General features: G+C 43.7%; 2 protein-coding genes, 1 long non-coding RNA gene, 1 other non-coding gene and 1 pseudogene across 10 annotated transcripts; 3 read left to right on the top strand and 2 right to left on the bottom strand.

The window, feature by feature from the left end:
• The first annotated feature begins 91,165 nt into the window (after window positions 1-91,165).
• On the top strand, window positions 91,166-160,996 carry PODXL (podocalyxin like). The gene is made up of 13 exons (XM_059656060.1): window positions 91,166-91,189; window positions 92,250-92,366; window positions 93,102-93,190; window positions 93,431-93,652; window positions 95,016-95,067; window positions 117,765-118,227; window positions 150,199-150,804; window positions 152,406-152,656; window positions 152,980-153,051; window positions 154,880-155,036; window positions 155,307-155,368; window positions 155,879-156,046; window positions 157,030-160,996. The coding sequence occupies exons 1-13, from the start codon at window positions 91,166-91,168 to the stop codon at window positions 157,225-157,227; spliced, it is 2,481 nt and encodes an 826-aa protein (XP_059512043.1). The 3' UTR covers window positions 157,228-160,996.
• On the bottom strand, window positions 124,690-129,404 carry LOC132211275 (small ribosomal subunit protein eS8-like; annotated as a pseudogene).
• Window positions 160,997-164,760: 3,764 nt separating the features above from the next.
• Window positions 164,761-495,093, bottom strand: MKLN1 (muskelin 1). Of its 7 annotated transcripts, XM_059711807.1 has the most exons (20): window positions 494,943-495,071; window positions 470,111-470,234; window positions 381,605-381,741; window positions 311,755-311,824; window positions 297,261-297,403; window positions 294,493-294,581; window positions 283,098-283,207; window positions 278,462-278,654; window positions 261,309-261,386; window positions 257,092-257,157; window positions 245,770-245,882; window positions 236,103-236,315; window positions 229,861-230,082; window positions 226,608-226,737; window positions 201,962-202,109; window positions 200,932-201,046; window positions 197,884-198,023; window positions 190,481-190,583; window positions 183,598-183,652; window positions 164,761-175,010 (listed from the first exon to the last, which is right to left on the bottom strand). In XM_059711807.1, exons 3-20 carry the CDS (start codon window positions 381,610-381,612, stop codon window positions 174,889-174,891), a joined length of 2,118 nt encoding a protein of 705 aa, XP_059567790.1. In that variant the 5' UTR covers window positions 381,613-381,741; window positions 470,111-470,234; window positions 494,943-495,071; the 3' UTR covers window positions 164,761-174,888. The 7 variants fall into 7 exon arrangements, 6 of the variants coding, with proteins under 6 accessions (XP_059567790.1, XP_059567789.1, XP_059567788.1 ...); XM_059711806.1 differs by lacking the exon at window positions 470,111-470,234 and having other exon boundaries at window positions 494,943-495,093; XR_009454700.1 differs by lacking the exons at window positions 164,761-175,010; window positions 381,605-381,741; window positions 470,111-470,234; window positions 494,943-495,071 and adding exons at window positions 175,166-176,872; window positions 178,148-178,511; window positions 333,016-333,231.
• Window positions 322,586-322,720, top strand: LOC132211594 (small nucleolar RNA SNORA72). The gene has a single exon (XR_009447502.1). It is a non-coding gene; the product is annotated as a small nucleolar RNA SNORA72 (small nucleolar RNA).
• LOC132242768 (uncharacterized) lies at window positions 385,790-557,377 on the top strand. Its single transcript, XR_009454702.1, has 2 exons — window positions 385,790-386,026; window positions 557,006-557,377. It is a non-coding gene; the product is annotated as an uncharacterized LOC132242768 (long non-coding RNA).
• Window positions 557,378-576,716: the final 19,339 nt, after the last annotated feature.

The raw sequence follows: 576,716 nt of genomic DNA, 5'->3' as shown, positions 1-576,716 counted from the left end.
CTGCCAGGACCTAGGCCCCTTCCATGGGGTCACACACTTCCGGTTTCCATGGTTACCACAACCCCTCCCCACGGCTCCCACCCTCCGGACTCAGACCTGCCTTCTCCGGGGCTGCCTGGCCTCACTGCCCTGGTGGCAATGTTGCTAAGCCCACAGGAACAGCTCCCTCAGCTCAGGTTAGGGCAGGCTCAGAGCCAAAACACTTTTGCTCATCACGGCATTTCCCCCCATCACCTCAAACCTGCCAGGCCAACCCCAACTTGCTCTGGGTTGCCATGGCAATTCTTTCCACAATCACTTACTAGTATGCCTTGACCCTAGAGCTGGAGCTGAGGGACTAGGTGTGTGCTTTTAAATCCTTGGCGTGGCCTCCAATGAAGCCGTAGATGTGCTGCACTGAGGCAAGGGCATTTTTCACTACTTCTACAATTTAAAAAATCAGTGTAATCAAACAAGAAACAAGAATTCTCTAGAATCTGCCCACTGTTCTCTGGTCCTGCTGGCACAAGCCCCATCCAGGCCACCAACCTCTCTCCCCTGGACCAGGCTAATGGCAGACAGGACCAGGCTAGTGGCAATCACACTCCTAACCTGTGTGACTGCAAGACCGGCTCCTACAATCCATTCTCCACCATCAGCCAGAGGTTGTGCTGTAACTGGGAACCGGCTTACATCAGCCCCTGCTGGACACTCTCTAGGAACTGCCTGTTGCCCTCAGGATAGAGTCCCCTCCTGAGGCCGGACCCTCATGATCAGGCTCTGGCCACTGCTCTAGTCTCAGCTATCCCTTCATCCCTGAGTCCTCACACGCTGCCCTGTGCTCTATGATCCAGTCCCCCTGAACTTCCTGTAATTCCCAAATGTACCTTTCTCTGCTCTCTGGACCTTTGCACATGCTGTTCGCTTTGCCTAGACTGCTCATCCTCTCTGTCTAGCTCATCTCTATTCAGCCTCAGGGCTCAGCTTGGGTACCATTTATTCCAGAAACTTCCTTGATAACCTCCTCCCCCCCCAACTAAGCTGGGTGCCCCGCATGCTCTCCCATACTTTATCCTGCCCCTCTTTGAGGATGCATCACATATATTAGCTGGCCTTCCTCCCATCCAACTCTAAGCTCCTGGGAGGCAAGGATGACTGTCTTTATTCACATCTGTAATCCTAACACTAAGCCCCTTGCAGGACACGAGGGCTGGGGATTCAGTGAATGAATGAATGGAAAGAAGGTGGGAGGGAAAACTCCGCATGTGTGAAGGTGAGCATGTCACTTCAGTTACAGAAAGAAATTGAAAGAGATTGCTGAATGATACCTCTCCATTTGCCTGGCTGGCAGAATCGCAGCTAAGGCCCCCAACCTGAAAACACTAGTCATGAAGCCCTCCCTTCATTCTTACATTCCAGGAACTCATGAGAAGACCTGGTCTCCCCACCTCCTTCTGTCACAGCCCCCTCCCCAAACCCAGTTATGTAAGCAGGAGACAGGAGAGAATTCAAGATAATTTTCAGAAATGCAGAGTTGTAGGCCTGGGGAGAGTAGTGTGGATTTTCCCTCCTTTCCCCACGGAAAATGCATTCCCAAAGCAGAATCAAGTGGAGGCAGCTCCGACAGAATCGACCGTAGAGACTGGAAGTGTCTGCGTGAAGGAGATGCTGAGCTCACTCAGCCTCAGCAGCAGGAGAAGGGCCCAGTCTGGCCCTGATCTGTTTGGAAATCTCTTCCCCCTCCCCCCCCCCCCCCAACACCACCCCAGGGTGCCGACAGCCTAGCACACACTCCCACTGCACTACGTGAAAAGCCTCCAACAGTTACAAATAGCGCTTGGCTCTGGGTGGAGATGAATTGTAGGGGCCAGTGTTGGAATGGGGAGACAATTAGGAGACCGCTCCCATGTTTTCCTGGTCCTGTCTGCCATGAGCCTAGTCCAGGGAGGGAAGCTCGTGGCCTGGACTGGGCTCGCGCTGGACAGGACCAGAGAAAAGTAGGCAGATTCCAGAGAAGTCTCGTTTCTTATCTATCTGCTTATGTTGCTCCATGCCCAGCACCACTGCAGCCCCGCTCGGAAAGGAAGGCCTGGAGGAGTGCTGACACGGACGGATGATGAGATATGAATTCCGAATCGGATTAGACCAGGCTGCCTTTAATTCCTTAAAGGGGCAGAAAGCCAGGGCTGCCGGAGGCATAATTAGGGATGGGAGGGACACACCCTGGTTTCTTTGTATCCCTCTCAGTGCAGACTATTCCATAAACCAGACCCATCAGGAGGGAGAACAACCTGAGCATCATTCGGGGGTGGAGAAACAAGGCCATCTGGGAGTATGACCTCGAAAAGTTCTTCCCAAGGAGGTCTCCGGAAGAGCATTTCGGCTCCACCTCTTCCTCTCTCTGCCTCATGGTTTCCCCCCCCCCCCCATGTTATTTCGATTACAACATATTCAGCATCTGGATGAAGGCTCAGTATGAAGGTCAGCCATGCAAATGCTGAATCCACACCACATGCTACCTGCAGATAAGCAGAGGAGAAGATGGAAAGGGTGCAACATCTGGCCGGGACGTTTCCCTCCATCATTTACTCAAAGGGTGCTTTGGCATCCTGAACGCACAGCACGCACTCAAACGCAAAACAAGCCTGGCTTAGCCAGCTCTCGGCACCCCCAGCCCTCCTCGGCTTCGGACAACAACGCAGCTCACAGCCCTGAATTCTGAAACAACGTATTCCTGCCCAAGCAGCCTCCACCGCCAGCCCTAATGCAAGAGGAAAATTTCATTCCCTTTTGCTTCCTGAAATGACCTGTTTTTCTCTCCCCTCTTCCCTCTTCTCTGCTTCCAGCTCCTTGGGTCTAAGTATTTATGATGTCATGACTCATTAACATTCCTCCTAGGACATCTTTAATAAATATGCTGAGGGGGAAAGCTTCTGTTTGAATATTAAATATTAAATTTATAAGACATATAATCCTCCTAATTAAGTTGAATTTAGCCTTGTGTATTCGATTAAGAGAGAAGCAGTGGGAAAGGAAGCAGTGGCCACTAAACAGCCCAGGGACCTGGCTGCAGAGCTCAGCCATTTTAAATTCTAGCAGTTTTATCCTCTGTTCCTTGGCACATCAGCCCTCCCAGCATGTCGGGGCCCTAAGCCAGGTAGGCAGCAGGGCTCAGAAAGGATTCCTTCGTCCACTATCCCGTTCTCTGCACACAGGCCAGACTCCAGTTGATGTCCAGCCTGAGAAATGGGGCCTCTAGCATTTGGAGTATCTGGGGGCCTGGCCTTGTAACTCCCAGCCCAAAAGTGAGCGCCCCGGGCCAAGCCATCCTATCCCAGAGCCACCCTCCAGGTCACTCGTTCTCCAGGCACCCTGCCCACAGGCACCAGTGCCCTTGAGTTTCTGTAGTTCTGGGTTGCAGTGTTTCACAATGGAATTTGCCACAAGCATTTTCACTGTGGTTAAGGCCTGCTCCTCTCTGGCCTGCTTAATACCTTCTAAAGCAGTGGTTCTCAACCTTCCTAATGCCACGACCCTTTAATACAGTTCCTCATGTTGTGGTGACCCCCAACCATAACATTATTTTCATTGCTGCTTCATAACTGTAATTTTGCTACTGTTATGAATCATAATGTAAGTATCTGATATGCAGGATGTATTTAGGCGACCCCTGTGAAAGGGTTGTTCGACCCCCAAAGGGGTCGCGACCCACAGGTTGAGAACCGCTGTAAAGGAATGCCCCTGCCCCACCCCACCCCTCCCGCCCGGGTCCCTCGCCTTCCCACACTGTTGTAAATGTTTCCCTCCACGTCCCGCATGGTTCAGGGTTCAGGATCTGGAAGAGTTGCTGCACACAAATGAAAGAGAAGAGACAAGAGATAATTTGGGAATATTGGGGGGCCAGGCGGGTAAGTCCAACTCAAGAGGAAGGACTTCCACCGGTGCTCAGGCTGCACCAACCTTTTATAGTCAGAGGTAAACAGGGCAGTGGTCACCATAGTTACACAGTTCTTGTGAGTTTCACCTGTTTTGACCACAGTTACACTTCCTGCACTTCCCTCAGCCCATTAGCCTCCCAGATAAGATCCAGGGAGTGTTATAAGGTCAAGCCTAATTATCCTAAGAGGACTGAGCCCTCTAAGCTGGGACTTGTTTGTGACTTTGCCAGCAGGTCAGTCCGAGGCTTAACCCTATATCGTGCCCCACACCATACCTTACACGCATCTCCTGGGAAAGCCTGTGCCACCTCTTCTGCTTCCTGTGTCATCACTGTCCTTTTTATCCAACTCTTATTTCTTGAGGCCCCACTACATGCCCAGTCGCCTTTCAAATTCTACAAGTAACAACAGAATAAAATAGATCCTGCCCATTGAGAGCCAGCTGTCCACAGGCTGCCTCCAGAGTGGGGAAGAAGGGTGACCATTAGACCAGGACTAAGGGCCACTGTGCCCTGTAGGAGCAGGAGGGCTGAGAGAAGACTTCCGAAGCACAGGCCCAGAGCAGGGGCCCCGGATGTCTGGATGCAAGGGTGGTGCTGATGGAATTCGGAGCCAAGGGTCAGGAGGAGTTAGGGGAATCGTGTAGGTGTGGGGAGAAGTTGAGCAGAGTGTGTATGGGTGGTGAAAGGGCGAGGGCTACGCCCTCCATCTTGCCCCGAATCCTCCATTTTGGGGGCAGAGCCATGTGCTCGGCAAGGCTTCTTCCCGGAAGCCCAAGCCTCTGCTGGCCACACCCAGGACTTCTTTAAACTAACCAATGACAATCAAGGGACGTGCACGCCATAGATACGACCACATCCTGTGTAACGAGATACCGACTTGCGCCTGGCCAATCGGCAGGGCCCACAGTCCCCTCCCCTCCCCTTACTCCACCCCCCTATAAAACTCCTTTTCCCACGGGGCTAGCCCTCTCTCTGCCACTTGCTGCTGTGCCAGTAAGGAGGGTAGGGAAGCCAAACCCGGGTTTGAATAAAAGACTCTCTGCTTTTGCATCGGACTCAGCTGGCTCCCTGGTGTGGTCTCTTGGGGATCCTGAAATCTGGGCATAACGGGTAGGTGGGACCGGGAGAGACAAAGGGGGCAGAGACATTCCAGACTGGTCAACCGGTGCAAAGGGAGAAACCTTAAGCAGCTCACTCAGGGGTAAGTTCTATTCCATGCTGGGACATGCATGGGGCCAAGTGGCAGGGTCAAAAGGACAGGAGCAGTCTTCCTTCTCCCATCTCTGCTGGAAAAGGGATACCTTTCTTTGCAAAACAAAAAATAAAAACAGTCCTTCCCACCCCAGTTAGTTTTGCTCAATGGATAGAGCATCAACCTGCAGACTGAAGCGTCCTGGGTTAAATTCAGGTCAAGGGCACCTAATTTCAGTTGCAGGCTCAATCCCCGGCCCTGGACTGTGCACGTGTGAGAGGCAGCCTATCAATGTGCCTTTCTCACGTAGATGTTTTTCTCTGTCTCGCCCCCTCCCTTCCACTCCCTCTGAAAATCAATGGAAGAATATCCTCAGGTGAGGACTAACAAAACAAACAGACAAGTCCTTGCCCACCTGTGCCCTTGTGACACTGCTGGTCTGGCAGCTGCTTTCCTGGGAATCGATGGGAAGTGGCTGCTGCACACACGAGCTTCTACTGAGAACGGGAGAGTAAACAACCTCTGGCCCTTTCTGCAAAGGAGAAAAGCAGAAAAGTGCTCTGAATCCCAAATGGAAAAACAGATCAAAAGGAGGGTGGGGCATTCCTGAGACAGAGGAGGGGGCGGTCAGCCGCCTCTGCTCCCTGGGATGTGGGACCCAGGAGGGTCCTTGCTGCTGAAGGCAGGGGGGCAGGCAACACCACTGCGCCCAGAATCAACCAGGGAACAGAGGAGCTCCTGCCGTCTTGGGGCAGGTGGGTGCAGGACAGCTCAGCTTGGATAAAGGTTCAAAACTGATGAAACCCAAATAAAATAGAGATTTGTCAGGGCAGCAGAGTAAGCGGGTCTGGTCTGGGATCACTGGCCTTGGGTAGCTGGGCCCAGGCTCCAGAGCCGAAGCTCCTGTGCCCAAGACTTGCAGAACGATGCTTCTTTCTCATGCATCTGACGCAGACTGGGTGTAGAGTGGAATCAACAGCAGTGCTTTATAAATATGCATGTGGAAAAACTGGAGGAAAAGGCACCTACTTGTTTACAGTGGCTGTCTGTAGGCCAGGGACATGTGGGTGATTTTGAGGTAACTTCTCCATCAACCCTCCCCCCTTAATTATGACTCATAGGAGTCTATATACTATAAATCCTTGAGCCTACAGGCTCTTGCTGCATTTTAAATGACCAGCCTGAGAGCATGTTGTCAATATCGTCTGGGAGAGAGTCAGGAGCAGGCAGACACGGCTGCGACCGCAGGAAGCGGACCCAGACAGACCCAGGAGAGACAGAGGCTGTTGGCTGGACACAGCGTTGGCTGGACACAGCGTTAGTTGGTCAATACCCTTGGATCTGGGCCCAGAGCTCTCTGTCTGGAAGATTACAGGGGCGGGGGGGGAAATCAGGCCAAGAAAGGAAGACTTTGCAGCGAATGGGGAGGAACCAAGAAAGCAAAACATTGATCTCAAGAGATTCCACTCAGGCCTGGCTGGTGTAGCTCAATGGATGAATGTTGACATATGAACCAGGAGGTCACCGTGGTTTTTTTGTTTGTTTTTTAATATATTTTATTGATTTTTTACAGAGAGGAAGGGAGAGGGCTAGAGAGTTAGAAACATCGATGTGAGAGAAACATCGATCAGAGGATAGGCTGATGCTCTATCCACTGAGCCAAACCGGTTAAGGCAGGAGGTCACTGTTTGATTCCTGGTCAGGGCACATGCCCTGGTTGTGGGCTCGATGCCCAGTAGGGGGCGTGCAGGAGGCAGCCTTTCAATGATTCTCTTTCATCATTGTTGTTTTTATCTCTCTCTCCCTTCCTCTCTGAAATCAATAAAAATATTTTTCAAAAGAAATTCCACTCTGTCTAGGAAGGGAATCTGACCTATGGGGGGACAAGCAGTAGGGTCCAGAATTAAAAGGGGACATTCAGAAGAATGGGGTACACCTGGGCTTCCGGGGTTGGGGGACACAGCAATTAGCCCTGGGAAAGGAGAGCAGAATAGGGGGTAGGACAGCCTGAGGCAGAGCCAAGCAAGCCTTTCTCGGGTTCATCTGCCAGGGACATGCTCATCTGAGCGGGGCTCCACAGGGAGCTGGCAAAGACACCCAGGCCTTCTGGCATTTCCCCCGACGTCTGCATCCATTATGTTTGCTGATGTTCTCTGGGAATTAGATTTTAGACTCCTGGGTAGGAAGGGATAGGATAACAGGATTACAGCACTTCCTGTGCCCCCCCCCCCACACACACACACATGCACACACACACACACACACACACAGAATCACAGCAGGAAGGAGAGCCTGAAGGAGCAGTCTCTGAGCTTCCCCCAGTGACACTCCTCAGGGTACACATTCCAAAGCTGTGGCCTCTGCAGTCACCCCAAAGGGCTCCTGGCTCCTCTCAGCAGCCCTCCCTCACTTACAGCCCCAAGAAGCAGCAGTGCAGTGGGGGAAATGGGGAGATGATGCCCGAGTTCTCCCTCACCACCCATCCCCACCTGTGAGCACAGGGCTGACTTGGCTGGATGAGTGGCACCCAGGTACACAAGCTTATCAACTACCCCTTCGTCGTCAGAGATGGCACGGGCGGTATAAAGCTTCACATTCATTCATACTGCAGCTTCTGGTTGAGTAGCTAGTGCCGGGCACAGACACAAAGGTCACTGCTTTCACTGAGCTTACCTTCTAGTGCGAGACAGGAAAAAACAACACAAGATACGCACAGAGGTGAACAAAATCTTACCTCCCCACCTTCTTAAGGTTAGAGTGTCCCAGGCTCAGTCCTTGACCCTCTTCTCCGCTCTCCTCTCCTCCCCGCTCCTGTCCTGTCCTCTCTCCTCCTCCATCTACACACTGACGACTCTCATACGTGCATCTCTAGCCTGGGTGTCCCCCTGAACTCAGACTTATAACCAAATGTCTACTTACTATCTAACCTGGCTGTGTGTGTATGCATGTGTATGTATACATGTAACACCTTAAATTTAACATATGCAAAACTGAACTCTAACCTTCCACTCCCCAACCACAAATTTGCTCCCACCTAAATCCCCCACCCAGTTCAGTACAACACAACCCTTCCAGTTGCCCAGGCCTACAACCTTGATGTCATCCTTGACTACTCTCTCTTTCCAACACCCCATATCTGATTTGCCAAGAAGTCAAATTTGTCACAAAATCCCTACAGGACTTCTGTGGGCACTACCTACAGAATACAATCAGAAGCCAGCCTCTTCTCCCCACTTCACCAGGTGAGTCACCACCTTCTCTCACCTGGATCATTGCAATGACTCCCAACAGGTCTCTCTGCTTCCAACCCCCCTCCTACAGGCAGTTCTGAGCCCAGCAGCCAGAGGGACCTAGAGAATGGGTGTCACCTCTCAGGAATTGCCCAGAATAAACAGTCACTTGTAAATGGCAGGCAAACTGGGAGGGCCCAGGGTCTACCACTAAATTCATCTGATGGGGTAGAAGAGGCCCTAGAAAAAGTGCTCCTGCTTCAGAGATCAGCAGAAAGAGTTCTGTCCCCCCAACCCCTTTTCCCACACCCCACTCCCTCAGCAAATTAAACAGGAATCCGGGGTGGAGCCACGAGAAAGGAGATGAGCAGGAAAAGGAAGCTCAGGCTTGGAAACAGGGGGCCTAGACCCACCTGTGGTCTGCCTTGAATTCCTAGGACCTAGAGTTCTACACAGAGGTTTAGGGCCAAACCCTATCATAGAAACCAACAGTGCATATCCGTGAGTTATATAATCGTCACATATCTCCCCACAGCACCAGCAGGACAGGAACACATCGTTTGGCATCTGGCTGGCTCCTCTCGGAGTTATGACTAATGCCTGCAATATAAGGCGTGCTGGATGTTTGGCCTGCCTGCCTATCTAATTAGGAAAGTAGACGATGGGGAACAATCTGTGGTCTCTTAAGGTCTGACAGTTGTGCCACATCCATTTGCATTGGTTTAAGCTCCCCGCTGAAGCCCCAAATGCAAATATGCAGACACTGTACACCACAGCTCCCAGGAGACTGTCTATCTCTGAGTTAGAAGGAGCCCCGCCCCCATGTCCACTCCCAACACCACCACAGAGAGGACTCTCTGTTGCTTTGCTCATAGTCTCAGCTCTAAGGTCACCCCCCACCTTCCCACCTCACACCCACAATCTCTCCATCCTCCAGCTGTTGCCCAGAGCAACGGTGTGTGGTCAATACCATATCATCCAGAAGCAGCCTTAAAATCACCTCCTGAGCATCCTGAAGATGCATGTGGGTCGGGGATTGTGACTGCTGGCTGCTCGCTCTGTTTTCTCTCACATCTCCGCTCTAGCTGCCGTGGACGTCTCCAGCTCCCATATGGTTGGCAATTAGTCAGTGAGGCCTGGCGAGCCTCAGTGCTAGAAGCTCTAGGATGCAGCCTCACTCTGTTTGGTGGGGGTGGGAACCCCTCAGAGGGGGCTGCAGGAGGGAAGGAAGTTATTTTGAGTGCCACTTCGCAAGGCCTTTGGTGCCCAGCAATGCCTTCCTTTGGCGCAAACATCTAATGACAGCCATATGAATTACCCAGAGTGCAGTGCACTGCTAACATGGTCTGTGTATGTGTGTTCCTGCATGTTCGCAGGTAGGAGCGGGGGGGGGGGGGGGAGTGTTGTTTTTTGTTGTTTTTTTTTTAAATATATTTTATTGATTTTTTTATAGAGAGAAGGGAGGGGGACAGAGAGTTAGAAACATCGATGAGAGAGAAGAGAAATATCGATCAGCTGTCTCCTGCACACCCCCACCCTGGGGATGTGCCTGCAATCAAGGTACATGCCCCTGACTGGAATCGAACACGGGACCCTTCAGTCCGCAGGCTGATGCTCTATCCACTGAGCCAAACCCGGTCAGGGCTGGAGTGTTGTTTTTAATATTGTTTGATGCAATCATGCTGCATTGGGAGGTAATTAGTCCATAAATAATTGTGGAATAAAAATGTTCCCATGTAGCCCTAGCCAGTTTGGCTCAGTAGATAGAGCATCAGCTTGCAGACCAAAGGGTCCCAGGTTCGATTCTGGTCAAGGGCATGTCCCAGGTTCAATTTTGGTTGCAGGCTCCTTCCCGGCCTGGGCACTGGTCAGGGCTTCTGCAGGAGGCAACCAATCAATGTGCTTCTCTCACATCAATATTTCTCTCTGTCTTTCCCTCTCTCTTCCACTCTCTCTAAAATCAATGGAAAAATATCCTTGGATGAAGATTTAAAAAACAAAAATGTTCCCATGTAGCCTGGCCAGTGTGGCTCAGTGATTGAATGTCGCCCAGAGGTCACTGGTTTGATTCCTGGTCAGGGCACATGTCCAGGTTGCAGGCTTGATCTCTGGTGGGGGGCGTGAGGGAGGCAGCCAATCGATGTTTCTCTCTTACTGATGTGTCTATCTCTCTATCCCTCTCCCTTCCCCTCTCTCTAAAATCAATGAAAGCATTTTTTATAAATGTTCCCATGTAGACTTGGCCCAGACAGAAGCCAGCCTGGCTAGCCACCAGGTTTTATCCTATCTGCCAACATCAGCCTGAATGCAGAGACAGCCTTACGTAGTCACAAAGCCAGGAGAAACTTCTTCTGGACAAACAAAAGCATTCTACTCAGATGTCAGCTTGAGCACAGCTTTTAGATTGGCTGAGACATTTATTTATCGTTGTTTACAACTGAGTGAAGACTTGAGAATAGAAACAATGTGCTCTAGATAAACTTCTTATTTCCTCATTTTTTTAAAGCAATTATTGGTGTTTTATATGTAGGTATGAGAAATATAAAGATAAATGTGGTAAGGTCCTTCCTTGCCTTCACTATTTTCAATCTTCAAAAACATCACTCAAAACTTTTTAAAAATACATCTTCAAATCAGATATTGCAGACATGTAGATGTCTCCCTAAAAAATGAATGAATTGCCATCAATTTCCAGCAATGCAGTAGGTGAGATAGCTAAAAAACCACCTATTAACCAAATGCTTAGAAATGCTAGATAAAATAAAGCAAACATCCTTTAAATGCTTGGCTGATCTCATAAGAAAGCAAGGGAAATATTTTGAGACTAAAAAGTAGAGGAAGTGAAAACCAGTGTGGGAAGTGGTTCTGAGGCTATGGCTGCACTTGGATCACTTGCTGGCCTCGATTAAAAGAGAACTAAAGAAGTTTGGGGCCGGGCTGGTGTTGCTCAGTGCTTGAGTGTCCAACCATGAACCAAGGGGTCACGGGTTCGATTCTCACTCAGGGCACATGTCCGGGTTTCGGGCTCAATCCCCAATATAAGGTGTGCAGGAGGCAGCCCACTAATGATTTTTCTCTCTCATCGTAGCCAAAAAACTGTCTTTGAAATTTATAACCACAGGTCTGCCCTACACTGTCTGCATAGTCTCAGAGCCTCCTGACTGAGAAAGTAACATAGAAGTGGCCCCTCTGTTAGTGCCCAGAACACATGACAGACCAGTGTAAACCATCTCTGAAAGAATACACTCTTAAGCACGTTGAACAGAATACCACTGAGAAAGCTCCATCAAATAAAAGCCAATCAGCCCAACTGACAAAACACAAGACAAAGCAAGCAGGAGTAATCAGAAACAACAGTCAGCAGAATCTGACCCACAGGAGTTTTAGATCATAGAGGTATTTGATACAGACTATAAAAACAAAAATTCAAATTCATTTATAATATAAAGGAAAGAGTCAAAACAAGAAAGCAACAAGATACTGAAAATAATGGTGTGGAATTTCCATAAATAAATAACAGTAATTAGATTTGAAATTCTATGAAGTTTACTGTTTCTAGAAGAACTTGCAAGATAATTAGATAGATTTTTTTTCTTCTAAAAAAGAAAAAAAGTAAATGCTAGATAATTTTTTTCTTTTTTTTATTTCAGAGAGGAAGTAAGAGGGAGAGAGAGAAGAAACATCAATGGTGAGAGAGAATCATTGATCGGCTGCCTCCTGCACGCCCCACTCTGGGATCGAGCCCACAACCTGGGCATGTGCCCTTGACCAGAATCGAACCTAAGACCCTTCGGTCTGCAGGCCAACACTCTATCCACTGAGCCAAACCAGCTAGGGCTTTTTTTATTTTCTTTAAAAATCTTGAAGAGCTGAACACTAAGGAATTATAAGGTCAAAATCTAAGTGATGGAGAAAATCACGAATCCTGAAATTACATTTGCCCTGAAGGCATTTGCCAAAATAAGAGAAGTGGAACCTTAAGTTTACTCAGCCTTATGAGGCTCGGGAGATAAAAGACAAAGCCCAAGACCTGCCCAACTTGGGGAGTCCAATAGTAGAGCTCTTCCCATAAGGTTTAGAACCCAAAAGGCTGTACCCTCAAGATAAGTATTCACAGAATACACTAAGCCCAGCCCATGCTCACACTCCCAGGGACCATGCAAAACGTTGCCTTGGCACAGAGGAGAACAGGAGGAGGAAAGACCACTCTACTACTGAAATATTGTAACCACAAGTCAGATTTGCAGCTCATTTGGATGGTTCAAATAACCTCAAACAATCAATTCAGCTTGAAGAGGCTAGTACCTGTATGGAAGAAGAAAATAAAACCCCCTCTTTATAAAAAAAAAAAAATGTAGCTTGTAGTAAAAAATAACCAAGCACACAAGGGAGCAAAGCACCATGAATAAAAAGAAGCATCGACAACAAGTAGCAGGAACAGACCTGCAAACATATCATATATCAAAATTATAGCATTAGATTATACAAGAAAAATGTATTATTTAAATAAATAAATAAATAAATAAATAAATAAATAAATAAATAAATAAATAACAGGCTTGCAAAAATCTGCAGGCTAACAGATAACTATTTTCCAAATGACTAAGCAGATCTGAAAAAGACCCAAATTAGAATTCTAAAATTAATGGTAAATTAGGATTGAAAACTCAGTGGATGGATATAATAGCAGTTTGGAGAATTTGAAGAGAGAATTAGTAAAGTAGAAGATATAGCAGAAGAAAGCAACTCCGTGGAACAATGAGATAGAGATGGGAACAATTTACAGAAAAAGAAATGGAGGGACTTCTGGCTCCTGCTTAGTATATAGAAAGTTGGAAAGAGCATCATTCTACACTTACAATAGAAAGTCACCAAGGAACCTGAAAATTGACTATTTTTGTTGAGCCCATCAGAGAGTTGACATCACAGCGTCCTAGAGGCTGGGGTTATGAGGAGAGCCTGATAAAGATACACACTTTCAGTTACAAGATGAATAAAGTCTAAAGATCTAATGCATAACAGGATGACTAAATTGATAAGACTGTGTTGTATAACCGATATTTGCTAAGAGAGTAGAGCTCAAGTGTTCTCACACAAAAAAAGTAATTATGTAAGACAATGAATGTAAATTAACTCAAATGTAGAAATCCTTTCACAATGTACATGTATATCAAATCGCCACATTATACACTTTACATATATTATAATTTCATTTGTCAACTATATTTCAATAAAGGTAAAAAAGAAAATAGTGTTAAATAAAGTAATTTTAAGGAAAAACATTTTGACAAAGGGTATTCTACAAATCAAGTTTGTAGAAACTGTGTCAGAGGAACACTTCTAGTCTTAAATACACATATTACATAAGAAGAGGAGATAGAAACTTTATAACCACAAAACTAAAAAAGAAAACTTTTTTTAATATGATTTTATTGATTTCAGAGTAAGGAAGGGAGAGGGAGAGAGAGATAGGAATATCTATAGTAATAAAAATGTAATATGCTAATTAGACCAGACATCCTTCTGGATGACCTTCCAGACGAAGCCAGGGCTGCAAGGGAAGCCGGGGTCCTGAGTGCCAGAGGGAAGCCAGTGCCGGCAGCTGGGGGAAGGAAGGCCTACTCCTGCATAAATTTCATGCATTGGGCCCCTAGTCAATGATAAGAGAGAATCATCAGTCAACCACCTCCTGCACACCCCCTACTAGGGATCTAGCCCAAAACCTGGGCATGTGCCCTGGCCAGGAGTTGAACCGTGCCCTCCTGATTTATAGGTCAACACTCACCCACTGAGCCATACAAGCCAGGCAAAAATATGAACAATCTCTATAATAAAAGCCTAAGCGACCATTACAGTGGAATGTCCAGAACAACCAGTCACTATGATGTGCACTGACCACCAGGGGGCAGACGCTCAACACAGGAGCTGCCCCCTGGTGGTCAGTGCACTCCCACAGCAGAAGTGCTGCTCAGGTGACAAACAGACAGCCGGGCCTCTCCCACAGACACTCTCCCTGCACTCCTCAGTGGTCATGGCAGGTGCCACAGGGCTGGGATGGGGATGAGCAGGAGCAGCGCGGTGCCCAGCTCGGGCTCAGGCTCCTCCCTGCCTGCCTGCCTCTTTGCACACTACTTCCTGGTGTGCAGGATGAGCGGGCTAGAGCCTGACAAGCTGGTGGGTAAGGACAGGTTGTGGTGACGAGGAGGTTCACTGATCCTAGCAGGCCAGACCAAGGGACCCCACCAGTGCACTAATCTGTGCACCAGACCTCTAGTTTTCTAATAAAACTTATAAAAACTGACCCAATAAAAATGGAATATACACTAATTGTTAAAGTAATTAAATCAGTGCTTATAACTCATTAGAGAAGGTGGGTGAATCCTGGGCCAGATTTTTTTTATAAGCATACTACAGGCCCGGTGCACAAAAATTTGTGCACTTGGTGGGGAGAGGGGGTCCCCCAGCCCAGCCTGTGCCCTCTCGCAGTCTGGGACCCCTCAGGAGATAATGACTTGCTGGCTTAGGCCTGCTCCCGGGTGGCAGAGGGCAGGCCCAATCCCTAGGTGCAGCCCTTGGTCGGACTCAGAGCAGGGCCGATTGGGGAGTTGGGGCGCCGCCCCCTGTCATGCACAGAGCAGGGCGGATCGGGAGGTTGCGATGCCACCCCTAGTCACGCTCAGGGTACGGCCAATTGGGGGGTTGGGGCACCGCCCCCTGTCACACTCAAGTCAGGGTCGATAGGGAAGTTGCGGCGCCACCCCCTGTCATGCACAGAGCAGGGCTCATCAGGGGGATTGGGGCTCCGTACCCTGTCACACACAGAGCAGGGCGGATCAGGGGGTTGGGGCGCTGCCACTGTCACACTCAGGGCAGGTCTGATGGGGAGGTTATGGCTCTACCCTGTCACACACAAAGCAGGGCCCGTGAGGGTGGGGGGGGTTGGGGCGCCGCCCTCTATCACCCACAGAGCAGGGCCGATGAGGGGGTTAGGGCGCTGCACCCTGTCACACAGAGAGCCGCAGGGCGATCAGGGGGTTGGGGAGCTCCCCCCTATCAGGCACAGAGCAGGGCTGATCAAGGGGTTGGGGCGCCGCACCCTGTCACACACAGAGCTGCAGGGCGATCAGGGGGTTTGGGCGCTGCCCCGTCACACTGATCCCAGTGCCGGGAGGCCTCGCAGCTCCGCTGATCCCGGTGCCGGGAGGCATATTACCCTTTTACTATATAGAATAGAGGCCTGGTGCATGGGTGGGGGCTGGCTGGTTTTCCCTGAAGGGTGTCCTGGATCAGGGTGGGAGTCCCCACTGGGGTGCCTGGCCAGCCTGGATGAGGGGATGATGGCTGTTTGCAGCTGGTCACACACCCTTCAGGGTGGGAGTCCCCACTGGGGTGCCTGGCCAGTCTGGGTGAGGGGCTGAGGGCCATTTTCAGGCTGACGGGTGACTGAAGCTCCCAAACGCTCCTTTTTTTCTTTTCTTTTTTTATTCTGGGCCAGCTTTAGCTCTGAGGCCTCTGCTGCTGAAAGCCTTTGTTTACCGTCTGTATTTTATACAATGTTGTGGTCCAGCTGGCTGAAGCCCGACTGAATAAAGCAGCTTTCTGGGGTTTTGTTTAGCTTCTATATTTGCAACATAGTTGCTTAGAGTTGCAGCTGAGAGGCCGGCAAGTCAGGCGGGGAACGTTGAGAGTCCTCCGTCACTGAAGCAAGCAAGCCTCCCTGTTCACATCAGCTGCCTGGCTGCCGGCCGCCATCTTGGCTGGCAGTTAATTTGCATATCTCCCTGATTAGCCAATGGGAAGGGTAGCGCAGTGACACCAATTTGCATGTTTCTCTTTTATTAGTGTAGATTCTACCAAACCCTCAAGAAAGAAATAATTTCAATCTTATTCAAAGGAATAAAAGTCATCAACTTATGAGGCTTCCAAAACTTTGATTCTAACGTCAAATGGGAATAATGTAAGGAGACTTTTTAGGCTAAACTCATTCATGAACAACAGATATAAAAATGTTAAATAAAATTTTAACAAACTGAATCAAATACTGTTTAAAACCATAATACATCACAACCATGTAAGATTTATCTCACAAAGCCGAGGAAAGTTCAAACTAGAATATCTACCCTAACATCATAAAGTGCATTCAGAGGAAAAGATAGAAAACTACATAATCAACTCAATAGAGACAGAAAAATCTTTTGATTAAAAAAGCATTAAGGACTTTAAAGATCTTATCAAACTAGAACTAGAAGGGATCTCCTTAACAGCCCTCAAAAACTTTATCAAACATTGTACTTACGGTGAAATAGAAGTATTTCTTTTTAAAACCGGGAACAAGGTAAGAATACCACTTTCATTATCTCTATTGAGCATTTTACTACAAGTATAAATCTGTTATTATTCGCAAATAATATGACTTCCATATAGAATTCCCAAGACTATTTTAAAATAATAAAAATTAATAAGAGAACTCAGCGAAGTTGTGTGATATAAAGTATTATACAAAAATTAATCATAATTACATATAGCAACATCAAAAAATTAGAATATTTAACTTTAAAAATATAATTTAAAGTAGAAAATAAAACCATAAGGTATTTTAAAATAAATCTAACAATAGCTATATATGATTTTTATAGATAAATTATAAAATACTACTTAATTTTTAGATGACCTAAAAATTCAAAAACAATTCAATGTTAACGGATAGAAAGACTAAATATCATAAAGATATTGATTTTTCACCTTGGCCAGTGTGCTCAGTGGTTAGAGCATCAGCCCATGCACCAAAGGGTCTCAGGTTTGATTCCTGATCAAGGGCATGAACCTGGGTTGCAGGTTTGATCTCCAGCCCTGATCATGGTATATGCATATGTCTCTCTAACATTGATGTTCCTTTCTCTCCCCCCACCCACCCCCTTTCCAATCTCTCTAAAAATCAATGGGAAAAATATCTCTGGGGGAGGATTAGCAAAAAATAAAAATAAAAAAGATATTGATTTTCTCCAAACAAAAGTATAATTTAGTGAAATTCCAATCAAAAGTCCATAAGGATTTTTCTCATAGAAATTAATAACTTCTGTGGAAAAGTTAATGGCCAGGAATAACCAAGACAATCTGAAAACAAGAAATCAGGTGGGTAGACTTGCCCTCCCTGAAATCAAGACTACTTACTAAGGTTATAGTAATCAAAACGATGTGGTATTAGCATAGGGAGAGACATTGGATTAATTAGGGAGAATCCAGAGTCCAAAAAGGGATTTACACATATAAAAATAACTTGATGTAACAGATCAGGTGAAGTAAGGATGGAAGATTCAATAAATGGTGCTGGCACAATTATCCACACGAAAATATAATTGATCTAGCTGCTACCTCACACCATATACAAAAAAAATAATAATAATTGTAAGTGAATTAAGACCTATATGTGAAAAGCAAAACGTTGAAACTTTAGAATATATTTAAACTATAAGAAAACATGTTATAACCCTTAGGCAGAAAAAAATTTTCTTAGCAAGACACTAAAAACACAGACTGTAAAAGAAAAGACTGATAAATTCAACCAGATTAAAATTGAAACTTTTAGGGCTTCAAAAATCACAATAAACATGGTGAACATATAAGTCATAGACTTAGAGAAATTAATTGAAATACATAGCAACAATACAGAAGTTGTATCTATAATATGTACGGAACTCCTACAAATAATAGAAAAGACAAACTACTCAACATACAAATAGACAAAGAATATGAATAGATATTCATTGAAGAATATACAAAAATGCTCTGAAAGCATATTTTTTAAATGCTCAACAACACCAGGGATAAGGATCACAAATTTAAACCACAATATAAATCCATTTCATACCCATTAAATTGGCAAAAATTGTGAGACTACTGGATGCTGGCAATGATGGGGCACCACGGGAATTCTCTTTGGTGTTCAGCAAATCATTTTGAAGTGCAATTGGACCATACCCAGTAGTCCTGACAAGGCATCTAACCCATGGCCCAGCAACTCCACTCTGAAACAAATCCCATCAAACTCTTCTACGCATGGCCGAGGAGTTTATGAAAATGATATTGCAGCATTGTTTAAAATAAGGAAAAATTGGGAATGCCCTAGATGTCCATCAAAGAAATTAATTGTTGTGACACATCAATTCAATGAAATACTACACTATTTAAGATGATTAAACTAAAGCCATGTGTATCAATTTGACAAATCTTCAAACTTAATTTTGAGTGAAAAAAAGCAAGTTTTAGAAGGGTAAGCGGGATTTGTTAGCATGATACCATTTATATAGCTTTAAAATGTGCAATCTACACTAATAAAAGACGAAGATGTTAATTAACCGTACCTTCGCTACACCCATCAGCCAATCAGAAGAGTATGCAAATTAACCCAACAGAAATGGCCGTTAAATTTGCATACTGCAGGCAGGGTGGCACAGTGCAATCCACCTGACCCGCCGCCAGCTGCCACCTGCCCCGCCACCCTCCAGGCCTGCCATCCATGTGCACAGCCCTGCAGCCGGTGGGGGGGGGCCCAGCAGATCACAATCCGCCCTCCCCGCGCCCCGCCCTGCCATGCCGCCCGCCAGGCCTGCTGTGTGCGGCGGGCAGTGGGGCGGGGCAGCGCAGCAGAGGGCCTGCCATCTGTGACCCAGCACGGGATCCAGGCCTGCCATCTGCCACCCGGGGAGCGGGCCTAAGCCAGGAGGTGGTTATTTCCCAAGGGGTCCCAGACTGTGAGAGGGCACAGGTCATGCTGAGGGACACCACCACCACCACCACCACCACCACCCCCCACCAGTGCACAAATTTTTGTGCACCGGGCCTCTAGTACATGATATAAGGATACATATGTTTATATTGGAGGTTTAAATATAAGGGTGATAAACACCAAAATTAGGATAATGATTACTTGAAAAAAGTGAATGAAGGAAGGGGAATGTGACCTGGGAGGTGGAAGGTGTACACAGGGATCTTTGTAATGTTTCTTTTTTCCTTTTTTTTCCTCTCTCTTTTTTTTTAAGATTTTTTAAAATTGATTTTTTAGAGGAAGAGGGAGAGAGACAAACACCAATGCAAGAGTGAAACATCTACCGCCTGCCTCCTGCACAGCCCCCACCAGGGATTGAGCCTGCAACCTGGGTATGTGCCCTGATTGGGAATCAAACCAGCAACCTTTCGGTGCATAGGACCATGCCCAACCAACTGAGCCACACCAGGCAGGATTGTAATATTTGTTTGTTTTTCTTACACTGTGTGATGCTTTCTTGTACAGTATGTTTGTATTATTCTCTATATCTTTTGGTATGCCTAAAACATTTTTTAGTTTTGCTTTTCTTCAACTTTTCATTTTAAAATAACTACAGATTCACAGGGAGTTGCAAACATGCTACAGAGTGGTCCTCTCTGTTGGACACTCAATGCCCCCAGTGGTTACACATTACATAACTATAATGCAATACCAAGTTAAGGGTATTGACATTGGTACATGTGTTACGGTTCTGTCAATTCTTCATGTGTAATTCACGTAACCACCACTGCAATCAAGATACAGACCTATTTCGTAATCACAAAGATCACCCTCACACTATCCCTTTATAATCACACCATCCCTCCCCTGCTAACCTCCACCATCCCTAACCCCTGGCAACCACTAATTTGTTCTCCAACTCTATCCTTCGTCACATTTAAATGTTATATAAATATATGTGACCTTTTGAGATTGGCTTTTTTCAGTCAGAATAATACCCTTGAGATCCACCCAAGTTGTGTGCCTGAATGGTTCCTTTCCGTTTCTGAATACTATTCCGTGGTATATCTATACCACAGTCCATGTAACCACTAGGCTATTGTACTATATTTTGGTTGTTTCCAGTTGGAGACTGTCACAAACAAAGCTTCTATGAGCAATCAAGTAGAGAGTTTATGTGAACAGAAGTTTTTAATTCCTCCAAGATAAATGTCTAGCAGTATAATTGTTGGGTTATATGGTAAATGTGTGTGTGTGTGTGTGTGTGTGTGTGTGTGTGTGTGTGTGTTTTAAGAAATTGCCAAGTTATATTCCAGAGCAGTTGTACTTTTTTCCTTTTCCACCAGCAATGTGTAAGAGACCCAGCTTGTCCACGTCCTCACCAGCATTTGGTATTGTCATTATTTTTAATTTTAGCTGTTCTGATGGGTGTGTAGTGATCTCTCATCATGGTATTAATTGCATTTCCCTGACAACTAGGGATGTTGAACATGTTTTCATGTGTTCACTTGCCATCTCTATATCCTCATTGGTGACATGTCACTCCGTGTCTTATGTCCATTTTCTAATTAGATTGTTTGGTTTTCTTAGTGTTGAGTTTTGAGAGTTCTTTATACAGTCTACATGTAATTTCTTTATCAGATATGCAGTTTACAAATATTTTCTCCCAGTCTATCACTTGTCCTTTCATTTCTCTTAACAGGGTTTCACACAGAGAAAGATTTTAATTTTGATGAAGTCCAATTGATCAATTTTTTTCCCATGTATAGTGCTTTTGGTGGCATGTCTAAGAAGTCTTTGCAAAGTCCTATATTTTCTTATAAACATTTAAAGTTTTATCTTTTACATCTAAATCTATAATTTTAGTTCATTTGTATATAAGGTATAAGGTTAAGTCAAGGTTCTTTTTTGCCTATGGCTATCCAATTACCATTTGTTGGAAAGACTATACTTTCTCCATTTAATTATTTTTGCAACCTTGTCGAAAATCAGTTTGGCATATTTGTGTGGGGCTAGTTCTGAGTTCTCTATTCTATTCCATTGATCTATGAGTCTATCCCTCTATCAATACTACATTACCTTGCTATATGGTAAATCTATATAATTCAGTCTCTATATATGCAAGACTGCTTCAATATTTAAAAATCAGTCACTGTAATCCCTATATCAACAGACTAAAGAAAAATCACATAATCATATAAGTTGACTCAGTAAAGACATTTGACAAATTCAACAGTTTTTATGATTTAAAGCCTTCAGAAAACTAGGAATAGAGGGGAATTTCCTCAAATTGATAAAAAAAAATTGACAAATATATATATATATATATATGGCTAACCTCATACTTAATAGTGAAAGATTGAACGCTTCCCTTCAAGATCAGGAACAAAGCAAGTCTGTCCACTCTCACCACTGCCATGGCACTAAGGCAAGAAAATAAAATAAAAAGCATACGGACCAGAAAGAAAGACCTTAAACTGTCCCTATTTGTGATAACATGATTTTCTGGGCAGAAAATTACAGAATCTATAAAAAAAAAAAAAAATACAACTCCCAAAACTAATAGGTGAGTTCAGCAAAGTCAGAGAAAACAAGATCAACATATGAAAATCAATAATGTTTCTATACACTAGCAATGAACGCATGGAAACCTAAATTAGAAGGCCATTTCCAATCACTCAAACAGAAATGAAATACTTAGGTATAAATCTTTTTTTAATGTACAGAACTCAGAGCTGAAAACTACAAAGCACCGGTGAAAGAAATCACAGAGATCTAATTAAGCAGAAAGACATATTGTGTTCACGGACTGAGAGACTCAACACAGCAAAGGTGTCAGTTCTCTGCAACTGAGAGGCAGGTTTAATAGCATTCCTAGCAAAATCCCAGCAAGGCTTTTTGTCAATGCTTTAGAATTTTACAAAATTCCTTAGATCAACAAATTTTCATGGGTTTCAACGGGAAGAATGAATGTCTGTGTGCATGTCATATATGTGTATGTGTGTGTAAGATTAGGCCTTCATTTAATTCCATGAAATACAACCCATGGCTGTGCTTGGCTCATCGTGAGGGAGGGTGTAAAAACCTTCTCCCCAGTTCAGTTCAGGTTACATGAAATACAAAAGACAGCCACACGTGAAACAAAGAAGGATGTGGGTGGCTGTGTTGCATCCTGTGTTCAAAACTGCTGTTACTTGTCCTTTTCTCCCTTCACCCTCATCGGAGGCCAGCGTGGGAGATATTTCTTCCCCTCCCAGCTGCCTCTCAGCACAAAACTGAGCACAGAGGAGATTCGCCATACATTCCACAATGAACTCTTCATCTAGTTAATTAAAATGACTTGCATCATTTTCCTCTTGGCCTCTGCCAAACTAAGAGAGACCCAATGTCTACTTGGGTCATTGTAGAGCCACATAGCACCCTTCCCTGCATCCTGCCCCGCCAGGAAGGCCATTTATTCTTTTATCTTCTTCAAACAGTTGTTCTCTGCCTCCGCACTCCCGCTGGCACACAGGTGTCCTGGTCTCATTATGGAACACTCATTAACATTCACCCTGGGCACCCTTGTGGGTGTCCTCTCTACCCACAGAGGTGTCTAGACTTCCATGAGTATCAGCATGAGGAAAGTAGATTAAAAATCTGTGCTGAGTCAACAGGGAGGGCACAGAGCTCTGAGATGGGACCCAGAGCGAAGGGGCTGAGGGGGACATCTGGAATGCTTTGACTAATGCCACTCACAAGTCAGCTTGACAGAGGATCCTATGAGAAAGTCAATTAAACAACTTGTCTCGGTTGTGCTTGGGAATTTGGTTGGTTGATAACCCAAATATAACTCAGCTACCTTCACACTTCACACTTCAATCCAAAGGTCTTGATACTGTGTCTATAGAACCCTGGTTGGGTCCCACTGAGTTCAGCTCGGCTAAGTTCAGGGCCACTCGAAATGCTCTGCAATTGTTCACAGGGTACTCATGACCAAACGCTGGCTTCTTTCTGGCTTCCTTGCCAGTGGGGGATAGGGTGAACTGTAATTAGTGAATCAGTGAGTATTTACCACCTGAGTGCTCTCTGGGTGCCAGGTGTCACGCTGAGCACGCTGGTAGGTAAAAGGTCAACCAAGTTATGGAGTCTGCTCCCCAAGATCTTACAATCTAACACAGAGGAGAGGTGCCCTCACATGAGAAACAATGGGGAACTCTTCAATCATGTACTGATGTCTACATTTGCAGGTCAGTTAAAAGAAAAAGCATCAGAATAAATGTAAACGTCAAGAGCAACTTCATGGTCAGGGCAAGACTGTGGCTGGGTCTTGCAGGATGGCCAGGGATCGGGTGGATGGAAAGAAGAATACAAGTTGTTGGAGGCAGAAGGACCTCACAAGCTCCACAGAGGGGAACAGTCCAACCTGCAGCTGTTCCCACATCCACGATGGGTTACCCTTCCACCGCGAAGGGAAAGCACACGGAAATGGCAGCCACCGCTGCTGATCCAGAGGGATCCCCACCTCACCAGTTCTCCCTGGAACTTAAGGGGACAAGCCACTGACACTTCAGAAAAGCACAACTTAGTGAGAGAAACAGACTCGCTCAAGTTCAATGCATAGGTGACCTCGGGAAAGCTACTTAACTCTAAGTCTCAGTTTCCTTGTGTTCCAAATGGAGCTAATAATGGCTCCAGATTCATAGGATTGTTGTGAAGAATAAAGAAAACAATGCTTGTACACGGCCTGGAACGTCATACACACTGCATGAAAGGTAGCTCTTGCCGCTGTTTCATGCAGTCAGTAAGTGTTCATGGAGACTGGCTTTTCCGCAGTCACCATCAGGCGGCGTTCCTCCCGCATGCTTCTGCTTCCATCTGTGACCCTTGTGCTTCTCCCTGAAGAACTGGATAGATCTGCTGGGGAAGAATCCTGTCTCCATTTGCCCAAAAATGCTTAGGTTCACCTTCGCCATTGAAGGGTGTAGGTAGTATGTTAGGTCAGCAATTCCTTTCTTAGCACTGCGAAGGCCCTGTGTTCTGGCCGCCATCATTCTGGTGAGAAGCCAGGAGTTGATCTTACTGCTGTTCGTTTGAAAGTAGTACATTTCCCCCTCTTTGGCTGCCTTTCAGGTTGCTTCTCTTTGTCTTTTGTTTCTGGCCATTTTTCTATGATGGACTTAGATACATGGTTTTCTTTGTATTTATCCTGTTTGAGGCTCCTGGGTCTTCTTGAACCCATAGCTTGATGCCATTCATCACTTTTGTAAAATTCTTGGTTATTATTTCTTCAAAGGTTATTTCTCCCCATCGTCTCTCTCCCCTCTTTCCGGAATCCCTAATGCCTACATGTCAGGCCTCTCTGCCTCTGATACTCTTTCTGAAATTTGCATGTTTTATTTAGTCTGGATGTTTCATTCTCACGGTTTTCCAGATCACCATGCTCTTCGGTGTGTCAAATCTACTGTTGAACCCATATTGTGGTGTATTTTTTTTTTCAGTTCTAAAAATTTCCTTCCTGTTTCTAGTCCGGTTCTCTGACATCCCTGGTTTCTAGAAGCACCAACCTGCCTGGCTCCCTTCATTGGGGAACTTGGACGGTGCTGACACTCAGGCGGGTGAGTGTTCTGGGAAAGCCCCAGCTGTGTGGGGGCGGGGCACGTCTGCTCTCCTGGGAGGGGCCACCCCTATCCTGCAGCCACTGTGCCCCCTCCTCACTTGCAGAGAAAGTCTACTAATCAGGCAGAGAAATCAAGTCAGGCAAACAGGGACTTCTGCTAGACCCGGGACACTGCTAAATAGAAAATGCTACGTAAAACGAATGCGTGGAAATGTGGTGAAATAAATCTGGGGCCCGAGTAAATCAGAGGCTCAGTGTGGGTCAAACGGCCTCCTGGTGTCAAAATGTAAATGTGAACCAGAAATGTCACGCTTCCGCACTCCGCGGACCCTGTCATGTCTGCGATTTCACATTACCTTCTAAGGAGCTCTGAGAAACAAGTCTCCCCCGTCTTAGAAGGTGGGGACCGGTGCTCCGGGGAAGAAAAGATGGGTACCTTCCAAGCCACGCAGCTCTGTGAGGCTGGAAGACAGCGCCCATGACTCAGCGAGCAGCAGTTTGCCCACTGGGGTGTCAGAAGCGCAGGGGTGTGTGGCCGTGTGTCCAAAGGACCTGAGGCCACAGGTGCGCATGGCATGTTTCCCCAGAGGACTGATTCTATCCCAAGGTTCACGGATATTAAAGGCATTATTCTTATACTAAACAAATGTGGGTTTTATATAAAGCACAATGCAAATGTTTGCATGAATTATTAAAAATGTTTAAATTAGACTTAAAAACAAGTTTCCATATTTACAGAAGTTAGCTTAGAGCTCTGTAGCATCCTCCCCTGACCCCTACCAGGCTCTTATATGACTAGCTGTGTGATTTGATTTTGGACAAGTTGCCTAACTTCTCTGAGCCTAATTTTTCCTGCCTGAAAAATGGGATAATAATGCCTGCCTCACAGAGTTATTGTCATGAAGATTAAATTAAGATACATAGAAGCCCTGAAAACAGCCTGACACAGAAAAAAAAATGAAAACATTTATTTTTTATCATTATTATGTTGGAATTTTTCAAAACTAACAGGAACCAAGAAACAATCACCCATTAAAATCCACAAAATCCTAATCTGTCCAACTTAAGGTTTCACTTGAAAAGCAAGAACTGGAAAAGATTTAGAGAGTAGAAATTACAAACATGATTAAGGATTAAAGAACAGATGCTTGCAGAAAGGTTAAAGGAGCCAGATTTTCTTGGAATTGAGAAAGTAAGAGCTGGAAGAGAGTCTTAGGAACAACATTCACAAAATTTAAAAAAGGGCTCGGCTGGCCCGGCTGGTGTGGCTCGGTTGGCTGAGCATCATCCCCTGCACCAGGAAGTCGCAGGCTTGATTCCCTGTCAGGGCACATGCCTGGGTTGTGGACTTGATCCCCAGTAGGGAGTGTGCAGGAGGCAGCCAATTGATGTTTCCTCTCACATCAATGTTTCTCTCTCTCTCTTCCTTTCCCTGGAGTCAATAAAAACAATTATTTTTTTTTTAAAGTGCTTGACTGGCCTGACCTGCATGGCTCAGTGGGTGAGTGTTGACCCGTGGGCCGGGAGGTCATGGTTCTATTCCCCGGTCAGGGCACCTGCCTGGCTTGCGGGCTCGATCCCCAGTGTGGAGCATGCAGGAGGCAGCCAATCAATGATTCTCACTCATCATTGATGTTTCTCTCTCTCGTCCCCCTCCCTTCCTCTCTGAAGGCAATAAAAATATTTTTAAATAAATAAAATAAAATAAAAAGTGCTTGGCTGTATGTCCACCTCCTTGGGGCTGGAAGAGGACGCCACCCTGACCTCAGCTGGGGAAGGGCAGGCTCAGGAGGTCGGGGGGGCATGTGCAGGGCCATTAGGATTCAGACCTGAGAGAAGAGTGGACCCGTTTCCCAGGAGATCTGCAAAGCAGGAAACAGGTGCACAGCTCGGGAGGGGCTGGCCTTCGAAGCAGAGAGCTTGGCCATCTACTTGGCGAGGTTGGATGCACCACAAGCCCAGCTTTCCACGGTGTCTTCCCCCGCCGGCCTGGCTGCCTCGCCTCTCACGGCGTGGTGCTGAGCTTCTTATGCTTTCAGAGGACACTGCTATCTGGACGGCCTTATCCCTTGAGTCATTAATAGTCTTTAACACTGTAACTCATTAAAGAGTCCCCGTCAACCAGGGGCTACACCGGAAAGGGACACAGACAGTACGTTTTCAAGCTTAGACAAGAGGAAGGTGCAGGACACTGCCCAGCTGAGGCCCCCTTAGGGAGGGGCTGCTGGGAGCCGGAGTCTGCCTTCGGCGGCTTCTGCCCACTCAGGGGAGCTCCAGGAAGACAGGGACTTTGTCTTGAGGATTTCACTCCCAGGGCCCAAAAGAGCCCTTTGCCACCGCCCCTCCCCCCAGCACACAGACCCACCCCTACACGGTCACACCCTCACACATGCTGCCAGCCACTCATGACATTACCTGCCATAAGTCCCCTCAAAATCTCCCTCTGGGCAAAACACAACAGAAAACACGGAATTCGTGTCATTCCCTATTTCCCCAGGGGCTGTCAGCTTCATCCTGCAACCTCACCCTGCATCTGCCCAGATGTTGGGCGAGGGGGATACCGCTGTGAAGGGAGCCTGGGTCTGCCCAGGGAAGGGGAGATGACTGGGTGCAGGTAGCAGGGCTTCCAAGAGCTGGGCCGGGAGGGGGCCGGGTCCACGTCAGGAGTGAGAGCCAGGGTCTGTGCAAGGGTTGGGGGTCCAGGTGAGGGGACCTGACTTGAGGCGCTTGAGGAGGGTGCATCCTGGCTGTTGTCAGCACCTCGGCTCAGCAGGGTGCCTGGGGGGCCTGGCCAGGTGAGGCCCCCCTGCCTGCTCCCGGATCCGGTGCGGTGCCCATCTGAGCTGAATGGTGGCCCTCCCTTTGGGCAGGAGGCTCAATGGACATGAGCTACCCTGAGGGCGGCATTGGGGGCCTCACCATTAGTCAGCATCATCCAGGACACGGACCCCTCGTCTTCTGCTCCCCAAAGTGAACCAGCACTTGTTGCCAGGCCTGGCTGTCAAGGTGGCCCTGCCACATGGCCCGTGGCTAACCCATTGCACCCAGCACAGGCCATTAAAACCTTCTCCACCTCCCTGGGGCCCTACTGGTGTGCAGAAGCACAGGGCAGGGGTCCAGGTGTGAGGTGCTACTGCCCCCTGCTGGCAACGTCCCGAATATTCCAGGCTGATGTCAAGGAGAAAGCAGAGCAGGCCAGAAGGATACCTCCCTTCCTCTCTACTCACCCTCTCAGCAGGGAGCATACCAGATTGGTGGCTCCCACTGGGGCCAGCTTGCCACGAGGGGACAGGCAGCACAGAAGGTGAGAGGGGGAAGGGGAGCAGAGGGAAGGGGCTCCCCAGCCTTCCCCCAAAATTACCGTAACAGCCCTTCCATTTACCTGGTCCTTCCCAGGACCAGAGAGTTCTCACATGCACTGACCGACCCCAAAAGACAGGGCAGGGCAGGGCTCCTTCTGTTTTTCAGATGAGAACGCGGGAGGACCAGGGGTTTGTGTCCCTCACCCGCAGTCACACAGCACAAGGTCTGCCCTGCCCTGCCCTGCCCTCCCCGGGGCTCTGACACTAAACTAGTGTCTGTGGGCCCCTGGGATGGGTCTCGGGACACCCATAGTCACAGGATCTTGTCCTGACAGAACACACACCTCCCCACCACAAGACCTGGCTTGTCATCTGACGACGGCCAGGCATGGTGTGGGAGGGGCTGGATCTGTCTCTGTAAGAGGCTGAAAGCCACACTAAACAGAGGAGCAAAGGCCTGAGAAACAGAGCATCTCAGAGCAGGGAGACGCCCCTCCAGCGGGGCTTCCACGCTGGGGTAGTCGCTGCAAGGCTGGAGTTCGGGTGGCCTGTTGCTTGACAACCTTGCATCTCCCACCTCTACCCACCTCCTTCCCCATCCTCCCGGCTTTTGTCTGGTCTCCTACAGCCTCTGCCAAGCCACTGCCCGTGCTGTCCTCCTCCTCCTCTTCCTGTCCCCTGCCCTCCCCCGTCCCTCCCCGGGGCAATGGCCAGGCCTGGGTCAAAGGCAGGGCTGGCCTTCCCAAGCAAGATTAAACTAATCCGAGAGAGCAAGTCGGCACCAGCAATAGCAAAACGCGTCCCCTGCTCTGGACCAGGGAGCAGGTGACAAATGGGCACCTTGTTCCTCCTCTGGGTTTTACTTTACCACTTAGGGAGGCGAGGAGGAATATTTATTAGTACGGAAATGGGACTTGTCAGAGCCTGTGAACGCCCCCACACATGCCTGCTCTCAAGGAAGAAGAAAGACAAGTTAAGGAATCTAAGACCCTTGTGAGCTATGGAACAGTCTCTCCGGAAATAAAATGTGCATCCAAGCAGGGGCTCCAATCAGACACTTCCAGCAGCTGGAGAGGGAGCTGCTGGCGGAGAGATGAGCCCCGCTCCCACCACCCGCTCAGCCCGGCCTCACCGGGCCTTTCAAGGCCTAGCCTTGCACCCCTGACCAAGCACCACCAGCCCTGACCGCCCCTGCCACCCGGGGCCAGGTGGGGTCACGTCAGCTGCACATGAGCCAAATCAGCTCCTGGAAGGCTTCCTGCAGGAGGCGCTACCTCAATGGGGACGCTGGGGTCTTACACCCCACTCCACACCCCACCCCCACCCTCAGAGCACCTGCGGTCTCAGGACAGGTCAGGCCTGGGCGGCTGCAGCCCTCGTGGCCTCATCCACCGCCCTGCCCTGCTCTGCCCTTTGCAGGAGCTGGTGCCCATCTGGTCGGCACTCACCACCCTCTGACAGGGATCACCCCCCCTCTGCCAGGACAGTCCTCAGCCCCATGGAGACAGAAGAAGGTGAATAAGACCCTGCCCTGTCCTCACAGGACCTCTCATGCCTGAAGGGAAGTTCAGTGACGAAAACTCACATTTCTGAATCAGTTACCTGGCCGGAAGCGTGCTTATGCAATAATCTCATTTCAGATTTCTCACAGCCCCAGGCAAGTTTTCAAATCTCCACTTCACGGAAGAGGAGATTGAGTGTCAGAGAGATACGGGGGTCCCAGCCGGAGCCTGACCCCAAAGCTCCAAGAGCGCAAAGCTCTTGCACTCTACCCCCCACGCTGGACGGCAAGACGGCGTCCTCCTGCCGTTTTCAGGAGGGGGAGGGGCTTGGTGATCCCTGAGACCCAGCCGTCACCAGTGACCACGGGGTGGGGTCCTCAAATATGAGGAGGAGGGACGTCCTGCCCACAGGAGCTTCTCCCACAACCTGATGTCCTCTCAGAAGACCAGGCAGGGAGAGGGAGCAGCACATCCCTGCCTCTGAAAGCTGGGCTAGAAGCAGCGTGGACAGGTGAGGAGGCCTGAACCAGAGTCCAGGGCCGACCGGGTCCTCACCGGTGCTGCCTGGAGTCATCTGAATGCCCTCTGCAAGGGCAAACCCAGGCCACAGCCCTTGGCGCGCTCTGTGTGCCCCCGGGCTGGGAAATGCCCGGCTAGAGAGCCTTTCTTGGGAAGAAGAAGAGTACTCAGGCCTAGCTTTTCCTCCTCACCCTCTCTGCTCCTTCCTGACCACCCAGCCCCCCAGCCAAGCAGTGAGTGACCTTCCCCAAGCTCTGCAGCCAGTGCCCTGGGAGCCTCTTGTGTGTGTCTCTCCTGCCCTCTGGTGGACAGCATGCAACAGTGCAACCACATCCTGGTGCCACCCAAATGCCGAAGTCACCCTTCCTCCCACGGCCTCTCCAACCTTTGTTCTCTTTCCCTCGGTATGCTGCACCTGGGCCCCACACCAGGGCCAGACTGAAGGGAGTAGGGGGCTTCACTCCCGTCCCCCTTACCTCCTCCTATACAGATGCAGACCCCTCCTTTCTGACCCCAGCACCCAGAGGCTGCCTGGCTTAGTGCCCCTGATGCTGGTAGGCCTTCCCTGCACCACGACCCCTTCTCCCCACGATCCCTTGCCTGGACTGCTTCTCTGCCATCTGCCCGCCAATCTGGTCTCCTTGTCCACTGAAGACTCTGACCTCTGACCACTCAAGGGCCGACAGGCCCCGGACAGGCTGTGGCCACGGCTTCAGGGCTCTGCAAGGCGGCCTCTGGGCTCTACCCCTTTGGGTCTGCTGGACTTGCTTCTTGGCCGGCTCAGCCCACCTCGGTTTCATCGACACGGACCTCTGCTTTGCCAGGCACCGTGCGAGGAGCCGCGGGAACCGCAGGGGTCAGTCCACCGGAGGAGGTGGACATGGGTGAACGCCGTCACGGGAGAGGGCACTGGGCTCTGAGCCCTAGCGGGAGGCTTCGTGAGGGAGGTGACCAGTGTCACGCCAGGAGGGTGAGCAGTTTCTCCTGAGGGCTTCTTAGCCCTGAAGTTACATTATTATCCAAGGTTTACAGGTGACGGAGCCTCGGGCAGGGGAGCAGCCTGCCCATATCCCACAGCTCAAGAGCTATGGGAACCTGGTCTCGTGTCCCTTGCACCATATCCTCTTGCTTCTCTGTGGGGAGGCAGAGCAGGAGCAGACATGGACGCATGGACGTGTGGGCACACTCAGGCGGGCTGAGACAGCTGCGTGGGCGTGGTTTTTGGGGGGGACCCACACTTTCAGAACTTTGCAGGTGGCAGGTGAAGATGGCAAGACCCCTTGTCACCTACCCCTCAATAACCCCTCTCTCCTTTGTCAGTAAATCTGGGACCCCTGAGTTTTTAACTTGGTTTTGGTCAGTCTAAATAAAAACTCCATTTCCCAGCCCTCCTTGCCGAGAGCTATGACCACAGGGCTGGGAAGGGGTGGTGTGAGCGGAGCCTATGGAAGCGACGTGTAGGTGATGCTTCTGAAGGGAGGAGACGCCTTCCCTTCCTCTGCTGCCCTGTCACGCCGGCTGGGCTGCAGGTGAGCCGGTGAGATACCTGGGATCACAAACAGGGCGACAGTGTAGGAACAGGACACAGAGCAAGGACGCAGATGACACCTGCACCCAGACCCCACAGATGACACCTGCCTGTCCCAGCACAACTTGTGGCCAGGCTGCTACTTAAGAAAGAGAAATAAAGATCTCTCATGGGTAAGCCATTGTTATTTGTCATCTCTCTGTTGGAAGGAGGGATGGAATCTGAGGCCATGGCTGTGAGGATGAAGAGGGGTGAGGAAGGTCCCAGAGACACTGGGGAGGTGATTCCAGCAGGACTGGACATCTGGCTGAACGTGGGGTGTGCGGACGGAGCACCAGCATGGCATTCGGTTGATAGCAGAATGGAGGTGTTCGAGACCGTCCTTTTCTATTTCTTTGTCATTTACCTCTACCTCTAACTTCCTCCCCATCCATCTCCTCTTCTCTCCTTTGCCTGGGTCCTAAGTCACTCTGCCAAGACCTCTCCTGTCTTCATCCCTCACATGTGCTTCTCTCGGCTGTAATACCACTTCCAGACTGCACCACCTTTGCCTGGCTCACTCACAGCAACTCTATATATAAAACCCTAAACGACCAGTTGACCATTTGACTGGTCGACCATTTGACAAGTTGCTATGGCGCACACTGATCATCAGGGGGCAGACGCTCAACCCAGGAGCTGACCCCTGGTGGTCAGTGCACTCCCACAGCGGGAGCGCCACTCAGCTGACCAACGGGCACCAGATGCTGAGCTCATGGCTGGCAAGCGCAGCTGCAGCGGCATGAGCCTCTCCGGCTTCCACGGCAGCGCTACCAAGTGGCCACGCAGGTGCAACGGGGCCAGGATGAGTGGGAGCAGTGCCCAGCCCCGAGCTTGGGCTCATCTGGCCGCCTGCCGCTTCGCGCATTACTACATCCCTTGGGGGATGTCGGACTGCCGGTTTCAGCCTGATCCCGACTACGGGGATCTGGCTGAATCCGGCAGTCCGACATCCCCCAAGGGGTCCTGGATTGCGAGAGGGCGCAGGCCAGGATGAGGGACCCCACCGGTGCACGAATCGTGCACCGGGCCTCTAATCTTTCATAGACTAATGCAAACAGCACCTCCTCCAGGAAACCTCCCTGCCGCCCTGCGCCCTGCTTTCACTGAACCCGGCCCTCCCTTCTGTGTCCCGGGACCTCTCGGTGCTGCAAGCAGTTGCTTCCTGGTCCATTTCCCTCACTTAGCCAGGAGCTCTGTGAGGACAGAGACCATATTCATCTTTGCATTCTCACTGCCTGGTATAGTGCCTGGCATGAGATGGGTCTCCAAGAAACGCCATTGTACAGGGTTTTCCTTTACCCATGTTCCCCCAAATCACCCTCTGGCTCCCCACTACCATTTGCCCTCAGCAGGGTCCACCTTTGAGTTGCATCCCTTGGACGAAACAGAAGCAAACCAAGCCGGCCCAGGGGGCAGCTCCCTGCAGCCCCCCTCACAGGGTCTGACTCAGAACTGCCATTATCAAAAGGTGTCTGGTTCCTATCGCCTTCCTCCCCGTCCGGGCAGAAAGCGCCTGAAGCCGGCTTTCTCAAAGATGTTTAACTTGAAATCTTCCAGACCTTAAATTTTAGGTCTCCATTTCAGAAATGATTCAGCCTTAGATGAAAGGAGGCAAATGCCGCTATTTTTATGGAGAGGAAGTTATGAAACACCATGGACGTCAAATCTCCATATACCTTTCCTCCTAATGCAGCAAAATGATACCTTTATCGCCGTTCAATCACAGGCTCACCAAGTGCTGCCGGGCGATGGGGCCGGTCGCGGGATGTGTCTGGCGTCCCCTCACGCCAATCCAGGCTCAGCATCGCTGTTGCGAATACGTAAAAGGTTCCTCGGTGTCACTCCCCACCATCATCAGCCACAAAAGATACTTCCTGCCTGCCTGTTATATGCAGGGAAGGAAAACTTGAAATTTCCCGAAGATTTTGAAAAGGGGCACAGCTACACTTTAGACGTAAGTTACCTGCCTCTGAAATGAGTCTCAGAGTCATTTGTAAAAGGAGACCAAAATCAAAAATAGCTTTTATGAAGAAAAATGGCCCAGACCAACACGCACTGTCAGATTGCTCTGCGTGCAATTTTTGCCGAATGCAGGAAAATGATGCCATCATAATTATTCAACTGCACGGCAACGGCGTCGGAACAGAAAGTCTAAACCTCGGGCGGTGTGCCTCCCTCCCGCTCCTGCAGCCCTTGCTCCTGCTGTCCCCCACCCCCACCCCCCGCCAAAGCGATGGGCAAAACGTGTCCACAACCCCGTTCTGCGTTTGGGATCTAGAAATGTTTGGAGTCAAGGTCTGCACTTCTGAAAAGGACTCCCTCGCTCCAAAATGAGTCACACGGAGAACTTAAACAAATGCAGTGGTTTTGGGGGCGGGGGCGGGGGGGGGGGGGGGAGGCAGAGCTCTCCGAACACAAAATCGCCGCATGCTTTTTTTCAATGAGTTCCGGGAAATGATAGCAGCGTCATTGCCCTACAAATGTTCACTGAGTGGCCGGGTGATGGGAAGCCTTTATCGGGCATTTCTGAGCATTTCTGAACATCTCTTTCCACAGTCAAATCATTGAGCATCATTGTCAGCAAAATATTAACATTTCCATGATTTTGCTCATTTGTGCAAGAGAACTTAAAGGCACATTCCTCAGCGTTTTGAATGTTGGAGTTTTGTATATTTGACATACACCATTTCTGTATCAAATGCCTATGGACCAGTTTTGCTTATTGCAGAGAAAGGAGGCCTCTATTTCTGTCTAGAATGCGGAGCCGGAGACAGATCAATGGAAGCCACGCTGTGCTGTGCGCAGCACACGGCCCTGGCACACCTGGGGGGACAATGGGAGCAAAGGGGTCTGTGCATTTTCCTTCTGCTGACTCTACCTTGTAAGTGCCCTTTACCCACCCCACCCCCAAGAGAAGTCTACTTCTTAAGTAATGCTATGTGACATTGTGGAATGGGTACTCCCCCTGTTGCATACAGGTGGGCACCCAGATGGGAGCTCCCTGTGGTGACTCTTATAGGACCACTGTGTGCCATGCAGAGCCAGTAGGCAGCAATCACTGGGGAGAAAACCCAGGTGCCCATCTCCCGATCTGCTACATTCTTATAACTTCACAACACTTGCACACAGATCATAGTGCACATGCAACCGTATTAGGGTTCTCCAGAGAAACAGAACCAACAGAGATATATATATATGCATATAGACATAGATACAGGTAGATGATATAGATAGAGATGATGAGATAGAGATAGAGATAGAGATAGAGATAGAGATAGAGATAGAGATAGAGAGATGGAGGTGGAGGTGGAGGTGGAGGTGGAGGTGGAGGTGGAGGTGGAGGTGGAGGTGGAGGTGGAGGTGGAGGTGGTGGTGGAGGTGGAGGTGGAGGTGGAGATATAGATAGATAGAGAGAGAGAGGAAAAGATATGTATAGGTATAGGTGTAGGTATAGGTATAGGTGTAGGTGTAGGTGTAGGTATAGGTATAGGTATAGGTATAGGTATAGGTATAGGTATAGGTATAGGTATAGGTATAGGTATAGGTGTGGGTGTGGGTGTGGGTGTGGGTGTGGGTGTGGGTGTGGGTGTGGGTGTGGGTGTGGGTGTGGGTGTGGGTATAGGTGTGGGTGTGGGTATAGGTGTAGGTGTAGGTGTAGGTGTAGGTGTAGGTGTAGGTGTAGGTGTAGGTGTAGGTGTAGGTGTAGAGATGTATTACAAAGATTGATCCATATGATCATGGACACTAAGAAGACCAAGATCTGCAGTCAGCATAGTGCAGACCCAGGAGCTCCACTGGTGTATGTCCCAGTCCAAAAGCCAGCAGCTCTAGACCCAGTTCCAGTCTGAAGGCAGAAAAAGACCAATGTCTTCTCACAGGGCCGGGCAGAAGTTCCCTCTTACTCAGCCTTTCTGTTCCACTCAGACCTTCAACATAGTGGGTGAGGCCCACCTGAGGGAGGGCAATCTGCTCTGAGCTGCCTACCCGCTCAAATGTAATCTCACCCAGAAACGCCTTCCAGCCAGACGCAGAGATAATGTTTAACCAAATATCTGGGCACCTCGGCCTAGTCAAGATGACCCCTAAAATGAACCATCATGATTACAGACGTGGCAGCCATCCGTGGATAGCCTAGGGCAGGCTATTTCACACTACAAGTTCCCCAAGGGGCACAACACATATATGCCAGGGGCTCGTAGTTAGCTTTTAGAGTACTCTCTTGAAAACCCCCCATTCAAGAGACAGCTACCTGTAAGCATTCCAACCAACTTAAGTTCTGATCAACACCACCACTTTTGTTAATTAGTATAATGGATGTTAGAAAATATTTTTATTGCCAAGATAAATGCTGTTCAAGATGTATGAACTGGCTGAACACAGACCACAGGCATTCTACCCATGTGTGAATGGAGTGCAAGGAGCCACCTGGCCCACTGGCCTGTGCCCTGGGGAATACACCCAGGCTTTATGATTCCTTCATGCTTATAGAGGTTTGTCACCTGGTCCCAGCTGGGAAGTTAGCTGAATCCTCTGCTCAAGCAGCCTCATCTACCCCAGTCAGTGTGCAAAGGGCTTAGAATGCCCACGGGACAGGGAGCAGGGTCACCATGGAGCTGGCAGTAGTGAGTTTTATCGTCCTTTTGTGCCTGTTGCCTAATAAACACCTGTGCATCTAACGGAATTCGGTCTGAGACTTAGTCTCTGATACATATGACCAGGTACGAGGTTTAGGAGGGGGGTGGGAGAAACATATCTCTAAGCCAGTGAGGGCAAAACTTTTGAGCTTGGCGTGTCAGCATTTTGAAAAACCCTAACTTAATTCTGGTGCCGTGTCACATATAAAAATTTTTTGATATTTGCAGCCATAGTAAAACAAAGACTTATATGTTTGATATTTATTTTATATATTTAAATGCCATTTAACAAAGAGAAATCAACCACAAAAATGAGTTCACGTGTCACCTCTGACACGAGTGTCATAGGTTCGCCATCACTGCTCTAAGCAATAGAAGTGACTGATATGAACCAAAAAAAACCTAAAATAGTGATGACCTAAATTGGTGTGGGCACATTTGCAACACCATTAATTCAGCGCTCTTTCTCTGAAGCCATCCTACCCACTTCGCCCATTCTGTTGCACTCTCCTCCTGAAATGAAGAAAATCAGGATTCAGAATCACTTGGACACGCTAGAATACGGATTGCGGTCATCAAGGTGAAATCTCACAGAGGTAGGTGTGACGTCTCATATTCAAGTTTACAAACTGTCCACTGCAAAATTATTGGATGGTGACTTAATAGAAGTTTAAAGAGTCAACAGCGAGAATATTGGGGAAACTGCCACGTGCTTATAGATGACATCAAGGGAAAGAGCAATTTCACCGCCTTCTGCCCTGGCCAAACCACATCTGGAATACGGGGATAAAATCTGGGTACCGTATTTTAAAAATCACTTTGACAAATGAGAATGTACCCAGAGGGGAGTGACCAGGAGGATAAGGAGTATTAAAATTATAAATCCCGTTTTAAAAAGAACGTATGAGATTTATCCTGGAGAAGAAACAACAAAGGGAAGGGGGATTTAAACATCAAATAGCTGAAGGCTTGTTATGAAGACGAGGGGGTAGAAGACAGCTTTTGCCCAGATAGACGAGAGAGCTGGAAGGAGCTGGGGGTGCGCAGGAGGTATGGTCGCCATCATCATCATCACTATCACCTTCCCCATTCTACAGCTGAGGCTGCTAGGACTGAGAAACAATGACTAACCCCCAGCATGTTGCTCATTGAGAAAGCCATTTCCAGCACTACCTTTCTGTTCTTTTCAATTATGCCAGAAGCAATCTCCTTTCTCCCTGACTGGAGTGGAGGGAAGGGGGGTCAGGGGTCCCCCCTGAGGTCTCTCTTTGCTGCTTGTTTCTTTCAGCAATTTATACCATCATGAGCTTGGATATTAGACAGACTCTTTGGGCCCAAGCCCCAGATCTACCACTCATATGAGCTAGGGCCAGGTCTTTGGCCCCTCTAGTCCTTAGCGACTCGCCTGTGAGACAACGTTAATGAACATGAACTTCTCATGAAGTTTATTTGCGGACGGACTGGGCGAAGGCACACACAGCACCACTAAGGTAAACACAACAAATGTTAGTTGATGTTTCCACCTTGAACTTGCTGAGCATCCCCCTCCGACCCCCATCAATGTAAGGACAGTGCAAGATGTGGTCCTTACCCACAGAGCTCATGGCCTAGCTGCCGAGGCTTGTTCTTCCAGGAAGCCCACCGCCAACAAGTGACTGAAGGTCCAGAAACGTTTCCGGGAAGTGCTGGGGTCTGGCGGTCCCAAAGGAAACCCGTTTCCATTCCGAATACTCAACGTCCAAATACGCCCCACCCCTGAAACTGATCTCCCTGGAAACACCTGCCCTAGAGACTTCCTCCATGCGATTTCCCTTCTCCCACTTTGCAAAGGAAAGGCACACCCCCACCCACCCAGAATCGCACGGCGATGATGTATTCCCAGATGCGTAAACCTCTGGGGGCACCAAACAAAAGGAGCAATTTTGAAACATTGGATTGTGTGGTGAGAAAATAAGTGAATCCATTTACTTTTTGCAAGTCATGTAATTTTTCAGCTCTTCGCTTCCTACCAAATAGGACGAGAACCTCATCAACTTGTTAGTTGACATAGATTGCTAACAATATTTTTTGATGATAGCTCACAATGCCGTTTTTTGGCTTAAAAACCAGAAGAAAGTTAAAGAATTGAATAATGGGTGGAACAAAACTCCTTCATTTCCATCCTCTCATTTATGTGAACAAAGTTAAGTACTTTCCTCTATAAAAGTAAAAAATTAGTCCAGCCGGTGTGGCTCAGTGGTTGAGCGTCAATCTATGAACCAGGAGGCCATGGTTCAATTTCTGGTCAGGGCACATGCCTGGGTTGCAGGCTCGGTCCCCAGTGTGGGGTGTGCAGGAGGTAGTCAATCAATGATTCTCTCTCACCATTGACTTTTTCTCTCTCCCTCTCCCTTCCTCTCTGAAATCAATATAAATACATTTAAAAAGAAAATAATAAGAGTGAAATGTATTGAGTCCTGGCTCATTCAAGCAATAATGATACTGGCCCATGGATGCTTGACCTAATGTGTCAGTCCCATCCAACTCATAAAATATTTCCATTTTTAAAGTACTTAACTACTTATTTATCAGTTTCTATAATGTATGAATAGATGTCATTTTGGTCAACAGCATACTAATAATAATTGCAAAATAACTCGATCCAGAAGAAATGTGTTCAACATTAAGGGACTTAGGATCATGAGAAATAAAATTTAACTTTGTAAACATACTCGCGTTTCTGAGAAATAGGAGAGGATGTCAACAAAATACTTTCAAAGGGAAAATATTGCATCAGAATAAAATTGTTTAGGAGGATGTGGTACAGAAAAATGAGTTCAAAGAAAAATGATGTGAAGCTTCAAACTTGTAAAGGAGGAGTTGTATGTGCATTTTTAAATGAATGATGGTAGGTATCAAATCACTAACATTTTAAAAAGCAATCTAAGTTTATTTTTAAATGAACATATTTCAAATAGGCTGAAAATTATTTCAACTTATTTGGAAGATGTTCCTAAGTGAACTTAAAAATGTGCTACAAGCCCTGGCCAGGTGGCTCAGTTGGTTGGCGTGTTGTCCTGTGCACCAAAAAGTTGCAGGTTCGATTCCCAGTCAGGGCACACGCCTAGGTTGCAGGTCTGATCCCCGGTGGAGGCACATTCAGGAGGCAACTTACAGATGTTTCTCTTTCACACCGATGTTTCTCTCTCTCTCTCTCTCTCTCTCTCTCTCTCTCTCTCTCTCTCTCCCCCTCCCCCTTCCTCTTTCCTCACTCTAATTCAATAAACATATCCTCGGGTGAGGATTTTTTTAAATGTGCTACAAGACACAACACTTTTCACAATTCTTTTAAGTAAAAGAAAGTGAAGACCACAGAGGTAAGTGTATGCACCTGTTCCCAAGAGGCCATCTACAAGTTAACACAGCCCATTCTGGTCCCGGTCCCTTCTCCCTTCTTAAGCAAGAGGCATCATCCCTATTCAGTTGAAAGGAGGGGCTGAGAGATTCAGATTCTAGCAAGATGGGAACTAAAAGAACCTAAACGTTCCTATACATTTTTGGAAAGTATAAAAAATATATTCATCGTAGTGTAGCTGAGCTCATGAGAGAGTGAGGAGAAATCGGTGCCCGAAACCTGTGGGACTGAAGCCTGTGAGCCCAGGTAAAGCCTGAACTGCTCAGCCCAGTAACCAGGCGCTGCCTATGTCCAGGAACAGGAAATGAGACTTTGTATACACGACAAGGTGAGGAGTTGAAACCAAGATCCCAACATAGAGCCAGAACTCGAAAAGGGATGCAATCTCAATAAAGGGTGGATCACAACAATGCCTTCCCGTGCAGGGAGACTGTAAGGAAACTGTCTGTGCCTTCCTTGTTGGTCTGAGAAGTCCACTCTGAGAACCCCAGGCATCAGGGTATGACTCACCGGGTCTGGGAGTTGAAATTACATCACCTGGGGACCTGGGAAGCCCCAAGTAGAAAAATTGACAGGCAGCTGGTTCCCTGGCAAGAGATAACCCAGGAAATCCAGAAAAAGCAATTGCGAAACGACTCTGAAGACACCGGCACCTAACCCACAGATGAAGCTCACAACGAAAATGACAATTCCCAACTAAATGCTCAGGGAACGTCCCTCCTGAGCAGGAGCCAGCAGGCGAAACAAACACAAGAACTAGAAAACCACATTGTCAGAGAGAGGGGGAAATGCTAGGAGCAATGAAACCAGCATGTTTAAAATCCTGAGACAGCAAAGAACTCATTAAAAGTATAAAGGCAACACGCACCAGGAGAGAAGAATGAGCTGTTTTTGAAAAGACTTTTACGGAAAGTCAGGCCCGAGTGATGCCCTCTGCCTGGCCTCTGCAGGACCCCCAGTCAGACAGGACCCCAGAGGGTCTAGGCAATGTCTAGCCAGGCCAGGCCAGTCACTGCGAGCCCGTCTGTGCCACGTGGGTGTCGAGGTGCATCGAGGCTGCCCCAGCAGCACGTCCATCACCCTGCACCTTGGAGCGCAGCCCAGTTTCCTCAGATGACCTGCGAGTGTGTCCTCCTGGGTTACCTCTGCTGTTTGCAGAGTTAACGAGAAGAGCCGCTGATTGTTGTTTTGCCTTGTTTTTAAGATCAATTGTGGAGCACAAATTAGTTTTCAGCAGAGAGGGCCGCAGTGCTGAGCCAGCAAAACACCGAGACTCGGAAACTTCTGCAGTGCAGAGTCTGGGAAGAAAAACGGTGGCCTCACCACACAGCCAGGCAGCAAGGGTTGTGGGGCTCATCTTCAGCCTTTGTTTCCCACAAAAGGACACAGAGGCCCAGGGAAACGCACAGTTGGCCTTGAAGAGTGCAGGCTTAAACAGCGCGGGTTCTCTTATACAGAGATTTTTCTCAATAAACAGTCCTCCCTTCCACCCTGGGTTTCCTCCTGCACCTCACACAGCTCCTCAGCCAGCACCACAGCCAGGCGTTCTGTTATTTAATGCCCCATGCAGGTCCTCATTATATATCAACCAGGATGGAAATGGTATGCTGACTTAACAGAATAACCTAAATCATCTCAAGGTTTAGTTCTTCCTCGTGTTCCACATCCATCCACCGTGGGGTGGCTGAGGGCTCAGTCTCACTCCGAGAAGCTGGCTGGCAGAGGCTTGCCATCCAGAGCAATGCTGCTCCCTGAGGCTGCAGGAGAAGCAGGCAAGTCACAGGCCAGCTCTCAAAGGCGCCGCCTGTAAATGACATGCACCACTTCTGTTTGTGTCTCACGGGCCAAAGAAGTCCTAGGTCTAACTTCCAGGGACAGGGAGTGCAATTCTGTCCTGTGCCCGCAGGAGAAAATGGAAGCCCTGCTGAGGTAAACAGCATCGATGGCCACCACTCCATGCAGCCCATACCGGTGAGAGACGCCATCTGTGTGCACAGGAAGGCTCAGCGACAAGCCTGCTGCTTCGTGCATAGTTTGTAAAAACCTCTCCCAGAAAAGAGATGGGGGCACAACCTAAGTGTCCGTTATTGGGAGAATGGATACAAAAATTGTGGTATCCTATATAATAAAAGCCTAATATGCTAAGTGTCCACTTGTCAGGTCATCCGTTCAACCAATCAAAGTGTAATATGCTAATGGTATGCTAAGGCCTCTTGCCATAGACCAGCTGTGGGCCAACTACGGCCCGTTTGAAATGAATAAAACTAAAAAAAAAAAAAAAGACCATACCCTTTTATGTAATGATGTTTACTTTGAATTTATATTAGTTCACACAAACACTCCATCCATGCTTTTGTTCCGGCCCTCCGGTCCAGTTTAAGAATCCATTGTGGCCCTCGAGTCAAAAAGTTTGCCCACCCCTGCCATAGACCAATTCCAGCATGACAGCAGGGCTGCATCTGGGAATGGCTTGAAGGCATTTCCCCAAACCTGAATAGGATACATTAAATTGATTGTGGCTGCCAGACAGTTAAAGGGCATCTTAATCTACATGTTATTGACTCCTACTGGCCAAACACCTGAACAGCCGTAGGCTAATTCCCCCATTCTGACAATGGACTCTGTACCAAACCCTGACCCTTTGCAGTGTATATCTCTGCCTCATCTCAGGACAAGTTGTGTTAATACAAAGCATGGGGTCCTGGGGACGGAGAGAACTTAAGGCCTTAGACTTAAGACTTTAGATCTTAGCTCCTTTAGCTAAGCTCCTCTGACCCCCAATGTCTTTCAAAATTATATTTCGTCTCCAGACTCTTTATTAGTCTCTGGATTCCTATGTCATCTACGCACAGCCCCTTCTCCAGATTCCTGAACCCTTCTTGATGCTGGGACAAGAACCTGGCAGCCGCTCAACCACTCGCTATGATGTGCACTGACCACCAGGGGGCAGACAGTTGATCAGTTGACCAATCACTATGATGTGCACTGACCACCAGGGGGCAGATGCTCCAACCAGTAGGTTAGATTGTTGCTGAAGTCTGGCCAATCAGGACTGAGCAAGACAGGCTGGGCATGCCCTGGAGCCCTCCATGGTCCCTCCCCAGCTGGCCAACCTCCCGTGTCCCACCCCGGCCTGATCGTGCACTGGTGGGGTCCCTTGGCCTGGCCTGCACCCTCTTGCAATCAGGCTGAGGGGACACCCCCCTCCTCGCCCCCCAAGTGCATGAATTTCATGCACCAGGCCTCTAGTATTCATATAATGAAATATTTTTCAACAATTTAAATAAAAAACTCAAACTATAAGCATCAACCTAGATAAAGCTCAAAAAGATAACATTGTCCTGGCTGGTTTGGCTCAGTGGATAGCACGTCAGCCTGCAGACTGAAGGGTCCTGGGTTCAATTCCCGTCAAGGGCACATGCCCGGGTTGTGGGCTCGATCCCCAATAGGGGTCGTGCAGGAGGCGGCCAATTGATGATACTCTCTCATCATTGATGTCTTTATCTCTCCCTCTCCCTTCCTCTCTGAATCAATAAAAATATATTTTTAAAAAATAACATTGATTGAAAAGGGCAAATTGCAGAGTACGAAGTGATGTGATTTGTATACATGTTTAACCATAGACAGCATTATTGTACACTGTTAGTGGAAGTATATGTAACTCTAGTCGAACAAGCAGGGCCCATGGGTGTAATCAGAAAGCAACTGCATTGTTGCCTATTAATGTTCCTTTATTTTCGTTTTGTGTGACACGTTTCCCCCCCTTCCCAGCATGAAACATAATCACTAAATAATGTCCTCTACTCAATAAATAATGTCTATCTAGTATAATCATCACAACTTTCCACTCTGTTCAGTCACTCCTTTTATCACTCAGCGATTGCCATTGTTCCCATGACTAATGCACATTATAACCCACCCAGAGCGCAGTGGCACATGGAAATACAGAAGCACCTATTTCTAGCTCGTGAGTCTGGCAGCTCTGCTGACCTCAGTCGGGCGTGCTCCAGGCCACCAGCTCTGTTCAGGGCTGTTCTGTGTCTTTCCTTCTTTAGGAAACACACCCTCTGTCTGGGTCACGTTCTCCTGGTGACGACAGAGGTGGGAGAGGAAAGTCCTCAACACGAGCATTTGGATGCTTTATTCACATGACATCTGCTGACATTCCACTGGCAAGTCACATGGCCACACCCAACACCAATGGGGAGATAGACTCTACCACCGTGAGAGGAGGCAGAGGGAATATTTACAGAATCAAAAACCTCTCTTCTGCTGTAACTCAGGCCAGCTGCAGTGCAGCCATCCAGTGGGGAAGGAGGCCAGCCTCTTCCCTCTCTCCCTCCCTCCCTGTGCCCGCTCTGCCACCTTGTCAACCCTGGCCTCTGACCTCTCCAGCCCTGAGGGAGGGAAGGAAGAGAGGAAAGGCAGGAGACTCATGCTGGCATCACAGCCTCTGAGCCAGGAGGAGCTTCAAGGCCACTCTCGTGAGCACGCCCATGGGTTCTCTTGAGGGACCTTCAGAGCTCTAGGTGGCAGCTTCCGGTTTGGGGGCGGGGGTGGTGCACGAGGCTCAGAGCTCACTAACAGCAGCTGCTGCCTCCATCCTCCTGGAATCTCGAATCTCTGCCTCATTTAGACTCTCCTGAGGATGAGGGGCCAAGAGTCTGCAGCTGGTTTTCCTTTGCAAATCCTCCTCCATGGCTTCACACCTGGTCGCTGTCTGGGCACCTCGGCTGAAACTGCCACTTTACCTGCCGTATTGTTGCACAAACCTGTGTCGTAATCGGATGAAAACATGGGTGAGGAGGAAACGCACCAACTTCAGGCTGGTTGCTACACCCCTGGGGAGGGGAGGGGAAAGCAGGGGGCAGGGAGACAGAGGGGGGCTGGGATGGTGACATGTATATGTCACCTTGGCCAGGCCATGAGACCCAGACACTCTGTCAAACATTATTCTAGATGTTTCTGTAAAGCCCTTTTTAGATGAGATTCGTGCTAAATCAGTAGACGTCAAGGAAAAGCAGATGGCCCTCTGCCCTGTGGTGGGCCTCAACCAATCAGTTGAGGACCTTAATAGAAAAAGACTGACCTCCCCCCAGGGAAGAGGGCATTCTGCAGGAAACAGCCTTTGGGTTGGAATGGCAGCATTGGCCCTTCCGTGGGTCCCCAGCCTGCTGGCTAAGGATTTGGGGCTTGCTAAGCCGTCACAACGGCAGAAGCCAATGTCTTAAAAGAAATAAATCAACACACACATGCCTCCTGTTCTCCCTGTTTCTCCAGAGAAGGCTGACTGCTCCGAGGCCTCCTCTGCAGATGGGCAAGGTGGGACGCGATGAGCATCAGAGCCGAGGGAACGTTTTCGCTTCTGTTTTCTTTTTCTTTGAAAACCTGCCTGGGCAGTTCCTGCCTTTTGCCACAGTGTATTTTATCTCTGGGGCAGGTTGTGTTGCTTTTGGCCAAAGGCTGCAAGACCAATGCATTCCTGGAAACTACAGTGTAAATCCGATTGTCGGAGAGCACGCTGTGCTTTCCCAGGGAAACAGTGTCACACGGGACAATAGCAGGAGGAGTGATGCCCTGCGCTTGTCTGGAGCCCTGAGAGGCTGGCAGGGGCACCGCTGCACTTGGTCCTGGCAGGCGGGCCGTTTGTTCTCTTGATGGCACAGATGAGGAAATTGAGGCTCAGAGACCACTTTGCTCAGGGTCACAATGATCAATAGTGACTGAGCCAGGATTCGATCCTAGTTCAGTGGCCTTGCCAATGTCTCCTTAACCAGGTTAGGTCTCAGCTTCAACGGAGACATACACACAGTGAAAAAGCTCATCTAATGCAGAGACGCCAGAGCTCAAGCCTCCACGATTGCTTAAAACTGTAAAATTTTGCTCTTAAGTCACATAAAACAGGCAAATGAGAACATTGATCACTTGAGAAACCCCTTAACTATGAAGGCAGACATATAACACATGAATAATCATCACTACCCACCCTCAAAGCTACTTACCAAAAGCTACTGTGCTTCCGTCCACGTAGGTCCTTCATGAGCAATCATTCCCTCCACCGAAGGAGATGCGAAATCGCACCAGGGACCTCCTGCCTCTGTGTGTTTTCCAGTCCCCTTTTCATGCTTTGATCTTCCTGAAAACAAATCAAACTTCATTAATGGTGTGGCTTGTGTCTGCCCAGCTTGGGGGTGGGGACCAGCAGGGGCTGGCTTGGTCAGATCAGGGCTGAGCTATAAGCACCATGTAGGAGAGGAAGAGAAGACTTGGGTGGGTGGAGCTGGGTACCGGGGAAGGTCAGACAGGCCCCTCCCAGCTGGGCTGGAGGTGCCGAAGGAGCCCCCCCATTGGAGCCCCATGCCTCCACCTCTGAGACTGCTTTCGGCGCTGCCAGGCCATCTCCGAGGCCTCAGTCTGCTCTGCCGACCGTGGGACCTGCCTGGCTTCCTCCGCGGGCACCTCCAGCGCCTCTGCAGGCTCAGCCAGGCCTCAAGCTCCAGGGTGACCTGTCCCTGGAGGGCTTGAGAGAAAGGAACCCTCGGGGGCACCGCATTGCTCAGCCTTGCCCGCGCCTTGCTGTTCCTTCTCCCGCTGCCCACACCCCTCTGCAGGCGTCACTCCCATTACTGGTTCCTGCTCCGTCTCCGTGTGAAAGAAGCAGCTGTGTAGCCAGCTGGGCCCTCTGGTCCCCCCACACTTGGGGTTTGGGGCTCTCCCTGCCTACTCCAACTCATCCGTGTTCCTGCTCTTGGGGCTGCCCCGGCGCTCTGCCCCCAGCTCTGGGTGCCCCTCCTGAAGCTGACTGCCGAGGGTGACAACCCATCAGCACCCACTCAGGCCACGGGGCGCACCTCCGTGTGCTCCCTCCAATCCCGCTGCCCTGTGACACCACAGGGGGGCAGAGTCCAGGGCAAGGCCTGGAGCCTCTGTCCCACACATTGGACTCTCAGGGCACCTCCGACCCCAATGCCGGAGCAGTGACTCAGGAAAGCAGCAGGAAAAGAGGAAGGAGGGCCTCAGTGGCAGGAGCCCCAGAAGTCTAAAAAGCAAATACCTAGTGATTAGATTTAGACCACAGCCCCCGACCCAAGGCCAATGGCAAAGGGAGCAGAACAGCCTGGTCCCTCAAGCAGCCTCGGGTTTTGGTCCTAAAGGTCCACGTGACTCTCACGCACGTGGCCACATGGAAGTGGGAACTCCATTCCCGTGAAGAGGGCCACCTGTGTGACTTCCTCAGCCCCCGGGCTGGCAGGGTTAATTCCCATGGGCCTGGGGTGTGCTGATCTGGGCCTGGGAAATCAGGACGGCGCACAGGACTGGCCCCGTCAAGGCACGAAGCACACTGAGTGATAGAGCTGCTGTGTAACAACGTCCCGAGGAGTTTGGGGTGGTCACGCCAGCTTGTGCTTGGGTAGCCATGACCCTGATGGTCTGCATCTGGCCTCAGTGAGCCCCGGAGGCTGCCCTGGGGATGGTTGTGCAGCGAGAGCCCTTTGGGGGCTCTGAAGGACTCTGTGCAGGTATGGGTGGCTCCTGATTGGAGAGAGCACATCCTGCCTCGGCCCCGAGCTGGGGAGGCAATAGCAGCTCAGACTTGGCCCTCCAGACCCTTTGTGCTGAGCGGCCTTGGGCTGGGATGAGGCCTCTATGCTGATGTTGTTGCTGTGCTGTAATAAAGGGTAGATTTGCAAGCATCATCATTTCCTCTGACCGTCCTTCAGTAACTAAAGCTGATTAGCTGCATCCCCACTGTTATGGGTAAAAGTGTGTTCATTCAAAATTTATGAGTTGAAGTCCCAAACCCCCAGCACCACAGATGTGACTTTATTATACATAGGATCCGTCAGGGTGGGTGTAATTAGTTAAAATGAGGTCATGCCAGAGTAGCCTGGGCCCTAATCCAGGACTGATCTATATATATATATATATATATCTAAGTGATGGAACAACTGGTCAACCAGCCACTATGACATGCACTGACCACCAGGGGGCAGATGCTCAACACAGGGAGCTGCCCCCTGGTGGTCAGTGTGCTCCCACAGGGAGCTGGCCTCATGGCTGGCAAGCGAAGCAGTAGTGACAGGAGCCTCTCCCACCTCTGCTGCAGGCGGGCAGTGTGGGGCGAGGGTTCCCAGACTGTGAGAGCCCTGGACTGCTAGAGGGATGTCTGACTGCCGGCTTAGGCCTGATCCCCGGGGGGGTCAGGCCTAAGCCAGCAGGCAGACATCCCCTGAGGCATCCTGGACTGCGAGAGGGTGCAAACCAGGCTGTGGGAACCCCCCCGCCCCCCAGTGCACAAATCTCATGCACCAGGCCTCCAGTATCATTATAAAAGGGGAAATGTGAAGACAGCAGAACACCGTGTGGAGACTGGAGCTATGTTGCCCCCAACCACGGAGCTACCAAAAGCTGGGAGAACGGCCAGGAACAGGTCCTTCCCAGAGCCTTCAGAGGGAGGCGGCCCCTCATCTCGACCTCAGACTTCTGGCCTCCAAATAACTGTCTCCTATTTAAGCCACCCATGTGTGATATTGGTTATGGCAGCCACTGCAAACAGGTGCACCCACAGAAGGCTTTACTCTCTCCCTCTCCCATCTGATCTGCGACAAATGCTGGCATTTACGCTGGCGCTCCTCCATCTTCGGTCTCCATATGGGACCCTATGACTTTTCCTGTCTTTGCCCCAGGCAACTGTGATCTCTTTGGCATAAGCGTTGCTACCTACTCCCCGGGCATGAGGAACTTGCCCATAGGGTGCGGGAGTGTTTGCACGCAGCCACGCACACTCCGCTCTCCCCACAAGGCCTGCGGGCCAGGCTCAGAATCCGTCTCAGACGAGGCAGGGGCCTTAGCAGTCAGGTGTCCACGCCTTGAAATTTACGGGTAAGTAAGAAGAGGACAAGAAAATGGGATCATTTTTTGAGGGCTGCACATCTAGCGCATTAGTATGCTGGTGATGATAACAGCCAGGGATTCTGCTGCTCCACCCAGTGCTGCTCAACCTCGGGTTTCTCCTCCAGAGATGACTTTTGTCACCAGCTGCCCTGAAGTGTGTCTGTCTCGCTCATTAGAAGTTAATTGCGTTTAGAAGAGGGACTTTGACTGAGTCATCTCTGTAAACCCTGCAAGTCCTTCAGTGTGTCGGTGTTGAACAAATGTTTTGATTGGATCAACTGGAATGTCTCTTTCTGTTCAAAGCTAGCAGATCTCAAAGGGAATAAGATGCCACGCCAGTGTTTCTCAAAGTGTGCCCAGGGGACCCCTCGCACAGGCAGCACTGCTGACTTACTTTAAAGTGAAGCATCACCAGCTTCCACTGCAGACCACACACGAGAATCTCTGGGGCTGAGGCCCAGAAAGCAGGCCCCGATGACACTTAATCCCCGTGAAAGCTGCAGTTCTCAGCGTTGGCTGCACGGAGGAGTCACCCACCTGGAGAGCTTGAAAAAAATACAGAAGCCTGGGTCCCACCCAAGAGTCTTATTTTTTTTACTTTTTTATCCTCACCTGAGGATATTTTTTTCATCAATTTTCAGAGGGAGTAGAATGGGGGGGGGGGGAGAGATAAAGAGAGAGAGGAAGAGAGAGAGAAACATCAGTGTGGGAGAGACACATTGATTGGTTGCCTCCCACCCGGACCAGGGCCAGGATCAAACCTGCAGCCCAGGTACGTGCCCTTGATAGAATCGAGCCTGTCACCCTTTGGTGGTCAGGCCAGCACTCTTAGCATTGAGCCACACCAACCAGGGCCCGAGAGTCTAATTTAATCGGTCTGAGTGCAGCCTAGGCCTGGAGCTTTTCAGTAATTCACAGGTAATCCTCTGTGCAGGCAGGATCGAACCCACGGCACTAAAGCTTTGAGAGATGTGAGCATCCTGTGTTCCGAATCAGGTAACCATTTGTCCGTTTGCCTAGGACTTCCCCAGCTGTAAAACTCAAGTTCCTGCCCTGGCCAGTGGGGCTCAGTTGGTTGAGCATCGTCCCTGGCACCGAGAGGTCAACAGTTGGATTACCGGTCAGGGCACATGCCCTTGTTGCGGGCTCAGTCCCCAGTAGAGGGCATGCAGGAGGCAGCCAACTGATGTCTCTCTCTCATCCTCACCCTCATCCTCTCTCTCTCTAAAAAAATCAATAAAAACATATTTTAAAAAAAAAACAAAAACACCTCAAATTTCATATCCAAAGAATACTGGGAATACTGGGACTGTTGGTCACCCCAATAAAGACTTGCATCTCTTTGCAGTTAAAGATCAAGGGGCACAGATATCCTGTGTTAGGAATGAAGCAAAGGACTGAGCCCAAAGCTTTCCCAGTGAGGAGCCCCCCAACCCTCTCCAGCTCCGGCTTCCTCCAGTTCCTCCACGGAGAAGGCTCAGGAGAATGGCCTTGTCCCTGTGGGGTGGTGGCTGCCCCCACAGCCCCAGCCCTGATTTCCTGCTAATTCAGAAAGCGTTTCCACAGTGGCCCAGAGTTTCTGTTTCCTGTCCCCGCCCAGGCTATTTTTAGGTGCAGGGAACATTTCCTGCTTGGCTGCCCCACCCACCTGATGCCTCTCCCAGCCTCTGACATTCCACAGGGTGGGCCTGCACCATGAAGCAGCTGATCCCTGGGGTCCGGCCCTGCTGTCCAGAGGAGCAGTGTCACCCAGCAGCCTCACGGCCAGCTCCAGCTTGGTGGGGTCTCTAGGCTAGAGGGCTTCATTTTTGTTTACCTTACAAGCTTTAGGATAGTATTTTCCCATTTCTATTGTGTTAGGCCTGGCTGCACCAAGATCCGTATATCCTAAGGTGGAAAGTCCCACGTGATGGTGAACTGGCCAGCTCAGCTGCCGACACCTGGGTGGACAGCCAAGTTCCAGGTCAAAAGGCCTGTCCTTTGCCTGTTTTACAAGCACCTCCTGTGTGTTAGGCACTGTGCTTGTCTCATCAGACCTCACAGCAATCTCATGAGGCGGTGAGAATCTATTTCCAAGGTGAGGCACCTGAAGCTCAGAGAGGGACATGCTCTACCCCAAGGTCACACAGTGGCAGAGCTGTCACCCAAACCCCACTGACTGGTTGGAAGTCTGTATGTCTGCATTTCTAAACCTTTTTTTAAAATTATTATTATTATTGCCCTTCTAAGAAGCTGTATTAGACATTTCCCCCCTAATCGCTCCTTCCCCTGTGAAGTTTTAACTTCAGAACCGGTCACTATGATGCACACTGACCACCAGGGGGAAGACGCTCAATGCAGGAGCTGCCCTCTGGTGGTCAGTGCATTCCCATAGGGAGAGCACCGCTAGAAGCCCTGAGCTGGGCTCACAGCTGGCAAGTGCAGCAGTGGTGGCGGGAGACTCCTGCCTCCGCGGCAGCACTAAGGATGTCTGATTGCTGGCTCGCTCCCCATGGAGAGCAGGCCTAAGCTGTCAGTCGGACATCCCCCAAGGGCTCCTGAACTGTGAGAGGGCGCAGGCCAGGCTGAGGGACCCCCTGAGTGCATGGATTTTGTGCACCTGGCCTCTAGCTGTACATAAAAAGAGTGAGATCTTTTTCATTCTTCAAGAGCAACTTCATCCCCTTGCGGGTGATATCACTCCTGTTAAGAATGTCAGCAGGGCCCTGGGCAGCTGACTCAGTGGGTTGGAGCATTGTCCTGTGCACCAAAAGGTCACCGGTTCAATTCCTGGTCAGGACACATACCTAGGTTTTGATTTTGATCCCCAGTTGGGGCATATATGGGTAGTAAACAATTGATATTTCTCCCTCACTTCTCTCTCTCTCTCTTAAATCAATAAAAACATATTTTAAAAATAAATAAAATAAAATAATAAAGAATGCCAACAGTGGCCCTGGCCTCGGTGGCTCAGTTGGTTGGAGCATCGCCCCATACACTGAAAGGTCTCAGTTTGATTCCCAGTCAGGGTGTATATGGGATGCAACTGATTGATGTCTCCACCCTGCCCCCCCATCCCTGCCTCTCTTTCTAAAAAATAAAATGAAATACATTTTTTAAGAAGAATGCCAACAGGCTGTGAGGTCTGACTGATTTTTTGTTCTCTTTGCTTTGCATGCAGGTGAAGAGGAAGATGGGTAAAACCATACAGAAGTTTCTTCCAAGCTAGTGTTCCCAGGACTCTCGTGTGGAGGGGGAGGCGGCTCCCAAGAAGAGCTCTGTGGCCAACACACTTGGGAAATGCTGAGCGCGACACCGCTCCGCCTCCTGGAACGTCATCTCGGCAAAATCTGAGTAGCTACTTAACAAAAAAACCAAAAATCTTTATTTAGATACACCAATATATCTTCGTTTAAGTTGACCACGAATTAACGTCTCTTCTCTCTTGCACTGTCTCTCCCTGCATTTGAAACTAGCGTTTATGCATTCATGTTTGTAAATCACTTTGAATTCCTGTTTACAGAACATACTTGTGGAAACGCGGCCACAGGTACAGAGTCGCTTTACCTCAAGAAGTGAGTCTTTCTGGTGATGTTTGGCCAAGAAGGTGAGTAAACAGCTCTGCCATTCAATCAAGCCGGCCGGCCAGACGGCAGGGTCCTGACCAGCAGAGCCCGCAGCACAGACTCGGCCTCTGTGCTGTACTCCAGCCGGGCGCAGGCAGCAGGAAGACCTTAAGATCGATCATTAAACCGTGTTTATTTAACACAAAGGTATGGCCGCTTACTCGTGTCAGAGAACAACCACCAGCACGGTACATGTGCAGGCCGAGCCTCCCCGTCCGGGGCCACGAGCAGAGGTTTCCTCTGAAAGGCAGGTGCTGGCTGCCCCCACAGCCACCGTCCCGAGGCCACCAGCACACCCTGAAACCCACGGCCTCCCACACTGTCCAATCCCAGCCACGCTCTGGAGAAGGGGTTCCGAGCCTGGCTTTGCAGTAGCTTTATAGAAGTCTGACTCCTGGGTCCAACCCGACCCATGAAGTAAAATCTCGGAGCACCAGCATGAAGATGTTACGCAGATGAGTCTGGTAAGACCATGTTTGTGTATCATTGAGCTGTTAAATCCTGAATGTCCCCCCACCCTATGCCAGACCCTTCCAGGACCGCAGCTTTGGGACACACACACACACACACACACACACACACACACCTGCCACAGCCTTGGGGAGCATTTATCCCAAAGTAGCCACTTGAGGGCAGTGAGTGTTCTATTCAGCTTTTTGCGCCCCGTGTCTAGCTCAATGCCAGGCCTGTGCTGAGCAGTCGGTAAATGCTTGTGGCGCCAGTGACCAAACGCACAAGTGAATGAAGGTCCCATCGCATGAGCAGGGCAGAGGCACCAACCCACCTGGAAAGGGAGAGGGGTCAGTGGTTAAAGCCAGACAGCACCGCATAGCACACTGCCACGAGTCCCATGTTGCCTTTCATTGTTCAGGAAACCTGCGCTATGTGGTTTGTTCGTCTCCCTGTTTGTTTTTAAAGCCTTATTAGGAACAATAAGGCAGTTGTGAATTGCATGGAGCAGAAATATCTCAACCCAGTGACACCCCCACCTCCACCAGTCCCGCCCCACCCTCACACCGGTCCTGGCAGGGCTGGGGATGTTCCACAGTCAGCCACCTGATTGGGGGCGGCTGCACACCGTGTCACACTGCTGCTGCATTCATGGAGGCCCGCAATCTACCAAGTCCTTTTACAGCCCCTCTTATCATCCATCTCACCCTCACACTCCCTGGGAGGCAGGCAGCTTTGGCGGCGTCACCCATTTGTGCTTGAAAAGTTGAGGACCCCAAGGAGAAACGGCCGGCCTTGGGTGCAAGGTGTGAGGAGAGGGTGTCAGGAGGTGCAGCAATGAGGCTGAGGGCAACAGAGACAAGAAAAGAAGAGAGGGAGACAGGACACTCTCAAAGAGAATGTGCCCAAACCCAGCCTTGGTGAGACGCCCGGTCACCTGCCCCCTCGGCCACCAGGTGGCAGGCCCTCACCACGGTGCCCAGGAGCAGCACCCAGAGGCGGCCTTGGGCAGAGATGGAGGGAAAGGGATGGGAAGGGGCTGAAGAGAACACACACCCCACACATCACACCACACACGTCATACACACACATCACTCACACACAAACAACACACCATCACAACATGCATCATACACAACACACACACCGCCTTCCACACACATAACACATACACACATATCACACACCCCACACATCACACCACACACGTCATACACACACATCACTCACACACAAACAACACACCATCACAACATGCATCATACACAACACACACACCACCTTCCACACACATAACACATATCACACACCACACACGTCACACCACACACATGGCATACACACACCACACTCACACACCATGCCTCACGCCGTTGTGGTAGCTGCTAGCATTTCCTTTTTCAGCTTTTCTACCCTCTTCCCCTCCCACTGTCTCCTCAGTATCAACAAATTCCAAACTTCTCTTCACCACCCCTTCCCAAACACGCCCTTGCCATGCCTTTCTCTCCCACCATCCTCTCCCCAAATATCAGCTTTTGCTTCGCTCCGCCATCCATTCCTCGGAAGTGAAAATAGAGCCTCCCACCAGAGGACATTTCCGCTGCGTGAGGCCTCCTCGCCCGCTTTCTCACTGACGGGCTCCGCAGTCCTGCAGGGCAGATGCCAGTGCTGCCCCTTCATAGAGAGGAAGCGAGACTCCAGAGGTTGCGTTCTTTCCCACTCACAGCACTGGAAGCCAGCTCTTCACACTCCTGGGGTGACTTGCCCTGGGCCCCGAGTCCCTCAGCACCTGTCCCTCCCACAGCTGACACCTCCCTTAGTCTCAGCCATTACCCCCGATCCATCCCCACATGTGATGTCTGCCACTCAGGTCTCCCCAGAGAAAGGCAGAGAGAGGGCAGGCTGCTTCTCCAGAAGTTTCCGCCTTCGGGAAAAGGGGCTCATGGACAGAGCTAAGTTCCCCGGGGGTGTCAGGGGCAGAGGAGGCTGAGAACACCACTTGAAACTTAACAAACGGCTTTCTGTCTAAGTGTGTCCTGTGTGCTTGTGACTGAGAACAGAGGCCGCGGAAGCAGCTTCCAGAGCACCTTGGCCACACCGCGGGGCAGCGGGGGGCCCTGGGCGGAGGCCTCTGCCAGCTGCAACCGGGGCCACTCCTCCTGCCCAGGCACCCACAGCACCTGCAGGGGCTCCCCTAGGGGACAGTGAGGAGCAGTGATCCAAGCTGAGCATGCCCAGCCGGTGTGGCTCCGTGGCTGAATATCAACCTACGAACCAGGAGGTCACAGTTCGATTCCTGGTCAGGGCACATACCTGGGTTTCAGACTCGGTCCCCAGTAGGAGGTGTGCAGGAGGCAGCCAATCAATGACAAGAGTGAACCATTGATGTTTCGTTCTCTTCCTCTCCCTTTATCTCTCTGAAATCAATAAAAATATTTTTTAAATGATTGAACAGCGGAGACAGGGACAGGCATAAAATGGGCATAACAGGTACCACAGACAGTGCAGGTCTCAGGGCTCTGCCCCTCTTAGGCCAAACCCTGCTTTCCAGGAGCCCAGCCCCCAGGGATCTCACACTTCCAACCCCGAGCCCCTTGCAGGGTGAGCCCACATCAGGGTGGAGCTCAGACCTGCAGATGTAGATGGCTGCTCCTTGGGGAGAGCTCTCTCAGGCTCAGCCGCCAGCCCAAGATGTAGGGGGTGCCCCTTCTGGGCGGGCACTCACCCTGGGCACCGCTCATCTCACCCTGGTCTCCTGAGCCCCAGCCCCTCAGCCCCCTTCACCTTCCCAACCTTTCTCCTGCCTTCATCCTCCTACCTCCCCAGAGCCTTCGCGTGTCTATTTCCCCATCTGAAAAACAGGGTCACAAATCGCACACAGTTGGTGCAATGACCAAATGAGGTGCAGCTGATGTTTCCAAACCATTCTTTAGCTACAAAAATCCATTGTTTGTTCTTTTCTAGTCTTTTTCATTTTTGAAATGCTTTTCAAAGCAGCTGAACGCTTGGTGAGACAGCAGGGCTCCCGGGATCAGGAAGGTGGGCGAGAACAACGACCCTACCGTGTCACCTGCAGGGGGCACTCCTGGGAGTGTGAGAGCCCCCGCGGAACGGTCGTCTGAGACGCGCCTATGGTCCTCCACACCCACTGGGCAATGGCCAGTCGGGCCAGAATCGGAATCCACCTGAGCTGAACACGACCCACAGGTGATGGATAAGCAGGATGTGGTATACGTGGCATAGCCATGCCCTGTGATTCAGCCTAGGAAAGGGTGTCCTGTCATATGCAACCACAAGGGCCAGCCTTGAGGACATTCTGCTTTGTGACATGAGCCAGTCACAAAAGGCAAATGCTGTGTGCTTCCACACAGAAGAGCATCAGGTCTGATCAAATAATCGAGTCAGCACCCCTCCCCTGGGAACTGACCTTTAGATCACTTCACAATGGACATTCCCTTTCCCTTAGACCACATTCCACTTGCTAAGACCATTATCCTTCCCTTCCAGCCCCGCCCAGAGAATGCTCTGCCCAGAAAACGCCCGCCTACAGCCCTTTAAAGCCTCTGACTGCCCATCCCTGGGTGCCGGTGCCATTTGAGGGCTCAGCCCATCTGGTCTCCAGATGACCTCAGACACTTATAATCCCTCACCACTCTTGACCTTGAGTGTCTCTAACGAAGAGGTGCCTAGAGTAGTCAGGTTCATAGAGACAGAGTAGAATGTTGGCTGCCAGGGGCTGGGGGAGGCAGAAGGGGGAGTTACTGTTTAATGGGGACAGGGTTCTGCAAGATGAAAAGGTGCTGGAGGTCTTTGCATGACAATGTGGATATTCTTAAATTAACACCACTAACTGGACCCTGAAAGATGGCTACGATGGTAAATTTGAGGTTGTGTGTTTCTTAAAAATTAAAGACTCTCGCCCAGCCAGTGTGGCTCAGCAGTTGAGTGTGGAGCCAGGAACCAAGAAGTCATGGGTTCGATTCCCAGTCTGGGCCCAGTAGGGGCCGTGCTGGAGGCAGCTGATTGATGATGTTTCTATCTCTCTCCCTTCCTCTCTCTCTCTCTCTCTAAAAATCAATTTAAAAATTTTTTTTAAAGTAAAGACTCTCTTGGGGGACCAAGAGGGATGGGTTTGCAATCTGAGATGCTGTAGCCAGAAGCACCCCCCCTCCCCCACAGTTTCATCCAGCTGGCTGCAGAAACTAGCTTCAAAGGGAACAGGAAGTCGGGAAGAGCACCAGGGAGGAGGCGGGAAGGAGTTTGCTCAGTGGTGCTTGGGGAGATGTATAGTTAATGGTCTATTATGTAAGTTGAAGGACACTTTAGGCCTGAGCTGAGCTCCTTGGGCACCTCAAACTGCAGGCACCAGCTCATCCCAATTCCCCATCCTGTGCAGGCAAGGGGCACACAGCCAGGGCTCCCCAAAACACAGTTCCAGAGCTCCCCCAGCAGCAGCATCTACTCTGGGAGATCCGGACTGTTGGCAGCTGGAGCTGCCCTTCGGGGGCGGCCTGGCTTCTGCCTCTCCCACCGGAAGCTGGTCTCCTGAGGGTAAGCATCCTCACCTGTGCTTTGGTGCAAGTGCCCTGGCAGGTGGGAGCAGGGTGGACCTATGGCTAAGGCACGGGGCCAGGGCATCTCTGAGCCCTTGGGCAAAGGGCCTGTGCATGAACTTGAAGGGCAAGCCCTCGAAGGCAGCCAGGGCATTGCCAATGGCCCTGACTCCACCTCTTCAGAAGAAAATGCCTGTGAGCGCTGCTGTATGGCAGACATGTACACAAGTATCGCCCGTATTCCTCCTATCACCCCCAGAGGGAGGTCCGGACGCTCCCTGTCTCAGACACCGAGACTCAGTCTCTAAGATGCTGACAACAGTCGAGGGAAGATGGAAGAGGGACTGAAGTCAGGTCTGCCTGTGAGGTCCCTAGCTGCCCCCTCCCTACTTCGCACTTGGGCAACCAGCCAAGGAGGCGCAGGGTCACCACAGCGACCTCACCAACCTGGCTCTCCTGGCCAGCCCAGGCTCAGCCTAGGAGGGTCATCCTCCACTAGAGGCCACGTGTGCGCCTGTGAGAGGGCCACGCCCACACTCCCCAACGCCTGCCCCAAGCCCCTGCTCCCCAACTCCCAGAGCGATGCCCAGAGGCCTGCAGGTACAAGCCTTTCCTCTGCCTCTCCAGCCTCAGCTTCCGCCACCCCCCACCTCCACCCCCAGGGAAAATGACCCCGCGCCTGCACTCCTGTTGGCCTGTCTCTTGTCTGCAGCTGAGTCCCTGCACCCTCCCTCTTCCCTTCCTTCCCTGGCTTCTCCTGAGCAACCCGGAGATCCATCCTGTCATCCTGCTCAGAATTTTACTACTCAGAACATATGTCTCCTCCTCAATCTCTCATTTTCACAGAAGAAACATGCAAAACAAAACAGCACAGCCGCCACCAACAGAAGCAGATCGTTCCTGAACCTGGGAGCAACCCCCCAGGGGTGGGCAGGGGCAGGCGGACACATTCCAGGGCCGTCCTGGGCCGGGACAGGGAGTCTCCTGTTATCTCTGAGCTGATTACATTTAGAAGTGGTTGCTTCACTTCAAAGGGGCTTTTAGGGCTCGCTGGGGCTGGGGTTTCTGGTGAGCAGAGCCTGTCCTTCCCGGAGCAGACAGTAAACCTGTGAGAAGGAACAGAGCCAGAGGCCCCGCACGCACACAGACCCCAGGCTTCCAGGGCAGGTTTCAGAGCTGTTTACACTCATTCCTGTCCTCTCCCCTCTCCCCAGGCAGAACCGCTGCAGAGGGCAGGTGGTGGCTGGTGCTCAGGGAGCAGTGAGAACTCTGGGGCACCCGACCTACGTACGTCTGCTCTCCCCTCCACCCCTCCAAGTGTCTTGCCTCCTTTAGGGGCTCCCACGCCTCCCCAAATGCAGGGCACAGAGCTGAGTATCCAACAGGGACACCCAGCATCCGAAGTCCTTCCCACAGCCCCCTCGGGACCTGGCTGGGCCAGTTATCTAGAATAAATTAGACCCTACAACCATCGAGGCCTCAGCTGAGCACTTCCACGAGGATGTGACATACACTTCTCCTTCGAGCCTCCTAACCGCTGTGAGACGGGCGACATGCGTGTGCTACACCCATTTAAAAATGAGGAACGTGTCTCCACATCACCCATAAGAGAGACATGCCAGTCGAAGCTGTGAGGAGATACCACCCCACACCCGTTAGCACGGCTACTATCAAAAACAAACAGAACAAGTATTGGCCAGGATGTGGAGACATTGGAACCCTGGGGCATCATTTGTGGGAATGTGAAATGGTGCACCTGTTATGGGGGCTCCTCAGAAAACTGAAAATAGAATGGCCATGTAGTCCAGCAATCCCACTTCCGCGTACATGCCCGGATGAATTGAAAGCAGGGTCCGGAAGAGATATTTGTACACTATGTTCATAGCAGCATTGTTTGCAATAGCCCAAAGGTAGAAGCACCCCCAAGGGCCCACCCACAGATGAGTGGATAAACAAAATGTGGCCCATGCAGATAATCTAATATGATTCCTCCATAAAAAGGAAACTCGGACACGTGTTACAGCATGGATCAGCTTAGGACATTAGGCCAGTGACACAAGCCAGTCACAAAAAGGGATACTGATAATACTGTGTGAGCCCATGTGTATGAATTACCTACTAGCTACAGTAGTCAAAGCCACAGAAACAGAAAGTAGCTGTGGTTGCCAGAGGCAGGGGAGGGGGTGGGGGCAGGAAATGGGGAGTGATTGTTTAATAGGTGCAGCGTTTCAGTGTTGCAAGATGGAAAATTCTGGAAGCTCCAGGCCCCGTGCTAGGCACCCGGGCACAGTGATGAGGACAGTCCCTGTGCCCAGGCACTTATATTCCAGTGAGGTGAGCGGATAATGGGCACATAGATACATGTCTGAGGAAATCACAGGCAGGGAGGACTGGAAGAAAATAAACCATGAATGTGAAGGGAAATAATGAAGGGCGGGCGGAAAGTACAGGTGGCTTCAGCTAGACTTGTCAGGGAAGGACCCTCAGAGGAGGGGACATCACAGTTGGGCCCCCCAGATTGACCTGGGGGCCGGTACTCCAACCAGAGGGTACACTTCATACTTGAGCCAGGAACAAGCTTCTAAGTTGGATGGCCAGAGTGGCTGGCACAGGGTCAGAGAGGTCTAAAGAGGAGAGAGATGGGGAGGGGGGGGGGGGGAGGGCAGGGGCGGCTGCACAGCTTGGGTTATCTAAGGGCAGAGGGAAGCCTGGAGGGCTGCAAGCAGGAGGTGACATGATTCGATTTTTGCTTTAGAAAGTGCTCATGGGTGTGCGGGGTTTTCTATGTGAAGCTGACCTTTCCCTGATGTGTCATCAAACTGCTCAGACCAGGGCCTTTCAGGCCGACACTCTATCCACTGAGCCAAACCGGCTAGGGCCAGACCAGGACCTTTCAGAGGGAGGCCTGTGACCCCCACACTGCACAGGGTCTTTGGCACATCAGCTCCCGGGGATGCCCTGACCTTCCACAGGGCCACCCTGGGGAAGAAGAGGGGCTGGGATACAGCACCACCAGCAGAGTCGCCGAGACATACTGGGAGCCAGCTCCTGGGGCTGGGGTCCTGGCCTGTCTGCTCTGAGCCCCGCCTTCCTCCCACCCTAACACGGAGTCAGTGCGACGAGCTCCTCCCGTGGCTCCTCTCTCACGGCTCTGATTTAGGGAAGGACGCGGGCACTCATTCCCCTGAGTGACAGGCTGTTCTTTCTCTGTACTGGACAGTATTTTTAGCACCGTCAGCTCAGCCTCAGGAGAGGCGAGAGCTGTTTACACACAAGACAGCTGAGGTGCAGAGATGAAGTCACTCATGACTGACAGAACCACAACGGGAGCCCAGGTGTCACGCTCCCCGGGGGTGTCGGCCTGGCCCCCTGTGCACCCAGGTGAAGACACGTGGTTATTACACCTGCTGTCACCCAGGCTGCCTGGGACCTCTGAACTCTATCCGCTCAGCCCTGACACAACACCTCTCTCCATCGGCCCCAAATATCAGATCTCAATGGGGAGAATCGATGTTTCCCTTGACCACCGTGCTGGTTTACGTAAAACTGACCCGGTTTCAGTTTGGGAAAGGGAGTGGACCAAGCTCCCTTTGTGCTCAAACTCCGGGCTAATCAACTGCTCTCCTCTGAGCTCAGTGACCACCCGCCCCCCGGAACTGGGCTTGTCTCTCTCTGAGCCCGAGTTGGGGTACTGAAGGCTCATTTTTCAGCCACTGGAGCTCTCACCCTATATTCCCCTGGGTTGTAACCCTCACTCCTCTGCTGATGGAGCCAGAACCACACCCCTAGCCTTTATCTCCTGCTCAGGGAAGGTCCCACCGACACGCCAAGCATAGTTTGACTGACATGAAGGAATTATTTCCTTCCCCAAACTGGCTCTTCCTCCTGTGTTCCCTATCTTTCTTGAAAGCCACACCAGATGGCAGCCAGGCATCCATCATCTTTGACTTCTCCCATCCATGCTCACTTCCCATGAGAGGTCATAAGATGTTATCTGTTCAACTTTCAACATCTCTCACCTGTATCCGCTCCTCACCACCTCCCTTCCCCCAACCACCACAACCCTCACTCAGGTTTTCCTCATCTGGTGCCTAAATGATCACAGCATTTCTCAAATGCCAACCTAAACTTCCACGCCCCCCCCCCCGCCCCGCCCCGCCAATACATTCCACCAGAAGTATTTTTCCTGAACATAGATCCGATCATGCTGCTCTCCTACTCCCAAATCTCTCATGGTTTCCCATAGCCCTCAAGCCCTTGCTAACTTGACTTCTACCACCTTGCAGTATCTGCTCTTAACGACACTCCAAAAGCACCCTAGTCTTCAAGCAGGTCCACAGTAGTCATTTCCCGAAACATGCCATGTGCTTTTCTGTCCGCTGTGCCTCTGCCTAGAACATTCTTCCCTCCTTTTCCCAATAAGCAGAACCTAGGCCAGTGATGGCGAACCTTTTGAGCTCAGCGTGTCAGCATTTTGAGAAACCCTAACTTAACTCTGGTGCCGTGTCACATATAGAAATTTTTTGATATTTGCAACCATAGTAAAACAAAGACTTATATTTTTGATATTTATTTTTTATATTTAAATGCCATTTAACAATGAAAAATCAACCAAAAAAATGAGTTCACATGTCACCTCTGACACGCGTATCATAGGTTCGCCACCACTGACCGAGGCTCAATTCAAGGGCCACCTCCTCTGAGGTGCTTCTCTGACCCTCCCATGCCCATTCCAAGGTGGTTACTCCTTCCTCCGGACTCATCGCACTGCCGCTGCCTTTACACAGAGTCGGTGTGGTCACTCCGTGGTGGCCTGCTCTGCCTGCCTGGAGCTTCTTCTTTCTTAAAAAATATATTTTTATTAATTTCAGAGAGGAAGGGAGAGGGAGAGAGAGATAGGAACATCAATGATGAGAGAGAATCATTGATTGTCTGCCTCCTGAACCAGGATCAAGCCCACAACCTGGGCATGTGCCCTTGACTGGAATCGAACCCAGGACCCTTCAGTCCACAGGCCAACGCTCTATCCACTGAGCCAAACTGACCAGGGCCTGCGTGGAGCTTCTTAATAAGCAGGTCCCACCTCTGTCCCCTGCAGCTCTCAGTGTCGAACATCTGATGTTCAAACATTGACAGGATTAGACTCATTCATTCATGAATGCGGTCAATAAATATTCCTTTAAACCTTGCTCTATGCAAAGCATAGTTTTAGATGTTGGGGGGGGGGCGGGGAGGGGCGGGGCTCGGCGCAAGGATGCTTGGCGGGAACCTACGAGGGAGCTAGGATGTGTCCATTCATACCTGTGCTACCCAACCACGTGCGAGAAGGGCCGCATGAATGTGTCACCAGCACAGGGGCTCCCTGGGGGGAAAGGACCCAGCACAGTTGCTGCCTTGACCCTAACAGTCCAAGTGGCCCACTGGGACCCTGGCCGGGAAGGGGATGACGGCTATGGCTGAATTCCAAGCCTCAGCTTCTGTTCAGTTCTTTGGGCACCGCGCTAGGAGCCTCGGAGTCATCTCAGTTCCCACCATCCTCCAAGGTCCCAGGTGCCATGACCTTCGTGAAGTCCTCCCTGCCTGCCCAGCCACTGGGACCTTCAGTCCCTCCCCCAGACTCCTGTGCACTCACTCCTCCGCCTGTGCACAGTTCTGCTTCTTTGGTTAGTTTCTATCGACAGGTCCTGCTCTTTGTATCTGTCCGTGTCCCAGCAGGAAACAAAGAGCACACTCTAACCAGGATCCCTGTAGGAGAGTTTTTAGCATAAAGGGTCTATTTACAAAGGTGTGGACAGGGCAGAGAGGAACCAGAAGAGGGAGGGCTATAGCTCAGGGCTGGTAACAGGACACCTGTCACACCCCTGGGACTGAGGGGTGAGAGGAAGCACATCTCTGCACGGGTAGGACTTCCTATCAACAGGCCCCCCAGGGCGGGACCTGCAGGAACAAATCCCCCATGAGTCACCGACTGCTCTCCCACCCGCGCTTCCCCATAGCCAAGCCCAGCTGGTAACCAGAGAGCAAGGGAGGCCTCAGTGTTTCTCTCTGGAGGGCAGAGATGCTGAGTGGGTGGGTCTACAGGGCCAACAGCTGATGCCAGCACGCTCTCCAAACAGAACGCGTGTCTCCCTGGGCCTGGCACTCCGCCTGGCTCGCGGTGTGCCCGTGGATCATGGCGTTCTCCCTTAATTGACTAAAGTAATGATGCTGCTTCTCGCGTTTGCTCTAGGCCCCCGTCGGGACAGATCCATTCAAATCAAAGGAGACCTGCAGATCGGGGGGGGGGGGGGGGGGTGAAAGCCTGGGACTCTGGAGAGAGGCAGCCTGAGCCAGGAGCCAGTTTGTGACGTTCGGCAAGTTACACAACTTCTCTGCGCTCCAATTACTTCGCCAGAAAAAAAAAAAGAAGAAGATTGTGATGAGGACAAAGAGGCAATTTATACAAAGCATTTAAGACAGTGCCAGCCACGTGGTGCTCAGTAAACATAGTAAATTGTTGGTGGTGCTTAATCAATCTCTCCTGAGCCTTCTGGAGGAGTGGGGTGAGTAGGCCTGGCCCTCACGGGATCCCACAGGCAGAGCTGGCTCTCCCAGCCAGCACCCCAAGCTCTTTGCCCACCTTCCCCTCATCGTCCCACCTCCATAGCTCCTGCCGGTCCCTCTCCTGCACCTTTAGCGCCTGGGCGGTGACCAGGAACTGGAACTGCTCCCCGAAAATGCCAAGGCTGACTCAGACCCAGAGCTGATCTACAGGGGCCGTGCACCCAATGCCAACACCCAGTGCCGGCCGCGCTCATGCACAAGAATTGAGAGCCTTCGTCCCCCAACTCACACACACTCTGGGCCTCCCCCGGCTGCCCATCGCCTGCTGTGCACCGCGGGGCCTGGCGTTCCCTTCGAGGGGTGCAGTGCTTCCCTTTCCGGGAGAGAGCACATCGCCTGCCCTGTATGCGTCCAGAGAGGGGCCTGGGGAAAGGGGCCCCAGAATTCCAGGGCTCCCTCCCAACACCCTTTGACATCACTCCCCGAGTTGTACCAGGAACGGGGGAGCCCATCAATCTGCTTGAATTTTCTTTAAACAGCCGAGTCCTGGACAGGAGGCAGCTCCGGCACAGCCCCCACTCGAGAGCTGGAAAGGGGTGTGGGGCTTTGCCCTCCATCATCATGTCAGCCAGCGAGAGCCCGACCTCGTCAGCACCATAATCAGGGCCCCTGGAAGGAGGGGGCGGAGGCGAGGGTGATGGACTGCTTTCTCTGCAGCAAGTCAATTAATAAGGAAACTAAAAGGGCCATTGTGTTATTCCACTTATGAGAGGAATGTGACCTGGGGCCTTGGTTCCAGGTACCTGCTCTCAGCGCTCTGGTGTTGCTGCTGTGATAATAGAGGCTCTGGGGGAGTAGGATCTGTCTGGTCTCCTGCGAGGGCTTATGCAGAGTGGCCTGCAGGGCCCACAGCAAGGAAACTGCGGTCAGCAGGTTCATCTGAGGCTCTTCCCAAACCCTCTGCTGTTCGCCCACAACCCCGGGCTGCCCTACAGGGGTCAGGCCTCCGTGGCACATTCCCGCCACCCCTCTCCCCCCTCCCGCCCGCCGCCCCCCCCCCCCCGCCCCGGTCTCTGTTCTGCATCCTGTTCTCTGCCCTCTAAGATGTGGCCAAGCCAATCTGATTCCCAGCCTGTGCAGATGTGACATGTCAGGCATAAGGTTGGCATGGACAAGCTACCTTAAATTGGCAACAGGTCTCCTGCCAACATCATTACAAAAGCCTAGGGTTGGGCAGATGCTTGAGGGCACGTAAGAAAGAACATTTCCACAACTGGCTGATGCCCAAAATGTCACCCTTAGACATTCGCTCCTTTAACTTAATCTTCAGGAGTGCTCTGCACTAGGAGAGAGGAGTGGCCTTCAGCCGGCCACTTGTTCATCCAATGGCATGTTTCCAGAGACGATGGCCTTGCCCTTGCCCGGAGCTCTGGCACAGAGTAGCTCATGGCCCGCTTGAGGAGATGCCGCTGTGGGCTGGCCCCTTGGTTCAGACCAAATGGTTCAGTGGAACGAAAGAGCAGTAGCCCGAGGACCAGCCGCTGTGGGTCATAGGCAGTGTGAGCTGGAAAAGGTCACTTTCTCTCTCTGGGTCTCCGTTTCCCAACTCTAAAATGAGGCGGGTGAGTGGTGTCCAGGCTTCCTCCCAGCTCCAGCGCTCGGCTGTGCAGGGGAACGATCCTCCAGGATACGCAAGAGGCCTGGCCCGCAGGCCCTGTGGCTGGCAGGCTGAGGCAGCTCCCTGGTACATTCCCAGGTTAAAGAATCCCAATCTTGCTTCCAGGCTTCTCCCCTCCTTCTTCCCTCCAGTCCTGAGGCCCCCGCTGCCAGCCCAGCCCCAGGCTTCCATCTCTCCTCTGCACCACGCGGGTTTGGCCCTCGTCCACACCGATGGTCTCCCAGCCTTCTGGGTCAGAGAGAAGCAAGGTCTGTCCTTTGACTTGAGGTTGGAGCTGACCTTTCCCGGAGCCACCTCTAACCCCCGTGCAGAGCCGGCCCTGAGCCTCGCCCCGATCTGGGCATCCAGAGCCACAGCTGGTCCTCCCCTCAGCTCTGTTCTCCTGCCTTTTCTCCAGCGTCTGCTCCTGGGCCCCTGGAATCCCCTCATGCTCTGTGTGCCTCATCTGCAGCACCTCAGAACCCATGCCTGGGGGTGTAAGATCATCACCTACGCTGGGCGGGAGCCCCACACCCCGCATGCTCCTTGGTGATCACCAGCTTCCCTTCTGGTGATTCAAGACCACATTAGTCAGGACAGGGGCCAAGTCCGAACGATATGAAGTTTATTTTTTCATTCCGTTCAACAACTGTGACAGCATTGGGTCCCCACCCCAGGCTCACATCAGCTCCTGACAGGAGAGACCGAGGCCAACGCGAAGCCATTCTCAACTCCCTGCATGAAAAGTCTCCACGGGAGTCCTGGGCAGAAGATCATCAAAGCACCCCGCCAGGGGCCGCTGCCATCAACCTCACACCCCAGGGCACCCCGAGAGGAGCCACGACAGAGAAAACAAGTGGAAGCCAACACTTACCATTTCTCAAGCACATGTGGCCCTGACCCTCAACACGCTTATATCTGTAATCACTTTGGCAAAGGAGGGGCCAGCGGGTGCTTTTTCTTAGATTATGCTGAGTTATGCGTCACTGGCAAACACACAAAATCATAACCATTTTCTGTGGGTGACATACCTGCACACACAGGGATTGGGGGGGGCACACCTGCACACACCATGTTGGGGGAAGCACACCTGCAAAACATGTGCTGGGTTGAAGTCCTGACCCTTTACCAAACACTGAGTGGTGGGCGGAGGCCTGAACAAGGCCGCTGGTGTCTGTGAGTTTCTCTTCCAAGTTCAAGGACTGGGGGCAGACACTCAGATGACTGTGCAAGGGGGGTTAGTGGCAGGGGGAGGGGGGAGGGAATGAAAATTCCCATCCTATCCTCCGCTCCCTCTTCTATGCGGTGGCTCACCCAAGTAATCGATACTCTGGCGGGACAGTTCCAGGAAGCTACAGAAACTGGTACCGAAAGTTTTAGATAAAATCATAGGGTCTGTCCACCGTGGGATATTAAGAGCAAAATGGAATCAGGGAGGCAAAATCCCTGATGGTAAGAGTGACATCAGGGAGAATGATCACCCACAAACCAGGACACGCCTTATCAGGGACACAGCCCTAGGGCACTGTGGCATTTCCTGTGCCCCCTTGGATACCAGAGACCCCCCTCCCCCCCCCCCACACACACACCCATGCAGCCAGAAATTCCCTCCTCTATCCATCTGCCAACAGCCCCTGCCCAGGCCCCATAGTCGGGCACGGGGGGAGGCATTTTTTAATTTTGCTGCTTTTCTGCCTCTTTGTTCTTCCCTGTGCCTCATTATCTTGAGATGTCTTTAATATCTGAGCAGGCTGGAACATTCCTCCTCCCCTCTCCCACGCGGCTCCTGCCTTCCCAGCGAGGAGGAGGCTGCGGAGAAGGCGCAGGCTGGCCTGAGCGGCTCCTGCTGGGGCAGCTGGCGCGCAGCCCCGGGCCGACACTGGCAAGAGGGTCCTGCAGCCTCCATGAAACCCATCATCCACAGGAAGTGGGACTTTTTAAAAATATGTTTCTATTGATTTTAGAGAGAGAGAGGAAGGGAGGGGGAGAGAGACAAACACCAATATAAGAGAATCATCAATCAGCTGCCTCCCACATGCACCCCAACCAGGGATTAATCCTGCAACCTGGGCAGGTGCCCCGATCAGGAATCGAACCAGCAACCTTTCGGTACACAGGACACCACCCAACCAACTGAGTCACTTTGGCCAGGGCAGGAAATGAGACTTCAGCAGAAATGAAAGCCGTCTGTCACACACACACACACACACACACACACACACACACACACACACACATACTTGGACACCCCTGAGCTCAGCAGCCAGCAATGCCGGAGTCATCATGTCCCACGAGCTGCTAGGTGAGGGAGGTTTGAGGGGGAGGGTGGCATTCTAGGTTGGAACATGCCAAATCAGGTGTTTTCCTACAACTCAATATGATGCTAGGAACACACCCCCACGGACAGGATATTACTTATGTGAACAGTGAGTCCCCAGCTGGTCAACATTCAAGTGACAATTATAGAACATTCCAGATCTCCCAAATGATTCCCAAACCATGAGGTTTCCTGTCAGTCCAGGTGGGAGGGAGGGAGGTTGGCATCCTCAGGCCCAGATGGAGCCCTGTGCTGGGATGGAGGCACCAGGCGGATGCCAGTCCCCTACTTCAGGGGCTCCCACACTTTCAGCAGAGCCACCACCATGCACAGCAGCTGCCAGTGGCGCTTTAACAAACCAAACTCTGTGAGGGGATCAACTAGGGGCTGGGGCATCCCAGAATGGTGGCACTGAGCCAAGCCTTAAGCTCTGAATGGTGTCTGGGGTACTTTCCACAGCCAGGCGCCTGGGTGCGAGCCCCCGGTATGGGTGTGAGCCCTGGGTATGGGTTCGAGCCAGGGTGTGACTGATCTGTTTGGGAGCAGCTGGACTAGAGCATAGCTGCTTGGGAGCAGGCGGGGCAAGAGAAGCAAACAGGACCAGGGCATGGAGCACTGGAATGTTGTAATGAGAGCTTGGATCTCATTTGCTGTAGGAAAAGAGTTTCCAGAAAAGGTTTCCTAGTAAGTCCCACACCCCAGAGGCTGGCTGCCTGGGTTCAAGTCCCAGCTCTGCCGCTTTCTAGCTGCGTGGCCTTGAGACAGATGCCTTACCTCTCTGTGCCTCAGTTTAATCATCCATTGAATGGGATGATGTATTTCATTACTTAGAGCAGTGGTTCTCAACCTTCCTAGTGCCGTGACCCTTTAATACAGTTCCTCATGTTGTGGTGACCCCCGACCGTAAAATTATTTTCGTTGCTACTTCATAACTGTAATTTTGCTACTGTTATGAATCGTAATATAAATATCTGATATGCAGGATGTATTTTCATTGCTACAAATTGACCATAATTGAAGCATAGTGATTAATCCTAAAAACAATATGTAATTATCTATGTTTTCCAATGGTCTTAGGCGACCCCTGTGAAAGGGTCATTCGACCCTCAAAGGGGTCTCGACCCACAGGTTGAGAACTGCTGTCTTAGAGGAAGCATGATTTTCCCCCCCCCACACACACACATTTTAACATCTACAATCATCTTAGAATCATCAGCGAGGGGGCAATACTAATGCAGTTGTCATCAGCTGTGCACGCATCGGTCATTCAGAAGAAAACCCAAGCTTCTACGAAACACTTTTAATGGCACAGAAAATATAGTGTGTGTGTGGTGGTGGGCGGGGGGGGGGTTGGAAATCATACATAAGACTGATAACTCTGAGCTTCAAAACACTGCAGAAGGGCGTCACTCTGAGGGGAGGGCACGGTGAGACGGCCTAAACTGATTTACTTCATGTATAAAATCTTTCCGTGTGCCCCAGATAAGTATATGGTTTTGAAAATCCATGTCTAAATAAGGCTAAAGGAGCTCTTTATATTTCATTAAATATAAAATAAAACCACTATGTGATTTTAAAAAAAAGCATTGGGTCATAATTTTTCTTCTTAGTGCTACAGAAATCAGATGCAACTTACAATGGGTGACATCTTCACGTCAATGAGATGTGGTTATAATCCCGCATGCCTCCTGAGATTGTTAGGAGGATAAAATGAGTTAATATTTATACGGCACTTGTGGTGCCTGGCACATAATGATTGCAATGCACACGCTGCCCAATAATCTGCTTGGTGCTTTAGCGACGCTCCTGGTGGGGCTGTGCATTGAAAGAGGACCCTGTGCCGCGGTCTGGGAGAGAGAAGGTGAGAGCCCATGTCAATCACACCACGTGGCAGACAGGATGACGGGCAGACGGGACAGAGTTTGGGGGGTGGGTCCTCACCCGGCCGTCACTGGGTATGTTTATATGGGGAAGAGGCAGGAGCTGGAAACATCACCAACGTTTCTGGTGGAGCCACAGAGCGAAGCTTTCGCCTGAGGTGGGGAATGCAGAGAAGCAGGTGTGGGGGGGGAAAGAATGAGTTTAGCGTGGGACGTTCGTGGGACATCCAGGTGGAAGTATCTGGCAAGAAGCTTCCCAGAGATGAAGGTCCAATGCTCAACAGGCACATCCAAACCCGAGGGAAGAATGAAGGCAGGGAGAGAGGAGTGGGGGAGGGAGAGAGGAGGGACAGAGGGAGGAAGGTGGGAAGAAGGAAGGGAGACGAGCCAGTTCCTGCCACCCCACATCGCTCAGGTCACTGTTGGAACCCCCACCCCATTCTCTTAACACGTCAGTCGTTTGCGTAGTTGTTAGTCTCTCCCACTAAACGGCGAGCTGAGGGCGGGGACCAGGATTCCTCATACGTGTAACTGGGGGCCGACCCAGAACCCAGCACATGCGGAGCTATTCCATGAACGTCTGTGGGCCCCACACTCTTCACGGGTAGAAGCTTTGAAGCCCTATCGTCCGGTTCATTTGCTCTTCACTCTGCTCCCTCAGTCTGTGGTCGGTGACTACAAAACAAAACGATTGGGACCAAACGAGTTAGGACAGTGGTCGGCAAACTGCGGCTTGCGAGCCACATGCGGCTCTTTGGCCCCTTGAGTGCGGCTCTTCCTAAGCCTTAGGAGTATCCTAATTAAGTTAATAACAATGTACCTACCTATATAGTTTAAGTTTAAAAAATTTGGCTCTCAAAAGAAATTTCAATCGTTGTACTGTTGATATGTGGCTCTGTTGACTAATGAGTTTGCCGACCACTGGGTTAGGAGGAAAAATACAGGCCCCTGGCCAGCACCGATTCTCAACTGGATTGGGGGGGGGGGCGGGGGGACATAAGAGAGAGGACAACACAAGATGAGATAAATGAGCACAGGAGAGAGAAATAAGAGCATCCCAGAGATCCATAGCTGTCCGCTGCTGTGACTTAGTGTCCCCCCAACCAGGAAACCCCACCCCATCAGGCTTCCCAGTTCAAGTTCATCACAGCCCCAGGCAGTGTCTGAAGGGACCAGGGAGGAAGCACAGCCTTGATCCCAGCAGCTTAGTTGCAGGGCCCTTGACCTCTCTCTGGCTGGACGGTGGAGAGTCCAGTCCCTTACCTCAATGGGAGGCCCCAGTTTCCTTATGTGCGCTCTGAGGAGGAGGCTGGGGGTGAAGGCTGGTTCCTTCCTGACTAGCCTCTGACTCTCTCTGCCTCTCCTCTGCCTCCCGGCACCCCAGGGAGAGCTGGCTGCCTAACAGGAGTGTGACTTCACGGTGCTGGGCCCCTGTTGTTAGGGACTTGCCGTCTCCCCCACCCACTGTGTCTCTGTTTCTTTTGTAGCCACCACCCTCCTCCACGCACTGCTCCGCTCTGTCCACACAGCAGCTCTCCATCATCAGGGTCAATCTCCGACCTTTCCTGTTGATCCTGTGGTCACGCCGTTGTTCTGGGTGAGTCACTGTCCAGTTGGAGGAGAAAGTCCACAAGGGAAGCTTGGAACCACCCCCCGGGGCACACTCTCTGCCAAAACGGCCTTTCTGAGGAGCCACTACTCTCAGGGGCCAGCCCAGTCCTGCCCTGCCTGCCCCCAGGCTCAGGTGGAGAAAATGGACAGAGAAGGGGCAGCCTCCAGGCAGACAAGGGGGGCGGGCACTCAGCCCTGCACCCAGAGAGGCAAAGGAGCACACGCTGGATGAGATGGGGAAACGCCGCCCCGCCCTGCTCCTCACCACCACACTGGCCATGGATGCCCCGCGACCCCGGCTCTGGCTTTGGTCATTACCACCCTCTCCCGCCCCAGGCCCATCACAGAAATGCTGGGTCTCCCAGCTGATGCCATGGCCTGCCTGGCCTGCGTTTCAGGGGTGCTCCACCCGGCACAGAACTGGGAGACTTCCCCAGACCCCAGGGTGTGCTCCTCTGCCCTCTGCTCTTGCTCTGGCCCGGCTGCTGGGAGGACACAAAGTCACCTTACTTCATCCGAGCTGGAGTGGGGGGAGCGGGGACGCTGAGCAGGGGGGCGGGTTCTGGCAGCCACTGGGAGGCCACAGAAAGTCGGGGTCTGATCAGCACGGGGTTGTGCCTGGAAGATGCTAGCCACGGGGCCATGACAGCCCCCAGAGCCTGAGGGGCTTTACAAGGAGAGCCTGGAGCAGAATTGGAGCTGGGCCCGGCGGGGAGGGGTATTCACAGGAGGAAGGAGGAGAGAATCCCACAGAGAGCTGCCGGAAGCCCAGTGGGACAGGTGGAGGGCATCTGAGGAGTGGAAACCCCCGAAGGCCCTGGGATGTGTGCAAGAAGGGGTCCTCGGAGGGCAAAGGCTGGCTAGCGGCCCAGCGCCAGGTATTCGGAGTGAAAACCTTGGGAAGACCCAGCAGCAGCCAAAGAAAAACAGTCCAGACTTTGGGGATGGCCTTGCCTGGGTGAGTAGGGGCAGAGGGGTAGGCCGTGTGGCTTTAGCTCAGGGAGACAAATAGTGGGGGAAGCTGTTGTTTTATCCACTTTCTGCCCTGCGCTTGGTTTACCCACTTGTCAAAGCTCCTGCTTCGCCCAGCGCTCCGGACAGTCCATCGAGTGGGGTGTCAAGTGCAGGCTCCTTGCAGGCAGAGAACACCTTCGTCCGCCCTTGTTCCGGCATGTGATGCCCAGACGGTGTAAAGACGCATCGGAACAGCTGTGAGCCAGCAGCCACCCCCACAGCTCCCGGCTGGGTTTGCACCCACACAGGTGCCCAGTCCCAGCCAATGCTCGTTGCTCTGACATGACTCGAGTGAGGACCAAGTTACTGAAGGGAAAATACCAGTCACTTTAGTCAAGCAATGAGTTTGACTTGGGGACTGAGGTGACCTCTTCTCCCCATATCGGGGTCCTAACGAGGGCTCCTGGCTGGGCGAAGGGCACTGCCCGGCTGCCTGCTGTGTTCTGGGCACTGGCCAGCTGGTCCTAAGCCAGGGCTGGCCCGAGGGGAGCAGCTGGGCCCTGCTGTGTTGTCAGAACTCCAGATTGCCTTTGGCATCAGCAAATAGCACCAGAGAGTGTCATCACAAGCCAGGGACAAAGTAAATAAATACGAGGAAGCCAGCGACAGCTGCCAGCCATCACCCTAATTTAAAAAAATACACAGTCCACCGTAGTCAGCTTTCTGCTGCCCCTGATGCCTCTACACACACACACACACACACACACACGCACGCACACACACACGCACTAACGGGCCACCTGCAGAGGCAGGCAGGCCACGGCCGGCCGGGAGAGAGCTCCTCCGTCCCAGTGTGGCCCCCGCTCTGAGCTCCCATCACCTTCTCTCCCTTCCCCCACCTGTGTGCCCTTCATGTGCCTTCTGGAACCTGCCAAGCCGAGTCTCTCTACCTCGGGGCTTCCAACATGCTGTTGTCAATGGCTGGACAACTCTCCAGTCAGATCCTCAGCCCGCCCTCCATCACTCCATCAAATCAGCTCAAAGATCTCCCCCTTCGAGCCCGGCTGCTGTGGCTCAGTGGTTGAGCGTTGACCCAGGAACCAAGAGGTTTTTGGTTCGGTTCCCAGGTCAGGGCCAATGCTGGGGTTGCAAGCTCAGTCCCCAGTGGGCGTGCAGGAGACAGCTGATCAATGATGTTTCTCATTGATGTTTCTATCTCTCTATACCTCTTCCTTCCTCTCTCTCTCTCTCTCTCTCTCTCTCTCTCTCAAAATCAATAAAAACATATTAAAAAAAAAAGATCACCCCCTTCCAAAGGCCTTCCCCACACCCTGACACAGCACCCATGCAGCCTGTCTCCATCTAACCCTTGAACCATTTCCAGTTCCTTCCAAGTACTCATCTCTCTGTGAAGTTATGTTATATTCTTACATTTCGCTGGTGTGTGATGGGTTCTCCCTCCATCCCTTTCCCCCGCCCCCCTCCCCGCCCCAGCCATGCACATTCGCACACCCTGAGCACAGGGACTGCACTGCTCCCTGTGGTCTCCCAAGCTGCTTGAACAGTGCCTGGTGCCTAGTAAGCCTTCAATACAGATGTTTACTGAATGGATGAGTGTTACTCCTTTCATGCCGAGATGGCCCACCTGACTTCCCATCAGAACTTGAGTTGCTGTGTCCAGTAAAGGGCGAGGTGGGCACAGTTCCTATTCCCTCTTGTCACAAGGCCGCCTCCAGTTGGCAGCACAGGAATGACCATTCCCCTCGTTTCCTTGTGCCAGGCCCTCTGCTAGGCTCTCTGCATGAACTACATCACTTATCCCTTAGGGTAACAGGCTTTCAGCACTCTTATCCTTACTTAACAGGTAAGAAAGCCAGGGCTCGGAGAAGGAACTTTGTTCACCAACTCACTGAGTTCACCCATAATGGAGCCTGGACTGAAACTCAGACCTGTTTGAGATTTCTCCTGGGACTACAGCGGAATGATTGCCATATGATCCAGCAACTCCACTTCTGGGTGTTTATCCAAATCAAACAGAAACACCGACTCCAAAAGCTATCTGCATCCCCCACGTGCACAGCAGCATTACCTACAACAGCCAAGACATGGAAACAACCTAAGTGTCCATCGATGGATGAATGGATAAAGAAAATTGGTGTAACGATGGAGTATTATTCAGCTGAGAGAGAGAGAGTGTGTTGTGGCTCAGTGGTTGAATGTCAACCTATGAACCAGGAGGTCACATTTCGATTCCTGGTCAGGGCACATCCCCAGGTTGCAGGCTCAACCCCCGTAGGGGACGTGCAGGAGGCAGCCAATAGATGATTCTCTCTCATATTGATGTTTCTATCTTTCTCTCTCCCTCTTCCTTCCTCTCTGAAATTAAAAAAAAAATACTATATTAAAAAAAAACAAAAACCAACAAGCTCACAGATACAAAGACTAGATTAGGGGCTGCCAGGAGTGGGGGAAGGTCAGGGCTATGGAAATGGGTGAGGGAAATCAAAAGGTACAATCTTCCCGTTATAAAATATAAGTCATGGGGATGTGATAATATACTGCATGACAACTATCTATACTAATAAAAGGGTAATATGCTAATTAGATCAGATAGCCATGGTGTCAGGGGCTGAGGTAGAGGCAGTTAGGGGCAATCAGGTTAGCAGGGGAGAGCAGTTAGGGACAATCAGGCCAGCAGGGGAGAGTGGTTAGGGGCAATCAGGCAGGCAGGCAGGCAGGCAGGCAAAGAGGTTAGGGCAGTGGTTTTAAAAAGGATTTTAAAAAGATTCTCAGGTGATTCTAATGTGCAGCCACGGTTGAGAACCACTGGGTTAGGGGCAATCAAGCAGGCAGGCAGAGGTGGTTAGGGGCAATCAGGCAAGCAGGGGAACAGTTAGGGGCATCGGGCAGACAGGCAAAGTGGTTAGGGGCAATCAGGCAGGCAAAGGGGTTAAGGATGATCAGGCAGGAAGGCAGAGTGGTTAGGGGGGATCAGGCAGGCATGCAGGTGAGTGGTTAGGAGCCAGTGGTCCTGGATTGCAAGAGGGATGTCCTGGATTGGAGAGGGTGCAGGCTGGGCTGAGGACACCCCACACACACACACACAAATTTCATGCACCGGGCCTCTAGTGGTTAATAATGCTGTATTGCATATTTGAAAGTTGCTAAGAGGGTAAGTCTTAAAAGTTCTCATCACAAGAAAATAGATTTATAACTATGTATGGTGATGGATGTTAACTAGCCTTATTGTAGTGATCATTTTGCAATGTATACAAATATCAAATCGTTATGTTATGCACCTGAAACAAATGTAATGTCCTGCGTCTATTATACCCCAATTTAAAAGAAGCAAAACCTAGAGCAATTGCCTCATCCCTCCTAAAACCTCCCCTCCCCTCGTTCTGCATCAGGGGCCAGCCTGCCCGGGAAGGGCCCTTCCACCTCCCCCACCCACAGCACTGAGAGAGGTGAAGGAGTTAATGAGGCTGCCCAGCCTCTCACCCCAGCTTCCGAGCTAATCATTCCAGCCTTTGAAGAGGATGACAGGAGGAAGGGAGAGCATCACAGGGCAGGCAGTGAGGTTAAGGGACCTCCTTTCTAAGTCCTGTGTGCCAGCTATGGAGGGGCGGCCAGGGGCTCCCTCAGACCCTCCACCCTTCCCCTGCACCGATAGGCATCTGCCGCAGCTGAAGGCAGCTAGGCCCAGGCCGCCTGGGACAATGGGGCGGGGTTTCCTGCAGGGACTGCCGCAAGGTGGGAGGCGGGGCCAGGCTGGCCAGCGGAAGGCAGGAGCCCCGCCACCAAGCACCGGCGAGAGGATGGCAGGGACATGGAGGTCCAGGACCCCAGCTGCTGACTCACTGCCTGTCTCAGGGACAAGTCACTTCCGCTGGCACCTTTGTCTCACAGGGACAGAGCCATGCCACACCCACCCTCAAGGGCTCTGAGGAGATGCCCAGGGGAAGGGAGAAGGAAGGGCGGCGCAGGGCGAGGGATCCTTCCAGGGAAAACGTGGTTTCTCAGCCTTAGGAAGTTTCCTGTGCACAGGGCTCTCGGGCCTTCGGAACATCTCGGCTTAACCTTCCCCACACCCTAGAAGTCGGTACTTTTCTTGTTCCCACTTCACAGATGAGGAAACTAAAGCTCAAGGGGTTAAATAATTCGCCCGGTCACCTCTAGGCAGCATTTCTAACTTTAAAGCAGAATGAGTTCAGCTCTGCCATCATCAGTCCTTTCCCTTTGCCATCAACACAACCAGGGGCCCAGAGCCCTCCGGGACCTCCCCGGGGGGAGTGAGGGTGTTTGTACTGCGGACCCCTCTGGCCCGGCCAGGAACATGCAGCCTGACACCGACAAACATACGGCAACATGGGAGCCGGGCTGTCCTGATTACAGGCGTCCTGCTTTCCCAGTTCAGATCTCTGGGCACCGCCACAGCACCGCCCACACCCACTGCCTGGGGAGGACGGGCGGGGCACCCAGAGATCTGAACTTCAGGCTCAGCGCTGCTGCTCACCAGCACGGGGCCTCTCTCCCCGCTGAGGGGGGGGTGGGTCTCAAGAGGCCCACAGGGAACTGGAGACCCCCCTCCCGGCCGGTGCTGAGAAGGTCAGCGGGCAGGTCATCCAGGATGTGAGGGAGGACACTGGTGATGTCAGCACTGGTTCAGGGTGGGCCTGCTGGGGACATTGAGGCAGGGCAAGTTTAGCAGGATGAGCTCACACAGGACACGGGGCCTGAGATAGACCCAGGGATGAGTCGGGCATAACACATCGTGCCAGAATCCATTCTGCCCAACCATAAGCAGTGCCATCCGGTTCCTTTCCCCTCAATACAATCCCCTTTACCATGCGGGTCATGTGTCTGAACCTCATGAACCCCAAAGAGGCTCAGAAAGCACCCAGAACCTCCAGGACTGTTAACAGCAGAAGGAACAGGACCACCTCGCAAGAGGACACCACCCTCAGGGCACCGCCCCTGCAGCGCCCCAAGCACGGATTCCAGGGAAGTGTTGGCGCTGAAACTTCAAGCTTGGACGGGGCACTTGGCGGCGTCCAGGGCAGAGCTCCCGCTGACTTTTCCCGCTATAACCCGGTACCCCCGCAGACCCTCCGAGGTTCCTGTCCGCTCTATTTTTGTCCCCGTGTCTGGGAAAACTGACTAAATTTCCTTTCATTTGGAACCCAGCCCGACTCTGAAGTTGGGTGGATGTAGCCACACTTCCGCACCCAAGTTTCCGTAGGTTTGAAAACAACGCTGGGTGTTGCAGAAACAGCTGTGCTAACAAGCACAGCTCTTATCTGTCCAGGCCGAGTCCTGCCGGGGTGTCCTGGAGGGAGGGCCGTGACTGAAGAGTGGCCAGCCACACCCAGCGGGGACCGCGGCACCAAGAGGCTGATTCATCCGATAAGGAGCCTCATGGAAAACCCTGGGAAAGGGTGTGAGGGACTCTCCCCCGACACTGCCTCCAGAGCATCTTCCAGAAAGACTGGCCCGCGGAGCCTCATGCCACCTGCATCGCCACCTCCTCAGCCCTTCCAACACCCGTGTCTGCATTGGCACAGGCTGGACGCGGTGGGCACCACACTGAGGGGTCCCGCCTTGTTGAGCACAGGTGCTAGCTTTCTCATCGACTTTGTAACCAAGCACAAGCCGGGGCGGGTGGCACCTGTGTGCTGTCATCTGCGTGTCCTCTGCCACGGTGCAGGACAAGCAAATTCCCGCCGGCTCCTCTGTCAATGCCGGGGCCGCAGCCTCTGTCCGCTGCCTTGGTGGCCCTCCACCTGGCTGCCCAGCAGAGGCACCAGGGAGCCTGGGAAACGACCCTGCTCACCCTGAGGTTCTGATTCGCCTGGTCTGGGATGTGACTCAGGCCCTGGCATTTCTGAAATGTGCAGCCAGGATTGGGGATCTCTACTCTAGAGTTTGGACATGAACTTGGAGCCAGAGATTGCTAACTCAAAGGCTGGGAGGTGGGAAGAGGGAACCCAGGAGAGAGGTGGTGAAACCACTCATGCAGCCACGTGTAGGACAGCGACATGGCACATCATCACACTGGTGCTGCTGGGGGGAAGGGGCTTGGCCCAGGCCCCAATCTTCCTCCCTTTCGAAGAAGAGATGGTGAGTCCTGGGCAGAGGAGATACTAAAGTGTTTATCAATGAGTGAGGCACAGACACGGGTCAGCTGAGGTGGGTCGCTGACCCTCAGGAAGGAGGCCTGCCGAATGCTGGCTCAGGGGCTTCTGTGTTCATCCTCCAAAACTTACCTCAATTCAATGCTCAATGAACATATGATTTTTAAAAGATTTTAAAACATTTTGACTTTTAAATCTCTAGTTCCTCATCGTGTCCTCTTTTGAGAACACAATGCTTGCCGGTGGTAGGAAATGCAGAAAAGGAAACAAAGAAAGCCAGTCACCCACCATCCACCATCCACCACCCACCATCCTGAGACAACCACCATGCGCCCCACACAGGGGCCTCGCACCCCCGCTGCTCAGGACGCCCACCTCATCTTCCTCTGCTGGGGCTGGCAGGCGCCCGCCTTGGTGAGCAGTCAGAGGGAAAGCCCCGGTGGTCCCGAAGCCTGCCCAGGTGACTTGCCATCACTCATTCATCCTGAGGGCGCGGGAGGGGCAGGAAATCTTAGCCCCATTTGAAGAGAAAGGGAAAGTGAGTAACCAGTTTGGGCCGGGACTTTCCTCAGGCACACTAAGTCAATCAGCAAACACTCCTGGAATGCAAGGAATGTGGGGGTACACACACCTGACACCCCAGGCTCTGCCCTTGAGGACCTCACTATACAGGTAAAGAAACCAGAAGGCCACTCCACACACACACACACACACACACACACACACTGAGATTAAATGAGTTAATATCTATAAAGTGCTTACAATAGCATGTAGAACATATTAACTGTTCTCTAAATGTTTGCCGATAGCCTTATTTTTATTACCCAAGACATTTGGCATGTATGTTCCAAGACAGTGATAAAGATCAAAGGGCTCTTTGTTTGGAGGGAGGAAGATTGTGGGGACTTGGGGGAGGGGATGGATTCCCGGATTCTGAGAGTGGACAAAGACCCCGGTCCTGAGCTTTGCAAACAGCCGGGGACAAAGTCCAGGGTGCCCCCCCCCCCCACACACACACAAAAACAACCATGGGCAGCAGTTGCAACCAAATCTCTCTCTGCTTCAAAGTCTTCTTCCCTGGGAGAGGCGGGATGAAGCAGGTGGATGCCCCCTGGGCGGACTCAGGGGCCAGGGACAGGCCAGCACAGCTGTTTCAGGGCGCTGGGGGCCGAGCAGCCTCCGCTCTGTTTGCTGGGTGAGCCCTGCAGCCTGCAGCTGAAGGGAAATCCTGAGGAGCCTGAGGGGCGGCCCTGGGAAAGGCCCCTTTACCTTGGAGCGCAGAGGGGTTTTTGGAGTCTGAGTAAGGAACCGCCCCAGGCCAGGCTGGCAGCCAGGCCAAGAAACGGGATGCAGAGGGGGCCAGGATGTCTCCAGGGCAGGGCAGTCTGCTCCGGAGTGCTGCTGGGCAATCGGTGAGTGAAGTGCCCCCTTCCTGACCTCCACAAAACCTCCAGGAAAACCCACACTTCTCCCAAGGCTGCGGGCTGGATCAGAGGCCGGAACAAAGTGCTGGCTGACCCCGAGCCAGGCCTGGGCTTGAAGCAGGGACCTTCCCGGGGGCCTCAGGGCTCACAGAAGCTACTCTGGTGTTCACACCCAAGATGTTTGTGCAAAGGACCTCACAAGGAAACACGGCCCACCCCTCCGCCCATGTATGTACATTATCTGTCTTGTCGCCCCAACCACTGGGGGGTGGATCCTGGAAATAGTGGGGTAGGAGGTGGTCCGCAAGCAGTCCTCTGTGATCGGTCCTTATCTACCCATGACGGTGTGAGGCCCAGGGCTCAGCCCCCTCCCCTCCAGGCCCCCCCCACACACACACCCAGCGGGGCCAGGCCTATAATTCAGAGGCTTCAGAGGGGCTTTGGTGGTGAAGCCACAGTGCTAGCTGGTACCAGCCGCTCCCTCCCCCAGGCCCCAGGGATTAGGATGTGGGGGCTATTGCATTCCTCCTGCCCACCTCTCCCCCACCCTCTGCCTCTGGGGGCCTCTCGGGCATCTGGGGGCCAGGCCTCAAGGAAGGTCCTGCAGCATTTCAGGCGGAGAAATGAGGAAGTGAGATTGTTTCTCCCCAGGAACCCCAGGCCTTCCTCTGAGACAAGCCCTTTCCCATGGCATCCGCCTCACTGCCCATGAGTCAACCCCAGAGCCTGGAGCCAGGAAGCACCCCCCTAGCGCCTGGCAGGCCTGGCTCCGCAGCTCCAGGAGAGAAAGAGCGAGACAGCGGCCCTGGGCAGGGCCCCCGCCCACTGCCCCATCCCTCACAAGCCCCGGCCTTCTCTGCTCCCTAAGGAGGCAGGGTCCTCGCCCCCCATAAGGGCATCTGCTCTACTCGCCCCCCCCCCCCGCCTCCTTCAACCAACCATCAGCTCTTTGAGGGCAGAGCTGTCTGTGCCTTTAGCTCCTACATCCCAGGGCTTGGCATGGGTCACAGCTGGGAAGGGACAGGGGCACTTCCTGGGGCTTCTCTGTGCTCTGGGCCTATCTCTGTCATTCGTCCTTGGCAAGACAAGAAGCTGTGCTGTCTGCTCTCTGCATAGGCAGCCCCGTGTGGGAACCCCTCGGGTGGGGGGCGGGTGGAGGAAGGGGGGCCGGGTCCTCAGTTGGCCAGCGCTCCCCACACCTCCTGGAGGCTCCCTCCACCACTGCCAGGTCAGAGGCCCACGGAGACCTGGCCAACTCCACAGTCAAAGGGCTGTCTCCCTTGAAGCGCTTCCAGCTAACGTTTCCTCTCCAGAGGAGATAAACAAGCTGGTGACATCAGTGAGGCCACCCGGGGCTTAAAGCCAGGACGATGGTTCACAGAATCCTCCGAATTTGGGCTCATGTTTTGGGGCTATGGTCTCAGTATCTTCAACTTCCCTCCACACCAACCTCAAGAGGTGGGGCGGACAGTTGGTCCCGTCTCTCTCAGACCCAAGAGAAGACAGAGACAGAAAAGTTACGTGACGTGCCCGAGGTTTCGTAGCCACCACATGGCAGCTGAGTTAACCTCCAGCTCCTGGCTCTTCCCTGTGAATTGTGCCCGGGGGAGGGAGGGTGTCCAGCACAGTTCTCTTCTCCAGCTCCCTGGGATGCTGGAGGCAGAGGGGAGAGAACAGCTGCTCAGTGGGAACCTCGAGGATGGGGGATGCACCTCAACACTCCACATCTCCCTGCAACAGCCAGCCATTCGCCCCTCATCAGCTCACCTCCGTACCAAGCAACTACTTGGTACCAAGCACTGTGCTGGCAACAGGGATCCAGGACGTGTGAAAGGATTTCCACCTAAAATGGAACCGGGGGTAGAAAACGGAAGCTCTCAGGCAAGTGCCTGCAGAAGGACAGAACTTGAGGACAAACTGAGCCTGGCTGGGGTGTCTCCGCAGTTGAGTGTTGACCCAGGAACCGAGAGGCCACTGGCGGAACCCCTGGTCAGGGGTCAGGGCACAGGCCCAGGTTGCAGGAGGCAGCCATTGATGGTGTCCGCTCTCGTTGATGTTCTATCCCTATCCCTCTCCCTTCCACACACACTCTCTCTAAAAATCAATAAAAACATATTTTAAATAAAGAAAGAAAGAATGTGCTGGGTTTTTTTTTAAAAGAACAAGCTGAGAGGCTGATTTCCTGTAAATGCCTGGTTTACAATAGACCAAGACTTACTTCCTGACCAAGGAACCTGCGCCAAAAATCTCTCCCCACCCCCCAGCCAAGGAGCTTGCTGCCTGGACATTATTTCCAGGATCTACCACCCATGCGTGTGGATGGTGGCGCTCCTGGCCCATACATACAGCCCGCCCCGAACCACAACAGACTCACCGGTAGCCTGCGGCAGCATGCTTGGTCCAAATTACAACTCCTCTGCTGCTCTTGAATAAACTCCAGTTCTGGTCATGAGAGCTTCCTCAGTTTACCCCTTTGTTTAGGTTGGCAGGAGAGGCCGACATTAAACAGCTGGTGACACTGAAGCCTGACTGTGGGAGTCTAGTCGAGGAGCCAGGGGAGGGCTCTGGGAAGAAGTCCGTCTCAGGTGAGATCTGAGGGTGAGAGCTGCCTGGCCTCGAGGAAGAGTATAGTCCCCCATCAGCCAGGGGAGATCGTTAGCAGGATGTGAGCGGGGTCTAGGCTGCATGTGGAGACGGAAAATTATCGGCCTAGAGATCGATGTCCCAAATCCAACCATCTCCCCTAAGGAACAGACCCTAAGTAAGAGTAGCATGCAGTTCCTAAACAACTTTCCTATTTCCAGGTATAATCAGCTGACCCTACTTAGCCCTTTTCATATGGAAACTAGAGGCCCGGTGCACGAAATTCATGCACTGAGGGGGGAGAGGGGTGCCCCTGCCTGGCCTGTGCCCTGTCACAGCGTGAGAGCCCTGCAATTGATCGCCCCAAAGACGTAGGCTCCGCCCACCCATCCGGGGCTCCTCAATGGAATGCCCCAAAGAGGGAGGCCAGAGCCAGGGGTCCCACCTCCGGCAGCTTGGAGCCAGGAGCCAGGACCCCCAGGCAGACCTTGCCAGACCCCCAGGCAGGCCTCGCTGCATGGAGCCAGAAGGAGGCAGGACCTACAGGCAGGCCTTGCGGGACTCCCAGGCAGGCCTCGCCTTGTGGAGCTGGGCGACCAGCCTTCTCCTGACTCTGCACATGGAGCCAGGAGGAGGTGGGACTCCCAGGCAGGCTCCATGCTGCACACCCAGCGTCAAGCCCAGCCCCGCCCACCTGCATGCGCCTGATGTGCACGCAGCCATCTTGTGACGGCATGAGGACATCATGGCGTGATGACCACTTAGGCTTTTATTAATAAGGAATATAGGCCCAGCAGCCCCTATCTAGAACATTCTGCCCAGAATTCACCTTCTCCCCAGTCGGCCCTTTTCCCCACCCCGACTGGGTTTGCCCTGTCTCCTCCACGCTGCCTGCCTCCTTCACACCAGTGCAAGGTCCTCCCATCCACGAGCATCATTTCCTCCTCCCTGTGGCTCCTTCGAGCAGACATCTGGTTCTCTCCTTCCTCTTCTAAGCCAGGCACCTGCCGCTTGCTCTCACATCCCTTCCCTGCTCCCTCTGTGATGCAGGGGCACTGACTCCTGCAAGCTCTATCCCCCAGGGTCTGTGGAGACAGGGTTGTCCAGTGAAATCGGAGAACAGGAGAAAAACAAAGAAACCAGGGCATTTCTCCCCCCTTCTCTGTTCTGGGCAGGGTCTGCAGCAGGAGCTGTATCATTGAACTTTTTATCCTCCGTTACAATGAAACACATTAGTCTCTCTTGCATTTTGAATGAAGCTTTTATCTATGCCTGATTTTGCAATCTCATGCACTGGTCTTTTGAAAAATATTGGTTCATTAAATCATAGAAATCTTCCAAGCGTGGACCCCTTTTATACACTACCAAAAGCCGCATTCATTACTATCAACACCAATCTCATCAGAAAAGTCTTTAAATATTAGGCAGCTGTCAAGCTCACAGAGGCAGATACAAGTTTTCGCAAATCCTGATTTCTGCTTTAAAGCTGAAATTTTGTAATTGGCAACAAATCAGTTGTTTTCATTGAGGTGACAGTCTCACTTTGTTCATTTTCAAGAATGTCTGCAAAATATCCAAGTCTGATTAACACAGTTTGCCAGTCATCCTTTCTAGTAAAAAAATAATAAATAATAAGGTTCCACAAAGAGAGCCTCTAGTTCAGCTCACTGTGCAGAAGATAAACCAAACATATCCCATGCTTTTTCCTTAAGACAACCCTCATTTCAGCGCATTCTGCATGCTTCCTATATCATCACGCAGAAAAAACAAAAAGACTCAGAGGTTAAGATTTAATAAAATTAATACTTATTACAGCTTCATCAAAAGCATTATGTGAAACTGGCTTGCTTTATTTATTTATTTATTTATTTTCTTGATTGGTGCTAAAGCACCAGCCTGACACAGGCATATTCTCATTTTTTTTCTTTTTTAAGATTTTTTTAATTGAAAATGTTTTTATTTTTTTGAGAGAGAGGAAGGGAGATGGAGAGAGAGAAACATCAATGTGAGAATAAGACATCAATCAATCAGCTCCTCCCACATGCCCCTACTAGGGATTGGACCTGCAACCTAGGCATGTGCCCTGACTCAGAACTTGCAACCTTTTGGTGCACTGAACAATGCCCAACCCACTGAGCAACACCAGCCAGGTGAATACCCTCCTTTGATTGTTGCACTTTGCATATATTGTGGGGGTTTTTTTCCACACATTGAAGGTTTATGGCACTCTTGTGTTGAACAAATCTATTGGCACCATTTTTCCAACAGCCTCAGATGATGGTTGGCATTTTTTAGCAACATGGTATTTTTTAATTAAGGTGTGTGCATTGTTTTTTAGACACAATGTACTTACACACTTAATAGACCACACTATAGAGCAGCCGTGGGCAAACTACGGCCCGCGGGCCGGATCCGGCCCGTTTGAAATGAATAAAACTAAAAAAAAAAAAAAAAGAAAGACCGTACCCTTTTATGTAATGATGTTTACTTTGAATTTATATTAGTTCACACAAACACTCCATCCATGCTTTTGTTCTGGCCCTCTGGTCCAGTTTAAGAACCCATTGTGGCCCTCGAGTCAAAAAGTTTGCCCACCCCTGCTATAGAGTGAACATAATTTTTATATGTACGTACTGGAAAAGCAAAGAAATTGTGAGAATGTCTTTATGGCCATATTAGCTTTGTTGCAGTAGTCTTGAATCAAACCCACCCTATTTCTCCAAGCCATGACTGTATAGCATTCTGACATTGTTTAAAATACATGTATTTATTTTTCTCCTCTTATTGAATTTATTGGGGTGACACTGATTAACAACATTATACAAGTTTCCAGTGCCCAGTTCTACAAGACATCATCTGCTCTCTGTATTATGTGTTCACCACCCCAAGTCAAGTCTCTATCCATCACCATTTATCCCCCCAAACCCTCCTCTACCTCCCTCCACTCTCCCCTCCCCTGGCAATCCCCACACTGTTGTCTGTGCCCATTGTTTAAAATTTTATTTATTAATTTTTTTTTACAGAAAGAGAAACATCAATTTGTTGTTCCACTTATTTATGCATTCATTTGTTGATTACTACATGTGCCCTGACTGGGGATCGACCCTGAAACCTTGTCGTTTCTAGACGGTGCTCTAACCAACTAAGCTACCTGGCCTGGGAAGCATTATGACATTTTGAAAAATTATTTACAAAACTTTCTTCTTCTTCACCGGTGGACTAGGTATTTCCCAGTTGCCCCTCCAGATCCTCTCTCCACCCTAAACCCCACCCGGGAGGCTGACATGTAGGGACTATATGAATATTTTCCCTCTGGCATCTGGGTGGGTTCAGCCATCCGGAAACACCAAGGGATGGAACGTGGGAAGAGAGTGAGACTAGGATATTTGTTCCTTGGGCTCCCCCTCCCTCAGGTCACCATGGTTGCCTGTGTGCCTGCCAGGCAGCCCTCTACGCACACCTGTCTCCCAGGCTCTCTCTCTCTTTCCCGCCTCAAGCAGAGAAGTGGTAATGGCTCCCAGCTTTTGCTAACCGGGGTGGGGGTTACTGAACCACCTCTGGGTTTCTTTAACCCTGCCAACCTGTTTTAAATACAGTGGTGCATTGACTTGCGAGTTTAATTCCTTCCGTGACAGAGCTCGTAACTCAAATTACTCGTATGTCAAATCAAAAGTGAACGAGTGAGACACGTGATGCTGGGCTGATGTTGTGGCGTTCACTGTGGCATTCGCTGTGCCAACTAGCGGTGGAGTATCTGAAGCTGGCTCGTAACCCAAATTTTAGCTCGAAACTCAAAGCAAAAAATCGGCTGAGAGACGGCTCGTATCTCGAAAAACTCGTTAGTCGGGACACTCGTAAGTCAAGGCCCCACTGTAGTCTTTTTATTAACCTCTCTGCAGTGATCTTTATGCACGGAATCATTTTCCTGCAGAGACCCCGACTGCCCCTCAGCTCCCCAGCTTCGTGGTCTAGGCTGCCCTGCCTCTGGCCAGTCCTTCCTCCATCAACGGCTGTTCTTTCCTCACCTACCTGCAGGGACCCTGGATTTATTTATGGTCCATTCCTCCTTCCTTCACACACTCCTTTCCTCAGACACCATTTCATTGGGTCATATGTATATGAGGAAAGGAATAGATGAGATAGATGATAGATAGATAGATAGATAGATAGATAGATAGATAGATAGATAGATAGATAGATGATAGATAGATGATAGATAGATGATAGATAGACCAAATGATAGCATATAAAACACCATCTTGGTTTTTAAACTTTATTACATATTAGTTCTAGACCAATAACATAAAAATAACATTATAACTGCCACATGCGAATGACCCAGCTTAATAAAGAGAATGTTACCATGGCATTTGAAGCACCTTTGTGCCCTCTTACTCACACCCTTTTGCACCCTCCACCTGCGGCAGATCAGCCTCCTGAATTATTTTATTCACTTTAGTCTTGCTTTTCAGTATACTTTCAATACTTATGTACACATCCCTCAAAAACTCTTTTTCGAGAGTATGTTTTTGAAGTTGGTTACTTTCTCTGTTTGCTAGGGTTTTTTTGTCCACATACGGAGGCTATTCCAAACCATTGATGCCCATCACAGCCAGTGAGCACCCGGGGGTTCTGCTCAGCATGTCCAGGCGATCTCCAACTCGCAGGATGTCGTCTTAAACATGCAATCGGAGGGAAAGGAGCATGGACAGCACCACGTCACTTCTGCTCACATCGCAGTGGTCAGGACTCCTGTCACCCAAAACTAGCTGCAAGGGCATCTGGGAAATGTAGTCTTGCTATGTGCTTAGGAAGAGAAAAATGAAGCTGGATTGGGTGAACACATTGCATTGTGTCTGCCTCTCCAACATAGAAATGTCCCCTGTGACGGAGGCTGTTTGCTCCTTAGAGGTCTGGGTCCTATTTGGTGTGACACTGCTTCTCTCCTAGAAAGCTCTAAATGCATTCTAATGGACTCTTCTGGACCCACAGAAGAAATGACGATGCCCTGTTTCTTCATGCCCCTGGGTGACTAGAGTTTAGGGACCTTCTTTCTTTCCCTGGAGCCTACAGAACTAAAAGAAGTGATTTTAGAACTGCAGGGGGCTCTTCCCAGCCCCGGGTTCAAGGCTCTGTCCCAGGAAACTTCCAAACACAGAGCCTGGGCATTGCCCAGCAGTAAGCTGCGATAGGCTAGAGCAGCCGTGGGCAAACTACGGCCCGCGGGCTGGATCCAGCCCGTTTGAAATGAATAAAACTAAAAAAAAAAACCAAACAAACAAACAAAAGACCGTACCCTTTTATGTAATGATGTTTACTTTGAATTTATATTAGTTCACACAAACACTCCATCCATGCTTTTGTTCCGGCCCTCCGGTCCAGTTTAAGAACCCATTGTGGCCCTCGAGTCAAAAAGTTTGCCCACCCCTGGGCTAGAGTGTATGGGACTGAGTATTTGTCCTCATTCATCGACTCACTAATTACTCACTAATTACCAGGCACTGTTCTAAGTGGTAAGTGGTGGGGCGTAGTTAGGTGAATAAACTAGTCTCGGCCTTTATTCTAGTCAAGTCCGGGAGAGAAGCACAGAAGCAGGTGATGGAGTTCAGGGTGGCTGAGGGAGATCATTCACCCAGGTGACCCTCTCCTGGGCTAAGACGCAGACTGCAGCTGGGGAGGGGAGCGGTGGGGCTAGACAGGGGAGAGTGAGGGGCGGGGGGAGCCCTTGCCTGGGGCTCACCTGGGGTTCATCTCCCCCACCTCTAGGCTTTTCTCCAGGGGGCCTCCTGCCCCAAGCTTATCAGTTTATGAGTCTGCCGGCTGCCTCGGAGGCCTGGGCTGGGCCCAAGGAGGCCTCTGAAGAAGAGAGATGGCTGAACATGAACCCACCAGTGGCCCAAGGTGACCTGGGTGGGATCACTTGTTTCTTTCTGATAGAAGAGTGAAAACAGAACAGCATCTTCCCCGGAAATCAAGTGGCCCCCGGAGGCAGCTGTCACTTTGACAGGGCTGGCCATGCAAGGCCTCAGGACTGCTCCCTGGGGCCTGCCTGTCAGTGAGCTCAGGAGAAAAACAAGTCCCAGGGAGCAGTGAGTCACCGCTGCTGACAACGGCAGCGACAGCCGCCCAGCCTGGGACTGAGAGGAGGCACCAAGGAGGGCTGACAGAGGGCTGCTCCGCAGGCCAGGGGCCGGGAAAGCTGGTCAGGAGACACTCCGCCTTGACTCTACCTGGTGTCGCACAGCTCGTCCCAGAAGGCCACCACTCCATCTCTGCCTTGCCACACCCAACTCAACCTTCCAGGCCCCCTTGTCCATGATGTCTTCATTAATTCTCTCGCCTGAATGGGAAAAATTTGCTTATTCATTCACTTATCAGCAAACTTATATTGAGCCTTCCGTGTAGTAATAAATACAGGAAAATAAAACAATTCTTCCTTCATGGGGATCACGTTCCACTGGAGCGGATAAGGAACTACTAGTAAGTGTGAAGAGTGTTGGATGTATGTGTCCAAATGCAATTATGTACACATGTGTGTAAGCGTGTATATGGGGGTACATGTAAATACACCTCCCACATGAGGTGTGAGCACCTGGGAGGCCACTCACCGAGCCTGGGCTGTTTGGAGGGGTGGGTGGGACCTGCCGGACAGAGTGGAAGAGCCCTCGAGAGTCCACAGGAGTGAAAATGGAGAAAGTAAGGCCATCGCCTCATCTAATTGCACTAAATAAACCATCAGCCATAACTTGCTTCTCCATTATATTGTAACCAAGGGCATAGCCACACCCAATATCCCATTCACATGCTGGCCAGGGGCAGAGGCCTACTACCCATCTGTTTCGCTTTCACTATCCATCTGATGATCAATATTTCAGTGAGGAAGGCCTGGGAAATAAGTATAAGGAATTTCAAATGTAGTAAAAGGTATAAAAGTAGGGTCACCCACTGTCCCAGGCTTAGCTGCAAAAGGTCTGCATCCGGGGAAATCTTTTGTTCCCCAGTAAACCAGGATGACTGATCAGCCTAGAAAATAAGACAGAGGGAGAAAAGAGGAGGGCAGGGATCTGGCTAATGGATCAGTTAACCACCTTGGGAAGGTGAGGGTTGGCTGCAGGTGGGCAGAGAGAGGGGTCTATCTAGGGCAGTGGCTCTCAACCTTGGCTGCACATCAGAATCACCCCGGAATCTTTTTAAAATCCTGATTTCTGGGCCTCATCCTCCGGAAATTCTGTTTCTTTGTTATGGGTTGGGGCCACAACATTAGTAACAAAGAAACAGAATTTCCCGAGGATGAGGCCCAGAAATCAGGATTTTAAAAAGATTCCCAGGTGATTCTAATGTGCAGCCAAGGTTGAGAACCACTGATCTAGGGGATGGAGGCTCTTCCTTTGGAAGCATTAAACCCACCCCCATTGTCACCCACTCACCCCCACCCCCTCCTGACTGCCCCAAGCCATTGTCATCGGTCCCAGATTTGTAGCCCTGCCCAGCCCCCAGCAAGGCTGCGGTTCATCCTCACCGCTCAGTGACCTTGGGGAGGGCACACTGGGATTCTATCCCCTTCACACAGAGAGAGCACCTGGCATCCTCCCTCGTCTCACAACATAGGCCCCAGTGGAGCTGGGCTTTGGCAATGTTCGATGTTCAATGTTGCCAAGCAGCTGTCTTTAACCCGTTCCTGCCCAGCCCTCCAGCTTACTTACACATCAACCCCTTCGTCCACTTTCTGTCCCCCAGCTCCGGCTTTGAACACTGACCAAGGGGGTCAGGGCAGCTTAAACTATGGACAATATGACTCTGCGAGTCTCCCCCTATGAGAGGGACATGGAAGGCGCCCCCCCCCCCTCCCGCTGGCCAACGCAGGGTCAGGAGGAGTAGCAATGTTGTTCCACCAAGGCCATGCGTCTGCCAGACCCCACGTCGGCCCGTGAGCCACCAGTCACGCTCAATGCCGCCTCTGTGGCGAGGTGGCTTGTGAAAAGTCCCTGTGTTGTGGCTCCCGGCTCCAGTGAGGTCTTCGATACAAGGTCTCCATTCATGTCAGGCTGGCCCTCCTCGGCCACACAGGCACCCCTGCTCCCTGAGAAAGCTGCTTGGGGTTCGGGTGGATTTTCCCCTCAGTCTCCACCAAGTGCCTGCTGCTGAGTTCCTCCTCCACCAGCAGGGCCTTCTGTCTGCCTCCTGGGAGGTGCTGACCGGGGCTCAGAGCGGCAGGCCCTGGCATGCACACCGGCCCGCAGGTCTTTGGAGAGCCTGTACCTCTCTGTCAACCGCCACCCAAGCTCCTGGCTGCCATGAACTGTCAGTGAGAGGACAGGCACAAAAAAGCATGCAAGAGACACTTTTTCCTCCTCCGATGAGCTGAGGGGAAGAAAAAGCTGAAAGGCACCCACCTGGAGGGACCAAGGGACAGTCAATTCTGAGGAATGGGCTGCTGGCAGGGGCCTTATTGGTTAAGAGTCAGTTCATTGGGTTTTGAAGCACATGCATCTTGTCGAGTCCTAAACTATTCTGCAGAGCATGCATGCTCCCAGCAGCGGAATAGAGCTGCGGGTCTCAAACTTGACCTTGTACTGGAATCACCTGTGGAGCACAGACTGCTGGGCCCAGCCCCAGAGTCAGTGGTTCATCGGGAGGCGGGTGGGGCCCAGGAGTTCGCATTCCTACTCCGTTCCCAGGTGATGCTGGTGCTGTGGTCAGAGGACCTCACTTTGAGAATCATCAAAATAGGGTCCCCCCTGACCTCAAGGGAGATTACAAGTCACTTAACGCTACCAATACGCACCTGAGTTCCCTAAGACACTTTCAGAGCAAAACCTGCCCACAGATGCCATGAATGCAGACTGAATACATCAGAACTGAGGGGATGTGAGGAAATGCACAGCGGGAAGACATTTGTTGAGTGCTTACTTTTGATGCACTCATCATCTCACATGACTGTCATCAAGGCCTGTGAGGTGAGTAATCACTTCCCTGCTTCACAGATGAGAAAAAAGTGGCTCAAAGGTCTGTCACTTCCCCAAGGGAAGTGATTACTTGGGGCCTGCCGACATCAAAGAGGAGGTGGGGTTTGTCAGAGAAGCTTGCTGGAGGAAAAGTAGCTCAAGCTAGATGGCGAACAAGATGAGCATGAAGAGGAGCAGGGAGCTAGCGAAAGGCCATATTGAAATGGGGGAAGAGAAGGAGGAGGGGAGGAAGGGAGGTGTCCTCCGTGGTGGGTGGGATAAGAGTCAGGAATGTGAGAACAGGGGAGGGGTGAGATAAGTGAGAGCTTGGCAGGTGAAGGGCAGTAGAGGCTGAAAAGAGCGGATCCTGGACTGCTGCCCACACCGGGACCCCAGGGCCTGATCCGGAGGCCAGAAGGTGCTGCTACAGAGTCTAAAGTTGGCAACGGCCTGACTCTTCTGGCAGCCAGATGGGAACCAGGAGAGCCTGAGGCAGAACTACCAAGTGGTAGGTCAAGGCAGTCCATGAGCAAGGCAATTTCCCTGGTACTGTCTCCTGTGGTAACTGAGTACTTTCACAGATTGTGTAACCCAACTGTTATCATTGCCAACCACTCCTCCAAAGATTACTAGGGGTGGTCATCTTTTCTGTTTTTCCTCACTTTCTGAGGAGTCGCAGTGACCCTCAAAAATCCAGATGCTTCTGCCGAAACCGGTTTGGCTCAGTGGATAGAGCGTCAGCCTGCGGACTGAGGAGTCCCGGGTTCGGTTCCGGTCAAGGGTATGTACCTGGGTTGCGGGCACATCCCCAGTGGGAGGTGTGCAGGAGGCAGCTGATCGATGTTTCTCTCTCATCGATGTTTCTAACTCTCTATCTCTCTCCCTTCCTCTCTGTAAAAAATCAATAAAATATATATTTTTTAAAAATCCAGATGCTTCAAAGAAGGGGGTGAGTGTCAAATAAACGTGACAGTGAGGGCTGACAGGGGTTTGTCCAGATTGCCAAGGGCTCCTTAAAGGATCTTAAAATGAGCTCTCTCCCATTCTCCACACGCCTGTGCTGTCCTGGAAGCTTCGGCCCGTTTGTTCAGCCTCCAAAGCAGGAAACCTTAAGAATCCTGAACCCAATGAGGGCTCTTCTTACAGGCCTCTGTCAGAAAGTGAAGATGGCCCCACTGCCCTGGAGAAGGTGGGTGCATCCCGCAGGGCCACCCGCCACCAGGGCAGCTGCACTCAGAGAGGGTAGGGAGGGCGAGGGAGGGAGAGCGTGGACTGCCCGGTGCAAACCGGCCCACCAAGTCCTGGGGCCCCCTCACCAGGCCCACCGGGGTTCACAGAAGTATCTTCTTACATGAGCACAAGAGCATGAGGCTGAGCAGGGAGATTCCTAACTTCATTTCTCCTTAGATACAAGCTTTTATCAAATGGGCAGCAGGCCAGGCCCGACCCAGAGAAGAAAGCGCCATTCGCATCCGCAGTGCCCTCGGAGCTGAGCCAGAGGGTGGGGGAGATGCCCTTTGAAGGAGCCTCTCTGGAAATTCCTCACATTTTTTGGCCTTTGTCTCTGGGCATTGAGATGGAGATCTCAGTTAAACTCTGCAGAGAGCGCCCAGTCTCTCCTTTGCATTCAAAAGGAAGATCCCAGCAGAGAGCTGAAAGAATTTGGTGGCTGTTTTCTCATCTCCCTGACCTACTGAGTCACTTGGGGTGCGGGGCGTAGCGGAAAGATTGGGTTTCTTCTGCTTCACCGCATTTCCTTCTCTCACCTCTTGCCCCAGCCCCAGGCCTAAGTCACCAGTGATGTAGCTGCCATGCCCACCTCTAAGAGCTAGGGGTTCCCAGGGGCCACCCAAGGCACCTGTGTGCTGGTAGACATGACTGGGAGCCAGGACGCCTGGTCCTGACGGCTCTGTGAGACCTCAAGCAAACCTCAGTGGACTTGGATGTCTCAGTCCTACCACCTCCCAACATGGAGAAGAGTTTGGCCTTCTCCTACTTCCCATCCCGGGAAAGGTGAGGGCACCAAAGGTGAGAGTCAGAGCATGTTCAGTGTAAGAACATTCCTAAGGGACAGGGACACCGTGGCCAGGCTCTGTCAATAGATTAGCTGGAGCCCCCTTTGGCCAGTAATTTCAGATTTCCACACACCTCTGTCCAGTAAGGCTTTGCAGTTGTTGTGACTGAGAGTCCCTCCGTCACCAATTTGAGATCCATGTCCTTTTGTTCCCCCTGAACTGGCACCCCTTCCACCAGATACCACCTTGCATCCAAATCAACAGATTCCCTAGTAGCTGGGGGAGGAGAGGAAGCCAGCCGCCTCCCTGCTGTGACTGGCGTCACCGTCACCGCCTGCCCTGACCACCACCAGTTGAGTTTCTCTGCTCACTCCCTTCCTGATTCTGTCCAGATCACGTCTGCACAGAAGGACTTGAGTCAGCGCATCCTTTTTGTGACCAAAATGAAGTCTTCATCAAGGTACAACTGGCCCAAAGGAGGGAAGACACTACAGACAAAGCGAAGCAGAAACTTCTTTGACAGTCAGTCCCACAGTACTTTCCCAACCATCCCTCTCAGAAACCCTTGTACCTGTTGCCAGGTTTTGGCCCCACCAGCCCTGCCCCACAGGCCTGATCTCTCTCCAAGAGGTTAAAAAAAAAAAACTGACCTAAGTTAAGGCAGCAGCCATTGACAATGCCAGAAGAACCATTAACTCCCTGCATGATCTCAGGTGAATCACTTAACCTCTGAGCTTCAGTTTTCTTCACTGAAAAATTAAAGGATTGTATGAGAAGTCCTCTATGGTCCCTCCTCCCAGATATGACAGCCTAAGGCTCAGGTGTGAGCTCCGCCTCTGACCACAGGAGCAACTCATCCGTTCTTCCCTTCAGGTTCCTCCCTTCAGTTGTTCAGGTGCAGGACCTGGCCCACAAGACTGGCTGTGGCTAGAATCCAGTAGCCATTCCTTTGTGGTCCCAATCCCCATGTGGGTGGCTGGAGGTCAGAGCCACAGGCAGACAGCCACCCTTCCGTGCCACGTGGGCTCCAAAACCAGACTGGCCACTTCTCCAGGCACTGAGAGGTGTCACTGTGTTCCCAGAGGTGGGGACCCATCTGAGTACTGGAACCACAGACTAAAGAGACACTCGGAACTCATCTGGGTTCTGGCAAGTTCTCCAACAGCAAGTCTAATCCTGTTCTCTTTCTCCTTCCTTTCGCTTTTTAACTTCAAGGAGCATATTTCCCTATGAAAAGGGATGGCATTGAATGGGCTAGCCGTAGCATCTCCCCTCTCCTCTCCTGCAGAGGAGCACAGCAGCTCCTGTACCAGGACAACCCAAACATCCAGAAAGATCCCCCTTTTCTTCTTCTCACGCCAAGCCCATCTCACCCTCCTGTATGAAGGGGCGGTGCAGTGTTCGTCCTCTTAAGCCGCCAGGTCTCTTCAGATCTCTGCTCCTTTCTGTGCCGTGTGTGCTGTGTCTTGCTCTGTATGCATTCGTCTGGGTGTGTGTCTGTGTCCTTCTGTGTCTCTGGGAGCTCTCTCTTCTCTGTCTCTCACTGTGTCTGTCCGTGTGTGTGTGTGTGTGTGTGTGTGTGTGTGTGTGTGAGCGAGAGAGAGAGAGAGAGAGAGAGAGAGAGAGAGAGAGAGAGAGAGAGTCTGTCTCCCTGATACCTCTGCAAGGGCATTTTTGGGTTAATGTATATGATTTTATTACTCCAGTAGAATTTTCTTATTTTCTCCTTCCATTCAAGGCCAAACTTCTCAAGGTTTTTCTGCAGATGACTGGTTGTAGCTGGGCCCCAGGGGCAGCCTTTGTTCTAAACCTGTGTCCTCCAGGCGTCAGCACAAGCCGATCTTCCAAAAACACAAGTCCAAGGCCAGAAGTGCTGTGAGCAATGTATATTTTATCATTGTCTCCATGGGATAATGGGGGAACCATTATATCACACACCATATCACACCACAAAATTCAATCCATCTTCCTCATTTTGCTCTCTCCTCAGAATTCTTCAGAAAGCATCACATTTTCATGTACTTTGCACTGGACGGATGAGCAGACATCGGAAGACCTGCCATATCTGCAGCCTGCTTTAAAGACTCGGTGCTACAGCAGGTAAGCTGCGGCTCGTAGGCCATAGCCGATTGGGCCACAAGTGAGCACCTGACCTGAGGGCTGCCCCTCTATTGGTCAGCCAGCATCCTATGAAGTAGCCCAGCCTAGGAGGTAGTGAAGCTGAACCAATAAAATTAATCTGCTTAGGGAGTTTGGATGCAGCATTGGATGACAACCACATGGTTGTCAGTGAGACAATCAGAATGATGTAGAAAGAAAAGCCAGGGCAGCCCTGGCCTGGTAGCTCAGTTGGTTAGAGCATCCTCCCCATACGCCGAGGATGCGGGTTGGATCCCAGTCAGGGCACATGCCAGAATCAACCAATGAATGCATAAATAAGTGGAACAACAACGTGATGTTTCTGTCTCATGCTCTCTCTCCCCCCTTAAGTCAATAAATTTTTTAAAAAGCAAGGACAGGGAAATATTGTCCTGTGACAACAGAGCAAAGTAGGGTGAGAAGCTGCAGATCCAGGGCAGTGTAAGCCCCAGAGGCCCCTGTTAACCCTGCTTCCCAGACAGTCCGCTCGCAGGCCTCAGTGGGTTCTTGTTAAAGCTTGTTAAATGGGCCCGTCTGCATTCCTGAAACACCTCCTTGCTCTGAGCTACATCCCACCTGTTTTCGTGGAGGTTAGGTATGCTGCTCACTGGGGTCTCTGGTACCCTTCCTAGAGTTACTCTGACACGCAGGCCCTGGGGAAAGTGTGGACCCATTCATCGTTTCCTGACCGGAGGCTGGGGGAATCCTCTCCAATCACGTCCTTCTCAGAGCCTCAGTGAGGAGTTATTGTCCAGTGCTCTGCCAAGAGAAATCCCAGACCTCTGTCTTTGGATGGTGAGGACCTTTCACAAGCGCCCACTGTTTTGTTGGGTCCCATGAGCCCCCTCCGCCCAGCGCACTCCACTCTGGCTGGGCCACACAATGCCAGGGGAGTGAAACTGGAGAATGTGTGGAAGTTTGTGGCTTTCATCTCTTAAACAAATAGCAAATTCCTCAGGGCTGCCGCTGCTGGAATTAAACAATGATGTGTTCAGGGAGGCGCCAAGGCGTTACCTTAGCAACGCCCAGGCTGTTTTCAGGCAAGACCTAGTTAAAGAGGAAAAGAGAACAAAAATAATAAAGGGACGCGTCTGGATGGGGTCCAGGGACGGGGGTCTTTTGGCTGAATGTGTGTGTTGCGTGTTCTGATGTGTCTGCAATCCGCCTTTCAGCTAAGCTTCCTCCCGCTCCCCTCGTGTGTTCCACCGCGGGCGCGTTCACCCCCTAGAATACTAATGGGCGGCTGAGAGAAGACAGCACGATGCACGGGGGACAGGTTAGACAGGGAAAGACGTCACAGCCGGGACCTCCTGAGTGGGACGTGACACACGTGACGCCTGCCAGGTGGCTCTTGAAGTCACTAAGGTCATGGGAGGAAGCAGGAGAGACTTTTAAATGTGACCAGGGCTGGGGCCGTAGGCCGGGCAAGGGCCGGTGTAGCGGACTCTGTCGGACCGTGCGTGGGGACAGAAAAGATAAGTTTCCTCCCCCTTTCTAAATTCTCCTGGCGGGACTAATCAACAAGTTGGCACGAGACGTTCGCAGGAGGAAACAACGTTTAAGAACATGGGTACCTCCCGAATACAGTGTGGACGAACACGGAACTAGCTCAGTGGAGACCTGAGAGGTGGCCTTGCAAACTCGGAGACCTACAGTAACCACAAAGGATGGTCTGAAATGAAAACGTTTCACTAAAAGCGGTTTGTGGCAGGTAGTCACGTCCTAGGCTGATTGACAGAAGTCAACCTTTACCTTAACTGAGCCGGTCCATTGTCTTTTGCATCTAGGATCACACACCTTTGGAATGTCAGGGTGACTCCCTTTTGTTCCGGACCCCTCAGGGCCCAGCCAGTGCACCAGGGCTGAGACTACAATCCTCTCATCATTTTCATCTTGTTCATTGTTGACTGTTAACTATCCTGTACCCACCCACCTGTGTAAAAGATGTATCATTTTACTTTTTATCCAATCACAAAGGCTACTCCACTTTGCTCTCTCCTGCCTCCCTAATCTATCACCAATGCATTTCATGTAACCCACTTACACCTTCTCTTTTGATTGAAATGTATAAAATAAAGTGCAAAATTGCCATTCTCTGGAGCATTATCTCAATGCATTGAGATTTTGCTTCCTGGCAATTGTCAACAGTTCAGTTCATATAAACGCACAACAATTCTTCAATGTTTTTTACATTGGCAATCAGGGAGAGGCCCAAGAAAGCAAAAGCCATTACCTTAAATACCCCCTTCAGCTAAAGACCAGAGATGTTTGGGGGTGGAGAATGGGTGGACGGAGGTCATCTGGAAAAGTAGAGTAAACAAGAATAAGATTGTTATGGAGATGTAAGTCCTGCCTTCTCCCCTGCTGAAAGTTTCTAGAGATTTGCATATCCTCTTTGGGGTTTGGAGGGTAGTGGGGGGGGGGGGTTGACATGGGAGGGAGAGTGTAACCAGGGGGACGTGCCGGGCGCTGACCTTCAAGGACAGAGATGCTTTCTGCCACGGAAGGATGGCAGGGCCTTGCACAGAGAGGAAACCGCGTCATGGGGCCCAGCGACAGGAAGATACCCGCCTGTCAGAAGAGACAGGAGGCGCCTGGAGGGCAAGGTGGGCAAGGGGGCCACAAAGGCCTCCGCGATGGCCTGAGGCATCTGGGCCACATTCTGGGGTACATGGGAGCCACAGCCACCGGGGCCACAGAGCAGTGACAGCTCAGGACAGTGGGGGTGGGAGCTGGGCCAGGAGACTTTCCTCCTGGTCATTCTGCTCCTCTCCTACTGTGACCACACAGCCCCCCCCCCCCCACACACACACTACACAAAACACACTGCACGTGCACACCACACATGTACACACACCACACATGCACACCTACTGTGCCCACATACCACACACACACATACAAACCACACATCCACACACTGTACCCACACATTCACACATTTACACATACTATATTCACACACTAACACCACACAGCACACACAGTGCACCCACACGCCACTTCCACACATCGCACACATACACTCAACATCCACAATCTCCAGCCCCCACTGCACTCACCCACCATATGCATGTCCAGCACCCTGAACACTGTACCACACGGAGGTTGTGCCTCCTGTGAATGTGGGCAGGTAACTGAGCATGAAACACCTGAGAGAAAAAAAGGTAAAAAGCCTTCAATCTCTGGGGCTGTTGTTGGGCATTCAGACCCCAACTAAGGTTTGGAGCTCCTGGATTTAGGGTGACTCCAGGGGACTCCCGCCTCCATCTCCCATCAGAATCAGAGGATGTCCCCTTCCCAGCTGGAGCCATGGCCCTGGTCCTGCCCCTGCCCCTCCTTCTCTCCGTCTGACGCACTCTGGCACCTTCCTGTCTCCTAGGACCCTGTCCCCAGGCCCTCGCTGTGTCTGTGGCATTCCTGGGATGAGGGCTAAGCACAGGTTATCTGTCCATCTGCTGGCCACTGGCCTGTTTATCTTCTTAGGGCTCTTTCCTGAAATAGCTCAGGGTTATCTAAGCTGCTGGAGCCGCCTGACAGCTCCCCCTCCCAAGAAGAGTGGCGCTCATCACTGGCAGCTGTAAACACCTTTAATCCAGGCCTGAATTCCACACATTATTAGGCCAACTGGAGACCTTCATGGGGATGTGAGCACCCCGCCCCAGTGGACCCCCAGCTGCCACCCACACCCGTGAGAGCACCAGGTAGCTTCTGCCCCCTCCTCCCCTGGCAAGGTGGTCTGGTTAGTGAGCTGGTCGTGCTGCTGCCTTCTTGTCTCACCCCAGGACCCACCAGCTGGACACGTCTCCTCTAAGTCCAGTCATCCCCTCAAAATCGGCACACTCGAAGCCAACCTCATCTTCTGCCTTATTCCAAACCTCCTACCTCTCCCACATTTCCACCGTTCAGCCATGTCAAACCTTTCCTAGGCTCCCGGATTGAAATCTCAGTCACATTCCCGTGCCTTCCCATCCCTCAGTGCCCCTCCCAGGGACCACGTCCTGAGCCCGGCCCCTCGGCGTTCAAGCCTCCCACACAGATGCCCAGTACAGACTTGAACCAGCGTCTCGAAGCCCCCCACGAGCAGGCTCTTTCGGGCCTCCATGCCTTTGTGCGAGCTGGCCTGCCCACCGGACACGCCCTGCAGTATCTCCTCCCCCTCACCAAGACCTCCTCTCCCTCCAGGTCCCACTCTTATTAAACCTCATCCATGCTCCTCAGTCATTCATTTCTTCAGCCCATGTTAACTGAGCACTTGCGATGGGCCAGGCTCTCACTGACCCGCCGCCCCTCTGAGCTCTCATCCCCGAGTAATTTCTGCCTCACGCTTTTGCATAGGATCCCTGAGGTCTTGTAAGGTGTCACCATCACAGGTGTGCGGGCCTCCACCCTGTCATAAGCTCCTTGAGGAGGACAACCTGCCAGCCTCCTGGCTTCTTCTGGGTGTCCCCTGGGGCGCCTACATCTTCGCACTTCACCTTGGGTGGTAGCAGTTTAGTTTTTGTTTGGATTGCCAACTTTTTGTTTCATCAAATAAAGGCATTTTCCCATGACCGCGATGTCATAAACCAAAGCACATTTTGATACTGTGAAAGCAACACCAGGAAAGCAGGAAGGATAGAATCTCAGCACAAAGGAGAAAAGTTCACATTTTTCTGTTTCTTCATTTCAGAACATAACCTCAGAATAAAAGGACAGTCCTTTTAATGGAATACATTTAGCAAGTTGGAAAGTTCTTTGTTCCTTTTCTTGTTCTTCGGTTCACAGGGGACCATCAACACCGCCCCCCCTCCCCCCCCCGCCACACACACACACCCCGTGTTTGGAGCCACTGCCTGTGAGTCCCTTGGCAGTGAGCACAGCTCTCGAGTGCCTGGACAGCTGCTTGGCTGTCTTCGGTTGTCGCCTGAAGAAGCCACCCTGAGCCTCCATCCACAGGCCCAGCCTGGGTGCGAGGGACATGGCTGGCCGGGCAATGGTGACCCCACGCCCAGACTGCCACCCCTTCAGACTCTGGGACACATGCCCGCGTGTTTGACCCTCCGCAGGCACACAGATACTCTTGACACTGATTACGCCCAACTTTGGGGGCGGTGAAGTCCTGGAGCCTCTGGGGAGGCAGGTGGGATGGGGGCAGAAGCAGAAAACAATGGGTCCAGGAAGCTCACCCCCACCCTGTGGCCTCACGGCTCTGAGCCAGGCAGGAGCCGAGCTGGGTGAGACCCCAGAAACTCTGTCCCCACCCTGGATCTTGCCGTCTCCCATCCTTGTCGGCGCTGGCGTCTTCAGGAGAGAAATACACACGAAACTTTCCAGTGCTCAGCCCAGGCCCCCTCCAGCCGCTTCCATAAAAAGCTGTGCCATTGGACAGGAGAGAGCGAGATTTTTCCAAAGGATGTATGTGTGTATTGTTGGGAGCAGCAAGCATCTCGGTGAACTCCGGGTCACGGCACAGCCTGACAAATGGCAGGAAGTTCAGGACTTGGGCCTGACATTTTTACACAAAGGCTGCACAGCCCAGCCAGGTGAGCTGGGCCTGGGGACTGACACGGCCACCGCCCGGCACTTCCTGCCCTTTGTTGGCCCATGTGCAGCCTTCCCAGCGCTCCAGCCTTTCTTTCGTGCCTGACTCCTGTTCGTTATTTATGGAGAGGAGCTCCTCAATATAGAAATGGGTGGATCCGGAGTCCGCAGCAGGATGTGGGAAGGCAGACTGGCAGGGTGCCCACCACCGGGGGCAGGATTGACGAATTAAAATAATGTGGCCGTAGAGTCCCAATAATAAGCCTGTCTGGTATTTATATACCTGAGGAGATGTTTCCCGTGCTCCCCTGGCCACGGTTCAGGGGCTCACAGCCGCCCATCCATCATCCCTGGGCCTGCTCTGCCCTCGCCTGACTGTGAGTGAACTGAGTGGACCAGCCTGGCTCGACCCGCAGTCAGTGTGGGCTCCTAGAAGCAAGGGGCCCTCAGGAAAACCTTTGTTGTCAGCTTCCTCGGGAGCTGGCCTGCGGGTTTGTGGTGCACATAGGACCTCTTTAAGTCCCCGATCTTTCTTCAGTATATCAGTTACAGTGGCATAATTCTGTCTGAAAGGAGTCACGCCCATTCCTGATGCCTCCGATAGAAGACGTAGGCCGTACTGGAGGTTTTCTTGGCCACTCAGGGTCTTGGTTAGGAGTCCTGTGTGAGCATAGAAAGCCCTGGAAGCAGGTAGGACCAGGGGGTCTGGGTGCCATTCCTCACTCTGCCTGGCTAGCTGTGCAATTCTGAACAAGTTCCTTCACCTCTCTGCTTCTCGGAAGTTGGCTCAACTTAGTTCTCATGGTCTGTGGTTCCATGACTTGTCTTGTACCGAGTGGTCATACAGTGATGGCAATACAGAAGTCACTGTGGGGCGTACGGCCCTTTGCCTCACACCCTTAATCACAGCTGGCTCCGTTCTCATGTGGTTTTTGTTTTGGTTTTTGTTCTTTTCCTCTCTCCTACCTTGTCTTTAGGCTGATTTTAGACACTCGTCAATGCCTCATTCATAGTAGCAACTCTCTCTTTCAAGCATGTGACTTCTTAATCTGCTGAACTATATGTGCATGAAGAGTTAAAAGGCCGAGAGTAAATATACTAGTGCATGCTTTTATGTGTGTACTTGGTGCATATGTCTGACTAATCAATGACTTTTCTTTCCTTCCTAGTTCTTGACAGTGTTCTAGCCAGAAGAGTTGTCAGAAAGATGAGATCTGGAACCGTGCGATACGACTGGACCTTTTCCATATATTTTCCTATGGCGCCTTTCAGAAAATAGAAGAAATTTAATAAATCATTGTTGAACCAGACAGCCTCCCCTTCTACTTAAAATTCACCTTGACTGAAAGTCAGCCTCATCCGAGTTTACTTCTGAGCTAAGGTGCAGAGTGCAAATGGCCAGGCCTACATGCTTGTTTGACAAATCCCTGCCCTTCCTCCCGCTCCCTACAAACAGTGTCCCCTCCCTTCCTCCTGGCTTCCTCCCCCCTCACCTGGAGCCGCCCCTTCACTTCCCCCACCCAGAGGGGCAGGAATGAGCACGATTAGATTTCCCCTCCTCAGAGGTGTGGGAGCCCCGGACATTCTAGAGGCCACACCAAGGCACTCCAGGGAGGTGGAGCCCAAAAGAATAATTAACATTTGCATAGACTTCAAGATATCCAGAGCACTTCCACATACTACATCTCACTTAGCCCTCCAGGCCTGAGATAGCACTGCCTGCACATGGCGGATTAACTAAGACCAGGTCCCTCTGAGTTGATTGTCAGGATTAATTTGGGAGCCCAGGACTTTGCCCAGTGTATCCAACCATCTCAGCCAGAGGGGCTGCCAGGGATGGTGAGAGCTGGCCTTGGGGGTCACCTTCTTCCACGGGGGTAAAGACAGTTACCTTTGATAGGGAATGTGAGGAGGAGGCAGAGGGAGCAAGCACAGGGGCTGAAGTAAGACCAGAGCTTCCTGATAAGAACAAAGTCCTTTCTTGTAGATTCTGCTCACTTCAAGGTTGCTGGGAAGAAGCTGGGATTTGGGGTTAGAAACCCTGGGCTGATGCCCTGGCCGGGTAGTTCAGTTGGTTAGAGCATCGTCCCGATATGCTAAGGTTGTGGGTTCGATTCCCAGTCAGGGAACACACAAGAATCCACCAATGAACGCATGAATAAATGGAACAACAAATCAATGATATCTCTCTCTCTCTCTCTTTCTCCCTCCCTTCCTCTCTCTCTCAAATCAATTAAAAAAGAAGAAGAAGAGATGGGCTGAACCTTGCGTTCCTCTGGTTCTGGGGAGAATTAAACTCTGAGCTCCCTGTCGCATCTCTCGTCTGCAAAAGGAGAATGATAACAATAACAACGCAGTAATGGGCTGCAGCAAGCACGCCTGCTCTGGTCCCTCCTCACCAGGTAAATGTGAGGACCAGTGAGTTGAGCAGATGCAGCTGTTCTTGTGACATAACCCAGAATACACTGGCGGGTTGTCTTTGTTTTCATTCATTGCGAACATATTTATTGAACACCTGTCCCTCCACAGTCCTCTGCTTTGGTTCTGCTGGGCTGTGGAGCATTGTGGGTCAATTCTTTTATTTTTTTATTTTTTATTGATTTGAGAGAAGAGAGGAGAGGATAGAGGGAGAAACATCAATTTTGTTGTTCCACCCAGTCATGCATTCACTGGTTGATTCTTGAATGTGCCCTGACCAGGGATATCGGGACGATGCTCTAACCAACTGAGCTACGAGGCCAGGCCAGAATAGCCGGGCCAGTTCTCCAGGCATCCGCGTCCTTATTTGGGTAATTGTTATTGCAGGAATTAAGTGACATCATTTGTATGGAGCATTTGCATCTAACATGACGCCTGTCACAGAGGGAGGGGCACTCTGCAATCCTTAGCTCTCTCTCCAAAAGCACCCTTTAATGTCACACCCTCTCTAAACAGGAAGATTTGGGTCTTTATGCCCTGAGCTTAGTCACTGGCTGGAAGCCTTCCCGCACCCCACCCCCAAGCCTGTCAATGCAGATGAATGCAGACCTCTGAACTCTGACGCATTCCTTCAGTCTCCGGGGGGTGTTGCCTGTGTGTGTTCTGGGTGCCTTATCTCTCCATTCACCACAGACTCCTGGAAGGTAGGGGCCCACTCAGCTGGCCCAATTTCTCTCTGAGGGAGGCCACCAGGAGGGACAGGCAACTGTCTGGTCTCCCCAGGCCGGTGAGAAATCCCCGGCTCTAGTCCTATCGATTTCCTCTCTGGCTCCGCACTGAAGTGTGAAGTGTTCTGACCTCCCAGCAAGGAGGTGTCAGGAAGTGCCTTTGACACTTCAGGTGAAGGGAGAATAATTCAGTAATCTGAGGAACATTGCTACTCTGTGTTCCCAGACACAGCCGGCCAGGGAATGACAAGGGGCTACAAAGACTGTAAACCGGCCAGTATTTCCCTGGCTCCGGGCTCCCCAGCTCCACCCTCCTGGAGCCTAGCCTTTCACAGGGAGTGTGCCATGTAACACTGTTCTCCAGTCTGGCCACCAACATCCTGCCCTCCTGTCTGGTTCTGGACCAGATGGTACCCATGGGCTGATTAGGACAGCCCCCCCCCCCCCATAGTGCCTCTCTTGAACCCCTTCAGTGATAGGCCCTCCTGGGCCACTCATTTTATTTTTTAAATTGCTTTCACTGCTAGACAATTCTTGCTATGGTTATTCAACAAATCTTTGTTGTTGTTGTTATTGACTTCAGAGAAGAAGAGAGAGAGAAATAGACACATCAAGGATGAGAGAGAATCATCGATCAGCAGCCTCCTGCAAGCCCCACACTGGGGATGGAGCCCACAACCCGGCATGTGCCCTGCCTGGGCATTGAATTGTGACCTCCTGGTTCATAGGTCAATGTTCAACCACTGAGCCATGTTGGCCGAGCATTCAACAAATCTTTTTTTAAAAAAATAAATATTTTTATTTTTTATTTCATTTTAAACATATTTTTATTGATTGCAGGGGGGAAGGGAGAGAAAGTTAGAAAAATCAATGATGAGAGAGAATGATTGATTGGCTGCCTCCTGCATGCCCCCCACTGGGGATCGAGCCCGCAACCAGGCATAAGCCCTTGGCTGGAATTGAATCCGGGACCTTTCAGTCCGCAGGCCAACTCTCTATCTATTGAGCCAAACCAGCCAGGGCTCAACAAATCTTTATAGAAACTATTTCTAAGTCCCAGTCCCAGACCTCAATCCTGGGGACAGGCAAGCTGTCTGGTCTCCCCAGGAGTCCATGCTCACATGAAGCTCAAGTTGAGGTGCGGGGACAGATGACGAAGAGTATCTCATGGTAATGAGATGATTTCAACTAATAAAAAGCACCAGGAAGAAAACAGTGTGACAATAAGGAAGCCTCTAGGAGGCTAAACGGGGAGACTCTGAGGCCTCCCTGAGGACAAGAGAGGTTGGCCATGGGATGGTGAGGCTCCGAGGGCAGAAGTGGTCCTGGGAAGGCTGGCAGGGTGGGGCAGTTGCTGGGAACGAACCTTTGCCTCAACTATACCAAGGAGGTAGGAGAGGAGGAAAGAAAGAATTGGGGGCTCAATCCTCACCTTACAAGGAAACTTTTTTAGGGCAAAAACTGCCACCACCTCCCCCAGCAGCACAACCTTTCTGTATCACCCCATCTCCCTCATGTGCAGCCACTTCTCGCCTCCCACCTGCTGATCCTTTGGCCCAGTGTGTCCTCCCACCCCCACCTCCTTTTTCTTACCTCCCTATTCTCTACTCCTGTCCCAGCCCACCCTAATTACTTGAAATAGGATGCATATCAATCCATCCCGAGGGGGACCTCTTTGCAGTCAAGTTCCCAGTTTTCTGTTATTTATTTTGTAATTCATTTTTAGGGAGAGAGGAAGGGAAAAGAAGAGAGAGAAACATTGATGTAAGAGTGAAACACCCATTGGCTGCCTCCTGCACACCCCTACAGAGGATCGAGGCTGAAAACCCAGCATGTGCCCTGACTGGGAATCAAACCAGCAACCTTTAGTGCATGGGACGATGTCCAACCAACACAGCCATACTGGCCAGGGCCCAGTTTCCTGTTATATTCATACTAGCAGTCCAGTGCATGAAATTGTGCACCAGTGGGGTCCTTTGGCCTGGCCTATAGGTTCGGGAGGGATGCAGGAGGTTGGCCAGCTGGGGACGGACCTTGGGACGGCTCCAGGGCATGTCTGGCCCATATCACTCAGTCTGGATCAGCTGGACCCCAGCAGCAAGCTAAGCTACCGGTCAGAGCATCTGCCCCATGGTGGTCAGTGCACGTCATAGTGAGCAGTTGAGCTGGCCTTAGCATATCATCAGCATATTACACTTTAATTGGTTGAATGGACGACCAGACACTTAGCATATTAGGCTTTTATTATATAGGATTCGGGTCCAGTTTCCAACAAATGTTGAATTTTTTTAAAATATATATATTTTATTGATTTTCTACAGAGAGGAAGGCAGAGAGACAGAGAGTTAGAAACATCGATGAGAGAGAAACATCGATCAGCTGCCTCCCGCACATCCCCCACTGGGGATGTGCCCGCAACCCAGGTACATGCCCTTGACCGGAATCGAACCTGGGACCTTTCAGTCTGCAGGCCAACGCTCCACCACTGAGCCAAACCGGTTTCGGCGAAATGTTGAAATTTTAATTGATGACTTGTTATATTATTGCATATTCCTGACAATGCATATGTAACATGTATTACATATATAAACTATACTATATATAGCTAATATATGTACTACATTTTAGCTAAAACACGTTAGTTTTTCTGGCATATGCATGAAGTATCTCTGGAAGAATAGCATTGGTTGTCTGCGTGAGAGGAATAAGTACCTGGGTGACTGGGTGAGGAGAGCAGTCATTATATTCCATTTAGACTTTTGGAATCATGTGAATTTCTACCTATTCCAAAATTAAGTTGATCTATGTCCGTAACCAATACCTAAATATGCATTTTTTTGCCCTTGTGATGTGCTGCTTCGTAAAGCCTTGGGCTCTATACTGCAAATGTTCACATCAAACTTCCCAGTTAGATTGTAAAAAGAAGTCCAAACCATCCCTTTCATTTAGTTTCTATCCTCCAGGATTCCAACTAAGCTTGATGCTTAGTCCCCAGAATTCCTTTGACAGAATCTACTACCTTCATATTCATCTTTTTTTTTTTTAATCCTCACCCAAAGATATTTTTCCATTGGTTTTTAAGGGAGAGTGGAAGGGAGAGGAAGAGACAGAGAAACACCAACGTGAAAGAGACACATCGATTGGTTGCCTTCTGCACATGGTGCTGGGGCAGGGAGCCTGCAACTGAGGTAGGTGCCCTTGACCGGAATCGAACCTGGGACCCTTCAGTCTGCAGGCTGACCCTCTATCCATTGAGCCAAACCAGCTAGGGTGCATTCATCATTTTTTAGATCAGCAAACATTGGTGGGGCTTCTTCTAGGAGCTGGAGAGCCTGCAATGGATGTAAGACCCTCCCTCTAAAGCAACGGCAGAGGTGGGGGTGGGGGTGGGACAGACGCAGGTGCCACCATTTACCATAGAATGGCAAGAGCTCCAACGGCAATATGAATGAAAATGTCACAGGGGAGAAAAACTCAGACTACAGGCTTCACAAAGGGCTGCTTTTGAGCTGATCCATCAAGAACGGAGGATTCAAGAGGAAAATAGCTTTCACTGGAAGGGTGCATGTCTTCCAAACAGCTATGGCAGGCCGGTGAGGAGCATGCGCAGCTGACCGCCTGAGTTTTGAAACCCAGGTCACCACTTACTAGCTGGAGGCCTCTAGGCAAGTTCTTTAGATTGTTTCCTTGTCTGTGAATCGGAAGACAATAGCTCCTTCCTCACCGGGTGGTGGTAAAAATTAAATAAGATAAAGCTTGCAAAGAGCTTCAAAGGGCCTGGCACAAAGTAAGTGCTCAGCAAACCTCAGCAATGATTATTAGAGGCACGTGATCCAGGAAGAAGACAACGTCTTCAAGGATTGAGTCCCGGGTTAGAAATCTGGACAGTTCCAGGCTCACTGACTGACATTCGTGGCCTAAGGAGTCCCCATGGGACTACTACACTGCAGCCCCCAAGTAAAAACCCGCTGCCTCCGGTGGATTTTGGGTTTCAAATGTGGAGAGAAAAATGCTGAGTCACTGGAGGACAAGGAGGAGGCTGAGTTTGCGGGTGGTCCTCAGTGTTGAGACCGGGGTTTGGGGATGTGGGGGCATCAGTCAGAAGGAGGGATGCCTAGGAGTCCGTGCCAGTGTAAACGCAACACCCGGCAGCTGCAGAGATGTGTGGTCTTCGGGTCCTATAAGAGGTGGTTGCTGCTAGAAAGGTCCCTTCAGCCGTCAGAAGGTGAAGGGCAGATGCTCTTTCTGGAGGCTGGTCCCCAGGGAGACGTTCTGACCAACCTGGGGTCCAGGCTTCCTTTAAAAAGTCTGACCTATTTTACCCAGTGAGCTCACCGTCTGGGTAGAACACCTTGTTCACAGCAACTGTTAGATCCTCCCAGGAGGCGAAGGGAGCTGTGGATTCTCTCTCCTGGGTCTCGCTATGCAAGGAGGGGTGAGAGCTGCCTGCTGAGGACAGAGGAACCAACCTCTGGGCCTGGACCCTCATCCCTCCTACACCTGTCACTCTCTCGGGGTCTTGTGGGTGGTTACAGGGCTCCCCTAAAAACAGCACAAAGGGCCCTTCCCAGTTTGGCTCAATGGATAGAGCATCAGCCTGAGGACCAAAGGGTCCCAGGTTCGATTCCGGTCAAGGGCATGTGCCTTGGTTGCAGGCTCCTCCCCTGGTCAGGGCTCATGCAGGAGGCAATCAATCAATGTATTTCTCTTACATCGATGTTTCTGTCTTTACCTCTCTTTTCCACTCTCTCTAAAAATCAATGGAAAAATATCCTCGGGTGAGGATTTTCAAAAAGAAACAAAAAAACAGCACAGAGGAAGCATCCATAAATTGTCCCCCAATGGTTTGAAGGTATAAAAAAAGCAACAACCTTGAGGTGCTCCAGGATACAACATGGAGTGTTCATTCCTGGAGCTGAAATGATTTGCCATGGCCAGTATTGGATACCAACCTGTGTGAAGTCCAGGAAAGTCTGATCAAATAGTAAATAATATTTACTGTAATGGCTACAAAGAGCAGGGTAGTTTTCAAAGCTCTTCAACAAGTTTTGCTTCCAGAGTTCCGAATCATCTTCGAAAAGGGCAGATGTTGCCCTAGCCGGTTTGGCTCAGTAGATAGAGCGTCGGCCTGCTGACTGAGGGTCCTGGGTTCGATTCTGGTCAAGGGCACATGCGTGGGTTGTGGATTCCATCCCCAATGCGGGGCATGCAGGAGGCAGCCAATCAATGATTCTCTTCATTGGTGTTTCTATCTCTCTATCTCTCGCCCTTCCTCTTTGAAATCAATTAATATATATATATATATATATATATATATATATATATATATATTTTTTTTTTTTTTTTCTTTTTAAGGGCAGATGTTTTCTTCCATTTTGAACATAAAGAAACTAACACTTTGAGAGCGTCCTGATATCACTCGATGGTTGATGGTAGAACAAAGAATAGAAATATAACTTTTTGCTTTTCGGATTTCCTCTGGAGATAGATTCATTTACTCAACCAGTATTTACTGAGCATCTACTATGGCCTCCCTGCAAGGTGCTAGGCTCCAGGGATGTAAGAATGAAGAGACATGTCCTGCGGCCTCATGGAGCTGTGAGTGAGGTGGGGAGGCCAGAACTGCACTCACAGAGAGATAAGCCCAGGGACCAGCCCTACTATGAAGGCAGAGGAGTCAGGGGAGAAGTCCTTACCCTCTCGGAGTCTCTGAACCTGGAATTTTATCTAAGCCCCTGAGCTACATGGCTGTCAGGATTCTTTCCAATATGAGAATTTGTGAATTCCCACGTGGCCTCTTGGAAAACCGCTCTGGTTGTGGGAGGGGAGAGGCTGGGTTTAGTCTCCAGCCCTGGCAGCCACCCTTGCTCAGGCGGCCACCCTTGCTCAGGCGGCCAACCTTGCACAGGCGGCCACCCTTGCTCAGGCAGCCGCCCCAGCTGTGGGCTCCGCTCTGTCTCTGCTGCTGCACGGAGGGAGGCGGATCGCACACCCCGGCTGTGCACTGCGTGTAAATGTTATCGAAAGGCCCTGGTGACGGGGAGAACAATGCTTCAAAGGTTAATGAAGTCATGGGAACCTCAGTGCCAGATCCCAGCCCCGTCCCGGGCCGCTGTTTGTGCATATCGGGGTCAGCTTGTTTTTCTTCGCAGGTCTGCGGCTCTGCCCCCGCGGTCCCAGCAGGGCTGCAGTCATTTTACTCACTCAGTAGCAAGGAAGAAGGACACCTGGCTAGATACCTTTTCTGTAGACCTAAGCTCCCCCCTCCCCCCCCCCCAAAAATGCCAGCCAATCAAGGCAGTTGGTTAGACCCTTGGGAACATGAGTGGGAGAGTTGGGAGCAGTGATATAGAAGCACGGGGTTGATTCTCATTCCTGATTTTGCAGATGGAGCAAATGGCCTCGAGATGTGAAGGATCCAGTGGTGAATTGAATAGTTCTGTGTCTTCAACTTGCATGCAGGCCACAGTCTACAGCTCCTGTGTATTGTTGCGAAGTTCCAGCAACTGAAACAGTAAGGCTAAGCCCAGGTCCATTTTTTTTTAACTGGGTGGGCTTTTGGGGGGATACAGGGAAGTGTGGGTTTTGACAAGTGTAGGAGGGGTTGTGTGGGTGAAGCAATCATTTCTTGAATTGAGAAAAAACACTCGTAGTCTGCTTCATCCATACCGTATGTTCTGGATTGCTCCGAGGGGCAGACATTTCATCTTAAACATGTTTATGAGACACTGCAGACAAAATTATAGTACAATGACTATCACTAGTCATTCACGCACCTATTCACCCTCTGAAGAGTGTGGTTTTAGGAGTCAGGCTGCTGGGTTCGAATCCTTAATAGTTATGTGAATGTAGGCCAGCGGCCTAATTTCCATTAATGACTCGGTTTCCTTATTAATGACTCGGTTTCCTTATTAATGAAATGGGACTAATGAACAGATCTCATGGATTTGCTGAAAAGACTACATGAGACTTTGCATTGAAATACCTAGCTCGGTGCTAGCCCATATGGTATGGCAAGGATCAACAAACTCTAGACATTACTCACCTTATTTTTATTATCAGGTGCCAACTATTCAACCATGCTAAAGATGGGATGGACACACAAATAAAGTGAGGTCCTTTCCTTCAAAGGAAGAACTCGAGGTCTGTATGTGTATATAACTAACAACACACATTGGAAGTCAGACAATGAATTAAGGCACTACCCTAGGCAAGGGGACCCCAGCAGAGGACGTGGGGGCCAGATCAGAATAGGCTGCAGGATACCTGAGCCTTCAAACTCTATGACAGGTGGAAAGTAGGTTAACTCCAGGCATGGGGAGAAGCTAAGGCAAAGACCGGGGGGGAACATGTGTCATAGTTGAATCTGAAGTGTCGTTTCTCTCTCAGTGGGACAAGAGACTTTCCATCTTCCTGTTGGGTCAGAATTTGGAGACCTTGAATGCCCTGTTTGAGCCAGTGAGGGATAGGATCACATCTGATTCCGAGGACAACACTCTGGTGGCAGGTGGAGGGAAGGCGGGAGAGGAGAGAGGTGAGGGTGCAAGATGCAGAATGGGTGTGGGCTATCCACGGTCCAAACCAGACACAGCCCTTTCCTCAAGGAGCTCGGAGCTCACTGGGGAAATTGGACACAGGCATGTCAGCATTCACGTAATAAAGCCATGTCTTCTACTCTCAGATGGAAGCCAGGGAAATGAAGTTTTCATTTTCTCATCTGCAAATTGAGTTAATAGGAATATATAGATATATAGTATATAGTATTTACCTCTCCGGATCATATGAGGATCAAACCACGTTAGAAAAGGAAAGTGTTTAGCACCTGCCCACAATATAGGCACAGCTCCATGCACTACCACTCAAGCACACAGCCTGGCCCTGGGCAGCCTCCAGGGTGGAAGAAGCTAATTGCAAGCTGTGTTTATTGTCCCAGGCAGAGGAATGCGGGGGATGGTCAGGGGCTAAGTGGGAGATGAGATGGAAAGCAGGTTGAGGCTTAGGTATCAGGAAGACTGAGCTGAAGCTGATGCCTCAGGCTTGTTTTACTTCAACTTAATTAGGAATTGACTCATATCTCCTTCTCTCAGTTCCATCTCCCTGATTTCTTCCTTTGTTCCTGCCTTGGGACCTGTAGCTTTTGAGTTGGGGGACGGACAGATGCATGAATATAGATAATCCTGATGGGGAGGCAGTGGGCTATGTTAGAACAGTGGCTGGAGTTCTAGACTGGTTCTGGAACCACCACTGTTTACAAGCTGGGTGAGAGAGGACAAGTCAGCTCAACTCTCCCGGCCTCCTTTTCTTATCATGTGATGAGGCAGTGGGCCAACGATTTCTAATATCCACTGAGCCCCAGGCTCTCGCTGAATCTGAGGTGTCTGGAAATTCCAAGAGTAAAGATTAGGTGCTAGGTGGTGTCTTGAGGGCCCTGGTATAAGCAGCTCCATTACATCTGATAGTGAGGGACAAGCTGATTTTCCAGGGTGGCTGCATATACCTCTTTATCTGCTGACCTGGCACAGGTGCTCTTGTGACCCTCTGACCCAGAAAGCAAGGCTATCAGAGAAGGAAAATGCCTGGTGAAGAGCAGCAATGGTTAAGAGCACAGAGTAATGTCCCTGCTGCTTATGGCTCATCACAGGAGTGTAAGTACTGGGAGGATGTGGGCAGTGGCATTCTGCTGACACGAGAATATTACCTTCCAGTTATTCAGCTGGTCAACTAGGCATCATGCACTCCCTCACATGCTCACAGTGATTCTGCAAAATTGATGTTGTGATTTATTGTATAGGCGACTGCAGCTCAGAGAGGTTAAGTAAGAATCTGAGGTCACACAGCTACTAAATCGAAGAGCAAGGATTGAAACGCTGACTGACTCGCTTCAAGGCCATTTCTCATCGGCCATAACAGATAGTGTCTCAACCTCATACGTTTAACGATGCAGTTGCTTTTGCCTGAGATCAGTCCTTCTCTCCTCTCTACTTCACATCCTATTTCCGGTAACATCCTTCCTCCCCTTGGCCTGCAATCATGGATGCTTCTCCCACTTTGAAACAAACCAACGCACGCCAACCCTTCCCTCGATCCGATGTTTTCCCTCCTTCCTTTCACACCCACACCTGCTGCTTCCATAGCCTCGTCTTCATTCACTCCCCAAGTTACTGCACATCGCTAAAGTCACTCTGGGCCACATCCCAATGACCCTCTCACGGTCAGGCTGTCATTAGAGTTCAGTCCTTGCAGCAGGTGATACTTTTGACCACCTCCTTCTGATGAAAACTTTCTTCTCCCTCCATTTCCAAGGCACCCTTCTCTCTTGGTTACCTCCTGTGCAGGTCCTCTCCCCTTCCTCAGCTCGTTCTGTAAGGTTTGAAGGGCTCTGCCTCCAGCCTCTTGTCCACGGCAGGGTATTCCAGGCTTATCACCTCCATTCATGGCTGCAACCCCGCGTGCACCTAGATGGCTCTCCAATTTCTATTTCCAGTCCTGACCTCAGGCCTGAGCTTCAGTGTCACAGAGATTACTTCTAGATGTGGCTCCTGAGTGCCCCAGGGGTCTTCAGAGTCAACATGTTCACAACTGGACTCATCATTTTCTTCTCCCCAACTTGCTTCTCTTCTTACGTCCTCTATCTCAGTTAGTGACATTGAGCCACGGCACTCAGGGAAACTTGGACTCCTAGACACATTGCCATGTTTCCCGCCCGCAACACACCATACACCAAGTCCACATCCAATGGCCACTAAGTCCTGTCAGTTCTGCCCCCCAGTACCTCTTCTTTCCAGCGTCACTGCTGCTCAGGCTCCTCAGTGCTGTGCTCACCTCCAGTCTTGCATCCTTCCATTCACTATGGCTAGAATGACGCTCATTTGGAAAGCCGGTCTTGTCTCTTTCTGCTTAGGACCCTTCAGAGGTTCTCCACTGTCTAAGGATCTCACCCCTATTGGCCTCTTCAGCCTCTTCTTCTTTCACTCCCCACAAACCTTACACTCCTCAGGGCCCCTCTTCACTCCCACATGTTGTTCCACCTGTGTGAATGCCTTTCCTTTTGCTCTTCCCCTGGTGAAGTCTTACTCCTCCTCCAAACTCCGTAACCCCCTCAGGAGCCTTCCCTGACCTCCCCAGGCCCAGCTGAGCCTGTGTTGCTCTGCTTCCCACATGCCTGCTCACGACACTTGTTTCAGCCCCGACGTACAGCACTTTAGCTGTGTCTGTGTTCAGGGGGTGCTTCTCCCGAGAGGGCAGGGGCTGTGCTGTCCCTGCCTGCACTCTCAGCACCGTGCACGGGCCTGGCATACTATGTTAGAGTAGATGTTGTTGAATAATAATACGTAAGTGCATGACTTTGGGGAGAGGTGCCCAACCTGAACCCCAGCTGATATTCATAGAATCATACAACCTGGCAGTCAGAGATAAAGCCCAACCGTGGAGATAAAACCCAAACGGTTCTTTATCTATTCAGCCCATGTGTGTTGACAACCTTTTTGGGGTTGGGCACCAATGTACTGGGCACTGAGATTCCAAGATGAAGGAAATGCCGCTCGAGGCTCCCAAGGAATTCCGAGGTCAGAGGTTCGAAAACCAACGTGAGAGGGTCCCTGGCACCTTACGCGCAGGTGGTGTGGCTTCAGGAGGAATAGCTGTGTGCTTTTGTCTTCTATCGGGGGTGTGGCGGCTGGAGGCTCTGTCCCATCTCTCAGTGTGGATCCTGTGACTGGGGACTAACGTTATTGAGGGTGAGGATAAGGAGGACTTTACCAAACCTGCATACAACCTAAGGATGCGGGCAGCAACGTCACGTGCGATCAAGAATCATGACCCTGACTTTGATAGGGACCATGGGGAAAACCATTTTAAACCTCGTGCCATAGGTTCCTGTGTAATATCTCCCAGTTGATATTCATGTTTGCATTCAGTATCTCCATCTATAACTATGATGTGGCTTGCTGTTCTGGGTGGTCTGAGGAAATAGAGGATGAATAAGAAAGATCCCACATGCCCTAATCGGTTTGGCTCAGTGGATAGAGCGTCGGCCTAAGGACTCAAGAGTCCCAGGTTCAATTCCGGTCAAGGGCATGTACCTTGGTTGCGGGCACATGCCCAGTAGGGGGTGTGCGGGAGGCAGCAGATGGATGCTTCTCTCTCATTGATGTTTCTAACTATCTCTCTCCCTTCCTCTGTGTAAAAAATCAATAAAATATAATTTTTTTAAAAAAAGACCCCACATTAAGAAGGTTAAAATCCTCTAGGGGACCTAACTCATGCATTCATATAAACAAAAGGTAATACATCTCTAAAGGATTGTGGAATAGCATCTATAAAATGCTTTGAGTTTTGACGAGAAGCTCAGGTGTTCTGGGATATTGAGTTTGCTAGTGTGGGCAAGATGTTAAGTAGGGCCAAGGACACAGGCCAGTTACCTGAGGACAGAGCTGCTCCCTGACCACAGGTGAGCCCTACGCCCAGCCAGCCTCGGCCTCATTCCTGAAAGCCCATTGTGCAGGAAGGGGGATGGGCTGTTGGATACTGGGGAGGGTCCAGAGCTAATTTTGAGTCTTTAGCTACAAAGAGTAGCCTGGTTTCCTAAGCCTGGATGTGTACTCTCCTCTTATTTGGCACGATCTTGTAACAGGACCAATTCCAAATCCTGTGAATTTAAAATGCTGCAAGTTTTTTTGTTTTTATATTTTTACTGATTTCAGACAGGAAGGGCAAGGAAGAGAGAGGAAAAAACATCAATGATGAGAGACAATCATTGATCCGCTGCTTCCTGCACACCCCACCATGGGGATCCAGCCTGCAACCTGGGCATGTGCCCTGACGGGGAGTGGAACCGTGACCTCCTGGTTCATAGGTTGACGCTCAACCACTGAGCCATGCCAGCAGGGCACAAAATGCTCCAAGTTTTCAAATATATATAGTCTCCCTTTACAAAGTTAACATGTTTTTCCAGGTTTTTCGAGAAATCGATTCGTTGAATGCAAAAACTGTTTAAATCAGACAGCATACAATACAAGATTTTTAATGCTCCGTCTTTTAAGAGTGCACTTGGTTTCTGACAAACAAACCTTTTGTTGACATGGATATTAGGGGAACAGTACTAAAAAATATCAAAGATAGTCACACACCCCACGGTTTTATAGGGAACACCCTCTGTCTTTCCCATATGCAGCCTGGAAAACAGGGCCAGGACGATCCTGCAGAAACTTCCTGATGAAAACAGCCGGGTCAGCCGTTCCCAAGCTGCAGCCCGGCTGTGGCGCAACCGCAGGCAGGGCTCCGCGCTTCCTTGGCGACTCCAGAGATGCTGTGCCTCGGGGCAGCGCCTGCGCGCAGCCGGCCTGAGGGGCTCGAGGGGTATGGGGTCCTTGGCGCGGGGCTGGGTCCTGGGGACATCCCAGACCTATCTGGCTGAAAGACTCGATTATCTACCCAATAGTCACGTGGCCAAACCCGGGTTAATCACCCCTCCCGCTCCAGGTTCGCTTTCCGCCCGTGCACGCACCCCCTCCTCCCGCCCCCCGCACCTGCACTGCCGCTGCGCTTGCTCTGCAGGGAGCTACAGAATCTGCAGACACCGCCGCCCCGCCCCCCCTCAACCCCCCCCCTCACTCGCCGCCCCCCCCCCCCCCCCCCCGCATATACACACAATGCCTCGGCAGCTTTTGAAAAGAAAACCAGGAGGGGTGCTCTTTTGTTCTTTCACTGGGTTAACTTGGTTAATGAAATTCAATTCCCATCTCCATCCCAAATTTGCAAATTTCTCGCCAGGATGTCGAGCGCTGGCCACTTCATTGATGGAGATGTTCTGTGTTCCTGGCCCTGTGCTAAATGCTCTTCCAACTCATCTTAGCTAAGCCTCAGAGCCACCCACCCTCTCAGGGTAGGTGTTGTTATCCCTGTAACGCAGGTGGAAGAATCCAGGCACCGGGAGTCGCTTGCCCAGGGCCTTGATGGCGCGCCTGGGTTTGGAGCCCAAGCCTGTCTTGACCTCAGAGCCCTAAATCTTTATTGCTGTTCTTTATTTAGCAAGATTAAGAATAATAGCTTTAAAAGAGAATAACAGCTAATACTTATTGAGAAACGACTGCTCGCCAAATGCTGTGCAAAGTATTTTTCCAAACTGCTACCCTCAGAGGCAGGTCTGCCACTCACCAGTTACGTAATCCCGAGCAAGTTTCTTAACCTCTTTCTGACTCGATTCTCTGTCCGCAAAATGAGGCTAAAAATATGGATGTTGTGAAGAGCAAACGAGTTAATATATGCAAAGCTCTTTGACTGGCACATATTAATCCCTCAAAAAATGCTTCTTACCTACTTATTCTGACCATCACCTCCATTTCACAAGTGCGGGAGGTAGGCTTGGGGAAAGTAAGCAACTCCTTAGTCCAGGTTGCCCAGTGCACGCTCGCTCTGCTGCACAGACCTGCCCAGAAGTCCTGCGAGGTGCGGGCCTGCCCGCAGGTGCGTTGCACCTGGCAGGTGGGAGGCACGCTTCCTGGGCGTTGCAGAGCGCGCCGCAGCCCGGAGGCCGCGACTGGTCCTGGGTGGGCACAGCTGGGGGCTCGCCTAGCCCCGGATATGGGGGTGCGAAGGCCCGGGCGGGGCGGAGGTCCCATCGGAACCCTCCAAAGCTAGTCGAGCGACACCCAGAGCAGCCAGCCCAGAGCGGTCAGCGCGGAAGCCCCCCCCCACCCCCCACCACGCCACCCGTCCCGTCCCCCAACCCGCTCCCGCCGCTCTCCCCCTCCCGCCGCTCTCCAGGGCGGAGTTTCCTCCTCTGCTCATTGTTCGCGGCCCAGTGCCCGCCCAGCCCTGCCCCGCCCGGCACTGCCGCCGCCAGCGCGCTCCGGGGGGAGGGGGGCGGCGCGGGCTGGACGGAGTCGCAGCAGCCGCTACCCGGGCCGCAGCCGCGCAGACACCGCCCGCGACGCAGCCGCCCGCCGTTCCTCTGCCGCTTGGCTCCGAGCCCCAGCCCAGCTCTGCCGCAGCGGCCGCGAGGAGGGGCCGCCCGAGCGCCACTCGGGAGCACGGGTCACCGCCCGGCCGCCGCAGCCACCGCCAGGCCTCCGCGCGCGGCGCCCAAGCTCTCACCCCGGCGCTCGGACCCTCCGCCCACCGCGCAGCCACCTGCTCCGGGCCCGGGGCCAGGACACGATGCGTTCCGCGCTGGCCCTCTCGGCGCTGCTGCTGCTGCTGTCTCCGCTGCCGTCGCTCTCCCAGGATGGTAAGTGTGCCCCGACCCGCCGGGACCCCGCCGTGCCCGTGCGCCCCGGCTGGGCCGGCCTGCGGTGGAGCCCGCCGAGCCTCCAGGCCGGCCGGTAGCAGCCGGCCCCTCCGCCGACCTCCCGCTCGGGCCACACACCGAGTCCTGACCTTGCACCATCCACGCCCCTTCCAGCCCGAGAACGCGGCAGGTGCCGGCCCGAGCGTGGATCGTCTCAGGTCCCGGGTCGGGGGCAGTGGGCGAGGAATTGTGCCGGGGCGGACGGGGGCGCGCGGGCGCTGGACGGGATTTCGGGCAAAGAGAGCGGGAACTTAGGGCACCACGAGGCCCCAGGGTTTGGCGCGACCCTCAGGGTCTGATTACTCCTTTTCTCCGTGTTGGAAGGGACGAAGGGGGCGGTGTTGTGTGGTCGTTGATCACTGGCATAGCGGCACTCCGGGCGCTCAGGAGAAAGTCCCCGAAGCAGGTGACAAGCCTCCGCTAATGGCCCACGCGCGATGTGTGACTGGTTCGCCAAGAGGTTTTCCCAAACAGCGTGAGCAGGCTCAGCCCACCGGGCCGTGCTGGGGCGGTGGAGGGGGAATAAGCAGACCTCCCCCAGCCCCAGAATCACCTGAAGTCCCGGCCTCCTTGTCACCAAAGGAGCCCTTCTTAGCGCGTGGCCGGGACCCCTGCTCCACCCCCTTTGTATGAACAGGAGGAACTTTGCTCGTGCACCTTGGGCTGCACCCTAGAAACACACCCATTTTCCTTCTGAAGGGAAAGTGTTATTACCCTTTTGGGGGGACAGGCGGTGGCTGCCAACCCAATCAGAACGGTGTCCCACGGCCCCCAGGAACGGCTGGACTCTCAGCCCCAGACAGAGGTGCATCTCTTTCGTACCCGCCTGAGCACGGGTCTGCAGTGAGGGCGAGTGATGTTCCCACCTGGGGTCAGGAGGGCCGGGGTGAGAGCCCCGCCAGGGAAGGGCGCTGCTGCTCGCAGGTGCTGGCATTTGGGACTAAACTCAGCGGCAGGGGGGGCTGGGATGGCGGTTCTGTATATATAGTCTCTGCATCGGAACCGCTGGGAAGCTTCGGCGGTGCGGAGGGCCGGCGCTCAGCACACAGGCTCCACCAGCCTGGCCGGAGAGGGAAGGGCACTCCCAGTGAACAAAGGGTGTGCCCTGGAGGAGGGGGCGCAGTGTGAGGAATGGTGGGAGCAACTCTGAGGATAGCAGTCCCTGAAGATTTGTACAACCGCCAGGGCTGAGAAGATGTTAGAGAAAGTGCTCTGGCTACTCGCTCAGTCCAGTGTTCCTTGACAAGAACCCTTTCTGTGAGGAGCCTCTTAGCGCCACCAGAGGGAAATGGGTTAGTTCCCAGTGCTTCTGAGCTTGCAGAGGCTGAGCTTTGAGGAGCGGGTGAGGGTTTGGGGATGAAACACCCATCCTCCTGCCCTAAGAGGGGGTGCCGTAGAGCCTCCTATGGGAAAAGCTGCAAGCCCAGCGCTGCTGGCTTCAAGGCTGGACTGTCTTCCCTGGCATCTAGGCACTGCCCTGAAGCCCCGTCTCTTCTAGGAGGCCATCCTCAAGCCTGGCACTGGGCACGGCACATGGTAGGAGCTTGATAAGTGGGTAAACACATGTAAACAAAAACCAACCAGGACCTCCCTCCTGCCCCCTCAGCAAGTCAGTTGGCTTCTCTGAGCTCCCCCAAGTGCAGTTATGAGAATATCAGTGATAAAGGGAAATGCTTTACAAAGTGTAAGTCAGCAAGGAGTTATTCTTATTTGCATACATAGAAGCCTGAAAAGGCCGAGTGGGACAGGCTTGTGTTTAGTGGCTGTGGAGGGAGTCGGTAAGGACTGCTCCATCTCTGCCCTTCTGAAGGTGTGGCCACCTGGGGTTATCAGGGATGGTGTGACCCCCAAGCTGCTGGAATCCTGTGATTCAGTGCTAAAAAACCCCCACACAGGCTTATAGTGAGTCTCCTCAGCAAAGGAATTATCCCTGGCCAAGGTCCCCTGGGAGCTTACCTCCTTAGACAGGCGGATCATGCAGCTTACAGCATAAGCACACTCAACCCAAGGTCCCGACCGTGCAGTACACTCCTCCCCAGTGCGTTTTGGTTTGATACCATGTGGTTGAATCACGAGTCGTATCTCTGAGCCTCGGTTTCCTTATCTATGAAATGATAACAAATCTCTAACGTGCCTGTCGCTGGAAAGATAACGAGCTTGATGATGTACCCAGCTCGTGGTCAGAGCTCAATAAATCCTAGCTGTTACGATGAATACAGCATATGAACTGAGCACGTGGTTGGCTTACGGTGCCCCAGCATCAGGATTCTGCTCATGTTTGTGGGTGTCCGTCCATATGGACTAATAAAAACTGAAACGTAAAGTGCTACCTGGTGTGGGAAAGGTGGTGACTTGGGCAAAGCTTCCTGAAGAAGGTGGGGGTTTATCTGGGGATTTTAACATAAAAGGGCCGATGTGGGATGGGAGACCTATTTCTAGGGTGGCTGAGGCTACATGAATTGCAGGGTGCAGGGAACGCAGACTAGAGGCTGGGGGTCATGATGGGGGTCCTTGATATGGTGTCAGTGGGAGGGATAGAATAGGGGGACAGCAGGTATTCCCAGCATGGCCTTGCTTGGGCCTGGCTTTGAAGCAGGAGTGAACAAGACTTGAGGGGTGGGAGCAGACTAGTCTAAGCAGGTCTGAGGAGAGAGAGGTAAGGGACAGACTGGGAAGGGATGAGAAATCTGGGGGTCACCAAGGCACCAGGTGGCAACTTGGCCAGAGCTGCGGGGTGTGGCCACCTAGGAAAGGGCAGAAGCGGGGAGATTGGCAAGTGTGGGCTGGCTCTCTGGGGCTGGCCCTGGGCCTAGAGAAGGCAAGGCTCAGAGGTGAGGAGAGGGGACAGCACGGAGGCTGCACCCCACCTGCCTTTTCCTCCGGGATCCATGTTTGAAGGCAGAGGAGGGCTCCTGCTGGGGGTGGGGGTGTTGATATCTGCTCTTCGGAAGCTGAGAGAGGAAGGGGATGCCTCCTGGCTTGAATTCCCCTGGTCAGGGAGGGCTGGAGGGATAACTCCTGTCCGTCCTCAGGCATCATCCTGCTGAGAAGCCTTCCCTGCCTTCCTAGGTGGAACCGGCCATGTTCCATGGTCTGTTGGGTGCCTCCCCCACCACACGGTGACCCCTCAAGGGCGGGGATCTGCAGATACTCTTCTCCACCCCCAGGGCCCAGCGCAGCACCAGGCGCTGAGCAGCTGCCTGAGGTTTTATCTGGAGTGTTGAACTGAGGGAATGGCCCTAGCCCCCGGTTCTGGCTCTCTGGGAGGGAGCCAGGCCAGCTCGCATCCTGGGCAGTGATGACGGCCAGTGGGCTCCTGCTGCAGCGGCCGGGGCCGGCAGGAGCAACTGCTGAGGGTCCAGGCTTCTGGGCCCCAGATCCATGGCTGCTGTGAGGACAACTTAGCCCTGAACTGGAAGCCCTCCACTCCTGAGGCAGGTGGGCAGAGCCCTCGGGGAAGCTCACTGCACCTCATGGGAGGGAGGCTGGGGTTCAATGGCCCCTACCCTGGGAGAGGCCTGCTTCTTCACACCCTTCCCACACCAGGGGCCCTCTGCAGGTCCTCTGGGTGCAAGCTCTCCCACATAACTGGGAAGAGGAGAACCAGCTTCCTCTGCTTGCCCCCTGCTCACAGCCCGAGCCCGAGCCTGAGCGCCCCTGAGACCTGGGAGCTCTGGGCCCACTTCCTATTTGTGCCCGTGGGGTGTGACGCAGGGCGGGGAGCTCTGCGGGCGGGGGTGGGGGTGGGGGTGTTCCTGTCACGTCCCATCCCCAGGAACGTGGGTGAAGTTGCACGGGCCTCCCCTTGTCACGTGTCCGGTCCACTGTGTGGGGCTGTTAGAAGATCAGATGAGGTGGCAGATCTGAAACTGTGACTCCGGGTCACACAAGCCTCTTAACTGTAGGTAAGGACATCCTTCCAGAGAATCTACACACAAGGTCTTCATATTGGCAGTAGTGTTTACTGTAAGATTCCTTCAAGCAGGCGGTACAAAGCAGAATTCAATTGGCAACGGTAATTTCAACACCATTAAGTAAACTAGAGAATCCTAGAACACAGAATTCCAGAGCTGGGAACCTTCTGGAAAACATCTACACCTGCTCTCTCTCTTTTAAAAAAAAATATTTTTATTGATTTTAGAGAGGAAGGGAGAGGGAGAGAGAGAGAGATAGAAACATGAGGGAGAATCATTGACTGGCTGCCTCCTGCATGCCCCATCCTCGATGCCCACAACTCCGAATGTGCCCCCGACTGGGAATCGAACCCGGGACCCTTCTGTCTGCAGGCCAACGCTCTATCCACTGAGCCAAACCAGCTAGGGCTCTTTTTTAAAAAAATGTTTTTTATTGATTTCAGGGAGAGGGGGAGAGAGAGCGGGAGAGAAAAAGAGTGAGAGAGGAGAAACATTAATGATGACAGAGAATCAATCATTGGTTGGCTGCCGCCTACACACCCTCCATTGGGGATCGAGCCTACACCTGGGGCATGTGCCCTGACCAGGAATCGACTGTGACCTCCTGATTCATAGGTTGACACTCAACCACTGAGCCAAACTGCCTGGGCGTCACCTGCTCATTTTTCTGATGAGGGCATGCAGACCAGGCTGTGAGGTCACTGTCCAAGTTCCCGGCGACTCCCAGTGGCGGCTTCCCGGGAGCTGCGTGGACGTGTGCGCAGCCACAGAACCTGGTCACTGGACCTTCCTCCTGGGCCGTGGAGGAACTCATTGGAACACTTTTCAGAAAGGAATGCATGATGTTGACAACTCTGTACCGTGCCCAGACTCTCTCCCCACCCCTTCGCCATTGGGGCAAGCTGAGGCTGGGAGCCGCTTTGTTACTCAAGAGTTAGACTCTCAGAGGGCTCCCCGAGCACCATGCCCAGGGCTGGCCACCGTGTGTTATGACTGCATGTGTCTGTCTCCCACTGCTGAGAGCCCCTGTCGTGCCCACAACAGCCAGCCAGGACCTGGAACAAGCAGGTGGTTAGAAGTGCTGGTTAGATGACCGGTGCTCGAAAGCCGAAATCGACTGCAGATTCAGGAGCATCCCCTCCCCACATTCTCCCACCTCAAGCTTTTGTATTGGCTCTGAGCCCTGCCACCTGCACCCCAACCCCCGCCCACTGTAGCAGCGGCCAGCACAGACCCTCAGCTTAGCTTGGCCTCCTGGCCCACCCTCCCGCCCCACCCCTTTCCACCACCCTTTCTTCCTTTGTAGCCTTATTCCCCTCGGGTCAGCCACCTCCAGCTTCCCTAGGGCCAGGGCGCAGGGTGGCACCCCGTCCGCCAATTGTCGTGGCCGGAAGGCTGTGTGCCTCAGCCCAAGGGGAAGAGAATTCTGAGGAGTGGCTGAGTGGGGCTTGCCATGCAGCCCCAGGTTGGGGGTGCAGGGGGCCCTCCTAGAGCCAGATCCCCGGAGACCCGTGGGATGACCAGCCCACAGCTGTCTGGTCTCTAACCTTGCAACTCCCAGGTCAAGATACAAGGGAGAGGGGGGAGGCAAGTCTTAAACATATCACCTAAGTTCAGGGAGAGGGCAGCGCCACTTGCCCTGAAATTCATGAATCTCTGTCCTAGGGTCCCTCCGCCCCCATCCAATCTGACTCCTGTGGGAACCTGCTCTGAACACACCGACTGGAGCTGGAGTCTCCAGCTGGGGTAGCACGAGGTTGGCTTTGGACAGCCGCTACCTCCCAGACCGTTCCAGAGGGGGGCAACTGAGGCCCCGACACCAAGGACTCACAGTAGTTCACACAATCAGCTCCTTCCCAAATACCCACATGCCTCATGGCCTCATTTCCATCAGCACTCTGCTTGAATGCCACCTGCTCAGGGACCTTCTGGGGGGATGTCTTGTATTACACACCCTTGTCCCCTTCCTCTGTTCCTTGTCCATAGCACTAGTCACCTAGTGCACTCACTTCTTTGTCTCTCCCTTGCGTAGACTGTAAGTTCCATGAGAGCAGCACCTAGACCAGTCAGTACCTGGCACGTGGTAGATGCTCAATAAATATTTGCTGGATGAGTGAGTAGCAAGCTGGTTTAGAACCCAAAGGCTTGCCTGCCAGAGCTGAGCTTTCCAACTGCAGGGCTTCTAACCTGTTTCCAGACGAAAGAGGCAGGTGGCAGGTGGGCTGGCCGTGGGTGTGGGGGGAACAGACAGATGGGGATGAGAGGGAGCAGGGACTCCTGGGAGGAGGAGAGCTGTGGGTGGTGCAGCAGCTAGGGCTTCTGTCTGTTAGAACTTGATTTGGCTGCTCGGAGCAGCTAAAAAGAAATAGTGCATTATACAAGGCAGAAGTTCTGTCTCTGTATATAATAGGTTCAGCGGGCTGGTGTGGTAGTTCTGTCACCGTTAACATTGCTTCGCGGTCCAAGATGGTGACTTGGGCTCCAGATATCAGGAAAAGGAACGAGAAGCCTGCCGCTCCTCCCTGGGGATGCCTGCCAGAAGCCACACACAGCACTTGCCGTTACGCTGCATGGGACTTAGTTCTGCGGCCACACCTAGCTGCAAGGGAAGCAGGGAAGAGTCCTTTCCTGAGGGAAAGTAATTTTTATTTCAGGCACCCATATGCCTAACTGAAAATCAGTGGTTCAGTTACGAAGACGAAGCACAGAATGGGTTTCTCCCCAGCTGCCCTCAGTCTGTCCTCGCCTTGCCAATCAGATCAACTTGCACCTGTGTGAACAGAATGTAAGCAGTTGTCCTCAAGGGCCTGAGGCTTTGCTGCCTTCTGGCTGAGTCAGCTCTAGCTTAGCCCTTGTTTTTTGTGTGGCTCCAGCCTTTTGGTACTGATGGAGCAGTTCTTTGTGATGCACCACAAAACCCAGCTTCCTCACACTCAGGCCCCTCAGCCTTGAGCTACTCCAGTGAGCAGAGGTGGCCTGGGGACACATTGAGCTGGGCCTCCACCAGGGCAGGCAGAGGGGGGACCTGCTTTCCCCCACTAGCCTCTGGATGACAAGTATTTCTGCACCCCAACCTCAGTGGGGTGAGTGCAGGGCTGAGGGGGATACTATACTGTCTTAGGAGTCAGGGCCGGGAATGCAGCAAGTGGAGGCCAGTGGCTTTCACTCCTGGTGGAGGAGTTCTGTGAGATGCCTTGGGGGCACCCAGAGCTTAGGGTGCACTCCTGGAGGGGAAAACTAAGAGTAGGCCAATTGGGGGGGGGGGTGGAACTTCAGTCCCACCCACTCTGTGCAGCTTTGCTTTATCTGTTCTTGTAGGGACCTCCACATAAGAGTTTCTTGGAGAAAAAGTTCTGTCAAAGAGAAGAAAATGGAAATCTCTTGGCATACGCCCCAGGTTTTGGAGTTAGAAGCTTGGATTTTAGTCTGAGCTTTGGCACTTACTAGCCTTGTAACTTCAGACTTGTTCCTTGGACTCTGTTTCCCCGGCCATAAAACGGGTATGATGCCTTCCTCAGCAGTGAGGCTCCGGGCAATCTCGGGTGGTGCGCCTGACACATTCTGGTTTTATTTCTTTTACTGGCCGCGGCTCTAGCCCAGCGTGAGGTGGATGAAAAAGACACGGCTCCCGGACCCTGCCAGGCCAGGCTTTCCCTCTGTGGCTCTTGCCCAGGAACCAGCCCTTCCCCATTTAGTCACTGCCCCACAGCCAGGCCGCTCAGGGAGGGGGCCCCAGGCCTGGGGGCTCCGTTGTAGACCACAAACCCGGGTGAGGTGGCCAGGGTGCGCTTAGCTAAGGAGTTCTGATGGCCAGTCCCCTCACCTTCGTGGTTCCCATGAGGTGCTTCTTACCCCAGCTCTAGGGGGTGCTGCCCATCACTTTGGGCTTCAAGTGAAAACAGCCTTTCCTGAAGCCACCCAGACCCTTATCCTTGCAGGTTCTGCCCCTCATACTGAAATGGGGTCTCACCTCCATAGCTGTTTTCCGCCTGGATAGATGGGATAGATGTGCCTCAGCCACCCCTGCTCCACTGCCCTGGTCCAGCCGCCAGATCTGGGTCTCTCCCCCTCTCCTTCTGCACAGCGTTCTTTCTCCTCAACCAACTCTACCCTCTCGCACCAAATTCCCAGTGACACCATCCAGTCCTGGCTGTGAAGCGGGCTGATGGTCCTTCTGCAGCCATCTCCGCATTTTCCTTCTCCGAGAGGGGTGGGGCGGGGGAGGGGCACGGGGACCAGGGCGGGGACTGTTTCCTCACAAAGAAGTGGGAGGAAGGTAGGAACTTTCTGCACAACAAACCCCTGGGGCGGTGCTCTTTTTCCTTTCATCACGTGGATGACTCGGTGTACCCAGATGGTAAGTCGGGGCTAGCATCATTCGGTCTTTTAAGAAAACGTCTACAACTGTGTTAGAACAAGCTGTGTCCCAAACTGTGTCCACAGAGAACACTAGCAGCCCTCAAGCTATTGATAGTTATGCCCTCTATGAATGATAAATGAATAAAAATTGTTTGATGGGAAAAAGAGAACTATGACCCACAATGTTTGGGAAAGTTCCCCTCCTCAGAAAATCAGTCTTATGATACCTGCACTGAGCTGTCCCCTGTTACCTCCATTTAATCTCGTTTAATCCAGTGATCCCCAAACAGGGGTAACTGTGGAGCCTTCCCTCTCCTGCATCCTCTTTAGTGGATCATCTGTCAGCATCGTGTGGGAAATACTGATGTAAAGGTGGAGTTTGTTTGCCCGGACAGAGGTATCCTGGGATGTGCCATGTTCGGTCCCATGAAAAGCCCTGGACTGGGCTGGGGGGACGTGGGAGGCAAAGCGCACGGGTGCGTGTCTGGGGCTTTGCTAAGCAAGACCTTTGACGCGGAGACGTGGCCTCAGCCGGCCCTCCTTCCGTAGGGCTTTCGTAGATTCATAGGAAGCGCACGGACGGCTGGATGGGGCCACACTCCCGGGTCCCGTGTCTGGGAACAAGGTACCTTCCAGGCCCTCCTGGGTGTTTAACGACGGTGCTGCTTCTCAGAAGTCGGAGGCGTTACTAAGAAAGGTGGACGTGTTGATGTTCGTCCCGCCCAGATGGAGCAAATATCGTTGCTCCTGGCTCATCGTTGCCTCTGCCCCTGCTGCTCTGAGTCCCTCATCCCGTCAGCCTGCCCCCGGGCTTGGAGCAGGGGCTTCCAGAGGACGAGCTGCCAGCCAGCACGGCCTCAGTGGCTCACCCGGGGCAGTGGTGCTGGGGCTTTCTCTCCGCTCTGGTGAAGCAGGGCTTGCTGAGGTGCGTGGATCTCATCCACCTTCAGGCTCTCATTTTTCCTGGGAGTCGGGAGCCACATGGCTGAAAGGGTGGGGAGAGCATCTTTTTTTCTGAGACACTTGCTTGCATGTGTTTTCCAAGATGCTGCCAGCACCTAAAGGGCACCTAGCACCTCAGGCGCCCCTAGCACATAAGGCACTCCTTACAGGAAGGTCGCTGAGCAAGCACAGGGAATCCCAGCTCAGGCAGATGCAGCTCTGCACGCCAGCCCTAGGGGGCGCTGCCTAGTAGTGTTGGCTGGGTCTCGGCCTGCTGCTCCCTTCCCCCAGCCCTGTGCTATCAGCCCACTCCCCAACATATCCCCTCTTCCAGCCAGGCTGCATTCATCTGGAGACCCCAGAGCACTGCCCAGAGCGGCTTCTCACCCTGACAGCCACAGTTGGCCCTGTCACAAGGGAGCTTGTGCTGTGGACACCTGGCTCTCCTCCCCTTGGTATCCTGGGAGCTGGCACTTGGGTGGAGAAACACTTTGGCTTTTACTCCCAGGCCCAGGGAGATCCTGGAAGTCTGGTCCTGACCACACAGAATCACATCTCTGAATTCCATGTGCTTTTTTGGGCAATCCTGTCACCCCAACTATAACTGCCCCAGGGCCTCCTGTTAATTAAGCTTTGTGTATTATGTGTGTGGGGGGTGGTGGCAGGCATGGAGCAGATACTCAGGAGGGTCCATCTGAGTCAGGTGTCGACTAGAGAGCAGAGAGAAAACGAAAACAGGTTTGCAAGAGGAAGATGCTGCACCACTCGGGGCAGAGCGCTCGCTGCGGACCTCAGTTTCCTCATCCGAGAGGGGCTGGTCCAGAAGTTCTCGGGGACCCTCTTGTTCCCTATTTCTTGGCCATCTGGATGACTTGACCTTCCTGATGATTTTGGCCCCAGAACTGCTGGCATAATGGGACTGGGTTCAAGTGTGTGGATGCATCCAGGGGGGCTGGGGGAGCCTTGATTGGACAGCACTGAGGCTTTGAGTCAGTGGATATGGCTGGAGGCGAAGGAAGCTGTTCCCACTGCAGCTGGCTGCTGGGGACAGCCAGCAAGAGACACCTTGAATTCCCGATAATGTGAGGGAGGGCGTGCGTACATGTCCCCTGTTGTCCTGAGATGCCCTGTCTCCTCACCACCAGCCTCCCCATCCAGTGGCCAGGAGGGGGAGCAGGAGCATAAGGGCCTATGCGTCCTACTGCAGCGATGGATGGTCACCGCTGTGCCGCAGGAATCTGTGTATATCTACATATGTTTATTTATTTAGAATAAACACCTTTATTACATGAGCTAAGACAGGAGGGAAGACGATGTATTTGCCTTTCCGGACCTTGATTTTCTGCAATTAGAGCTCCAGCCCCTGGCCCTCTCACATAGCCATCTGCTTGGCCATGCTGGCCTGGTCTCGAGCGATGCAGGCAAGAAGCCTGCCTGCTGGAGCTGCCCCTCGAGAAGACTGCTGATTTTGGCGTTCTTTTTCCTTTCATCAGATTTCTTCTGAATTTTCTTTGATCGTTTTCTGTCAAATTCTCTTCCTCATCAGGAGTAGCGTGGCCGAGGGGGGGTGCCTAGTGGGACTCGAACGACTGGGGGTACCGGGTGCCGTCAGTGAACACGCTGCAGTTCTTTTCGGGGGTCTTGCTGTGGACCAGCTCCTGTGGGGCGCACACAGACACCAATAATCCCTGTTTTGCGTGTACAGCACTCGGAGCCCCAGGAGGAGTGGCCCACCTCCTGGCCCTTGTTGCCTCCTGCACGTGGACCGTGTGTGCGCGGCGGGAGCTGATCTCAGTGCTGGCAGCAGGACGTCCCAGCTCATGTTTCCACTTCTTGTGCCGGGGCTTTCTCTTGCTCCCTGTCTCGCAAGCGCTTGTACCAGTTGTTCTGAGAGATGCCCATGGCTCGGTGCCGGCTGGAAAGAGCCCGCAAGAACTTTTAAAACATGCAGTGCCTGACTCTTTAGTCAGGGGCACTGACCTCTTGTTCCTTAGATTGTCAGATTTTAAAAAAGGTCAGTGGCCAACACAACAGTAGCTATCTGGTGTGAATGAATCAAAATTATACCTTTTTTTTTTTTGTCAGATTGGCAAAATATGTCTTTTGCTGCAGAATTTAGTGATTAGTTTCTGTGTGCCATGAGATGGAAAGGGTTGAAAATCACCATCACTGACCACGAGTTCTAGAAGCCAAAGAAGGTGTGACCAGGTGCCCTGTACTCTGCCCATCTGCCCCTTGTCAGGGTGGGAGTAAGTGATGTCCAGGGTCCCTTTAGTTCTGATGTTATGACACAGGGATGCAGAGGGCAGTGATGTCTGCATGGCTCCCTGCCCTCTGCCCTGCTTCCCCAGCCTGAGGGGTGAGCACCAGCCCCTCTCTGGCTGCAGCTGCAGGTGGGATGCCATCACTGTAAAAGCAAAGACGGGTCTGTGAGGGGAGATGAGAAAGGCAGTGCCCCTGGGCTCAGCATCTCTGAAATCGCGGGGCCTGGGTTGTGCCACCCTCCAGAGCACCCGCTTTCCAGGTGGGACATGTGAGGCCGGAGGACGGTGGTGATTGGCCCAGAGTCATGTCTTGAGGCTCCGTAGCCCCTTCCACGTCAGGTGCGCCTTTGTGCTCTGTGTGCAGAGGGGGCTGAATGAACTTGACCTGGACGCCTGCGCTCTGCACCCACCCGACAGGGGAGCAAGACTGGAAACGCAGCGAGGAGAGTGGAGAAAGAAGTTGGATGCGGAGCGGGGGAGGCGTGGGGCAAGAGGCGGTGCCTCCCCTGCCACACCCCAGCCTAGCCTCAGTAGCAGTCACGCCTGACCCCTGGCCTGGCCCGAGAACCTTCCCAGGGAAGCGTTTCTCTCTGCTCCCAGATTCTTCTGAAAAGAGCGGTGAGGGCACCCCGCGTGAGCGTGTGTGCGTGTGTTCACCTCGCAGTCTCCCTCTCTGCTGTCGCTAAGCCTCGGTATCTTTGGGGGAGACATTTCCAGCTGTTTGGACACCTGGCTCCAACCAGGACTGGCGCTGGGACCCTTGCTTCCTTCCCTTCCTTAGGCGGAGCCATAGGAAACCAAGCTTCCTTGACTGGCTCCGGGGGACGACTTGGCTTTGTTTAAAAGGAACGATGGTGGCTTTTAACTCATCTCCCCCTCCACCCCGCCCTTAGTGGGGATGGGGGGAGGGCTGTTCCTTGAGAAGTTTGTTCTTCTTAGGCAATATCCCTATCAGACTCCACTCACTCCCCCGGGGGAAGCCGAGGGCTCTCCCACCTTCAAGCACCAGAGAAAGCCAGATGCCGTGCTACCTCCGAAAGCAGAGTCTGGCCTTTATTGAACCCGCTGTGCCGAGTAAGGGGGCGCCTGAGGAGCCTGCTAGCTGAGCCTGAGCCCAGCACGCGCAGACCTGCCCAGGGGACCGAGTGCTGACGTGGATTGTTGTGCAGAGAGGAGGATGCAGGTGTTATTCCTGGAAGGGGTGCACTCTCTCCAGGGCAGAGAAAGCGTTGGGAATTTGGAGAGGTCCCTGCGGCCTTCACCTTCCACCGGGCGGAAACCCGGCTGCCTGGGAACGTCACAGGCCCAATTTCACAGAACCCTCTCACTGGCCCCAGAGGCCACTGTCCGTCTATGCTGCACTTCCTTCTGGCTCCTGGCCCTTGTTTGTTTTCACCAGGACTGGAGCCGGGTCCCTGGCGGAGGTTTCCAGGAGTGGCTCAGAAACCCTGCACATCTGGTTATTTTCATGGCTTCAGGAGGTGGCGTGGGAATGACAACGTGCTCTCTCCAAAAAGTAATTACCAAGGTTGTTTTTGAACTGACTGAGGGAAGAGCCAGGTGCCAAATGCGTGCACTTTGGCTGTGGAAATACATGTGCGCCCGAGGACTCAATGCAGCAGGTGCGCCTGGGGCCGGACGGGGCCAGATGAGAAGTTGTGTGAGCCCTGTGCTGAGGTGGCTCACCCCTGTGCCGTGGTGGCCCCAGCCCTGTGCCGGGTGGCCCCAGCCCTGTGCCATGGTGGCCCAGCCCTGTGCCGGGTGGCCCTAGCCCTGTGCCGTGGTGGCCCCAGCCCTGTGCCGGGTGGCCCTAGCCCTGTGCCATGGTGGTCCAGCCCTGTGCCAGGTGGCCGTTATGGGAGGCAGCAGAGCACTTTCCTCCACAGATGGCCTGCTCCCCCACTCTTGCAGGTCCTGTCTCCCCAGCGTCCTGCCCCGCTCAGAGGGAGATGCAGACGGCATCATATGTAAAGCTCTCGGCTCGGTGTCTGGCTGATATGACAAGGCCTTTGTAAGTGCTAGTTGCATAAGTTGAAGAGTAATGATGATCCCCCGTTTTTGATGGACTTGTAGAAAATTCCATCACATGAAGAGAGGAGGCACATGTGCACACCGGTGCCTCACGGCGGCGTCAGACCCTACAGGCAGCGCCCTGCCCTCCGGCCCCAGAACTCCAGGCACCAACAGGAAAATGCTTCCCATCCAGCCAGGCCTGCCGCTCTGTGGATTCAGAGTATTTTGACATTTCCCCCCAAAGCTTATACATGTTTTTAAAAGTTCATTTTGTTCCAAGACAGCTATTTCTCTCTCCCTTGACAGGCAAGGACCGAGGCCCCCATGGGCCCAGCTCACACAGGCCCGTCTCCCACCCCCTCTGTGGAGGCTGCACGTGCAGCACGTCTGTGGTCCTTGCTGGGAATATCTTAAAGGCGAGCTGAAGGGCACTCTGCCTCCTCGGGGTCTGGCCTGTGGTTCTGGCCTTTGTGCAGGGGCCCTTCCTGGCAGGGAGGTCAGCTCAGTCAGCCGGACATCACAGGCCAGTGGGTTGGCAGCTCCTGGGCACGCCGCCCGGTCAGACAAATCAGGATTCCCAGGCCTGCAGCCGGCCAAGGGATTAGGAGGCCTTGGAAGGGCATTGTTTGGAGGAGGCTAGTCCTCTGTCCAGCTCCGAAGCAGCCTGGCCCCTTCCCTGGGCAGGCTGGCCGGCTCTCCTGGTACATGAAGCCTGACACACCGGTCCCGGCCTCCAGGGGTCAGCACCTGCACACCCTCCTGTTAGGACAGTGGCTACGGGTGGCCGAGGCAGGCCCAGGAGGGCCCTCCACGTGGGTGGGAGAGGAGCCAGAGGGTGGCGGGGGCTCCACCACAGGCAGGGCACGGCCGCACCCGTGGGTGGACAGTTGATTGGATTCCAAGCTCTTTTCTTACCTCTCTGCCTTCAGCCACAGACTTAAAATAATGAGTAATCCCAAGAATGTGTTTAGAAGCTTCCTGCTCAGGAGTTCTTTCCTGCTCCGGCTTGGGGGCGGGGCTCTGCCCTCTGACCCTCACCTGGAGAGCTTCTGATGGGCTGGGGTGGGGTGGGGTGGGGTGTGCAGCCAGCTCTGGCCTTTGATCGTCAGTAGGTCACTGAAGCCACCCCTCTGAATCCTGTAGAAGGAAGGCCTCTAGGCTGGCCTGCCAGGGAGGGAGTCGAGAGCAAAACCAGACCTCCCAGCTCCCTCGCCGCACCCACCACTCCAGCTCTCCTGGCCCCTGCACTAAAGCCCACATTTGATGATAACTGGCTCGCTTGGGGGGCAATGGGTGGTGGTGGTGGTGGTGTCTGCAATAACCGAGCTGAGTGGTGTGGCCTGAGATTCTACGTGGGGGTGGCATCTGGGAGCGAGGGAGGAGCTCAGGCCTGGAGCCAGCCTGCCCGCCTGGCTCAGCTCCTGCCCATGCCCTGCGGGACCAGCAGCTCAGCCTCTTGAAGTGCAGACATCTGTCCCCCGGGGCATGAGCTGCGGAGTTAGTGGGAGTTAGTGGCAGCCCCAGCCCGGCATTAGTGGCAGCCCTGCCCCAGTGGCCACGCATGGGAAGCCACGCAGTGAGAATGAACAGCGTACAGCTCGGGAAGGATGCAATGGCTCTCCTGGAGGGTGTGTCGCACAATAAGATGCCCAGGGAATGCAGCCAGACCCAAGAGTCAGTACTGTGCGATACCACTGATGTACATTCAAAAGCAGGCAAACCAACCCGAGGTGTTTCAGTCAGCAGAGAGGTCGCCCTGGGGGGGGGGGGGGGGCGGGGGGTGGAGCGTGGCTTCAGGGAACACAGGATGGGCCTCTGAGATTCCGCGTCCCATTCTGGGATCTAGGTGCTGGTGACGTGTGTGTTCCTGTGGCGTGTGATTCTCTGAATGTGATTCTTGGATACAAACACTCTGTGAAGTGAATGAGGAAGGGGATGTTCTCTGAACACAGCAGGCGCTTCTGGGAGCCCAGGGCAGAGCCACTGAGCAGGTGGGCGGCCTAGGCCTGGTGTCCTTCTTGGTGAAGCCGAGGAGGAGAGAGGCCCTGGACCAGGGGCTGCCAGCCCCAGAGGAGAACAGACAAGGAGCCTAGTTAGGTGCACCAGCTGTCTACCCCAGCCTTGTGTGTCGTTGGCCGTTCCAGTGAGGGTCAGAGAGAGGGCAGCACCAGGCGGGACACACTTAGTGTCCCCTGGGGATGGGGTGCTGTTCAGCTGCCAGGGGTCCTCAGGGAGTGGCCACAGATCTTCCTCCAGGAGTGCCATTGCTGGTAAGTGGTCACAGCCACACAAGGAGGGGAAGCCGGCACCTACGCGCACCTCTCTGAGGGGTGAGTTATTGGAATGTGGTGCTCTGAGATTTTAAAATTCGTACTTGTTTGTGTGTGAAGTTGACAATGTAGGTGTTTCCCTTTGTCTGCGATGAGATTTGCAAATACTTCTCTCAGTTTCTAATAGGGGGCTAGTGCAGGTGGCGTTGGGTTCTTCAGGGACCACAGGATTGGATCCACAGCGGGGTAAAAGCCTAGGCTCCCAGCCCCCGACAAGAGGGATCATGTGCCTCAGGGGTGCACAAACTCGGGCTCAGCCACCTGTGTTTGTAAGTAAAATGCATGGGAACACAGCCGTGCTCATTTAGGTGCATGCTGCCTGTGGCTGCTTTGGGGGTGCAGTGAAGTTGGGTAGTTGCAACAGAGGCTGTATGGCCCGCAAGGTCTACAATATTTACTCTCTGGCCCTTTACAGAAAAAGCTGGGCAGACCCTGTGAGACATTACTGTGTCCCAATGCCATTATCTACAAATGGGAGGCAAGGCCCACAAAACGGAAGTGGCTTGCCTGGGTAGTAGCCCCAGGCCGAAAACCAGCACCCCACTCCTAGCTGGTCCTCCTCAGGGCCCCAGGTGCGCGGAGAGAAAGCTGCCCCTCAGTCCCGCCGCACCCCGAGTCCCCCAATTTCCCACGTGCTGTGGGACTGAACAGGTTAGCTCACCTTTCTGCACTTCCGTGCTTCTGTTTTAGCTTCTAGGTATGGATTGATTTGAGAGAGCGAGAAACATGGATTTGTTGTCCCACCCATCCATGTCTTTACCAGTTGATTCTCATACGTGCCCTGACTGGGGGTCAACCCCGCAACCCCGGCGTATCGGCCGGCACGTGCTCCAACCAACTGAACTACCCGGCCAGGGCATGCACTTCGGTTTCTGAATAGTGGAAACTTTTGGGGGTTTTCACCATTGAGAGGCCACATAAAAGCCGGCCCTCTGTGGACGGCTAGTACATTTTAATCCATGAGTTCTCCGCCCTCTTCAGAGCCAGACTTATCAGACTTTCCTCTGCATCCCCACCGCCCAGGGTGGGCTGGGAAGGAGGCCCAGGCTGTAGCTGGCTTCTCGGGGGAGGAAACCCAGACCTGAGCAGGCCATGGGCACGCCCAGCATACCCCTCCCCGCGTGGCCCCTGACACCAGGCGCAGGCCCCTAAATAGCCCCCGGAAAGGAGGCCAGGCCGCGGGGCCTTTCCCTGAGACTGAGGTCTGGGGTCCATGTCAGGGCAAAACTCAGGCGGCTGTCAGGGAAGCCCTCCCTCCTCACCCTGCTGACTCCCCAGGCTTCTCTGAGGAGGTGAGGAAGCTCTTCCTGGACCCAGACCCCTCCCTGCTCACCCCCTTGTCCGGGAATTCGCTGGGCCATGGTCACCCTGGTGCTTCATCGCCCCCTCACCTCTCCCCTAAGTGGCCATGCCTCACTGGGGACCCCGGGAAGAGCCCTGATGGGTGAGGAAGCCTGTGTCCACCCCCTGGGGTCATGGCCTGTGCAGGCGTGGGCATCCCGGGAGGAGGAGCAGGCAGGCCTGTGACAGGAGGTGTGGGGGGCGTGACTCTGTGGGCCTGGGGTGGCATCACTGCACTTCCTATGTGCAGGCACTGCTGTCAGCACGTAAAGGTCTGACTCAGGCACTGTTCTTACCCTCCTCCCTGGTGACAGGGAAACTGAGGAACAGAGTTAAGACACTTGCCTGGCACACGGCCTGTGTATGGTAGAACAGGGACCTGAACCCAGATGGTCTGGCTAGAAGTGTGCTCTTAGCCACTGTTTCTGGGGGGTGCAGGTGGGGAGAGGGGAGGGGGCACACAGTGGGACTGGGCAGGGGTGTGTGCAGATTGGAGTGGATGCCCTTAGGCCAGTGGTTCTCAACCTGTGGGTCGCGACCCCTTTGGCGGTCGAACGACCCTTTCACAGGGTTCGCCTAAGACCATCCTGCATATCAGATATTTACATGACGATTCATAACAGTAGCAACATTCCAGTTATGAAGTAGCAACAAAAATAATTTTATGGTTGGGTCACAACATGAGGAACTGTATTTAAAGGGCCAGAAGGTTGAGAACCACTGCCTTAGGCTCTGGGCCACACCGCCAGGTGTAGGGGACGGGGAAGCAGGATGATTTGCAGGCTTGGGGCAGAAGAGGTGGGGTGAGGTCCCTGGCCTTGGAGCCCTCGCCCGCAGGGAAGGGGGTCCCCATTGCTGGGAGACGGCATCCGGGACAGGGGCTGCCCTCTCCTGCCCAGGGAAAGTGCCAGACGAGGACCCACCCTGGGAGTGAGTGTCGGGCGGTCCAGCTGGAACAAGCTGATAAGGGCTGAACAATTCCAGATTTGAAGAATGCCCGGAATTATCTCCCCTGATGGGGCAGCTCTGGGCCCGGCGGGGAGAGGAACGGGGAGAGGCGGTTCAGAGGAGCCAGGCCTGATCCCCCCTAGGGTGCTGTCCTGCTGTCCAGAGGCCCCAAGAGAACAGGGGAAGGGACAGGGCTGTGGGGAGGGGACCAGAACCTGTGGCCACGTTGACTCGGTCTGCCTGGCAGTGAGGAAGGCAGGTTGGGACCCTGCCCTTCCCCAGACATTGGAGCCGACCTTCCTGCTGTTTTTATTCTCATTATTAACCTCCACCCCAGCCCCTGTCCCTAGTCAGCTTGGGCTGCTGCAAAACCCACAGCCTGGGTGGCCTAAACAATAGGCAGTTCCAGGGGCTGGCAATTCCAACTCAGAGTGGCCGCGTGGCAGGTCCCGGAGACCCCCGCTGGCTGGCAGACCGCCGCCCTCCCGCGTCCTGACATGGCAGAAACGGGAAGCTCTGGGCCCTTCCTCTAGTCTGAGACACTAACCTTGGGCATGGGGGGGGGGGTCTGCTCTCATGGCCCCATGTGAACTTTCCAAAGGCCCCACGTCCTAGTAGCATCACATTGCCAGGTAGGGCTTCAACGTATGAGTTTCGGGGGACACCAAACATCCAGACCATAGCACCTCCTATGCCGGGGAAGTTGACAGGCGCATCTTTGGGGTCCTTGGCCCAAGCAAGGGGCTGTTTGGAGGGGTATAGAGAGGAGCCACAGAGGTCATTACCCTATTTTTCAGATGGGGACCTGTGCCAGGATGAAAAATGTCCCCCTCTCCCCAAATATACATGTCAACCCCGAAGCCTGTGGTTATCACCTTATGTGGACAAAGGGTCTTTGCAGATGTACTTAAGCTAAGGACCTTGGGATGAGGTCACCTGGGTTACGTGGGTGCTTGTTGACAGGTTGACTCGGCCGTCGTACTTTCCTCTGACACGTTTCCTTATAAGAGACAGAGAGGAAGAGGCAGCAACGTGATCATGGCGACAGATTGGAACGATGCTGCAAGCCAAGGAATGCCAGCAGCTACCAGAAGAGGCAGGGAAGGTTCCCCCGTGGAGGCTCCGGGGGAGGCAGACCTGTCACTCGTTGATTTCAGACTTCTGGCCTCCAGAACTCTGAGAATGAATTTCTGTTGCTTTAAGCCACCCAGTTTGTGGGAATTCGAATGGCAGCCACAGGAAACTGATACAGGACCCCATCTGTACAGAGAGGGTCTGGGCAGAGCTGGGAGATCACCACAGCTGGCTGATGACCACAGCTGGCTAGGAGAGGTGGGGCGAGGCCGCCTCCCCGCTCCCCTCCCCCGGCTCCTGGTCCAGAGCCCTGACCTTTGCCCATAAGCCCCTTCCTGGTGCTGTCCACCCAGGCCGGGCTCCCTCCGCCTCCCGCCCCCACCAACCTGGTTAGGACCTGTGTGTGTATGGGGTGGGGAGTAGTGGGATCAGCCTTCTTAATGCCACAGAGGAGGAGTATTTATAAAGGGTGGGTACAGGCTATTGAGATACCCACGGCAGAACCGCAGGGCAGACACCAAGGACAGACCCCGCACAGGCAGAGAGGGATGGAGAAGGGCGTCTTGGTGGGAGGCAGGGAGTACTCAGCTCAGCAAGAGGAGGTGGTGGGAAAGGATGACCAACTCTGCCGGCGGGGACTGTAAGGCCGCTGGAATCGGGGCGTTGCCTTATTTTATAAAACCCCGGAAGCACAGAGGTGAGGACCTCACCTGGGAGGGGGGTTGGATCACTTCTTTCAAAACAAGGGAAGGAGGGAGAGCGAAGGGGCCTGAATGCAGTGTAAAGAGAGGACATCTGACATATGGCGCTGGGGTGGGGTGCGGTGGGGGGTCCTGGCCAGGCCACCAGTGGGCTCCTAGGGCAGCCCAGGTCCCTTACTGACCCAGGAGTTTGGGGCCTGCATCCTTTCACAGCCCCTATCCTGCCAACCCCACTGTAATTTCCAGCTGCTACCTAGAAACCTGGCAATAAAGGAGTTGGGGTCCGAGGGGGGGGGAGGGTGTCCTAGAGAGCTGGGAGGGGCTGAGGCTTCAAGCAGATTGAACTGAGGCAGCATCGCCACCCCCTCCCCTTCACTGGCAGTGCCTGGGGCGGCGGGTGGGAGGGAAGAGGGAGAGATTCACAAAGCAGATGCCACATGTTGGAAAAGCAGGTCAGGCAGTTCTCGGAAAGGGACAGCCAGGCCTCAGAAGTGGCTGGTTAGGATGGCTCTTGGTCACAGCAAAAGCAGACTCGGGAATGTGCACCGTGTCCGGCGTGGGGAAGCGCCCTGGCATCCTCAGGGCCTGCACAAAGCATCTGGCCCATTTCACAGATGTGTTTCTTTCTCAGAGGCCAAGACCTCGCCCAAGGCCCCGGGCACCAGAGGCAGAACCGGGACGAGAAGGTGCAGGTCTCTGATTTCCCAGCCCGAGCGCTTTCCGCTGTCACACGAGACCTCAGCTTATCCTGCCTGGTCTCTGCCCTTTCACGGTGCCCCCTGGGAGCTCTCTGGTTTTATTTCCCTGGAGACAGCAGCAGCTGGGGGAGGTGAGCTGGGGTAACAAAGGAAGGAGAGGTGGACGCCGGTGTCCAGGCCAGAGCCTCCCAGTTCTGCCTTCCTGCCCTCCTTCCACACACCCTCTTCCTGGGGCATTCTTTGGAGTTTCCTTTCCCGCTATTAATAGTGGAGAGTCAGTCCCAGGTCTGTCAGTAGCCAGGAGCAGGAGGAAACCGGCCCTCGCTGAAGGCTCAGGGCAGCATTCTCCTCACCCCAGGGGAGAAGACTGGGTCGGCGGCTCCTCCCACTCGCATCCACTCCCCACACCAGATAAGCATGTGGACCAACAGTCACGTCCCCGGTGCTGCCCCCTGCACCACACTCATTTCAACACAGCCTTCCAGACAGCTTCATGTCATCTCCGCCCTGCAGATACCTTCCCCCTGCCCGGCACTCCCCATCCCTCCCTGAAGACGCCCTCCCTCCTCTCCATCTCAGTTGGGGAACAGGGACCTCAGTAGTCACCTGCATACACAATGAAATGCCCCGGCCTCCCGTTTTCTGGAGCTTCCCCATCGCTACTTCACTCACCCTTCCGTTTCACACCCCGAATGCTATCACCAACACAAGCTGCCCACCTCTGAAACATGAGGTTCATTCTCATTGCCTATTCACCCGTCTGTCTTTTTAAAACATATATATATATATATTATTGATTTGAGAGAGGAAGGGAGAGGGAGAAACAGATAGAAATACCAATGAGGAGAGAGAATCATTGATTGGCTGCCTCTTGCAAGCCTTCCACGCCCCCTTACTGGGGATCGAGCCCACAACCTGGGCATGTGCCCTAACTGGGAATCAAACCTGGGACCCTTCAGTCCGCAGGCCAACGCTCTATCCTCTGAGCCAAACCGGCTAGGCCCCATCTGTCTTTGTCATCCAGTATTTCACAATCCATCCTAAACCACCCTACCTTACAAATATCAAGTCCCTTGCACCCTCTTCCGCCATCATACTCACCTAGCAAACCCATTCCCACAGGAACCCTGCCTCCATTTTTCCGTGCCTGTGCCAAAGTAGCGGAACACTGCTAAGGTAAAATCACACTCTAGCTAATTGGATTTATTTTATTTTTTTATTTCAGAGAGAAAGGGAGAGGGAAAGAGATATGAAACATCAATGATGAGAGAGAATCATTGATTGGCTGCCCTCTGCTCGCCTCCCATTGGGGACTGAGCCAGCAACCCAGGCATGTGCCCTTGACCGGAATCGAACCCAGGATCCTTCAGTCCATGGGCCGACACTCTATCCACTGAGCCAAACCAGCTAGGGCTGGATTCATTTTAAATTCATGATTTTGTGCCTCAATTTGGCACCAATACTATGAGGCAGTCATCCTTTTTTTCTCTAGCACAGTGATCCTCAAAGCGTGGTCCTCTGCCCATTAGCATCAGAACCACTTGGGAACTTGCTATGCAAGTTCTTGTGCTCTATCCCAGACCTGCTGAATCAGGAACTCTGGGGCTGGGGTCTCTGGGGCTGGGATCTCTGGGGCCGGGGTCTCTGGGGCTGGGATCTCTGGGGCTGGGGTCTCTGGGGCTGGGGTCTCTGGGGCTGGGGTTGGCAGCTGGTGCTTTAACAAGGCCCCCGGGTGACCGATGCTACCAGTGGAGAACCACTCTTCTCATCGACTTACTTTCCCATTTCCAACATGAGAGTTCATGCTTTTCCCTTCCTCATAACTCCTCCTCCTCTCTGATGTCCTTTATGTGAGTATGGCAGATTTCATCTAGCCTTCCTTGAGAAAACGGAAGCTGTCAAAGGGAAATTGAGGTCTCACTACCCCACTTACAAATGCACTGACATGTCTCTGTGCATCTTCCCTCGGGTTTCAAAGGCGGACGTGCCTGGCCCTGTGATGAAGTGCGGTACTCCCCCCACCGGGGCTCTGGATCAAACCCACGCCTCCTCTTCTGCACCTTAACGACCCGATGAGACAATAGAGCTGGGACAAACCAAAAGGAGCGTTTTTATCAGCTCTAGCGTCTCCTGCCTCCAAAAAAGCAAAGCTTGCTTTAGACCAGCTTCCGCCAGGGACTGCCACATTTCTCTGCCCCTCTTCACGCCTGACCTCTGATAAGTGATCTACACGCACGAGCCCACTGCCCTACCACCCACCCACTGTCAGTCCGCTCCAGGCAGGCTCCCCCTGCACTGATCCCATTGGAAGTGTAAGTGATCCGATCACCAGGGACTTCGGTGTTGCTGAGTTCATCAGTCAGCACAGGCGATTCCCTCTTTGCAAAAACAATCAAACCAATAAATCAGAAGGCCCTGTTGTATCTTCCTATTTTCCCCAGAAATAGCTGTTATCCTAAACTTAGTATTAAATTCTGTAAACTTCTAGTAATATTTTCTGTTCCTGTCTCAAAAATTGTAGGTAGTTTTGTCAATTTTTGAACCCTATAAATGTAACCATATCAGTATTCTTGTTCTTGCTTTTACTGGTCAGTATTATTTTTAGATTTACTCATGATAATATATGTATTGTATAATAAAAATATAATACACATTCACTGATTTTGTTCAGTGTCGTTGAGTATATTCCATTATATGAATATATCATAACTTTTTTTATCCATGTTACTGTTAATAAACATTTGCTTGTTACCTATATGGAGCCAATACAAAAATCCTGTTAGGGGCATTCTTATGAACACATCCTGATGTATACATGTAGGCATTTTCCCAGGGTAAGTGCCTAGTGGTACATATGAAAACTGTAGATTGAAAACTATGGGCGTGTTACACTTTACTGGGTAATGTCATACTATTTTCAACGTGCTTGTACCAATTTACACCACTCTGTATTTTTGCTACCACTTGCCAATCCGGTGTGTATGAAGTGATAATACTTATTAAATTTAGTATTTCCCAAATTACTAACATTTCCACATGTTTATAGGCTATCGGTGCTGCTTTTTTTCTGTGAAATACCTATTTGATTCTTTTGTCTATTTTTCTATTGGGTTGTTTTCTTACATATAGATGTTTTTTAAAAAATATTTTTTAGCTACTAATCTGTTATGACTACAGATGTTGCAACTATTTTCTCCCGATTTCTTTTTATTTCCCTTTTGGTCTCTCTCTCTCTCTCTCTCTCTCTTTTTTTTCCTGCCCTGTGTTTTTAAATAATTGTAGATTTACAGAAAAATTGAAGTGATAATCCAGAGTTCATATACCTTTTCTTCAGCTTCCCCTAATGTTAGCATCTTACATAACCACTGTACGTTTATCAAAACTAAACAATTAACACTGGTGCAGTACTTTTAACTAAATAAACTACAGAGCATTCATATTTTACCAGTATTTTCACTAATGGTCTCTTTTGTTCCAGGATATGACATTGCATTTAACCATGTCTTTCTTTTAATGTGTGGCAGTTTCTTCGTCTGTCCTTAATTGTTCCAAACCGTAGTAGTTTTTAAGAGTACTGATTGGATATTTTGTGGAACGCCTTTTAATTTGGGCGTGTCTGATGTTCTTTCATGGTTAGATTGGGGTTATGTCTTTTCAGAAATAAGACCTTATCAGGGGACCTGATGACTTATGGCTAGTCATGACTTACCATTGGTGATGATAGCCTTGATCATTTGGTTAAGATGATGTGTCTTCCAGGTTTCTCCACTAAAATGTCACTAGTTTTCCCTTTCTGTCCTTCTTTAGAAGAGTCTAAGACTGGCCACATTCAGATGAAGGTGGGGAAGGGCGTTTCTCTTGCAGGAGGGAAGAGTATCGACCGGTTTTGGAATTTTTCTGTAATGATGATTTGTTTCTTCTGTCCCATTTCTTTTATCCAATCATTTATCACCATGGACTCATAGATAATTATCTTATTCTTTTGGTTCCAATGCAATATATTTTTTTATTTTGTTACTTAAATTGTTCTGGGGTTGGCCATTGGGAGCTCTTTGTCTTTTGGACTTGCCCACTCCCCCCACCCCCACCCAGCACTTCCTTACTTTTGGGCATTACAAGATGTCCCAGGCTCATCTGACATTTTCTCTCCATCAGCACTAGGATCAGGTCATTTCTCCAGGGAGCCTGGCTCCTTTTGTGGGAGAATGACTGGGTTACACTCGATGCTACCGGCTGTCACTACTTTGAGACCCTCTCAGTGGACAGAGCTAGGAGATAGATGTTTGTGTACTGACCCATGTACGCACACAAACATACAGTGGGGTCTTGACTTACGAGTTTAATTCGTTCGGAGACGGAGCTCGTTAAGGAGCTCGTTAACTCAAATTACTCTATCAAATCGGCGGAGAGACAGCTGGTATCTCAAAAACTCGTTAGTCGGGACACTCGTAAGTCAAGGCCCCACTGTATACACATTTATCTACTTGTATGTATGTATGTGTACTTATATAGGAACATGAGTTTGTACTGACTTCTCTGCCTCTAACATCGTATCTTCTCAGGGTTCATTCAGCTTCCTCCCCACCCGCCGGTTTATCTGTAGCTTCTCCTCTGACAGTGAAGAATCTGGCTCATGTTATTTATCATTTATTTACCGATTTGACCAACCCTGGTTTACACATAAAGTAGATTTAAAGTTGATAATCCACACCCTTGTAAGAAACAAATTTACCACTTAGAGTGCACTGTTTTTATGTAGTCCTTTTTGTCTTAGTTTTACAGTACCCATTCAGAATACCATTTCCAGTTGCTTTGGTCAACTTTCCCATCTCTCTAGCGAGGTTCTGTCACATGCATTTGTAACCTAACTAACATTTATTTTCATAGCCTCCATTAAATCCTTGATCATTTGGTTAAGATGATGTGTCTTCCAGGGATTACATCCTGGGATTTCCTGAACATCCCAGGGTTTCCCCCCTCTAAATTTGCACTAACTAGAGTTAATTCTTGAAGGTGTACTGTTTTATGGGTTTCTGCAAATGCAGACTCTTGTATCCATCACCCCAATACCATATATAACAGTTCCATTGTTCTAAAATGAATTCCTCACCCTCCCTCAACCCCTGGTAACCACTGATTTATTTTCTATCCCTACAGTTTTGCCTTTCCCATAATATCGTAAAAATGGAATAAAACATGTAGCCTTGACTTCTTTCATTTAAAATGTATTTTTAAGATTCACCCATGTTACATTCATTGCTTTTTATTGATAAGGAGGCATTGTATGGGTGTATGACGATTTGTTTATTCATTCACCTGAAGGACATCTTGGTTGTTTCCAGTTTTGGGTGTAAATAAATAAGAATGGAATTGCTGGGTCATATGGCAATTACTGGTACATGCTTAACTTTAAAATAGACTGCTAAACTGTTTTTGCAGAGTGACAATACTATTTTGCATTCCCACTGGCAGTGTCTGAGAGTTCCTGTTGAATATTTGGTATGATCAGTTGGTTTTTAGCCGTTCTAATAGGTGTGTAATGGTATTGCATCATAGCTTAATTTGTATTTACCTAATGACTAATGATGTTGAACATTTTTTCATGTTTGTCATCTGTGTATCTTTTTTCTTTTTTTAAAAATAAACTGATATTTCGAGAGAGAGAGGAAGGTAAAGGGAGAGAAACATCAATGAAATCGATCCGCTGCCTCCCGCACGCCCACTGCAGGACAGAGCCCACCACCTGGCCATGTGCCCTGACTGGCAATCAAGCCAGTGACTTCTCTGTGCATGGAACCACGCTCAACCAACTGCGCCACACCTGCCAGGGCTGTATATCTTTGGTGATTTCTTTTCCTTGTAGATTTTTTGCCCTCTTAAAAAAATTGGGTCATTGCCCTGGCTGGTGTGGCTCAGTGGCAGAGCGTCAGCCCACGTACTGAAGAGTCGAGAGTTGATTCCGGTCAAGAGCACGTACCTGTGTTGTAGGTTCATTCCCTGGCCCCTGCAATGGAAAAAAATCAATGGGAAAAATATCCTCAGGTGAGGATTAACAACAACAAAAATTGGGTTATCTTTTTATTTTGAGTGCTGTGTGTGTGTTTTTAATGTGTGGCATTTTGTTTTGTTTTGTTTTGTTTTAGAGAGAGAAGAAGGGAAGGGACAGAGATAGAGAGATAGAAACATCAATGAGAGAGAAACACATTGATCAGCTGCCTCCTGCAGGCCCCCTACTAGGGTTTGAGCCTGCAACCCAGCATGTGCCCTGACTGGTAATCTAGTTGGATGCTTAACCACTGAGCCACACCGGCCAGGCTGTTGTTGAGTTTTAAGAGGTGAGTTTTCTCTTATTGAGCTGGGTAGGACTTCTCTTACAATGCTCAAAGGAGTGATGAGAGAGTACAGACTTGCCTTGTTCCCAAATTTAAGGGCAAAGCATTCAGTCCCTCCCCATTAATTATGATGTTGGCTGAAGGGTTACTTGGAGATATCATTTATCAGGTTAGGAAAGTTTCCTTCTATTCCTGGTTTGCTGAGGGTTTTTTGTGTGTGTGTTTTTTTATCCATGAATGATGAATTTTGTCAGGAATTTTATGAATATAATAAGATGATACGATTTTTCTTATTTTATTGTCAATATGATGAATTGCATTGATTGGTTTTTAAATACTGAACTAGCCATGAGATGAACCTCATTTGATCATGATGTATTAGCCTTTTTATATCTCGCTGGATTTTAGTGGGTCATTAGGGAAGATCAAATTAAAACCACAATGGGCGATCCATTATAGTCCATTAAAATGGCTATAACAAAAAAGACAGATGACAACAATTGTTGGGGAGGATGTGGAGAAATTGGACCCCTCATATATATTGCTGGGGGGTATGTAATAAATATGGTGTGGCCACTTTGGAAAACAGTTTGGCAATTCCTCAGAATGCTAAATATAGACTTACCTTAAGTAACCCAGAAATTCCACTGCTCGGTATATACCCAAGAGAAATGAAAACATATGTCCACACATAAACTTGTGCACAAATGTGTAGCAGCATTATTCATAATAGCCGAAAAGTTGAAACAACCCAGATGTTCATCAGCTGATGAATGGATAAACAACTGTGGCATATCCATACAGTGGAATAGCATTCAGCAATGAAAAGGAATAAAGAACTGACATGCTCATGGGTAAACCAAAAACAAACGTTATACTAAGGGAAAGAAGCTACTCATTGAATGAGTCATAGTCCCTGTGTGATTCCATCTGTGTGAAATGACCAGCATAGGCAAAGCCACGGAGTCAGATTATCGGTTGCCTCGCACATGGCTTTTCTTCTGCTATGTCTTCAGTGTGCGAGTTTGCGCTCCTCTAGGTAAGAGGTTGGGTGGGTTTGAGACTTGTTGCAGCAGAGGCTGCAAGTCCTATGAATAGTACTGGTTCGTTTCCCTGCTTGGCTGTAGGTCTCCCTTTCTCTTGCTCCCCAGAGAGTCTCTCCCAGCTCCCTCCGGCTTCCACTTTTCACTGCACACTTGCTAGCATTTGCGTTAATGGTGGGAAAGGGCATTTTCTGATGCTCTGAGTAACATCAGTCTTACACAGGCCTTGGAACCCGGGGCTCGAGAGTGTGGCCTCCTTGCCTTTTCTAGAAGTGAAGCTGGACTTAGCACGTATTCCTGCCCTCTCCAGGGGTAGAGAGCGCTTTTATTTTCCTGTTCCCTTTCCCCGCTGCAACGGGGTTTCCACCACTGCCTCCAGGCTATACTTCTCTGCCTTTCTCCTGCAATTTAATTCTTTGATTTCCTAGCAGAAATAGGGAACATGAAATCGGGCAGCGTTTCGTTGGTGGCTGTCGGTTTCCTCCCACCAGTGCCCTCAGGCTGTGAATTTTGTTGACTTCCACTGAAAAGTAAGGCTTTTTCCCCTCAGAGGGGCTATCAGCCTACACGGAGTTTCAGCAGTAGCTCCTGTTGATCTTCTCTAGCCAGCCCCGCAGGGGAACTTTCTCAAGGTTCTTCCCAGTCTTCCTGATGAGCCTGCAGGGTTCCTGGGTGGGGGGGACCTAAAAAGGGTTTGAACCTTCCAATGTCTGCAGCTCCCAGGGCTTCCCGCTTCCTCACTAGCTCACATGCGGCCTTGACCAATTCATTAAAAATGCTTAGTGTTCTTGCCTAACTTTGTCCTGGGTAGCGAATGCTCAGGTCCAGTTTCTCCCCACAGTTGCCTGTCCCCAACGTTCAGCTTTCAGGGTAGCTGTTTGCTCATGACCTCAGTTCTCCAGCAGGTTCAAGAAGAGTTGTTAGTCGTCTGTTTGTCCAGCTTTTTTCTTGTTGTAAGGGTAGGAGCGATGTTATTTTTGTGTTTGTTTTTGTTGTTGTTGTTTTGTTTGTTTGTTTGTTTTCCCCCCAACTATCATTATTAGCTGAAACTGGAAGTCCTGTGGTTTCTTTTGACGAACATGGGTCCCTAATTCTGGTGAAGCCAAATGTGCCTTTTTTCTTGGTTTGTACTTTTCATGTTTTGTTGATTGACAATTGCTTATGAATGAATTCTTTTCACAGACACACATATTAAGGCAAAATAAACTCTGCTATAGACATTTCTTGTAAGGTTAGAATATTTGACCCTTGCATTGAGGCTTGGAGTTTCTTTGTGAGTGAATTTTAACTACCAATTTAATTTCTTTGTGAATATAGGACAAGTTATTATTTCTATTTCTTCTTGAGTCACTCTGATAAGTTGTATTTTTCTTAGGAATTTGTCCATCTCATCTGCTTCAAATTTATCAGCATTTGCTCATAATGGCCAATACTATAAATAACTGTTATTATAGTTCATATTTTGTATTTATGCCTTCTGGGTTATTTTCCTTTTGATCAACGTCACCAAAGTCTTTACTATTTTATTAGTTAATTAAAATATCTATTTTTGGCTTTGTTGATATTTGCTATTATTGTCTCTTAGTTTCTATTTCATTGATTTCTGCTTTTCCCTTTATTATTTCATTCCTACTATTTTTCTTTGGGTTTATTTTGCAGCTTTCCATGATCAAGTTGAAGAGTCTATAAAGGACCAGACCTGAGCCGGTCCTAAAACAGATATGTGTAAATTACAAGGTGGCCACACCCTCAGCCCACCTGTTCCTGCCATACTGCCACCTTCCCTCACCTCATACCTGAAAGTCTCAAAGAAAGGTAGTTCCCCGTGATCAGTTGTCTGAGAAAGGGAAAGTTTTGTTGATGTATGTAATATGCTAGGACCTGGCAAGAGTGGACAGCTGTGGGATAAAGGCCCAATTGAGGGGAGACCCTAAAGAATAGTGTAAAAAGTTCTTCCAATGGGCAGGACTTTGAATAGTATATTTCATGATTTTTTTTTTTAATTGAAGGTAAGCTACACTGAGGTGAGGATCTGACCAAATTTATAGGTAATAACTAATGATTTTTTGATAGGTGTTTAGGAACTTAGGATAGTGAATGGAGGATCGGTGCAAGGAGTTTTACGGAAGCGTCATAGAGGTGGACTTCTTGGGATAGAACTGGAGGATTTTTTTCTCACTCTCGATAATCAGGTGGACAAGATGCCCATTGTGCCCCTCAGTAAGTTTCTCTCTGCCTCCACCTAATCATGATTGCTCTGGGGGCTCATGAACAAGTGGCCGTGGTGTAGGGAGGCAGCTAAAGCAGACACATCTCGATCTGAGTATGTTTTCCCAGATGCCATGTTCTGTCAGCAACACGAGGCATGGACGTATAGAGTGCCTTAGTCACCATCATGGTATTCCACAGAGCACACGGCGTCACCCAGGAATTCATTCAGGGCAAAATAGGAGCCTTAACCTTACAAGGTGTATTCATCTTACTATGAATCCTACATGTGGTGACATAATGTAGCAGTGGGGAATGTGGACGGAGCCCAGGGACCCTCTGTGGTGCCTCCCAGTATGTTAACACACAGGCATAACAAGAAATGGGGAAGCTCTCACTGATGGCATCCCTGAAGACTGAGCTCTCTCGTTGGTATCTAGCACTAATGGTGTCAGGGGTGCAAACTGAAGCCAGCCATGCTCAGTGCTGGTGGAAGTGGTGTCTTCACCAGCCAAGTTCAGGAGAAGAGTTCTGGGTGCAGTTTATGACTTAAGCCTCATGCTTCAGCCATCTCAAGTGATTTTGTTAACTAACTCATTATCTTTTTAATAAATTCATTTTCTGCTTAAAGCAGAGTTGACTTCTAAGAACCCTGGTTTTTATAGTGGAATAAGTGGGGTTGGGGGAGCAGATTAGAAGGTTCAATTGTGTTTGAGTCCTAATCCCCAATACCTGGTACCTGGGAATGTGACCTTATTTGGAAATAGCCTTTGCAGATGTAGTCAAGGTGGGCCTTAAATCCAATGACTGCCACTGGTATACTTTTCCTCCCATTTCCCCACACAGCCTTCTCCTTGTTATCCTTTGAGTCTTAGCATAACAGTCACCTCTGAGCTCCTTTCCTTAGCGCTCTCTCTAAACAGCTCCGCCGTGTTCTCTGTATCATTCCCTTGTTCATGCCACAAGAATCCGAGATTCCGAAGTTCTGTCTACTTGTTTAATCGCTGCCTTACTCACTGGGATGGAAGCTTCCTGAGGCTATGGATTATGTTTTATTCATCGTTGCATCCCAGGGCCCAACAGAGAACCCGTCATCGAAGGGCTCCCTCAATAAATAATTTGCTAAACAAACAAGTAGAGGACCTTCATTCCCCGATCCCCTGACAAGGTTAAGCTACCACGCTAAGCAGTCCACGCACACTGCACTCTCCCTCCTTCGCGGTCTCACTGTTACTCTTCAGGAGTCATTTGTCACGTTAGCTTGATTGTCAGTTTCTCCCTCCAGATTGCACAGCCCTGAGAACAGGCATGTCTCTCTCCTGCTTAGAACAGGGCTGTTCAACAAGCAGGAGTCTGTTGGGTCTCCTCAGGGTCATGAGCCTGGGAGCTGGGGAAGGAGGCCCAGTGACCCCGTGGCCTGGGTCTGTGGGGGGCGGATTGAAAACTTCAAGGGCCCGTGCATGGGGCCGAAGGGGAGCAGGGAGTCCACGGTGGCTCCACATGCACCGGGACTAGCTGGCCCGCCTTTCATTCGGCAGTTTCCCGTGACTTTGCTTCACTCTCTGTCTCCCCGTGAGAGGCTTCTTGAACCTCAGAAAAATCTGGGCATGTCAAGGGCCAGGCCTTCAGGGAGGCGGATGGCAGAGACAGAGCAAGGCCCCTCGGTCCTGGGGAAGCTGGGGAAAAGGGCAGAGAACACTGCCAGCTAACACCCTAACTCGTTCTGTGTTGTCTTTGTGAACAGGCACCGCGACGACAGCCACATCTACAGCCACAGGCAAGCCAAGCGCGGTTCCAACTACAGTCACACAAAGCGCAACTGTAGCACCGGGAGGAGATCAGGGCACATCACCCAGTGGCTCAGGGGTGGCTCCAGCCCCAGCCACGCAAAGCACAACAACAGCATCCAGTGGCGGAGATACGAAAGCAGACTCAGGCGGCACTACCACTCCTGCGGGTGGCCCAAAGCAAAGTTCAGGCCAGACCACACCTGTCCCAACGGCTGCCCCAACGACGAAGCCCAGGACAGAACCCACAAGCATCCCGAATGAAATGAAAACTACAACTCAAGCTGGGGCCCCAAGTAGTGTTACTACGAACATCATGACCATGAAGAAAGGACTTCAGGCGACCACTCAACCTGCACATGTGGTTAACACCCCAGGTCCCACTTCTGCTGGCCCTTCCTTGACCACCTCAAGCACTCGACCACCGACCCCGGGCCCTGGGGCTCAGAGTCCCCCAGGGAGCTCTCCTGAGGGGCCAAACAAAATGACGATGGCTTCCGGTAGCCCAGGCACCACACCGACGGGGGTTGCAGGCACACCTCAGGGGACACCTACCCCACCAGGTAAGTAATGCCTTTTATTTTCAAGCAAGAAGAAACTTTTATTTTTCATTTTTTTAATATTCAGCCGAGGATATTTTTTATTGGTTTTTAGAGAGAGAGGAAGGGGAGGGAGGGAGGCAGAGAAAGAGAGAGAGAGAGAGAAGGCCATCAATGAGAGAGAGAGAGAGAAAGAGAGAGAGAGAGAGAAACATAGATCAGTTGTCTCCTGTATGCACCCCAGTTGGGGATCAAACCTGCAACCTTTTGGTGTATAGAATGATGCTCCAACCTACTGAGCCATCCAGGCAGAGCAAGAGACTTAAATACTCAGAACCTATGCAGTTGCTCAGCTGGAAGACGGAGATCCATGCTCAGGGTTAAACATTGTTTTTTGTTTTTTTTTTCAATATATTTTATTGATTTTTCACAGAGAGGAAGGGAGAGAGATAGTTAGAAACATCGATGAGAGAGAAACATCGATCAGCTGCCTCCTGCACATCTCCTACTGGGGATGTGTCCGCAACCCAGGTACATGCCCTTGACCGGAATCGAACCTGGGACCTTTCAGTCCGCAGGCCCACGCTCTATCCACTGAGCCAAACCGGTTCCGGCTAAACATTGTTAAAGACATGCCACCTTCACTCAGCCCGATGTGTTCTGAGCGTCGATGCTGTGCCCTGCCCGGCTGAGCACAGACACAAGCCAACTGTCTGCTCGTGGGCGAGACTCATGGGTGGCAGTGGCGAGGTATTAGAAGTCCTCCAGAGCAGCCTTTCTCCAGTGTGTTTGACGGCAGTCTATAAGGAATACATGTTGGTTTTACACCGCGATGCAGGGCACACACATGTAAAATGCATGTAACGCACACATAACTGATACAAGTTTTTACTAATCAGGGCTTATCCTTACCAGATGTGTCACACCCTGATATTTCCTAGTTCATTCCATTTCCTCTTTCTTTCTCAGTGCTGGTCTTAACCCAGTAAATTGATTTCGGAACTCACTGATGGGTCATGAGCCTCCAGGTCATGACTTCTGAGTGCAAGCCTCAGGATCTGCATTTTCAAGCTTCCCCCAGGTAGCCAGGCGCTTACCGAGGTGCTTACTGCCACGCCAGGAGAGGGTGGTCGAATCCTGCTGTAAGAGCAAGGGCTCTGCATCCGGTGCGGCTGGATTCAAATCCTGGCTCGGCCACTTGTTAGCATAGGACATTAGGCAAACCTCCGAGCTGGTAGTCATGGTACCTGCCTCCTAGGGTTGTTGTGAGGATCCACTAAGAAAGTACCTTTGAGGCACTTAGGACAGTCCCTCCAGGAAGTCAGCGCCTCGGTGCGTGTTAGCTGTTGCTGCTGATGTCACTGTCATTGTTGTTACTCCTTTCCTCCAGTTCTCACGCGGGCTCCTCCAGTCCAGCCCACCCTGCCCCAGGTTGCAGGAATTGCCCTCTGCCTTCTTCCTCCTGGTTTGCTCACTCCCGCTTGCAGCCCAGGTGGGCTGGGGGTGGGGTGGAGGTGGGGGGAGAAGACCAAAGGACCCGAGGAAACTAAGAACAAGAAAGGCTGGCCTTTTCTCTTAACGCTACCACTCATCTTTTCTCACGACCTTTGTTTTCCCAATTACAGCTCCATTGGCTACCTCACAAGGAAAACAACCAGTCTCCAGCAATGTGCCAGCCATCACGGGGACCCTTTCCTCCGTCGCTGGGCCCTCTACTGGGGCCTCTACGTCTGAGCCCCTGCAGCAGGCAGCAGCTTCATCAGGACCCGCGGCCACGCCTCCTGGGGGACCCACAGGCTCCAGCACTCCGCTGGCTCCCACTGCCCCCCAAGACTCCAGCATCCGTTCTTCCCCCTCAGCGCCTGGGAATGACAGGGTAAGTCCGGCAGGGATGGGCCGCAGAGAGCCCAGACCCGGGTGGGGAGAAGGGGCTCTCTCCTCTTCCCTTCAGCCCCGGCCCCGGGCTAAGGCAGCAGGAGCAGCCATCCAATGGCCCTGCTCCCTCCTGGCTTTGCTAGGCGCTGGCTTAGACGGGCGGGCGGGACACACCCAGCTCTGACACTCTGGCCCAGCCACGCTCCCTCTCCTCTCCCGGTGCCAGGAACTCCTTGGTCTCACCCACCCAGGGGGAGGGGGGAGGAGTCAAAGACGAGGTCCTGTCTGCCTCAGCCTGTACCTTAATCCAGTGGCTTCTTACAGGTAAAATGTGAGCCTCCGGAAAGGCTGAATGAGAAGATGCTCATCCTGAACCTCACAAAAACCAGCCTCTGTGTGAGTGCCTCGCTAACCCGCACCCCCCCCCCCCCATTCTCACCCCCAAGTGCAGCTCAGCAGCAGCAGGGTTAAGGGAGGTGGGAACGAAGTTCCTTCAGAAAAGGGGCTGAGACGCGTTCGCTTTCCTGGCCTTGTTTTGTCCTATTAGGAAGTAGCCCCATCCCGTCTTATAGAGGGAGGAAATGGGGTTCAGGTGCCGTAACCCCCCGGGCTGCGGCAGGGCCAGGAGCACCAGGCGTCCTGTCCTGGGCTTTCACTGCGCAACTGTTCACATGCTCTGAGCATCGGGAAACCCCGGTCCCAGTTCTTGTTTGCCTCTAGCTCGGGTAACGGTCAGTCTATCTCTGTGGGCTTCGAGGCCTCGAGTCAAAATGAGAAGTTTGGTCTGCTAACTCACCCTGTTCTTCCCTATCGCCTGGTTTTCTGTTTCCTGGTCCATGGCCTCATGAAAACCAGAGAGAATCTTCCTTTAACCTGAGGAGGCAGAGCTCCTGAGCATCAGAGAGCCATTGCCAAGTCGTTCTCCCACGCGGAGTGGTGCGTGCGTGCACTGGAGGGGGTGGCATGAAGGCCAGAGTGTAGCCTTGTGTGCCCTCAGGCCACCGGTCTCTCCAAGGGTTTTACTCAGCAACGACCAGTAAGTGGCCGAGCCCTGCGAGTGCAGGTGATGGGTGGCTCACTGCTGCCCTCTCCTGGTCAGCGCGTGTTTTTGCGAACACCCCTGGGAACTAGAACAGAACACGGTTGCTAAAGAACAGAGAACTTGGGTTCGCGGCACTTTAATGCCGCCTGTACTTTCTGCAGTTGTTTCCTTTTGGGCGCCCACTTTGCTGGCGTTTTCCAAGCGAACGTTACAAAAGCATACATTCAGACGAGAGTTTGAAAAGGGGAGCAGTGTTCCCCTGAGGTTGGGCGTACGGGACCAGGCAGGAGTCTCCTTGTTGGCAGGCTGTCACTGGGTGTGAGGAGCACTTTCCCCCGTTGCTGTGAAAGGCAGGTGGAAAGCCTGGGTCCTTACCTGGCGTCAGGCTGGGGAATTAGTAAGCCTAGGAAATTCCAGTCGAAACCCAGCAGTTGGTTTGGGGGTTCCTGAGGTCAGCCAAACCAAGAGTCCTTTCTTCATCTCGGTCCCTTATTCCAAAACCAGGTCAGAGAAACGCCAGCTCGGTGCCTCTAGATGGCGTGACAGGACTGGCCAAAAGCTGCCACACTTTGCTTCTTCACCCCGCTGCCCTAAGGCGTGTCAGCCGGGCTCTGTCTCCCTAGGAATATAGAAAGCCCCCTTCCGAGATGTCCCCTTCTGCATCTTCAAGATACTCCCCGGTTCCCTGTTCAGTGACGGCCCCGCCTTTCATGCTGTCAGCCTGCTGATGGCTTCAGTGGGTCTTATTCCAGGGAATAGGCACATGTTTCAATTCTGGGGTAGATAACCCTGAACCTCATGAGAGCTATGGCTTCCTCTGCTGAGGTCTGTGAACTGGGCGTCAAGGCTGGAGAGAAGCTCAGAGAGAACTGGTCTTTCCCACGGGGGCAGGAGGAGTGGCTGTACCTCCTCTAGCCCCTTCTCGGGAGAGAGATGATGAGGGGCATTAGGGTGAAAGGCCTTGTTCCACATGGACAAGATAAACAGGGTGGGGGACTGGTGGCGGAGAGGTGCACGGGGCGTGGAGGGCAGGGTCTGTCCTGCAGAACAGCACAGATCTCTTAACTCCTGGCCGGCCCAGTTGAAGCTGGAGAGGGAAACAGGTTTGTGCTTCCGAAGGGCAGCCCCACACCTGGGCTGCTGTAGGCTCCCTGAGGACTCACCTGTGGTCTCCCACTCCAGGCGGGGCACCCCGGCAGCTCTCTGGATGACAAGCTGATTACACTTCTGTGCCGAGCAGCAAAGGCCAACTTCAACCCAAGTCAAGATCAGTGCCATATACGCGTGGTGCCTGCTCTAGAAATCCAGGCCGTGGCCATCAAAGAAATCACTATCCAGAGTGAGTTGGGGGCAAAGGGGGGCTGAGCCCTTTGCGGGTGGGGATGGGGCAGGAGGGGTGACAGCTCAGGAGCCCTGGAGATGGGTCAGCGCGGTGCTCCCTCCGTTCCCTAAGGATCGTCAAGCAGGCCCCCTCCCGGGCCGCCCCAGAGGCCCCCTCCCAGGCCGCTCAGGGGGTGGGGATACAGCATGTCCTCCTGGTGGGGCCCCGTCTGTCCCTCACCAGATCACTGAGCCAGACCACTGAGGCGGCATCTCTCCCTCCCCACAGCCAAACTCCTGCCCAAGGACCTCTATGAGCCGCTGAAAGAAAAATGGGATGACCTGAAGGAGGTAAGTGGCTCCTCCCATGTGCTGGGACCGAGGGCTCAGGAGCCGGTCCCTCAGAAGTCCCCAGTTACTTTGCTCCACAGCATCTCTCTCATTGTAGAGGCACCTCTAGTTTGCCAGCATCTAGAACAGTGATGGCGAACCTTTTGAGCTCGGCGTGTCAGCATTTTGAAAAACCCTAACTTAACTCTGGTGCTGTGTCACGTGTAGAAATTTTTTGATATTTGCAACCAGAGTAAAACAAAGACTTATATTTTTGATATTTATTTTATATATTTAAATGCCACTTAACAAAGAAAAATCAACCCAAAAAAGTGAGTTCGCGTGTCACCTCTGACACGCCTGTCATAGGTTCGCCATCACTGACCTAGAAGACAGGAGGACGAGAGAGGGGACAGCAGGGCGGTGTCTTAGGCCCCACCCTGAGCAGAAGGCCTCCTGAATGAGTGGCAATTCAGAGAGAGGAGGCCCGGGACCTGTTCTCTGCCACACACCTTCCTCTCTCCTGGCCAGGTGGGAGTCAGTGACTTGCAGCTGGGGGGCCAAGGACCCCCGGAAGAGACGGAGGACCGCTTCAGCATGCCCCTCATCATCACCATCGTCTGCATGGCCTCCTTCCTGCTCCTCGTGGCAGCCCTGTACGGCTGCTGCCACCAGCGCCTCTCTCAGAGGAAGGACCAGGTGAGCACCCCCGCCCCTCGCCCCACCGTTCCCGGAGCAGAGGTCAGTGAGTGGGCCGGGGACCCTGGCAGACACCAGCCCCTCCAGGAAATGGGCACTTTCCTGGACAGTTGAAGCAGCAGCATGGTGGGAGGGAGAACGTGGGCTTTGGAGTCGAAAAGGCTTGGTTTAGCCCCGGCTCTGTCGCTCTTGTCTGTGTGACCTCGAGCGAGTCATGTAGTCTCAGCAGCAGGTTCCCCATCTGCACAGCGGGGAGGAGACCCACCGTGCGGAGCCGCTCTGAGGGGTCACTGAAGTCGGGGGGCGTAGCACGCCTTTCGAGCCAGTTCTTCCACTCGCCTCCCTGGGATTCCCATCATTCCGCTTCCACCCGGACTCCGTTCTCAGCCCTGGCTGCGCACTGGGCGAGCTTTAAAACGATCCCCAAGCCCAGCTTCCCACACGGCATTTGAAACAGAATCTCTGGATCAGGTGACGCCACTGTGCGCGCAGGGTGAATCTCAGGGCAGGTGGAGTAAGCCCTGGCTCCAGGCGGCCGCTGTCTGCGGCAGAGGGGGCTGTACGCTCTGCTGGGCCCACTGTGCTCCGCCCGGAGAGGTCCTCAGCCCCCGTCTGAATAAAGGGAGTTCCTCCCAGCGCGGTGCGGTGCGGTGAGGCAGGCGCCTGGAGAGTAAGGTTTGTGGGGAGGGGACGGAGGAGAGACTTGGGGGACTTTGGAGAGCGAAGCCCATTTCCACTCACACAAGTCACCGGGCGAAGGTGAGGTGAGCTGGGAACTTGAGGAAGCCCTTGTCCCGCTAGCCCTGAGGCAGGCCAGTCGTCAGAGTGGCCTCCAAGAGCACTTACTGCTCACACTAGCCAAATGGGGGTTCCTGGATTATAGCGGTACCAGCATTTTGAAAAACCCTAACTTAACTGCGTTACGTTAAGGGTAATAGCCCCCACAGATTACCTTTCTTCTTCACTCCTCTTCCCCACTCTAGCAACGACTCACAGAGGAGCTGCAGACGGTGGAGAATGGTTACCATGACAACCCAACACTGGAAGTGATGGAGACCTCATCAGAGATGCAGGAGAAAAAGGTGGTCAACCTGAATGGGGAGCTGGGGGACAGCTGGATCGTCCCCCTGGACAACCTGATCAAGGATGACCTGGACGAGGAGGAGGACACACACCTCTAATCAGGCCTGCTGGCGCCGCCGACAGGGCACAGAGCTCCAGACTGAACCACCTCAAGTGCCAACTGGACAGGGGAGGAGAGTCCTCCCGGCGTGAGGGAAAGACTGGGGGTAGGGGGCGAGCAGACTCAGAGGGACCCGCCCTCCAGTCCCCACAGGGCCTTAATATTTCCCTTTTCAAGCTGAACAAATCACATTCTGTCTAGATTCCTCTTGTAAAATAACCCACTAGTGCCTGAGCTCAGTGCTGCTGGAAGATGAGGAAGAGAAATAAAAGAAAGAGCCATATGAGGGACCTTAGGGATCATCTGGTAGAATCCCTTCGTTTCGCAGACGAGATGACCGAGGCCTACGGCGGGTAAGGTCCAGGTCACACAGCCACTTGGTGACAGAGTCAGGATGAAAACAGACTCCGTCAGCCCAGTGCTCATCCCCACCTTGCCACATGCTGGGATCACCGCCGCCCTCCCTCCGGAGCTGCCCTGGGCAGGGGTGAGGCTTCAGTCTACGGATGGGGCAGAAGGGAGAGCGGGGCCAGGTCCTGTCTCAGTGGGATCTGATTACTTGAAAGTCTGGGTCCCCAGTGCAGCGTCCTACCCCAGCCTCCTCTGTCAGTGTTCCCATCCCCGTTGCTCCCCCCCCTCCCTTCACTCTGCCTTGGTGCCCTGGGACTCACAAGTCATTCATGACCTTGAACCCCTTGCTCTGAATTCTGGTTTCTTAGCCTTTGCTTAGCAGGTTGGGACGTAACCCACCCAGGACTCCCAGTGTGAACGAGGTCTGCTAAGGGGTCTGTCTACAGTGAGCAGCAGGGGAAGCCCTTCCTCCCGGGGTGGCTCCACTGTGTGCCTTTGGCCTTCCGTGTCCACCGGGAACTTCCATCTACAGCAGCGACTGAAGGCAAAGTGTTCCTAGTTTGTTGTTTATTGCTCATCAGATGGGGTGAGACCCAAGCTAGGGACCCCCTTCCCCGAGATCCAGTGTGAATGAGCAGCTTCAGGAAGGACCTCCCGGGTCCCCAGCCAGCGGAGAGGTGTCCTCAAGAGACAGTCGGGTGAAACAGCCAGGAGGATGGGCTTACTCTCTCTGTCATAGGAAACTCAGGGACTTTGCAAGTTGCTGAGCGTTTTGTTATTTTGATGTGTCCATCGGTTTGATTTTCAGGCCAGCCCTCTACTGCCCAAGGCCAAAGCTCAATTTATAGGGAGACTCTCAGGCAGGTAATCTCACCGATTGGGAGCCTCCTGAGCCCCAGGGAATGTGCGGTGTGCGTTTTAAGGGAGCACGGGGCAGCCTGGGGGACCGGGCGTCTGTCTCTTCCCAGTGGCCTTGCTATTCTGCCTAGGAACCGTGTCCTAGGGGGCTGCCCAGCTGTCCTGAGTTTCTGGCGGCATCTCAGGGAAACTAAATATTTCTCAGTGGAGGGATGTTGGGGGAGCTCAGCAGTTAGGGCCATGGAGACGGCGCCTGAGGACTGGGCAGAGTGAGGCTTAATCTGACTTTCCGAGAAGAGAGAATCCTGTGTGGAGTTTGGAACATTGCCCAAGGTTTCTTGTTCCTGGGCCTCAATTCCCTGGAACCAGCCAGGAAGATGGGCAGCACTGCTCAGGAGAATGAGAAAAAGCCAGGACTCCAGAACCTAGAGGCAGGCCCTGCCATGGCTCTGATGAAGTCGGCTCTCTGCTTTGGGCTAGGTTCTTTGTTTTAAAGGGTTAGAGCTGAGGGGGAAGCTCTATGTCCTGCCCTGGCTGCCCGATTCCTTCGTCATAGCCTTTTGCCCTTTGGGCTTGGGGTTCAAGTTGGGGCCCCAATGGCTTTCCCAAGAGCTAGAGAGATTCGAGGCCAACAAGGATCCCACATCATCTGCCCTGATCCTCTAGTGTGTGGAGTTGGCAGGAGGGAGAACGATGCCCGTTTGGGGAAAAGAGGAGATCTTGCTATGCTGGGAAGATACGTTTGCTTCCTTTCTGCCCTGTGTTTGGTTCTTCCTACCCAGTGGGTCTGTCGGGGCCACTGTGGGAGGGGCCAGGATTCTCCTCCTTTGCCGATTCTGGGTCGTGTTTCCCCGGCTCGGCCTTCAGAGACAGCAAATATGTCTGAAAATTGGCCCAAGCCGCTCCCCCAGGCCTGGGTAGGGGGTGGGGAGCGATGACGCTTAGCAAAGCTTGGTCCGGAGGAATGACTGGCTCTGCTCTAGAAGCTGAGAAGCTTTGGGCTGGTCCAGAGGCTCCTTGGTTTGGTGCAGCCAAAGTGTGTTCTCTAGCCTTTGGGGCAACTTCCGAGTCCAGTCCCTGGCCTTGGCTTGCTCTTGCCACTAGACATCTATGTCAAGGCCGCACGGCCATGCCCCCGTAAAGGCCTTCCCGTCTCCTTCCTGGGTTCGAACTGCTGTGGGGAAGCCAGGTCCTGGGCTGAGGGGAGGAGCCCGCCGGGAGCACAGCTGACTGTAAGCAGGTGGTACCCACAGAGGGGTTATACACTCTTTCCTGCTGTTACACACTGGCTCCCCCGAGCCGCGTGAAAGGCCAGAAGCCGCGAATCTGACGATTGGACAAACCCCGTGGGAAGTGTGCTGCCACGAAAGCGAGAGAAGCGGCAAAGCTTTGGAAGGACGAACAGAATGTTCTGGAATCGCAAGAGAGAATACGGGTTTAATCTAGACAGATTCCTTTCCCCCCTCTTGCTGTAAAACCTAGCAGAAAGTTTTTTTAAACTACTTCTGAGCTTTATCCTTTTGGACAATATGCTGGAGAAACTTTGAAAAACGAGTTCAAGCTGATACATCTATAGGTATTTCGGTAATGTATATAAAACGGCCACGTTAACTCTCACCCAGCACGGCTTTAAGTGAGTATTCTCTGGAAAAACATTTGTAAGAGAGCTGGCTTTTTTCTCTGAACAGGAATGTAAACGTCTGTTTTACTAGAAATGATGTCTCTTGAATGAGAATGAAATAGAAGACAGGCTGATGACACAGTGTTTGTCTGGCATTGGGCATTTTCACTTGAAACTCGATCCTCACACTCCCCACAGAGTCCAGCCTGTACAGTGAGGGCTACCCTGGCTGGAAAGTGACACACCAGTCACAGGAAGGGGGCTGTAGAGACCTTGTGCAATCTTCTTGTTTTTATCTTAAACAAGAAAACCTGGAGCCCAGAAAGATAAAGTGATGTGGCCCAAGTCACATAGTTAGTGACAGAAACAGGATTAAAACCTGTGTTGGAAGCCTGCCCAGTGCTTTGTGCCCCAGAGAGAACCCCTAAATTCAGGACTGCTAATCGAGCACAGGCCACCCCCCCCCCCCCCCCACCGCCAACCCAAGGACAGAATTCCCTTCTCCATCCTGCCCTGCAGGAAGGCAGCAATAGGAACCTTACTGGTCTTCTACACTTTCTCCTAGTTAGTCAGGTCTAAGACTTAAATGAACAATTCTTTTGTCAAGAAAACAGCTTTGAATGAGCTGTTACATATGCATCTGCTACTAGCGGACCAAGGATCAAAGGGAACAAGATGAGGAAAGGCAGATTCACACAGGCCTGGTGCAACCCCAACACTGAGAGAGAAGAGGGGGTCGCTATTGGATGTGGGTCTTTCTGTAGGTAGTGGATGTTAAACCGTTTGCCCAGGAGGCCGTCTTGGTGGACAGGGGTCTGAAGTACACTGGAATTTACTGAGAAACTTCTTTGTAAAGGCTATACTTAATTATTGCCATTTTCTTACAAAAATATATTTTTGAAAACTGTATACTGTCCATTAAAGTGCTTTTGTGTAAGCTGGTTTGGTCCCAGTGTTGTGCTCTGACTGGCTCGCGTTCTTCACTTGCGCACCTGCTGCGAGTGCAGAGACCCGGCTGGGCATCTGGGCCCGGAGAGAGGAGGGGAGCTGACAGGGAGGAAGGGGAGCGCGGGGTCCTGGAGGTGACGGGGTCTCCGGATTACCGCCGGCTGCTCTAATCTCAGCACGAAGGGCCTCTGCCCCTCACAACACTGCTTTATCACTTTCACCTCTTCCCTCTGCTTCTGCGTCAGACACAGTTGTGAACCACCCAGCACCACACCCTGATCAGGTATGAAAACACCGATGGAGACAAAAATATTTAAAAAAATAAACAGAAGTTCTGCCCTGGTCCCGTTCCTGCCCACAAAAGGATCTATTGCAGTGGTTCTCAACCTTCCTAAGGCCGCGACCCTTTAATACAGTTCCTCATGTTGTGATGACCCCCAATTTCATTGTTACAAATTGAACATAATTAAAGCATAGTGATTAATCACAAAGACAATATGTAATTATATATGTGTTTTCCGATGGTCTTAGGCGACCCCTGTGAAAGGGTTGTTCGACCCCCAAAGGGGTCATGACCCACAGGTTGAGAACCGCTGATCTATTGTCACAAGAAGCCTCTGCCCGCCCTTCATCACTCGAAGATGCTCAAAGATGCCTCGATTCTCTTCCTGTAGGTGGTGTGACCTGCCTGTGTGTCCGCGCGGCCGGGAGGGACTGTCAGTCCCAGCTTCCAGAGGGGAACGCGGATCTGGTCCACGTTCACACTTGCTATACAATCGCTCCCATTTGCCTAACATCTTACAGTTTACAATACTTTTACATCTCTTATTTAGGAACTATCACCACTACCAATAGGGAAATTAGGTGCAGAGATTACGGATTCTCTCTGAGGTTTCACAGGCAGGTGTTTAAATGGCAGCGCGAGGCCTTGGATCTACAACTTTTCTCTGTCCTACATTCCTTTTTCAATACCACATGAATGCTTGAGCCCCAACAACAGAGTACATTTCTAGAACGCAACCGCTGCTACAATATGATTTTATGTGGGGGTTCTGAAAGGCAGTGAACACCCTTACGGGTGGACCAGAGTTGGGCCAGGGGTATTGTGAGGTTAACTTCAAGAGTGTGCCAGGGATACAGAAGGAATACAAGTACCAGGACCTTGCCAGGCCCCTGGGCCATGCTGGAGGCACACTGTTCTAAGAAGAGAGTGACTCATAGCTTATTGCTGGCTGCAATTTAGACCTAAGACTCCATTCTCTTCCTGAATAGGTCCTTCACCCTCCTCTCTACCCTGCCAACCCAGAGCCACTCTGTTGTCATTTCTTATTTGTTATGCCTCTTTGTTACAGTCTCCCCCATCCTTTCTTCTGGACCCCAAGGGGAAGAGTGAAGAATAGGACTGGCTATTACAGTTAACACTAATATGAATACTGACATCGCTTGTGTTTTTCAAGGATCTTGGCATGTTACAGATTAAAGAGTCAATGGGATCCTGGCAAACAAGATCTGCTGCCAACATTTACTTAAGAGATGAGAAAGTGAGGCAGAGAAGTTGAGACTATGCCCGATCTGGAAATAAACCTCGGTTGCTGACTCCTGCCCTGGCTACCCATTCCCGCGGCCGACGGTCAGCGGGCAGCTGTACATTCGATGCAGTAGACATCGCCAGTGTCCTAATCTCCCCTCTTGGGGTTTGCCAACCATCAGAATTTAGCAGCACAGCAGGAGACAGGCCACCTCTACCTACAGCTTGTCTCTTCCCTGGAAGAGTATTTCTAGATGGAACTGATGGCTTTGCTTTTCCCAAGTGAAAGCTGAGGGAGGAAGTCCCTGGGAATATGAGAAGCTTCAGAGTAACGACGATGGGCTAGTCCAAGCACCATGCTCTCCTGCCACCTTCCCTAAGCCACAGAAAGCCGTCTCCTCTTCCTTTTTGCGGGAAGCCACCCATTGTCTTCACTGTCAGAGAAGTGTAAACAAGGATCCCGATCCCGGAAGGCTGGTGAACCTTGAGCCCCTGGCAAGGGCCAGAGCTATGCACCGATTGTCTAGTCCAGACAATGGGGGCTCAGCTATTTCCTGACCAAATATCTCAGAGTAAATCCTTCTAATATTTACTGACCTTTAAGATAGTCTGTCTGTTACCGCAATTACCTGCCTGACAAGAGCTAGATGTGTATCCAAAATTGAATAAAAGGTTGGCGAGGCCTGGGCACCAGTGGAAGTCTTTTCTCTTGCAATGGGCTTTCCGCCTGGCCCCCAATATTTCCAAATTATTTCTTGTCTCTTTCATTTGCGTGCGGCCCCTTCTCCAGATCCCAAACCCTGAACCACGCGGGACGTGGGTCCACATACCTTTTCTCCTTCCAAGATACGTAAAAGGAAAGGAGAATGTGCCTGCTGTGTGGTGCTGAAGAAAAGCAGGAATGTAACCAACTATATTGAAGGCTATGCCAGGACTATCGTGGGCTTCAGGATAGCCATCAGCCTTTCACAGGACACCCTCCAAATTGGAAGGGTTAGTGGTAAAAAAAATACTGCCTTCATCTACAGAAAAAAAATTAAAATGCCTATGAACTCTGTGGCTGTAGGGCACGCACTGGCATTTCCCTAGTAGAGGCCCGATCAGCTCCGCAGGTAACGAAGCTCCTGAGGTTGCACTTCCAATCCAGGTAGGTCTCCACCCTCAAGGTGGGAGCAGCTGGTATCACATGGAATTCAACAGAGCCCTCTTTGCTTATTGCTGACTTCCCACCAGAAGACAAATGTATTGAGAGGAGACTGTATCCCACATTTCCATCCTTTTGAGTTAATTCCTTGCCTGATCACTTCATGTTTCCTGTTTTGAAAACAAATATCACCTACGACCCATGCTCAAAGCACACTCAAGAAATGAAAGTGAGCCTTAGCTGGTTTGGCTCAGTGGATAGAGCGTTGGCCTGCGGACTGAAGGGTCCCAGGTTCGATTCCGGTCAAGGGCATGTACCTTGGTTGCGGGCACATCCCCAGTAGGGGGTGTGCGGGAGGCAGCTGACCGATGTTTCTCTCTCATCGATGTTTCTAACTCTCTATCCCTCTCCCTTCTTCTCTGTAAAAAAATCAATAAAATGTATTTTTTTAAAAATGAAAGTGATAAAGCAAGATGGATTTGATGTGTAAATTGAGAAAATAAATTATTTTGAGTAAAATCAGTTGACCAACTAATTCACTGCAAAATGTAGGACGACTAAGCCAAGAAAATGTAAAACAGATCAGATGTAAAGGGCCAAGTGCAGGTTTCCTTGTTCTTGAGATCCACTTCTTCGGCATAATTCCGAGTTTATTTTTTTCAAGGCTCAACCACTTTCACTGTGGACAGGGATCCAGAATTTTTCCAAACTTTGCAACACCTTCAGCTCTGTGGTTCTCTTTTGTTACTACTATCTTTTCTATCATTAATCTTCTATTTCAAGTCAGTTTTTTCTTCCAGTTCCTAACCTATACATGTGTTTCCCTTAAAGAAATATATAAAACATAAAATTGAACTGTTCATTAACAGATTAAAAAACCTCACTTTATGAATTTACAGTTCTTAAAAATGAAAACCTCCCCAGAAACTTCGTGCCAAAGGCCCTTCTACACTGTGTATCATTTTCCTCTTTGGAAGCCCGGATAAAACCTTTTTGAGGGGAAAAAATGTAACTGCAAAGTACATAAACATTTTACAAGTTGACTTCAAAAGTAGTCTTAGCAAACAAGAGACAACCTGTAGTGTCCATATATAACTTTTTATTAAGAAAATGAACAAAATACATTCTTTCTCCATATGTACATTACATACAACAATTCTACAATTGCAATTATTCAGCAGATCACTATTCACAAAGCAGTGTTGAAAACATTCATCAAACCTGGGATCAGAAGGTCACTGGACCAAAGAACGAAGCCTACAATGTCCACACAGACTGAGCGACAGGATCATGATGGGGACGGGAGACTGAGAACACTCCACCCGGCGCCGCAATGACGGGGAACAAAGATGATGCTAGAAGAGACCTGGTGCCCCAAAGCACTTCTGTTTAACAGCCACTGCTAGCTCAGCCTGCTGTTCCTGAGCTCCCTCAGATTCCCATTTCTGGTTTAGGAACCTCAGGATAGAGCTCTACGCCCCATGTGCCACCGAAGAGGGTGAACACAAGAGTCGGGCCCTGACAGGCAGCAGTTATCGCCTTCACAGGCCAAGAAAAGGAGTCTCAAATGAAATACAAAACTTCCGAATCTTAGCTGTGAGCAAAGAAATACACGTTCTGAAGAGACGCTTGCTTATGCATGATTAAGGGCACGCTTGTTTCAAGGACTCCTTATTTACGTTTATGTTCATTCTGCCTGTTTTCCTTTTGCTTTGCGTTTCTCTGCGTTTCCTTTGGCTTTTGGAAAGTACATCCTTTTTGGGTGTGGATTTAACCATGGTCATATTTAAAAATACATGGAAACAGAAAGCTCTCGTGGGTATGAAGATGCCCCAATGTGCATAATGGTGCACAAAGAGCTGAAGAATTGGAATGAGTCTTAGAAGTTTCCAATGATCTGAACAAGGCATTTCTCTACAGCTTCTGGGTAACACTTATACCCATCATTTAGGCTTAAAAGATACATATCAACAAAATCACTTCCAGACTGTCTAGAAAAAGACAATGTTTAAAGGAATAGAAGAGTAGGCACAAATGCTCGCATCCCAGTGCTCCACACATGTGGTAAGACAATGAGAATGACTGTGTCAATTTTTTAAAAATAATTTTTCAGTCCTCTAACATGTTGGGTTATGGAAGTCAGGAAAAAGAAAATGAGTTAAGTCCCATCGGCTAATATATAGTGGTTTTCCTTCTTTACAATTATGTCCTAAGTTTCGATAATAAACACGTATATAATCACAAACATCAACAAATGTTATCATTTAAAAGTCTCATAAAAGATATTTAACAATTTCCAGCTTTCAGATGAGCAGGTTGCGGTGACACCGTGTTGCCGATGTGGGAGACGCTGCGACAGAGGGAAGGAGCTACCTATCACAGCGTTACTAAGCAGGCCCAGAAAGAGCAGCTCTGTTGGCCGTGGAAGGAGTTGTACCTTCCTTCTCAATCTAACTTCCAGTCCAACTTTGGCTTTGAGGATCCATAAATGGAAGGATCTTAATTTCTGGCCAGTGAGTACTTCTAATTTATAAAAGTAGTTAAAGAGTTGACTTAAAAACATCTTTAACACATGCCATTTTGAAAGATGGGATAATGTTTGTTACCAAGATGAAGACCAAGACAGGAAAAGGAGGGCCTCATCATAGCTTTCCTGTACTTTTCTTCTGAGGCTGTAGACACAACAGCACATAGATTTTGAAGTGGTAGCAGGGAAGAAATCTCTTTAAAAGAAAAATATACACAGCTGACCCTTGAACAAAATGGGGGTGGGGTGGGGTTTAGGGACCCTCAACGCCTGCACTGTCGATATCCATTTCGAAAATCCACATATAACTTTTGACTCCCCCAAAACTTAATTACTAACAGCCTACTGTTGACCAGAAGCCTTACCAATAAACACGCAGCCGATTAACTAACACATATTTTGTATGTTATATGTATCAGACACTGTATTCTTACAATCAAATAAGCTGAAGAAAATGTTATTAAGAAAATCATAAGGAAGAGAAAATATATTTACAGTATTTATTGAAAAGAATCCACATATGAGTAGACCCGCGCAGTTCAAACGTGTGTTGTTCAAGGGCCAACTATTTAATATCCATATATATATGTATATCCATATATATATATACCTATATATGTCCATATATATATATAACAGAATCTGCTCATAGAAAAACACACTATATTGCAATTTCTAAATTGAAAATAAAGGAAATTAATACTATATTATCTAATTTATACATTTCAAAAGACATTTTGCACAAGTCAAAAAAGCAAGCTGGCTTACAGAATAACACAATCACAGCACCTCTTGGCCAGGCTAAATGTAATGTTTAAGAAAGAAAGTCCACTTTTATTTCTCCAATAAAAAGAAATGGGTGGTATACAATTGAGGGAGAACACAGTTTACAACTGGCTAGTCACCAAAACAGTATTTCTGGGAAAGGACAAAAAAAAAAAAAAAAAAGGAGACCAACACATGACTTAAATATATATATATCTTCCCCATAGACTATTCATACTTAAACTTTTAGACTTTCATATCCTACTATTAAACTTGGGGTTGGATAGACAACTACTTTAGTATATCTTATAATGTTGTATTCAGTGTTTTTACACGTATAGCTATTGTGTATGTGTAAAGTTAAACTAAGCCTTCAAAAGATGAAAGTAGCCTAGGACTTCTAAAGTAAGCAATTAAAATAGTGTAAAGCCCCCTTTTCCCCTTTGTCCCAAGAAAGTAAAGACAGTAATTCCCGGCAGCATGCTGGAACAGGCATCCGCAAACATCTGATAGCACGGCCCTGATGGCATTAAGATCCTCTCCTCTTGTTTTGTTGCAAAATAATCATAAGACTCTGCCAGCAACAATAGCATTAGCCTTATTCTAGATACCTTCTCTAATTTAATTAACACTTTACTGATGTGGAGGCAACTTAAAGAATAAATCAGTTATTTAATACTTCTAATGCCAAGCCCAGAATTCATGTATGTATTTCTTGGCCAAGTAGAATAAACAGAGACCTTTGGGATTATGTAGAATTAATTTATTTTAAAACATGGAAACTAAATTGATGTCAGTTCAATTTTGTATGGGTTATAAGTTAAGCATGAAAGGACAATATTTTTCCTAAAGGGTTTGAAAAAAACACTAACCAAATGACACTAAACTGAACAAAGGCTTTCTTGAGGTTGGTTAACAAAGGAGAAAAATAAAGCTCAAAATTGTCTACTTGAGCAACTCTTTAATCATGCACACAGGCCTGTTTAGTAGATCGTCAATGTTTCCCTTCCTGCCAATTAACTTGGCATTCATTAAGCCCTGGATGAAACTGAAGAGTGGTGATCTCCTCAGGCCGGTGTACACGGGGCAGACAGCGCAGATACCCAAACTACCTAACCGCTGAATGCTAGCATCCCAGATGGTCAGAGCTGTTTCAACAAGAGCTTCAACTCCATGCAAAGCAAGTCCCAGGGGAGCCCCAAACTGCCTGTTAAAATGTTTTGGTGCTGGACCCTTATCTAGGAACTAGCTGTACATAATAAACTGCTCACCTAGTTTAAGATCTAGGGCCCATTACATTGTGTTTTTAAAAATATATTTTTATTGATTTCAGAGAGGAAGGGAGAGGGAGAGAGAGATAGAAATATCAATGATGAGAATCATTGATCAGCTGCCTCCTGCACCCCCCCACCAGGGATCGACCCCACAACCTTGGGCATGTGCCCTGACTGGGAATCGAACCATGACCTCCTGGTTCATGGCCAACTCTCAACTGCTGAGCGACGCTGGCCGGATTACATTGGTTTTTTTGTTTCAAGATCACTAACAGCTATTTGGGAGAAGATGAAAAAAAGAAACTAACCAAGAAATGCTGCTTTCCAACGACTATTCAGAATAACTGAGCTTTGATCCCTTTTGATAAGTCTTCTTTCCAACACTGCATTAATAAAATTAATCTAGGGCTAGAAAGGAAGAGCTTTCTTCTTCATTTAGATTTGTGAACCTTCAAATCCATAAGGAAAAAAAGAAGTTCCACCTGGCTGGTGTAGCCCAGTGGTTGAGCAGCATCCCATGAACCAGGAGGTCATGGTTGGATTCCTGGCTAGAGCACATGCCCGGATTGTGGGCTCAATCCCTAGTAGGGGGCATGCAGGAGGCAGCCTATTGATGATTTTGATGTTTCTATCTCTCCCTCATCCTTCCTCTCTGAAATGAATATATTTGTTTAAAAGTTCCCTTTTTCTTTTCTAACATATCCTCATTCTCTTCTCTAGCTCTGTTCCTAAGACTCAAGTGAAAATGCCACAGACAGGCAAAATAGAACACTGCACACATAAGTTTCATAGTTCATTCAGATGGTGTGAACAACAGACAAAAAGACAAATTGTTTCACAATTATAAATGATATCTTACAAATGGTCTAATTCCCTACTAAACATTTCTCCTCATTTTTGTTGTTGACCCTATAGCTCTTGGATAACATCCACATAACATCCTGTTTTAAATCCAGCCACCCAGTGTTTGAGGACCTGAAAGTGTATTTGCAAACTTTATTTCCAAACAATGACTGTAATGTGAAAGAGAAACTAGAACTACCCTTTGTAGTTCAGGTCTATAACGTGAGGGATGCTTTCCCACAGGACACCTCTCTCTGCACCACTAGGACATCTGTATCACTATAATCTCTCATGACTCCTTAAGGGCATAGAATCTATTGTCAGAGGACTTTATCATTGGCTATGACTAGGAATAAGATTTAGTCATTTGGAATTTGAACTAAATTCACATTGTTGAGGGGAAGAGACATGTCTAAGCCTGCATTACTTTTATTTAAGAAAAAATGAATACCAATCATTTCATGGCAATCAAAGCTATTACCAATGCTCAATTATATTGAAATTAAAAGTCAATTCTTAACACAAATTCCAATTTCAGCAGAAAATCAGTGCTACTCGGAGGAGTTGGGAGTAGGGGAAAAAGGCTAAAAAGTATAAAGAAAGGAAAGCCAATAGGCAAATGGAAATGCTGGTGATGTGAATTCCATAAGCTCTGCTATGAAACTTATACCTTATCAATAACTTTATGAGTAAACTTCCTAGTGACAGGAAAAGAAGCCAACACTGGCTCCTCCATTAAAGCTGCCATAACCATATTACTATCGCCCATATGAAAATGAAAAGCATTTTTATAGCAATATTTGAACATTAATTCTTTAATAATGTGCAAGTGTTAATTTCACTATTCTGTTGTCATAAACAAGGATAAATGATGTCTCAGAATGATTATGACATTTTTTTCACAAGCAGCACAACACCTGTAAGCAATGCCATATAAAACCTAGAAAGTCTAGGGCTAAAAGAGCCAAGAATAGTCAGAAAAATAATGACAACACAACTCAGAGTATTTAGTGGGTAGAAGGAAATCAAGGTTAAAATTATGTATAAATAAAATCTCTAAGATAGTACTTTTTGAGAAAAATGAAAAGCACTTGATGAAGAAATCCATAAATTGCAATGAGTCCTTCCTGCCAAAACAAATAATGACAACATCATTCAGCTGATCTAGTAGTCTAATTATTTCAACAAACTTGGAAACTTCTCCCTTCAACTGACATACCTGCAGACTAGAAGTTTAAGATAGCCAAGTCATTTCAGCATGAATACAAAGCACAGGGAGATACAGCCCAGAGTTAAAAAAAAAAAAAAATCACAAAAGAAGGATGTTATTTGACTAATTAGGACTTTAAGAATTTTTAAGCCCTGGCTTTGCTCACTGGATAGAGTGTCGGCCTGCAGACCGAAGGGTCTCAGGTTCTAGTCAGGGGCACGTACCTCGGTTGCAGCCAGAGCTCGTGCAGGAGGCAACCAGTCAATGTGTTTATCTCACATCGATAGTTCTCCCTCTTTCCCTCTCTTTTCCACTCGCTCTAAAAATCAATGGAAAAATATCCTCGGGTGAGGATTAAAAAAAGAAAATAATCTTTGAGTGAAAGAGCCCCAAAAATCTAATCCTCAAGCATTGCCATGTGCAGACCCTTTATGATACTTCTCCTATAAACCTCTTCTGAGGAAGCCTGCACATCCCAGATCAAGGCTATTTTAAGAATTTAAAACTTGGCGAAAACGCAGGTCAGAATCTACAAAAGGATGACATTGCAGATGAACATCAGTTTCTAAGAAAAGAAGGGTTATGAAGGGTGCATTTTTTTATGTCTAGGTGACTGTTTGCAGTACACATTGTAAGGACACCCCAGCCCCCAGATAATTCACTTGAATCCGTAATTCTCAACTGCTTTGCAACATCCAACCAGCTAAAGAATTAACACATTTACTCAGGAAATAATCAATGACCCACAATTACTCAATGAATTTCATATGGTGGTGGGAATAATTACAGGGTAACTTCTCATGTAATTCTCATGAAACAGTATAATTCAGAGAATAAATCAGGAACATACTCCTTTCTAAGTGATTTTTCATCCATTAAGCATCATTCTCCATTCCTCACTAAATGATTAAGTGCCTCAAACTAGCTTTTGTTTGCATGTTAGATTTTAAAACTGTTTTATTACATAAAACTGATCATGTTTCTGTAAATAGCATTTATAAGGCAGATGTGAAAAGACCCCCTGGAGGATAAGCTGGCAACCACTTATATTCAACATACATATTTCACCCAAGAATAGTTTTACAATCTTAAGTAACTGAGCTCTGAACCTAACAAGCTGGTCTATGATAAACCAAAGAGTTAACTTTCTAATGTTCTCTATCACTTTTTACTTATTAGACATGCATAGGCCAATTTTAATGTAAATGAAAACCATGTTTAAAAAGATGCTCTTGCTGCCTGGCTGGCGTGGCTCAGTGGTTGAGTGTCGACCTATGAACAGGAGGTCACAGTTCAATTCCCGGTCAGGGCACATGCCCGGGTTGCAGGCTCGATCCCCAGTAGGGGGCGTGCAGGAGGCAGCAAATTGATGTTTCTCTCATCATCGATGTTTCTTTCTCTCCTTCTCCCTTCCTCTTTGAAATCAATAAAAATATATTAAAAAAAGATCTTGCTAAAGGTTAATACTGTCAGCTTTAGCACAAAGTTAGACATTCAAATCTAAATTTCTTTGCTTGAATAAGAGATTGATACATTTGAATTAATCAAGCTGGCCACATGAGGTCTCTGTCATTCCACAAAATGCAGATGAATTTTAGAAGTGCCTTGCAAGTCAGAGAATTTCTCATGAAGTATAAGCACTAAAAATGATGAAGATCTAGTTTACTTCTAGTTTAAATAAACTATTTCTGGTTTATTATTCTGGAATAATACATTTGGCTGGAAGAAAAGAGAAATGGGAACGAAGCTGAAGCTAGGGATAATAAAACTGAACAAACTGTAGTCCACTAACTAGCATAAACCAGGTGTTTCAATCTGAGGTTTACTAAACTAGAAAGATTTAAAAAATAGTAAAACAGCTACTTGGCTAGCTAAACAATGTATCTAAATACCAAATTAGATTATTTAAATTAAATATACTGCTGGAATTCTTGGAAATAAATGTAGTTACTCATTACATCTATAAGTAAATTTCAAAACAGTGATGTGAAACGTGAGCAATGTGTCACTCTCGGGCATGGATATAATGAAGCCCTACGTTCTCCTACAATCGTTACCAGCAGTGTAAAGCCCCATGACACAAACTCTGATTTACCTTGTCAATAATCTCAACAGTTTCTCACTTAAGCAACATCAAAGTGTTTGCTATCATTCAACCCCATTTAAACATGTTTGGGGGAAAAAAAAATCAGAAATAAAGAGGAAAAGTCCCACACCTAAATAAAGTAAAAGATAAAATTAAAATAAGCGTATGTAACAAAACAAAACTACTGGTACTATCAGGGAAAAACAAGAACAAAAAAGTCACTGAGTTCCCTCCAAATATGGAATCTAAATGAATGAAAAAAATGACAAAGCAATATAAAAATAAATCGTGGAGGGCAGCAGAACTTCATTTGGTAATGTTTTTAAAGTGCCAGAATTCACAGAGAGCAAAATTCAAGGTTTTAAATTTAGAAACTCTTATCAAGTTCAAGTTCTTCCCTATCAACTCTTTGATTTGTACTTGTTTACACAAAATGAGATTCAATTGGCTACCATATTAGTGATATTAATATTTTATATTCTAGACCAGCCGTGGGCAAACTACGGCCCGCGGGCCGGATCCGGCCCGTTTGAAATGAATAAAACTAAAAAAAAAAAAAAAAGACTGTACCCTTTTATGTAATGATGTTTACTTTGAATTTATATTAGTTCACACAAACACTCCATCCATGCTTTTGTTCCGGCCCTCCGGTCCAGTTTAAGAACCCATTGTGGCCTTCGAGTCAAAAAGTTTGCCCACCCCTGTTCTAGACTGTCACTCAGAAAAATCATTTTATGAAACTGTACAAGTATATAAGTAAATTCTATGTGCTCATCTGTAAAGTCAATTGGTTATTCTGCAGCTACACAAATTTTGGTACTTACTAAATTATATATTTTTCACAAGGTAAGGTACAGATCTAATTGTTTAATAAATCACTATATTGATTGCTTTGGGAAGCTTGGAAAGCTAAGAAGCCCAAGATTCAAGCCTAGAACTAGGAAAAATAGATTTCTGTCCATCCCCAAAAGAAGTAAAATCATGCAATACAGAGTGAAGATGGATCTCCAAGTCTCATTCCTATATATGAGACTTTTCAAAAGTGCAACTCAATTTCTTCTCTTTCTTTGGTGAGACCTAATCTTGCTACTCAAGTACATACTGAATTCCATAAAGTCATTCACTTTTAAGAGCCATTGGACTGATGAACATTCATTATACTTAGTCTGCTTTAAGCATGGTGGGTATCAGTTGCACACGGCACACTTTTTTTTTTTTTTTTTAATATAACTTGTTTTTAACACAGCATACTTTTGAGCAAATGAAATAAGCACTGGTCAGGTGTCGGTTTCCTATATTGCATTCCATAGCACCTCATGGAACAATAAATATCTCCATCCCCCACAAAAAATAGACAAACCTATCTGCCTTTTTCTTTTTTAGTTTAATGAAAAAGTATTTGCACCATTTTTCTTTTCCTTCATTTAAAAAAGCCTAGTCTATGTGCTTAGTGAAATGCCTGTCAGTTGTATTCCACTGGACAACTACACGCCATCATTCTTTAAAATATCAGTATGCAGAAGCAGATGTGCGGAGCCAATGTGTCTGGATCAACAAAGCAGAGCTCTGGACACCCATCCTCCCAAATGAAAACGCTACGGACTGATAGCACAGGAAGTAATGGAAGCCCTGGGTCTGTGCAGCTCTATCAGAGAGGAAAGCCATTTTCTTCCAAAACTGCCACAAAGATATCAATGAACATATTAATCACTTCTAGAATCCTCCTGCTGGTAACTTTTATAATGGCTCTTAAAGGTTCTGAACGATACTCTTCTGTTTAAGTTTCTGTGACTCAAAGCTTATAATATCCACCATAGAAACACTACAGACCAATCTCAGATAAGTGCCTGGACCAATCTTGGGTTTCATTTTTCAGTTCTATGAAGAGGAACATATATTTGAGCCCTCTGTTTCTCCTATTGCTTAATGGAATACAAGACTCTAGTCAACAGAGACATATACACATCACTTTAACATACATCAGTTGCCCTACAGAACTATATACTGTTAAGAATGAAGAGGTAAACAAGTGACACCACCTACAAGCAGCTGTGTGATGCAAGGCAAAGTGAAATGGGAAGGGAGGAGAAAGAAGAAGGTCACACAACCCAACAACACAATCCCAATTCTTATAGCACTGGGTCTGTTAATAGTGCTTACTTGCCCTAATTTTATAAAAATGAAATAAAAATCAGGAAAGGGTAAACTACCTGATTATTATTTTTTATACTCGTTAATTTTTAAAAGTTAAAGTAAAAAATATATATATATTTAAATGGAAAGTATACCAATTTCACTTTATTATTAACTTAACTGAGGAATGGGATGAGGAGAATGGGGCTGAGGTCAGGTATGAAGAAAGAGGGTTAGAACTTGTGATGGTAAAGATCCCTTCGGGATTCTGGTGCAGTCCTCAGTCACTGCGGCCTGTCGGTCAGTAGAGTTGAAATCCAGAATACTGAAAGCAGATTCCTGGTCTCCATTTCTGTCCAGTGACTCTTCAGTTACAGTGTGATGAGGTCCACCAGGTTGCCTTTAGGAGGAGTCATGCTGTCAGGAAAGAAATTTACTAAGGTGTCAAAGAGCTGAGTTCTTTGAGCATAGGTATGATCCACATCTGAAAAGCCTGTGAAGGAGAGATACAAAGAAATTCATCCATTGTGTTTAAAACTCAACACGTAAGAGAAAAGCCGGTTGAGAAAAGCAGCAATGTATAATGGAAAAACCAAAACCAAAACCGGCTTTAAAACTAGAGCTATGGGTCCTGACCCCCGTTCTGACTGGCTGGTAGCATTTTCAATGACTGATGTGAAAAGAACCTAGCCAAATAACCAGCACTTTAGTAACTATAGTGATTTAGTAACAATAGTGATTTCTCTTCCTTTTCCTGCAAGCATTTTCCTCTTCTAGTCCACTGAGGATTATTTCACTCCTTTTCTGACTTTTATTTATTTGTATTAGTATGTATTCATGGATCCTTTCCTTGTTCAATGTTATATTCATTGGTATCATTTTAATACTCATGTGGTCCCAGATTTGTCCAGTGAGAACTCTTTCAAGCTCCTGTCTTCTGAACTATCCCTGTTAATTTCTAGCACTTCCTTACTTTCTGGTAGATATCCAAGCTTATCTTTACACAGCTCTGGAATTAGCTATTTTTCCATGGAGCTCTAATTCCTTTTAGTGGTGAAGGATATTTAGAAACCAGATCAGTTGTACTAATTACCAAGGGTCTTATTGTTTCCAGGCCTGTACATATATGTACACACATTATGGTATATACATAGCGTATTTTTTCTTTAACAGAATCATGAGTTCGTGTTTTTTATTGCTAATTCCAATTTTTTAAGAACCTCCACAGGATTCTTCCTTTCCTTATCCCATTCTATATTTAAATCTCCTTTCTCCCACTAAGAAAACCAACTCCCAGCAACATCATCATATTTACTCATTTGCTCAACCTAATACACAAAACAAGTGTTCCAGAATTACTATACCCATACTACTATCAGCAAAAACTCAAACGATTCTTTGCTTTTGTCTTTAGAGTATACCTGCAAGTGTATAGTCTTAACACTGTACTAAAAAGATTTAATTTCCTCCCCCTTGCCCCTACTGCATGGTAATGTTACTAATTTGATAGACGGGTTTGTTTGTTTCTCTTTGAATTCAACATTAGGGTTTTTCCCTTGTTTTCTTTATTTGTGAAAATGTTGTGGTATTGATTCTGTGACGGTACTCTAATGAAGTAATACCATTTTCATGAGATCAAATGATTTAGGAGGGAAGAAACACTAAGTTCCTACTGTGTGCTAGGTGTTTCTGTATGACTGCATTGCATTGTCATAAAAAACAACGAAGCAGTTATCATAAACTCCACTTTCAAATAGGAAAACTTAGAGAAATTGAGTAATTTAATAAGGTTCCACAGCTGGTAAGGGAAGAGAATGGAATGTGAATCCATGTCTATCTGACTCCAAAGCCCATTTACTTTTATTGACTAACTAGAGGCCCAATGCACGAAAATTTGTGCAAAAGTAGGCCTTCCTTTCCCTGGCTGCCAGCACCGGCTTCCCTCTGGCACCCAGTACCCGGGCTGCTTTCCTCCTCCAGCTGCCCACAGGCACCCGGGACCCGGGCTGGCTTCCCTCGGCCCCAGCTTTGTCAGGAAGGATGTCCAGAATGACGTCTGGTCTAATTAGCATATTACCCTTTTATTATTATAGATTGAGTGCTTAAGTTGTAGGCAATGTGCTAAGTTCATTTAATCCTCCGAGAACATCTTTTACTTTTTCACCCTTTACCAATGAGGAAATTGAAATTATACTTCCTTAGATGAATGGTTAAATTATGGTAGACCTTTATTATGGAATACTATGTGTCACTAATAAGAATATAATAGAGCTACTGTAGTTTCATGCAAACATCTCCAAGTTACATCATTAAATTTTAAATTTACAATGCAAAATACATGTTTTTATATCTACACTAATAAAAGAGAAAAATGGTAATTGGCGTATGACGCTACCCTTTTCATTGGCTAATCAGGGCTATATGCAAATTAACTGCCAACTAAGATTGGCAGTTAACTGTCAACTAAGATTGGCAGTTAACTGCCAACAAGATGGTGGCTAATTTGCATATGTAGGCACAATGCAGGGAGGCGAAAGGGAAAGCAGGAAGAAGCCCCCTGCCACTGACAGTGATCGGAAACCCAGGGGGGAGCTAAGAGCTGGGGGGCAGGGCAAAGGCGGCCCCAGGGCCGCCTTTGCCCTGCCCCCCAGCCATGATCGGAGAATCAGGTGCCTTTTCCGCCCTGGCCAGTGATAGCAGGAAGTAGGGGTGGAGCCAGCGATGGGAGCTGGGCACGGTCGAAGCTGGCAGTCCCGGGAGCTAGGGGTCCCTTGCCTGGGCCTAAAGCAGAGCCCACGATCGCGGTGCCCCCCACTGCCACTGCGGGTCCCCGCTGCCCGGGCTGGACGCCTCAGCCAGAGGCGTTAGGCCTGGGCAGGGGCAGAGCCTGCAACCGCGGGGAGCTGGGAGTCCCCTGCCCAGGCCTGACACCTCTGCCGGAGGCCTCAGGCCTGGTCAAGGGGCCGATCCGGTGATTGGTGATCGGAGGGGGATGAGGGTCAACTCCTCTGGCCGAGGCATCAGGCCTGGGCCAGAGGCATCAGGCCTGGGTGGGGGGCGGAGCCGGGGATTGGGGGGATATGATGGTCCCCTTGCCCAGGCCTGAAGCCTGGGTCAGAGGCGTCAGGCTTGGGCGGAGGGTGGAGCAAGCGATCAGAGGGAGATGGGGGTCCCCTGCCCAGGCATGATTCCTGGGCCAGAGGCCTCAGGCCTGGGCGGGGGCCAGAGCCAGTGATCGGGGGGAGATGGGGGTCCCCTGTCCAAGCCTGACACCTCTGACGGAGGCATCAGGCCTGGGCAAGGGGCCAATCAGGCGATCGGAGGGTGATGGGGGTCTACGCCTCTGGCTGAGGCATCAGGCCTGGGCAAGGGGCAGAGCCAGCAATCAGAGGGGTCTGGGGGTCCCCTGCCCAGGCCTGATGCCTGGGCCAGAGGCATCAGGCCTGGGGTGGGGGCAGAACCAGTGATGGGGGAAATGAGGCCTGGGCAAGGGGCCGATCCTGCTATTGGAGGGTGATGGGGGTCAACGCCTGAGGGCTCCCAGTATGTGAGAGGGGGCAGGCCGGGCTGAGGGACACCCCCCCCACACACCCAGTGCACGAATTTCGTGCACCAGGCCCCTAGTTATACAATAAAACCAGAACACCAAAACTATGCACCTACGTGTGTACATGAATATATACAGTCAATTGTCATTACTCAGATTCATATTTGTGTGCCTGCCTACAATCCCACAATCAATACTGGTGGCACTTCACAGAGATGCTCAGAGCAGTGAAAATTTGAGTCACCACATGCACACATTCTCAGCTGAGGTCAAACTGGGTGATGCTCTGTCTTCTTGTTTCAGCTCTCATGATATAAACAGTCTACTGGTGCCATGTTTTTTGCATTTTGTGCTTTTTTTGGGGTGACATCACTGCTTACAATGGCCCCCAAGTGTAGTACTGAAGTGGTGTCTTGTGTTCCTAAAAGCAAGAAGACCATGATGTGCCTTATGGGAAAAATTTGTCTGTTAAATAAATAAGCTTTGTTTAACAATGAGTTATTAATGCTGTTGGCTATGAATTCAATGTTAATGAATCAACAATATAAACATATAAATGCGGTATCTTTCAACAGAAACACACATAAAGCAAGGTTATGTATTGCTAGGTTAACAAAAATTTTGTGAGCAGAGCCTTCCACAAACCTGTGTATGGCCCATAGGAGGAATGGTTCAGTATTCACTAATTCAGTGTTCCTGGGGACTTTATAGAATGTAACTTCTGCAAATAAAGAGAATCAACTGTATCTTGATGTCTGTGTATATGGTTGTGTGTGTTTGTGTAAAGATCTGTCCAGTATGAGTGGTTACACTTGAGGAGTGGGGACAAAGATTGAGGAAAGTTGTTCAAGGAGAATCTTAAGCTTTTATCTGTATTCAATTTTTTTAAAAAATATATCAAAGAGGGGCGGGACACTAAGAAACTCATCAACGGTGACATGACTATTTAAATATCAGAGACAGGACAAAAAAAGGTTGTATTGATTCTAAATCTCACGTCTCATCCCAATCACTTTTTCTCACCACAGAATGAAATGAGGAACTAATCATTCAGAAGAGTGAAAACTGGTGCCCTAACCGGTTTGGCTCAGTGGATAGAGCGTCGGCCTGCGACTGAAAGGTCCCAGGTTCGATTCCGGTCAAGGGCATGTACCTTGGTTGCAGGCACATCCCCAGTCAGGAGTGTGCAGGAGGCAGCTGATTGATGTTTCTCTCTCATCGATGTTTCTGACTCTCTATCCCTCTCCTTTCCTCTCTGTGAAAAATCAATAAAATATATTTAAAAAAAAAAAAAAAGAAAACTGGTAAAGCTCAATGAAAGGTGGTATAGTTAGTGGTTTAGGGTATGAGCATGAACCGGAACCACTAAGGTTTGAATCCTGGTTTTTCCACTCATTAGCACTATTCCTGGACAAGTTACTTTTTGCCTCTCTGTGTCCTAGTTTCTTTGAATATAAAAAGGGATCATAAGAGTAGCTACTTCATAAGGTTGCTATGGAAATCAAATTAATTTTGTCATGTAAAGTGCTTAGAATAGTATGTGGCCCCATAGTAAATGCTCAGTAAATACTAGCTATCACTCTATCACTATTACCATGACTGAAGACAATGCCTGCTCTAAAAAGAAAGTGACCTATTAGGAATAATTTTTAAGCTAACATTCTACACAGAATAGGTAGTTTTTCCTATTTATGGTGAAGAAGTAGTAGTAGCAAAAATTCTCATTTTTTTCTGGGTACAAGTTTCTTTATTTACACTTCCTAGTTCCAATAATAAATGTATTATTATATAAAAAGCACCTGTAAACATGTGAGCTACAGACAAGAGGTTGAAGCAAGTATCTTGCTGAAATCTAAATTTGGTGGGCTAAAAGGACATAGCAAATTCTGTGAAATTGATAAGGCACCTATTGACAAATGTCAGCGCCAAAAAGCACTAACTACTTACTGTATAAAATGTTTTAAATATTTATCTGAATTCATACTTGCACATCATATTTGGACTGTAAAACTTATAGAGGTATGAAGACCAAAAAGGCAATATGTTCTATAGACCAGATTTCTCCTACCTGTCACATACATTGTTGAAAATACACTTAACTGATCCAAAGCATACTTTCTGGAAAGAAGACATTACTCTTAAAATTAGCAAAATGTCTGAGTTAAAGCTTAAAAGTGCCCACAGCCACCAGAAGCTCTAAACTAAAGATCCCTAGAGGTTATTCTTCCCTAAAGTAATTTTTCAAAACTAAGATAAGGAAGATACTTACTTATAAATCATTATCTTTTTAATTCTTTAAATTTTATATAACATTAACAAATATCTTTTATTTAATTCTAAGAAATTAAGATAAACTAGATTAATTCTGAAGGGAGCCAGAAAGTTAGGCTGAAGCAAATTTCTTCTTAGAAGATTTAGAAAATGAAATATTTGGCTTATTTATCATTAAAGATACACACACACACACACACACACACACACACACACACACGAGGCCTGGTGCATGAAATTCATGCACTCGGGGGGGGGGGCGGGGTCCCTCAGCTGGGCCTGAGCCCTCTTGTAGTCTGGGAGCCCTTGGGGAATGTCCCACTGATGGCCTAAGCTGTCAGTTGGACATCCTTGGCGCTGCTGTGGAGGTGGGAGAGGCTCCCACCACTGCCACTGCACTTGCAGCGCTCCCCGTGGGTGCGTAATGACCACCAGGGGTCAGCTTCTGCGTTGAGCATCTGTCCCCCTGGTGGTCAGTGTGCATCATAGCAACCAGTTATTCCCTGGTTCGGTCGATTTGCATATTACCCTTTTATTATATAGAGAATATATATACACACACATTTGTACATGAAATAACCCATTTGACTTCAATTCTATGTGGAGTAAAGGTAAAACAATTGGACAGCAAATGAATGAGAACAAAAACCAGGAACTCTAAGTAGGAATGAAACCTATAAAAGGTACTTTTGTTCATCAATTTTTATGCAAAGTAGTTTTCGTTTTTAATATATCAGATTTCTTATTAAAATCAGCATGCCATGTGAATTTGCTCCTCATCCAAATTCACCAATGATACAAAGATTATACATATATTTTTAAATTTTTTAAAAAATGTATTTTTATTGATATCAGAGAGGAAGGGAGAGAGATAAAAACATCAATGATGAGAGAGAATCATTGATCAGCTTTCTCCTGCATGTCCCCTACTGGGGATCGAGCCCACAACCTGGGCATGTGCCCTGACTGGGAATCGAACTGTTGGACCTTCAACCACACCGCCTGGGCCAAAGATTATATTTTTAAGGGAGTTAATAACAGTACCCTAAATTGAGCACTTACTAAGTGTTTTATTTTGCTGTTTTCTATAATTATTTCACTTCTCTCAACAACATGAGGTAAGTACTCTCATTACCTCCATTTTATAGATGAATAAATTAATGATTAAGAAAGTGACTTGTTCAAGGTCACTTTTAAAATTAGCAAGTGACAGAGCTGATATCTAAACCTAGATTCTAACTCTCAACCACTATACTATGTTCTCATCTCTTAACTACTAAATATACTGCCTCCCTTTAGACAAAGTAGGAAACAAAACTCCACAGGAATTTTCTTTTTGTATTTTTTCTATTGTGTTTCTATTGTTCTCAGAGCATTTGAGGTTTGTTTGAAATCCAAGTAAAACAAACTGTTTCTGACAAAATATATTAGCTGGCAGTGAACAGGACAGAGACAGAAGAAAGGAGTTAAGCTAAAGGTAAAATATTTGCTGACAACAGCCTAACATATTTAAATAACTGCCAAGAAATTCTTGTTCTATAAGTCAGCCAGAGACATTTTAGTGCTGCCCATCGATAAAGTAAAAATAACAGCTCTGGACTGTACTATCTACATATAACAAGGCAAATATTCATTCAAACTGAATATCTATGTGCCAGGCTCCCAACTCATTTAGCTCTAAATCTGTTTCAAATGGTAAAATTCATAAGGGCATGAATTTCTAAAATAATGGTTATACCTAAATTTTCCATCACAAGGTTGAGATTTCTTAACATCCTGAAAACATCTTTTTTAAAAGCCTTTATGTATCCCACCCACTGTATGGAATAGTTGCAAACAACTATCAACATTTTTAGAAGAACCTACTGGAGTCATACTTTACAGCAGCAGTCTCCCCAGTCTTGCCCTGTGGAACCCAACGTATTCGGGAACCAGACCTCCATACTGCAGTTGCCTTGATCAGTAGAGAAGCCTTGATTACCCACTGTGGAAAAAGAAAGGGCAACACCCCAAGGAACACGGCTATTTTTTCCCATCCCAGTGAAAAATACCAGAATTACATATGGTCTTTATTTTTTTCCTTTGAGGTATGGTTCACCTTTAAGAGACAAAAGGACAAACAATAAAGAAATTAAACTGATATCCCAAAGTGTTATTTTATTCTAGAGATAAAGAATTTATATTACATATACTAGAAAACTTCACTACTGTTGCTCAACTCTAAGGCACACAATAATAGCAGTGGCACCGATGAGATTAACATGCATTTACTGTGTGACTACATCTTATAATGACAAGAGAAAAGCTGGAAATTCCCATATTTCAAAAGGCTACTACCTTGCTGAAAAGTTAAGCTATAAAAATGACTTACAAAAAGATCTTTGAAAATTCACCTGACTTAAAACTCTGGGTTCTGGAACTGCTACAAATTCCCCACTTTACTACAGTCTACTTTACTTTAATAATTTATTAATATTAAGTGAGAGTACTCTTAAATGAAGATGGATGTTTAAGATTCATCAGTTTGATTTCTTTAAGAAATACTGAGTTTTGTCCTGGCAGGTAACTAAGCTGGTTTGAGCATAGTCCCAACACACTAAGGTTGCAGGTTCGATCCCTAGTCAGGGCAAATGCAAGAATCAACCAATGAATGTATAAATAAGTGGAACAACAAATCGCTGTTTCTCTCTTTCCTTTTCTGTCCCTCTAAAATCAATTTTTTAAAAAAGAAACATCTGAGTTTCAAGTAGAATTTGTCTTGAACAATCAAGATGCCAGCATACAAAAATTCCAATTTTCAGAAAAAGGATAATTTATTTTCTCTGCTCCCAAAAGATTCATTTCATTTTCTATCCTATCACCATACTCCATCACCATTCTGTTGACACCACACAACACCACAAAGAACAAACTGAGAGGAAAAATCATTCAACCAACAAGTGTTATCTCACAGTAAGTACATCAATAATACAATCTGCATTCCAAAACAATGCTATAACAAATTAATTTATCTTGATCATGCTCCTATTGTCATCTGTTTATATAATAAGGAAGCAATTGGTGGAAAAGGAAAAGCAAACTGTTTTATGAACTGGTGACTGACAACTCTGTAGTAAGTTATCAGAAATCTGCATTCTACCTCGAAGCCTGCTCCGCCGCTTAGATGAACATTAGACCCCTGATGTTTCATTTAAAAAAAACCCAACTCCAACCTCCCAAATGCTAGGGCACCTGGCTGAATAAACTACATGGGAACACTTACCTAGAGCTGTAAAATCTGAACCAGATTTGAATAGAGCTGAAGCAAGGAGCTGAAACTATAAAAGAAAAATAGAAGCAAATTAGCTAAGCACATTAGAGAAAAATAACTTCTCTAATTATGACTATTCATTAGCCACCGTATGCCTCTGCATTTAAGTCTATTTACCAAAGAGTGGCAAGAAGAACACCATATTTAGGTAAAAGAATATACTGACTTTTCTACTGGATTGCTCATTATTTTCCAAAATACTGAACCAAGTTCTGGAATTATTTTATTTGAAAATTTTATTAAAATATGTATTTATTAGCAAATAACTGGTCAACTGAAATAAAACAGAAAATTACTTTCTCCAATGTGAGATAGTCTATCACATATGGATAGACTGGTGTCTTGAACAGATATTAATTCTTAGTACATACACATTCTCATTTCAAAAATAAACACATGCTACTGTAAAACACTCTGCTGTGCAAATCGAACTCTGAGGAAAAAAAGTATGCTTATTATGCATAGGCCATTCCTAAATTATAAGTTAGACTGGTATTCCATGCCCATGTACAATTACATTGTTATGAATTACAGCTGTAATACAAGTAAATAATCTATAATAATAAAAGCATAATATGCTAATTAGACTGGACATCCTTCCAGACTAAAAGCGGACTAAAAGTGGCCAAAGGGAAGCCCGGGTCCTGGGTGCTAGAGGGAAGCTGGTGCCGGCAGCCGGGAGAAGGAAGGCCCACCCTTGCACGAATTTCGTGCATCAGGCCTCTAGTATAATAATAAATAAGAATAAATTGATTCACATACAACTGTAAACCTACTTTTGCCCACCCTATATATAGTTCTTAATATATGCTGGGTCTCAATCCTCTGTCAGAAATATCTACTGCAAACATTTAGTCTGTGGCTTACCCAGTTTTTAATAATGTCTTTGAGATTTTAATTTTGTTGAAGTCCAATTTATCAAGTTTTTTCTTTTATGATTTAGTGGCTTTATGTCATGTCCAAGAAATCTTTGATCTATCCCAAGGTTGTGAAGATAGTCTAATTTCTTCTTGAAGTGTGTGTGTGTGTGTGTGTGTATGCACACACACATACACACACATATATAGTTGTTTTTTTTTATTAATTTCAGAGAGGAAGAGAGAGGGAGAGAGATAGAAACATCAGTGATGAGAGAGAATCACCGACTGGCTGCCTACTGTACGCCCCTACTGGGCATCTAGCTCACAACCCAGGCATGTGCCCTTGATCGGAACTGAACCCGGGACCCTTCAGTCCACAGGTTGATGCTCTATGACTGAGCCAAACCGGTGAGGGCTCTTCTTGAAGTTTTTATTGTTTTGAGTTTTATATTTAGATCTGTAATCCATCTTAATTTAAATTTTTATATAAAATATGAGCTAGCGGTTGAGATATCAGCACATCTGTTAAAAAGACTTTCCTTTCCCCAATGTAATTGGCACCCTGGTCAAAAAAATAAAAATAAAAATCAATGGATTCCATTGATGTGGGTCTATTTCTGTACTCGATTCTGTTCTACTGATCTATCTGTCTATCATAATACAGAGTTCTGAAATCAAGTAGTATGAGATCTCCAACTTTTTGTTTTTTCAACATTGTTTTGGCTAGTGCAGGACCTTTTTGAATTTCCAAATGAATTTTAGAATTAGTTTGTTGGTTTTAACAACAATGACAAAACCCAAGCTTGCTGGCTTGTTTATAGGGTCCACATTAAATTAAAAACCAGTATGGGGAGAATGAGCATCTTAACCATTTTTAGTCTTTCAATCCATAAATGTGATAGGTCTCTCCATTTTAGGTCTTATTTAACTTCTTACAACAGACTTATAACTACATATTTAATTATTTTTGATATTAATACAAACAGGTTTTTACATTTCCTCTTCTAATTGTTCATTGCTAAGAAATATAAGAATAATTCCTTTTCCCCCTATACGCCTTGCATTCTGTAACCTAGCTAAATTCAGTTATTGTTTTGCAGACTGCATGGGCTTTTCTATGTACACAAAATGTCATCTACAAGTGCAAACAATTTCACTTATTCCTTTCCAATCTACATGCTGTTTATTTCTTTTTCTTACATGGCAAATAGAGGGTGTCTGTTGACATGTTTTCCATAGATGCCCTTTATGAGACTTAGAAAGCTTCTTTTTATTCCTAGTTTGCTAAGAATTTTTATCATGAATGGGTTTTTAATCTTGTCAAGTGCTCCTTTCTTCATTTATTGAGATGATCTATGGTTTTCTTCCTTTATTCTGTCAATGTGGTGAATGATTGATTTTCAAATGTGAAGCTAACCTGTGTCCTAGGATAAGCCCCTACTTGGTCATTGCGCATTAAACTTTTTATATATTGATGGATTCAGATAGCTAAAATTTTATTAAGAGTTTTGCATCTGCCCTAACCAGTTTGGCTCAGTGGATAGAGCGTCGGCCTGTGGACTCAAGGGTCCCAGGTTTGATTCCGGTCAAGGGCATGTACCTTGGTTGCGGGCACATCCCCAGTGGGGAGTGTGCAAGAGGCAGCTGATCGATGTTTCTCTCTCATCGATGTTTCTAACTCTCTATTTCTCTCCCTTCCTCTCTGTAAAATATCAGTAAAATAAATATTTTTTTAAAAGTATTTAAAAAAAAAAGAATTTTGCGTCTGTATTCATGAGACGTATTGGTCTGTGATTTTCTTTGCTTGTAATATCTTTGTTTGTTTTTTAATCCTCACTCAACGGATACTTTTTCCATTGATTTTTTAGAGAGTGGAAGAGAAGGAAGGAGAAAGAGAAAGTAAGAGACAGAAAGAGGGAAACATCCATGTGAGAGAGATGCTCTAGCCACTGAACCATACTGGCCAGGGCTCTTTGTTGTGTTTTTATATCAGAGTTAAGCTGCTTCATAAAAGAATTTAGAAAGTATACTGTCTTCCTCTGGTTTCTGAGAGTCTATGTGTAGAAGTGGTGTTTTCTTGCAATTTAAATTGTTGATAAAATTGAATGAGACAGCCATTGAGGTGCAGAGTTTTCACTATTAGTCAGTTTTCAATTACAAATTCAATCTCTAATTAACATGAAGTTCCTTAAGATTTTCTAATTCTTCTTGTATCTGCTTTGTTAAATTGTGTTTTTTAAGGAATTTGTCCATTTCATCAATTAGCAACTTGTTGACAAAGTTATTAATAATGTTTCCTTATTACCTTTTAATGTGTGTAGGGTCTATAATGATTTCCTCTTTTCATTTGTGATGTTGATAATTTATGTTTTCACTTTTTTTCCGTCTTCCCAGGGGCTTACCTATTTTATTCACCTTTTCAAAGAGCCAACCTTTCACTTTTAAAATCTTTTCTATTATTTGTTTCTATTTTACTAATTTCCTATCTTCTACTTATTTTGAGGGTTAATTCCCTTTTCTAACATCTAAGGTTTATTGGCTCTACATACAGAAGGATAGGAGGGGCGGGGGAAACCCTGTTGTTTAAATAATGTTATTAAATTATGGGTCTAGGATTTTAACAGGTACCAAGTGATATACAATCTGAGTAAATGCAGACCTCTCCTCCAAATTCAGACTTGAATATCTAACTACCACTTCAACATCTCAAGTTGGCTGTTTCATAGACATCTCAAACTGAACATACCCAACATTAAATTCCTGATCCCGGTCAGGAGTCCCCACCCACCACCAGATCCACCCAGTGCATTTTCATTTGGTTGATAACTTCATTCACTCAGGTAAAAAACTTTGGAGTCATTTATTCCAAATCCTATGTCCAATCCATCATAAAATTCTGTTAATTCTATCTTTAAATATATTGAGAATCCGATCTACTTCATTTCTCACTAATTCTACGACTACTACTTGGGTCTGAGCTACAATAATCACTTGCTTAGATTTCTACAAACTCTTGCTTAGATTTCTACAATCTCCCCCACGAGTCTCTCTGCCTGAATCCTCATTCTCCTTCCTTCATCTATCCTCAATACAATAGAGTGATGTAAAATATAGAGCAGATTATATCACTCCTCTGCATAGTACTCTGAACTAGCTTTTTATTCATTCAGAGTAAAAGCCAAAGTTCCAGCAATGGCTTACTAAATCATTCACAATCTCCAATTCCTGTTTTTACCTCTCTGACCTCATCTCTGACCACTTACCCATCTCACCTCTACTACAGCCACAACGGCCTCCTTGCTGTTCTCCTAAACAAAGTCAGAATGCACTTAGCCTTGGTTCTTTGTTCTAGCCCTCCCTTAGCCAAATTATTGTCTTAGATCACTTCCTCATATCCTTCAAGTCTTTGTGAAAATCTCCTTTCTAAATGAGGTCTGTTATAATCATCCTATTTAATACAGCAACTGCCCATTTCTCACCCCTTTGCATTCTGATCTTCCTTTACCTTTTTATTCCTCTTGTACCTAGAAGAATGCCTGGCATACTGAAGGGACTCAACACACATCTGTTAAATTAATGACACCAGTACTCTGGAAGTTCAGCAGAAATTTTCTTAATAAATAATGTGTAATACTAGCTAAAACTTGCTTTTCTTGTTTTTGTTTTTTTCCCCTCTATTATAGAATCCTCTGAATGATGGAATTAATTTAGGCATCCTTTTCTTGGGTCTTTCCTTGGGGGAGGGGAATGTCATTTTCATAATCTTTACTAGAAGCTCATCACTAATTTAGAACCATGTTCTGGAGACTGGACAAAAGCAATGAACCATTTGGTATATAACCACTATTTCTCCAATAACAAGATGATCACCATCATGATGATAAACACCCCCCCAAAAGAAAATTCTAAAAACCACTTTTAGTTGCTGTATAACAACTTAATATAGTGAAAATTTTATAAAGTGTACATAGAGAACAAAAATAAACTACTACATACAGCAAGTATTGGATAGCATTAAGGCCTTTCTTGATAAGTGGAATGATTTCTTAAAAGGAAAATGAAGACTATAGCTTACTAAAAATATTGTAAGTGTATATACTAGAACCATCATCAAGAGATTTCTTCTCCAAAACAAAATCCATTCACACATTAAAAAAAAATAATAATAATCGCCCTAGCCGGTTTGGCTCAGTGGATAGAACGTCAGCCCGTGGACAGAGGAATATCTTAGGGTGAGGGTATTGTTTTGAAAAAGTTTCTGAAGTGATTCGGATGCTGAAAAACACATGCACAACATCATTTTAACTAACTTCTACTAGGGCTAAACAACTCTTAATAGATAAAACTTTTAAAAAATAGAGTGGAAGTCTGTGGCATACAAAATCATAATTTGAGACTATTAAAGAAAGGAGACAAAGAGAAATCCACTACCAAAATTTTAAAAATTGCTCTGTTTGAATCTGGGATAACTCCCTGTCCTGGTTTTCCCAACAGCTTAGCATTAAGAACAAACTGTCCGTTTTCTTTGGCCTACTTGCAGCTGAAATTATTTACTTGGCAATATTTTGGTTTGGTTTTTTAAAAATTAGAGGAAAATTAATGTTTCCAGGTTCTAGCCATTTTAGACTATGGAGAAAACAGTATCATGAATTGACTGAAGATTCAAGGAAAAACAACTAGCTATCTTAAAAAGTTTGAGGACCCCTAAAGCAGGGGTCCTCAAACTTTTTAAACAGGGGGCCAGTTCACTCTCCCTCAGACTGTTGGAGGGCCGGACTACAGTTTAAAAAAAAAAACTATGAACAAATTCCTATGCACACTGCACATATCTTATTTTGAAGTAAAAAACAAAAAGGGAACAAATACAATATTTGTATTTGCATGTGGCCCGAGGGCCGTAGTTTGAGGACCCCTGCCCTAAAGTATGTCCTGATGATTCTCCATCTAATGAAGGTTTGTAACCAATACTGAGTAAGAGAAATAGAAATTATTTTCACAGTAGGCAACTATGAAAGAGTATTTCTTTGTTTTGTTGCCAAGGACAGACAGGCTCTACTGCTTCAAAGTACAATGAACCTAGTGCCTGAAAGTGATTCGATATTAAATCTGAAACCTGTGCTGAATAGAGAAAAGCACTGCTTGATGTTGCTATTACAAAGCCAAAGCAAAGCAACAGCTAACAGAGAAATAGTTTAAGGAATAGAACTACATATAATTAGCACCAATTCTGTGAGTGGAAGATAAAATGGATTATGGTTCAGATGTTGCTAGATGAACTCTGAATAAGGACAGTCATCAAAAGGAAAATATGACAAAAAGAATCTCAGAAGCTAGTAGTAAAACAGGCTATAAAACCATGAAACTTGTTGCAGGTATATTCACACAAATAATAATATTAGATCTTTTGCTTCCATCCATGTTAGATTACAACAACAAAAACAACCTGAAAAGTAATGATCTGCTATTAATTTCTCAAAATTAGGGACCACTGACAAGTGAAGTTAGTAGCTATAGTCAAGCTATCCTGATACAACATTTGCCTAACTATCAAGGCAGCAAGGATTCTACTCCCATCAACCTCTTTTCACCTTCTCCCTACAGAAAAGGGGAGTTTTCTTTCTTCTTTCGGAGTATCAACAGAAAAGTTTATAATGAACCATTATGTAATCCCTGAGTAAAAGAAGCATGGGACTATGGGCGTAAAATTTCTATTTTCTTCCCAATGCATAAAACTAATATCTAAATTAAAACTTTGTACCTGATAATCCTATTCTAAATGGATCAAGGGTTTTGTGTGTGACTTGAATGTTATATCACATAAAAATAAGCCTATTTAATTATTTCATCTGCTCTGTCATTTTTAATATTAGAACCATCATATTTTTCTTTAAACATCTAAGAGCAAAATCAGCAAATATAAGTTGGAAAAACTTTTTTTTTTTAACTCAATTTCTGAAGTTTATTAACATCTTTACCTCTTTTGTCTCTTCTGGGTCTGAATGATCCACAGTTATATAAAGATCGTTTTGTAAATATTTCAGAGCACTAAGAGGATCCATTTGGGCCTTTTCTTCAAATCTAGAAAATGTAAAAAAAAAGAATAACAACAGTCTGGAGTTATAAGAAAACATGAGAAATGTCTTTCAGAGCTAGGGCACTGTATAGGAGGAGTTATTTGGATATCTAAAAACCCTGCATTTGGGAATCCAGAAATGAGAAGACTGTCCCATAGATACTATAAGCTAAGATAAAATCAACGATAAAACAGTAAATATGTCAAATATTTTACATAAACTGGGGGGGGGGGGAGGGAGCCAAGTATGTTTCATAAAAAACAAATAGAGATAAAATAAAAATATTTTATTAGATTTCTGTAATATCCTTCTCCCCCCTACCCCCAATGGAGGTGCTTAACAGATACTTTAGAAATAGAAAAGAGTATAGTTTCTTTTAATGAAATATCATTCACACTGATTAGATAATTTTAATGAAATTAATTCCATGCCTTAGTCAGTAATAAGAATACCAACAAACTGCAGCAACTTCTCAGGCCTTTGTCATGTGCTAGACACTGTATCAAGCATCTATCACCTTGTTTATCCTCACAATAATCTCTCTCTCTATATAAAAGCCTAAGCAACCAGCCAACCAGCTGACCAGCTGGTAGCTATGATGCGCACTGACCACCAGGGGGCAGATGCTCAATGCAGGAGCTGCCGAGCAACAGCAACTTGGCAGAGTGCCCTCTCGCACTCCGGGACCCATTAGGGGGTTGTTGGACTGCTGGTTTCGGCCCAATCCTCACAGGCCAGGCCAAGGGACCTCACCCACTGGAGGGACCCCGCTTACTCTGCAGATAGATGCCCTTTGAGCCCCGGCGCTGCCCCAGGTGCAGCCGGCCGGGGAGGGACCTTGGGAGGTTGGCTCCATGGCGTGTCTGGCCCATTTCACCTAGTCCCGCCCCGCCGACCACCTTCTAATTTATTTCCTTTCAATATGCATGAATCCATGCACCGGGCCTCTAGTAACTCTATGATGACAATAAGTATTATCATCATTTAAAAACAAAACAAAACAAAACAAAAAAACAGATGAGAAACTGAGACCTGAGAATGAATTTGGCCAAGATAAGATCTAGTAAGTGGCAGAAGCAGAATCTAACACAGGACTATCTGATTCCAAGCCTGAAAAGGCAAGAATGAGATCTTTCTTTCTTTTTTAAAAAATATATTTTATTGATTTTTCACAGAGAGGAAGAGAGAGGGATAGAGAGTCAGAAACATCAATGAGAGAGAAACATCGATCAGCTGCCTCCTGCACACCTCCTACTGGGGATGTGGCCACAACCAAGGTACATGCCCTTGACCGGAATCAAACCTGGGACCTTTCAGTCTGCAGGCCAACGCTCTATCCACTGAGCCAAACCGATCAGGGCGAGGTCTCTCTTTCTTAAAAAAAAATATATTTTATTGATTTTTTACAGAGAGGAAGGGAGAGGGATAGAGAGTTAGAAACATCGATGGGAGAGAAACATCGATCAGCTGCCTCCTGCACACCTCCCACTGGGGATGTGCCCGCAACCAAGATACACGCTCTTGGCTGGAATCGAACCTGGGACCTTTCAGTTTGCAGGCCAACGCTCTATCCACTGAGCCAAACTGGTTAGGGCATGATCTCTTAAAAAAAAAGTCTGTTTGGGACTATCTATTTAAATAAGATAATGTCCTTTTATTATAGCATAACTATATATGGATTTATTTATAATAAATTTGTATGCTTTTAAATGTTCAGAGAGAAAGAAAAGAAGACATTTAATTTCATTTGGAAATTGAAAATAATGAGCCATTCACAATGATGTTCAGGCTGATGGCCTCAATAATTTCCTATCTTTAGAGCTAACCTTAGAGATAGGGTTACCTGTATTTCAGGCAGGGCAAAGGCTATCAAAATATTACAGTTCTCTTGTACCAGACAGTACCATGACTGTCAGCCGGCCTTACGAACCTCAGAGGAGACTTCCTTAGGCAGAGATCATGTTACTGTGCCATCTTGTCCACAAGTTAGACCAGAATTTTGGCACCTGAGCCAAAAGCAATCACTTCAAGCTTAATGAGCAGTTTAAAAGTGGCCTGGCAGAATTATTCCCAATAGGGATACTCTCATAGGGAACTCTCTCTAAGAAGATATTCTCTCTCAGAGAATCAGAATGTGAGATACACAGGATACTTTATAAAAGGCAGGCAAAACACAGAAGGTAGTTAACAGCAGACATGAGATAATAGATTCCTTCCCTCCCTACCTATCTACCTACTTATCAACTGAAGCCAAAGAGGTGAGTAGATAGTTATCTATCATCCATCCATCCATCCATCCATCCATCCATCCATCCATCCATCCATCCATCCATCCATCCATCCATCCATCCATTTATTGAAGCCAGGAGGTTGAGGGGAAGCAGAGTCAGGAGTAATCAGTAGAACAAGAGAAGAAGGGAGAAAGATGCAGAAAGAGAGAGGCTCAGTTACAAGAAACACTACTCTACGTAGCTCCTAGCTACTAGATTTGGTCCAGTGTCCTAAACAATTCTCTCCATATGTCTCAGTGTTCAAATGCTGAGAAACTGCCTTAATTCTCATAATAAATTCTCTTTCATTGAGGTCTCCTAAGCATGTCTCTCTCCTTTGCAACCTGAAATAACCTAACCAAAACACACCTACCATCCTATTAAATCCAATTTTCCTGGAAGTTATGTTTTCTCTCTTCCTTTTCTAAGCTTTTTTTTGGCTTGCAAAAATTTATCACTGGGCTTGTGTTTGCAGTCTAGAATTATATTTCAGCCAACAATTCTGCCCTGTAAAAGGAACAGGAATTAACCCTATTAAATTTCTTTTCTTTTGCCCCCTTCTATGCCCCAATTCATGAACAATTTTATATTAAAAGCAGCACTTTATTTACTATATTACATGGTACATTAAGAACCAGGAGACACTTACTTGGCATACAATATACTTCTCTCCCTCCAAATTTATATTGTATTGAAATAGAAGAAATAGTTGTTTCCCATAAGAACAACAAAAATAAATAAGCCAGCACAGCAGCACAGGGTAAGCTTTTATATAATGAAAGACCTGGTATCTAATTTATAATATAAGATTTGAATTAAAAAGGTAATTTTCATGTTCAACTCAGAAATCAACTTCTATCTATTCTGTCCACAATGTAATAATGTCCCTCAAACTCCAAGTCATTTTAAGAGGTGGTAGAAAAAAGAGTCTATTTTTTTCAAATGTCTAAGATGGGCCTTTTATTGTCAGTTCAATTTAGTAGACAAGATTCTTACGATGCTCTAGTTCCGTGGTCAGCAAACTGTGGCTCGCGAGCCACATGCGGCTCTTTGGCCCCTTGAGTGTGGCTCTTCCTAAGCCTTAGGAGTACCCTAATTAAGTTAATAACAATGTACCTACCTATATAGTTTAAGTTTAAAAAATTTGACTCTCAAAAGAAATTTCAGTCGTTGTACTGTTGATATTGGCTCTGTTGACCAATGAGTTTGCCGACCACTGCTCTAGCAGTTATCCTTAACTATTCTTTTTCCCATACCCATATCAAATCCATCGAGAAATTCAGTTGTTGCAACCTTCAAAGTTTACTCGGAATCTTACTGTACTTTCTGGATCTCTTTTATGGAGTATCCCTTTCTCTGCCTTCCCTCAAACAGTGGTGGTTCTCAGATAATGCCCTACATCCCTCTACTTTTCTCACTCTTCCTGAGCAAGCTCCTTTTCCTTACTGATGACTCACTAATGTAATACAACCCATGCCTTTCCCCCAAATGCTAACAGATGATGTCCCGAACCTAAAGTGCATCAAACTGAACTACATAACTTGTTGTTTCTGAAGAATTCCCCCAAGTAAAAATAGCCACAACCTTTTACCCAGTTCTTCTGGAAGAAAATCCAGAATTCTTTTAAATAAAAGCTAAGTCTGAATGTGTCACTCCTCAACATAAAAATCTTTCAATGCTACCCTTTCACTCAGAGTAAAAGCCAAAGGACCTTCACAATTTGACCCCTTTTTTTTTTTATCTCTTACCTTGTCTTCTACCATAATCACTTCACTTATTCCACTTCTACCACACTGTTCTCCTCAATTTATTTCTCAAATAATCCAGGCATATTTTTAACCTAAGAGCCTTGTCTATTACCTATCTGGAACACTTTCCCTCTCAAATATCTATATGATCCATTCTCTCATGTTCTTTAGGTCTCTACTCAAATGTCTTCTTTACAGTGAGGTCTATCCTAATACTCTTATTTAAAAAATCACATCCCCAGCTCCCTCACCTATACAAAAATAGTTCTTAACCTGATTGAGTTTTTCTCATTAAGACTTACTATCTAACATATAAATTCCTTATTAAGCTTACTGTTAGCCTCCCTTCATTAAGAAGGAAACTCGAGGATAGGAAGTTTTGTATTCGTCACTGACATATCCACAGAACTTAAGACAATATCTAGCACAGTGAAGGTGCTCAATAAATATTTCTTATATGAATAGTTTTATTGATGTTTATAAAAACCCTTAGATCAGTGGTTCTCAACCTGTGGGTTGCGACCCCTTTGGGCGTCGAACGACCCTTTCACAGGGGTCGCCTAAGACCATTGGAAAACACATATATAATTACATATTGTCTTTGTGATTAATCACTATGCTTTAATTATGTTCAATTTGTAACAATGAAATTGGGGGCCACCACAACATGAGGAACTGTATTAAAGGGTCGCGGCATTAGGAAGGTGGAGAACCACTGCCTTAGATGGTTGCTTTGTCCTTTTTACACATGAGCAAAGTAATCTCCAGAAAGATTAAGTCAGAAGGCTTGAATATCAATCCAAGGTTCAGGTATAATACTTTTCAAATATAACTATTAGCTACAGAACTAGGGGCAAAGAGTAGTCAAGATCAGAAAAGAAGAGTACTATGGTCCATATTATTATGCTATTATTACTCTACTGAAAATAATATATATAAATGTGTAATCTATATAAAAGGGTCTTTAAACATTCTTATATTCCCCTTCAAGAGCTTTTCTGAAGTTCTGAAATAAGCTAGCACACTTTCCCATAGTAGAAAATTTCCAATGTTGATTATTTGCCCAACCACACAAACTTACTGCCTTTCAATTTCATTTTATTTCATGATTTATTCTCATACAACATTTGTAAGACTCTTTCATCATATATTTAAGAGTCTAAATGATTTGTTACTGATTATTCTTTTATTGTTCATCCACTTTCACTCCATACTCTACACCTTTACTAGAATTACGTCACTAGCAATGATGACTGTACTTAAAACTTAAAGCATGCCCTAATACATAATATTTCAGATTCCCAAATTGTCATTTCACCTGCCCACTGATATATTTCTAAAGGAGAAAAACAACTTCCAAAGATAAAAAAGAGTAACACTTCTGAGGATGACTGGGCTGTGGGAAGGAGGGCAAACGATAATTTCCCAATTCTACCACTATCCTACAGAATTTTTAGATAGAGGTGCATATAGAAATATGTAATATTAACAATATTATTTAACTACAGTAATATTAACTGTAGCAAATAAATTGAGAGTAAATATTCTATAAAAGGAGATTAGTTAAGTGAATTACACATAAAGTAGAATGCTATGCAGCCATTACAATTATGATTTGTACTTGTATTTATTAACATGGTAGTGTTTATAACACATCATTCACTGAAAGAAATCAGATTCAAAACAATAGTGTGTACATATAATTAGAAGGATATACACCAAAATATTACTCCTGAATGGAGGGATGATAAGTGATTCAATTCTTTTGGTAGGGAGAGAAGACTTATTTTCTTCTTTATTATTACCCATGCAATACTTTTACAATTAAAAGCCAGAGGGAAGTATTTATGAGTTCCAATTCTTTATATGAAGCATTAAACAATTTCCTTTAATCTCTAATGGACTTTTGGTCAGGAAACTTTTTAAAAAGCTCACTCTAACATTCCAATGACCAGTTGTTATATTTCAGGTAGAGAAAGAGCTCTATAACTTCCCCATATTCTTATAAAAACAAAGTTTAATATTAAGTATCTTAAATACATTAAGTAAAGTACTAAAGAATAAAATTTAGCAATGTAAACATTAGCAAAGGTACCTCAAACTTAAATCTTGTTAATAAAACAGAATTTATTCTTGCCATCCAGACAATGTGAAGAATCAGACCCTTTCTCCTGTAGATTCTATAGAAAACATACTAATTATTCACAGTAATGCCAAAGAAACAGAACTAGCTTCTGTTATTAATTTATCTCTCAAGTATAACTTGTGAAAAGCAACAATAAGTAAACATGATATGATAAAGGAATAGTCTAATTTATATCTACACAGACTTTCATGTATTTATATTTTATATAAAACATATAAGCATACGTGTGTATACATACTAGTATATTAATATATGCCTCTGTGCGTGTGTGTGGAGGTGGTGGTGGTGGTGGTGGTGGTGGTGGTGGTGGTGGTGGAGGTGATGGTGATGAAATAGAGAATTCTGGAATCAGAATACTCAGGATCAAATCCTATCTGTCACTTACGGTTGAGTGACCTTAGATGAGTTATATAACCCATTTCTTCTTTTATAAAAAAGTGATAGTAATAGTTCTTCCTCCATTGGCTTATTGTGAGAATAACATACAAGATCTAGCACACAAAAATTGTTCAATAAATGGTAGCTATTATCATCATTAAAGGTTAACTTCTCCTTCCAAACTATAAATATTTATCATCTAACACTATCAGTAACCAAAAGGACAGATAAACAGGACTCAAGAGACATATATGAAAATGTTTAATTACATGATTTTATAATTAATTAGCAAAGGTAATGACATAAAATTAATTCTATTTAAAGTTGTATTCTGAAACATCAAATTATAAAGATATTATTAATCAATTATATCATCACATTCACAGTTAAAGTTATCAACAGGTCAGGCATATGTCAATAATCTAGAACTGATATAATTTGTAGTGGTTAGGCCTTAAGTTACTTGATAGTAAGTTAATCACCTTCACAGAAACTTTTTCCATTATTTTAACAGTTGCAAAATTTCCTTGTTCTATATTTTAAAAATTTAGCATCAGTATCTATTTTCACTTTGTGTCTTCCTTTGAAAGAAGAAACCAAAATTAGGAGAATAACAGGGCACCTACAAAGTCATGACCTTCACAGTGTTTACACTTTCATGTTACTAACTTTCCAAAGACAAAGGCACGTCTCCAGAGCTTAGGTAATACTAACAATAGCTGATAAAGTTAAGTAAAAGTTTTCCATGAATTATTTTTATACCTGTGTTTTCTTATGAGGTACTTGCAATGCCTCAGTAAGTAATCTTTTGAAGGCCTACACAACTTCAGTGACCAGAAGTCATCTAATCTCATTTTTGGGGAGCAAGATTTTCCTGGATTCCCACCAAATAAGTAATGAACCTGTAATAAACAAAATAAACCAGACTTTTAAAAGCACATGCATACTTAAGAAACTATGTTAAGTCATAGTAAAACTTCTTCATTTTGCTAGTACTGTGTTACAGGTACCTTTCTTAGCCTTACTGATATTAAAAAAAAAAAATCAAAATATTATTGCTTCTCTTTATTTTTCTCAAGTTTCCACTTTACTTTTTAAATTACTGTGACTACTTCCTAAATTACATTTTATATTAAAATAAGTTCTATTACCACAATTACACTGACAATGGAAACATGAAACAAAAGCAATGATAGTGTAAAAATGAATAAAGAAAACCTCAACTAAAACTGAAGTTGGGATAGACTATAGAGGTCAATTAGCTATCACTGGAAGTCAAATACCCCCATATTGGAAGACATCAATTACATACCCCAACAGGAAGAGAGGCCCTGCCATTCCCAAATAGAAAGCACAACTGCTTTACCACCTCAGCAGGAGGAAGGAAGATTTTTTTTTTGTCCAGCAAGAAGCCCAGCCAATTGAAACTCCATACCTCACCCAATGAGAAGCCAGCGTTACCTGAACTCTTTACTTTCCTCCATGAACTTTCATTTCTCTCTTATTGATGACTTACTTGCCTCACCCTCTTTTCTATAAAAGACTTGCATCTTAAGAAGTTTTTTAAAATTGATTTTAGAGACAGGAAGCGTGGGGGGGAGGGGGGAGGGGGGAGGGGGGAGGGGGGGAGGGGGGAGGGGGGAGGGGGAGGGGGAGGGGGAGGGGGAGGGGGAGGGGGAGGGGGAGGGGGAGGGAGAGGGAAATATTGATTGGAAAAACATCAATCAGTTGCCTTCCAAACATGCCCTATGTCTGGACCAGGGATTGCGCCTGCCATTTTTTGGTGAGCTAGACAATGCTCCAACCAACTGAGCCACACTGACCAGGGCAAGAATTAATCCCTCAGAGAATTTCTCTGCTTGCTAGATAAGATGCTGCTGAATTCATTAATGACTTAATAAAACCCAATGTGATCTTTAAATTTGCTTAGTTATATTTTGTTTATTAACAACAGCAAGAAGCTAATCCAATGTGTAGTTTGAGGGCAAAGAATAATGGGGATTATCAAGTTCATCAAGTGTTGATGATAATAAATTATATCTTTAAAAAGGACAGATGACAACCTGGCCAGTGTGCTTCAGTTGGTTGGACATCATCCCAAGCATTAGAGATCGCTGGTTGGATTCAAGGTTATGGCATATGCCCTGGTTTCGGGCTTGATCCCCAGTAGGGGGTGTACAGGAGGCAGTCAATCAATGTTACTCTCTCCCTCTTCTCTCTCTAAAATTAATAAAAAACCAAATCTCCACCCTTAAAACCCTTAGGAGGGAGGATCCAATCTCTCCCTCCTGGGAGCATGCCTGCACCGCCCCTCCCCCCTTCCCTTCCAGGCTGTCACCTTTACCTCCCTCACTTCTAAGCTCCAAAGACCCTTCCTTTCCCTCTATAACTTGTTTCATAAGCCCATTTCTTCTACCAATTATTTCTTCTAACTCTGTGTTCTTATAAATAAATGTTCTCTTATAAAAAAAATAAAATAAAATAAAATTAATAAAAAACATATTTTAAAAAACTATTAAAGAAAAGATGTCAAATCACTGAAGGTCAACAGCAATTAGAAACTTTTTAAAATTTTAGCATTTTAATTTAGCTTTAGCCTTAAGGTCAAATATTAAATGGCACATATAATTTGTGAAATAACTTTTAAAATATTCCATTACTCAATTAGTACCAAAAAATAAATGTAAAAGGAATGCAATAATAATTTCACTATTATATTATGTAGTTTTAGTGATATTCTGTACTTACACAAAGTGTTAAAAGCATTTTCTGAAATTTTAAAAACATTTATATTTAAGCCCTGGCCAGTGTGTTCAGTGGTTAGTGTCTTGGGTTTGATTTCTAGTCAAGGGCACATACCTGGGTTGCAGGTTTAATCCCCAGCCCATTGGGGTGCATGCGGGAAGCAACCAATTGATGTCTCTCTCTCTCAGTGATGTTTCTTTCTCTCTCTCTCTCTCTCTCTCTCTCTCTCTCTCTCTCTCTCTCTCTCTCTCCCTTTCCCTCCTTCCTTCTTTACCCCTCCCTCCCTTCCTCTCTTTCTAAAAATCCATGGAAAAAATATCCTCAGGTGCGGATTCATCAAAAAAATAAATTTATATTCAATAGTGTAATAGAATTGCAATATTATTTCTATCCTAAGGATGGAAATTCATTTACCCTTTAATTTGGGAGACACTAAGAGAAAGGGCTTTTATCCATTCCCATGGTATCTTTAACATGAAGGTCCCAAATGATATAGTTTAAATATTCATCTGTGACCTAAATGGAAAGAATACAGGTCAGTCAGTGGCCGACTATATAGTCTGAGCCCAATCACTAAACTACATGTAAAGCTTAAGGGGGAAATAGTTAAAGAAACCATTCTGAACACTGACACTTAAACTTCAGAATGCCGTGTTATTTCACAAAACAGAGAGAAAAGATATGTCACTCATAGATAGGAAAAACAAAAAGATTTCTTACACAATGAAATCTAAAATCAGGAAGTCATATATACCTTTTCATATCATGAGACATGGAACCCACATGTGGAAAACTATACAATAGGCCATGCTATGTATCTGATCTATGAGTTAAGAAGCAGCCACTGACCATAATCAAAAGAGGAAAGTGCCAAGAGTCACCATCTATACAAAAATGTTTATTCTCTTAAGGAATTTTAGGGGAAAATAATATTGAACGCCTGCTACATACTATGTATTATAATTTTTTACTCAAATCTACTTAAAAAACAAAAAACATATATTTTTGGTGATTCTTTCAGATTGTAGGTCAAGGAAAATTTACAGGTCAATGTAGTTAGGATACCTTGTGTAACTCATCATATACAAGCTGATGGGCAAATCTTGGACAGGGTTCTTCTTCTTGAAGACTTTTACTTGGATTATCCTTTGCAGCTTGATCATTTTTATAGACACAAGACCTGCAAGACATTGCTTTTAAGGCATGCTATCCTATAATATTAGCAGTACACATAATCCTATATAATAAAAGGCTAATATGCAAATCGACCGAAGGGTGGAACAACTGGTCACTATGACGTGCACTGACCACCAGGGGAGAGACGCTCAATGCAGGTGGTCAATGTGCTCCCACAGGGAGCACCGCTCAGCCAGAAGCCCTGAGCCAGGCTCACGGCTGGAGAGCACAGTGGCTGTGGCGGCAGCCTCTCCCACCTCTGTGGCAGCACTAAGGATTTCTGACTGCCAGGTTAGGCCCGCTCCCCAGCTTAGGGCCTAAGCCATCAGTTGGTCATCCCTCAAGGGCTCCTGGACTGCGAGAGAGCACAGGCCAGGCTGGGGGACCCCCCTCCCCCAAGTGCATGAATTTCGTGCACCGGGTCTCTAGTGTTAATACAGTTGTAGACAGCAAATTAATTGCATGTCTAATTACCAACAAAACAATTATAAATTTGTTTACATCAAATCTTAAAGTTTTGGTCATTCCCATAAAATAATCTGATTTATTAGAACTGAGTTCTTAAGTTCTTTTAATGTCCATCGAAACCTCATTTAAGAACAACCTACCTCATGATATGAAACACAAATAGCATTTATGAAGGTTCAAAACAAAGGCTGAAAGAGCTAAAAACCCGTTTACTATTCACAATAAAACTATAGTACACTTTCATTTTTACTGTAAATAAATGTCATATTTAGAAAGTAATACATTCTTTAGTTGTTGAGCACTACCCTCATTACTGAATGGAAGAAGTTCTCTTAAGTGCTCCTGTTTTGACATCACAAATTAACACAAGTCCTCCAGTTCCCTCTTCTTTTGAATATACAACCCCAAGAAATATTAAATTGGAATTGCAGTACAGACAAGAGCTCCTTACCAACTATTCCTCACTATGTCATAAATCCAGAATGAATTTCTGACATTCTCTTCCCTCTTTTCCTTGTCCTTGCTGAGTCCAGATAAGACATGTATTTCATTCAGTTCTGGATCAATGGTTGCTCTCTGTGTGAATCCTGTCATTGGAACTATAAAATGAAAGAAATCAATAAGATGACCATGTTCACATAGACAGTGTTTCCTTAGATAACAGATTAGTGCTATTCTGTTAAAGATTAATACATCCTTACCCTACTCTGTAGGGTAAGGCCACAACTTATTTTTTAACACACTACATAACTTTTATATTAAACAATAAACAGCCCTGGCCAGTGGCTCAATTCATTGGAGCATAGTTTGGACCAAAAGGTTGCGTTTTGATTCCAGGTCAGGGCACATATCCAGGACGGGGGTTCTATCCCATGGGGCATAGTTGGAGAAGGTACCAGAGGTAACCAATGGATATTTCTCTCTCACATTGATGTTTCTCTACCTTCCTCTCTCTTAAAAAAAAAAAAATCGAGTAAAGAAAAAAAGGTAAAATAAATAGATATAAACAAACAAACAATGGTTTATTGCTTTCTCTCCACTCCAGAATATAGGCTCTCCAAGGGCCAAGATTATTTGGTTCACGATTTTGTTCCTAATGGCTGGCGTACAAGTTATCAACTATTTGTTGACAGAATAAATAAATGATAACTACCAGAATGGAGCTAAAAAGAGGTAGAAGGAGGTATGCAATGTAATCATTTTGATTGAGAAAAAGAGCAATACTTTAACTGATTTATTATCTGGGTCAGCTCTAATTTAATAATAGAGATAAAATACTCAAATCTTGATTTGGAAAAACAAAATTTGACAAAAACTGAAACAGATTTGTTTAATATGGTCAGAAGCATTTAAAATATTTGTCATGATGTAATATGAAATGACATAATTTCCAAGAAAAAAAATGTTGGTGTATAATATGCCCCAAATATATTTTCCTGAGTAGATCAAACTCCCCAGAGTTAAGGTTTTATTTTTTAGGCTGGGGAGGGTTGCGGGGCAGGAGGGAGGGGGGTAAGAGATCAACCAAAGGACTTGTATGCATGCATATAAGCATAACCAATGGACATAAGACACTGGGGGATAGGGGAGGCTAGGGGACTGTCAAGGGCGGGGGGGGGGGGGGGAGGGAAGGACACATATGTAATACCCTTTGTAATACTTTAAGCAATAAAAAAAAAAAAAGAAAGAAATCCATTAAATGAATGATGGTCATTCTGTATTACCCAGAAATTTGTCAAACATTGATATGGCAAATGTAAATTGTTCTAATCACTGTTATTTGGAAATATTAGTTGAAATATAATTTTATATTAAACATAATTGCCATGTATCTAAAACAATGTATCGTTTCAACACTACATTTCTTTCTTTTTTTGTTTTGTTAATTCTCACCAAAGGACATTTTTCCATTGATTCTCAGAGAGTGAAAGGGGAGGGCAGGGAGAAAGAGAGAAATAAAGAGAGGAAGAGAGAAACATCAATGTGAGAGAGACATATATATTGGTTGCCACCCTCATACCCCCCAAGAGGGGCCCAGGATCGAACCTGCAACCCAGGTATATGCCCTTGACCGGAATAAAACCCATGACCCTCTGGTGCCCAGGCTGACGGTCTAACTACTGAGCCACGCCAGCCAGGGCAACACTACATTTCTTATAGATAAACAATTATCGTATGCTCAGAAAGCTAAACAAACATCAAACTAAAGAAAAATATCTCAATCAATTCAGAATAGTATGCGATGCTAGCCATACTGTATTTGTTTTTTCCTAGTTTACCTTAAATTTATGTGTCCTCTTACATTACTATTCAATAAATTTGAGATATTTTAGAGACTATCCAAATGTATTCCACAGTAAGTATATTTAAAGATTATACACACAAAACACAATAATTTGTATGCATCCACACACAAGTACATTTATGTAGACTTATATTCATTCAAACAGAGACCTAATCTTAACAAAAACCTCGACCCTCGTGCCATACTCCTTAGTGGTTATGTAAAGTCTGATATTTTCTTAATAAGGCTTGGTAAACTTTCAAAAGTGCCAAAATTTTGACCTCTATTCCAAAATAACCTTGGAAAGAAAGATAAAACTGTAAAGAAATGAAATCACTTTATAAAAATATACATATTTTTATTGATTTCAGAGAGGACGGGAGAGGGGGAGAGAGAGAGAGAGAGAGAGAGAGAGAGAGAGAGAGAGAGAGAGAGAGAGAGAGAAAGAGAGAAACATCAATGATGAGAGAGAATCACTGACTGGCTGCCTCTTGCACCTCCTCCCTACTGGGGATGAGTCGCAACCCGGGCATGTGCCCTCACTGAGAATCAAACTGCGACCTCCTGATTCAACCACTAAGACACACCGGCCTGGTGAAAATGAAATAACTTTTTATTAGTGGTGGAAGTGGAGGACATAACTGTCTAAATTTATTGCACTTAACTTTCTTTGTCCCATTTTGTCTTAATACTGAGCCTTAAAATTAAGAAATCAATAATATGGATTGGCAAACTATGGCTTGATCTGATCAGGGTCAAATGAAGCCTCATCAATTCATTTACATTGTGTCTTTGACTATTTTCACCCTATAATGTAGCAAGGCTGAGTAGCTGCAACAGAACACTTACGGCTGGCAAAACTCAAAATATAGGTTGGGTGTCCCCAAAAATGTATCTATACTTTAACAGCTGATAACTCAATTTTCACTCCTTTTAGGTTTAACTGATCTGAAATAATGGGTAAAGCCAGACTAAGCTCTGAACAAAGAAAATTTATCCTAATAATCCACTTGACTTTTCTTTTATGGGGATACATAAAAGAAAAAGTTTATAGTACAAAACTGCAAGAGTCAACGAATTGGGGGCACACAAATACCGAAGAAAATGATTCTTGATGTTTGTGATTCCATTGCTTTGTGTTATTAGCAGTGCCTGGACCAGAACGGTCATCATTTTGAAAACAGGTATAGACAAAAAAATTTACTCATTTCTATATATTCTTTTAAAATTTGAAAATGAACTGTATGTTGGTAAGTACTGACTTTATAATCATTCAAAGTGTGTACACATTTTTGGGGGGACACCCCGTACTTACTTCTGGTTCATTATGGAAATAGTTTGTTGACCCTTGTTCTATAATCTTTTAAAATGTAAATATCAGAGATTATGAGTTAGAAACTAATGCAACAGACTGCTTACCTTAAATAAGGACCCACTGAGGAAATGGAAATTTTTGAGTGGAATGGAAATCAGTGGAGAAAGATATTTTGAATTCCATAAGTGGGGGTGGAGTCATCAATGAGAGGGGATTAAAATAGTATTGGGCTGGGGAAGAAATGTAAGAACGTAGAAGAATGTGCGACCAAATTGTACATGCTTCCTTTCCCACATGGTCACATTTTGCCTAAAAGCACCTTAGTATCAGAAGAGAAAAATGACAAGGGTCGTTTAAGCAGTGGGCAGGTTTACAATACTCAGGGAGGTAAGACTACCATGTTTATAGAGATATATTTCACTATAAAATTCACCCATTTAAAGTGTACAGCTTGGTGTTTTTTAGTATATCCACTGGAAAACCATCATCACAATCTAATTTTAGAACATTTTAATTACTCCAAAAGGAAACCCTATATCCCTTAACAGTCACTCCCCATTCTCCCTTCCCAACTCCTCATGGAGTAGGCTGCATCATTTGACATGTCCAACAATTTAAAAAGGTTCTAATTTCTCCACATCGTCAACATTTGCTATTGTCCATCTTTTTTACATCTTAGTGGATATAAAGTGGTATTTTATTGTAGTTTTGATTTGCATTTGAATAATGATGTTAGAGATCGCTTCATGTGGTTATCAGCCATTTGTACTAGTATATCTTCTTTGGAGAAATGTCTATTTAAATCCATTGCCTATTTTAAAAGTGTGTTATTTGTCTCTTTATTATCGAACTAGAGGCCTGGTGCACAGATTCGTGCACAGTGGTGTCCCTCGGCATGGCCTGCAGGGATTGGGCCGAAGCCAGCAGTCCAACACTGCCTGCCGCTCCCGCTCATCCTGGCCTCAGCCTGGCTGTGCCTGCAGTTCTAATCGATCGGGAGAGGCTCGTGCCGCTGCAGCGAAGCTCGCCAGCCACTCGCCTGCCGTGAGCCCTGGTCTGGCACCCGTTGGTCAGCTGAGTGGCGTTCCCGCTGTGGGAGTGCACTGACCACCAGGGGGCAGCTCCTGCATTGAGTGTCTGTCTGCCCCCATGGTGGTCAGTACATGTCATAGTGACCAGTTGACCAGTCGCTTAGGCTTTTACATATATATATATATATATATATATATATATATATATATATATATATATATATATATATATATATATACTAGAAGCCTGGTGCATGAAATTCATGCACTGGGGGAGGCCCCTCAGCCTGGCCTGTGCCCTCTTACAGTCCAGGACCCCTAACTCCTTACTGCCTGCCTGCTCACTGCTCCTTACTGCTCAGCCTGCTGTTCCTTAGTGCTGCTGCGGAGGCAGGCTTCTGGCTGAGCGGCGCTCCCCATGTGGGAGCACACTGACCACCAGGGGCAGCTCCTGCATTGAGCGTCTGCCCCCTAGTGGTCAGTGCACATCATAGCAACTGTTCATTCTGGTCGTTCCGCCATAACGATCGTTTAGTCTTTTATTATATAGATAGATTTTAAGAGTTCTTTTTTTTTTTTTTTTAAATTAAATCTTTATTGTTCAGATTATTACATTTGTTCCTTTTTTTCCCCCCCATAACTCCCCTCCTCCCAGTTCCCGCCCCACCCTCCGCCCTCACTCCCCACCCACTGTCCTCATCCATAGGTGCACGATTTTTGTCCAGTCTCTTCCCACATCTCCCACACCCCTTTCCCCCCCAAGAATAGTCAGTCCATTCCCTTTCTATGTCCCTGATTCTATTATAATCAACAGTTCATTCTGTTCATCAGATTATTTATTCACTTGATTCTTAGATTCACTTGTTGATAGATGCATATTTGTTGTTCATAATTTGTATCTTTACCTTTTTCTTCCTCTTCCTCTTCTTAAAGGATACCTTTCAGCATTTCATATAATCCTGGTTTGGTGGTGATGAACTCCTTTAGCTTTTCCTTATCTGTGAAGCTCTTTATCTGACCTTCAATTCTGAATGATAGCTTTGCTGGATAAAGTAATCTTGGTTGTAGGTTCTTGGTATTCATCACTTTGAATATTTCTTGCCACTCCCTTCTGGCCTGCAAAGTTTCTGTTGAGAAATCAGCTGACAGTCGTATGGGTATTCCCTTGTAGGTAACTGAGTTTCTTTCTCTTGCTGTTTTTAAGATTCTCTCTTTATCTTTTGCTCTTGGCATTTTAATGATGATGTGTCTTGGTGTGGTCCTCTTTGGATTCCTCTTGTTTGGGGTTCTCCGCGCTTCTTGGACCTGTAAGTCCATTTCTTTCACCAGGTGGGGGAAGTTTTCTGTCATTATTTCTTCAAATAGGTTTTCAATATCTTGCTCTCTCTCATCTTCTGGCACCCCTATAATTCTGATGTTGGTACGCTTGAAGCTGTCCCAGAGGCTCCTTACACTATCCTCGCATTTTTGGATTCTTTTTTCATTTTGCTTTTCCGGTTGGATGTTTTTTGCTTCCTCGCATTTCAAATCATTGACTTGATTCTTGCACTCCTCTGGTCTGCTGTCGGGCGTCTGTAGAATATTCGTTATTTCAGTCCGTGTATGCTTAATTTCTAGTTGGTTCCCCAATATAAGATCGAGGGTCTTATTAGTTTTCGTGTAGAGATCATTAAGTTTATCGGCAGCTTCTAAACAGTTCTTGAGAGACCTTAAAAGTGTGGTTCTGAACTCTATTTCTTCCATTGACAATTTTGTCCTGTTTCTTTGTCTCCGCATTTTGTTATGCTTCCTTGGTGCACCCCCTAGTGGCCTTTGTTCGCAGTCTTATAGATAAATCTTGATTGTTGTAGCTAATTCCAGGGAGGGTTTGACCTCCAGGCCAAGTGGCTATGAGAACCAGCTGTGTCAGTAGTGAGAGAACTTCTGTCCTCTAGGGAGGTGCTAATCTAGCCTTTGCCTGAGGCTATCCGGCAAATGCCTCTGTGCAGGGCTTGGGCGGGGCGGGTCGCACAGGATCAACAGGGTGGGCCGGAGAGAGCAGTTATGGCGGCTCTCAGTCCTGTCCCCAGGGGCTCTGCCTCTCTGAGTCCCAGCACCCGCTGCAAAGCTCGGAGAGAAAGCTGCACTCGCTCTGACCGAAGCCAGACAGACCCGCTTCTGCCGTTTGAGTCTGGGTCCCTAAAGACTTGCCTGGATCTGGTGCTCAGAGTCTGCGACTCCCTCCCGATTGAAAACGCCAACCACGCCCTCCGCCACCAGCCGGCTCCGCGCACTCCGCACCTCAGAATTTGACTTCAGCACTGCGCCTCCTCTGAGTGTCCGTGTGCGTTTCTCTTTCCTCCTAGTTGTAGGACTTCCACTCAGCCAGCGTTCCTGTGGTTCTGGGTGATGTCCCTTCCGTTTTTTGGTTACACTTTTGAAGTAGTTGTTCAAAGCAGCAAACTCCGGCGTTAACCTATGCCGCCATCTTGGTTCTCCCTCGATTTTAAGAGTTCTTTACATACTCTGGATGCAAGTTCCATATCAGATTTATAATTAGCAGACCCTCCCTCCCCCCATTCTAGGGGTTGTCTTTTACACTTTCTTATAAGTACCACGCGCTAACCGATTGCGCTACTGGAGCCTTTACACTTTCTTGATGGTATTCTTTGCAGCACAAAAGTTTCTCATTTTTATAAAGTCCAATATATCTCTTCTACTTTTGTCATTGTGCTGTAGTATTGATTATGTGCTAGCCAGTTAGATGACATAATAACTCATCATAATATGTATGCTAAGACCTAAACCAAGACACTGTTTTTCAAAGCAAAAAATGAAAAATTGCAAATGAGGACATTAAACCACTGGGTTCAATACTGGTTTCAAATTATCAAATTATTTCACATCAATAAATCTTTAGTCTTTACAAATTCTTTGAGGAGCTATTTCAATAAAACAAACCAAAAAACGGAATCCAAGAAAAAGAATGACATGGGATATATATAAGAAACAGTGGTAGTGATATATGACACAGGAAAAGAAAGCACAAAAGAAAATATAGATCCATTAGATCTTGAGCCTTGTATAAAACATTTTGGAATGAAAAAAGTTTTAATAATACAGAGTATTTTCTTCCTTGTAAGTCCAATCACAATACCAGAATTTATATGGTGCCCAATTTCCCCTCCCCTCACTGTTTTTATCGCTTAGAATTTTGGTCCTAGTGTTATTCTTCAGGCAACAAATTTTCTCAAGATAATTTCATCACCACTTACCACTTATTTCTAACTAGAGGCCCAGTGCACAAAATTCTGCACGGGGGGTTGGGGGGGGGAGAGAAGGGGTGTTCCTCAGCTGGCCTGCACCCTCTCGCAATCCGGGACCCCTTGGGTAGGGTCCCTAGGCCTGGCCTGCGATCAGGGCCTATCGGGGCTTTCCTTTCCCCGACTGCCGGCAGCCCCGCCACCCCAGCTTGCCATCTGTGTGGTGCTGCCTCCCCTTCCCCTGCCACCGGTCGCCTCCCTCTGCAGGCGACAGGTGTGGGGTGTGATCACTTGGCTGGCCTGGGCCTCCCTCTGCGGGGCAATTGCTGGCTGGCCCCACACACCCGCCACAGTGTCGCTGCTGGTGGCCTGAGCCTCCCTCTGTGGGGAGATCAATCGCTGGGCTCCACGATCGATTGCCCAGCAGAGGAAGGCCTTGCCCACCCAGTCAGGGCGCTTTCGATCAACAGCCACACGAAGAGTGGCCTGGGTCTCCCTCTTTGTGGTATTGTGGAGCCCCCACCCTGATTGATCACCCCACCGGCCGGTGGCCTGGGCCTCCCTCTTTGGGGTGATTGATCACAGAACCCCCCATTGATCGCCCTACAGAGGGTGGCCTGGGCCTCCCTCTGTGAGGTGATCGTGGAATGATGGCGGGGCCTCCCGGCCAATCACATTGCACCTGCCTTGGCTGGCCTGGCGCCAGTGCATGTCATAGCATGGCTGTCTGGAAGGCCACCTGGACAGTCATTCTGCTGTTTGGTCATTCTGTCTATTTGCATATTACAGTTTTATTATTATAGATATCTCCTAGCTTTCTCACGGAGTCTTGCTTCCATATGGGTTTCCAATGTGGCAAATTTCCCGAGACAAATGCTCCTGAAAGTTTTTACTTTATCCTTACATTTGAAAGTTAGGAGGATATTCTTTCTTGGTTTGGAGTCATTTCCCTTGAGGACCTTTTAACTTAACTGTTTTCTGCCATTCACTTACTGCTGTTGAGCTGATAGCTTTCTTGTTCCTGTGCAAATCATCTACTCTTCCTTTCTGAATTCTTTAAAAATTTCCCCTTTGTCTTTGATATTCGTAATTTTCCTTTAATATGTCTAGGAATGTGTTTCCCCTTATTTTTCCTGTTTGGCACGTTACAATCCCTTTCACCAATCTGAGGAGTTTCATCTTTCCTGAATTCTAGAAAATTTATCTTCATTATTTCTTCAATTATTCCACCTTCTTAAATTTCTATTTTTCTCTCCTTTTGGAACTGCTGTTAAGATGCCGGTACCTGTGCAATTCTTCTCTGTACCCTTTGGCTTTTCTTTTATATTTCTATCTCTTTACCTTTTCTTTTCTGTTTCCTCCTAGAAGAATATTCATTCTAATCTTTCAACTAATTATTATTTCATATCCATCACATTTATAATATTTGTTGTATTCTTCATTTCAAATATATATTTCCTATCTAATATTTCTATTTGGTTCTGTTTTTATATTATACTAGAGGCCCGGTGCACAAAAATTTGTGCACTCGGGGGGAAGAGGGGGTCCCTCAGCCCGGCCTGTGCCCTCTCGCAGTCTGGGACCCCTCGGGAGATAACGACCTGCTGGCTTAGGCCTGCTCCCGGGTGGCAGAGGGCAGGCCCAATCCCTAGGTGCAGCCCCTGGTCGGGCTCAGAGCAGGGCCAATTGGGGGGTTGGGGCACCACCCCCTGTCACACTCAAGGCAGGGTCAATGGGGAGGTTGCGGCGCAACCCCCTGTCACGCACAGAGCAGGGCCAATCCGGGGGTTGGGGCACTGCCCCCTGTCACACACAGAGCAGGGCCCATCAGGGGGTTGGGGAGCTCCCTCCTGTCACGAACTGAGCAGGGCCCATCAGGGGGTTGAGGAGCTCCCCCCTGTCACTCACAGAGTAGGTCCGATAGGGGAGTTGGGGCACCACCCTCTGTCACACACAGAGCAGGGTGGATCAGTGGGTTGGGGCGCCGCCCTCTATCACCCACAGAGCAGGGCCGATCAGGGGGTTGGGGCGCCGCCACTGTCACACTCAGAGCAGGGCCGATGGGGAGGTTATGGCTCTACCCCATCACACACAGAGCAGGTCCTGGGGGGTGGGGAGGTGTTGGAGTGCCTCCCCCTGTCACACACAGAGCAGGGCCGATCAGGGTGTTTGGGCGCTGCCCCCTGTCATGCTGATCCCGGTGCTGGGAGGCATATTACCCTTTTACTATATAGGGTAGAGGCCTGGTGCATGGGTGGGGCCGGCTGGTTTGCCCTGAAAGGTGTCCTGGATCAGGGTGGGGGTCCCTACTGGGGTGCCTGGCCAGCCTGGGTGAGGGGATGATGGCTGTTTGCAGCTGGTCACACACCCTTCAGGGTGGGGGTCCCCACTGGGGTGCCTTGCCAGTCTGGGTGAGGGGCTGAGGGCTGTTTTCAGGCTGGGGGTGACTGAACTCCCAAACGCTCCTTTTTTCCTTTTTCTTTTGTTTTTTATTCTGGGCCAGCTTTACCTTGAGGCTTGGCTCCAGCTCTTAGGCCGTCGCTCCTGAAAGTAGGTTTCTGGCCTTTGCATACAATGTTGCGAATCTGCTGGCTGAAGTATTTGTTACAATGTTTCTTAAACTGCCGGCTCAGAGGCCTGCAGCCGCAGGCGGGGAACGTTGGAGTCCTCCATCACTGAGGCAAGCAAGCCTCATGTTAGTTTCAAGCTGCCTGGCTGCCGGCGCCATCTTGGCTGACAGTTAATTTGCATATCTTGCTGATTAGCCAATGAAAAGGGTAGCGGTCGTACGCCAATTACCATGTTTCTCTTTTATTAGTGTAGATGTTATTGATATTACAAATGGGATCTCATATCTTTAAATACATTGATCATGCTTGTTTTAAAATTCTTGGTTCATCTATCATAATACATCATATATATTGTCTTATTGATTTCTCAACTGTCTAGTTACATTGGTCTGTGAAGTAATGCTTTTCAGGGTACCAGCTATTTTTCTGTTAAAAATGTATTAGGAGGGACCAAAGGCCAGGCCTCAGCTAGTATCAGCAGCAGTGAGTTTAAGAAAAATGAAGGAAAAACCACAGGGTAGCAAAGCCTAGGCACCAAGAACAAATTTATCACTTCCATTTACTGTGATCTCCTCCCCTCTCTCCCACCTATTCCATACAAGGGTTTCACACCATTTCATACCTTTAAACTCTTGGGGGAAGTAAAAGGCAGTCTCCCTTGACTAGAAGGGCATGGGAAGGGAGAAATGAATTACTGAGAATGGATGGTTATGAGGCAGGATAGTAAGAAGCTAGAAAAATTCCTTGTCAAGCAGAATGGGGAAACTGAGACAGATACAGTGGGGCCTTGACTTACGAGTTTAATTCGATCTGAGACCAAGCTCGTTAAGGAGCTCGTTATCTCAAATTACTCTACCAACTCAATGCAAAAAATCAGCCGAGAGACAGCTGATATCTCAAAAAACTCGTTAGTCAGGACACCTGTTAAGTCAAGGCCCCACTGTACTTAAAAGACTAAGCAATTTATAGCCTGATAATAAATCACAAGGTCTTACCTTTCCTAACCAAGGACACTTAGGATCAAATGACTTATACATTCCAGATCAGTGCAGGGGCAGACCTGCCTTGGTCTGGTCCCACTTCAATGACATTTTTTAAAGGGGAAACGGACCAGATAATGACCCTATACCAGGGGTGGGCAAACTTTTCGACTCAAAGGCCACAATGGTTTCTTAAACTGGACCAGAGGGCCGGAAGAAAAGCATGGATGGAGTGTTTGTGTGAACTAATATAAATTCAAAGTAAACATCATTACATAAAAGGGTACGGTCTTTTTTTTTTTTTTTTTTTTTTAGTTTTATTCATTTCAAACAGGCCGGATCCGGCCCACGGGCCGTGGTTTGCCCACAGCTGCCCTATACCCTCTAGCAGTGGTTCTCAACCTTCCTAATGCTGCAACTCTTTAATACCGTTCCTCATGTTGTGGTGACCCCCAACCCTAAAATTATTTTCGTTGCTACTTCATAACTGTAATTTTGCTACTTTTATGAATCGTAATGTAAATATCTGATATGCTATATGTGTTTTTTGATGGTCACGACCCACAGGTTGAGAACCACTGCTCTACAGGCTCATTTTGAGGAATCTGCATTTTAAAGGACACACCTGGAGATGATGAATATTCTATTGAGATCCTCTCCTGAGTACTCCCCTAAGATTCCCACTTATAGGAAATAGATAAAAATACTTAAGACAAAGGACCCAGTACACACTCTCCCTGGAGCATGCTCACACCTTTACCTTTTTTTCCTCAGGCATGTATCTTTGCTTTCTTTTTCCAAAGCTCTAATGGTTCTCAGGAAACTTGCAACCAGGGGAGCAGTGGGCAGCGGCAGCTAGGCCAAGGCTAAGCCCCTGAACCTGTCTCCAAGGGCCCCCCTTTTGCTTTTGCCTCGGTAATTTGTTTCCTGCGTCGACGCAGCCCAACTGGCTCACTTCTTCTGCCGCTGTGACTTTCTTTCTAAAGGGTCAAGGCAGCCTTGCCTAGGCTCAACTCTTACGTTTCCAAAGGGCCAAGGCAGCTCCACCTGGTCTCACTCCTGTTGCTATGATCTTGCCTCTTCCATCTTAATCCCTTCCTTTGTTTCACTGTCCCCAGTTTTTTGTTTGTTTGTTTGTTAACCTCACCAGATATTTTTTCCATTGATTTTTAGAAAGAATGGAAGGAAGAGGAGGAAGGGGGTGGGGGTGAGAGAAAGAAGGGAGGGAGAAGGAGAGAGAGAGACATTAAAATGAGAGAGACACATTGTTTGGTTGCCTCCTGCACACGCCACAACTGGGACCAGGAATCGAACCCACAACCCAGGTACTTGCCCTTGACCAGGAATTGAACCTCGACACTTCTGTGCACAGACCACTGCTCTAACCACTGACCCACACCAGCTAGGGCACACTGTTCCATTTTAATAAACATACTCTCAAAATCACCTGAACTTACATTGTGAAATCTTTCCTGTACAAAGTCAAGAACCCACACATTCACCCAGGACCAGGTGACTCAGGTGGAGCTCATCCTATACACCAAAAAGGTTCTGAGTTCGATTCCCAGTCAGGGCACATTGCTAGGTCATGGGTTTGACTGCCAGTGGGGGTGTGTATGGGAGGCAACCTATCGATGTTTCCACATTGATGTTTGCTTTTCTCTCTCCCTCTCTCAAAAATAAAAAAAAATAAATTAAAAAAAAATGTCCTTATGTAAGGATTTTTTTTTTTAAAAAAAGAACCCACACATTCCAGACAGTGACAGGGCAAACCCACCTCAGCCCCAGTCCCTTTCCTGTGACAGTCAGTCCACATCTATTTTCATCAATTCTTAGCTCCCATAGGGTTTGTGCACTATCACAATGTTCTTTGGGTTCTGGGACTAGCGGGATGGGTTACTCCTGCTAGTTTCTACAGTGAAGGAACAAGAACTGACTCAAGTTAATTTAGGGGAGAGGAAGTCTTCTATCTCATTTAAAGAGTTTCTGAAGGCCAGTTGCCTCTCCTTATTTTTCCAGAGTTGATTTTAGGGAAGAGAATCAAGAGCCTGTGTTAGTTTGCTATTTTGGCAGAAATACTTTTTATTTTGTAGCTCTTTATGTTGTTGGAATTCTATTTAAAAAGTATTTTATTGATTTTTAGAGAAAGAGGAAGGGAGAGGGATATAGAGAGAGAAACATGGATGAGAGAGGAACATCATCTATTGACTGCCTCCTGCACACTCCCAAGTGCCATCAGTAGATGAGTGAATAAAAAAGCTGTGGTACATTTACACAATAGAATACTACACAGCTGTAAAAAAGAAGAAACTGTTACCCTTTCAACAGCATGGAAGGACCTGAAGAGTATTATGCTAAGTGAAATAATCCAGTCAGAGAGAGACAAATACCATATGATCTCACTTGTATGTGGAATCTAATGAACAAAATAAACTGATGACCAAAATAGAACCAGAGGCATGGAAGCATGCAACAGACTGACAGATATCAGAGGGGAAGGAGGAGGGAGGTGGCCTGGATAAAAGAAGGTGAAGAGAGTAGCCAAACAACATATATACAAGAAAGAAAAAAAAACAACAGGAAAAAATCCTATATAATAAAAGCCTAATATGCAAATTGACTGAAAGGCAGAACGACCGGTCGCTATGATGCACACTGACCACCGGGGGGCAGACAGTCAACACAGGAGTGCCCCCAGCCCACAGGCCCCAGGCCAGCCAAAGCAGGTGCCAAAGGAACTCCCCCGCCGACTGCCTTGCCGCGCAGAGGAAGGCGACCGACGGCAGCAGGGGACAGGGCTGGTGAGTGGGCGGTGCCAAATCAGCCAAGGCGGGTGCCAGCAGGGGTCCCCCAATTGCCCCACCCGTCACCCTGCAGAGGGAGGTGACTGGCAGTGGCAGCGGGGTGATCGGGGGGCAGTTCCAGCAGCGGGAAGTGGGGCCGGCAAGTGGGCAGTGCCAGGCCAGGTGCCAGTGGGGGCCCCCCCCCCGATCACTCCACAGATTGGCCCTGATCGCCGGCCAGGCCTAGGGACCCTACCCATGCACAAATTTCATGCACTGGGCCTCTAGTAAATATCCTATATAAAAAAAAGGCTAATATGCAAATGGACCGAACGGCAGAACGAATTGTTGCTATGATGCGCTGACCACCAGGGGGCAAACGCTCAATGGCAGGAGTTGCCCCTGGTGGTCAGTGAGCTCTCACAGGGGGAGCGCCGCTCGGCCAGAAGCTGCTAAGGGAGTGGGGCTAAGCCGTCAGTCGGACATCCCCTGAGGGCTCAGGGACTATTAAAGGGTGCAGGCTGGGCTGAAGGACCGCCCCCCCCCCCCGCCGCAGTGCATAAATCTTGTGCACCGGACCTCCAGTATAAAAATAAAAACTAGTTTAACAAAAATGGTATTATCAAAAACCAAAACACCTAAAGATTAAAAGAAGCTTTCATTCTAACATGTTATAAGTACTAATACATCTTCTGTATTAATTTTCTTTCTAAGATGAAAATAAGGCTATCTTTTCAAGTTAACAGTGTTTAATGGGTAGTAGCAGGGGTAGGGGGAATGGATAGGAGATTTGCAACAGGTAATATTTTAATAGCTTTCAGATTCAACTGCCAAAAAGCTTGACTAAATGCCAAGAAACTTAACTAGTCTTTATAAAATGATTCACAAGGAAAAATTATTATAGAAGTAATGCAATGTGCATAATTTAAAAAGTAGAATTCAGCCCGGTCGTTGTGACTCAGCAATTCAACTAAATCATGACGTTAGGTTAACATCCCTATAATTCTCTGGTCCTTCCTCTCATTTTTGGAATCTTGCAAGTACCACCACTAAGCATCACTTCCTTAGGGAGGATATTTTTCCCTAATGTCTTCCAGGAGACTTTCCTTACATATCATTGGCCAGAACTCAGTCACATGGGAGGCATGGAAAGGGAATCTGGCAAAGGAACAACGACTGCTTGAGACTAATCATGATTCATCCCCTGGGGCTGGGCAATTTGCCATTAAACAAATCATGGTTTGGTTAAGAAGGAAGGCCAATGGCAACCAACAGCGTCTGCCACCTTCTTATCTTCTAAATTAGGGATATTTTAAATGCTAAATGAGACCCAATTAAGCTCTATTAATAACTCTAGTTTAAAACTTCTATTATTTTACCTGAACCTGGGTTTCTACCACTCATCATTTACTTTTTGTAAAATCCCAACTAACTTTTGACACTGGGCAATATAGTATTTATTGATCTATCTCAGTTATATTAAGCTACAAAGAATTCAACTCACTGAATACATGAACCATAATTTATTAACTGATTACTGACTGGTGGACAATTACAGTTGTTTCCAGATTTTTTTACTCTCGCAAATAATACTGTAATAAATATCTCTGTATAAGTTATTTTTATGCATCTGTACAAGTATATGACAAGGAAAAATTCCTGGGGGAAATATGCTTACCCAAAGAGTATATGTATTTTATATTTTAATAAATACCAATATTCAGTGAGCAATCTTTTAATTAAATGTATTGGCTATTTAAATTATTTTTTATTCTTTGAACTATATATTCATGTCATTTGCCATGTTCTACTAGAAAAGTATTCCTTTTTATTGGTTTGTAAGAACTTTTTGCTTATAGTAGGATATTAACCTTTGTCTTAGTTGTTAGTTTATCATTCATTATTTGATATAAATATTTTTCCATATATTTTTTAATATGTAAAAAAAAAATCTTTTTTTAATAACTTCTGGGTTTTGTATCATATTTAGAAAGGTATTCTCCCAATCCTAAATTATTAAAAACAACCAGACTTATAATTTTATTTCTTAAGCATAAAATTTACAATAGCTAAGATTTGGAATCAGCCCAAGTCAAGTGCCCATCAGTAGATGAGCGGATAAAAAAGCTATGGTACATTTACACAATGGAATACTAAAAAAAAACTCTTACCCTTTGAGACAACATGGAGGAACCTGAAAAGTATTATGCTAAGTGAAATAAGCCAGTCAGAGGAAGACAAATATCACACGATCTCACTTTTATGTAAAATCTAATGAACAAAATAAACTGACAAACAAAATAGATCCAGAAACATGGAAGCATGCAGCTGACTGATAATGCTCAGGGTGGCAGGCGGGAAGAGATTAACCAAAGAATGAATATGCATATATGCACAACCCATGCACACAATCGTGCAGTGAAGGCTTGGGGAGGGGGTGGGAATGGCGTGGATGGTGTCAATTGGGGGAAAAAAGGGACATCTGTAATACTTTCAACAATAAAGATTAAAAAAATTTTTTTTAAATCTATCTAGCATTTTTGTGATACATACTAATAGACATCAGAGACCCAGATTTGATTTTATTTTTAACCAATTCTAAGTGGCATCTAAATGTCATTTATTGCATAATTCATTTTCCTTCTCTGAGTGGAAATACCACTTGATCATATTCTAAATTCTCATATGTATTTGGAGATATCTTTATACGGTCTGGTCTATTCCATTTCATTAATCTGTAAAAAGTTGTAGCTTTACAAATATAAATTGTTGTGTTAATAGTACTTTATTACCTTTCATTTTCAAAATTGTCTTCAGTGTTCTTGCATGTTTGATGTTTGTTTTGAGGTGAACCTTAATTAACGTTATCTATCAAATGACAAATTTTATATTAAAAATATGAATACTGTACTTTCATGATGAGCTTGTAACTAAGAAAAACACTCCTGGGGAGAATTAAAGGGGGAAATTATGGAAAGTTATTATTTCCAATAATGTTGAAAGAAAAATGTACATAATCCAGTTTTATCAGAATGGCATACCAAATATAAAAGATGCTAAATCAGGGGTGGGCAAACTTTTTGACTCAAGGGCCACAATGGGTTCTTAAACTGGACCGGAGGGCCGGAACAAAAGCATGGATGGAGTGTTTGTGTGAACTAATATAAATTCAAAGTAAACATCATTACATAAAAGGGTTCGGTCTTTTTTTTTTTTTTTAGTTTTATTCATTTCAAACGGGCCAGATCCGGCCCGCGGGCCGTAGTTTGCCCACGGCTGTGCTAAATCGAAAGCAATGAAACCAAGTTACGTTGAAAATAGGAACTACCATTTTCTAGCTTGGTTAACTATCTATATTAACGACAGCAAATCATTAGCCTCATAATCTTCTCTGTACTGATGAATTGGCCTTATTTATTTAATAAAAGTCTAAAAGGGTCAAAAACATTAAAACTTTATATGTTTAAAAACACAATGTCAATTAGCACAATGAAAGCATATTCCTAGGGCTGATATGACAGTCAGTAAGATTTTGCTTTTAAGGTTCATGAAAATATGTTTATAGATAAATAGGATCTTGCAGACATGACTAACATAGCACTTGTGTTAGTTTCACAGCCTGATTAACAGAAGGGTAGGAAATTTAACTGTCAAAATTTTGGAGTTCGATGAGGCCTTAAGATCAACTGTTTCATCCCCTCATTTTCAGATGAATAATCAGGTCCAGAGAAGTTATATAATTCTGCCAAAGTTGCAGAGGGATGAGTGGCAGACCCAGATGAAGAGACCAAGTTTTCTGATTTTCGGTTCACTATTCTTTCAATTATAACAATCTGCCACTATGGTTAGAAAAAAGAGTGGCAGATGTGGGAAAATAAAGTCAACCAAATTTAAGGAACAAAATAAGTAAACACAAAGCTATTATAGAATAGGAATTAGGTTGTAAAAGCTCTGCATCACCAAAGCTTGACTTAGCATCTGGCACATGATGAAGACTCAATATGTTTCTTACCTTGCATTTACTAGTAATACAGCCATGAGAAAGTAACCTATACATACAAGCCAAGCAACCGAAATGCTGGAACGACCAGAACAACAGGTAGCTATGGTGCGCACTGCCGCCGGCCAACTGGACTGATTGGGGGGTAGCTCCTCCTCCAGCCGCCCCCTCTTCCCAATCAGGGGCGGGACCAGCTGGCCAACCTCCCGTGTCCCCTCCCCCCACCGGCCCGGCCAGATTGGCCCCCATCGGGGCGAGCTGGCTGGACCTCACCCATGCATGAATTCATGCACCAGGCCTCTAATTCTATTATAATAGCAAACCATAGAGCTCTGTTGGTATGACAGACTATCTTCTAAACATAATTTTCAATTACTGTTAAATAGAGAGCTTACATATGGAGAGTCTGTTAAACCCCTTGTGTCCACAGATTTATTGCCAAAAGTTATTCAGAAATAAACCCAAATTTTATATGTGCTGAATTTTGATGTTAATTATGTATGTGTTAGACACAATGCTAATAAATCCCTTCTTTCTAAGCAGCTGCCAATCCACTCATTTAAATTATAATTTTCTCCTGAGGGGAGCATACAATTATTATACTCTGGTGAAAAAATAAGAGTTGAGGTTTCTTCAATCTTGAGATAATTCATTTAATTATAAAGAACAACAATGGCCCTGACTGGTTTGGCTCAGTGGATAGAGCGTCAGCCTGCGGACTGAAAGGTCCCAGGTTCGATTCCAGTCAAGGGCATGTACCTTACTTGAGGGCACATCCCCAGTAGGTAGTGTGCAGGAGGCAGCTGATCGATGTTTCTCTCATTGATGTTTCTAACTCTCTATCCCTCTCCCTTCCTCTCTGTAAAAAAATCAATAAAATATATTTTTAAAAAAACCAAACAATGTAAGATTTTATAGTATCTACAAAATAAAAAATTATAACAAGGAGCAACCATTTTAGAATTAGATATATCATCTCTAATTGGTGACCTCAAAAGTTTAAACAAATTTCTATGATTTCAAACAATCCAATTGAAACTCACATCATAAATGCAGTTTTAATCAAATAACTCACATTACTGAATCATATATAAACATATAATTATATGTTAAGTCCATCTCAAATTACAGTAATTAACTATAGTAAAAAAAAGCTTTAGAATAACAGTTAATAAATAGAATATTTAAATAAGCTACAGAACATCCATGTAATGGAATGAAATTAGTGTTTTTAAGAATATTAAATAATGTAGACATTTAAATAGTACCCTGCCTTATCTTTAAAAGGACTTTCCATGGCTTACAAAATAAGTAAGATAAAATTAAATTTAAATGAACTTTAAATAAGGTAAAAGTAATTCTATGGGAGTACAATACATTATACCAGTACTTTTCAACCAGTGTGGTGCAAGAATTTTTAAAACATGTAATACCTGACTATTTGGTCAGGGACACTGACCTCTTTTCCCTTAGATTGTAAAAAAAAAAAAAAAAAAAAAAGACAACAGCCAACACAACACTAGCTGTCTGGTGTGAATGAATCAAAAGTATAGCTTTTTTGGTAAGATCAGCAAAAAGTATAGTATATTTGTAGGTGTTCTGCAGAATTTTAGTAATTAGTTTGTGTGTGCCATGAGATGAAAAAGGTTGAAAATCGCTGCATTATACCATAGTTCTCTCATGTGAGGTTTTCCAAATGGTCTAACTAAATCCAATGAAAGATTTTTTTGACCTAGAGTACTAAAAAGACTAAATGCTCCTTAAGAAATCTTAAATAAAGTCTATGTACTTTAACTGAGCTTTTCATAGGTTTTAAAAAGCACAGTCTACTAGTAGATTATGCTGCCAGGTGAATACCTAGAATTGTGTTAACAACTAAGGTTAGAACTATATGCTTCAATTTCTAATCTGGGCTTGAGGAGTTAGAGAATTTCAGCAGACGATGGTCAATAGGCTAAAATATGAAAGAGGAGCAGAAGTTAACTTTTGGAGGTAGGAGGGAAGAGTGATTCAGGTAGGAAGAACAGAATGAGCAAAAAACCGAAGGGAAGAAAAAGTATTCTATCTATAAAGAATTAATATTCAGTGGTCATGAAACAAAGAACTGGTGGCAAGGTGTGGGTGGATAGCAAGAATGGGGTTGGAACTAAGCTGGAGCATATTATTAAGGAGGCTGTGAGTCAGGCTGAGTTTATACTTAATCCTGAGGACCAAAAGAAACAAAGATTTTAAGCAGGGAAGGAAAACTATCAGGTTTATATTTTTAAAAGAGATATTCTTACCTTATTAGCAGTAATCAAAATGTAAGGTTGTCAGTCTACTTTTTTCTCCCTATGAGCAACTATAAGCTCCATAAAAATAGAGCCCTTAATTACAGTTGTATCTCTAGTGCTTATCTAGCACCTAGTAGGTGACCAAAAACTATCTGTTGTATAAATGTTAAAGTGCATCTGGCCGGCATGGCTCAGTGGTTAAGCATTGACCTATGAACTAAGAGATCAGGGTTCGAATCCCGGTCAGGGCACATGCCCCGGTTGTGGGCTCAATCCCCAGGAGGGGGCGTGCAGGAAGCAGCTGATCAATGATTCTCTCTCATCGTTGATGTTTCTAACTCTCCCTTTTCATTCCTCTCTGAAATCAATAAAAATATTTTTTTAAAACGTTAAAGTGCATGGTTATGAACTTAACTGGTAACACAGAACAGCTATGTTCTTCTTACAGTGTGAAGACTGGGTTGGGGAGAGGGACAGGGGTCACAGGAAGAGGAAGGCTAGAAACAGAGGCCAAATAGGTGGTGATAGCCTAAACCAGTGAGTAGCAATGGGAATACAGATAAGATGGAGGTAAAACTGACATGACTTGATTACTGGATAGTACTGACCTTAGGTAGTACTGACATACTCCTGTGAAAACTGAGGTACCCAAATTAACACCAGTTTAAACTAGAGGGTCAACACATCTCTACCCTGCCATGAGCAGGGACACTATTTTCCTTGAAATGCAATTTTGGTCACTTACAGACATGCAAGCTAAGGCTGAGACATTAAGTAATTTACTCAAGGTTACTTTGACTAAGGACTGAGATAGGCTCTGAAGACAGTGGTTTTCAATCCTGGCCACATATCAAAAGCTCCTGGGGTGGGAGACGGAAACAGAGAGAGAAAGGGGGGAATGGGGAGGAAACTAAAAGAGAAGGGAAAAATGAGAAGGAAGAGAGGCAGAGGAGGAGAGAGGGACAGGAAGATGGGAATGAGGAAGAAAGGAAAGCATAGGAGGAGGAAAAGGAGAGAAGGGAGAAAGGAGGGATGGGATGGAGGAAAAGAGATGGGAAAAAATAAAAATAGAGAATTTCAGTTTCCTAATATGCCAACAGAACCATTAAGGTTCCACAATTCCAAGTATAACTGAAAAGTTTTAGTTGGGAAAATTTCCCAAGTACAGAAGTTCTAACTGATCAACTCTGCCATAAAAACTTCAGTTAAGGCATCCATCATACATACAGCCTTTGGACAACTCAATTTATCAGCATACTGACAAAATTAACCATTCTGTATGTAGACAAAAGAGTGACATTTTCAAAACCTAAATTAGATCAAGACTCTGTAATTAAGCCTTTCAATAACTTCCTATTTTTAGAAAAAAAATCTAAAGTTCTTGCATTTGTAAAAGGCCCTGAATCATCAGACTCAACTATTTCTTCAACGTCATTTCATACCAACTTTTCCCACTCTCAATCGGCACCAGCCCCAACTGTTTCTAGAACATGCTACGTTCTTGCCTGCTTTGGGACCTTTGTACTTGCTTTTCTCTCAGTTCTTAACATGGTTCTTCCTAATTCTCTACTTTTGGTTTTAAATCTTAAAGATTACTTCCTCAGAGATGATTTTCCAACCCACTCTACCTAAATGGGACTTCCCATGTTACTCATTATCATAACATTCAATTTTTTACTTCACAGTACGTAGAAGGCAACTGCATGTTTCTCTCCACTACAATGTGAGTTCTTTTTGAGAAGGGATCTTATAACATACAATCCATAAAACACACCTGGCATATAAAGGCACTGAATTATGTTGGGAAGAAGGAATGGAGAGGGTCAAACTTAGATGCTAACAAAGATTATTAAATTAATGAATTAATTTGTATGGTGGGATAATGTACCATAAATTAAAAATTAACGCATAGCAAAATAGGTGATTCTGATTTCACAAAAGTTGATTATAGTAGTAATTTAGAAAATGAATCTTCTTGTCTTTTCTACTAATGCCTCTAGTCCAGGATAATAAAATTATAATGATGGAAAAAAGTCAATTCAATGAAAATGTAAAAACAGAATAAAATTGTACTAAATTTTGTACAATAAATAAGTTTAAAAAGAGTAGAAGGAACTACATAAAAATGTTAACAGATTACATCTGGATGGTTTGATATATTTTCTTTTTTGCATCTTTCTATATTTTCCAAATTATCTACAATGAGAATGTTACTTTTATAATCAAAACAAAATTGAACTAAAAAACAAAACAATTATTATACTCTGATGGCTCTAAGTCTAGTCATAACTATGAATGAAGCATTACACTATTTTTTTAAATCTTCAAATGACAGTCATTAAAGCCTACTTATGACAGTGAAATTTCTTATTTATTCTTTTACTAATTCTCTACCACTATTACTCTGCCACTTTTTTCTTTTAATCCTGGGAAACAGCTTACTTAGAATCGGGGGGAGGAAGGGGGAGAAGGGACAAGGATGATTTTATTTGCACTCAAACTTCAAATCCTCGCTCTTTATAATTCAAAAAAATTTTTAATGGATTTTAGAGAGAGGAAGGGAGGAGGAGAGAAAAACATCAACCGGTTGGCTCCTGTATATACTCCAACCTGAGTTCAAACCTCTAACCTAGGTGTGTGCCCTGACCAGGTATCGAAGTGGTGACCTTTCAGTTCGATGCTCAACCAACTGAGCCACACCAGCCAGGGCAGATCTATCATGTTTTATTCTTGTGTGGCAGACACTTTTGATTGTCTGACCTAATAGCCATTTCCAAACCCTTTCCCCAGTGTACTACATAAATACAGGCTGGAAAAGCTAAAACTTGCTTTCCCAGACTCTCTTGAAGCCAGGTTTCACAGGGAGCTTTCTGGGCAAGTTTTGCTTTCTTTCCTTTTCTCCTATTTAAAATGAGGGCACTGTTTGAGGTGCATCAGTCAACTTACCACCATGAGACTATCACCATGTTAAGGATGGAAAACAGAACAATTTAAAAGAACCTGGGGGCCGTTAAGATATTGCTTGAGTCATTGCATCAGTCCAGATTATCTACCTTTAGACTTCTTATTCTGTGAGAAAAAAATTCCCTATATGTTTAGGCCATGGTTCCCTAGGTTTTCTATTACTTGAGGCAAACACATTCTATAAGGAAGATACTCAACTGACAGTTTAATAAGAGTGACAAAATAAAAAGTTAATTGAAAATGTTATGTGTATCATGGGCAACACTACAGGGGGACTAGGCTGTGAAAGTGGACCAGGCAGCGAGATTAGCCATTTTATTGGCGTGGACGATCCCCAAACAACAGTATCTGGAAATACTTTCTTTGAGGCCATACATTTCCTCCAGAAATGTGATTCCAGTCTTTTGTAAGAGACATATGTCTGGCATTCTGGGAACAGGGATGTGGTTAGAAGTTCTACTATTCAGTTAATAGGTTTAATTGTCCTATTTTCTGCTCTGTCCCCTTTGCCTCCACAGAGACTTTATCATTTCATTTCTCCCCAGAAAAAAGAGTGCTAGTAGGAAGTATGGGAGAAGGGTCCTGAGGGCAAACTACTTCATGTGTATTTTTTTTTTTACAATGATGCGATCTTTTGTTAAAAGAAAAAAAACCTTTTCATCCTAAATATGAACAACTATTACAACTTTAAAAATGTGTTTTTATAAATAATAGCTAAAAGGAAAAGCAAGCTATTCTAATTCCTTACCCTATTACTCAAATCAAGCATTTTAAACCCCTGGGCCTTAAACAAAAGTACCATTCTCCTGTGTATACTAATCACAGGCAAAGTGACTACTATGTAGGCAGTGATGGCGAACCTTTTGACCTCGGCGTGTCAGCATTTTGAAAAACCCTAACTTAGCTCTGGTGCCATGTCACATATAGAAATTTTTTGATACATATTTGCACCCATAGTAAAACAAAGACTTATATTTTTGATATTTATTTTATATATTTAAATGCCATTTAACAAAGAAAAATCAACCAAAAAAATGAGTTTGCGTATCACCTCTGACACGCGTGTCATAGGTTCGCCATCACTGATGTAGGGTAACTGTGCATCATCTAAAATAGGATACTTTTGAGAGTGAATGGGGCAGTTTCATAAAACTGGGACTATCTTAGGCAAACCAATCACCCTATTACGAGGAGAATAACTTCTTGGATGCTGAATTTGTAAACTTAAAAGCATTACCATTACATGTCCTCCTTCAGAACAAAGACAGACTCTACTATGCTAGTGCATAATATAAGTTACTATACTGAAAGTAGAAGATAGAAAGGATTAGCAAATATAGAATAATATAGTTTTTAGGATATCAATTCTTGCCAACCCCCATCTCCCCAATAAGCACACAAAAAATTCCCATAGAGATTCATATACTATCTTTCTGCTCCAAGGAAATAATGATGATTAATATATTTTAAACAGATAGAATTGGATAATTTAGCTGGAAGAGAGAGACAAAAACAAGTTTTCTGACCTTAGATTTACTTCAGTTAAAGAAATGGGGAAAGGGTGAGGAATGGATAGAAAGAAAAGAAAATGGGCTATAGTCGTCTACCTTATAAAGTATTTAAGACATGAGAGAAGAATCACTAAATGCCTTTACCCATTCCAGAGTCTTTCTTGGTGCCATCTGATATTATGTCTACATGATCAGAGTCCACATCATAACTAAAGAAATCATTCAAATAGGTCTTCGATCGCTGGCCACCAAATACATACAAGCAACGATTTTTCTGAAAAATAAGAAAAAAATGGCAAAGAACAGAGAAAGTAGTCACTTTCATGAAAAATTCAGAAGGACCTTTAAAAAATTTAAACCTCTATAAAAGTAATTTTATGACAGATCCCATGCAGTGGAGTACTATGATGGTACAAAGAGAAATTAAGATGCTTTCTATATACTGCTAAGAGGTGACCTCCAGGATATCCTATTAAAGTAAAAAGCAAGGTGCAGCCCAGTTGGTTGAGCAGAGTTCTATGCACCAAGAGATTACTGGTTCGATTCCCGGTCAGGGCACATGCCTGGGTTGAGGAAGCCAATTGAGCTCATGGATGTATCTATCTCTCCTTCTCCCTTCCTCTCTTTCTAAAAAAAAAATTCAATAAAAACTTAAAAAAAAAAAAAAGCAAGGTGCAAAATAATGTATACAAAGTGCTCTTTTGTGCAAGAAAGGAGAAAAAGAAATGTGTGTTTGTTTTTTTCTCCAAAAAGAAAGGAAACTAATAAAAGACAGTTACTTCTTGGAGAAGGGACAGAACAGGAAGACAACAGGGATAACACTAGATCTCTCTTAACGTACCCAGACTTTTGGTTTTGCCTTTAGAACCAGGTGTACGTTTTAATTTAATTAGAAAACAAATTAACTCAAAAGAAAAAAATCTCTGAAATTAGAAAAAAAAATAAACCCATCAGGACATATTAGTACATAAAGATGACCACAAAGAGAATATTTCTAGTGATTTTGATTCATGTTCTTGAATACCCTTTCTTAGTGGGTTATATACTAAACAGAAAAATAGTAAGAAAGTAATTTTACACAGCATTTAGTGATTTTGCTGTTAGTTTTGCTATTCTGTAAACTATAAAATAGAATAATATAATACTGATATTAGAAAGGAGGATTTTAAACTTAAAAGATATACAAAATCAAAGATATTAAAAATTATAATCTTTCATTTGAATTAGATATATCAGTATAAACTCATGATTTTTCTCTTACTAAAAAGGATATATATATATATATGTATATATATATATTGCACACACATATATACACATATACATGTGCACGCACACACACACACACACACACACACACACACACACACACACACACACACACTGGGAGGGGGGCATGCCTACTGGCCAAAAATAGAGAAAATTTTGGGGCATCAAAAAAATTAATGGCCCTGCCTGGTGTGGCACTAATGGGTCACAGGTTTGATTCCAGGTAAAGGTCACGCATGTACTCAGGTTTCAGGTTCAATCCCTGGCCCAAGTTGGAACACGTGCAGGAGGCAGCCAATGGATGTGTCTCTCACATTGATGTCCCCTCGCCCCCTTTTTCACCCTCTCTGAAAATCAATGGGAAAAATATCCTTGGGTGAGGACAAAAAGAAAAAAAGAATGAGTAATGACATCATTGGATTAAGCACATCAAATATATAAAAATTGATGAGTTCATAATAACACTTAAAAAAATCTATCGGTTAACTTTGGAGCTTCAACTCATTAATATAAAAGAGTGCTAAAGGAAGAAAATCAATTTACATTACCTATCCTATGCAGTTTACATATCAGAGTAGCCACACAGTTAATGAGAGTAAGTTTTTAATAATATAATCAGTTAATAAATGCAGAAGAAATGACACAATTAGAAAGATCACCATTTGACAAATCCTAATGAAATCTAGGCAATGACTATCAATGGCTGCTAGAGCCAGGGGTAAAATGTTGACAGGAAACTTTATAATTTATAATCAGGTTGATAGCACCTGAATTCACTGAACAATTTTAACACCACCAAAAGTATGACAACTACACATTAACTGCCTCTCGATATTTTGCAATCAGACCACCTATGAAGTATTCCTGCACCTTTCCTTTTGCGCTCCCCAAAAGGAGACTGAATCTAAAATCAAGCACTAGATTTATGAAGGTGATCACTTTGTAAGTTATATACATGTCTAATCACTTGGTTGTACATCTGAAACTAATATAATATTATATGTCAACTGTAATTGAAAACTTATTTTTTTTAAATGACTCTGGATTTAGCTACCAGGAAATATGGATAAAAGATAACATTAAATGACATTATGAGAAAATAAAATCAGCTAAATCAAGAATACAAGAAATTCTAAAGCTCACATGATTCAGTTTCTTTAACAAATAAGTGGTATGTGGGGGAATAAAATAAGAGGGGTGAGTACTATTATGGATTAAATAAAATTAAGAGATCTAACAACCCAATATAATACTTAGACGTTTCTGAACCCTGACTTGAATAAACCAATTATGAAAAGGTATTTTATTTTTCGGTATTTTAGAAAAATTCTATGTATTAAATGTTGGTAAGAAATTGCTTTTACTTTGGTTGAATATTATAATAGTATTGTAATTATGTTTTTTTAAAATCTTTAACTGTTAGTGACACACTATAATATTTGTAGATGTAATGATAAGAGTGTCTGGGATTTGCTTTAAAATACCCCAGCACTTAAAAAAATCAAACATTAGAAACAAAAAGAAATATAAGTGGGGTACATATATGAAAAACAGTGAAATATTGATAATTGTTGAAGCTAATGAGTACACAGGAATTTATCATATTCTTCTCCCCACTTTGGCATATGATTAAAATATTCCATAATATATTTTTGAAGTTATATTCACAGAAAGAGGCCCAAGTTTCCCTGTAGCATCTGAAAAGTTTAATTCAATGTCTGTATGTTGGTTTTGCTGATAAATTTTAATTTTAATTCTATAATGTCAATTCTTAATTATTTGCACTTAGTGAAGAATAGCAGAGGGAAAAATAAGAACAGATAAGAAAATTGATCTTGCAGTTAATAAATAAATAGAAATAGATCTATATAAGCAATGAAGTTAATAAAAAAATACCTATATTATTATTCAAGTGATAACTATTTAGGACTTACTAAGTTGATGGGAAAGAGCCTCAATTATAACAGTTCACTGTTAAAAAGTTTTATTTTTGTCTATCATTGCTAACACTAATCATTTATATCTAATGAAAAGTTTTGATCACTTACTGAGGAATTAGATTTCACCACTTTTCTTACTGAGATACACATGACAAAGTAACATAACACAATGTACAGAATATTCTTACTGAGTGAAATAGCATGCAGTGTCCTATCCGAGACTGGATATCCTCAGGCCCGGCATTGCAGGAGTCCTCTCGAAGAAGTTTCCAGGTTTGACATTGACAGTTGAAAGCAAACAACCCACTGAATTGTGGTTCACTGGCTCTGCTGTCGTCTACACTGCCATTACAAGTCAAAATTCTACCCCCAAAGGTGTAGATCATATGTTTTTCTGAGTCCATACACATCTATCAGAATAAAAAAATAGGTTGAATAGTTTTAGATTGTTCCTGTCATATGTGTTAAAATGAAACCAATGTGTGTTGTTTTAGATTCTCAAAAAAACCTGAACTTTGTCTTAATAACACTACGTACCACCCCTGATTATCATATGCACTTATTGCAATATTGCCAACCACCTGGCACATGGATTTCTAAATACCTTTTCCAGTTTCAATTTTTCCCACTGAGAATAAAATATGTTGGGTTAAAGAGCTTTATGCTTTCTTGAAACTGCATAATTTTTACCACATCAACCAATAAATAATACATGAGGTGCTGATTTGTAAACCTAAGAATGAATACAGGTCATACTCTATGGGTAAAGAGTGATCACACACTCCTTGCAAGCATTCTATTAATCTTGCTACCATTAAATAAGAGAGCAGATATGTGAATGAGTGATACAACTAAATTCATCTCTCTGCATTTATTTTACAAAACTCTTCAAATTATGTTAAAAAACAGTAAAACAAACAGACATTTGCAACAGTCTCCAGACTGACTTCTACCGTGTGATGAATCTTGCCTTTTTTTAACACAATACTATAAATTTAATTTTCTTTGAGGTATGTTATGCAACTCAAGTTCAGAAGCCAAACTTAATTCAACTCAAGATGATAGTTTTTCAAAAAATATCTGATAAAAGTCATTTGTCAAAGATAACAAAAAAGAATTAAATTCTATTTCAAAGAATATATAAGCACAAGTTGGAAATTAGATATTGAACACAAGTGGCATTTATAATTTTTTAAAAAATTGTGTACACAAAACATTTTGCTAAAGCACAAACACAGGCCATTGCATGTTCAATTCTCTCCTCTCATCAATTACTTCTGCTATTCATTTTTTGCAGTTTTTAATAAAAAGCTTTTTTAATAATTGTAAAATTTGGTTTTAAAATTAATATTAAAAAGATTCTAACCAATGTCACCCCAATAAATTTTAAAAAATTAAAATAAAAAAGAGACTCTAGCATCTCCTAATCTTTGCCTACCACTAAAAAGATCCACTCACTTGCCATTTCCCAGGTTTATGGCAGATTTTCATAAATTAAGATGAAAATCTACTATACCTCAAAGGTGAAAACTTAATGAATATGGCTGCAAAACTGAGATAAAGTTTTCATGTCCCTGGCCTCCCAAAGAAAATGTTCTCACTCTTTAATCTTCAATAATCCTATCATTAAAAGCAATACAAACATTCCTGAAGACAACTAGTATGGCCCCATTCACCTACTATATGACTGTCTAGGGCTGCATTGAAGCTGGGTCACATTACCCTGTCCTAAATCCTTAAGGCTTAAGTCTCTCCAAACACCTGGGGATCATGCTGAGAATCCCGAGGGACACACATTACATAAGCCAATTATATTTTCATAAATTCAGAGTTCTACTAATTTTGGCCAATCTCTGTTATCAGGTTTCCTATGGTGATCTAGCCCCTAAATTCTACTTCATACGGCTACAAGGGGATTTTCTCTTTCCTTTGGAGGATATTTAATTTTGATGCGCTTGTTCTCAGTTGTCTGCCTACAAAGGTAACCAGTTTTCTCTCTGAGGTTTTTAGGATTTTCTCTTAATCCTTGGTTATGAAATTTCATTAAGGAAGTATCTACGCAGGGATATTCTTTTTCATTCATCCTGAACTGCACTTGGTGTTCCCTTCGTTCTGCAAACTGTCTTTCTTCATCTTTAGGAGTTTTCTTCATTTTTACCTTGAGTTTGTTTTGGCCAGCATTCTCTTCTTCTAGAACTCTTATTAGATAATATTGGACCTTCAGGACCTTCTCTCTGTTTCTTAACTTTTCTCTCATAATTTCAGCTCATTAATTTAGTAACCATTTTGAGGTGAGTGTGTCCATTCTGCTTTTCAAATAATTTGCTGAGATTTTAAAAAACCTTTAATTTGTAATTTTTCTAGATGTCCTTTATGAATGCAATAGTTGCCTGAATTGCTCTAAAAATATCACTTAAACTTGCCCTAAAGGCTTCTTTAGTTTATACAGTAATTGTTTTTCTTTGTTAATTCTTAATTTGCTGACTTCAGCACCCATCTTAAGGTATTAATTACATTAAAATATATGGATTTTTTTGGGTTGTTCTAGTCCTCTTTATATCTGACAATCACTAGTCATTTGCCTGCTACATATACACTAGCCGGCCTAAAGGGTCTGGGTGGGGAGAAATGAGATGTGATACTGTGAAGGGTTCCACAGCTGCTCTTCAGCTGCCCTTGGGAGTATTGCTCTACCTTTCCAGCTCCAATGCCCACACTCAACACTTGACCTATGGTCAATATCACAGGTAAGTGCTACTCAAACTGAAGAATGCTTTGCTGTTCAGTCCCCCACTGATCATCTAATGTTTGCCGCAGCTCTATAAACTTTGTGGCTGCAATCTTACAGGCTCTAGTTTCTTCTGGTTGGATCTGGTACTATCTGCTTTCTACCTTAAAGGAATTCTCCCCTGCTTCAGGCGCCGCCCCCCGCCCCCCTCACCAAATATTGTTAAGTTCCCAAAGGACATTCTTTTTTGTTTTCAGTGCTATTACTAATGTATTCTATTGTCATTTCATAGGATATGGGCAGGAGAACAGTAAAAGTATGTGTTCAGCCTGCCAGTGATCCACACTGACCAAGGAGAATGTCAATGAGCTGAGATCTCCAATCCTTGACTAAAGTTTCTCCTGCCAATTCTTGGCTAGCTCATATTCCTTTTTCTAGTAATTTCTTCAAAAGGTGGTCCATACTTGATGGACAGTTTCTGTAGATATAAAATCCTTGACTCACATTGTCTTTTCCTACCTTCTGGATGTTGCTCTAATATTTCATGAATGTAGCTATAGAGAATTCTGATACCAGTCTCATTTTATTCCTCTTATAGGGTGACTTGATCATTTTGCTTAGTTTCCCCCTAAAATGGCTTCTTTATATTTGAAATGCACTGTTACTAACATATGTCTTAGAATTGAATGCATAGGTCAACATTTTTCCTTTCTGATTATAATACACCCTTTTGAAATGTGAAATAGTCTTCTTTCTTCAGGAAAGTCTTCTTGAATTTTATTATAAATATTTGTTGTTCCATTATTTTGGTTTCTGTAGTTAACGTCTCCAATTATATGTACGTTGGCTTATTTTTGCCTGTCTTCTCTATAATTTTCTGACTAATCCTTTTCTTAATCTTTATTTCTATATTACCTGCTCTTCTTATTTCTATACTATATAACCCTTACCTATTCTTCATTATGCTCTATGTAGATTAGTTTTCATTTCTGAAAATGCTACTATGTTTTCTTCAGTTTCTTTCCTGAATTTTACCAGGTCTCGTTTCACCTGCTCCTCTTATTTGGTCATCTCATCTGCACAACTGAATTTATGCTTTGTAGTTTTCTTCAAAGTTTCAAGCTTCATTAAACCATTTACCTGTTCGGACACTGATATATAATTTCCATCTGCTATTGTGTGAAGGAAAGTTTTGCTGGTCTTCTTTTTATTGATTTTCTTTAGAGTACCTCTCTAAAAATTCTGTGTTTTAAACTTTTTAAATGTTCATATTTAAATTTGTTTAATTTCCCTGGACCAGATAACAGAAGGTTCCTATGAAAGGGTAATGTTCTTGCTCAAGGACTCCCTCTTCTGTTGCTACTGAATTAAATGGCTTCTTCAAAATGTAGTCCATCTGTGAAGCCCTGTCTTTTTTAAGCTCATCTGTGTGTGTGTGTGTGGGGGGGGGGGGGGGGACGTTTCTATATCAAGACTTGAGCTCCTCCAGTTCCTTCACTAGATATTGCAAAAGGAGCACTGTTCACATTTGTTAAGTTTCCCATACTTTTAGAAGACGGTGCTTTCTGACATCTCCCCTCTGGGCCATTCTGGGTGCTTTGCACATGTTATCTCACTAACTCCCCCAGAGGCTGCCCTGCTAAGATGTACCTCTGCTAGGCTCACTCTACATTCCCAGTTCTCCCCTGTTACATTACTGTCAGCTTTAATACAGGTTCTGAATATTTCAGCTATTTTTGGCTAAACTTACAAGAAATTGGGAGTTGTGGGTTTTCTTTGGCTCCTGGTTTTGCTGAATATGTGACTTGTGTTTGTTTTTTTAATCTTTTTTTTTTTTTTTGGTTTGGCTGTCATTGTTCCTGAAAATCACACAAAGCAACAACATCGAAAGCTTCAGAACTAAGCTGCCACTATGTTCTTAATAAATCCAAAGTTTTAAATTTATTAACTGTTAAATTTAAAATTGCAAAGTAACTTTTTAAAGCATTTTCAAGCCTCTAGCTTTCTCACATTCTTGAGCGTTAAGTGTCAAATCTTAAAGTGTCATGAACAGCCCTAAGTAATTTTGAAGTTCCAACTTATAGCTTTATTTACATGAAACAAAATAGAAACTAGAGGCTTATACAGATTACAAAAGGTCACAGAGCTTGTTATTAGCCTAATTAGCACTGAAATCCTCGTTTCTTCACACCTAGTGTTCTGTTATAACATCGAATCAGTTGAAAACCATACATTTAACAGAACCTAGCTTCCAAGGAACATTTTATTTTATCAAAGTCAAGAGAATCAAAGACCATACATAAGGACAATATTTGTACTTAGACTACCCTAAGCTATTCTTTTTTTCAACTTGTAAAAATAAAGACATAAACATCTTTTGTAAAAGAAATTTGTAACCAGTTGAAAGCAAGAAAATAAATTGTTTCCCTCCAAATGTTATCTGTTGATGTTTTGTTTTTAAAAGATCAGAACCAGTCAAACTTTTTTTGGAGCTCTTATTTTCCAAATGAAAACACTGAAGATGTCACAGGGAAGTGCAAAGCTTTGCAAAGCTCAGTTATGTAGAGCCAGCAGAAGTTCCAAATTCAATCTGGGGAATACTTGAGGACTAATGTTTTTGATTTTCCACCCACCACTTACTTGATAGGCATATAACCCACTCCTCTTTTCCTTACCATTCTCCTATAACAACTAATTGTTAATATAAATATAGCATAAGAATACTTTTAAAGTAATTAACAAAAATATGTAATAAACAATAAATAAAGACTTGGTTTTAACTCATATAAGATAGGAGATAAGCTAGGTTTAAACTAGATTCGATCATAGTTATAGCACCATCTCCTATTTCTTAAGTACTAGACAATGCTATGTTCATCATTATAGTGTTAAAGATTTTTTTGAAAGTTTTCTCTCCCCCACACTCCAAAAAAATCTTTGGACATGGTTTGAATCAAATAAAACTGCCTACAGAATTCAAAGTGGTTACTGTTTTGTTTGAGGTACTGAACTATACTTAACTGGTTGACATGGAGTACATATTCAAATATAGATAAAAATGATAATGACACTGATGGAAATGATGAGACTTACATGCATATTAATACATTAATATTAAAATGGCTTACAATATTGCTATGTGTAGTCTTGTCTACAACATCATTATATGATTTTTTATTGGTGCTGATTTTAAACTTCATCTAGTTTATGTCAAATTTCTATCTGTTTTATAATGTTTGTGATTATATACAAAGGTAAATATATTTCACACAAATTGGAAGAAAAGCTCTAGATTTCAAATTCCTGAATTCATTATAAAGTAATTTAAAAATTTCTTCCAGGAATGTAGAATAAGAAGTTTTAAAAGGGAAAACTGTTATTGTTATGATTCCTAGATATTTTTTATACAACTAAATTTGTTTTTCCTAATATGTACTGCTCCATCTACTATCTAAAGTTTTTATAAATTAACATTTGTGTTCTGAGATCTTAGTATTTTATCCTGCCCTATATAAGAGAAAAAAATTCTAAAGGATAACTTTACAACTACTGGCACAAGTTATTTTTATTTTCTGTCATAGGTATTTGTAATAGAAATCTAAGAGATAATTTAGATTATTAAGCATAACATGTGACATAAACGCCAACAGAAAGTTACCAAGCACTAATTAATTCTACCATATATTTATCTGTGCACCAAACCTGATGATCAAACACCAATTTCGGCCCTCCATCAGCAGCAGTATCCTCACTGAGTAACATCCATGTGTTAGTGTCAATGTCATAACGATAAAAGTCACTTTTCAGAGATTTGCTGTTCCTCACAGAGGAATCCAAATAACGGCCCAATGTGTAGATTTGCCTTCGTTGAATGTCAATGCACATTTTATGACATGATCTGGCACTGGGACCATTCTATAGAGAGAGAGAGAAAAAAAGAAGAAATTAAAAGAATAACAAAATAAAATTAAATGCCTCTTTTTATTGACTTTCATTACAGAAACTCATAGCAAGTCAACTAATATAAGTCCAACACTAGGCTTAAATCTCTCAAGAAAAGCAAAAGAAGTAGAAGATAAAAATCTTTCCTTAGAAATGCTTAAAATCCACCAGGAAAGATGAGATGATCTATTCTGTTCATAACACTTATATGGCTTCTATTACATACTCCATTGCATTTTAGTCATTTGTGCACAGTTTAATTCTCTATTATGTGTTGATCTACTTAAAGACACATTTAGTCCTTTAAAATATTTCTCATCAGAATTTCTCACCAGAATCTAGCACAGATAGGCATTCTAAGAATATCTAGAATCACTGAATTTCATAACTAAAAGGACCCTTTATAAAATCTCTAGTTTAATTATCCCCTTTAAAGACAGGAACTAAAAGCCAAAAGATAAGAGGCATCCTCCTGAAAGCTAGTACACTAGTGAGAGAAGCAGAATGAGAATCCAAGTCTTTGACTTTTTCATCTACCCTTTATATTATATAAAAGTGACTTTCCTGACTGAATAAATAACACAACTAGGGGGAAATAGAAAGAACAGTATATTACAAAAAAAAACCAAAAATCAATTAGTTGAGATAATTTGTATCACAGGACTTAATAGAAGGTAAAAATTATTATAGTACAAACTAAAAGTAGAGTTCATGAGGCGAAAAAAAAGAACACCTTCAATTGGGCAGGATTGAATTAGTTAAAAGATGGAAAAGAAACCAGAACTAATATTTATTAAATATCTCCTAAATTCTGTCTATATTATTACTATGTGTGTGTGTATATTTCATTTAATCTACATAACAACTCTATAAGGAAATATCATCATTTCATAGTCTAAGTAATTTGTCCACAGTCACAAAACTAGAAAGTAAGATAGAGAATCTAAGCCCCAGGACAACCAAAGCAAAAACTATGTTCTTTCCACTATTCCAGATTGTTTTTTTTCCAGAAGAGAAACAAAAGCAAAAAATACACTTACTACAATGTGTATGGTTATGACTGAGATGAACAATTCCTGCTGCAGAAACAAAAGAGTTGAAGTATAAGGCAGAAATAGGAAGCTTGGTGAATGTGACTGACAGAGGAGACTAGATAAAATCTTGTAAGCAATAAATAACTATTATAAGTTTCTAGAGCAGGAAATAAAATAAATAAGTGGTACTATAGGAAGAGTAATCTAGCATTATTTAGATTACTTGAAGTAATAAAGGTATTCAGCATAAAGAACAGTTTGACATTAATGTTATTAACCCATATATTAAGTTTATTTAAATCTGCATTTTAGCCTGGCTGGTGTTAGTCAGTGGTTGAATGTCGACCTATGAACCAGGAGCTCACAGTTCAATTCCCAGTCAGGGCACATACCCAGGTTGTAGGCTCGATCGCCAGTGTGGGGTGTGCAGGAGGCAGCCCATCAATGATTCTCTCTCATTTCTCTCTCTCACCCTCTCCCTTCCTCTCTGAAATCAATAAAAATATACTTAAATAAATAAATCTGCATTTTAGTATTCATACTAATTATTATCCTAAAACTTATATTTAAAGATTTTTATCGAGAAAAATCTTCAATAGATAAGGTGAAAAGTTTTGAGAATTTCTTGTATAATGAAATAATCTCAAAAACAAAGATGGGGTAATATCTAACAAATAAATCAATGCCATACTTCCTAGAATGTGAAATTTTATTAGGAGAGTAACAACTTCTTGCTTCATCTTAATTAGCAAGAATGCTATTAAAATGTTGAGCAATTATAACCTAAGTTTTAAAAAAATAAGATAATAGGAATAAATAGAATAGGAAACAGAAAAAACCAACAAACTTGGTTCTTTGAAAGATTAATAGAATTATAAACCATTTGAAGACTAATTTTTTAAAAAGGAAGAGAAAATACAAATTGCCAATATTATAAATGAAAACAGAAATATCATTACAAAAGTTCACTACAAATTAGAAAGAAATAAGGGCCTAATATAAAAAACAAGTAAAATCTGACAAAGTAGATAAAATAGACATAGTCCTTGAAAATTACTTACCAAAATTGACACAAAAGAAAAAAATCTGAAATCATTATGTCTATTGAAAAACTGCATTTATAATTTAAAATCTTCCTACAAAGAGCACTAGTCCTATATATTTACACTGGTAAATTTTATCAAACACTTAAAGAAAAAATAATACCAAATTTACACAAAATTTTTCAGAAAAGGAAAAATAACTTCCATTTTAAATCTGTACTGTATTCCATTCCTAATTTACTTTATCAGGACAATATAACATTGAAACTAAGTAACAATATTACAAAGGAGGAGGAGGAGAAATAATATACAGGCAGTTAGTAGAGAGACACAAAACTAATTTTTAATAAAATATTATCAAACAGAATGCAGCAAGACATAAAAAAGATATTTTGTAACTAAAGGGTTTATCTCAGAAATGCAAAGTTGATTTTATATTTGAAAAGCAATCAAATTAATTCATCACATTAACAGAATTAAAGGGAAAAACATGATTGTATCAATACATATAGAAAAAGCATTTTTCCTCAGCATATTCATGAGGAAAAACTCACAGCAATCTAGGAATAGAAACTTCCTTAATCTAATAAGGAATGTATAAAAATCCAGAATCTAATTTTCACTTAATGGTGAAATACAGATCCTGCTAGGATCTGAAACAAGATAAAGATATCTAGTCTCACCTCTTCTATTTAACATTATATTGGAAGTCCAAGTCAGCGCAATAAGGCATTAATTTAAAAAATAAAATAGAAAGTTATGATAGAAAAAGAGAATGGAAAAAAGGTAAAACGATTTCTATTCATAGATGACATGACTATTTGATGAAAACAGCCAAAGAAATCAACAAAGAAACTATTAGAAGTGGATTTAGAAAAGTAAGATACACAAAGGCAAAGTTAAAAAAAAACAAAACTATTTACTTCTCTATATTAGCAGCTTGTTTGCTAATAAAAAATTTTGAAGTTCCATTTTTTTTAAAAAATATATTTTATTGAGTTTTTACAGAGAGGAAAGGAGAGAGATAGAGAGTTAGAAACATCGATGAGAGAGAAACATCGACCAGCTGCCTCCTGCACACTCCCCACTGGGGATGTGCCCGCAACCAAGGTACATGCCCTTGACCGGAATCGAACCTGGGACCTTTCAGTCCACAGGCCGACGCTCTATCCACTGAGCCAAACCGGTTTCGGCTGAAGTTCCATTTAAAATAGCATGAAAAATCAAAATATACTGGGATCAATTTAATAAAAAATATCCAAGACCTCTAACATGAAAATTCTAAGAATGCTGAGATATTAGAGAAGATTGAAATAAATGGAGATTTAACTATGTTCATAGATTCCAAGACTATTAATAAGACAGCAATTCTCTCCAAATTGCTTTATAGATTCATTACATTCCCAATAATCCCAACAGTTTTAAAAATGGACACTATTCTAAAATTTTTATGCAAATGTAAAGGACCTAGAAGAATCTGAATAATTTTTAAAAAAGAATAAAGAGGTCCTACATTACCTGGCCTCAAGGAGTACCATATTGGTTTATGAACAGACCAAAAGATAATGGAGCAAAATAGAGTGTCCAAAAAGAGACATATACTTATATGACCAACTGATTTTGACGAAGATCAATGGGGAAGAAGATAGGGAACAACAACTCTCAAACATTTCTGGCAAGAATATAAAATGGTACAACCACTTTGGGAAAGCTTCAACAGTTTCATCAATGGATGCTAAAATGAGTAACAGGATATTTTCATAATCTCAAAATTTATTTATTAATTACAGAATGGAAAAATCCGGAGGGCACCTTTCTTGACCAACTGATCAAAGCTAATATCAGACAAATCCCTTGATAAAATACACTAAGGAAGACCCAATGTCATCTACATGGTATTTCTGCTAAAGATGTCTAACCTAAATGCAATCTTAAGAAAATAGACAAACCCAATTGAGGGTCAGTCTACAAAATAACTTCTTTGTATTCCAAAAATGTCAAGGTCAAGAAAAGGTTAAGGAACTATTCCAGACTGAAGGTGACTAAAGAAACATGACATTGAAATGCAATGCATGATTATGAACTGAGTTCTAGGTCAGGGATAGGGGTTGGGCTGACAGTGGGACACCTATAGAGGACATTACTAAAGAAATTATTGGGATGATTGTCTACCTCTGAATAGGGATTGTGGATTAAATTAAAGCAGCTATTCTCAGTGCAGTCTGAAGTCTTAAAAACACTTCAGGGAGTCCACAAAATCAACGTTATTTTCATAATACTAAGATAAAATTTATCTTTTCGCTCTTATTCTCTTATGAATATAGGTGAAGTTTTTCAGAGGCTACACGACTTTTGATATAGCAATATATTGAATGCAGAAGTGGATATGAATCCAGCTGCCTTCTATTAAACCAAACACTAAAGAGATTTAGAAAACTATAAAACAATGCTTCTTGATGTATAATGGTTATCTCAAGAAAAAGCACCTATGTGATTGAGATGCAAGCTGACTTAGCTGCTTTCCCATGTAACACTATATTTATTGGAAAGGAAACTAACAATCCAAGTAATGTTATTCAGATATTATGATATGCCTGACATTAAAAATAAAGTATGTCATTGTGAAGGAAAATAACTCACAAAATTAGTTGTCAGTGATAAAATGCATTTTTAAATTGAGCAAAAATTAAAAATTTTGAAAACTCCTACCCACCAATGTGATCTTGACACTTCCTCACTATTCTAAAGACTTTTCTAATGACTTCATAGTAATATTAACAAATGTATCATTTTTGGATATCCTATATATTAAAAGCCTAATATGCTGTGTCTGGTCGTCTGTTCAACCAATCAAAGCGTAATATGCTAATGATATGCTAAGACCACTCAACCGCTCGCTATGATGTGCACTGACCACCATGGGACAGTCAACTGATTGACCAGTTGCTATGACATGCACTGACCACCAGGGGGCAGACAGTCAACCAGTCGACCAGTCGCTATGATGTGCACTCACCACTAGCAGGAAGACACTCCAGCGGGTTGCTGCTGGGGTCTGGCCGATCTGGACTTAGCGACACAGGCCGGACACACCCTGGAGCCCTCCTGCGTCCCTCCCGGCCCTGATCGTGCACCAGTGAGGTCCCTCAGCCTGGCCTGAGCCCTCTCACAATCCGAAACGCCTCAGGGGATGTCATAGATCTGGTTTTGGCCCGATCCCACAGGCCAGGCTGAGGGACCCCACCGGTGCATGAGTTTGTGCACCAGGCCTCTAGTTGTATAATAAAATGTCAACAATTGGAAGATATATATATAACTCAGAGAACCAATATTTTTCAAACACATGAATAAAAAGCACCATGGATAAAAGGTCTATTCAAAGAGCAAGATAGATCAATGTAGCAGAAAATAAAATGTTAATTGATATGGCTTCAGAGTCTATAATGTAATTACCTTTAAGAAACAACCACTTGTTAATTTGGGATGAGATAAAAAAGGGTCATGTGCAATTATCTCAAAAGGCCATTAAAATACTACTCTCCTCTCTAAAAACATATCTGTGTGAAATCCAATTTTCTTCATATATTCCACACAAAACACTATGTCACAGAGACTAAGTGCAGCAGCACATATGAGAATCTAGCTGTCTTACACTAAGTAATACATTAAAGAGATTTATTAATATGCAAAACTAACACCGGGGGATAGGGGAGGCTAGGGGACTGTCTAGGGCGGGGGGGAAAAATGGACACATATGTAATACCCTTTGTAATACTTTAAGCAATAAAGAAAAAAAAAAAAGAAAAAAAATATGCAAAACTAAACAAAAATATCTTGAACCTATAAAAACTTACTTGCATATCAACTTGCACATTTAAAATAATTATTCTTTTTAAAAGCTGGGCCATCCCATTCTTTCAATCTCTTAAATATTATTAGGTACATATTTAAGTAAATTAAATTAATTTTGCTTCTTAATTGTATATCATACTTTGAAAACACATGCCCTGGGGTATTACCAAACAATAACATTGTACACACTGGTATGGAAAAATTAAAATAGGTAATGAAATATTAACTTCAATTTTGGAAGGAGTAAGTATTTATGCTAGAGCCATATACTACCATTCAATTCACAGATCAACCAAAGTTTTTTTGGTGTCTACAAGAAAGCAATGAACTATAATCAATCCAAACTCCAGCACTAGGTCACCACTTACTAGTAAATCTATTGACTTCAAAATAACAGAAACAGTAGTCTTGTCAAAATAATCTATTTTTCCAGTGTATGTTTTAAATAATTATAAATTGCATTCTAAATATTATTTGTAACATATAAATGGTATAAAAATAATAACCATGCCCAGCTTCAAAAATAAAAAATATTACCTTTGAAATCCTGTGTAAACCAACTCCTTGTCTTGCCAGCCACTCTCCTGAATTTTGTATTTATCATTCCCTTTCTTTTCTCCAGTATTAACTTTTCATTTAATTAATATTACCTAATTACTCACTACAGAGTAAGTATATGATTTATGCCTTAAGGAATTCAGAGTCTGGGTAGGAACACAGGAATGCAAACAATCATTACAATAACCCATTCAAAGAATATAAGGCATTAAATGAGCACATAAAGAAGAAAAAAAAAGTTGTTAAATTCTGCATGGAGAAGACACGAACACTACACAGAGGAAGGTAAAAGCAGGGTGCATGGGAGGACACCCTCTGTTAATTCCAAACAGGAAAAAAAACTATTGCCAAAGGACAGAGATGAGAAAGTCGAATAATTCCAGAAACTATAGGTATGGCTAGCACACTAACTCAGGAGATGAGGCTAGAAATGGTGACCAAATCCTGATGAGAAATTTGAAGTTCTTACTCTAAGCAAAAAATACAAATAAAAGCTAGGTAGATAAATTGCTTTAGCATTCTGATTATTGTTGTTGTTGGGGGCTGGGGGGAGCCCCGCTGGCACCCGCCATGGGGCCTGCAGGCAGCTCCTGGGTTGAGCGTCTGCCCCCTGGTGGTCAGTGCACAGCATATCGACCAGTCATTCTGCTCTTCAGTCAATTTGCATATTAGGTTTTATTATATACGATATTCATAGCCCATGGTCACAGACAATAGTGTGGTAAAGGCCTGGGAGGGGCAGTTGTGGAATGGAGGGGATTTGGGGGTGCGGGAGAAGAGGGACATCTGTAATACTTTCAACAATAAAGATAAATTTAAAATAATAAAATAGGGGACTCTTTCCCCCTCCCCACTTGGGAGTCTGTGCTGTGAGATTATTTCCCCTTCTCCACGTGGGAATCTGTACTTGTTCTTCAATAAATTTCCAACTTTGCTATACCAAAAAAATAAAAATAAAAATAAAAATAAATAATAAAATAGTTGAAGAGTAGAAAGGTATTTTTTTAGGTGTCTTTATTTTTGTTGAGGATAGAAATATCATTTCAGAAAATAGTACTTTAATATTGAAAACAAAGGCCATTTTTATATACTTTTACAGCGATAATAAATACAAATTGGAATTTTAAAATACCTTTGGAAAGAATGATTAATTAAATTATTAACCCAGGGAACACATGAGTATGCAAGAATCCAGTGTCCTAGGATTAAAGACACAGTATTAGTTCTTTTTGAAATAGCCTTCTTACATAAAAATCAGTGGGTTTTAAATTAGGTCTTTTTCTCCCACTTTTCACTTGCAGCTCCTACTGTTTTGTTACAGTTTATTTTTAACCTCATAATCTGAAACATCTTAGACATAGGGTACAATAAAAAGTTCTATAAAGATTTGAGCCCAGCAAGGCTGGCTCAGTGGTTGAGCATTGATCCCTGATCCAAGAGATCACCAGGTAGATTCCTGGTTAGGGCACATGCCAGGGTTGTGGGCTCTATCCCCAATAGGGGGCATGCAGAAGGCAGCAGATGGATGTTTCTCTCTCATCGATGCTCCTATTTCTCTATCCCTCTCTTTTTCCCTCTTTCTAAAATAAAAACATTAAAAATAAAGATTTGGGGGAAAATGAATTAACTTTTGCTTTATACCAGTGTATAATTATGTACATAAATCAAGCCATCTTATTCACTACTGAAATGCTTAGTGGATACATATATCAGCAGGCACAAATACATAAATACAATTTTAGGTAAAAATAAAATGTTTCAAAAAAAAAATAAAATAAAATGTTTCATTTGTAAAACTGATATGTTGTTAAATAGTAAGGGGCCAAAATAGTGAGATAGTGAAGCCATCCAAAGCACAATTTTCCAGAACTCAAAATAAGATGAATGCTTGAAATAAGAGTAGAGGTGACAGGAACATGAAAAATCAAGATAGTTACATAGTTACATTCCCAGGAAAGTAGTAAAAACTAAATGATCTATCACATATAATGATCCTATATAATAAAAGCCTAGGTGGCGTCACACCTTTGCACGACGCCCTTGCACAATGTTATCACAAGATGGCTACCACAAGATGGCTGCGCACACAGCGGAGGGGGGCACGGTGGCCGCTCCGCACCATGAGGCCTGGGAGTCCTGCAGCTCCGTGTGGCACAGAGGAGGCCAGTCCTGGCGGAAGAGGCAGGCTGCGGCAGAGGAGGGCAGTTGTGGGTGAGCGGGCCAGCAGGGGAGGGCAGTTGGGGGCGATCAGGCTGGCAGGCAGAAGCGGTTAGGGGCAATCAGGCAGGCAGGTAGGCGAGCGGTTAGGAGCTAGCAGTCCTGGATTGTGAGAGGGATGTCCCAGATTGGAGAGTGCAGGCTGGGTTGAGGGACAACCCCGCCAACCCCAACCCCCGTGCACAAATTTTGTGCACCAGACCTCTAGTATATATACACAAAAGCCTAAGCGACCAAACGACCGAATGACTGGTAGGTATGACACACAATGACCACCAGGGGGCATATGTTCAACACAGGAGCTGCCCACTGGTGGTCAGTGTGCTCCCACAGCTAACCTGCCATGGCTGGCCAACCTCCCACGGTCCCTCCCCACAGCTGGCCAATGTCCTTCAGTCCCTCCCCCCAGACTGGGCAAGACAGCCTCGATTGCCAGCCAGGACAAGGGACCCCACCCATGCATGAATTCGTGCACCATGCCTCTAGTATCAGATAACCACTGCTTTTTAATTCTGTAAGATGGATTTGTTCATGTACAAGTAGTTGAAGAACCATGTATAGAAGCTGGAATGTAAAAGTACTTAAGCCAAACTTGTTCACCACAAATTCTTCTGCTATCACTGCTGATAGATATTAGAAAAGAATACAAATTATCCAGAAAAAAAGAAGTGTACACCCGCACCCCTACTGCAATACCGATGGATGAAAAGTGTGAGAACTTGCCTCTTTCTCAGTGTCTCTAGAGATACATGTCCACTGGTTCTCCTTCACACTGTACGCCCAGAAGTCAGCAAGATCTTGTGTTCCATCCCAGCCACCAAACAAATAAACGGTCTCTATGAAAATTAGAAAAATATGTGTAAAATGATAAATTTAAGGACAAAATATAAGTCTAGGCATCCAGACTTACCCAGTTGTCTCTAAAACCATTTAAAAAGGTACATCTAAATAAACTTAAAATTTTTAAACTTAAAATATTTCTAGACTAGTGTTTCCTAAACATGAGTATGTGGAAAAGCTGCTGTAGAACCACTATTTTGAGAGATTTATAAAAATACAGACAATGGCCGAAACCGGTTTGGCTCAGTGGATAGAGCGTCGGCCTGTGGACTGAAAGGTCCCAGGTTCGATTCCGGTCAAGGGCATATGCCTGGGTTGCGGGCACATCCCCAGTAGAAGATGTGCAAGAGGCAGCTAATCGATGTTTCTCTCTCATCGATGTTTCTAACTCTCTATCTCTCTCTCCCTTCCTCTCTGTAAAAAATCAATAAAATATATTAAAAAAAAATACAGACAATGAGGAGGAATTCCCTAAGATTCTGCTTCCATAGGTATTTAGTAGGTAAAAGAGAGTCTGTATTTTTAAAGTATCCATGGTGAATCTGATATTCAGCCAGTATAGGAGTTTCTGTGTTAGCCTACGAAAAATTTACATTTATCACCTTCTTAATAATGCAGCTTCAGACTGCAAAGAGAAAAAAGAGAAAGAAAAAAAATACCAAAGAAATATATAATGTAAAATATAATATAAAGACATCTAGCTATTTCTGGAAAAAAATCACATTATAACTGTTTTCTCTCTAATGTTAACACCAAAAACAATAATTAGCCGGAAGTTAAAGTTAGATATCTTAAGAATAAAGTGATGCATATGGCCTTGGTATTCCCATGGAAAATTGGGGAAATTTTTCCATATATACTGTGGTAGCTTTTAACTCCTCATAAGTCCACCTTTCAGTCATTTGTAGGTATCTTGAGAATTTGGTATCTTCTAACTCTGAAATATCTATTATATCCATAGACTTTATCCCTGTGACAAAACTGATTTCTTGCTCAGTGAAAAATGAAAATCTTTATACGTAACAATGTGTATTATCCCATTCTTTTTCTATAATAAGAGTGCCTTTCCTTTCTTCAAATACTTCCCCCTTTGTAAATAAATGTCTTATGTCTAATGGTTATACAAGCCCAGCAATTATTTTTTATAAATTTAATTAGACATCACAGGAAAACTGTAAAGCCATCTACTCTCTTAACTGACATGCCCTAGTCATATATATGAAGAGACTGCCATCTAAGTTATGCCCCACCATAAAGGGTTATAATTCAAAGTGCACTTGGAAATATTGTAATACCGTTGAAGAAGTGTCTTGCCATTCATAGAGTTGGGCTCTCTTCTAAGAGGTTTTTGCCATGTCATATAATTTCAAACTCTAAGTGAATTTTCTAAGTGAAACATCCCATTCTATGCCCCAAGAATCTTGGGAAATCAAAACAATACTTCTGGATAAGAATAGACCACTGGAACAGGACTGAGTTCTAGTGCTAACTCAGTGAAAGGTCACTTAACCTCACTGGTTATTAGTCTTTTTTATTTACAAAACTCTCAGTGTTGTGAAGTTCTTCAGATACAAGTTCATGAAAACATTCTGAAGGCTGTCAAGTATGAACAGCATTTCTACCTTTAAAACGCACAGAAATAAAAAATACTTGTGCCTGATTCCATGTCTAACTCAGTACCTGGAACACTTTGGCTCTGTACAAATGTGAACTACTATATCAGAACTACAACAATCGATTCCCATTAGTTAAGTAACATTCTGTTTCTGAAATGACACACAGTAATGCCCAGATACATAGAATTTTATAGGAAAAAAATTAAAGAATTTTGATCTGGCTTAAAAATTATTTGTCAAGGCCTCATTGTAAAGGCAGTTAAAACCCTGTTAAACTCTGAAGCCTAGAGAGGGCGGGTGTATATAACTAAAATAGCAATAGCAATTGACCTTTTGTTTTATACTGTTTCTGGCACCCTCTGGATAAGGTTATCCTGGTTCATTAACTTTAATAACCCTCCCTCTTGGACTCTGGGTTCTCAATGTTCTTTCTGAAAGCAGGTCTCTTTGTACGCATAAATTCTCACAGCAAAGAAAACCCACATTTCCACAACAGCTTCATTGATAGCTGAGCAAAATAAAATCTGGCACAGAGCAAGCATCCCAATGGAATTAATCCAAGATGTCATTCTTGTCCATGAATACTTTGTGGTCCCAGTTGAAGTTTAATAGTAAAATTGAATAAATCAGAGAGAAACAGGACCTTTTGACATACCTGAATGACGCATAACAAAAATTTAATTAAATCATCTAATTATTTAATTCAAATCATTCAGAGATGAGATATTATCTAGAAACAAATGGCAGCAAAAGTATTATTTAATGGATAAATAATATAAGAAACTTTAAAAAAGTATAGAAATAATTGGAGAACTGTAGTGAGAAGTTAAGAAAGTAGAAAAAAAACATTATTTGCAACAGGACAGTTTGGTTTACTGAATATCCATTCTCAAGCTTAAAAATTATACAACAATTCATGTACATCCCTGGGACAGTACAATCGTCCTTAAGCAGCAGCCCTCTTTTTATTTTTTCTTAAAGGAGAACAGGCTATAGAAGTTATCCATTTCTCCCAGCACTCAGAGGCATGTCTGGTCAATATTTTTTTAATACTAATCTGAATTGGCAAGGTACATTAGAGAATAATTTAAAAAAAAAAAAAGACAAGGGAAGGAACTAAGATGGCGGTTTAGGTAAACACCTGTACTCACCGCCTCCCAGAACCACATCAAAATTATAACTAAAATACAGAACCATCATTCAGAACCACCTGAAATCTAGCTGAATGGAAGTCCTACAACGAGAGAAGCAAAGAAGAAAGCACACTGAGGCTGGGAGGAGGAGCAGAGGCTAGACTGAGCTAGTCCAACACCCACATGCTGCGTTTTTTTCATCGGGAGGGATATCTCCAAGGAAGCGAGGGTCCCAGCTGCTCACCAGACCCCCAGCCTAGGGTTCCAGAGTCCCTATAACTTCAGGCTGTAAAAACCAGCAGGGATTGCAGCCGAGTGACATAAAGGCTGCTGGAGACCCAGGTGTTCCTCTTAAAGGGCCCATGCAAGAATTTACATGATCTTGCTTCCTCTGAGCTCCAGTACAGGACAGCAGCTTTAGGGGAATCCAGGTGCATATGGGGAGGAATTGGACTGTATGGCATAGGAGCAGGAACTTGGGTGTAGCTTCCTCCCACAAGGGTGCTCCCAGGGGTCACTGTTCCTGTGGGACCTCCCCCCATCGCAGAGCTGACTAGCAATCATATCTGAGTTTCCATCAGCTTGGCCCACACAGTTCTTTCCACCCTGGTGATTCCCTGAGACCACACCCAATCCAATTTGCAGCCCCAACCAAGTTGTTTGCAACTGCTTTTCCATATATGGTCTGTCCTGGCTCAGGCTTCAGACATTGCTAAAAACTCTTAAACAAGCAGCAGCTGGCATCACCATGCCCCAAACCAATTAATAAAAAGTCCAAGACCCGGCACAAACACCAGGATGCCTTGCTTCATAGCTGGTCCTCACCCAGGCACTTCTAAGCCCAATACAAGTAGTAGCCATCTGCAGATGTCACTGTAGCTCCTGCTAGTGGCCTTAGGCAGTGCCTGACTTTGCACCTCCTGGGAGGCCTCAGAGTCAGTGCACCCAATGGACAGCTTCGGACCATACCATATTACAACTCTATGTATCCACAAGCAGCACGCTCCAGGGGCAGACTCAATGAGCACCAAAGCCCCAATGAAGCAAGTCATGCTCCAAAGCGTGTCTCCTGCACAGCAGCTCTTTTATTGTAGACACAGCTGGTCCTCACAGCCAATTCCTCCTAGTGACACCAATGGCAATCAAGGCTCAACTACAAGAAGACTGTACACACAGCCCACACAGGGGCACACCTAGAGTGCCCAGCTCAGGTGACTGGGGAGACTGAGCCACTAGGCCCTATAGGACCCCTAATACAAAGGCCAGGCCACTCTACCAATTCCAGGAGACATAACAGCTCTACCTAATACATAGAAATAAACACAGGGAAGCAGCCAAAATGCAGAGACAAAGAAACATGTTAAAAATGAAAGAAATGAAAGCAAGCAAAATACTGGATATAGAGTTCAAAACAATGGTTATAAGGTTAGTCAAGAATCTTAATGAGAGCTTCAAGGGACTTAATGAGAGCATCAAGGGTTTTAGTGAGACTTTCGAGGATCTTAGTGAGAATGTTAAAAACATGAAAAAGAACCAGTCAGAAATTAAGCATACACTAACTGAAATAAATAATAATTTACAGGGAATCAACAGTAGAACAGAGGATTCCAAGAATTAAATCAACGATTTGGAATATGAGAAAGCAAAAAACACCCAATCAGAAGAACAAAATGAAATAGAAAATAACCCCAAAACATGAAGATAGTAAGGAGCCTCTGGGACAACTTCAAGCATACCAATATTTACATTATGGGGTTGGAGACGAGAGAAAGCAAGATATTGAAAAGCTATTTAAAGAAATAATGACAGAAAAATTTCCCTACCTGGTGAAAGAAATAGACCAGGAAGCCCAGAGAGTCCCAAACAAGAGGAACCCAAAGAGGCCCAGGCATCATAATTAAAATGCCAAGGATTAAAGGCAAAGAGAGAACCTTAAAAGCAACAAGAGAAAAGCAGTTATTTACCTACAAGGGAGCGGCCATACGACTGTCAGCTGATTTCTCAACAGAAACATTGTAGGCCAGAAGGGAGTGGCAAGAAATATTCAAAATAATGAAAAGCAAGGATCTACAACCAAGGTACTCTACTGAGCAAAGCTATCATTTAGAATTGAAGAATACAGGGAATTGACAGTAGAATAGAGGATTCCAAGAATTAAATCAACATTAAAGTGCTTTCCAAACAAAACAAAAAAAATAAAGGAGTTTATCACCACCAAATCAGTATTATATGAAATGTTAAAGGGTCTTCTTTAGGAAGAAAAAAATAAAATATATGAATAAAATAGCAATAAATACGTATCAGCAGTTGTATCTAAGAAACAAAATAAACAAACAAGCACTATAATAGACAAAACAAACTAATGAATCAGAGGCATGGAAACATGGAACAGACTAATGAATCTCAGAGGGAAGGAGATAGGGGTGGGGGAGAGAGGCGAGAAGAGATTAACCAAAGATCTTATATGCATATATGTATTACCTATGGACACAGACAATAGGGTGGAGAAGGCCTGAGATGAGGTGGAAACCAGGTGGAAGGGAGCAATGGGGGAAAAAAGAGGGACATCTGTAATACTCTCAACAGTAAAGATTTTTTTTAAAAGAGTCCCTATCCTCCAGGAGCTTACACTCAAATCAACAATATAAAATAAGTATACAGCCCTGGCTGGTGTGGCTCAGTTGACTGAGCGTCATCCAATGCACTGAAAGGTTGCCAGTTCAATTCCTGGTCAGGGCGCATACCCAGGTTGCTCGTTCAATCCCCAACTGGGGCAAATAGGGGAGGCAACTAATCAATGTTTCCCTCTCATATCAACATTTATCTTGTTCCCTCTCCCTCTCCCTTTCTCTCGCTGTAAAAAAAAAATAAATCAATAAAAACGTATTTTTAAAACAAGTACATAAATCACCATGATTGCAGGGTAGATAAGTGCCATCAGAAAGGTTTCATGGTAACAGTGGTATTTGCATCACAAGGTGGCTTTGTTGACAGAATGGGGGACAAAAAAGAGGACATTTCAGCAGAGTAAAAAATAAAGGTACAGAGACAGAAAAACACAAAAAGTGTTTTAAAAGACATGGACTCTTAAGTCAGACAGGTCTTGAACAGATTTGTAGCTGTGTGATCCCCACCAAATTCCTTAACCACTGGTTTCCTCATCTATAAAATGGCATCCAGTCCCTATCTCGTAAAGCAACTGTGAGACTTAACTAATGAATGCAAAGTGGTAAAAACTGTGTAATGAATAAGTGCACTGTTCAATTTAAAAGAAGAACACAGAAGGTAATAAGGTTAAAAAGACAGGCAGTGGCCAGAACATGGAAGGGTTTAAATGAAAATATAGAAACAAACTAAGAACTTGATGCCACAGACTTTGGAGTAGCTACAGAAGATTTTAGGCAGATTTAGCATGGTCAGATCACAACTTGCAGCATATGGGACTGACTGAAAATGAGGAGCCAATGAAAGAAAGGAATTGGATTTAAACTGACCAATAATAGCATATGTTCAAAATTTTAAAGCAATTTCATTCTAAGAGATTATAAATGATTCAATCATCAATCAATCAATAAATCTCTCATTACTTAGGCCACAAATCTAAAATTCAACCATATTCTTTGGTACAGGTCTTTTAGGTAGCAGTATGGAATAAACCCTACAGCTACCTAGTGCCAGGAGTACTAGTCTACGTTACCTTATGTACACTAAAAATACAGTAGAGATGTTAACACATCAGTGTCTTCACACCATTTTCACAAAGAAGCAGGCTTTTTATTTTAAGAGCCCGAATGCAATTATCTATCCTATTCTGATTTTTAATGGTAAAACAGACTGTGCTGATTGCATTATCCTCCACAAGATGGCACACTATTTTTGTAGTTAAATTCATTTTTCCTGTTTGAAACAGTACAGAATACATACACTATGGCACTAACACAGCATGAGCCCAATATTAGATAAAATTCTTGTGTCAAACAAAAGAAGTATGAGAAGTGTTAACAGGCTAGTGAAGGAGGTTATCTTAATTCTTAGTTTAATATAGACACTGAGAGGGGGGAAAAATAAAGTGGAAAATGCAGTTTTAAGAAATGCAAATTATATTTAAGATAAAAATGAAACACTGTCAGAATATTTAATTTAAAAGTTTAATCCTTTTAAAAATGCAATTAGGATGGACATGAGAATATTTGAATAGAGCAATAAAAAAGAAGGGGAAAGATGTTTTATAAGCTTCAGCCATTTCCTTGAACTCACAGGACCCAGCAGATTATCAACTGTATTCATCCACCTCCCCTTTTAAAACAAAGTTATGATTTAAAAACTATCTAGATGACACTGATCTTTTTAGCGAATTCAACACAGTTATTTTCCCAGCTAAAAGGTTGTATTTTCTATCTATGACAGTAAACATTGTATTCTTAATTAGGCTATATTTCAGAACTCCTTTGTGATAATAGTATATATGCAGCTACAGATCTATAGCCTTATGAATATATTTGTAATTCACAACAAAAACCCATGTTCACCTACTTCCTTCAAAGGTTTCTTTAAGGAACATTAGGAAAACCAATTATGTGGCCCTGTGTTTAAAAAAATGGCACTTGTATAGAATTAATATAGAATAGTCAAAAGTGCAGCTTTCCATAGAAGGGCTCTTCCAAATGACAAGAATCACCCCCTCAAACTTCTTTTGTAGCTATCAAATACTGGGGTTTTGCCTGGGTCTTACTATCTATTCTGATTGAGAGAGGGAAAAAGGCAGGCATTATAGGTTCTCAAAATTTAGTGCAAGTTACATAACAAAGAAACTTTCTGGTAGAATGAACATTTAAATTTTCATCTGTACAGACTTGAACCCTGAAACAAAATAGACATGCCTTTTCTCTCTTTTTATTCACCTAATTTCCTCAGAGTTGAAACCCAATTCAGAGTTTAAGCATCTAATAAGTGGAGAGGTACAGGTACAGAGATTATAATAAATGAAACTGACATATACATCCAGTAGTACAAAATACTAGATTCCTTCTCTACCATGGTATAAATGATAGAATTCACTTAGGAAGAAAGGAAGGTTTGAAAATTAAATAGTAACATTTATGTCATTATGTGCTTTTTTATTTTTTTTTCTTCATCATCATGTACTTTTTAAAATGGTAACTCTAGTCCTAGAGCTGCAGCAAAATGGGGAAAAAAACTATATACTAAAAAAGAAATAAAATTTAGGTATTATTAAGTATTTAATATTTAAGAAAACAAGATATATGAAATGCTGTGAAGCCACTTTAAAAAGATGAACTTTACGAAGTTTTACTCTAGTGAAGGTGTTCTTAATTTTTTGAGTCAAAAGTCCCTTTGATGATCAGAATTCATGGATTCTCTTCCCATAAAAATATACAAACAAAATTTGTATATAACTTCAACAGATTAAGAGCCTTCATTCTGGAAACCTTCGGAATGCATACTTAAAATAACAACTGGGCTTCTCTACACTCTATTTTACTCCTTAGGTACCAACTTCATAAAGATGAAACTTCCAGGTTCTTCAAATTCTACTTGGGAAAATCATTCTTCATTACTAACTCTACCTACACATTATCAACAAAATTACTAAATGGGGTTTAATATTTTTTTCTAAAAATCTTAAAAGTATTATGGCTTCCCTTACTTTCTAAAATTAGACAACATATATAAAAGATGAGACAAATATACCAAAATAATACTGGGTGAGTTATTCTCACCCCCCCCCCCCCAAAAAACTGCTTTTCAAGTTATTTTAAATTGTTTTTCAAAATTTTTAGTTATTTAAAAATATTTCCACCGTGAGATTCTGTCAAAAACCACAGGACTAATTAGTATATTCTGCATATTAATATGCTGCATACAAATTACATAAATAACACATACTTTACATATAAAGTACATTATTTCTTATAATTCTCAGTATAGCTTAATTTATTATTCCTATTTTTATCAAAATTATTAGAACTCATTCAAGATCAAACAAAAAGTCAGTGGTGAAGTCAGGAGGATTAAAACCCAGATATGTCACACACACACACACACACACACACACACACACACACACACACACACACACACACGCCTTTCCTACAAACTCAATCCCCAAACACTATATTTGGTTGTTAAACAAGTAAGACTGGAATAGAAAAGGTTCTTTTAAATATTTACAAAAATACAATCATTTTGAAGATGATTAAGATCAACCTGATTAAGCCCTGGCCGGCTTGGCTCAGTGGATAGAGCGTCAGCCTATGGACTGAAGGGTGCCTCGGTTGCAGGCTAGATCCCTGGTCCTGGTGCGGGAGACAACCAACTGACGTGTTCTGTGTGTCTTTCCCTCTCCCTTTCACCCTCCCTAAAAATCAATGGAAAATATCCTTACGTGAGGATTAACAAAAAAGAAAACACTAAAATACTAATAGGATACAGAATGGTGACAGAAAAGAATATAGACAGCAATGGTTAGCTGAAGGAAAAGACTGGGAATGACAAGATATAAAAGTTACTGGATTTTTCAATAGCATTATTTTTTACTTTTGTTTTTTCTTGATCATAACAGATTCCTGGATTACCCAGACTCAGAACCAGACACCTGTTTAAACTTAACCTAAACCATAATTGCAGTCTTGTGAAAGTTCAAAAATCTTTCTCTGACCTGTCCTAGGGCATCTTTCCTTACATTTCTCTCTGCTTCCATACAACTGAATTCTCAGAAACTGCACTCCTGCCCCACCTCACGCTAGACCCCAAACCTAATTGCACCACCAGTTCCTCCTCCTCAATCCACCAAACACCCCCTGCCGCCCCCGACACACACACACTCCCAACTCAATTTTATTAGAGAAAACTTTTAAGATTTTGGTGACAGAAGACTCATGTTACAAAGTGTGCATTCTGCCATTTGCTGGCTCCACTACCATTTAGCTCTACGTTTTTCCTTGTCCCCTTTCTCTGGTCTTAAAAGTTCTCATTGCACTGCAAAGAATAGTTCCTTCTATAATCAGTTCTCCTAGGCATTTTAGGCTGTACCCCATGCACCTTCACAAATAATAATTCCTTTCTAAAAGGAATGCTGGTGAATAAAATTTTCTACAACTGCATTTTAAAGTAGAACATTTTAAACCACTAGGTAACTACCACGCAGACATAACAAAGGCATTATAAGTTCCATTATATTTTCAAAAGAGTGTGAAAAAAATCTACTGGAGATAATCTAAACACAAATTTTCATCAAGTATTTAATTGTTCTAGATTAAAAAACATTTGTACATAAATCTGATTCTTTAAGAAATAAGCACACGTATATTTACTGGACTCTCGGGTAGAAAAAAGATGCGTAGATGCCTAAGATTCTACAACTGAGTCAAACCTATTTCTGTGGGAAGAAGAAGAGGGGCCAAGATCAGGAAAAAAACTCCCTAGGCCTTGAAATGAACCTTTTCCAAAGAGACCTAATAATACTGCTAAACAAGTTCACAGGTTACTATATGAATTTAGCAGTTAATTTTAAATAAAATACGTTTTCTCATCTTGTTATTTACAAAATATTTGTGAATATAAATATAAATTAATGTCTAGATTATCTGCATTGAAATAATTTTTACTCTTAATTATTTTATGTCAACAAAAATAACTTATTTATTCCTAAAGTACTATGAGTGAATGAATATTGGCACTGTATGTAGTAAAGAGTTCTAAAATCAGATAATAAAGTCAAATTAAACTAAATTTTTGGTATTATTTGCTTTTAAATTATACTAAATTTTTGGTATTATTTGCTTTTCAATATGGTAATTTGAAACTTATGATAATTTTAGCATTAAACTCTAAATATAATGGTATTTAAGCTGTCCTAGCCTATAGTAACCTAAGAAAAAATTTCCATACCAAATTATAGAAAATTTAAGAGGAAGCAAAAAAGAATAAAGTAAATGATTCATAGGCTTGTGAACAGTGTTTGGCAATTGATGGATCCAACAATACTTAATTAGTCCAACAAGACTAATTTGATAGTCTCTCCCTCTAAAATATATCTTAAGTGTCTCCTTCATTACTATAATTCCCAGAGTATGACATTAAATTATAAATGCACTGAAAATCCAGAAATACATCAAAGTTTACTATGAAAATCAAATACAAATACACGCCCCCACCCCACCCCCCCATCCCCCCTGCCACACACACAGCTATAAAAGGCTACACATGACATTTCTTTTAGGTTATTTAATTTCATTTGTTCAGCAGCCTCTCCTCTCATGGGTTACTACCTAGTTTAGATTATACCTGTGGCTAATGCCTATTTTCTTTGCTCCTTGGTATGGGTATTCACATTTAACCTTTGGAATGAAGGGAAAGTAAATTCATGTTTACCTGATATTTAAAAATGCATGAATTTATTTTAAAATTTGCTTTCCACTGCAAGTATCCCTCACCTGTTTGAACATCAATAACCATCTGATGGCCTCCTCTCATTCCTGGTCGGTTATCTTCTCCATCACCTGAGGTAGAAATAATATTTCCTTTTAAAGGAAAAACAAAGAACAACCACAAACCCAAAGTAACTTTATTCATAAGCATGTAATGACTAGTGAAAATAACACAAACTTATTCTTTTAATAGTAAGTAAAAAAGATTCAAAAGAAATAATATGACACATAGGTATGTTTATAATAATTATCTTGCTCTTTTTTCCAATTGCTTTCAGGCTATTATTGCAATTGGAAGCTATTTCCAATGTATTTATGACCAATGTCATAAGTCAGCAATAATATAGGGTATTCCACAAAAACCTCAGACAAGAAAACTCTAAACTCTGAAGTGACAAAGTGAAGTGGGAAACAATTACAGAATTACTAGTAGATATCAGGTCTATTATCCCGGCACAGCTTATAAACAGAATAAGCAGTTTTAAAGTTCACAAAGCTACTGAAAATTAAGATTTTTATCAAGTTTTATACTCTTGATAATTTTCTTATTTTGTTAACTTTGTGCCAGTATTTCAGAAAATAGTTCCACATAAAAGACCACCAATTTTATATGAGCACTGACTGAGAATACTAAGATTTGCTTTTCTTTTATTGTTATTTCCATTACAAAGCTTAATAAGTATGTTTAAATATAATCAGTGAAACTTTTAAACTTCTGTAGGAGAAAACCAGTGCTAAACTTATATCTAATCTTACTTTATGCAAAATTTTATATAAATGAAGACATAACTTCATTGCAATGGTTCAATAGGTTACAGGATTCTAATATCTTACTTGATATATAAACCAGGGAACACAAAGTTTTCTTTATACTCTCATATTAATGGAAATATATACTACTTTGGCTAATAACTTTCCTTGTATTAGCTTTTGCCTATGTAAAATAGGAAACATGCAATTTTTTTACTAATTTCACAGGGAGAGTATGAAAAAGACTAAAATATCATTTGCAACAGCATGGATGGACCTAGAGAGCATTATGCTAAGCGAAATTAGCCAGTCAGAGAAAGATAAATATCACATGACCTCACTCATTTGTGGAATATAATGAAGAACATAAACTGACGAACAAAAACAGATCCAGAGACAGAGAAGCATTGATAAGACTGTCAAACCTCAGAGGGAAGGTAGGGGAGGGTGGGGGTAAGGGCATGAGTGGGAGGATGGGGGGCAAAAAAGGGATAAGGACACATATGTAATACCTTAATCAATAAAGAAAATTTTAAAAAAAGAATGTTGCCAAAGAAGGAGACATATATGTAATACTTCAAACAAAAAATTAAAAAATAATAAAAACAATTAAAGAAGAATTAAGTAAATTTTAAAAAGTGCATTTCTCTGTTTTTCTTATAGTTATAGCTGAACATATACCTAAGTGGCCAATGCAATGTAATATTAGTGGAAATTAATTACTGGAGAATTCTAAAGAAAGGGGTGCTTCTCTCCATTCTGCTACTTGTAATGTAGATACAATGGCACAGCTGTGAGAATAAATATTTCACCTTAGTGAGGACAAAGGGGAAATGTGGAAGTAGTTGTATTGTCTTAATTTACCACCTTTTGGGTATTTTTTTTACATGAGACAGAATTAAAATTCTACGTTGTTTAACCTTTTATTTCAGTGTATGGAAAGACAAAATGAATTCTAACTTACACTGACGAAAGAATAAAAATAAATAAAATGTCAGTTCTTATATAAAGAATAAAATGCAAAACTGAAGTTTTTCATTACTATGATACTCAAGAGCTAATCATTCAAAAGTTCTCTGCAAATTCTTTCTCCTTTCTAATAGTTAGGTTTAGATTTTGCAGCTCATTATCATTGAAGTTTTGTCCTTTTCTTTTTTCACCCAGTCAGTAATGCCACTTGATAGAACAGATTAAGAAAACATTGAAATAAATTTATTGTATGTTTGTACTTTATATATTTAATACATTAGTTTTCAAATACACAATTATGTTTGCTGTAACATCTGCTTCTTTGAATAAAATTACCTCATATACAACTGATAAAAATAGGAGAACTAATACTCCTATAATGCAGAAATTATGGGTGCTCATAGCAATTTTCTCCAGTATATTAATGTTTAACACTATCAGAAGAAAGTTTTCTCATAGTTAAAGAGAAGACCTTAGCAATCAATAAATGATGATCATAGGAAAAAGCTGAATATCTATGGAACTGCCTTCCTTCTTTTTTAAAAAATATATTTTTATTGATTTCAAATAAGGGAGAAGGAGAGATAGAAGCATCAAAGATGAGAGAGAATCACTGATTGGCTGCCTCCTGCACACTCCCTACTGGGGGTCGAGCCTCCAACCCAGGCATGTGCCCTGACCAGGAATCAAATCATGACCTCCTGGTTCATAGTTGACACTCAACCATTGAGCAACATCAACCAGACACAACTGCCTTCCTTTAATGCAAGTAGTTGCATTAGAGAATTGCTACACTTTCTACTATATTAACCATCTGGCAGAGTAATGAGTGCAGATGGGGTGACTTCCTCCACCTGAAAAAATAGGTTAATGCAGAAGACTACACCCTGAATCAGATTTCAAGTTTTGATTAAAACAGTCTTTATTAAAAACAAATGCTTTCTAGGTTCTACAGTTATAAGGAGAAAGCATGAGCCCCAGGATTTAAGGCTCCAAACTCATTTTGATGCTCAATGTAAGTGCCTGCAAAGATTTAACTATATTAATATTATTTATTTTTATTAGGATTACTACTCTCATTTTTATTAGTATCTGGTTATAAAGTTCCATAGATCTAGAATGGTATGACCCATTTCTATTTTTCTCATAAGCCCTATTAGCTTTAGTGAAAACTGCCCAATCTTCTGTGATAGCAGTAAAACAAAAAGATTTAACCCGAAACCTTTTGGCTCAGTGGATAGAGGGTCGGCCTGCAGACTGAAGGGTCCCAGGTTCGATTCCGGTCAAGGGCATGTGCCGGGGTCCAGCCCCAGCGGGTCCAGGGGTCCCCAAAGGTGTGGACGGAGTCAGCGAAGAAGGAATGACACGGAGACAGCGTTCAGTTGATCAGCAGCCTAGCCAGGATCTCCAGAAAGGTTCTGCTTCGGATCTCCAGCGAGGTTCTGTAGCCATGTTTCCTCGCTAGGTTCTCCAGCCAGGTTCTGTCTGAGATCTCCAGCCAGGTTCAGTCACCAGGTTCTAGTCAGGCTCTCTTGCCAACCTCTGCAGTCAGGTTCAGTCCAGGATCCCTTGCCATGTTCTCTCCAGCGAAGCTCCTCCATCTCCTGGTTCCCTGTAGGTTCTGTCTCTCTTGGTCCTGTCTTCTGAGTTCTGACTTCTAAGTTCTGTTCTAAGTTCTGTCTTCTTGGCTCTCTTCTTAAGTTCTGTCTCTCTCTGTCTTGTTACATCTGTATTTATACCAGTTGATTCAATCCTATCAATCTCTATTACAAAGGTTAGGGCGTTTCTTATCTCCATTCCAGGGAGTAAAGATTATGCAGCTTAAGCATGATTGTTTGTAGTTAAAGTGATTAATTACCCGCCTGGCACTTAGTTAAGGGGTTTTATTCCCTCCCTAACTTCAGGGGAAAATCCCTACCTGGGGAAACAACCTTTCTCGGAGAGGTGACCTTGGTTAAAACACAGCGCCAAGAAGGTGAGCAAACATATTAAGAACAGTATGCCATATATGCCAGGTCCCTTGACAGCAAGGATGGACCGGCTCCCGGCAGGCATGTACCTGGGTTGCGGGCATATCCCCAGTAGGAGAGGTGCAGGAGGCAGCTGATCGATGTTTCTCTCTCATCAATGTTTCTAACTCTCTATCTCTCTCCCTTCCTCTCTGTAAAAAATCAATAAAATATATTAAAAAAAAAAAGATTTAAAAGAAAAATTTAATATAATAAACTAAGTCTGCCACCTACTTAAGGAACCTACATCTTCTTTTATTATTTTTATTTTATTATTTTTTAAATTAATTTCTTTTTTTATTGTTTAAAGTATTACATATATTTCCTTCCCCCCCCCCCTCCCTGGCCACTCCCACCCCCCAGGACAAGCCCCTACCGTCTTCTTTTAAACCCTGCTTTTCATTAACAGAGCACTTTGAAACTTGAGCTACCTAGGGAAAAAATGAAATCAAGACATTACAGCAAAAGCACCCACACCTAGAAGATAGGGCTAACCTTTGGTGCTTTTTGGAATGATCTGACTCCATCGTGGCTTATATTCCTGTTGACTGATGTACTGATTGAACAATCCATCTGCAATAGCAAAGAATGAGAGAGAATTACAACTTAACCAGCTTACACTTTTTATTACAGCAAAAAAGGCAAAAATGTAGAAGCCTACATTAAGGGAAATTGTTAATATATCATTATTAGCACATTTTCATAAAATATATCACTGCAGTTTTCATGCTACCTCAAATATAAAAAGTATTGGTTGAGCCCTAACCGGTTTGGCTCAGTGGATAGAGCGTCAGCCTGTGGACTGAAAGGTCCCAGGTTCAATTCCATTCAAGGGCATGTATCTTGGTTGCGGGCAAATCCTCAGTAGGGAGTGTGCAGGAGGCAGCTGATCGATGTTTCTCTTTCATCGATGTTTCTAACTCTCTATCCCTCTCCCTTCCTCTCTGTAAAAAAATCAATAAAATATATATATTTTTTAAAAAGTATTGGTTGACAAAATCATGTAAAGAAATTGTCTGGAAGGCAGTTCATATTAAACTTCTATCCTTTCCCATTTTGTCACTACTATACAAGAAAACTAGAGAAGAAAATGGAAGCTCCACCTACTTTGGTTTAGGCCCTATATCTTCAGGAGAAAAACAAAACAAAACACTATTCCGCTGAAGTGAAAATTCCATTTGTATAGTTTTCTTTGAGTATAAAACTACATAGAGATCAAAGTATCAGTAATAGTTATTAATATGTTTATTGAACACTTAATAAAATTAGAAGTCATGCTATCTTACACACCTGATTTAATTCTAAAAACAACCTTATGAACAAGGCGTTATCATCTCCATTTTACAGATGGGGAAATGGAGAAATTAAGAAATTTAACCAAAAGCACATCTTCTAACCTAGATCACATATGAACAAATTCTTAATTTACTTCTTAAGAGAAATTGTTATACTAGTTACTGTAATGGTCATGGAGATTGAACTCCCCACATAAATATATCCTGCCCCAAATAATTATCAATCCCTAATCCCATGCCTCTCAACAAAGATTAAGAAAGATATGAAACACAATACTGGCAGTGAACCATGAGGATTTTTTGAGGGGACTTCTAGGAAATGTTCCCTACTTCTACACAGACGTACAGAGAAGAAAAATCTACTTTTATCCTTCTAAAAATTTTCATATCTGCATGCAATGTACACAATTTCTACAGCCGATCTGTAGAGGTATGAAAATGAAGTCAGTTCTATGATGATAATAAAGCAGACAGAGATAAAGAAACTGGATCACTGAATCAAACAACCATGAAACTACCTATGGACTTCTTGTTATGTGATATAATAACAGTTCCTTACTTTTTAAACTATGATTTTCATTTACAGGAGCCCAAATAGGTTATAATTTATAAAGTTACCTTTACGATAAATTCTTTCATTTGACTCTGATTTCAATCTGAATAAAGATTTTCCCTTTTGCTTAGTCACTGAGAGCAAATACTTTCCCAAAGAACTTACAAGTAAAACTGTCTGTTCTCCATGATTTGTATACTTGCTAGGGACTGTGTAATATACAGAAATCTCCCTAATCTCTTTTTCTGGCTAATCATGAAGCTGAATTATAACCACACCATTACACTTTCAAGTCTTTCCAGATGGCTTTAATGGAAACTTCCATATATATATACACTCAATTTTTTCTTTTTCTTTGCCTTTTGGACTTTTCAAAATTCCTTAAAAAAGAAAGTTCTAATATTCTTTCTTTCTTTTAAAATTAGTACTCATAAATTAGCATTTATATTTTGTCAAAGTAAGAGGAACAAGTAGATTCACAATTTATTTTAGTGAGAAAATTTCTATAATATAATTTACTCCCCGTAGGCTTTTCTGATAATTCTTGCCCCATTGAGCCTATTTTAACCAAGTCTCTTCCCTTATTACCAGAGCTGGATATCCTTTTTTCAGATAAAATGTTGTGGAACTCTTAATAATAGTAAAGATAAGATTATAGTAAAAATATTAATTGTAAATTTAAAATTATATGGAAATAAAACAGTAATTAAATTTTTTTCAGTTTTGAGAAAGGCACATAAAAGTTAAATACTCTTTCATCCAGGAAGGAGGACTGGATGAAAGATGTGAAGGGATTAGCCAAAGAACATATATGCATAACCCATGGACATAGACAATAGTACACAGACAATAGTGTGATGATGGCCGGGGGTGGAGGGGTGGGGGTGAGGGAGAGGTTGGGTGGAAGAGGACAGAGTAGGGAAAAATGGGAACATCTGTAATAGGGTCAACAATAAAAAAAAAATTTAAATACTCCTTTTAAACAGAGAAAATAAAATTATTCAATAAAGACAATGATTTTAAAATATACACTAATTCTATAATAATAGCTAATGAAGAGGAGAGAGAAAAAGTAAAAGATGGGAATATATAGAAAATATATAGTAGAAAAACTGAGGGAGATAAGCAAATTGCACACATGAAAAATACAAAGCAGCCAAAACCGGTTTGGCTCAGTGGATAGAGCGTCGGCCTGCTGACTGAAAGGTCCCAGGTTCGATTCCGGTCAAGGGAATGTACCTGGGTTGCAGGCACATCCCCAGTAGGAGATGTGCAGGAGGCAGCTGATCGATGTTTCTCTCTCATCGATGTTTCTAACTCTCTATCTCTCTCCCTTCCTCTCTGTAAAAAATCAATAAAATATATTTAAAAAAAAAAAAGAAAAAAGAAAAATACAAAGCAAAAAATAAAGAAATGTATAAAAGTAATAAATTTCACATTATTTAAAAGTAACCAATTACCATATTACTTATCTCCCATAATAGTTACACAACTTTAAATAAGTCAATTAAGTTCTTTATCTGAAAAAAAATGGTGTTTAAGAGTTGGATAGAGCCAGAAGTTCCTTCCAAATGCAAGCATTTTAGAACTTTACCATAGTTAGAACCAATATACACTGAGTGGCCAGATTATTATGACCGGCCAGATTATTATGACCACCCCATCAGTACTTCGCTGGGCCACCTTTTGCCTTCAATACTGTGGCGATTCTTCTTGGCATTGACTCCACGAGATGTTGAAAAGTGATGAGAGGAATCTGACACCATGCCTGATGAATAGCACTGTCCAGTTCTGTGAGGTTTGATGGTTGTGGAACCAGCTGCCTGATGGCTCTTTTAACTTCGTCCCACAAATGCTCAATTGGATTGAGATCTGGTGATTGTGGGGGCCACCTAAGCAAGGTAAAGTCTCCCTCATGTTCTTGAAGCCACTCCTGCACAATACGAGCACCATGGCATGGCGCATTGTCTTGTTGGAAGAAGCCGTCTCCATTGGGATACACCATCAGCATGATAGGATGAACTTGATCAGCAACGATACTTAGGTATGTTGTGCTATTCAGACGTTTGTAATGATCTGGCCCTCTAGTAACTTCAGCGCAAAATTATAGCTAATTTGCCTACAAATGTCAGGTGATCATAATAATCTGGCCACTCAGTGTATTTATTGAAACTCTGTGTGTCTGGCTGGTTCTACCTTATGTTAATCTTAGGAGAGTCTCTATCTCCTTTTTTCCCCTTATGCCTTCTATAACTACTCTGAGAGAGAAATCACAATCCCACTGGGGAAAATTCTGCGAATTCTCCAAAAGGACTGACCACAGAAACAGCTCTCATCAGATGAAGGGCCCCATCTCCAATCTTAGGTCATTCTGAACACTGCAGGTAAAATTCATTTTCAATTCTATAATTGCTTTTTCAAACAATCTTAGCCTCACTCTTAATGACCTGAAGAGCTTACAAATACTCTACCCATCAAGACCTTCATTCTATTTTTCTCCTATCAAAGACAACTGTCCTAAGAAAATACTGTCAGTAATTTTCAAAGTAAAAACAAGCAAACTCTCAAACATTATATAACTTCTATAAAATAATTTTTTAAATATACACACAACTCACAGATGGCAAAAATTCAACACTGACATACATCAAAAAGTTAAAAGTGATTTTGTTTGACAAGATTAGGGTGATTTTTAACTTGGGGGTTTCTTCTTTGTACTTTTATGTTGCCCCAATTTTTTGTATCAAACACTATAATTACCAGAAGGAAAGCCACAAAACAACCAGATATATGGAACTATTTTCTGAACCTTAGGAAAACTTTGTAACATAGTTATTACCAATATTAGTCATTTCACATATTTTGTTACCCCTGAAATGCCTATTCTTGCCAGCTCACTAGACACAGCTGTTTCTATAAGCATTACTTTGTACACTGACATGAGCTTTGTTTATTGTTTGTTTTAATCCTCACCAAAAGGTATGTTTTTATTGAGTTTTTAGAGAGGGAGGGAGAGGAAGACAGGCAGAGAGAGAGAGAGAAAGAGAGAGAGAGAGAGAGAGAGAGAGAGAGAGAGAGAGAGAGAGAGACATCAATTGGTTGCTTCTGGTACACAGCCCGACAGGGGATTAAACTCACAACCTAGTTACGTGCCCTGACCAGGAATGGAACCCGAAACCTTTTGGTACATGGGACGACACTCCAACCAAGCCACAGGGCCAGGGGACATTAGCTTGTTTAAACAAGGATAAAGTATATGCTCAAATATGCCCAAAGGATTTACAATCAGGATTGCAGAAGATATTACTTTTAAAATTTATAGTATTAAGTACCCCAAACAGAAAACATTAGAAATTATGATCTTACTCTAAGTCAATAAAATTAATCTTCTTCTGAATAATGATAGTTAATAGTGTATAACCAGAAATACTCAGTATATCAAATGCTTAGAACAGAAAAAAAGGTAGGGGGTGGGAAAGTTTCCTAGCCACATGGTTGTCATTTCCTCTAAGTCATCTTAATGTTACTAAGTTCTCCTTTCAATAAAGCACATTCCTAGTACATAATGGCACCCTGACAAGTCTACCAGTCCACACAAAATATAGTGGGGCCTGAATTACAAGTGTCCTGACTAACGAGTTTTTTGAGATACCAGCTGTCTCTCTGCCGATTTTTTGCATTGAGTTGACAGAGTAATTTGAATTAACGAGCTCCTTATCGGAAGGAATTAAACTCGTAAGTCAAGGCCCCACTGTAGTCACCCAAACATTTAAAAATATTGTTTTGAAAACTTTTTAATTTGCCTCCCTCTTTCCCTAACAAATCCCTTTTGTCTTCACTAGTCTAAAGTCACACAATTTTCTTTGCTATCTCTTACTCTTCTGTGTAGACGATTAGAAAACTTGAAGAAAATTATGTAGATACTAGAGGCCCAGTGCACAAAAATTCGTGCACTTGGGGGGGGGCAGGGCGGGGGTGTGTGTGTCTCAGCCTGCGCCCTCTTGCAGTCCGGGAGCCCTTGAGGGATGTTCACCTACCGGCTTAGGCCCACTTCCCGGGGGATCGGGCCTAAGCTGGCAGTCAGACATCCCTCTGGCAGCCCGGGAGCCCTTGAGGATGTCCAACTAATGGCTTAGGCCTGGTCCTCTGCGCTGGCCAGCCATGAGCTGGCTGCTGGCTGAGTGGCACTCCCCCTGTGAAAGCACACTGACCACCAGGTGGTAGCTCCTGCATTGAGGGTCTGCCCCCTGATGGTCAGTGCATGTCATGGCAACCAGTCATTTCCGGTTGTTCCTCCCTTAGGGTCAACTTACATATTACCCTCTTATTATATAGGATGGCACTATCAAATCTGGAAATAACTTTTTAAAAGACCTTAAAAGAAGAAATTACTTTTATTGAAGTATCTACTGTGTGGAAGACACCACAAAGGTTTACTCATTTACTACTTAAAATAAACCTATGCAATGGCCATTAATTACTACAAAGATTAGAAAATCAAGGTTTAGAGAAGTTAAATAACATGCCCAACAACTCTAACGAAAACAGTATGAAGCCCCATTCCAAGGTCCAAAACCTTTTCAACTCTTCATAGACAGCATGTGAATATAGATAAACACATCCTATCTAATAAAAGAGAAAAATGGTAATTGGCGTACGACGATACCTTTTTCATTGGCTAATCCGGGCTATATGCAAATTAACTGCCAACTAAGATTGGCAGTTAACTGCCAACAAGATGGCGGTTAATTTGCATATGTAGGCACAATGCAGGGAGGTGAAAGGGAAAGCAGGAAGAAGCCCCCTGCCACTGACAGTGATCAGAAACCCAGGGGGGAGCTAAGAGCTGGGGGGAAGGGCAAAGGCGGCCCTGCCCCCCAGCCATGATCGGAGAATCAGGCGCCTTTGCCGCCCTGGCCAGTGATAGCAGGAAGTAGGGGTGGAGCCAGTGATGGGAGCTGGACACGGTCGAAGCTGGCAGTCCCAGGAACTAGGGGTCCCTTGCCTGGGCCTAAAGCGGAGGCCACGATCGCGGGGCCGCTGCAGCTGCAGGTCCCTGCTGCCCAGGCCAGACGCCTAGGCCAGAGGCGTTAGGCCTGGGCAGGGGCGGAGCCTGCAACCACGGGGAGCTGGGGGTCCCCTGCCCAGGCCTGACACCTCTGCCGGAGGCCTCAGGCCTGGTCAAGGGGCCGATCCGGTGATTGGTGATCAGAGGGTGATAAGGGTCAACTCCTCTGGCCGAGGCATCAGGCCTGGGTGGGGGGCGGAGCCGGGGATTGGGGGGATATGATGGTCCCCTTGCCCAGGCCTGAAGCCTGGGTCAGAGGCGTCAGGCTTGGGCGGAGGGTGGAGCAAGCGATCAGAGGGAGATGGGGGTCCCCTGCCCAGGCATGATTCCTGGGCCAGAGGCCTCAGGCCTGGGCGGGGGCCAGAGCCAGTGATCAGGGGGAGATGGGGGTCCCCTGTCCAAGCCTGACACCGCTGGCGGAGGCGTCAGGCCTGGGCAAGGGGCCGATCAGGCGATCGGAGGGTGATGGGGGTCTACGCCTCTGGCCGAGGCATCAGGCCTGGGCAAGGGGCAGAGCCAGCAATCGGAGGGGTCTGGGGGTCCCCTGCCCAGGCCTGATGCCTGGGCCAGAGGCATCAGGCCTGGGCTGGGGGCAGAACCAGTGATGGGGGGAAATGAGGGTCTCCTGCCCAGGCCTGACGCCAGAGGCCTGGGCAAGGGGCTGATCCTGTGATTGGAGGGTGATGGGGGTCAACGCCTGAGGGCTCCCAGTATGTGAGAGGGGGCAGGCTGGGCTGAGGGACACTCCCCGCCCCCCCTCCACACACACACACCCAGTGCACGAATTTCGTGCACCGGGCCCCTAGTATATATATAACAGACTAACACACATATAATAGACTAGTTTTTAAATTGAAATCTAACATAAAATACTCTAATAATAGACATGGTAAAATGAAAACACACACATAAGACTCTGGGGAAAAAACTCACCATACTAGATCATTCTACTACAATATTAAACAAATTCAATATAATAAAAGAATAATAAAACTAAAGAAGTTGAAATATATCACTTACAATTTAAAGGAAAAAATGCAATCTCTCTCTTAAGACACTGGCTACTGTGGCTAAAGTTTACTTTTTATGTTTTGATTCTTCTCTGGAACATTGGTTTGCCATTACTCCAGAATACTTACTAACTTAACAGAAGCATTCCTGTTAGTTGGAAGTGGTTATATATCAATGGCCAGTTTGTGAGCTAGCTGTTCTACCAAAAACAACAATAACAACAGCAAAAATGATTTCTTCTTTTGGAGAAATCATGGCTTCACATAAGACACAAAAGCAAGAAACAGCCCCGGCCTTGTGTGGCTCAGTTGACTGGAGCATTGTCCTGTGAACTGAGTGGTCACAGGTTTGGTTCCCAGTCAGGACACATAGCCATATTACGGTTCAATCCCTGGTTGATCAGGAGGGGTGCGAGAGGCAAAAATAAATGTTTCTCTCTCTCTCTCCCTTCCCTTTCCCTTCCTCTCTCTCTAAAATCAATTGGGGAAAAACCACGCACATAAATTATAGCCTCTCACATCTCTTTACATTACAAATAACCCACTCTATTATTACCTTTCTGACATTTTCATTTTATAATATTAAATCATCTAAACACTGAATAAAAGATAATAGAGATAAAAAAAGAATGCTGCACTTTTCAGAGAAACATGATAATGATGACTCTCATTTAAAGACATATTATTGCCCTTTGCCAGGGGAACGGGGTTATCAATAAATAGCCCTGATCAAATCTGGAGCAGCTTACATTTAGTCACTATTTCAATAAAATAACATACTTAAGAATCTTCTTTTGCATTTCAAAAAGAAAAGGAGTAATACAAATGTTTATTAAGGCTTTGGTAAATAATAAATCCGTTTCAAAACCATATGAGACATGCTAAAGAAACTTAATTTTTTAATAGAAAAAATTTAAGTTTTAGAAATCGAAGTCATAAGGTTGAAATTCTTTGAGGCAATCAATAAAAACGCTTCAAACATTAAAGCAGGGTAAAGATTTTTTTCAAAATACATTGCTTTCAGTACCTTGTTTTTTTTTTAAATATATTTTATTTATTTTCCACAGAGAGGAAGGGAGAGAGACAGAGAGTCAGAAACATCGATGAGAGAGAAACATCGATCAGCCGCCTCCTGCACACCCCCCAAGGGGGATGTGCCCGCAACCCAGGTACATGCGCCCGACCGGAATCGAACCTGGGACCCTTCAGTCCGCAGGCCGACGCTCTATCCACTGAGCCAAACCGGTCTCGGCCAGTACCTTGTTTTAATGTTCAAAAACTTCCTTTCACAATCTAAAAACAAATGAGAAGTTCACATGTCTATCCCAAATAATATTCCCTATATTTCTAATTCTTGAAAGGCCTTTTGTTTTGATATTCTATATAATTCAGCAAAAAAATTTAGGCTCTCTACTGAAACAATGACATTCTCATCTATAAAAATAACAAATGAAACAGTGTGGCATTTAAATGTGCCTGTGAACTATCTACATTTTAAAAATGCTATTTTTAAAGAGGAAGCCAGGCAGTTGCTAATATTTCTATATATTTTTGATAAAATCTAAAATAGGAAATCAGAAAAACAAAACTATAAAAAACAAATGGAAATATAACTTTGGAGAAAGCACACTAAGACCTAGTTGCTAACAATTTTCAAACTCTTTAAAGGCTCCCGTCCAAAACTACCTCATTTTCCCCTTATGATTATTATAAACTAGAGGCCCAGTGCACAAATTCATGCACCACTGGAGTCCCTTGGCCTGGCCTGTGGGATCGGGCTGAAACCAGTTCTCCGACATCCCCCAAGGGGTCCCAGATTGCAAGAGGGCACAGGCCAGGATGAGGCACCCTACTGGTGCGCAATCAGGGCAGAGGAAGGACGCGGGAGGTTGTCTAGCCGGAGAGGGACTGCAGGAGGGCTCCAGGGCATGTCCGGCTCCAATCGGCGGGACCCCAGCAGCAAGCTAACCTACTGGTCAGAGCGTCTGCCCCCTGTTGGTCAGTGCACATCACAGCAAGAGGTTGAGCAGCCTTAGCATGTCATTAGCATATTACGCTTTGATTGGTTGAATAGATGACCGGACACGTAACATATTTGGCTTTTATTATGTAGGATAAACACATTTCATATAGTCCAAACTAGTCACAAGCTGTTCTTATCTCCAATAGTGTACACTATCTTAAAAAGTACATGCCAAAATATGAAACTTAGGAAGGAAGCTTTTACCAAAAGAAGAAAATAATGTTCAAACCTCACCTAAGATCCCCCCCAAAAAGAGCAGAGATTATAGTACTGCTGCCTGATTTCTCATCAAAACACAAATTACATTTTTTAAAAATTAAAAATTCATTGATAGGTAAATAATGTGTAGAGCATAAAAACTTTTTTGATAATTCAAGAGTAATAATGGCTAGGTAAAAGATTTAAAAAAAATGTATTTCAGCAGTTTATTCAATTTCTGAAGAAAAATATGAATTAAGGCAGTAATAATAATAATGGGAATGTACTACTAATAATAATAATGGGAATGTACTAATAATAGTACAATAATAATGGGAAAACTGAACCTGTAAATCTAGGATAGTAAAGCATAGTAGTAAAAAGTATGGATTCAAATCTTAGTTCTGCCACTTGCTAGCTTACACTGTCTTAGGCAAATTACTTAATCCTTCTCATTTATTAAATGGGGATAACAACAATACTTACCCTAGAAAGTAGGTATAAGGATTAAACAAATTAATTCTTATAAAGGGTTTCATACATTTTTAAAAAAATTTTATTGATTGATTTTTAGAGATAGAGGGAGGAAGGGAGGGAAAGAAGGCGAGAGAGTGAGAGAAACACTGAGATGTTGTTCCATTTGTTTACGCATTCATTGGTTATTTCATATATGTGCCCTGACCAGGACTCGAACCATCAACCTTGGTGTATAGGGACATTGCTCTAACCAACTGAGCTACCCAGCCATGACTTCATATAGAATTCAGAAGAGTAAATGGCACATTAACACCCTTAAATTCATGTTAGTTATGATAATGATAATTATGTAAAATTTGGAACTATACTTGGCAGAAAACTAACAATCTTTTATGCACAAAATGAGAACTTCAACACAAAGGCTAAAAGGAGTTAAGAGAAGGGGAAGTGACTGGAGTACAGGAATAATAAAAGAAGCTATCTTAAAAGAGCTGGCCTTGAAGAATGAGTTAAGAGTGAACAGTGATATAAAGGAAAGTAATCAGGTAAGGGAATACAGCATAAACAAAGGCACAAAGACATGAATGGGCAAGAATATGGAAAAAAGCCATGTTTCCAAAAGCAGCCTGGCAGTCAGGTGGGGGAAAAAAGATTTTGCATTTTGAGTACTGCTGAGAAGAAACAGTATCCTAAGGTGAAAAGCAAAAATCTTGCTATCCTAGAACACAACCCTAGCTACTGACCAATAAGAAACTCATCTCATTTAAAGATTCATAATACTAAAAAAAAAAAAAACTCAAGAGCTATACAAAGATATAAAAAGGAAGAGAAAGAATTATTTTAAGTGGCAAATATATCTGATTTAACAGAAAAATGCAGGCATGTAATAGATGAAAATGGTTAAATATTTTACCATGAATATAAAAAAGTTAAGTAAGCAACCCTCTCTATAAAATATAAGCACAAATTACAGCTATAAACAGTTGAAAAGTAGAGATACAAATATTTGAAAATGATATGGTAAAGCAATAAGAGGAAATAAAATATGAATTGTCAGAATTGAAAGAAAAGAAAAAGAAAAAAATTAAAACATCACAGAAATGAAGGCCAAGGTGTAAGACCATACTAATAACATAGTAATGGAAATGAGATAAAGGATTTAGAGAAGCTTGAAGAATTCAGCATAAATGTGCTGTTAAAAAGAACAAGTGAGAAAATGAAAGAAATAATAGACAAAGGCAACATATATTTAATTAAAAGGAAACAAAATACACAAAGTTAACAGTGCTACCACACTGGAGTTGCCCTGTTAATATAACTTTAAAATAATCTAAAACTAAAATAAAATACTTAAACAGCCATAGAAAAAAAATTTAAATTCAAAGGAGCAAGAGTTGAAAATTATAGTACACTCTTGATAGCAATAATAAAAACTGGCTAACAGCAGAATAATATCCAAAAAGGTATTTGAAGAAGATAACTGTCAACCTAAAATTCCATGTCCAGCAAATATATTCAAGAAAAGACATAAAATTGTCAAGCAAACAAAAACTGAGTTAATTTGCATTAGGAGAAATTGTAAAGGAAGTGTTTAAGGCAGAAGGAAGATGATCCTACTTATAAGATCAGCAATACAAACTATAATGAAGAAAAAAAATCTGGGTAAAATTAATGAACATTGGCTGTACAAAACAAGAACAATACTATTTTATAAGGTCTTTGAATGAAATTTCAAATAAAGGACAATAGCATGAGTTGGAAGGCAAGTAGATGAGAGTTGAAAGTCTATACTAATAATATGGTAATGGTTGAAAGGGAAGAGGGAAAAGGAACTAATGAATTTTGTTAAGTATGTATACTTGTCATAATTTCTAGACTAATCATAAATAAAATATACAGAGTGCATTACTTCCAAATGAATAAAAATGAAAAGATTAAAAAGTAAAAACAAGGGACAACAACCAAAAAGAAGAACAGATATGACAAAGAATATAAAGTAAAATGGTAGGTTTAAATGTATATACTTATCAGTAATTCAAACATGTAAAAAATGGTTAAATCAAAAAAGGGCAAATTTGCCCTAGCTAGTTTGGCTCAATGGACCAAACATCAGCCTGCAGACCAAAGGGTCCTGGGTTCGATTCCGGTCAAGGGCACATACCTTGGTTGCAGGCTCCTCCCCGGCCCAGGCCCTGGTCAGAGATTGTGCAAGAGGCAACCAGTGGATGTGTTTCTCTCACATCGATGTTTCTCTGTCTTTCCCACTCTCCCTAAAAATATTAATGGAAAAATATCCTCGGGTGAGGATTAACAAAAAATAAAAATAAAAAAGAAGGCAGATTTTAAGGAATCCAACTAAATTTCCAGCAGATACTTCTTTTAAAAAAGGGTTCAGAACAAAAGTAAAACATAGCGTAACAAAATTTGTGACTTAGAACTAAGACAATGCTTAAAGGGAAACTCTTGACATCAAATCCTACATTAGAAAAGAAGGATATCAAGTTAATGGCCTCTGCTTTCATTTTATGAAAATAGAAAAGAGCAAATTAAAACAAAAGCATGTAGAAGGAAGGAAATAAAGACAAAATAAATCAATGAAATAGAAAGAGAGAAACATATATAGAGAGTGAAAAAGACAAAACAAAACCAAGAAACCAAGAAATGTTTTCTTAAAATAAAAGTATTAGATCTCTAGCTAGACTGCTAAGGAAAAAAAAGACAAAAATTACCAGTATCAAAAATAAGAGATGACATAAAGGTATGAAGGGGATAACAAAATATTATGAACAACTTTATAACAATAAATTCACCAATTTAGATGAAATGAGCATATTCCTCAAGTACACAAACTACCAATGCTCACTCAAGAAGAAATACAGAATATAAATAGTCCTAAAGCTATTGATAATACTAAATTTGCAGTTAAGAACCTTGCCACAAAGGTAACTCTAACAAGATTTGAGATCTCACTTAAAAAAACTTTTAAGGAGGGAAATGGGCCTACCATATAATTAATAACCAGTGCATAAACCAACGGGTGAGAAGGGACAGATTACAGAGAGAAAAAAAGAAGAGGAGGGAAAGAGGGAGTAAGAAGGAATAAAGGAGGTAAAAGGAGAGGGAGGAAAGAAGACCAAGACCTCAAGTTGAAACTTTAGGAAATTCAGACTAGTGAGCCTGTTGGAGTGCTATTTATGAAACTTTAATCCACTCTTTTTTCACAAAAGTAAACTTTTATTTCAAAAGGAAATAAGATAAATACTGCAAAAATAGGTTTTCTTTGATAATTTCCTGTCCCTAGGTGATTACTTTTGCCCATCATCACTGGATTCTTCCTTTTTTCCCTGGCATTGTCAGAAAGGAAGTGGCAATGTTTGGTTCAGGAATCACCTTTAATGTAAAGATATTTCTAGGTAAATATAAAGCTAATTAGAGACACTTTCTTAAAATATAGACCATACTTGAAGAGTGTAGTAATATACCATATATATATATATATATATATATATATATATATATATATATATATATATATATATATGGTAATTTTTGTTTCCCCCATTATAAGATGCTTGATAAAAGATGCTTTGGATTCTCTAGACTTTCCTATTTAGCAAGGAGGAACTTCTTGCCCTTTTCTGCTATGTTTTTAATGGAACAGAAGCCAAAAAACTCTGCAATGTTTACTTCCTTATTTGTCCAACAAATTATCATCAGTGAAGTCAGCAGCAAACTGAACAACCCTGGAAAGAATGTTTATTAACTAAACACTGTTGCAAGCCAGTTGAGGAGTACAAAAAATATGACTTGGCTCTAAGTCTCAAGAATAGTTACTACCAATTTAACTTGGTTCCTTCCTAGAGCAGGAAAGGTAAGTCTACATAGTATATGAATTGGACATGATTTTAAGAAATTCTCTTAAATGTGTATATAGCTAAACAGACAGTTTTAAAATGTGACTGCTTTTAGCCTAAGAATTACAGAAAGTTGTCAGTTCTTGTTGCTATTATTGTTGTTTACTTTACTTTAACAAAATATTACAGGACAAGAATTTGAAATAAAACAAAAACCTCATAAAATTACTTGTGTCTTTCTTATTCTGTAAGTTTAAAAAAAATATATAATTCATTCTCCGAAATGGCATACATGCATACACATATACTTTCACTAGTGGCAGTTTAATGGTTTGGGGAGGATTACCATACATATTTTATTTTATATTCCAAAGTATATTCTATTTCATACATAATAATCATTTATTTGCAGGCATCATTACCAATTAAATAAGCAGTAACAATGTACAAGGCTGAGAGGCAGGTTTATTGTTGTAACTCAATGGAGCTAGCCGTGGGCAAACTACGGCCCATTTGAAATGAATAAAACCAAAAAAAAAAAAAGACCGTACCCTTTTATGTAATGATGTTTACTTTGAATTTATATTAGTTCACACAAACATTCCATCCATGCTTTTGTTCCGGCTCTCCCGTTCAGTTTAAGAACCCATTGTGGCCCTCGAGTCAAAAAGTTTGCCCACCCCTGACTGCTAGAAGCACCTCAATTTAAGTTAACTTTAAATTTATAAAGAAGGCAGTACTGGTTCTGTTTCCTTCCTTTGTAAAATGCTACCAATATCTGATAAGTGAGTACCTAATAATATTAGATGATAACAGTGATAAGATTAAAATATATAAAAACATTGAGAAAGTCTATGGTTCTTTATTTCTTTCTATAAAAGATTCACCAAATTTTATTCCACAAGTTTTATATTGAGCATTAAGCAGCTTTTACTCACAATGCTTTTGACACCAAATGTATGGGGGTTTTTCTTACAGCAACCATTTCTCTAATTCTGACACCAACCAGGTATCCAACAATTCAATTTAATGCTGACATTATCTATCTGGAGTTAAGCATCAGATTCCATAAATTAAACAGCTCAGTCCCACAAGATGATCCCTTCAGATGCCAAGCACAAGTCCCAGAGGTCACAAATCAAGGCTTCCCACAACTCTCCTCAAAGTTCAATAACTCAGTGTGATCACATAATTCAGGAGAGTGATTTACTTATTATTATTATAAAGGATACAACTCAGGAATAACCAAATGGAAGGAAGGCATAGGGCAAGGTATTGGGAGTAAGTGTGTGTGTATAGCTAGCATGCCCTCCCTAGGCATACCACTCTCCCAGCACTCTGATGTGGTCACCAAATTGAAAGCTCTTTGAGCCAAGTTGTTTAGGGCCTTTTTTTGTTGAGGTTCCACTGGCTGTTGGTGACTAAACTCAATCTCTGATCCCTCTCCCCTCATTAGAGGTGGTGAGGGAGGTGCTACTGAAATTTCCAGCCTCTAATCACATGTTTTGGTCCTTCTGGAGATCTGAAGCTATCTAGGAACCCAGCCACCAGTCGTCTCAGCAAGCAAGACACTCTTATCCTTCCACAGATTCCAAGGGTTATAGAAGCTGTGTGCCAGGAACTGTACAAAGACCAAATATATATATAATTTCAGAAGCACCTATTCTGTTCTTTGTCACCATGGAAGTCATTGTGGGAAACTGTTTTAAAGGATGCCATTGTATAAAGCAGAGATTTTCAACTGGTATGCAATTTTAAAACATACAATACCTGTTTTTTTTCATTGGTTTCAGAGAGAAGGGAGAAGGAGAGCTAGAAACACCAACTTTGGGAGAGAATCATTCATTGACTAGCTGCCTCCTGCATGCCCCATACTGGGGATCGAGCCCACAACCCTGGCATGTGCCCTGACTGGGACTCGAACTGTGACCTCCTAGTTCATAGGTCAACGCTTAACCACTGAGCACACCAGCCGGGCGCAATGCCTGACTATTTAGTCTAGGGCACTAACCTATTTTCTCTTAGATTGTCAAATAAAAAAATGACAGCTGTCAACACAGCAATGGCTGTTCAATGTGAATAAATCAAAATTATATCTTTTCTTTTGTCAGACCTGCAAAACATATATTTTGGTGTGCTGCAGAATTTTAGTTATTAGTTTATGTGTGCCATGGGATGAAAAAGATTGAAAACTGCTGCTATAAAACAATAACAGAGGTCCTTTGTAAAAGAACAAAACATATCAGACCTTAAATATTCAAATGGGTGTCATCTCATCCTACAACATAGTTACCTTGCGAGATTACATTATTCTAACATTCACATTTCTTTCAAAACCCAAGAATATCATCAATTATGTAGCATTCACACCACACAGAAGATGTTTCTATTATAAATTTCCTCATTCAGGAGCTCCAGCGGCGCAATCGGTTAGCGCGCGGTACTTATAAATTTCCTCATTCATTATAACCATCTATTAATGACATTTTTGGCTTATCCAGCCATCTCTTTCCTCAAATTACACTATTATTTTTTATTAAATATATTTTATTGAATTTTTTACAGAGAGGAAGGGAGAAGGATAGAGAGTTAGAAACATCGATGACAGAGAAACATCCATTAGCTGCCTCCTGCACACTCCCTACTGAGTATGTGCCCGCAACCAAGGTACATGCCCTTGACCGGAATCGAACCTGGGACCCTTCAGTCTGCAGGCCGACACTCTATCCACTGAGCCAAACCAGTTAGGGCCAAATTACACTTTTAAACAATGACAATTTGCTACCAACAAAAATAACGTAAATAAATAGGCTACTAATACTGAGGATAACATTAAAAGCCTTTTCCAACATGGTTTAGTGCTAGTCAATGTTACCATTCATTTGTAAGGGCATAGTTTCCCAAGAAGACAACTTAGATTTAGCTATGTGATTCAATGTGCTTCTTTTTTGTTTTTCAAGTTTCATTACATTGTAGACCTATCTTAATAAAAGAGGTTCCTAACCAAGGATCTAACAATCTTTACAGAGTAAAAAACAAACAAAAACAACAACAAAAATAAAATAAAATAAACTAATAACTCACATAAGCATACATTCTTTTTAAAAAACTTTCTTGAATATATTTGAAATCACACTAATAACCAACTAAGTTTAATGTCTATAACATACCATTTACAGCTTTTTCAATCAGCTCTTCACAAGCATCAAAATCACCCTTCAACACCAGTTTATCATGCAGATCTGTTAACATAGGATGTTCCAGGGCAATCTTGGTTTTCTTTTGTAGTGATTCAAAGGCTTCTGTATAATTGTGCTGTCTAAAGTGTTTTAGGCAAAGACGAATGGCTTCCTGTTCACGGTACTACTGGAACACAAGAGAAAATATGAAAAGAAGAGATTTGCTTAGTTATTACTATAGGAATAATGAGTGACAACTAACAAAGTGAGCATTTATAATGTGCTAACCCTATTCCTTATATTATTATTTTTACTTTTAAATGGCAAAACTGATGCTTAGTCAATTATAATAACCTGTCAAAGGTCACAAAGTATGTAACAGAAAGATATGAATGAGATAAAGATATATGATATAGCTTTCATGAAGATGAAAGATATGGATGAAACCAGACCTAATTCTAGAGCCTCAACTTTCAAGAAAAGCAGAAAAACTATTTATGAAAGCCCACTTAAGATTGCAAAAATTATAACTTCATGGCTTTTACTAATCCTATCTAATAAAAGAGAAACATGGTAATTAGCGTACGACCGCTACCCTTCCCATTGGCTAATCAGGGCGATATGCAAATTAACTGCCAGCCAAGATGGCGGCCGGCAGCCAGGCAGCTTGAAACTAACATGAGGCTTGCTTGCTTCAGTGACGGAGGAAACCAACATTCCCCGCCTGCCTTGCCGGCCTCTGAGCTGGCAGTTTGAAACATTGTAACAAATATAGAAGCTAAACAAAACCCCAGAAACCTGCTTTCAGTGAGCCCAGATCTCAGAGCTGGAGTTATACATTGTTTCTATTATAGAACCCAAACAAACCAGATACCGGCTTTCACCAGCAGAGGCCTAAGAGCTGGAGCCAGAGCTAAAGCTGGCCCAGAAGAAAAAAGAAAAAAGAAAAAAGAAAAAAAGGAGCAGTTGGGAGCTTCAGCCCTCAGCCCCTCACCCAGACTGGCCAGGCAACCCAGTGGGGACCCCCACCCTGAAGGGTGTGTGAGCAGCTGCAAACAGCCATCATACTCTCACCCAGACTGGCCAGGCACCCCAGTGGGGACCCCCACCCTGATCCGGGACACCCTTCAGGGCAAACCAGCCAGCCCCACCCATGCACCAGGCCTCTATCCTATATAGTAAAAGGGTAATATGCCTCCCAGCACCGGGATCAGCGGAGCCGAGAGGCCTTCCGGCACCGGGATCAGTGTGACAGGGGGCAGCTCCCAAATCCCCTGATCGCCCTGCGGCTCTGTGTGTGACAGGGGGTGGAGCCACAACCTCCCTATCCGCCCTGCTCTGTTCGTGACAGGGGAGGCTGCCCCAACCTCCTGATCAGCCCTGCTCTGTGCCTGATACCAGGGAGCTCCCCAACCCCCTGATCGCCCTGCGGCTCTGTGTGTGACAGGGTGCGGCGCCCCAACCCCTTGATCGGCCCTACTCTGTGTGTGACAGGGTGCGGCGCCCCAACCCCCCGCCCCCATGGGCCCTGCTGTGTGTGATGGGGTAGAGCCATAACCTCCCCATCGGCCCTGCCCTGAGTGTGAGAGTGGCGGCACCCCTACCCCCTGATCGGCCCTGCTCTGTGTGTGACAGGAAGCGGTGCCCCAACTCCCCTATCGGCCCTACTCTGTGAGTGATAGGGGAGAGCTCCTCAACCCCCTGATGGGCCCTGCTCTGTGCATGACAGGCGGGAGCTCCCCAACCTCTTGATCGACCCTGCTCTGTGCGTGACAGGGGGGAGCTCCCCAACCCCATGATCGACCCTGCTCTGTGCGTGACAGGGTAAGGAGCCCCAACCCCCCGATGGGCCCTGCTCTGTGCGTGACAGGGGGCAGCGCCCCAACCCCTTGATTGGCCCTGCTCTGTGCGTGACAGGGGGTGGCGCCGCAACCTCCCCATCGACCCTGCCTTGAGTGTGACAGGGGGCAGTGCCCCAACCCCCCAATCGGCCCTACCCTGAGCGTGACTGAGGGTGGCATCGCAACCTCCCGATCCGCCCTGCTCTGTGCATGACAGGGGGCGGCGCCCCAATTCCCCAATCGGCCCTGCTCTGAGCCCGACCAGGGACTGCACCTAGGGATTGGGCCTGCCCTCTGCCACGTGGGAGCAGGCGTAAGCCAGCAGGTCGTTACCTCCCGAGGGGTCCCAGACTGCGAGAGGGCACAGGCCAGGCTGAGGGACCCCCCCTTCCCCCCGAGTGCACAAATGTTTGTGCACCATGCCTCTAGTCAAATTATAATGTTGGTAATGAAAGCATAGAAACCATTAAATAATATACATAAATTATGTTTTTTATTCTTGGTTCTTTAGTATTAAGTTATTACTTGAGTGACAAATATTATCAAATATTTATGTATTTTAAATTCACCAACAGGTTTTATGACTCAAAATCATGAGAAAGAGACTACTTAAATTGTATAATTTTTTCTAATCCTCGACTACTTCATCTATTTAAACAGCAATAAGTAAAAATCTCAATGAACTAGAATTCCAAAACAGGAATGTTTAATTTACTAAATCTTTCCTGTAATAGGATGAATGCCAAAAATACAAGCTCATATAAAGAATTTTTAAAGATAAACAGTACGTTCAAGAATACGTTTTGAGATTTCCAAATTTTCTAAATAAGAATCAACAAAACTAATGACACAGAAGCAATACATGATAATCAAACAAAAATATAATTTACTTGTAAGCAATATCTTTTAATAAAACAGGAAAATAAGATGCTACCTTTTAGGAAGCTTCACAAGAAAAAAAAATCAGTTGGCTGATTTTTTTATTAATCAAAGATTATCAAAAATACTTCCTTAAGCACTATAGTTAACCAAGATTCTCCCTCATCAAATAATAAAAAAATGATTCTATACCCAAACTAATTTTACATTATTAGTTTCTTACCCTTGGCCTGTAAATAAAGATTTATCATAACTATCCAGAACCATATTAAACAGTAATACCTTCTTATTGTGTTGACCATAGGAGTCCGAATCATATCCCCATTTAAATTTTCTATCAGGTGGCATGTAGATACATAGTAGAAGATTTATGAAATAATAGAATTTTAATGCTTCAAAAAAGGATTGACTCTCAGAGGGTAAAGACTTTAATTTTAATTTCTAGAGGTTCAGAGTAAATATAGAGAACTTGAAAAGTGAATGTGGTTGAACAATTTTAAGTTCTCAAATATAATCTTTCCACAGTGTTGGGGAAAGAGGTGAAATTTACAACTTCCTGAAATATCAAGAGTTCATGTGAATAAAGAAAACACACATTCATTTCATAGACTAAAGGGAAAATTCAACTATCAGAAGAGCTAAATCTTTTTTACTTAAAGAAGCACTTTTCCAAAACTTAGTATCTATTATGTGAATTACATACTGTAAAGGTGTTTTTTTAATGTTTAAAAATATCGTCTTTATCTTGAAAGAATTTACAATATTGAGATCCAAAAATATACAGAAAAGTCAGCATCTATTTTAAATTGAATATAATCAAATGCCAAAAATAAATTAGTCAAAAATTTCTCAATTAAACTGACCAAAAAAGCTGAAATTCCATACAAAAATACTATATTGTTTCCCAATCTCCTATGAGTAAATCAGTTTACTCACAAATAAAAATATCAGGAACTAGTGAGTAGATTGACAAGAAAGAGGCCTTCCCCCAAATTAGTCAAGAGTCAAATAAATAGACATTAAAAACAAAAATGAAGCATGGAAGATATTTTAAAAAAAGCCAAACGCCTAGTTCTCAATAATTTAAACTCACATTTCTCAGCCGAATCTATATAAAATGACTTATGAATAAAATCGTTAAATATGCCCAGCCAGCGTGGCCCAGTGGTTGAGCATCGACCTATGAACCAAGAGGTCACAACTCAAATCCCAGTGGGGGTATGCAGGAGGCAGTTGATCAATGATTCTCTCTCATCACTGGTGTTTCTAGCTCTCTCTCCCACTCCCTTCCTCTCTAAAATCAAAAAAATATATTTTTTAAAAAACTGTAAATTTAATTTTTCTTTTTGCTGTAAACACAACATCATAATATTTATAGAAACTGTTTCAAATTCTTTAAAAGGAAAAGCAAAACTTCTTATAAAGGAATTCTTCATAGGAATGAAGGCATATATGATAAAAGCAATTTAGAACCAAAACTATCCCACTAAAAACTGTTTAAATATTTCAATCAATATAGGTTAAAAACAAAATTAATGGCCAGATTATAATAATAATATAATGGCAGATTCTGGAGCCAGAATGCCCGAGTCTATATACTGGCTTAACCACTTTATAACTACGTGATCTTAGGCAAAATACTTAACCTCTCAGTGTTCCATTTCATCATCTATAAAATACAGATAATAACTGTACTTGATCTCATAGAGTGGTAATGATTTAATAAGCAATAAAGGCTGCTTAGAAGCTGAGAGAATATAAATGCGTAATACAATTAGTTGATTAATCATAATAATTACCAATATTCTCAGTATTGTAAACTATTCTCAATGAAGACAAGAGAGTAACACAATTCTCTCTTTACAGGCATTAGAAACATGATATAAGGTTTTAAAATACAGTCCTACCTTGCTGTACCAGTTGAGACAAGGTTGTACTACATCGGGATCATCAATGCCACTAAGTTCAACATACCAGATGCTAAAGTTAAAGCTGGGTCCCCAGGATAAGAGTGGAACTTTGAGGAGAAAAAAAAAAGGAAGAAAGAAAAATAAAACAATTAACATAGTTTAAATAAAACTTTAGCAAAGTAAAATCACTATTCAAGCCTATTAGGAGTCATTCAACAAATTTTCTCTCAACACTTTCTTTCTTTGTGCCTAGCATTGTACTATTAAGTGCTGGGGCTACAAGAGCAAAATGAAACATGACTACCATCATGAGGTTTCTTTAATTATAAAAATACTAGAGGCCCTCTAGTATGCATATAAGATCTTTGGTTAATCTCTTCCCGTCCTTCCCCCCTCCCTCTGAGATTCATCAGTCTGTTCCATGTTTCCATGCCTGTGGTTTCCGCTCCTATGTTGAGTGTCTGCCTCCTGGTGGTCAGAGCGCGTCATAGCTCCCGATCAGCCAGTCGGTTGGCCGGTCGCTTAGGCTTTTATGTATATAGATAGACTAGAGGGCCGGTGCATTCATGCACCGGTGGGATCCCTTGGCCTGGCCTGTGGGGAAAGGGCCAAAACTGGCTCTCCGACATTCACTGAGGGGTCTCAGATTGAGAAAGGGCCGTTCTCGGGTGATGCACCCTGGAATCGGGCTCCCTCCTCTCTGGTTCCGGGTGTGTCACCCAAGAACCACAGCTGCCAAGTCACTGCAGCTTGGCAGCTCTTGCATTGAGCGTCTGTCCCCTAGTGGTCAGTGTGCATCATAGCTACCAGTCGGACAGTAAAACGGTCATCTGGTCAGCCAGTCGCTTAGGCTTTTATATATATAGATAGTAAGATAACGTCAAAGTGGTGATTTACATATCCCCCAAAAAACAGGGTCAGGGCTAGATGATTTAGGCAAATTCTACCATACCCACAAGAAACAAAAAATTATGATGTAATTTAAAATATATCAGAAAGAGACTGAAAGTTCAATTACTTATCAAAGTGGCACAATCCTTAAAACAAATCCAGAAGAAATAAAATCTGTGGCCAATCTCAACTATAAGGACATATTACATAAATTTTTAAGTTGCAAAAAATACTACCAGGTTTTCATTGTAACCATTGTAGAGTTCATTCTATGAATAAAAGGATGGTTAAATAATAGGAGCTATCTATATATATAAAAGCCTAAGTGACGGTTACAACCAAACAACCAGTCGACCAGTCGCTATGATGCACACTGACCACCGGGGGGGGGGGGGGCAGATGCTCCACACAGGAGCTTCCCCTGATGGTCAGTACGCTCCCACAGCCAACCTCGCCCAGCCCCTTCCCCCAGCCAGCCGGCCCCCATTAGCTTCTGGTGCTAAACCATACGTAGAGACCTGCCTCTGGTGCTAAACCATTCGTAGAGACGTAGCAGAGCAGCTCCCGTGCTGCGATCTATTGAAAGTCAGCCCTCGACACAAGGGTTTGTTGGTGGCGAGGGAAAGAGGAGGGGAGGAGGCAGGGAACTACGCAGTGGTGGGGCACCGTTGGACCATCGCCTCCTCTCCCGACCCCACCAGGGCCTTCGGGCCCCGGGCTGGGATGGGGAGCCGGGGGTGGGTGGTGGCAGACACAGCCCCTTTCCCAGGGGGGCCATGGGCCGGTTCCCTCTTCAGGGCCAGCGGCCAACCTCCCATGGCCCCTCTCCCCCATCGGCCAACCTTCTGCAGTTCCTCCTCCCCGCTGTGCACGAATTCATGCACCGGGGCCTCTAGTATTAATATAATTCACAATGTTGACAAAGTAAAGAAGAAACAAATTTGATTACATCAAATGGTGCCACAAGTAAACTAATAAAATTTATTTCTAGTCACTAACAAAAACATCTTAAATAGAAGGCAAAATAAAACTTCCTTACCTAGGTTACTTTTTAAGTATCAAAACCCTTAAAAATTAAACCTAATAGAGAAACTTTAAGTATTACTATTCAAGTCAGGAACAAGACCAAGAGGCCAATATCTCTACCATTCAATACTATATGGGAGATCTTCGCCAATGCAATAAGGAAAAAAATGCAAATTAAAAAAATACTATCATTTGCAGATGATATAGCTATCTACCTAAAAAAATATTCTTAAGTTTGTATGCAAAGTAAATATATGAAAATCAACTTTCCCTACACCTATAATAACCCACTAGAAAATATAATGAAAAATGTCCCCATTATAACAGCAAAGAAAGCTTAAAATGTCTCAAAATAAACTTTAAAATATACAAGAGCTATTTAAGAAAACAAAATCTTAATTAGAATTGAATAAATAGAAAGACATACTATATTCCTAGATGGGAAAATGCAAATTTTGTAAACATGTCAATTCCTGTCAAATTATTTGTAAATTTAATGTAATTGCAATAAAAATTCCAATGGTATATATCCGTTTTCTCCTTGGCATGAAACTGAAAAAGTTAATCTGAAAGTAAGACAAAAATACCCTAAATAATAAAAATAACAAATATACTAAAATAATACAGTAACTATACGTTTGATATTAGTGAGGGAAAGGAAGGTAAATCATTAGAGAAGAGTGTATCAAAAAAATCTCTTAAGTATTTAGAGGAATTTAAAATAGGAAAATCAGTAATGACAGAACAGAGGTTTTTTTTTCTTTTTGTTTTTTTTAAATATTTTTAAAATATATTTTATTGATTTTTTACAGAGAGGAAGGGAGAGGGAAAGAGGGTTAGAAACATCCATGAGAGAGAAACATCGATCAGTTGCCTCCTGCACACCCCCTACTGGGGATGTGCCTGCAACCAAGGTACATGCCCTTGACCAGAATTGAACCTGGGACTCTTCAGTCCACAGGCCGACGCTCTAGCCACTGAGCCAAACTGGTCAGGGCCAGAGTAGAAGTTTTTAACATGCGATCCATGGGCTCCTGGAAATCCCAACAATAATTTCAGGAGGTCCCATGGAGTTGAAACTATCCTATATAATAAAAGGCTAATATGCAAATCGACCGAACGGCAGAATGACTGGTTGCTATGATGCGCACTGAGCACCAAAGGGCAGACGCTCAATGCAGGAGCTGCCCCCTAGTGGTCAGTGCACTCCCACGGGGGAGTGCTGCTCAGCCAGAAGCCCTAAGCTAGGCTCACAGCTGCCAAGCACAGCGGCAGTGGCAGGAGCCTCTTCCACCTCCAAGGCAGTCAGACATCCCCTGAGGGCTCCCGGACTGCAAGAGGGCGCAGGCCAGGCTGAGGGACCCCTCCCCACCAAGTGCACAAATTTCGTGCACCGGGCCTCTAGTTTTTCATAAGACTAGGATGTTTGTGTGCGCTCGTGTGTGCATGCATGCGTGCGTAATGCCATTTGCACTCATGGTTCAAAAGCAATGATGACCAAGACTGCTGGCACCTTGACAGTACCATGGAAAGTAGTGGAATGAAATTGCATAGAATTCCTTCATATGATACATACTGCACTGTATTCCTCACCATCACACACTTGCAGCTAAAACATAAAAGCCAATTCATTTAAGAATGTCCGTAATGCAATAAAAAGTAATTTTAATAATACTTATCATTAAGTACACATCTTTTTAATATAGGGTGCCCCAAAATTTACGCAAGATTTGAATTTTGCATGAGCATTAACAACAACAACAAAAAATAAAAGCCTAATTTTACTTGGTTTATTGACTCAGATTCTATTATCTGTTGCCCTCTGATTTCAATCCCTTCAATTTGATAAGCATTACCAAGTACCAATTATGGCCCAAGAGCAGGGACAATGAAGACCAATGAAGACCATGGCTTTGCGCATGTGCCAGCAAAGCCGTGGAGGCCATTTACCCGATGTGCTATTCCATACATAACCCTATACTGTATACTTTATGAATCAATAAAAAATTTACAATTTTTAATTATAAACCTGTGTTTTCTATCAAAATTACTTCTTGCATGAATTTTGGGCCACCCTATATTTTGTGTGACACAATGGGAACTACGGGTATACACAAAGTACATTGCTGTGTACCAAAGTATGAAGTTTACTGCAAGGAAAAGGACCTGTACAGTTGAAAGTTGTGAGCTAAAATAGCCATTTGTCCTGCTGTTCCCTGACCACCAGGATACTACTTTTTCTTGATTCATCATCTATGATTTATTTAGATTTGAGTATATGTCAGATATTTACCTGTCATTTCAAAGAAAATAACTAGCAGTATTTGTTGCCAAGTATAAAATTCAAGCTCTCACGGGAAAATTAGAATTTTGGAAAATTGGTATCCACCACTGTGATCTTAACTACTTTCCAATACTTACAACTTTTCTGATGAGATTGGTGGTGATGTTACCGAGTGTGATTTTTCTTTTAAATTATACAATGAAATGTTTTAACATTTTAAAGATCTGCATAACTCAGTGAATCATGTTTTCAAAATGACCGATGAATGGTGTTACAAAACCATGCATGAATAAAAGATTAATTCAAAGTGTAAGACAGGCCAAATGATTTTAATTAACACTGATATGGTTCAGAGTGAATAATGAGACTATCTTTAAGAAACTAACACTTATCAAATTTAATTAAGTATCAAAACAGAAAGTCTACTATATCAACATTGAAGGAACTAATTTCCAAGTCCACTACTCTTTTTTGTTTTAGCAATATCAAGACTTAGTAAGACCTGGCTGGCATGGTTCAGTGGTTAGAGCATCGGCCTATAGACCAAAAGGTCTCAGGTTCAATTCCCGGTCAAGGGCACCTACCTGGGTTTCGGGTGTGCTCCCTGGCCCAGTCGGGGAGCATGTGTGCAGGAGGCAACCAGTCGATGTGTCTCTCTCATATTGATGTTTCTCTCTCTCCTTCCCTGCCTCTCCTGCTACCCCTCACTCCCTCCCTCCCTTCTCTCCTATTCTCTCTGAAAAGCAACAGAAAAAATATCCAACAAAGACTCAATGAGCTAAGATGTATTAGTCAGATGCCAAAAGAAGCTATGTGAGTGAAGAGAGACACAGTCAATAGCAACCAGTCATTAGGATATATGACAAACTCCTGAGACATTTAATATGGCTTTCAGTTTATATATGCAAACACAAATTTAAAAGTTTTATACCAACAAATATTACATTATTGTTTTGGTATTCATTTCTTTATGTGGCAGTACCATTTAAAAAGCTTATCTACTACATCACAGTAATAACCATCAACTAGTATAACAATCAGAATAAAATAGAATTCTAAACCCAAGACCCAAAGAAGATAGTCTGCAAGTATAAACAGACATCTAATATTAGAGATGTGTCAATATAAAAATTTTTAATAAAAAATAATATTAGTTAGAGATCTGAAATCCATTATCAAGTTCCAGGTCCAAGATCAGTAAAATCAGGATGAAGAAAAATCTTCCTATTATATCTATTCAAGTCCCCAAAAAATGTTCCTTTCTTAAAACCTTTCAAGCAATTATGTTTGCTTTTTAAAAAATATGTTTTTATTGCTCTCAGGTCCTCACATCCAAGATGACCAAGATAAGAAGGAACAATGGTGGTGCCAAAAAAAGGCCATGGCCATATGTAGCTTTTTCGTTGCACCAACTGCACCCAATGCGTGAAAAGGCCATCTATCTATAATAATAAAACGTAATATGATAATTAGCCCGGACGTCCTTCCGGAGAAAGCCGGGGCTGTGAGGGAAGCCCGGGTCCCGGGTGCCAGAGGGAAACCGGTGCCAACAGCCGGGGGAAGGAAGGCCTCCTCTTGCAGGAATTTCATGCATCAGGCCTCTAGTTTCTTAATAAGAAGTTTGTTATTCAAAACATAGAGGCTGTAGTTGTTTGGGACATTTCCAAAGTGAGTGTCTTCAGTGTCTATGCTTCCCAAGCTGTATGTGAAGCTGCATTACTATGTGAGCTCTGCCATTCACAGCAAGGTGGTCAGGAATCCTTCTCATGAAGCCTGGAAGGACCAAACACCCCCACCCTGATTTAGACCTGTGGGTGCTGCCCCATGACCTCTACCAAAGCCCATGTAAGGAGCTAAGTTCTTAAGAACTGAAAAAAAGTAATCTGGAAAAAAAATAAATAGTAATCGTACTTAAAAAAAAAAGTTTTTACTGATTTTAGAGAGGAGGGAGAGAAACATCCATCAGCTGCCTCCTGAACGCCCCTATTGGAGACGCAAACAGCAACCCGGGCATGTACCCTGACTGGGAATCAAATCAGTGACCTTTTGATGCACAGGATGACACTCAACCAACTGAGCCACACTGGCCAGGGTAATTTTAATTCGTAACACCTTTCAAAGAACATTGTTGGGCTGGAGGTTAATTAGGAAGTTATATCACAAAAACATCATATATTATTGATGAATGAAAAGCATACAGTTGAGCACTGGCCGGTATGATTAAGTTGGCTGGAGCATCATCCCATACAATTTCCAGTCTGGGCACATACCCTAGGTTGCGGGTTTGATCCCCGGTCAGGGTTTCTACAGGAGGCAACCAATAGATGTTTCTCTCTCCCTCTCCCTTCCTCTTTCTCTGAAATCAATAAGCCTATATAACAAAAGAGAAACATGCAAATTGCTGTCTCTCTGCTACACTCAAGCCATAACCATAAGACACACCCACAAGCCAATCAGGAACGAGTATGCAAATTAACCCAACTAAGATGGCGGTGGCCACAGAGCTGGAGCGAGCAGGAGACTTGGGTTGGCCCCCACAATGGAGGAAAGCAAGCTTCCCACCTGCCCTGGCTGGCCTTGGGCTCTGCTCAAGGCTATAAAGCAGGGGTCCTCAAACTTTTTAAACAGGGGGCCAGTTCACTGTCCCTCAGACCGTTGGAGGGCCGGACTATAGTTTTAAAAAAAAACTATAAACAAATTCATATGCACACTGCACATATCTTATTTTGAAGTAAAAAAACAAAATGTGAACAAATACAATATTTGTATTTGCATGTGGCCTGCGGGCCGTAGTTTGAGGACCCCTGCTATAAAGTTTCAATTATAGAAAAAAAATAAATCCCAGAAAAAAAGAAAAAAAAAGGAAAAAAGGAGAAGCTGGTAGCTTGGATCGCCGGGGGGCATGGCCAGCCTGAAAACGGCCATCAGCTCCTCACCCAGGCTGGCCAAGCACCCCAGCGGGACCCCCACCCTGATCCAGGACACCCTTCAAGGCAAACCAGCCGGCCCCCACCTGTGCACCAGGCCTCTATCCGATCTAATAAAAGAGAAACATGGTAACTGGTGTACGACCGCTACCCTTCCCATTGGCTAATCAGGGAGATATGCAAATTAACTGCCAGCCAAGATGGCGCCGGCAGCCAGGCAGCTTGAAACTAACATGAGGCTTGCTTGCTTCAGTGACGGAGGACTGCAACGTTCCCCGCCTGCCTTGCCGGCCTCTGAGCTGGCAGTTTGAAACATAGTTACAAAAACAGAAGCTAAACAAAACCCCAGAAACCAGCTTTCAGCTAGCTGGGATCTCAGACCTGGAGTTGATACAGAGTTTCGATTGTAGAACCTAAACAAACCAGATACCTGCTTTCAGGAGTGGAGGCCTAAGAGCTGGGGCCTCAGAGCTAAAGCTGGCTCAGAATAAAAAAAAAAAAAAGAAAAAAAGGAGCAGTTGGGAACTTCAGTCCCAGCCTGAAAACAGCCCTCAGCCCCTCACCCAGACTGGCCAGGCACCCCAGTGGGGACCCCCACCCTGAAGGGTGTGTGACCAGCTGCAAACAGCCATCAGCCCCTCATCCAGGCTGGCCGGGCACCCCAGTGGGGACCCCCACCCTGATCCGGGACACCCTTCAGGGCAAACCAGCCAGCCCCGACCCATGCACCAGGCCTCTATTCTATATAGTAAAAGGGTAATATGCCTCCCAGCACTGGGATCAGCGGAGCCGTGAGGTCTCCCGGCACCGGGATCAGCATGACAGGGGGCAGCGCCCAAACCCCCTGATCGCCCTGTGGCTGTGTGTGTGACAGGGGGCAGGGCCACAACCTCCCTATCGGCCCTGCTCTGTTCCTGACAGGGGAAGGCGCCCCAATCCCCTGATCGGCCCTGCTCTGTGCCTGATAGGGGGGAGCTCCCCAACCCCCTGATCGCCCTGCGGCTCTGTGTGTGACAGGGTGCGGCGCCCCAACCCCCCCACCCCACGGGCCCTGCTCTGTGTGTGACAGGGTAGAGCCATAACCTCCCCATCAGCCCTGCCCTGAGTGTGAGAGTGGCGGCGCCCCAACCCCCTGATCGGCCCTGCTCTGTGTGTGACAGGGGGCAGCGCCCCAACCCCTTGATTGGCCCTGCTCTGTGCGTGACAGGGGGTGGCGCCGCAACCTCCCCATCGACCCTGCCTTGAATGTGTCAGGAGGCGGTGCCCCAACCCCCCAATCGGCCCTACCCTGAGCGTGACTGAGGGTGGCATCGCAACCTCCTGATCCGCCCTGCTCTGTGCATGACAGGGGACGGCGCCCCAACTCCCCAATCGGCCCTGCTCTGAGCCCGACCAGGGGCTGCACCTAGGGATTGGGCCTGCCTTCTGCCACCCGGGAGCAGGCCTAAGCCAGTAGGTCGTTATCTCCTGAGGGGTCCCAGACTGCAAGAGGGCACAGGCCAAGCTGAGGGACCCCCCCCTCCCCCCGAGTGCACAAATTTTTGTGCACCGGGCCTCTAGTCCTATATAATAAAAGGGTAATGTGCAAATTGACCCTAATTGCAGAACGACTGAGAATGACTGGTCACTATGACACACACTGACCACCAGGGGGCAGAGGCTCAATGCAGGAGCTTCCCCCTGGTGGTCAGTACACTTCCACAGAGGGAGCTCTGCTCAGCCACAAGCCAGGCTGACGGCTGCCAGCACAGCGGTGGTGGTGGGAGCCTCTGCCGCCTCCTCAGCGGCACTAAGGATGTCCAACTGCAGCTTAGGCCTGCTCCCCGCTGGTAAGTGGACATCCCTGGAGGGCTCCCGGGCTGCCAGAGGGATGTCTGACTGCCAGCTTAGGCACAATCCCCCCGGTGAGCGGGCCTAAGCCAGCAGGTGGACATCCCCCAAGGGGTCCCAGACTGCGAGAGGGCACAGGCAGGGCTGAGGGACCTGTCCTCCCCCCGCCGAGTGCACAAATTTTTGTGCACCCGGCCTCTAGTAATATCGTTGGGTGAGGATTAAAAATATATATACAGTTGACTCTTTAACAGTATGAAGGCTGAGGTACTGGCCCATACACAGTTAAAAATCCATGTATAACTTTTGACCCCCAAAACCCAGTTGTCCCTCAGCATCCACAGGGGAATGGTTCTAGGACGTCCTGCTAATAGCCACATTGGGACTTGAGTATCTTATGTAAAATGGCGTAAAATAATGTATGAGCCAGCCTTCTGCATCCGTGGATTCGCAGCCCTTGATAGAAAATCTGGTTTTTGATCTGAATTTGGGTTAAGTCTGAGGATGTGAAATACAGATATGAAGAGACAACTCTATACAGTGTACTGAAAGAGTTCTGCATATAATTGTTGTTTAAGGGTCAACTGCAGTTAATGTTTAAGACTGAAGAACAGATATATACAGAATGAACAGAATGAAGTGCTCCCACTTCAAATTTTACCAATAATTTTTGGTGGTATTACAATACTAATAATGCATATTAGACATACTATGTATTATATATCAGAAATCTAAATGTGAATTGGAGCTATAAGCACACATTCTCCAATGAAGCACACATGTTCTCCAATGAATAATGCCTTTGCTCCCACTTCAAATAAAAAGATTAGAAACTCCTAACACACATTCCCAAGGCTAAAAGTTTGTATCCTAGGATCCAACCACCAGTTTTTTCCCATGAGACAATCAGAGATATGATCAGAATCAGTGCTTCTCATCCTTTTTCATAATAGCATGAGGAGCAGGGGGCCAACATCTCAACACAAGGAAACATATCTGTGGCACAACATACTTTGGTAGTATCACTTGGGAAACTCTTGTCTACTAGATGTACCGGTTAATAATGCGGATTTTTTTCAATAGATGGAGTTACACATATGTTGATATATATATGCAATTTGATATGTATGCTATTTTGTTGTATTGACAACAAGCTTCAAAACCTCATATGTCAAATTTGCTGAAGGTATTAACATCATAGATATTTTTACGCTTAAAAATGTTGAATTTTGTGTAAAAACTGGGTGGTCTACATGCTGAGAAAAGAATTATCCATTAACAAAAGACGAGACAACCAAGAGTTAAATTTATTTAAAAAACAACAAAAAACTTTGCTTGTTCATAAATTCTCACAGGAAAACAGGACACAGGTTTTTATTTATAATTATTTATTATAACTGAAACTATAATTACCAAAAAAAACCCACAATACACTGGACAGCCCAACTATTTAAAAAACTTTTCTCTCTATAGGTAATCTTTATTAAGACCTCAGATATTCTTTTTGCACAACAGTACTATTTGACTTAATGAAATAAACAGGCTAACTTCTGATAGAATAATAAAGAATGAGTATGAAGTATACTATTGTTCCAAAAGAGGAAATTATCTTCCAAATCAAAACATGTGATTCTGGCTTTCATTATTATTCTCTGAGGACTCTGATTCACTTTAATCTCAATTTTACCATATTTCCAAAGGTATACAATATAGATAGAAATTAAAATATTCCAGTCCTTAACTTTTCTACCTTCTAAATAATAAATCTTAAAGAAAAATAAAATAACCCTAAAAATATTAATTTTGAGGAGGCATTATAAGTATTTTCTCAAGCTAAAACACTTGGTAAAATAAATACATGCCTTAAGTAGTACTTTTCAAACAATACTCTGCAATTTATTACGTAAGGTCATGAAATTAGTTTTATGTGTTTGAGCAACATTTCACTAAGACAATGAAATACAAAAGAACAGAATAGAGAATATAATAAACTGCCGTAAGAAATTCATCAGTATTTGATTGTAAAATGTTATAGCTTTAGAACTTGATAAATCTTCAATAAAACAACCAAGGCAATCAAATCATTGTATCTCATAAAATCTTCTAATAAACTTTCAAATGAGAAAATAATTGGAAATGGTTCCACTTCAAATAATTGTCAGTTATAGAGTTACAAAGTAAAGGTCAGAAAACGTTTCTTACAAAGTTTGAAACACTTGGGGCTTTGTGGGCTATGTGGTCTCTTGCAACTACCGAACTTTTACCTTGATTGTGCAAAAGCAGACATAGACATTATGTGAACAACCTGTGTGGCAATGTTCCCATAAAAGTTTAATTAAAAAAAAAAACAGGGCTCACAGGATTCAGCCAGGCGTAGTTTGCTGACCGATGGTATTATGAATTTATTTATACTTCAGAATGCTAAAAACCTTACCTATTTTGATGAATCGACAAGGAAACATCTGTTCATCAATTTTATGCTTCAAGGTGAATGTTTCTTTGTTATAATCATTCTTTAAGCCACTGTGGGAAAAAAAATAAGATTGTCAAATATGACTTCATACTTTAGTAACTGCACTAAAACTCAGATTAGTACCACCCCCAGATTTTAAGGTTAAAATAATGCTAAAATATATGACCAAAGAAGTAGTTGAACATGAGAATATAGGTCAAAACTTGTACATTCATATCACCTGCATTATTACTGTATTCTCTTAATTATGAGGGCTAGTGAAAAATGTTCAATATTAATTTAAAAAATGGAAATCTGTGATGACCTACATCCTTAATGTATAACTGAATATAACAAAATATTCAAGAAGTAAAAAAAAAAAATTCACCCTCATATCTTATCATTATTTATTTATTTTCTCTTTTTTTACTTATTGTCAACAGTTTTACATATGTCTCCTTTTTCCCCAATTGACCCTCCCCTCCAGCCATTCCCACCCCGGGCAAGCCCCCACTGCCCTAGTGTCTGTGTCCATAGGTTATACCAGGGGTGGGCAAACTTTTTGACTCGAGGGACACAATGGGTTCTTAAACTGGACTCAGAAGAAGGAGCTGCGGCCGTGTTCCCCGACGTTGCCATGTTAACACTGCTGCTGGTGAAGGAGCAGAGGGGATAGCAAGAGAACCCTCCGCTCTTTCGGCTCCACGGGCCGGATAGAACAGCCGAACGGGCCGAGTTTGCCCACGGCTGTGTTATACTAATATGGATGCACACAAGTCCGTTGGTTGCTATCTAACCTCATATCTTATCATTTAAACAGGGCCAAAATTTGTCAAAGAATTCAGTTATTTAATTAATGTAATGTAATTAGTATTAATGTAATCAGTACTAATGTAATATTTACTTATATAATCTATTGTGCTAATGGGACATACCATGTCACAAATATATTATAAAACTTCATGGTTTTATTTGTCCCTTCCATTGTCTATTTGATTTTTCATTATCTATGAGGTAAATTAACCCTTTCATTCCTCGAGGTCTATGTTGTTAAAACTCAAATTTACTGAGCTCTTTCCAAGTGGTAGGCACTGTGCCAGGTTCAGTCAGATACTTTTTCTCTTTTTAGTCTCCAATTTTGAGTAAATTCCCAGAATATTACTTCTGGATAGGGCAACCAATATTAATGTTTTGTATAAAACCTATATATTTTTATTTTTTATTACTGACAGTATTACAGATGTCTCCCATTTTCTCCCCTTTTGCCCCCCTCCACCCAACCTCACCCCATCCTACCCCAGGTCTTCCCCATGCTATTGTCTATGTCTATGCGCTATGCATATATGCATGTATGTTCTTTGGTTAATCTCTTCCTGTCCCCTCTCACTCCCCATTCCAGCACTAAGATCTGTTATTCTGTTCCATGCATCCATACAAAGAATCTACATTTTTTATAGCAAAGATTATAGCAAAGATTTGATTAAAGTTGAAAGTATTTCTAAAGTCATTACAGTCCAAAAATAAGACTAAAAAGTAAGTAGAAAGCCCTAGCCGGTTTGGCTCAGTGGACAGAGCGTCAGCCTGCAGACTCAAGGGTCCCAGGTTCGATTCCAGTCAAAGGCATGTACCTTGGTTGCGGGCACATCCCCAGTAGGGGGTGTGCAGGAGGCAGCTGATCAATGTTTGACCATGGATTGCTCTCATGGATGTTTCTAACTCTCTATCCCTCTCCTTTCCTCTCTGTAAAAAATCAATAAAATATATTTAAAAAATAGATAAAAATAAGTAGAAAAAGACAAAATTTTATGCTTTCTTGTTTGGTAACAATATTAACTGATACCGTTATAATTAACCCAGTTATAAATTAATTAACAGAAAAGGAGCAAAGGGAAGTCTAAATAACACAGGAATGCCATTTGTACAGCTTTGCCAGGAAACTGCAGTTGAACACTCTCCAGGTCTGTTCCCCACAGATCACTGGGGGAAGGGACTGGACAACAGGGTCATGCCCAGTAAGATCTGGGTGACGTCGGAAGGTGCTTACCTGTCAGCCATATCTGGGAACAGACCATGGGCTAGAATAGGCATAGCCACTGCAAGCACCGAAAGATTTAATATTTAAAATCCTGAACAAAGGGAGTTCCCTCTTGCACTTCTAACTCCCTTGTTGCAGGGAGCAAGCTCCCCTGCATTAGCCCACATGGCCCACAGCCATGTGGACCCCACACACAATGGACTGATGGAATAAAATTAGCCTGGTGCTGTGCCCGACTCAACTTCACCATGGAACAGAAACTATGGACACTGGCTTTGCTTCTAGCTCTGCTGAAGCTCCACCTGCAACTTTTCCAGGACTGGTTTAAGGGAAATGGGACTTTGGAAACTGAGGGATGTAATTTCATGTAAATAAGCCTTTCTACCAAATCTCATTCTCCCATAGGAGTCTTAAAAAACTCCTTTTCTCAAGATATCATAAGAATCCCACTCCCACTAACATTGGTGGAATCCACCCATGCAATTCTCCAATAACATTAACTAGAATCTGGTGGGTTTTTATTTATTTTTTATTTTTTTAAAAAAAGCTAACTCAAGCCATAACACTAAAATAAGTCACTAGAAATAGAATAGTGGAAATATTCTTTCCTCCCTTGAAAGAAAAATCAAACCATGCAGATTTAGATATAAAAGACTAAACTAAGACTACATCGTGTTTAGAAGACAACGATTTCCACCCCATAATCATAACTCACCTGGACAATAGCTCTGTCATATTTTCTTCATTCATTCCACCAAAGACTTTAAATTTCTTCAAATTACAGACATGCGTTTTCTCGTATTTTCCAAATGTGATATTCTGGACTATAGCAGGCCTTTCAAGCTTCAGAACCAAGTACTAAAAAAAGGAATGACCAAATTATATCCTCCTCTTTTTAAAAGGAAGAGACAACTTTAAAAGTTAAAATTTGGGACAGATAAGAGAAGTACGTATAAGGTCTATTCTGTCCATCCTGCATGGGTAGATTTTTATTTTAATGCTAAAGAATTGTATGCAATAGCCTTATATAGGCTACCATAACATACCACTTTTCCTCCAGAAAATACATCTGCAGATGAACAAGGAAAAAAGGACTAGTAGCCAACTTATAATCAAGAAGTACCATTCAAGAAAAGATATAACAGACTATGAATAACCAAATAAAACAATATTAGAATGCAAAAATAACAATTACATTCTGATCGACTATAATAGCAAATTCAGTGTTCAAAATCAGTGATAAAATTTTAAACCTAGAAACAAACAGAAGATTTACTAATCACTGCTGCAAATTTTATAAATTAAAACACCCAAACCTACTATAAATATGTCTAATTGTAGCTCATTTTCCTATTATACACAGGATAAAATGGGATTATTTTATCAATTAGGAAACACATTTTACATTATGCAGAATACTTTCAAATATCTATATATAAAAGGCTAAGCGACCATCCAACTGGTAGCTATGATGCTCAATGACCACAAGGGGGCAGATGCTCAACACAAAAGCTGCAGAGCTATAGTGACTTGGCAGCTGCGGTCCTCGGGTGACACACCCAGAACCAGAGAGGAGGGAGCCCGATTCCGGGGTGCGTCACTTGAGAACCACCCTCTCTCAATCAGGGACCCCTCAGGGGATGTCAGAGAGCCGTTTTTTAGCCTAAGCCCTGCAGGCCAGGCCGAGGGGCCTCTAGTAAAAATTAAAAAGGAAACTACCACTGACTGAATACATGGGGGAAAAGCTATACAGAAAAACAACTCATCATGCTGTAGTGGCTTCATGGTTCATATCAACGGGTAATATAGGTGATAAAGGTGATCAGAATGAAGTTGGTGGTCCTACTTCATTCCATATAGAAAAATTAACTCAAAATGAATCAAATTAATCCAAATGGATCCTCTAAGATCAAAGATCTAAATGTAAGAGCTAAAACCATAAAGTTCTGAGATGAAAATATGAGTAAATCTCCATGACTTGAAATTTGACAATGAATTCTTAGATATTGACACCAAAAGTGCAAGCAACAAAATATAAAGAGATTCATCAAAATTAAAGTTTTGTGTATCAGAGGACATTATTAAGAAATTGGAAAGACAACCTACGGAATAGAAATATTTGCAAATAATATATCTTAGAAGGGTTTAATATCTAGAATATATATAGAATTCTTATAGCCCAACAACAAAAAGATAGAAAACTGAATTTAAAAATGGGCAAAGGACCTCAATAACACTTTGACCAAAGAAAATAAACAAATGGCCAATGGACAAGTTAAAAAATATTCATTAGTCCTCAGGAAAATGTAAATCAAAACCACAATGCAATAAAACTTCACACCCACTAGGATGGCTATAATAATAATCCTATATAATAAAAGCCTAATATGCTAAGTGTCTGGTTGGCCGTACAACCAATCAAAGCATAATATGCTAATGATATGCTAAGGCCATTCAACCGCTCGCTATGAAGTGCACTGACCACCAGGGGGCAGACAGTCAACTGGTTGACCAATCGCTCTGACGTGCACTGATCACTGATGCTCTGACCGGTAAGTTAGCTTGCTGCTGGGGTCTGGCCGATCAGGACTGAGCGAGAGGGACCAGACACGCCATGGAGCCCTCCCGCAGTCCCTCCCCAGCTGGCCACCTTCCAGCATCCCTCCCCAGCCCCAATCATGCACCGGTGGGGTCTCTCGGCCTGGCCTGCACCCTCTCGCAATCCAGGCTGAGGGACCCCTCCACCCTGAGTGCACAAATTTCGTGTACCTGGCCTCTATTATAAAAATGAAATAATAAATATCAGTGTAGTTGAAAAAAACTATAACTCATACACTGCTGGTGGGAATGTAAAACAGTGCAGACAATGTAGAATATAGTTTGGCAGCTACTCAAAAAGTTAAATATATAATTAATTACTAAATGGCCCAGGAGTTCTACTTTTACATATACATAAAGTGAAAAAGATATCCAAACACACACTTATACATAAATGCTAAAAGCAGCACTATTCACAATGGCCAAAAAATGCAAACCCAAATGTCCAACAACTGATAAGTGGATGAACAAAAGGGAATATTTCTATTATTCAGCCATAAAAAGGAACAGAGTACTGATATGTGCTACAATGTGGCTGCACCTCAAAAACATGCTAAGTGAAACAAGTCAAACACAAAGGTCATATATTGTATGGTACCATTTCCATAAAATATTCAGGACAGTTACAACCATTCAGGTAGAAAGCAGATTAGTGGTTGCCAGGAGCTGGGTTAAGGGGAAAAGGAGAGTGCTTAATTGATACTAGATTTCTTTATGGGATGATGAAAATATTTTGGAACTAGATAGAAGTGATAGTTGTACAACACTGTGAATATACTAACTACTACTGAATTGTACCCTTTAAAATGATTAATTTTAGGCTGTGTGAATTTCATCTCTAAAAAAAAAAGAATGAAGCTGGTGATGACATGAAAGATAAGATCAGAGCTAATACTTTGTGAGCAGTAAGTCTCTTGTCTGTCACACTGTTCAGATTTTAACATGCATTATCTCATTTTAGTAAGAGGAGGAACAGGAGTAGTATTTTAATAACAACAATTATCCTCTTCATCCTCATTTCACAGATGAAGAAACTGCGGCTTGGAAAGGCTAAATAACTTGACTATAAAAAAATGACAGAGCTGAGATTACACATCAGCCAATCGGACTCTGGTTGACACTGCTGGTTGGCTAAGCCAATCTCCATTCTCAAGCCAGTTCTCCCTAGCCACCTTCCAGCGAAGAATAAATGTATGACAAATTCTTGTTCATTTATTTTGACTTTTAGATTCAATTCTTGATGGATATATATTTATTGCCTTTTTATTGTTCATGTTTTTTATTTTTCCTTCTTTTTAAAGAAGACACTTCAACATATCATGTAATATTGGTTTGGTGGTGATGAACTCTTTAGCTTTTTCCTTGTATGGTAAGTTCTTTATCTGACCTTCAATTCTAAATGATAGCTTTGCTGGGTAGAGTAATCTTGATTGTAGGTCTTTCTTATCACTTCAAATATTTCTTGCCACTCCCTTCTGGCATGCAAAGTTTCTGTTGAGAATTCAGCTGACAACTGTATGGGTGTTCCCTTGAAAGTAATTAACTACTTTTCTCTTGCTGTTTTTAAGATTCTTTGTCTTTAACCTTTGCCATTTTAATTATGATGTGTCTTGTTAAGTGCCTCTTCCTCTTGTTTGGGACTCCCTGCACTTGTTAAGTCTATTTCTTTCACCAGGTAGGGGAAGTTTTCTGTCATCATTTTTTCAAATAGGTTTTCAATATCTTGCTCCCTCACCTCTCCTTCTGGAACTCCCATGATGGGAATGTGGGTACATCTGAAGTTGTCCCAGAGGCTCCTTATACTCTCTTCATACTTTTGGATTCTTTTTTCTTTTTGCTCTTCTGATTAGGTGTTTTTGCTTCCTCATCTTCCAAATTGCTTGATTTGATTCTTGGTGTCCTCTACTCTACAACTGGTTCTCAGTAAATTATTCTTCATATGAGGTAGTACTAGTATATCCTTCATTTCTGACTGGCCCTATTTTATATTATTGATGTTCTCACAAAGTTCCTTGAAGTCCTCACTAAGGTTCTTGAAGTTCTCACTAAGATCCGTGAAAGTCTCGTGAAGATCCTTGAGTAACCTTATAATCATGGTTTCGAACTCTGTATCCATTAGTTGGCTTGCTTCCATTTCTTTTTGCTCTTCTGATTGGGTGTTTTTTGCTTCCTCATATTTCAAATTATTGATTTGACTCTCAGAATCCTCTACTCTACTGTTGAATCCCTGTAAATTATTCTTTACTTCAGTTAGTGTATGCTTAATTTCCGACTGGTCCTTTCATTGAAATTCTCACCAAGATTCTTGAAAGTCTCACAAAGACCCTTGAAGCTCTCATTAAGGTCCTTGAGCAACCTTATAACCATTGTTTTGAACTCTGTATCTAGTAGTTTTCTCCCTTCCATTTCATTTAGTTCTTTTTCTGGAGACTTCTTCTGTTCTTTATGTACTAGGTAGAGCTGCTATGGCTCCTGCAATTGATAGAATGGCTTTGTGCAGTAGGTGTCCTGTAGGGCCCAGTGGCTCAGCCTCCCCAGTCACCTGAGCTGGGCACTCTAGGTGCACCCCTTTGTGGGCTGTGTACACAGTCTTGTTGTAGTTGAGCTTTGATTACTGTTGGCGTCACTGGGAGGAATGGACCATCTGTGTCTACGTTGGAAGAGCTGCTGTGCAGAAGACACCCCTATGGAGCAGGCTTGCTTCAGTGGGGCTTTGGTGCTCACTGAGACTGTCCCTTGAGTGTGTTGCTCGTGGATATGTAAAGGTGTAATATGGTATGGTCTGAAGCTGCCCACTGAAATACCTGGCTCTGGGGCCTCCAGGGAGGTGCAAGGTCAGCCATTGCCTAGGGCAGTGGTCAGCAAACTCATTAATCAACAAAGCCAAATATCAACAGTACAACGATTGAAATTTCTTTTGAGAGCCAAATTTTTTAAACTTAAATTATATAGATAGGTACATTGTTATTAACTTAATTAGGGTACTCCTAAGGCTTAGGAAGAGCCACACTCAAGGGGCCAAAGAGCCGCATGTGGCTTGTGAGCAGCAGTTTGCCGACCACGGGCCTAGGGCCATTCAGCATGAGCTACATAGCGAGCCATCTACAGATGGCTGCTACTTGAATTGGATTTGGAAGTACCCAGGCAAGGCCAAGTTGTCTTGGGTATCTTATTGATAGGCCTGAGGCACACTGACACCAGCTGCTGCTTATTTGAAAGATATTAGGAAAGCCTAAAGCCTGAGCCAATACAGGCCACTCATATGGAAAAAAGCCACTGCAAACAGCTTGGGTGGGTCTGCAAACTGGATGGGAGGGGATCTCAGGGAATCACCAGAGTGGAGAGAACAGAGTGGGCAAAGGTGATAGAAATTCAGATATGGCTACCAGTCAGCTCTGTGATGGGAGAGGTCTTAGAATAGGAACAATGACCCCTGAAAGCCACCCGTGAATTCTTGCTTTGATACCAGACAATCCAGTTGCTTCCTTCATGTCCCTGGGTCTGCCCTCCCCCCAGCCATTGCCCCAGCGCTGGAGCTCTGAGGAAGCAAGTCCATGTAAATTCATGCACTGGCCCTTTAAGAGAAACTGCCTGAGTCTCCAGTAGCCTCAGTGTTACTTAGCCACAATCCCTGCTGGTTTTTAAAGCCCAAAATTATGGGGACTTCTCTTCCCAGTTCTGGAACCCTGGGCTGGGGGTCTGGTGTGGGGCTGGGATCCCTCGCTCCCCATGGCAGGCCTCTGCAGCCACGATATGTCTCCTGATTAAAAAAACATCACACATGGGTATTGGACCATCCTGTTCCAAGCCTCTGCCCCTCCTAGCAGTCTCTGAGTGCTTTCTTTTATATACTTCTCTGGTTGTAGGACTTCCATTCAGCCAGCCTTCAGAAAATTCTGAATGATAGTTGTTCTGTATTTTAATTGTAGTTTTTTAAAATATGTTTTTATTGATTTTAGAGAGAGAGGAAGGGAGAAGGATAGAGAGACAAACATCATTGACCGGTTGCTTTCTCCACACCCACTACTGGGCATCAAGCCTGCAATCTGGGCATGTGCCCTGACTGGGAATTGGACCAGCTGAGCTTAGTTGTAATTTTTTAAAAAAATATATTCTTTTTTTTTTTTTTTTAGAGAGAGGAAGGGAGAGGGATAGAAACATCGATGAGTGAGAAACATCGATCAGCTGCCTCCTACACTGCAACCAAGGTACATGCCCTCAACCAGAATCGAACCAGGGACCTTTCAGTCCACAGCCCGACCCTCTATCCACAGAGCCAAACCAGTCAGGGCAACTTAATTGTAATTTTGATGTGGTTGTGGGAGGCTACCAGTACAGGCATTTACCTACGCTGCCATCTTGGTTCTTCATCATAAATTGATGTTGAATTTTGTCAAATGCTTTTTCTGCATCTACTGAGATGCTCGTATGATTTTTATCCTTGTTTTTGTTGATGTATCATATTAATTGTTTTGTGGATATTTAACCATTAAATGTTCTTATTATAGAAACTGAATTGGAAAATTGAGATGGCTATTCTTTAGTCATTAATCCTTTTTATCCATATAAGATAGCTGTGGTAATATGATCTTTAGTAATTCAAAGTTTCTTAAGAATACTACTGTATTTATTAATGGGAGGGAAAAGGAGAACCTATGTAAGACTTCCAACAATAAAGATTAAAAAGAAAAGAAAAAGAATACAACTGTCAGGTAGGCAAGAGAGCTTTCACATCTCTGTCTTTCTCATTAATGCACATGCCCTCCTCCCATCCTTTTCTCCTCCTTTCATCCTTTATTCATCATTTTAAGTCTTGGTTTAGATAGATGGCAGTTTTCCCTGACAAATGGTTAGTTGGGTACAGTGTTGTAACTACTAAAAAATTGGTGTTTATACAATCTGCTGTACACCATTCATCACTCCACCTATGATACCTCTAAATCCAATAGAAAGTATCTTCATATATATATATACTAGAGGCCCGGTGCACAATCGGGGCTGGGGAGGAATGCAGGAGGTTGGCCAGCCAGGAAGGGACTGTGGGAGGGCTCCAGGGTTTGTCCGCATGTCTCACTCAGTCCTGGACCCCAGAAGCAAGCTAATCTACCGGTCAAACCGTCTGCCCCCTGGTGGTCAGTGCCCATCATAGTGATTAGTCAACAGGTCGACTGTCTACCCCCTGGTGGTCAGTGCACTTCACAGCGAGCAGCTGAGCGGCCTTAGCATATTATTAGCATATTACACTTTGATTGGTTGAAGGGCCGACAGGACGACCGATTACTTAGCATATTAGACTTTTATTATATAGGATAAAATTTTATTGACAACCAACTAAATAGAATTTCTGTTATTAAAAGGTTAATAGCTCTGCAGTTGTGGCTCTGTGGCTGAGTGTCAACCTATGAATGAGGAGGTCACAGTTCAATTACTGGTCAGGGCACAGGCCTGGGTTGTGGGCTCGATCCCTGGTAGGGGGAGTGTAGGAAGCTGCCAATCAATGGTTCTCCTCTCACTGATGTTTCTCTCTCTCTCTCTCTCCCTGCTCTCTGAAATCAATAAAGATACACATTTTTAAAAAGCCATATAGAAAAAAAATATATATATATATACACACACACACACACACACACACACACTCCATGAATCCATTTATATTACATTTTAGAATTGGCAAAACTAATCTATGGCACACGAAATCCAAACAGTGTTTACATCTGGGTGGAGAGTGTGAGAGTTAAAGATTCACTGGTAAGGGACTGAAAGGATTGATTTGAGGTGATGAAAACATTTCATATCTTGACAGGGGTATGAATTGTATTAGTGTGTACATTTTTCAAATACACCTAAGGTCCATGCATTTCATTGCATATAAATTATATTAATTAAAGTGTATTATACAATATATACAATGATCTTTTCACAAACTTAGACAAAATACCATTAAAACAGGTAGAAATTATGTTAAAGTGCATATATATTCTATTTACTTCCTCATTTAGCAAGTAACTCTTATTCCTATAATATTCTTATGGTTCATCAAACACAGAAATAACATCAGTATCAGTGTATTACAAAAGTGAAAGCACCCAACCCCCCACCCCCCAACACAAACACACCCTAAGTGTATGAAATAATCACTATAGCTTCTTTGACCTGTTTAGATTATACAAAAGCAGAATGTTTGATGTTTGTTAAACAACTTTAAATGTTCTCTCTAACCCAGAAAGCAAAGTATATTACCTAATGCCATACTTTTCCTTAAACTACCTTGGAAGGAGCTTATAATTATAAAAGAGTTGTGATCTAATCTTTTTAAAGCAATTATAAAGATATTTTAACCAATTCTAAAGTATGCACCAGTCACCTTGAAAGGCATGTTTTCTGTGGCAGTATCAGTATTTTCTATGGAACATATTTGATAATGGACAATGATACAATTACTATCCTATCTTTAAGAATTTATGGGATTTTCATTCATGCTATATTTACTCCCTACTAGTAAAGATGATCCAGAATCAATAACAATGTTTCCTCATTAGGTCTCAAGATATATGCTTCCTACTACAATGAACATGGCTGTAATTTTTTTCTATTTATAAAAATTACAAATAATTGAAAATGAAAATAAAAGAAGAGATGAAAGTATGACTGAAATTTAAAATTAAAAATCACCTGAATTCCATCATCCTGATATAATCGCTACCACCATTTTGATAATAATTCAAATTCATTCTCTCTGCACACTCACAAAAAACATACTTTACATATGGGATATCATAAATGTTTATTAATTGAAATAACTTTTTAGAATAATTTTTTCTCATTTTCCTCCCTCATCTCCTCCTCTCTTAAATGAGCAATGCCAACAACCAAATGTGCATCCTTTCATATCTTTTTCTTGGCTCTTTACATCAAATGCAAATATACATGCACACATAGCTGTACACGTATTAGTGAGGGAGGGAGACTCATTATTTAGGTAGAATCTTATTGTAGGTGCTTCCCTACATCTTGCTTTTCTTATTTTACAGTGGAAATCCCTTCAAGTAAACTGGCATGCCAGTTCATTTTGTTTAAATGTATCCCTGCATTCCCCTATACATAGGTATTCTCTTGTTTTCCTGAGCCAGAACTACCCAGCTAAGGCACTTTCAGATCCCTGACCCTCAGTAACAGTGTGAAATAATAAATGCTTATTGTTTTCTAATTGCATTGTTTAGGGTAATTTGTTACAGAGCAACAGAAGACTACATCATCCAAAACCAAAAGAAATATTAACAGTTCAACTTATTAAGTAGTTATGACCAAACAACAAGTATTTAAGTCCTGACAATTTAGTTGCCATTTGAAAAAAAAAAAAATAATAGACATATATAAAAAGAAAAATATTTGTATTTCTACCTACCCCACTCATACCCCAACATGAGCTTTAGAGAGAGGTATTTAGTGTTCATTCACTCTGGGGTGCCATTCTCAAAACATGCTATACATCCTAGCACCAATGCATACATGTAAGTCCTTCCTCATTCTGGGCAAAGAAAGGAGTAACTAAGAGGTGCTGAGTTTGATTTCCACCCTTCTCTTGATAACCTGTACCACCATAAAGTTTCTTATCTACTTAAGGTGTATATACTAAACATAATTAACATTTCTTACTGACAGAGTAAAGTACTATCAGAATCAAACAGTACACCCTAATAACAGTAATGCCTTAGATCTGTGAAATCTAATTCGTAGCCAATGGCCACCTGGGGCTATTTAATGTAAACTAATTAAAATTTAATAAAATTAAAAATTGCTTTTGTCAGTTGTACTAGCCTTATTTCAATAGCTCAATAGCCACATGTAACTGGCACCTACCATTTATACAGCATAAATTATAGAATATTTTCATCACTGCAGAAAATTTACTAGATAACACTATCCTAGAGGCCACTAAAACATAGAATATTATTTATCCTTATACTAACAATGCCCTAAACGTTATATTTTTGTTTTTCTATTCGTTACTGAGATTTTTCTGTCTTCTCCCTCATAACACTTGGTGAGCTGTGTACCACATGCACAAAGTGCTTCCAGTTGCTGAAACCTGATGAAATAATTAACCAAACAGAACAAAAGCATATCCAAAGTAGATTCTAGAAAAAGTCCTCAAGATCTAAAATTTCATCATGACGATTTTGATTTTTCAGAATCCTCTTTTCCTAATTCTCAAAGCTGTTCAAGTTAAGCTAAATTAATTGTTAGTTACAGTATCGCCACTCTTCATTATTTATGGATTCCATATTTGTGAATTCACCTACTAACTAAAATTTATTTTTATCACCCAACTCAATACCAACAGCACTTTCATAGTCATTCTGGATACACACAGAAGAGCAAAAAAATTTCAGTCTCTTGATGCATGTTCTCCCAAATGAGGTCAAACAAGGGACACTGTACCTTCTGTTTTAGGTTTCATAATATAAATAAGTGTCCTTTTCATGATTTATGCAATGCCACATTTTTTATATTTTTGTGCTTTCTGTTAGTGATTTTCCTATCTAAATTGGTCCCCAAAAATAGTGCTGACATGCTATGTAGTGTTTCTAAAAACAAGAAGACTGTGATGGGCCTTACAGAGAAAATGTGTTAAATAAACTTCATTCAGGCATGAGTATAATGCTGTTGGCTATGAGTTCAATGCTAATGAATAGATAATATGTATAAAATAAAGTGTCTTTAAACAGAAACACACATAAAGTAAGGTTATGTACTGAGTGGCTGATGAAAATATGACCAGAAGCTCACAGGAACTAACTCTGTGAGTTACTATGAAAAATCCACCAGACTAGCAAAATCTAAAAATCAGCCATAGAAAGACGGGGAGAATACAACACATAGGTACTTTTATACACTGCCAGTGAGAATATAAATTACACAGCCATTTTGTAAAACAGTTTTACATTGCCTAATAAAAGTTGAACACAGTCCCTGGCCAGGTAGCTCAGTTGGTTTGGGCATTGTCCTGATATAGCAAGGTTGCAGATTTGATCCCAGTCAGGGCACAGACAAGAAGCAAACAATGAATGTATAAAAGTGGAACAACAAATCGATGTCTCTCTCTCTCTCTCTGTTAAATCAATTTAAAAAAAAAAAAATGTTGTACAGCCCTGACTGGTTTGGCTCAGTGGATAGAGCATCTGCCCACAGACTGAAAGGTCCCGGGTTCAATTCCAGTCAGGGGCACATGCCCGGGTTGCGTGCTCAATCCCCAGTAGGGGGTGTGCAGGAGGCAGCCGATCAATGATTCTCTCTCATCATTGGTGTTTCTATCTCTCTCTCTCTCTCTTCCTCTCCCTTCCTCTCTGAAATCAATAAAAATATATTTTAAAAGAGTTGTACATACATATACCCTATGATCCAGCAATTCTACTTCAACGAAACTCTTCAAAGCTTAAATCATAGGATATTTATAAACATCCTATCTAATAAAAGAGAAATATGGTAATTAGCCGTACGTCCGCTACCCTTCCCATTGGCTAATCAGGGTGATACGCAAATTAACTGCCAGCCAAGATGGCGGCCGGCAGCCAGGCAGCTGGAAGCGAACATGAGGCTTGCTTGCTTCAGTGACGGAGGACTCCAACGTTCCCTGCCTGCGTTGCCGGCCTCTGAGCTTGCAGTTTGAAACATTGTAACAAATATAGAAGCTAAACAAAACCTCAGAAACCAGCTTTCAGCTGGCTGGGATCTCAGAGCTGGAGCTGATACAGAGTTTCGATTATAGAACCCAAACAAACCAGATACCTGCTTTCAGCAGCGGAGGCCTACGAGCTGGAGCCAGAGCTAAAGCTGGCCCAGAATAAAAAAAGAAAAAAAGGAGCGGTTGGGAGCTTCAGTCACCCACCAGCCTGAAAACAGCCCTCAGGCCCTCACCCAGACTGGCCAGGCACCCCAGTGGGGACCCCCACCCTGAAGGGTGTGTGACCAGCTGCAAACAGCCATCATCCCCTCATCCAGGCTGGCCAGGCACCCCAGTGGGGACCCCCACCCTGATCCAGGACACCCTTTAGGGCAAACCAGCCGGCCCCCACCTGTGCACCAGGCCTCTATCCTATATAGTAAAAGGGTAATATGCCTCCCAGCACCGGGATCAGCAGAGCCACGAGGCATCCCGGCACTGGGATCAGCGTGACAGGGGGCAGCGCCCAAACGCCCTGATCGCCCAGTGGCTCTGTGTATGACAGGGGGCGGGGCCACAACCTCCCATCCGCCCTGCTCTGTTCGTGACAGGGGAAGGCGCCCCAACTCCCTGATCAGCCCTGCTCTGTGTGTGACAGGGTGCGGCGCCACAACACCCCCCACCCCCCACGGGCCCTGCTCTGTGTGTGATGGGGTAGAGCCATAACCTCCCCATCGACCCTGCCCTGAGTGTGACAGTGGCGGCGTCCCAACCCCCTGATCTGCCCTGCTCTGTGTGTGACAGGGGGGAGCTCCCCAACCCCCTGATCGACCCTGCTCTGTGCGTGACAGGGTACCGAGTCCCAACCCCCCGATGGGCCCTGCTCTGTTAGTGACAGGGGGCAGCGTCCCAACCCCCTGATCGACCATGCTCTGTGGGTGACAGGGTGTGGTGCCGCAACCTCCCCATCGACCCTGCCTTGAGTGGGACAGGGGGCGGTGCCCCAACCCCCCAATCGGCACTACCCTGAGCGTGACTGAGGGTGGCATCGCAACCTCCCAATCCACCCTGCTCTGTGCATGACAGGGGTTGGTGCCCCAACTCCCCAATCGACCCTGCTCTGAGCCCAACTAGGGGCTGCACCTAGGGATTGGGCCTGCCCTCTGCCACCCGGGAGCAGGCCTAAGCCAGCAGGTCGTTATCTCCTGAGGGGTCCCAGACTGCGAGAGGGCACAGGCTGGGCTGAGGGACACCCCCACTCCCCCCCGACTGCACAAATTTTGGTGCACCGGGCCTCTACTATACATATATATAATAGTACTGTACGAAAGTGTTTAACAAAATATGAAATAATAGTTATTGGAATGGAATTATAGGATGGATAATAGATGGGGCTCACAGGAGGCTTCAAATGGCTGTGGTCAATTTTCATTTCGAAAGAGTTGGTGAGTAAATGGCTATGTGTTTTATTATTTTTTATATTGTACTAGAGGACCGTTGCACGAAGAGATTCGTGCAATAGGCCTTCCCTTCCCCTGGCTGCCAGCACCAGTTTTCCTTTAGCACCCGGGACCCAGGCCCTCCTCCAGCCAGAACCTTCAGTCTTTGCTGCTCCAGTCAAAGCCTTCAGTCTTCACTCCCCGGCTTTGTGCCTATGTATGCAAATTAACCACCATCTTTGTTGGGTTAATTTGCATACTCTACTGATTGGCTGGTGAGTGTAGCAGAGGGATGGTCAATTTACATGTTTGTCTATTATTAGGTAAGATATAAAAGCTGTGTCTATTCTTTGGACACAAAAGAATGGTGTTTAAATGTTTCTTTGCAATGAAACATTTAAACACCAGGTGATTCAAAAGGTATGCAAATAGTAAAAAAAAAAAATACAAAACATAAAAGAAAAAATAAGTACAGAGATTAGTTAAGAAAAAATAAGTACAGAGATTAGTTTCCAAGAATTACAGTAGAATAAAAAAAGAGTAAGTTTTATTTATTCATGTTTTTCCTATGAGAACATTAATTCTTCCTCAAAGATATGGACATAATGTGTTAACAATGAAAGTGTATAACAGAAAGAATACTTACCTTAAAATCCAAATGTCTACACACCACTTATCAAGGAAAAAATTTAGCTCATGGTCCTGATGTCATCTAAATATGCTACTTCAGTAAAATAACAAACTATATTAAGTTTATTTTCCCCTAAAGGTAGTCACTGAGTCAAAGTTCATCTTACTAACATTTCCTTAAACATACACAGAATGACTTGAGTTTCATTGCAGAAATCCCAACCTCTGCTCAGATCAGTACTCCAATCAGTTTTACTGCTCAGAACAGTAACAGCACCTTAATCAGTTCTTTTTATTTATTTTTATTATACCCACACACACAAACACACACACACACACACACACACACACATACACACAAATTATTGATTTCAGAAAGGAAGGGAAAGAGAGAGATAAAAACATCAATGATGAGAGGGAATCGTTGATCAGCTGCCTCCTGCCTACTGGGGATAGAGCCTACAACCCGGGCATGTGCCCTGACAGGGAATGAACTGTGACCTCCTGGTTCATAGGTCGATGCTCAACAACTGAGCCACATGGGCAGGGCTTAACCAGTTCTTTTTAGTTAATATTTCCCTCAAAAGGATCAAGAAACTTAGTTTTGTATCATTAGTAATCCAGAAAAAATATAAATTAGATTTTAAATGTTTCAGTAGACAGAAGTAAAAAGTTTATGTTTCATCAAATCCCACACTGCATTTACCTATGAAATAAAAATCTTTCCAAAATTTAAACAAGCAAAAAAAGAGAAAATAAAAATTTACCTCATAAGTGCAAATATTGAATAACTATTAATGAAATACATATAAATATCAATCAATTACCTATTTAAATTTTTATTTCTAAATGGTATCTGAAGCTACACATAATCTTACCTGGGGAGGATAGTTGCTCTCTGAAGACCACCTTGAAGATTGGTCATTTGGTTTATCCACTAAAATATTCCTGAAATAAAGAAAATTATAAAAATTAAAAGAATAAGTGAACATAAATATGCAAAGTGATGAATAATCTACTAGATCAGTGATGGTGAACCTATGACACGCATGTCAGAGGTGACATGCGAACTCTTTTTTGGTTGATTTTTCTTTGTTAAATGGCATTTAAATATATAAAATTAATATCAAAAATATAAATCTTTGTTTACTTTGGTTGCAAATATCAAAAAATTTCTATATGTGACACGGCACCAGAGTTAAGTTAGGGTTTTTCAAAATGCTGACACGCTGAGCTCAAAAGGTTCGCCATCACTGTATTAGATGCTAAAATTATTATCAAGTTATATAATGTCTGGAACTTGAAAAAGAGGAGAAAATAGAAACAGAAAACATCTAGTATATATAATATTCTAAAATATGATAAAGATAGCAATTCAAAATATTGAGAAAACCAAGAAAAACATAGTTCTATTTCATACCAAGTGATAATTAATGTATTTAATGTGCAGATGTATTTAGGAATTTAAGGCAAAAACAAAGCAGTAAAATACCTAATAATAAATAAAATACCACATACATGTTATATTAGATACAATTATATTGTATTATTACATATTATATAATTGTAATCAATCTATGAATCAAGGAAGTCTTTTAGCCCATCATCAAAAGCAGAACTGTAGGTGAAAAAAGAAATTGATATAAATAACTTTGGAAAATGGTGCCTTCACTGGAAACTGGAAACTAAAGATAACTGGAACCATACAGAAAAACTACTTTATTTGGTAAACTTGTCTTTCACAGGAACATGGGTTAATTCTGAAATACTTTATATGTATATTCAGATTGAACAAATAAATAAACAGATCGTAGATGATGGGAGCTAAGCTTCTCACACTGGAGTGGTAAGCGACAGAAAAGCAAGGGTTGGGAGGTTAGAAAGAACCAGTGGTATTAGATTAGAATCAAAGATATCAGTGTGAACTCATGTTTAGTTTAATATAAACAGGTTCACAAGTAATAATAGATATGTGTGTGTACACACACTAATCCTACTTCTGTTCACTAAGAGGGACTAGAAGCAGTGACACTTCAATGGCAATGAGCACACCCAGCATCCATATCTTGGTTTCTACATACCACAGTCAAATAAAATAAACAGGGATTGTTGGGGAAGTGACTGATTCTACAGTCAGGGCAGGGAATTCAGAAGATTAAAGCTCAGAAGATCATGTAATATTATTAACAACAACAAAAAAACAAGAAAATAATTGGGGCATGCAAAAGGTGCAGAGAAATCAACATGAAAGAAGGATAAATGGTCAAAGCTGAAATAACATAAATAACAAAATAAATAATTTTGGTTGATTTTTCTTTGTTAAATGGCATTTAAATATATAAAATAAATATCAAAAATATAAATCTTTGTTTTACTATGGTTGCAAATATCAACCATTTTAGGACCAGTAGTCCTAAAAACTCTAAATATAATGAAAAGCAAGGAAGATTGAAAAAATGTCACAGACCAGAGAAGAATAAGGAAACATGAAAACTAAAAGTAGTTGACCCTTGATTATGTCTACTGAGATGAGGATGTTTTTCAATAAGTGCAATACTGTACCAGTATTTTTCTCTTTCTTATGATTTTCTTAACATATTTTCTCTAACTTACTTTATTGAAAGAACACATTACATAAAACAAAGAATATATAAAATATGTATTAATCAACTGCTTATGTTCTTGGTAACTTGGGGGGAGGGGAGGATCAAAAGTTAGATGCAGATTTTTTACAACGAGGGGTCAACACCCCTAACCAGCATGTTGTTCAAGAGTCAATGGTATCTTGGATGGGATCCTAAATCAGAAAGTGGACATCAGTGAGAAACTAGTGAAATGCAAATAAAATGTGGGTTTTAGGTAATAGTAATGCACCAATCAATGTTGGTACCTTAGTTGTGACAAATGTACCATCTATATCAATCTATATAAAAGCCTAAGCAACGGGCTGACCATACAACCATCCAACCGGTGGATGATACACACTGACCACCAGCAGGCAGATGCTCAATGCAGGAGCGGAAACCACGGGCATGGAAACATGGAACAGACTGATAAATCTTAGAGGGAAGCGGGGGGGAGGGCGGGAAGAGATTAACCGAAGATCTTATATGCATACTAGAGGCCCGGTGCACAGGTTCATGTACCTGTGGGGTCCCTCGGCCTGGCCTACATCCTCTCACAATCCGGGAACCCTTGGGGATGTCGGAGAGCCGGTTTCAGCCCAATACTCGCAGGCCAGGCCAAGGGACCCCGCAATGGGCCTCTAGTCCTATCTAATAAAAGAGAAACATGGTAATTAGCCATACGTCCGCTACCCTTCCCATTGGCTAATCAGGGCGATATGCAAATTAACTGCCAGCCAAGATGGCGTCCAGCAGCCAGGCAGCTTGAAGCGAACATGAGGCTTGCTTGCTTCAGTGACGGAGGACTCCAATGTTCCCCACCTGCTGCTGCCGGCCTCTGAGCTTGCAGTCTGAAACACTGTTACAAAAATAGAAGCTAAACAAAACCCCAGAAACCTGCTTTCAGCCAACCAGGATCTCAGAGCCGGAGTTGAAACAGTGTTTCGATTAAAGAACCCAAACAAACCAGATACCTGCTTTCAGCAGCGGAGGCCTACGAGCTGGAGCCAAGCCTCAGAGCTAAAGCTGGCCCAGAATTAAAAAAGAAAAAAGAAAAAAAGGAGCGGTTGGGAGCTTCAGTCACCGGCAGCCTGAAAACAGCCCTCAGCCCCTCACCCAGACTGGCCAGGCACCCCAGTGGGGACCCCCACCCTGAAGGGTGTGTGACCAGCTGCCAACAGCCATCATCCCCTCATCCAGGCTGGCCAGGCACCCCAGTGGGGACCCCCACCCTGATCCAGGACACCCTTTAGGGCAAACCAGCCGGCCCCCACCTGTGCACCAGGCCTCTATCCTATATAGTAAAAGGGTAATATGCCTCCCAGCACCGGGATCAGCGGAGCCGCAAGGCCTCCTGGCACCGGGATCAACGTGACAGGGGGCAGCGCCCAAACCCCCTGATCGCCCTGTGGCTCTGTGTGTGCCAGGGGGCGGGGCCACAACCTCCCTATCCGCCCTGCTCTGTTCATGACAGGGGAAGGCACCCCAACCCCCGATCAGCCCTGCTCTGTGCCTGATAGGGGGAGCTCCCCAACCCCCTGATCGCCCTGCGGCTCTGTGTGTGACAGGCTGCAGTGTCCCAACCCCCTGATCGGCCCTCCTCTGTGTGTGACAGGGTGCAGCGCCCCAACCCCCCACCCCACAGGCCCTGCTCTGTGTGTGATGGGGTAGAGTCATAACCTCCCCATCGTCCCTGCCCTGAGTGTGACAGTGGCGGTGCCCCAACCCCTGATCGGCCCTGCTCTGTGGGTGATAGAGGGCGACGCCCCAACTGCCCCCCATGGGCCCTGTTCTGTGTGTGACAGGGTAGAGCCATAACCTCCCCATCAGCCCTGCCCTGAGTGTGACAGAGTGCAGTGCCCCAACCCCCTGATCCGCCCTGCTCTGTGTGTGACAGGGGGCGGTGCCCCAACTTCCCTATCGGCCCTACTCTGTGAGTGACAGGGGGGAGCTCCTCAACCCCCTGATCAACCCTGTTCTGTGCGTGACACGGGGGAGCACCCCAACCCCGATTGACCCTGCTCTGTGCGTGACAGGGTACGGAGCCCCAACCCCCCTGATGGGCCCTGCTCTGTGCGTGACAGGGGGTAGCACCGCAACCTCCCCATCAACCCTGCCTTGAGTGTGACAGGGGGCGGTGCCCCAACCACCCAATTGGCCCTACCCTGAGCGTGACTGAGGGTGGCATCGCAACCTCCAGATCCGCCCTGCTCTGTGCATGGCAGGGGTTGGCGCCCCAACTCCCCAATCGGCCCTGCTCTGAGCCTGACTAGGGGCTGCACCTAGGGATTGGGCCTGCCCTCTGCCACCCGGGAGCAGGCCTAAGCCAGCAGGTCGTTATCTCCCAAGCGGTCCCAGACTGCAAGAGGGCACAGGCCGGGCTTAGGGACCCCTCCCTCATCCCCCCCAAGTGCACAAATTTTTGTGCACCGGGCCTCTAGTCCTATATAATAAAAGGCTAATATGCAAATCAACGAATGGCAGAACAACCCGTCGCTATGACGTGCACTGACCACCAGGGGGCAGATGCTCAACACAGGAGCTGCCCCCTGGTCGTCAGTGCGAAGGGCCGCTCAGCCAGAAGCCCTGAGCCAGGCTCACAACTGGCACGCAGTGGCAGTGGCAGAAGCCTCTCCTACCTCTGCGGCAGCGCTAAGGATGTCTGACTGCCGGCTTAGGCCCGCTCCCCATGGAGAGCGGGCCTAAACCATCAGTCAAACATCCCCCAAGGGCTCCCAGACTGCGACAGGGCGCAGGCCAGTCTAAGGGACCTCCCCCCCCCCCCCCCGCGAGTACACATATTTCGTGCACCAGGCCTCTAGTCCTAATATATAAAAAGCCAGGGGCTGTCACAACCGAAACAACTGGACAGGCGACTGAACATCAGGCTGCGTGGGGCAACTAGGCTGGCAGGGGAGTTAGTGAGGGACCACCAAACGACTGAACAGCAGGCTGCATGGGGCGACCAGGCCAGCAGGGGGGGCAGGTGGGGGTGACCAGGCTGGCAGGGCGGGGCAGTTGCGGGCAACCAGGCTGGCAGGAGAAGCAGTGAGGGGGCAACCAGGCCGGCAGAGGGGGGCAGTAAGGGGCGACTAGGCCGGCTGGGGGGCAGTTAGGGGCAACCAGGTCGGCGGGGGGATGGGGGGGCAGTTGGGGGCAACCAGGCTGGCATGGGGGGCCTACACTGGCAGTCAGACATCCTCCGAGGGGGTCCCAGATTGGAGAGAGTGCAAGCTGGGCTGAGTGGACCCCACCATGCACAATTTTGGGCACCGGGCCTCTAGTAGTAATATAAGATTTTAGCAAAGGGACAAACTAGGTGAGTGGCATATGGGAACTCTGTACTGCCTTTGCTACTCTTCTGTACTAGTATAGTAAGTCCTCCCTTAACACTGTAAATAGGTTCCGTGACTTCAAGTGAAATAATATATAATGTACCCAATTTTACCATAAGTTTAACTGATATAACAAAATTCTCCTCAGCATTTCATCAATCTAATAAGGAAACAAGATTATTTGAGGACCTGCTATAAATGTAAATTCATTCTCAAATAAAAAGTATACTTTCAAAAAGCTAGATTTCTACCTGGTATACAGAGGGTACTTAATAAATATCAAATAGATGAGTGAATAAAAATCTTTAAAGGCAGAACTATACAGAAAATTACTTTTACATACACATCTCACAAAGGTAAAAATAAATATATAAAATGACCTCAAACAAAATTAAAAGGCAACCAATCAATTAGAAAAATAAAAGCAATGTAAAACACAAAAAGCTAACTTAAAAATTCAGAATCTATTTTAAAAGGCCAATGGTCATAACGCCGTAACAACCAAACAACCGGTCACCAGGAGGTGCATGGAGCACCTTCTAGACCAGTGATGGCGAACCTATGACACTTTTTTGGTTGATTTTTCTTTGTTAAATGGCATTTAAATATATAAAATAAATATCAAAAACATAAATCTTTGTTTTACTATGGTTGCAAATGTCAAAAAATTTCTATATGTGACATGGCACCAGAGTTAAGTTAGGGTTTTTCAAAATGCTGACACGCTGAGCTCAAAAGGTTTGCCATCACTGGATTAGACCCTTCCCCCACCCCCTGGGGCATCGGCAGTGTCGGTGGAGCATCACAGGGCACCGCCAGCATCCACGGAGCATGCAAGGCATCGCAGGGCTGTGGAAATGGCTCTGATGGTAGGCTAGGCCTAGGGGACCCTACACAGGCATGAATTAATCATGCACTGGGCCTTTAGTCAATAATAACCAAAAATTGGAGATTAAAACAAAGACAGATTATCCCTATAATACTGTGCTCACACCCGAAAAAAAAAAGAAAAAAGCATGCTTTAATTATAACCTCAGTTGTTGGATAGAGCCAGTAAATAGTATTTCATTTTTGCTAGTAGGAATGCAAATTGATACAACTTTTTAGGAGAGAACTTTAATATAATACATATCAAAAACATTTTAAATGTACATATACTTTAAATAAAAATAATGATGCTAACCATGATGATACTAGCATCTAACATTTGTGAGCTTTTACTATATACCAGACACTGTTCTAAGTATTTTCCATATATAAGCGATTAAGAAACTGAGATAGATAAATTAATTTGCCTAAATATACACACCTACAAAGTAAGGATTGGAACCCAAGGCAATCTGATTCCAAAGTTAATGCTCTTAATCACCACACTATACAGCCTCAGTATTATTCCACTTCTTGGAACATAACCTAAAAAATAATCTAGGAGATGTAAATCACCCACCTTCATCACAGCACAATTTATAACAGCCAAACTATAAACAACCTAGCTGTCTAACAATAAGGAATTAATTAAATAAATTATGACATACCTATGTTACAGAATACCATGTAATCATGATGTATTCTACAGCCTGACTTTAGTATAGTTGCAAATGTTCACTACATACTAAGTGAAGGGAAAAAGTAGTTTACAGTACATACATGATTAATCAAGTGTTGTATGTAATAATAACATTCATGGAGAAAAGACAAAGTACATATACTACAATAGCTCTCAATGGTGAGATCAGAACAACCTTTTTGCCTTCTTTGTGCTTTTGTAGGGTGCCCTCTGCATCCGCACCTGTCACTGGTGGAAAAGGAGTTCTTGGGTGCCGCAGGGAAAAGAATTTCCTGAGGCCCTCACAAGAGGATGAGGTATGGTGGAATGCTTTATTGATTAGGTAAAATTAAGAGGGTTCCTTTCCAAGGTCCCATCTCCCTCTGTCTTGCCATGGAAAAAGTTGAATTTTGTCTTCAGAAGGGCTAAGATTAAAGCCACTGACCAGAGTCTCTGCTCTGTATTAAAGCACAGTCCAGTCCAGCATCTGGCTAGCTTGTTTCCATCTGCAGTCCATTTGTGTAGAGAGTCTGCATGGCCCTGGATTCCCATCTGCAGTCCATTTTTGTACAGGGTCTGCTTAAAGCCACATGGCAATGCCCAGCCGGTGTGGCTCAGTGGTTGAGTGTCAACCCATGAACCAGGTCATGGTTCAATTTCCAGTCTGGGCATATGCCTAAGTTTCAGGCTGGATCCTGAGTGGGGTGTGGACAAGAGGCAGCAACAAATGATTCTCTCTCATCATTGATGTTTCTATCTCTCCCTCTTCTTTCCTCTCTGAAATAAATAAAAATAAAAAAGATACTCAGGAATAAACTTAACCAAGGAGGTAAAATACTTGCACTCAGAAAACTACAGGACACTGAAAAAAGAGACAGAGGAAGATATAAACAAGTGAAGAATATACCATGTTCATGGATTAGTAGAATTAACATGGTTAAAATGTCCATACTACCCAAAGCAATCTACAGATTCAATGCAATCCCCATTAAAATACCAACGGCATATTTCACAATATGAACAAACACTTCAAAAACTTATATGGAACCAAAAAGACCCTGAATAACCACAGCAATCTTCAGAAAGAAGCATAAAGTTGGAGGGAATCACATTACCAGATATCAAGTTATATTACAAAGCCACTGTAATCAAAACAGCCTGGTACTGGCACAAGACATATAGATCAATGGAACAGAACAGAGACTCCAGAAGTAGACCCAAGCCACTATGCTCAATTAATATTTGACAAAGGAGGCAAGAGCATACAATGGAGTCAAGACAGTCTCGTCAATAAATGGTGTTGGGAAAATTGAAAGTGAACAAAGGGCAGCATCTAGGCAACAACTTTCAAGAAACAATCCTGTCAACAATCACATGAGCCTAAAAGCAGATTCTTCCCCACTCAAGACTCCAGATAAAACCCCATCCCTTACCAACACCTTGACTATAGCCCTGTAACAGATCTGAAGCAGAGGATACACCTAAACTATGCCCAAAATCTTGACCGTCATAAACTGTGCAATAATAAATGTGTATTGTTCGAGGCTGCTAAGTTTGTGATAATTTGTTATAGAGCAATCAAAAACTAACACAATGTCCTCTTCTTGATGTATATGGAAATATTTAAGAATGAAATAATCTTATATTCTTTTTATATTCATCTTAAACCATACCAGGAGAAAGAAAAAGAGGTGGGTGCAAATAGATTGTTTTATAAAAAATCAGGCAAAATGCTGATAGTTGTTGAAGGTGGGATTATTAGTATTCATTTTTCTCTATTGGTGAGTATGCTTGGAAAATGTTCATTACAAGTTTCTGAATGAATGAATGAGTGAAGTAATGATGACAGCAAACACACAAGCTCTTGGGAGTTTAGCTGTGTAGGGAAACAGATAAATGGGACATGTGAGATTAAGGCAAAGTTTTTTAAAGACTAATGAAAGGTGGTCCAATGGGCATTGAATGGCGGCAGAAGTAGAAATTGAATGGTGGATAATGTAGGAAAAGAAGAGATAACTGAATGAACAAAATCGGAATAAGATCCAAAGTGTAAGTGAAAGAACTAATCTAAAATGACCTCTCCCATTTTAACAGACAAAAAGATGGAGAAAATTAAGCACAGGTAAATTTCATAATGCTTAAGTGTACCCTGAACACACAATGATATCATTTTCATTGACAAAAAAGTTTATATTAATAAAATCTAAAATTTTTTCACACTGATAATATACTCTAGTCATGTACAGAATATGGATGAATTTACAGTATTAAGATGTGGACTCTAAACTCTGCTTCAATGCTTCCTTAATAAATGACCTTGGTTACACTCCTACTGGCCTAAGTTTCTGCATTTCAAAATTAATACCTACATTACACTCCGAAGAGTCATTGTTGAAAATTGTAGGCTGTCAATGGCCTAACAAATAGTAGGCATCTGCTTATCAACACCCAGAGCAAAACTCAAGTCACCTTATTACCAAGCACTTGAAAATGTTTGAGCCTGTAGCAATTATCTCTAAGGATTCAAAGCACTCTGGGATCACGTACTTCAATCACATACACATTCCACACAAGTAAAATGCAGCAACCCCTGGGGAAAAGCGAATGGCAACAAAATAAACAAACATTCCCAAACAGAATGGTAAAATAGGAAACTCACACTAGCACAAAATCAGAAAACTAGCTAATGTGGGTTGGGGGTCTCCAAACAACAGAAAAATCCGCTAAGACAGCCATATAAGAAATATTCCTCAGAAAGTTTGAATCATAATCTTTTCTGAAATTAAACAACTGGCCCTTCAGAATATATTTCAAAAATTAAAATTGCCCTTTTCTATCTAAAGCAAAGACCATTAAAGTTGGGCATGATATGGAAGAGATTTACTGCTTAATATGTACATCTCCAAACCTCAGACAAAATAACAATATATCTACAAAGAAATTAGAAATTTAAGATATCAAACTCTTTCCAAGCACCCTCAAAAGCTGCATTTACATGTAATTAATTACATGAAAATAATCATAATCAGCTTCTTACTAAATCAAGTTCTCAAAATATCTTTGTTGGGCAAATTAGCTTAATTTGAGTTACTAAATGTTTAATGGGGAAGGTACATTTATTTAAAAAACTATTCTGTAATATCAACATCTTGCTATTATCCTGTGCCAAAAAGGCCTTAATCTAATCCTCTCATTTTGTATGAAAATAAATAAAAGGCCAGAGAAACTAAATGATTGATCCAAAATTACCGATTAATTGGTGGCAGAACTGGAATTAGAGCCCAAGTCTCCTGTCCTTGTTCAGTGTTCTCTCTATGCTATACTGTTTAGATTTTTTCATGTTTTCCTTTGTACCAGATCTAACTCCTCCCCCCAGCTTAATGCAATAATTCAAATTGTACTAATGGTGAGAGATTAAATCAATATTAACTAATCCAAATGCATTCATTTTGTGAGACTTCTCCCCCTACCCTCTTAATCAAGCACGTCAAACTCGCGGCCCACAATGAACATTTTTGGGGCCCAGCCAATATAACAGTATGTAAGAAACGTTTTAATAAAAAGTTTGTAATTTTTACAATGTCCTATTATACATAATTATTAATAATGAACTACAACGTTCACTAATGACTGATTACTATAATCGTGTTGCATTCATTTCCCTTACAGGCACACCATATCTCTCCACTAATACTAGCAGCAAGTATTTTAGCAGTCGATTACCACATCATTATTCTTGTACTGACTTGTTTGATGTGCGCAACAGGAAATATTTCGCTTTCAGAGAACAAGAAAAATAGGTTTATTTGCATTACACTTATTAATTTGTGCAGTTGTTCAGTGTCTGGTAAGTTAATGTTCAAGAAAAAAATATTAATTTTTATTAAAATGTTCTATTTTTTTATGTTAACAATGACTCATTTATTTCAGCCCTTTGTATTCAGCATGTCTCTATCGAAATAAACCTATGTTTCTGTGAAAATTGAAGCTTTTGTTTTTTTGCAGCCCACATAAACTTAAACCTTGTTTATCTGGCCCATGTTGGCCTTTTGAGTTTGACATGCTTGCTCTTAATAGATATCTTCCACCTCTTAAGTCCTATGGCACAGCATTTTTAAAACTCTGTTCCTCAGAAATACTACAAAGGATCTATAAGCATTTGAAAAATATATTTAACTATTCTTAAACCTATTTTAAAAAATCACTGCAAACACTCCCACTGTTCTGATTTGGTAATAATCAGGGCAGGCTAAGCGTTTGCTATATTAAGACTATGCACGTGCTGTCCCCAGACCTAGTTCTTTCCCTAGGTCTGATTTCATAAATGATGGTGATAAACTAAGAAAAAAAAATTTCAAAAGTACTTTAGAGCAAATATTATCACAATGGATATCACTCTCTATAAAAAAAAAAAAAAACTTGTTTACTTTGCTTTTATGCTAACTTTGGAATAAAATTTCTCCTGAAATCTCTGTATCAATATAAACTTCAAAGTGTGTCACTGATTTATATGACTTTAATTGTATGCTGGTCTTTTAAAAATTCAGTTCTACATATGTCTGTTCATGTAAAATTCACAATTCACAACTATAACATAATTACTGGTTGGATAAGGCTCAGGACTGTTTGGTTTTAATGCTCTCCTCAAAGCTTAATAAGATATGTCACATGTAAAGTCACATTATATAGATCACTGTAGCCCAGAATATAAATTTGAAGTGTTTTTCTGACTTTTTAAATTATTATAGGGAATGTAAGCAGTTTGACGATAAAACTTTGAAAATAAGTTTATTACAGATGATAATCAATTCTCCTCATTCAACTTTCAGACAACATATATGTATCTTACATGCTTAAAGCTCTCAGCCTTTCCTTTATCAAATGCAGAATGTTCACCAGTTGATAAACTAATAGTTTAAAATACTGTGCCAGTTAAGATCCTACATGCCAACATGCCCAACATGCCAGTCAACATTTGTTTCCAAAGCAATCCCAGTGTCCATTTTTATAATTTTAAAAGTATTTTATTGCAGTTCTATTATTTTATAAGAATGAATGGAAAATGAAAATTTAAAAGCCTACTGGTAATATTAATTCAACTAAAACAATATTGGGCATCAAGTGATCCAAAAAGAAAACTTCAGACACTAAACAAACTTAACCAGCTTGAATATAAATGAAACACTGAGAAAGTTTAAAAGATCACATCAAAAGCTCCAGTATAGGTATGCCAATTATGGACCTATTCACTCTCACCTCCAAATTCACCCTTTTTGCCTACTCTTGGAAAATGAATTTGGGCCCTTTAATTTTCCTTTGCCGGCTGGCAAAAGTTAAGCTTTGTCAGCAGAGGGGGCAGGAGAGTCACCTCAAGAAATGTCACCTCAAGAAATAAGAGTGATTTTGCTCCCTTGTTCGGGTATGCTTACCCAGAAGACTCCTGCACTACAGATGTTTCTTCAGCATTCTGCTCCTGCAGCATATGTGGCTTCCTCAAAGTGTTCATGTGAGCAGCTTTTCTAGCACCAGGCTCCTACATCAGAATGTATACTTCTTGAGGGTATTTTTTTTTTCAGTCTCTTGACATTTAGCAAGCCTTTTCAAACTAATGACTTCAATCTTTCTTCAACTCAGAAAAATTTTCCTCTATTTTTAAAATTTCAACCTTCTCCTTTTATTTTTATTTTTTTTCTGGTATCTTTCTAGACCTACTATCAGGTATAAAGTGCAGGGCTGCTATATACTGTTGCACAGGTTGCACTTTTTTGACAAGAAGAACCCACTAAGGAGTAAAAGCTGAAATCCAGCCTGTGTCCCACTTAACCCAGACCTATATCCTGGTCAAAAAGTATCATCTGTTCATTGAACCATGAAAATACAAAAGTGGACCTTCTGGATCAAGGCTAGCTACCATGTCTAAACTTTTCACTAATATTTTTCTTATCTTTTTCTTTTTGTTGTAGATTTCGGATCTTTTTCTATGTGTATGTATGTATAGATGTATACATACATAGCTATAGATGTATATGTCCATAACTATAGAACAATTATTATTTTTGACAGCTAATTCACTAATTTGTTAATTTAATAAACATTATGCTGGACTACAATGATATGAGGGGAGGGGGAAAATTTCCATAGTTCCTATGAAGCCTGTGGTCTAGTTGGAGGGATAGCTATTAATCAAGTAATCACACAAATAAATGTATAATTAAAATTGTATAAAGTGACATAGGAGAAAGGTATACATTTTTAATGAAAGCATTTAACTGTTGGAGCAGAGGAAGGGATGCCAGACACATTGGGGGGACAGGGTAAAACGGTTTCCTGAGAAAGCAACATTTTAGCAACAGCTAAAGAATAAGTAGGAATTAGGTTTTATAGCTCTTCTCCTCAAACTACTTAAATCAGAAGGGAAAGGAAAAAAGGGGACAATGAAAGGAAGGGAAAGGGTACATATCTAAGGATGCTGAAAATAATTTACTGTTGCTATTTATATAAAACAACATGCCTTACCAACAAATACATAGATGACGATTATAATATCAGTCATACTAAAGGAATGTAAGGAAAGTTAAATAGTATTAAATACTGACAATACTTACAAACCAACAACTTTACATTAGACCCAAGTATCTTCCTTCTAAACATTGTCTCACATAAATATAATACTCCCATAAAAATTCTAGTAAAAAGGTAGACAATATAAAAATTACATTAACAGGAAAGGAAAATAACTATATATTTCTGGCAGATAAAATTCTCAATTTCTGGACATCATAAACAAGTAAGTCTCAAGAGATTGACAAATCAACATAACCAAGAATAAAAATCTCATTTTAACTCCTAGTCAATAAGTACTTAAAACAATTTTAAACAAAAAATGCTATGTTTATTCCATAATTTTTCCCATCAGATATTAGTAATAAGCACTTAAAAGTGTCAAAAGGAAAAATGAAGAAAAACACTGAGCAAAAAAATATGGGGCTCAAGTGTCAGGTTACTACATTAATATCATTATGAGGAATTCATAACCTACAAGGTATGAGTCTATTCCATAAGAACTAAACACAGTTTTCTGATTCTGGAATAGCTTGTGGCAGAAAAACATTCCCTTTCAGAACTAGAAAGGCTGTATAACACATAGGAGGAAAAAAGCTCTTAAGGTATCAGAGACTTTCTGAGGACCTAAGACTGGAATGCCAAAAAAAACAAAAAACCTATTGAAATGAATCCCACCTTCTATAGGTAGAGCTTTCCCTCTCTCAGTTCATTTCATCTATTTCTTTAATGGCACAGGGAAAGGGACTGAGAAACCAGGAAAGGACAGCCACTAAAGGGCAGAAAAGTCAGCCGAGCTTTTAATAATTTCACAGGGCCAAAGGAACAAAACTTGGTAGTTGGATCTTGCCATAACACCCAGGATTCCATAATGAAGGGAGACACAGAAGAACAAAACCAACAACACTATGTACTGATTTTCCTCTTGAGGCATTTGTTGATTCTTACTAGTAAACTATGCAGAGTAAGAAGCTAAAAAAGACAGCAGAAAGCAACTGGAAAGCAAGGAAAAGCTTTTAGGACTCTCATGCTGCTGGAGAGACAAAAGCAGGAGAGGACGAATAAAAACCCAGGCTCTCAGCTAGGTTCCCTGCAGGGTTACCAAAGCTGGGCAAACTAGAGGTTTACAAAACCTAAAACCCAACATTAAGTCACCTTAGTTCTTTTTTTTTTTTTTTATTGCTTAAAGTATTACAAAGGGTATTACATATGTATCCATTTTATCCCCCCGCCCTAGACAGTCCCCTAGCCTCCCCTATCCCCCAGTGTCTTATGTCCATTGGTTATGCTTATATGCATGCATACAAGTCCTTTAGTTGATCTCTGACCCCTACCTCCTGCCCCCCAACCCTCCCCGGCCTTCCCGCTGCAGCTCGACAATCTGTTTGAGGCAGCTCTGCCTCTGTATCTATTATTGTTCAAAAGTTTATAATGGTCTCTATTGTCCACGAATGAGTGAGATCATGTGGTATTTTTCCTTTATTGACTGGCTTATTTCACTTAACATAATGCTCTCCAGTTCCATCCATGACGTTGCAAATGGTAAGAGTTCCTTCCTTTTTACAGCAGCATAGTATTCCATCGTGTAGATGTACCACAGTTTTCTAATCCATTCATCTACTGATGGGCACTTAGGCTGTTTCCAGATCTTAGCTATGAAGTCACCTTAGTTCTTGACTGTTGAGGTGATCTGCCTCTATTCTACCTGCCTAGCAGAAGATGGGTGAATCCTCTCTAGAAAAATATATTAGGTTCGCAACTGTAATTGCGTTTAAATCTGCATATAATGTCTGGCATTCAATCAAAAGTTATCAATAATAATAAAAATTATAATAACTACTAGACCAACCAAGATACTTAAACAGAAGGGAAAAGATGAGAGAAATAGACCTGAGTGATCCAGATATTGAAGTTTACAGACACAGGTTTAAAGTAGTTTGACTGATATGTTCAAGAAAATATATGACAATGTGGAGATTTTCACCAGAGAATTAGAATCTATTGTGAAGAGAGAAGGGGTAGAAGAGGGAATACCAACTGAAAATTCTAGCCAAAAAAAACCAAACAAACAAACAACACAAAACAAAACAAAACAAAACAAAGCAAAACAAAACAAAACACACTATAGTTGAAATCAAGAATAAAATAGATGGGGTTAAAATCAGACTGAGCATAGCTGAACAGATAATTAGTGAGCTGGAACACAGGCAAATAAAACCTATCCAGAATGGAATAAGGAGAGAAAAAAATGATAGAAAGTGTAAGGGACAAATGGGACATGACAAAATATATAATATAGATTTAATTGGTGTCATAGAGGGAAGGAAAAAAAGAGTGCGGCAGAAACTATATCTGAAGAATCTTAATTTTTTTTTCAGAATTGATGAAAGAGTCATGCTACAGATCCAAGATGTACCAGAAACCCTGGAGTAAATACAAAGAAAATCATTGTATTCTTAGGTACTAATAGCTACATCTCTAAAATTAAAATGATTTTTGAATGATTGAAATACAGCAAATTTACATCACCACAAATAGCTGAAATGTATCTTATCTACATGTAAAACATCACAAAGTCCCTGTATTAGGCCCAAGAATCATTTATTAAAAATCCACTACATTTACCTAAAACTTTATGTAAATAATAGAAGCATTTACCTATGAGCAAAAAAATATTTTAACATAATATAAAACCTCCCAGCATTTGGTCAAGATAACAAGTACTGCATAAGGAATCTAAAGATGCTCAGAGAAGAATCATAACTTGCTAAGAGTCACAAAGTTCTGATTCCAGGAGCCAGTTCTGCAGCTTTAATCTCTAGACCTCCAACCACCTCATGATACTTTTTCTTTATCGTGGGAATCTTTACTTTTCTAAAGTTGTAAGATACCAGACTGAGACTATCAGAGCTTTCAGTGGCCAGTGAGGTTCCCAAACAAGGACAGTACCTAATCTCAGTTTAGGAAAGAAAGTCTGACAGTCCCCAACTCAATGGGTTGCAAGAGCCTATGGGATTGTAAGGAATCCTCAATCAATCATAGACCAAATAAATAATAAATCTCACAATATGTTCTATTTTCCAAATGTGATTACTAAATAAAAATTCATTTAAAAGCTAAAATTAAGGGAAAAAATAATTAGGAGCAAACATTTTGAATTATAAAGCATTCCCTATACATTTCTATGGACTTGTCTGATCAAAACCACATTCATAATCCCAACTTACTAAGGATAATGTCAAACTAAAGCCAGGATACACCAAAAAGAAAGTTTCCTACACAAACAATAAGAAAACAAACTGATAGCTTTAATCCAACAATTTAGTATCTAGGAACTCATCATAAATAATTTCAAGATTTGTTTCTGTAAACAAAAACAAAAGAAGCCCAAAGCCTATAATATCCAATAGGGGACCAATTAAATAAAATGCCAATACAGAGGGCTATTTAATAACATGAGGACATATTTACTATATATTAAAGAGAAAAAAATACAGAACAGCAAACAAAAGCCAAAACAAAATTGAAATATACATATAGACACAACAAAATATCTGGAATAATATATATCAAAGGGTGATGCGTTATCTTTGGGTGGTAGTATTAAGGGTAATTTATGTTGTTTCAGTGGGTCAATATTTTGCAAATATTCCACAAAAGACTTCTTAGGATGTTTTACAATTAGAAAAAAATACAAATTCATTTTTAAATGTGAAATTTTAAAATAGTTGAAATAGGTTCACTTCCTATCCTAGTAGTCAAATCATATATCACTTTTACTCTGAACCATGTTAACACAAGAAACAATTTTGATCAATGTTTGATTTTAAGAAATAAAGACTTATAGAAAAAAGGTAAACACACTTAATGATTCATCAAATGTTACTAACTAAACTTATGTTGTCTTTAAATAATATGTAAACCCAAATCATTCCAAATCAATGAAATTACCTAATATTTAAAAAATGCTTTCAACAGTCCTTCCAATTTTCATATTAATACATTAAAGCCATAAATGTAAAGATAAAATAGATCTAAATATCATTCCCTCTCTGTTCTAGCCTTATAGCATTTCTTATCTGTATTTCCAACTAGGCACATATTATAGTCAAGTAAAATAGTGAAGGAGCTTTGGTAATACAAGTCAGAGGCCCAAGATCAGAATCCTATCTCCTACCCTTTCAACTCTTAGACCTGGGCAAGTTAACTTACCTCTCAGTTTCCCTAGCTATACAAAAAAGAAAAGAAAAAAAGATAATATTTACCATAGAGTTTTTGTAAAAGACTAAATAAAAAACTGCAAGTGATAAGCATAGTGCCTGAAGACTAGAAGGTACTCAATAAGTGGTGGTTGTGAGTGAATAGAGGCATGTGCCACAGTTTTTAAGTCACAGAACTTGCCAAGCCTCTTGAAACCTGTATGACCTTGGACAAGTTACTTAACCTTTATGGAACTCAGTTTCCTCATCTGCAAAACAGATATAATACCTATCTTGCAGGTTTGTACAATTAGGTAAAACTAGATATAAAAATCATATTGCATATAGTAGCTACTCAATAAATTGTGGAATCACTATTAGCTATAGCAATAAACATTTGAGTATAGGGATTAGCAGTTTTTAAAATATTCTTATATTTTAAAAGAGTACATGTAATTCTAAGAATTAGACATCATTTAAATAAGTGTATTTCTCTTAATTCCCAATTTAGGTGTAAATTTCAGAACAAAAGAAAAATACAGACCAAGTTTTCTTAAGCACACTAAAAAGATACAGGGCCACTTCACTAGTTTCAAAGTAAAAATATATTATCTATAACTAGATTTGCTTTAAAAAAAAATTTTAAGTCCAAATAAATCTAAAAGGGTCAGAAGGGGAAATGTTTGTTTCTTTCTGCAATTTTAAGTCCTTAGGAAGAAAACAGAAACCTGAACTTTTCTATTTTTTTCATAATTTCACATCTTTACACAACTACTATGTAAGTGCCTTTAATACAACAACTCTTTCAAATCTCCGATTTCCTGTCTCCACCTTTGTGCAGAAGCAGAAGAGTAGTACAGTTAAGATTATGGACTGTGGAGCCAGACTGTCTGGGTTCAAATCTTGCCTCCATCTAACAGTGTGACCTTAGTTGTAGGCATGTTTTAACCTCCCCATGCCTGTTTCCTGAAAAAATGTAGATTCCTCCTACAATTGTTTTAAGGAGTAAACCTTTAAAGTGTTCAGAAGAGAGGCTAGCATATTGAAGGCACGCTATGTTTCCCTTTGTTGTCATTATATTATTACCTCTCAAAATGCCTAGATCTGTGACCTGTAAATAATAAATATTTGCTACTCTGTAGAAAATTTCAACAAATGGCTTTACTTAATATTAGACCTGCTTCGGAAGTATCTTAACATGACTGACTGTCAAGGCCAGCAGAGATAGAGCAGTTGCTGTTAGGATTTTACGGCAAATGTAAGGAAAGTCGATCCCTTCTTACACTTCCTATCATACAAAGCTGTAGCATCGTTACTTGCTAATAGAAGTTCAGAACCAAAAGAGTTTTACAATTTAGGTATGGCATACACCAATCCAGCAGACACAAAACTCTCAAACTCAAGCTCCGTAATACTCAACTACATTCCTTCAAAGAAAAAAGTTCAGATTACTCTTCTATTATAATAGTTTAATGCTTTAAAATAAAACTATATTGCATAAGTCAACAGCCTATCATAGGCATTAAATAAGACACTGTAATTGAAAGTGTTTGAAAGTTAAATATACATTAAATATGAGCTTATGAATATATTTGAGAAAATCATAACAGATTTCTCCAATCAAACAGCTGCCTTCTAACCCCAAAACTAGTGCTCTGGGGCCAGGATAAAGATACATAAGTCACAGTCAAGTTGCCATCCCACTAGATCATTTCCTGCTTGAAATGTGCTCTTCCCTTATTACTGGTAACTCAGATGGGACTTGTGACTCTTGAGGACCAGGAAAATATCTTCACAGTTATTGGATCAAACAATGCCACCCAATCCCCAGTAGTCTGAGATCCTAACCTGGGTGCAGAAAAATGATTGTTATCTTCAGAGTCAAGAACCTGTTAGCCCTGAAAATCAGAAGTCAAGTACCTAGGGCCACATTTCCATTCCAGCTGAGGGCTAAGAATGTTTACCTGGCTCACCCTCAAATTACAAGTTTCAATCAGCACCCATCAGGTCCCGGCCTCAATAACTCACACAGGCCAGATCCGACCACAGGTCACTTGGCCCCATTCACCGAACCAGGTCCTACCAAAGGCCGGCCGGCCTGCCAACCTTTGGCCTGGCCAACAGGACAATGGCCTGGCAACCAAGAGTTAGATTCTTCTAGCCCTAACCGGTTTGGCTCAGCGGATAGAGCGTGGGCCTGCGGACTCAAGGGTCCCAGGTTCGATTCCGGTCAAGGGCATGTACCTTGGTTGTGGGCACATCCCTAGTAGGGGGTGTGCAGGAGGCAGCTGATCGATGTTTCTAAGTCTCTATCCCTCTCCCTTCCTCTCTGTAAAAAAATCAATAAAATATATATATTTTTTAAAAGAGTTAGATTCTTCTAGCCACCGCTCTGTTTCAAGACTCTTGATGGAATTGACAAATCAAATTTGATAAGACGTGAAGAATTTTTGAAACACAGGTGGAAAACTTCTTGGAATGTGCCTCACAGATCTAGTCCCTTCATTTGTTCAGTAACATAAAAGTGTATGATCTGTAACGCGTTTTGTTTATAAAACCATTCTGGTCTTAAGGAGATGATGGTCCAGGGGGACACAACTGTCACTTTTCCTCAGGGTCTGCACGGGCCTTAAAAACTTTACTAAAATCAGTTCCTCTATCTGCATGTAAAACTGGGATGAGATCCGCTCCTTCTCTCAAAGTAAGTTAAAGGTAAGTACATACTGCATGAAAGTACTCTCAGCATTTCAGAAGGAGTTTTCTACAGAAAAACGTACGCAGTTATGTATCACGTATGCAATGGCAGTGATGCAACTTTTTTTTTTTTTAAATATATTTTATTGATTTTTTACAGAGAGGAAGGGAGAGAGAGATAGAGAGTTAGAAACATCGATGAGAGAGAAACCTCGATCAGCTGCCTCCTGCACATCTCCCACTGGGGATGTGCCCACAACCCAGGTACATGCCCTTGACCGGAATCGAACCTGGGACCCTTCAGTCCACAGGCTGACGCTCTATCCACTGAGCCAAACCGGTTTCGGCGCAACTCTTTTTTTAACACCTAAATCGGAGATCCGGACCAAGACAGTGTGCTGGAAGTCCAGCTCATTCAAGTGTGTCTTTTCTGTCCACTTTTGAGGTCCTAGGTTGGGAAACGGGTCTGTGTCTCTATAAATCCATGTTCTGGGCCATAATATAAATGCAGCTCTTCTGTGAGGTCCCTCCTGCCCACTCCCTACCAGCAGGCGGGGGCCGGGGGCGGGGGGGTGGGGGGGGGGGGGAATGCGCCCTGCACATCTCCCGACTTGCAAGGACTCGGCTGGGTTGCACAACTTTCCAGTCTCTGTGAGTTTCACCACTGTTTTGCTGTTGATCACTTTTAATGACACCCCCGCGCCTCCCCAAAACCCTCGTCTCAGCTTTACACTTTGCCCCGGCAGCACTCGACGGGTCGGACTATCGGTCCCCCGCCTCCCCCCAGCGCCGACGACCTCAAAAACATCCCCACCCGTGTGCCCGCCGCCCGGACCCCAAAAGCTGCGACTCCGGTCCCACCTCCCCGAGCCGCCCGCCCCGCAAGCCCTCAAGTCCCAAATCCCGGGTGCAGCATCCCGGGCTCCGGGGGGGGGGGGGGGGGAGCTACCAGGCCCGCCGCGGACCTCGCCCCTCCCCCGCAACCTCGCTCTCCCGGCTCTCACTACCCTCCCGAGTCGGGGGCGGCCAACCTCTCGGCGGCTGGACTGACTCCGAGGCCGCGCGTCCCTTCACCAGGCCCCGCCTGGGCCTCACGGCTCGGCGCCCTCCGCTGCCCGCCCGGCCCAGCCGAGCTGACGCCGAAGAGAAGGGTGGCACCAGCCCAAGGCCCGGCACTTACTCAGGAAGGTAGGTGGAGGAGAAGGAGCTCCACTTGTGCAGCGCGTAGGGCAGAAGCCGGCACTCGGGCGCCACAGCAACAGCCCCGCCAGCCGCCATCTTGTCAGCACCAGAGCGGCCGCCACCGACCGCGGGCCGCACCGAGGAGGGGGGCGTGGCCTGGTCTTAAAGGGGCCGCGGCCCTCCCGGCCCTGCGCAGCCTGAGGCGCGCGCGGGGCCGCGATTCCCTCCGAGTTCCCGACGCCGAACCCTCCCTCCTCCATGACTTACCGGAACGGGGACGGGAGTGTGAGCCCCTGAAGGGCTCTCCTGTGGGGCTTGGAGGGAGTGGCGCAAAGGACTGTCTTACAGGCGGAGGTAAGGAAAAAGCCAAGAATATATGGTGGAAAGAAAGCGATGGGAACTGTGGGCCAGGGAGAGAGCAGGAGAAGACGAGCTTGGAGACGTCGGAAACCGCTGCCGTCTCCAGTGTGTAAGCCCTGTCGGGACACAGCATTGCAGGGAACTGGAGTCCATAGCGATGCCCTTCCCTCGGGAGCGGTGCTGGTTTTAAACGTCCTGTGCCCGGTTCCGGAGGCGCACGGGGGTGTCTGCCCTTCAGGGTGGACATTGCTTGTGAGCCTCTCGCACGCACCTGTGGGCTTGGTTTGCTCGGGCAAGACATTCGGCTCCCACCCCCCAACCCCCACCCCAACCCCAGACCAGACCAGACCAGAAAAAACCTTAAGGCAGTTGGGGAAGCTGTGTGGCTTCCATTTCCCAGTTGGCACATCTGCCCACTTTTAACTCGGACAGACGTTCAGCCTAAAAGTTCAGAAAGAGCGAGAGAGAGACATGTCAAGAGAAAGAGCCCAGGGGGACTGACCCCGTAGGCCCCAGGGGCACCACGCCAGCTGCTTTATCTAAAAAGGAGCGCTTTGCCTTGCCGAAACCGGTTTGGCTCAGTGGATAGAGCGTCAGCCTGTGGACTGAAAGGCCCCAGGTTCGATTCTGGCAAGGGCATGTACCTTGGTTGCGGTACATGCAACCAAGTGGGAGATGTGCAGGAGGCAGCTGATCGATGTTTCTAACTATCTCTCTCCCTTCCTGTAAAAAATCAATAAAATAAATTTTAAAAAATAAAAAATAAATTTAAAAAAAAAGGAGCGCTTGCCCTGAACGCCTGGCGGCCTTGGCAGGGCTCCCATCCGGCGCCTGGGGGTCAGGGGCATGCATGTGGGTCCCTTGGCGTAGCCACGGTGGTCACCAGCGGCCTCGTCACTCCTTGTCTCAGAGGCCTTACCCTTGGAAGCCGGGACCGTGTCTCCGTCTCCACCTGACCGATGGGAAATCTCATGCCACGTCAGAACTCCTCGGTATTTGTATTCGCTTCAGGTTATCATCGTCCACCTGCCGCAGCCCCCAGATCTTCTCCTGAGTTTGTATTTCCATGGGGGAAACTGCAGAGCGGCCTCCACTAGCGGAACAGGCCACAGTGTGTCAGCCGTCAGGGGCACGCGAGCGCTGCGTGTTGCAGGATGTCGGAAAAGTATGCGCTCCTCGGGGAATGCTGTGACCCCAGTGGCTCCAGCGGGGCGTCCAGAGACCGGGGGTAGGACCGGAGGAGCTTAGCCCCAAGGCTGATGAGTGGTTATCTTTGGGGGGAAGATGAAGGTGGTGACCCAGTTCAGTTCCTTGGGGGCTCCTCCTTTGCTAAGTATTCCTCTTACCTAATGTCCTAGAGTCCTTGTTCTTTTGCAGACACAGAGATGGTTTATGAGTGATTTTTTTTTTTAATCCTCACCCAAGGATATGCTTTACCGATTTTAGAGAGAGGGGAAGGGAAAGAGAGGGAAACAGTGATCGTTTACCTCCCTTACACGCCCAACCAGGGATCGAACCCACGACCGACCGACCGAGGTAGGTGCCCTGCCTGGGAACCGAAGCGGCAACCTTTGGTGCATGGGACGGCGTTCCAACCCACTGAGCAACACCGGCCAGGGCTATGAGTAATCTTTTTTTAAAAAAAGCACATGTAAGCCAGTTCTCCCCAAGTGACTTTCTGTGGCTTTCAGGGACTTTCTGTTCCCTTTGGGTAACATCAAAAGGCCTTGGCAGAGACCTTTCACACCCTGCCTTGCCTACTTCTCCAGCCTCCTCTTTCTCTCTCTCCTTCCTCCTCTGCACTCTTTACCCCAGCCGCACTGGACTAACATAACACACTGGATCGGCTCCTGTAACTTGTGTTCTCTCTGGCCTCCCTCAAGGGCTTAGTCTAAGCCAGTGGTCCTCAACCTTGGCTGCACATTAGAATCACCTGGGAATCTTTTTAAAATCCTGATTTCTGGGCCTCATCCTCTGGAAATTCTGTTTCTTTGTTATGGGGTGAGGCCACAACATTAGTAACAAAGAAACAGAATTTCTGGAGGATGAGGCCCAGAAATCAGGATTTTAAAAAGATTCCCAGGTGATTCTAATGTGCAGCCAAGGTTGAGAACCACTGGTCTAAGCCAAGCCAGGAGTACCTTCCCCCATTCTTCACCTGTCTAACTCCTGCTCCTTTTTCAGCCTATTTCATTCTAGAAAATCATTCCTCATCACTTATTTTGGGATTATGTGCCATTTTCTACATTTTCCTTGGCACCCTGAGTTTCGCTCCTTATATTTGCAAGCATTACAATATATTTTAATCTCTTTATTTCACATTTTCTCTCTCCCTAAACTGTAATTCTCATAAAGGTAGGGATCATGCATATCATGTTCACAATTGTATCCTCAGTCCTGTTAGAGTGTCTAGCACATAACAGATGTTCAATCATATTTCTTGAGGAATGAATGGGTTGTGCTAAAAGCAATCATCTTTACTCATCTTGTAATCTCAGTATGGTCCTCATAGTAAATACTTCCTGGAGAGAGTAACTGATCATATTTGGTTTGTCACCTGCAAAAAAAGATTTATTGAAAGGCTGTGATGTGCCAGGCTCTGTCCTAGACGCTAAGGAGTCAGGATATACAGACAAGCCAGACAAGGACACTGCTTGCATGGAGCTTACATTCTGGTAGGGCAACATATAATGAGTCAACTAGATAATTTTAGTGTGTGTATTTAGATGCCAAGAAGACACTAACTACACTGGAGTAATATTTAGATTGGATGGTAAAGGAAAGCTTCTCTAAAAAGGTAGTATTTGAGCTAATACCTATACAATGAGAAAGTGCCAGCCATGCAGAAGCTGGATAAAAAAACATTCTAGGCAGAGAGAATAAGCAGGTGCAATGGGCCTACAGCAGGAAAGTGCTTGGTGTGTTCAAAGAAAAGAAAGTGTGGCTGGAGCAAAGTGATGGAGGGGAGAGTGCAGTCAGAACAAATAAGTCTTGGTAAGAAGTCATGACATGGAAATGCAAAGGGGAGACCTGTGTAAGGATTCAAGCCAAGGAGTAGCAAAATTCACTTTACATTTTGTAAAGATCGCCCTGAAAAAAAAAAATTTTTTTTTTAAGTTGGAGAGGCAAGTTAGTTTGAAGTAAAGAAGAATTAACAGGAGGTTATTATAGTAACCAGGCAAGAAATGACAGTGTCTTGGACTAGCAGAGGAGATAGAAGTGGTTGACATATTTTGGAAGTAAAGCCCATTAGACTTGCTAATGAGTAAGGCAGGAAGAAAAGGAAAGAATTAAGGGTAACTCCTGGGTTTTGGGTTTGCACCACTATATAGATATTGATGCTTTTATTGAGAAGGGAAAATTTGGGGATGAAACAGTATTAGGTTGAAGGAATCAAGAATTCTAACTTCAGTGGGATGCCTAATAGATAGCCAGGTGGAATGGCCAAGGATCCAATGTGGATCCAATGACCTGTATTGGTCAGAGTCTTCTATCAAACCACCCCATAGGCATTTGGCCTTCTTCATATCTAACCAATCAAGAGTTGCTTTTTTTCTTGTGGCTTTGGCACAAGGTGAGTAAATTTTTCTCTGAGTAGCATGGTTACCATAGCTCCAGCTACAGCAGCTCTAGATAGAAGAAACCATCCGTGGCAGCCTCCTACAAAAGGGGATGCACAAGTACAAGAATAGTCTAGGGAAAGAAACCTAGAGTATATGTTGAAAATCTCAGTTTCAGTCCCAGTTCTGCCACTTTTCTAGCTATGAGACTGTGGGAAAGTCACAATTTCTCCGAGTCTCATTTTCCACCACTATAAAGTGAATTTAATAAAATGTATCTTTTCTATTTCACAAGGAGTTTTGAAGATCAAATGAAGGAAAAAGTGCTTGTCTGCTATGATATAAGCTCTCATTTAATTCTCACAGAACCCTGAGAGATAAATATTATTATTCCCCCCTTTCACAAATGAAAAAAGTGAGACTCAGAAATGTCAAATAATGATTTGTCTTCTGTTTACCACCACACCAGATGTGCAGGAGGGAAGAGAATGAGACTGGGTATTTGTTCCCCTCACTCCCTGCCTGTAAGACTCGGAGCTGACTGTCCTTTACAACCAGAAGTAACAAGCCTTCCTCCCAAGTGGCCTCTCCACAGCTCTCTCTGGTTCTGGGTTCCAGTAACCACCTACGTTTTGCTCCCTGTGATTTCCCAGTATATTCTTACATCTTTATCAATAGTCCCTTTATTAAACTTCTCAAATTGACCAATTGCAGAATGCCATCTGTTTCCAGGTAGGACCCTAACTGATACAATAACTTATTCCAAAGAAATATAGCTAGTCAGTGACAAGTCAGAATCCCTTTGGTTCAAAAACCCATCCTTTTTTTATTTCATCCGATTCTTCTAAGTGGAAAGAGACTTAGTAAACTGTAAAGTACTACTCAAATACAAGATATCATCATATAATGAAGATCACCAGAGTTTAAAAGCAAAACATATACAGCTGATTTTATTTGTTTCTAGGCAAAGGAATACACGAATTGACTGAAGGGGAAAAGAAGGTGTTTTTAATTGTTAGTAATGGGTTTCATGGTTGTTATGGGAATTAAAGATTAAAACAAATACTCCAAATAGTCTGGAATAAACCCACAGCTCTGTACATGACTAGTTAAAACAATGCCCATACTTCATAGGCTGGATAGGGGGAGATCTTCACATAGGTTCTGTAAGGGTCTTACTTTAACTTACTAGGGTTGTTCAGAGTTCATGGTTTCTTTAACAACTTTAGCTGGTTTGGAGAGTTGAAGCTCAGTACAGTAGTCAATGTCTTATCTCCTAGGCAAGCTGTGCTGTAAATGGAAGAATTTTCCTTAACAATGTTATTATGTAACAAATGAAGAGACTGATACCAAAATATGTTAGACGTTATGCCTAAATTCACTTATACAGCTGGTGTGTTTACAGATCTGAATCTAGAACCCAAGTGTCTAATTCGCAATCACTTTTTTTCCTAATTAATGGGAAATTTTTAGCTCTACACCTATGTTATTCTTCTTTAAATCCTCTATAACTAGCACATAGTAGATTCTCAAGAAATATTTCCTGAATTGAATCTCTTAGTCCCTCCTGAATTCCTTCTCACTAATTGTGTTAGTCAGTTGAGGTTGTTACAACAAGAATATGATAGGCTAGATGGCTTAAACAACAAACATTTCTCACACTTCTGAAGGCTGGGAAGTGTAAGATAACGTGCCAATATATTCAGTATCTGGTAAGAGCCTTCTTCCTGGTTTGCAGACAGCCACCTTCTTGCTTCTGCCCCTGGCCCCTAAAATGGATGTTCTTACATACAAAATTCCATCCCAACAACCCCAATAGCATCAACTCTAAAGTCTATAAAGTCCAAAGTCTTACCTGTCATCCAAATCAGATTTGGGTGAGACTCACCCTGAAGCAAAATTCCTTTCCAGCTGTGAGCCTGTGAAGCCAAACCTACAAAGGATAGACACCCCCATTCCAACAGGTGGAAGGAAGGACAGAAGCACGTTTAGTCCCAAGCATGTCTGAAACCTCTCAAGGCAAACTCCATGAGATCTCAAGGCTTGAGAATAAAACCCTTTCTCTTGATGCTCTGCCTTCTGGACACCTTCTTTCCCCCATCCCTCCCCCACTTTCTGAAGATTCCCGCCCCCCCACCCCCACCCCTGCCCTGCAGCTCTACCAGGCCAGGGCTCTACCTGGTGGTGGTCAAGGCTTTGGGGTGAGGACTGACTGTTGTGATGCCCTTTTGAAACCATGGAGGCAGCCCAGATCTTTGAATTGTCCTCAGGGTCATCCTTCCCTAGCCTTGAAGAATAGCTTTGCTCTAACGGGGTCCTGTAAAATTCAAGAAGTCCAACAGTCTTTCTTCATCCATCCCCTTCAGTTCAAACTAGGAGTTCCCGCTGGGGAGACGGTTAGGTCTGTGGGTCACATCCACACTGATCTCCTTACCAAGTGATCAGTTAACCACACACACGGGGTTCTTTTCCAAACACTGCTTTCTCATTTTTTTGTAATATGGACAGGCTGAGAAATTTCCATATCTTTAAGTTCTGATTCCTTTCTCGTAACAGTTCCATCCTCAATTTATTTCTCTCTTTTCGCATTTTACTATAAGCAGTCAAATAGAACCAAGCCACTTCTTCAACACTTTGCATAGAAATTGCCTCTGCTTGATGTCCAGTTTCATCACTTCTAAGTTTTACCCTCCACAAAACACTAGAACACAAACACAGTTCATCCAAGTTCTTTGCCACTTTATAACAAGGATCACCTTTCCTCCAGTTTCCAATACCATGCTCCTCATCTCTGTGTAAGACAAGAATGGTCTTTATTGTCCACATTTCTATCAACATTCTGTACATATTTTTTTTTTAATATATTTTCTTGATTTTTTACAGAGAGGAAGGGAAAGAGAGATAGAGAGCTAGAAACATCGATGAGAGAGAAACATCGATCAGCTGCCTCCTGCACACCTCCCACTGGGGATGTGCCTGCAACCTAGGTACATGCCCCTGACCGGAATCGAACCTGGGACCCTTCAGTCCGCAGGCCCACGCTCTATCCACTGAGCCAAACTGGTTATGGCAACATAATTATTTATGTATTCTCTAAGAAGATAGAAGCTTTCTCTCCAGCTTGCCTCTTTTCTGAGCTTTCACCAGAATCACCTTTAGGGATTCCTTCACAGCAATATTGACTTTTTCTAGCATGCACCCAATGTAAGGTCTCTAATGCCATCATTAGGTTCCACCCCCATGACCTCATCTAAACCTAATTATTTCCCAAAGGCTCCATGTCCAAATAACATCACATAGGGGATTAGGGCTTCAATATATGAAATTTAGGAAAACACAAACGTTCAGTCCATAAGCACTAATTTATTATGATTTTTTTTTAATAAAAGGAATTTGCTTAGGAGTCATCTATAGATTAGAAGACTAAAAGAATTATTTTATTCAGTCTATTTTTTGGTCAGTAAATGAAGAACATCACCTTGGGAATTAGAAGAATGAATTTGCCCCAGTATAATTCCCATTGGACATTTCTTGCATGCCAGGAATTTACCTGCATTATTTATATAATCTTCACAACAGTCTTGCAAGTAAACTCAGTTTCTTGGAGGTTAAGATTCACCAAACTCATGTGTGCCCTCTTTATTATACAATTCTCAAATGTATGCATTCTGCCGGGGTCCAGCCCCAGCAGGTCCAGGGGTCCCCAAAGGCGTAGACGGAGTCGGCGAAGAAGGAATGACACGGAGACAGCGTTCAGTTGATCAGCAGCCTAGCCAGGATCTCTAGCCTGGATCTCCAGCCAAGTTCTGGTCTGGATCTCCAGAGAGGTTCTGCTTAGGATCTCCAGCCAGGTTCAGTCACCAGGTTCTAGTCAGGCTCTTGCCAACCTCTGCAGTCAGGTTCAGTCCAGGATCCCTTGCCATGTTCTCTCCAGCGAAGCTCCTCCATCTCCTGGTTCCCTGTAGGTTCTGTCTCCTGAATTCTGTGTTCTAAGTTCTGTCCCTAGGTTCTGAGTAGGTTCTGTGCCTAGGCTCTGTCTCTCTTGGTCCTGTCTTCCAAGCCCTGTGACTTGCTGTCTTGTTACATCTGTATTTATACCAGTTGATTCAATCCTATCAATCTCTATTACAAAGGTTAGGGCGTTTCTTATCTCCATTCCAGGGAGTAAAGATTATGTAGCTTAAGCATGATTGTTCGTAGTTAAAGTGATTAATTACCCACCTGGCACTTAGTTGAGGGGTTTTATTCCCTCCCTAACTTCAGGGGAAAATCCCTACTTGGGGAAACAACTTTTCTCAGAGAGGTGACCTTGTTTAAAACACATAGTGCCAAGAAGGTGAGCAAACATTTTAAGAACAGTATGCCATATATGCCAGGTCCCTTGAAACAGCAAGGATGGACCGGCTCCCGGCAGCATTCCTAACATCACCCCAGCATTCAGGATCCAGAAGCCCAAGAGAAACAATCTGTTGTATTCCGAAAGCTAACTGTTCCTTCTCAATCTTCTGTTCTCTCATGATTTCTATATTAACTCATTTCAACTTTGTTATTGTTGTTTGAAATCATTTCTTTGAGCACAGCACTACCAAAAGGAGCAGATGAAAAGCAAGTGCCAAAGTTTCATTTGAAGGGATATTCCCCTTTCTTTTCTAAGACAAAGGAACTTCAGCCCCACCGGGGCCTTTGCACAGGTCTTAGGTGAACATTGAGACGAGCTTCAAGTGTGAAGCTTGGGTCCGCTTCTCCCAGGAGGTGGCAGCAGCAGCAGCCACAGCCTGCTAGAGAAATCAGACAGAATTCCTTTTGCCTATTGGCATCCAAACCTAGAAATTCCTGGTTCCAGCAACCACTAAATCCCTCCTTTCGTTTGCTGAGGTTGATTGGAGCCGGGGCACAGGAACTGGCAACAATTCCTCTCCTAAGTGCCTAGTTTTTATAAACACTTTGGTCTGAGGCGTGACCTTGAAGCATGTGTGAAGGCGGACCAGGAAGTCTTTGGCCAAGGAAAAGAGCTTCAAAAAGAAACTGTAACTTGAACACTTCCATCCACACAGGCATAAATCCAGAGGACCCCAGCTCCCACTTCGGTGCTGCACCAAGAATACAGATTCTAGACCTAGCCACCCAGCTACCAGACAACTGACCTTGTCATTGAATCTGCAATTTCCTCAACCACATAGTGTAGACTAGGTGATCTTTAAGTGCCTGCTAATTCTTAAATTATGAGTTACTGACTTTTATTTTTCTGGATTAAGTAAGGTTGGGCCTTCACCCTTTCATAATTGAAAAAATCCCAACAAAGAACTACTGGTTCCAAGTTAATCCCAGGTGAGCACATATCCTGGTTTGGTGAACCCTGCCAGCTGCCTAGGAGGTGGGCTGGAATCCCAGGAAATGTATGAATACCACACGGCTATGGATGAACTGTCAACTGCTGGGAGTTACTTTGCAAGTTACCACATCTAAATGAATCTGACAAAATAATATTCCAAAAAGCAATTAACACTGATTCCTAATGTATTTAGAACTAAAAGGTCTTTTGGGAAAAGTGAAATTGGCTCAGAAAAAAATTATCCAGCCCTCTGGGTAAAGAAATGTTTGAGGTTAAGAGGATTCTTAAGTCAGGATCTCTCAGTGCTTTTGTCCCCATCACCTGGTCATTTGTGAAGGAGGAGACAGAACTAGCTCCTCTCATTCCTCCATCCCATCCCACACCACTTCATCTTGGCGCTATCACCTTCACTGGACTGCTTAAACGTTTATCTATTCATTCAGTAATCACTTACTGAGCACCTACTATGTGTCAGGTGCTGGGGATACACCTAACTATTAAGGAGCTCACAGTCAAGTAGTCAGATTATTAGATGGGCTAAAATAAAGAACTCAGAAAGTATTAGCATATAAAATATGAAGAAATAATAGCGGTCATAGTGGTGGTAGCATTATTTTCATAAAGACCACAGACCAAATATATTTCCCAATTAAAGCTATTTCCCTAGCATCGATATATTAATGTTAGGCCAAATATATTTCCCAATTAAAGCTATCCCCAGAACATAACGGAATTGTGTAAAGGTAATTTCATTGTCCTATTGGCCCCTGTGAGTCTGTCAAGGCAACCCTCTTCCTATTTTCCATGAAAGTCATCATATTAGAATCCCATCCTGGGTCAGGAAGCTTTGGTCCCAGAAGGCCACTATAAATGGAAATATGTGTCTGTTAGCAGGCATGGGCTGAGAGGGGACAGCTTCCTCCTCTGCCTTTTCCTCCTGAGAATATTAGCACAGGTTATATAGGTTTCAGTGTTCCTGAAACAGAAGGAACTGAGGGATGACAGAAATAGGAGAGCATGGTGATAGCAAATTTTAGGCTGGCTCCACACTAGAAAAGAACCATACCCAATTTGGAGAGCAGGTCAGAGAATAAGGCAACACAGGGATGTCCAGTGGGACCACAAACAAGCAGAAAAGAAGCAAACCATCTGGTTCCCCCACATCTCAGATCAGTCTGAGGAGGTCAACTGAAGTTTTTCTTCTAAGAGATGCAAGTTGCCCTCATATGTTGGAATCAGGTCAAATCATTTCTCAAATGCAAATCTTCATAGAGACCTTTCTTATCATATTGATAATTTTTATTTCCTCCTGTATATTTCCAAATAAGCTCAAAATGATCCTCTCCCCCAACCTTTACAACCCCTTTTCAGCCATGCCATTTACTCAATATATAGCACAAGGGTTGAGAACCTCTGGCCGTTGACTTAACTTTATCCAGTTTAACATAAGTCATTAAATTTGCTCGCATAGCCCCAAAACCCAGCATTGCAATGGGATTCTGGTGAGCACATTCAGAAAGAAGCTTCTAAGCCAGCAGTTCTCAACCTGGAGGTCGCGACCCCTTCAGGGGTCAACGGAAAACACATATATAATTACATATGGTTTTTGTGATTAATCACTATGCTTTAATTATGTTCAATTTGTAACAATGAGATTACATTCTGCATATCAGATATTTACAATACGATTCATAACAGCAAAATTATAGTCATGAAGTAGCAACGAAAATAATTTTATGGTTGGGGGTCTCTACAACATGAGGAACTGTATTAAAGGGTCGCGGCATTAGGAAGGTTGAGAACCACTGGCTAAGCAGTGGCTCTCGCTCTTGACTGCATATTGGAAACACATGGGAAACTTTTAAAAATCTCCATACCACGTCCCAAATCAATTACATATTAGGTGTGGGACCTAGGCATCGATATATTAGTGTTAAGTTCATGAACAGATGTATATGTGCAGCCGAGGTTGAGAACTTTTCCCTTTATATCTTAGGACAGTGACAGGCAAAAAGCCTGGTAACTGACAGGCAGGAAGCCAGTCAGCTGGTAACTGACACCTGAGCTCTTCTGCTTCCTTTGGAATTTCTCCTGAATATCTGCATGGAGAAACCAGATACTGCAATGGTGCTAGCTTGGACCTCCACTTTGTAAGGTTTCCATTTCAACTTTACCACCTTATTCACTAAGTCTACGTTTAATATTATTCCAGTACTTAAAGAGCTATGAACAGTGGTTAGTTAATCAGTTTGTCAAAGAAAATTGTAAACAAGTGATGGTGGTATAAATGCCATGCTTTAGAAATCCCACATTCATCTTTAAAACAAACATAAATGTATTTTTTTAAATCCCCACACTGCTCAGTCTTTTCCTTCTCCTCCTTCTTTACCCATTTTTCTCTTTCCCTTCCTCTCTGCCTGTCTCCTTCACCTGCACTCCCAGGGGTAACAGGGTGTCACTGTTACCCCTTGTTTATCTTTTGTTACCCTCTGCCTCATAGCTTCTGCATCTGAATCCATTTCTTACTCTCTATTCTCTTCCCCTTACCCACAACATACATCGTTTCCTTTATCTTTCATTATCTTTCACACTTACAGCTCCTCAATGAACTATACTGTAGAACAAAACCATTGTCAGATATTTATCATATTAAATAAGTTATTTTGTTGTTAATTCTAAAAGCAGATGAGTTCTGAAAGTGCTATATTTCTCTCTCCAAGGAGAAAAAGTATTATATTTCTCTCTCTTTGTCATAGTTAGCACTTCTTAAATACTAATTATTTTGATAACTTCCTGTATTGGTCCTAGATTACTTTTTTCCAAGTAGTTCAGTGACCCTCAATAGAAAAATGTTTCTCTGTTCTTCAGTAATCCCAACAACAGCAGCTGATATCAATGTAAAAGAGAAACTAAAAACAGCAGTTGAGTGTATGCACCCTGAATTGCATATTCGGTTGCAAAGTCATCATCCTGATTATTATTGTAATTGCAGAGGGGAGGCATTTAAATAATTGTTCGAAGTGTCTTCTTAAGGAAATAACTAAAACAGGGCCAGTTGTCACAAACTAACCTACAATGATAATCTTGTATATGCATCTTCAGTATTCATAGCAACTCTACAATAACAAATTTGTGCATTCATCTAATGTCCTTAAGCAACCTAGGAAATAACAAACAAACCTTGATCAGAACCAGTGTCTCACTTGGTAGTTGACCTGTGTGTTTAAGCAGTGTCCCGGAACAACCTCAGAAGCATAAACCACCAAACAAAAATTGCACCATCAATTCAATGACAAACTGGGGTAGGTGACCCAGCACCCATCTGCTTTCTTATGGCAATAAATCTAGGTACAAGTAGCGTGGAAACCAGGTAGATAGGTCAGCCCACAAACTAAAACATTTATGAGAATTAGCCACAAAGATAGACAGGTTTTATTGACTTGAAATTTGTAAACAAAGAGGAACTGTGCGAAAAGAGGGAAGGCCTTGTTTTGAGTTTACTTGTGAAAGCCTAAAGCATTTGAGATTTTTCTCTTCCCAAGATACAGCTGTGAAATGACTAATAGGAATTAAGTGAGCCTGCATCAGGAACTGAATGTGCCACTTCACTGGGAACAGAAATTGTTCCCCTGATAGAGGCTGTCCTCTCAGATTAGTACCTTGGGTGTTTTAAAGAGGATCAGCCAGACACGAATATGGTGCATTTATAAAGAGCAAGAATCATCCAAGCACCTTTGCAAATTTTCTTTAAATCTCAGTGCTTCTGAATCATGTTTATATCTTAACTTCGATGTTCCTGAAGAAACTCAGGAGAGAGGGAGAAGGAGGAAGAAGATTTCCTATCACATTGCTTTTTCCTTGCTGGGCTTTCCAATAGGAGTCTTGCTGAAGGCTTAGTCTGAGCAATTTAGAAAGGGTGAATGACTCAAGACTGCTTTAATCAAACTGGTCTGATTCAGTCTTCCTAAATTCTAAAAGTCATAAACCCAGTTGCAGTGGCTCAATATTATTTTCATATTTGCATCCCCAGCTGAAATCAATTTGCCTGCACACATCCTTGTCCTGTTTCAGTATTTAAAATATTTTCTACAAAAGTATTGGAAGGGTCACTGATTGACATTTTGAAAATTGTTTCAAGGCACAATCTAGGTACAGCATTTCTTGAATAACATTGTTTTGTTCAAAATCCTTGCATTATAACGTTGATGAAATGCCTTAGGAACTTCACTTTCATTTATATCAATTAGCCTATGGTAAAATTGGTTTCATTATACATCATTTTGCTCAAAGTTGCAGAATCTATTGATGATGTTAAGTGAGGACTTATATTTTTTTCACTGTGAAAGTAAGACACCAACATAAAAATAAATTCAAACATCAAAAATGTTTAAAATGGAAAGGCAAATCTCCTTCCCACTTTTATCTGAAAGTAAGCATCATTAACTATTTCTAGTGTATTCTTTCCAAATAGCATATCTAATATACACTGAGTGGCCAGATTATTATGACCGGCCAGGTTATTATGACCACCCCATCAGTACTTCGTTGGGCCACCTTTTGCCTTCAATACTGTGGCGATTCTTCTTGGCATTGACTCCAGGAGATGTTGAAAGGTGATGCGAGTAATCTGACACCATGCCTGATGAATAGCACTGTCCAGTTCTGTGAGGTTTGATGGTTGTGGAACCAGCTGCCTGATGGCTCTTTTAACTTCATCCCACAAATGCTCAATTGGATTGAGATCTGGTAATTGTGGGAGCCACCTAAGCAAGGTAAAGTCTCCCTCATGTTCTTGAAACCACTCCTACACAATACGAGCACCGTGGCATGGCACATTGTCTTGTTGGAAGAAGCCATCTCCATTGGGATACACCATCAGCATGATAGGATGAACTTGATCAGCAACGATACTTAGGTATGTTGTGCTATTCAGACGTTTATAATGATCTGGCCCTCTAGCAACTTTAGCGCAAAATTATAGCTAATTTGCCTACAAATGTCAGGTGGTCATAATAATCTGGCCACTCAGTGTATATACCATTTTTACACAAAGCAGATTGTATCATATACAGTGTCCTCTTGTGAGATAATAGAAAATACTATATTGGTCTCTGCCTCCCGTTGGCACAGAACTAAAACCCTTGTAAAAATTCCTAAGTGTTAAGAGAATTAGGAGTATATTTTTGTCCTAGTATTTAGCCTCCGCTTCCTAACACAGAGTTCCTAAACCCCTTTGAATTTCCTGGGTGATCGGAGTATCTTTTGTTCTAATGAGGTGGGCTCCTAAATGGCTCCCGGATGGGGGCTGGCCCCCAGACAGACCAAGCTATGATGAGAAGCTTGGAGTTTCCGGACCCACCCCTCATCCTCCAGAGAGAGGAGAAGGACTAGAAATGGAGTTAAAACTGATCATACCTATGTGGTGAAGCCTCCATAAAAATCCCAATAGTGTGGGTTCAGAGAGCTTCCAGAGCGGTGAACATCCACCTAACTGGAGGGTGAGGCAGCCCAGCTTCACAGTGACAAAAGCTCCTGCACTAGGGTCCCTCCTAGATCTTGCCCAATGTTTCTCTCCATCTGGCTGTTCATCTGTATCCTTTAAGTTGTTGTTGTGCAATAACCTGGTAAACATAACTCTGTTTCCCAGAGTTCTGTGAGCTGTTCTGGCAAATAATCAAATCCAAAGGGGAGGTGGTCACAAGAACCTCCATTTGTAGCCAAGTCAGAAGTTGTGGGTAACCTGGGGACTTACTATTTGAGATTGGCATCTGAAGTGGGGAAGTTTCATAGGACTGAGCCCTTAACCTGTGGGATCTAACACTATCTCCAGGTAGATTACATCAAATTTTAATTAAATTATAGGACACCCAGATGGTGTCACAGAAAATTGCTAGATGTCAGAAGTGTTGAAAGTGTGGTGGTAATGTGAGAGTGAAGGAGAGACACACAGGAGGAAGAGTGAGTTTTTCCTCAACACCTATTCCCTGATTTATTCATTTAATAATATTTCAGAAATATTTCCATGTCAGCAAATACAGATCTTACAAGATCTTTTAATCACTGGATGTGCCATAATTTATTTAACCATTGCCCCACTGATGAACATTCCAATCATATCCATTATTATTATTATAAACAATGTTTCCATGAATATCCTTACACATATGTCATTGGGAACTTGTATGCCTCTATCTGTAGGATAAATTCCTTGAAATGAAATTGCCAGGTCAAAATATGTGTACATTTAAGATTGGGTTAGATGTTCCCAAATTGTAACCCCTAAATGGTTCCAATACACCTTTTCATCAACAGTGTAAGTTTATTTTTGCCCCTGCCAGACTTGAGTTTTATCAGACTTTCAACTTGTTGTCAATCTGATCGGTAATAATAGTATCACATTATTGTGATTTGCACTTTTCTAAGCACTAATGAAGTTAAATGATTTTCAAGTAAATTTTTGCCATTCTTATTTTCTTTATGTAGTATTTGTTCATATTCTTTGCCCATTTCTCTGTTCATTTTTTCCTTATAAAACTTTAAGATGATATAATAAAGAAGTATGTACATTTTCTCTTGAGTTGCAAATAATTTTTTCTCCTGTGCTATTTGTCTTTTGCTGTATTTACTGTATTTTCTTGTTGTTGCTATATTCACTTTTACCATATAAAAATTTTAAACGTTTTACATGAAAGCATTTGTCAGCGTTTTCCTTTTTTGGTTTCTGAGTTTTGTCTGTGTTTTAAATATTAGCTGTCTTGCAAGAAGAGTCTCTGGAGTTGCCACTTTAATGCACCAGTGTTTGATTTGAATTCTACTGCATCATATGATACAGGTTAAAAAACTAGGCTTTACTGTGGAAAGAGGAAACTTACAATGTCAAGGCCATTGAGAGAAGGGAGGGCACAGAGACCTCATCCTCTTATTGTCCCTGGCTGACCTGCTGGCCTTGCCGAATGATTTGTGTTCCAGGAAAGGGAACTTTGCCCCTCTTTTGGTCTCTTGTATGGAACAAGTATGAGAGTAGCCTTATCGGGGAATGGAAAAATCAGCCTGTCTTGGCACCAGGCAGCCCAGATTTTGGTGCCAGCTGTTTACCAGAGTTGTCTGGGAAACACAGGCTGCTCTGCACCTAGACTTTCGGTCCTGTAGGATGTTACGCAAGAAAGGAAGCCAGTGGTCCCATGGAAGCTGAGCTTGTATAGAGTTTCTCAGGCTGGGAGCAGCCCTTTTCCTCAGCACCAGTGCCCCATACCTTGTCTGAGCCAGGTTATTGTCCAGGCAACAGAGAGGGGGCACCCAGATTCATTTAAAACAAGCCTGCTCCTTGTATGACATTAAATAAATAATGAATCAGGCATTGAAGATGAGATTCTTTTTAAAGGTACCCCAAACTTTATATATTTTTTTAAAATATATTTTATTGAGTCTCCACAGAGAGGAAAGGAGAGAGATAGAGAGCCAGAAACATCGATGAGAGAGAAACATCGACCAGCTGCCTCCTGCACACCCCCCACTGGGGACGTGCCCGCAACCAAGGCACATGCCCCCGACCGGAATCGAACCTGGGACCCTCCAGTCCGCAGGCCGACGCTCCATCCACTGAGCCAAACCGGCCTCGGCAATATATTTTGAAAAATTTCCAACCCCCAAAGGTTAAAAGAATGATACAATGAATACTCCTCACCTAGACTCACCAATTGTTAACATTTTGTCACCTTTGCTTTATCTCTTTCTATCAATATACATTTCTATCCATTGAAGCATTTGGAAGTAGGTTGAATACTTTATGACAGTTCATTCAAAATAATTCAGCACACATCTCCCAAGAATAAAGGCATTTACTTACATAACGGCGATACAGTTTCTCAGACCTAGGAAAATTAACGCTTCAATATATTTAATTCCACATTCATATTTCTCTAATTGCTCCAAATGTCTTTTATTACCATCTTTTTATGTTTGACCCAACATCTTAACAAAGTCCATACATTACATTTGGTTCTGTCTCTCTAATCCAGTGCCCCAAAAGGACATTTAGCGTGCCTGGAGATACTTTAGATTGTCACAACTGTGGGTGCTAATAGCGCCTAGTAGATAGAAACCAAGGAAGGATGTCTGCTCAACATCTTACAGTACACAGGACAACCCCCAACAAAGAATTACTTGGTCCAAAGTGTCCATTATTGCTGAGATTGAAAAACCTTGTCTATCTGAAATAGTCTCCTGACTTTTTGTTGCTTTTCATGACATTGACTTGTAGTATCCAGGCCAGCTGTAATGTAGAATGTTCCACATTCTAGATTTTTCTGATTGTTTTCTCATGATTAGTTTCCATTTAAACATACATGTCAGGAATATTGTATAAGTCATGCAACAGTTAGCTATTACTGCATAACAAACCACCCCAATACTCAGTGAGATAATATTAACAGCCATTGGCTAAGTCATTCTGTTGACCTGGGCTGGGCTCTGCTGATTTTGGCTAGACTCATTCATGGATCTGCAGTCATTTGACAGAATGACTAGGTGCTGGCTGGTCTAGGATGACCTCGGCTGGGATGACTTGGCTCAGCTCCATTTACCGCTCCCACTTAGCAGGCTATTCTCATGGACGAGACAGAGGTCTGAAAGACAGTGGAAGCGTGCAAGATCTTTTGAAGTCTAGGCTTGGAACTGGCACTCTGTCACTTCCATGGCATTATGTTGGCTAAAGAAGGTAACAAAGCCAGCCTAGATTCAAGTGGTAGAGAAATAAACTGTACCTCTTAATGGGAGTTGCTGCACAGTCATTGCAAGGGGTGTGGATGATGGAGGTGCAAATCTGGGCCCATTGCAATCAGTCTATCAAAGTGATATTGTATATCTCTTAGCATCAGATCCGGAGATAAATAATGCCAAATTGGCCCACTATTACTGATGTTAAGTTTGAGGCTTGATTAAGTGGTAACGGACAAAGCTCACCTTTGGGTCTATCTTTCATGTCTGTGCGTTGATGTTTTGATACCGGGTGTCTATCCTGTTCACCACTGTGTTACTTCCGTAGGGCTGCTATAACAAAGCACCCACAAGTTGGGAGGCTAAAATCAACAGAAATTTGTTGTCTGGCAGTTCTGTAAACACTGTGTCAGCTGGGCTCCTTCTGAAACCTTCCTTGCCTCTTCCAGTGTCTGGTAGTCCCCAGACATTCCTTGGCTTGCCGCTGCAGCACTTCAATCCCCCCTCCAGCTTTATATGACATTCTCCCTGTGTCTGTGTCTTCACATGAACCTTTTCTTACAAGAGCACCAGTCATATTGGATTAGGATCCCATCCTATTGGATTATGACCTCATCTTTACTAATTATGTCTGATACAACCCAATTTCAAAATAAGATCACATTCCAGGGTCCTGGGGGATAGGATTTCAACTTACCTCTTTTGGGGAACATAATTCAACCCATAACACCCATCAACTCTTCACTCAAAGGTTTTATCATCCATTGATAGTCCTTGATTGACTCAACTGTTACATTGGGGATTGCACAACAGTGTTTTTCTTAGGCCTCACCATTTCTTCAACATTTATTAGCTGGCATTCTTCTATAGAAAAGGTTTTATTTTCCTGTTTCTTCCCCATTTCTTCCGTCTTCCCTCCCTCACTTTTTAGATCACTTTGAATTTTTGGCCTTTTCTTTTTATTACTTTCATACAACCATCACATGATGTTTTATCCAATATCATATCAACCATCATTTTTGTACAATACAGAAAAAATGTTAGTGATCAAATTGTTTCACATTTGGCTAGATAGAGCCCATAAAGTCAACTCTTAATGAAGGAAAGTATAATAAATTTAAAATTTTTCTTTTTAAAATGTGACCACTCCTAATCTATCCCATAGGATTTACTTATGAAGTCCAAATAAGTCAGGGCTCATAATTTTCTCTCTGGGGAGGCCATCTGATTATTCTCCATGGAAAAAAAAAATCTATCATTCCTAAAGTATGACCATAAGAAAAAGCTGTCATTTATTGAGTATTCTCTGCTTTACATGTTATTTTAATTGTCATAATAACTGCCTACGTAATGTTACTCCATATTACAAATGAGAAATCTGAGGCTTAAAAAGTGAGAAATTGAAAGAACATGGATTTTGCAAACTGACGGTTTGAATCCTGGCTCTACCACCTCTTAGGCATGTGATTTGGGCCTTGGTTTGTTTATCTCTACTATGGCGATGATGACATTTGCCTCATAGGTTTGAGCCCAGCAGCTTACCTAACCTAGAGTAGGTGTTTATTAGTTTTCTTCTTTCCATAGCCTGATGACAGGCCATGACTTCTAGGTCATGTTGGATAAATGACAGTGCCACAGAGTCCACTAGCAATTAATCAGGAGTTGATCTATTCAGAATATGCTCACTAGGAATTAAAGATAGCTTGACCTAAGTCTTAAGTAAAAGTTATCTTTAAATATCTTTGGAGGAAAAAACAGTTTGATAATTTTTTAAACAATGTTGTGGGAAGGAGATCATATCTATTCCAATTAAGAGAGCAACTTTTGGGGAGATCATTTTCATTTTACATACACATTAGGAAGTTCATTTACAAATCAGTCTTCAAAATAGGCTCAGCTTTGTTGCAAACAGTGCATTCATTCTTTCCATAAATTGTGTTGAGTACCTACTATGTTGTATACAGTGTTCTAGGCCCTTGGGAAGATAGGTGAAAGACAAATACTTTTGCAAATTACACAGGATTAGAAGTAGGTAAGTACCAATGAGAAATATAAACTAAGCAGAGGTATAGAGGAGGGGATTGCAATTTTAAGTAGGGCTGTCATCATTTAAAGGTGATATTTGAGCAAAGACTTGAAGGAGGTGAGGAAATTGGTCATGTGGCCATCTGGGAGAACCAATACAACGCCCTTGGGCAGGAGTGCGCTTGGCCTGCTAGAGGCACAACAAGGAGGCTAGTGTGGCTGGAGAGCAGTGAATGAGGGGAAGTATTTTATTTATCCAACAAACACTTAAATAGCCCTCACTAGTGGTCATGCAGCCCCCCTCTCTGGAGCACACCCCCACCACCACCTTTCCCCTTCTTTTCCCCTCAAGAGGCATACCTTTGCGCGCTCTCTCTCTCTCTCTCTCTCTCTCTCTCTCTCTTCTAAGCTCCAGCTGCCCTTTGTAACTTGTTTCCTGAGCCCACGCAGCCCCAGCCCCATTGGCTCACTTTTTCTGCCTCTGTGTCTTTCTAAATAAACTTTCACTTGTACTTGGAAAAAAAACCAAAAAACAATAGCCGTCACTAGTAGCACTTGAAAATGTTAACTCATCCTCCCAATAACTATGGAAAGTGGATGCTGTTTTTCTTCTTTAGATGAGGAAACTGAGGCACAGGAAGATTAAATAACTTCCCCCAAGTCACATAACTGTCAAGTTATAGAGCTGGGACTGTCTCAGGTGGTCTGTCTCTAGAGACTTTGGAGCTTTTAAGCACCCACGTTGCTGTACTGCCTCCTAATAGTAAGAGATGAGGTCTGATAACTGGGGACCAGATCCCATAACTCCTTAAAGGCCATTGGTAAGGATTTGAGTTTTTATTCTGAGTGATATTAGTTTTAAACAGAAGAGTGATATGTGTTTGTTTTGTTGTTCCAGAAAATTCCAAAGCAGTTATGTACTTAAGGTGTTTAATATACTGGTATAAATTCAAAAAGATATCCATTTATGGGAACAAAGAAAATTTGATATGTATAATTTAGAGATGTTATCCTATCAGATACTATTTGTGTAAGGTTAATCTCTTCTATTTTTAAAGTCTTACAAGAACCTCTTTAGTGTGAGGATCTAGAAATACTTATGTACTTGGCTATGCATTTTGGGAGGCACCGAGGCAAAGTTATGAGCAAAAAACTTTGTTTTCCTACTTTGAAGGGGGGGGAAATTATAAGAGCAAATGGACTACTTAAGATATGTCCTAGCTACATACCAAAGGTGATGGGTCAGTGGTGCTGCCCTTTTGGGGCTTAATGTTTCAGCACCTTATGGGCCACACTCCTTCACGGGGCTCCATGACCTCCAGTGCAGGGTGACCCAGAGGAACTGCACTTGAGAGTATCTAAAGGACTCTGGCTCAAGCCCTCCCTCCTGCTCAAGGAGCATTCAGGAGTAGCACAGGCAGAGTCAGTCTGGAGAAGAGAAAGCGTTGAAAAGATCACAGTTATCCCAGAATGACATTAATGATCATCATAACTACCACAATATATTCAGCATTTACTGTAGGCCTAGCATCATGCGAAATGCTTTACAAGCATGAGCTATATAGTAAACTAAGGCTTAAAGAGATTCACTAAATTGTCCAAGATCATATACAGCTGTGACATAAGCATAGCTCTACTTGTCTCCAAAGCCCATATCCCTACACATTTATTCTATACTATCTAGGTCAGGAATAGAATTCCCTATGGCTATTTCTTCTGTAACCTTCAAGAACGTTAACAGTGACTCTCTGGAGGTGGTTCCAGTCCTGAGTTTCCAGCTGCCTGTGGCACACAGGCGCAAGTTTCAGCCTTCACCTCTTTTGTACTGCTCAGTTTTTCAGACACATCTTAATGTGCCTCATCAAATTTCTTATCATTTCTCAAATTCTCAGTTCCTTGTTCTGTCTCAGCCACCACGGCAGCTGACTTGCTTTGTTTGGGCCCACATAGCCCTGCTCCTGTAGCTGCCATTTTCCCAGCCTGCCCTGCCCCTTGACTGCCACTGAATAACTGGGCTCACCAGCTACATGCCATGAATTCTCTCTGCTCCCAATCGTGATTAAAGGCTGTGCCACAGAGCATTGGCCGTGGCTTGCTGAGAGGCTAACGATGGGAAAATATGACATAACCTAGAAGCATGAGGATAGTAACCGAAATAGGAGATGAGAGGGAACCACAAAGGGGGATTCGTTTTCCTGTCTCCCTCCCAAGAACTTACCTGAGCATGTTTTCACCATTTAGCATGTCTGGAGATATTCTGCTTGGACATGAAGGCATACCTCCTGTCTCTGCAGATTACCCAAGCATCATCTTGTATTACTTTCTCATCTTACCTCTGTTTCTCTTCCCTTTTTGTCTCACTCTTACTGCCCTGGGATTGCATCTCCTAAATAAAACATTAGCATTAATTCTTGGTTGGAGTTCTATTTTTCTAGAAAACATAGGCTAAGATATCTAGACTCAGTTTCTCTCAATGGTACCTCCACTTCCTAAATTCTCTTGGCCCAAAGTCAAGCTTTCAAGAGATAATAATAGCTGATAATATTGTCATTTTTATCAGTATACATGATAGAATTCATGTATTCCTCCACAAAGAAAATAAAAATTAATTGAAAGGATCCTTAGTGGTGAAAAGATTCTGAACCAGTAGCTCAAAACTAGCATCAATCCTAAAACCACTCATACCCTCAGTATCTCACAACTAGCTTTTCCTTTCCTTTCCAACCAGGCCGTGGTTTGAGTCCCCAGTATTCTTACTTGGACTGGACTATTGAACACCTTCCCAATTTGTCTTTCTATTCCCACATTCTCCTACTTCTGATCTAATCTGAATACCATTGCCAACAGATAAATAGTCCTAAAAGCTGATTTCATCTTGCTCCCCTACGTTGACAAACGTTCAGTAACTTCTCACTACCCCTAGAATAATGTCTAAAGTTCCTTCTAAAACTAATCTTCACTCAAGGCCCTTCACAAACCGTGTGACCTACATTTCCAGCTTTACTACCAACTACAGTGTTTCTCTCTGTGAATTACACCACCAGCTATTCTGGGCTGCTTGCTTTTCCCAAACATGTTGCATTTTTCTAAGACCACTATGCCTCTGCAATGTAGGTTTTGGTAGCGAGCCCCCCCTCCCCCGCCACCCCCTTCCCCCCTGCTCCTCTGGGGAAGTATCAGAATGCCTCCACATCCATAACTACCTCCTAGGGACTTTTAATAGGACACCAAATTATATGATAATTTATTCTGCCATTCCAAACAAAACCATTTAGTCCAGGAGCTGGAGCCTAACCTAGGCCAATAAGCCTATCCATGTGAATGTGATGGCTTATCAAAGAAGCTCCACCTAACAGCCTGCACTGGATGGTGAGCAGCCAACCTAGTCCGCTCCTTTGAGGAAGTTAATATGAAGTACAGGGACGGAGCCATCAGTGACCAATAGGGAGAAGCTAGAAGATACACAGAGGGAAGGAACAATGCAATCATGTGGCAGCAGAAACCAGGAAGCAATAGAAGCTGTGAGATAGAGAAAGAACTAGAAAGTACTTAGTAGCAAGGGCAGAGGAGCAGAGTCATAATAATAGCAGATAGAGAACAACGCAACAGATATTATTGATGAAGAACCCACAAGATAACCAGCTGTATTGTGTGCTGACTCATCTTCCAGTTCCCACTGGTCATTACTTAAACTTAGATTGAGGCAACCTGAGTCTCTCTCTGTTCTGGAAATTAAATTTTCGCCTCCTGTATCTCTATCAGTCAAGATCATAGCAGGAAACTACAGGCAACTCAGCTGGGGTTTTGAAAATAATTGAAGACACTATTTACAAGGATGTAGGCAGGTTTGCGGGAAGGTAGGAGGAAAATTGAGGCGCCCAAAGGACTAGCAAGAGTGGAAATCCAGGGCTGAAGAGACAAAGGAAGGAAACTGGTAGTGTGATGGGAGTCTAGAAAGAGCTAGAGCCTAAAGGGGCATAGCTGCTGCCAGAATCGTGGTGCTAAAGCTGGGAGAAAGAAGCATATTAGTCTCTTTTTCCTCATACCCTCTGATACTGGCCAAACCCTACAGTAAGAAAGAAGGCAGTAGAGCCTGTTGGCGTAGCTCAGTGGCGGAGCTTTTACCCACAGCCCAGGAGGTCACCATTGGATTTCCAGTCAGGGTTGCGGGCTTGATCCCCAGTGTGGGGTATGCAGGAGGCAGTCGATTGATGATTCTCTGTTATCATTGACTAGAGGCCCAGCGCATGAAATCATGCTCAGGTAGGGTCTAGTCCAGCCGTGGGCAAACTACGGCCCGCGGGCCGGATCCGCCCGTTTGAAATGAATAAAACTATTGAAATAAAAGACCGTACCCTTTTATGTAATGATGTTTACTTTGAATTTATATTAGTCCACACAAACACTCCATCCATGCTTTTGTTCCGGCCCTCCTGTCCAGTTTAAGAACCCATTGTGGCCCCCGAGTCAAAAAGTTTGCCCACCTCTGGTCTAGTCTTAGTCTGTGATCAGGGCCATCTTCCGCCCGCTTGCCATTCCGGAGTCCTGCCCCGCCACCACCACCCACGCCAGTTCCCCATCTGGCAATCCATCGGAGCCTGTGGGCCAGGGGGAGGGACCAAGAGGTCTGCCTTCCACCTGCTCACCAGTCCCCAGTCCCGCCCTGCCACCACCACCCAAGTTCCTCGTGCTTCCCCGTTCACCATCGGGCAATTGGATCCTGGGACCCGGTGGGAGGGTCCAAGGTGCTGGCCGTTCAGTCTGCTCCCCAGGCTCCAGTACCACCCCAGTTCCCTGTGGTTCCCTGTTCACCATCCAGCGATAGGAGCCTGCGGGCCGGGATGGAGGGACCAAGAGGTGGTCAATGCACCTCATAGCAACTGTCTAGCGGTCGTTCTGGTCGTTACACCATTATGGTTACTGGGCTTTTATTATATAGGATGTTTCTATCTCTCTCTCCCTCTCCCTTTCTCTCTGAAATCAATAAAAATATATTTAAAAGAAAGAAAGAAGGCAGTAGAGCCCAGGTGATGTCATTTATGGATAACAACCTCATGAGGCACAGAACAGAGAGGGATGGGGGTGAGGGGGAACAGTCATGGGCTGACTAGTGGCCTCTCCAAAGAAAAAAAAAAAAAGTATGTCCATGCCCTAACACCCAGAACCTGAGAACACTACCTTACATAGCAAAAGACTTGTTTAAGTTCCTGAGTAGAGGAATTTATCCTAGTTTATTTTGGTGGCTCCTAAATGCAATCATATGTATCCTAATAAAAGAAAAGCTGGGGTAGTTTTGAAAAAGGAAAAGGCAATGTGACCTCAGAATCAGAAATTGGAGTGAAGTGGCCACAAGCCAAGGAAAGCCTGGAGCCATCAGAAGAGGGGAGAGGCGAGGAGCAGACTCTCCCCAGAGCCTTCGAAGGGAGCATGGCCCTGACACAACCTTGATTTGGGGTTTCTGGCCTCCAGAACTGTGAAAAGATAAAATTCTGGCTTTTCCGTTTGTTTGTTTTTTGGCTTAAACAACAGAAATTTATTTTCTCACAGTTCTAGAGGGTAGAAGTCTAAGATCAAGGTGTCAGTAGGGTTAGTTTCTTTTGAGGCCTCTCTAAAATTCTGTGTTTTTTTTTAAACCACCCAGTTTGTGGTAATTTGTTACAGCAGTCACAGGAAAGTAATACAGAGACCAGCCAAATGGAGAATTACCAGCATAAACTCTATTCAGCTCTGGATGCCACATTGACCACAATAATGCCCTGATCACCTTTGCTGGGAATTATTTTGTCTACCTTCTTTATTCATGTTGGTACTTCTTTTCGGACAACTCATATGACTCAAGTTAAATGCTCCCAAGTTACAGTTACTTTTGCATACAAATATCTTTTCATCCTAACCCGATGACCACATTCTTCTTGAGAACAAGAACCTTGTCTTGTACATCTCTGTAGGCCATGAAAATCCCAGCCCAGTACTTTGAGCAGAGTGGATATTCTGTAATTGGTAAATGAGAAAGAAAGCTTCCATTTGTCCATCTGTAAATGGAAAAATAACAATTTCCACTGACTTGCCTTTCAGAGATAATAGTGGCAGTGTTTCCCAGAAACAATTTCTGTACCTGTAACACAATGATAGATCTGAAACACCCACTGCTGCTGGAGCAGTTCCTCAGAAAAGAACTACGTTTTGTTGTAGCATGTCCTCCATTTCATGTGGAGCTGAAACCGCTTGCAGCCACCCCAAGGAAAGGGCGGGGCGCCCTCAAGAAAACGTAAGAGCTGAATATTGGTGTTCTCTCAGGAATTTTGATTCACCCCATAAATATTTATCAAAGGACTATTATGTTGAAGTGCAATCCATAAATGCTGGAAAAACACAGACACACAGAATAAGGCATGGTCCCAAGTAATTGTGACACAATATGATGAATGCTTTTTAAAAGAAGAAGATACTATGGAACCAGATTGAGTCTATGGATGGGAATTTCATGCCCCCCCCCCCCCCCAAAAAAAAAGGTCACGTTCAAGCTAGTTTTTTTTTAGGACTTTATCAGGCACAGAAGTCAGAAGCACTGGGAACCAAGAGAAATAACTTTGCCAAGCAAACTACACCCTTAGCTCAGCCCTATTGTATCTAACCTTATTTTTATTCATCATCCTCATAGCTAGATAGTGAGAAAGGAAGGGAATGCGGACTGCTTCCCTACTTTGCATCTAGATTTGCATCAAAGAAAGGAAGGTATCAGGAGGAAAAGTAGAGGTTGCCCTCTTACAAGCTCAATAATGACAAGACCTAATAGCCATGCAATAATGAGTTAATAAACACTCTTACCTTTCCTGAGCTTCTACCTCAATTCTGAAAACTGAGGTGGGCTATCCTGTGAGCCTGTGGGGTAGCAGGGCATGAATAACTCAGAGGAAAGCAGGCAAGGAATGAGAGCACCCCTTCGTCTCATTACCCCAAACTAGGAGGCATTGCTTTGTGGCAAAGCCCCCTGGAAAGGGAATAATGGCTGAGGCCCTTTTTCCTGCCATAGACTGACCTTCAGATCACTCCTTGGGGAACTGCTGTGTCAGGGGCGCCGCCCAACATCTCTCCCCAGTCAGCCCTCCTAGGCCTCTGAGACCAGAGCTGTGTTGCTTATGAGTGGGAGGAGAAAACTCCTGGGAAAGCAGCCAGGAGAGAGGGAACGACTGACCTAACCCACCAAGGGGCAGAGGGTCCCCCCATCCTCACCCTGTAGCTTCCACTGGAAAACGAGGAAGCTGAGAAACCAGATTCCAGCCTCAAAGTACAGATCACTTGTCTTTGTTTTCTTAAGAAGCCTCTACCTCCCAGACCTTGCCAGGAAGCCGGCGGCATTTTCATGAAGCAGTAATAACAAGGACAGAGCGTTCTAGCCTGCTGGAGCCTGCTGGCTGGTCACTCTTTCCACTGCCTTTTGTTTTCATGCATCATTCCCTCACTTGCTTCTCAGATTCCTCAGGGCTTTGAAAAAGCCACAAATGCTCCACACAGTGACACCACCCAGAGGGCTGGCAGGCATCACTGTCACGCACCCTGCCCTAAGCGATGGCACGTATGCAAGCCCTGACAACTGACACCCAGCCTTACACCTAGTAAGAGTCAAGATAGTGTCCAGAAAGGCAACCCCCTTCCCCATCAGCTTAGCTGGTAAAGGTGGGACTTTAGATTAAGTACCACCTAGTGGACTAGTAAATCACAGACCCTTGTTTGATGCATAATGCAAGGTATGTTGGACAGTGGAACTTCTCTACCCTTTCTTCAAGGATCTAAATGAAGCCAACACAGCACAGCTGGCATGCCTCAGTGGTTGAGCTTTGAACTAGGAGGTCACAGTTTGATTCCCCATCAGGGCGCATGTCCGGTTGTGGGCTTGATCCCCAGTGAGGGGCATGCAGGAGGCAGCCGATCAATGATTCTCTCTCATCGTTGATGTTTTTCTCTTGCTCGCTCTCCCTTCCTCTCTGAAATAAATAAAAATATATTTATAAATAAATAAATACAACCTGACCGGTTTGGCTCAGCGGATAGAGCCTCGGACTTCAGACTGAAGGGTCCCAGGTTCGATTCCGGTCAAGGACATGAACCTTGGTCGCGGCCACATCCCCAGTGGGGTGTGTGCAGGAGGCAGCTGATCGATGTTTCTCTCTCATCGATGTTTCTAACTCTGTATCCCTCTCTCTTCCTCTCTGTAAAAAATCAATAAAATATATATAAAAATAAAAATAAATAAATGCAGCTAAGACAGATGTTACCAACAAAGCAACAGAATGCTATCACTGTGCCAATTCACATATCAATATATTAGACTGTGTATACATACATACAGGGAGAAGAAGCTCTCAATGATATTTGTGTTCCTATGTCACCTGTGGCCTGTTTTAAACCACACTCCAGAGCTACCCTACCAAAATCTGAAAACAGGGCCTAGATATGTACATTTAAAAAAAAACTTGACAGTATTAGTTAGAATGTGGGAAAGAGAAATTCTCAGATATCATTGATGAGAGTGAAAATGCTACTGTGGAGAGCAATCTAGAGAGCAATCCTGTGAAGTTGAGAATGTGTCCCTAGAAAGTTCCTTTCCAGATATATTCTAGAAGAATTCTCACACCTGTGTCCAATGAAGTATACATAAGGACAGTAATTACATCATGATTTGAAATAGCTAAAAACTATCATAAATATCCATCCACAGAATAATTACTCTAGAACATTTATAGTATGGGACTATATTGCAGTATGATTTAGTATAATATTACTATATTATAAAGAAAGAACTAGCTTTACAAGTATCACATGGTTAAATCTAAAAAACATGATGTTGAAAAACACAAGCTCCAGAAGAATATGTACACTATTTATATACATCTTTAAACACCCAAAACATATATATTGTATAGTAAAAACATAAAAACATGTAAGAAGGATTCCCACCATTTTTAAGAGATTAGTTACCTCTAGGTAGAGATGGGATGGAAGACCCTCTTTTGTAACTAAAACGTTTTATTTATTTATTTATTTATTTATTTATTTATTTATAATCTTAAGCAAATACGGCAAGCTGTTAAAATTTATAAAATCTCGTTACTGGATATATGTTCAGATATATATCTGAAGATCTTCCATAGCAGCAGGATCTTTCAAGATTTTCAGGATTCACAAATACTGAAAATAAAAGTTTGTTTACAGGGATAAGCCATTCCCATTAACACAGATGACACTACTCATCCCTCTTAGTAATGTAGGTATTTTGAGATGTTTTCATTAATGGTGGCGTAATTACACAGATTCACACACACTCTCCTACTCAGGTGTGCTTCTGACCTGGATTTGTGAGCATTCTTAATAGAGTCAGAGGTGCAATGGAATGAAGCTGGGGATCTACCCACATTTTGGAGACCATTATTATAATGATCAGAGATTCCCAAATCTAGCTGACAGTCATAATCACCAGATAAAAATTTTAATGCCATTGTCGATGCCTCAGCTTCTGGAATATGATGTAGTAGTTCTGAGGTGAAACCAGGAATCTATATTGTCAAGAGATTCTGATAATCAGCCAGGTTTGAAAATGAGGATAAATAATCATGAGGCAGGATAGTAAGAAGTTAGGAAAATCCTTGGCAAGTGGAATGGGGAAACTGAGACAAATAGCTGATTCAAACTGACCCCATCCGGCACCCTGACTCACCTGCCTCCTTCTCCCTTGCATAACCATTCCCTTAAGCACTAAGTCCTCAGGACAAAGAGGTTCTGACCCACATCAAATAATTTTGGGAACAAAGCTTTGGGTCTGTTGACCACAGAGATAGAGTTTTGGTCAAACTAGTGATAATATCTAGGCCTCAATTGTCTCTAGTTTGAGATGAATGAGGGTGGAAAAGCAGCAAAACCAGATGAAGCAAATGACTGATATCAGGACCAGATGAAATGAATGATGATCCCCTACCTAGCACCAACCAATCACTAGAAAACACACCGTGAAAACACACTGTGGAAAGCTGATGAATATATTGAGATCCTCCCCCACAAATCCCCGCCTTTGGAAAATAGATAAAAACCCTTAAGATGAAGGACCCAGTGCATGCTTTCTTTCTTGGGCAGGGGTGGGAAACATCTGGCCCTCAAGCCGTATAAGACCTGAGAAATCATTTGGTCTGGCCCTGGCAAGACATTGGGGGTGAGTTAATTAAATGTTTGAGCAAATGTAGCAGGCTAATTTTTAAGTTGATAATTTTGTATGGCCCACGGATGATGCTATAAATATCCAAATGGCCCTTAGCAGAATAAAAGTTCCCCACCCCTGCTCTACAGCATGCCCATGACTCTCCACCTCCCTTCCTTTAAGGCGAGTATCTTTTCTTTCTTTCCCCTAAGCTCCAAAGGCCCTCCTTTTGCCTCTGTAACTTGTTTCCTGAGTCCATGCAGCCTAGCTTGCTCACTTCTACCTCTGTGACTTTCTAAATAAACTTTCTCTTTGAGTAGAGTTCTTGGCTCTGAATTCTAGCCAAACTCAAAGATCGAGGTCTAACAGCACCACTAAGAGCCATGATTATGTTTTATTAATGTTTTCAAAGAAGTTGGGATGGGAGAAAAAGAAGCAAGAAAATTAAAGGGGGGGGGGGGGAGAAGGAAGAAAGGGAGGGACAGTAAGCTTTCAAATCCTTCCTAATCTATTTTCGCCCACTCTCCAACCTTGAATGTCTCTCCATCCTCTGAACTTTACTAGAGCTGTAATCATCTGTGAGTTCATGGGGCAAGTCTGTAGCTCCCTTTACATCGCTGTAATGGGCTATTATTTACTTATATCTTGAATTAGGCTATAAACGTACTCAGGACAGGAGCCATATCTTGTTGCTCTCTGCGTTTTCTATAGTAGCTAACACAACACCTTGAGCAGAGTAAACAGTAAAGCACAATTAAAAATAGAAGATAGCCCTGGCCACCCTTGCTCAGTGGTTAGAGCATTGGTCCATGCACCAAAGGGTGGCAGGTTTGATTCCCAGTCAAGAGCACATACCTGGGTTGCAGTTTGATCCCTGACCCTGGTTGGGGCACATGCGGAAGGTAACCAATCAATGTGTCTCTCTCACACAGATGTTTCTACCTTTCCTTCTCTCTCTTTCCTCTACCCTCCCTCCCTTCTACTCTCTCTAAGAAATAAAAATAAAATAATAAATGGAAAAAATATCCTCGAGTGAGGATTAAAAAACAAATAAAAAGGATAAAACAAGTTTAAAGATGTGGCAGGATACAAGATCAATATACAAAAACAACTGTATTTCTATACATTAGCAATGAGCAATTTGAAAATTAAATTCAATGCAGTCCGTATCCAGATCCCAGGTGTGTGTGTGTTTCAGAAATTGGCAAGCTGATCTGTAATTCATATGGAAATGTAACCCAGCATAGCCAAAACACTCTTGAAGAGGAAAAACAAAGCTGGAAGATCCACATTTCCTGATTTCTAAACCTACAACAAAACTACAATTATGAAGACATTGGCATAAGTATACACATAGAGATCAATGGAATAGAATTGAGTGTCCACAAATAAATCCTCACATTTAAGGTCAATTGTTTTTTTGACAAAGGTGCCAAGACAAGTCAATAGTGAAATAATATTTTTTTTCAATAAATGATGCTGGAACAACTGGATATCCACATGCAAAAGAATATGTTGGGCTATACCTCACACCATACAAATAAATTAATTCAAAATAGATCATAGACCTAAATGTAAGAATTAAAACTATAAAACTCCTAGGAGAACACACAGGAGTAAATCTTTATGACCTAAACTTGTCAGTGGTTTCTTAGATATGTCACCAAAAGCAGAGGCAACAAAAGAAAATAATAGATGAATTGGACTTCAAAATTAAAAACTTTTGTGCTCACAGAACACCATCAAAAAAGTAAGAGACAACCCACATAATGAGAGAAAATCCTTGCTGAAAGTATTTTTGACAAGAAACTTATATTCAGAATATATAAAAATCTATTACAACTCAATAGTGAAAAGCAAACCCCGTTAAAATATGGGCAAGCCCACAGCCACCAAGCTGTGGTATTTTGTTATGGCAGCTGTAGCAAACTAACACAGTGGTTCTTTTGAACATGTAACAATGACACCATGTATAAGAAAGGCCTATGTTTTGAATTATTGCATTTTGCAGGGTAGCATCTTTTGTTCACTTACGTCATCAATTGTTACAAGTGTGAGAACTCTCCAGAAGATCAAGTACTGTGCAGTAATTATCATGCACAGGCCCCAGAGAGCCCTGGCCTTTGAGAATGCCCTCTTCATCAACCCAAAAAAGGTAAATACTTGGATCTCTCCAGGCCTCTGAGATTTTCATAAATTGGTAGAGATTGATCCAAATGTGCTTGACACCTGGGAAAATGTCATTTAAAATGATGTTTAATTACTGAGAACTTTTAATAATATGGGGAAATGATTCTAATACTCTGATATTAAATAAAAAGTCAGCATGAAAATTTAATATGTATAGGTAGACTCATTTTATCTGTGTGGTGCTATGCATAGAAGAAAGACTGAATAGAAATATAGTCAAAGTTAACATTTTTTCTCTACAGTGAGACTATGTGTTAGTTTGGTTTTTTTCTTTATACTTCTCTATATTTCTGAATTTTCCAAAGTGAGCATGTATTATTTTTATAATAACAAAATATGCTTATATTTTATTTGTATTTTTTTTAAATGTATTTTTATTGATTTCAGAGAAGAAGGAAGAGGGAGAGAGGGAGATAGAAACATCCACGATGAGAGAGAATCATGGATGGGCTGCCTCCTGCAAGTCCCTCACTAGGGATCAAGCCCACAACCCAGGCATGTGCCCTTGACCAGAGTCGAACCCAGGAACTTTCAGTTCGCAGGCTGACGCTCTATCCACTGAGCCAAACCGGCTAGGGCTATGCTTATATTTTAAAGATTAAAAACTGGGCAGAGCAAGCCCAGCTGGCTTGGCTCAGTGGTTGAGCGTCGACCTATGAACCAAGAGGTCATGGTTTGATTCCTGGTCAGGTCATATGCCTGGGTTGCAGCTGAACCCAGTGTGGGGCGTGCAGGAGGCAGCCGATCAATGCTTCTCTCTCACTGATGTTTCTCTCTCTCCCTCTGCCTTCCTTTCTGAAATCAATTAAAAAAATATTTTTAAAAACTGGGCAGAGCATATATAACTAGTATTGAGAGTCATCTCCAGAAGACAAAGTTCTGGGACTCATAGGTCAGATGCAAGTGCTGCTAGAACCCTGCTGCCCACCTGTCCTCTTGGGATTGAGCCATTGGATGTTGCCCCATGCCTGGAAATTCTGATTATGCTCCTGCAGAGTCTTCCTGCCTAGAACAGGTCTCTGAACACTGATCCTCCTTTCAGACCTCTAACCCCTAATTCTGAAGTTAGAAACAACTCAACCCAACCTTTCCCTCCCTGTCCCACACTTTTCTTCCAACCATTTTGTACTCAAGGCTACCCACAGGGGCACATGGTTACCTGTGTCCCTCATAAGTGGAGCGGCTGAGAAGTAACAGGCACAAGATGATAGCAGGAGGGCAAGAGGAGGGAAATATTGGGAGAAATGCTTCTGAGGTTTCCTTCCCTGTGGAGGTCTGTCCCTCTGTCTAGCTTCTTGTCTGTCCTCCTTAGAGGAGGGGCTTAATCTGATTGGGGAACTGTGAAGCCTACATAGGGAATGTTCAGTTTAGTTCCTCCTTTCTTCCTCTTAGGTACCTGCTTCCTGCAGTGAGGGTGCTCTGCTTCTCTGGGGCAGGATCCCCTTTCCTACCCCAACCCTCATCCCCAGAATAAGAAGGCCTGTCATGCTCTAGTGTTACTTGTGACTGGGTGAATAAGTGCCTAAAGCTGAAACTCATTTAGTATTTAGTATCCCATTCTATCTCACAGAAAAAAGAGATCAAGGTAATATTTTGGTCTCCATCTGTCCACTCTTTTGTCTCATTTCTCATCTTGATCTGAATCCTAAAATTCGGATTGGAGAAAAGAATGCTACTTATGGTAACTTCTCAGGGGCCTGAAAGGTGTTTGTTAAGAGCCAACCACTTGCCCAGCATGAAGCTTTAGATATGTTCATTGATTTAATTCCACAACAACCCCCAGGAGTTTACAGTATTTTCCCGTTTCCCATAAGAGGAAACTGGTGCTCAGAGAGGTTAGAAACTTGCCAGAGGTCTCACAATGAGTGAGTGACAGATGTCACTCTGACTTCAATGTCCAAGCACTATACACTGCATCAGACATTGTCCTTGGGTGCCACCAAGACACTCCTTAGGGACTGAGGTAGCAATCTCATCTGCATTTAATACTTCATCCTAATCAACTGAGCTATCAATTGAGCAACATGCAAGAGAGGCAAAGATGATACAACCGAAGGACAAGGAATGGGTGATTATATAACTCTAGAGTAGACCCAAGACATCCAGAACTATATTTTCCCCAGATTTCTTGGAAGCGTTTAGACAAATGACCTCCCCTCCTTCCCAATTAGTGCTCTGCCTTCCTGGTTGTAAAATAATTCATTAATATCCTGTCCTTCTTAAATCAGACCACATGCCATGCTTCCCTGAGACTGGCTTTGCCCATTTAAAAATTGGGTGTCATACGGCCTTGGGTAGCACATGGAGTAAAATAATAACTATAATGAATAATGAATCAGCTTAACAATATATGAAAACAAGTAGTGAAATGATGAGCAGAAAGTGCCAGCTATAGGGGCTGACCCTTTAAGTAGACAAGCTGAAGAAGGGTTTTAATCTCAGCCCTGAAGGACAATCAGCTGGAGGGCTGAACCACAGTGTCCGAGAGAGCCAACCATGCTGCCAAGGCACCAGGCAGCATTTCCAGGAGCTCGAACCACGGCTAGTTTCTTCCCATCTTCCCAACAAATGCTCAGAAAGTGCAAGGGCACCCCACGGGTCACTAAGCACATTCCCAATGGCCCTCCAGGGAAATGTGATGCTGAGAAATGGACCTTTTCCAAAGTAGTGGTTCAAGCCAGATGAGGAATTACAGAGAAGACAGCCTTCCATGGAAAATACCCTGCCTCCAAGTCCCCGATGTCTTCATTAGAGAACTGAAAGCACAGGCACACCAGCTGGTCTCCACGGCCCCGAAGCACTGCGGTGCCGTGGAAAGAGCAATGCTATAGGGCTCAGAAACAAGAGACTAGCCTTCTATCCCCATCTCTGCCAGATTTTAGCTGGGTGACCTTGGCATAGGTACTTAGCTTCTCTGGGCCTCCCTTTCCTCATTTCTTACTTGAGGTTTGACCAGACTATGATGTGTTCTGATTCTGAAATCCTATCTTTCAACTTTGAATTACCATTTTACATTTAAAGAAAATTAAAGCGAGCTCCTGAGTGTTGTTTCTCAGGGATCCTGTTATTCCAGAGATCATGCCTCAATCTTTTCAGCATTCTTCATTGGCTTCCCTCCTTCCACAAATCAAACCTAAATTCTTCAACATGGCATTCATGGTTCTTTGTGATCCACCATGCTTATCCAGCCACCTGCCCTTTATACTCACCAATCATGTATTTTATACTCTGGCAATACTGGACTATTTGTATTTTCCTATAATACTCTTACTGCAATATCAAATATTTATGAGTATGCACTCTGTGCTAGACACACCAGGAAGCCTTTGAACATACTGTTCACTTTGCTTGGACTGCCTTGTATTAACTAAACTAGAGCTTGCTGCTGTAACAAATAAGCTATATAGGTTAACACAATAGAAAGTTATTTCTTAGTCATATAACAGTTCAGTGTGACAAGCAGCCTTCCATCCAGAATCCTTCTATTTTGCAGTTTTGCCATCCTCCAAGCTTCAGTGCTTTACTTCCAGAGCTAACAGCTGGGAAAAAGAAGGAAGAAAAGGCGCACCTACTTCTTAACCCAGCCCAGAAATGATGCAATCACTTCTGCTCATGTCCCATTAATTAGAACTTGTCACTTGTCACTTGTATATGGAACAGGAAATTAGTAGGGCCACTTCTCAGAACATTTTCATACTATGGAATGAGAAAGCACAAGTCTTTGATGATCAACCAGCCATCACATGCTCTTCCTTGACTTCTCTACTTAGCAAAGGCTTATTCACCCTTCAAATCCAAGTGCTACCTCCTTTGCGAAGTTTTCCCTGATTTATGCAGGCAGATTTAGGTCCTCCTTTCCAATCCCTCACTACACATTTTACATTTCTCCATTAGGACTATTATCATAATACTAGAGGCCTGGTGCACGAAATTGGTGCACAGGTAGGGTCCTTAGGCCTGGCTGGTGATCAGGGCCGATTTGTGGGGCGATTGAGGGGCTCCCACTGGCACTCGCCTTAGCTGGCCTGGTGCCTGCCCTGCCCCCCACTGCCGCCACCAGTTGCTTCCCTCTGCAGGGTGACTGGCAGGGCGATCAGGGGGCCCCCACTGGCACCCACCTTGGCTGGCCTGGGGCCTGCGGGCTGGGAGCAGCTCCTGCATTGAGCGTCTGCTCCCTGGTGGTCAGTGCCCATCATAGCGACCGGTCATTCTACCGGTCATTCTGCTGTTCAGTCAATTTGCATATGTGGCTTTTATTATATAAGATACTGGTGGTTTGCATGCCAGTCTACGTAACTGAACTATGACCCTTGAGGCAGGAATCTTGTCTTTTTGTTTTTGTATTTGGAAACCTTAGCATTATGCCCAGTAAATAGTAGTTTTATAATGATAGTTAATGAATTAATGAATATTATCATTAAATTAAAGAATGAATGATTACCTTAAAGAAACGAAGCTGGTTTTTACAGAGGAACAAAGAGCTCAGTGTAAAAGAAACAAAACAGAACTCTTGGTGATTTGAGGTCATCTAAAATGCTAAAAAGAAAATAAGCTTCCCATGTAAATGCTACAATTGTAATTAATATTTTGCATTATCACTTATTTAGAATATGTCTCTCTCATAAACTCCACAAGGGTAGGGACCTTATATGTATTGTTCTTTGCTCTGATTCTAGCATCTAGCATACTGTCTGGCACATAGTAGATACTCAATAAATATTTCAGGAGGAATGAATAGATAAAGAAATGAATAAATACATGAATGAAGACTGCATCCTTAATTGCATGAGCCATATAATAAATGCTTAGCTTGGCTTATACAAGGAAAAGTATGGACAGGGCAGTAAGAACCTACCACAACTAGAAAGACAGCCCAGAGTGCACATGAGGACTTTAACATCATTACCTTGCATAGCCCATGGCATCATCCCCTTTATGTAAGAGGATGAACAAACATTATCGGAGGAAGCTAAAATCTCAACGGGGATAGTAGCCGATGAGTAAATGAGGACAAATGGATGTCTCTAAAATGTTTGCACTATCAGATAGCCTTTGTAAATTGGTTAATGAAAGAAGCAGGAAGCAAGAGTGCAGGCAATTACAGAAGCGTGACAACTGTGAAAAATACAGTGATCGAGAAAAGACAAAAATACGTTTTCATAGTTTTTGAAGAGGTATTGAGACAGTTCTTTAAATGTTTGTAACACATTTATTGTTCTCATAGCTCCCATGTGACAAAATTTGGCTTAGATATTACATATGACTTTGTCAGGCAACTTCTAAACAGAACCTCTTCACAGGCCTCGGTCCAGGTTATCTTGAATCTCTGGAAAGTCCTAAATATAATGGAGTAAATTTGCAGTGTGGACTCATTTGAGGTGGTAATGAGGTTGATGTTGATGTTGACAGATGGGCTTTTGCCAGGAGCTGACCAAGACATTAGTGGCAGGGCTAGGCATTAAGTGACCTGTAAATAGGACAGTACAGTTTTTTGCACACCTTTGATAATATACCAGAACAGAAGAACGAATGGCCTGCCTCAAAGAGCTCTCTGTCTTTCCGGTGAGTTGGGCACACAGCTGGACTATACTTCCTAGCTCTCTTCATTGAAGTTAGGCAGAGCCATGTGACTGAGTTTTGGCCACTAGAATGTGGATGGAAGTGATGGGTGCCAATTCCAGGTCTGGCCCATAAAAAGCCTCCTGTGCAGTGCTCAGTATACTCTCTCTCTCCCCATTGGCTGGGTGGAGGGGGTTCCGACCTAGAGGAACATAGAGTATAAGTTGGAAGGAGCCTAGGTCCCTGAATTACTGAATAGGAGACTGACCACCACATTCCACGCACTTCTACCCCTACCAATCCATTTTGGACTGTGACAAGAGAATGGACAAAAAGAATACATTTTGTTGGGTCAAACCATTAAGATTTTAAAGTCACTTGTTATAACAATTAGCCTATTTTGATTAATACAGCCCTTAAATTTCTGGACTCTCAAAGGACTGAGATAAAAGAAGGTAACAGAGAACATACCCAATATCAGTGGATATTGCATTTAATGGGATTCTGGAGTTCATTTTAAAGCTGTAGAAATTCCTACATAGCCAAAGCCATGCCTGCTGGCCTCTGCTTGTCTAATCACTGCTTTCTGGACATTTTCATTCTCTCAGGAGAACAGTGAATAACCATCTCCCAACTACATATCATATGTATCCCCCACACGGCCTATTTGATTTAATATATTTAGGGTCTAGTCAGATAATACCACATTTTAAACATGTCTTGCTTTTGCTTTTGTTTTCTGTTAAACATGGTGATTAAGAAGAAGAAAAATAAATTAGTAAGTAACTTTGTGTTCGGAGGTATAGTTTTTAAATGATTGTACAAGGTTTGTTGAGCACAGTACTAATGAATTATTATGGGTGAGCCAAGCAAGTTCTGTGGCAAAAATGAGGTCTTTCAGTGCTTGCCTGAAGATGTTATTGGAAAACTTTTGTTTACTTTCTGGACTTTGAAAATTAAATCCTTCTTCAAGTAGCCTCCGGGTGTTAAGGACAGTAAATAAAGATGTGCTGATTGGAAACATTTTAAAAACAACTTGTTACAGCCATTAAAATAACAAGGGATAAATTCAACCCAAAACAGAATATTCCAAATTCATTTGGCCTGTCCAACAGAAAAAAACAAACTTAAAAGTTGGATTCCACAAGTCATCTCCACCAAATGAAATTTAGCAGTGACCCGGGACAGGCGCTCTCAAAAGTACTAGCTTGCTTCTGGCTCTTACTAGTTGTAAACCTGAGCCCATTATTGGAAAGGGGGCAGTTGATCTCCCTATCTTGGAAGTGCCTATATAAAGGGATGAACTGGGAAACAGTTAGGGCCTACGGGGAGGAAGAGGTAAGAAATTTACGAGAAAGTTTCATTTTTTAGTAGAATCCCCATGGGGCTGAGATGGAAGAAATGGATTTGGGACAGCACTTATCTCTTCAAGAAATAAATTCTGTTGCCCCATTTTCAAGGGGTGCAAACTAAGCCATGAGGATCCTTCAACTTTCTTCATCTCTTCCACAAACTTCATCTTCTATCCCCTTTCCCATGGCACTCCATTCCTTTTATGTCCCACTTAAAATCCCAAGCTTCTATAAACAGGCAGCTAGGAGCAGACCTGTTACTTCTTGAAGCTCATCACCAGAGCTATGTCGAAATACAGCACAGGAGCAGGTGGTTGTTAAGGGTATGTTGTTACAATATGATTAGTGAACTGACTGTCCCCCTCAAGTTAGGATTCATTCATCAATACAAAGGATGTGCAACCTCCTTATACAATCCCTAGTCAGAGCCCTCAGGACTTGGCAGGAGTTCTTAAGGGGGTACTGGCATTGCTATGCAGAGCTATTATGTTATTGCTTCTCAATATCTTCTCTCAATAATCAGATCCATTCTTTTCCCCAAGAGCTTTATTCTTTGAAAGATTTTAATCTAAAAATCATTATATTTAGTAATGTGTTACTAAATAAATCACATTTCTAAAGAAAACATCCTATATCAGGGGTGGGCAAACTTTTTGACTCGAGGGCCACAATGGGTTCTTAAACTGGACCGGAGGGCCGGAACAAAAGCATGGATGAAGTGTTTGTGTGAACTAATATAAATTCAAAGTAAACATCATTACATAAAAGGGTACGGTCTTTTTTTTTTTTTTTTTTTAGTTTTATTCATTTCAAATGGGCCGGATCCGGCCTGCGGGCCGTAGTTTGCCCACAGCTGTCCTATATAATAAAAGGCTAATATGTAAATTGACCCAACAGCAGAACGACTGGTTGCTATGACATGCACTGACCACCAAGGGGCAGACGCTCAATGCAAGAGCTGCCCCCTGGTGGTCAGTGTGCTCCCACAGGGGGAGCACCGCTCAGCCAGAAGCCAGGCTCATGGCTGGCAAGCGCAGTGTCGGTGGAGGGAGCCTCTCCCGCCTCCGCGGCAGCACTAAGATGTCCAACTGCCAGTGGGGAGTGGGCCTAAGCTGGCAGTCGGACATCCCCCAAGGGCTCCCGGACTACGAGAGGGTGCAGGCCAGGTTGAGGCCCGCCCTCCCCCCTCAAATGCACGATTTTTCCTGCACTGTCCCTCTAGTCCAGCCGTGGGCAAACTACGGCCCGTTTGAAATGAATAAAACTAAAAAAGAAAAGACTGTACCCTTTTATGTAATGATGTTTACTTTGAATTTATATTAGTTCACACAAACACTCCATCCATGCTTTTGTTCCGGCCCTCTGGTCCAGTTTAAGAACCCACTGTGGCCCTCGAGTCAAAAAGTTTGCCCACCCCTGCTCTAGTCCTATATAATAAAAGCATATGCAAATTGTCCCCTCGACCAGAGTTCTTCCAGGAGTTCGACCAAGGAGCGGGCCGGCCGGAGGAAGAGAGGGAGGCCCTGACCAATGGCGGCAGCAGCGGCAGTGGTGGTAGGTGGTGGCAGGCAGCTGGGGGAAGGGAGGGAGTACCTGGCTGGCAGCCAGTAGCTACTAGGAACCCTACCAGTGCACGAATTTTGTACATTGGGCCTCTAGTATTAAATATTTATTAGGTACGATATTAATGAGTGCTTTACATACATTGTCTAAAAACTCTCAAGTAGTCTAAAAAAATGGAAATTATTAGTCCCATTTTACAGATGAGTAAACTGAGGTTTGAAGATGTTAAATAAATAGTCTAAGTCTTATTGCTAGAAACTAAATTCTGATTGGCCTCACCTCTATACCCATATTCTTTCCAGTATACTCTCTCTACCATATAGAAAACACAAGGCCAATGAGAACTCCTTCTTAGTAGGAACATACAGCCTTTGCAGGGAGTTAGTGTGGCTTAATATTCCCATCTTCCAGTTGCCCACTCCTCCAAAAATGAAAGAAGTTTTCCATTATTTAGTCAAACTGGTCCAATTTGTTGTGACTACATATACAGTCTTTTAGGCTTTCTTAAAGTACTGGGCATGGCTCAAGTAATTCCATTATCCTGTATAAAAAAAGCTTAATATGCTAAGTGCCCAGTCGTCTGGTCAGCTGTTCAACTAATCAAAGCTTAATATGCTAATGATATGCTAAGGCAGCTCAACCACTCACTATCATGTGCACTGACCACCAGGGGGCAGACGCTCCGACAAGTAGGTTAGCTTGCTGCTGGGGTCCGGCCAATCAGGACTGAGTGAGACAGGCTGGACACGTCCTACAGCCCTCTCACGGTTCCTCCCCGGCTGGCCAACCTCCCGCCTCTCTCCCTGACCCCAGTCATGCACCGATGGGGTCCCTTAGCCTGGCCTGCACCCTCTCGCAATCCGGGACCCCTTGGGAGATTTCAGAGAGCCAGTTTTGGCTCAATCTGCCATAGGTTATCCTTATAGAACACCAAGAGCCTAGAGAATCCAGACAGGAAACTAGAGCTGGCAGTTCAAAACAAATGAAAGTTGGGCAGAGGGAGTTCAGAATGCAGGTTTAGGCACAGATCTCCTCCGCTGTGTTCATTCTTCCACTCCTTCGATTCTATTGAGTATTCAGTGATGTACCATGGACTGATGTGAGGAGGGGAACCCTTAGGGAATACAACATTTGATGGGAATAAGAGGAGTCATTGAAGAATGACAGCCTAGGATAAGTGACAATGAAGAGAAGAGAAAAGACAGACTGGGCAGAGTGAGAGACAAACATTTGATGATTCGGGAGGCTCTCAGAGAAGCCAAGCCAGCTTTGTTGTGATTTGATTAAAAAAGAAAAGGGAAAGGATGGCTGACCCTTTCCGCTGATTGGTTTTGTAATCTACTGGTGGGGTCTTCACCAAATGAAGTAAACCCCAATGGAAGGTGATGGGGAAGTGTTGCTAGGCCTTCAGGTAGTACTTTCGTTGCAGAACTTATTTATCAAAGGGACCTGCACAACCTCCCCTACCCAACTGGTAACTTTGAATTCAGAATCTTTAAAAATTACAGAATAAATTAAGAAAAAGAATATTACTAATTCCAGTAGTAAAATGGAAATTGTTAGTCCAGTATCCTATGGTCAAATTCTGTACTGCTATGCAGAAAATTCACAACTCCCTTATCTTTGTGTTAGCTGAAAAACAAAATAATAAAAATAAACAAACAAACACACTCAAAACAATAATAACCCCAAATCCCTCTGGGTATCCAGAAATACTGGGCAACCTTAAGCAGAGCTTAACTGACTTAGATATTTAAATTGCTGTAAAATTAAAGTGTTTACATGGAGATTAAAAATAACTAATTTTCCTTAGAAACCCAAATTCTTAGTTCAAATAATGAGATCTGTTAACCTACTTGCTTATATTTTCAATGGATCAGTTATTTAGTTTATAGTAGCTAAAAGACAAAAGGTAAAGAAAGAGAGCAGATCCATATTTTTCCTCACTCTAAAATTTAAACAACTAAAGGTCTGTCTATTCTGCATTCAAAGAAAATGCCCTTGCCGTAACCGGTTTGGCTCAGTGGATAGAGCGTTGGCCTGCAGACTGAAGGGTTCCAGGTTCGATTCTGGTCAAGGGCATGTACCTTGGTTGTGGGCACATCCCCAGTAGGAGGTGTGCAGGAGGCGGCTGGTCGATGTTTCTCTCTCATCGATGTTTCTGACTCTCTATCTCTCTCCCTTACTCTCTGTAAAAAATCAATAAAACATATTTTTAAAAAAAGAAAATTCCCTTCCTAAATATTTTATTCTAGAGTCTAAAGTGTTGTTGTTGTTTTGTTTTTTGTTGTTTTTTTTTTTTTTTTTTTGGCAGGGGTGGGGGAGTTGAAGGTGGATAGGGAATTATTGTAAAATGCCATAAAAGATTCTTCTGTATCTGAATTCCCAAAGTGATTTCACTGTCTTTAGTAAGTATTAGCAAAGAGATCAACTTATCTGTGGTTAAATTCTGGCTAAAAATGAATTTCAGAGTATTTTCTTTTGGGCCCAGAGAAAAAGTAGTCTCTGCTGGACTTCATATTCCAAAAATTTCTGCCTTGACTGACCACTCTTAGCAATAAATTTGAAGACTTGTGTATCCTATATAATAAAACTCGAATATGCAAATCAACCGAGCTGCAGAACGACCGGTGGAATGACCGGTTGCTATGATGCACATTGACCATCAGGGGGCATATGGTCAATGCAGGAGCTGCCCCCTGGTGGTCAGTGCGCTACCACAGGGGGAGCGCCGCTCAGCCAGAAGCCAGGCTCACAGCTAGTGAGTGCAGTGGTGGTGGTGGGAGCCTCTCCCACCAGGGGGAGCGCTGCTCAGCCAGAAGCTGGGCTCATGACTGGCGAGTGCTGCAGGGGTGGCGGGAGCCTCTCCTGCCTCTACTGCTGGAGGGAGGGTGGTAAGGAATGAGGGGTCCCAGACTACGGGAGCCCCAGACTGCAAGAGGGATCTCTGACTGCTGGCTTACGAACATCCCCCGAGGGGTCCCAGACTGCAAGAGGGCACAGGCTGGGCTGAGGGACACACCCTCCCCAGTGCACAAATTTCATGCACCAGGCCTCTAGTACTCCATAAAGAGCATAAAGCCTCAGTCTTAATCCTCTTATCCTTTATACTGGGTAAAGGCTGTCTCTTAGGTGCCAGGCAACATCTCAGAGTCCCTTTATCTGAACATTCAAAGTAAAGATAATCATTTGAAAATTATGCAAGTAGTTAAGAACCCATTTATAAAAACCCATTTTTAAGAGGCTGACCAATATTAGCCTCATCAATAGGGGGACAACCAGACATTATGTATAGCCTAATATGATGCAGTAGGAAGAATTTTTATCAAAAAGTTTAACCTGATTCTTACCAAGCCTTTCTCTGAGCTTATAAGAAATACAGAAGACCGGGTGGGAGGGTGGGGGGTGGGGGGGTGGGGGGGGCCGTAAGAGATCAACCAAAGGACTTGTATACATGCATATAAGCATAACCAATGGACACAAGACATTGGGGGTTAGGGGAGGCCAGGGGAAGGTCAAGGGGGAAAAAAGAGACATATGTACTACTCTTTGTAATATTTTAAGCAATAATACAAAAAAGAAATACAGAAGACAAGAACATGTTTAACAACACCATGAAAAAACAATCAGACAAATCCAGAAGGTGGGACATTCTACAGAACAATTGGCCAGAATTGTCAACAAGTCAATGTCATGAAAATAAAATGTATGTGAGTGTGGCGAAAGGAGGCAGTTCCAGATTAGAAATCTTAAGAAATACAACCACCAAATGAAATATATGGAGCTTATTGAATTAACCATCTTTAAAAGATTGATTGGGGTAACTGGGGAGTTATTCTTAAAGGGCATAGGGTTTATTTGGGAAAATTAAAATGTTCTGGAAATAGTGGTGGTGGTTCTATAACATTGCAAAGATGTTTAGTGCCTCTGAATTGGACACTTTGTGGGTTCTATCCCCCATAGGGGGCGTGCAGGAGGCAGCCCATCAATGTTTTGCTCTCATGTAAATATTTCTCTCCTCCCTTCCTCTCTCTCTCTCTAAAAAAATAAGTAAATTTTACAATAGGGAATATATGAATGTATAGAAAAATTATGTGAATCTTGTTAAATGTGACAACATAATTGTGTTTACCTAACAAAGATGTGTTAATTATTTATGGATGAATTTTGAAGTATTTACAGGTGAAATATATATATAATTTGCTTTAAATTACTGCAGCAAAAAATAGAAAAAGAAAAAGAATATATGGCAAATTTTTGCAATTGTTTGATCTAGGTGATAGATATTGGATGATCATTATAATATTCTGATTCTTTTTCTGTATGTACTAGAATTTTGAAAAGGAGAGGGGAACCCTGGACAAATCACCTCTCTGTACAACAACACAAACTTGTGATTGGAGTTCTGAAATAGAAACATGAGCTACCTTGAAGGGATGCTCTCTGGAAGGCCACACTTCCCAGGGGTAAGAAGACTTGGTGGTCATAGTCATGTGCATATAAAAAAGCCAGTCCTGGCCAGTGGTTCAGTTAGTTGGAGCATCATCCCATTCACCAATAAGTTGAGGGTTTGACTCCTGGTCAGGGCACATGCCTCAGTTGCCAGTTCCATCCCCAATCGGGGCATGTATAGTAGGCAACCAATTGATGTTTCTTTCTCACATCAGTGTTTCTTTATTTTTTTTCTCTCTCTCTCTCTCTCTTTCTCTCTCTTTCTTTCTCAAAAAATAAAAATCAATAGAACATATCCTTGGGTGAGAATTAAAATAATAAATGAGAGGGAAAAACCAAGATGGCGGCATAGGTAAACACCGGAGATTGCTGCCTCGCACAACCACTTCAAAAATACAACTAAAAGATGGAACGGACATCATCCAGAACCACAGGAAGGCTGGCTGAGTGGAAATTCTACAATTAGAAGGAAAGAGAAAAGCATACCAAGACTCAGAGGAGGTGCGGTGCGGAAGTAAAATACAAAGGTGCGGAGGTGCATGCGGAGAGGGCTGGCAGCTGAGGACACAGTTGTCTTTTTCAATCGGGAGGGAGTCTCAAACTCTGAGCTCCAGTTCTGGGCGAGTCTCTGGGGACCCAGACTCATACAGGAGAAGCTGGACTGTCTGGCATCGGTTGGAACTCGAGGGCAGCTTTCTCTTGGAGGTGCTTGCAGCAATTGCCGGGCCACTGAGAAGCAGGGCCTCTGAGGGCAGGACTGAGAGCAGCCATAACTGCTCACTCCACCCTGTTGATCCCCTGAGACCCTGCCCCACCCAAGCCATGCATGGAGACTTTTGCATATGAAAGGCCTGGCCCTTTGCAACCTGATAATTACCTAACAAACTGAAGCTGGCCCAAGGCCCCAGGGCAACTTGCATTGCATCACAGCTGGCTCCTGCTGGGTAGACTCAGGCAAAGGCTAGATTAGCACCTCTTTAGAGATCCAGGAGCCAGTGTGCCCAGTGGTCAGAGTGAGACCATCCAGATTGCAGCTCCTTGGATCCATAAAGGACACACTCAGGGGGCAGACTCAGTGACCACCAAAGCCCCACTGAAGCAAGTCTTGCCCCAGAGGGGTGTCTCCAGCACAGAAGTTCTCCCACTGCAGACACAGCTGATTCTCACAGCCAATTGGCCTGAAGGTCAATTCCTCCCAGTGTTACCTACAACAATCAAGGCTTAACTACAACAAGACTGTGCACAAAGCCCACAAGGGGGTGCACCAAGAGTGTCTACCTCAGGTAATTGGGGAGGCTGAGCCACTGGGCCCTATAGGACACCTAGCACGGAAAGCCACTCTATCGACACAGGGAAGCATAAAAAAATGCGGAGATAAAAAAACGAGACACAAATGACAGAAATGGAGGAAAGCAAATTACTGGATATAGAGTTCAAAACCACACTTTTAAGGTTTTTCAAGAATTTTCTAGAAACCGCCGATAAACTTAATGAGACCCTCAAGAAATCTAATTAGACCCTTGAGGTTGTGATAAAGGACCAACTAGAAATTAAGCAAACACTGACTGAAATAAAGAATAGTATACAGACTCCCAACAGCAGACTAGAGGATCTCAAGAATCAAGTCAAAGATTTGAAATACGAAGAAGCAAAAAACACCGAACCAGAAAAGCAAAATGAAAAAAGAATCCGAAAATACGAAGATAGTGTAAGGAGCCTCTGGGACAGCTTCAAGCGTACCAACATCCAAATTATAGGGGTGCCAGAAGAAGAGAGAGAGCAAGATATTGAAAACCTATTTGAAGAAATAATGACAGAAAACTTCCTCTACCTGGTGAAAGAAATAGACTTACAAGTCCAGGAAGTGCAGAGAACCCCAAACAAAAGGAATTCAAAGAGGACCACACCAAGACACATCATAATTAAAATGCCAAGAGCAAAAGACAAAGAGAGACTCTTAAAAGCAGCAAGAGGAAGAAAGTCAGTTACGTACAAGGGAGTACCCATATGACTGTCAGCTGATTTCTCAACAGAAACTTTGCAGGCCAGAAGGGAGTGGCAAGAAATATTCAAAGTGATGAATAGAAAGAACCTACAACCAAGATTACTTTATCCAGCAAAGCTATCATTCAGAATTGAAGGTCAGATAAAGAGCTTCACAGATAAGAAAAACCTAAAGGAGTTCATCACAACCAAACCAGTATTATATAAAATGCTGAAAGGTATCCTTTAAGAAGAGGAAGAAGAAGAAAAAGGTAAAGATACAAACTATGAACAAATACACATCTATCAACAAGTGAATCTAAAAATCAAGTGAATAAATAATCTGATGAACAGAATGAACTGGTGATTATAATAGAATCAGGGGCATAGAAAGGGAGTGGACTGACTATTCTTGGCGGGGAAAGAGGTGTGGAGGATGCGGGAAGAGACTGAACAAAAATCGTGCACCTATGGATGAGGACAGTGCGGGGGGGGGGGTGAGGGTGGAGTGTGGGGGGGGGGGGGAAACGGGTGGAGGGGAGCTACGGGGGGAAAAAGAGGAACAACTGTAATAATCTGAACCATAAAGATTTAATTAAAAAATAAATAAAGAAAAAAGAAAAAACCAAACCAGAAAAAAAATAAATAAATAAATAAATAAATAAGTAGCCCAAAAGAAAGTTCAAAAGGGTGAAGATAATGTGTCACTCCAAAGCCAGAGTGCAGGAAGTCTGCACAAAGAGTCATTGCTATCAACGATAACTGGCTCCCCAGCTACCCCCACATCCTCCTTTGGGGTTTAGTCTTTAATAGCACTGAAAGGTCAGACTGTTGCAGTTCTGGAAGTTAAACAGAGAGAAAGAACTGTTTTCACCAAAGGCACCCTGTAGGTCATTTCTCTTCTACAAATCAATGCTCCAGAAAGCAAGTCACTAGGTTGTGTCTCGACTAGATCATCATGAAGAAAAAAAAATGATTCTTCTTCTTCATGAATAGAGCTTTAGCATGCCCCTGCTAGAAGTGCACTCAGAAGAGAAGGGAAGAAGGCTTTGAAAAAATAACCACTCAAGGCCCTTAATAAAGTAAAGCTCTGGGAATAGAAATGGATGGCTTCCCCTGCCCACAATATCTTATAACATCTGCAAAGCACTTCATGGATACCAACTGTTGTGTCCTTGCAATAAAGCACAGATCACTTTAATAATTCTTCAATTTCCTTCCGGGTTAAAATCTTACAAATCTCAAAATGAGCAGCTTTCTCTAAGGGTCTTTGATTTGCAAGGAACTGTTAGGTATTCTTTACTCACCAAGGCATTCTGCTCAGGTTTGGTTTGGTCCTGTCTTCTCTGCTACTTGCATCTCTACATCTCTGCCAGGAATCTTCCTCCAATTACAGAGCATCTAGGAGAGGGAAACCGACCTTCTCCGTCCTCTCCTTCCTATTCTGCAAGAGGAGACAGTACTCTGATTGCAGGTGTAGGGCCACATTTACAGTGAGTAGGGTAGCTCCCCTCCTCTCCCCAGCCTTCTTCTCCTCCCTTCCCCTCCCCCCCGCCCTTCTGCCCTTTGCCTTTTCCTAGCCTTTCTTCTGTGTTTTTTTTTTCCCTTCTAGGTGGTCTCAGGAGGGCATTTCTCCCTCATGCAATGAAATTCAACCATTTGTTTCTCCTCTGTTCTTATAATATTCTTAAAAATTTTTTTTTTTTTTTACTTTTCAATTACAGTTAACATACAGTATTATATTAGTTTAGGTGCACAACATTTATCTAACTTAAGGCTCACCACCCTGATAAGTCTAGTACCCATTTGACACCATACACCATTACTATGTTCTCTATGCTGTATTTTGCATCCCTGTGACTGTTTTTATTGCTGGTAATTTGTATGCCTTAATCCCTTTTTCTACGGCCCCAAATCCCCTCCCAGCAGGTAAGCATCAATTTGTTCTCTGTATCTATGAGTTTATTTCTGTTTTGTTTGTTTATTTTGTATTTTTAGATTCCACATTAAATGAAGCCATATAGTATTTGTCTTTCTTTGTCTGACTTATTTTCCTTAGCATAATACCCTATAGATCCATGCATGTTGTTGCAAATGGCAAGATTTCATTCTTTTGTTATGAAATATTTTGTTATGAATATCACTGGAAGTGATATTCCAGTCATATATGTACCACATCTTCTTTATCCATTCATCTGTGGATAGGCACTTGGGTTGTTGCTTCCATATTTTGGCTATTGTAAATAATATATGAACAGAACAGATTTTTTCCCCAGCATCTGTTGAGATGTTCATGCGGTTTTTGACCTTTATTCTATTGTATGGTGTATTGTATTAATTGATTTTTGGCTGTAAAACCAACCTTGCCTTCCTGGGATAATTCCACTTGGACATTCTAGATAGTCTCCCTCTTCCCCACACATTTTAAAAACTGTTTTAAAATACACATAACATAAAATTTACCACCTTAAACATTTTGAAGTATACAATTCAGCAGTGTTAAATATATTCATAATGTTGTGCAACACCACCATCCATCTTCATAACTCTTTTCATATTATAATATTGAAAGTTATACTCATTAAACAATAAAATCCCGTTTCTCCCTTCCCCCACCCCCTGGAAACCACCATTCTGTCTCTATGATGTTGACTACTCTAGAGACTTCATATTAGTGGAATCATATTGTATTTGCCATTTTGTTACTGGTTTATTTCACTTAGCATAATATCCTCAGGTTCCATATTGTAGCATATAGCATATGTCAGAATTTCCTTACTTTTAAAGGCTGAATAACATTCCATTGTATGTATATACCACATTTTGCTTATCCATTCATCTCTCAATGGATATTTGGGTCGCTTCCATATTTTAACTATTGTGAAAATGCTGTGAATATAGGCATACAAATATCTCTTCAAGACCCTGCTTTCAATTATTTTGGGTATATATCTAGAAGAAAATTTGCTGCATCATATGGTAATTCTATTTTTTTTTTTAGAACTACCTTAGAGTTTCCTCAGTTTCTGTACCATTTTACATTCTCACCAGCAAGGCACAAGACTTCTAATTTCTCTACTTCTAATTTCTCCACACTTGTTTTCTGTTTTTAAGGTTGTTTTTTTGTGTGTGTGGTTTTTTTTTTATAGCAACCATCCTACTGGGTATGAGGTAATCTAATTATAGTTTGATTTGCAGCCCCCTACTGGTTAGGAATTTTGAGCGTTTTTTCTTGTCCTTATTAGTCATTTGCATATCTTTGGAGAAATGTCTATTCAAGTCCTTTGCTCATTTTGAATTGGTTTGCTTGTGTTTTTGTTGAGTTTTAGGAGTTCTTTATATATTCTGGATATTAATCCTTTACCAAACATATGATTTGAAAATATTTTCTCCCATTCTGTGTGTTGCCTTTTTAGTCTGTGGATAGTGTCTTGATATACAAAAATGTTTAATTTTCATGAAGTTTAATGTTTATTTTTCCTTTTGCTACCTATGCCTTTGGTGTCATATCCAAGAAAGCATTGCCAAATTCAGTGTTATGAAGTTTCTGTCCCATGTTTTTCCCCCTAAGAGTGTATAGTCATATTTATATGTTGCGTTTTTCAAGTTCTAGCATACATTCTTTGCATCTGCATTCATAAAGCAATATTATTCTGTACTTTTCTTGTGATGTCTGGTTTTGGTATAAGGATCATACTAACCTCAAAGAATGAGTTGGGAAGTGTTCCTTCCTCTCCTATTTTTTGGAAGAGTTTGTGAAGACTTTCTATTAATTCTTTATATTGTGGTAAAATTAAACAGTGAAGTCATATTGGACCTGGGCTTTGAACCAACTTCATTTTAAGTAGCCAAAAGCGAGAGTGCCTGGGTAAGATGAGACATAATTCTGGCTTAGAATTAGACCATGATCAGAAAATTCCAAGTGTCCCTCTCCCTTTTCTTCACAAATTAAAACATTTAGTGAGGGAAGAGATAAACCTTTGTGACTTTATTTCCTCATCCAACAAGTTCAAAGTATTTAGAAAATGGTGATTAGAGACCAAGGCTCAGCCTGGAGTTCACAGATCCAAAGCAGCAATAACCTTTAATGTACAGACAGATACTTCCCAGATGCATGATGTCAGTCACAAGAGACAGCAGAGGGAAAAGGACCAGGGAAGATTTAGTGAAATCATTCCATCATAAACACAATCTACATTACATTCCCTAATTTGGGGACCAGTAGTGAGACAAATACTTTAACACAATATACTATTCCTGGGAACTAGAGCTCAGAGTATGCTGCCTCGGTTACTCATGGAAAACCAGCAAGAGAACTAAGAATTAGTACCTTTGTCACCTAATTCCTGGTTTAGTGCTTTATTTTGATCAGTATCTTTGAGTATTCTGTGCTTGGAATGCACAAGGGAGATGGTTCTCAGAGCCTCTCCATAAAGTTTTCATTTGGTCAGGAGTAATCTATCAGTACCTTTATCTCCAATTCACCTCCAATTTAGTCTTCATGTTGCACTTATTTTCAGTAAGAAACCAAATTCTGGGTAGAAGCTCATAAAATACTGTTAGCAGTTAAGAAAAGGTTTACTGCTATTAGGGGACAATTTCCAGAATGGTAGGTAAGGAGCTCCAAAGACCCACGCTTCAACAAAATAACTATACTGGTGAAAATTACTTTTAAGACAACCATTTGAAGTTCTTGTCCCACAAAGGGAGATAAAAGCCAAGAAGACCAAAGGCTACTTGCTGACCCTCAGTGACCTGCTTAGAAAGCAGAGTTATCACTCCAAGAGAAGTGGTTGTTTTCCCTGTCCCCAGTTTGAGAGCAGAATCTCAGAGATATTGCCCAGGGGAAGAGGCAGGTGACAAGAACAGAGTGTTCTGAAGCTCTCGCCACAAGAGAACAGACTTTATTTGGATCAGAGTTTGGGGAAGTCAAGCTGAAGAGAGCTCTGGAAAACAATGGATATTTTGGTGATAAGCAATTAAGAGGAAGCTGGTTGCAACAAGCTAGACTGTAGGCTATCTAGTGTACCAGAGAGAACCAGAATAAAGGACACCTAAGAAGAGTTCTCCCTGGGTCAGAATAAATCTCAAAGTCTGGCCTCAAAAACTACCTCTGGATCAGATTGTGGAGCAATTTATGCTCCAGAGCATTGATGAAAACAATAGAGTGATTAGTTATCAACTAATGAAGCCTAACAGCTGGTGATCATACCAATAGAGACAGACAATTTAACAGAAAAATCAAGGATAGAGATGGTCCAAGAGAGCTGTTCTAGAATCACTGTCATTCCAGGATGATTGTACACACGACCAAGCATGCATATTCAAAGGAGCAACATCAGAGGTTTCACACTGCAGGGAAATTGACTTTATTAAAATAATCCTGCTAAGTCACTAAACAAGCAAAAAAACAAACTATAACAATAAGTTTATAAGCTCAAAAATAAGCAATAAGGTTGAGGGAATCAATATCCAGAGGTGCTACACTACATTACCTAAAATTAGAGGCCCGGTGCACGGATTCATGCACCGGTGGGGTCCCTCGGCCTGGCCTGTGGGGATCAGGCCAAAACTGGCTCTCTGACATCCCCCAAGGGATCCTGGATTGGAAGAGGGTAGTTCTCAGGTGACACACCCCAGAAATGGGCTCCCTCCTCTCTGGTTCTGGGTGCATCACCCAAGAACCACAGCTGCCAAGTCACCATAGCTCAGCAGCTCCTGCATTGAGCGTCTACCTCCTGGTAGTCAGTGCACGTCATAGCTACCGGTTGGATGGTCAAACAGTTGGCCAGTCGGCTGGTTGCTTAGGCTTTTATATATATAGATGTCCAGTACATAACAAAAAAAATTATTATACCTGCAAAGAAACAGAAAAGTGTTTTCTGACTTATACATGGGTGGATAAAAGCAATCAACAGAAATTCCCTGTAAGAGGACCCAGGTCCTCAACTTAGCAAAAACTTCAAAGCAGCTATTATAAATATCTTCAATGAACTAAAGAAAACCATGCATAAAGAAGCAAATGAAGCTCTGGCTGGATAGGTCAGTTTATTGGAGCATCATCCCATACACCAAAAGGTTTCAGATTCAATTCCCAATGAGGGCACATACCTAGATTGCGGATTCAATCCCCAGTCAGGGTGTGTGTGGGAGGCATCTGATGTCTCTCTCTCACATCAATGTCTGTCTGTCTCTCTCTCTCTCTCTCTCTCTCTCTCCCTTCTTTTCTCTCTAGAATCAGTGGAAACATATCCTCAGGTGAGGATTTAAAAGGCACACAAAAGAAACCCAAGATGGTTTGGCTCAGTGGATGGAGCATCAGCCAGTGGACTGAAGGGTTCCAGGTTCCATTCTGGTCAAGGGACATACCTCAGTTGCAGGCTTACTCCTTGGCCCTGGGCAGGGTGCATGTGAGAGGCAACCAATCGATGTGTCTTGCTTACATTGATGTTTCTCTCTCCCCTTCCCTTCCACTCTCTCTAAAATGTCCTCAGGTGTGGATTAACAAGAAAAAAAAAGAAGCAAAAGAAGGCATAATGACAATGTCTCATAAGGTAATTACTAAAGAGATATATATATTTTTTTTTTTAAAAAAGGACCCAATGAATACTGTGAACTTGAAACGTACAATAACAGGGGGGAAAAAATCCCTAGAAGGGCTCAATAATATATTTGACCTGGCAGAAGAAAGAAGTGGCCAACTTGAAGACAGATGGATGGATGGATAGATAGATAGATAGATAGATGATAGGTATATAGATAGATATTATTTGTCCTTAAGAGCAGAGAGAAAGAAGAATAATATGAATAGAACCTCAGAAAAATATGAGATACCATTAAGCACATTAACATATGCATAATGGAGTACCAGAAAAGGAAGAGAGGAGCCAAAAAAATATCTGAAGAAATACTGGCTGAAAACTTGGTGAAATTTGGTGAAAAACATTAACCTACGCATTCAAAAAGTTCAACTAACCTCAATAGATAAAATATAAAGTGATCCACATTTAGACACATCCTAGTAAAAATGTTGAAAGAGAAAGTTAAAGAGAAAAATCTCGAAAACAGCAAGAAAAAAAAAAAAGCTAATTCCATACAACAGAAGCCAAATAAGATTAACATCTGACTTATCACCAAAAACAATAAGGGTCACAAGACATTGAAATAGTATATTCAAAGTGCTGGGAGGGGAAATAAACCAAAAACTTGTCAACTAAGAATCTTTTATGTAGTAAAACTGTCTCTCAAAAATAAAAGTAAAATAAAGACATTCCCAGATCAACAAAATCTGAGAGAATTCATTGCTAGCTGACCAAAGTTACAAGAAAAAAGGAGGTTCTTCTGGCTGAACACAAGTGACTCTAGTCAGTGATTGAAATCCACACACAAAGATCAAAGATCACTGGTAAATGTAATTATATATTATCAAAGACAGTATAGCAATGTATATTTCTTCTCATTTACTTTCTAAAATACTCTAAAAAGCAATTTTATGCAAGAATATATTTGACAATGATAGCACAAAGGAGGTGTATGAGAACAAAGCTGAATTTGAGTTAAGAAATTAGTTACAAGATGATAACTCAATTCCACAGGAACAAATGAAGAGAACCAGAAATGGTAAATAAGAAGGTTGATATAACAAACTCTAAATGTAATTTACTTTTCTTTTTTCCTCAACTTCTTTAAAAGGTATAAAATTGTATTTTATAACAATGTATTATATAGTTTGTAACAAAACTATAAACCAACTAGACCTAACAGACATCTATCTATAAAATGTTCCAACCATCAACAGCAGAATACACATTCTTCTCAGGTGAATATGGACTATTTTCCAGGTTAGGCAATATCCTAGGTTATAAAACAAATCCTAATAAATTTAAAAGATATGAAATTATGCAAAATATGACTTTTGACCACAATGGAAAGAAATTAGAATCAATAAGAGAAGGAAATTTGATAATGTCATAAATATGTGGATATTCATCTATAAACTCCTAAATAACCAATAGGTCAAAAAATTATAAGGGAAATTAGAAAATACTTTAAGATTAGAATGGAAGCAAAACACTAAAACTTATGGAATGCATCAAAGCAGTTCTTAGAGGGGAAATTTATAGCTGTAGATAATTTTATTTTAAAAAAGAGAAAGATTTCAAATCAACAACCTATCATTTTACTTTAAGAAACTTGGAAAAGAAGAGCAAACTAAACCTGAATAAAGGAAATAGTAGATAATAGAGGAAATTGATAAAACAAAGAATGAGAAAAACAATAGAGAAAATGAAGAAACCCAAAAGTTGGTTCTTTAAAAAGATCAACAAAACTTATAGTAGGGCTTTAGCTAGACTGACCAAGAAAAAAAAAGAGAGAAGACTTAAAATACTAAAATCAGAAAAAAAAAGAAAGGGACATTACTACTGACCCCATAAAAATAAAAAAGATTAGACTTAAAAGGGGGGATACTTAAAAAAAAGTGTGTGTGAGGGGGATACTATGAACAACTCTATGCCAATAAATTACATAACTTAGATATGAACCAATTAATTGAAAGACAAAGCCACCCAATACAATCATAATAAACCTATAACAAATAAAATTATTGAGTTATGAATTTAAAACTTCCTACAAAGAAAAGCCTAGTCCCAAAATGACTTCACTGTTGAATTTTACCAAAAAGTTTGAATTTTGGAACAAAGCTTGCCTCCAGTAGGATTTTTATGAGGACCTGTATCCCTCACGTAATTTTTACAAACTTCTTAATAAAACACTGTCACAAGCCATTTGGATACCTTGGAGATCAAGGTTAATAAGTCTCATCAGTCATTAAAATCTCTCCAGAGATTAGGTTTAACAAATCCACCCACAGCACAAGGATTCTTTGGCCAAAAAAGTCCAGGTTTGAATCAGAGCAACTGACCAAACAAAGATCAACACAGTTTGCTTATTTGCAGGAGCCAAACCATCGTCCTGCCTGGTAGGCAGAGTTACAACAGCATAATAAAGTTGTTTAAAACACTTTGGGCCCACCCTAATGGAAGTTATTGCCTAATGGTTATAGAGTTTTTGTTTTGAATGATAAGTAAAGTTTTAGATATAGTTGGTTTTTTTTTTAAATGTATTTTATTGATTTTTTACAGAGAGGAAGGGAGAAGGATAGAAAGCTAGAAACATTGATGAGAGAGAAACATCGATCAGCTGCCTCCTGCACACTCCCTACTGGGGATGTGCCCACAACCAAGGTACATGCCCTTGACCGGAATCGAACCTGGGACCCTTGAGTCCGTAGGCTGACGCTTTATCCATTGAGCCAAACCGGTTAGGGCTAGATATAGTTTTGATAGTTGCATAATATTATGAAGAGACTTTAATGCCACTGAGTTACACATTTAAAAATAGTCAAAACAGTAAACTTTATTACATATACTAGAGGCCTGATGCACAAAATTCTTGCAAGGGGCTCAGCCCTTGCAGCTGCGGCTTTGTCCGGAATGTTGTCCAGAAGAACATCTGGAAGGTTGTTTGGCTGTCCGGTCTAATTAGTATATTATGCTTTTATTATTATAGATATTTATTTGCTTTCTTAATCCTTGCCAAGGATATTTTCCCATTGATTTTTTTTCTTTTTCTTTTCTTTTTTTTTTTTTTACAGAGAGTGGAAGGGAGGAGTGGAGGAATGAAGGGAGGGAAGAAGAGAGGGAGACAGAGGGAAAGAGAGATCTGTGAGAGAGACACATCGATTTGTTGCCTCCTTCAGGTATGCTGACCAGGGCCAGGGATGGAACCTGCAACCTAGGTACCTGTCCTTGATTGGGAATCGATCCCATGACCTTTTGGTGTGCTGGACGATGCTCTAACCACTGAACCACCAGCCAGTGCTGTTATGTATATTTTAACACAGACACACGCACACACACACACCCATGGGGCCCCACTGCTGCTTACTCTCTGTCCAGAATAGTCTTCAAAATGTTTAACAATACCATTTAATCTAGGACTGCCAGCACCTGAGTTTCCTCAAAGAGCTCCCAAGGTTTCCTGAGTATTACTGCCATCAGCATGGCAAATAAAAAATATCTATAATAATAAAAGCATAATATGCTAATTAGACTGGACATCCTTCCTTCCAGATAAAGCCATTGTGGGCAGGGGCCGAGGCAGAGGCGGCAGAGGTCCCCGGCCACCACGGCAGAGGCCAAGGCCTTTGCACGCATTTCGTGAATTAGGCTTCTAGTATATATATATCTCCTATATAATAAAAGGCTAATATACCAATCAACTGAATGGTGAAACGACCAGTCGCTATGATGTGCACTGACCACCAGGGGGCAGACGCTTAATGCAGGAGCTGCCCCCTGGTGGTCAGTGTGTTCCACAGGAGGAGTGCCGCTCAGCCAGAAGCCCTGAGCTGGGCTCATGGCTGGTGAGTGCAGCAGTGGTGGTGGAAGCCTCTCCCACCTCTGTGTCAGTCGGACATCCCCTGAGGGCTCCCGGACTGTGAGAGGGCACAGGCCAGGCTGAGGGGGACCCTCCCCCCCCAGTGCATGAATTTGGTGCACTGGGCCTCTAAAATATATATATATATATATATAAAACTTCCTATGTCTCTGCCTGTTTCTCCAGAAACTTGACAATGATATGTAGCTACGTAGAGTACAGGGATGCAGAAAGGCTTAAGATGGGTGTACAACATTTGGAGTCAGCCTGAGTTGGCATCCACTTCCCTGTGCCCTCATTAAGTGGTACCTAAAATAACCAGCAAGATCATTAAGTGGCTTACTCTAATCCTTCTAGATTGTTAGACTTAATCGAGAATTAGGACGCTATAACCCCAATTAACTGCTGCTGGTTTGGAATATCCTTTTCTGATTGACTATGTCTTTTTCCTGTTTATCTGTTAGCCCACCACAGCCTTCTGACCCCAGGCTCCGGAATGGATCAGCCCTCCTACTCACTCCCTCTTGCATACACCATGTCTCCATGGAAACTGCTTGTCAGACCCTGCTTGGCTGCAGGTTCTGAAGCCCTCTCATCTGCAGCCTCAGTCCTGCACAGATTCAGTCTTAATCAGCCAGGCTTCTTAGTAAGGGCCTGTGTTAGGAGCTCCATCCTCTCAGCTGGTGGGGTCTGGAATTGTTTTTCCGGCTCCTTTGGGATACACCTGGAGAGTCCCCAACGCCACGGAGATGCCCTGAGCTTCCACCACTGATATTCGAGCCAATGGCAGGGTCACTGACTCTGTTATAGTTCAGGCCCATGTTATTTCCTTCTTCAGTAATTGCAAGGTCCTCTTACTTCAACACTCGCTTTACTTGTATCCAATCTCCCCATTACAACCAGTGAGAAAATTTCCTTGAAAAGCAGATCTGACACGTCCTTCCCCAACAGGGAGTCAGTTAGTGGTTCCCATGGCCCTAGGACCCTCTTGCATGACACATAATATTGTACCCTTATAATCTGACCCCTGCTCATATCTCCAGGACTATCTCTTGCCCCTTCTGCTGCATAGTCTGATCTCAGCCACACTAAACCTCATTCCTTCTCCAATGAGCCACCTGTTCTCTCTTCTCTCTGACTTTGCACTGCTTCCTCCTCTACCTGGAGTGTCCTGCCTCCTCCCCCTCTATATAAGTCTTTCACAAATTCTTGGGGAAACGTCCCTGCCTCTTGAATCTTAAGTCCCTCTTCTAAGTCCTCCTACAGCTCCTTTGTTTACTCCCTTTCTGCTGAACTGACAATTCCCAGAGGGCAGAGTGTGCCCACCTACAGCTCAGTGCCTAGCATATTCACTCAAATGTCTGCTATACAAGTGAAAGATTGAAGAATAAGCTTCTGAAATAAAAAATGTCACCGCATGCTGATTATAAGCATATCCTTTCTCAGAGTCTTTCATTGTTGGGCACCATTTATCCCCAGATTGGATCATCTCTGAGTTTGCTACGCTGCCAGGACATTGCGACATGGACTGCTGGCCACTGTCCTTGGGGACACCTTTACAAATGGGACAGTTACCACAGCTCAGCTCTGCTAGTCCTGGTTGCTTCCTTTTTGTTAGTGACTGGGGAGGTCCCTGCTGGCCTCATGGCTAAACCCATGGCGCTTCGGTCAGCAGCTGGAGAGCCATACCTAAGAGCTGAGACAGTGGGTCAGCCCTCCTCTCATTGTCCAGGGAAGATTCCTTTCTCACTGGTTATGCAACTTCACTCAGGCTGTTTTTCTTAGTGGAGTCCAAGATTTGGAACCATGGTAAGAGGAGAACATGGCAGATAATCTCAAGAGTAGATAAGGTCTATCATGTTCCTTCAGGAGGGTTTTGGGTTTTTTTGCAGGGGTAAGGAACATGTGTTCATAGATAAAGAACTAAATCAAAGGGGAAGTAGGATGTATAAGGACCCTTTCCCCAGAGATTTCAATGGAGCACCTGGGACAGAAGCCAGAAGAAGAAAGACCTCTTACAGAGGTAGGTGCTCACCCCTGTGGATACTTAGAATGATGTACCTTCAGCTTGTGAGCTTCAGCCCTGTTCCAGTCACTTTTTCCTAAACCAACACAGCTCTCATCTTCCAGAAATGAGAAACCAACCAACTTTTTGCATGGACCTGGATAAGATGAAAAAAGAATAAATTTTGCCTCAAACCCAGTCCCCTTGCTACCAGAGTAAGACTTATACAGACATGGAGGAGAAAGGACTCTCGCAGAGAAGGGAGCAAAGCAAGGGCACAGTCTCACTTTCTCCCCTGCAGTGAGGAAGCAGAAGACCCATTAGATGAGAAAATGTATAGGAAAGCACTTAGCACTATGCTTGGCAAATGAATGGGATTCAGTAGAATTGACATTTTTTTTTTTTTTAATCTATGCTCAGTGTAGGAACCCATAGGGCAGTTTTGTGTATAGGAAGAATAGTGGAGGAATAATATCTACCTGAATGACAGTTAAAATTTTGCTACTAGAGTTTCTTTCCTTTGACTCCATTAAAAAACAATGAGAGGCAAAACACATTGTTTTCAGAACTTGCTATTTTACTATTAATGGTTGAATATACTATATAATAAAAGGCTAATATGCAAATTGTCCCCTCAACTGGGAGTTTGATAAGGAGTTTGACCAGGGGGAGGGGCTGGCCAGCCAACTGGCCTTGGCCCCTCCCCCTGCCCCGCCCTGCCCCCAATCAGCCTCTCCCCCACCCCGATTAGGGCAGGCTGGCTGGACCCCACCCATGCACGAATTTGTGCACCAGGCCGCTAGTAACATATAATTTTTAACAGGCAGTGGAGAGAACTTAAAGGCATTAAACATATAGCTAGGGAAGAAAGTATAAATTTTCTATTTCTCAAAACTAGACAAACCTATCAGTCTAAATTGAAATACTATTATTCATAACATCTACCACATAAATAAATAATTTTAACAAGTATAAAATTCCAGTAGAGATGAGAGAGCAAATATAGAAACCACCCAGCTGGTGTGGCTCAGGAGATCGTGGTTTGATTCCCAGTTAGGGCACAAGCATTGTGGGCTTGGAACCCAGTAGGGAGCATGTAGGAGGCAGCCAATCAATCTTTCTCATCATTGATGTTTTTATCTCTCTCTCCCTATCCTTTTCTCTCTGAAATCAATAAAAATATATATTTTTTAAAAATGTAGAAACCAAGGAACAACCAGGTCATTTGACTCAGTGTTGAGAAGGTTATTTATTTATGTATTTATGTATTTATGTATTTATTTATTTATTTATTTATTTATTTATTTTGTTAATCCTCATCCAAGGATATTTTTTCCATTGACTTTTAGAGAGAGTGAAAGGGAGAGAGAGAGAAAAACAGAGAAAGAGAGAAAGAGGAACATTGATGTGAGAGATACACATCAATTGGTTGCCTCCCACATGGGCCCCATCCAGGGCTGGGGATCGAACTTGCAACCCAGGCCGGTATGTGCCCTTGAATAGGAATCGAACCTGTGACCCTTTGGTACACTGGCTGACGCTGTAACCACTGAGTAACATCGCCCAGGGCATGAGGAGGTTTTTTACCTGCACATGTTAGGAGTGATAGGAGATTCATCTGGTGAAAGGGTAGTTGAGGAGGCAAAAGGAATATAGAAATCATAAGCACTTTTATGCATATAACTCTACTTTATATATGTTAATACTACCAAAACCTAGACCAGCATTCAAAGTTCTTAAAACAAAATGGGTACTTGTTAACACCAGTGAGCGGTGTCCCACTCTAGAGTCAATAACACTCTCAGGTTAATATAAGCTCTGAAAACAAAGTACTCATGTCCTATATTTGCTGAGCACTGTCCCACATGTACTTTCTTTTTATGCTCAACAGTTCTCTGAGATATGTAGTCTTTACCGCCTCCATTTACAGGAAAGGAACCATATCTCAACAAGTAAGGGGCTTACTCAGATTAGCAAGAAAATTAATGTTAGACTAGAGTCTAAGGTCCCTAAGTCCAAAATTCACAGACAAAAGTAAAAGACTAAGAAGAATCTTTATTGGGGAAAAATATTTCCCTTAGTATTTAATAAAGCATTATTATAACTCAGTAAGTAAAATACAAAGACCTCCAACAGGAAAATTGGTGAAGGATATGAACTAACAACAAAAGGAGATCTCTGTAGCAATCAAAGAAAGGCTCTGTCTAAAATGTGAGTTCAGCGCTCCCTGGTAAAATGGCCTAGATTGGACTTCACAGCCAGGTTGAAGATAAATGAGCCTTTTTCCTTGACCTAATCCCAAACCTAAATCTTGCAAGTTTAACACCCTCCACAGGGAGTGAAGATGTGAGAAAGCCAAGAGCATTGGGAAGAATAGGTCAGCATTGTCTGAGCTTCGTGGATAAAATATCAGCAGCTGAGGCAGAGGAATGCATAGGGCAGTATCACAGCGCCTGTGGGTCCCCTGATGTTCCCCTGGGACAGAGTCAAGCTTTGTCTAGCTCTGTGCAGAGCCCCTGTAGTCTTGCTACTCAAAGGGTGGTTCGTGGCAGCACTGAGGACATCCCCAGGGAGCTTAGAGAAATGTAGAACTCAAGCTCCCACTCCAGGCCTCTTGAACCAGAATCTGCATTTGAGCTAGCGTCCAGGCGATACGCATGCACCGTCCAGGCGATATGCATGCAGTGGAGCTTGGGGAACACTGCCCTCGGGGCCTGGCTCTGGGTGTGCTCATTGTAAGTGCTGGGTGAATGGCTGCTGATCGAAAGACAGGATGATCTCTGAGGTCCCTTTCAAAGACACTCATCTGACTTGCTGAAAACTAGTCACCATCCAGCCGAGATGAATGCATTAATAACCGTGCTTTGGTATTGATATTTTCCACAGTGAATTTAGTTTCTTATTAGTATCATTTCACCAGGCTTCTCTATATGCCCAGGAGGCACCAACGTGGCATAAATCCTTTTGTTTGTCCTTTCTGGTCCGCCTCTCACAAAAGGGCAAGCATTGGGAATGTAAAATAAAATGAGCAGAAATGAGAATAACAAATCTGAAAAGGCTGGAGAAAGGAGTGCTCACCAGCGGAAAGACATTGCTCTTCACCAGCCTTTTCACAGAGAGCGGGCCTGTGAGCTTTCGCCGTGGACCATGCAGGTGTGCGGTGTGGAGGGGGGACGGAGGGGGGTCGGGGGAAGAAGAGACAAGGAAGAGAAAGAAGGGCCCGAGAATTAAGGACTCCTTTGATGTCCTATAAGCTGACACAGGCAGACACACCAAATTGGGCCATTAAAACGCTTCTGAAGCAACTATGTGCACCACCATCATCATTGTCATTATCGTCATCATCATTTTAATTCTATTTGCTGTCTGCCAACCTCTTTACTGACCAGACCATCTTAGTAAGGACCCAGCCCCTGCTTCAAGGTTGGCCTCAGACCTCAGGCTGCCAGGAAACTAGTTACAAGAAGGGAGACAAAAGGGACCCAGAGGACGGAGAGGCATTCTAGTTCCGCTAATGAGTGAGGTGACTCACGGCTGACTCAGACAAAGGAAGAGAAGCCTGGGAGAGGGGAGGCGGTGGGGGGCAGACCTCAAAGGAGCCCTGCCGAAATGTACCAATGCGAGCTGGGAGTCCAGGGACGCGGTGTTATTTAGAGAACTGCCTGCAGCTCTGGCGTTGGAGGGAGGAGGTGATCCTGAAAACACAGGGAGAAAATTGTATTTGAGGCCAGAAACTGAGTTGTGAATCTGTAATCTTCTGTGCTTTCTGTGTAACAGTCTCTGGTGACATTGCCCTGATTGTTGGCAAATCTCTGAATGCTAACTCAATGGGAATCCATTGTCATCAGCCCGCGCCCCCCCCCCCCCCCTCAGGAGAGGTAGGCAAATCAGGCACCACCCTCTATTTTTTCTAACGATCTCAATTAGAAAAATGAGCCTCCTTTGACTTTAGTACTTTACATTTGGAGAGCAGTGTGGTCCAACTTGTGCTTATAGATAGACCATCTTCTCTCAGACTAATGGCATATTGAAGTTTTGAGTTTGAAGATTGCAGGGTCACACGTTGTTACGAAGGTCGGTAACGGCATTGTCCTACAGGGACTGTAGCAAAATGATGAGACTGCTCCGTCACACACTGTACCTAGGCCCCCTGAAGAGCATGCGTTTGTGAGACTGCTGGGTGTCCGTATCGACTGCCTGTGTGAGACAGCTTTTCTCTGTGTGCTAAATAACCCTCACAGAGATGAAACCCAGGACATCAGCCTCATTAAGACAATGCGAATCAACCGAGCTATCTAAAAATAATTTTGGTTGATTACATATTTATATGTGATTTGATGACTATCGTTACAAATTACCCACCGGAATGGCCGGCACCCGGCCGTGGAAAGACAGGGGTTCTTTGGTAGCTTATCCACCTGTGAACTTTCATTGAGATGAAAGATAATTTGCTCCCAAAGCAAAAGTGTTTCAACTTTGCCTGCCCCCAACAGACAGCAATAGCAGTTGGACACTATTTTTTAGCCTTGGCCAACTGGTTTTCTATTACTCGCAGGTTTGCTGTATTTAAGTTAGGGTGTTTTGCAGCATCATTAACCCCAGTATGTCTGATCATTGCAAAAGCAATGAGAATGTTGAATGTGCTATTGAGAAGAGGCTTATGATTATGATGCGAATAAAAGAGATTCACAAGTTGAATGTGGTAAAAAAAAAAAAAAAAAATCACCAGTGCTTCATGTGGGTAAGAGATGGGTGATCCTGTTAAGACAAAGTGAGATTCAAAGTGCGTGAAAAAATGCTGGCTATGCAATGAACGGCAATCAGCAAGAAATAAAGAAAAGTAATCCAAGAAATGGAAATAATTTGGAGTGTGTGATTAGAAAAATGGCATCTTAGAAAATGGCATCGGCTTTGAATGCCTATAATCCAAACATTAATTGAGGGAAGGGCTAAAAATATGTTCAAGCATTTAAAAGCCAGGTGTAGTAAAAGCTCTCATGCTGGAACCTTTGCTGAGCCACACTGATAGTTCCCTAGATTCAAAGTCTGTCGGATCTATGCAACATTCAGTTGCCTATGGGAGCTGCTGAGGGGTCTCTATGGGACCTGGCCAAGCCCCACAAGGGCTGCCCTGACCCATGTTCTGTTTTTGATCGGGCAGCCCAGGAGAATGGATATCGGCAAGGAGGTGAGAATGCTATCTAGTTTTAAGGCTTTCAAGGACCATCAAACCCTTTTTTGGTGGGAATGTGTCTTTCTAAACTGAAGTCACTCTTAGCCAGCTTTGTCTAAGTTTTCAGACTGTAAGATGTATAAATGTACATGTACATTTCTCTAGATTTTCTTTGAGTCATGCTTTTTTATTTAACATTGGGTAGTGGAATTTTCCTTTAGCTTTTAGCTAATTCTTTTGCATGGTATTTTAATGGCAGCTTGGTATTCCACTTCCTTACTATGTTGTGCGATCCACCTTTAGCTGAATTCTTAAGAATGTAAATATTCATATTATTTAACATAAATTGTTATGTTTTTCTGGATATTTCATTCGGATAAATTGGAATGAAGTTGCTAGAACATGTTTAAAGTTTTAATATATTTCCAAACTTTCCTTCAGAAAGGTATTGCCAACTGAAATCCCTTCCCTTCCAGAAAAATATCAATGTTCCTATTTTCACGTACCTTTGTCAGTACTAGATACCATGATTTTTTTTTTTATCTCTGTTCATTTTTAGGAGAAAAAATATTTTTAATGTTTATTTGGTTATTATTGAGATCTCTTTCTGTGATTTTTTTTTTTTGAGAGAGAGAAGAGAAGAGAGAGAGAAACAGCAATTTGTTGTTCCACTTATTTATGCATTTATTGGTTGATTCTTATATGTGCCCTGACAGGGGATAGAACCCTTGGCGTATTGAGATGTTGCTCTTAACCAACTGAGCTACCTAGCCAGGGCCATTTCTATGATTTTTAAAATCTCTAACTTTTGCCAATTTTTGTGTTGGAATATTTGCCTTTTACTAGTATTTATTTATTTGTAATAGCTCTTTATATATTAAGGACAGTCCTCCTTCCCCCAATTTTACATTAGCCTTTTAACTTTGTTTATAGTGGCCACTTTTGTTTTTCATCTCTAAAGATAATACCAGTCCCAATGAATTCACATGGCTGATGAGAAACCTAAATAAGAAAATATTTATGAAAATGCTATAAAACATAAAGGATTTTTATCACATACTTCCAATGTTGATACTACCCAGAAATGAAGAGGGTTGGTCCACAAGTCTAACATGAATTGTTGACAATTAAACTCCTATTCTTGACTCTGACAGTATCTTACAAAACAAGAAATTAATTTAAACCTTTTGTATCATAGTTATTAAAACTATTATGAAAATAAACAAAAATGTAGGATATAAAAGCACTCTAAGATATTCAGATGTTTCTACATAAAACCAAGCACTATTATTCTTTTACTTTCTTTTGAAAAATCTAATTAATTCAGTACAGGCACATTAGAACAAGAAAGGCATCATATTTATCACTACTGTTACCTCAGGCTCAAAAGTTATGCCCTGCTCACCTTCTCAAATAGTCCTTTTCTCAAGCTTCCCATTACTTGAAAACAAAAAGAGATCAGTCCATGAAAAAGTCTTCTTCAATAGAAATATTTTTTAAAACTACATAGTTTTATATAATTAATTAAATAAACAATATTTAGAGGCATACATGGAGAAGTCTTGCTTCCAGTGATGTCTCCATCCTCCCTCTTACCCCCACCCTAGTCCCTATGGTTTCTTGTGCATCTTTTAGTGTTTCTTTATACATATGCAAGCAAATACAAATTATCATTATTATTACTCTTTTCACTCACAAAAGTGGCATACATTGTTCTCTATCTTGCTTTTTTTTAAAAAAACTTAACAATATATATTGACTAGGAGACCTTCAACAGAAAGACATGTAATGAAAACCTAAGACATGATGACATTGGCATTAAACAAGAAAAATTTTTAATTTCTATCTTAGTTTTGTCACCATAATTGTAGAAGCTCAGAGTTGGACACTGTGGTAAAAGACTCAGTCATCAAACCCGTTTCCTCTTTTTCCTGGACACAGGACTGTATTTTAAAGTCTCCCTTGCAGTTAGATGTGGCCATGTGACTGAATTCCACTGGACAGAATGTGAGCAGAGTTTATGTGCGTCACTTCTAAGTCCATCCCATAAAAATCTCACCACACAATCTCCGCATTCTTTCCCTGTCTGTCAGCAAGATGTCAGTGCCTAGAGCAACCTCATAAGCCACATGTTGAAGATGGCAGCATTACAAGATGGAAAAGCCTGGTTCCTTCAACTACCATGAGAGCCACCCACAACCAGGGACACCCATTTTAGATATTATCTGAGTGAGAAATAAATTTCCCATCATCTGAGCCACAACACAGTTTTAGGTTTGACATACAGATTTAACACAGCAGCTAGTATTGGCTTCATTAACACAGACAATAACCTTAAAGTTCCTCTAGTCCAAGAGTGGTATATGGCAGGTATTTGGATAAATGAATTGATGTGTTTGGATAAATTAATACTTGAACACCTTTGAAGATAAATAATTAATTCACTACCCCATTGGTAGTTTAATACATTTCAATCAGCTTGAATTATTGAAAAATTACGTATATGGAGCTAAACCCCACTCTTAACTTGTACCAACGTGGCTGCCCTTCTCAGTCACACAAAATAAGTCTGATCCTTCTTCAAGATAAACTTTCATTTATTTGACAATACCTCATCCCATTCCTCCAAGACAAATCCCTTGGTCTCCAAGCTAAATAGTCTAATGTTTTTCATTGTTCTTTTTAGGTTATAGTTACTAAAACTCTTACCATCATCTTTACCCTCCTGTGGGCCATTTGAGTTTGTCATTGCTCCCTGTTCAATGGGTACTCAAGAAAGAAGGTCATACTCTTGGTAACACTGACCAGCCATGAGGTTACCATTGCCCCTCTTAGTCAGGATTCCATACTTCAATTAACACAGCTTAGTACTTCAACAGTCTCTGAAGTGGTAATGTCACCTGGTAACTTGTTTCAAGCTTGTGGTCAACCTTCCTACCTCTTTTCTCTCCTCTCCCCCGCCCCCACCATACACACTAATTGGTTATACTGTATGACCTTTACAAATGTCTTCTCTGAGACTCATTTCTCATGTGAAAAATGAAGTGGTTGGACCAGGTGATCTCTGAGTTGCCCACCTCCCCCTCTAATATTCTTTGAGTCTAAAACAGGAAGTTCTGGGAGAGCTCATGTTGTACTTTTACGTAGAACCTTTCACCCATCACAGTTGGTTGGAGGCTGTAATTCTGCCTGGAAAAATTAAGCTCATCAGACAACTTGAAAGTACTGCGCAGGTAATGTTTCTCAGCTGTATTAAGCTTCTATTCACAGATCTCTGGATAGGCGACAGCTGAACTATAGTGGTCAGGAAGGAAAAACTAAGGCCCAGGCAGAAAACAAAACAAAACAGTGGGAGCACGAGAATCAGGGTGTGGTTTTCTCTGAAGGAATGCTCCAATCACTTTTTTAACCCAAGGGAGAATGACCATGAAAAAGGGATTTTGACCATAAAGCCTGGTTTGATGTCTCATCAATTTTTTCATTTCACTCCATATATTAAAAATCCCTCAGCCAATGGGCAAATAAATGCATTTGGTGTAGTGGCGAATTAACCCGTGTCTCCATACCCCCTTGTCGTTGGTAAATTTCTTAAAGCAGGCATCTTACATGATTTTAGCTGAATTTCTCCTGGTATTTCTGCCTGACGGTTCTCCATCCCTGCCTACGAGCCCGGATCTAGTTCCCACCCTAGGCTGAGATTCCGCGCATTATGATTTGACCTCTTTTGAAAAACTCATTGCCGGCTTCATAACCTGATCTGGGCACACTCCCCATTGGGGCCTGCATTTCCTGTGGATGATGCATTGGTTTCCTAGGTGACAGAATAGACCTGTTAGCTTGTGGTTTCCGACTCATTCACTGCAATGGACGTCACAAAGATCACGGCTGAACAAGTGGATACTGATAAAAAGCATGTGCTTAAGGGAGCAGCAGGGCACTAATGGTTAAAACCATCTCATTGTACCAGCTCTCCCTCCCACTAAGCAAGCCAACAGACTGACACAAATACCAGATGAGAAAAAACAAGCAACAGATTTGAAACCTCTCTGAATTACCAGTCATATAGAAGTGCACAGTGGAGTCCTATTTACAGCCCCAATATTTTGTTCCTTTCCCTGTTTAGAATTTCCTTTTCCCCCTGGAACGTGGAAGTACCGGGATTGTCTAATGAAATGTCAGAGGGAGACTGAAAAGGGAGGTGGAGACAAACCATAACCTCACCACGAGCTTGTTTGCTAAGGTGACACCTCCTTTTGATCTTTCACATTTGTTCCCTGAGAGGGTACTGGCCAATGGTCAGAGCCCAGGTGAAAAATACAGTCTGCCCGGCACTTAATCTTCAGAAAAGCTGGATTTCATGAAGCCTAGAGATAAATACCTCCGCCCCCCACTCCACCACACACACACACACACACACACACACACACACACACACACACACACGGGGAAGGAGGGAGGGAGAGGGGGAGAGAGAGAGAGAGAGAGAGAGAGAGAGACTTGCTAACTACTTCTTTTGCTATAACTGATCCCAGCTATGTACTGAAATAAAAACCACGAAGAGTCCCTTTGTCCTTCACATCTGAACAACTGAAGACTGAATGGATTCTTTAAATTCTTGAATTCTTTAAATGACCAGCAAACCTAAAGGTTCCCTCCTGGAGATAATGCATCTTGTTTTCTACGGAGCCCTGAGGGATGCTTTAAATAGCATGAGCAAGCATCCCAACAAATTAGACAGCAAATGTAGGTTAGCTTTATTTAGACAGATAAAGACAAGCAGAGAAAGTTGTCTGGTTCAAGGGCAGTGCAGCCTGACACGAGAGCATTTCCCAGAGGAGGGGAAATTGCTTTGGGAGAGAGGGGTATTTCGGGCAAAGAAAGTTCCTTGGATCACCAGGGGAGGTGATGCTAAGCTCTTCAGTACAGAGGAGCAGGAATTAAGAAGGGCCTGCCACTTGTTGAAGGAAAGGTCGCGCACACACACACATTCCTGTTTCCCTTTCCTTGAGAAGCATCAGAAAGGACAGGCTTCCCAGAACAGAGGCTGGGGAGGGAGTTCATGAGGCTCCTCTGGAGTGGGGCTCGAGGTCCCCAGCAAGTTCTGAGTCAGGAAATACGCCCAGATGGAGAAGCCCATGAAGATGTGGAGGCTCAGAAACCAGGGAAACTAGCCAAGGCGGGAGCATTCACTCTTTAAACAAAAATGTGGATCCTTGGGAAAAAGTTACAGTCAATTATTTTGGTTTATTTTTTTTCTCTCTCTTCCTCCAACCCTCAGATTATTTTCTGAAAACAAATGCCGAAGGGAAGGCAGTTGGTCTAGAAAACATTTTAACTTTCTGGTTTTGTTTGTTTGTTTTTACTGTAATGTTTATGGTTTCTTCCCTTTCTAATTTTTTGTTGGTTTCTCCTCAATTAGCAAAAGCCAAATATTTGATGTCAGTTCATAGCCCCATTAGTAATTAGTTTTCAAAAGAAAAAAACAATTTTAATTAGTAAATTTATAATATTTGAATAAATTATATTTAAAATATGTAATGGTTTTGAGAAAACCAATTTACACCTAATGCATTTTTATGTTCCTAAAGTGACACTGAATTTAGGCTTGTAAAAAAAAGAAAACTTCAGGTAATCTAAAAATTTGCATAGATTTCTATTTCTCCCAAGACTAGATGTTTTCTGGTTAAGGGTCTGACAGCTTCTAAAAAATTATATATCTTTATGTATTATCAAGGCAGCTATTATGGCCAAAATATTATAAACCTGTCATGAAGAAAAATTTAGTACCTACTGTATGCAAATACAGTGAGCTTACTTGCTTGCTCCCACTCTCATTACTGGGTGCTTTTCTCTTCCTTGTCAAATTCTCTCCCCTCTGTCCACCCCAAGCCCATTCACTAGTTACCTGGCAAACTAGCATGTGGACTAATAATTTATTCAAATGAGAAGTGCTGTTTTGTACTTTAACTAAAATACACCGAACTTTCCTAGTTCACTGCCCAAAACTCAATATGCTTTTAACTATTTGTGAGTCTGGCAAGCCATTACATTTCCAACAAGGGATGGAAAGCCAATTCCTATGACTATATTTATAAAGCAATGGATTAAAAAGACCATAAAAGACCCTAATGCCAAGCTTATCCCACTGTTTTATTAACTTTTTATAAAACCCCCTCACTTAAAGCTACTCCTATAAATGTTTTATTTGTGCAGTCACAAGAATCTAATCAAAAGGAAAACTACTCTTTTACTTCTTTTTGGTAAAGAGACTAACATTTCTACATAAATGGAAATGGAAAAACTTAATAACATCTTGGGATCTATATTTCTTGCTCTGACATTTCAATTGCTTCACTATTATTAGAGTATCTTTATTAAAAATTTCAATTTGTGCTAATAATAAGGAGACCTTTAAAATGTTCTTCAGTAAGTCCATCTCAGAACGTGTTTTTAATATTTTTAAGTGCTGGAGAAAAACACTTTTATTTGGAGTTGAAAGCAAGTTATAATTAATCACTGATCCAAATAAATAAGATATGATGTACGTAAATTAAAAAGTTATAGCAATTTTTTTGTTTGTGTTTGTCTGTGTTCTCCATGTTTGCTGCACTAAATATTATCTCCATAATATTTACATGCTGCAAAGAAGAAAATACTGTAATAGTATTGGACTAGGTACAATAAGAGTCATACATTTTATTTTTATTTTGTAACATTTGTGGCTCTTCAGTATGACCTTGGCATTCTTCCTCTTCTGAGGCAACTTCCTTCTCTGCCTCATTCTGTTTTGGTTGGGGTTGTGTGAACCTCCCCCTTCTCTGAGCAGTCCTTCAGCTTGTCTGTGAGATCCTGGGCTGTCTCTTTGTTTTCTGAATATCCACTTCTATTTTCTGTGGCAACACCTGCAGATAAACATCTAGCCAGCCATCCACATGGACACACCCCCACAGCCTTCAGACTCATACCCATACACACAAAGGTATGCGTGCCCACGCACGCTCAACTCCTCCCACTCCCCCCGGGAGCTCAAACCACGCCAGCTGTTGTCTGGCCTGGGCCACAAAAGCCGCCTTAGAGCTTCTTCTGTCATTTCTCTGCTCGAAACCAGCACTAATAATGTTGCCGCTGCCAAGGAAGGATTTAAGTTGGCCTGGACCGAGGAGAAGACAGCTGTACAGCGTAAAGATGGCAGAGCCAGACGCTTCAGGCTGTGCGTGGCAATCAGACGGGAAGAAACAAGAGTGGGGGTCCCTTTGCCTGAAGTGCTTTGCCCCCCTTGTCTGTTAACAGCCATGTACTGATATTTCAAGACTCAGCTCAAGCATCACGTCTTTCTGAAGCTCTTCCTGACACATGGACTGTCCCCTTCTCTGTACCCGTACAATACTTGCTTAATTAGATGCTTTTATTTTCCCCCAAACCCGTGAGATTCAAACTTTTAAAGGCACAGACCTTGGTTGCTTCATCTTTTATCTTAGTACCTGGAACATGGCAGGCATTCGAAGTGTTAGATGGATGAGTGGAGGCCACCGCTTCCCTCCCAGGGGTGAGAGTAGCACCTGACTTTTGTGGAGGGGGAAAGAGAAGAGTGTCATCTTTAAAGTGAACATTGGGCGTGAAGAGGTCAGCGTGATGGTGTGAGGCTGACCCTCCACATGAGAGAATAGCTCAGCAGCAAACAGAGCAGCTTCATGCCCATCACTGGGATTTCTTCAGGGACCAATAGATAAGTCCACTTACAAGATAATAAGCCTTTGCAAAAGTTGCAAGTGTGAATACGAAGAGATTGTTGTTGCATCAAGGAAGGTTGCATTAGCCAACAGCAAATGTGGCACGTCTCTATTAAATCAATACAATTCATGTTCCGGGGGAAAATGCTTCAACATTTGAAATGTTTTAACATCAAGGGAGGGTAAGGCAGAACTGTGGTTGTTTCACTTGCAAGATCTCATTTTAATTCTCACAAAAACCTATAAAAGACATGTTATTGCCTTCATTGTACAAGTGAAAACGGTGAGGCTAGGAAATGATAAGAATTAGGAAGCCATCTTAGTGCTAATACTGAACCCAAATCTGACTCCAAAATACCATCTTCACTCCTCTGATTCCTCACAGGAGCCATTTTTAAATATTGACATCGAGTTTTCCGGGAGGTTGAAAAATAAATATTGAATCTTTATTGAGTACTGACGATGGGCCGCACAGAGGCAGGGCAATGTGGGCAGATATAATGAACATCTTCCACTCAGGGAGCTGAGTAGCTAGTGCAGAAAGCTGACAGAGAAGCATCGATGATGAAATAAGGGCTGCCGTGAAGGGGACCATCATGGGCTGCATGAGAACTGAGGAAAGAGGGGTGGTTCCGGCTGCACTGAGAGAACAGGAAAGTCTCACTGAGCGCAGGAAGATGGGATTTTGAGAAGGCTCTGAGGCGGCCAGGGGAGGGGTCCGCAGGCACGGGATCCTGAAGAGTAGGAAGGGAACATGTTACAGGAGCCGGTGGAAAGTTTGGTGAGGTCAGTGTACGGTTGGAATAGTGGAGGTGAGGGTGGGGTGGAGCCAGACCACAGAAGGCTGTGAATAGGAGTCTGAGCTTGAAATGGAGAATTATTGAAGGTTTTTGAGTAGGGAAGGCAAGGACCCAAACAAATCGTTGACTAAAACATCCGAAATTATTGCTGAATCTATCCTGACACCAGATCACAAGTACATGAAGTACCCAAAGCAGAAAAATATAGACAATCAATATTCTTAATCAAGATTCAAAAAAAAAAATGTGCTGCTTACTTCTGAGGAAACACAGCAAATGGAGGAACATATGCCTAATCACCAGCTCAAACCCCACCTGTCCTCTTCCTCCTGCACTGGCTGAGAATGGTCCCACTCTCGTGATCCTAAGATAGCCTCACCAACCAGTAAAACCAATAAAACTCCTCCCCCAAAGAAAAAATTCCAGCAGGGAAATGACAACTCCTTTCACTTCCTTCCTCTCAGAAGCCAGCCCACGGAAGATTGCTTAACTGTTTTCTCACCTCAATACAGCAGACCGACATCCTAGAATAGGAACTGGATCCTGACAGCTTAATTGAGTTAAAAGGAAAAGTGTGGATCCTCTAAAAGCCTCTCAATGGTTTGAGCAGCTTCCATGTCTCTGAGAGCCCAGCGGCCGTTCTCAGTTGCTTGGTTAGGGAGGAGCTGAATGAATTCCCTAGCACACAATTCAAAAGCACTGGAAGTCAGCAGTTCTGAAAGACGGCAGAAATGGCTTGTTTACATTTTTCTCTTGGGCTGAAACCCATCTATTTAAACTTTAACCAGAGGTAATTATGCAACCATGGTGAGCCAGAGATGGCAGCCTGCGCAAGACAGGGAGACACATGCCAACAGTCTGGCATTGGAGGAGGAACGAGAGGGAATATTTTGAGAAAGGGGTCAAGGAAGCACTACAAAGGTTTTAGAAGCAAAAGGTGTCACCTAGGCAGCTGGTCTTCAAGAGAATATGGAGGGAAGTGGTGAGGGAGGGAAGAGGAGGGGAGGCTGGTGGGGTGGGCAGGAAAGACAGCAGCCTCTGATGGAGTGGGTGGGGCTGGGGCTGTCACCATCCCACCGGTTCAAGAGTCCCACCCAGTAACAGCGAACTGCTCTGTAGCTCTGCGGCTTGTATTGTACCTTTCTCCCTCTCCCTCCCCTTCCTCCCCCTTGGATCAAAAGTACATCTACCCAGAGAATCAGTGGTTCTGGGTGGCCTGCCTGGAGCAGACACACCCAGCCAGGACACAGGCCTCTTCCCCGAAGGCCAAGCCTCCTCTTTAATTCAGGTTTTCCTGGCAAAGACCCACCTTGGAGCTGATGAGCAGGCCAGTGACGTCAGAGGAAATATCCCACTTGACAAAGGACTCTGCTCCAGTTGCAAACAAACTGAGCTCGTTAGCATGCCCTGATCCGGGTCCCAGGATCTGGTGAGTCCTAACAGCAACTAAGAGAGAGAGAGCTGTTGCTCCCAAGTGAACGTTTTATTTTGGATTTGAGGGCGTTGTGGTCCTGACATTGACACCAGGGCCAGGTTTAGATGCATATACACATCTACAGGAGACCAGACCCCCACATCTCTCTGTGTCAAGGCATAAAGGCACCTGACAATCTAGCCCTAGATATTCATTCCTTTGAGTTTTTTAACTTCTTGCTTTAGAGTATTCATTCCTATTTAAGAGGCACATGCAGTATACAGAGGATTGCCCTGCCTCGGACTTCATCGGGTAACTTCTTAGCAGGAATTCACTTTTTACCAGCTCCAGCCAGATCAGAACCAGGGCCCTGCGGGAGGAAGCATTTTGGTAATGGAGAATGGGCAGAGACCTTGAGGATTAGGAGTGGGAAGCCGGCAGGAGCCATGGAAGAGGCCTGTATAACAATGAAGCTCAGTCCCTCATGTAGGCAGCAGAAAGCCAAGCTCCTCCTAACTTCCTGTGAATCCTTCTCTGCTAACCCAGCTCTAACCAGGGAAAGCCACCTGGGGCCCAGCCAGAAGGCATGAGGGAAGGTCAGAGGTTCTGCATATATTCAGGGCCATGGCCATGGTCTTCCAGGGCAGAGGCCAAGGTCCTGGGCTTCTCTCCACACCAGCTTGCTGCTCTCACCGGAAGGTCTGTCTACAGCGCTGAACTGCACTCCCGAGTCCTGCCAGCCATCTAAAAAATTCATGATGCTGTTCACAAGGCCTGGGTGGAGAATGTGGGGTGGCTGCCTGCAAGCTCACCCTGCCTGGGGACGGAGTGGGGCACACTGCGTACGAGCAACGGAACAGAGTGTGACACTTTATTTTTATTAAACATATGCTCCAATTCTATGTCTTAACGTTTGTATAAGTATACATTGCTTTCTTGCGCCCTGATCCGGGAGTGAGAGAAGGTCTGACTCTGAGGGCTTCTGCAGGATAGAGCTGTGAACACAAGGCTGCTAGCAGATATCCCAAGAGCGGCACAGACCTTTCAGAGGGATACGCACATTGCCCAGCACCCACCAGATATTTCACAAACTTCTTCTCGAAGATGGCAAGCATGGATTCAGGAGCCAGGCTGTCTGGGTCCAGATCCTGGTGCTATCACCGATCAGCTATGTGACCTTGAGCAAGTTTAACCTCTCGGGGCCTCAGTTTCCTCATCCAGATCAGTTAGACAAGAGTAGTTCCCAGTCCACAGGGTTGTTTGTAAGGGATACATGAGTTAATATTTAAAGGGTTAAATGAGTTAATATTTAAAAGCGCTTAGAACAGTGCCTGTAACAGCAAGAACTATATTTAAAAAGCGACATCATCGAGGAAACTCGGGTTGGTTCTACGACTGACCCTGCCTCTGAGAAGGCTTTCCCTGGTTCTGCTCTGCACTTCGCCTCCCACTTGCCCCGCATGAGAAGACGGGAGAGAGGCACCCCGACACTTTCTCCCCAGGCTGCCCGTGGAGCACCAGCAAGGCACTCTGTTCTACTTTGAAGCCTAGCAGCGTGCAGGCCCAGGGCCAAGCCCAAACCAGAACCAACAGCGGGAGCACTGGCCCAGGAGCGGAATTCCTCAGCAGATCCCTCAGGCCCTGGGCAGCTCCATGCTTGCCCTTTCACCAAATGCTCACGTACTTGTCCTTCATGGATCCTGGGTACCAACCCAGGGTTAGAGAACACAAGGAAAAGCCCTAATCAAGAAAGGCAGGAGAAGCAGAGAGGCAACCAGGTGGCAGGAGAAAGGATCATGGCAAGAAGAAATCAAACACGTAAGAAAAAAGCAGAAGAGCTGAAATAAGTACAAGGGAACTTTTTTTGTCTCTCTATTTTCGGCTGGGTGAAAAGCACAAACACGAGAGAACAAACCAGGCAACTAGAATGAGACGGCGCCCGTGAAGGCGCGGAACAGGCCGCAGCCGGCAAACACGGGCCAGTTACCTCATCTTCCTCCTGCGCCCTGCAAGCCTGGCCCCAGAGCCGTTTGTACCCGGGCCTAATAATGATTTCATTTCAGACTTCCTTCCACATTTCTTTTTTCTCAACAAAGCCCGTCACAACTCTGTTTTGGGAAGTGGAAGCAGTATCTATCTTTAGGAAATCTAAATGCCAAAGAAGCTCAGAGAGGCATAATTGAGAAGTAAAGAATAGCTGGTGTGATCGGGACAAACATCAAATCACAAATATTTGAAATTCTTCCCCTTCCGGGCCCTGAGGAGAGAAGGGCCTTTGTTTGCTGAATTGGCTCACGGACGACTTGGCCTTGTTGTGTTGTGTAGGATGTTGGATGGGAAGGAGAAGCCAGAGGAAGGTCAAATATTTGTCAAGTACCTGCTATGTATCAGACGTTCTGCTAGAGACTAGAAATGGAACAGTGAACAAGAGAGGACCCTACTGTCATGAAGCTAACACTTTCTGACTTATAAAAACATTGTGGGAAATTACACATAATGTAAAATGTAGCATTTTAACCATTTTAAGTGTAAAGTTTAATAGTGCTAGTATGTTTACACTGCTGTACAACCAACTTCTAGAACTTTTTCATCTTGTTCAACTGAAACCCTGTGACCATTAAACAACTACCATTTCCTCCTCCCTTCCCCCAGGCCCTGACAACCTCAGTTCTACTTTCTGTTTCAATACACTTGATTACTTTACATTCCTCATGTAAGTAGCCTTGGTCTTTTTGTGACTGATTTATTTCACTTATATCCTTAGTAGTATTATCAGAATACCCTTTCTTTTTAAGTCAGAAGAATATTCCATTGTACGTACATGCCACAATTTGTTTATCCATTCATCAGATATACACTTGGAATGCTTCCATCTCTTTGCTATTATGAATAATGCTGCTGTGAACATGATTGTACAAATATATCTTTAAACTAACATTCTTTAAGAAGCTTATCCCATCATATTTCGACTATTTGTTTGCCCAATTAGATGGTTAGCTGCACAAGGACCTGTGTTATGTATCTTTGTATCCCACTTTCCTATACAGTGCTGGCACATAGTAGGAACTCTGTAAATATTTATTGAATAAAATAATTTATTTTTATTCTTCTCAGTCACCACTGCTGCAGCTGACTGTTTTACATATTTTAACAAATAAGTTTTGCAATTTTAATGAATTCTATTTTGATTATATTTACATGCTAAGCTGTTCTACATAAGGGAATCAGTGTAAAAAATTCTAAATCTCAATAAAAATTCACTTCCTTGATGAAATGCCATTGACAATTCCTTCCCACTCACTTTGCTTAAAATCAAGTCTTGCAGCTCTTATCCCTCTCCTTCCTTCCCTTTCTTTTTCTCAAGTCATAGTCTTGCGTAGGCCTTGACCTCATTACGGGTCTCCTCAACTCATGGGACATCCTGTTGAGTAAAGCTAAGCATGGGCTCAAACACGCTCACTGAGGGTCACTTGTACCAGGCACAGGCTGAGCAAGGCCACCCAGCTCTGCCTCTGGAGGAACTCTCAGTCTGGTGGTTCTGCCTGATTATTCTTGGCCACAACTAAACAAGTGGATTCAGTTTCCTTGGGTACAGAAAATAGTGTTTACCTCCATTCCCCATTACTCAGATGCCAAACACAGATGTGACAGCATTTACAGAGCATGAGGCGCTGAAAGGCATTGGGAAGATTTTGAGTGGCATTGTATTTGATGATAATTGCTACATGTAGTATCTGCAGTGGCAGAAGCTGGTTCTGTAACCGTTCACAAAACACACATTTGGAATTAGGATTTCTGGTCAACGTAACATTGTTGCACATAAAATTTTGAGGCACTCGCTCAGCTCCAAACACAAAGCAATGTGTTGTTGTTGTTGTTTTTTTTAAATATAAAAGAGAAATACTAAAGGACAGAGTTGGCCTCCAAAATAAACTTTTTTATGGAACAAATGGGCCCCTTGGGCTGCAGGACTGAAAGGAGGCAGAAGACGCTGGGTTGAGGCTTCTGCAGGGTAAGGGAGACTAACAGTGATCTGCAGGGGGTGAGGGAAGTAGGTGGGAACCCGAGCAGGTTCAGGGCTTGAATCCATGGGCTGGACTGGGAACTCCCATCCTCATGGCTCCATGGTTGAGCATTGACATATGTAACCGATTCCCGGTCAGTGTATATGCCTGGGTTTCAAGCTTAATCCCCAGTGTGGGGCATGCAGGAGACAATCAGTAACCCTCTCTAATTGTTGATGTTTCTATCTTTCTCTCCTTTCCTCTCTGAAATCAAATATATATATAGTGGATTTTAAGTATAAAAGGTTTTTTTTTATGGAAGAGCTAACTAAGATTTGAAAAAATGAAGACATATACCATATTCATGAATTGGACTATTCATTACACTGAAGATATCAGTTCTCCTAAAGTTAACATTTAATTTTGAGGCAAACCCAATTTTAATCTTTTTTAAAATATATTTTTTATTGATTTTAGAGAGGAAGGGAGAGGAGAGAGATAGAAACATCAGTGATAAGAGAGAATCATTGATCGGCTGCCTCCTATATACCCCATGCTGGGGATTGAGCTCACAACCCGGGCATGTGCCCTGACAGGGAATTGAACCGTGATCTCCTGGTTCATAGGTTGATGCTCAACCACTGAGCCACACCAGCCAGCCTTGAGGCAAACCCAATTTTTAAAATACCAACCTGATTATGTAACATGGAACAATGATCACAACATTCATGTTGAAAAGTAAAGGATAAAAACATCCTATATAATAAAAGGCTAACATGCAAATTGTCCCCTCAACTGGGAGTTCGACTGGGAATTCAACCAGGAGGTGGAGCCAGCCGGCCAACTGCCTGTGGCCCCTCCCCCCATCCGATCGGCCCTGATCCAGACGGGCCGGCTGGACCCCACCCGTTCACAAATTTGTGCACCAGGCCTCTAGTATAATAGTAACTGGGGATGCCTTTGGTTGCAAATATATATATATATATATATATATATATATATATATATATATATATATATATATATATATATATATATAATTAAATTGGCTTAAACGGTAACAGGTGTATTATTTCACATCACAGGATGTCCTGTGGAAGGTGGTTTAGCATTGGTTAGTTCCACAGCACGATGACATCATGGTGACCTGGGCCCTTTTTATCTATCTGCTTAGCCATTCTCAGAGTGCTGGACTCCAGCTTTTCTCCTCAGGGTGGCAAGATAGCTGCCACCGTTTCAGGCATTACATTTTCTCCAACTCTACAATTACGGGGAAGGCAAACCTTTTTCTATGTACCTTCTCAAGTGATAAGAAGACTTACCTATCCTATCCCACCTTCACTCTGGCATAATTCCACATAAGTCTCATTGGCAAGAGATGCAACACATGCCTATGGCCAAACCAATCCCAGTGGAATAGGATGATTGCAGTGAGGTTATTAGACCAAGCACTATAGGCTCGGCTTCATGGACACCTGAAAACAATTTAGATTCAGTTGAAAGGAAAAGGAGATAATATCCCTTGGTCAGATAACCAACCACAACCCAAGGCAATTTTGAAAAAGAACAAAGTCAGGGGGTTTGCCCTACCAAATAATTAATATTTAAGACCAGAGGTGGCATAACAAACCAGGAGTGAAAGGATAAGTTACTTAATAAATATGTGTTGGAATAATTATATACGTATTTCACATCACCAGTTTTGGTAAAGACCGAAATGTAAATGGTCAAACTTTCTACTTCTAGGAAAAATATGAGCTTATCTTTACATCCTTAGGATAGGAAGAATTCAGTAAATAAAGCACAAAAGAATAAAACACAAAAGCAAAGACTGATTCACTTTGCTGCTTTAAAATAAAAAGACATCATCAACAAAGTGCAAAGACAGGCCTAGACTGACAGAAGATGTTTTCCCAGACATAAAACCATCAAGGTATAAATATTCAAAATGTATAAAGAACTACTACAGGACAATAAGAGAAAGAAACAACCTCAAAAAAAATTGGTAAAGGATCTGAATAGGCAATTCACAGCAGAGAAACTGTAATGCCAATAAACATACAAGAAGATGCTCAATCTCACTAGAAATTAAGGGAAAACAAAATAATAAAAACTTACCATTTTATACTCAGCGATAGGCAAACTTTTTAAATTCGGAAAATACCCAAAGTTGCAAGATATGGGGAAACAGGACTCTTAGAAAGCAAAACGACAATATCCTATATAATAAAAGCCTAATATGCTAAGTGTCCAGTCATCCTCCAGTCAGCCGTTCAACCAGTCAAAGTGTAATATGCTAATGATATGCTAAGGCCACTCAACCACTCACTATGACATGCACTGACCACCAGGGGGCAGATGCTCCAACCGGTAGGTTAGCTTGCTGCTGGGGTCTGGTCAATGGGACTGAGCGAGATGGGCCAGTCACTCCCTGGAGCCCTCCTGCTGTCCCTCCCCGGCTGGCCAACCTCCCAGGTCCCTCCTCAGCCTTGATTGTGCACCAGTGGGATCCCTCAGCCTGGCCTGCACCCTCTCGCAATCTGGGACCCCTCAGGGAATGTCAGAGAGCTGGTTTCAGCCCAATCCCATAGGCCAGGCAGAGGGACCCCACTGGTGAATGAATTCATGCACTGGGCCTCTAGTATATTAATATAAATCCTAAGACCCAACAGTTCCTCTCTTAGATATATTGTGTAGGCTAGTGGTTCTCAATCAGAGGTGATTTTGCCGCCCAGGGAACATCTGGAAACGTTTGACGCCCCTTCTGGTTGTCACACCTGTGTGTGGGAGGGTGCTACTGGTTACTAGTAGAAGTGAGGGATACTGCTAAAATCTTATCCCACAACAAAAAGGTATCCAGTCCAAAACTTCAATAATGTCAAGGTTGAGAAAGTCTGGCCCAGAAAAACTTTTATATGATGTGCACCAGGAGATGGGTTTTTAAATGTTAATTGCAGCACTGTTTCTTATAGCAAACAAAAGCAATCTGGAAAAAAAAACAACTACTTGCCATAATGCAGCTTAACGAATAAATAACTTGCGTATATTCAAACAAGGGAATAATATGTGACAGTTATAATTAATGAGTTAGTGCTTCAGGTTGCAACAGGAATGAGTCTAAAAAGTAATGGTGAACCAAAAAAAAAAGTATTGCAGAATGCTATGTATAGCATGTTACATGTTACAAACACAAAATGACATAGATTTACATGTAACAAACACAAAGCAATACTATATATTGTTTCTGACTATATACATAAAATAAGAAGTATAAAAACATGCATGGGGATGATTTATAGGCACTTCAAGATAGTGATTCCTTTTGGGAAAAGAGGAAAGGAGAAATATAAAGAAATAAATGGGTCAGGGATAAGCAATGGGTTTCAACTGTATTTGTAAGACATTTTACAACAAACACAAAATCCTAAAGCAAGTAAGTCAAATATTAAGCCTTTTTTAAGTGCTTTATACATAGATGTTTATTAAACTATTTTCTATATATTTCAGTTTTGTTGAAAAATTTATTTATAATGAAAGTATTTCAAAATATTTTAAGAGCTGCATTTGTAAGATTTTTTTTTTTATGTGAATTGGGAGCATAGAGTTGGTGGAGGAAGCCCGTGTTTCCAGAAGAAACTGTTCTGTTCCAAAAGGAAATTAGAGAAGAGGAAAGTGACCCCTGAATAAAGAGAAGCCTATTCATTTAAAGACCCTCTCCCAGGGATTCTTGGCAGGAAGAGTTGGCTTTCCTGCAGCGCCAGCGATTGGTAGGCGATTCCTCTGTCCATGGTCCTATCCCTCTGCCTCAAACAACCTCACAAGAGCTCAAAGGGAGGTTCACATTTTGCTTTCTAGTGTTCAGATGGAGCTGAGAAGGAGAGAGAAGAGGAAATATTGTGCACAGCAGGTCTTGAGTGTTTGGAAGAAGTTGTGTCTTCAGTAGATGCCACCAGCAGAAGGGGACCCTGCTGGACCACCGTTCTTTGTAACAACATGAGCAGCATCTCTTGGTCAAGTGAGCCCCGGTTGCACTGAGACCTGCGTGGTAAGAATGATACCATCATCTCCCTAACATCTCATAGTTTTAATGAAAGGCTTTCTCATCCCTAATGCTATTCATCATTTCTTTCCAACACTCCTATAACAGCAGTCGATATTAGCCTCCGCTTCTACAGAGATGAGAAGAGACTAACAAAGATTCTCCAAAGACATCGGTTCTGTGAACCAATATTTTTACCTAAGCCACTGGGGATAAATAAACAGTGAGAGGAACTCAACTGAGAAAGACATTTTATGGGCATCCCAGAGTAATCACCTATCTTTTTTAAAAGAAACAACATTTCTTGAGATCCCAGGAGGAGTCTGGCACTACATAAAGTGATATGAGAATGAGAGTGCAGAACATAATGTTTGGGATCATAATGTTCCTCCAGGGACTTAAAAATTAATGTAGATCCAAAACTGTTTAAAAAATACAAGGGTTGTTGTAATAAATTATGGGAAAACAAAGTGAAAGGTGTAGGGGCAAAATATCCCAAGCAGGGTGATAAACTATGGAACACAAAGACAGAATGTGATGAGCCAATTAACCTCAGAGAACAGACTCGTGGAATACAGTCAATTCTGCAGACTCAGTTACTTGCCTAGCCACATAAAATCAATAGCTGTTTCTGATGAGCCACTGGGAAAACAAGTATTTACTGTTGTTTTCTAAAGATGGAGTTGAAACCATTCAGCATACAATAAAGTAATTAGGGGGGAAATAAAATATGTGGGTTGGCAAACTTTTAGTCTACAAAACTGGAGATCTAGTCCTGCATGATAGCTCTAATGGTGTAATTGGATTTGTAGATGCTGATTTTTATCAGCAACCAGAAACTATGCTAAAAGCTCAATTTGGCTTACTTTAGGTTCCCTGGGTAAGGTGGTGGGGAAATTTTCATTAGGGCAATTTGTTATATGTCAGGAGAGGAAATAAAGCAGTACATGAACACTGTGATATACGATAAGTAAGAAAGTATCTTAATAGAAAAATGTACTCTACTCTAGGATGACACTTCCCCATCAACATGATGAAAAGTGCTTAGAAAGGTAGGGACCTAACCGGTCCTCAGACTGAGCTCTGGCCAGCGCCCCAGATTTTGTGTTTTAACAACTGCAACCTTGCCAACACACCGATGCTAGGAAAGTGGCTTTTACATCTTCTGTCTTGGGCTCCCCCATGGTCCCTGCAACTTTGTTCCCTTTTATATATACCGTTTCCTGTTTTCTAGTATTATAGTAATAAGGAAAGATAAACATGTCGAGAAATCTTTATTCCACTGTGGAAGGGAATAAATGAGACAGTCAGTCCCATGTGGATATCCAATAGGCATGTCAAACTGAACATGGCCAAAGAACTCTTGATTCTCTCCCTTAACCTCTTGTATTAAATAACAAGAGACTTAAGCAAATAGCTTTACTTTTCTCATAAACAATATGCCTGGCAGGAAGCAACTGCTGATGTTGGTCTGGCTGCGATTTCTGAATTATCAAGGACCCAGGCAATTTTTTTTCTACTTCACTATCTTTAATATGTTGGCCTTTCATCATCATGCCTTTAGTTTTGTAGTCACAGGATGGCTGCCATGACCCCGGGCACTGTGATGGTGTTCCAGATAGCCACATCTATCCCCAGAACATTTCTACTTAGGTCTCATTAGCCATAAATGAATCACCCTTAACTGCAAAGGAGATGGGGAAATTGGTTATCTAGCAAGAGAGAATGGAATTATTATGATTGAATAATACCAATCATGATTCATCATTTGGGGCTGGATATACTGTCATCCTCAACAAAGTCAGGACTCTGATAAGAAGGAGGAAGAGAGTAATGGCTGTTGGGGAGGAAATGAACACAGTCTGTCACAATTCTCATTCCCAGCCTACCTGTCTCACTAAATAGCACCACCATCCGCCCAGTGTCCCACCCAGTAATAGAGGAGAGAGCTATGATTCCCTTCTTTCTCTAATGTCCTACATGCGAACCACCAGAAAGTTTCCTTGACTCCACCTCCCACATATATCCCAATCCACTCTATTCTCCCCATTTCCACTGCTACTCTCCTTGTTCACGTCACTATTGTTCACCTGAATGATTGCAATTGCCCCCTAAAGATCTCTGTACTTTCGTTCTTGCTCTCTATAATTCATTGCCCAAACAGAAAATCACTTTTTTGCTTAAAACTTCCTACTGGCTTCCCATCTCACCTAAAATTCCTTCCTATGATCTTCCATGCCTAAAAGATCTAGGCTTTGCCCTGTCTAACTTCATTTTGTACCACGTTTCCAATTGCCACTGAGCACCAGCCATCTAGGCCTTCTTTCTCTTCCTCAAACTCAAATTTGTTACCCTCACGGGGACCTCTGAACCATCTGTTCTCTCCATCTAGAATGCTCTTCATTCTGATATTTTCTCGACCAGCTCCTCCTTGTCATTTAGATCACTGTTTAAATGCCATCTCTTCAGAGAGGTATTACCTGCCACCCAACCCAAAGTAGCCACCTGGTCATCCTTCCATTTCACTCTACAGTGGGGCCTTGACTTACGAGTGTCCCGACTAACGAGTTTTTTGAGATACTAGCTGTCTCTCTGCTGATTTTTTGCATTGAGTTGATAGAGTAATTTGAGTTAACGAGCTCCTTAATGAGCTCGGTCTCGGAACAAATTAAACTCGTAAGTCAAGGCCCAACTGTATTTTATTTCTCTGTAGTGCACCTATTACTAAAATGATCTTGTTTACCCCTTTATGTATCATGTAATAAGTACAACTATTTCCATATTTTCCTCCACACTAGAATATAGGCCCCACCAGAGCAGAAACCTTGTCTGTTGTGTTCACTGCTGTATTCCTAGGACCTAGATCAAGGCACATGTCAGGCTCCCATCAAATATTTCTGAATGAATGAATAAAGGAGAGGAAAGATTTTTAAGTAGGAACTTTAGCCATAAAAATAACATCTGTAACATATTATCAGCATCCTTAGAGTTATCCTTTATAGAACAAAATCACTTGGTTAGTTAAAGAATGTAAATGTGTTATGCTTTAAAGACTTCACAATGAACATGCAACACTAATTTCTTCCACCCAGCCTCTTTCCACCTGTATCTTCCTTTCCAAAGCTAAACATCCCACAGACACTCTGAATCTTAGTTCTCTATCAGTGCAGTTATCAAATGCCTTCCCCACTGACTTCTTTCCTTTTGCTTAATAGTATGATTACACCATTGCCCCCTGAAGATTGCACCATTTTCTAAAGGTCTGGGACAATTTAAAAGAAACATCTGGGAAACATCCTCTTTTTCATTATTTTCAGCCAGGATTTCAAGAAGGGGAAAACCCAGATGCTCTTGGAAGAAGAGAGAAAGACTTTACATCTGAAATTTTCTGCCTTTCTCTAAGGCAGCAGTTCTCAACCTGTGGGTCACGACCCCTTTGGTGGTCGAACGACCCTTTCACAGGGGTCGCTAAGACCATCCTGCATATCAGATATTTACATTACGATTCATAAAAGTAGCAACATTACAGCTATGAAGTAGCAACGAAAATAATTTTATGGTTGGGTCACAACATAAGGAACTGTACTTAAAGGGCCAGAAGGTTGAGAACCACTGCTCTAAGGCTTTCACATATCTATATGTGTTCTTCCCAAGACTAAAACTATTTCCACTGTATTCACCAGAAATCCAGATTTTCCAACAGGCTGTCCTCCAGGGAAAATGTTACAATCAGAGAGATCAAGCTGCAATCTTCCTTCACCTCTCTTTCCAGGATCCTCTCAGGCCTTCCTATACCTTCTCAATCCCAAGGTGACGTCCTACAGGCCCAGGCTCTGGGTCAGTGGCTAACGCAGGGCTGAGCCTGCACTCCAGCCTCCCGTGCATCTGGCAGGCCATGGCACCTTGAAATTGGGCAACAGGAACTTTGGGAAGTGCACATCCATGCTAGGGGCACAGCATCCTGGTGATGCTGACCCAGCATTACCCAGAATGCCCTTATGTGTAGGAATGTCCTCAAATACTGCTCATAAATTGCACACAAAGAAGCCCTGATGTTTTGAACTTTGGTACTTGCCAACAGAAAATAATAAAAGATCATATCAAAGGTCTTCAGGGATTATGTTAAAAACAGAAATGAACTGTTTCTCTGTACTCACTACAATCTCAGCCCCTTCCCCTTCTTTATATGTCAGCACCACCACCCCACCCCACGCACATACACAAACACATACATCCATGTTTAGCTTCACGCCTACACATTACCTCTTGGACATTCACAGGGCACTGAAACACAGGGCATACAACAGCCTTGACAGTTTTGCTAATGCATCAGTAACACAGATGAAGTGTGCGCCCCCAAAATATGCAGGTTTAATTTTTAAATTAAAAGTTGAAGTGGATTTTCTGTAGGGAGCCTATTTCCAGAGCATATCATCATATCTCAGGTTAACTGGGTTATCAGAATTCTAAAGATAGCTCCCCAAGATTCCCATCTCCAGGTCATTCGGCCAAACACTAATCTAGGTACTGCTGTGAAGGGATTTTTGCAAATGTAATTAAAGTCCCAACGTTAACTTGAAGATTTGGAGATTTTTCCAGGTGGGCCTGACCCAATCAGGTGAGCCCTTTATAAGAACAGTTTTCCTCAGTTGGTAGCAGAAGAGGAAGTATAAGAGATTCTAAACGTGAGAAAGACTGGACAGTGATTGCTGGCTTTGAAGGTAGAGAAGATCAGCCCTGGCTGGCATAGTTCAGTGTTGAGCATTGGCCTGCCCACTGGACGGTCTCTCAGGTTTGATTCCCTGTTAAGGGCACATACCTGGGTTGCAGGTCTGATCCCTGCCCCCAATCGGGGCTCATGTGGGAAACAACCTATCGATGTTTCTCTCTCTCTCTCTCTCCCTCTCTCTCTCTCTCTCTTTCTCTCTCTCTCTCTCTCTCCCCCCCCCCCCATTCCACTCTCTCTAGAATCAATAGAGAAAATATCCTCACTCCTCAAGTGAGGATTAAAGAAAAAAAGGTAGAGAAGATGACGTGAGAAGGACTGTGTGTGGCTCTAGAAGCCAGGGCTCTGGGCCGACAGCCAGAAAGAAAACGAGGACCTCAGTGCTGCAGCCCCGGGAGCTGGGTTCCACAGCAATGTGACTGAGCCTGACTGATCCGATAAGAGCCAGACTGAGCCAGGTAAGAGCCTGACTGATCTGATACCTTGAGTTCTGCCTGTGGAACACCAAGCAGAGAACCCAGTCCAACCCACCCAGACTTCTCACCCACGGGACTGTGAGCTAATTAGTGAGACGTTGTCTTAATCCCCTACATTTGTAGTAATTAGTTACACAGCAGCACAAAACTATTACATCCCTTTGATTTTTTCATCTCTAAATAAAGGTAATAATGTCTGGCTATGTCTAAGAAGCATTCTGAAAACAAATATTAACAAGATTTAATTAACTTGTTTTAAGTTCAACAGAGAAGAAATATATTAACTTATTTACAAGATGCTATGGTTTTTTAATTATATTACCCACTGAAGTTCAATCCAAGGCCATGAGACTCTTTAATCTCAGTTACGTTTGTTTTCTCATATTTATGGCAGTTGCAGGTCAGGGCTAATGTTAGAAGCCACAACATATGGGTTTAGAGCAGTGGTTCTCAACCTGTGGGTCGCGACCCCTTTGGCGGTCGAATGACTCTTTCACAGGGGTCGCCTAAGACCATCCTGCATATCAGATATTTACATGACGATTCATAACAGTGGCAACATTACAGTTATGAAGTAGCAACGAAAATAATTTTATGGTTGGGTCACAACACGAGGAACTGTATTTAAAGGGCCAGACGGTTGAGAACCACTGGTTTAAAGCATGGAATTCTTGCTTCAGCAGGGACATGATTTAACTTGCAACTTTTTCATTTCACAAAACAATATTCTGCATTTTGTAGGTTCTCTACTGGATGCCAAATCTGCATGTCAAATATAGGGATTTTTCCCCCCTCAGCTATATTTCCTTCTCTGAAAAACTTGACCTATTCCTTCGAAAATATGTTGAAATTCAGCAAGCTATATTCTGTTCTTGAGAAAATTATGAGAGAAGAGGCAAAAGATGATCATACCTGTTAAAATAAAATTGATCACTGAGATAAAAGAAAACCCAAAAGTGGGGCAAGATCATTCTGACTACATAATCATTCCCTTAGTAAACAGAGACATAAATGGGGCTAAGCTGCTAACCCAGATTTCTCCTCTTGAGAATGCTAGGTAACCATGGAGCTCTTGGACGAGCACAACCCCAAGACCAGACCTAGTTTAAACACGGACCTGGGGAAGAGGAAGAGGAAGGGAGTAGTTAAGTAAGCGAGAGGTTGTATGCAGGGTGAGCACATTCCAATTTAGGGTGTAGACTTTATACACAGGATGAGGAGATGGAAGAAGGATAGCTGAGTACTGAAGGCTACAGGACTCTAGGTAAGTTACTTAAATTCCCTGAGCCATGTGTGAGTCAGGATAATTTTTCAACCATCTTTGCACAGGGCCTAGGACTTGGAGTCCTCAATAAATGATGGCTGCATTAGGATCACGCAATCTCATCCTTCCGCCCTTTTCCAAGAATCCTGGATAATCACCTCTATTCTAATGGATGCTAATAGCCCTGCTGGCTGGTCTGAAGTATCATGTTCAAAGCAGAAGACTACAGGCCAGTGTCCGGGCCAGAAGTCTCACGCAAATACTCCCTTAGGGTAGGGAGGGACAGAGAGAGTAGGGTGGCAAGGGAAGCTGATTTCCCCGGGGCAAGAACAGGATATTTATTAGATCTACAGAAGGAAGGACCTGTAGTCAAAAGTCCACAATAAAAATCTCTTTCTAAAGCAATTCAATCTTCTGGCTCAATCAGTTGACGATGACATGGCCATTGAAGATCCTATTTTTCCAACATGGCCCATTTTCTTGGCTTTCCTCAGTCATTAATGATGACCATGTTTTCCCAAATGTGGAAATTCCCCTCGCACAGATGCTGCTGCTGGCCGGCCTTCCTTTCCTGAGAAGCCTCTACAGCACAAAAATATTTTTGTTTTCCCCAACTGCCCACAGGGAAAATTTCCTCATTCTTTTTTTCCCTCCTCCCTTAAAGCCCTTTGACAATTTCCAGGAATCTAAGTAAAACAGAATCACTTAGATCACTGGAGAGCCTTTTAGATGTTCCATTTCTAACAGAGCAAAAAAGAACCCTGCACTTTAAATTTAACACTTTTAAATCAATATTAAGGGTTCCTTTTAATAACCAAAGGCAATGCCACTAATATCAGCCATATTCTGCCCGAGACTATGGCTCTGGGACTTGGGAGCTTCAATTATAAACAGAAGCGGCCAAAGTGATTCTCCCTGTGTCTGGAGCAAACGTCATTATGTGAAATGTGCTTCATCCACATTCAAGCCCTATACAACTTTAGGCATCTGGCACCAAAGTGGGTATACTGTGTCTAACTATGACATCTCACATCAAAGAAGTGAGGTGGCCACTTGATGAATTTAGGGAAGGAGGAAGAAGTGTTTTGAAGTGTGGCCTTGCCTCCTTTACATAGAATGTGGCTCCTGCTCTTTGTATATGATAAAAGTAAAAACAAGTAGCAGAGACATAAAGTTGATGCCCATTGCTTGATATGTATAAGTATAAATAGTAAAAGAATGGTTAAGTGTCACTCTTAATTAAGGACCAATTAAATTACAGCATATCAGTGGAAAAATATTAATTTACTAAAATTATTTATGTTTTTTTTCCCCTCAGAAAAATGATCAGGTGGTCTGATGTTCTCGTGTTTATGAGATAAACACTATTATTGCACGAAATATCAGTACTTTTGATGAAGCAATTACGATATGCGGGTTTCCAAGGAAACATTGGCTTTCTTCTCCCACCTATTTGACCTGCATTTCCTCAATGTAAGCTGGTGAGTAAGTCAGGAAATGGCACTTAACTTTGTATTAGCATTAGTCAAATGTAAGTAAATTCTATTTACAAATTTTAAATAGAATTACCTGGGATAATCTGCCAGTTGACTAGTCAGTATCAATCAATGTGTCCCGAATTTACCACAGGTAATGGAGGCAATGATGTCCCTGATTTTTGCAACATAAGCGAGCAAAATTTCCTTTGAGTTTGAAAATTTCCAGTTAAGTCTTTGTACTACTGTGATTTTAATGAGGTATACCCAGGAGTGGGGGAGGTGGAAGGGGGGTTTTACTCTTTTCTTTTCATAAAGAAACAAATAAATAAAAATCATTTCACTTCTGCAAGAGAAATGAATGGGGTTAAAATGACATACTTAAAAAAAATTATAAAATTAAGAGCATAAACCTTGCTCAGGGAAATATTTAGTATGCTTGGAGAAAGAGGACTAACCAGTAGAAATGGACCTTGATGAACCATATAATAAGCACTGGCACTGGCCGACCAAAATAGATGTCCAATAAAGCAGATTGGACACTTGAACATAAGCAACTAGAATGGCCAAACAAATATGTACCAGCTAGATAGCAACTCTGATGATTTTATATGGTCCTGAGAGTCCGAGTAAGGTTGATTTGTAAACCAAAAAGCATTATGAAAACATTTTATTGTAATATGGTTTAGATGCAGCTGAATAGAGGGTATGATATGGATATGTAACAAAAACAAAAATGTCTGCTAATTTCTATTGAACTCCCATTCTTATAGTAGCTTATGAACTGAGAATTCTTCTTTTTACTTCCTTTCATCACTTTTGAGGTGAAATAGACATTTTAAAAAGTCGAGTTTTGGATCTCTTTAGACCAGAAGTGGGAACCTTTTTTCTGCCAGGGGCCATTTGGACATTCATAACATCATTTGTGGGCCATACAAAATTATCAACTTAAACGTTAGCCTGCTCTATTTGATCAAGCATTTAATTAACTCACCCCTAATGCTGTGGTAGGGCCAGACCAAATGATTTCCTGGGCCTTATCGGGCCAGTGGGCCAGATGTTCCACACCCCTAGACCAGGATCAAATAAGACCATGTTTAAATACCTGAATGCAAGTTGCTTTTTTAAAATTCTAAAATATCTCTTATTTCCATGTCTGGAATGATATTCCATAAAAATCTATGAAGGTTATTTTTAGATGGTGGGATATGGAGTATTTTTGTTTGTTTTCTTCCTTATATTCTTTTGCGCTGTTTGAATTTTTTCAATAGTTTTTTTTTAACAATTCATTAAAATAATTAGTTTTTCTAAAAACCTCTCCCATTTACTTAGCTGTATTATAGTTCCGTCTTCCATCCTCTCTATTAGATAATTAATTTTCTGAATTTGCATCCCCCAAATTCAACACCACTTGCATTTTGAATGCATTTTAAAGAATGAATTAGTACCCTGCCTTTCCCATCTAGCCAAATTGGAAAGGCAGGGTACTAACTGTTTCCACAGGGCACACCCTTTGAAGGATTTTCTTTTGTTATTTTTGTCCTTTGCGCTGTCATACCTCGTTGTTTCAGAATATTGCTGAACTGTCCAATTTCCTTTGAAAAGAATACCATCAGATGTACAATTTAAGTAACTTGGGAACACATTGCTCAGCCTAGGTAGTATTTGTAAATGTTGGAAAGATCCCTGGATAAGTTTCTCACAGAGATTTCTGTTTATTGTACAAATGTCACAGTGACAAAAGGAGATGAATTAGGAAGAGACTTAGAAAATACCGTGGTCTTGAGGTTTATACACAATTTCCCCTTTCAGGATCTGTTTTCTTGTGGTGTGATGAACACCCCGAACCAGTTCGATTTCCAAAGTCTTTAAGCCAAATGGTTCACCCTCTTAACATTCCCCATGGACCCTAAAGCAGTGGTTCTCAACCTTCCTAATGCTGCGACCTTTTAATACAGTTCCTCATGTTGTGGTGACCCCCAACCATAAAATTATTTTTGTTGCTACTTCATAACTGTAATTTTGCTACTGTTATGAATCGTAATGTAAATATCTGATATGCAGGATGTATTTAGGCGACCCCTGTGAAAGGGTCGTTCGACCCCCAAGGGGGTTGCGACCCACAGGTTGAGAACCGCTGCTCTAAAGGGTTTTATTTATTTAGGGAGAGTAGAATTGAGAGGGAAAGATAGAAACATCAATGTGAGAGAAACACATTGATTGGTTGCCTTCTGCATGAGCCCAGACCAGGGCCAGGGCCACAGAGGAGCCTACAACCAAGGTACATGCCCTTGACTGGAATCAAACCTGGGACCCTTTGGTCTGCAGGTTGACGCTCTATCTACTGAGACAAACCGGCCAGGGCAGGGTTATATTTATTTAATACTGAGGGGGTCCTAGGTCAGTAACAGAAATTCAGAAATAGTTGATTTTGTGAAGGGTGGCAGGATTAAGAATAATCCATTTTTTCTCTTTGGTATTGCCCACTTGATTGTGGTTTTAGTGCTGTTTGTTCTCTTTTTATCTACCCATCTGTCAGTATAAATGTGGGAAAGAGTAGGACTGTTTCCATCCCTGAAAAACGTCAAGGTCAGGATGGATGACTGTCAGGTATATTCTAGAAGAGATACATACATTTAAAGAGAACTTGACTGCAATGACCTTTCAAGTTTCTTTCATCTTTAGATTCTGTGCTCTGAAGTCTACCCTCTGCCGATGGTGGTGACACACCATATTGAAGTGACAGGAGTCTCCGCTGGCCACCTTCTTCACTGGTCTTGAACCTGCACCTCTGCAGGGGTGGCAGTTCCGAGAATTCAACAGATGGAGGGGTGGGAAAGTATTCCTGGTGACGTGGAGCTGTCCAGCAGTCAAGGGAACTGCACGCACTCTGTTTAAATCCCAAGTTATGAGACGTAGGGCAGTTTGGAGCAGGGATTCAGCTATGTATACATGTATTCAGTATATGTACATGTATGTAGAAGTATAGGCTTACCCAACCCCAACCCAAGGAGATTTTTCCTGTTTTCTTTATTGCTTTTCATTTAAAATGGGTCAATGGTCTTTTAAAATTGTGTAGGAAAAAAGAAGGTAATAGTGTAAGGGCAAGACAGAAGAGTCACAGAGGAGGAAAGGCAAAAATAGTACAGGCTATTACCCTGTACAAGCAGCCTTTCAGCTTAATTTCAAGCTATTTATCCAAACACACACACACACACACACACACACACACACACACACACACACACACTCTATAAGGAGATGAGCTCGTCTATAGCAGCTTCGTTATTTATATTTTGCAATCAGTAATATAGTCATCAGAGCACACAATTAAGAATGCATGTTTCCAATATTAGCTTACAAAGTCTTCCCAGAATATATGTACCTAAAAAATTAAAGTTTAAGTTAATTTGCCTTAAAAGGTTGCTCAGTCTTTTCCCCCCTGCAAGTGGCAGATGTATTCACTTTGAAGAATACCCACTTGATTGAAGTGCTGAAGAATAACATACAAATCTTTAAGCATGTTTATAATATTTTTATAAGTGAATGGATACCTAGCCCTCTTTTTCTTATATTTTCTTCTGAAAGGAGGAATCAATGTTTCCACAGACATCCTACGTTTGAAAAGAAAGGATTTTGGGGAAACAGCACAGCCAGCTCCCAGGTGCTAGGCAATTATATAGTAACCAGTTTCATAGGTAAAACACCTAAATGTGGAGAAGCTAATTGCTCCATAGTAATTTTTAATGATTGTAAAATTTACAGAGTAATATATTCATTATAGCAAATTTGAGAAATACAAAAATATCCTTAAAAAAATCAAAATCATCCTGGCCTAACTCTTATTCTGATGTTTAGCTTCCTAAGGACACGTACGTGGTCACATACAAATTTCAGGCTTATTTTTCTTCAAGATGAGAAAAAAGGGCCAAAATGAAACAGCTGTTGCTCTGTCTTATCCTAACCTGGAATCACTGCCCAAAAACTTTAACCATCTTCTTTAACTGTTTCCTCTACCCTCAGGCCCAATCTGACAATAAATTGTAAATGAGGTGCCAGATCTCCTATTTAGAAAACAGCACTAGTGTTGTAGGCAATTCCGTACCTTTCTCTTCCTAATAGAGACCCAGTAATTGATAAAGGAGATATGACAGTGCAAAAACGACTTTATTTTTGGGAGTTAACACTGGAGGTCCCCATGCTGGCAGCTGCAAAGGCAGTCACGTGCTTACAGAGCAACGAGCCCTACAAAAAAAGAAGTTCACTTTAACTTTGAGAATCCTTTTATCCTCCGTGATTTTGATGGCGTAAATTTGTCACCTGAATTTGATATTAACATAATCATCTACATTCCAGCTAATGGATGCACCTGCTTCTAAGACTTTATTTTAGCAGTTTTTAATGAGCTCTTCAAAAGAATTTTCCTGGACTTACTGCACTGCTAGAGAAATAGCAGCTGTAAGCAACTAACAACGCATTCAGTATTTGAATCGAGCTTTGTGAAGTCGTTAAACATGAGCAGGAGCGTCTGTCCATCTGTCTGGGAAACGAAGCTGGGGTGTAGCTGTGGCGTTTGGAAAGAGCGCTGGGGTAAGTGGGCTGGCCTAAGAAGGTTATTGCCTGCTTGGTTGAAATGTATGGAACCCAGGCAGCTCACTTACGCTCTCTAACTCCCAAGTTCTCATCTATATAATAATAGTACTGGTAGGGGGTATTAATAATCTGATAGATAGACCACCTGAATTAATCTGAAAAATAATCATATTAGCTTAAGTCAGTGGTTCTCAACCTTGGCTGCACATGAGAATCACCTGGGAATCTTTTTAAAATCCTGATTTCTGGGCCTCATCCTCCGGAAATTCTGTTTCTTTGTTATGGGGTGGGGCCACAACATTAGTATATGAATAGGGGGTTAAGTTTCCTTGTCAAGGCCTGTGCAAAATGATTGAGCAGGTGACTCAGCTGTGAGTCCAGCAAGGGGAACCCATAAGCAGGGTCAGGCTGACCCAGCAGGAGTCAAAACATCATCTCATCAACATCATCTCATCACCTGATAACTGATGACAAAAGCTGACATCTGCAGACCCCCAGGCCTGCATGTAGCTGCATTCTGTTTCCCAGCCCACTCCCCTTTATAATCCTGTCCCCTGGACCTTGCTGTTAGGACAGGATCTGAACGCTTGTAAGCACCCTTGGTTGGCTAGCCTGCCGATAAACGCCTAATATGCTTCAACCCTGCCTTCCTTATTGGACACAGCGATAGGCAGCCTGAGCCCAGGCGGAGGTTTCCCGGTAACAGTACCCATCTTATACACTTGTAAGGATTAAGCACCTGACCTGTTGTAAGTACCCTACAATGTTAAATCTTATCATTATTATGTTTATTATTAAAAAGGTGTGACTTTAGATGAATCAAGCAAATTCTATTTCATTGGTTGTAGGTTGTAAGGTGGTTCTTAAATAATTGCTCATTGAGATCTTTAGTAAGAAAAAGATCAAATTGATGTTTTTTAGTTAAATAATCAGGAAGTCTGTTTCAATGCTGAATCAGACTTTAACCCCACAGTGAAGATTTTTTGAAAAAGAAGACATTAACCAATCTCCAGAAGTCCAAATCCTTAATCCTGTAAGCCATTTAGAATTGTTAAATATTATGTACATGTTAGAACATTAAGATAGTTATTTACTTTGAATATATTTTAATACTTTTTATTATATTATTAAATTTACTTTCTGCTGTTACACTCTGATTTCAATATATTTTCATGCTGGTAATCTCTTTCCTCCTTTTCCCCCATATGCTCCTCTGTATACTTTAATTTGAAAAGTACATTGCAATAACCCATCTAAAACTCAATCGAATGGAAAATGAAAAATAGGACAAATGTTGCTTTAAAGATACACACAGCAGATACATTACAGATCAATTGGAGGTAACACCATGGAATAAAGACACTGCAGATTTTGATATCTCTCTCTCTCTCTCTCTCTCTCTCTCTCTCTCTCTCTCTCTCTCTTTCTCTCTCTCTCTCTCTCTCTCTCTCTCTCTCTCTCTCTCTCTCTCTCTCTCTCAGTAAAATAGTTAGTACAAAGGTTAAGAAAATGGAAAATTCTCCTATTCCCTTTTTATCTCAATGAAAGTGAGACAACTATCTTGGCTGAGATGGAAGAAATTTATTTTCCTTTTCTCCTTTACACTGTCCTGGCCAACAGTCTTCCCTCAATAATTGGAGCGATTTCATTGGTGCTTCACCCCACATGTCACAATACTAGACAGTCGCTCAGATGGAGAGAGGCCCAGCTTGGGGATCTCCGTCAACTTGTTATAATAGGGGTTTCTCTGCAAAGCCATTGTGTTTTGGAAACCCAGCAATTTGACTCTGCTGCCGTAGGCAGGCGTCTGGAAACCGCCTCCCCACATTCCAAAGGTTCCACTTTATCCAGAAGTGCATGGAGCATCTTTCCAGAAGACATTCAGTTCTACTCAGAGACCTCAGCTGTGTAACCTGGGAAAACAACCAAAGGGAGCTCTCCTCCGGCTGCTCCCTGACTGTGTTTTACTATTGAAGGCACCTGGCCCCTCATGAGGGGACCTGTTGTTTATGGCCTGGCCGCTCACAGTGTGGGCCTCAGAAGGGCAGCATCAGCGCCACCTGGGAGCCAGTTAGAAACACAGTCTCAGGCTCCACCCCAGACCCACTGAATTAGAAGCTACATCTTAAGATTCCCAGGGGATTCCCGTGCACATTTAGGTTTAAGAAGTAGAGGTGGCCCTGGCCAGGTGGCTCAGTTGGTTGGAGCATCATTCATACACCAAAAGGTTGCAGGTTCGATTCCCAGTCAGAGCACATATCCTGGTTGCGGGTTCCATCCCCAGTTGGGGCATGTATGGGAGGCAACTGGTTGATGTTTCTCTCTCTCTCTGCTCCCTAAAATAAATCAATAAAAAAATATTCTTGGGTGAGGATTAAAAAAAAAAGGCAGTGGTGTAAGGAATCTGCCCAAGATTGCTTTTCCCAGCAGCAGACTCACCATCTCCTGTTCCTAAGCTGTATCCATCCACTTTCCACTTCTCTCTACATAGGTTTCCCTGCAGTGCTCCTGGGCAAACTCTCTCTCCTTTGGGTGAGTTCCCAGCCCGTGGGTCTTGTTGTGATCTGCATTTCTATGGTTCAGGTGGTCAAACATATATATGGCATAGGCTCCCACTAGCTAAACCATATTCATTCCCCTCCAAGTCATCTTGCCCTCCCTATTCCCACAGCTGTAGTGTTACCATCTTCATAAATTATTGTGAAAGAAGAAAATTACCAAAAGAAAAAAAATAGTCTCAATAAGCCTGCATAGTTTGGAGCTAAAGAATATGTTAAAATTTTCCATTGTGGAAATTTCCCAGCTCCTGGGCTCTTCAGATTTTTTTTTTTTTTTTTCAGAGCTGCAAGCAAAGAATGGAAATTTCCAATTGCAGCATCAAGGGCTGCTGTTCTGCTGACTGTCTTGCTCAGCTGGGGTCATCTGCTTCTCTAAAACATCAAGGAATGCCAAGGTAGATCTGAGGGAACACACACTTCCTCCGCAGGAAGGAGAGAATGTCTTTGTGCTGCCTCCACGCTGTGATGAGGGGAGGGGATGGAGAGGTGGCATGCCCTGCCCCACCCACCTGAGTGGGAATTTTGTTGACAGTTACCACATCAGCAGCTTATCCTGGCTGACATCTTTCCAATGGCAGCTGGCTGGCAGGCCGTGTGTGTGTGTGTGTGTGTGTGTGTGTGTGTGTGTGTGTGTGTGTGTTTTTAAGAAATCCCTGGGGGTGGGGGAGGTAGAAGAAGGTAAAGGGGAGATAAATGGTGGTGGAAGGAGACTTGACTTGGGGTGTTAAACACACAATACAATATACAGATGATGTATTGTAGAAGTGTATACCTGAAACCTGTATAATTTTATTAACCAATGTCATACCAGTAAATTCAATTAAAAAAATACACAGATGAAAAAAAAAAAAGAAAGAAAGAAAAGAAATCCCTAAGGTGAGTGGGAGATGCAGGGAGAGGAGAGGAACCAACATTTGTTAAAGTCTATCCTTCCAAGTTCTCTGCCAGGAATTTGATATATATTATTTGACCTTTATGCGACCTGCCCAAAGGTCAACTCCTGATTTTCTGCACCCAAAATCTGGAAGCTTCGTTTGTTCTTCCTGACGCAGCCCTATCTCCCCTGACCCTCCCAGAACCATGTCATCTGCACACCTCCTGAAGCTTTGGCTCCACCTCCTCAGTGGTATCAACAGCTCAGCTCCTTTCACTGTACTTAAGCTGCAGTATGTTTTCATTCACAGCTGGTCATGATGCCTGAGGCAACAGGCATCTAAAGGTTCCCTAAACCCTGTCCTGTTCATCCCCACGCACTACCCTGTCCCTGCAGGAGTCTGACGGTGGCACCTGACTGGCTCTAGGCCAGAGGGAATGTCCTCAAACTGAGGTTGTGTGGCTTGTCTGAGTGGTTTGGGTGTTTTGTTTTCATTTTTAGTGTTTTGCTTTTTTTTTTTTTTTTAATTTGGGGGATTCTGAATGACTCTAAGGCTCAAGGGTTACCTCTGTTTATTCTCTTCCTACTGACAGCCCACGGTACCAGGAAGACAAGAGTTCAGGGAGATTTCTGAAATCGCTGTTGCTATTTATTCTTAACATTATTTATTGGGGCAAGTTTGGTAATAAGGAAAATACTCCAGCAATAAATTTGAAAAATATCATCACATGGCAAGTGATTTTTAATTTTTTATTTACTGATTTTGTGAGAGGAAAGAGATAGAGGGGAGGGAGGGAGAGAGAGAGAGAGAGAAACATTGATTTCTTGTTCTACTTATTTATGCATTTATTGATTGGTTCTTGTAAGCCCGACCCGGGATCAAACCCACAACCTTGGCATATTGGGATGATGCTCTAACCGATGAACTACCTGGCTAGGGCTGCAAGTGAATTTTAAAGAGTATTTATTCTTTGTCTTTTCAATCACATCCATCCATATCCATAGATAAGTGTCATCTTTGAATACAGTGAACAATTTTAATGCCACCTGCTAATGAAAGTAGAGAAAGTGGGAATGGTCAGCAAGAATGTTGTAGGCCCTGGCCGGTGGTTCAGTTGCTTAGAGCATCATCCTGTACACCAAAGGTTTGTAGGTATGATTCCCAGTCAGGGCACATACCTGTGTTGTGGGTTCGATCCCTGGTCTGGGGTCCTATAGGGGGTAACTGATTGATGTTTCTCTCAAATTGATGTCTTCTCTCTCTCTCTCTCTCTCTCTCTCTCTCTCTCTCTCTCTCTCTCTCTCTCCCTTTCTTCCTCTCCCTCTCTCTCTTTCTCTCTCCCTTCCTGCCTTCCTTCCTCTCTCTCTCTAAAAACCAATAAACATATCCTTGGGTGAAGATAAAATAATAAAGAATGCTGTAGGTCTGTTTAGGCTTTAGTCTCAAAGGCTAACAGGTATTTAGTCATTGGTAACTCCTGTGATAATGATTTCCTTATCCCTTCAATCCATTAAAATTGAGTCTAGTTCCATGAGGAATTCATCAAGATGGCATTTTAATAGGGTCTGGATCTCATATGATAGGCACCACATTTCTGACAGGCTTCTTTCCATTAATCTTCTGCATCTGTCATTAGCTAGAGGATATTGGTCCTCTTAGTTAAAGACAATGATGATTCATATCTGTGGGTGGGGCTGAATAGATGTATGATGACTGTTCCTTTGCACTTTAGACCACAGTGATGACTTTTAAATAAAAATTTATGGTTGGAATACATGCTGTTTTAGATGCTGATTGATTTCAGCCATGGCCTCGCTTCTCTCCCTCCTGTTTCCCTGCCCCTTGCAACGTGACTTTGCTGCTCCTCCCAGAGTTAGATTCCATTTCCCCACCTAGGCCACTGAATCTAGGCTGGCCTTTTGACTTGTTCTGGCCACTAGATTGCAACAGAAGTAACAGTGGGCCAGTTCCAAGCCCTAGCCTCAAGTGTACACTTCCACTTGCTTTCTTGGAACCTGCCTTCCGGAAGGGGGCGGGGTGGGGGGGGTGGGGTGAGAGAGTGTGTGGAGTAGAGATGAGCTGAGGTCATTGCAGCCCAGCCAGCACAGGGCTAACACACCAGCTCACCACAAATGCCTGAGCAAGCCCACCAAGATCAGCTGGGCCCAGCCCATCAGAAATAGTAAGTGGTAGCTAATGTAAGCCACTCACTTTTAAGGTGGTTTGTTATAAAGCAATAGGTAACTAATACAGATGACCAGTTCCTCCCCTTCCCTGCCTTTTTTTTTTTCTGACTGACAGGAAGCTCAGAGTCAAATCTGAAGGCCAGTCACAGAATCTATGTTCATTCATTATTCATGTTTATTGCACCCTTTATGGCTAACATATTTGCCATCTTCTCTCTCCTTGGCAGTGAATTTTTAAAAATTTAATAACCTACTGTTTTCCACATTGGTTCTAAACCAAATCTATCCCTGGCCTTAAATATTTAGGTGGTTTTTACTTCTCATCAGATCAGTAGAGATGGCTCTATAGCAGGATTGGCAAATGTTTTCTGTAAAGAGCCAGCTAGTAAATATTAGGCTTCGCAAGCCATACAGTCTCTGTCCTAACAGCTCAACTCTGCCATTGTTGCGAGAAAGCAGTGCTAGACCACATATTAACAAATGGGCAGGGCCGTGTTCTAAGAAAACTTAATTATAAAATAGGCGGTGGACAGGATTTTGCCCTCAGGCCATAGTTTGCTAACTCTTGATCTAGAGAAATCTATGTTACTATGTCAAACACCTTCATCGATTGTCTGAGCCCATGAACTTTATTGTAATTCATCTCAATTACTTTGAAAAAACAGGTAAGTTAAGTGAATTTACTTCCTCTATCAGAAGACCAGAAGGGACTGACCTCAGAGCAACAGCATTTGTACAGGGCAAGCAACATACTGAACAAGTTAAAATTCCCTAGTGACTTAGTCCACGGTTGGTTATTTAGTTAATGCTAAAAGCCAGGGGGACAAAAGCGATGTCTTGTTTGTCTTGTTTCATTTCACAGCCTCTAATCTCAAACACGCTGTATGTCACAGTGAGGACGGAGCTCCCGTCTACTTGCCTACCCAGAGCTCCCTGAATGTATTGTGCTATTTCACGCCTCTCTAGCTCTGCACACAATGTTCCTTCTTCCTGGAACACACTTAGCCCTCTTCTCTTACTGGCTAACGCCCACTCGCTGATCAAAACGGAGCTGAATGATACTGCCTCTTGGAAGACTTTCCTGAGTGCACCTCCACCTCCTCACCCTGGACTTCCAGTCTGCACACTCTGTCTCCGCAATTATTCTACTAAATTAATAATTAACATAGATAATGCTTGTATGGTGCCAGGCACCTAATATGTGCCAGGCATTTTTAAATATATCATTTTTAACTGAAATTATCAGTATATTTGTCTGTTTGCTTAGTGCAATCATGCATTCAAAACCACTTATTAAGTACATCCCAACTTGTGCTAGGTAGAAAAGATACATAAAACACAAGCCTAGAATATAGAGTGTAAGCCTACTGAGGGCACATAGTATGTCTTACTTATCTTTATTTCTCAATACCTAGCAGTCCAGACCAGAGATTTTAAAATTAACGTCAGATGAATGAATGAATGAAAATATCTAACACTTGTACAATACATATGTGCCAGGCAATGTCCTAAGCTCTTTACATGTGTTAAGAAGAAACAATAGGCCCTGGCTGAGTAGCTCAGTTGGTTGCAGTGACGTTCCAATATGCCAAGGTTGAGGGTTTAATACCCCATCAGGGTACATGCAAGAAGCAATCAATGGATTGATTCTCCCTCATTTCCTCTCTCTCTGAAATCAATCAATCAATAAAAAGACAAACAAACAAACAACAACAAAAAAACCAACCAGATCCAAAATAGAGTTACTTGTGGTAAGCTCCACCAATACGTAATACCTAAATTAATTCAGTTGTGACCTCTCCCAGGAGTAGACTTTTACAACAATCAGTCCAGAATTTTCCAGTCAGCACTAGTGAAGTAGTCTGCCTGATAAGACCCCCTGCCTCTCCATAAAATAAAATGTCCTTGTCCTGGACAAGGACAAGTTAGTTGGAGCATTGTCCTATACACTGAAAGGTTGAGGGTTCAGTCCCTAGTCAGGGCCTGTATGGGAGGCAACCAATGTTTCTCTCTCACATCAATGTTTCTCTCTCAAAACCAATAAATAAACAAACAAGACATATCCTTGCCCTAGCTGGTTTGGCTCACTGGATAGAGCCTTGACCTGGGGACTAAAGGGTCCCAGGTTCGATTCCGGTCAAGGGCATGTACCTTGGTTGCAGGCACATCCCCAGTAGGGGGTGTGCAGGAGGCAGCTGATCGATGTTTCTCTCTCATCAATGTTTCTAACTCTCTATCCCTCTCCCTTTCTCTCTGTAAAAAAAATCAATTATACATATGTATATATATATACATACATACATAGAGAGAGAGAGAGAGAGAGAGAGAGAGAGAGAGAGAGATTTCCTTGCCTGAGATAATTCACTCTTTTAATTTGTTTGTCCGGACCCATTTCGGCCTATAAAAGCCTTTCATTTTGTATAACTCCTTGGAGCATCTTTCTATTTACTGGATTGGATGCCACCTGATTTGTAAATGATTCAATAAAGCCAACGAGATCTTTACATTTACTTGGTTGAATTTTTGTTCTATAACACATGGCTAAACTCATTTACTCCTCATAAGAATTTTATGGGGTAGCTGGTAGAATTATTACCACTTCACATTCGGGGAATCAGATTTGGAGGATTTTTAAGTAATGAACGTGCCCTCAGCCACACAGATAGTACGTGCCAGAGCTGGTTCCAGAGTCCATGCTCATAATCAATGGCTGAAATGAAAGCTGAGTGACTCAGCAGAAATCCATTGCCTCTCCTGGAAAAGCAATTCAAAGGATGTATCTACGCAGGCATGGGTAGTGATTCTGTGCTGGGGTTTAGGAGTCAGAATTGTGTTTCTATTTGCACTCCAGTGCTCAGGGTAAGCGATTAATGGGGGTGGTGCTTCCAAAGGGCACCCCCACATTTACTCACAGCACGGCGTGCACAGTGTGGTTGCATTCTGCGCTCCACCCGGATTTCCCCCACTGCCCTCTCCTGCTCTCCGGTGGGCATGCACTGATGCTTGAGGAGCGTCTCCAGCACAGCTGCCAGCATGGGACTGCTGTTTTGACTCTTCCCTGGTAGCAAGCAGGATTCTACAGTAGATCCATCCGTGCTGGCCTATTCCAATGGACACTTCAGCAAAGTAGCTTTCGTTTATTTATTTCCTTTTAATCTTCACGTTCCATTGATTTCCAGAGAGTGGACAGGAAGGAGGGAGTGGGGGAGAGAGAGAGAAGGAGAAACACCAGCACGAGAGAGACAAATTGATTGGTCGCCTCTCCCACATGCCTGGACCAACCAGGGCTGGGGTCCCTGTAACCGAGGTACATGCCCTTGATGGGGAATCAAACCCGCAATGCTCTGGTCTGCAGGCCTATGCTCTAACCACTGAGCAAACAGGTCAGAGCTTATGAAGATTACATAGGAATGTCCATAATACTGGTGAACCTGGTCAGCCTTGTGCTTTTATTTTTATTTATTTATTTATTTAGGATTGTTGCCAGTCACTCACTGATGGCTTTGGAAGTCCCTATGGGGCCTCTCAGGCAATATGCCACTCAGTGGGGAAGACAGAGACAGGAAGAGACAGTGACTGGCCTTCAGCTGTCACTGAGGACAGACCTGCTCTGCTGAAAAAGGAAGAACAGATATTTCCAATAGAATTTCACTTCTGAAACAAAAACAGGGGTTTGAAACATTTTAGGTTCGAGCATTAGGACAGCAGAAAATGAAAGTGATCACAGAGTCCCTGCAGACCCTTGAAGTCACAGTCCCTCTGAGTGTAGAACAAATGTGCACATTCTCCTGCCTCCAGGCAGTTTTCTTCAAAAAATTGGGCCAGCCCGGCTGGAGTGGCTCAGTGGTTGAGTGTCGACCTACTAACCAGGAGGTCGTGGTTCGGTTCCTGGTGAAGGCACATGCCCAGGTTGTGGGCTTGACCCCCGGTAGGGCAAGTGCAGGAGGCAACCAATCAATGATTTTTCTCTCATCATTGATGTTTCTATTCCTCTCTCCTTCTCCCTTGCTCTCTGAAATCAATAAAAATATATTTACAAAACAATTGGACCAGACTTTCCATGGGGACATCAAGTACAGCATAGAGGATATCGTCAATATATTATAGTGACTACATATGGTGTCAGATGGGTACAAGACTTTGTAAGTTTTATAAATGTCCCATCACTATGTTGTACACCTGAAACTAATATGATATTGTATGTCAACTGTAATTGAAAAACAAAATCCATTTTAATTGGAACTTCCCCCTTTACTCCTTTTGCGGTTAGGTGAATAGGAGGCTACAAAGAGGCAATTTGCTTGGTGGCCTCCACTGACGACTTAGAGGACCTAACAGGGACAGGCCAGGGTTAGGACTAGCTCCCCCAAGCTTCCTGTTCTCGGTCTGAGGCACAACCGAGTCCAATTAGAATTCGACGGTTCAAGACTCAGCTCTTGCAAGCAATCATGTGTCCCTGCAGAGCTATGCAAGATTATACCCGCAGGTACATGATGAGGTATGAGAAGTTACTCTTTCCCTTTCTCCTCCGCAGGCTTTTCTCCTGGTCAGTTATTCATCACGGAACTACTCAGGAGCACACCAGTTTGCCTGGCTGGAAGACTTGAGGAACATTCAGTTGACCAGCATTCGTGGGTACCTACAAACCTTTCTCAGGCTTTGGACAGAATTTATAGCCCCTTATTTTCCAAGTAATGCAGATGTTCTTGTATGTATAGCCCACTTCATGCAGTTTAACACTTAATAATTCTCTGCTTCTTTCATTATGTAACATTTTTTAAATCTGGATCATAAACTCACTGGGCAGGGATCATGGCTTTACTTCGTTTGAATCCTCCACAGACTAAACAGAATGAAGAGTCTCTACCCTGGGTGGTCAAGGGAACGTGACCTCAGGCCAGTGTCTGGAGACCTGGGTGGTTTCTGAGCCCCCTGCCCGCTGCCGCTGGAAATAAGGCCTTCAGGAAGCATGTAAGTGTCAGATGCAATTTCCTCATCTTAAATTTGCCCCACGTACCTCACCAGTTTGTCAGGAGGATCAAAAAGGAAACATGTGAAAGTATTTTGTAAACCAGTATTTGCTAAGTATTTGAATGTGAGAAGTCTTCGGAAGAGGCACATCGCAAATATCTGCTTGATTTTTACTGATACGTTATTGTGTTCCCCTCTCCATACATTCAGTTCCTTTAGGGGTCTTACTTATCAGGATTTAATTTTATCTGAGTGGCACAGCCACTCCCCATCTTCCTAACACTGTGTGACATGTCCCCTGGTGCATTGCACCCTGCAGTACCTGAAAATTGGATCGAAATCTAAGCAAACCAACCAAAAAGTCACAAAGCATGCCATGGTTACATCTATCATACGAGGGCTCCTCGGGATCAATGCTTTTGTCACCTACCAGAGTTTCAGAGCCTTTCTTGTGCTGCATCAACCCACTCGAATTGTACCCTAGGCAAGGAGTATGCATATTTCTAAATTCTAGCGCCTGTTTAATATGTGAGAGTGGTAGATCATTGCTCTACATCCAGGCCAGCTGAGAAGACAATGAAAACGTGGCCCTTTATATGGGAAATTTTACAAAGAGATGCCACTATGAAACACTTTTGGAATGATTCATATATTTATAGTCCTTATTTTCTATTTGTTCTTAGCAAAGAGACAATCTCTCTGTAGTAACAGAATTCTATCCTATCAATGGAAAAATCTCTCAAACATGGTTTTTCCTCAAAATGCTTCTGGAAGACATAGACTTTAGTCTCAGGTGTTTTTTTATTTCTCATTTAACTGGAGAGAAAACATGGAGACACTAAGAGGTAAAATACGTTGCATATTCTAGGGATTGGCTTATATAGATTCCCCATCTAGTACTCTGAGTCCAACTAACATGGAAGTAAAATAACTAGAGAACTGATAACCTGTTTCTGGTAAGCATTATAATCTCTTACTGAAAAATTTCAATTTTAATATTTTCAATTAATTCATGAAATCTATGTGATTCTATTTTTTTTCCAAGTTCAATCATAGAATGTCAACTGTAGGGTTCAAACACTTTGTCAACATAGTGAATCCTGGCCAGATCTGAGCTCCATTGATAACTATTAATGATGCTGTTTTTATAGGACATAAAAAGAGGAACCTCTTTTTCAGCATTAACCAATCCAGAACAGTCTTTGAAACCTCATTTATTTTCTTTTTCAAACTTTGCTTTATGGTAAGTTTCAAACATATACCCAGAGATAGAAAGAATAGTAAAAATGGACCCAACTTCCACCTTCATCATCTAGCTTCAGCATGTGGCCAGTCTTGTGAAGCCTCATTTTTAATAGGTATTAGTAGCCAGCAAAATTAAACTCATACTACATGCCAATACATTTTAATGTTCCAATCAGATAACATGCTTATTCATATATATTTTCTTAAAATAATTTCTTTTCATTAGTTTTCTTTCTCACTCTTAAATCTCCTCCACTTCTCCTGAGACTGAGAAGGGGCCAGCTCCTTTAATAGTCAGTCAATGCCAGAGGAAAAATACCTAAGAAGAGGAGGAAGAGTAGATTTACAATGTATTAATTATTCTCTTTCTATGACACCAAGCCTTTTTCTCTCTGCCTAACCATTGCAAGAAAATAGTGGTGATGGAAAGGGAGGCACTTCCACCAAAAGAACTGATTCTTTGTCTCCTAAACCCTCATAATATATGACAAGTAGTAAATACTGCTAGGAGATCACTCCATATTGATGCTAAAGGGAGAGAGAGCCCCAGGGACAAATATTACAACCTAAATGTTTCAGGGTATAGAATTTCTTATATATAATAGGTTCTTTATTTATTTGATTGATTTACATACATTAATAAAGAAGTTTGCAGACTACAAACAGTTGGCACTTTAGAATTACTCTAAGATTTATCAAAATACCAGTATATATAAATTTGTAGCCAAATAATACCCATAGGGAATTTAAAATAATATTTTTTAAAAAGAAGTAAATTAGAATGATGGAGTTGGTAGAAGTTATATGACTTTAACATAACTTTGGGGGTTTTCTTTTATACTAGAGGCCCGGTGCACAAATTCATGCACGGGTGGGGTTACTCTGGGTGGCCTGCAGGGATCAGGCTGAAACCCGCAGTCCAATGCTGCCTGCAGCTCTTACCTGCTGCTCCCGCTCATCCCAGCCCCACTGTGCCTGCTGCGGGCTAGCACCCAATCAGTCTTGATCGTGAGAGGCTCGTGCTGCCATAGTAGCACTTGCCAGCCATAAGCCCTGTGTCTGATGCCCTCCCAAGGGGAGTGGCCTGCAGGATCAGCCTGAAACTGGCTCTCCAACATCCCCCAAGGGGTCCCAGATTGTGAAAGGGTGCAGGCCAGGCTGAGGGACCCCACCATTGCATGATCAGGCCAGGGAGGGTCCATAGGAGGGCTCCAGGGCAAGTCCCAATCAGCTGGACCCCAGCAGCAAGCTAACCTACTGGTCGAAGCATCTACCTCCTGGTGGTCAGTGTGCATCATAGTGACTGGTCAACCAGTTGACTGTCTGCCTCCAGGTGGTCAGTGCATGTCATAGTGAGCGGTTGAGCAGCCTTAGCATATCATTAGCATATTATGCTTTGATTGGTTGTTCAGTTGTTCTGCTGTTTGGTCTATTTGCATATTACCCTTTTATCATATAGGATTGTTCCCCAATGGATAAAACAGCAGAATTCCTACCTAGATGGTAACACTTGTACCATTCACTTAATTGTAGGAGTCTTGCTTGCTCTTTGGGAATGAGTATACTGCTGTGGCATGAAGTGCGAGGTATAATTTAAAGCCAGACAAGAGAAAAGGCTTCTTTCAGAAGTAATATAATCATGTAAATGTAAAAGTATTTAAAAAAAGGGCTTAATAATTTCACCAAGGAATCTAAAGCTACATTTCCTATGCAAGTTCCTTACTGAACTACACCGAACTTTGTAGAACTCAAGCCTCCCATGGAAAACAGCTTTGAAACCAAACACAATGGGGATAGCAAGCCACAGGATGGGCTGCCGTGTTATTCAGGATTGTCAACTGCTTTATCCCCTGTGGTAACCTGCTTAGCACTCAGTAAAGACTTAGAGAATGAGCACTTCTCAGACTCCACTCCTGTGTGACTTTTAGAATTGAGGGGAATAGCTCTCCTTTTTTCTTCATTAGTTACACTCAGAAGGGAACTGGAAGGTGCTGCTCAGAGGAGGGGTGCTCAGCCAACACTGGCTCCTTTCCCACTCTGCTCAGGGGTGTGCTGCTGCCTGTGTGTGAGGAACACAAGCTTCCTTCACTATTACATGGTGCCAATGACCTTCATTCCTGAAGAAACAAATTGCACTTCTTCCTCAGCACATTCACAATGAATCTCTGAGATATGGGTTACTCAGTCAGGAAGAAAAGCATTAATTTATTTAAGAGAAGAACTTCATAGGAAAACTTTCAACTTAACAGAGGGAAAATAACTTTTTAAGAAGGATCAAGCTGCCAGGCTGGCTTGGCTTAGTGGTTGAGCATCGACCTATGAACCAGGAGGTCACAGTTCGATTCCTGGTCAGGGCACATGCCAGGGTTGTGGGCTTGATCCCTGGCCAGGGCTATCTTTTATAATTATTACTAGAGGCCCGGTGCACAAAATTCATGCACTTGGGGGAGGGTGTGCATGTGTGTGTGTGTGTGTGTGTGTGTGTGTATGTGTGTCTCAGCCTGGCCTGCACCCTCTCCAATCCAGGACCCCTCAGGGGATGTCAGACTGCTCTTGCAATCTGGGACCGCTGGCTCCTAACTGCTCACCTGCCTGCCTGCCTGATTGCCCCTAACTGCTCCCCTACCAGCCTGATCACCCCTAACTGCTCCCTTGCTGGCCTGATCGCCCCTAACCACCTCTGCCTCACCCCACACCTGGGACCCAGGACCCAGGACCCAGGATTCCCTCCTCCGGCCAGTTGCAGGCACCCAGGAACTGGGCTTCTCTCCCTCTGGCCGGCCGCAGGCACCCAGGACCTGAGCCGGCTTTGCCTGGGCTGGTTGCAGCTGCAGGGGACCATGGACAGGAAGCTTGTCCCTCTCCCAGGCCACAGGCGCAGGTGCAGGCGCAGCCGCTGGCACCCAGGATGCAGGGCGGGCGGCTTGTTCCTCTCCCAGGCCTCAACCTGGCTGGTCCCCATTCCTCTCTCGTGAGCTCATTTGTGCCTGGCTGGTCCCCATTCCTCTCTCCCCAGTGTTGAGTGTCTGAGCCGTTACAGCATGATGGCGTGAGGGTGTGATGACCATTTGCATAATAGCTCTTTATTATATAGGATTATCCCTCTCAGCCCAGCATTTTTCAGCTTGATGTCCATTTACCTACATAAAGCTGCTGGTGCCACGTGTAACCAACTCCAGGTAGAGGTGCCAGGCCATCAGATGGCTGTCACTGTTTCACATTGGGAGGGTCAGCAGCAGGATAGAAGGTGAACATTTCTCCAATTGGCCTCAACTGAACAGTCCACACAACACTGTCTAGCACAGGATTCAAGTGCACCGAAAGAATGTTAAATGGATGAATTGTTACTTGCAGGAAAAGAAACAGGCACCATGTTTCCAATTATTCCTCATTTCAGACAACAACTAGCTGTTTCCGCTGGCTGGCACAGCAGCTGAATGGGGAGCACTATTGAGTAAACTCCGCTGAAGAAGGATGAATGTGGACCAGTGAATTTTTTGACACAGTCCCAGCTTTATTTTTTCCTATTGCTGGCAAGCTACTACAGGGACATGAGGAAACAACAGACAAAAACTTTGTAAATAAGGCTTAAAGGACAAGAAGTTCCTATAGCCCCTCCGAATATAAGCATTTTATGCCAATAAGAGTCATCTGTGTCATAAGACAGAAACTCTAAATTTAGCTGTTGATTAGAAAAAGAAAAAACACATAAATCTTTTTTAAAAACCCACAAAATAAATCATTTTTAATATCACTAAAGCAAAATATTAAAGTAATTAAACTATTTTAAAATAAAGAAAAGAGTATTTTCATGATAAAGTACCTTAATATACATAAATATGTGACTATTAAGAATATTTATCATATAAGTAGATTATAAATATATAGACTATGTTATAAATTATACATATTCTAATATGTTTATATTTAGTAACATTAAATTTAAGACAAATGGTAGGTATATAAAAAACTTAAAAGTTTTATCCCTGAACTTAGAGGGAAAGCAGAAATAAACGGACGATGCTAAGTCCCCCAACTCATTTTACGTTGATAAGCTATCTGATGTCAACTGGGAATGAATGGGGTATTTGTTCCTTTGTTTTGGGGGATCTATAATAGGAGTAGAGTGATATTTGTGTGTTTCATCTCAAATATGTTGATGTATAAAGAGATAAACTTAGGGTGGTTATATATTTTTTTCTGTTCTCATGACTATCCTTTCTCAGCCTTTGCTTACTAGTAAGTGGTTGGCATTCATAGAAGCTCTATCTTTTTTCTATGTGCAGGAGAACATCAAACTCAAAAAGGTTTCCCACCTATGAGGCTTCAGACTTACTCAGATACAGTTAAATAATGCATTGCTTCCCATATGAAGAGACACATAGGGTGTCCATTTATCAGAAAGGAAGGCAGGCTGGGGAGGAAAGACAGAGAGAATGAAAAGAGAGGGAAGAGGCAGAGAGCAGACTTCTCCTGTCTGGCCTGTACTAAAAGCTCGGACTGTACTTTTGTAATCCTGTTGAGTAGCACAAAGTTATCAGGACTATATGATTTTTAAAAATCCAACTTGGCAGATCGTCCATATTTACTGAATTCAATGGATAAGCCCACTGTTAAGAACTTACATTAAAATGATTCCAAGGTTTTTTTGTTCTGGTCCAGAAGGTTTTTTTAAAGGTTCCTTTTTTGTTTTTTATTTCCAAAATTGTCTTGTTAAAGTTTGTGAGTGTCTAATGACGTGAGGCACAGAACCACCTTGCATTCCTGCCTTTTCCCAACACGCAGAGGTCAGACGCCTCGTGCTGTCCTTGTCCTCGTGATGGGAGGAGGTGCCGGGGAGTAATTTTAAAGGATAGAGAAGGATTAAGAGGAGCAGAGGAGGCATTCTGAGGCAAATGCAAGATATGGAAGCGGGAATCTCTTCCTCTGCAAAGCATTTTTGGAATCTTTCTTGTCCCCTGTTACTTGTTCTCCCTTCACCAGGCAGGCAAACAGTCCTGCCTGTTAAGAATTTCATCTGCCTCTCTGGAAAAGGGAAGAGAGAGCAGGGTGGGGATGGCGAGGGGAGAAAGGGGGTTAAAGTCTTTAACGTTTGAAGAAGGAAGTTACAAGTGAAAACTAAATTTAATTGTCAGTTTCTCCTCAAACATCACTGCTGCTTACAAGGTAATTTGCAGCAGGGGAAGATCGTGTTTTTTATAAACCTAACTCACATCACCATCCTGGGACTCTGATGTGTCCTTCTTCCACTTTTTGATCAATAAAGATATTCATCTTACCCAGCATCCAGCCATTTAAAATGAGTCACATGCATGACTCAAGATTCAACTAGCTACAGTATTTTTCCTCAGATTAGAGTGTTCCTTCGAGATTGGCTTGTAGGAGTATTACTTTCCCACTCCCAGGTAGCTATAGGTTTTTGCTACACTGTGTTTATTGTACGAATATGTGTGCGGGTCTGAATAAAATATACAGTAATTGGTGCATAATCAGTATTAAAGAAAATATTGATTCATCAGTTCATCCAAGAAAAGGACAAATTAACTAAAACAAATACCATATTACGCAATGCATCTGATTTTCGTTTTTAAAATCAAGTAGTTTTTACTCAAATTCTACAAATTTGACTTAGTCATTTCTCTTATGCTAGGGATCGTAATCTCCCTCATACACGTGAATTATTTATCATAGATGTCAAACATTACATAAAGATTTATGGTGAAATTAATACCGTGGATCAAGTGTCAATGGTGCTCCCCATTTGCATTTTGACAGCATTTCAGTCTCTCTGCGGTTCCTGAAAAGTCTAAGGACAGGTTTGCGGAAGTCAGAGCCTTTCTTGCCGCAGTTACTAGAGGAGACATTTCCGTGGGTTTTCAATGTGGGCAAGATAGGCAGACTTCCATTCATATTCCCTAACTTTGCTGGGTCTTTATGTATGCTCACCAATAAATTAATCCTTGTGCAGCTACAGCAATCAACCCTGAACCCAATCCTTCAGAGCCTCTTCAATGCTTCTGGTCAAAGGTGAAAGGCCCACACTCCTCGGTCTTGCGTTCACAGCCTTTCTCCACCTGGCCCCAGTCTACATTCCTACTGCATCCCTCCCGTGCTGGTCAGCGTGGCAGTCCGCTCACTCCCCGTACCTTTCCACCTTTGGGCACTGACTCAAGCTCTTCTTCTCACCTGGAATATCTTCTTCATTTTGCTCTACAAACCCAAACTACTCATTCTTTTTGTAAAATTTGTATTTCTTGAGAGCTTGTTTGGAGGTTCTAGCAGGGGAGCGCAGCTACTCGTATACCCTTGACCGAAGACCGGTCCTCTCCTGGGGGGGGGGGGGAGCGCGCAGCTTTGGGAGGGACGCACATGGATCGGTGAGGGAGGAGGGGGACACCCGCCTAGCCAGCCAGATCAGCCGAATCAACCCTGGCGATCAATGGGGTGACAGATGTCGCAGCCAGATCACCCTCACATCCAAAATTTGTATTTCTTAATTATACAAAATAATGCATGACTACATAATGTTTAGAAAAAATATTTGAACAATATAGATTATAGAAGTATATGGATAGTAACAGCTGAGAGCCTTGCTGCATTCTAGCCCTTCCCTGCCCGCCTCCATCCCCCCACTGCACTCCCCTCCTCCCCATTCGCTAGGTATCCTTCCAACTCTTTCTCCCTGCATTTAATATACATATACATTTTTTAAATTTCATTTTTAGGTAAGTGGGGTTACTAGTAACTATACACTCTGTTCTGTGACTAGCTTCCTCCTGTTCAAGACCTATATTGAATTTCCTCTCTCTCCAAAGCCCCCCTCATTACTTTAGAATTTAATGCTTCCTCCTTCATTGCTGGTCGTGCCTTGAACTTCTAACTTGTTATTCACGATACTCTATTGGCTTCAGAGCCATCTTTTTACGACATTGGGTTGTTTAACGTTGTTATATGTTCGTGTCTTATCAGTGGAATGTGAAGTCTTTGAGGGCAGAAACTTATCTTTATCTTTTGTGATTGTTAGAACTGTATTATGACCAAAGCAGGCATTCAAAAATATTGTTTTGAGTTACGTGAACTTCAGGTTCCTTCCCCATTTCCCAATCTAAGGGGTTAAAGCACCACTTAAATGGAAAGAAAAATAAAAGTGTATCAGCCTGAAGGGCTTTGGAGTGTTCATGGCCTCTCCGAAGAATCCTCCCAATCTGTTCTACATGATGGGTGGGAAGATTCCTACACATCCACTGAGAAGCTCAGCAATGTTGTGAGAAGTCACAGGCCCCGGACAAAACTTTTCTTTTCTGAACTCTCAGACCAAGGACAGCTCCACCAGTTAAAGAACCCTCAGAGATGAAAACATTTTTATATAGTGAAGGGAAATTTACAGTGCAGGGGGATGGAAAAAAGGGCTGTGAGGAAATTACAGTCTATTCACTCTTCACACTTTTTAGATCTAAAATTTCAACTTTCACTGACCTACTTCTTCAGTGGAATTAATCACTGGCCTCACAGCCACAGCAATTCAAAAAGCCTTTCACTTTTCCTTTTAACATAAAAGCTGTATAGTTGAACTGGACTTTACTTTTTAAAAAATGTTATTTTCTCGGATCACAGAGAAGGTGAAACAACCAATACAACAAGTCATATCAAACAAGTTACTTAATCACTTCCTTGCCTCAGTTTCTTTATCCACAAAAGGGGTATAACAATAGTGCCTACTTTATTGGATTCTGATCAATAAATGAGATCATCAAGGGTAGCATATAGCAAAGTCTGGCTCACAGTAAGTACTCAAAAATGTTAGCTATGATGAGGGTGATGGAGTTATGGCTTTTGATGTCTGTGTCAGGAGCTGAAAGTGTTGTCTACATGGGAGTTTAGTCAAAGAAGGCTGACAAGAAAGAACACTGTGAAGCTGTTCTAATGCTGAACATTATGAGTGATCGTTCTTAGAAAATTCTATCTAATGCCTTCAATCTTATTACAACACATTTGCTTAGAATTTTCCCTAAACTGACTATTGCTTGAAATAGATGGTTATTAAATGGAAAATCTCTTTTCATTAGCAATTTCCTCTGAAATAGTATTAGTCATAACCGGATTTTCTATTTCTTTTGATATCATCCTACATATCTTCTATTAATAGTCTCAATTCTTAAGTCCAAATAACCCATTAAAAGACTCTAATTTAATATTTAATAACTAAGCATTTTATTTTATCAAAAAAGTTGCTGTTGGTCCCAAAAGAGCTAAATCCTTCAACCTGGGCCATTAATCAAAACAAACAAAATTATTTTAGTTAAGGGCTAAGTACTTAGAATGCTGCAGATAACCAAAATAGTTAAAATACTTCAAATTGCTAATTTTAGGATCTCAAGCAGTTGTTAAGATGCTGTGGATATACACAGAGAAAACCTGAAGCAACTAACTGGTGAATCCAGGCACACAGACACTCGGCATCACCTGGTGGAGAGTTTCAGGTTGAGTTATTCAGTTATTCAGTTGTTTACTTTGCCTGGGTGATGTCTATGGAATAAATTAACGTAGGCTACCTTGATAATTAATGTGTGTTCATTAATGTACAGGCCGAGGGCATAGGATTTGAGGTCAGAAAGATGAGAATTTAAATTCTAATTTGGTCATCTCCTAGGTCAGTCAGTGAACTTGAGCAAATTGTTAGACCTCTCTAAGACTCAGTTTCCTCATCTCTTAAATGGGAGAATCATGTATTTTGCTGGCTTGTAAGGATACAATGAGGTAACATCCTATATAATAAAAAAAGTAATATGCAAATTGACCCTAACAGCAGAACCACAGGAATGACCGGTTGCTATGATGCGCACTGACCACCCGGGGGGAGATGCTCAACACAGGAGCTTCCCCCTGGTGGTCAGTGTGCTGACAGGGGGAGCTCCACTTGGCCAGAAGCCAGGCTGACAGCTGCGAGCGCATTAGGAGTCTCTTCCACCTCCTTGGCAGTGCTAAGGATGTCTGACTGTGGCTTAGGCCCACTCCCCGTGGGGTGTGGGTCTAAGCCATCAGTCAGACATCCCCCGAGGGCTCCCAGGCTGCCAGAGGGATGTCTGACTGCCAGCTTAGGCCTGATCCCCTGGGGAGCGGGGCTAAACCAGCAGGTGGAAATCCCCTGAGGGGTCCCGGACTATGAGAGGGCACAGGCTGGGCTGAGGGACTCCCCCCCAAGTGTATGTATTTTCATGCACCAGGCCTCTAGTACATATATAAAGAGCTTAACTAACAGTTAGTAGGTAGATGTTGGATTATTTCTTTTGTCTTTTTTTAACCACTTCAATATTTAACCCTTGATAATAAACCATCAAATATAAAAATATATCAGATGACGATAAGCACTGTGAAGGCCAAAGTGGGAACCCTAAATGTCTACCAGTGTGGGGAGGGGTAGCTAAAGCAAGAAAAACCAGGACAGACATGGATAAGGTGGCTTAGCCTCAGTTCAGACATAGACATTGTCAAGATGCACAAGGCCAGTTGTGCTCTTTCATGATTGTGACCATCATGATCAGGCGGACACAGTCTAAGTTATGGCAGCAAGTGTAGAAGAAGTGGGAATGAGGAGGTGGGGGAGCTGAGACTTGGGGGACTAATGACCTGTAGGGCCAGCCACTGGGATCAGCGGCCCTTAGTCTTAAATGCAGGTTCCATTGTCCTGGAAACTCATACTTCCCATAGATACCCAACATTTCAGTCCAGAGGGTGAGGTGAGTTATAGTAGCAGCTTCTTTTGATTATTTAAAAATCTATATTATTTTAAAAATAAAATGCCCTGGCCAGTGAGGCTCAGTTGGTTGGATGTCATTCCATGTACCCAGGGGTTACCAGTTCCATTCCAAGTCAGGCACGTGCCCTGGTTGCCAACTTGATCCCCGGTAGGGGGCATGCAGGAGGCAGCCAATTGAAGCTTCGTTCTTGCATCGGAGTTTTTCTCTCTCTCCCTCTACAATCCAATAAAATATTTTAAAAATTAAAATAACCACATTACAGCAAGCAAATAACCTAAATATGGAAAATCTAAAAGATTTGGAAAAAATAAGCCACCTATGATCCCATTAGCCTAATGTATTTTATATGGGCATTTGGGTTAATTTCTTCTAGTCTTTTTTCATATGCATATTTAAAGATAACAAAACTTATACTGTAAAAATTGTGGATTCTGTGCTGTTACATGTAACATTGTCTCACAAGCATTTTCCCTGTTGCTAACCAGCTTTCACAGCAAATAACATATCATTAAGTAAATGAACAGTAATTTACTTAATTTAACTATCTCCTTATATTGTTAGATGTTTAGAGTCTTTCTTATTTGTTAATATTAAAAATGTTGTATCAGTATACATTTTCCTGCAGTTTTCTTCTCCATATTTTAGATTTGAATCTTCTCAGAATTGATTTTCAGAATTTTCAAAACATTAAATGTTCCAGGACATCAACATTTTATGACTCTTCGTATTTACTGCCAAATTGCTTTCAAAGGCATTATATCAACGTACAGTCCCAGTAATGACGTGTGAGAGTAACAAACCTCATTGCATCCTTGAAAACATTGGGTTATTACATTATTAATTGTTTGTTTTTTTTACAGTTTCAGTTTCCGGGCCATGATAATAAACAAGTAAATACATAGCATGTCAGACAATCATAAGCACAGTGGTGAACAGCAAGTGGGGAGGGAGGAAGTGACGGGTGGGGCTGGTGCTGCTGTTTTGTATAGGATGATCAGGAAGGGCCTTTTTAAAGAGGTAGCTTTTGAGTAAGAGCTGAAGGAAGTAAGGGAGTAAGTTGTGAAAATTATCTGAAAAAAGAGGGCTTCGGGCAGAGAAAACACCAAGAAAGGGACCAAGCAGACTCCTGTTGGGCAGTCTGGAGGGCCAGCAAGAGGGCCAGGGTGGCTCCTGTCCATTAAGAGGGGAATGAGATACAAGGGAAAGAGGCGGCCAGGCGTGTCAGGCTTTATCGGCCACGGTAAGGCTTTTTCTTCTATTTTGAGTAGGATGGGAAGGCACTAACGGGTTTTAGAAAGAGGGGAGTCAGGAGTTGACTTGTGTTTCAAATGACTGGCTGGTGTGTTCAGAATAAGCTAATATGCCCCAAACCAAACTCAACATCTTTCCGAGCAAACCTTCTATGTTCCCAGCATCTCCTTTCTCTGACTCATCAATGCTCAAAACCCTAGTCATCTTTTGCATCTCAAAACCAGTCATCACAAGCCCTGTCAATTCTCCCTCCAAAATGTCCCTCGTGTCTGCCTTCTCTAGCCATTCCCATGGCCAGACCCTACTGTAACAGTTTTCTAACCGATCTTCCAACCTCTGTGTTTCTGCTCACCCCATACCACTCAGCACTGTGGCCACCATCCTAGCAAAGCATAATTCTCGGGTCTGCTCTTTAACTGTGCTGCCCTCCTTCCAGCGGTGAGGTCCAAATTCCCCAGAATGAAATTCAAGCTCTACCACAGTCTGATTCCAATCTCGGGGTCAAAACTTATCTCCTGTTATTATTCAGAATTAGCTGTGCCTTCCTGTCTAACAAGTTTCCTGAACCAGCTCTGCACTTTCTTACCGTACACCTTTGCTTACATGGTCTCCCCCTTCCCTTCCCATCCTTCTAGCTCCACCCAGAAATCCTACCCATACTTCTGGGACCACCCCAAACATCACCTTCTTCACAAAGTCATCCCCAATCTCCATGGCTGGAATTAATCTTATTTCCTTCTGTGCTCCCATAAATTCTATTCCACTCCTGATACTTTCCATGCCATTTTATACCATAGTTTTGTGAATATGCTTTCTTTCCTTCTAAGTGGTATGTTCCTGGAGGATCCATATCTTATTCTATAGCACTTATTACAATGCCTTAAACATAATAGGTGCCCAGTAAATGTTTGTGGAACATAAATTCCCCAAGGCCGTGTTGTTAATTTGTTGTTGAAACACAATTAGAGTTCAAGTTATCTGAATCCCAACTCCATCTACCTTTCCCAATACCATTCTATCTTTCTGACTTCTTTTTTTAAAAAAGTATATTTTATTGATTTTTTACAGAGAGGAAGAGAGAGGGATAGAGAGTTAGAAATATCAGTGAGAGAGAAACATCAATCAGCTGCCTCCTGCACACCCCCTACTGGGGATGTGCCTGCAACCAAGGTACATGCCCTTGACTGGAATCGAACCTGGGACCCCTCAGTCCACAGGCCAACGTTCTATACACTGAGCCAAACCGGTTAGGGCTCTTTCTGACTTCTTTCTATGGTTCCCTGTCAGCTCATCTGAAGTGCATTTGAAACCGCTAAGGAATTTTAAGGAAGGATGACTAGACAAAAAGCAAATGCTGAAATTTATTGTCCATGTCGCTGTTTAAACCAAAGTGAAACTAATTTAGGGGCACTAAAATTTTGACTCTGAGTTTAAAAATAAAAAACATAGCACATGCACATCAGAAATCTTTTCCCTTCCCAGAGTTTGACTTTTGAGCTGCACTTAAACTTTTCGAGGTCAGGTTGCCATGCTGCTTGGTAGTCTGTAAATTTGTAGTGGCGGGGGGGGGGGGGGGGGGGGGATAATTGTGTGTGTGTGTGTGTGTGTGTGTGTGTGTGTGTGATTTTGCTTAACAACTGTCAGCAACATTTCTAGCCTCTAAGAATATGAGAGCGTTTAAACATTTGGGACGAGAGCATAATTCCCAATTATCCCCATTTTGAAAAATAGCTCAAGGAACTAGTGTTCTAAACTGGGCCTCTGCTTTGGTATTTGAAATTAAATCATACTCATGATACATGTTATACGTAAGTATGTGTAAAAGGGTAGTAAAATTGTTATAGTATTTAAAGTATAGTAATAGCATTAATATGCACATATGAGAATTCTTGGTAATGACACTGATGCCTTATGAAAAGGAAGATGTGACTGAATTAAAACATGTATCTTAAAGAATGCTTTGGGGTAGTGAGGGGAGAAAGGAAATGGGACGACTCTTTCTCTCCTATCCAGTTCTGCCTTCTCTCCATTACAATGCAGATGAGGGCAGCATTGCTAGGAAGATGGTCCCATTGAGGTTTTCACAAATTCAAATGAAATGGGATGAAATTAAAGCCTTACATTTTGTTGCTGCTAATCCTTACCTGAGGTTATTTTTTCCATTGATTTTCAGAGAGAGTGGAAGGGGGGGGGGAGGGAGAGAGAGAGAGAGAGAGAGAGAGAGAGAGAGAGAGAGAGAGAGAATAGAGAGAAACATCAATGTGAGAAAGACATTGACTGGTTGTATCCTGCACATGCCCTGACCAGGGCCGGGGATTGAACCTGCAACCCAGGTACCGGCTCTTGACTGGGAATTGAATCCGAGACCATTCAGTGTGTGAGCCAGTGCTCTGACCACTGAACCATGCCGGCCAGGGCAAAGCCTTACATTTTACATGGAAAAAAGGACGAAACTGAAGCACTAATTCATCTCACTCTACTCTGTCTCACTCTGAGTGTTACAGCGGCGACTGACCTGTGAATCTGACATGAATTGCAATACAGGATCATAGAAATGAAAGCAACCTTTGAAGTAGTTTCATCAGACTTCTATCCTTGGCAAGTAAGCCTAAAACCATTACAAAGGATTAGTATTTAAGAAACTTTCCCACAGGCAATTTTCCCCACTACAACCTAAATTCCACCTTACAGAACATGACACTTTCTCTTGTTCTCTACAATGGAGATATGAAAATAGCTTTTAGCCATAGCTAATGATCATAACCATTTCCCTATCACATGGGTTGTATTTCTGAGCTATGGGGAGACAGCATAGAGTAACGGGAAAGAATTCAGGTTTGGAGCAGACAGATTTGTTCTTAAGCCAGCGATGTATGATCACAGGCAATTTACTTAAGCTCTCTAAGCCTCAGTTTCCTCACCCATAATGTGAGAATGATAATACCGTCAAAGGATCATACTGATCAAATTACTGTGAAGAATAGTCTAGAACAGTGATGGCGAACCTTTTGAGTTCGGCATGTCAGCATTTTGAAAAACCCTAACTTAACTCTGGTACTGTGTCACATATAGAAATTTTTTGATATTTGCAACCATAGTAAAACAAAGACTTATATTTTTGTATTTATTTTATATATTTAAATGCCATTTAACAAAGAAAAATCAACCAAAAAAATGAGTTCGCGTGTCATAGGTTCGCTATCACTGGTCTAGAACAAGGGCTGTCCGATAGAAATATATAATGCAAGCTGCAAATGTGAGTCAATATGTAATTCAAAATTTTCTAGTAACCCCACTAAAGGTAAAAAGCAACAGAGGAAATTAATCTTAGTAATATATTTTATGTAACTCAACATATCCAAAATATCATTGCAACATCTATAATAATAAAAGTGTAATATGCTAATTAGACTGGACAGCCGAACGACCTTTCAGATGTCCTTCCAGATGACCTTCTGGACGAAGCCGGGGCTGCGAGGGCCAAGCCCCTTGCACGAATTTCATACATTGGGCCTCTAGTGTAAAAATATTAGTGAGATAGTTTGCATTCTCTTTTTTGCACTAAGTCTTTGATATCCAATGTGGATTTCACATACATGGTTTATCTCACGGCACACTCACCACACAGCAAGCACAAGGCCAGTGGCTACCGCATTGGCGAGGGCAGACCTAGATAAAGGCTGCAAAGCATTTACCCATTATGCTAGGCATGCAGTGAATCCTGAATAGCTAGGTATTCCATTGTTATCATTAATATTCTTCTTAGAGAACTGCGCAATCTTCTCAAAGCCTCCACTTCTCCGACTGGCCCTGCCCATGGTGCTCTCAGGGGTACCCGAGAAACTGGGTTGCTCAACCCTGCGCCCTCCAGTTCCTTCAGGGGCAACTTCTCCTGGTCACTCTCCATGTGTTCTACGCAGGGGGCTACAAAAACTGAGATCTGCATGGAGACTATATCCCTGGAGTCCCAATGACCCATTAAACCCCAAGAAGCAGGCACCACCGCTAATCTGCCGCCTTCTCCTACAAATAGGACAGGATAGGGCATTGCCTCCAGCAACTGCTCGCTCCTGTGTTTTTCCCCTTACAAGCAGCAAGATGCCGTGCAATACACTGTGCTCAAAAATTGATTTGATAAGTTAAACATAGTTACCAAAGACCCAGCAGTTCCACTAAGTATACTCAAGAGAATTGTTAAAACATAGGTTCACACAGAAACCTGTACACAGATGTATGGAACAGCATTATCCATAATAGCCAAGAAATGGGAGCCACCCAGATGCCCGTCAACTGGCGAATGGATAAACACAATGTGGGCTATCCACTCAGGCACAGAAAGGATTGGAGCTGGCACAGGTACAACCATGGATAAACCTGGAAAACGTTATGCAAAGTAAAAGAAGCCAGTCACCAAAGGCCACATGTTGCATGTTCCATTTGTATACGTCACGCAGTGAGCAAATGTCTACAGTGAGCAAATCCATAGGGACAGGAAATCGATTGGTGTTTCCGGGGTCTGGGTGGAGGAGAGAGTTGAGAATAATTGCTGACAAGGACAGAGTTTCGTTCTGGGATTAGAGCATGGCAATGAGTCTACAATACTGTACATATACTAAAAACCTCCAAGTTGTTTCTTAAAAAGTTGATCTGTTGTTCCAGGAAAGCATAGTCAGATACACAAGTACTGCCAGAGCCCCCAGAATAGGGGTTATTTGTAAGGCTTTAAAAATAGATCACCCATGCCCAAAGTATTATTTGATAGGATATCATCTTTAACTAAAGCATACATAAATCCAATCTTTCCTTCCCATAAATTAAGGTTGTTTTACATGTTAACAGTAAACATATTAACTACTAAGAAGGCACAAACCTCAAGGACACACATGCATATACTGGTAGATGTATCCATAAACATCAATGCATGTAAATGTGCCAGAATTTCCTGAAAGAACGGGCCTCTCATTCCTCGATACCTGTCTCCCAACGTGCCCATTTCACCCTCAGGTGGCCCCTCACCTCTCCAGGGCCACCTGCCTTCTGTGTTAAGCCTGGGCCAGCCAGCCAGCCCGGGTCAATCTGGGCCTCACTGCTCACTTGTTTTATTATTGTAAACAATTCCCTAACTCTCTGTGCCTCGGTTGCCCTTTACAACAGGGATGACAAGGGTACCTGGGCTTATTGCAAGGATTAAGTTAACACATGTGAAGTGCTCAGAGAATGCTTGGCCTGTAGTAGATACTTTATGTGTTTTCTAAATAAAAACAGTCATTGAAACCCTGTCTCCCCGGCCTGCCAACCTTACTTGTACATGCTTTCCTTCTTCCCGGCACATCCTTTCTCCGTGTCAGCTCCTCTCCTCTCTTCCCTCAGCACTTTGTCCAGCTGCCACCTCAGCAGCCCTGATTATTCTGCCCCACGCCTTTGTTGCCCGCTTCTGTTTGTAGCATGTATCACCTAGGTCAGTGGTTCCCAACGTGGGGCACATGCCCCACAGGGAGGCAATCTGATTTTGAAGGGGGGGGGGGATTTGAGAAAGAGTTATTAACAGTGAGTTTTTTGCATTTCTTATGGTTCTAGGGGCTTCATATACAGTATATAAATATCTATTGTGACATATTTATGCATTTCACTTCTGTTATATGTTTTAAAACTTTATTTGCTATTTTTTTCATATCACTTCATATTATTATTTTGTAACAATTTCTGGGTTACTTCTTCCTCAGTACTTCAACTGTCCTTTCGTTCTTTTATTTTTCTCCTTCATGGACACCATGTTCTTCGGAAGCTTGTTTAGATCAAGTTAATGGCCTTTTAGGCTTCCTCCACATGAATCAGAGTTCACTTTTTTGAATAATAAGAACTGTATGTCACAGGGGGGCATCCGGATTTCAGAGATGCCTAAGCAGGGCACGGCCAAAAAAAGGTTGGGAACCACTGACCTATGATCATGTGCTTATGTATCTTGTTTGTGACCCATCAGCTCCAACCAGAAGGCAGGGGTCTTCCCTGTCTGTCTGCTACTCAGCCCTAAGCACTGGGCCGTGGCTGTGGCAGAGAAGGCAGCCCCCTGTGATTTCTGAATGAACAGACAGGGGCTACTTCTGGGCCCAGGGGCACTGGGGGTCAGGGTGGGAGTGAGATGGACTTTTCACTGACTACCCTTCTGCACCACTTTCTATTTTACCACGCATGTAAGTTCTTTTCACAGCAAGGTGAAGTGAGAAATAAAATAGTAGAAATAAAAGTGGAGGTGGACCTGAGGCTGAAGCGGGCAGCATAACACAGGAAGACTTCAGGTACTCGTGACTAAAGAAGGGGCTACAGGGGTGGGCAAACTTTTTGACTCGAGGGCCACAATGGGTTCTTAAACTGGACCGGACGGCCGGAACAAAAGCATGGATGGAGTGTTTGTGTGAACTAATATAAATTCAAAGTAAACATCATTACATAAAAGGGTACGGTCTTTTTTTTTTTTAGTTTTATTCATTTCAAACCGGCCGGATCCAGCCCGCGGGCCATAGTTTGCCCATGGCTGGCTAGAAGAAAGGCCACCTTTAGACATCACTCCTGAGAAAAAGTGGAATGAGTCCTCGGAAATGGCACCCAGCCCTGGTGTTGAAGCACAGCGTGTACACAGGTCAGCAAGGAGTCTTAAGAAGACTCCTTTCGTGTTGTGCAATTTGTGTCCTGTGCCTATGGGCACAATGAGAAATTTTTCCATGGCAAAACGCCTATTTCCAGGCACAGTAAACAGAAGTGTTTGCGCAGGGCTGTTTGCCCACTTCCACCACTGCAGCGTGGACAGGCGGGTGGCCTCGGGGCCTGGGCGTCCTTGGGCAGACACAGATGATCTGTGTCCAAGGCGCCTGCACTCAGCAGCCTTCCTCATTCCCTAACGGGCCCTCTGGAATCCTGATAAAGACGACAGGATCCCACACAAGAGAACCGGACTTCAAAAGGGTTGTTCTGTAAACTTATCCCAACTAGTTTGGAGTAAAACTCTACTCTAGGTTTCTTTGGGTGCCCCCCCCCCCCCAGCTCTCTTTTCAGTATCTCCCTTTCCTTCCTCATGCTTTACTACCTCTCTGCTCTCTCCTGTTAGAACAACTGACGATGAGTCACGAGCCCCTAGGACGGCAGTTCTCAACCTGTGGGTCGCGACCCCTTTGGGGGTCCAACGACCCTTTCACAGGGGTCGCCTAAGACCATCGGAAAACACATATATCATTACATATTGTTTTTGTGATTCATCACTATGCTTTAATTACGTTCAATTTGTAACAATGAAAATACATCCCGCATATCAGATATTTACATTATGATGCATAACAGTAGCAAAATTACAGTTATGAAGTAGCAACGAAAATAATTTTATGGTTGGGGGTCACCACAACATGAGGAACTGTATTAAAGGGTCGCGGCATTAGGAAGGTTGAGAACCACTGCTCTAGTTTAAGATCTCTCTAGTTTTGACAGTCCATGATTTCTATCTATAATCTACTCTCTTTGTTGCTTTCATGATATTTAAGATACATGTAAGAAATGTTTGCAAAATTAGTGGCCATTTATGTCCAGGAAATAAAGTTTCATATAATGAGGTCTGCAACTACAAGGTTATAATGAAAACCCCCAAGAGTTTCAAAAGTAGCTACCAAATTACCAAAAAGCTATAAAAGTTAATATCTTAATACATTCATGATATATATGTTTGCAACTGAAGTATTGGCAATTCCATTAATTATAAGTAATGCATTTAGTTTGAAAGGCCATTCTAATCTATGTTGATATGCAGTTATTTATTCAGAACGTAAACACAAAAATGTTCCTTCAATGTAGTTTTTCCATGTGGTATTCTCAATTTTTAAAGTTTCTCTAAAAGAATTAGCAGGAGGGGAAAACACAGAAAAGGAGGAAAAGGAGGGACTTGACCAGACGTAGTTCATATTGGCAGAAACGTGTCAAGGTAAATGTCCAAAATGTCCGTAACGATGAATGGGAGGAAGCAGTCACTCTCCTGCACGGCCGCTTGGCCTGTAACCTGTCATTACCTTTCTAGAGGTGATTGGACGATACTAATCAAGAGCTTAAACATGCTCCTACCCTCTGACCAGGTGACCTCACTGATAGGAATGTGTACTAAAAAAATAATAAGTGCACAATGCTTTGTTGCAGTATTACATATAACTGTAAAGATTTGGAAATAATCTAAGTACCCAGAAATAGAAGAATGGCTAAGCAACTGATGTTGCACAGAGTATATTAAATATGTGTATATATAAATATATACACATTTATCATATATGTGTATATGTGTGTGGCATCTTTCCTGACTCAGTCAGATCATTGCATAGGCTGCTTATTGCTACTGGTTTAGTCACTGTTTCTAAGTCTTTTTAGTGAACAGAAGAGACAGGAAATATACCTATACATACACATATGCATCATAAGTTTATGTCACTAACTTCTAATTCAAATGCAGAACATCAGGGTTTTTAACCTCTTCTCTTTTTCATCTATATTTTCTTCCTCCCATGCTGAGGATCCCAATTCTCCAGGACACGGAGCATGATAGAATTAGAATATCCCATGATTGATATTGCTTCTCCCATATTCCCCACAATAGCAATAGCAACACTACCACCAACAATATGATGACCAAAAAACTGTTAAAAAGTGTTTTGCAGTTCTTTTTGTTTTTAGGGTATATCCCACTACATGTGGGATGATCTTGAAATGATTTAAAATAATTCTCTGTATGCCACCATGTGGATACACAATTAGGCTTTTAAAAAATATTAGAAGTTGCATTTTAAAATTAGTATTTTTATAATTATGTAATATATTTATATGATTCCAAAGTCAGATCTATAAAACAAGGTAAATTCAAAGAAGTCTAATTTCTATCACTATCCCTTCCACTTCTTTTCTTTCTACCTCTTATAGGTAACTATTATTTTGTATGTATAGCCTTCCATTGTTTGTTCTTTAACATAAGCATATATATATGTGTGTGTGAGTGTGTGTATATATATATCCATATATATACTCATATATGTGTGGATATAAATGTATGTAAATATATATTTATATCCATTCTTACATAAATTATAGTATCCTGTACTACTACTCTCTCCATTGCAGTTTTACTTGCAATATAACCTAGAGAACAACCCATATAAGTATATCTGAAGATTCTTAATCCTATCTAATAAAAGGGTAATATGCAAATTAACCATCACTCTGTCACAAAGATGGCAGTGCCCATAGCCACAAGATGGCAGCACCCAGTCCTCTCAGCCCTGCCAGAGTCCCCCAGTCCCAGGGAGGGGGGGGCGGCTGCTGAGAGCAGGCACGGAGCAGACCGGGGGCGGGGAGGGAATTAGGGGATGCTTGCGTCATCGCCCGGCTGTGCCCGGCCGAGGATGTGCCTCTGGGCCCCTGAGAGCCTGTGGGCAGCGGGCACAGAGTGGCCAGGCCCCACAGAGAGCTACTGGTGCACGGATTCGTGCACAGGGCTACTAGTTCATATATAACTGCACAGAACTCTACTGTGTAGCTGTACCATACTTTGTTCAATCAGTCCTCTGTTAATAGATATGTGGTTGTTTCCAGTCTGTGGCCAATATAGTTTCTATCCTATGGTTTTGTATTATATTTATATGTACTTAAATCTTAAATATAAATAGACATTTTACTGTGTGTAACTATATAAGATGAGCCTGGACCATCCTATCATACCAAATAGCAGGGGAGCTATCAAAGACTACTAGGGTGATGTCAAAAGAATTCAGGAGCCAATTTTAAGAGGCTACCATGGGCCTATTACAGATAATTTCAGCATTAATAAGAATAATAAATAAGACCTTTGCATTAAAGTATTTCAATTAATGAGCTGAAAGGATAATTAAGAAAACAAAAGCAAAGTAACAAAACACCTTTTGGGCACCTTTGGCACATGCCAGAAAATCAACTCAAGGAATAATAGGATTAACATATCACTATTTTACAATCCTTAATAGACTAATAAACCTAGATAACATCATAAAAGAAGATATTATTACACATTATGCACTTCCCAATGACAAAACACACTGTGAACCAGTCTTGCAAAAAAAGAGAAATCTGAATCTGATAAAGCTAATAGATAGTTTTAAGAAACACAGAAGACAGAAAAACATGTTAAACTATATTACATATAGTTTATATATACACATGTAGCTTATATACAGTATATAAAAACTATATACAGTATATTAGAGTAGAAACCCGTATGTGTTTAAAAAGATTTAACAGATATATCTACCAAGCTCATTACTGTATGTGAATCTTATTTGGATCCTTTTTCAAACAAACCATAATATAATTTATAGCATTTATGTGGTAAGTGAAAATTTGAAAGAGGCTGAATATTTCATCTTATTGACGCATTAATATTAATTAGTTCAGATGTAATAATAGTTATGTTTTTAAGAGTTCTTATCTTTTACAGAACCATATTGAAATATTTATGGGAGATGATACAATTTCTGGAATTTGCTTTAAAATAAATTGAGTGGGGAAGAGGAAGGTAGTATTGATGAGTTTGCCATCATAGGTTGATGGCTGCATGGATTCATCATGCTCCCTGTCTACTTTTGTCTGTGTCTTAAATTTTCTGTAATAAAATATTAATATTTATATATAATGAGCATTTGTGTGTGTGTGTGTGTGTGTGTGTGTGTGTAAACACCCAGTATAAGGAAATACAACAAAATGTTAATGGTGGTTATCTCTGGGTGATAGATAGAATTATGAATGATTTGGTGATTTTTATCTTCTTGTTTTTACTCTACTGTATTTCTATATCTTTTGGACTACACATATATTCCTTTTTTTATGAGCCTTTTCTGAACTAGAGAGTCCTCAAAAGATTCCAGGGTGGCCTGAGACTCCACATTTCTTTTTTTAAATGTAATAACAATTTTTATTCCCCTTCCCTCACCCCCTCCCCTTTGGCTACCATTAGGTTGTTCTCTATATCTATGGGCCTGTTTCTGTTTTGTTTTGTTTATTCATTTACTTTGGGGTTTTTTAGATCCCACATTTAAGTGGAATCATATTCTTTTTTAAAACATTTTTTAAAAAAATACATATTTTTATTGAATTCAGAGAGGAAGGGAGAGGGAGAGAGAGATAGAAACATCAAGGATGAGAGAGAATCATTGATTGACTGTCTTCTGCCCCACACTGGAGATCGAGCCCACAACCCGGGCATGTGCCTGACTCAGAATGGAACCATAACCTTCAGGTTCATAGGTTGATGCTCAACCACTGAGCCACACCAGCTGGGCTGGAATCATCTATACTAATAAAAGAGAAAAATGGTAATTGGCGTACGATGATACCCTTTTCATTGGCTAATCAGGGCTATATGCAAATTAACTGCCAACTAAGATTGGCAGTTAACTGCCAACAAGATGGCAGTTAATTTGCATATGTAGGCACAATGCAGGGAGGCGAAAGGGAAAGCAGGAAGAAGCCCCCTGCCACTGACAGTGATCAGAAACCCAGGGGGGAGCTAAGAGCTGGGGGGCAGGGCAAAGGCGGCCCTGGGGCCGCTTTTGCCCTGCCCCCCAGCCATGATGGGAGAATCAGGTGCCTTTGCCGCCCTGGCCAGTGATAGCAGGAAGTAGGGGTGGAGCCAGCGATGGGAGCTGGGCATGGTCGAAGCTGGCAGTCCCAGGAGCTAGGGGTCCCTTGCCTGGGTCTAAAGTGAAGCCCACGATCGCGGGGCCGCTGCAGCTGCGGGTCCCCGCTGCCTGGGCCGGACGCCTAGGCCAGAGGCGTCAGGCCTGGGCAAGGGGCCGATCCTGCGATTGGAGGGTGATGGGGGTCAATGCCTGAGGGCTTCCCAATATGTGAGAGGGGGCAGGCTGGGCTGAGGGACACTCCCCCCCCCCCCACCCAGTGCATGAATTTCGTGCACCGGGCCCCTAGTATTCTTTATAACCAGGAAAAATTATTTAAAAAGAAAAATCTTTTAGCTGTTTAACAATACCATTTTCACAATTCAACTAGAATTCACTTCTGACACAGTGAACAAAATTACTTTGTATGCTTTAAATATAATTGGGCAAGGCAAATTATTTAATATTTAATTATATTTAGTTTTGCTTAGGTGCAGATACTAGTTCATGAAACTGTAACTCTAAAGCAAAGTTTGAAGCTTGGAAATTCTGTCATTCAGTGTAATAGAATAATCTTAAAATTATAGCTTAGGAGTAAACAGTTAATTCTTTTTCTCCTCCTTACATAACACAAAAACAACGGATCCAGTTTGGCACAAACTTTCTCCTCCAAAGTCACCTTTGTGCTAAAATTCAGCACCTCAGGTTTCGGTCAAATAACTTGTAGAAAAGACAAGGTTTCTTAACACAATTTTCTTGTAATTTTACTACAGTGTTAGTTCCTGGCAACTTGGGAGAGTCCTTTTTTCAGTCAACTGGGTCGGGTGAACGCTTCTGTCTCCTACTTTCTAATATGCAGAGAGAACAAGGAGTTTAAATAACTCTCTTTGTAGCGCTGAAATAAATGCAAGGCCATGACAGTAGATGCAATTAAAGAAAAAAATAGTTAATGGGTATTTTAGCATATTAATAGTTAATACTGGTACTGCAGGGTTTGTCATTCAATTATGAGAAAATTAGTCCTTTAAGGTCAGGAAAAACATAAAACCAAGTTATAAAAACATGTCTCCCCCTCCCCTCCCCTATTGATTTTTAGAGAGAGTGGAAGAAAGAGGGGGGGAGAAAGAGAGAGAGAAACATCAATGTGAGGGAGAGGCATTGATTGGTTGCCTCCTGAATACGCCTGATGGGGCCAGGGAATCGAACCAACAACCCTCTGGTGTACAGGCTGATGCTCTAACCATTGAGCACCACCAGCCAGGCAAAAACAAGTACTGTATGTTTTACAATTACATATAGCATATAATTATGCCATCATGGGAATTATCTTTAATCAGATAACCATCCCTTCTTCATTTATTTTGAAATAAAGACATTTCATTTATCCAATTTTCCTTCTGTGTTCACATGCAATTTTCTCCTAAAGAAACCGTAGTCAGCTGTTGTTGTGAAATATATTAGCAGACTATCATAAAAGTAACATTTTGTTCTGAATGTAGGCTTTAAAACAAAGTTATTGATATATGTAGTTATTCGTTTGGAAGTGACATTTTTTAATTTAAAAAAATGGCTGAAGGCAGATAATGATTTGGGTCCATTTGAGATTCCATGGATTGTTATACACTTCCCATAAATTCAATCCCCACTTGCAACGATATGCCAGGCTTTTGCTAAGTATTTTCACCTACAGTCTTAATTATTGATTACAAACAATAACCCTGAGGAATAATTATTTTGGAGAGAGGTTAAGGTGCTTGTTCAAGGCCACACAATAATCTAGTTGATTGCAAATCTTGTGTCCCCACTTTGGTAAATGAGCATTGATGATTGAGAGCGTGTGTAGAAGTTCTTGGTGCCTAACAAGCTTTGCACCAGAAAGTACGTGAAGTCAGTTCAAAGGCAGACAATCATCCGTTTAATTGTAAAGTCGGGGCTCTCTGTCTCCCCTACACACTGGATGTACTCAAGTGCAATGTGCTTCCTATCGCAGCCACAATGGCACAGCTGGGAGGGAGCCTCTCTCATCAAGGAGAAGGGACAGTCAATCTGCTCTTCACAGCAGCGAAGCAGAGCTAGCTTTCTGCCTTGATCTTTTAACAAAGTGTAGAAGGTTCGGACATCTTTAAGCCTGGGCATAAACAGTGTTTCGATTTGGTGACCAGCAAACAAAAAGTCAACCTGAGAAAGTTGATTCTTGACATATTTCCACCACGGGTCACTTGTTTCATCCCAGCGGACTCAAAGCTAAGAATTAAAAACCCCAACTTTAGTAAATTATATGTTTGAAATACGGAGAGTTCTAATTAGACGTACATCCCAAATGCCAGTAGAGCCCACTCTATTCATTTACTCATAACTTCATGAAAAACTGTTTGTTTGGGATGTGGTTTCTAAAAAGCAATTTACCTTCAGGCTGAGTTAAAGACTGGAACATGTGAGAAAAGAGTTTTCCAGCTTTTGTTGACTCAGTAATGGAAAGGAAAAATATGTTTACAAGAATTTGGCTGCTTGGTAACTCAAAAATAATTGATCTAAGAAACTTGAAACTTCACATGTTAAATGCTAAGCCCAGTTATAAATCCCAAACATAAATTTTCCAATGCATACCCTTGTTCTAGCTTCTAATGCTACAGACTCGTTCTGATGGGCATCAACTAGACATCAAATCATTAACTATGCCTATAAAGTTGTGCTATAAGTGACTACTGGAATATTTTACTTGTGGAGATGTAAATACAGTTACACAATACTTTGGAAGTCGACTTAAACTAAAGGATCTCAAAAATAAATAGGAACAACAAAAATAAAACATGACTAACTCTCCTGCCACCTTCAAAACAAATGTTTCCAAGGACCTGAAGCCAAGAAAACAGAAATCCATAAACACAAAGGCCACGATAATCAGTTGAATCTACCGGGTCTCTATACATGGACAAAACTCTAAAAACCAAACAAAACCAAAAACCCCCACGTGCTCTGAAGGAAAGAAGGCCAAAGAACATTGACCTTTTCTGCCTCTCCACCTACCACAGAAACCCCAGCTTGCAGTTGATTTTTAAATGCCCGGATCTCCAACATTTATGGGAGGTGGATGTCTTAAAAAAGCAGTGGGTTCGATCGCATAGGTCATGTCCACATCAGCTGAAGTTGTAACTGTGGAGGGAAGGGTAATCCAGTTCAGATCTGCTGCAGAGCCAACGCGGCTTCATTATTAAGACACAGTAATATTAGATTGAGCTATTTTCAATCCAAGAATTTTTATTATGGAGAGAAAGCTGGGACAATTTAAGCAATTCTGTGCCTCGTTTCTCCTTTTCCGTATCTCTGTTCTTGCTTATATATAAGGTATTGAATTTAACTTGTTTCATTCTTAATGTTTTACATCTTGTTTTCTTCTTTTAGAAAAATTTAAACTAGATTTTAAAAGGCCTCAGGGCAAGTGTTGGTGGCTTGTTCCCATGAGTAACAAATCATAGTCCCTGGAGCCCAGACCGCTGATCTGGAGAACAACAGGCCAAGTTCTGGCTGCCCCGAGAAACGCTGCTTACACAACTGGTGTGTCATCCAGATTTTACCCGTGCCCCTCCCAATCACTTCCAGGGATGCCCCACCTACGCACTCTCTCCTTGTATTCACACACACATACACCCCATTTCTTTTCATCTCGGTGCAATATTGCTAAAGAGCAAGGTCACTGGAAAGGAAGCTGAACTTGGAGTCAGAATCTAAGTGTGAGTTCCACCTCTTCAGGGCCCAAGTTAAAGGCAATGTAATGCAGTGGGTAAATGTGTGCCTGTTAAAGCCACTTTCTAGCTATGGGACTCTAGGCAAGTTACTTAAATCTCGTGCCCCGGTTCTCTCATTTATAAAATGGTGATGATATCAATAACAACCTCACTGAATTGTTGTGAAGATTAAATGTCTTAACAGGGCTTAGCACAGAGCCTCAGGTATCCTAAGCACTCAGTAAATGTCTGCAATTATTACCACAAGCTGCATGACCTCGGGGAATTCACCTAACCTCTTCTGTACAAAAAGGGGTCACAACTTCCCATGGTCATAAACTCATATAATGCATGTGGCAGTCATTCAAAAAACATAATCAAGCATTAAACAGCTCTTTCAACTAAGTAGAATCAGTTCCTTTCTGCTCTATGCTTCTATAATACTTAAATCATGTCCATACACCTCTCTCCCTCTTTCTCTCTCTCTCTCTCTCTCTCTCTCTCTCTCTCTCTCTCTCTCTCTCTCTCTCACACACACACACACACACACACCTGCTATAGCACTCGTCACATTGTATCATAAGAATTTGCTTACTCCCCCACTAACGCTGCATCTTCTGATTCACCTCTTCACCCTCAGCACATTGCACATACCTGGTACAGGACAGGTACTCAATAAATGTTTGTTTAAATGAATGTTGTCCAAACGCCTGAGCAGGAATTCTCATGGCTTTTGCCAAGAATGATGGATTATCACTTTCTGCCAAGGGTCCTCAGTAGATCACCCCAAAAGGTACTTGTTTTTCCTCGGCCACAACATAATTGAGACTCTGTCATTTCAAATGCAGCTTGTGTGGTTGCATCCACTCCTCCTTTCTACTTAATACATAATCACTAAGCACGTATTGTGTGCCAGGTCCTACGCTGGGCTCCACATAGTGTATGTACCACAAGTGGCAAATGCCCAGGCTAACTTAATTCCCACATACTGTATTGGAGGGACCTACTTACTTATAGAATTATTTACAACTAGAGATTATAAGCTCTTTGGTTTGATTACTACAAACGGAACCTCAGGTTGGGAACAAATGGTGTTTTAGAAGTGGGAGCCCCTTACAGAATAATAAAGGTCAGGGATCTAACTGCCTAAATTCAAATTCTTGCTCTGTTTTTACAAAGTGTAAGAACTTGGACAAGTTATCTAACCTCTTTAAACCTCACTTTTCTCATACATAAGATGGAGCTAGTAGGATTGACGTGAGCATTAAAAATAGCAACCCACATTAATTACTTTTTATAGTACCTGCCAAGTAATAAGCACTCATGTGCTTGCTATTGTGATGAACACAATCCAAACACCCCAGTGTTTGAACTTCCATCACAAGTGTATTCAGTGAGTGGGGCGTGAATAAATGCCCAGCTTCTGCTTGAATGCCACCACGGTCAGGGAACTTACAACCTCTAGAAATTGTCCACTTGACTGTTGGGAAAATCTAATTGTTGAATATTCTAGTGGGTTATGATATACATGCTTACACCTTTCACTCATGGGTTCTCGATCTGTCATTTGGGATTACTCAGAAGAAATCTAGTCTCTCCTCTGCAGGATGGCCCTGGCTATCACCCTCCTCCTCACACACCCACACACAAACTTAGCTCTTTTAATCATCCCTGATATGACACTGATTACCAGATCCCTTATTATCCCTTTTTAATCTTCTTGAAAAACCTTTCACTTATCAATGTCTCCCTTAAAGGCTGAAGATCAGAATTCATAAAACAGAACAAATGTGGCCTGATCACCAGTGAGCACTAGAGAACCTTTCCTACTTGAACACTATATTTCTATTAACACAACAAAAGATTGATTTTTTTTTGTAAGTTCCATCACACTGTGTTGATTCATCCTTTACTCATAATCAATAGGAGATTAAACCTTCCTACGTGAGCAATTGTAGGCCATCTCACCCTCTACCTATACTTGTATAATTAAATTTTGGGATCTTTGAGTACTTTATATTTGTCCCCATTGACTTTATAGTGAAACTAGATACCCGGTGCATGAAATTCATGCATGGATAGGGTCCCTAGGCCTGGCCGGCGATTAGGGCCAATTAGGGCCTTCCGGCTGCCAGCCAGGGCCTCCCTTCCCTGACTGCTGGCTGCTGGCTTGGGCCTTCCCTCATTCCATGCTGCCCCTGGTGGTCAGTGCACGTCATAGTGAGCAATCAAACTCCAGTCTCTCAGTTGAACTCATGGGGGTACACTTTGCATATTAGCCTTTTATATGTATAGATGTGATTCATTATGACACTTTGCAGGGGAGGGGAATCCAGATTGTATCATCCAACTTATTTGTTATTCTTTCTAGTTGTGTGTCATCTCTAGACTTGTTCAGCATACCATCAATGTTATCATCTTCATCATCAATAAAACATTAAGCGTGACGAGGCTGCAAACCAGACTTGCACAGATCCCTGGAGATCTAGATGTGCATCAGCCACTTCAAAATTATAAAAAGACATCATTTATTTAATCAGCAAATATTTATTGAGTCCCTACTATGTACCGAATGCTAAGCACATAGTGGTAAACACACACACACACACACACACACACACAATCCCTGACCTCATGAAGTTTACATTCTAGTAGAAGAGATAAAGAATAAACAAATAAGCCCTAGCTGGTTTGGCTAAGTGGATAGAGCGTCGGCCTGTGGACCAGAAGGTCCAGGGTTCGATTCTGGTCAAGGACACATGCATGGGTTGCGGGCTCGATCCCCAGCAGTGGGCGTGCAGGAGGCAGTCCATCAATGATTCTCTCTCATCATTGATGTTTCTATCTAACGTTCCCTCTCCATTCCTCTCTGAAGTCAATAAAATATTTAAAAAATAAATAAATAAATAAGAAGATCAATACATAATGCTAAGGTTTTGTTTTTTTTTTAATGAAAAACTAAAGCAGGTAAGGGGCTAGAGAAGGTTAATTGTGGGGGTGGATTGTGGGGCTGTCCATAGACAGTATGGATAATGCAGAGCTCTTTTTGAAGTTTGATTGCCCTGCTCATGTCTTGCATTCTGAGCGTGCATCTGGCCCAGAAGGTGTCTCAGAGTGGGCAGCAAGTCTTTCTGATTCCTCAAAACTCACTTTTCTCTATGTGTAGTTATACTGGGGGAAAATCTAGATTAATGATGAAGAATTTAAATAGTCATGAAATAAGAAAATTCAAAAGGACATAATTCCTCAAGAGATTTCACAACATTTCTTCACATGCATAGGATATTCAAACCTTGTGAGACCAGCGAGGCTAGCAGGGAAGCAGTCACACTTCCCGATGAGGACTCGAGAGAGAGAATTTTAGAATTATTGTTATGCAAGTATACTATATGGTTGGAGACTAAATAATAGAGGGAAAAGCAGAAAAACTAACTCTTACCTTATTCCAAGCCCCATGTTCTCAAGTATGGACTGTGTTATGAGTCCAATCGTTTATGGAGAGTCAAGAGGATGGAGTGCTTGGGTGGCCCCAGACTCGGCTCCCAGGGCCTGGACACTGGCTTCTGGAAAAGAAGCCCATAAGGGGCCGATTTGAAATCTACCTCTATCAGCCACTCTCTGCTCACGATTCTAACATTAATAAATTCTTCTAAATAGCTTTAATCTTCTAGTCCTGTTCACGTTAGAGAGACTTGTTAAATCTTTGTTTAGTAAAATCCTAATTGCACCCTATGACTGGAAATTGATTTTGTATTCTCACAATAAGACTTTTTCCAATTAGAGTTGACATTCAATATTATTTTATATTAGTTTCAGGTGCACAGCACAGTGGTTAACCACTTACATAATTTACAAAGTGATCCCCCCAATAAGTCTAGTGCCCACTGGGGGTCATATAGTTATTACAATATTATTGCCTATATTCCCTTTGCTGTACTTTGTATCCCCATGACTATTTTGCGACCACCAATTTTTACTCCTGAATCCTTCAGCTTTTTCATCCAGCTTCCCCAACCCATCCCCCATCTGGCAACCATCAGTTTGTTCTTTGCACCTATGAGTCTGTTTCTGTTTTGTTTCTTCATTTATTTTGTTTTTTAGATTCTACATATAAGTGAACTTATATGGTATTTGTCTTTCTCTGACAAACTTATTTCACTTAGCATAACACTCTCTAGGGTCCATGTTGTCGCAAATGGTAAGATTTCATTCATTTTTATGGTTGAGTAATATTCCATTGTATAACATGTACCACATCTTCTTTATCCAGTCATCCATTGATGGGCACCACTTAGGTTGCTTCCATATAGTGACAGTTTTAACATGTATATTCATTCACCTCCACTGAGCATCTATTTTGTACCAAATGCTTTGTTGGTGCTAGGAATGCAAAGGTGAATGGGGAAAGTATGGTCCCTGCTTACAGGGACCTTCAGTAGCCAGAAAAGGCAGCTCTGAGAAAGCAGTGCGTCATGAAGAGAAAAGCACCCAGAGCTCTAAGAGGGTCACCTAACCCAAACTTTGGGGGGATCGGAAGTGAGTGCCTTCTACACGAAGATTTACAAGGTGTGAAGGAGTCTGTCCATTAGCGAAGGGAGGCAGGCCTCTTTCCATGGATGCAGGTTCCGAAGGGGACAGATGCATGCTGTGCGTGCTGAGCACCTGAGCACTGAAAACTGCCCGGCACAGCTGAGGCAGGGCGGTCACACATGGGCCAGGAAAGTCCGTGGGACCAAATTACTCATAACCTTACAAGCCACGACACAGAGGAGGACGATTCTACTGAAACTGTGATTGCTAGAATGTTCGAGTTTTAAAGGGAAGGAAGACAAGACTGCTGCTCAGATTTTTGACTTGAACAGCTGTGTGGACAATGCTATCGCTGAGACAGCGAAAATACAAATACAAAACAGAGGAGCTTTGGGGAAGAACGGGACAAGTTCAGCCCTGGTCATGTTTGGTTCCTGGGGAATATTTTCAGGGTAGCAGTAGGCAGTTTGATCTAAAAGTCTGAGGATACAGGTTTAGGAATCACCAGTACGTAACAGGCAACAATAGAATCCAAAGGGATGAAGGAGACGCCCTGGGTGAATGTTGGGGGAGAGGGTGGGGCCCGGGAGAGAACCCAGAGAAACACCAAAGCTTAAAGGTGGGCAGAGAAAGGATCCCTGGAACAGAGAGTGAGAGGGGCAGCCGGAGGGTTAGGAGGGAAACCAGGAATGTGAAGTATCACAGAGGACAAGAGAAAGCACTTTTCCAGCAGATTGTGGTCAACAAAGGCAGGTGCTGTCAAGAAATCAGATGAGAAAAAGATGGAGAAGTGCCATGGGTGAGCACCTGCTGGCCAGAAGCAGGGCCAGTGGGGGCAGGAGCCAGGCCATAGTGAGTTGAACAAATGGAACCAGTGAACGTAGACAACTGTTTTGAAAAGTTTGCCTTAAAAGTGGAAGATACAATCCCTGGGTTTTCTTCTCAACGTTGGGGAAATGGGGCCACGGTGAAGGCTCCCTCACCACCTTTCGTTAGCTCACCTGACCACATGGCCATGCTCTTGGGAGGCGTGGCCTGGGTGTTGGACAGGCATCTCACAACCAGTGCGGGATGCGGCTAAAACTGTGGAGTAAACCAGGTCTGCCTTTCGTGCTCTCTTCCTAAGTCTTCTTCCACCCGCATCCCTTCACTAGATCCCTCAGGTCCACGCAGGCTCCCTGGACCTAAGGCCCATGAGGTGCGTGAATGGGCACCTGAGCAGCCCACCGATGAAATGACCGTCACAGGTGAAACCTGGTCAGAAGCACTTGTTGCGTCGTCACCGTCGCTCACCTATTGCCGTAGCTCATGCATTGGGCCAGTTACAGGGAGGGAAGAGGAGTTTGGTCACCTTGGAGACGGGAGCAGGCAGCTGGCCCCACAGCTGGCCAGACAACTATCCAGTCAGGCAGGGGTTCTCTGTGAGCAAAATCCAGAAGCCAAAATAAATGGGTCAGGTGGAAAACTGATGACCACAAGTGCAAGTAATGCTGAAGGTTAGTCCTCAGGACTAAAGGTGAGCCAAGATGTAACGGATGAACACTGTAAGGGGTCTGGCCGAGGGGGAGGAGCTGGGACAGTCCAAGTGCAGGGGCCAAGAACTAGAAATGGGCTGACGCTGTTACGCATACACAAAGGCCAGGTGCAATTGTGCTGGCCAGGGGTGTATACCCCACCAGCTCTGTATCCTGAATCCTTTCACGGTACTGTTTTCATTCTCATGCCTTCATCACACAAAGTAAAGTTTCTGGCATTCACAACATTTCCCCAAACCTTATTTTCACAAGCCCTCTCCTGCCTTCATAACAGAAGATGGCACGGAAGCGTCAGCAGCAACTCATTGAAAGGGTTCCCAAGCTTAAGAACCAGGAGTGAGGTAAAGGCCTGACAGTGTTCATTTAGGCCCTGAGTCAATCACACAACTAGCTGCATGGCTTCATTAGTTGAAACATTATTTCTAACTTGTAATCATTCCAGGATATTTATGTTCTCTAAATGCACGCAATGACTGAACTGACAGGCTTAGCCGTCTTCAGTTTGTGATTAGAGCACAAGAGGAGACAGAGGATAGTGGTAAACATCATAGAAAAATACAATAATTTTGCCTTGTGCGTGGACTAGCTAAGCTGCACAAACTGAGTTTACAGCTGAAGTTTTTGTGTGTGTGTGTGTGTGTGTGTGTGTGTGTGTTTTCATTTCACTCAAGTCAATAATCATTTACCCACTGGATAGTCCTTGAAGGGGAGTTTCCATCTAATTCTCATTTAATGAGATCGAAAAGGAAAAACTAAATAATAATACCTCATTTGTGTATAGTGCTTAGCTTTCAAAGAAGACATCATAACCCATTTTATACGATCTAATTTACAGTAACAACACTTTTATAATGTGAATACTAGTAAGGGCTATCATCATTTTACAAATCTGCATGAAAGAAACTGAGGCATGTGGGACTAAAATAACTGGTTCAATGTAACTTCCATTTTAGAAATATAATAGCTGTTGGTTTTCTTTCTTTCTTTCCTTTTTTTTTTTTTTTTTTTTTTTTTTTTTTACAATAAAGCCATGCTTTAGATAAACATGTCTATTAAGGTGTATCTTACCCTTAAATTTTAAAATGAAAAAAACTTTGCTTAAGAGAAATAACTAAAACCAAAATGTTCATGTGCTCAACAAATCTAGATCAAAAGCAATTAATTCCTATCCTCGAACTCTGATTTTAATCAGCACCATTCTCATCATCTTGTGCCACACATATTATCAGCCGATGTGTGTATCACTCTCCTCTTCTTATGCATTATGTATGCTGCCAAGGTCTCATCATCTCAATAGGATTTGGAAAGTACCATTAGATGCATAAAATCTTCATATATGTAAAGTCATTGACACTTTTATGCTTGTATTAGCTTCCATTTGGGGGTTAACATTTTTCTGATCTTTTCATATACCCATTCACTCCATTCATTCATTCATTCATTCACTCACTCATTCATTCATTCACTCATTCATTCACACTCTTAAGCATTCATGCATCTACTCAACAAACATTGCTTGTGTGCCCAAAATGCACAACACTATTCTTGAAGCTAAAGATAAAAATAAGAAGAAGACAAAATCACTGACTTCAGGAAACTCACAGTTGAATGAGGGAGCCAGAGGAGTAAACAACTGTAGCTCCGTGTGGGTAGGTGTGGAGATGGAGCCGCACAGGTAAATGGTCTGGGGAGCAAGGAGAGGGGATTGGCCTCTGTTGGAGAGTGTGAGGAAGACCTAGAGAAGGTGTTCCTAGATCTGAGCATGCTAGGAAGAAGGGCAGTTGTGTATTTCAGGCATCAATGTGCCTTTTGAAACTGTATTTGAGGAATGTCACAGCACACAATCAAACAGCACACAATCAAAGGCAGGGTCTGGTCTACCCAAGGTCTGTATTCTTTATATTTCATAACTGTTCTATTCTAGGGGATGACAGGTAAGAACAGCCTACCCATTTATCAAATAAAGGTGATCACTTAGGCTATCTCTGTTATTATTTCAGTATAAAAATTTTATATAGAAATTCTTCCAAATACAACATTTTCAAATGCAGTGTGTTGGATAGATCCAATTTATCCTGTTCACCTCTTTCTAACCATTCATACTTGGTGCTGCACAGACTCAAAATAATGAGAACCAGCCTTATAGGCTTCTTAGAATCCTCACAAACTAGCAAGAGATGTTTGGAAATAGGCTCTGAAAATCCTCCACCAAGTCCCTGAAGGGACAGCTCTTCCCTGAAGCCTCTGAGAAGTTCTGCATGAAGGCCTTTAGGAAGTGGGTCCCAGGATAAAATGCAACTGCTGGAGAACTCATACAGAACTTTCTCCCAGACTAACTCTACTGCCTCGAAATTCTTTTAATTCCCTTGTCTCTTAAGAAAAGCTTTGCGCCCTGGCCAGGTAGCTCAGTTGGTTAGTGAGTCATCCAGATATGCCAAGGTTGCATGTTTGATCCCTGGTCAGGGAACATGCAAGAAGTAACCAATGAACGCATAAACAGGTGGAACAACAAATCAATGTTTCTCTCTCCCTTCCTCTCTCTCTTTCTAAAGTCAATTAAAAAAAAAAGTTCGCATCACTAAATCCCGATTTCTATCTGGAAAAATTTCAGAGTTCAAAATTCTAAGATTTCAAAATAGCTCACCTGTTTTGGTGCCTGACTAATTATGAAATCCTAAGACATGTCTTTTCTTTTTTTTTATGCTCTCATTTAATTAATTAATTAATTTAAAAAATCTTTATTGTTGAAAGTTTTACATAGGTCCTCCTTTCCCCCCCATTAACCTCTTCCAGCCTGCTCCCATCCTCCCCCGCCCCTGCCACTCCCAGGCCCTCACCACCCCATTGTCTATGTCCACGGGATATGCATATATGCATAAAGTTCATTGGTTGATCTCTTCCCACCCACTCTCCCCTGTCTTCCCTCTGAGGTTAAGACATCATTTCTTCAATTATCCAATACTTCACCCATTCAAGAAACATCAACATTCTCATTACTGACTCTCCTGAAGCCAACCCAATCAGCTTTGTGCTCCACCCCCTGACTTCACTGAAAACACACCTGATGAGGTTGCAATGACCTCTATGTTGTCAAATCCAGTGGTCAACTATCCATCCTCATCTTACTGCCCTTTCAGCAGCTTCGTGGCACCAATGGTCACTCCCTTCTTGTTGAAACATTTTCCTCATTTGGCTACTTCATACCACACGGCTTCTCTCCTACCTCATTGTCTGTTCCTTTTACGTCTCTTTTGCTGGGTCCTTCCTGATTTCTGAATGTTGGGGGCCCCCTTGGGCATGGTCATCTACGATTCCCCACCCAGTCCATTGCTTTAAATATCATATCTCTTGTCCCGAAGTCTGACATGGAAGCTGAAGAAGATTCTTTTCCTAAAGTGCTGAAATTTGGAGTGGGCACTATAGGAGGAGATGAGTTGGCCAAGGGGAGAAGATTCTTAGGGGAATAAGATGAGAAAAAGCACAAAGGTATGAAAAGGCCAACTGTGTTCAAAGAAAAGAGGGAAAATCTGGTGCAGGTTAAAAATGACTGGCAAGGTAAGTTATAACCATATTGAAGGGAACCTTGATTTACAGCTAAGGTAGTAAGTAATTATAAGATAGTAAGTAATTACAAGAGACTAGAGGCCCGGCGAAACGGACTCAGTGCACGGATTTGTTCAGGGATGTCTGACTCCATCTCGCCCAGTCCCAGTTGGAGCCAATCAGGGCCAGGGAGGGACCGCGGGAGGGCTCCAGGGCATGTCCAGCCCAACTCACCCAGTCCTGATCAGCTAGACCCCAGCAGCAAGCTAACCTAACGGTCAGAGCGTCTGCCCCCTGTGGTCAGTGTGCATCATAGCAACTGGTCAAATGGTCACACTGTTGGACACTTAGCATGTCTTTATTATATAAGATTCTTAAATAGGAGGGAGTTGTGATCATTCATATTAAAAAAAATAAAACTTTTGCAGCAGGCTGAACTGGACTAAGGGGAGACTCCAGCAAGGAAACCCACTTAGAAGGCCACTGTAACAGACTGAGGCAGAGATTAAGGTCTGAATCACCATAGCAGCAGTGGGATGAAAAGTAGTCCAAGGGAGATTTAGAAGTCGCACTGACGACATCTTCTATATATATAAAAGCCTAAGCGACCGTTCGACTGTTTGACTGTTGAAACAGTAGCTATGATGTGCACTGACCACCAGGGGGCAGATGCTTAATGCACAGGCATGGAAACATGGAACAGACTGATGAATCTCAGAGGGAAGGGCGGAGGGGGGAGGGCCGGAAGAGATTAACCAAAGATCTTATATGCATGCTAGAGGTCCAGTGCAGGGATCGGGCCTGCAAGGATCAGGACGAAACCGGCAGCCGGTTTGCAAGAGTCCTGGATTTGCAAGAGTCCTGGATTGCAAGAGTTCCAAGGGTCCTGGATTGCAAGAGGGCACAGGCCAGGCCAAGGGACTCCACTGGTGCACGAATCCGTGCACCAGGCTTCTAGTAGTTATTGATTAGACAGGGGTCTGCGAGTAAGGGAGAAAGATAAGGTTCAAGTGTAATGACATTAACTAAGATCAACGGGGAAGATGAGTAGCCAGCCTATTATGGTTATAGGGGATCTAGGTGTGAATGAAAGACAGGGCTGCAGATCAGGAGAGACATTTGGACTGAATACAGAGGTTCAGAAGTCAGTGCTCAGTGGTAGCTAAGTGCTCAGAATGGGTGGAATATCCTGAAGAGGGCAAACAGTGAGAGGAATGCCAAGAACAAGACCCTGGAAAAAAAGCACGCTGGTGGCTGTCAGAGGAGGAAGAGTCAGGGGAGGAGACTGGGCAAGAGCAGTCAGAGAGGTAGCAGGAGACAGGGGCAGAGTGAGGTCTGAAAGTGAAAGGAGACGAGACCTTCAAAGAAGATATGGCCAGCACTTCTCCCTGGAGTAGGATGAGTGATAAGATTGGGTTTGGTCATTAAGTCTGAAGAGCACTGTTTCTAGAGTTGGAAATCAGGCAGGAATGGATTGAGGAAAGATTCCTCTTTGAAGTTTGGCTGTGGGAAATGCAGGTAATAGCTTGGAAGAAGGTGGGGTTGGGCAACGTGTCAGCATTGTTTTTAATGAGATGGGGGTCTTTAAGACAACACCTACCTTTTGCTCAAACATCTCTTGGGAGCTTACTACCCCACAAGACAACGGTGTTGCATTTTTGAATAACAACTGAACATCTTATTCAGTTCAACATATATTTGTTGAGTACCTGCTATGTCTGAAACATTGGGCTTGGCATTTTAGTGCCTAAAATGATATGCAAGACACATTTATATTTTGTTTTTTCATTTATTGGCCAAAAATCTGCTTCCCTCTAACCACAGTTCTCTATCCTTTATCCCACAGTTCTTATACAATATAAGAATCTCTTCCATCTAGCAGCCCTTCAGCTAACTGAAGATGTTTTTCAGCTATTTCTTGGGTTTTCTCACTTGTTTAACTTTTGTGAAATAATCCAATCTTTATATACTAGCATGTATACCTGCATGTAAGTATGTATATATTTTGTTATTAGCTGGCTGCTCTCCTCTGGAGATCCATAGCCTAGTCTGTCCCTTTTACAATGTGGCCCTCAGAATTAATCGCAATTTTCATCTGGTACAAGCAGTGCACACACCAGTAGGAGCATTCTCACCCTTTTCCGGGACACAGTTCTTCTGTTTACGCCATCTGAGACTGTATGAGTGTTCTGACAGTAAATACCACTGACTCATGGTGCTTCACAATCAACCCAGATCTTCAGACCTTTTGCACTTGAAATGTTGACTCGATCTCCCACTTCTTATATTTATAACATTGACTTTTTAAAGCCAATTGCAGGATTTTTCATTTTCTCCCACTAAATACTATATGTTTACATTTGATTTTTATTGGCCAATAGTGAAGACAATAAGGTCTTGGGAGTCAGACAGATGTAAAGTAAACAGTATTTGATTTTGTTATGTAGCCCAGTGACCTTGGACACGTCAGGATCTCTTCCCAGCTCAACGTGCTTATCAGTGAAAATAGAGATAATCATATTTACATTACAAAGTGTAATGACATTAAAGGAGGCTTAAAGGAGGGCAGCACAGTACCTACTAGTAATACGTTAGGAGAGCTCACTAAATGTTGCTTTTCTTGCCTTCCTTTTCTTCTGTTCTCTCCGCTTTTTATTCTTAGCAGAAATATGGGTTTTACATCATTACTAAGGATCAATACACCTTCCTTTTAATAAAAGAGGAAAAAAAAACACCAAGTTGAGCAGAACAGGAGCCAAGGGCCACGTTAGTATAATAGGTAAACATATGGGCTCTTAAACAGACTTTCTGTAACAAATCTCACCTTTGCTCCTTACGAGCTGTTTAATCAGAAGCAAGTTCATTAGCCATCCCGAGCCTTGGTTTTTTTGTCTATAAAATGGGGACGGTAACAGTGCCCGTTTCTGTTGGGGAAGATTAACTGAAGTGACAAAGTACTTTTGCAGAGAACTTTGCATATCACGAGTACTCAATAGGTGAGAAGGTATTATCGCCACTGGAAACCTCCAGGTAAACAATGCTCTTTTAACCCACACTTTTGGGTATAATCATTTCATCTACTAAAAATTCTGTATCATATCCTGTTCCATGTTCCATTATTTACATACAAGAATCCCATGAAAACCTTTGTCCAATGTCAGGATTGAGCAACATGTCTGTAATCTTTCAAACCAGCTACAGGATCTTGGGCAAGTCAGATTTCTGGCCTCAGCTGAGCTTCAGTGTAAAGGGAATAATAATAATAGTCAGAGTCTGGGGTGAGGATCACATGCTGTAGGGCATATGGGGGACAAGGAGGATGAGTGTAGTTTGGAAGGATTTACGTGAATCCATGCTGCCTCCTGTTGATACCAACTCTGTTTTCCTAAGTAAATTAAGCTTGTCAGTGTGGGTTCTGGAACCCACCATTTCCTTTTCCAATAATTGGTATATCCATCTAATTCCAGCCATATGATACTTCTCCTCCTCATAGCATGTCTCTGATAATATCTGGAAACTCTTTTTGTATCACAGGATGTAGTTTATATGGATCAGAAGGTTTGAAACTCGTTTAAAAATGAGAAGTTCTCTCTTCTCCTTCCTCATTCACCTTGGGCTTCCTTTTTGGCTTAAATTTCTTTTTTATCCTGACTTAAAGAGCAACATTTGTTATTGAGTGGATTTAAAATATTCAAAACTCACCAAGAAGAACATGAATTGTAATGCCACTACCAAGATATCATCATTATTAATGTTTCTCTGTGTAACTGTCCAGTCTTCTTTCTGAGCAAATATATTTAATAATAAATGACCAACATTTTCTGCTGTCAGGACACTTTCCCATAATCTGCTTTTTACTGGATGAATAAATTTCATCATCGGTATTCATTATAATTTATGCAATACTTCCCTTTGGACACTTACAGTAGGTTATCTCCAAGTGTTCAATATTGTAAAGAATAGTATACTAAGTATTCTTTTACATTCATTTTGTGAGTGATTCTGGTTTGTTTCCTTAAGATAAAGCCTTAAAATGAAGTTACCGTGTTAAATAGTTTGCACATGTTAAGGTTTTTTATACACAATGCCAATTGCTCTCCAGAATGCACGACCAATGTAAATGCCAAGATTACATGAGGGTGCTTATTCCCAGCATCTTTACCCATGCAAGATATCATTTTAAAGTTCCTGACATTTTGCTAGGCACAAAGACTTTTGGTTTTATTTTAATTTGCATTTATTTAATTACTAGTAAGACTGGACCTTTTTCATTTCAATCGAATCCCTTTTTCTCTTTTTGCCTTTTCGTGTTTTTACCCATTCTTCTTTTGAGATGTTGTCTTTTTCTTAGAAGCCTTCAAGCGCTCTTTATATGTTAAGGACACTATTACATATATATTTTTATGATCTAGACTATCTCATTTAGCTTTTTATTTTGTTTGTGGTACTGATTCACTGATTGGTTTAGCCTGGACCTCATGCCCTACCTCCTGAGATAAAGGAGGAGTCTGCTTTCCCAGAGCTACATGACTAGCTGGGAAAGGAGATGCATAGGAGAAGACAACTAAGGTAAGGACTATATCTTTAAAAATCAAGATAATTGTTTTTAATAGAAAATGACAAATACTCAGCCATTTGAAAACTCATTTATTTTACCACTATTAACATGGTAGAAACTAGAGTTAAAATCATGAAAAGACATAGTCCCTCCTTAGGTATTAATCTCTTTATATTCAAGCTACATAGGGGCCACCTGGGTGTACCAGTTTCTAAAGGTCTAATCAAATGTTGTTGGAACATTTTTCTCATGGCCTACTGATCTTTAGGTTCTCTAAATTCCTTTTTTCTTTTTAACCCTCTCCTGAGAATATGTTTTCATTGATTTTAGAGAGGAAGGGAGACAGAGAAACATTGACGTGAGAGAGAAACATCCATCAGGTTGCCTCCCGTATGTGCCCTGATCAGGGATCAAACTGGCAACCTTTTGGTGTATGAAACAACACTCCAACCATCTGAGCCACCCGGCCAGGGCTAAATTCCTTCTTTAACATAAGTTTCAGAACCCAGTAGGCTTAGACCACACTTCTACTCTCCCCTGAATTTATTCTGGTAAAGTCTTTATCTTTTGGCTACTTTGTTCTCTGGTTACTTATTTGGACTTTTTTTTTTTTTAACTCAGGATCTTACTTACCACTTTGTCACTTGGCAATGTTTTTTCCTGGTTTGTGACCCCAGACCAGGGGTGGGCAAACTTTTTGACTCGAGGGCCACAATGGGTTCTTAAACTGGACCGGAGGGCCGGAACAAAAGCATGGATGGAGTGTTTGTGTGAACTAATATAAATTCAAAGTAAACATCATTACATAAAAGGGTACGGTCTTTTTTTTTTTTTTAGTTTTATTCATTTCAATCAGGCCGGAAATCTGGCCCACGGGCCGTAGTTTGCCCACGGCTGCCCCAGACCCATACCTTGATTTAAACATATTCTCAGAGGAGCCCTCCCTAGGTCAACTGGAGCTAACCGAGGTGGACCCTGGAGCCTTGGGGCTTTAAGTCAATCACCACAGTGATTCAGAAGAGGCAAGGCCCAGTCATATCCACATACCACACGTTAGTCAAGTTCAAAATATTCTGCCTCGCCCACGCCATTATCCACTGACCCCCTCTTCAATATTGTTCCTGAGTATCTTCGTAGCAGTTATTTTATCCTTCCCTGCATCTTGACCATGCCTGTTTTTTTCAACACACATCCCCTCTCTCTATCTGCTATTCATGGAACATTTGTGCCCCCGCCCCACCCCTTCATATGTTGAACTCTAATCCCAATACGATGATATTTGGAGGTGGGGCTTTGGGGAGTTAATTAGGTGGAGCCCCCATGAATGGTATTAGTATCCTTATAAGAAGACACACCAGAGACATGATTTCTGTCTTCATGTATGGAGGGAGCAAGAAGGTCCTTTTCTGCAAACCAGGAAGTGGGCTCTCAGCAGACACTGAATCTGCTGGCACCGTGGTGGTGAACTTCCCAGCCTCTGGAACTATGAGAAGTAAACATTTTGGTTTAAGTCACCCAGTCTGTGGTATTTGTTATGGCAACTCAAACTGACTGAGACACCTTCCCCATGCCTTCTGTGACAGTGACTTGGCTTCTGTAAGTCAGCCATGGTCTCTTCGTTACCCTTTCTTAGAGGTGTTGACCACAGTATTCCTTTCCTGTTTCAGTCCTATCTCTAGCATCTGCAACTCTTCCATTCTTCAGTAGTGCTCATCCACCCTTTTCTGCTCCCTCCACGGGCATCACACTTCTGACTGTGGCCTCCAAATTCCTTTCTGACTCTTTCTTACCTTTGGTGGCCCCTGGCAGCACTGCCACTTTTAGGACACAACGTGGGATTAATACTAGAAGAGCCGAGTGAAAAGAATTCCATATGCCCTCTATTCTAAAGATGCTATATAATAAAAGGGTAATATGCAAATTGTCCCCTCAACCAGGTTCCACCAGAGTTCAACCAGGGGGCAAGGCCAGCCCTCCAACCACTTGGGTACCCTCCCCCAAGCCGGCCCAGGCAGCAGGATCCCACCTGTGCACGAATTTGTGCACTGGGCCTCTAGTTACTATATAATGCACCACCATTTAATTACTATTTTTAGAGTCCTCCTCTCCACAAATACTACCACATAACTATCAAGCATATCTATTAAAGATATTCTCTGGCCCAGGTCAGTTTGGCTCGGTGGATAGAGCGTCAGCCTGTGGACTGAAGGGTCTCTGGTTCAATTCCAGTCAAGAGCACATGCCCAGGTTGTGGGCTCAATCTCCAATAGAGGGAGTGCAGGGGACAGCTGATCAATGATTCTCTCTCATCATTGATGTTTCTATTTCTCTCTCCCTCTCCCTTCCTCTCTGAAATCAATAAAAATATATTTTTTAAAAAGATATTTTTTTATTTTAAAACTATGAAAAATATGAGGGAAAAAGCTTGATCCTTAGAATCTAGAAAATGCTATAATGGAATGGTTCTGGTTTCCAGTTAATGGTTAACATTCAATAGCACTACCCCATCTTCATAATATTCTTACTATACTCGTAAGCAAAAAAAACAACACAAAAACCCATGAATTGTCTTCATTACTTTCCATAGTTCCTAGCTGTCTCTTAATGTTAGCCCTCTGGCATTCTTTTCACAGTTCTGAGCCCTTCTTTTGAGGTTTGTTTTATACCCTAACTGCTACCTTTTGTACATATCCTTTAAAAATTTAAGCTTGGCCCTGGTCATGTGACTCTATTAGAGCATTGTCCCATACACCAAAAAGGTGGCATGTTCAATTCCCAGTAAGGGCACATACCTAGGTTGCTGGATCAATCCCCAGTTGGGGCACTTATGGAGGCAACCGATACACGTTTCTCTCCCACATTGATGATTCTCTCTCTCTCTCTCTCTCTCTCTCTCTCTCTCTCTCTCTCTCTCTCTCAAATAATTGTAAACATATCCTCGGGTGAGGATAAAGTAAATAAATAAAAATGCGAACTTATCAGAATACTTCTTGAGTAGCCACATTGTCTTTACCAGATGCTCCCTATTCCTCATGGAAATTACTGGCTTTATAAGAATTTAAGTTTTAAGTCATTTTACTCCTTTTGAGAGCACTTTCCTAGTTTCTGGCCAGACAGAGCCTCATGTCCATATTTTGTCTTAACTTATTCAAGTCTTCCTTGGGTCATATTGGAAAGTACAGAACTGCCTCTCTGGCTATAACCGATTCAAGGATGCCGTGGTCATGTAATTTAAGTTGTTTGTCACTTGTACCTCACCAACACATTCTTCTTAGCTGGCTAGAATTAAGCACAGAAGAGTTGTACCTATTCAAAGAGTAATTTGTTTATTTTTATTTATTTTTAATATATTTTTATTGCTTTTTAGAGGGGGTTCCTAGGAAGGGAGAGGGAGAAAGAGAAAAACATTAATGTGAGAGTGAAACATCAATCAGCCGCCTCCTGCACATCCCCTACCGGGAATGGAGCCCACAACCCAAGCATGCATCTCAACCAGGAACCCAACTGCCAACCCTGTGGTGTACAGGGAAAGGCCCAACCAACAGAGACCCATCACCCAGAGCTAAGCAATTAGTTTAAATCGAAGTCATGCTAACTTTATTTGATGCTCATTTTCCACAGAATGAGTTTGCCCGTAGATGTTAAAGTTCTCCATTACCTCTAAATTGTGGCCCTGTGCCAATAATTTTGTCATTTGAATTGGGAAAGCATTCCTGACGTTGCCATAACAGGATCACAAGTTTTGCTAGGACTAGTTGACAACACATGGCCAGTGGTTGAGAGCATGAGCCAGGACTGGTGTGGGGAGTACTCCCAGGGCAGGGGTCGTGAATACAGAAGCTGGCTTGGATTAAGGCAGCCGAGCTGTGCAAGACTTGATATCTCACACCAAGATCAAGTTCAGGAAGTCTTTAATACTGAATAATCCAGTATGAAGGGTAAACCACCTGTGTACAATAGTTTAAGGGGATCACAACAGGGGTGTGGGCAGTAGCACAAAACCCTCTGGGGAAGAGGACTGGTTAGAGATAAGCTAAATAAGATGTCAGAGTCATGGTGAAGTAGGCCAGGGTTCAGGGTCCCAAATCTACCGGGAGGGACTGTCATACAAGGCAGAATGACCAGAGACTGAAGTGTGGAGGTCAAGGTGGAAACCCAGAATTGGATAAACATAGTAGCGGGAGGCATGGTAGCAGGGAGCTACAGGTGTCTGAGGCTCACAGCTACCTGACTGGAAGGAAGCAAGATGCCGGGGTTTGTACTGATGATACACTTTTTCCCCATTAGAATTGGCAGTTAAGCATTGGGGAGGTTGGAAAGCCAGACCTACAAGTGTAGCTCCTTAGACAATCCAGCTGCTGGTTACTAGGGAAGCAAAGGCAAGACAACTGTCTGGCTGCCTGATGTATGTTCCTGTGTCCATGTCACTTCTGCTTTTACTTTCACCCCAAACTTCTGTACCAGGCATCAATCCTCAGGTTTGTGTTCATGAGTTCTTGACTCACAAGGTCACTCTGCTTTGCCTTTGATCTTGCACGCTCCTTTTGAACAAATTATATACCTCCGTGTTGGTTAATACAACAAGAGCTCCTGTTTACTGATGACTTACCATGTACTGGGTACCACGCTAGCTGGTAGGCATGGTCTCATTTAATCCCTACAATTGCATTGAGAAATAGGTTTTTTATCCCCATTCTAAAAATTGGAAACTGAAGCTTATGTGGTCACACATCTGGGACAAAAAAGAACTCAGATTTAAACGTAGTTTTGTCTAACAGCCTATCTGTTGCTTAAGTGACTACATTTATATTGTGCTACATCCAAACAATTCTCACTGACACCTATCAGCCTCTAGATTTCTATCTATCTATCTATCTATCTATCTATCTATCTATCTATCATCTATCTATCTATCTATCTATCTATCTATCTATCTATCTATCTTTTATCTATCAATCTACCTATCATCATCTATCCTCTTGTAGCTCTAACTCTGTAACACTCAGTACTGCACTATTAAAGAGGTAGCATTAATGAGTACTTATTGAAGGAATTTAATGCAGTTTTAAAATGTTATTAAAACTCCTAAGTCCTCTCTTGGTGTGGGTATTTATAAAGTCAAGTAGTAAGAATTCTTCAGTTTGCTCTGTAAAAATTCTACATTCCTGCACATTCATTCATCACAAGGAGAGAAGGGGCAAAGTGTTCTATAATACTGAACTGAGGAGATATACCTTATTTCCAGATATACTTTATTTCCAGATAAGTCAGATGTGGGAAAATGTGTTTATATGTTCAAATAAACTTGAGAAGTTACAATAAAGAGGTTCATAGGGGTGAGCAGTTGTTGGTATGGAAAAAGACATGCAGGTTATGATTATTACAATGACTTTATTAACGCTGTGTTTCGCATACTCACAACTGTAAACCTGCTTTTGCTAATCCCTGTATATGAACAGGTTATTTTCTTCACAAGTTATGCTTCTGAACATCTTTCTTATGACATGATCTTTATGTTTGCTAAATCACTACTGTCCACTGGCCAAATCCAACCCACCCCATATTTCTGTATGGCCTAAGAGCTAAGAATGATTTTCAAATTTTTAAGTAGCTAAAAAAGATCAAAAGAAGACTAATATTTCAGACATGTGAGAGATACATGAAATGCAAGTCTCGGTGCCCATAAATGAAGTTTTAATTGGAACACAGCCATGCTCATTCATTTACTCGTTGTCTGTGACTGCTTTCACACTACAGTGGCAGAGTTGAGTAGCTGGGCCACAAAGCCTAAAAAATGTCCCATCTGGCCCTTTCCAGAGAACTTCTGCTAACCCTTGCTCCAACTACATAATACAGGATGTCATAACATTTTCAATATTGTTTAAATGACATCTATTATTTTAGTTTCAAATTCAAGGACACTGCACCAAATGGTCATGACATCTCTGTGGCTATGCAGGTTTCCATGTTCTCAGGACAGAATAGAAACCTTTCCTCCTTTGGAATCCTGTCCATTCGCTCCTTTCTGCAGAAACAGTAACAGATTGAGAAGCTGGAGGTTTCTCTAAGAGGCGATACCTCTCTTCCTGCCAAGAGTCATCCTTTCCTTTGATGGGAAGCTAGGGCAGGGCATCCTGGTGAGGGGTTACAGTTATTACAGAACTGTAGTGGCACCAGAATGGATTCTCCAGGCTCCATCAATTGATTCAAGGTGGTAGGATAGAGTCAGATAGACGAGAAAAGCCAATTGCCCTTTTTGTCATCACTCAGAACCTAAATAAAGACAAAAATGACTCAGAATGACCAGGTGAAAGCGACTCATCAAGATGTTTCGGGGGGCATTTAACATCGCAACAATATGGCACTGTGAGAGCTCAATCAGTGTGTCGGCACAGAGTAAAATTGGGGAGCAGAACCTCCCTGCTTTTCTAAGATCAGGTTTGGTTTGCAGCAAAGTTCAAGGGAATATGTCTTACTTATTTATTTTTTGAGGCCCAAAGGTGCATTCTGCTATCTTTCAGTATCTCTGCCTGTCTGTCTCTCGGTGTCATTGTCTCTCTTTTCAATTTAATGAAATTTTAGTGATTATTTATTATGTGTGAGACACAGGGCAAGCCCCGAGGATACAAAAATAAATAAAATAATTCCAACTCTCGGGGAGCTTAGGGTTTATGAGAGAAACAAGTTATAATGACCTTCTTGGACATTTTGGCAACATTTAACATGATCCTCTTTCACGTAGTCTTCTCTTGGTTTCATTGGCCCGTAATTTCCTGGTTTTATTTTTCTGGTTTCTGATTCTCAGTCTCCATTGCCAGCTCTTTCCTTTTATCCAATCCCTAAATGAGCAGAGCTTAGTCCAGAGCCTTCTATTCTTTTGATTCTATCTTCCCTCTTTAAGCAATCTTCTCCCAAATTTATACACCCAGTTCCAGCAGCTCTTCTGGTTTTAGGCCTGTATCCTAGGTCTGCAGTAGACATCACCACTTTCTGTTTGCCAGGCTGGGAAGAGGGTGAACATCGTCAACAGGAGTGAAAGTTGGTACAACCTCTGTGGAAGGCAATCCGGCAGCATGCATCACATTTTTAAATGCACAAAGCCTTTGACCTAGCAATTCTACTTTTATATATTTATCCAATAGGTACATTCACACATGTATTGAAGGATGACTCTTTTAGGCTCTTCACTGACAGATCATAGAAGAGTCATCCTGGGAATTCTGTTATTGTCTCAGGATTCTCCATCTTGGTGATTGACACCTGTACTCATGCCTCTGATCTAGGAGGAATTCTCAAGTCAACCATGACACGACCTCCCTCTCCATTTAAAGGGACAAGTTTTTAAAAATAACTCTTAACCCTGATCAGTTCTCTTCCTGTACATGCTACCACCCTAGTCCGGGAAACAAGCATCTCTGACTTGAGTTGCTGAAATACCTTCTCAGCTGGTCTCCCCACATCTGCTCTTGCCCTGCTCTATTTTCCCTTCTCACAGATGTTTCTCAGGCCAAGAAAAAAAAAGATAATAGTCTTTAAAAAGAAATACAATACTAGCAAAATACATGTTGTTCTTCATCTTTTTTTAAAAAATGTATATTTTATTGATTTTTTACAGAGAGGAAGGGAGAGAGATAGAGAGTTAGAAACATCAATGAGAGAGAAACATCGATCACCTGCCTCCTGCACACTCCCCACTGGAGATGTGCCCGCAACCAAGGTACATGCCCTTGACTGGAATCGAACCCGGGACCTTTCAGTCTGCAGGCCAACGCTCTATCCACTGAGCCAAACCGTTTAGGGCATTCATCTTTTTTTTTTTTTTTTTAATGTAGCAATGTATCGTGAAGATCTTTTCAGATCAGTACACTAAACCACTTCACAATTTTTAAACAGCTGCCTACCTTTCACTTATATAACTGTACCCTAATTTATTTAACCACATCTCTACTGATAGACTTAAAACCCTAAAGACATTACGTCTTTAGCATAAATAGTCAGTGAAGACCCTAGAAGAGTCATCCTTCAATAAATGTGTGAATGTATCTATTGGATAAATATATAAGAGAGGAATTGCTAGGTCAAAGGCTTGTACATTTAATATTTTGATAAATACTGCTAGGTTGCCCTCCATAAAGGTTTCGCTCCTACTGACAATGTTCACCCTCTTCCCAGCCTGGCAAACAAAGTATGCTATTAAACTTTTTTTGTTGTTGTTAATTCTCACTTGAGGATATTTTTTTCTATTGCTTTTTAGAGAGAGTAGAAGGAAGGGAGGGAGAGAAACATCAATGTGAGAGAGAAACATCAACTGGTTGCCTCCTGCACGTGCCCAGAGCCTCTAACAGGGTCAAGAAGCAAACCTACAACTCAGGTATGTGTCCTTCACTAGGATTCAAACCCACGACTCTTCAAGTGTGCAGGCCGATGGTCTAACCACCGAGCAACACTGGCCAGGGAGCTACTAAACTTTTTATTTGTGCCAACCTGATATGTAAAATACACATCTCATTGCATTGTAATTTGTATATCTGTTGTTATGAGAAAGGGTGAGCTTTTTTACCTATTTAACAGATCCATTTGTATTTCTTTAACTATAATCTGTCAAACTCTTTGCCCAATCTCCCAAGGTTTTTGCTGCTTTTCTTATTAATTTGTAGGAGTGTTTTGGTTTCATCTTAAGTAATCTAATATCTACGTTCTTTCAGGTATCCTGATATATTTTTTTAAGTCACAACTTAGCCATTTTTCCCTAATAAAAAAAAAATCATCAAATGTTAACTCTATTACAGGGGAGCTCACATGAAGTGTTCACGTGCAGAGGTTATAAATTGCTTTGCAGAAGTCCTGATTTCCTGATAATAGCTTGACAAGACTGCCTAAAACCTATTGCTATACTATTTAATTTTTCTAATAGCCCTGTGATGTACATATTATTATTAATCACAATGTGAACCTCAGAGAATATGAATGCCCAATGTCACACAGCTAGTAACTCTCCCACTCCTGGAATCTTAAAAACCTAGTAATCCATCACCACTGGCCATCCCTCAACCACACCAGGCTCTGATCCTTCATGCCTCTCATTTCTAATAATCAATGTCTCCTCTCTTTTTCCTTCTATAAACATCCAACGAACATTTTTAAGTGCCTAGTATGTGCCAGAAATCCTCTTAGGGTTCAAACAATAAAAACAAATAGTAATAAAGTTTTACTACTCTGAAAAAAATACATGGGATGGTTGGGAAGGTAGACAGAGAAGGATACATTAGCAAGGGCAGCCAGGACAGGCCTCTTTGAGGAGGTGACATTTAAGCAGAGATTAGAATGACCAAAAGACTATTCCAGGAAAAAGGAAATATCTGGGGTGAGTCCTTTAAAACAAGAGCAAAGCCAATGTGATTGAGGAGTATCCAAAAGGCCAGTGTGATTGGAGTGGGGGGACAGACTGAAGAGGTAGTCTGGGATGCCACATAGGGCCAGAAAAAGGAGTCTGGACTTCATTCCAAGTGCAATCAGAAGACATGGAGGGATTGTAAAAAGAGAAGAAATAAGATCTGATTTATGTTTTATGCTTTATGTCACTCTGGCTGTGCTGGGGAGTGTAGGAGCAAGAGTGGAAGCAAGAAGACCAAATAAAACGCCATTACAGAAGCCCGGAAGATGGTTCTTCTATTAGGGTGGTAGCAGTAGAGATAGAAATAGATAGATTGTGAAAGTGTTTTGGAGGGAGGGTTGAGCTGAATTCCTCATGGATTCGATGTGAGGACTGAGGAAAAGAGAAGAATCCTGTACATGTGTTTTTCAACTTGAGCAGTTGGTGGACGGTGATGCCATTTAATTTGAAGGAGAGGGCTTCACAGAATAAAAAGTTTGGTATTGCTGTATTATTTCCTTCTTTCCCTATGCAGCCTTAACAGACCATGCTTTCATTCCCTTCCCAATACCTTTATTTCCCCCTTCTACTTGCCCTTTAGTCCATCTTATCCAGAAGAACTTCCTCTATCCACCTCCTCTCCTCCTCAATCCACTGCAATCTGGTTACTACCCCAATAAATTCCTTCTTGCCAAACACAACAATGACCTCCTTGTTACTAAGTCCGAGGACTTTCAGTCCTCATTTTTCTTGACCTTTCTCTAGCATTTAATACTGTTGCCAATTCCTCCCTTGGCTTCTCTGAAACTACTTGTTCCTGGTCCTGCTACCTCTCTGGATGGTCTTCCTTTGTCTGCTTGTTTTCCCGCCTTTGAAATGTTGTAATTTCCATAAGTTTCCAGAGTAGTTCCTCTCCTCTTTTCATGCTATACCTTTTCTGTTGGGTATGCCATCTACTTTCATAAACCATCACATTATCACATTCTGATGACTCCAGCATAGATCTCTCTCCTGAGTTCTAGACTTCCCTATTCAATTACATACTAGAAGACTTCACTTTGACAGCCCACGGACACTTCAAACTCAACATGTTTCAAATTAAACTCATTACCTTCCCTCCTAAACCTATGTTTCCTCCTGAAGTCTCCATCTCGGCAAAAGGTACCACTCTTCTGCCATTTACCTAAGTCATAAATCTACTTCTATTCCTAATCCTGCAGATAAAATCAGTAATAAAATTCAGTTGGTTCTATTATCCTAAATATGTCTTGAATCCTTCTGCTCTCTCCATTTCCAGTCTTGCTGCCTTAGGTTAGATCTCCATCATTTGCTGCCTCTAATGCTAATGTCCTAACCAGTTGGTTTGTTTTACAGTGTTACTCACGCTAGTAAATTCTTCAAACTGTAATGATCTTTCTAAAATGGACATACTCCTTAAAATTCATCAGTGGTTCTCCATCAGCCTTAGGATAAATTGAAACTTCTCAGGAAGACATACAAGACCTTACTGATCTTTCTAGGCGTATCCTTCAGAAGTCTTGACGTGCATCCACACAATGTATTAACTGAGCATCTACTGCTTTCCTGGGCACTGTCCTTCCCTCCCAACTCTCTGGGTAACCTTCTCACCTCCAGGACTTCACACATTGTACTTTTTTTTTTTTTAACTTGGAATACATTTCTCTTTAACTTGCCCGCTTGTCTGACTTACTTCTACTTATCTTTCAGAACTCCTCTTCATCTTCTATGGTCAGGGACCTTGACTATGGCCAGCCATGGTTGGGTACCCCTCTGAGCTCTCTTGTTGATATCATCTCACTGTTGTGTGATCAACTGTGTACTTATCTGTCTCCTCATTATACTATAAGTTCCTTTGAAGCAGACTATCTTATTTGTCTTTGTATTCCCGGTGTCTAGCATAGTACCTGACACGGAGCAGGCACTCAGTAATGAATAAATCAAGTGGCAGAGTGGGGTTTCAAAGTTGGGTTTTTTCTCTCTGGCACAAGTCTCACATTTCTTCATGCTGCTTCTTAATACCTTGAATCTGAAAATTTCAAAAATCTGTGCTAGGTATATTTTTGCCGATCAGCATTTAAAATACAGGTAAATAGGTATTAGCTCCATGAGGATTCAGTTGATTATTTCTTGTGTAGCTCTTTTTCATCATTCCACTGTTTTGCTCATCCAAGTATTTTGGGTTAACTAAATCTAACGTGACTTAAAGCCCTTCCCATACAATTTTATATCCTTTCTGTTGCTGCTACAACAGCACTACACAAGCAGAGTAAGTACATTGAGAGTAAGATCAATTTCATTTGATTGTCTGAAAACTGACAATGATGTATCAACAGCAACTCATTTCCCATTACAATGTCCTCCAAGGTCACTGTGGGTAGGTATTACAGTTTCAGTGTCACAATGTAACATGGCAAAATCCAGCTAAAATCGAAATTCAATATAATCACAGAATTTTGTAAATGGAAGGAAGCTTAGACATCTTTGAGTCCAGCACTGTTGTTAAAAACTTCCACGAGGAAACTGACAGGAGAAGAAAGGCCTGGACTGGCTCGCCCACGGTCCTCTGGTCTATAGAAATGGGAGCAAATTTCCCAACTTTCAGTCAGCTGACCTTTCCTCAATGCCAAATACATCTTATATTTTCCATCTAAACAAATTATCTACATCAGGACCCACCCAACTGTTTACATAGTGCTTATCTTTATGATATTGCTTTTGTGATATCCTTGTTATAAAGAGGAAGGAACTGGGGGGAAAAGCAAGGGACACAGGGGATTGGTAAGAGACAAATAGTCCTCAGAGTGATGGGCTCCTATTTGTAGTGTAGCCTTGTGATCACACGGTGTTCTCTGAGCCCCAGTGCTAACCCTGTGCTCCCGGGGCCTGGATTCCACTCAATTCTGTGCCTTATTTGGCCTAAATGAGTTCCCCAGCTTCAATGTGTATTTTTTGGGCTTCATTTTAGAAATATCATCCTAAATCTACTCTCTCCTTGAGTTTGTTTTACTTCTAATGCTGAGGAATGAAGATTCTGGGTAAAAGAAAATAAAGATGACGGGTTTTCCTAGGACCTAGGCTTTCCATTTTAAGAATGGGTTCCTCAAATGGTAAACGGGGCAGTCTACTTTATTCCTCAAATGATGACATGTTCCACGCAAATTAGTATTTAATTGGGCTAATTTGTTTTCACAGAAAGCACGAATTTCTTTCCAAGAGGATCAGTTTGATAATGTTTTACCAGCTAGTGCTGGGAGACCAAATATAGACCAGTTCTGAGAAACAGGAAGTGAACCTGACTGGTCTAGTCTGCCGTCCCTGGCAGTGACGCAAATACAGAAATCAAATTAGGAAAACAAGATACGTGGGTGTGAGGCCATCGACCATCATGCAGGATGCTACAGCACAGGCAGGAATGCTTCTAACCAAACGCCATTCATTATAATAACACCCTGAGAAATGTGACTTGCACAGAACACGCTGGTGATTGGAAAGCAGGAGCCCGAGTTCCCTAGCAACAGCATGTGCTTCTGAGACAGTCATTAGCCTTCCCGTGAATCCCACCAACCCCTTACTTTTCTAAACATATGACTAGCATTTAAAAAAAAAAAAGATGTTTCAGAAAACACTTTAAAATCTCCAGGAGTGAATGGAAAGGAATAATAATAATAATAATAATAATAATAATAATAATAATTCAGGGCCCCACCGCTATGAATACGGCAAAACCTCAAATGAAAGTTTTAATCTCCCCACTGCATTCAGCCTAAGGAGAAAAGGGCTTCCTTTTAACAATTTCCCCCTTAAGCCTTTTGTGTTGCAATGCTCCTGAAAAGAAGCAGAGATCTCACTCCGACCGGCGAGGGCTTTACGCCAAAGAAAGCAATGTTTTTTTTTTGTTTGTTTGTTTGTTTTTTTTTTTTTTACCTGCACTCAGGTAAAAGCAATAATGTCCCTATGTGCCCAGCCTGTCCCTACACCCACTGCTCTCAGTTCTGTGTTTCTGCACCCCTCTGGTAAAGGGCAGTGGAGGTGAAATTGTTCAGAGGTGAAGGCTGTCCCCTCATCATGGTCAGACAGCGCGTGAGTAGTGGGGTCGGCAGCTTGTGTGGGGCGGAGGCCGATGGGGATGGAGGCGAGGGAACATAGGCGCACAGTCTTGTTCTCCTTTCAACAGGACAAATGACTCTGGTTGCAGGAGGGTGGTGCGGGGAACGAAGCTCTTCTTCCTATCGATTGTTTAATTGCTCCAGTGGCTGTTTGTCTGAGGCCACTGGCCAAGAGCATTATTATTTTCGTGGCTAAAGTGAGGTTGGGCAGGTTTCCATACCGTTCCCTACTTTTAAACAGGTCAGCTCCTCGCGCTCAGCCAGGCTGTAGGAATAGGGTGCATGTTGACTTTGACTACTCAGTTCTCCCCTGAAGAACCAGTGCTGGTGGGATGATGGGTCTCAAACCCTGAATGATCGCCTCTAGCTCTGTCCTGGGTTGGGGACGCACAACTCCTCTGGAGCCTGAGTCAACTGCGGGCCGTTATTCGAATGGTAATTATGGCTGCGTTTTCCTGGTCACCCTTACTCTGGCCTAGGTCCCTCTCAGCTGGCCACTGGGCTCCTTCGGTTTGGCCCGGGTGACTCCTAGTTCTCCCCACCTCCCCGCCTAACCCCCCTGCGCGCTCCCTTCCCAAGGCGACCACCTGCGCCGCCCCACTTACCATCTGCCCGCGGGGAGGGCCCCCCGAGGTAGCGGAGCCCTCCCTGCTCCAGGGAGGCTCGGGGGAGCTCGGTGTTAGCCTCCAGCCCTTCGCTACCGGAGAGATCAGGTTCCTCCCCTCCTCCCCCTCCAGCGCCGGCCGCCCTCTTCTTGCATGACACAGCAGAACCGCAGCTGCTGCAGCGAGTCCCAACCATCCGCCCAGGAAGCGCCGCAACCCGGGCTCCGGAGGGGCGGAGGGGGGCGAGGCGGGGAGCCACCGCCAAGGGGGTTCTTGCCCCCACTTTGCGCCACGCACTCTTTTCCCAGCCCAGGGGCACGGACACCAAATGTGGCTAAAGCCGACCAGGCCGAGCTGTTGAGGAATGCAGGGGTTTGGCGGCAGAAAGGATGGGACCGGAGAGGCGGGGGTGTGAAGGAGACCCCAGGAGGGGCAGGGCTTTGCAGGCAAAGAAGGGGAAGAAGAGGCCAAGAAGTCAAAGGCCAGGCTCTGAAGGAGAATAAAGGAGGTCAAAGAGAGGTAAGGAGGTAGAGTTGCTGAGAAAGGAGACCCAGCTGGAAGGGGGGGTGGGGGGGGGGGAGGGGGTTGGGGAAGGTTGGGGGTGGGGGGAGGCTGGGAGGGGAGGGAGCTGCAGGGGAAGGAGGACTGGGAGGGAGTATTTGGGGAGGCCTGAGCCAAGTACCCTGGCAGCATGGGGGCTGAATTGAGAGGCAAGGGAAGGAAAGAGGAGAGGGAAGGAAGAATTAACGCATTGGATAAGAAGGTAAAAATTGGGGGACATACTATGGAATTATTAGAAGGGCTGTCTGGGAGCTCATTCATCATGGCTGATGAGGTGGAAAGAGATAGTTAATTGAGGCAAAACCAAAAGAAAGGGTGATCTACACCCCACTCTTAGTTGTATGCCAAGTTTTTAATAATTCTGCCAATCCAAACAGGGAGTTTTCCTTATACATGGAAAAGCATGAACTGAAACACAGAAATACCTATTTAGCTTAGATTTACGGGATAAAATCTCCACGGTCCACACAAACTTTAAGGCAGGTATTTGGGATTTAAGTCATCAGTCCATAAAGGGGATGTGTTTCAATAATAGCAAAGGCACTCAAAACTGATGTTACAGTATCCACACATCGCTGGACTTTTAAGTCTTTCATAGTGGTTATTAAATGTTAGCAAGGATGACAAAATTGACGGTTCAAAATATTAAAATGTTCACCTCTCTCTCCCTCTCTTCCTCCCCACCCCCTCTCTCTCTCACACACACACCCCTATAATTTCTAGTGTCTAGCATGTAAAGTATGATGAAGGGAAGAGCGTGTTTCCCTAATAATGTTAGTTCCCACCAGCACTCTATGCATTTTACAGCAGACCAGCTGCTCCTCACCATTTCAAAGAATGTGGTCAGAAAGTAATACAGAAACTGCCACTCTGGTTTTGTCTGTACCTTCCAGGTCATATCTTCGTGCCTCACTTCCTGACACAAACAAGTTTTCACTGTTGTCAGCAACAAAGCCCTGATACAGCTGCGGGAAGAAAACGGCATCGCATTTTGTCTCCTGCAAGCATCATCCACAGCTACCGGAGGAATGTAATTCCAGAAAGCTTTAAAGCTGGCGGTGATGGTAATTATGTATCAAATGCCCGATTCTATTTCTGTTATTATTGTTCTGTCATTTCTGTTCTACCCAAGAGCTGGCTGAACTCGCAGAGGTACAAATCCGGTTTTTCTTTTCTTTTTTGATCTGGTAACATGTAATCAGACCTGATGGAGAACTCACTGCTCTTGGGGGGAAAATAAAGTGGGAGCCACGAAATGTCATTTTCACAGAGCGTGGGTTTGGTGACTGTAGGGAAGGATTTAAGGACGCTCCTTCTGTTCGGTTTTCTACGTGATGAGCCAAGGCTGCTCGCGCACGCAGACGCCGCGGCTCCCGGATGCTGCGGCTCCCTTATCGGGGCTCGGGCAGCGCCAGGAGCCCCTCCAGGACGCCGCGAGCGGCTCGCGGTGGGTGGTGGTGCGAGTGCCGCGGCCGCGGCCGCCAGTCCTGCTGCTGTTGTTGCTGCTGCTGCTGCAGTCACGTGGGAGCCCCTTTAAGTTTCCATAGAGAAGCCTCTCCGGTGTCACATGATGGACATGATATAATGAAACAACACCGTGGAGAGGAAAGCATTCGGGGAGCCCACGGCTACGAAAACAAGTGAGTGAGAAGAGGTGGGAGGAAGAGAAACTACGCCACCTCCCCTGCAGCCGAGCCGCCCGCAGCAGCAGCAGGCGAAGAGAAGGGGGCGACGCCGGGGGAAGGCGGGAGGCTGGGAGACCGGGTCCGCCGCCCCGGCCCGGGGACCCCGCCGCCCACCGCCCACCGCGGAGAGAACTTTCAGCCGGCAGCCTCGGCCCGCCTGCACCTGTCTCCGGAGCCTCCCTCGCTCCCCGGGATGATCAGAGGGAAATGCGAGGAGAATACGCTCTACAAATATTACATGCGCATCGTTTTCCCCCGAGCGCCTCGCTCTGGAGGACGGAGAGAGAACGGGATTGAAGCGGCCGCTGGTGTTCGGCCCCAAGGTAAGCGCTGGAGGGCGGGGAGAGCCGGCCCCACCGGCAGGACTGCGGGCTGGGAATTCTGTTCTCGGTTCAGACCCCTCGGGAGGGGGACGAGGCGGCCCCGGCTGCTGGCGACGCGGATGGGTCCGATGGTCCAGCAGAAACATTTCCACGGTGGACTCTGCTGTCTCCTCTTTCGCACGCCCCGAGCTCCCACCCTCCGAGTCCCCGGGGGTCCCCTGCCCGTCCCCGGGAGGGGGCCGCAGGTCGCGGCCGGGTCGTAGGGAGCCGGGTGCGGGAAGGTAGGGGTCCTGGCAATGCCGGGGCCATTTCGCCATGTTTGTGTTGCTAAGATCACTTTCCCCCCCTTTGAGGTGGCTAGATGCCACTTGCTCCTCCGGAGCTGCTGCCGGGTGGAGAGTTTTTTTTTTTTTTTTCAATGTCCGCATTCCAACTAATGTTGCGCAGATAAAATTCAAACTTGAGGTAAACAGAGGAGGAGGGGGAGGAGGGGGAGGAGGAGGAGGGGAGGGAGGGAGGGAGAGAGGGAGGCTGTTTCCATTTCGAGATCCCACCTCTTCACTCTGCGTAGACCGACATCCCGAACCTCCCGAGCGCTCGCTGGTGCCCCCCGCCCACCCCGCCTTTGGTGTCCGTGTCCACCAGAAATAAGGCGGCGCAGCAAAGGGGGTGGGGGGCGTTGCTTGTAGAGGACGCGGCGCCTGGGTTCCCTAAGGGAGACGCACCCCTGTCCCTCGGGCCCCTGGCTACTCCCTCCTTTCGCCGGGAGGGACGTTGGGTGCCCGGGTTTGCTGGGGAGCTGGGGGGCCGGAGGACGCGCTCCCGGGCGGGGCGGGGGGATGCCTGCCCCTCTCCCTGACTTGAGGGAAGGGACAGGATTGCGCCCGCTCCGCCCCGGCGCGGCCCGGGAGGCGGGCTGGGTGGGTCCCAGGTGTCCAGCGGGCGGGTGGCGTGGCAGGTGTGCGGTGGGCACTGCTGTTTGTAAGTTGCCCCGGGTGGGACGGCGAGGGAAGTCTGAAGGCGAGTGGATGGGCAGGGCTGCGTCTTGTCTTCTGGCGGATTAAGGAGAAAACTCAATACGTTCCCCCTCTACCCCCACCCCCACCCCCGGTTTAAATGTCGGATTCGGCTGGAAGCTAGGCTGAAGGGGAGAGGGGATGGCTAAGGGCGAGAGTGAGCTTCGTCACGCGGGGAGCTGGGCTCTGACAGCTGGGAGGCATGCCCCCTCCCCCCGGGCCGGAGGGGCGGGCTGGGTGGCCCGCTAGGGGCGACGCCCCCGGGCTGGGAGCTGGCGGCGGGTCCCTAAGGGCTCGGGGTCCGCAGCCCGGGTCGCGGGGAGCGCGGTGGCAGGAGGAGCGGCCACGTGAGGAGTCTGCGGAAGCGCTGCGCGGAGGGAGGCGGGCGAAGTGCGCAGCGGAGTCGTGACGGCGCTGACACGGGGCCGCCGCGGGCGGGGGGCCGACTCGCGCGGGCCCGACCCCAGGCCCGTGGTGACGGTTTGACCCCGAGCGGTGGGTGCGCACGCCGGGGTTCTCCCCGGGGAGACCGTTTCCGGGCGGGGCCCCCGCCCCGAGCGAGGCGGTAAACAGGGTGGCGCCCTCTGCCCTCCGGCCCCGGGGCTGCCGGGGCGCGCGGCCGGCGGCGCCCGGGGTGACGGAGGCGCGGCCGCGGCGCCGGGCAGTGGCGGCGGGGACGCGCCCGCTCCCCGCTCCCCGCTCCCCGCGCGCCCCCGCCGCCGCCCGGCCGCCTCTGTTTTTGTTTTGATGGAGCCCGCGTGCAGCTGGCGCGTGTCGAGTCACGTGCCGTGGGCGGGAGGGGCCGGGGCGCGGAGCGGAGGGCGCCGTGACGCACCGGGCCCGGGGCGAGGCGGCCGCGGGGGCGGCGGGGGAAGGGGCGAGGGGCGTGTGCCCTGGCAGGTCCGGATCATGCCCGGGGTCGGTCGGGTCGTGGAAGTTGGTCCTCCGTGGGCCGCCTTCGGACGTGGGTGTCAATGCCGAGTTCGTCGCCACAGCAACCACCCGGGGTGCGGGGCCGGCCTGCGCGCTGATTCGGTCAGGTCAGAAATCAACAGATTTTACCGGCGCGTGGATTCCTGGGCACGGAGATACCTACCTGTAATTTGTCCTTCATCCTGCTGCACATTATAAGCAGCTGGAGAGCTTTAGAGAACATTGCGATGCTACCCAATTCAGGACCAATGGAACCCAAATTCAAGTAGGGCGTGGACACCGTGTATTTAAAAACCCCTCCCTAAGCACTTTTGATGTAGAGCGAGGGGCGACAGTTTTTAGAGAGAACCAGCTTGAGGGAATAGTTGTGAAACTATCCCTCTTTAGGAATGAAATGGTAAAAATAGCTAGAGTAGCTACCATTTATTCATCAGTCACTACGTGGGGGTCACTGTGCTGGCATGGTGCCTAGCAGACACGGATGTGTACTTACTTGATGAAACATTGTTTACCCATTTCACGGTTGGGGAAACTGAAGCTCCGGAGGTTAAGACTGGTCAGCGATGATCCTCGCATGGTACCCAGGTAGGCTGACTTCAGAACCCATCCTCAGCCATTCATATGCTGCATTGGGAAATATACCTTCACTTCCGGGCCACATGTCTGTGTGAGGAGGACTGGTTATATGTTTGCTTACGGGCCAGCGGGTTTATATACATGCATTTATATAGTTAGGTATTTTTATCTGGAAAGTTTTGCTTGTTATTAAAGAGAGGAGAGTCACTCGTGAGTCAAGAAAGGCCTATGGGCTACCAATATTTCCAGGAGTTTCTTGTGAAGAGAAGAGTGAGGGTATCCCAGTAATTCGAAGAAAACCCATTCCGTGGGAGTTTTTTGTTTTGAGAATGGAACACACGTGTAAAGTGAGGGGAAGAGTCCAGAAGATGCAGATATTTTCCAGGGATTTACATGAGCAGCCACGGAAGCCCTTTAGGTTGCTGGGCATGATGTAGTTTTGGTGGTCACAGGCTGGCGGTAGCCCACAGTACGAGGCAGTGTACTGAGTGGCATAAGTTCTGCCATGAAAATTTTGGAGGAAAACGACTACTTTGTTCTGGAGTACAGTAGCATGACTTCTGTAGCCCCGTTCTCCCTTGGATTTCTTTCACTTGTCTCCTGGTCAGATAAACTCAGTGCGAATATTTAGCTCTGGGGGTAACCCATTTGTTTTGAAAATGTGTTCATTGATACATTTTCCAAGGGTATTCCAAATAAACCCGCAAGAAACACAGATTTCCTGAAAACAGGGTTACAGTTAAAATGTTTTTGTATTAAATATGTATTACTAAATGGTACTGTGCCACCAAAAAAAAAAAAAAAAGTCTTGGTGTTCCTACTAACAATTGTCATCTGATATTGTTAGCTGTATGGTAGGCATAGTACTTGTCAAGTTGTAGGGATTGGTTTTCATGTTGCTTGCAAGTTTTGCTGAGGAGAGTTTACAGACACCTACCAAGGCAAGCTTGACATCATCCTCAGTAGTGTCATGTTGAGGTCTGGCATGGAAATAGCTCCCCAGCCCCACGACCGTCTCTCATTCTCATCCCCTTCCCTGTTAACCACCAAGGACACTTTCCTCCAGCATTGCCAAACCACTGTGGTTCCTTTGCACAGCCCTGACCAGGTTTCTCTTCTGCAGCGTGCCCCCTTCAGGAAATGTCCCCCGGTTTCTTCTCAGAACACGCTCTATAAATGCCCTCTCTGTGTCACCTCCACGTCTGGTACGTGCCTCACTGTGTGTGTCACAGTGTATCCTATTGTTTTTGTTTACAAGTTTGGCGCCCCCACTAAATTGAGCTCATGAAAGGTGGGAATGGTGATTATTTACCTCCGTGTGTCACTGACACACAGTAGGCACTTAAGTTGATTGCATCGGCCCGGATTGACTTTGAGTTGCATTATTAGTGTCACCCATCTTCATTCTTAACTGCCCTCACCAGCTCTGCTGCTGTGTACTGGGCTAAAGCACAACCATGTACAGAGAATACAAAATACTACCAACATGTTTTTATGAAAGGAATAGGAAGGGCGGGGCAAAATGTAATCAATTTTTCCCTTGTTTCTTAATTTCACTCTCAGTCGACCAGTTGGTCAGCACGACTTCCTTTGGTTACTTGTGTACACGGGGAGAGATGCTCCACATGATCACTTTTCAGTTTATGTAGGAAGAAATGGTACTCCATTGCTGAAGGACATACTTTTATGTGCCATAGCCGGGCACAGGTGCTTCATCACATCTTATTACGCTGTAACTTTCAGATTTAGTATTATCGGAGGTATTTGCAGAGCAGCACTGTCCCCTGGAGCTTTCTGAGATGATAGAAGAGTGATTACAATGATATATTTTTAATGACTTAGAAGTGATAGTCCCTAGCCACTTGAGGTGATTGAGCACGTTTAAGTTTGGCTAGTGTTACATAGGAACTGAATTTCTAATCGATTTAAATATAACTAGTCACAAGTGCCTAGTAGCTACTCGATCGAACGGTGCAATTATAGAGTATTTGACAGGTAAACATTTAGGCTAAGGTATTAAAATCTTGAATCATGTCTGAGGGCTTAACACTATGCTTCCCAGTATAAGCTGTTACTGGATGATATTTTGAGGCCTTCATATTATAGAACATTTGTCTGTGTGTTCTGTGAGCCTTTCGTGTAGTTCACTGGTCTCCCTGTTTTTTAGGAGCAGAGTGAAGTGATGATAAGTAATTATTTACAAATACAATGGATTTGAGCCCTTGGTGTATAAAACTAAGTGAAAGTTCCGTGAGCTAACCGATATTTCTCTAAGAGGAATTGTTAAGAGTAGGCAGTTTTATTAGTCCTGCTGGCCGTTGTATCTGCTAGTGCCTGGTACAGTACCTGACACATTGTGAATGCTCATAAATATTTGTTGATGGAATGACTGTTCAAATAATCTAACCCCTCTAAGTTAGCTTTCCGGGGGTATATTGTGGAGCTGAAGCGGAGGCCAAGGAATTCAGAAACTACACTGAATTTACAGTTCTTCCAGGGAATGCCATCTCCCTGGAGGAATTACTGTTAACTCGGTGACTGATTTCTTCCTTGTACGATAAGTAGCAGGCATTGTTACCTTTCTTTGATGAGGGATTGAAAAACAAAGTCACAAGAAGATGTGGTGCTCAGGTCGTAGAGAGTTGGAAGTGTAAATCGAGTTGAGTAGTTAGTTTGTTTCTGTTGCCTTGTTCACTCAGCCATGAATATTCTTCAGAGAAATAAAATCAGGCACCGAACTATGTTAGTTAGAAAGTGTGGTTTGTAAAAATCAAAGGTAGTAATATATGCTAATGCAGTCTGAAAAGAGGACTGAAATACCTCTTGGATGGCATGCCATTGAGTAAACAGCTTTATATGAGAAACAGGACTGGAAACATTTCTTAAACCTCTAAATCTCGGCCTGTGGTAATCCTAACACCCAAGTTTTTAAACTTCTCAAAGAGACTATTTGAAACGCAAATGGAAACAGATGTTTAGTTGTGCAGATAACCAACGCTAGGCTTTGAAATACTTATATAAAAAGGTATGAGATACATCAAACATCTGTTTAGAACGAGAGCCTTAAGGCTGGAAATTGTAGATTTCATTTCATGTGGTCGATGCAGTATGTGGTGTAGAGCATGTGAAAGGTGCTGTGCAGCCGACTCCCCGTGCTGTGCATCAGGCTTACATACTCGTGGTGCTCTGTGTGGCTGGCTTACAGGCCTGTCCTTGTTCCTAGTTCACAGGCTGCCTTCTCATCATTCTGCCACTAGGTGCCACAAATGAAAACGAATTTTATACTAGAGTAAATAAAACATAAAATATAGATCTGTTGTTTTTTAAAAAAATCATACTGTGTATTCCAAGATAAAACGTGAAGTTTTCTTTTTGGGGGGGTATGTGTGTGTGTATTACTTTCTCTTTTAGCAATTTCTGGCCTCTTAGTCCTTTATGATTGATTACTCTCTTACTTTCTCTTTTAGCAATTTCTAGCCTCTTAGTCTGTTATGATTGCTCTTCTAAAACCTTTGGTGTGAACTCTTTTGGTTGGGGGGAGAAGCCCACAAACCAAAAACAAACCATCAACCATATGTTCCATAAATGACTGCTGTTGCCCTCAAAACTGAACCAAAACACAACCATAAAAAGACAAAACCCACCACTGCTATCAGCAACACAGTTAACCCAGGCAACCAGATAAATAAGGCCTATGTGATTTGAGTTGTTGCTTTTGTGGCGAGGTCAGTAATATGAAGTCTCTTTGTAGATATGAAGCGTAAATTACATATGACAAACTATTGTATATTTTGCCTACCTAACTATGTAGCAGTAACACAAGAATCCACACTGCACTGTAGATCTCAATCTGTTTGGCCTTAAAGACCCTATTGGGCAACTTGGGTTCAGGTGTATAATTTAAGAATCATTTTGAAAGTTTATTGAGAGCTGTCTCTCATGATTTGGTCACTAACTTGATAAAAGAATTGAAGGAAGTAACTGGCTTCCTATCTTTCTCTTCAGTGGAGTGGTTGGGTTGGATCAATGGTTCTCAGACTCTGGTGCGCATTTGAATCACTGAGGGCTAGTTAACACCGGCTGGGCCCCACCCCAGAGTTTCTGACTCAGTGGAGTAGGGTGGGCCTCGTAATCTGCCTCGCTCACAGGTCGCAGGGGATGCTGCTGCATTTTGAGGGCCGGTGGATTAAATAATCTAAAGTTTTGTGATTCGGTGCCTGTTTCCCCCCCCCTTTTCAAGTTGCAGCACCTGTTCTTTGATTTCTGCAACGTTATGGCATTTAAAGACTTCTGTCTGGCAAAATGAGTTTTAAACGTTTGAAATGGGTTAATTTTTATTTTGAGAGTTTTCGAGAATTCTCGAAAACTTTGCAGAAACTTTGGGTCTCGGATTAGGTATACTTGCCCAATAGTAAGTAGATTCTCTAGTTAAACTATATTGAGATATTTCTGATGTTATTCAATGACAAAACTATTTGCTGCTCCTTAAACCTAAACGTAGTATCAAATCTAATCACGTACCTTTTAATACACAGCGACAGGGCACGATGGGGGCACATTACATAATTGTGGGCTCACTAAGTAAAGTGTTTTTTGCGGGACATAGTTCTTGTCCTCGTACTCTTGGTTTGGGCCCACGGTTGACTCTGGTAGCATTAACCTGGGTGTCCTCTGAAGATCATTGCCTCCTAGAAGGGTCATGGCTGCAGGAGGGAGATGCCCGTCAGGGGGATGAAGAGTAAGTCAGGGCACAGCCATCCCCTATTTTGAGGACTTTGGGGAGCAGTGGAGGCTCTGCAGTCTCTAAATGAAGGAGGCAGAGATACCAGGAGGCATCGTAAAGCCGCACTGTTCTTACTTATCCAGAGTGTATGGGGGGAGGGCACGAAGGAGAGGTTCATGGAGATTCCAAGATCTCACAGGTGGTGCCCTGGAAGCGTCCGGTTGCAGATTTCAGTAGCCCTCCCGGTGACCTGGAGTCAGGGGGGCTGAGGTTTGCGGTGAGTTGAAGTAAAGTTTGACATCTTATCTGAGAAAAGGGAAATAAAAAATAAGAAATGGGTGAGGAGTAGGCAATGGGAAGGTAAAAATGAAAGGTTTGTAAGTTTATAAATGCTCTAAAACTTTGTGTGGCAAGACTAGGCTAGTTAATAGCATAGGCTTCTTTGTTAGAAAATAATGAGTTTTCCTTTTCATTTCTGCTGAATACTTGAGAATATCACCAGATGCCGTTATTTGACTTGAATCAGATGCCTTTCAAAGTCATGAGTAGGATTCAACCAGTGCTTACCTTTTAGGATTGTTTTAGGATCCTTAACTAGTTTTAAATCAAATTCCTGGAAGGTACGTGCGATCCCTATTGCTGGGTGTGTTTTATGGATTAGGAAACAAATCATTTGTGTAGCACAGGCCACAACGCTGGGCGACAGCCAGGAGATCTCACTGCTTTTTATATCTACTAGTTTTAATTTTATCTTAAAATTCTGTTTTCTGTCTGCTTTTTTAAAATGGCTGACCCTTAAATCTTAGAGTTGATCTAGCATCCATATTATTGATTTTGAGCTATATTTCATGGATACAGCCTTGGATTTTGAGCTACTGTTTATTTCTTTGAGAAGAATGACGTGTGTTATACAGTCATTTCTTGACCGAAATATCTGTGACATAATCTGTGAAATTGTTGTGACTTCTTTGGACTTCACAGTTTGAAGGTAGGGTTGGCAGTCTATATGACGAGTGCTGGGCATGGCCCATGGGCAGCAGAGGGAGGGTTTTTGTGTGATTCTCTCTCTCTCTCTCTCTCTCTCTCTCTCTCTCTCTCTCCCCCTCTCTCCCCCACCCTCCTCTCTCTATATATACAGTATTTTTTTTTTATTGATTTCAGAGAGGAAGGGAGAGGGAGAGAGATAATTAGAAATATTGTGATGAGAGAGAGAGCCATTGATTGCTGCCTCCTGCCCACCCCCTACTGGGGATGGAGCCTGCAACCCAGGCATGTGCCCTGACTGGGAATCAAACCGTGACCTCCTGGTTCATTGGTTGATGCTCAACCACTGAGCCATCCAGCCGGGCTCCCCCCATCTTTTTTTTAAGTTTCTCCCCCACCTCTTCCTCTCAGGACCTTTTCAAAGCCTCCCGTGTCTTGGAGAGTTAAGACCCTTTTCTTCACTGTAATCACACTAGCACCAGGCAGCATCTGCGGTTGGCGTCCACATCTCCCGAGGGTTCTGTCTTCCACCTTCTGACATTTCTGTTTGTCTCGCACCGGCCTCCTGGCCTCCGGCGAGCCGGACCTTCCTCTGCGTTTCCTTCACGGTCCTGCCTCTGCAGCTGCTTCTTCCTTTCCCTGCCACAAGCTCTCTTTCTGTGCGGCGGCTGGTCTTCCTTGGGCCGGTGGAAAGAGGACTGAAGTAGAACAGTGTGTGTACTGGTGATTCGTGGGTACCTGCCACTGGATACTGTGCTAGCGCTTTGCATTCTTTCCACTGATTCCAGCTCCCACCAGCCACTGGGTCGTGGAAGAGTGTCCCAGTCTCTGCCAGAGGCTCCTGGTCTGTAAAATGAGGGGTGAGTGAGCTTCTGGCCCTAAAGGGCTGTGATTGAGTTTATTCACATCTCATGGTGAGCCCTTATAAGAGAACTTTTGCTTTTTGAAAGATACCTGTTAACAAGACCGGGCTCAGTGTAGAGTGATGCTTGAGCACAGGACCAGGAGATCCAGGATCCCTTAGCTAGACTGTCTGCAGTGTGGCTGGCTGCTTTTTCCTTGAGGAGCTAGGGATGGGTCTCAGGGCTCTCTCTTCTCTACCCTTGTACTGTCTGCATCGAAGATCCGAAAGTTGAACCTGAGCGCTCCACTTGGGGAAGGCTTGTTGACCTGATACTTGGGAGATTGTGCTGCTTCTCATCTCCATGGTGAAAGAGCTGGGCTTCTGAAGCCTCCTTCTGCCGGGGGGAGTTTCTGGGAACCTGCTGGATACTTCTATTTATTCTTAAGCAACTCATAAAAAATGCTACCTCAGATCTTTCTCTCGCAGAATTGTACGTGGCCTGTGACCTTGAGTGCGTGTGTCCTATTTCTAGGGGGATTGTTGTTAGTCCGGAGTCTTCCTGTAATGCTCACATGGACACCAAGCTCCTTATCTGTTCATTGCCAAGGTCAGTGACAGTTGTTTTGTTTTCTGCGATTATACTGGAGTAACGTGTTCAGTGCACATACTGTCCATTTTCTAAAAATCTATATATCTTTTGTTTCTTTATGTTTCAGAGAGAGTAAATATTTCTTCATCTTTTCCTATTTTTTTTTTTTAGCATTTCAAAATCGTATAAAACCTATACTTATCGGCTCTATCCCAAAAGACTTTGTGATGACGTTTCAGTTTTTAGCAATTATTGTCTGAAATGCAAGTCCGTGATAAAAAGTGAACAGTATTTTTAGAGAAAATGCCATTCATAGCCTTTCTTTGGATTTTAACTTTGAAATATGTTTTCCATTTCATGCCTTTTAGTTTGTGTAAGGTTACGGTGCTTGCTATGTTTGTAGGCTTCTATTTTCATGGCAGAAGACATAAAAATCCTCCTATTCTTCCACTTTTAAAGGCTTTGGAATTAAGATTCCTTCTGCTACTAATCTAATTATTTTGAAAAGGCACATAGGAGTTTTCTCTTTGCCATGTATACATCTGTGTATATATATATATATGTGTGTGTGTATATATATATATATTTTTTTGTCATACAAGGACTTTATATTATAGACTTAATGAATCAACACCTTATTTAGTCAATTTATATTATCTGTAGAATGAAGATCATTTGAGATTCTGAGCAATAGAAATATCCCAACAATAGGTTTGCTTTTTTTTTTTAAAATGTATTTTTGTTTTTTGTTAATCCTTATCTGAGGATATTTTTCTTTTGATTTTTAGAGAGTGTGGGAGGGGGAGAGACACAGAGAGAGGAACGTCAATGTGAGAGAGACACATCGATTGGTTGCTTCCTACATGTGCCCCAACCAGGGACGGGGTTTGAGCCTGCAACCGAAGTACATGCCCTTGACCGGAATCGAACCTGGGACCTCAGTCCTCGGGCCGATACTCTATCCATTGAGCTAAACCGTCTAGGGAAGCAGGTTTGCTTTTAAAAGATTTAAAAAATTATTATCCATGTAATAGCTGAAGAGCCTTATAATAATTGAAGAGCATTTGCTCTCATGTGAGGTACTTGAGGGTAGCAAGATGTCCTGGGCTCATTCTGGGCCAGTGGTCCCCACCCCTTGACGGAGGAGTGGCCCGCATTGAAGCAGCGACGCCCTGGGAATATGACTGGAAATGCCCCCTTCTGATTGTGTTTTGTTGTTGGTTTTGGAGAGTACCAGTTGTTTGAAAGCACTGAATTGCAGTTTTACAAATACACACATTACTTGCTAAAACATCTTTTTGGATCACTGTGCTCTTCTGGAGTTCAGAGTTCCAAGTTCTGGGAAGATTACGCATCAGGAACATGTCAGGTCCTGGACATGCCAGGTAAACAGCCCAGTGTGCTTGGATTGCACACTGTGTTACTTTTCACACATTGGAATCCTCCTAATTCTCCACAGGGAGTCTAAGAACAGGAACAAGTAAACATGTCCTATCTGGGCAGACTTTCTGTCCAAAACTAAACAAAAGAAAACAAACAAAAGCACTTAAACGGCTGGTGGGATGCTGGCGCACCCTGGCCCGGGGTACTGACAAACCATTTCTGGCCATTCCTCTCCTGCTTGTTTATTCTCTTTTCTTTCCATGTTCTTTACTCTATTGATGTACCCCCCCCCACCCCCCATTTTTTTCTTTTTTTTTTTGGGTCTTTTCTGTTACCTCTGTTCTTCATCGTTACTCGTTTGCTTTTTTTCCCATTCCTGGTATGGACAGCCTCGGAACATCCTACGGTTATCACAGGCATCTTTTTAGCCTGGCTAATGGCAGACCAGAGCTTAAGAGAAGTTTTACTCTGACATTTTACTCTGACTATAGTCTGTAAAATTCCATGCCACTGCAAACTATTTCTAAAAAGTTTAATGCATTTATATAGCACTAGAGGCCTGGTGCATGAATTCGTGCACCAGTGGGGTCCCTCGGCCTGGCCTGCGGGATTGGGTCGAAACCAGCTCTCCAACATCCCCCGAGGGTTCCCAGATTGTGAGAGGGCACAGGCTAGGCTGAGGGACCCCCCACCCATGCATGATCGGAGCCGGGGAGGGATGCGGGAAGTTGGCCAGACAAGGAGGGACCACAGGAGGGCTCTAGGGCGTGTTCGGCCCTTCTTGCTCAGTTCTGGTCAGCCGGACCCCAGTAGCAAGCTAACCTACCAGTCGGAGCATCTGCCCCCTGGTGGTCAGTGCACATCATAGTGAGCGGTTGAGTGGCCTTAGCATATCATTAGCATATTATGCTTTGATTGGTTGAATGGACGACCGGATGACTGGGCACTTACCATATTAGGCTTTTATTATATAGAATTTTTCATGTTAAATGGAAAAGGTATGTGAAATGTAAAACTTACCAAACTCTTTGGGATATATAAATAGGCATTCAGTGGGTTTCAGATTGAAGTTAAATTTTGTGCAAAAGGACATTCTAAAATTTAGGTAATAGCAATCATGTAGATGATGTTTTTCAGGATTCTTTTTACTTATGAAATTTTTGATAAAAAGATATTGTTTGGGTTAAAATAATGTGTTTAAATGGCCAATAACAAAGTTTTGTATAAAAAATGTGACAGCATCAAATGTGTTTTAAATATCCTACTATTACTTAGGCCACTATCAAGGATCGGAGTATATTAGAGCTCTAAGAGGCTTTGAAGCTAGTTTAATTCAATCTAAATTTATAGATGAGACAATTTACTGAATTTACACACTTGGTTAGTGGCGTAGTTGACCACAGGTAGGTCTTTTACTTCCCTATCCACTCTGCTTTTTTGGACAGAAAATTAACTTTATGAAATTTTAGAAGTAAAATAGGCAGGGAAGCCTGAGAAAAGTATGTGAGTTCTAAACCTAGCTTGACTTCATTAGTTCTGAGATGTTTGACTAGGTGTTCAACCTCTCTCATCTCAGTCTTGGGAGGGTTGGACATTAAGGCCCCTGGCAGGCCTGTGACTATACTCAGAAGAGGAAATTGACATAGATATAGATTCTTCCTATTGTACATTTGTGTAGTTTCAATTTGAGTCTTATTTCAAGTAAATATCGTTCCTATTTTTTAGTAGGTGTCACTGGTATTTTTTGTTTGTGAATCAACTTTTCCGAAGCGTACTGTTGTGAGACACAGGTTTTTGTCAACATCATGGTTGCCTCTGTGTTCAGGTGCCTCTAGCATTACCTTGACTAACTGACGTCAACACATTCAGAGGCAGGTGTCCCCTAGCTTCAAACTGGTGAAAGGGTACCACAAAGCACTGCCCCATAGACAGGTAATTGAGAAGTGCTTTTTTCACATGGTTTACTGTTTATTACAGTGTTAGAAAGTCATGTCACAAATAAAATGGAAGAGAATTTGGCTAGTTCAACTTCTAGAGCGGCTCTCATTGGGGTTGTGAAATAGGTTTTTCCATTCTCTGTAGGACAGTGTCATTGTTTGTGTCAGAAGACAGTTGTGACAATCTGGCAGGATGGGAAAGATGAGATGAGTGTAAGATATAGAGCAAAAGCTGAGCAGACTGGAGATGCTTTCCTAATAAGACTGACTGAGCTTTGGGACTTGCCCCCATTGCTCAGGAGTAGTTCCCAGGCCCACCCCACCTTTTTTTTGCTTTGTTTAAGAAAGCCCATTCTTTCAAAAAAAAATTACATACACCTATTATGTGCATCACATTTAACTGGACATTACAAAAGAGCTACTCATCTGGAGTTTCTTTTTGGCTGGGTGTCCAATGCATAGACCATGAAACGGTGAGATAGAGTAAATGACTGAGGAGCCCAAAGGATAGCCTACACAAGGAGAGGGAAGGGAGAAGGCCTGAAGCAGTAGGAAAACCCCCCCAAGAAGCCATGACATTTGAGCAGTTGGAAGAACAGCTAAAGAACCCTGGCCGGGTGGCACAGTTGGTTGGAATGTCATCCCGTACACCGATAAGGTGGCGGGTTCCATTCCCAGTCAGGGCACAAACCTAGTGGCGGCTTTGATAGGGATCGGGGTGTGTACGGGAGGCAACTGAACGATGTTTCTCACAGTATTTCTCTCTCTGTGTCTCTCTCTGTCTGTCTCCCTCTCAAAAAAGAATAGCTAAAGAACTGATTTTAATTTTCTTTTGGGAGAGTGCAAGGGATGTGGTTGGGCTGTGTTAGGACATAGGCTTGGGAGTTGGGAAATGACCATTGTATGTTTTAAGGTGGCAAATAAGGTACTGCCCTATGGTAGTAGAGCCTTTTTTATACGGAAAATTTTAAGTCTGTAGAAAAATTGTACTCTGAACACATATGCTGGTCTTCTGGATTAATCGTTAACTTTATAGCCGTACTTGCCCCCATGCTCCATGTATGTATGTATGTTTTGAGTCAAATGTGGTATGTATATTTGTATTACTTTCTTAACCACTTGAATATAAGTTGCAGAAACCATGACATTTCACTTTTAAGTACCTGCTGAAGAGGACTTTCCTTAGTATAAACACAACACATTATCATACCCATGGAGTTTAGGATTGACATAACGACATGGTCAAACACATAGAAAACATTTAAATTGGGGGGTAGAAAGTGTATTTATTTGTTTTTTTTAAATCAGGTAGATTTGTCTGGCACAATGCGTGTTGAGTGAATTGGTGGGACAAGAGACTAGAGCACATATTTAACAAGTCAGATACAGCCATCAAAATAGAAAGAGAAAGCTTATTAATATTCCGATATGCTGTATTCTTAAAGCTACAATCTTAAGTAAAGACAAGGCATAGAAGAGTGTAAAAAATTTATAAACTGTGTGTGTGTGTGTGTGTGTGTGTGTGTGTGTGTCTGGAAGGATAAAAAATGAATTAATATCTTGTGCCTTTCAGAGGAGGAGGCAGGGAACTGAAAGACAGGGAGACTTTTCCCTGAATACCCTTTTACCTTTAAACTATTTGAATATAATACTTATTCAAAAATAAATAGTAAGTAAGCGAGCATAGACTTACGTTGATCCTATTATTAGCTTTGTAGCAGGTAGGATAATGCTTCTCTTTATGTCCTAACGAAATTTGGAGAATGGGGCCTAAAACAAAAGGTGGAGGAAAATACTCCTCTTTAATTTTGAAGGAAGATTTGCTTTTTTGTGCCACTTATTGAAAAAGAATGTTCATGATGTAAGAAGATATTTTTTTCAGGAGCTGCCGATGTGGAGAGGAGGGACTTGATGGGGGCCTGATACTCAGGAAGGCTGGGAATTTCACTGAGAAAAGCAGAAAGGAAGATGGTGTCGGAGATTATGTATTCCGCTTGGAGTAGAGCAGCGACTTTCATTCTTTTTCATCTCATAGCACACATAAGCTAATCACTAAAATTCTGTGGCACATCAAAATATTTGTTGCCAATCTGACAAAAAATTAGCATAATTTTGATTGACTTACAAAAAAATAGTAATTACTCTTTTTACTCCAAAGTGACTTAAAAAAAAAAGCAGGTACTTATACTTGTATATAAGGATTTCTGCTACCAAGAATTAACCAATCAGATGCAACCTTATTATGTGATGTGAGCAATAAGATGCAACTCTATCATGTGACGTATATATTTATGGTTCAAGATGGCATTCGCACTGGATGGCTATTGTGTTGGCTGTTGTCATCTTTTTATTGACTAGAGTCCCGGTGCATGAAATTTTGTGCACTGGGAGGGGTCCCTCAGCCTGGCCTCCACCCTCTCACAGTCCAGGAGCCCTTGGGGGATGTCCGTCTGCCATGAAGACAGGAGAAGCTCCCGCCACCACCACTACACTTGCCAGCGGTGAGCCCAGCTTCTGGCTGAGTGGTGCTCTCCCTGTGGGAGCACATTGACCACCAAGGGGCAGCTCCTGCATTGAGTGTCTTCCCCCTGGTGGTCAGTGCACGTCATAGTGACCAGTTGTTCTGCCATTAGGTCGATTAGCCTTTTATTATATAGGATTATATAGGATAGTCAGATATTGCAAGTTTTAAAAATTGTGCAATACTAGTTGAAAATCACTGGAATAAAGGATAATATTTTTCTCCTCTAAGACAGAAACAAGAGTAGAATTTAGTAGTTTCAGTGGAAAAGTACAGAAGATGGCAAATGGGACTCAGAATTTACACTTCACATATATTCATAATACCTTTGATGATAAAAGATAAGTATGTTTAAAAAGCTGCTAAAACAAAATTAATATTTAGGAGTAATGTCTGGCTATTTTTTGATATTTTTAAAAAGATAGATTCTTGGGTTTTATATGAAAGATTATATGGAAGTTAAAAGAAAACCTCGAGTTAATATTAGTAAATTATTTCCATTTTATAGCTATTTGATTATTTTGTATGGTAGTTATATAATTATATGGTGAACTTATGATACTTATCCTTAAAAATTGATATTTTGCAGTGTTAAATATGTTGCATTAATTTCAGAGTTAAGTCAGACACAGTTTATTTTCTGTTTTCATAAGATTAACACAAAGTTATTGATTAGTACTTAGTGCCTTTTCTCTTGAAGGCCAGTGTTTATTAATCAGTGAGTGTTGAATTGCTCCCAGTGTCTGTTAGGCATCCTTGGGTTAATGGAGACAGATGATCTGCCCTTGACAGATGCTTCTGGAAACTTAACATTTCAACAGTGCAAGTTAAATTCCTGTTAGGGAGGGAAGTCACTGACTGCTCAGGCATGTAGGCAGGCAGGCCTTTAGGAGCCAGAGGAATTCTGCACTGTTTGATCAGGTGTCCAGGATGGGACTTTGCAGGTGAAGAAATTTGATTTTATCAGTTCATTCAGAGTTGATGGGGATTGTGAAACTAAATGAAGCTAACCAAGCTAAGCAAGCTTACAGTCAGAGAAAGACAAATATCACATGATCTCACTTATATGTGGAATCTAGTGAACAAAATAGATCTAGAGACATAAAAGCATACAACAGACTGAAGATTCTTAAAGGGAAGGGGAGGGGGTGGGAAGAGATTAACCAAAGAACTTATATGCATATCTCCATGACCCATGGGAACAGACAATAGTGTGGTGAAGGCCTGGGGAGGAGGTGGGAGTCAGGGATAGGTGGTCAGTGGGGAAAGAAAAGGGGACATCTGTAATACAACAATAAAGATAAATTTAAAAAATTAAAAAGTTGCAAAAAACCATGAGGATAATGCAAAGAACAACTATTTTTACTTAGATTCACTTATTAACATTTTCCCCACTTTATCATTTACTCGTATTTTCTTGTTCTCTCTATATTTATGTGTGTATATGTATATATATTTTTTGAATCATTGAATATATATGTGTGGTGTGTGTATGTGCGTGTGTGTGTGTGCGTGTGTGTGTATCATGGCCCTTTACCCCTAAATATTTCAGTGTGTATTTCCTAAGAATAAGAATATTTGTATCTATATTCTTAAAATATTTTCATCTAATCTACTATCTGTATCACAGCTTTGTCGGTTGAGGTAAAAAAGTCCTTTATTCTTTGTCTTTTATCAGATTGATATTTTGGAAGACGAGTCTTTTTTTTTATATTAGAAAGTTTCTCAATTTGTGTTTGTCTGATGTTTCCTCATTGTTAGATTCACAGTATGAATTCTTGGCCAGAGCCTACTCCCCCCCACCCCCTAATTTTTTAAGTTTATTCTTTTTCTAAATTAGAAGATAACATGGATGCAATAATATTATCTAAATACAGAGTCCATCTATTATTTCAAAATGTTTTTTTTAAAATACCTTTTTATTGATTTCAGAGAAGAAGGGAGAGGGAGAGAGAGATAGAAACATCAATGATGAGAGAGAATCACCGATGGCTGCTTCCTGCACATCCCTCACTGAGGATTGAGCCCACAACCCGGGTATGTGACTTGACCAGAATAGAACCCAGGACCCTTCAGTCTGCAGGCTGATACATCAATGACGAGAAAGAATCATTGGTTGGCTGCCTCTTGCACATCCCACACTGGGGATCGAGCCCACAACCGGGCATGTGCTATATATTTTTTGATGTCTTATTCTATACCCAAATAAGAAATGTCTATTTGTTTAAATCTTAATTTGTGCCTTTTTAAGAATGTTTTAAAAGTTTTTCTCAGATGGGTTTTACATAGTTATTGTTAAATATTTTATTTTCTTTTTGAAACTTGCCTTTATCATTTATTATATCATGGAGATCTGGCCTGTACATGCAGGCCAGTACATGCAAACCTATTTAATTCTGAAAATGGATCTATGGTCAACCAATGAACTTGTATGCGTATATGTATAACCTGTGGACACAGACAACGGGGTGGTGAGGGCCTGAGGGGGCGGGAGGACAGGAGCAGGCTGTAAGAGGCTTATGGGGAGAAAGGAGGACCTATGTAATACTTTCAACAATAAAGATTTAAAAAAATAAAAATAAAATGGGTCCATGATAATCCATTGTGCCCTAATTTAATTTTTCTCTGCAGATGTATTTCATGTTGTTTCTGATTTATCCCTGTTATGCCCAGTACTGAGGAAAATACCCTTGTCCCTATATTCTTGCTTACTTGTGTTACTGTATCTGTAAAATAGCTTCCTGGAAATGGAATTGCTTAGTCATAGACCATGTATATATATCTTCGGTGACATATTCTACCAAGTTATCCTCTCAAAACTATTTGACGCTTTTAAAATCAAGTAAACTTGATTGTATATGTTTGTTGTTAAAAGACATTCAGAATTTTGTTTGAAAGAAGCCTCATGAAAGTTAATTCTAAACCAAAAGTGTGTATCTATTTGTCCATTGATATGGGGAATCTAAAGAGAGCAAAAACATGATTTACACCTCACCTAACTTAAATACAGTTTTGGAAATCAGATATATATTTACTTACATGTATTCAACAACAGAAAAACTTCATTGTTCAGTAGACTTTGAATTTAGACTAAAAGTATGGAGTGTAGTTTAGGGGAGAGAATCAAGAAAGACATTTCCTGGGAGATCGGCGTGGGCTGACGTTGAGGCAGAGTTTCACCGTGTCACGTGAGCCCTGGGACTGGAGCAGTGTGCCTGTACTCAGAGATAAAGTACGGACAGTTAGTGGGAGACCTGGAGTTCCGTAAGGTGTGGATCTGGTCCCCTCGGCGGCAGAGGGCTCTTCTGATTTAGTACTCTATTGCCGTGTAGCAGTTACCCTCCACACCCAGTGCTTAGAACACCCGTACACATGTATGATCTCTTAGCAGTTTCTGTGGGCCAGGGACTTGGGCGCAGGCAGCACTATTGCCACATTCTGTCCCATAGAAGCAAGCCAATGCGTTCAGCCCACATTCAAGGGGAGGGCACTGGGTTCCTCCTTTCAAGGAGGGGGTGTCAGGGTCTGGGAACACATTTTAAAACTACCACACTGGGTTCTGAAGGAGAGGTCCGATGGTACGATTTTGAAAAGGAAAAGAGCATGGTGTCCAGCAGAAGATTAATCTGGTAGCAGTGTCAAAGATGACCTGAAGAAAGGGGGACACGGGAGGGAGGGCTGGTGAGGAATTCCAGCAGTGAGGCAGTGATGGAGTTGTCCAGGGAGATGCGAGAGGGACAAGGCAGGGCCCATGAGGGGTGCAGCGGAATGAGAGAGAGGGAATGGGAGGCGGAAATCGTCTCCAGGCTTCCAGGCCTGAAGAACGAACCATCAGGCATGTAATAACTGGAAAGAGAAACCAGTTTTTGGTTTTAGACATTTAAGGGGAAATTCCCAAGCAGTTGAAACTATAGAACCAGGGCTTCAGTTGAAATGTCGAGCCAAAGGGAGAAAGTTCACATTCGTCGTCCAAAAATTTTTACGGGATGAGTCCGCAGAGAGTCCGGAGCACGGAGGCCCCAGCCTTTGGGGGAAGCCGTGGTCTGGAGCACGATGAGCAGAAGCTAGATCTGCGTTCCTGGCAGGAGGAGAAGGTGGACCGAGGCCGAGCGTCACGTGTTACAGAATCTGAAGAGAATGATGTTTGAAATGCATGCATTTGCCTGTCAGATTATTAGCGGTGACAGCACTTTTATGTGGAGTAGAACAATTTTGGAAATTGGATTATAACATTGAATGTGATGATTCACTTTCTAAAAAGTGCTCGAGGTGGGAGGATGAGTGGCTGGCACGCCTTCCATCACAGCTTTTGAGATCTGACACCCATCTCGCTTCCTTTTAGCACCACCAAGCCTCCCTGGAATGGCACTGCTACTCAGTTCTCGGCTGGAGGGAAGGAGTAGGATTTTACCTCTTGTTTTCAGGGAGTCATTTAACAGTAAGTGAAATTAACTTACTTGATAATTTTTTTTTAACTTCACCTGTTGCTATCAATTACTCTTACCTGTACTCTCCCCCTAACCCTGTTAGTATGACTGTTCCAGATCAGATATCAGATGAGGCATCACCTATTTTTTTTTCTCCCTTAACCTCCCAATTTCAAGCATACTTCGATTATTTATATGCTTTGTTAATTGAACTTGTAGGGATGCAATTAGTATTTAGTAAATATTAAAGTTAGTAACTGGCAAATGTAAAACTGACAGATGGATTTTATCTTTTGTATCTATACATGTATTTAATCAGTTTTCAATGAGTAAAATAATTGTCAGTAAGATGTAGCAAAAACAAGAAAATAGTTTAAAAAATCACTTTTATGGCCTAGTATATTTCAAAATTTCTGTAAGAATTTGAGATTAAATGGGCCAAAGGATTATGCAGTGAAACACTGACAAAACCAGAAATTAAATCCTGAGTGTCCTCTGCTACATGGTTAGATGGTGGTGTTTTTTTCCGACAGGTTATTTTCCTTTAAGAAAAAAACTTTAGGTCCACCAAAGACTTAAAGAAATGAAATCAGCGTAACAACAGTAACTGTGGTTTCAAATTAAAGGGCAAACTTCTATGCTGGAAAAAAAGAGCTGCTGTTATCAGTTCTTTTTAGCACAAAAAGATATGCTTGTTCTTGGCAACCTCATCTTTGAATAAATAGGGGCCTTGCTTGATGTCGCTTAGTTCTGCAGTGTGCCTGGGGGAGCTCTGGCCCAGGTGAAAGGGGTCAGAGGGCGGTGGGAAGGGAGAAGGGGCGTGAGGAAAGGCTGAGAGGTTTCGGCTCGGATAGCACAGAGATAAGTGAAGGCGGCGTGACAAAGAGCGTCGCTGACTCTACACATGTCGGTACAGCCATGGAGGCTCTCACGTGCAGTTTTCATTACACATGTTAAGCCTTTTCTTTCTGTCAGTAGGCGGGAGAGGGAGGAACAGAAAAAAGAGTGAGAAAGGGTGTCTTGGGAGACCACCGATTGTGTGGTTTGTTTTCACAACTCAGGAGCTGGATGTATTTGCAAAAATTACAGCATGACTTTTACTCGTCTGTGGGCATCTGACAAAAACGTAATGTGGTTAATTGGCGTATTTTCCTTTTCCTGTTTCCCACCCATCCGGCCCTGTCCTCTTTCCCTTACATTCTCTGGAACTCACTTCGGGCACCGTCAGTCCCAGAAGCTCCCTCCAGTGGCCTCTTCTGTTCCCAGTGCCCGACACTGGCGGGATTAATTGTCCTCCTCCCCGCCTCTCTGTCTGCAGAACGGCCTGGCATCACTCTGTCACTGGGCTTCCACAACTTGTCCTGTGACCGTGTTTATGAGCTTGTTTGCCCTACTACACTGAGGGTTCCTCAGGAGGTGGGGTCAGGCCTCACTCATCGGGGTATCCCACATCTAATAAACGTTGAGTAAGCAGACGATGATTGCTTTTCCTGTGCCTTGTGGCAGACACACCACGGTCGTCAGTGTGGCAGTGAAATCACCGAGCTTTGATGGCTCGGAGATCTGTGACTAGAGAGAGAGACCACACGGGCCTTGAAGAATCGGCGGTGGACTGCAGTGAGGAAGGCACAGATCCTGGTCTCCAGGGGCTCCACTGAGTAGGTCCGTGATGGCTGGGGCGCAAGAAGCCAGCCAGCGGTGCAGTGTGGTGAGCGATGCCACAGAGGCCTCTCGTACAAGCGCCCGGGAAGCATGGGATGCATTTGACCGGGGAGGGGGGGGGTGGGGGGGGGGCTTGGGAAGACTGGCCTTTGAGTTGAGTCTTCAACTACTTATGTAGTTGCTCACCTTTCGGAGAAAAAGGAGGAGCATCTGCTAAGCTGCATTGGTAAGAGGACCCTTTTTTGAAAAGCTGAGAAGGAACATTTGAAGTTCATGAGTGTTGAGGAGTGGGGAAATGAGAGGGAAGGAGCCGTGTGTGTGTGTGTGTGTGTGTGTGTTTTGTGTGTGTGTGTGTGTGTAGCTGGCAGCTGGTCTTTGCCCCGGTGGCTGTGAGGAACCATTGGCGGTTTTAAAATCAGAGGAATGGCACAGATTCGCATTTTAGTAAAATGTCTCGGAACAGTGTAAAAATTGGACTGGAAGGGAATACACTAAAGAGAATAGACTGGTTCGGCGGCCAGTGCAACTACAGTCCAGGTGAGCGAGGTGAAGGGCCTGGATTGAGGGAATGGAGATGTGGAAGAGAAGAGAAAGTGTAGAGTATGATTTTTGTGGGTAGAATTTGTGAGACTCAGTGACTGGAGCTACGTAGAGCAGTTGTGAGAGAAACAGGAGGACAGAAAATGTTTGTAGATTCTTCAATCCTCTAACCACTGGATGGGAGAGTAGAAAGGAAGCCTTGGGTTTGGTTTGGACATTTGAAAATGGAGCCTCCCTCTGCAGGAGGCGACCAGGCAGATCAGGGGAAGACACCACTCCCATCACCCTGCTGCTGCTGCCACTGCTGGTCGCCGTGGCTGCCTGCCCTCAGCCCTCGCAGCCTCTGCAGCTTTGTCTGGAAGGACATCGGAAGATGTCCGGTCTATCTGGTCTAATTAGCATATTACCCTTTTATTAGTATAGATGTGTCTGGGAGTTTGACTATTCTGGGAACCTGATATAAGAGGAATCATACAGTATTTGTTTGCCCTTTTGTGACTGGCTTATTTCACTTAGCATAGTGTCTTTGAGCTTCATCCATGTTGTAGGATGTGTCACAATTTCCTTCAGTGTTCTTAGAGTGTGACTTAAACACACTTCTTTTTGTCAAGAATACAGCTATTCCACAACGATTGTTAAGTTCTCAAGTTCTGCCACATTAGTTCTACACAGGGAAAGGGGAGATAGAAGACAGGAATTCACTTTTAGTACCTATATTCCATTTACCACAGGTCAGGTGCTGAGTTAGTTGCAAATGCTGCATTTGACTCAGTCTTCACAACAGCTCTGTGAGGTGGAGATTATGCTTTTCCTCATTCTAGAACTGAAGAAACTGAATTTCAGAGAGTTAAGTAGCTTGTACAAGGTCACACCACTTGCAAGTTAACTGAGCCAGGATTCCAGTCCCGATCATCCTGATACCAAGGCTCCCCGTGATTTTCATGACCCTTCGGTTCTCTAATTCTGTTACTCTGAAGGAGTCAAATCTCTTTTCTAGTCATTTATAGAGCGGTTATTTCTAGAACTCAGGACCTGCATGGAAGCCAGCCAGTGGGCTTTGGAGGCGTTAGAAGGCTGTGCTTATCTCTGCATCTTTGTTCCGTGTTGTGCTTTGAAAGCTTTGAGAGCACTACTGAGTTTTTTGGTTTCATCTCTATTCTGTGACCAATTGCTGGAGAGACCCAAAGTCTGAAGTTTGTGTTGATTTTAGAAAAGCATCCTCTGAGGTTCATTTCTGGAATGAGTTTAAAGAAGAAGAGTACCAGAAGCCAGGTTCAGTCGTAGAGTGGGTGCTTTGGAAAAGGATAAGTGGTTTTCTGGGGTCATTAGAGTGGATCAGATTACCTTCTAAAGTAATGATGAAAACAAAGAATAAATCAGAGAAACTGTAAAACACCCTTCATTCTTCCTTCAGGCAAGTAATACCATATCTTCGATGACAGATAATTATTTTCTCTTGAATACTGACAGAATTAGAAAATTTCCAGTGGTACATTTAAGTCAGTGGTTCTCAACCTTCCTAATGCTGCGACCCTTTAATATAGTTCCTCATGTTGTGGTGACCCCCAACCATAAAATTATTTTCGTTGCTACTTCATAACTGTAATTTTGCTACTGTTATGAATCGTAATGTAAATATCTGATATGCAGGATGTATTTTCATTGTTATAAATTGAACATAATTAAAGCATAGTGATTAATCACAAAAACAGTATGTAATTATATATGTGTTTTCCGATGGTCTTAGGCGACCCCTGTGAAAGGGTCGTTGGACCCCCAAAGGGGTCGCGACCCACAGATTGAGAACCACTGATTTAAGTGGTTTAGTGTCCGGGTGATTAGGAAGTGTAGAATCTCTTCTGCTTTATTTCAGGGCTCTTCTCTTGTTCTCACTGCATCCATTTAAGAGCAACTAATTAATGGCCAGTGAAAAATTCCTCATTGTAAAGGTCATGGACAAAGCACATGCCCGGTTGCATTTGCCCACTTAGAGTCAGGGACTTAAACTGTAATCAGATGTTCAGCTTTATTGTTTTCTTCAAGTGGAAAGGAAAGAACAATGCTCAAGACACAGCTAAGGTATTTTTAAAGCATGCAATTTGTGTGACTCTTGCTGAGTCAGGTGAGTGGGTGATGCTGGCAGAGTTGTAGAAAAAGAACTGACTTCTAGCAAGGAATGAGAACCCACGCTCAGCGGAACAGGAGTAGGGCTGAGAATATGCTGAAGGAGAAGGAAGACTGAGTGGTTCGATGTGTGGATCAGGTGCCTGAAGAGTGACTCAAAGTGACTAGCTCTGGGGCTCAAAGGGAAATGGACTTGCTCTCTTTACCCGTGGCCTTGAGAAAAGAGCCCAGCCGCATCTGGGAGTGGAGGTGTAGGGTGGCCTGACAGAACGGACTGACTCCAAAGAATTGCCAGTCAGGGGGAAAATAATATTGTGGACGACCTAGGAGAGTCCTCTTAATGTTCTAGACCTACCATGAAATTGCGTACGGTGAGATTATTGTGCTTAAAAACATAGTCTAGATGGATAGCATTTCTATTCCCAAGGTGCACAGTGGTCAAGTCTCAGTGTATTTGAACAAACTCTCAGTCTGTTATTCGTTAGAAGTGCCCAGGAGGGGGTTCTTGCTGGCAGATAAGAGAGTCAGGATATGATGTCTTCATAGGACAAAACTCTGATGCATTTAATTCAACGACAAAACTCAAGTGCCAAATCTCAGGGTGGGACAGGGAGCATTGGCAGAAAAGTACCCCCCCCCCTTTTTTTTTTACACAACATTTGATCCTTAAAGTTATTCCCTAATTGTCATCACTCAGTTTATCAGTGCAGAAAATGGCCCCTTTAACCGCAATCGGTTCAGGAGGGGCAGAGACCTGGAGTTTATTTATTCATTTGAGAAGAAAGCCCAGGAGAGGCAAAAGAATGTAGGGTCTGGAGGTACGATAATGTTATGTGATTGTCCTGTAATGTAGTTGGAATCCTAAAGACTAGGATAGATTTGAGGTATAGAGGTTACATGACTCTAGTTTAATTGTCCTCTGGTTTTTGTCTTTATTATCTTCACTGTTAAGTTGTATGAAACTGAGTACCGTGTTCTCTAGTTTAAATTGAAGCTGGAATTATTCTTTGATACGAGGCAATATCTCAGCAGCTTTCTCACTCTGATGACTGATATTTAGTCATCAGATAACTGTTGACACCTGCTAAATACAAGTGCATTGCATTCTTTAAGCAGATATTAAAATGAATCAGAGATAGACATTTATTTTTCAAGTTGTCTGTCTGTTGAATGATGGTTGGGAACTTGCGTTCTGCAGTCAGATCCAACCCAAGTTCAGTTCCTGGTTTTGACATGAACTATATATAAAACCTTGGAAAAGCTACTCAATCTCTCTAAACCTTATTAGGCTATATATATCTAGTACACGTCAACACCTTGATCTTCATAATAGCACCTATCTCATAGGAGTGCAGGAGGCCTAAGGAGATAGTGGTTGTAAAGGATTTGGAATGTAGGAATTCCTCCGTAAAATTAAGCAACACACACAGATGAAGAGAATTGTCCTGTGGGCCCACGGCATTATGACTTTGCTGGAAGTTCAGTGTTAGAGATACGGCTTGGGGTGTTATCTGTATGGAAGCAATCACCTGGACTGTATGACACTGAATGACATTCCCAAAGGCAAACACAAGAAATAACAGGACAGAACCAAAAAATATTTTCTTAATCCACGAAAGTGGTCTAGTAATTATATTTCTTATTTTCTTTGATGTTTTGTTCGTATTAATTTCTGGTAACTCAGATATTAAAGGAGTTGAATCAGACTAATACCAATATGAAGATAATGCATCACTTCTTTTGATACATGATTAGGGAGCCTATTATGTTCACCTCCCATGAGTTCTAGCACTAGATCTAGTTTATCAGTGCTGAAAACAGAGGAGGCTAAGGAGCCATTCTGATGACTGGCTCTCAAACTCAGGCATTTGGCTGACTATTAAAGATAGGTGGCAATAAATGTTTGAGGATTTTCAGGCAAAATGGATGAAACTACTAAATAATCCTATATAATAAAAGATTAATATGCAAATTGTCCCCTCAACCAGGAGTTTGACCAGGGGGTGGGGTGGGGCTGGCGGGCCCCTCCCCCAGGCTGGCCCAGCCCAATTGCCCCGATCAGAGCTGGCCAGCTGGACCCTATCCGTCCACAAATTCGTGCACCGGGCCTCTAATTTGGTAAATAATAAAGTGGCAGAGTTGGATTTCTTAGCTCACTATTTCCTCAGACATCTCAACTTAAATTCTAAATATTTAATATCACTGATTACCCTGTAAGGTGATGATTTATTCTTTAAAAAGTTATATAATATTTGATATGTGCAAAAGGTTACATAATTCTATAAATTAATAGTACATTATCAATATATTAAAGCTACTGTGTGACGAGGAGCTTAAATTGTTTACTGTGTTGTTATAGCTTAGTATACATTGCTCAGTCATTAAATATTTCTTGAATGCCAAATGTCTGGTGATGGGCCTGGGGTCCTTGTGGGTCAGTAGGTCCAGTATTTGAGGAAAAGAGCTGAACACGGACCAAAGGGGTGTGAGGATGAGCTGGAACCCAGCAGAGTCCGTGTCTGTCACCACGTCTAACTTGAAGCGAGGAATGACTTCAGAGGGCAGCAACTGCTGCTGTAGTTCCTCCTTTCAAATCTCAAGTAAATTCCTCTTTTGGCCAACTCTTACCCAGAACCACTTATAGAAGGGAGTTCTGGGAAATAGTTCCAACTTACCCAAGTTACTACAGTTCAAACCACATGTGCTCTTCTACTTATTTGTTGTATTGTAAACAAGAGAGACATTCAGAATTATTTCTTCTTAGAATATATCAGGATATTTGAGATATCAGAATAGTTAAAAAAAATAAAATTTAACCTGATTATACAATTATTTTCTTTTCCATTAAACCATATGTTTATTTTTAAAGCCATGAAATAACTTAAAAAAGAGTAATATAATCTTCCTTCTTCTGTTGCAAGAAAGCATTCTTTTAATTTGCTAAGTTGGATCTTGTGCTAAAAGTTTTGTTTTTTTTTAAAAATTGTCTAGTACAGTGCCATCTAGCGATAAATAATTTATTTTCTGGTTTTGGAAATAGTTCACTGTCACATTTTACTTCTTGATAAATCAAGAACTTTATTTTTAATCATTCCTAACTCATAAGACATAGGGAGCTATTTTTATTTTTTAATATATTTTTATTGAGTCCAGAGAGGAAGGGAGAGGGAGAGGGAGAGAGCGAAACATCAATAATGAGAGAGAATCCTGTACGCCCCACACTGGCGATCAAGCCTACAACCCAAGCATGTGTCCTCACCAGGAATTGAACAGCAACCTCCTGGTTGATAGGTCTATGCTCAACCACTGAGCCACGCTGGCTGGGCAGGAGCTATTTTTAAATAAATCAAATATTTATAAATAATGAGAAAAGTAAAAAGCTGGAAAAGATTTTTTTTTTTATCCTTACTAGCAGGTTCTATTTACTTTCTCATCTATAATCCATAATGAATCCCGATTTGTCCATTTACTGGATTCCATTTGTATCCAGGAGGAAAACAATTGTTTTGTTTATGAAAAGAATAGGATTATTTTAGAAATGTGATGTAGTGGAATGAGTATGGGCTTTAAAATCAGGCACGGGTTTGTCTTTTGGCCTTATTTTGCTTTGATTTTGGCAAGCACTGTTCCAAGAACTTTGTAAGAGCGGAATCATTAAATATTCACAAAACCTAATGAGGCATGTTGTAACAAATGAGGCAACCAAGGCTGGGAGAACAGCTGTGTTAGGGTGCTTACCTCATTGCTTTTTGGTTACTTGTGTGTTACCTGTTTTTCTAATACAGAGTGACCCTCTGCAAGGAAGGTCTTGTTCATGTTTTCCCAGCACCTAGTGCAGATTCACACATCCCCAGTCCAGTTGATGACTGTTTGTGGGGTTTTTTTCCTTCCATGAATAGCCACAAGAACAATAGAAAATTAAACGATGAGGTAAAATATCAGTGTTTTCTCTATATTTTATTTGAGTGAAAAATAGATAATCAAAAAAGGGTATGTGTTATACAGTCAGAAACTCTAGGTTCTATTCTCTGATTGGCCACTTAATTTATTTTAATCTCAGTTACACAAGCACAGAATGGCAGGAATCCAGGAGTTGTACGAGGCTGGTTGTAAAACTCAGCAGTCTCCCAACTCTCACCCTCTCTCCCCCACCCCCCAGACCCTACCCTTGGGAGTTCAACTCTAAGACCTGGTTCTTATTATTTACTTCCAGATCTCTAGCTAGCCTGCTGCTCTTTCCAATTTTTACTGTGTCAGTCTTGGGCAATACCTTTGCCTTCTCATGATAGATGAAGAGATTTATCTTTCTTATGCGCCCTTACCCTGTGTGAAGAGCCCTCATTCATGCTCATTATAATTAAATTTTGAATAACAATCAGTGGTTACATTAGCAAAAGTATAAAAACTTTCACAGCTGAGGCATATAATCCATGGTTACTTATTCTTTCCAACACAATTATTTTTGTTTTCCTTGGTATTAATTGCCTTTTTGGAAAAGAGTTTGTTTGCTTAGATTTTATGTATTCATCACTTATTCATTCCTAAGCTATTCCCCAGATGTCTAAATATAGTTAGGATATGTGACCAGTTTAGCTCTTCTGATAAAATATTTTGTCATTTATAGAATGAAGGGTCCAGATGACATGAAGACTTAGGCTACTTGTATCTCAAACTTTATGGTTCCATGGAACAGACACCTGGATATTCTGTGCTGTCATGTCATTAGTGGACAACATTGCCAGCTCATACACAGCCTTCCTCTCGGACCTACTGGTCTTAGGTTAGTTGGAGCCTCTCTGCTGCCTCCCAGAGGGGCTGGGGGGACTCGGGGTCTGGCTGAAAGTGGAGCCACATTTGTGTGTGATTAAGACTGCTTGTCAGCAAGAGCTCTGCCAAATACAAATAATGAGCTAGAAATACCCCAGGTCCGGCCAGAAGATCAGAGATTCTTTGGTTAGGGAGAGTTACTTGAGTCTTTTGACAGGTATAGAGTACTCACCTTTTATAGTGAATAATCACGGAGAAGCAGAGTGGATAAGTAAAGTTGCCAGGGGTGAAATAAAGACTAAATGGCAGATGAGATATGAGTAAACAATGATTAAAATCTTGTTTAAAACAATAAAAACAAAACAGGAAGATCCCTAGCAGGAGCTTCTCACAGATAGTTGTAGGAAATAATGCTGGAGGCGTTAAGTGTGAATGACCTAGTGACGCTTAGCTTTGCAGGTGTTTTGTTTACTTTTATCGTAGATTAGTGTGCCTGTGAGTAATGTCTGAGATGTTATTTTTGGGGGTGTCCTTACTTTAAGTAAATATAGAAGAAACACTAGAGGACAGAATGAATCTTACAGGCATACCGGTTCCAGACAACCAAAGAAAGCGAATATTGTAATACAGTGAGTCACATGCATTTTTTGGTTCCCCAGTGCGTATAAAAGTTACGTTGATTCTATACTGTGGTCTATTAAGTCTGCGATAGCATTATGTTTTAAAAACAATGTACATATCTTAATTAAAAAACTCTTTATTGCTAAAAAGTACTAACCATTATCTGAGCCTAAATTTATACTTTTTTTTTTTTTTTTTTTTTTTTTGCTGGTGGGGAGGGTCTTACCTTCAATTTGTAGAAAGTACAGTATCTGCAAAGCGCAATAAAAGCGAAATGTGATAAAATGAGGTATGCCCATACAATTTTAATATTTGCTACAGAAGCTGTCATTCTGGACGGCTAGCACTAGGAGGCCACAGAGACCACGTTTCTAATGGACTTGGGTTTAGTCATGCATCTTTCCTGTTGGTGTTGAAAAGGAAACCTCGGGTAGAAAGCCCAGACGAAGGGCAGTAAAAACTTCTTCAAATGCAGGATCACTTAAAATAATTAAAGATTAGTCATCCTGTTTGTCATAATGCAGTAAAAAATGAATCTAAAATAGGCAACACTACTTCTTTCTGTGTTTGTGACCTTGTAAATAAGTGACATCTGTATAATCACCTCTTTTTAAAATTGTCATTCTGGTGTTTAGTTCTTGAATCCCTGGATCCAGGCCCTGGTTGCTTTATGCCTGGATGATTTCAGTAGCTTCCCAGTAGATTACACTTTGGTCTCGTTTTCTTCCAGTCGATTCTTGTTAAAAACAATAGTTGTTCATCAGAAATAGTTTTGATCATACGTGTCCTCTGATTTTCTAATTTTGGTAGTTTCCAGTCAAATAGTATTCAGATCCAAACCTATCCATTCACTCATTCATGCATCACGTAGGTATGAGTTCCTTTATGCAACAAGACAGACACTTGTGGGTGTTATATTTGCCCGTGCAGTTTCTCAGTATTCTCCACAGTCTCTATTACAGCTAAATAAATACATCGATTCATCCCTAAATTTGTACCTTTCTGCTTTTAAACATAAACCAGCCTCTTGGTCACTTCATAATTCTCTTCTTTCAGAGCTGCTGGCGATTCAAACCTGATCTCCCTCAATGGCTGTGCAATCTCTCAGCCTTTGTGGTACTTAGTTTATCCTCTGTTAGATTCATTTATTTTTAGCTTTTCTCTGTTACAATTTAAATTTGTATGTGTGGTTGCTGAAGAATAAGGTGGTCTTTTTTCTTTTTATTTCCTCTTTGTGCCAAATATAATAAAAGGGGAACATATACTTTGGCAGCTTTCCCTGCAGCCTTTGTCCACACTCTTCTTTTCTAACGGAAACTCGGTTTTGTTCAGGAATCCTCTCTTCTCTGTATGTCCGTGTCCTTTGAGGAAGGTGGGCTGGGGCCTCAGACTCTGCATCGCGAAGGTTCCATTCTTGCCATTCGTGGGACAGGAAGTTGGCTGGGGCAGGGGTGGGCACTTTGCTGGTACGATGGAGGGGAAAGTGCATCAGAATCATGTGGGGGCGTTTTTTTAAATTAAAAATATGCTTTCCACCCCCCAGATTCTGACCTGCTCCTATTACTGTCGTATTCCTTCATGATTTGTGATTTGTTTGTTTTGTGGCCCAAAAGGTGGTGAGCACCCTACCCTGGCAGCCTGCCTGTGTGGATCCCCTCTGTAGCCTTTCCCATTAAAGTCAGTGGTGGGACCATTCGTCCTGACACCTGACCCAAGGCTGCCGTGTCAGTGTTTAGTTCCTCTCCAACTGATTCTTCTGCCATGGCCTATGGTAACTACACATGAACCCTACATTCTTGTGTTTACTGACATGGATTTAGTGGGATTTGTTAAAGAATTGTTTTTTAAATTATTAATAGCTTGTCTTTTTTTTTCAGAGAAGGTTTGAGGCAATTCTACAGCAAAGATATGTAAAATGAAATAACATGTAAACAGAAAATCAGAACTAAGGGAAAGTTTACAAATATATTGATTGATTTTGATTCAGATTTGGTTCTGGTGTTTTTTTTATTGAAATATAATTTATATACAGCATTATATTAGTTTCAGGTGTACAACATAATGAAATGATCTCCACAATAAGCTTAGTTAACATCTGTCACCATATACAATTTCAGATTTTTTTTGTGATGAGAACTTTTAAGAATCACTCTCCTAGCTAATTTCAAGTATGTAATGCAGTATTATTAACTACTAGAGGCCTGGTGCACGAATATGTGCATGGGTGGGACTGATCAGGGTGTCTTGCCCAGTCTTGATCGGGGCTGGCTGGCGGGGAGGGGACGCCAGAGGTTCTGATCAGGGTCTGCAGTGGGTTGGCGGGCCGGCGGGGTTGGGGAAGGAGCTGCATGAGATTGGCTGGGAGCATTGAGCATCTGCTTCCTGGTGGTCAGTGCATTTCATAGCGACTAGTTGACTGATCGTTCTGGTCATTCAGTCGTAAGGGTCGCTTAGGCTTTTATATATATAGATAATCACCACGCTGTATATTATATCCCCATCACTTCCTCATTTTATAACTGGAAATTTGTACATTTTGACCCCATTTACCCATTTAGTCCACCCTCCCACTCTCCGTGCACTCAGGGTTCTTTTTTGTTTAGTTTTTGTCTTGCTTTTTTAAGTTGCTATTTTAAGTGGAAGCCTTTTCTATTAAAATTATTAAAAGTGTTTTTGGCTTTTAGGTATTATGCTATTCTCTGCATGTTAACCTTATATATATCAACATTGATGAACTTATTTTTATTAGTTTTAATAGCTTTCCTTCATAATTCTCTATAGAAATAAAGTGTTTTCTACAATTTCACTTGTAGATACAGACAATTTTGTCACTTCATTAAAATTTTTATATCTCAGATCATTTCTTTTATTACATTACTAGGATCTCTACCTTTTTGAATAGAAGTGATGGTTGTAGTCACCATGGTCTCATTTCCTGGTTTTTAAAGGAAATCCTTTTATTAATTAGTCATTAAGCATGATTTTGTTTTAGGATTTTGTTAAGGAAGTTCTTTTCTATTCTTGATATGCTAGAATTACTTTTCAAAATCATGAGTGGTGGTAAAAGAATTAACGAAACCATTTATCATCTTCTAAGGACAAATCTGACCTTGGATGAACTTTTTACTCATTTCCTCTAAATCCTGATAAAAGTAGAAAGTCAACCATGTTACTAGGCAACATTGCTTATGGTAAAAGAGGGATCTTTATTTGGTAGATGTATTAGCATTGGGAGGAACTACACATGAACCCTAAATTCTTGGTTAGAAGCAATAGCTTTGAGCATCCCTGGGAGCACATTTCAGAGATGGGTGTAAACTTTGTGGGGACCCTGGAAGCTGTGGCTTGGGCCAGTGAGGTGTATTGGGTTCTGTTTGGGACAAAAGGCTTCTAAGCTAGCATGACTCTGCACCCACCCTGGGATTCTCATTTCCTTGCACCTGAGCTCTCACCTGAATGCCAAAGAGAGGCCCTGTGGACTCCTGGAAAAGCTCTTCCCATGAGGAGAAACACTTGAGACCGCCCTGCCAGGACGCTGTGTTTTCTGACGCTTTCCGAGTAGATGGCTGCTGTGTGTGGCCTTTGGTAACTGGCTAGCTCAGAATGTGCAGTGAGAAGTCCCATGTGGGCACTGCACCGTGCATTCAATCAAAATACAGAAATAAAGTGTTTACTGGGGCTGATCAAAGTTTATAACTCTCCCTTATAACCTTTAATTTCTAATTTTCATTTATTGGAAAACTCATATTCTCTAACTATAAATTAATATTATAAATTCAAACTTATAAAAATAAATATACACAATATACCTTTCTTTTTTGTTAGAGTCTGTATATGTTTGCCAACCCAAAAATATGTTTGCTACTAAAAAGTGTTTGATAGCTAATGTTTTAGACCTGTGTGGTCCAATGGGTAGATATTTGTTCTCCTGATATAGCTGTTAAATGATACGTGATTAAAAATTCACTTTCATGGTTGCACTAGCCACATTTCAAGTGCTCAATAGCCACAGGCGACTAGTGGCTACCATATTGGACAGGATACATGTAGAACATTTTCATCATTGCAGGAAGTTCTGTTGGACACTTTCTAGGTTTTATTGTTTATTCATCCAGATTACCAGAGAGCTTTATATTTTTACTACATATGTTACATACTATAAGAAACTGCTGGATGAACCAATTAGGATCTCTCTCAGGGACAGTATTGAAGATCCCAGTGTATTATTTACAAAATAATTTGCTAGGGAAATATTTCTCAGATTTGCATACCAGAACGAATTCTGTTTCTCCTGAGATTTACCAATCCATCATGGCCGGTGTGAATTTGCAATTGTTTTTCTCTTTCTGCTTTATCAACTAGATAGTGTAGGGCCAAATTTATGGCTAAATTTAAGAAACTTCTGGCTTACATAATTGCATGCTTATTTTTTCTTTCTCTGAATTTTTATATTTATAAAATAGGATTTTATTGTAATGTCGGAATTTTTATACGCTGTCTCAAATGCTTTGTTGAAAGGAGGCGAAGTATCTACAATAATAAAAGTGTAATATGCTTATTAGACTGGACAGCCGAACGACCTTCTGGACATCATTCCAGACGTCCTTCCGGATAAAGCCGTGGCGGTGGGGGCTGAGGCAGACGTGGTTAGGGGCGATCAGGCAGGCAGGCAGGCAGGCAAGTGGTTAGGAGCCAGTGGTCCTGGATTGCAAGAGGGTGCATGCAGGCCAGGCTGAAGTGACCCACCCCCTGTGCACAAATTTCATGCACTGGGACCTCTGGTATAGTAATAAATAAATAGCTTCAAGGTTTTGATGGATACTTTTGTTACTTATTACTTTAGTCACTGATTAGGAGCCACTTACTGCTGAACATCAGTCCTGACAAGGGGTGAAGGAGCTAAAAACAGTTCTTGGCTGATGAGGATTACAAGCCCCACACATGGAATCCGGCTGCTTTCCAAGTGAAGTGACTCACTGTGTTCACCTGCCATGTTCAGTTTTATTCAGTTTCCTAAAATGTTTAGAATTTTCCAAAATAACGTTTGAAGAACTCTCTTACTTAAAGTAGTTTGTAAAGTTTTCAGGCATTTTTGTATTGGGAGGGAAATTCAACTAAGAGCGTATTTGAGTATTAGAGCTGGTGAACCAGGAGTTTAAATAAATCAAATGAACTGGGGAGAATGCTGTTTTGTTTCTCTATGGAAACTTATATCTTTGGCTATAGCAGAAAATTTAATTCTGGGCATTTATACCTGTTCTCAGTATAAAAACACCACAGTGCTTATCTCTTTTTTTCCATTTTATTCTGGAACTTATAAGCAGGTCAACATGATATATATCTTTTACATTTTTATAGCTTTTCTTGGTTCTGAAAACAGTTAAAGCCATATATTTATATATCAGGCCAAAAGGTAAGACAATTTTATAAAAGAATAAAACCAACCTCATCTAAAAGAAGCTGAAAGATTAAATAGTCCCATTTGTCAGTGCTCAGGAGGTTGGGATCATATTTTTGATTTGACGTTTTCTGCTTGCTCAAGTGAGAAAAAGCAGCACAGAATCATACCGTTTTCATGTACTGACAACCGGAAGCATATAAACATCTGCAGAAACCAAACATTTCCTGGAACTAAACTCGAGCAGAAATTTATCACGTGAATCTTTGTTTAAAGAACCCAGTGAAAAATATCTTCAACCACAGTTACGTAAAATACCCAGGGGTGGTCCACGTGGATTCGGTTCTCCAGAGGCAGAGTCGAGGAGTCCGCAGCACATGCTTGAGGTGCGTGTGCTGGCTGCACGGGGCCGGGTGCAGGGCCTGGCGCGCAGGGCCGGTGGGGGGGGCTCGGGGCCCAGCACCCGCAGCCTCTGCTGGTTTGAGGCCATACTCAGGAGAGGAGCTTAGAAAGTCACGATTGTTCATAGGACTTATCGATTGTTTTTTTCTCTAAAATGGTAGGTGTTGTCAGTGTGTTTTTGGTGTGGGTGCCGATTTCATTCTGTTCATCTCAAGGCAAACACCTGCAGTTGGAGATACTTTATTTTGGAGATTCATGTGAAGCTTTTAAGCTTCGAGGGAAGCAAGCCACCTTTGTCATGGAATGTTAAGGGTTGGGCTTCTAGTTTTGCCCATTCAGAAGTCTAGTTCACTTCAGAGTGAAGAACAGTGGAATCTATTTTTTCAAGGAGCTTGTGCTCAATTTAAGTTTCCCTGACAGAAAGTAATGTGAGACTTCACAACCTCAGTGACATGGAAGAACAACTTTCGCCCGAAGTGTTTGAGGGACAGATAACAACAGACTATCTATCTTTTGAAAACCTGAACTGGAAAACTTGAGTTTGGTCATTATAGTGCAGTTTCTTTGAAGAATGTTTGTATCCCTTGAGCCTGCTGGGCTGAGTTAACTGAAGCACTGTCAAACACTAGCCTGCCAATGGGTTTAAAGTAGATCTTTCCACGTGTACTATATACCAGTACAACAGTTCTGTTATAGGTGTTAAATATTAACTCCTTACTCTGGTGAAAACTGACCAATGTTTGCTTCTTAAGACTGAGTCACACCAAGCCAATATGTAAAAGGGTGCACTGGTGGGATTTAGGAAGGTGTCTTAGGAGGTTTAGAAGCCTAGTGCTGTCTATCTACCATACAAGGCTATTACAGGATTACATATGTGGATACAATACCTGGCACATATTAGGTACTCAGTTAATGTTGCTTTTCCATTCTCTCATGTCATTGATGATGGCCATAGACACAGTTCTAGAATTTTTATTCTAGGTCATACACATTTGGGCATGTTGGGGTTGATCCTGATTTTAGCAGAGTTCTTTTATATTGACACTTAAGAGCACTAATAGCATGTGTTGAAAGTGTGGTTTCTGTTCAATAAATTATAGGCTGATAAACTCAGGAAATAGTGCAAATGGTTTGGAATTTCTTGATGGAACGAGACAAGATTTAACAGTGTTCACGAGTCAGATAATTGTATCAGAATTCAACTTTTCCCCAGCTTTATCGGTTCCGCACATAAAGACATGTTGCACTGATAAAGCACTCCTATGTGGAATCCGCTGAGAACCAGGTGGAGCCCTGGAGTCGGAGGATTAGAAGCGTGCAGACTGGTGCAGCCAGTGAGAGTCGTGGGAGACAGGCTTACTCATGAAAAGGACCTTGAAATCATTGGCTATTGGCGGAGAAATGCCTGTGGGAGCATGAGGCAGTTATGATACACCTGAGAAGTTTAAAGAAGAACTTGGTGAAAAGAGAGCAGCCACAACCAGGCTCTCAGGCACTGTTCTTCCAACCACCCAGTTTAAGCCTGTGCATGGCTACCAGGTCTCTCTACAGGCCGTGCAGCAAGTAGTACAATGCTGAGAGCTCCAGAGGGACCCTGTGAGGACAGCGCTAATGAGTAAACATACATCTCCCCAAAGGAGGGAGCAATCGAGTGGTTGCAGTGTGATTTGAGGGAGTCGGTATTGGTAATTGAGACCCACATGTCATATTTTAAAATATTCTGCTTAACTCTTAAAGTTAGCAGCATTTGTGTAACATAGGAAACCAAAATGTCAATGGGAAACGTTATGAATGGTAAAATTATATGAAGACTGCAAATTACTGTGCAAAATTTGATTCCAACTGTATGGCCCATGCTCTCCAAGAGCTTGCTGTTAAGAACAGTGGTGCCTGGAGATTTAGTTAAATTACCTACATACTGTATTTTTAACCACTCCTTCAATTCATTAAATATATATAGGAGACCTGTTACCCCCAGGCATTTTCTTGCCATTGGAGGAATATGAAACAATAATTTTTTCCCTTATGAAGCTTATATAGAGGGAAGATAGAAAAAGTTGGAAGTGCCAAGTGGGGATGATATGGATGAATGAATGACTGAATGAATATAAACGAAAGTAAGTCAGGGGAAATGGATAGAAGTGTAATGGTGGTGGTGAGCTGTTACGTGAAATGGAGTGGCCACACGGCCCCTGATGGTTGGCACTTGAGTAAAGGCCTGAAGTCAGTGGGGAGCGTGCCACACCGGTGTCTGTGAAGAGGGAACAGCAAGTGCAGAGCCCCTGGCAGGAGTGTGTTCACATCCTGGAGGAGCATCCGAGAGGGCAGTGGGGTAAGAGTGGGATGAGCAAGGGAGAGAATGGTAGCTGATGGAGAGATGTTACCTGGGGCCAGATGGGACCTTGTAAAAGGCCTTTGTGTGCTTTTTACTCTGAGAGGGGAAAAATTGGTGGGTCTTAGGCAGAGGAGGGGCACTGTTGTCATTTTATTAATATGACTCTGGCCTTTTGTTTTGAAAACAGTTTGCATTGAGGCAAGGGAAGAAGCAGCTGGCAGGCTATTCAGTCATTCAGATGGAGTGATGGAGGCTCAGATGGTGGAGTAGGAAGTAGTAGTTAGAATTTAGATATGTATATACAGCATTTTAAAGTAGAGCCAACAAGATTTGCTGATGGATTGGAGCCTGGGTGTGAGGAAAAGAGAAAAGTCAGGGATGACTTGGAGGATGGAATTATCATTTAAAGAGATGGGGAATCCTAGAGGAGTATCAGTCTTAGAGGGGAAACATCTTATAGGGGAGTTTGGCCTGGGGCACGTGAAGTGTGAAATGTCTATTACACATTGAAGGGACATGTCAAGTAGGCAGCTGAAAATGTGAGTCTTGAGTTCAGGGGAGCTCTTATCGTTGGTATTTTAAATGATAAGACCCATTGAGATGGCCAAAGGGGAGGGAGTTTAGATAAAAAATAAGTTTGAGAACTGAGACCTTGGGTCACTCCAGCATTAAGAGGGTGGGATAATGAGAAACCTAAGAAGACATGGCCAGGGAAGCAGTGGGAGAGCCAGAAGAGTGCGATGTCCTGGAAACCGAGCAAAGAAAACACGTTTGAAGAAAGGGTTGTAATCAGCTCTGTCAGATACCACTGACAAGTCCGGGATGATGAAAACTCATCATTACATGTAGTAAAAATTGTCTCTGATGCTTTTTACCCAAATGGCCTGGAATGAATTACCTGCCTCGTAGGGTGGTGGTGGTGAACTGTTTAAAAAGCGTCTGCCTCACTCCCTGTCTGTTGGATAGTTTAAGGTGGATGTCATCGGTGACTTTAACACGAGTAGTTTTCAGGGGATCCGTGGGCACAAAAGCCTGATGGGAATGGTGGGTTCGAGTGAGAATGGGAAGGAAGAATGGGAGACAGCAGGTAGAGAAATGGGATGTTTATCCATGGGAATGTGGGGTCAAGAGAAAATTTTTTTTTCTCTCTGTCTATGGTTGGGAGGAAGTACACAGTTTACTTGCTGATGAGAACCATCCAGTATAGAGGATAAATTGATGATGTAGTTGGATAAGGATTGTGAGGTGTTTGGGTCATAGATACCAAGTTGACTGAAATAACGAGATTTGTCCTTTGTTTTCCGCCCTTTCCTCCTCAGCCTTTCATTCATTTGTTTACCAAATAGTTATTAATGGTTCACAAGGTGCCAAGGTCTGAAGTAAGTTCTGGGTAGAGAATGATGATTAAGGGATGAATTAAATAGGAATGATCTCTACACTCTTCATGAAGCTTTTAAATATATTTTTATTGATTTCAGAGAGAAAGGGAGAGGGAGAGAGAGATAGAAACATCAGTGATGAGAGAGAATCATTGATCGACTGCCTCCTGCGCACCCCACTCTGGGGATCGAGCCCACAACCTGGGCATGTGCCCTTGACCGGAATGGAACCGTGACCTCCTGGTTCAAAGGTTGATGCTCAACCACTGAAACATGCCCGCCGGGCTCTCATGAAGCTTTTATTGTCTGATGGTGTTACGCTTTCTAAAAATACCAGTAAGTAAATATAGACTGTGATTAAAGCTTAGCAGGAAAAGTACAGAGTATTTTTCAGAGAAAGAATACCATGGTGAGATTTAGACTGGCAGCATTAGGAGGCCTCCGAGCTATAAACGGTGGCCATGATTGAGAGGAAGGATGTTCCATGTAGAGGGAATAGAACATGCAGAAGCTCGGGGGCAGGGGACAACTGGTGCTTGTGAGGATTTTAGAGGTGGCCAGTGTGGCCTAAGGGGGGGTAGGCAGGAGCCAGGGCTATCAGAGCTTTCTTGGCCACGAAGATTTTAGATTCTATCCTAGGAGCAATGGGAAGCCATTGAAACGTTTTAATGTAGGAAATGACATGATTCGATTTGCATTGGGGGGAAAAAACTGTCTGTGTTGCTGTGTCATGGTCAATGGATCAGTGGGGTCAACAGTGGAGAAAGAAGAATACCAACTTAGGCAAATGATAGTATCTGTGGCAACATGTAGACTGAAATAGTTTTTCTATGAAAAAAATAGAATTGAGAATATCCTTCTTTTAGCAGAATTGGCTTTGAGTTTACCAGGTTTCTCAGCAGCTGTGAAGAGTATTTTCTTGTTAAAAATGATACCAATACAGAAGAGTCAGGCACCAAGGAAGCATAACAAAATGCGGAGACAAAGAAACAGGACAAAATTGTCAATGGAAGATATAGAGTTCAGAACCACACTTTTAAGGTCTCTCAAGAACTGTTTAGAAGCTGCCGATAAACTTAATGAGATCTACAACAAAACTAATGAGACCCTCGATGTTATATTGGGGAACCAACTAGAAATTAAGCATACACGGACTGAAATAACGAATATTATACAGACTCCCGACAGCAGACCAGAGGAGCACAAGAATCAAGTCAATGATTTGAAATGCGAGGAAGCAAAAAACACCCAACCGGAAAAGCAAAATGAAAAAAGAATCCAAAAATGCGAGGATAGTGTAAGGAGCCTTTGGGACAGCTTCAAGCGTACCAACATCAGAATTATAGGGGTGCCAGAAGATGAGAGAGAGCAAGATATTGAAAACCTATTTGAAGAAATAATGACAGAAAACTTCCCCCACCTGGTGAAAGAAATGGACTTACAGGTCCAAGAAGCGCGGAGAACCCCAAACAAAAGGAATCCAAAGAGGACCACACCAAGACACATCATAATTAAAATGCCAAGAGCAAAAGACAAAGAGAAAATCCTAAAAGCAGCAAGAGAAAGAAACTCAGTTACCTACAAGGGAATACCCATACGACTGTCAGCTGATTTCTCAAAAGAAACTTTGCAGGCCAGAAGGGAGTGGCAAGAAATATTCAAAGTGATGAATACCAAGAACCTACAACCAAGATTGCTTTATCCAGCAAAGCTATCATTCAGAATTGAAGGTCAGATAAAGAGCTTCTCAGATAAGGAAAAGCTAAAGGAGTTCATCACCAACAAACCAGGATTATATGAAATGCTGAAAGGTATCCTTTAAGAAGAGGAAGAGGAAGAAAAAGGTAAAGATACAAATTATGAACAACAAATATGCATCTATCAACAAGTGAATCTAAGAATCAAGTGAATAAATAATCTGATGAACAGAATGAACTGGTGATTATAATAGAATCAGGGACATAGAAAGGGAATGGACTGACTATTCTTGGGGGGGAAAGGGGTGTGGGAGATTCGGGAAGAGACTGGACAAAAATTGTGCACCTATGGATGAGGACAGTGGGTGGGGAGTGAGGGCGGAGGGTGGGGAGGGAGCTGGGAGGAGGGGAGTTATGGGGGGGGGGGAAGAGGAACAAATGTAATAATCTGAACAATAAAGATTTAATTAAAAAAAAAGTCAGATGAAAATATCAGTGATTTCAGATTATTTAACAAAAAGATGAAAAGATTATTTACCAAAAATTGTGGTAACTTTGTGAAAAATTAAAAATAGTAAGGCCATATTAATCTTTTTGTCCAGAAAAACTACTAGTGACACAATATTAGAGATAGAATCTAATAAGAAAACAGTAGAGTACATGAATATGTACCAAGAATAATTAATCTGTGTATATTTTAAATGTTCATATACTATAAAGAAACCTTAAGATTTTTGCATTGATGTAGTGGATGTACATTATTTTCATTTTTTAAAATAAAGTAAATGTAATAATAGTGTATTGGTTAATAAATATTTCAAAAGTTCCCTTTTCCACTTTCAAAAGAGTCTTAGGTTGCATGATAAATTATATGGTTAGAGATAGAGGATCTCTACCAGTTGAGGGTCAGACTGGTAAAAAAGTGGTCAAGTTTTAGAACCAGATGCATAATTTATTGTGCTCATTTAGGCTTTTCCCCGAAGAGATTTCTTAAAGCAGAAGGGCAGTTTTAATACCAAGTACTGCTATCTCAGATCACACACAACTCCAGGGTCATGAATTAACTTGTTCTGAGAACTCAAAAAAAAAAAAAAAAAAAAAAAAAGAAGAAGAAGAAGAAAGAAAAAAAGAATGGAAGAAACAGAAGTCATTCCCTGTCTAGACAGTCTACTCGGGAGCATTCTGTCTTGGTTGTAATCCCAGTTTCCTTTCTCACACAGGCATTTATTAATGCTCTTCAGAGTCGGAAGAGGCAGGCCATCTTACCATCTGGAGTGTCTGCGCCTGGCTGACCTAAGCTTAACCTGCCAGTTTACGGGAGATGATAGACAACACCCCCAACGGCTGAGTAAGTAGATGCTGCTGTGCTTTGCTTTACAGCTTTAAAAAAAAATAAAATTTTTATAACTTTAAAATTTTAAAATATTATGCATTTTAATTGGGTTCTTTAAATTTTTGTTGTTGAATAATGATGGCAAGTATTATAATTCCAATAAGTAAATATTTATATGTAATGGGATCCCGGAAGAAATCCCCTAATGATTAAAAAAATTAATGAAAACATTTCCACACATAATACTTCAGCTATCAAGAGACATAGTGAGAATTTAAATGCATATGTGAAAATCTAAAAGCATTCCCCTTAGTGCTTTATTTTACTTTTATATAATGAAATGCAAAATTATTGGTAAGGCAACTGTTCTGAATTTTTTAAATGCAACTCTCTATACAAAAAACCAATTTTTTAACACAGAATGTATTTTGGTTAACTTTAAATAAATACTATGTGGTTTTTTTTAGTAGAAATTGAATTTTAATAGTTCTATTTGGAAATAATGATCCCCCCCCAATGTAGATAAGATCACAGACTCTCTGATTTAGCTTTGTTTCTGAATTGAAGACACTAGGGAAGAAGAGCATTCATTCTTTCTAATCAAAACATCTCTATGAAATCTAAAGAATTGAACCAGTTGTCTTGATATAAATTGTTTCTCAGGATGGACGTGATTATTACTCTTGTTATACCCATCGAAACTGTTTGGACAAAACTAGGAAACCATGAGGTTGTACCAGGATCTTGTTTTAGAATGCTGTGTTTAAAAACAATAAATACAGAAGATGTTTCCCACAACAGGGTTATTTGATTTTGGCCTATATCTGTGCTGTCCAGTAGGGCAGTTGCTGGCCACATGTAGCTGTTGACATTTGATATGTGGCTAGTCCCAAGTGAGTTGTGCTGTGCATAAAATACGACATTTCAGAGATGTAGTCTGTAGAAAAGGACTAATACTTTATTCATAATTTTTATGTGACTCACATATTAAAGGAATAATATTTTAGATATATGGGATTAAATAAAACATTAAAATTAATTTTACTTTTTTATATGACTAGTAGAAAGTTTAAAAATACTTGAGGCTTACATTATATTTCTAATGGACAGAACTGGTCTGTATCATCATATATAATCAGCATTCTTAGTCCTTCATTACTCAGTATTCTGTAGGCCTTAAACCTTCTCTTCTGCGAATGGGTCAATTACTACAAATCTGCATTGTTTTAAGAAAGGATTTTTTGATTCATCAAATATTTACTGAGTACCTACGATGTGCCAGACAGTATCTTAGCCACTGCAATTCAGTAGTGAACAAAGTAAACAAAACTCTCTGCTTTTATGGAGTTGACATCCTATTGGAGAGACTAAAAATAAGTAAATAAGTGAGATATATAATGTATTAGAAAGCAATAAGTTTTTTTGCAGAAAATATAAGAGAGAAGTTCAATTATATATAGGGTACTCAGGGAAGGCCTCACTGAAAAGGTCATATTTGAGTAAAGACTTGAAAAAGGTGAGAGAAAGAGCCTTATAGGTATTTAGGGAAGAGTGTTCTAGGCAGAGGAAATGGCAAACGCAAAGATCTTGAGGCAGGCTTGTGTCCCTCTGGTTGGGATGGTAGAAGGAGGCTTGTGATTGGTTGCCGTGAGTGATGGGTAGAGAAGAAGAAAGGAAAGGAGAGCCGTGGTTATTGTAAGGATTTTGGCTTTGAGAGGGTTTGAGAAGAGAAGTGAGATGGTTTTCTCTTGGTGCTGCTGTGATTCTGATACTCTGAGGTGAGGGTGGGAGATTGCAAGAATGCAGCAGAGAGGCCCAGTTCAGGGCTGCTGCAGTGACCCAGTTGAGAGGTGGTGGTTCCTGAGGCCATAACCGAAGGAAGTGATGGAATTCTAGGTAGAGGCTGTTGTGAAAACATATGGGATGAGAAAGAGTTGTGTCACTGTTGACTCCGCTTTTGGCCTGAACAGCTGAAGAATGGAGTGCCTTTTATGGAATTGGGTAGGATTGTGGGAGCAATAGATTTGAAGTAGCACCAGGAGCTCAGTTTTGGGCACATTAAATTTGAGATGCCTCCTCAGACATCTTAAGTGGGAAGGTCAGGGAATTCAGTGAGATAGAAGTCAAAGTCATTAGCATTTAAAACTCTGATAAGATTTGAGATCACCAAGGGAATGAGAGTAGATAGAAAAAAGGAGAGCCAGGGGCCACTGCAACATTCGGAGATGGGGAGATTCGACAAAGGTGACTAAGGAATGGGCCATAGGGTGAGAATTGGGATATTGTAGTCACCAAGGAAACACGGTGTTTCAGGGAAGCAGGAATAATCAGCCTTGTCAAATGCTGCTGGTAGGTTAGGTAAGATGGGAGTTGAAAATTGATCATTGGATTTAGCAATGAGGAGGTTACTAGTGACCTGGACAAGTGTTTCAGTGAAGTGGCGGAGACAGAGCCTGAGTAGAATAGATTCAAGGGAGAATGGAAGGAAATGAACAGAAGAGGGTGAATATACAGATTCTCTTTTTAGGAACTGTGGAGTCATGAGGGGTCAAGGAAATTTTTGGTTTTAGTTTTTTCAACGAGAGAAATTAACCCATATTTTCTCACTGGCATGTATTAGAAAGATCTGAAGATCTTCTGAAATGACCCACCAGATTTGTGACACTTAAGACCTATGTGGGAAGGGTTAGTGTTTCCCTCCTAAGAGGATTTCATAGAATTGTGTTTTGTAAAGAATATGTGTGTGTATGTGTGGGTAGGTTGGCATTGATTGTGTTAAAAGTTGCTTTTGTAGTTGTTATGAAAGTTGGCTTTATTTCTTCTTGCTCAGGGTCTGTATTCACATTCTGATAAAAACTTTAAGGAAGCAAATGTTAAACTATTTCACCTCAACTGGAAGAGTTGAGAAAACGAGTATATGGGGGTAATTTATTTTCCTTTCCTTAAAGGAAGTTGCCAGAAGCATTGGGAGAAATTGAGGCAGAGACATGGTCAGGGTCACACGACAAAACGTTGCCAGGATAACTGGGTCTTCGAGCTGATTCCCTGGCTGTGTGGAACACTTAATCTCTGCGTTTCAGTTCCAGCCGGTAAAAAAGGAGGATAATATGTGTTCTACCTACTACACGAGGTTTTTATGAGGATCAAATGGGATAGTAGGTGAAAGAGCTTCCTCAGCTATAAAGCATTCTATACGTATTAAGTAATAGTGTTAAAAGCAAGTTAGGCTTAAGGATATTGTGACAGTTTTTGTAATAACTAGAGATAAATGGAATGTAACAAAACCTGGGTTGAGAATAACTACAATACATAATACTAATAGAGTCTTCCAAGAATTTGCCTTTTGTGTATGTCAAGCTTTGTTAACAACACCACAGAGTCGATCATATTTGGGTCATCATAGAGTTTTGTGGTTAAAAGCCATGGAGGAGATCCAAACAATCAATCGGTTTATCCCCTAGGAGCCTCAGAATTACTGAACATCTGAGTATTTTGGCACATTAGTGTTAGTTTGCTGAAACTCTGTGGAATAGCCGCTCTCTTAATGGAAAATATTCAAGTTATGATGATAAATTTTATGTCAAACTTGAGAGCATTTCTATATTTGATACTTGAAGTGAAACTATAGTCATACTTTATTTTCATAAGAGATTGTTATGGGAAATTGAGAAATTTAAAATGGGTAGCCAAGGTCACTCCCATTAAAGATGATGTGAAGATGATGAGTGATATAAAACAAGCATAAAATTGGACAAAATTGACAAAAACAATCATTTTTGGGCACCGGGAAGGCAGATAATAACTATGCTGGTGCTTGGGTAGAAGAGTGTTCCCCCAACACTGTTCCCCCAATCCCAGCTCCGTTGGTAGGAACTGCAGTTTTGTCAGCTTACACTTTTTACCAGAAGTGAGGGACTTTGTAGTGGAGGCTGGGGTTGTGGGTGAAAACCCCACAGCTTTGCTGGCTAAAACTGGCACACTCAGTTTACAATGGATAAGGAAAACCTCCAGCTTTGATAAATCACGTTTGCAGTCCTGTTTTGGGGCTACCAGGCAGAAATTGAACAGAGCGAGTTGGAAATGAGAGAACCGTAGAAGCATTGTGATGAGCTCTCCACACATCTGTGGCAACTGCTAAACGTTGCATATCCAGGGGGGACAATCACACAACAAGTAAAAGCCAAGGGAGGCCCCTCAAAAGCTTGGGTGCGCCCTAGCCAGTTTGGCTTAGTGGATAGAGCGTTGGCCTGTGGGCTGAAGGGTCCTGGGTTCGATTCCAGTCTAGGGCGAGTACTTCGGTTGCAGGCTCCTGGCCTTGGTCAGGGGCATGGGCCCTGGTCGGGGGCATGCGGGAGGCAACCAATCGATGTGTCTCGCTCACATCGAAGTTTCTCTCTGTCTTTCCCTCTCCCTTTCATTCTCTCTAAAAGTCAATGGGGAAAAATATCCTTGGGTGAGGATTTTTAAAAAAAGCTTGGGTGCAACTTCCAAAAAAATCCACAAACAACCCCATCAGTGAAGCGGGGAACCCTTACAAGTACAAAGTGTTTGGGCACAACCCCTGCTCACATCTCTGGCTGACCATGAACCTAGGCAGACAGAGGTAGCATGTAGGGAACTGGGTCAGAAACTATAAATCTGACTTTCAAAACTCAGCAAAGTCATCAGGGACTATATGTCATGAAAGAGACAGATCCTATACTTTAAGTTCAAACAAGTTATTAAAATGACCATCAACCCTTAGGATATTGAGATTTATCAACTGATGAGTGGATGGATAAAATGTGGAATATCCATGTAATGGAATACTGTTTGGCAATGAAAAGGAATCAAGTGCTGATACGTGCTACCACATGGATGGACTTTGAAAACATTATGCTCAGTAAAAGAAGACCATCACAGAAGTCTGATTATGTGATTTCATTGATATGAAATGTCAAGAATATATATCCATTCATACTAACATAAAAAAGACCAGAATACTTAGGAATAAATTTAACAAGAGAACTATAAGTCCTCCACACTGAAAACTACAACATTTTTTCTGAGAGAAGTTAAAGTATATCTAAATAAGGGGGAATATAATAAGTACTGTGTTTATTGGTTGAAAGACTCAGTATTGTTAATGCGGCAGCTTTCCCCAAATTGAGCTATAGACTCAGTGAAGTCATTGTCAAAATTTCAGAAAGGATTTTTGTAGAAGAATATTTGTACAATTGGCAAACTGATTTTAAAAATTAAGTGGAAATGCAGAATATCTAGAATAGTCAAAATAACTTTGAAAAAGAAGAATAAAGTTAGAGGACTTAAACTACCTGATTTCAAAATGTACCATAGAGCTGCAGTAGTAAAAACAGCATGGTATCTTCCATGCGGATAGACAACCAGATCCATGGAACAGAATATCCAGAAATAGGTATGTACCAGTAAGGGGTCATTCACTAAAGTAATTTAATAGGAAAAGCTCTTTGCAACAAATAGGGCTGCAACAGTGAAAATCCGTGTGAGGTAAATGGGCCTCTACTTGTACCTTACAGCACACACACAAATGAACCTAAAATGGGTCATAGACCCAAGTGTGAAGAAAGCAGGAAGTCTTTGTCTCTTTGGTGAGGTAAAGATTTAGTAATAGGATGTAAAAAGTGTGAAGTATCAAAGAAAAAAATGATAAATTAGACTTAATCAACATTAAAGTTTTGGTTTTCAAAAGACACCACCTGTTAAAGTGAAAAGTCGGCCAGGCCAGTGGATCATTTGAGCTTCACCCATGAACAGAAACAGGATCTCAAGTCAGGGTGCATACAGGAGGCAGCTGGTTGATGTTTTACTCTCTCCCCCTTGCCCTTCCTCTCTCTCTCTAAAATCAGTTTTTTTTAAAAAGAGAAAAGTCAAGCCAGGTACTAGGAGATAATATTTATATAATATATGTTTGATAAAGGATTTTTATCTAGAAAAACTCAATCATAAGAGAGCAACCCCATTTAAATATGTGCAAAAGATTTGGATAGACATTTTACCGAAGAAGGCACATGAATGGCAGATAAGCACAGGAAGAGTTTCAACGTGTCATTTGGGAAATGCAAATTAAAGCCAATAATAAGATATTACTTTACACTCACTCTAATGGATATGATTAAAAAGACTATAATCCATATGTTTGTTGGCAAGAATGTGGAAACACCAGAATCCTCACACATTGCTGGTAGGAATGTAATATGATGTAGCCATGTTGGAAAACAGTTTTGCAGTTTCCTTAAAAGTTCAACATATATCTAAGCAATTCCATTCCTAGATATGCTGTAATAAAAGATAACAGAATATGCCCAGAAAAAGAATGTTCATAGCAGCTTTATTTGTGACTAGAGGCCTGGTGCGTGAAATTCATGCACAGGTAGGGTCCCTAGGCCTGGACATCAGGGCTGATCTGGCTGCCGGCTGGGGCCTTCCTTTGTTTTGTGTCGCCCACTGGTGGTCAGCACACATCATAGCGAGCGATCGAACTCTTGGTCTTCCGAACTCCCAAGGGGACACTTTGAGTATTAGCCTTCTGTATATATATATATAGCTCAGCAATGAAAAGGAGTGGACTATTTTTATATATATCAATATGTTGAGATTTACAACAACATGGGTAAATCTCAAAATAATTATGTTGCATGAAAAACTCAGACTTCCCTCCCTCCCCCATCCCCCGCCCCTCCAGGGACCACACTGTCTGATTCTATTTAGGTGAGATTCTAGAAAATGCCAACTAATATATAGTGACAGAGAGCACATCAGTGGTTGATAGCTTAGGAGAGGATGAAGAAGAGGATTCCAAGGAGGGCACATGAAACACGGGATGATACATATATATTCATTTTCTTGGTTATGCATGATAGTTTCATGGGTATATACACATGTCTAATTGTATATTTTAAATATGTGCAATTTACTGTAAAACAATTACACCTTAATGAAGTTATTTTAAAGATTGTTCCCATTCAAAAACCAACAAACAAAAAAGTTCACAGCAGCATTATTCACAATAGATAAAAACTAGAAGCAATCCAGCTTCATCAACTGGTGAATGAATAAAACACACAATGGAATAATATTCAGCCACGAAAAAGATGAAGTCCTAATTCATCCTACTCATACATATGACAACATGGATGAACCTCAAAAACATTATACCATATGAGAGAAGCAGAAACAAAAGACTGTATATTGCATGATACTGTTTTATATGAAATTTTAGAAAAGGCAAAACCACAGATCAGGTCAGTGGTGCCTGGGGCCAGAGGTGGGAGCAGAGATTGGCTGTAAATAGGTACAAGGAAACTGTTGGAGTGGTAGAAGTGTTCTTGGTAATAGTTGTGCAGTTGTGTAAGTTTACTAAAAGTCACCTAAATAGTTGACTTTCATGGCATATAAATTATATTTCAATAAAGCTGTTAAAAATGGATGGCCATGCCGTAGCCGGTTTGGCTCAGTGGATAGAGCATCGGCCTTTGGACTGAGGGGTCCCAGGTTCGATTCCGGTCAAGGGCATGTACCTTGGTTTCGGGCACATCCCCAGTGGGAGGTGTGCAGGAGGCAGCTGATCGATGTTTCTCTCTCATCGATGTTTCTAACTCTCTATCTCTCTCCTTTCCTCTCTGTAATAAATCAATAAAATATATATTTAAAAAAAAATAACTCTGCTTTAAAAAAAAAAATGGATGGCCACTAAAAAATTTAAATGATCTTTAACATAACTTGCTGAACATATTGCTTTGGAATACTTTGATGAGACCTGTTGAATTAATGTTCTCTGGATTTTTTAAAAGTTAAATTTATTGGGGTGACATTGGTTAATAAAATTATGTACGTTTCAAGTGTACAATCCTATAATATATCATGTGTATATTGTATTGTGTGATCACCACCCTAAGTCACATCTCCTTCTGTCACCATATATTTGACCCCCTTTACCCTTCATTACCTTCCCTCCGCCCTACTTCCCTCTGGCAACCACCATACTGTTGTCTGTATCTATGACATTTTGTTTGTCTTGTTTGCTCATTTGTTGCTTTCAGTTTTATGCCCCTACCAACAGGAATATTTATTAGTCATGTTTCCCAGAATTTTGTATCTCTCTTGCACATGCATATTGGTTTAGAATGATGGTTTTATGTTTAATAGCTATTAACACTCCCTTCTGGAAGAAATGGTAGTTTCTTATATTAATATTCTGTCTGTGTAAAGTAGTTCAGATGTGTAGTGGTAGGTTGCCTTCACTTTTCAGTTATTCAGGGAGGAAATTGAGGAGAGCTTAACAGCTTTGTATCTTTTAGGGACAAAAAAGACCCATCCTTCTAGGCCTGGGGCATCCACTCACCTGTCCCCAACCCCGTACATGTGAAGGCATCAGGGAATCTGGGCATAGAGTGCAACCAAGAGAAAGTAACCCTTCTGGGGCACTTTCCAACTGGCGCCGGCCGGCCGCGTTCCACACTCGACTAGGAGTCAGGCTCCCTGGGGTTAGTGACTTCATGCCTTTGCTCTGGTGTGTCCTCATATATAAAATAGGAGATGGAATTTAACTTTCTTAGGTCAAAACAAGTATCTTCAGGTAGAAAATTAACAGTACTTAATTTTAATGGGGAAAAAAATCAACCACCTAGAACATTTTGCTCACGATTCTACCCAAGTTCATGCAAATGCACACACAAATTTATTTCAGAAACCAATTTCTTGACTGAAATTCATCAAGCCATTTTTCCCAAATAAGGTACCAGCTATTTAACCAAATTCTACTTTTTCTTCTTTCCCCTTTCCCCAGTGCAAATTTTTTATTCAACAAAGACTTATGGAACACTCATATTTGTCACTCATTCTGAGGAGAATACATATATACCTGCAGGAATAAATGAAGTATGGGCTATGACATAAGCATGACATATGCTTGGGGATAAATGAAGGCGACAATTTACTATTTTGGAAATTCTATTTCTGCCTTGTCTTTTTGAAAGAAGTACTTCAGTAACAAGTGATCCATGGTGCACAAAATAATAACCTGTGTTTCTGGTACTTTTTGAGAATATTGAAAAATAATTTGGACAATAACTCCTCTTTCTTATGGAAAGTTTTGCCCACTATTCACTTTCCTGTTTTGTTTTTAATGATCATGAATATGTAAACCAAAATTACTGCCTAAACTGTTGCTCTGAAACTACATCAAAACAATAGGAGTTAAAAATAGGTTCTACCTACTGCTTCAGACTTATCCTTTAGTCACTAAAGGATAGTCAGATACGGGGTCTGATCCTGCTTTAAATGTATTCTTGGTTGAGCTACCCTGAGGGAGTAAGTTGCTGAAGACAAGGAAGTACTACCGGCTCCAGTGCTGTGAAACTCAGAAATAACTTCTTGGGGAGAGTGCCAGCGACGGCAGTTTCCTTTTGTGCCACAAGAGGGAGTGCCTACGCTGTCGCTAACCTGAATTGAGGTCTGAATTTCCTTCTAAAATGCGCCTGAAAAGTTAGGATCCAGTGGGTTGCTGGGAAAATGTGAAAGAAAAAGGTTGTTGTTGTTGTTTTGACTGTGTCAAGGGAAAGAGGCACTTGAAACATAAAGGGATGAAAAGGACGAGCTTGTGACTGAAATTCCTTTAAGATAGGAAAGCTTTTGCTGAACATAGATCACTGCAGATTTTATTCCAGGTAAAACAACCTTGTTTTTGGCCTGTATTTGAGAACTTTGATTTTTTAATTTTGTTTTTCCCCTTCTTTACAACTGTCTATAAATCTTTTATATCAAGCAATTATAGAACACAAAATTTAATGTGTTTTTTTTTTAATTCTCACCTAAGGATATGCTTATTGATTTTAGAAAGAAAGAGAGCGAAACATCAACATCAATTGGTTGTCTCCCATATGTGCCTGACTCGGGTTCAAGCCCACAACCCGAAACCTCGGTATGTCCCCTGACAGGGAATCGAACCCGCAACCTTTGGTGTACAGGATGGCACTCCAGACAACTGAGCCACCTGGCCAGAGCCAAAGTTTAGTTTCTTAGTACTAGTCCTGAATGATTAATATTGGTTAAAGAAAAATTGGATTGTTTGTGCTCTCGATGCCTTGGATCTGTACAAAACCTTTTTACCTTAAATTAGTAAGTTAGGAAATCTTTGAGTTTTTTCTTCCTGGCCCCTCCCTACACTTTTTTCCCCTTTGTTTCAGCTTCTGAATTCTTTTATCTGATGTTTTATTGTCATGCACTGCGCAGAAGGTTGGGTGAGAACATGGAAAGACATGGTTTCTGTCAAGTAGGGACATGGAAGTAATTTTAATGTACTTTGAAATTTGAGATGATGATCAGAGCTAAACAGTGAAGTTGGCACTAGTGGAATTATTCTAATTTAGGGAAACAGTTGTAAGTCAGCTATGTGAATGATTCATGTCAATGTGTTGTTTTATTTAAATTATCTAGGACATCTTTTTATTTTGCTAGCATTTGTATACAAAAATCATGAGCACATTGTGTTTTACCTAACTAAAATTATTCTTTAGCATATTTTTGTGTTGGAAAATGTTGGAATTTAGAAAGAACAATCCTAGGCATCCTTGTTTACTCTGAATCCTACTTTTAGAAATTTTCTCTGAGGCGTGTTCCTGGTTCACAATCAGATTGCCTTAATTCAAATTATGGCGCCACTATGTTTGAAACTTGACAAAAGCAAAGTTATCCATGTAATCTTACTCTTGTTCCTTTGAAATCTGGTAATTTCTTAAGCAGGAGAAAGTGAACTGGAATTGCTATAGAAATGACACAGGATTTTATCTATGTAGTAGCCAATTTAAAATGATCATTGCTGGTACGCTATAAGGAGTTACCAGCTTGTAAATACTTTTGAGATCACAACATTAAAAAAAGAAAGAATATAAAAGAGAAATGAACTCTGTAGCTCTATTTTCTTTTTTTGCTCCTACCAAATAAGAAATTTGTTCTTATTTTAAAGCGTGATGACATCATGATAATCTGTTGTCCACATGAATGCCGCCCACCCTGCTTATTGTGGTAAAAAGAAGGTAGAGAGTAGATGATATTGGGGCAAGTTGTTTCTTTCTTTAAAGTTACTAATTAAAATAATGGAATACTTCAGGCATAGGAAGAAAGCATAAGGAAGATTATGGACTTAAAATGTTATGTGATTATTAAAACATTATGTGTATCCTTCCACCAGCCTGTCCCCCTTTCTACTGTACAGAGGTAACATCCTGTGTTTGGTGTCTTTACACTTTTACTAAGTACATACAGATGTATTCCTAAACATAAACAGAACGGCAATACATTTTTTTACCTTCTTAAATTTCTAAGTGTACAGGGCATTATCGTTAACTCTAAGCACAGTGTTGTACAGCAGATCTAGAACTCTTTCATCTTGCATGACTGAAACTATACACTCATTCCGCCTGACAGCCATCATTCCACTTGGAGCTTCTATGGGTTTGACTATTGTAGCTACCTCATGTAAATGGAAATGATGCAGTATTTGTTCTTCTGTGATAGGCTTATTTCACTTAGCATAATGTCCTCAAGGTCCATTCGGGTTGTCGAATATAACAGGATTTCCTTCTCTTTAAAGGCTGATGAATATTCATTGTATTCATATGTCACACTTTCTTTATCCATTCATTCGTGGATAGACATCTAGGTTGTTTCCACTTCTTGGCTAATACGAATAATGCTGCAATGAACATGGGGTGCAAATTGAAAGACCCTGCTTTCAGTTCTTTTGGATTGAATATACCCAAAAGTAGAATTGCTGGATTATAATAGTTCTATTTTTAATATTTTAAGGAACGTCCATATTGATTCCCCTAGTAGCTGTACCATTTTACCTTTCCTCCAACAATGCATAAGGATTCTGATTTCTTCACATCCTTGCCAACACTTGTTATCTGTTTATTCATTTATTTTGGATAATAGCCATTCTAACAGGTGAGATGATATCTCATTGTGGTTTTGATTTGCATCTCCCTGATGATTCTGAGCACCTTTTTATATACTTTTGGCCATATGTATATTTTGGTCTATTCAAGCCCTTTGCCCATTTTTAAATCATTTTGTTTACTTACTATTGAATTGAATTGTAGGGGTCTTTATGTATTATGGATATTGACATGGCCATAATTATATAGTCATATGTAGTTTGCAAATATTTTCTCCCATTCTGTGGATTTTCTTTTCAGTCTGTGTTGACTGTTTCCTTTGCCATGCAAAAGTTTTTTAGTTTTATGTAGTCCCTCTTGTTTAGTTTAGTTTTTTTTTTTAATGTCTCAGAATTTTTTTTTAATTTATTGTTTCAAGTTTTACATATGTCTTCTTTTCCCCTGCTACACCTCCTTCCCCCCATCCATTCCCACCCCGGGCAAGCCCCCACGGCTCCAGTGTCTGTGTCCATTGGTTATGCTAATATGCATGCATACAGGTCCTTTGGTTGCTCTCTAACCCCCCCCCCCCGCCATTTGTCTCTGGATCTATTCTTGCTCATCAAATTATGTTGATCATTATATCCCGCATATGAGTGAGATCATGTGATATTTATCTTCCTCCGACTGGCTTATTTCACTTAGCATAATGCTCTCCAGTTCCATCCATCTGTTGTAAATGGTAAAAGTTCTTTGTTTTTTATAGTGGAGTAGTATTCCATTGTGTAGATGTACCACTGGTTTTTAATCCACTCATCTGATGATGGGCACTTAGGCTGTTTCCAAATCTTAGCTATCGTAAATTGTGCTGCTATGAACATAGGGGTGCGTATATCCTTTCCAATTGGTGTTTCAAGCTATATTACCAAGCCACGGTTCTCAAAACTTCCTGGTACTGGCACAAGAACAGACATACAGACCAGTGGAACAGAACAGAGAACCCGGAAATCGACCCAAGCCATTATGCTCAATTAATATTTGACAAAGGAGGCAAGAGCATACAATGGAGTCAAGACAGTCTCTTTAATAAATGGTGTTGGGAAATTTGGTCAGATACATGCAAAAAAATGAAACTAGATCACCAACTTACACCATACACAAAAACAAACTCAGAATGGCTAAAGGACTTAAATGTAAAACAGGAAACCATAAAAATCTTACAAGACTCCATAGGCAGCAAAACAGCAGACATATGTTGTAGCAATATCTTTACGGACACAGCTCCTAGGGCAATGGAGACTAAGGAAAAAATAAACAAATGAGACTACATCAAAACATCAACAAAACAACAAGAATGCCCACTGCATAGGAGAACATATTTGCCAATGATATTTCAGATAAGGGTTTAATCTCCAAAATTTACAGAGAACTCATACAACTTAACAAAAGGAAGATAAGCGATCCAATAAAAAAAATGGGCAAAGGACCTAAATAGACACTTTTTGAAAGAGGACATGCAGAAGGCCGAGAGACATATGCAAACATGCTCAAAGTCACTAATCATCCGAGAGATGCAAATCAAAACAGCAATGAGATACCATCTCACACCTGTCAGAATGGCTGTCATCAACAAATCAACAAACTTGACAAGTGCCTGCAAGGATGTGGAGAAAAAGGAACCCTCCTGCACTGCTGGTGGGAATGCAGACTGGGGCAGCCACTGTGGAAGACAGTATGGAGTTTCCTCCAAAAATAATTTTTGTTGCAAGATCATTCCCCATAAACCTTTCCCATTACGTTTTCTGCTAGGAGTCTTATAGTTTCAAGTCTTAACGTTTAAATCTTGGACCCATTTTGGGTTGATTGTTGTGTATGTTATACAAGAAGAGTCCAATTTCATTCTTATGCATGTATGTGAATATCCAGTTTTTCTTATTGAAGTTGAATGTCCTTTCCCCTTTGTGTATTCTTGGTGCCCTTATTCAAGATCAGTTGACTAAATAGGCGTGGATTTATTTCTGGGCTCTCTGTTCTTTCCTTTGGTCTACATGTCTCTCCTATGCCTGTACCAATTTCAGAAGAGTAGCTTGAATTCACCAGTGAAGTCATTGGCTCTGGGCTTTTCTTTGTTGGGAAGTTTTACTGATTCATCCTACTTACTAGTTGTAGATTGGTTGTCATTTTCTATTTCTTCATGATTCTGTCTTGGTTAGTTGTATGTTTGTAGGAATTTATTTATTCTAGGTTACCCAATTTGTTGGTATGTAGTTATTTTTTTTTTAAATTTCTGCAGCATTAGTTATTATATCTGTTCTTTCATTTCTGACTTTATTGAGTCCTCTCTTTTTACGTAGTCATTGTCAAAGTTTGTCAATTTTGTTGATCTTTTCAAGAAAACAACTTAGTTTTGTTTATTTTTTTCTATTGTCTTTCTAGTCTACTTCATTTATTTCTCCTCTGATGTTTATTATTTCCTTCCTTTTGCTAACTTTAGGCTTAGTTTATTCTTCCTTTTCTAGTTCATTGCATAAAGTTAGCTTGTTTATTTGGGATCTTTCTTTTTTTTATTGTAGGTGTTTACTACTATAAACTTCTCTCTCAGTATTGCTTTTGGTGCATCCCATAAACTTTGGTATGTTGTGTTTTGTTTTCATTTCTCCCAAACTATTTTCTGATTTCCCTTTTGATTTCATCTGTGACTTATTGGTAGTTCAAGAGTGTGTTGTTTATTTCCCAAATGTTGTGAATTTTCCAGTTTTTCTTCTGCTACTCATTTCCAGTTTCATTCCATTGTGGTTGGGAAAGATGCTTGGTATGCTTTTAATCTTCTTAAATTTGTGCAGTATATGTTTTCAAACAAAATATAAATCATATTTGTTGAAAGTTTATAAGTTCTGGAACTTTTGAGTTAAATAAGATAAATGCCAAGATTCCCTTTTTTTATTAAAACTCAAGGCAATTAAACAAATATACTACACATGTATTCTATGAAGACAATGTTTTCTACATCAGGCAGCACTTCATAGTCAACATGGCTTGCGTGGTACCTGACTGAGCAGATTCTTTAAAATAGTCAATATCTATACCCCTACTTTTTCTCTGATTTACCTTTTTTTATGGTAAAAAAAAAAATAGTACACAAAGCCTGTGGGGTATGAAGGGAAGTCTGCATGGCTCTTTCACGTCTGCGTGGATTCTGGCAGTGGTATTTGCTAAGTGAAGAATGAAGGCTGGCTTGTCATGTGCTTTCACAGAACACCCAGGGCTCCAGGCCAAACCATTTAGCCTTTGTGTTTTTTCTTGCATAAGACTGCCTATTTTTCACTTCAAATGGAAGTGTTAGGCACTTCAGAGATGTTTGTTTTGTCACATGCATGCCATCTGTGGTCTCTTGGCATCTTCCGACAGGTTCCCAAATGGACCAAAGTGTCTGTTGGTCAGCGTCCAGAACAGCCAGGATCCTAGCCTGTGTGTGTGGGGTAACCAGTGCTGCAGCACACACTTAAAGGTCCCCTACGTGGTGCCGTGGGCTCAGTTTTTAAAAGTTTAAATAAACCCTTTATTTAAAATAATTTTTGAATTGAAGAAAAGTTGCAAAGGTAGTAGAGAGTTCTCATAATGTTCCTCACCCAGCTACTCCAATCGCTGACTCTTACATTGTTATATTTGTCAAAATTAAGGAACAAACATTGGTACATTGCTATGAACTAAAATCTAGACTTTACGCAGGTTTCACTAATTTTTTCCCTAATGTCCTTTTTCTGTTCCAGGATCTACCTGGCATATCACGTTACATTTTGTCATCATGTCACCTTAATTTCCTCTGGCCTGTGACAGTTTCTCAGACTTGCCTTGTTTTTGATGACATTGCCAGTGTTGAGGAATGCTGGTAGAATGCCCCTCAGTTTGGAGTTTCCTTATGTTTTTCTGATTATTAGGTTGCGGTTTTTGAGAGGAAGGTCACCGAGGTGAAGTGACATTATCATCCCACTGTGTGAAGGGAGCTGGAGATCGCCCGACTTACCTCTGATGATGTGACCTTGGTCACCTGGCCAAGGGAGCGTTTGCCAGGCTTCTCCACCGTCACTTTATCCCTATGCCCTTTCCCTACTCTACTCTTTGGAAGTAAGTCACTGAGCTCAGTGTAGACTCAATTTAAGACTTTTTTTGAAAATATATTTTAAAAATCGATTTCAGAGAGGAAGGGAGAGAGAGATAGAAACATCAATGATGAGATAGAGTTGCCTCCTGCATGCCCCACACTGGGGTGGGGTGGTGGTGTCTAGCCCACAACCTGGTCATGGGCCTTGGCTGGGAATCAAACTGTGACCTCCTGGTGCTCAACCACTGAGCCACGCCTATCAGGCATCAATTTAAGAATTTCATTCATTGTTCATTCTGTCTGTATCCTGTTGTATTTGAACCATGGCTATAATTTATTATTGTACTCTGTATAAATTTTGTATTTAAAGCCTTAGGAATTGATAAAAATTGCCTAGGGCCCAAGAAGGATTTGACATAGTTAGCTGTGTTGAATCTTTCCTCCAGTCCTTACACATTTGGTTTATTGGCTTTACTTTAGAATCTCCACACCCTGCACACTGCATCCTTGTGCCTCTGGCCCACTCCGTGGCTCAGGTGGCTGCAGCTGGTGCACTATTCTTCTAGCATAAGGAAGCCTCATCCTTCTTTACTGTTGGGGAAGGAAGTTTAGCGTAAGAACATTTTATCCATACTGAATCTTATCTAATCAGTATACCAAAATAGGTTTATTCTAGTGAATTTGATGGAAGTTTTTCTCTGTATGAAATGGTCTTAAAGATTTATGAGTTTTTTAATGCTTTCTGACACATATCCTGACATCATAGCAGGTGGTTTAGCCCTCCACACACCTCTGCTACCTATAAAGTAGCCGAACTTTAGAAGTTCAGATTACAGATTGCTCATTGTTTTTGTATTTTTAATGAGGTGAAATTCTCAATGAATTTGGTTATTTTTGGCTGATTACTCTTTTGTGCTCAACTCAAACGACATGATTTGCATTTTCACTTCCAGTCTATTCCTAAATAAGAATGAAAGAATAAATTACTGTTTTAGCATATAATAAGAATGTTCTTGAAATTATAAATATAACTAGAGGCCGGGTGCACGGATTTGTGCGCTGGTGGGGTACCTCGGCCTGGCCTATAGGGATCGGGCTGAAACCGGCTCTCTGACATCCCCCAATGAGTCCTGGATTGCGAGAGGGTGGTTCTCAGGTGACGTGCCCTGAAATGGGGCTCTCTCTTCTCTGGTTCTGGGTGAGTCACCTGAGAACCGCTGCTGCTAAGTCACCACAGCTCATCAGCTCCTGCGTTGAGTGTCTGCCCCCTGGTGGTCAGTGTGCGTCATAGCTCCCGGTCGGAGTGTTTGCCCCCATTGGTCATTGGGCATCATAGCTACCAGCCAGTCGGCCGGTCGTGCGGGCTTTTGTATATATAGATGTTGAATCGTCATCTTATGTGCTCTAAGGTAACTTACTGTTTAAAAAAAAACACCTAGTAAAGTTTATGATGCCAAAAATGACCAATTTTGCAAATCCACATTTGCAGACATTTCATTTCATCTCTAGTTGCCAACGTTTCATTAAGGTGGGCCAGTTAAGGTCTATTCCAAAACGTTAGAACATCATGTTCCTTCTCATTAATGTGAACTTATTTAAGAAATTATTTTGCGTGAGACAGAGTATTTTGTCTTTGTCAGTGTTAGAATCCACTACTGGGGGAAAAGTCCCCCCCCCCCCCAAAAAAAAAATACATTCAAAAAAATACATTTCATGGTTTCTTGGTATGACAACTCAAAAACAGAATAGTGCTTTTAATCAGCCACAGGGGAAATCCTTCCCCTGGCCCCTCATTTCTGCTTTCAGTCACTCAACAGATTCTTAAACTCATCTTGGGGATTCCCACATGTGCTAAAAGAAGCCGCCGGTAAAGTTTTCATATATGTGAAGAATGTCGCGCAGTGTTAGTGCTGCACACGTCTGATAACCCCGTTGTGAGGGCCGTTCCGTGTCCTGTTAGTTTTGACATTACTCATTCTTTTTTCTAAGTGTGCATGTGCGAGGTTGGGAAAGTCTGAGCATGGTGGAACGAAGTATAAAAAATCAATTTGTTCTCAGGTAGGGTAAAGGCCTATTAAGCATCAGCCCCCTGGCTGTTTCCTGGCTCTTTTTTCTGCAGTGAGCAAAGAAAACGACCGGCTTCCGAGGCAGGAGGCCCGTACCCGCCCTTTCTGCATCAGGGTGCCCTCCCGGGGAGCTGCAGGCCCCGTGCTGCACGCGCAGAGTCAGGCATGTTTTCACTGCTCAGACCTGGCAGGGGTGCCTCCCCGCAGCCACTGTTCATTCGGTTTCTTGAAGTGATCTTTAAAAAGGCGATAAAGGTTGAGCTGTGTTGGGGGAAATATCCTGGGATGAAGAGCCTATCGTGTGGAAGTACCAGTAGAATACTCGGAGAAAGTCCGTCAAAAACCACCTGTGTGGACCACCTGTGCCGGGCCTGGACCTTCCTGAGCTGCTGGGAGAGGATCCATGGCTTCTTTGGGGACAAGGTTACATGTACACGCCTGTTAGCTCAGTCTCCCTGTCCCCCCAGGAACATGGGGGACACCCCAGCAGCAAACCCCTGCCACCCACTCACTGTACGGCCCTGCAAGCGCACTTGCAAAGTTTAGTACCAAATGGAAGTCTTCTTAAGTGACAGGAAGGCTGGTAACTGGTAGAGAGAAAGCAGAGTCCCTGGGTGTCTGTCTGCCTGGCCCCCTTGCAGCATGAAGCCAGGCGTCAGTGGGGGTGTTGTTCCTTAGGACCGTGCTCCAGAGATAGGACCGATGACGGGAAAGGGCAGGAGCGAGGCTGTGTTTCCCTTCAGGCAACGAGAAGTCCTCCAACCCCCACCCACAGCCAACACACAAACAGAAAGTAGTTTCTCTTGAATTTGCCTGGTTCTCACAGGCCTTTACATTTAAAAAAGCACTTAGTGTATTTTCACGAAAAACTGATTTTTTATGTTCTTATGCCAAGAAGATTCAGCGTTGTAAGGATGCTTTAAAATTGTTGTCCTGCTTTTATTTCCCCCCTTTGAATTTTGCTTCTTCTCTAAAATCCCCTGTATTTTTCCTCTGGTTGTAAAGTTCCCAGAAATTTTACATTGAAACCACCGCCTGTTTGCCTGTCTGTGCTTTTCAGTGGACTCGAGCCAGTCCTCGCGTCCCTGCTCTGTGCTGGTTGCAGGGGAGCACCCCATGGGCTGCCTCATGGATCCCAGTCCAGCCCTGTCCTGAGGGAGGCTGTCTGCAGCACCAGACTGCATCTTAGGGACAGTTTCTGGGCTGCACAGGGATTATCTGTTTCAGTACTGTTTTGTTTTGTTTTTTCCCCCCAGCTTTGTGTCTCTTTCTAACACTATGATCCAGAAATCACAATCTTAATATCAAGCTATCTTGCCTGTTTTTGATTTAGTCCAAACTCAGAGCATCTAGAAGTGGGGTTGACTCCTACCCTAAGTTAACATTAATTCTTTAAACAAACATTTGTTACATGTACATTTCTTAGAAATGTGTTTTCATTGACGAGAGAGAGAAGGGAGAAAGAGAGAGAGAAACATTGATGTGAGAAAGGCATTGATTGGTTGCCTCCTGTACACACCTCAGCCGTGGATGGAATTCACAACCTGGGTATGTGCCCGGGCCAGGAATCGAACCCACAACCTTTTGTTGCAGGGGACAGTGCTTCAGCCAACTGAGCCAGCCAGGACCATTACGTGCTCATTTTGAGCCAGGTTCTGGGATGAGATGGGGGCACAGAGATAACAAGGCCAGTGCCGTCTTCAGTAAGCTTCCAGTCTCCTGAGATACAGGGCGTGCAGTGGGGGTGCCGCTCCGATCTCGAGGCAGCTGGGAGGGCCTGCAGCCCTGACACTCAAGGCCAGTCGTTCCAGAGGAACTGACAGGACCAACTTGAGGTTACGGTTTGTTAAAGAAAATTTCTCTAACAGTTCAGTTATGAATATGTGTCAACGTTTTAGTACAGTTTTTGCAGTGCAAGGAAGAGGCCCCTGGTGGATTCACTCTTGATAGGGACGTATTATAGGAGAAAAGAATGATTAAATCATCATTAAAAGTCTTTAGACTCTAACTTAGAGTTGACAGTCAGCTGGGTGGATGGTAATGAGTTCTCCGGAACAAGTCTTAATCTTCTTAAAGTTCATTAGAAAACTGCCTTAGAAAACAACTACACATTTCATCTGGGATGCTGCTGGTTTCTTCCCACTAGGGTAGCATGAATTGGAGAGCAGGCAGCTGGCTTCTCTGCTCCAGACCAGGATCCGGCCAGTTTTCCTCTTACAGGTTCAAGGTCACAGTGGAGTGCAGTGAAGCTTCCAGGGGTCCGTGGGGGCAGGTCTTCGTAACCTCAGCTGAGAGAGTGTGGAGATTTTATCCCGAGGGCACTGGGACCCACCGAGAGGGGGTTTTAAAGCTCAGCCCTCAGCATGGGCCGCTGCAGGGAAAGAGGGTGGCAGAATAGTGTCATTGTCCCCGGAAAAGGGATGCGGGCTCTGAGAGCAGCCTGTCTCTTCCTCTGCCTCCAGTCTTCCCTCTCCCTCCCTGGTGGGAGCTGGAGTGGAGTGTTATAATTTAGATGATGACTGTTCTTACCACAGTAAAAGAGAGATTAAGTTCTTAAGAGGATGTTGAAAAGAAGGTAGAGAAAGCAGCCACACTGAGAGAGCTCAGAGAAAGGAGTCAGGGCCCTTGGTGGGGGGAGAGGGAGGCGGGCTCTGCCTCCGCTTGGGCCCAGGTGCCCCGCCCCCTCCACCTCCCGCTGGTTCATCTGCATCCTGAGGTCCCAGAGGCAGTTTCAGAAAGCAGGTGCTGCAAGGTCCCTTCCTGTCGGCTCAGAACCTGCTCCAAGCCACCACCTCCCCATCCTGTTCCTCTAAGCAGGCCCAGGACCAGCCCAGGTTCGAAGGAGCGGAGAAACAGATTTCACCTTGTGATGGGAGGACAGTCCCTGTCTCACTGCATAGGAGTGTGGACAACTGGAGGCATTTTAAAAACACACAAGCAGTTTTAGAACCGTGGAATCACCTGACCCCAGCCTTGGCCTTGAGGCTCTTGTCCGTCATTCCTGCTCTAATTTACTGCTAATTACATATGATTCTGCCCTTCTTCAGAAATCTGCCCGGCTGAATCCACTGCAGCCTCCGTCAGTGCATGTGCGGTGGTTAAAACAGACCCTTCGGGGGGCCCTTGCCCCAGGTTGCACACCTGTTGGCATGTGGTGACCTGTGCTGCTTTCCCTGTCCCGGTTACGGGTTCGGGGGCAGAGGTGTAACCAGGTTGCAAGAAGCGTGAGGAAGCCTGACCTCAGGGTGGGTCTGCAGAGGCTTGGGAGGTCACATCCTTCGGTTCGCCTTCCGTGTCCCTGTGGTCTCAGTGTTCCAGCGTCTTCTCTGTTCTCTTTTATTGTAACGTGTAATCACTGTCACGTCAGCATACTGCTCTAAAAACAACACTCCACGATGATCTGACATAGATTATTAGGGCATATTTGAGAATATGCATTTCTCTCCTGCGCTCGGTGTGACTAGATCATTGTCTTCAACTTTTATTCCAGTTAGAAACCTACATTCCAAATGAATAATTATTCTCATTTTGCTTTTCTAATATCATGTAGGTTGCAAAAATACCTGCCTCTAAGAACTCAGGAGGACTTACTTGTGGGAGCAAAGGAAGGTAGTGAGTCATACCTGCAGGCTTGGCAATGAGAGTTCATTTGAGCCTCCTCATCCAGTCAGGAGGTTTCCTAGGCAACCATTTATGCAGTATTAAACGATGAGGAACTGAGAGAGATGTACGTGGCTGTTTTAATCCTCAGATGCAATCCCCCTTGTCAGACTGAGATCTCAGTGTTCTTTTTTCATTTAAAATAAATAAAAAGCTTACCACTTAATTGTAGAAAAACGCTATTAATTACGACGTGTGTGTTGTGCTTTAGCGTTACCTTCTGAATACTCTTTCTCTGATGGGAATGTTCCTGTGCATTAACGCTGGCTCATTTGGGAAAGCGGGAAAGAAGTTCCTGCTCCAAGTGATTTCGTTTGGCTGCGAAGTTATTTGGAAAAGCGGATCATCTTTTCGGGAGCCTGCATGAGTTTGTCCTCATCAGTGGACATCCCAGGATGTGGAGAAGTTTATTAACTGTTTGTTTGTTCTCTCAGTGCTCAAGTTTATACTTACCTGTCCCAGTGCTTTAGTCATTTTCTTCTATCTTAGACGACTGACACACACATACTGCCTGGTAGGCCGGCCTGCCGGCCATGAGTAGGAACGAGGGACTCTTTCCGCCAAGTAGACACAGCCAGGATTCGCTGAAGGTTTTCGTCGAACTCTTCCCTCTCATCCTTTTTATATGGGCTTCTGCTTGGGTGTCAGCAAGGACATGCCATACATTTCCCTCCTGTGAAACAAACACTCCCAGACTTTGTGTCACATGGACTCGCCTGAAATTCTACTGTAGTGAGGAAGGTGGCTTTTCTTCATGCACCAGGGAAAGAGGAGGGTCCTACTAGTTATCGGACAGAAATAATCTGAAAAGAACGAGAATATTAAAATATTAGCAGTGCTACTTTTACAGAGGGTTCCGTAACGACCCTGGGTCAGGTGATGGGAAGAAATGGGAAACAAGATGAAATATGGAAAGCGGCCAGCTCCCTGCTCTGGGCCCCTGGGGGCTTTAGGAGCACTTGGGGCTTGTGGCCCCAGTCATTGGAGCTTCCTTCCGAGCGCCCCCGTTGATCCCAACAACTCCGAGACTCTCCTGCGGACCTGCTGCAGATTAAGTGGGGGCCTTTGCCGTTCAGTTTTGTCCGCCTCCGCGCCCCCCTCCCCCGACACTCCCGGATCTGAGGACGAAATGATGGGAGCAAATCCTGTTCTGGAGCCAAGGCTCTGGATGCTGTTTTCTGTAGCCAAAGTGAAAAGTGTTTCATTCTTAGACTTGGTGTATGTCAGTGCGCTTAATTCTAAAGGAGGCCATTTTGACACCGACAGTTTAGTGATATTGATGGTGCAGTTCTTCCCTTAATTCTAACTTGTTTCATTTAATTACATACTTGAAATGCCAGGCTATAATTTATGAACGGTCATAAGTTATTTTTAAACAAGGTGGATTATAAACAGGGTAATACTTTGCTTTTATCATTTTATTTTTGGTAATCCTCAACCCAGGATATCCACCACCACCACCCCCCCCCCCACACACACACATTGATATTTAGAGAGGGTGGAAGAGAGGTGGGGGAGAGAGAAAAAAAAAACAACAACATCGATATGAGAGAGGGACATTGATCGGCCCCCATCAGGACAGGGATCCATCCTGCAACCCAGGTACATTCCCTTGACCCAGAATTGAACCTGAGATCCTTTGTGAGGGCCAACGCTCTAACCACTGAGATCAGTGGCCAGGGTGATTTTTTTTTTTTTAAATATATTTTACTGATTTTTTACACAGAGGAAGGGAGAGGGATAGAGTGTTAGAAACATCAATGAGAGAGAAACATAGATCAGCTGCCTCCTGCACGCCCCCTACTGGGGATGTGCCTGCAACCAAGGTACATGCCCTTGACCGGAATCGAACCTGGGACCCTTGAATCCGCAGGCCGACGCTCTATCCACTGAGCCAAACCGGTTAGGGCTACTTATCATTTTTAATACCTACACTTTTGTGAGATAAAAAATGATTTGTTAATGGACTTGTGATGTGCTCATTCACTGAGTTTCTCCCATTTGCCAGTCACTGTACGAGGCATTGGGGATACAGAGATTAAGATCTTGTCTCTGTTTTAAAGGTGCTGACAAGTCCAAAAGGAGAGACAGTCAAATAAATATTGTCATGAGAATAGAAAAAACTTGTGTAATACTTCCCATACATGCCAGGCACTGTCCTAAGTGCCTTCTAGACATTAATTGTAACTTGTGAATGGATACAAAAGCCCTGTAGGTTGCTACTATTATTTTCTCTATTTTCCATATGAATAACTTTAGGCCCAGGGAAGCTAAGTGCTTGTCTAAGGTCATAAAGCTTGTTTTGGTTGACAAGCAGATGTATTAAGTGCATTAACCGCTGTTCAGGGAGTAGTACTCTGGCAGAATAGGGAGCATCCATCTGGGAAAATGGGGACTAGAAGGGTGGCTATCAATGCCGTTCTCCCAAAGGAGACAATACCTGAGCGAGTCTATTCAGAGTAGAAGAGCCATAAAGTACTTATTTAGCAACACAAAATGCTGTGTCGTAAGGGGATTCATTGGTTGAATCGGTGACAAAATATTGGGCGCTGGGAGAGTAAAAAATATACCAGACCCCTGAGTCTTTAATATAAAGGACAAGGAAAATAGATTCCCATTTAAAGTCAAACCTTTGGTTCCAGTTGGTGTAAAGTATGATAGAAACTTGGCACTTAAAGATTCTAACAGAAATGATTAAGTTACTTATACTCTGCAAGCATGTGGGTAAACCGTGACCGCTTTTAAAGGTATTAAGGTGAGTTTCCCAATCACTGAAGATTTTATCTTTGGAAACCTGTAGCAATCTATAGAAATAATCTAGTATTTATTTTGTTTAAATGGAGGGGAAAGATTTATTTACATCGTTCAGATTAAAAATTGGCAGGAACCTATCAGGTAGGTTAGCTTTATCATTACAGAGAGACAGAATTCTCAGAGGTTAGAATTGGTGGTGCCCAACTTCCACAACCCTGTAACAGGGAAGGTGCCCTTTCCAGCATCAGCCATGCCCATAGCCATCCTTTGCCCCTGTGCGACCATTACCCGCCGGCTTTCTCATTACTCCCACTGCCCACTGACACCTGTTCTCTGCCTGACCCACTTCATTGGACGAGCCACTTACTTCCCTGACTGCGTGAGTTTTGGGCTTCTCATCCCCTGTGACCTTCTCCCCAGCTTCCCACTCCCTAGACCTTGTCTACTCACGGCTCAGATCAGTCAGGCAGAAATTGCCTGCTTGGTCTCACCCACCTGTCCATCCTCCTCATCCCTCAGAGTTACACCCCACCTCTCCTTTGATTTCACCAAGACGGCTAGTCTGCTGACTCCTTTGCACTGTACCTACCCATCCGTTCTTTCCTGTCTTCATATCCCTCCAACTTAGACTCCATGGACCAGATTTTAAATCACTCTTTTGCCAAAGTCGTACACACCCTGACCAGGTTGTCCCTTTTCTTGCACCTGGGCTGCTGGGCAGAGTTGGAGAAAATCATACAGCGGAGCAAATTGGTACCTGTTTGCATAAGTACGGGGATTGCCAGCCCTGGGCAGTAGTTGCACCACGGCACTTGGGTTGCTGTCATTCCGATTGTTCAGAGTGACCGTTGCTAAGCTAATTCACCCTTCAGATGTGTGATGCTCTCCTCCCCCTTACTCTTGTCAGATGGCTTCCTGCCGCAGGGCTCATCCCACCTGCCGCCGAGCCTCCTCTATCCCTTGGCAGCCACCGATGACCTCCTGGTTTTTCTCCCTTCGCACTGCCTGAGTCATCTTTGCTGGTTTCCTCTGTCAAACTGACTTTCATCAAAAGGCAAGTACTGATGTCTGCTCTCTCTTTAAGTGCAGTGAAACGTGTTTTTTTTTTTTTTTGTTTTTTTTTGTTTTGTTTTTTTGGTGCTTCTGTCCTTTGCCTGCTGCTGGAGGAAAGCTGGAGTTTATTGCAGGGGGGCACGGCCCCCGGCTCTCCCGTGCTGTGCGCGAGCGTGCACGGGGGCCCCCCTCTGCATCTTAGCTGGATGCTATGCCAACCCGTGCCCAGCAACCATGTTCCTTGCTGCTGAGTCGTTTTGCACTCTGCAGAAATAGTCCCTAGAGGGAAAGGTTTGATTGGCATCTTTCAGATTAGAAGTGGGCAGGAATTTCCCAGAGAGATCAGTTTTATTATTACTGTGTTCTAAAGTGGTGTCTTCGGTGGGGCTCACCGGTGCCTTTGCGGATTCTGGGTTCCCTCCTGCCAAGTAAGCCTCAGATGTGCTCAGTTCCATGCCTCCGTGTTCTCACTCTGTGATGCTGGTGGCGGCTTGCTGCCCACTGTCCTGTTGTCCTTGTAAATGCCGCCCCCCCCCCCCACACACACCTGCTGCCATGCGAGGCTCTATATTCCAGGTTTCCCCCCTCTTCTCTCCTTTTGCCACATCTCTTCGGTTGGCTTTCACATAAAAACATGGATAGTTAGTAGACACTATTCACTGATTTATTAACTCTTCTGATCCAGAGCTGGACACTTGGGGATGCCGATTGTGAGAACGACACTCTTCCGGTGATCATAAGAAACATCAAATGGTTATAGTAATTCCAACACATTGTCATACGTACTATTCAAGTCCATACCGAGCATTTCATATACGTAATTTTATGTAATCTTTTAAAAATCCTGTAAGATTGTTGATTGTATCCAATACAACAGGGGAGGAAACGGAGGCTCTGAGACGGGAAGGCATTTGCTCAGTCTCTTAAACAGCAGGCACACAGTGGGACCACAGTCTCCGTGTGGGCTGCAGAGCTCATGCGCTTCACTGCTGTGAACAGTTTTTCTGTTCCCCCACGTCTTTCAGAGGGCGGGCCACAAATAACAGAACTCAAGACAAATAATGGACTATCACATGAACTATTAGCCTCAGTGAGGAGTTGGAGAATTAACTAGGTAAAAGGTACGTGATGGGGTGTTTTTATTCCTCCATTGGTGTCAATGTGATTGCTGGAAGGCGGTATCTTTCTTCTGCCTGAAAATTATGCTGCCTTTATTCAGTTTATAGTGCATTTGTTTGCACCTGAGTCTCCTGTGTGACATATTCTCACCAAGTGACTGCATTTGCCCCTCTGTTACCTTCTTAAGAGCCAGCTTCAGGTTTACACCTTAAAATACTTCACCGTGGGTTTGACATTTTAAGTGCCTTGCGTCTGAAAGAGGACGATGGGAACTACTTTCTAGACCACTGGGAATAGTAGTTTAACTTTAATGGCCCGGTGAGGTTATACCTGTCACCGTTAGCTGGGACCCGCACCTCCGCCTTTCCCTGAGGAACAGGAGCTGCTCAGGCCCGCTGGCCTGGCCCTGCCTTGTGGCCTGGCTTTGGTTCTGTTCAGAGAGCTCTGTTTCCCGTGCTCTGCTCATAAGGGTTCCTACCCTCTCCCACTTCAGCTCCTTTTGTTTTTATTGTTTTATTCTAGACAGAAAATTCACAGATTATTTTGAGAGACTATTTTGAGAACTGTTTATTCAGTAAATATTTATTAAGCTTTCCTCCCAGCCAGGCACCATTCTGCCGGCTGAGGATAGGGCAGGGCACAACACCGCCTCTCTGCCATGTCGAGCGTTTGTTCGGAGCGGGAGGCACCCAGTCAACGTGACCCGGTGCCAGATGATAGGAATCGCTGTGAAGGAAAGTGCAGCCGAGGAAAGGGATAGGGAGAGATGGGAAGGGAAGGGCTTGTGGCTGTTTCGGCTAAGTCATCAGGTCTTTCTGAGCAGGTGAACTTGTGCTGCCAGGACAGAAATACCGTAGGCTGGGAGGCTTAACAACAACAGACATTTGTTTCTCACAGTCCTGGAGGCTGGAGGTTGAGATCGGGGTGCCAGCACGGGCGGGTCCTTGGTGAGCGCCTCTTCCAGGTTTCAGGTGGCCGCCCTCTTGTGTCCTCACACGGAGGAGAGAGACCATCTGTCTCATGTCTCTTCATAAGGGCACTAATCCCAGTCAGGAGGGCTCCATGCTCATGACCTAATCGCCCCCAGAGGCTCCACCGCCAAATTCATCGGGTGTTAGGGCTTTCCTATCTCCTGGGAGAACACAGCATGCAGTCTGCAGCACCGAGTGCAGTGCAGAGGTTCCCGGCTTGGGGAATTGCAACGTGGAGGCCCGGAGGCCCTGAGCTGAGCCTGTGCTTGGCACGTCCGAGGAACAGCTCTGTGGCCCCCGCGTTGTTGCCGGAGCAGATGGGCAATGGAGGAGAGAGCATTTGGAAGTGAAGTTGGAGGAGGAGCTCAGGGTCCCTAGAAGGCCCTAAACTGACAGCCAGTTTAGATTTGATTCCCGGGGCTTGGAGAGCCTTTCTGAGCAGGGGAAAGTTGTGTCAGGAGTTTTAATTTTAGATACATACTTTGGATGCTGGGGGAGGGGGCCGAGGTGGAAGCGTGGTGTGGTCTAGCTGAGGGGAGGGGTTGGTGGCTGAGACCTGGTTGGTTGGTAGCAGTAGGGGTTGGAAGAGGTGGTTAGATTGGGGACTTTGACAGTAGAGTTGGTACAGTTTGCTAATAGATCATTTGTGGAGTATGAAAGAAAGAAGAGCCAAGGATAATTCCGTGATTTTTAGACTGAGCAACTAGGTGAAGGAAGGTGCCATTTCCTGAGATGGGGGAAGAGCAGGATGAGTGGCGTCAGTAGGGGAAGATGTTGGTAGGTGTTTCATGAAATGGATTTTATAGTCAAACTAGTGATCCAGTGCACGGATTCGTGCACATTGAAAGGAAATTAATTAGAAGGTGGCCTGAGGGGCAGGACTGGACGAGATGGGCTGGACACCCCCTGGAGCCTACCTCCCATGTTCCCTCCCCAGCATCTGCGGAGTGAGCGGGGTCCCTCTGGCAGGTGGGGTCCCTCGGCCTGGCCTGTGGAGATCGGGCGGAAACCGGCTCTCCGACATCCCCCCGGAGTCCCAGAGTGCGAGAGGGCACTCTGCAAAGTTGCTGGCGTACAGGGCGTGGAATGCAAACGCAAGTAAGTGTGCGGTAAACCAGATTCTGGGCTGACAGTGCCCCAGCAACAGCATAACGCACGGCCGAAGGTGGAATCGTGAGGGCTCCCTCCTCTCTGGTTTCGGGGTGTGTCACCCAAGAACCACTGCTGCCAAGTCACTGCATCTAGGCAGCTCTTGTGTTGAATGTCTGTCCCCTAGTGGTCAGTGAACGTCATAGTGACCGGTTGGATGGTCAGACACTTAATATATTAGCCTTTTATATAGAGAGATTATATATATAGATATGTTTTGGAGACATGGTTCTAGAGCAGCCGTGGGCAAACTACAGCCCACGGGCCAGATCCGGCCTGCTTGAAATGAATAAAACTAAAAAAAAAAAAGACCGTACCCTTTTATGTAATGATGTTTACTTTGAATTTATATTAGTTCACACAAACACTCCATCCATGCTTTTGTTCCGGCCCTCCGGTCCAGTTTAAGAACCCATTGTGGCCCTCGAGTCAAAAAGTTTGCCCACCCCTGTTCTAGAGCATGGTCTGGGCTGCTGGAGTAGACGTGACCGGATATGGGGAGAGGGTTAAAGAAAACCATTTTCCTTCATCCCTCTGTTTTTATCATCTATAAAGAAAACTCTGCATCCATTAAGCAGTCAGTTTCAGTTTCACCCTCCTCCTAACCTTAACCTTTTTATGGGGTACAAGAAAGCAGCTTTGATTGTCGGTGAATTTTCACCTTAAGAGGTAAAAATACTATCAGTATTCCCATCAAGGGCTCCTGTATGATGGTGTAATACATTAGAAATGTCAGCTAATTAATTTAGTCCAACCAGTTGTCAGTTTAGTCAAACAATTGGTCTATCATTTCACTTGACAGCACTCATAATGATCGGACTGTTTCAAATAGAGTCATCCACCGTGGCTGGGTGAAGCCAGAGCCATCAAGGATGCATTCAGTTTCCTGAGGAATTTTCTCGCCGCTGTGGACAAGGAACATGGCAGTTCCCCACAGTGCTGTAGGCCAGTAGAGTGTCCAGGGAGAGCTCCTTAGGGATTAGGGTAGGAAACTGCAGAACAAGATGACAAAATATTGACAGAGAACAACTGAAGAGCAACAGATTTTACAGTGCCACTCAGCACGGGCAAAGATGACTTTGTTAGGGAAAGGGAGCTAGGTGGGTTGAGAACAGGAAGATGGGGTGAGGGTGCTGGACCATTGTACTGTGTTTGAGTATTAGAATGTTGCCCCCCCCACCTTTTTCAAAAATATTTTTGGGGGACTTTTTAAAAAATAGATGTTTATTGATTTTAGGGAGAGGGATAGAGAGATAGAAACACTGATGAGAGAGATGTCATCGATCAGCTGCCTCCTGCACGCCTCCGACTTGGAATCAAGCTCACAGCCCAGGTATGTGCTCTGATTGGGAATCAAACCGTGACCTCCTGATTCATGGGCCAATGCTCAATCACTTAGCCACACTGGGCTTGTTTTTTTTGTTTTTTTTTAGGTAAAATTCATATAACATAAAATTAGCCATTTTCAAGGGAACAATTCAATGGCATTTAATACGTTAACCATGTGCAACTACACCTCTGTCTAGTTCCAAACATTTTTATCACCCGAACAGAAAACTCTGCATCCATTAAGCAGTCACTCTCTATTCCCCCTCCTCCTGGCCCTGGCAAGCACCTTAACCTTTTTATGGGGTACAAGAAAGCAACTTTGTGAGTGAATATGCAGGCTGCCTAGGACCAAGGAGGCCTGTTTTGGGGATGCTAGCTTACAGGCATTGTGGAGTCTTTGGGAGATAATCAGGTTTAGATGAGGCCATGAGGGTGGGGTACTCATGATGGGATTAGTTCCTTGTAAAAAGAGAAAGAGGGATGGAACTCGTCCCCCTCCCCCATATAGGGATGCATGGAGAAGACAGCTGCCTGCAAGCCAGGAAGGGAGCCCTCACCAGAATTCGACATGCTGGCACCTTGATCTTGGATGTACAGCTCCAGAACTGTAAGAAATGCATTTCTGTTGTTAAGTCACCTGTCTATGTTTATGGTAATTTGTTAAAGCAGTCTGGTTGACTATAACAGCTTTTTTTTAAAATATTTTTTTTTATTGATTTCAGAGAGGAAGGGAGAGGGAGAGAGAGACAGAAACATCAATGATGAGAGAGAATCATTGATCGGCTGCTTCCTGCACACCCCCTACTGGGAACTGAGCCTGCAGTCCGGGCATGGGCCCTTAACTGGAATCAAACCCGGGATCCTTCAGTCTGTAGGCCGACGCTCTAGCCACTGAGCCAAACCATCCAGGGCACAACTTTCCTTTTTATTTATTTGTTTAATGAGTGATCCATGCCCATTATACAAAACTAAATGATGAAATCAAAGCAATATAGTGGTGCATACAATTTAAGTAAAAATTTATCTTCTTCCCTCTAATTGTAACCCCTCTGAGGTAGCTGTTTTAACAATTTGAGATTTGTTCTTCTAGAGCTGTCCCATCTAATAAGGTAGCCATTTGCTGCTTGTGGTGATTTTACTTTAAACTAATTGAAATTACATTGGAATACATATTCAGTGCCTCAGTCAGATGAGCCCTTTCAAGGCGCAGTAGCCGTATGTGACTAGCTGCTATCCTGCTGGACAGTATAGACCGAGAGCATGTCCATCACTGCAGCACGGGCTGCTGCACAGCACTGTTTTAGATGAATCCTGTTCATACCCAAACATACATATGCATGTGCACACATGTATGCGCAGTTGCCATAATATTGTATATACTCTTCCGCAGTTTGTTTTTTCATCTAACAGAGTCACTGCTAATTTAGTGTGATCCACAGGCAACGTCATGCCAGGAAAAATTTTAAACAGAGGGCCTAATCAAACGGAGTTTTAGTAAATTAAAGCTATTTTAATTTCAGATTTTAGAGGTAATGGCAATATATCTTTAATGCTTGTTCCAACTTGAAGCAGATTATTTTTGGAAATAGTCCACTCAGCCTTGGGTATGTTAAGAAAGAAGATTCAGAGATCTTGAGCTTAATTTACTGTGCTGACCGTACATACTCAGGCACACATATTTTGATTCTTTTTGTATTTTATAACAGGGCTTTTAATTTTTTTCTATCTACCCGTCATTCTGTAGGCCAGCACTAGTAGCCACCAGCACATGTGGTTATTTAAATTACGATTAAGTTAAGTTAAAAACTCAGTTCCTCAGTTGGACTGGCCAGTTTCAGGTGCTCATTAGCCATAGGTGGGGGGGGGGGGCGTGCTGTGGGGCAGCGTGGCTGTGAGCGTGGCCATTCGAAGAGGGTTCTCTCGCCCAGCACTGCTCTGAGAGCTGTCTTCACACACAGTCTCACTGAACGCAGGGCGTTTTCCACAGGTGAGGTGAGGGTGGGGCTCAGCGGAGGAACGCGTGCCAGAATTCCTGGGAGTGGGTGGAGAGCTGCTCCTTCATGCCCTCCCCACTCCAGGTCCTGATCCTTCCCTTGGAAGATGCATGTCGTATGTTGAGGATTAATGTTCCGCAGGAAGTTAATCACGGGAAAGAAAAATGGCTCCGATAGCTTTTCAAGGATAGAATGTTACTTGAAGTGATAATTGGTGATGCGCACGTACCTGTCTATAACGGCAGATGTTACTGCTCAGTGTGGAATAGGAAGTGTTCAGTAACGTAAGTTATAATGAGTGCTGACAAAAAATTAAAATGACAAAATAATAGAATATTGGAAATGCATCTTTTTGTGCAAAACAGGATGTATTTATGTTAGTACCTAATCTGCATGAATTTACAAGAAACAGTAGGGGTCGTTCTGTGTGGAAGGGAATAGTGTGAGAGGGAGATATGGGTAGAACTGAGAATGACTTTTTCACTGAACAGCCTTTTCTTTATGTTCCTTGTAACTGTGTGCTTGTATTACTTAGTAAAAAAAATCGATCAACAAAATAATGAAGGGAAAAATAAAACACATCCATAAAATGTGTGCAGGATGCAGAATAGCTTGTTTAGAAGGTATAGGTCGCTTGGGACAGAAATAATTATCCAGTTGAATAAGAGCCCAGGGCTGGCAGAGGTGTCATGTGACCACCAGCTGACCCCTCAGCAGGCCGCCTGTTACGCCAGGATGGAGGTAAGCACACCATTTCTTACGGGCTTGTTATTTTGCAGCCATTAAAGCTATTTAAAACCGTTTTTATACGTATAATTTAATACATTTAGAAGAAAAATATTCCTGGTACGGATTTTTTTTTCTTTTTACTTTTTTTTTATTGTTTTTTTTCGAATTTTTTTTTTCTTTTTCAATGCAAACTTATCACAGCTCAGGAAATGCCGATTTAAACTCTAGGACGGGTGGGGGACGTCTGGCCCATGGGTCATATAAGGCCCACAGAATCATGCGGTCTGGCCCCGCCAAGGCATGAGGGGTGAGTTAATTATATGTTTGAGCAAATAATAGCAGTTTAATTTTTAAGTTGATCATTTTGTATGGCCTGCAAATGATGTTATAAATAGCCCTTGGCAGATAAAATGTTCCCCATTCCTGCTCTAGGAGATAATTAATCCAGAAAGATGAGGTTGAAAAGAAATTGTTCTAGGTCTGGGGCACCCTGCTTCAGTTCGTCTTTCGAAAAAATGAATACTGGTGTTAATTGAGCACATACTGCCCACATGTGAGTCGCATGGGCACCGAGTATGGACTTCATAGCCCACACTGTCCCTTCTCCTCCCCACCCTTGCCTTACTGTGACCAAGAGGTGGGGAGGCCCAGCAGTGTGGGCACTGGGCTGTGGGGACAGAGCTGCTTTCTCGCACCATCAGGTCTTTGTATTTCAGCTTCCGGGAGACCACGACCTCAGAAATGGAGTGCCTGTGCAGGAAGAGTGAAGTCTTCCTTAGTTTTTGAAAACAGAACCCGCGATTCCACAAAATTGTTTTTTTCCTATGAAAGCAAGTTGCTAGGATCTGTACTTTTTCAGGAAAGAAAACTAAGGGGAGAAACTATGTCCTAAACCAGTGATGGCGAACCTATGACACGCGTGTCAGAGGTGACATGTGAACTCATTTTTTCGGTTTTTTCTTTGTTAAATGGCATTTAAATATATAAAATAAATATCAAAAATATAAATCTTTGTTTTACTATGGTTGCAAATATCAAAAAGTTTCTATATGTGACACGGCACCAGAGTTAAGTTAGGGTTTTTCAAAATGCTGACACGCCGAGCTCAAAAGGTTCACCATCACTGTCCTAAACTGTGTATGCTACAAAGGAAATCTTTTTCGTTGTGGACATTTAAGGCAGCACTTTGCAAAGGCAAGGGTAATTTTTAAAAAATGTTTTTATTGACTTAAGAGAGAGAGGAAGGGAAGAATCATTGATTGGCTGCCTCCTGCTGCATGCCCCCTACTGGGGATCAAACCCGCAACCAGGCATGGCCCTGACCGGGAATCAAACCCTGACCTCCTTCATAGGTCTATGCTCAACCACTGAGCCATACCGGCCAGGCAAGGGTAATTTTGAAAATATTTAACCCGTGCAACAGAGGAACCCAGACCTTGGGAATGGATGACAGCCTTAAATACTGCTGTGATGGCCCTTTTCCCATTTTGCTCTCTGGAATGTGGATGCCACCCTATTGGACCATGAAGTTGAGGTCCCTCGTGGTAGAGCAACAAAACAGATGGAAGTGACACTCACCTTCCTGGGCTTTTTCCTGAGAAAGAAAGAAACTTCTCCTGTTGAAGCCACTGATACTTGGGGCTTCCTGTCACTCTTCAGCCAAAACTAGTTCTCACTAATAGGTCCCTAATCTGCTAGGCAAATTCAGTTTCATCTTATTTCCAACTCTCACCATCCTGTGAGCCAGGTATTCCTGTTCTAATTTAGTGGATTAGGAGACTGAGGTTAAATACAAGTTAAGTGCTAACTCGCCCAAATACACCCAGTAGAGCCAGCGTTGGAACCCATGTCTGATCTTTGTGAGTGCACATGGCCAAAAGCTCCATTCTCGCGTCAGTCAGTCACACGGAGCATAAAGAAGGCATGTGCCACATGGTTTTGTAACATTCATGCTTTGGCAGAGTCCCAATTTTGTGGATTTTTAAAAAAGACGTTGGGTTTTTCAGAGAAATTCATTTGTGGCTTTTTGAAAGTGACAAACATGTTAACTGCTTTTCAGTCAATAATATTTATCAGAAAACCCTTTTTTTTTTTAATTCAAAGAAACCTGTGTTGTTCCTCTAATTTCCAGTATTTGCGTGTCATTTCCTAATTGGGACATTTCTGTGAAGAAAAGAATAGTTCAAGGAGAGGTTTTGTTGTTTATTTTCTTCAGTTACATCTACATTAGAGAAAATTTGGGATTTTTTGTTTTTGTTTTTTAGAATTCTTCTTACTGTGCAACAAATTCAGAATATTTCCCATATTCATTATTTGATAGTGTAGGAATTAGGATGGTGGTGGAATGAGGGTCAGAAGTTACTTGGATTGTCATTGGAGGGCAGCCTCTGCAGCCAGTATTTCTGCAAAATTTAGACATGGAACCTGAGGTGGCTGCTGCATGCCCTGCTGCTCTGGGCCTGGGGGGCGGGCAGGCGGGCAGCTGGGCAGCTGCTGCCTGGGGGCAGGTGGGGCCCAGCAGGGCTGGGGAGGCTGGCCAACTGGGTCCAGGGCGAACCACTACTTGGCAGCAGAACCTGCAGTAGACACAGGGATCCTGACCTGCGGCTGGGGTTCCTGTTGGTGCCCTGGGTGATGCGTTTCCAATTCATTCCTTTTTGTCATCTTAGAGTGGACATTTTATTGTCTGAGCGTCTCTCTGGGGACACTGGGTCTGTAGGATTTTGCTGTATAAAAAAGGATTCTATGGCAAATAAGTTTGGGAAAGTGCTGGGTTCTAATTCTTTTTCTGGAAACTTACAGTGCACACTTAGCCTTTTAAGTCTCAGATATTAAGAAACTTGTTTAACTTTATTTAGCACAGGTCCTGAAACTTAACTTGAAGATGGAAATTCTGTCTTTTAAAATTTAACCTTCTGTGGAACTACTTCATGATTCTTTGTACAAGCAGTTAACGATGAAATGGTCTTGGAAGTTACTCTCTGCGTAGGTTGAGTTCCTACGAGAATTCAGGCTTTGAATCTCATGTCAGCGTGGGCCTTTCTCGGTGTCCCGTGTGCTCTGATTCGCCGGGCCACATTCTCTAAAGGTCAGAGCCTCTCTGCTCGTGTACGTCTCAGAGAAGCAACGGCCAGTGCCGGAAAGGCCCTTTGAGGTCAGCTAATCCTGCCTCCTCATTTGCTGGTTGGAGAAATGGAGATTGAGAAAGGTCAAGTCACTTGCCAAAGGCCAAACAGCTAATAAGCCCAGATGCCAGGGCCACAGTCTCTTAGTCAGTGTGCTTCTAGTCGGTTCTTAGTAGGCATTCATTGAGTTTGTTCCTTATGCTCAAGATTTTTTGTGATCTCTTCAGATGGGGTTGGGACGGGAGCAAAACAGTTGATAATTGATTTTCTGCGAAGGTTTGGGGGAGGCAAAATGAGCCCAAACAGGAGGACCTGAGGGGACGTTGGTGGTGCCCAATACAGGGAGTGTTGCCCAGGAAGCCAAGAGCCCAGGTCAGGAATGTTCTGAAAGGTCCTGTTATTTGTGTGGCTAACAGTGACTTAAAATAAGCTCTTCGTAAGAGAATGCAGAAAGTGAGGTACTTCCAGGTGGCTCCTAAGCAGTGAATAAATTAACAAGTCAGCAGACTGTATTGTAGGTCTTGCCTTTCTATATAGGGTGGCACCTGCCTCGGGCCCATCCGGAAGTGCTCATTCGCTGTCAGCAGTAACCTTGGTCTGTTTTTTTTAATGGAGTTTAGGATTCGGAAAGGATGATTCTGGGCATGTTTTACAAGACCCAAGGGCTTGACACCATTAAAGTCCAGATTATTTTAATTTAGATTTTCTCTCTTTGGTGGTGAAGTAAGACCACCAGTGAGCTACCTTGTTCATCGATGCTGTGTGAAATGGGGTCATTTTACTGTGTGAGGTTCTTTGTCTGTTTCATTTATTAAGTGGCAGAATATCTCCTGTCATAAATGTTTGTGAAGTTAATACCTTGAGTATTTTTTCTTATGTTTTTATAAAATAATATAGCCTTATAATGGAGCAACACTACTTATGTGTTATAACCAAAGCCTTCTCTTAGTGTCCCTGTTGGTGGTGCTACATTCAAGATAAAAGCTGTACATTTGACCTGAGAATGTCAGGTTACTACGTTTTCTTCTGACAGCCAGGAAAAAGAAGGGCAAATATAAGGTGGTAG

Source organism: Myotis daubentonii, chromosome 10 (genome assembly GCF_963259705.1).
Source record: "Myotis daubentonii chromosome 10, mMyoDau2.1, whole genome shotgun sequence".
Taxonomy (NCBI): Eukaryota; Metazoa; Chordata; class Mammalia; order Chiroptera; family Vespertilionidae; genus Myotis; species Myotis daubentonii.
This window is presented reverse-complemented; position numbering and strand designations above follow the sequence as displayed.

Bases quoted from the DNA above. Each gene is read 5' to 3' on its own strand.
- PODXL (XM_059656060.1), top strand. From the start codon at position 91,166: ATGACTGTCATCAAGGCCTGTGAG. The intron at 95,068-117,764 runs GTGAGCAATGTA...GCCGCTCTCCAG, and splicing joins AGTCCAAGGCCAGAAGTGCT to GGCGGAGTTTCCTCCTCTGC. The intron at 153,052-154,879 runs GTGAGTGCCTCG...CTCCCACTCCAG, and splicing joins TCACAAAAACCAGCCTCTGT to GCGGGGCACCCCGGCAGCTC.
- MKLN1 (XM_059711804.1), bottom strand. From the start codon at position 333,113: ATGGCGGCTGGCGGGGCTGTTGCTGTGGCGCCCGAGTGCCGGCTTCTG. The intron at 236,316-245,769 runs GCAAGTTCTCAC...CTCTCTCTATAG, and splicing joins CTAGAGACACTGAGAAAGAG to AATGGTCCCAGTGCCAGATC. The intron at 202,110-226,607 runs GTAAAGGCATTT...TTCATTTTATAG, and splicing joins CAAGAAAGACTCTGGAATGG to TTCCAATGACAGGATTCACA.